The sequence below is a fragment of the Bubalus kerabau genome, chromosome 2, assembly GCF_029407905.1.
Source record: "Bubalus kerabau isolate K-KA32 ecotype Philippines breed swamp buffalo chromosome 2, PCC_UOA_SB_1v2, whole genome shotgun sequence".
Taxonomy (NCBI): Eukaryota; Metazoa; Chordata; class Mammalia; order Artiodactyla; family Bovidae; genus Bubalus; species Bubalus kerabau.
Window position 1 is genome coordinate 152,539,737 of NC_073625.1, and position 576,716 is coordinate 153,116,452.

The 576,716-nt window shown below is 40.7% G+C and overlaps 3 protein-coding genes, 6 long non-coding RNA genes and 1 pseudogene across 37 annotated transcripts; 4 read left to right on the forward strand and 6 right to left on the reverse strand.

Annotated features, from left to right (window-relative positions):
- Nucleotides 1-61,794: 61,794 nt before the first annotated feature.
- On the forward strand, nt 61,795-82,196 carry LOC129644947 (uncharacterized). The gene is made up of 3 exons (XR_008711073.1): nt 61,795-62,758; nt 68,250-68,378; nt 81,904-82,196. It is a non-coding gene; the product is annotated as an uncharacterized LOC129644947 (long non-coding RNA).
- Nucleotides 82,197-86,223: 4,027 nt separating this feature from the next.
- On the forward strand, nt 86,224-119,763 carry B3GALNT1 (beta-1,3-N-acetylgalactosaminyltransferase 1 (Globoside blood group)). Of its 17 annotated transcripts, XM_055569197.1 has the most exons (8): nt 86,614-86,869; nt 87,554-87,637; nt 89,765-89,853; nt 109,815-109,877; nt 112,859-112,982; nt 113,128-113,223; nt 114,078-114,098; nt 116,860-119,763. In XM_055569197.1, exon 8 carries the CDS (start codon nt 116,933-116,935, stop codon nt 117,926-117,928), a length of 996 nt encoding a protein of 331 aa, XP_055425172.1. In that variant the 5' UTR covers nt 86,614-86,869; nt 87,554-87,637; nt 89,765-89,853; nt 109,815-109,877; nt 112,859-112,982; nt 113,128-113,223; nt 114,078-114,098; nt 116,860-116,932; the 3' UTR covers nt 117,929-119,763. The 17 variants fall into 17 exon arrangements, with proteins under 17 accessions (XP_055425174.1, XP_055425164.1, XP_055425173.1 ...); XM_055569189.1 differs by lacking the exons at nt 86,614-86,869; nt 87,554-87,637 and adding an exon at nt 86,378-86,592; XM_055569198.1 differs by lacking the exons at nt 86,614-86,869; nt 87,554-87,637 and adding an exon at nt 86,378-86,592 and having other exon boundaries at nt 89,768-89,853.
- Nucleotides 98,744-107,225, reverse strand: LOC129643951 (uncharacterized). The gene is made up of 3 exons (XR_008710624.1): nt 107,105-107,225; nt 99,051-99,147; nt 98,744-98,874 (listed from the first exon to the last, which is right to left on the reverse strand). It is a non-coding gene; the product is annotated as an uncharacterized LOC129643951 (long non-coding RNA).
- A 693-nt stretch (nt 119,764-120,456) lies between the features above and the next one.
- On the forward strand, nt 120,457-152,428 carry LOC129643950 (uncharacterized). Its single transcript, XR_008710623.1, has 3 exons — nt 120,457-121,361; nt 122,366-122,541; nt 152,036-152,428. It is a non-coding gene; the product is annotated as an uncharacterized LOC129643950 (long non-coding RNA).
- PPM1L (protein phosphatase, Mg2+/Mn2+ dependent 1L) lies at nt 139,284-469,410 on the reverse strand. Of its 9 annotated transcripts, none has more exons than XM_055569180.1 (4): nt 468,948-469,410; nt 233,476-233,650; nt 149,250-149,411; nt 139,284-145,681 (listed from the first exon to the last, which is right to left on the reverse strand). In XM_055569180.1, exons 1-4 carry the CDS (start codon nt 469,344-469,346, stop codon nt 145,335-145,337), a joined length of 1,083 nt encoding a protein of 360 aa, XP_055425155.1. In that variant the 5' UTR covers nt 469,347-469,410; the 3' UTR covers nt 139,284-145,334. The 9 variants fall into 9 exon arrangements, with proteins under 9 accessions (XP_055425155.1, XP_055425157.1, XP_055425159.1 ...); XM_055569182.1 differs by lacking the exon at nt 468,948-469,410 and adding an exon at nt 379,982-385,248; XM_055569184.1 differs by lacking the exon at nt 468,948-469,410 and adding an exon at nt 367,796-368,900.
- LOC129643949 (uncharacterized) lies at nt 201,923-212,671 on the reverse strand. The gene is made up of 3 exons (XR_008710622.1): nt 205,928-212,671; nt 205,231-205,277; nt 201,923-203,535 (listed from the first exon to the last, which is right to left on the reverse strand). It is a non-coding gene; the product is annotated as an uncharacterized LOC129643949 (long non-coding RNA).
- LOC129643947 (uncharacterized) lies at nt 456,413-468,941 on the reverse strand. 3 transcript variants are annotated; one of them, XR_008710616.1, is made up of 4 exons: nt 461,933-468,941; nt 460,319-460,379; nt 458,590-458,635; nt 456,413-456,501 (listed from the first exon to the last, which is right to left on the reverse strand). It is a non-coding gene; the product is annotated as an uncharacterized LOC129643947 (long non-coding RNA). The 3 variants fall into 3 exon arrangements; XR_008710617.1 differs by having other exon boundaries at nt 460,319-460,397; XR_008710618.1 differs by lacking the exon at nt 456,413-456,501 and adding an exon at nt 457,216-457,367.
- Nucleotides 469,411-504,167: 34,757 nt separating the features above from the next.
- Nucleotides 504,168-509,243, forward strand: LOC129643948 (uncharacterized). 3 transcript variants are annotated; one of them, XR_008710619.1, is made up of 3 exons: nt 504,168-504,396; nt 504,602-504,923; nt 507,622-509,243. It is a non-coding gene; the product is annotated as an uncharacterized LOC129643948 (long non-coding RNA). The 3 variants fall into 3 exon arrangements; XR_008710621.1 differs by having other exon boundaries at nt 504,602-504,727; XR_008710620.1 differs by lacking the exon at nt 507,622-509,243 and adding an exon at nt 505,507-506,314.
- A 28,253-nt stretch (nt 509,244-537,496) lies between these two features.
- Nucleotides 537,497-538,944, reverse strand: LOC129643946 (annexin A5-like; annotated as a pseudogene).
- Nucleotides 538,945-572,549: 33,605 nt separating this feature from the next.
- ARL14 (ADP ribosylation factor like GTPase 14) lies at nt 572,550-573,548 on the reverse strand. The gene has a single exon (XM_055570344.1). It carries the CDS (start codon nt 573,480-573,482, stop codon nt 572,904-572,906), a length of 579 nt encoding a protein of 192 aa, XP_055426319.1. The 5' UTR covers nt 573,483-573,548; the 3' UTR covers nt 572,550-572,903.
- Between the last annotated feature and the right edge of the window lie 3,168 nt (nt 573,549-576,716).

The following is a 576,716-nucleotide window of genomic DNA, read 5'->3' on the forward strand; positions in this document are numbered from 1 at the left end:
GGCCCACCAGGCTCCTCCATCCATGGGATTTTCCAGGCAAGAGTACTGGAGTGGGGTGCCATTGCCTTCTCCAGGAGAAAGGAGCAGTGATCCCATAAGAGACTGACCCAGACTTGCCTGTGAGTGTCTAGGAGTCTCCAGTGGAGGCGTGGGTCGGTGGTGGCCTGCTGCAGGGTTGGGGGTATGGAGTGTAGCAGTACATGCATGGAATCTTTTGAAGGAAGTCACCATTATTTTCATTACCTCCACCATAGTTTAGCCCCAGGTAAATAGCAGGGAGGGGACACAGCTCCACCAATCAACAGAAAATTGGATTAAAGATTTCCTAAGCATGGCCCTGCCCATCAGAACAAGACCCAGTTTCCCCCTCAGTCAGTCTCTCCCATCAGGAAGCTTCCATAAGCCTCTTATCCGTCTCCATCAGAGGGCAGACAGACTGAAAACCACAATCACAGAAAACTAACCAATCTATCACATGTACCACAGCCTTGTCTAACTCAGTGAAACTATGAGCCACACCGTGTATGGTCACCCAAAATGGATGGGTCATGCTGAGGAGTTCTGAAAAATGTGGTCCACTGGAGAAAGTGAAAGTTAAATCACTCAGTCGTGTCTGACTCTTTGCGACCCCATGTACTGTAGCCTATGAGACTCCTCCATCCATGGAATTTTTCAGGCAAGAGAACTGGAGTGGGTTGCCATTTCCTTCTCCAGGGGATTTTCCCAACCCAGGGATCAAACCTGTGTCTCCTGCATTGCAAGCAGACGCTTATATCACCTGAGCCACCAGGGAAGCTGGTCCACTGGAGAAGGGAATGGCAAACCACTTCAGTATTCTTGCCTTGACAACCCCATGAACAGTATGAAAAGGCAAAAATATAGGACCTTGAAAGATGAATTCCCCAGGTTGGTAGGTATGCTACTGGAGATCAGTGGAGAAATAAATCCAGAAAGAATGAAGAGACAGAGCCAAAGCAGAACCAACACACAGTTGTGGTTATGACTGGTGGTGGAAGCAAGGTTTAATGCTGTAAAGAGCAATATTGCATAGGAACATGGAATGTTAGGTCCATAAATCAAGGCAAATTGAATGGTCAAACAGGTGATGGCAAGAGTGAACGTCAGCATTTTAGGAATCTGTGAACTAAAATGGACTGGAATGGGTGAATTTAACCCAGATGACCATTGTATCTACTACTGTGGGCAAGTATCCCTTAGTAGAAATGGAGTGGCCCTCATAGTCAACAAAAGACTCTGAAATGCAGTACTTGGATGCAGTCTCAAAAACGACAGAATAATCTCTGTTCGTTTCCAAAGCAAATGATTCAGTGTCACGGTAATCCAAGTCTATACCCAGACCAGTAATGCTAAAGCTGACGTTGAACCATTCTGTGAAGACCTACAAGACCTACCAAAACTAACACCACAAAAAGATGTCCTTTTCATTATAGTGGACTGGAATGCAAAAGTAGGAAATCAATAAACACCTGGAGTAATGGGCAAATTTGGCCTTGGAGTACAGAATGAAGCAGGGCAAAGGCTAATAGAGTTTTGCCAAGGGAACACAGTGGTCATAGCAAACATCCTCTTCCAACAACACAAGAAAGATGCTACACATGGACATCACCAGATGGTCAACACCGAAATCAGATTGATTATATTCTTTGCAGCCAAAGATGGAGAAGCTCTACACAGTCAGCAAAAACTAGACTGGGAGCTGACTGTGGCTCAAATCATTAACTCCTTATTGCCAAATTCAGACTTAAATTGAAGAAACTAGGGAAAACCACTAGACCATTCAGGTATGACCTAAATCAAATCCCTTACGATTATACAGTGGAAGTGAGAAATAGATTTAAGGGACTAGATCTGATAAAGTGCCTGATGAACTGTGGGCAGAGGTTTGTTACATTGTACAGGAGGCAGGGAGCAAGACCATCCCCCCCAAAAAGAAATGCAAAAAAGCAAAATGGATGTCTGAGGAGGCCTTACAAAGAGCTGTGAAAAGAAGAGAAGCAAAAAGTAAAGGAGAAAAGGAAAGATATACCTATTTGAATGCAGAGTTCCAAAGAACAGCAACGAAAGATAAGAAAGCCTTCCTCAGCCATCAGTGCAAAGAAACAGAGGGAAACAATAGAATGGGAAAGACTAGAGATCTCTTCAAGAAAATTAGAGATACCAAGGGAACATTTCATGCAAAGATGGGCTCAATAAAGGACAGAAATGGTATGGACCTAACAGAAGCAGAAGATATTAAGAAGAGGTGGCAAGAATACACAGACGAACTGTATAAAAAAGATCTTCATGACTCGGATAAGCATGATGGTGTGGTCACTCATCTAGAGCCAGACATCCAGGAATGTGAAGTCAAGTGGGCCTTAGGAAGCATCACTATCAAAAAGCTAGTGGAGGTGATGGAATTCCAGCTGAGCTATTTCAAATCCTAAAAGATGATGCTGTGAAAGTGCTACACTCAATATGCCAGCAAATTTGGAAAAGTCAGCAGTGGCCACAGGACTGGAAAAGGTCAGTTTCATTCCAATTCCTAAAAAAGGCAATGCCAAAGAACGTGCAAACTACCGCTCAATTGCACTCACCTCACACGCTAGTAAAGTAATGCTCAAAATTCTCCAAGCCAGGCTTCAACAATACAGGAACCATGGACTTTCAGATGCTCAAGCTGGATTTAGAAAAGTTAGAGGAACCAGAGATCAAATTGCCAACATCCACTGGATCATTGAAAAAGCAAGAGAGTTCCAGAAAACATCTATTTCTGCTTTATTGACTATGCCACAGCCTTCGACTGTGTGGATCACAACAAATTGTGGAAAATTCTGAAAGAGATGGGAATACCAGACCACCTGACCTGCCTCTTAGGAAATCTGTATGCAGGTCAGGAAGCAATAGGTAGAACTGGACATGGAACAACAGACTGGTTCCAAATAGGAAAAGGTGCATGTTAAGGCTGTATATTGTCACCTTGCTTATTTAACTTATATGCAAAGCACATCGTGAGAAACGCTGGGCTGGATGAAGCACAAGCTGCAATCAAGATTGCCGGGAGAAATATCTTAATTTTTAACCTCAGATATGAAGATGACACCACCCTTATGGCAGAAAGTGAAGAAGAACTGAAGAGCCTCTTGATGAAAGTGAAAGAGGAAAGTGAAAACGTTGGCTTAAAGCTCAATATTCAGAACACTAAGATCATGGTATCGGGTCCCACCACTTCATGGCAAATAGATGGGGAAGCAGTGGAAACAGTGGCAGACTTTATTCTGGGGGGCTCCAAAATCACTGCAGATGGTGACTGCAGCCATGAAATTAAAAGACGCTTACTCCTCGAAAGAAAAGTTATGACCAACCTAGACAGCATATTAAAAAGCAGATACATTACTTTGCCAACAAAGGTCTGTCTAGTCAAGGCTATGGTTTTTCCAGTGGTCATGTATGGATATGAGAGTGGGAGTATAAGGACAGCTGAGTGCCGAAGAATTGATGCTTTTGAACTGTGGTATTGGAGAAGACTTTTGAGAGTCTTGGACTGCAAGGAGATCCAATCAGTCCATCCTAAAGGAGATCATCCTGGGTGTTCATTGAAAGGACGGATGTTGAAGCTGAAATTCCAATACTTTGGCCACCTGATGCAAAGAAGTGACTCATTTGAAAAGACCCTGATGCTGGGAAAGCTTGAAGGCAGGAGGAGAAGGGGATGACAGAGGATGAAATAGTTCAAGGGCATCACCAAGTCAAGGACGTGAGTTTGGGCAAACTCTGGGAGTTGGTGATGGACAGGGAAGCCTGGCGTGCTGCAGTCCGTGGTGTAGCAAAGAGTCAGTCATGAATGAGCAACTGAACTGAACTGAAGACTTTATAGAATTAACAGAACCAGTGAAGAGGCCCAAATAATGCCTTATTAATATATTTCTTTTGCTAGAGAATCTGTGCATGTGTAGCATTATAGAGTTGTAATGTTAATAAGAATTTGACTATTAGATTAATAAAGTGGTTTCAATTTAAAATGTAGATGAGTAATTGACTTAAATTTATAACTTAAGTAGAAATTATTTATATTGTTTATATATAGTACAAGAATATTTAATAGATTTTAAAGGTCACCATATTTTTGAGTTTAACTAAGTCATAGGAAAGGCTTACTTACTTGGAAAGGTTTGTCATTCATACAGTTAAAGGGCTTAAAGGCAGTACATTAAAATTTCAAGCCCAGTTTAAAACATTTAAAATAGTTTAACTAAATTTGAAAATATAACCAAATATTAACTGAAGGCCATTAAAAGTGACAGTTCAAATTTGCTAGGATTATAATGGAAGAATATGATTTGTAAACTGAACTGAGTCTAAATTGTCTAAAAGTCTGAATTGCCTTCTTTTGTAATTATGAAGAAATGTACATTTATGCAGGAAGAAAAAAAAGGAAGTGAAACTTAAAGAACGATGACTTCAGTTAAATGTTTCTTAACCATTCTCCCTTCTGTCTTATATCCCCTAAGGTTAAGACAAAAGATTATGAAAACCATTGAGGATTTATAGTCATGATGTTGTTCCTGTTTTTTAAAGTTCTGTTTTCATTTTAGCATTGAATATGTTCCTGCTATGAAACCTAACAGGATTAACACTGGAGAGGTAGGGTGACCAACCATCCCGGTTTGCCTGGGACTGAGAGGTGTCCTGGAACTCTGGAGGCACAGTACTAACTCCAAGATTGTTGGCCACCCTAGTGGGAGGCATTGTGGCCTAAAGCTAAAACTGTGGATTAACCTACATTTGAGACTTGGCTCTTCAACTTACTATCTATTTATCAGGGGCAAATTGCTTATTTTTATGCCTCTATTTTCTCCTCTATAAAATGAGTTACTGTGCAGAAAGCAGTCACAACAGTACTAGAGTTTAGTAAGCATTAAGAATACACTACTGGACTTCCTGGTGGTCTAGAGGTTAGCAATCTGCCTGCCAATGCAGGGAACACAGGGTCGATCCCTGGTCCAAGAAAATTTCACATGCTGCAGAGCAACTAAGCCCATGTGTCATACCTACTGAAACCTGTGAGCCTAGAGTCCATGATCCGTAACAAGAGAAGCCACAGCAATAAGAAGCCTGCACACTAACTAGAGAATAGCCTCTGCTTGCCTCAACTAGAGAAAGCCCACACACAGCAGTGAAGACCCAGGGCAGCCAAAAATAAACAAATAAATATTAATAAATAAAAATGTAGAAAATAAACTACTTACTATTGCTGAGGCCTTATCCTCTTTTCTTGATTATGTTGCTTTTACTCCTTTACTCCCAAACCTGTTGACCCTTTATTTCATATTTTGCCTAGATTCAAAGAACACCACCAGTCCTTGTATCATGGCTTGTCCAATCCTGAGGCTTTCAGTTTTGTTTCTTAATCTTGATTCATTTATTGGTTGACTGGTTTCATGATCAAGTAGATTTTTTTTTTTACAGGAAATTCAGTTTAGTTCAGTCCACTGTTCTGTCCAAATCTTTACGACCCCATGGACTGCAGCACGCCAGGCTTCCCTGTCCATCACCAACTCCCAGAGTTTGCCCAAACTCACGTCCTTGACTTGGTGATGCCCTTGAACTATTTCATCCTCTGTCATCCCCTTCTCCTCCTGCCTTCAAGCTTTCCCAGCATCAGGGTCTTTTCAAATGAGTCACTTCTTTGCATCAGGTGGCCAAAGTATTGGAATTTCAGCTTCAACATCCGTCCTTTCAATGAACACCCAGGACTGATCTCCTTTAGGATGGACTGATTGGATCTCCTTACAGTCCAAGACTCTCAAAAGTCTTCTCCAATACCACAGTTCAAAAGCATCAATTCTTCGGCACTCAGCTGTCCTTATACTCCCACTCTCATATCCATACATGACCACTGGAAAAACCATAGCCTTGACTAGACAGACCTTTGTTGGCAAAGTAATGTATCTGCTTTTTAATATGCTGTCTAGGTTGGTCATAACTTTTCTTTCGAGGAGTAAGCATCTTTTAATTTCATGGCTGCAGTCACCATCTGCAGTGATTTTGGAGCCCCCCAGAATAAAGTCTGCCACTGTTTCCACTGTTTCCCCATCTATTTGCCATGAAGTGGTGGGACCCGATACCATGATTTTAGTGTTCTGAATATTGAGCTTTAAGCCAACGTTTTCACTTTCCTCTTTCACTTTCATCAAGAGGCTCTTCAGTTCTTCTTCACTTTCTGCCATAAGGGTGGTGTCATCTTCATATCTGAGGTTAAAAATTAAGATATTTCTCCCGGCAATCTTGATTGCAGCTTGTGCTTCATCCAGCCCAGCGTTTCTCACGATGTGCTTTGCATATAAGTTAAATAAGCAAGGTGACAATATACAGCCTTAACATGCACCTTTTCCTATTTGGAACCAGTCTGTTGTTCCATGTCCAGTTCTACCTATTGCTTTGCCACTTTATGTTTAATTGAAGGATAATTGCTTTACCAAATTTTGATGTTTTCTGTCAAACATAAACAAGACTCAGCCATAGGTCCACCCAAGTCCCCTCCCTCCCAAACCTCCCTCCCATCTCCCTCCCCATCCCACCCTTCTAGATTGTCACAGAGTCCCTGTTTGAGTTCCCTGAGTTATACAGCAAATTCCCATTCACTATCTATTTTACATATAGTAATGTAAATTTCCATGTTACTCTCTCTGTACATCTCACCCTCTCCTCCCCTCTCCCCATGTCCATAGGTCTGTTCTCTATATCTGTTTCCCCACTGCTGCCCTGCAAATAAATTCATTAGTATCATCTTTCTAGATTCCATATATATGCATCAGTATATAATATTTATACTTTTCTTTCTGACTTAGCGAAAAGGGTACCCTCTTGCATTGCTGGTGGGAATGTAAATTGATACAGTCACTATGGAAGACAGTATGGAGATTCCTTTAAAAATTAGGAATAAAACCTCCATATGACCCAGCAATCCCACTACTAGGCATATACTCTGAGGAAACAAAAATTGAAAAAGACACATGTACCCCGATGTTCATTGCAGCACTATTTACAATAGTTAGAACATGAAAGTAACCTAGACGTCCATCAACAGATGAATCACTGTCTTTTTAATGAGTGCTTCCCAGGCATTAGAAGAAAGATTTCAGAAGGTGTGCCTGTGTGCATGCTGTCACTTAGTCATGGTGGACTCTATGACCCCATAGACTGTATCCCGCCAGGCTCCTCTGTCCATGGGATTCTCCAGGCAAGAATACTGGAGTGGGTTGCCATTTCCTGCTCTAGGGGATCTTCTGGCCCCAGGGATCGAACCCATGTCTTCTGCATTGGCAGGTGGATTCTTTATCCACTGAGCCACTTGTGAAGCCCTTCAAAAGGCAAAACTCTCCAAGTAGACTGTGGGCTCTGGTTAGCAGGAAGCAGCTGCCTGAGGAGAAGAAACCATAGCCACTCAGGAGGAGCTTGAACACCCTGGAGAAGAGACAGAGCCCAGAGCTGATGGGATGATGAGGTATTGAGGTGTGAGGGATGAGTCAAAAGACTCGGCTGGGTGCAGGATGACATGAGGATGAGGCAAGTTTTTCATCTCAAATATTGACTTCTGGAGGGAAGCAGTTCCCTACCCCCACCCTGCAACCTTATGTGTTTGGGGAAAAGGAATCAGTTCTAGAGTATGGCAAAAAGGAAAGGAGACTGGACAGAGAAAAAGACCTACTAACTGCAATAATGATTTTAAAGGTTTGGAAGTTTAGAAAGAATTAAATATTATCTGCAAAGCTTCCAGTAATATAGGCCTTCAAAAAAATGTTAGCCCCTCTGCCCCACTGGCTTTGGAAGTCCCTTGGTGCCTGCAGGGTGCTTTGCATTTGCTAAGTGCTCGCTAAGAACATACTGCAGGACAAGATAAGGCTGATGGCCACAGCCTATTCATCCCAGGAAATATTTGGGCAAGATTTATAAGATTTCATATTTACAAGCCTGAATTTCTCTATATCATAATCCTCTCTCAGCATCCCCTGAGTCCAATTGCTCTGTCTTTACCATCTTGCAGAGAACTGGGATCCTATTGTTATATGGAACTCTCCAACCTATAGCCCTTGGGACCTCTTTCCTTCTCAGCATTTTAATTCAAAATTTAAGCTTCACCTCTCTCACACTGGTGGTTGCACAATACCTCTGTTCCTCACACCGATTGGATCACTAACTGTGCTGCTCCATGTCCCTGCAGGGACCCCAGCCATGGCACCCTATCATGCCAGGCTTGGGTTCAGCAGGGGAATCCATCTAACCACCAGCCTGTGCACATGCAGTCCTCCAGGGATGACAGAAAGCTTTTTTTCTTAACTAAAAACAACCAACTTAACAGTTTTCTATTTTCATATGCTTCTTCTTTCTGCATTTAAACATTAACTATTGAAAAATTATGTCAGATTTTACTAGGAGTATTTAACACCTTGCCAGTATTTCAAACTTCAATTACGATTCATACACTCCACAGCAGTTACATCATCTTTGTTCAATATAATAATTATTCATGAGCACTCTTTTCCATTAGCTTTCCTCCTAATTCAGACCGTTAATATACCTCATGCAGCTTCACAGCTCTGCCTAGTTCCTAGAGGAGGACAGGACCTCCAGGCCCTACATCATACCCAGTTTATCTAATTACCATGTCCTAAGACATCTTCGTGAAACACAGACTTGATCATGCAATGCTCCTGATCAAAAACCTTTGATGATTTCCTGCTGTAGAAGAGCAAACCCCTGCTGCTTCTCAATCATGCCTACCTTTTTAACACCTCTCTTTGGGTTTCATTCCAAGCTGCTCATCTTCAGGGCTGTCGTTCAAGGTATTCCTGGTATACTGAGTGTCCACTAACTATAGAAGTTTTCTTGCAGCTTTGTTTTCTCAATCTTTCCCTCCTCCTTACTCCAAGAGATTTTTGAACCTCTTTTACAATATGTCTTATGCTGAAATTATATATGTATTGCCCACTTCCATAAGATTGAGACCAAGGGACTAGAATTGGTGTTTTATTTATCCTCCTCACTCCCATTTCTCCTTGGGTAATTGACCTGTGTGTTCCAGAGTGTAAAAGCAACATCACCAATATACATGATCCTGGAACCCTCCTTCTTATAGCAGAATCTGATTGGAGCAGAATGGATACTTAGGCTAAGCCAAACAGATTATCTCCTGAATTTGGAACTAGAACACACACACATAAAATCTAGGAAAGTAAGTGGGCTTAGTGTCTGAAGCTGTAATTTGGGGTTATCTTGATGGGCCATCTACAAACAGGTCAGAGAGCAGAGAGGAGGCTTACAGAAAGCAGTGTGAAGCAGAAGCATTGCAAGGGCAGGAAGTCATGCAGTAAGAGAGAAGAGGGAAACAGAATTGTTGTCCAAAAACAAATAGCCTGCCAGATATTTCTCCAAGGGAAAAAAAAATGGATTTATTCAGGATCAGCAGAGAATCGTAATTTGGGGTCTGCAGGGCATGAGCTTGAGTAAGCTCCAGCAATTGGTGATGGACAGGGAAGCCTGTCGTGCTGCAGTCCATGGGGTCGCAAATAGTCGGACACAACTGAGTGACTGAACTGAACTGAACTGAGGGCTTCCCAAGTGGCTCAGATGATAAAGAATCTGCCTGCAATGCGAGAGACCCAGGTTTGACTCCTGGGTCCAAAAGATCCCCTGGAGAAGGAAATGGCTACCCACTCAAGTATTCTTTCCTGGGGAATTTCATGGTGGGCTACAGCCCATGGGGTCACAAACCCCATGGTCACAAACCATCTGACATGACTGAGAGATTAACACATATACAACCATGGTAAACCTCGTTCATTCAAGTTCCCCCATGGCAAGGGAAGGAGAACACTTTTACAGAGGGGAAAAGGTGGTGAGGAGGGGCTAGAGTAAACAAAGAGTCCAGTGACTTTTCATCAGCTGAGTCCTTGGGGGAAGGGTGCGGGGATCTGGGGTGGGGGAAGCAGAGTCCTTTCTTCTGGCTTTTGCAGGGCATGAGAGCTCCAAGAGGAGAGTGAAAAAGCCAGCTTAAAACTCAACATTCAGAAAACTGAGATCATGGCATCTCATCTCATCACTTCATGTCAAATAGATAGGGAAACAATGGAAACAGTGTCAGACTTTATTTTGGGGAGGCTTCAAAATCACTGCAGATGGTGACTGCAGCCAAGAAATTAGAAGACGCTTGCTCCTCGGAAGAAAAGTTATGACCTACCTAGACAGCATATTAAAAAGCAGAGACATTACTTTGCCAACAAAGGTCCATCTAGTCAAAGCTATGGTTTTTCCAATAGTCATGTATGTATGTGAGAGTTGCACCATAAGGAAAGCTGAGCACCGAAGAATTGATGCTTTTGAACTATGGTGTTGGAGAAGACTCTTGAGAGTCCCTTGGACAGCGAGGAGATCCAACCAGTCCATCCTAAAGGAAATTAGTCCTGAATATTTATTGGAAGGGCTGAAGCTGAAGCTGAAACTCTAATACTTTGGCCACCTGATGCAAAGAACTGACTCATTTGAAAAGACCCTGATGCTGGGAAAGATTGAAGGAAGGAGGAGAAGGAGACAACAGAGGATGAAATGGTTGGATGGCATCACCAACTCAATGGAGATGAGTTTGAGTAAACTCCGGGAGTTGGTGATAGACAGGGAAGCCTGGTGTGCTGCAATTCATGGGGTCACAAAGAGTCGGACACAACTGAGCAACTGAACTGAACTGAGAGCTCCCCATTCTGGTCTCCCAACTCTTTTTTGTTTTCTGCAGCATTGCACTGCTTGCCAAATCCCAGCTCCCCATTCAGGGACCGAACCCACACCCTCAGCAGTGAAAGTTGAGTCCTAAGTACTAGAGGCCAGGGAATTCCCTCCCAACTCTCTTTAGTTGAGATTTCTGTGTATTAAATTTTTACAGAGAACAGAACCAAGGAGGGTGTGCGGGTCAGGGCAAGGAAAAAAAGAAGATGTCTAGCCGTTTTCCAATTCCACTGGGGTCTGACTATCTTCCTAGCATAGGTACTAAGAAGCTTCTCTGCACCCTTACGCTTCATACAAACAAACCTGAGTGAGAATGGTCTTTCCTTACAACTAAGGGATCCCTTATTAATACAGCCTAGCATTGTTCTTTGCTTATTAAATGTCTATTAAATTGAAGTGTTAAAAAACATTACCCTGATTAGAATTTCCTTCAGTTGAATTGGGACTGGGCAGCCTCAGGAATACAGGACATAAGTGGACCAATGTGCCATGAGTGGTGGTTGCTGATTGTTCCCATGGAGCTTATCCTCCAACATGGAGGAGAGAGGGCAGGACTTTCTCCAGTGTCCCAAACTGTCTCATAAATTTTATATTAAAAAATCATGAGTCATTTCTCCAGAGCAACACACATTTATTACCTTTGTTATTAAAAATGAATGATTAAATATTTTATATTTTATTCTAGATTTTCAGTAATCTTGAGGTTGATTTGATATTGATTGATAGAATGAACACTTTTACTGGAAGCTACAAATAAAATATTTAAAAGCACAATCCTACGGACTGAACTAGTCACAGGAGGTTTGATTAAGATGTATAGAATTCTATATTTGCTGACCTTAACATGAGGGCCAAAGGGCAGTTCCCATCACAATTAAACCCTGCAGCCTGTATCAGAATTAACCTGTAGGAAAATTTGACCATTATTTAGACATTTCTGTTATGAAACACCTTCCTGAATTGGAATAAATAAATTATATGTTAGTCAGTGCTAAAACAAGAAATACTTTAAACATGAAATTTAGCTTGCATACCACACAGAGGCTATGTTGCTAGAAACAAATTTTAAGAACAGATTTTACACGTTTGTACCTCCTAACTATTACCGTTTCCGTGTGTGCAGTTAAGCATGTGACCAAAAATGTAACAAAATGCCTGCATGATGATGTATGCTTTTTAACACAGTGAGAAATATTTAGAGAGTAGCTTGATTGCTTCATCAAGTAAAACAAAAAACAGTGTTTTATATGTTCCTTTCCTGATTCAGTTTTATTTTTTATAAGTGCATGTGTGTAGCTAGTTATGCAGAACAGAGTAAAATGCAAGATCTAGGTCATTTTGGCCAAAGAAATGGAAAATGTTAACTGTTTTCTCAACTGAGCTTCACCTCTGGCAGGAAGAGGAATTTGCCAAGAAATTCAATGCTAGTGCAGACTGAAGGAGATGCTGTTGAATAAGAAATTAAGCAATGCTACTCACAATGAAACTATGCATATATAATCTCCTTATGAAATTCATTTATGGAGAGCAATCTGGGTAGATTGTATGTGCTTTAAAATGAGAGAGAAAAAAATCACAATTCTCCAGCATTCTTCAGTCCTTTCAAGCTCTTTCTGTGAACTTGTTTGCCTGAAAGTTTATAGTGCGGACCTGGCCAGTGTTATGCAAGTGAAGCAGAGCTGGTATCCAGTCCTCTGACCCACAAGGTACCGAGTCCAAGAATTAGCAAAACAGTCCAGGGTGGCGCGAGCTTGGAACAGACACTGTGCATTTACCAAGTTATTTACCAAATAATTTGGTACATGCCAGAGGTGATCCAACCTTGTCAAACCAGTCTTTTGACAAGTTATATATTGCTGAAGCACATAAAACTTCACTTTTAAAGCTTATTAGGTGCTTTGGATGAATATTTCAACTTGATTCATTATAAAGCAAGATGTAGTTTGGCAAAAGGATTTGGACAGGATAAGAAGTAATTTAAATTATTCTGTTCTTTTTATGTACATTTCATGATAGATATATCATTTTTTACTTTTTCCATTTCTTTAAGGAACTTAATACAGTATTAAAAGATAAATTAAGTAAACTCTGGGATATTATGCAATGGACTATTAATAGAATAATATAGTCTCATTTGAATTATATGTATAGAGATAAAAGTTCTTTGATGTAATAGAAAATAAAAAAGAAATAGAAATCTACAAACATAATATGAGTCTATGTAATGAAAATCTACACATAGAAAACAATGCTAGAAGGAAATACACAAAAATATTTATAGTGAATGTGTTCGGGTGCCACTGAGAGTCATTTTTTCTTCTATTTTCAAACTTTGCAAATTTTCCTTTATGAACACACATTATTTGTTAATGGTAAAATAAGCTTAACAGTGTGGTCACAAATGTATACATTTTATGATCAGATATTCAGTGAAAATACAACCTTTAAAATTTTCTCCATAACAGATATGATCTTATTTTTTTAATTTACCTTTGTCTGTGCTGGGTCTTCACTGCTGTGAGCGGGCTTCCTCTAGTTGTGGTGAGCAGGGGCTTCTCTTCATTGTGGTGCGCAGCTTCTTACTGCCGTGGCTTCTCTTGTTGCAGAGGTTGGGCTCTGGGCACATGGGCTTCAGTAGCTGTGTCTCACAGGCTCTAGAGTGCAGGCTCAGTAGCTGTGGTACACCGGCTTAGTTTGCCTCTTGGCATGTGGGATCTTCCTGGACCAAGGATCGATCCTGTGTCCCCGGCATTGGCAAGCAGACACTTTACTACTGGACCGCCAGGGAAGACCAAATCTGATCTTTTTAATAATCCCCAACACAATGGATAAGAAAGAAAAGCTAAATTTTATTCTAATCTGGTAAACATAGTCAAATCCAACTAAATAAACTATCTCTTTTATGTAACTTAGTCTCTGCCTGAATGACCCAAGTAAGCACTTTTTCAGAGCTTCACTTCCTTTCCCAGATTCTCTCTAGAGCATGCTGTGGGTCTACCAGTGAAACGTGTGGCTACATGAGATTATGATCAGAGGTGGAAACTAGGTCCTGGAAAATATAGTATATTCCGCTATATCTTTCATGATCTAAGACAGAGTGGCTGGTCTCTACTGCTTCCTAGGCTGACTCCTGGAGAGGCACCATGGGACTGCTGCTCTCAGCCACCAAAGTCCACAGCTGGTGTCACTGTGATCTGTTCTCAGTTTCATCAGGACAGTAGATTCAGATCTTATTAACACAGCTGAGCATATGAATCAAGCCTCACCTAAAGCTAGTCCTAACTCCAGATTTTTCTGTTACCATTCAGAAACTATTAACTTTTCTTTATTGTTTAACCCAGTTTAGGTTTATGTGCTCTGAGACTTAAAGACTTGTAATTGATTTCAATCTCTATGTTTTGTTCAACTTAGTATCGCGGTGATAAGTCAGCATGTTTAAAAATGTTTTACAAACTGTCATAAAAGGACAAAAAAGAAAATAGTCATGCAGAAAACAAAAAAAGGCATCAGGTAATGAGATCTTGCTCCCTAAGACTTTTCTTTTCTTCTGCTGACCCTAAAGAGATAGATAGCAGATCCTTCATAGAGAACCAAATACCAGCCTTGTTCTGGTGTTGACTATTAAACTTCTCCAGTGATTACTCTATTTCAGAGATGTTGTCCTAGAGATGCCCTGCTCTAGAATCCTTGCTGGTATGTCTGTGAGTAGTGGATATAAGTAAATGGAAGTGGCATGAAGACTGTGAAGCAGCACCTTCCAGCGCCCAAGCACCTAATGAGTAGCTGTGGTCAGACAGTAGGTTGCTCTGATGTCTGAGGAGCAGATGATTTTCTTGCACAATCACAGTGGCTGATCCAGTGAAGTGGGGGCAGGACAGGCAGACAGACCTATCCTAGTGATGATGCTCACCATCAATATCATGGCATCAGAGCCTAGACAGTCTCATGATGGTGACTCCTCAGTGACCTTGATTAATTATGTACCTGATAGTGTCATATCAAATACAGAGCTATCAAAAGCATTCACAGACTCTGTGAAAAGTTTTAAATGGGAGAATGCCTGGCCTGTTGATGTTTCACCGGCTACCAGTTCAACTGGTGGCAGTGTGTAACCAGCAAACTTTCCCAGGGGTGCCTTTGGGTGGCTTTAGAGCAAGTTAAGCAAAGCTGTTTACAGGCATTTGTCTCTTGCCTGTGCTGGCTGGTCTCCATCAACTGTCTTTAAGAACAGAGAGCACCCAGGAAGGTTCAGCGAGAAAGACTCCATAAAGGTGGTGATATCTATGTAGAGTCTTCAACAGTTGTGCAGGAGCGCCCCTGGTTTATTGCTGCTGCTGCTTAGTCACTTCAGTCATGTCTGACTCTTTGTGACCCCATGGACTGTAGTCCACCAGGCTCTTCTGTCCATGGGGTTCTCCAGGCAAGAATACTGGAGTGGGTTGCCATGCCCTCCTCCAGGGGATCTTCCTGACCCAGGGATTGAACCCACATCTCTTACATCTCCTACATTGGCAGGCGTGTTCTTTACCACTAATGCCACCTGAGAAGCCCCTGGTTTACAGAGAAGGCAAAAGAGAGAATGGATACACAGATGAGATGTGAAATAATGGTTTAATCTGAGGAACTCCTAGTAGTTGGGCATGGTGATATTGTGTAAACGTGGGGAAGTAAGAAGATGAGACCGAGAAAAGAAAGCTGGCTTCTCTTGGTGAAGGTCCTTGCATAATAAGCCCAGGATTTTTCATTTTTTGCAGTGGGTGATGAGATAGCATCAGAGGATTTTAAACAGAGATAACATTGTCAGATTCGCATTTTCTGAAGAATACTCCAAGGCCAAATTGAGAAGGACTGGGGGAAAAAGAAGCCCAAAAAGCTAGAATATAACCTAGAGAAGAAAGGATGAGGGTGTGAACTGAGACAGGGCTGAGATGGGAAGGGAAGATGGGATCCTTAGGAGGTGAGGTGAACTAGAACTAGTGATGGATTTGATACAGAGGTAAAGGAGCATGAAGAGTCTAGGCTGAGTCCCAGATGTCTTTATTTTACAACTAGTGACTAGTAAGTGACAAGACAAGAGGAGTGTTTGGAGACTGGACAGAAGAGGAAGATCTTTTCATTTATTGTTGGGTTTTTTTTTTTTTCTCCTGGCTGTGCCATAGGGCTTTCAGGATCTTAGTTCCCTGACCAGGTATCAAACCCAGGCCCCAGCAGTGAAAGTGCTGAGTCCTAACCACTGGGCTGCCAGGGAATTCTGCATTAAGAGTTTTTGAAACATCTAGGCAAACATGTCCAGTGACCAGTAGGATGGTTGGGTGTAGAGGAAAAATGAGGGCTGAGAGACAAATTTTAAAGTCACAAGCAGAAAGCCATTATTCATGGGAGAAATGACCTTGCTTAGAGAGATGCAGAGATTATGCATTGAACCTAAGAATTTCTTTAGTGACACAAGGAAATCAGGACTTTTACTGAAAATACATAGGTGGCACTTTCTTTATGAAACCTTCACAGATTCCCAGGCAAAATTGAGCCTTCCCATGTATTTGGAAAGGATGCTGTAACAAAATATTTACCAGAGACTGAGTGGCTTAAACAATGGAAATTTATTTTGTCACAGTTCTGGAGACTAGAAGCCCAAGATCATGTGTTGGCAGGTTTGGTGTGTTCTGCAAGCCTCTCTCCTTGACTGTGGATGGCCGTCATCTCACTGTGTCTTCACATGGTCGCCTCTCTGAGAACATTTGTGTCCTCATTTCCTCTTCTGATAAGGACACCAGTCATACTGGATTAGAGCCCACCTTAATGACCTCATTTCAGCCTAATCACTTCTTTAAAGTCCTGTCTCCAAGTACAGTCACATTCTGAGGTTCTGGGTTAGGACTTCAACAAATGGACTGAGCGAGCAGGGACATAATTCAGCCCATAAGAGCATGGCTGGGCTAACACTGTGCTTCCCAGGTGGCACAGTGGTAGAGAATCTGCCTGCCAATGCAGCAGACGCAGTAGACACTGGTTCCATCCCTGGGTAAGAAATACCCCTGGAGGATGAAATGGCAACCTACTCCAGTATTCTTGCCTGGGGAATCCCATGGATGGAGGAGCCTGGAGGGCTACAGTCCCTGGGGTCACAAAGAGTAGGATGTGACTGAGCACGCATGCACGGGCTCACACCACATCCCTCCCTGATGCTCCCTGCACGCCCTTAGCTTGTGCTCTAAGCCTTTGCCTATGTGTGCATCCCCTGCTGAGACGCAGAGCTCCTTTTGGGCAGTAGCAATATCTCACTTATCTCTGTGTCCCCAGACACTGAACCATTACTACTGGTTTCCAGAAATTATTTGCAAGCTTGAGCATACTCTAAATTTGGGGGGAACACCTCATTAACAAAACAGGCTTTTCCTAGACCAGAAACAGATTGCCCAAGGACAAATTGCAGCCCACAGATGTGTTTTGTTTGGCCACATTGTTTTTGTTTTATGAAATCAAGAGTTTTTACTTTTTTAAATCTGGAATTTTCACTTCTTTTGTATAATATAGAGATTTGGCAACTTGCAGCTTTATTCCTGTGTTGCAATAATCAGCTTGGGCTTATTGGCAGCTGCCACATTTATTTCCTTTTCTAATTTTCATTATGAATATTATAATGAATCCTCTTGTAGCTTTCACATAACTTTGGTGATTATTATAGTTTTCACAATCTCATTTCACCTGTTTAGAGCAAATTCCAAATATTTTAGTATGCCTTTGTAACTGAAAAAAAGTATATGTTTTACATAACCACTATGCCATTATTATATCTCTGAAAATTAGCAATAATTCCTTAATAGCATCTAACATACAGTCTATATTCATATTTTCCTGTCTTTTTATACTTGGTTTGTTCAAACTGGGATTCAAAATTACTCATCACATTTCATTGTTTTGTGTCCTAAAACCTTTAAAAAATATCATTTAGTTGTTTTAAAAACTAAGTCGTTTGTCCCATAGAATGTTTCAGATTCAGAATTTGGCGGGTTGTGTTCTCACATCATTTTATTTGCTTTTCTAGCTCTTTAAAAAAAAAAAAACTGTCTTAATTGCCTGTAGTTGCGGTGCATGGGCTCTAGAGCACATGGGCTCGGTAGTTGCAGAGTGCAGGCTCTACAGTGTGTGAGATCTTAGTTCCCCGACCAGGGATCAACCTGTGTCCTGCGTTGCAAGGCAGATTCTTAACCACTGGACCACTAGGGAAGTCCCTCTTCTAATTTTCATACCTCCTACAAATGGCTAGTTAAATCCAAAGCAGTGCTGCTCAATGTCACTGTTTGTAAGGGATACGGATTTTCTATGTCTGTGCTAACCAATAGAGCAGCCACGATCAATGTATGATGAGAGAGTCCTTGAAATAACAGAGGAACTGAACTGTCCAGCCTGTTTTTCAGCTATCTATAGCTGTGAACTAAGGTTTAGTGCATAGGAAATAGAAGAAAGTAATGGCCTCAACTTCTGGGTCTTGTCTCTTAAAGGAAGGGGACTAGCTTTCACTCTCCCCTTCTTCAGACTTCAGATTCCTGCCTGTGTGAGTGCGGTGATGAGTCTTCCCCACCATAGCCATGGAAGAAATATTTTACACATGGCAGAGCAGTAAGATAGAATGAACTTGGACTCCCAATACCATACCACCCCCAGACTGCTTATGTTTAAACTATTATGGGAAAGTTATGCTCTATCTTACTTTAAGCCACTGTTAAATTGGATCTGGCTACAAAGCAAACAGATTCTCTAATACATGTCCCATTTAACTCAGCACACAAGCCTACTGTGGGAGGAGAACTGTTTCCATGGATGTTAGTCATCCCTCTACTTCAACCTGCTGTGTGTGTCTCTATCTAATGAACAAGGTACTGATAGTCACTTGCAGAGATGGCATACGCATGGGCTCAATCAGGGATTTTCCCTCCCAAAAGCCCTCCCTGCCACTACTGAGTACTTAATTTTCCAGATGGTTCAGTTCAGTTCAGTTCAGTCGCTCAGTTTCAGATGGTAGCAAACCATAAAACCAAAATATTCTAGTTGTCTAGGGTCCTGACAACTAGCTGCATCATGTAGATTCCTGTAACCTTTCATTATGTAGACTGAGCTTCCCAGGTTGGGCTCATGGTAAAGAATCTGACTGCCAATGCAGGAGACTTAAGAGATGTGGGTTTGATCACTGAGTCAGGAAATCCCTTGGAGGAAGGCATGTCAACCCACTTCAGTAATCTTGCCTGGAGAATCCCATGGACAGAGGAGCCTGGTGGGCTATAGTCCAAAGGGTCGCAAAGAGTTGGATGCTACTAAAGTGACTGAGCATACACACATGTTGACCGTAAGAATAGATGCTTAATTCTGCATTTGCCAGGCTTGCTTTACCCATCATTCTTCTGCCAGCACTAACATCATTTGTGTTATTTATTGAATATCCTAGACACCACCATCGGAGAAGGCAATGGCAGCCCACTCTAGTATTCTTGCCTGGAAAATCCCATGGACGGAGGAGCCTGGTAGGCTGCAGTCCATGGGGTCACAAAGAGTTCGACATGACTGAAGCAACTTAGCAGCAGCAGCAGCAGCAGCAGACACCACCATGCTTTCTTAGTAAACATTGCTTTCAAACAGGATTTTTATTAATGGCAAAAAAAGGTGAAGCCGTGGTATAATGCTCCAGCTGTTCCTATCATGGACTGTGGCCTTAAAAGGCAGAAAATGGAATGGATAAAGGAGAGGGAAAATCATAAATGCCAAACTAGAGCTGCATGACCAGTTGTAAAAATGAGAACAAAACCTCTACTGTACTTTCTTAATTGGGCATCTGGCCTTCAGAATAAAATTTACATTTTCCAGCCTCCCTTGCATCTATCTGTGGCTGTGAACTAAGGTTTATTGAAGTTGAATTAAGTGGTGGATTCAACTTTTGGGTTGTGCCCCTAAAGAGAAGGTAGTAGCTTTCACATTCCCTTCTTCAGATTTCAGGCTTCTGCCTGGTAGGCGACTGTACTGCAAGAAGCTTGAATAATTACTCCTCCCCCCTATTCTTTACAAGAAATAGCATTTGAACAAAAGTCTTTATCCTCTTTGCTCTTCCTTTTTCCCTAGTGTTTGCTTCATAGCAGTAGTCTGCAAATTTCTTTGCCAGTAGTTCCTCAAAAGAATTTTTTAAAAATTTGTTGCACAATTTTAAGTTACCTAAGATTTTTCAGCATAAGTTTGAAGTGAATATAATGTGGGGTATATTATAAATATTGACATTTTAAAATAAAATACACCGTTCCTTCAAATAAATGCAAGAGAAACTTAACAATATAGCAGTTTAAAAATAATTAGCATTCATTAAAATATTAAAACAAGTTCTTTTTCAACAGTCAAAAGTTTTACACCATTTTTTACCTCCTTAAACTCCTATTTGCATTCTACTTCCGTCACAGAATTCCATCCTAATGTATTACATTCCTTGGTTTGAGTGTCTTTTATTGACCATTCTCTCATACTCTATGTAGCAAAAATATGCATATATATAAAATTAATGTTTTTAGACTCTCTGTGAATTTGACTCTAAGATTTTAAAAAATGTCTTCTAGATTGGATCAGCCATACAAGTATTATGTAAACACAAATGATCAAAATAATTTCCATATAAAAACATTTGATCAAAGAAAATAAATATAAAAATTAAAACTCAGATGTTTGTCACTTTCTGAATTAGATGGAGCTTTTTAAAATATATAACTTTATGGGTGAATGAGTCTAATTAGTAGAATGAGACAAGGTAAAGAATTATTTCCAATCTTCACATTTTTATAGATTTCATTTCTGATAAATCTTATTCATATAAATAAATAGTTGGGAATAAAAGGAGTTTCAGTCTAATGGTATCATTTGGTTCTTTGAATTCCTTCTAAGTTATTTTTTTAAAAAGATGAAAAAATGTTATTTAGCTTCAAATATATATTTACAAAGCTAATAGTTTACAACACAATTGGGTTCTCCTTCAATTTTATTGTTAGCAAAGAATTAGAAACCACTGGACTTGCAAAGGATTTAGTACAGAAAAAAAGAGATTGGACCAGGACCTGCGCTCCTGGGAGAGAAGGTTCCCATGGGTAGACCCTCACCCATGAAAAGGGTGAGGGAATGAAAAGGGCGAGCCACAGTCTGGATATTCCAGTCCTGGCATCCTGCACGGAGGAGACAAGACCCCTTGCCTGCTGGGAAATGCACTAAGACAGAGAAGTCTAGACTCTGCTTGGGAGGCCCGCCCATGTGCTGGCTTGCCAATAATCAGGACAGAGGGAGTCGTGCACTGGCCACTGCTGCAACCTGAGGATGTGAACACCCCGATCCTGCTCACTCTACACCACAGCCTGGTGCAAGATCTGGGACCACCAAGCCTTGGGAAACGACTCAGTCCAACTACACAAAGACAGAGCAGGGCACCTACAGTGTAATTTGGATGGAGCCTCAGAAGCCACTGTCAGCACATGCATGAGGTGACATCACACGTGTGCTCAGCAGCCAGCTGCTGAATCTTAGGCAGACAGGACCTGGGAGAGGACTCGTCTAGCTCCCCCAGGACAGCCTGGAGGCGCGGCTCTGAGAGTGGCAGTGATGGCTGCTGTCAGCACACTCAGGGGTGGTGAGAGTGCCCAGCTCTGTGTGTTCCACACTGCAGCTCAGTGCTGGCTCTGAGGCAGACGGGTCCTGGGAGAAGACTGCCACAGAGGCGGCCCAGATCTCAGGTGGCTGCACGACCACCTCAATTCCTGCTGCCACAACACCCAGACCCACAACCTCAGCCTACTCCACACTACAACCCTGAACTAGATCCGGGGCAAACACAACAGAGAAAGGGATGCAACCTTCAGCTGCTTCTGAGCGGAACTGAGAACATAGGTCCTCCATGATTGCACCTGTCTCCCTTCAGCAATCACCTACTTTAGCGGCAGCACATGCACTCAAGGGCAATGGAACCTGATCAGACCTGACCCTCAGGGGTTCTAATCCAACAACTAGGGAGCAGACCTCACCCTGTCAGGGCGACAACAGCCGTGGAGCAGAGAGGAGGCCCCACACAACATCCAGTGCAGCCTCTGGACACCACAACACCAACCACCTGCCCTGTCAAGATGATATCAGCCAGCATACCCTGAGGAAAGGCATGACTGGTGTCCATACCAAAATCAGCCCTTAGACCAGAAACACTGGGTACACACTGGGTACACAAAGGGGCGCTCCCTCACAATAACACCACTTCTAGACCACAATAATAACTCTTCCTCCTAACTCATAAAGACAGAATTTAGTAAAAGGAAAAGGCAGAGGAACTACTCTCAATTAAAAGAACAAGAGAAATCCCCCGAAAGAATAAATAATGAAGCAGACCTCACCGATCAATTAGAACCCAAGTTCAAAAAAAGTGGCAATAAATGTGCTAACTAAATTGAGAAAGGATTATTGACAGAAATATAGATCACTGACCAAGGAACTAGAAGCTATAAAAAGAGCCAGTCAAAACCAGACAATTAAATTGCTGATCTAGAAACTGATCTAGAATCAAAGAATAGCAGACTAAGTGACAAAGAAGAATGAATAAATGATTTGGAAGCTAGATATTGGAAATCACCCCATCAGAGCAGCAGGCAAAAAGACAAATTTTAAAATATGAAAGCAACATATGAGATCTATGAGATAATATAAAACATATGCCAGCCTATGTATAATAGGATCAAACTGGTCTCATCAAATCTTTTATTTTCCTTCTGGTTTTATTGAGGCATAATTGACATATGACACTGTATGAAAGTGAAAGTGAAGTCGCTCAGTCTTGTCTGACTCTTTGCGACTCCATGAACTATATATAGCCTACCAGGCTCCTCAGTCCATGGGATTTTCCATGCAAGAGTACTGGGTTGGGTTGCCATTTCCTTCTCCAGGGGATCTTCCCAACCCAGGGATCGAACCTGGGTATCCTGCATTGTAGGCAGACGCTTTTACTGTCTGAGCCATCAGGGAAGTCCATGACACTGTATAAATCTAAGATTTATAGCATAATGATTTGACTAACAGAAATCATGAAATGATTATCATAATAAGTTTAGTGAATATCCATCATCTCATATAGACATGAAATTAGACTCTGTGGGAGAGGGAGAGGGTGGGATGATTTGGGAGAATGGCAATGAAACATGTATAATACCATATATGAAATGAATCACCACTCCAGGTTCAATGCATGATACTGGATGCTTGGGGCTGGTGCACTGGGATGACCCAGAGGGATAGTACGGGGAGGAAGGAGGGAGGGGGGGTTCAGGATAGGGAACATGTGTATACCTGTGGCAGATTCATGTTGATGTATGGCAAAACCAATACAATATTGTAAAGTAATTAACTTCCAATTAAAATAAATAAATTTATATTTTAAAAAAAGAAGTAGAAAAAAATATTTTTCTTTTGGAATAAAACTCTTAAGATTTATTCTCTTAGCAACTTTCATATATAATATACAGCCATGGGTATTTTTTTAAACTAAATATAGTTTCCTGTGCTATACAGTAGACCCTTGATGTTTATTTATTTTATATATAGTACTTTTGTATCTGCTGATACCAAACTCATACTTTATCACTTCCCCAACAGTTAATTATATTTATCATGTTGTGTATTAAATCCCTTATAACTGGAACTTTGTATCTTTTGATTACCTTCATCCAATTCCCCCACTTCTTGCCTCCGGTAACCACAAATCTGAACTCTTTTAATATGACTTTGTGGTTTTTAAAGTACAACTTATCTAGAATGCTGTTAATTTCTGTTATACAACAAAATGATCTGGTATTTCTATTCATTTCAAAATAATCATGATAATTTTAATTAGACTGTGTCACCATTCAAAGATATTACATAGTTATTTACTATATTTGCCATACTGTAGATAGCCATACTTTTTTCAAAGTTGCTGATCTCTTAAGTTCAAACACATTTTAACAACACTGCATTTTTACTCCCCCCCACCACCACCACATTTACTGATTTTGACGTCATATTTTATTTTTGTTTGGGTATTCTTACCACTAATACAGATTATTTTACTACTATTATCTTTTAATCTTCCCATTACCTTTATACACGGCAGTTTTGTTACCTTTACTGTATATATTTGCCTTTGTGTGTGTGTGCTCTGTTGTATCTGACTCTTTGCGACCCCATGGACCTCCGGGCTTCTCTGTCCATGGGATTTCCAGGCAAGAATACTGGAATGGGTTGCCATTTCCTTCTCCAGGAGATCTTCCCAACCCAGGGATCAAACCTGCGTCTCCTGCATTGCAGGTGGATTCTTCGTCTGCTGAGCCATCAGGGAAGCCCATATTTGCCTTTACCGGTGGGATTTTTCCTTTCTTCATTGCATGTTTCTAGAAGTGGTCTTTTTTTTTTCTTCTTCTTCTTCTTCTTAGGAAAGTCCCTTCAACATTTCCTGTAAAGCTGGTTTGGTGGTGCTGAGCTCTTTTAGCTGTTGACTGAAACTTGACCTCTATCAAATCTGAATGAAAGTCTTGCTGGGTAGAGTATCTTAGTTGCAGGTTTTTCCCTTTCGTCACCTTAAGTATATTGTGCCTGCAGGTTGTCTGCCTATCAGCTGATTGCCTTGTGGGAGTTCCCTTCTACTTGTTGCTTTTTCGCTTGCTGCTTTTAACTTTCTCTATCTGTAACTTTTTCTGTTTTAATTACAGTGTTACTGGTGTGGTTTGCTTTGAGCCAATCTTGTTTGGAGCTCTGCTTCCTGGTCAGAGAGTTCCAGCTTGATGATCCATTCCTCTGTTATCATGTAATCTATTAATGAGTCCTTCTAATGTTTTGCATTTCAGTGATTATATTCTTCATTTTCATTTGGTTCTCCTTTATATTTTCTAATTCTTTGTTTAAAATTTCTAACTTGGACTTACCTGGTGGTCCAATGGTTAAGAATCCACCTGCCAATACAAAGGATATGGGTTTGATTTCCATCTGGGAAGATTCCACATGCTTCAGGGCAGCTAAGCCTGTGTGCCACAACCACTAAGCCTGCTCTCTAGAGCCCACATGCCTAGAGCCTGTACTCTGCCACAAGAGAAGCCCCCGAAATGAGAAGCCCTTGGACCACAACTAGAGAAAGTCCAGATGCAGCAATCAAGACCCCAGCACAGCCGAAAATAAATACATTTTAAAAAATAATAAATAAAACTTCTAACTTCTCATTCAGTTCATTAAATCTTCTCCCAAGTTCTTTGAACATCTTTGCGATCATTACCTTGAACTCTATAAGGCTGACTGCGGATGTCTACTTCACTTACTTCTTCTGCAGTTTTATCTTGTTCCTTCATTTGGAAGATCCTCCTGTGTAGCCAGATTTTGTCTAAGTTGCTGTTTTTATCTCTGTTTATCTGGTAGATTGGTTACATTTCCTGACCTCAGAGAAGTAGCCTTTTGTAGGAGATGTCCTATGCATCCCAGTAGTATACCTCCCTTTGGTCACCAGAACTATATGTTCTATGGGTGCCCCCTATTTGGGTTGTATGGGTCCTTCTGTCGTGGTGGGCTGACTCTTGTGGGTGGTCTGGTCAGCATGGCTGGCCCTCAGTCTGGTTTGTTGCCAGGCCCTGCCTTGTGTGGAGACTGCCAGCCACTGATTGGCAGGGCTGGGTCTGGGAGTTCCCTGGCAGTGTTGGTTAGGACTAGTTAGGACTCAATGCTTTCACTGCCAGAGCCCAGGTTCAATCCCTGATCAGGGAACTAAGATCTCACAAACTGCACAGCATGGCCAAGAACAAAGAACAAAAACAACAAAAGTAACTGCAAACAACAACAGAAACAAAGATGCTGGCTGCAGGCCTAAGGAGGACCCTGGCCCACTGGTGGTGGAGCTGGCTTCTGGAGCAGGTGGCGGTGGAGCTGGGCTCCCAGATCTAGTGTTGGCCAGCTGGTAGGCGGGGCCAGTTCCTGACACAGCTGGCTACAGGGCTGGGCATATCCCAGAGCTGGTGTTGGCCTGGTGGTGACTAGGGCTGGACCCTAGGTGGGGCTGGTTTCCAGGAGGGTTTAGTGCTGGCTTACTGGTGAGCAAAGACAGGTTCCCAGATCTGTGGCTGCAGGACCCAGAGCTAATGCAGGCCTGCTCATGGTTTGGCTGGATGCTGGTTTGGAAAGCTGCTAGGCTGTGGTGGTTCTGCGGCTGCAGTCTGTCCACTGGGGGTGGAGTCAGACCCCAGGGTCTCTGGCTGCAGGACCCTAGGGCTCCAAGGGCTAGTGCCAATGTGTTGATATGCATGGCAGGTCCTGGGCTCTCAGGTGAACTGGTCTGGGTCCTGGGGTGGCTAAGAGCTCAGGCAGTCTTAAGGTAGCAAACCTGCTGGTGGGTGGGACTATGTCCCTACCTGGCTAGTTGCTTAGCCTGAGGCATCCTAGTACTGCTGCCAAAAGACTGGTGGGCAGACCCAGGTCCCCAGGCTAATAAGCTAGAGGGTGGATTCTAAGATTGTGCTTGCCAACATCATTGTCCATGGGGTAGAATGAACACCTAAAAATATTAACAGCTGCCGCCAGCATCTACGCCCCCATGGTGAGCTCCAGTTGCCTCTTGCCTCTCTGGAGACCTTCCAAGATCAGCAGGCACGTCTGACTCAAGCTCCTTTCAAACTACTGCGGAAGCCCTGGGTCCCCCTGAGATTTCGTGTGTTCCTTTTAAGAGTGGAATTTCTATTTCCCACAAGCCCTATGGGCCTCCTGAAAGTAAATCCCACTGGCCTCCAAAACCAAACGTTCTGGGGGCTTGTCTTCCAGGTGCAAGGCCCCAGGACTGGGAAGCTGGGTGGGGGCTCAGACCACTTGTTCTTTGGGGAGGACCTCTGTGATTGTAATTATTTTCTCCTTTGTGAGTCACTCCTTGATGGCTCAGTAGGTACAGAACCCGCCTGCCAATGCAGGAGACACAGGAGACGTGGATTCCATCCCAGGGTGGGGGAGACCCCTGGAGGAGGAAATGGCAACCTATTCCAGTATTCTTGCTGGAAAATTCCATGGACAGAAGAGCCTGGCAGGCTACAGTCCATGGGGTCACAAAGAGTTCGACATGAGTAAGCATGTGGCGTACACACACACACACACACACACCTCCCAGGGATAATGGTCTTAATTATACCATGCCTCTACCCCTCCTTCCCATCTCATTGTGGTTCCTTCTTTATATCTTTAACTGTAGGCAGTTTTTCCTGCTAGCCTTCCAGTTTACATAGTTGGGACTTTGGTGTGTCCCTGGCAGAAGGTGGGCTTAGGGCCTTCCTACTCTGCCATCTTGGCCCCACCTCCAGTCTCATCAAATCTTTTGTATCCAAGTTAGACAAGATACAGATCCTGTCATGGGTTTATCATCTGGGTGAGATAAGGGGCCAGAGCCCCCATTTTCTACCAATGGTCTTTGCTCTGATTTTTAGGCACCCTTTCTTATTATTTAGAACTTAAATACTTCTTTAACAAGAGTCAGGAGCGTAAAGAGACTAAGTCATTGATGGGAAACTGTCATTTCTCCTACTGTGCCACTTCCTGCATGCTCAGTCACTTAGTCGTGTGTGACTCTTTTATGACCCCTATAGCCTGCCAGTTTCCTCTGTCCATGGAATTCTCCAGGCAAGGACACTGGAGTGGGTTGCCATTTCCTTCTCCAGGGGATCTTCCCAACCCAGGGATCGAACCAGGGTCTCCTGCTTTGGCAGGTGCATACTTAACCATTGGGCTACCTGGGAAGCCCTGTGCCACTTCCTAACTATCTGAATTCAGAATATCCTGTTTCTAATGGTGGCTCAGATGGTAAAGCGTCTGCCTACAAGGCGGGACACCCAGGTTCGATCCCTGGGTTGGAAAGATCCTCTGGAGAAGGAAATGGCAACCTACTCCATTACTCTTGCCTGGAAAATCCCTTTGACAGAGGAACCTGGTAGGCTACAGTCCATGGGGTCGCAAAGAGTTGGACACAACTGAGCGACTTCACTTCACTTCACTTCACTTCAATGTTTCTCTCTCAACCAAAAAACGTTAGACAGCAAAAGACACCTGTGTATTTATGGTGCCTTGATTAAAGAAAGCTTCTCCAGTAAGAATGGCATAAGATAGCTTGTTGTTCAGTCCTCCTGGGGTTTTACACCCTGATAAATTAACCAGAGTAAGATCCATGATCTGGGATAAATACACTTGTAATAAGTTAAAGTCTATTGTAAAAGAAGAGATGGGGAAGCAGAGACTCAAGAGTCCTCAAACTGAAACACATCTCAGAAGGATCAGTTGTAAGAAGCTGAGAATCTGGACACTGATTCCCTCAAAACTTTCCATGCGGAAGTACCCCTTGGAATGTTTTTATGTACCTCTAAATTTACTGAGTAACAGGCAAATTTGGCCTTGGAGTATAGAATGAAGCAGGGCAAAGGCTAACAGTGTTCTGCCAAAAGAACGCACTGATCATAACAAACGCCCTCTTCCAACAACACAAGAGAAGACTCTACATATGGACATCACCAGATGGTCAACACTGAAATCAGATTGATTATATCCTTTGCAGCCAAAGATGGAGCAGCTCTATAAAGTCAGCAAAAACAAGACTGGGAGCTGACTGTGGCTCAGATCATGAACTCCTTATTGTCAAATTCAGACTGAAATTGAAGAAAGTAGGGAAAACCACTAGACCATTCAGGTATGACCTAAATCAGATCCCTTATGATGACTATACAGTGGAAGTGAGAAATAGATTTAAGGGCTAGATCTGATAGACAGAGTGCCTAAAGAACTATGGATGGAGGTTAGTGACATTTTACAGGAGACAGGGATCAAGACCATCTCCATGGAAAAGAAATGCAAAAAAGCAAAATGGTTGTCTGAGGAGGCCTTACAAAGAGCTGTGAAAAGAAGAAAAGTGAAAAGCAAAGGAGAAAAGGAAAGATATACACCCATTTGAATGCAGAGTTCCAAAGCAAGGAGAGATAAGAAAGCCTTCCTCAGAAATCATTGCAAAGAAATAGAGGAAAATGATAGAATGGGAAAGACTAGAGATTTCTTCAAGAAAATTAGAGATACCAAGGGAACATCTCATGCAAATATGGTCTCAATAAAGGACAGAAATGGTATGGACCTAACAGAAGCAGAAGATATTAAGAAGAGATGGCAAGAATACACAGAAGAAGTGTACAAAAAAGATCTTCATGACCCAGATAATCACGAAGGTGTGATCACTCACACTCACACTCACCTAGGGCTGGACATCCTGGAATGTGAAGTCATGTGGGTCTTAGGAAGCATCACTACAAACAAAGCTAGTGGAGGTGATGGAATTCCAGTTGAGCTATTTCAAATCCTGAAAGATGATGCTGTGAAAGTGCTACACGCAATATGCCAGCAAATTTGGAAGACTCAGCAGTGGCCACAGGACTGGAAAGGGTCAGTTTTCATTCCAATCCCTAAGAAAGGCAATCCAAAGAAAATTCCAACTACTACACAATTGCACTCATCTCACATGTTAGTAAAGTAATGCTCAAAATTCTTCAAGCCGAGCTTCAGCAATACGTGAATCGTGAACTTCCTGATGTTCAAGCTGGTTTTAGAAAAGGCAGAGGAACCAGAGATCAAATTGCCAATATCCGCTGGATCATCGAAAAAGCAAGAGAGTTCCAGAAAAACATCTATTTCTGTTTTATTGACTATGCCAAAGCCTTTGACTATGTGGATCACAATAATCTGTGGAAAATTCTGAAAGATATGGGAATACCAGGCCACCTGACCTGCCTCTTGAGAAACCTATATGCAGGTCAGGAAGCAACACTTAGAACTGGACATGGAACAACAGACTGGTTCCAAATAGGAAAAGGAGTACATCAAGGCTGTATATTGTCACTGTGCCTATTTATCTTATATGCAGTGTACTTCATGAGAAACGCTGGGCTGGATGAAGCACATGCTGGAATCAAGATTGCCAGGAGAAATCTCAATAACCTCAGATATGCAGATGACACCACCCTTATGGCAGAAAGTGAAGAACTGAAGAGCCTCTTGATGAAAGTGAAAGAGGAGAGTGAAAAGTTGGCTTAAAGCTCAACATTCAGAAAATGAAGGTCATGGCATCCGGTTCCATCACTTCATGGCAAATACATGGGGAAACAGTGGAAACAGTGGCTGACTTTATTTTCTTGGGCTCCAAAATCACTGCAGATGGTGATTGCAGCCATGAAATTAAAAGACACTTGCCCCTTGGAAGGAAAGTTATGACCAACCTGGACAGCATATTAAAAAGGAGAGACATTACTTTGCCAACAAAGGTCCATCTAGTCAAGGCTATGGCTTTTCCATTAGTCATGTATGGATGTGAGAGTTGGACTATAAAGAAAGCTGAGCACCGAAGAATGGATGCTTTTGAACTGTGGCATTGGAGAAGACTCTTGAGAGTCCCTCGGACTGCAAGGAGATCCAACCAGTCCACCCTAAAGGAGATCAGTCCTGGGTGTTCATTGGAAGGACTGATGTTGAAGCTGAAATTCCGATACTTTGGCCACCTGATGCGGAGACCTGACTCATTTGAAAAGACCCTGATGCTGGGGAAAATTGAGGGCAGGAGGAGAAAGGGATGACAGAGGATGAGATGGTTGGATGGCATCACCAACACAGTAAACATGGGTTTGGGTGGACTCCAGGAGTTGGTGATACACAGGGAGGCCTGGTCTGCTGTGGTTCAAGGGGTCACAAAGAGTCAGACCTGACTGAGCCACTGAACTAACTGAACAGTTTGAAAAACCACTATAATTTAGGATATGTCATGCGAAGAGTTGACTCATGGGAAAAGACTCTGATGCTGGGAGGGATTGGGTGCAGGAGAAGGGGATGACAGAGGATGAGATGGCTGGATGGCATCACTAACTCGATGGACATGAGTCTGAGTGAACTCCGGGAGTTGGTGATGGACAGGGAGGCCTGGCGTGCTGTGATTCATGGGGTTGCAAAGAGTCAGACACGACGGAGTGACTGAACTGAACTGAATGATTAAATTTTTCAGCTAACTGATTTATTATAGAATATGAAAGGTTGTTTTGACAGAACTGGTGCAGTAAGCATGCTGTTGAAAATTCCTGACTTGCAGCTATATGATGTTATGCCATTGGTCAGTACACGGACAGAAGATTGTGTCATCTCCCGCTGGAAAGGTGTGGTGCAGTTGTGTGTGGGAGAGATGTACCATGCAATGACAGGAAGGCTTCAGATGTATGAGATGGGCAGGTGGGCGTAATGGAGTGGACAGTTTTTGGAGTACTGTTCAGCTTACAACACTTTGTTTCTTTGCAACTTTCCACTGGTACACAGGGTTGGGCAGTCATGTCTGTAATATATGATCTGTCCCCCTAAGAATAGATGCTTGATATTGAGATTGATACTCAACCTAAGCTAAACCAATCAGATTTTCTGAGGAATTTGAAATTTTGGACTAAGAGTCACCCAGAATATGTTTTAGAGCTGAGTTACTTTAATGGCAGAATTCTAGAAAGAACTCCTTTTCTTTGAAGTTTCCTGATTTCTGACATTTCAGAGGCTTAGGTTTTTAGTAGTGCTTTATATCTCATGCAGTATTATAGCATCATTATGCTACTGCTAAGTCACTTCAGTCGTGTCCGACTCTGTGTGACCCTATAGACGGCAGCCCACCAGGCTCCCCTGTCCCTGGGATTCTCCAGGCAAGAACACTGGAGTGGGTTTCCATTTCCTTCTCCAATGCATGAAAGTGAAAAGTCAAAGTGAAGTCACTCAGTCATGTCCAACTCTTAGCGACCCCATGGACTGCAGCCTACCAGGCTCCTCCATCCATGGGATTTTCCAGGCAAGAGTACTGGAGTGGGTTACCATCATAGTACCATTTTTTAAATTTGGTAATACTACATAAATAAGTAGGTCAATGAAACAGAATGAAATCCAGAAATAGACCCACATACATTGAATTTAATGAGAATATGACAGTGTTAATATGAGACTATTATAAAAGTAGTACTCAAAACTTAGTGGAGAAAGGAATTGTTTGACAGATGGAGTTGAGAGAATCTCATTTTTTTTCCCAAAATATACTTAAGATAGTATTTTTTATCCCAAATATCTCAATGAAAAAAATTACATAAGGTATACAAAGATTTTCCTGGCCTGTTTTCTTCAAAGATTTCATTCAAGTCTTTCCTGGGAATGTACAACTTTGGGAGCTGACTTTATGCTGAGTGCAGATTTGGGGCCTGGGATTATTTTAAGGATTGAAGTTCATAAGCTGTTGCATTGAAAAAATTTTATGCTAAGTTTTAGCATAGCCAAATGCTATGGCTGGTCTCCTAGCAAGAACCACAGCCAAAAACTTTATGCAGACATAATTTTCAATGTATATGCCTATCATTTACTTAACTGGCCTCTCCATTCTGCATCCCTCCCATCCACAGCTAGCTTTACCCCAACTGGAAGATAACATTCAATCTGAACTTCTCTAATCAGTTTGCTCCTGTTTTCTAGCTAAAGATTCTGAGGAGAATGGAAGGAATAGGCATTGAGGTACAGTCTTCAGTAAGGCTTCCATTTTACAACCACCAAATAAACAGCTCTAGTGTGGGACACAGAAGGAGTTAGCTTTTTCAAGCTCCAAGCCAGAGTAGTCAGGACTTTTCACTGCAGGGTGCAACAGAAAGCAACGTCCTATATATCCAGGCTGAACCATACTCAGGTTTGATATTATTAAAGGGGAAGGGGCCAGTGTTACTTTATAAGAGGTGTTGTGTTCTTCCAAGCACAAACTGTTTACCTATCTTTTCCTGAAGCTAACAGCCATAGGTGCTCAAAACTTACATTCAATAATTCATTAGAGATGGTGAAATACTGCTCATATTTGAATTCTATTTCTTCTTCTTCTGTTATCTGATGAACTGCTTCCATAAAGAGAAACTTCACACCATCTACTATTTGGTTACCTAGTGCTACAGCTTATACAGGAAAGGCAGGCTAAATGCTTGATTGTTTTCTTTTATTTACCAGTTTTCAAAATAAAGAGATGGTTTCTAAGCATCCTCCAATGATGACCAAATGACCAAGTAGTTTTCTGTATCCAGATGAAATCATGGTTTTAAATATATTTGATGTGTATTGATTCATTGTATTTATTTTCCTCAGCAATACTCAAATTATTCCATCTTTAGTCAGTAGGAGCCAATAATGATACCACCAGTGTGATTACTGAAAAGAGTTACAAATTCTTTTGAATGTGTTCTCCATCCTCACCCCACTTTTCTGTAGTTGTTGTTGTTAAGTCACTCAGCTGTTTCCAACTCTACACCTCCATGGACTACAGCATGCCAGGGTTCCCTGTCCTTTACTATCTCTAGGAATTTGCTCAAATTCATGTCCATTGAGTCAGTGATGCTATCCAAACAACTCATCCTCTATCACCCCCTTCCCCTCCTGCCCTCAATCTTTCCCAGAATCATGGTCTTTTCCAATGAATCAGCTCTTTGCATCAGGTGGCTAAAGTATTGGAGCTTAAGCTTCAGCATCGGTACTTCCAATGAATACTCAGGACAGATTTCCTTTAGGATTGACTGGTTGGACCTCCTTGCAGTCCAAGGGAATCTCAAGAGCCTGCTCCAACACCACAGGTCAAAAGCACCAATTCTTTGGTTCTCAGCTTTCTTTATGGCCCAACTCTCACATCTGTACATGACCACTGGAAAAAACATAGCCTTGACAGATGGACCTTTGTTGACAATGTCTCTGCTTTTTAATATGCTGTCTAGGTTGGTCATAACTCTTCTTTCAAGGAGTAAGCATCTTTTAATTTCATGGCTGCAGTCACCATCTGCAGTGATTTTGGAGCACCCAAAAATAAAGTCTGCCACTGTTTCCATTTTTTCCCCATCTATTTGCCATGAAGTGAGGGGACCTGATACCATGATCTTAGTTTTCTGAATGTTGAGCTTTAAGCCAACTTTTTCACTCTCCTCTTTCACTTTCATCAAGAGGCTCTTCAGTTCTTCTTCACTTTCTGCCATAAGGGTGGTGTCATCTGCATATCTGAGGTTAAAAATCAAGATATTTTTCCTGGCAATCTTGATTCCAGCTTGTGCTTCATCCAGCCCAGCGTTTCTCACAGTGTACTCTGAATATAAGTTAAATAAGCAAGGTGACAATATACAGCCTTGACACACTCCTTTTCCTATTTGGAATCAGTCTGTTGTTCCATGTCCAGTTCTAACTCTTGCTTCCTGACCTGCATATAGGTTTCTCAAGAGGCAGGTCAGGTGGTCTGGTATTCCCATTATTTTCAGAATTTTCCACAGTTGATTGTGATCCACACAGTCAAAGGCTTTGGCATAGTCAATAAAGCAGAAATAGATGTTTTTCTGGAACTCTCTTGCCTTTTCCATGATCCAGTGGATGTTGGCAATTTGATATCTGGTTCCTCTGCCTTCTCTAAAACCAGCTTCAACATCTGGAAGTTCACGGTTCACGTATTGCTGAAGCCTGGGTTGGAGAATTTTGAGCATTATTTTACTAGCGTGTGAGATAAGTGCAGTTGTGCAGTAGTTTGAGCATCCTTTCTTTGGGATTCAATGAAAACTGACCTTTTCCAGTCCTGTGGCCACTGCTGAGTTTTCCAAATTTGCTGGCATATTGAGTGCAGCACTTTCACAGAATCATCTTTCAGGACTTGAAATAGCTCAACTAGAATTCCATCACCTCCACTAGCTTTGTTCGTAGTGATGCTTCCTAAGGACCACTTGACTTCACATTTCAGGATGTCTGGCTCTAAGTGAGTGATCACACCATCATGATTATTCGGGTCATAAAAATCTTTTTTGTACAGTTCTTCTGTGTATTCTTGCCACCTCTTCCTAATATCTTCTGCTTCTGTTAGGTCCATACCATTTCTGTCCTTTATTGTGTCCCATCTTTGCATGAAATGTCCCCTTGGTATCTCTAATTTTCTTGAAGAGATTTCTAGTCTTTCCCATTCTGTTGTTTTCCTCTATTTCTTTGCATTGATCGCTGAGGAAGGCTTTCTTATCTCTCCTTGCTATTCTTTGGAGCTCTGCATTCAAATGGGTATATCTTTCCTTTTCTCCTTTGCTTTTCGCTTCCCTTCTTTTCACAGCTCTTTGTAAGGCCTCCTCAGACAGCCATTTTGCTTTTTCGCATTTCTTTTTCTTGAGGATGGTCTTGATTCCTGTCTCCTTTACAGTGTCATGAACCTCAGTCCATAGTTCATCAGGCACTCTGTCTATCAGATCTAGTCCCTTATCCAATGGTAAATACACATATTGGATGTCTATATGCAGTTGTGTGTCTATATGCGATTATTATTTTCTTCATTTATGTCTAAAATTGCTGAGGCAGACACTTAACCAATGAGCATTCCTGAAGCTAAATAGCAAAAAGAATCTCCCTGTAATGTGGAGACCTGGGTTTGATCCCTGGGTTGGGAAAGTTCACCTGGAGTAAGGCAAGGTAACCCACTCCAGTGTTCTTGCTGGAGAACCCCATGGACAGAGGGTCCTGCTGGGCTACAGTCCAGGGAGTCGCAGAGTTGCACATGACTGCATGACTAAGCACACAGCACTAAATAATTAGGCTTTACAAAAGTCTCACGGAGGCCCGTGCAGCTTTCAAATGTGAGACCACTCACCCCTTGGATTTAGTTAGATGGATATCATTCAACATCATTTGTGGCACAGTTTTATCTTATCCCTTGCATGTGTTTCTACTGAATGGAAGTTACAATTTGAGACTCCTTTGAACTTGAGGCCCTGAATAAACAGCCCTGACCTCCAGCCACAGGCAGTTCTGCAAAGAGTTCACTGCACATGAAATCCATCCCAAGTTCCACTAACCCAGCTGTGTGTTCTGACATTGGGCTGTGTCCACCAAAGGAGCATATTTTTTTAATTTGCATGAAATCATCATATGACCTAGCTTTGACCCATCCCTTACCCCACTCCTTGCTTTCTGGGCTTTTCAAATATTATAATTCATTCATATAATACTTCATAACTTTCACAACTATTCTCCTATGACATAAGGCAAATCTTATTACCTTAGGTTTTTAAAGGAGTGAGTGAAGGTTCAGTGAGACAAAATGGTTGGTTCAAAGTTTTCTCTTGAAGGTGGCAGAGTTGACTGTAGATCACAGGTGTGACCCTGGGGTCTTAACTTGCATCCCACTGCCTCTGGTGGTGGGGTTAGAATGGGGAGAGCTACAGCTCTGGCTGAACTGGTGCTCTAGGCTTTGAACACTCCAGAGACTTTTCTAACCACAGAAAGCACCTATCCATTGGCAGGACTAGCATGTCTTCCCCTTCCTCTCCTTATGTTTGAAACAGAACAGCTGCTAAAACCAATAAAACTGACTTTTATTTTAAAAACAATCACCAATTTTTTGACTTTACATAAACTATAAAAAAATAAAAATTTTCCTGACAGTTTCTTTCATGCTAGAGAAAGGAAATGTGTTAACGAAAGCAAAATAGAGATAATTTAATAGATTCAGATGTTATTCTCTAACTAGGTCATTCTGGTACCTTAAATTGTTTTACTGTTTAGCTCTTTGATTTCCATTGGGGACCACACCACCATTCATCTACAATTGGTATACAGCCTCATCACACAACCCCACACACACATCATGCTCATCTTTATATCCCAAGCCTCCTTTCAGTTGAGGTCTTCAGAATCAAGATTAGAATTCTCTCCAACTCACTCAAGAATAACTTCCTAGGCCTGAGTCCAAGGAAACTCTTTCAGATCAGTTCAGCAGCTCAGTCATGTCAGACTCTTTGCGACCCCATGACTGCAGCATGCCAGGCCTCCCTGTCCATCACCAACTCCCAGAGCTTGCTCATACTCATGTCCATTGAGGCAGTGATGCCTTCCAACCATCTCATCCTCTGTTGTCCCCTTCTCCTCTTGCTTCAACTTTTCCAAAATCAGGGTCTCTTCAAATGAGTCTGTTCTTCCCATCAGTTGGCCAAAGTATTGGAGTTTCAGCTTCAACATCAGTCCTTCCGATGAATACTCAGGACTGATTTCCTTCAGGATTGACTGGTTTGATTTTCTCACAGTCCAACGAACTCTCAAGAGTCTTCTCCAACACCACAGTTCAAAAACATCAATGGTGCAGCGCTCAGCTTTCTTTATAGTCCAACTCTCACATCCATACATGACTACTGGAAAAAGCATAGCTTTGACTAGATGGACCTTTGTTGGCAAAGTAATGTCTCTGCTTTTTAATAGGCTGTCTAGCTTGGTCATAGCTTTTCTTTCAAGGAGCAAGCGTCTTTTCATTTCATGGCTGCAATCACCATCTGCAGTGATTTTGGAGCCCCCCAAAATAAAGTCTCTCACTGTTTCCATTGTTTCCCCATCTATTTGCCATGAAGTGATGGGACTGGATGCCATGATCTTTGTTTTCTGAATGTTGAGTTTTAAGCCAACTTTTTCACTCTCCTCTTTCACTTTCATCAAGAAGCTCTTCAGTTCTTCTTTGCTTTCTGCCATAAGGGGTAGTGTCACCTGCATATCTGAGGTTATTGATATTTCTCCAGCAATCTTGATTCCAGCTTGTGCTTCATCCAGCCCAGCATTTCGCATGATGCACTTTGCATATAAGTTAAATAAGCAAGGTGACAATACACAGCCATGATGTACTCCTTTCCTGATTTGGAACCAGTCTGTTGTTCGATATCCAGTTCTAACTGTTGCTTCTTAACCTTCATACAGATTTCTCATTAGGCCAATAAGGTGGTCTAGTATTCCCATATCTTGAAGAATTTTCCACAGTTTGTTGTGATCCACACAGTCAAAGACTTTGTCATGGTCAATAAAGCAGAAGTAGATGTTTTTCCAGAATGCTCTTGCTTTTTCTATGATCCAGCAGATGTTGGCAATTTGATCTCTGTTTCCTCTGCCTTTTCTAAATCCAGCTTGAACATCTGGAAGTTCATGGTTCATGGTTAAATTGAAGAAAGTAGGGAAAAGCACTAGACCATTCAGGTACGATCTAAATCAAATCCCTTATGTTATACAGTGGAAGTGAGAAATAGATTCAAGGGATTAGATCTGATAGACAGAGTACCTGAAGAACTATGGACAGAGGTTCATAATATTGTACAGGAGGTAGTGATCAAGACCATCCCCAAGAAAAAGAAATGCAAAAAGGCAAAATGATTGTCTGAGGAGACCTTAGAAATAGCTGAGAAAAGAAGAGAAGTGAAAGGCAAAGGAGAAAAGGAGAGATACCCAGTTGAATGCACAATTCCAAAGATTAGCAAGGAGCGATAAGAAAGCCTTCCTCAGTGATCAATGCAAAGAAATAGAGGAAAACAATAGAATGGGAAAAACTAGAGATGTCTCCAAGAAAATTAGAGATACCAAGGGAACATTTCATGCAAAAATGGGTACAATAAAGGACAGAAATGATATGAACCTAACAGAAGCAGAAGGTATTAAGAAGAGGTGGCAAGAATACATAGAAGAACTATATAAAAAAGACCTTAATGGTCCAGATAACCACGATGGTGTGAGCACTCACCTGAGCCAGACATCCTGGAATGTGAAGTCAAGTGGGCCTTAGGAAGCATCACTACAAACAAAGCTAGTAGAGGTGATGGAATTCCACCTGAGCTATTTCAAATCCTAAAAGATGATGCTGTGAAAGTGCTGCACTCAATATGCCAGCAAATTTGGGAAACTCAGCAGTGGCCACAGGACTGGAAAGGGTCAGTTTTCATTTCAATCGCAAAGAAAGGCAATGCCAAAGAATGCTCAAACTATTGCACAATTGCACTCATCTCACATGCTAGCAAAGTAATGCTTCAAATTCTCCAAGCCAGGCTTCAACAGTACATGAACCGTGAACTTCCAGATATTCAAGCTGTATTTAGAAAAGGCAGAGGAAACATCTTTAACCCTCTTTTATTAGACTGTGATCTCTCTCTTCAAAAGCAAGAAATTCTCATTCTAGCTTCCTTCCTAATTTTTTAATTTAGAAATCAGAAAAACATCAAGACAGTTGCTTCTAATGCAGATGGAAAGCGAAACAGGAAAGTGAGAAAGTTTTCATCTCTGACACAGAGAAAGAAAAAGACAGTGCTGTGAGTATTGAATATTCACATTGAATATTGAATAAGGTTGAGTTCATCCCATTTGACCATCCATTATTCTAAGATTGTCTCTCTGCTTTTATGTTAATAACTTTAAAAAAAACTTATGATGATAATGGGTAGAAAAAATTTTGTTTTATTTTGATTTTTTAATAATGTCCTTTGACACTGGCAAAATAAGGTCACAAAGTCACAAGGTTGGGAGCCAGTTTCCTGATATACAGGATAAATAAATCTCCCTGTGGAAGATACTTCCATTTTCCTCTCATGTGTGTTCCACCTGTGGCTGGAGCTGATTCAGCAATTCTATCACTCTGCCATGATACTGTGAGCAGTTACTCTGAGAACAGAACACAAAAAGAACTTAAATAATCATCAAAAAAGAAACAGTTAAAAATACCATAGTGCTAGTACTCTTGCCTGGAAAATCCCATGGACGGAGGAGCCTGGTAGGCTGCAGTCCATGGGGTCGCTAAGAGTCGGGCACGACTGAGCGACTCCACTTTCTCTTTTCACTTTCATGCATTGGAGAAGGAAATGGCAACCCACTCCAGTGTTCTTGCCTGGAGAATCCCAGGAACGGGGAAGCCTGGTGGGCTGCCATCTATGGGGTCGCACAGAGTTGGACATGACTGAAGTGACTTAGCATAGCATAGCATAGGGACATCGTGCCTCAGTTATGAAGAATGAGGCTGATGTAAGTGAATAACAGATAAAGTCCTCCCTGACCACATATTCTAAGAAAGAAGGGTGTACTATTTATCCAGTGTATAGTCTGGGTTCTTCAGAGAAACAGAACCAATAAATATATATTCTCTAAATACACAGATAGATACATAGATCTATATATCTGTATCTGTTGCTGCTGTTCAGTCAGTAAATTATGTCCGACTCTTGCAACCCCATGAACTGTAGCCCACCAGGCTCCTCTGTCCATGAGATTTCCTAAGCAAGATACCGGAGTGGGTTGCCACTTCCTTCTCCAGGAGATCTTCCCAACCCAAGGATGAAACCCATGTCTCCTGTACTGGCAGGAGGATTCTTGACCACTGCGCCACCTGGCAAGCCCATCTATATCTGTATCTATACATGATAAGAGAGAGATAAGGAATTGGCTCACACAATTATGGAGGCTGAGAAGTCCAAGATCTGAAGCTGGCAGGCTATAGACTAGAGAGAGCCTGTAGTAAAAGTTCCAGTCCAAGTCCAAAGGCCTGAAATTCAGGAGAGCAGATGGCATAAGTTCAAGTCCAAGTTAAGAGTTCAAAGGCAGGAGAAGACTGATGTCCCAGCTTGAAAATAGGCAGAGAAAAAGAATTCTTTTGTACTCAGCTTTTGATTCTGTTCAGGCATTCAGTGGACTGGATGAAGTTCATCCACATTGGGAAGAGCAATCTGCCTTATTCAGTCTACTGATTCAGATGTTAATCTCATCCAAAAATGTTTAACCAAATATCTGGGCATCCTATGAATTACTGACACACAGAATTAATCATCACAAGTCTACTCCTTGTCAACCTGTCACTCATGCATCTTCCTCAACTATACATACCTAAAGCCTCCAAAAAAAAGGACGTTAATAAGACCCTAATTCCATCTAACATGATACAACTGTTCTGTGTACATCAGAAATGTACTGATCCTTTCCCCAGAAGAAGTAACATGATGTCCTTAAATGATGTTTACTCTTCTCCTTGATATCCTCTAACTTAAATACTATGACATAAAGTCAATACAGCTATGTTACACAATTAAGCAGTATGAGGGGAAAGAAAACAAAGATACTTGCTTTATACACACACACTCACACACATTCATAACAAAATAAGGAGGAATACTCATGACAATTACAGTCCCTGTTTCTGTAACTGGTCATGTAGTCACAGCTAGGATTTATAACTACCTTCTTCCACCATGGGCTTCCCTGGTCACTTAGATGGTAAAGAATCTGCCTGCAGTGCAGGAGACCTAGGTTAAGTCTCTGAGCTGGGAAGATACCCTGGAGAAGGCAATGGCTACCCACTCCAGAATTCCTGCCTAGAGAATTACATGGACAGAGGAGCCTGGCAGGCTCCAGTCCACAGCATCACAAAGAGTCAGACACAACTGAGCAACTAACATTTTCACTTTTATTCCACTGCCCATTCTCTATTCCCTTTGCCTTTGGTAAACACCTCAGCTGGTAGTGACTCTTAACACACTGAAGTGATCAAACCTTCATTCCTGAAGGATCTGGGCCACGAGTAGTCCTTCCTGGATTTGGTTATTGTTTGTTACTGACCTTAATCACAAGGCATGGTAATATTGATATCTCCTTAAGGGATCTTCTATATTCCAGACACACTCTTCCATATCTCTGTTGCAGAGTAAAGTCCATCTTTCTCTTGGTAATCAGGACCAGTCATCCCAGCCAGCATAGTAACTCACTACATTTCCTGTTGAGTCAGAGCCATGCAGAGTCCAAAGTGACCAGACAGCAATTTTAAATTTCAGTTCAGTGAAATCATTATTCTGTCTCCTGATGAAAGCATTTTTCTCTTTGGCCTAAGATTTCTAAGCCAAGAGCATAAAGTCATGGGAGCAAGAAGCAAAAAACAATTTTTTTAATGTGGACCATTTAGTTAAAAATTTTGTATTTTTAATTAAGTATAATTGTTTTACAAAGTTGTGTTCGTTTCTGCCATACATCAACATGCATTAGCCATAGGTACACATATGTCTCCTCCCTCTTGAACCTCCCTCCTGCCTTCCACCCCATCCCATCCCTGCAGGTTGTCACAGAATCTCAGTTTGTGTTCCCTGAGTCATACAGCAAATTTCTACTGGCTATCTATTTTGATGCAGGCCAGTTTTAAAGTCTTTATTGATTTTTTTGCATTATGGCTTCTGTTCTTTTATGGAGTTTTTTTAATCTGTTTTTTTGGTCACAAAGTATGTGAGATCCTAGCTCTACAAATAGGGATTGAACCCGCACCTCCTGCATGGGAAGGCATAGCTACTGGACCACCATGAAAGTCCCAAGAAGCAAAACTTTTGCTAGTGGGTCACTACGGGTCATAATGAGTAGGTGTAGTCATGTTTGACTCTTGTGACCCTATGGACTGTAGCCCACCAGGCTCCTCTGCCCATGGGATTCTCCAGGCAAGAATACTGGAGTGGGTAGTGATTCCCTTCTCCAGAGGATCTTCCCAACCCAGGGATCGAACCAGGGTCTCCTGCATTACAGGCAGATTCTTTACTGTCTGAGCCACCAGGGAAGCCCACAGTGAGTAGAGCCATTTCCATTTCCACCTCTTGATTCATGAATCTCAGTTTTGGGAGACACAGTAACAAATAAGTGCATTCAGGGCATTCACAGCCTTCTGGAGAAACCTGACCCAGTCCTGCAAGGTACTGCGATCTACTGGATGCTGTAACTGATTCTTCAAAAGGACATCCCACCATCCACCATTCCATCAATCCAGCTGCTTCAGAACAGTGGAGAACGGGTAAGGCAGTGAATTCCGTGAGCATGGGGCCACTGACACACTTCTTTTGCTGTGAGGTAAGTTCCTTGATCAGGAACAGTGCTGTGTAGGCTGCCATGATGGTCGATAAGGTGTCCCGTAAGTAAGATGGTAGTTCTGGTAGAAGTATTGTGTGCAGAGAAGGCAAGTCTTATATCTAAAGAACAGATCTATTCCAAGAACAAGATACTGCCCCTTCCATAATGGAAGTGGTCCAATGTAATCAATCTGCTGGCAGGTAGTTGGCTGATCACCTTGGGGGACAGTGCCTTATCTAGGACTCAGTGTTGGTCTCTGCTGCCAGATTGGATACTCAGCAGTGGCCATAGCCAGGTCAGCCTGGTTGAGTTGAAGTCCATGTTGCTGAGCCTGTGCATAACTTCCATCCTTGACACTATAGCCACTTTGCTCACAAGCCCACTGAGTGATGATGAGGGTAGCTGGGAAAGAGGCTGACTGGCTTCCACAGAAAGGGTCATCCTACCCACTTGATCATTAAAATCCCCTCTGCTTAGGTTACCCTAGGGTGAGCATTCATATGGGACTTGAAATATCTTCATGTTTTCAGTTATTCAGAGACATCTATCTATATACCTGTTCCCCAGATTTCCTTGCGACCAATCACGTTCCTTCTGAGTCCCTGACCATCCAGAAAAACCACTGGCCACAGCCATGAATCAGTACATAATCACATGCCTGGCCATTTCTCCTTCCAAGCAAAGTGAACAATGGCATAATGCTCAAAGTTCTGTCCACTGGGAGTGTTTCCCTTAAGCTTCAGGGATGTCCCAGAAAGGGGCTGTGGTCTGCAGCAGGCTACATTCCAGTGATGTATGCATATTGTGTAGAACCATCTGTAAATCTAAGTCTTCCTCTGTCAAGTGACCAATCATAGAGAACTCTCCATGAGGCGATAGGTCGAGGCGAGGAGAGAGTAGGAAGTGTAGCAGAAATGGGGACCATGGGCACTTGGGCCACTTCTTCATGTAACTCACTTGTGCCCTCAGGGCCTACTTGGGTCCATCCCATGTATACCACTTCCATTTCGTGATGGAGTGCTGCTGTACAAGCCTACATTTATGGCTTGGTGGGTCAGATCACACCTAGTTTGTGATGAGCATCTTAGGTCTTATGGTAACTTGGTGGTGTATGGTCAAGCATTCAGTCCCTACTAAGGCCTAGTATCAGGCCAAGAGCTATTTCTCAAAAGAAGAGTAGTTATCCACAGAGGTTGGCAGGGCTTTGCTGCAAAATCCTAAATGTCTACTCAGTGGCTCACCTTTAGGGGCTTCCCTGGTGGCTCAGATGATAAAGGATCTGCCTGCAATGCAGGAGACCGGGTTAAATCCCTGGATTGGGAAGATCCCCTGGAGAAGGGAATGGCTACCCACTCCAGTATCCTTGCCTGGGAAATTCCATGGACAGAGGAGCCTGACAGGCTACAGTCCATGGGGTCACAAAAAGTCAGACACGACTGAGTGATCAACACTTTTACTTTCTTTAGGGACCTTCCAAAGGCTTCAAATCACACTCCCATCTGGCACTGATGCTTCAGAAACATTGGATCTGCTGGATCTTGTGACCCAAGGATCAGAGCAGCTTGTACATCAGCCTAAACCAGTTGCAGAGTCTTCTTTTTTTTGAATCCACTTAAAACTGGCCGGTTTTCAGGTCAGTAGGAAATGGGGTGGAGTAATTCACCTAAATAAGGATTATGTTGCCTCTGAGATCCAAGGAGGCCCACTAGGCATTATGTTTCTTTCTTGGTTTTAGGAGGGGCCAAATGCGACAACTTATCCTTCACATTAGAAAGGATACCCTGACATGCCCTATGCTACTAGACTTCCACAAATGTCCCTGAATTTAGAGGGCCTCTAAATTTCTGTCAGATTTATTTATCACCTTCTGACACACAAATGTCTTGCCAAGAAGTCTAGAGTACCTGCTATTTCTTGTTCACTATGTCAAAGCAGCATAATGTCTTCAATGTAATCCAACAGTGTGACACCTTCTGGGTTTCCCAGGTGGTGCAAGTGGTAAAGCATCTGCCTGCCAATATAGAAGATTCAGGAGATGTGGGTTCTATTCTTGGTTCAGGAAGATCCCCTAGAGAAAGAAATTGCAACCCACTCCAATATTCTTGCCTAGAAAATTTCATGGACGGAGGAGCCTGGTGGGCTATGGTCCATGGGGTCACAAAGAGTCAGGCACTGACTGAGCATGCATACACGTGACATTTTGTAGAAGGGAAAGGCAGTCAAGATTCCTAAGACCTAAACTAAGACACGGGGTGAAAGAGTAGATACACCCCTGACACAGGACAGTGAAGATGTATTACTGGCCTTGCCAGCTGAAAGCAAACTGTTCCTGGTGGTCTTTACTAACAAGTTAAGAGGAAAACATTTACCAGATGAGTTGCTGCATACCAGGAAGTAGGGGAAGTTCTAATTTGCTCAAGCAGTGAAAACACATCTGGTACAGCAGCTGCAATTGGAATTACGATCGCATTAAGCTTGCGATAGTCCACTGTCCTTCTCCAAGGTCCATATGTCTTCTGCACAGGCCAGATAGGTGAGCTGAATGGGGACATAGTGGAAATCACCAATGTGCATCTTTCAAGTCCTTGATGGTGGCACTGATCTCTGCTGTTCCTCCAGGAATGTGGTATTGCTTTTGGTTTACTGTTTTCCTAGGTGGAGTTGTAGTGGCTTCCGTTTGGCCTTTTCCACCATCACAGCCCTCACTCCAACAGGTCGAGGAACCAATGTGGTGGTTCTGCCAAATGCTGAGTATATTTACTCTGATTATGTTTACGAGAGGGCTTCCCAGGTGGCACAGTGCTAAAGAACTCACCTGCCAATGCAAGAGATATAAGAAATGCAGGTTCAATCCCTGGGTTGGAAAGATCCCCTGGAAGAGGGCGTGGCAACCCACTCCAGTATTCTTGCCTGGAGAATCTCATGGACAGAGGAGCCTGCTGGACTACGGTCCTTAGAGTCACAAAGACTCACACAACTGAAGCAACTTAGCATGCACTTATTTTCTAGAACTGGAGAAATAACCACAGGGTGGATTTGGGGACCCACTGGGCCCACTGTGAGATGGACCTGAGCTAAAACTTAACTGGCCACATCACTTCCATAAGTCCCCTACTCTGACTAGTTGACCTCAGGGACATTTGGATCTCCTGGAATCAGGGTCAATGACAGGCCAGTAATCCCTGAAAGGTCTAATTATTTCCTTTTCCCCAATGCACAGTTTCCCTGGTAAAGGCCACAGGTCCCTCAAGGAAGGCTAGGAGAAGGATCAACAGTACAAATGTTTAACAGTGTCTAAGGGCAACTGGTCTCCCCTTCATTCAAGGGGTTCTGGGTCTGTAAGCTGGTTCAAGTCTGAGAATTGATTAATGGGCTGTTACTCCCCATTTTTATGATTCAGATTTGACTTTCTTTAACTTGACCTAGAATTTTTCTGTTTATACAGATCAAGAAAGCATTCAGTAGGCTTCCAGTCTATTTCCTATCTACTACTTCCTATCTACTTTCAGGAACACTGGTGTCAATGCCATAGGTCTGGGGGAGTCAGACTGTTCTGATTGCTGCTTTGACTCTGCTGTCCATCACCTGACCTTTGGTGATTGATTGTGGCCATTTGGCCCTTGCCATCCACAGATCCTACCACACTTAGGTTTTCCAATTCAATGACTATAGTCCCCACTGTAAGGTCTGGTATGTAGAGAAGAGCAGTCACGGAACTCTTAAGAATGCTGGGACTCCTCTCACAAATTTATTTCTCACAGTAGAGGTGACTGGTATATCTTCTGGACCCTCCACTGTGGGTAAGTAGATCTTAAAGGACAAATTCAACCTAATATTGCAAATTCCCTAAGCTTTTGAATCCCTCCCCCTACATTAAACCAAGGCATGTCTACTATTTCTAAATTCTAATTTTCTTACCATGGGCCACTTTTTGGTCCATGTTTCAGCCAACAACCAAACAAACCACTTGAGCCCTTCCTGACTCCTCAAGCTGCAATATTCAATGCAGCATCTCTGCTTAGAGAGCCCATATCAATCCACTGGCTCCATCCAACTTCACGTTCCTTCCATCACTATCCCACACCTCAATATCCATTCCCACACATATTCTCCAAATTTCTTTCTGTATAAATTACAAAATTCAAAGTAGTTCTTCTGGAGTAGAGCACACCTCCTCATGGGTCTTACCCTGTATTTCTCTGTTAAAGCTGCTGGGACTTGAGTCTAGTTATAGGTCTCAAGGGCTTTCCTGGTGGCTCAGATGGTAAAGAACCTGCCTGCAATGCAGGGGATGCGGGTTCAGTCCTTGGGTCAGGAAGATCCCCTGGAGAAGGGAATGGCAACCCACTCCAGTATTTCTGCCTAGAGAATTCCATGGACAGAGGAGCCTGGCGGACGACAGTCCATGGAGTCACAAAGAGTCAGATATGACTGAGCGGCTAACTTTCACTTTCATAGGTCTAGAAGCAGAGAGGGTTGAATTATGGAGAGAACCAGCATAGTCACATTTGGCAGTTGCCTCAGGGGAGGCCATTACAGTTTCTTCAGACTAGAGGAATCCCCTCAGATAGAGGTGGACAGGCTGCTACCAGTGAGGGTAGGGAAGCCACTTTTTTTTTTTCCTTTTGGCCTTGTGGCATGTGAGATCTTAGTTCCCTGACCAGGGATCAAACTTGTGCTCCCTGCAGTGAAAGTGCAGAGTCTTAACCACTGGACCACAAGGGAAATCCCAGGGAAGCCACTTCCACCACTGGACCACAAGGGAAATCCCAGGGAAGCCACTTCCAAATGGCCACATTCAACCACCAAAGGTCAGGTGATAGACAGCCTGCATTCATTCAGGGTGGGGTGGCCTCTTCCACTGGCAAAAATGACATTAGAATTTAGGTGCTCAGTGTCTCCAGCTTCACCAGGGTCTTACCACATGTCCCCATTACAGCGTACAGGATTCCCACCCAGTCAAGATCTTCACTGTAACAAGGGACACCTACCACGGCTGGGAGTTTAACTTGTGCTGTCATCCAACCAAACACAAGATAAGATTCTCTGTTTGGATTTAAACAACCTCAGCCCTGAAGCTAAGTAGCGAAGGGTCCATCAGGACACTCAGAAATTTTCAGGTCATGCTGTGTGGTGCTTGTGTTGAGAATCTGAATCCCTGAACTCAAACTTTTCCTTCACCACTTAGTCTAGAGGCATGAGGACCAACCAGCCAATCTCACTATATTTGTTAGCTTTCCAACGATGTTTTGAAAGTATCATATTCACAGTCACTCAGTTCTCTGATTCTCATAAGTTGTTGATTAAGAGTGCAATGGAGATATTTTCCTTATCTCTATTGCCAGATCATGCCATGGACTATAAGTGCTCTCTTTACTACTGGAAATAGTCATTAGTGTCTTTTAATCTAATCATGTGAGACAGTCAAGTCCAGAAATCCCAGAACCCAATTAAGAAAACCTCCTCAACATTCTGTTCCTCTAGAGCCACTCTCGGTACCTAAATCTACACTAATCTGGGTTCTCCAGTGAGATAGGACTACCAAGTACACCATGGCCCAGTCAAGCTGAGGCATAAAATTAGCCATCACATGTACTCATGCATAATAAGTTATTCCAAAACATAGCAGCTTAAAAGAGCAAACATTTATTGTCTCACTGCTGTACATCAGGAATCAGGTAACAGCTTAGACTCTCTTAGGAGGCTGCAGTCAAGGTGTTGGCCGCAGCTAGTGTTATCTCAGGGCTTGAGTGGGAATGGATCTGCTTCTAGCTCACTCTTGTTTTCAAGTCTCAGGTCCCACCTAACTGTTATCCAGAGATTTATATATATATATATTTGGCAACATAGAACTAGTCCCAACATGGCAGCTTGCATCCCGCAGAGCAAGGGCTCAGAGAGAAAGAACAAAACAGAATCCAGTCTTTCTGTAACCTAATCTTGGAAGTAACATATTATTGTTTTTGCCTTATTCTATTGGTTAGAAGCAATTCTCTAAGTCTAGCCTACTCATTTGCACGCATATATGCTAAGTTGCTTTAGTCATGTCCGATACTTTGAGATCCTATGGACTGTACCCGGTCAGGGTCCTTTGTCCATGGGATTCTCCAGGCAAGAATACTGGAGTGGGTTGCCATGCCCTCCTCCAGGGGATCTTCCCGACCTAAGGATTGAACCTTCATCCCTTACATCTCCTGCATTGGCAGGTGGATTCTTTACCACTGAGCCACCAGGGAAACCCAGCCTACTCATTTATGTATATGTAAAAATTTAGCTCTCAAATAGCTTGTGTGCGCAAAGGAACTGGAAAACTACAGAGCAGCCCAACATGGGCGGTTGGTTCTTCCTGGAAAGGTAGTGTAATTCTGGTATAGGGGAAAGCCAGGTGAGATGGGGATGCAAGGGAAGAAATGGTGTTAAGAAGGGCTTTCACATTTTCATTTTATTTGCATTGTTTGAATTGTTTTACCAGAATATATTAAAGTTATTATATGTGTAATTGAAAATAAATACAAATCCAGAAAAATCCTTAATGAAGTCAATAAAACACTCCTATTTGCTGTTGAAGGAAAAAAAATTTTAAGGACTGAAATGTTATAATGACTGAAATGTTCTTATATTGAAAGAAGCGCTTTAAGAATATCTACAGCTTACATTATGAGCTATATGTAAAGGTACAATAAAGCAGTGACCTTTTAGTTTGGAATTGATTTTCCTAAGTTGAATGGAACTCTGGTAATGGCTTTTAATTGTTTTTTGATTAAATATAACTGAAAGTATCTACTTACATTGTCAGTGGGAACCTGGAGGGCAAAGGACAAGCATTAAATAGACTTGTTCACAAGCTAATTTTTGAGAATGATTTTTTTTTTGCCTACTACTAAGACGGAATCTAATTTTTCCATGAGAGGCCATTATGCTAACAATGATAAAGCTGTATGACAACTTTTGAATTTTTAATATGTGCCAGGCTCTGTGCTAAGAGCTTTTCATACATTATCTCATTTAATCCTGACACCCCTATGCAGAATGCCCTATAACTGCCCTCTTTTTCAGGCTAGGAGAAGCTCAATGTCACACAAGAGTATGTAGTTAATATGGAGCTCTGTTCAATGTTATGTGGCAGCCAGGATGGGAGAGGAGTTTGGCGGAAAAAGGATACATGTATATGTATGCTGAGTCCCTCCGCTGTTCATTTTAAGCTATTATAACATTGTTTGTTAATCAGCTATACCCCAATACAAAATTTAAAGTTTTTAAAAAAAATTATGATGTGAAAAAAAAAAAAGTGGTTAAGCTGTGGTTCAGAGGTCTTTGTTTTATCACTTCCCCATGAGAAATGAGGCCCATCTCTGACGCTGAGACCAGCAGCACGCTGCCTGGCACCTGCGCACGCTCAGTCTTTCCACTCGTGCCCGACTCTTTGCAACCCTTTGGGTGGTAGCCCACCAGGCTCCTCTGTCCATGGGATTCTCCAGGCAAGAATACTGGAGTGCAGTGCACTTCCTCCTCCTGAGGATCTTCCCCACTCAGGGATCGAACCCAAGTCCTTTTCATCGCCTACATTAGCAGGCAGATTCTCTACCACTGTGCAACCGGGGAAACCCCACTATCTGGCAGAAAATGTAAAAGTGATGATGAAATTAAATGACAACTCTTTCCTTCTGCTGTTCTCCAGAGGACTTGCCTGACCAGGATTTGATCTCAAAATCTGGGGCCCAGCTCTTCCTGGATGGTGGATCTGGTCTGACTCAGGTCATGTGTCTGGGCCCAGGAGAGAGGCCAGTTGTGGAGTACACACTTTGTATTATTATGTGAGAGATTCCTCAGGCACCAAATAAGGAGATGAATGTTTTATTCCATCAAGACCAATGTTTTCTTCCTCCAACCAAGACCAGAAGGAAAAAAGGCAGCCTCACACAAATAAATCAAACATGTCTTATCCACTAGGGTCCAAGAGAGGTGTGTACCTGGCAAGCAGGATTACAAGGACATTGTCGTACAGCATAAGTGCCTCATTACACAATTGAGAAATCCAGGGGCCAGACAGGAAAGTGATTCATGGACTTTCTACCAACAAGGGTATAGCTGGTAGTAGAGGCCAGATCTCCTGGCTTCTGGCTCAGTGTTCTTTTTCTATCATTTGCCAAGATGAAGACCTCACATCCTTCTGGCTGAGATATGTGATGGGGTTAACAAAAGTGTAAATAAACTGCAGGTAATCAGGCAGAGGCTGGAAACACAAAGAACACAAAGAACGGGAAATCATTTAGGAGCACGGAGATCCAAATGAGAGCACCTCATCACAGCCAGAAACGCAGGAGAGGGTCTCCAGCAAGCTGTACCTGCTGGGGTCAGGACCACAGTGTGAAGCAGTGAGAATGTACCAGCTGGCACAGGCTGAAAGCCAAAAGGGCAGGTGGCAAGACATGGAAAGGGCTTCAGTGAAGAGACTCAGTTCTTGGAAAGCTATTCCAGGTCTGGAGAAAGGAACAGACAAGGAGTGAGTCAGTGGGGACCAAACCTCTTATGGAAAATGCTCTGGGCTCTGTTAACTTAAGGTCACTGGTGAGTCAGAACAATAGCTAAGATGGTAGCCCAGGTTGAGTCCTGGAAATTTGATGGAAAAGTTTTGACTCTGGGATACAGTAGGGATCAAAAACTGAAATGCCTTCAGTAGCTGGAGGGATAATGAAAATAAATTACATGAGCAGGGTGAAGTGAAGCCTTTGCCCCACTACCTCCTTTCATCCCTCTCAAACCAGTTTTTGAAAAGATTGTCAACAGTAAGGAAAGGGTCACTTAAGGCAGAAATTTGATTTTTCATATGGTCCATCAAATGTGTTATATTCAAGTTCCAAAGGATAGCAAGGAGAGATAAGAAAGCCTTCCTAAGTGAACAATGCAAAGTAATAAAGGAAAACAATAGAATGGGAAAAATAAGAGATCTCTTCAAGAAAATTAAAGATACCAACACAACATTTCACGCAAGATCGGCACAACAAAGGACAGAAACGGTATGGACCTAAGAGATGCAGAAGACATTAAGAAGAGGTGACAAGAATATAAAGAAGAACTATGCAGAAAAGATCTTAGTGACCTAGATAACCATGATGGTGTGATCACTCACCTAAAGGCAGACATCTTGGAGTGCAAAGTCAAATGGGCCTTAGGAAGCATCAGTTCAGTTCAGTTCAGTCGCTCAGTCGTGTCTGACTCTGCGACGCCATGAATCACAGCACACCAGCCTCCCTGTTCATCACCAACTCCTGGAGTTCACTCAAACTCATGTCCATCGAGTCAGTGATGCCATCCAGCCATCTCATCCTCTGTCGTCCCCTTCTCCTCCTGCCCCCAATCCCTCCCAGCATCAGGGTCTTTTCCAATGAGTCAACTCTTCACATGAGGTGGCCAAAGTATTGGAGTTCAGCTTTCGAATCAGTCCTTCCAAAGAACACCCAGGACTGATCTCCTTTAGAATGGACTGGTTGGATCTCCTTGCAATCCAAGGGACTCTCAAGAGTCTTCTCCAACACCACAGTTCAAAAGCATCAATTCCTCAGCGCCCAGCTTTCTTCACAGTCCAACTCTCACATCCATACATGACCACTGGAAAAACCATAGCCTTGACTAGACAGACCTTTGTTGGCAAAGTAATGTCTCTGCTTTTCAATGTGCTATCTAGGTTGGTCATCACTTTTCTTCCAAGGAGTAAGTGTCTTTTAATTTCATGGCTGCAGTCACCACCTGAAGTGATTTTGGAGCCCAGAAAAATAATCAGCCATTGTTTCCACTCTTTCCCCACCTATTTGCCATGAAATGATGGGACCAGATGCCATGATCTTCATTTTCTGAATGTTGAGCTTTAAGCCAACTTTTACACTCTCCTCTTTCATTTTCATCAAGAGGCTCTTTAGTTCTTCTTCACTTTCTGCCATAAGGGTGGTATTATCTGTATATCTGAGTTTATTGAGATTTCTCCAAGCAATCTTGATTCCAGCTTGTGTTTCTTCCAGTCCAGCGTTTCTCATGATGTACTCTGCATAGAAGTTAAATAAGTAGGGTGACAATATACAGCCTTGACGTACTCCTTTTCCTATTTGGAACCAGTCTGTTGTTCCATGTCCAGTTCTAACTGTTGCTTCCTGACCTGCATATAGGTTTCTCAAGAGGCAGGTCAGGTGGCCTGGTATTCCCATCTCTTTCAGAATTTTCCACAGTTTGTTGTGATCCACACAGTCAAAGGCTTTGGCATAGTCAATAAAGCAAAAATAGATATTTTTCTGGAACTCTCTTGCTTTTTCCATGATCCAGCGGATGTTGGCAATTTGATCTCTGGTTCCTCTGCCTTTTCTAAAACCAGCTTCAACATCTGGAAGATCACAGATCACGTATTGCTGAAGCCTGGCTTGGAGAATTTTGAGCATTACTTTACTAGCGTGTGAGATGAGTGCAATTGTGTGGTAGTTTGAGCATTCTTTGGCATTGCCTTTCTTTGGGATTGGAATGAAAACTGACCTTTTCCAGTCCTGTGGCCACTGCTGAGTTTTCCAAATTTGCTGGCATATTGAGTGTAGCACTTTCACAGCATCATCTTTCAGGATTTGAAATAGCTCACCTGGAATTCCATCACCTCCACTAGCTTTGTTTGTAGTGATGCTTCCTAAGGCCCACTTGACTTCACATTCCAGGATGTCTGGCTCTAGGTGAGTGCTTACATGATGGTCATGATTATCTGGGTTTTGAAGCTCTTTTTTGTACAGTTCTTCTGTGTATTCTTGCCACCTCTTCTTAATATCTTCAGCTTCTGTTAGGTCCATACCATTTCTGTACTTTATTGAGCCCATCTTTGCATAAAATGTTCCCTTGGTATCTCTAATTTTCTTGAAGAGATCTCTGCTGCTGCTGCTAAGTCGCTTCAGTCGTGTCCAACTCTGTGCGACCCCATAGATGCCAGCCCACCAGGCTCCCCCATCCCTGGGATTCTCCAGGCAAGAACACTGGAGTGGGTTGCCATTTCCTTCTCCAATGCATAAAAGTGAAAAGTGAAAGTGAAGTCACTCAGTCATGTCCGACTCTTCCCGACCCAATGGACTGCAGCCTACCAGGCTCCTCTGTCCATGGGATTTTCCAGGCAAGAGTACTGGAGTGGGTTGCCATTGGCGAGTCTTCCCCATTCTATTGTTTTCCTCTATTTCTTTGCATTGATCGCTGAAGAAGGCTTTCTTATCTCTCCTTGCTATTCTTTGGAACTCTGCATTCAAATGGGTATATCTTTCCTTTTCTCCTTTGCTTTTTGCTTCTCTTCTTTTCACAGCTATTTGTAAGGCCTCCCCAGACAGCCATTTTGCTTTTTTGCATTTCTTTTCCATGGAGATGGTCTTGATACCTGTCTCCTGTACAATGTCACGAACCTCTGTCCATAGTTCATCAGGCACTCTATCTATCAGATCTAGGCCCTTAAATCTATTTATTACTTCCACTGTATAATCATAAGGAATTTGATTTAGGTCATACCTGAATGGTTTAGTGGTTTTCCCCACTTTCTTCAATTTACGTCTGAATTGGCAATAAGGAGTTCATGATCTGAGCCACAGTCAGCTCCTGGTCTTGTTTTTGCTGACTGTATATAGCCTCTCCATCACTATGACACAAAGCTAGTGGAGGTGATGGAATTCCAATTGAACTTTTTCAAATCCTAAAAGATGCTGTGAAAGAGCTGCACTCAATATGCCAGCAAATTTGGAAAACTCTTCAGTAGCCACAGGACTGGAAAAGGTCAGTTTTCAGTCCAATCCCAAGGAAGGGCAGTGCCAAAGAATGTGCCAACTACCATACAATTGCACTCATTTCACACGCTAGGAAAGTAATGCTCAAAATCCTTCAAGTCAGACCTCAACAGTATGTGAACTGAGAACTTCCAGGTGTATAAGCTGGATTTAGAAAAGGCAGAGGAACCAGAGATCAAATTGCCAACATCCATTGGATCATAGAAAAAGCAAGGGAATTTCAGAAAAAACATTTATTTCTGCTTCATTGACTACACTAAAGCCTTTGTGCGGATTACAACAAACTGTGGAAAATCCTTAAAGTGATGGGAATACCAGACCTCCTTACCTGCCTCCTGAGAAATCTGTGTGCAGATCAAGAAGCAACAGTCAGAACCAGACATGGAACTGACTGGTTCAAAATTAGAAAAGGAGTATGTCAAGGCTGTATATTGTCACCCTACTTATTTAACTTATATACAGAGTACATTATGTGAAATGCCAGGCTGGATGAAGCACAAGCTAGGATCAAGATTGCTGGGAGAAATATCAACAACCTCAGATATGCAAATGATACCACCTTAATGGCAGAAAGCGAAGAGGAACTAAAGAGCCTCTTCATGAGGGTGAAAGAGAAGCATGAGAAAGCTGGTTTAAAACTCAACATTCAAAAATCGAAGATCATGGCATCCAGTCCCATCACTTCATGGCAAATAGAAGGGGAGAAACAGAAGCTGTGACAGATTTTCTTTTCTTAGGCTTCAAAACACTGCAGATGGTGACTGCAGCCATGAAATTAAGATACTGGCTCCTTGGAAGGAAAACTATGACAAACCTGGCAGTGTATTAAATAGCAGAGACATCACTATGCCAACAAAGGTCCATACCGTCAAAGCTATGGTTTTTCTAATAATCATGTATGAATGTGAGAGTTGGACTATAAAGAAGCCTGAGAGCCAAAGAACTGATGCTTTTGAATTCTGCTGGAGAAGACTCTTGAGAGTCCCTTGGACTGCAAGGATATCAAACAAGTCAATCCTAAAGGAAATCAACCTGGAATATTCATTGGAAGCACTGGTGCTGAAGCTGAAGTTCCAATACTTTGGCCACCTGATGCAAAGAGCCAACTCACTGGGGAAGGCCCTGATGCTGGGAAAGATTGAAGGCTTTTTGGAGAATGGGGCAGCAGAGAATGAGATGGTTAGATAGCATCACTGACTCAATGCACGTGTCTGAGCAAACTCGGAGCTAGTGAAGGACAGGGAAGCCTGGCATGCTGTAGTCTGCTGCTGCTGCTAAGTCACTTCAGTCGTGTCTGACCCTGTGTGACCCCATAGACGGCAGCCCACCAGGCTCCCCTGTCCCAGGGATTCTCCAGGCAAGAACACTGGAGTGGGTTGCCATTTCCTTCTCCAATGTATGAAAGTGAAAAGTCAAAGTGAAGTCGCTCAGTCGTGTTCGACTCTTTGTGACCCCATGGACCGCAGCCCACCAGGCTCCTCCATCTATGGGATTTTCCAGACAAGAGTACTGGAGTGGGGTGCCATTGCCTTCTCCTGTGCTGTAGTCTATGGAGTTGCAAAGAGTCAGACACAATTAAGCAATTGAACAGCAACAACTTTTCTTTAGGCAAATTAGATTAGAGCTCTTTTACAAATTAACCTCAATAATATTATCCAAAGACAAACTCACATATTGAGACATACATACGTCCAGACAGACACAGTGAGATATCTAGCTTTATTTTCTAAACTTAGTCATGAATCTGATATCACAATATAAAACTTACTAATTGTAAATAACAATTGGAATAAGAAAATTTTAAAATGTTTCATTCCCTTTTTTTTTCTCCTCATTTTCAGAAGTTAGAGATGGTCCAGATACAATAAGTGATCCAGAGAGCTCTGGTCTCAAGGTACAGGAAGCAAAAATCAGGTTCTCCTAAGAGGAGTTGTTCCCTCAGGGAAAGAATTCTAAAGAGATACTTTTTCCTTCAAGCTTTCTCTACTGTTTGGGTGTTAAACTGAATAGGGGCCGGTTAACCTTCTACTCAACATTCAATAAACTGAGATGATGGCATCCGGTCCTATCACTTAATGGCAAACAGATGGGGAAAAAATGGAACCAGAACAGAGTTTATTTTCCTGGGCTCCAAAATCACAAAGACTCAGACATGACTGAGTGACTGAATGACAAACCTTACTGGCATTGTGTAATTAATTGGCAGAAGTGAATATTCATAATTTTCATAGATACCCCCTTTTCTTTCTTTTTAACGGTTTTGAAAAGTTGGTCAGCCAGTATAACAAGGGCATTTTGTGTATAACTCAGACCAACGTAAATTTTCTTTTTGACTAAAAGTAGCCAAATCCTTATCTAAGTCTTCTTTAAAGGCTGAATTTAGCAAAGCATCATTTCAGTGGTTAGAGAACGATTCAGGTGTCAAGCAAGAATATTGCTTACAAGTTTTTTCTTTCCAATCTCCCACAATAGTCTGGATTGATTCATCTGATCTTTCCTTGCATTGTTGAACCTTTGTCCGATTTACAGTTTTTGGAGAAACCTCTGGGATATTTTCGAGTAATTTCCAAGCTAATTCCTTGCATTCATTGTGATCCTCTGGACTATGTGATTTAAAGTCCATTAAAGGGCTTTTCTTTCCTGCTTTCTCTCTTCATTCCCTTGCTTTGCTTTCAGAATGTAACAGCTGTATTAGTTGATATAGATCCGAAAACCTGGCTCATAGGACCAGATGGTTGACTCAAATTCCTTAGCAAATCCCAATGGACCCTGACTTGGATCAGGAAATTCCTTAGCTAAGGCCCTAAGTTCTGTTTGGGTCCAGGATATATAGATAAACACTAAGGATGGTTCATTTCTCCCTGTAATAGGTTTCTCCTTAAAAGAGCTATAATCACTTCTGATTTTTTTTTTTTTTTAATCCTCTTTTGCTGGGGAAAAGGGAGCAGCAGGAAGCAGAAGAGTTGGAAGAGAAAAAAGTCTGGGCCAGGTAGTTCAGATGGAAAAGGATACACGGGAGAAGCAGAGGGAGAGGGAGAGGCAGTGCTGGAGGCCTTTTTTAGTTCTGATAGAGTTTCAAGCAATTTCTTGTTGGTTTCCTGCAAAGAAGTTACTCTATCATTTCCTCTTTTAGAAGCTTCTAGACACCAAAACATTCCATTCAGTCTGTTTGATCTTATGATTGGCTCCTATTTTTTTTTTTTCTAACTGTGCACACAAAAATATCAATTTTGGAGTATCAAAAGAACCCCAATTTTGCCATTTCAGTTGAGATCCCCTTTAGTATAATTTCCATGTTCAGTAGGTACTTACAAATTTTATAAGTACATAACCCTGGCTGGAGTGTTAGAAGCTGGTTTATGATGCCCCTGGTGGCTCAGACGGTAAAGTGTCTGCCTACAGTGCGGGAGACGTGGGTTCGATCCCTGGGTCAGGAAGATCCTCTGGAGAAGGAAATGGCAACCCACTCCAGTACTCTTGCCTGAAAAATCCCATGGATGGAGGGGCCTAGTAGGCTACAGTCCATGGGGTCGCAAAGAGTCGGACACGACTGAGCAACTTCACTTCACTTCTGATGCCCCTGGTTTCTGTGTTTGAGCGGCTCTATTTTCCATTTTTAGTTGAATCTGTCAGAGATAACAATCACTGGTGAAACTGTGTGGTGGGCCAGTGTGCCGCTTGTGATCTTAACTCCTCCAGGAGTCGCCCCAGAGTCGTTCCAGCCCTCTTATGTGTCTCAGTTAGCTCCCTTCCGCACTCTAAGATCACTGAGTGGCCAGTTCTTACCTGTGACACTTGGATGAGCAAGCACTTTAATTAATCAGTGTGGGGGTGGAGAGTCCCTTTGGGACCACCACATGGTATAAGGACTCAGCCTCTACCACTCCTATAAATTTCTCAGTCACCTGAGAAAACTGTAACTGGCCGGGAGGAGTCTTGTCCCTTTCCTTTGAAACAAAGTTCTCATGTAATATCTTCACTTTTATCCTGATGAATTTTAGGGAAATTTAGGGAAATCTGTTGGGGGCGGGGATTCTGATGAAGAATTTTAGGGAAATCTGATGAGGGAAAGCTTCAGATCAGCCTCTCACCTAACTACTCAGCACAGCCCACTCTGACTCCTACAACTAAGCAACCTCGGTATCTTTCAACCGAGCCCCACTCAGTGTCTAGACGATGACTGGGTCCACCCCCATATCTTTCAACTGCCCTGCTCCAGTATCTTTCAACCGAGAGGGGGCAGGTAACCTGCTCCACCACTAAAAAAAACTCAGGATCATCAACCAAAACAGGAGATCTGAGAACCAGGAGACACTTACCCAAGTTTGTCTAGACTCCCCAAAGAGAAAGATGGCACAAAGGGTCACTGCTGGTACTAGGAACTGCTGGTTCTTCATACAGTTCAGGCCAAGGAGGGAAGTCCACTCTGGGTTGCTTTGTCAGCTGCCGTAACTGTTGACTTTAAAAAGATGCACAAATGTGAGAATTGCAAATTAAGTTTTATTTAGGACTAGCTGAGGTGCTTTCTCCCCAGCTGCAGTCCTCATTTTGCCCCAAATTAAACTTAAATCACAACTCTCACATTGTGCATCTTTTTTAACTTGATAGCTCTTAACTATTTATGCTGTGTGCTATGGCTATGTCATTCTTTTAAAGGCTGTGCCCTGCCCCCATTCCCTTCTATTTCTATATGATAGTTGAGAGCGGTGGAAATTGTGGCAAATAGAGAATCTTCCCATCGAAACAAGCAGCCAGCTATTCAGTGCCAGCAACTATCTGATCTGTCAGAATTCAAACTCAGTACAGCTAGCTTTCCAGCTTCCCAACAGACACTATAAATCAAGACTTTTTTGTGTAACCACTTGAGTTTTATTATTGGCAACACATTCAGATAGTTTAAACCTGTACAGACACATGTTTTTTGTAAGGTATAGTTCAGGCTGAGGCAGAAAAGGAGAGACGACCTCAACGGAGGTAGGTTACCTTTATTCAGGCAAGCCTAACGACCAGGCTGAGCTCGAGAGGGATGAGGGAGGCTTCATATTAAAAGGAAGATTTGTGGAAGCAAACCTTTCCAAAGAAAGGTAATGCCAAAGAGTGCTCAAACTACCGCACAATTGCACTCATCTCACACGCTAGTAAAGTAATGCTCAAAATTCTCCAAGCCAGGCTTTAGCAATATGTGAACCATGAACTTCCAGATGTTCAAGCTGCTTTAGAAAAAGCAGAGGAAACAGAGATCAAATTGCCAACATCCGCTGGATCATGGAAAAAGCAAGAGAGTTCCAGAAAAACATCTATTTCTGCTTTATTGACTATGCCAAAGCCTCTGACTGGGTGGATCACAATAAACTGTGGAAAATTCTGAAAGAGATGGGAATACCAGACCACCTGACCTGCCTCTTGAGAAACCTATATGCAGGTCAGGAAGCAACAGTTAGAACTGGACATGGAACAACAGACTGGTTCCAAATAGGGAAAGGAGTTCGTCAAGGTTGTATATTGTCACCCTGCTTATTTAACTTCTATGCAGAGTACATCATGAGAAACGCTGGACTGGAAGAAACACAAGCTGGAATCAAGATTGCCGGGAGAAATATCATTAACCTCAGATATGCAGATGACACCACCCTTATGGCAGAAAGTGAAGAGGAACTAAAGAGCCTCTTGATGAAAGTGAAAGAGGAGAGTGTAAAGGTTGGCTTAAAGCTCAACATTCAGAAAACGAAGATCATGGCATCTGGTCCCATCACTTCATGGGAAATAGATGGGGAAACAGTGGAAACAGTGTCAGACTTTTTGTCAGATTTTTGGGGGCTTCAAAATCACTGCAGATGGTGACTGCAGCCATGAAATTAAAAGACACTTACTCCGTGGAAGAAAAGTGATGACCAACCTAGATAGCATATTCAAAAGCAGAGACATTACTTTGCCAACAAAGTTCTGTCTAGTCAAGGCTATGGTTTTTTTCTGTGGTCATGTATGGATATGAGAGTTGGACTGTGAAGAAAGCTGGGCGCCGAGGAATTGATGCTTTTGAACTGTGGTGTTGGAGAAGACTCTTGAGAGTCCCTTGGACTGCAAGGAGATCCAACCAGTCCATTCTGAAGGAGATCAGTCCTGGGTGTTCTTTGGAAGGAATGATGCTAAAGCTGAAACTCCAGTACTTTGGCCACCTCATGTGAAGAGTTGACTCACTGGAAAAGACTGATGCTGGGAGGGATTGGGGGAAGGAGGAGAAGGGGACGACAGAGGATGAGATGGATGGCATCACCGACTCGATGGACGTGAGTTTGAGTGAACTCCGGGAGTTGGTGATGGACAGGGAGGTCTGGCGTGTTGCAATTCATGGGGTCGCAAAGAGTCGGACACGACTAAGTGACTGAACTGAACTGAACTGAACTTGTGGAAGCGATAAGGGAAATTAGTTAATCAGGCGGACGTTTTGGGTATTCTTTAGTTGAGATGGCATTTGTAGTTGAACAGCGGGTGGAAGTTTTCTGGGCAGGGGGTGATAAGTCCCAGGTAGATGCAACATTCCTGGAGCATCAGGTCAGGACCTAAAGTTCGGTTTTGTTTTCCCTGAAGTCCGATGATTCAGCAAGGACCTTTGAGACCATTGTTTTCTTTTCTAGGCCCAAAGACTCCTTCATTTTTATCTCAGAGCAGGAGCAGGAGGTGGGATGGAGTTTATATCTAAAGATCAAGGGAAACAGGCTCTGCTTCCCCAAGGACTCAGAGGCCAACTTTCAGCTTGAATGAAGCTGCAAATACAGCTTCAAATACAGCTGCAAATCCCTTATCTAAGTCTAAATCCTTTCCATTGTGGCCAGACAGGATTTGGAACTCAGCAGCTTTCAGATTTACAGGGCCTTTGCCACAGAGCATAAAGAGAGAACTCTGGGGGCAGTGCCCTACTGACAAACACATCCATTTTTCTGCAGCAAAGCATATAAATATTCAGAAACCAAGTGAGATAAACAGTATAAATAATTTCACATAAGTTCTAGTCAACTTTTGCCACCAAATGAGATTATTTCAAACCTGTAAAAAAATATGTTAAGTCTTCAAAGTCATTGGGATTTCAGAATTACTGATAGGAGATTGTGAACCTACTATAAGGAAGAGACACAACCATTGAGTAATGGCTACATACTCTATGAATTAACAGACACAAAATATGTATGCCTGATGACCCCTACCCTTTGGCAAATTTGTTTATATCTTTATTAACTGGCCGTATCCCTGCTGTCTCCCCCTTGGTCCCAGGGGAAAGGCAGTGCTTTCCCCCTAGCTACGGCATATGCTTCTCTTAATCTTCCCATTGCACCTGAAACAGGCTGCCCAGGAAGTTTAGCACAGGCAGTCATGTTCTTCCAGCTGCTCTTAGAAGTGTCTTCTCTCAGAGATGCCTCCCCCAGTGGGCCCTGCCTTGACTGCCTCCCTGTTGAGCTTCCAGCTTTCTTTTCTTCCTCTTTTTTTGGCAGTACCATGCAGCTTGTTGGGATCAGGGATGGAATCTGGACCAGCTCTCATCAGTGAAAGCTCCGAGTCCTAACCTCTGGACTATGGTAATTCCCAGCTCCCAACTATCTTGATGTAAACTTTCAACAAGGACCCAGACCAAGGAAAAAGTTCTTCCTCTCTAGTTCCTGCCCTTCTTCCATCCTCAGATTTTACTCCCCAGTAGTTTATAATTGTGACCCTATTATAAAACCTATATAAACCTATATTTAGACAGCTAAAGAATAATGGGTACACATTCCATTATTCAGGTAGAAGACTGGCAGTGGAATTTTGTTTCCCTTCAGAAGAATCCCTACCCTAACCCTCAGGTTATCCTGAGCTCCACCCTCTCTCAGCCCTCAGGGAAATTGCAACATAACAGCAGCTGGTATCAGCACAATCTGGGTTATGGAATCTCAGTGAGTGCATCCACAATCCACTCTGTGCTAACTAACCTGGATTCGGTGTAGGTCACTTCCTCCATGAAGTCCTGGAGGAAGATCAGGTGTGTGTATCTCTCCTGCAGCTTTAGGGGTTCTGCTCCTGCTTCGCTGTGCGTTACTCCACTAAGAAGAATGTAACGCATCTCCAGTGATAACAACCAAGCAGTGCTGTGTTGCGTTTATTCACCAGTCGTGACCGACTCTTTGTGACCCCATGGACTGTAACCGCCAGCCTCCTTTGTCCATGGGGATTCTCCAGGCAAGAATACTGGAATGGGTTGCCATGCCCTCCTCCAGGGGATCTTCCCGACCGGGGCTGTCCTGCACTGCAGACAGACTCTTTACCAGCTGAGCTACCAGAGAAGCCCATAACCAAGCAGCGCACAGGCTAAATCGAAACATGGAAAAGAATCCTTTCTCTGATGGAAGATACACTTCTGCAGGACCTTGGCTTTGTTAAAATACTGTTTTGCAGCAAGACACAGTGGATTTATATTATTAAATAAGGTAATTGGTTTAGCTTCTCAGCATCTCTATTCCAATAGTCAGTTTACCACAGGAACAATATTTTTGTGTCTAGAAGTAGGAGCGTTCCAAAACAACATGCCCAAAGATAAAAACGGAAGTCTCTTGTTTCAATAAAGATTGCTGTTGAGGATCTCATAAGAGTTCCTCCCATTTCTGGGCTACTGAAGGTTTATAAAGATCAGGGTACTAATCTCGACACATTCCAGGGGGTGTGTGTATGTGTGTGTGATATTAGAATTAATAGGTAACTGTGGGATGATGCATGATAATGTGTGAATACCTGTTGCTCAATAATCCTTGAAAATCTTTCATTCAATAATTAAAATCTAAATTATGCATTCAATAATTAGCATCTAAATTTATGATCTTTGCCTAAATTATTACAATGTTGGTGGCAAAAATGGTAATTTTTCTGACTCAATATTTTCTTTTTACATTTACTAGTTAGCAGCCTTTGAAAGAAGAAAGCTTATTTCCACCACCATTTTTAAGTGTCACTATGAACTATTGGGTTATTTTCTGATTCAACAGAATCATTATCATTATTCATGTTTTATTTTACTCAAGTATAGTTGCTGTATAATAGGTTACTGGTGTCCAATATAGTTATTCACAATTTTTAGAGGTTATAATCCATTTATATTTATAAAATATTGGCTATATTCTTGATGTTGTATAATATATCCTTGTAGTTTATTTTCTACCTAATAGTTTGTACTTCTTACTCCCCCATCCCTTTCTTGCCCCTCCCTGCTTCCTCCTCCCCACTGATAAGCATTAGTTGCTCTCTCTATCTGTGAGTCTGTTTCTTTTATGTTATGGGCTTCCCTGGTGGCTCAGAGGTTAAAGCATCTGCCTGGAATGTGGGAGACCTGGGTTCGAACCTTGGGTCAGGAAGATCCTCTGGAGAAGGCAATGGCACCCCACTCCAGTACTCTTGCCTGGAGAATACCATGGAGGGAGGGGCCTGGTGGGCTACGTCCATGGGGTCGCAAAGAGTCGGACACAACTGAGCAACTTCCCTTTCACAGTAAGTTATTGCATTTTTTTAGATTCCACATATAAGTGATATCATACTGTATTTGTCTTTCTCTGTCTGACTTATTTTACTTAGCATAATGCCCTCCAAGTCCACCAGTTCAGTTCAGTTCAGTCGCTCAGCTGTGTCCGACTCTTTGTGACTCCATGGCCTGCAGCATGCCTGGCTTCCCTGTCCATCGCCAACTCCTGGAGCTTGCTCAAACTCAAGACTATCAAGTCGGTGATGCCATCTAATGATCTCATTCTCTGTCATCCCCTTCTCCTCCTGCCTTCAATCTTTCCCAGCATCAGGTTCTTTTCCAATTAGTTAGTTCTTCTAATCAGATGGCCAAAGTATTGGAGCTTCAGCTTTAGCATCAGTCCTTCCAATGAATATTCAGGACTGATTTTCTTGAGGATTGACTGGTATGATCTCCTTGCAGCATGAGGGACTCTCAAAAATCTTATCCAACACCATGGTTCAAAAGCATCAATTCTTCACCACTCAGCTTTCCTTATGGTGCAACTCTCATATCTGTATATGACTACTGGAAAAACCATAGCTTTGACTATACAGACCTTTGTTGGCAAAGTAATGTCTCTGCTTTTTAATATGCTGTCTAGCTTGGTCATAGCTTTTCTTCCAAGGTACAAGTGTCTTTTTTAATTTCATGGCTGCAGTCACCATCTGCAGTGATTTTGGAGCCCCAAAAAATAAAGTCTCACTGTTTCCATTTTTTCCCTATCAATTTGCCATGAAGTGATGGGACTGGATGCCATGATCTTTGTTTTCTGAATGTTGAGTTTTAAGCCAACTTTTTCACTCTCCTCTTTCACTTTCTCAGCCCTGGGATTTCTTTGGAAGGAAGGATACTAAACCTGAAACTCCAGTACTTTGGCCACCTCATGTGAAGAGTTGACTCATTGGAAAAGACTCTGATGCTGGGAGGGATTGGGGGCAGGAGGAGAAGGGGACGACAGAGGATGAGATGGCTGGATGGCATCACTGACTCAATGGACGTGAGTCTGAGTGAACTCCAGGAGTTGGTGACGGACAGGGAGGCCTGGCGTGTTGCAATTCATGGGGTCACAAAGAGTCGGACACAACTGAGTGACTGAACTGAACTGAACTGAACTGAACTTTCATCGAGAGGCTCTTTAGTTCTTCACTTTCTGCCATAAGTGTGGTGTCATCTGCATATCTGAGGTTATTGATATTTCTCCCGGCAATCTTGATTCCAGCTTGTGCTTCATCCAGCCTGGCATTTCACATGATGTACTCTGCATATAAATTAAATAAGCAGGGTGACAATATACAGCCTTGATATACTCCTTTTCCAATTTGGAACCAGTCTGTTGTTCCATGTTTGATTCTAACTGTTACATCTTAACCTGCATACAGATTTCTCAGGAGGCAGGTAAGGTGGTCTGGTATTCCCATGGGTTTCAGAATTTTCCACAGTTTGTTTTGATCCACACAGTGAAAGGCTTTGGCATAGTCAATAAAGCAAAAGTAGTTGTTTTTCTGGCACTCTCTTGTTTTCTCAATGATCCAATGGATGTTGGCAATTTGATCTCTGTTTCCTCTGCCTTTTCTAAATCCAGCTTGAACATCTGGAATTTCATAGTTCACATCAAGAGATACCTGGAGTAACAGGCAAAGGAGAAAAGGAAAGATTTACCCAAGTCCATCATGCTACTGCAAATAGCAAAATGTTCTCTTTTATGGTTGAATAGTATTCCATAGTAATAGCATATATGATAATATATATATATGTCAAATATATATATATATATCTAACATCTTCTTTATCCAGTCATCTGTTGATGGACACTCAGATTGCTTCCATATCTTGGCGATTGTAAATAATGCTGCTATGAACACTGGGGTACATGTATTTTTTTGAATTAGTGTTTTTGTCAGATATATACCCAGAGTTGGAATTTCTGGATCATATGGTAGTTCTATATTTAGTTTTTTGAGTAGCTATGGACTCATGGGTTCTTTTTTAACTCAAGATAATATAACTATTACCATCATTATTCTTTTTGATGGTATACTTATCATAAACTTGGCCAGCAGGAACAATTCTAAGCTAGCTACTATATCCTTTGACATGTCCCCATTAATTATGAAAACTTTCCCAATTTTATGCACAAGATTCTCCAGTTCACTGTGCACTTTTCATGTTCCTACTGTGCACTTTCCATATTCAGCCATTTCTCCAAGGAACCTGAGTTCCTTCCAGTGGAGGACAATATTTAGAAATCAGCATCCGCATACTCGGTATACCCATTGTTGTCAGAATATTACCACTCCTAGGCTTTTTCAGGAGACTAGAAAATAAAAATTTCAGAGCTAGAAAATATTAAACGATTAGTTAATACCAATACCTCCAATGTAAATCAAATGAAATTTAAAAAATGATTCTTCCATAACCTTTTCCTATTCCAGTTGATATCTCCTTTCTCCTGCAGTGAGAAAGAACCTGGTTTCCAACAATTTCTTCTAATCTATAATACATACAAAATACCTTTAGAATTTCTTCACTTATATCAATATTTTAAAAAAATAAGAAAATATCAGTATTTCTTTGCAATTCATTTGGTACTTAGAAGATATTTTATTAAGGGAGTACTATGCTCAAGTGAAAGTGGAGAGTGAAAAAATTGGCTTAAAGCTCAACATTCAGAAAACCAAGATCATGGCATCCGGTCCCACCACTTCATGGGAAATAGATGGGGAAACAGTGGAAACAGTGTCAGACTTTATTTTTGGGGGCTCCAAAATCACTGCAAATGGTGACTGTAGCCATGAAATTAAAAGACGCTTACTCCTTCGAAGGAAAGTTATGACCAACTTAGATAGCATATTCAAAAGCAGAGACATTACTTTGCCAACAAAGGTCCGTCTATTGAAGGCTATGGTTTTTCCTGTGGTCATGTATGGATGTGAGAGTTGGATTGTGAAGAAGGCTGAGCACCAAAGAATTGATGCTTTTGAACTGTGGTGTTGGAGAAGACTCTTGAGAGTCCCTTGGACTGCAAGGAGATGCAACCAGTCCATTCTGAAGGAGATCAGCCCTGGGATTTCTTTGGAGGGAATGATGCTGAAGCTGAAACTCCAGTACTTTGGCCACTTCATGCGAAGAGTTGACTCACTGGAAAAGACTCTGATGCTGGGAGGGATTGGGGGCAAGAGGAGAAGGGGACGACAGAGGATGAGATGGCTGGATGGCATCACTGACTTGATGGACATGAGTCTGAGTGAACTCTGGGAGTTGGTGGTGGACAGGGAGGCCTGGCATGCTGCAATTTATGGGGTTGCAAAGAGTCGGACACAACTGAGTGACTGAACTGAACTGAACTGATGCTCCAGTCAGTTGAATTATTTTTAGAGTGCCCATGATATCAGTTTGATAATCTCATTAGGTAGGTTAATTTGTGGCTCCTTGTTTCCAATATTAGAGTTTGCTTTTTAAATTTTTGTTCACTTAATATGCAAAAATTTACATGGTTCAAAAGTAAAATTTCTGCCCAGAGAAGTTCCATTTCAACATTTTTGTTATTTCCTACTTTATTCTTTTCACATAATTTTTTAAACAATAAGCAAATATATATGTAGTTTAGGGCTTCCCAGGTAGCACTAGTGGTAAAGAATCTGCCTGACAGTGTAGGAGACGTAAGAGATGCAGGTTCAATCCCTGGGTCAGGAAGATCCTCTGGAGGAGGAAATGGCAGCCCACTCCAGTATTCTTGCCTGGAAAATCCCACAACAGAGGAGGCTGGCGGGCTCTAGTACATGAGGTTGCAAAGTGCTGGACACGACTGAGCACACACGCAGAACAGGATGCAGATATGTAGTCTTATTTCCTTCCTTTTAATGCAACAATGTTTTATTATCACAGTATTCCTTGAAAACACTCCAGATCAGTACATAGAGATTTTTGCTGCATAGTATTCCATTATTTGGATGTATCATCCTTTATTCAACTAGTTTTATATAGATGGGCATGTAAGGCATGTATTTCTTCTATGAAAATTGATTTGTTTAAGCTTCATCCTTATTAGGGGAAATTTTGGAAATTTTTATTTTTCTATGAAATTAGTTATATCAACCAGGTTTTCAGGTGCATGTGCACAACTTGAAGTTGTGCAAAGTAGTCTCTTAAGTGTTTAACATTTTCTTCTGTTTCAGAGCTTGTATCTTGTCATTTCTTGTTTTGTATATTTTCTCCCTTTTATCATGATTAGATTAGTTGATGGTTTAATTTTTTTTTCACAGAACTGCCTATGTTATTTTTCTCAAAGTTTTATTTATAAATTCTTTTATTTTTCCTAGTCTAATAATTAATTTCTCTGCTTTTTATTCTTTATTATTTATCTTCTCCTTGCTTTTTTGTTTTTTCTCCCTGATTTCCTTGGTTTTATTTTACTATTCTCTACACAGGTTTGGTTCTGGAGGCGATGGCATTCCAGTTGAATTATTCCAAATCCTGAAAGATGATGCTGTGAAAGTGCTACACTCAATATGCCAGCAAATTTGGAAAACTCAGCAGTGGCCACAGGACTGGAAAAGGTCAGTTTTCATTCCAATCCCAAAGAAAGGCAATGCCAAAGAATGCTCAAACTACCGCACAATTGCACTCATCTCACATGCTAGTAAAGTAATGCTCAAAATTCTCCAAGCCAGGCTTCAGCAATATGTGAACCGTGAACTTCCAGATGTTCAAGCTGGTTTTAGAAAAGGCAGAGGAACCAGAGATCAAATTGCCAACATCCGCTGGATCATGGAAAAAGCAAGAGAGTTCCAGAAAAACATCTATTTCTGCTTTATTGACTATGCCAAAGCCTTTGACTGTGTGGATCACAATAAACAGTGGAAAGTTCTGAAAGAGATGGGAATACCAGACCACCTGACCTGCCTCTTGAGAAACCTATATGCAGGTCAGGAAGCAACAGTTAGAACTGGACATGGAACAACAGACTGGTTCCAAATAGGAAAAGGAGTTCATCAAGGCTGAATATTGTCACCCTGCTTATTTAACTTCTATGCAGAGTACATCATGAGAAATGCTGGACTGGAAGAAGCACAAGCTGGAATCAAGATTGCCGGGAGAACTCTCAATAACCTCAGATATGCAGATGATACCACCCTTATGGCAGAAATTGAAGAGGAACTAAAAAGCCTCTTGATGAAAATGAAAGAGGAGAGTGAAAAAGTTGGCTTAAAGCTCAGCATTCAGAAAACCAATATCATGGCATCTGGTCCCATCACTTCATGGGAAATAGATGGGGAAACAGTGGAAACAGTGTCAGACTTTATTTTGGGGGGCTCCAAAATCACTGCATATGGTGATTGCAGTCATGAAATTAAAAGACGCTTACTCCTTGGAAGAAAAGTTATGACCAACCTAGATAGCATATTCAAAAGCAGAGACATTACTTTGCCAGCAAAGGTCCGTCTAGTCAAGGCTATGGTTTTCCTGTGGTCAAGTATGGACGTGAGAGTTGGACTGTGAAGAAGGCTGAGCACCGAAGAATTGATGCTTTTGAACTGTGGTGTTGGAGAAGACTCTTGAGAGTCCCTTGGACTGCAAGGAGATCCAACCAGTCCATTCTGAAGGAGATCAGCCCTGGGATTTCTTTGGAAGGAATGATGCTAAAGCTGAAACTCCAGTACTTTGCCACCTCATGCGAAGAGTTGACTCATTGGAAAAGACTCTGATGCTGGGAGGGATTGGGGGCAGGAGGAGAAGGGGACGACAGAGGATGAGATGGCTGGATGGCATCACTGACTTGATGGACATGAGTCTGAGTGAACTCCGGGAGTTGGTGATGGACAGGGTGGCCTGGCGTGCTGCGATTCATGGGGTCACAAAGAGTCGGACATGACTGAGCAACAGAACTGAACTGAACCCAGGTATGGACTTGAAATTTTAGTGTATTCATTTACATTCTTCCATTTTTACTGATGGATTTAGGCTATTGATTTTCCTCCTGTTGTTGCTTTTATTGTTCCTCCATCCCCTATATTCCTAATGAAGTCTATAAAATTGACTTAGATCTAGAAGCATGATTAGATTTTTATCCAAGAATACTTCACTGATGGTGTTACGTGCTTCACATTACAATTTACCATGAGGCACACATTACCAGCTTTTCCAGTTTTATTGCTGCTAAAGGTGATCATCAGGTTTTAGTGATGTTAGCCACTTTTCTCCATTTTAAAGTTCCCTATCAACATTTTACCTAATGTTTTTGGTAGCCTTAGGTGCTAGCTTCCTTCTGCTGCTAAGTCGTACCTAACTCTTTGTGACCCTCTTCTATCCATGAGATTCTCCAGGCAAGCATACTGGAGTGGGTTGCCATGCCTTTCTCCACGGGATCTTGCCCACCCAGGGATCGAAGTCTCCTGCATTGGTAGGCAAGTTCTTTATGACTAGCACCACTTGAGAAGCTCCCGTTTATTTGATTAGAGGCTGCAAAATGGTGGTAGGCTATTCTACCATTGCTTCTATATTCATTAGCTGAAATTCATGTACAAAAAATGACTTTTCCTCATTAATTATTACGGTTATATAAGAAAGGTAGGATCCTTGGTGTTTTTTCCTTTCTTCATCAATGTTTAGAATAGTGACTTAGTAATGAGGTTCGTGACATTGTACAGGAGACAGGGATCAAGACTATTCCCATAGAAAAGAAATGCAAAAAAGCAAAATGGCTGTCTGGGGAGGCTTTACAAATAGCTGTGAAAAGAAGAGAAGCGAAAAGCAAAGGAGAAAAGGAAAGATATAAACATCTGAATGCAGAGTTCCAAAGAATAGCAAGAAGAGATAAGAAAGCCTTCTTCAGCGATCAATGCAAAGAAATAGAGGAAAACAACAGAATGGGAAAGACTAGGGATCTCTTCAAGAAAATCAGAGATACCAAAGGAACATTTCATGCAAAGATGAGCTTGATAAAGGACAGAGATGGTATGGACCTAACAGAAGCAGAAGATATTAAGAAGAGATGGCAAGAATACACAGAAGAACTGTACAAAAAAGATCTCCATGACCCAGATAATCACGATGGTGTGATCACTGACCTAGAGCCAGACATCCTGGAATGTGAAGTCAAGTGGGCCTTAGAAAGCATCACTACGAACAAAGCTAGTGGAGGTGATGGAATTCCAGTTGAACTATTCCAAATCCTGAAAGATGATGCTGTGAAAGTGCTGCACTCAATATGCCAGCAAATTTGGAAAACTCAGCAGTGGCCACAGGACTGGAAAAGGTCAGTTTTCATTCCAATCCCAAAGAAAGGCAATGCCAAAGAATGCTCAAACTATCACACAATGGCACTCATCTCACACGCTAGTAAAGTAATGCTCAAAATTCTCCAAGCCAGGCTTCAGCAATATGTGAACCGTGAACTTCCTGATGTTCAAGCTGGTTTTAGAAAAGGCAGAGGAACCAGAGATCAAATTGCCAACATCCGCTGGATCATGGAAAAAGCAAGAGAGTTCCAGAAAAACATCTATTTCTGCTTTATTGACTATGCCAAAGCCTTTGACTGTGTGGATCACAATAAACAGTGGAAAATTCTGAAAGAGATGGGAATACCAGACCACCTGATCTGCCTCTTGAGAAATTTGTATGCAGGTCAGGAAGCAACAGTTAAAACTGCACATGGAACAACAGACTGGTTCCCAATAGGAAAAGGAGTTCTTCAAGGCTGTATATTGTCACCCTGCTTATTTAACTTCTATGCAGAGTACATCATGAGAAACGATGGACTAGAAGAAACACAAACTGGAATCAAGATTGCCAGGAGAACTCTCAATAACCTCAGATATGCAGATGATACCACCCTTATGGCAGAAATTGAAGAGGAACTAAAAAGCCTCTTGATGAAAGTGAAAGAGGAGAGTGAAAAAGTTGGCTTAAAGCTCAACATTCAGAAAACCAATATCATGGCATCTGGTCCCACCACTTCATGGGAAATAGATGGGGAAACAGTGGAAACAGTGTCAGACATTATTTTTCTGGGCTCCAAAATCACTACAGATGGTGACTGCAGCCATGAAATTAAAAGACGATTACTCTTTGGAAGGAAAGTTATGACCAACCTAGATAGCATATTCAAAAGCAGAGACATTACTTTGCCAACAAAGGTCCGTCTAGTCAAGGCTATGGTTTTTCCTGTGGTCATGTATGGATGTGAGAGTTGGACTGTGAAGAAGGCTGAGCACTGAAGAATTGATGCTTTAGAACTGTGGTGTTGGAGAAAACTCTTGAGAGTCCCTTGGACTGCAAGGAGATGCAACCAGTCCATTCTGAAGGAGATCAGCCCTGGGATTTCTTTGGAAGGAATGATGCTAAAGCTGAAACTCCAGTACTTTGGCCACCTCATGTGAAGAGTTGACTCATTGGAAAAGACTCTGATGCTGGGAGGGATTGGGGGCAGGAGGAGAAGGGGATGACAGAGGATGAGATGGCTGGATGGCATCACTGACTCGATGGACATGAGTTTGAGTGAACTCTGGGAGTTGGTGATGGACAGGGAGGCCTCGCGTGCTGCGATTCATGGGGTCACAAAGAGTTGGACACGACTGAGCAACTGATCTGATCTGATCTGATCTAGTAACCTCCAGTGGTAACCAGTGTGTGTGTGTTTTATTGGAGTATAGTTGATTTACAATGTTGTATTTTAGGTGTGCAGCAATGTGAATCAGTTATACATATATCCACTCTTTTTTTTTTTAAGATTCTTTTCTATATAGGCCACTACAGAGTATTGAGTAGAGTTCCTTGTGCTATATACAGGGAAAACAGGTAACTATATATGTTAGTTATGTATTTTATATATAGTAATGTATATATATCAATCCCAATCTCCCAATTTATCCCTCCCCCCTTATCCCCTAGTAACCATATGTTTGTTTTCTATATGCATAACTGTACTTCTGTTTTGTAAATAGGTTCATTTGTACCTTTTTAATTTTTTTAGATTCCAATTATTAGTGGTATCATATGATATTTGTCTTTCTGTGTCTGACTTACTTCACTCGGTATGACAATCTCTAGGTCCATTCATGCTGCTACAAATGGCATTAGGTAACCAGTGTGGTTTTGTTTTTTAACTTTTATAATGGAAAATACATTTAAAATTTTTCTTTTGTTTATTTGTATTCAAAAAGAAGCCATAAGTAGAGGTTTAGATTAAGTAAGTAAGAAGAGTTTAATTCCATGTGCAGAGGAGCCTGGTGGTCTGCAGTCCATGGGGTCGCTAAGAGTTGGACATGACTGAGCGACTTCACTTTCACTTTTCACTTTCATGCACTGGAGAAGGAAATGGCAACCCACTCCAGTGTTCTTGCCCTGGAGAATCCCAGGGACGGGGGAGCCTGGTGGGCTGCTGTCTATGGGGTCGCACAGAGTCGGACACGACTGAAGCGACTTAGCAGCAGCAGCAGCAGCAAAAAGAGTTTAACCACAAAAATTGCTTCCTTAGGGAGGTAAAAGACTATGGTAATTAAAATAACTAGTGTGTTTTTGAAGCATTATCTTGAACTCAGATTTATTTGTATTTGACATTTCGATCCACTGCAGTCATTAACCTGTTTTCACTTAACTTTTAAAGTTTTACACTTGTATCTCTTTTACTGTGCAAATCTCAGTTTCTAATAGCATTAACACAAGTATTTACTTGAGTTCCTTTTTTTTCTTACATCATGCGGCTGTTAGTGTTACAATAGGAACATGGTACCACTGGACCACCAGGGAAGTCCTACATTTTAAATAAGGGATTATTTTCTCTGTGCAGTTGTGGCCAAAATTGATATATGGTTAGGTTCATTTGTTTCCAATTTGTTAGGGATTTTTTTCCCCACCATCTTTGAATTATATTAACAGCTGGTAAAAATCTGCCTGCAATGCGGGAGACCTGGGTTCAGTCCCTGGGTTGGGAAGATCCCCTGGAGAAGGGAAAAGCTACCCACTCCAGTATTCTGGCCTGGAGAATTCCATGGACACGGGGTCTCAAAGAATCCGACAGGACTGAGTAACTTTCACTTTCACTTTATATGGTTCCCCAGCCACAAAATGCACCCATACGACTTTTTCTACTCTCCTTGCCCCTTCATCCTGCACCCTCTTTCACAATCTAGGAAACCATTTTTATTAGTTTTTGACATACACTCATTGTTATTTCTTGAAAAATATAACAAATATGTTTCTTTTCCACCATTTCTCACACAAAAGGTAGCATAAGATAAACACTGTCTAGTATTTTGCTTTAATTCACTTAACAATCACCAGTCATAGTTCTCGCCTGGAGAATCCCAAGGATGGGGGAGCCTGGTGGGCTGCCGTCTATGGGGTCACACAGAGTCGGACACGACTGAAGTGACTTAGCAGCAGCAGCAGTCATAGCTCTGTACCAATACATGCAGGTCTTCCTCATTCCTTTTTATGGTTGTATGGTTCTTCACTATTTGGATGCCCCAGAGTTGACTAAACCACTTCCCTATCACTGAACATTTGGATTGTTTCTAGTTCTTAGGTTTTTTTCCTACTATAGCAAATAATGCCACCATAATTAGCTCTATGCCTACTCCAATAATTTATAAGTTATAACAATTTTGTATTTTTGCAAGGATATCTTCAGGAGATATTCCTGAAGGTGAGTGAATGTTGGGTCAAAGGGTAAGTGCTCATGTTATTTTTCAAGACATTGCCAAACTTGCCACCAGAGGGGTTATACTATGTTTCTTTTTGCCTTGCCACTAACAATAAGAAGGCCTGTTTCCTCACAGCTTCACAGGATCAAACTCAGACTTCTGTCAATCTAATGGGTGAGAAATTGCATCTCAGTGTGGTTTTCATTAGCATTTCTTTTTTTTTTTAACTTATTTTTTACTTCTTAAAATATTTTTCATTGTGGCAAAATATACATGTTTTATCTTTTTAACCACTTTTAAGTGTACAGTTCAGTGGCATTAAGTATATTCACACGACCGTGCAATCACCACTGTCCATCTACAGAACTTTCATAAAGCTGAAGCTCTATACTCATTAAATAATAACTCCTCACTCCTTCTTTCCCTCATCCCTTGTAACCTCTGTTCTACCTTTTGTCTCTTCCTATCTGAGTGTTTTAGATACGTATTTAGATAGTATTTTAGATACATATTCCATGTAAGTGGAATCTTAAAGTATCGGTACATCTGTATCTAGTCTATTTCACTTAACAGTATATCCTCAAGGTTCCGCCATGCTGCAGCATGTATTAGAACTTCATTCCTTTCTATGGTCGAATCATATTCCATAGTATGCATATACCTCACTTTGCTTATTTATGCATCCACTGACAGACACTGGGGTTGTTTCCATCTTTCATCTATTGTGAATAATGCTGCTATGAACATTAGGTAACTAATATCGGTTCAAATCCTTGCTTTCAATTCTTTTGTATATATACCTAGTAGAATTGTTAGCAATATACATGCATCTATATACTGATGTTTGCAATTTCTTTCGGAGAAGGCAATGGCACCCCACTCCAGTACTTTTGCCTGGAAAATCCCATGGACAGAGGAGCCTGGTAGGCTGCAGTCCATGGGGTCGCTACAGTCGGACATGATTGAGCGTCTTTACTTTCACTTTTCACTTTCATGCACTGGAGAAGGAAATGGCAACCCACTCCAGTGTTCTTGCCAGGAGAATCCCAGGGACGGGGAAGCCTGGTGGGCTGCCATCTATGGGGTCGCACAGAGTTGGACACAACTGAAGTGACTTAGCAGCAGCAGCAGCAATTTCTTTTGAAATGCACCAAAAATTAATATGGATTGACAGATGGATAGAGAGAAATTATATAAGTGATAAAGCAAGTATAGTAAAACATTGATGGCAGAATCTAGGTGGTATGTGTTTTCCACAAAAGTTTTTCAGATTTGCTATACGTTTGAAAATGTTTAAAACTGTGCTCATTTTACCAGCACATATACAAATGGAAAATACATTTGGGGAAAATATTTGCTCGTTAATGGTAGACATTACAAATATTTTCTCCAAGTTGTCAGGAGTTTTCACTTGCTCGTAGTTTTTTCCTCATGAAAAGTGTTTTTTTTTTAACTTATATATAAATGCATTTATGTATCTTTTATTGCTTCTTAATTTTGAATCATATTTTATGGAGTTTTCTCTTTCTTATGTCATATAGCAATTCATTCATGCCTTTTAATACTACCTGCATTATTTTCTTTGTGTGCATTTAAGTCATTGATTTTTAAGAAATAAATCACTGTAGATTCAGTGATCTGCCCTCTGTCACGCTAGTCTAGTCTTTGACCCCTTACCCCTCATTAGAGGTAATCAGTCCTGTGTTTGGTTTTGTATGTTTTATTATATATGATATATGTTTATAATACACATATATATTTACAAACAATTATAACTATGATTTTCACATTTATAAAACATTATAAATTATATAAATTTTAAAACATTATAAAACATCCATAAATAACACCTTTCTGGAACTTGCTTTCTCTGATCAACATTATATATTTTAAATTTATCCAAACTGAGAAATATAGCTCTAATTCATTCATTTTAAATTATTACATGAAATTCTTCCTAAAGCATGCTGCATTTATTTATCATTCCTCCCATTTGTGCATATTAGTTTGTTTCAGATGCCTTTCAGTTAAAAGAAAGCTACCATAAACATTGTTGTACACACCTTCTCATGCACACATGCAAGTTTCTCCAGGGAGGACATCTAAGAGTAGAACCACTGGATTACAGGATATGCACATTTTCAGTTTTACTATATATATATATATATATATATATAATCAGCAGTGATTACATCCTGACAACTTGATATTATTGGACTTTCAAATTTCTGACAATAAGTAGGTATGAAATTGTATATCATTGTGGCTTTAATTTGCATTTCCCTGGTTCCTAGGAAAATGTACATCTTTTCAGATATTTACTGGCCTTGTAGATTTCCTCTTCTGTAAATTACTTCCTCATATCCTTTGTGAATTTTTCTACAAGTCTAAACAGGGCTATTTGCATGGGCCTGGAAACTGCATAGTCACACAGGGCCCTGCACTTAAAAGGGCACTGTATTTTGTATAATGTTCTGCTGTTATTGTTTTGAAATTCTTAATAATTTTTTTACAAACAGTCCTGTATTTCATTTTGCACTGGGCTCCATGAATTATGTAGCTGGTCTTTAGGCTGAACCATGTTTGAACTGAGTTTTAACAGATGAAAAGGGACTCATATAGATCTGTATTATTCAATATGGTAGGGATTCATACAGAAAGGTATTATTCAATATGGTGGCTACTTAAATTTAAAGTAAGTAAAATTAAAAATCCATTTCCTCCATGTCATTAGCTACACTGCATGGCTCAGTAGTTACAAATGATTAGTGCCTATGGTACTGGAAAGCAGAGAGCATTTTTATCATCACAGATAGTTCGACAGAGGATGAGATGGTTGATGGCATCATCAACTCAATGTTCATGAGTTTGAGTAACTCCAGGAGATAGTGAAGGACAGGGAAGCTTGGTGTGCTGCAGTCCATGGGGTTGCAAAGAGTCCAGCATGACTGAGTGACTTAACAACCACAACAAATGGTTCTATTAGATGGCACAGTTCTAGACTCTTGCTGGAGTTAGATTTGAGAAGTACTACTATAGAAGTTGTGAGCCTTGGGTGAGGCAGGTGGTGTGGCTCTGGGGTGCAGGGAATCAGGAAGTGAAAGTGTATTCTGATGGGGAGGTGGGTACAAAGACAGGTGCATGAAAATGGACTGAGAGCAGGAACCAGAACAGCAGGAGTTTGCTGACTGAGCCAGAATAAAGAGCTTTGTAACCCTTTAGACCGTGCCCTGTGGAGAGCCACTGACCTATTTAAAACCAGAAGTGCATGGAAAGATGTGAGTTTAAGGAAGACAGTCCTCATAGTAATGAGAAGGATCGGATGGGCAACTCAGAAGTCAGAGGAACAGACAGAAAGCTCTAACACAAACCCAAGTGAAAAATGAGGTTTTCTGGGGAGCAGGGGATGGATCAGAAGGTCAGGTTTCAGAGAGAAAGAGAATCCACAGGGTCTTGGTGACTGTTCTTGTGGAGTAATGCAGAGGGAAGAATTAAGGATCAAACTTGGAAGACTGATAAATGAGACTGCTTTAACCGAATTTGGAATCTAGGAGAATAAACAGGTTTTATGGGAAGGTACTGAGGTTAACTCGAACACATTCAATTTGAAATATTCTAGAATATTTGTTTATCAGTCTCCCCACCTGCCAAATGAGGTGGTGGTATCATCATCCCACAGGACTGATGTATTAATAATCAACTGACAGAGTATATGTGAATATACTTTGTTCATGCCTAAGTGCCATGGACTTGTTATCTAGCATCAGTCCTGTATGTATCTGTGGTCTGATGGAAAGAAGCAGCAGGGGAGTGCAAAATGCCTGCGTTTGCACAAAAGCAGCACCATCCATCTAGTTCAGTAAGACAGGAGACACTGAGGAAAATGCCAAAGAGAATGATAAATGTGGACAGTCAAGTAAGAAATATCGGATAACAAATCATCAATTAGAAATACACCCCAGCTGCTTCTAAACATAATAAATTGTCAAAGCTTTCCATCAAGTGGGAGAAGACAAGTGGAGTTACAATGAGATCTTGGAGAAAACACATATTGAAAAATTCAACTGAGTAATTAGTAGCAGCATTTACTGCAGATTAGATACCTTCTCCAGAATTAGTTCTGCCTTGGAACATACACAGCCTATATATTATAAACTGCTGTTACTTTTTGATTTTCATCTGCAGACACATTTAAAGTTAAAATGTAATATGTCCTTAAAGATGGTTGCTAGTTCAAACTTGTCATTAAGCATACTGCTTCTTAACACTTAATTATATGTTTGAAAAACTGTTAGGAACCTTAACTATCTGATTAGATGGTATTCCGGTGTGAAACGTGACTCTTTGATACATGATGTTCTTTCAGAATTTGGAGGCAGTGTAAGACTCTTAAATTAGTTTTGCTTTTGCAAAGTAAGCAAATAACCTGATGTTAAACCTCAGTTGCTGCTGCTGCTGCTAAGTCACTTCAGTCATGTCCAACTCTGTGCGACCACATAGACGGCAGCCCACCAGCCTCCCCCGTCCCTGGGATTCTCCAGGCAAGAACACTGGAGTGGGTAAACCTCAGTTAGGTTATTTAATTAAATTTCGTATCTATCTATTGAAGATTTGTCACAGTAAGGCAGAGTGGTCGGGTGTGGTCCTTCCTTCATGGAGCTGGTATCTCCTAGCAGAGACACCTGTAAACTGGTACAAGGGAAAATGAGTGAGTGCTCACAGAATTTGAAACAGGCTGGGGTGATAAGGGCAAACAAGAGCTTAAGAGCAGTATCTGCCATCAGAGGTTATAAATCCACAGTTTTATGACTCAATCTGAAGTTATCTGAATAAGGCTCTGAGAGCCAATCTAATGTCAAGGTGTCAGCATCAGCCTTCCATCTCCCAGGGTGGTGCAGACAGTAGAAATCTTCCACTTAGTTTAGCTAGCTGTGGCCCCAATATCCACAGCTGTTCCTGCTGACAGGGAATCTAGTAGCCCATCCCTTCAATCTGGGTTGGCCTCATGGTCTCTTCTGATCTACAGAATGTGGCATATGTGACCCTGTGTGACTTCCCAGCTATGCCCTAACTCTGACCACTTCCACCTTCATACTCTTGGGTGCTGCCCACAGACTGAGAATGGAGCACATGGAGGATGAGAAGCCCTGAAGATGCTCCAGAAGAATCATGGCCAGCAGTGGATGGCATCACCAACTGCCAGACACATGCTGAAGCCACCTTGGACTTTCAGCTTAGCTGACTCTCCAGTTCAGGGGTTGGCAAACTATTAATACAAACATGACCCTCAGCCTGTTTCTATGTAGGGCCCTTGAGCTAAGAATAACTTTTGCTTTTTAAAGGCTTATAAAAAAATTAATAAACAACAGAAGAATATGAACTGAAGTGAAAGTCGTTCAGTTGTGTCCAACTCTTTGCAGACCCCATGGATTGTACTCTGCCAGGCTCCTCTGTCCATGGGATTTCCCAGGCAAGAATACTGGAGCAGGTTGCCACTTCTTTCTCCAGGGAATCTTCCAGACTCCAGGGATCGAACCCAGGTCTCCCATGTTGTGGGCAGACTTTTTACTGTTTGGGCCACCAGGGAAGGCCAATGAGACAGAAACAAAAGCTAAAATGTGCACAATCTACCACCCTTTGCAGAAACTTCTGCTGACTCATCAACATAACTATGTGAGTAAATCCAGATAAAACCACAGAGGAGTCAAGCAACCAACCCTAAGAATTGTGAGGAATATTAAATGGATATTTTCAATATATGGGATGCAATCAGTTCAGTTCATTTGCTCAGTTGTGTCTGGTTCTTTGTGACCCCACGAACCGCAGCACGGCAGGTCTCCCTGTCCATCACCAACTCCCGGAGTTTACCCAAACTTATGTCCATCGAGTTGGTGATGCCATCCAACCATCCCATCCTCTGCTGTCCCCTTCTCCTCCCGCTGTCAATCTTTCCCAGCATCAGGGTCTCTTCAAATGATTCAGCTCTTCACATCAGGTGGCCAAAGTATTTGAGTTTCAGCTTCAACATCAGTCCTTCCAATGAACACCCAGGACTGATCTCCTTTAGGATGGACTGGTTGGAGCTCCTTGCAGTCCAAGGGACTCTCAAGAGTCTTCTCCAACACCACAGTTCAAAAGCAGCAATTCTTTGGCGCTCAGCTTTCTTTATAGTCTAACTCTCACATCCATACATGACCACAGGAAAAACCATAGCCTTGACTAGACGGACCTTTGTTGGCAAAGTAATGTCTCTGCTTTTGAATATGCTATCTAGGTTGGTCATAACTTTCCTTCCAAGGAGTAATCGTCTTTTAATTTCATGGCTGCAGTCACCATCTGCAGTGATTTTGGAGCCCCAAAAAATAAAGCCAGCCACTGTTTCCACTGTTTCCCCATCTAATGGGATGCAACAAGATAACTGAATCACACACTGAATAAATGCTACACAAAGAAATAGGAAACTGCCTTGAAGGAAATAATCTTTTGAAGGTTTTGCAACTTTTCTTCTCACTTATTTCACTTGGGAGGATTTCTTCCCCCTAGTCTGCTGTCCATGGCTCTGTTTCACATCCTGGGGAGGTTTTGCCATCTATGAGCACATATACCCACTCATTATTCATGGGACATTCAAAACATTTTAAAAACAGGAATTGGAATATAACTTTTCAAAAATAAAAATACAGAATTTGTAAGATACAGTATAAGTGTCCTAAAGCATCCTTCCAAATACAGAGGCTGATTTTTTTTTTCCCCATATATTACTGTATTTGCAATGGAGCCTTCCTAGTTTTGTTACCAGTGGACTTTCTTTACTTGGTGAGGTGAGCTGTCAGCCAAGGTGAGGTGAAGAATGGCTATGATAAAGGCACCAGCAGGCAGCAATCACTTTACATTTTGCAAAGGGCACAACTACCTGCCAGGGCTGGAGCAGGAAAAGAATCATAACCACAGCTTCCAATCTGAATATTTACAGAGTGTCAACCAAGTCCAGTGTTTGGACCTACACTGCTACTATCCGAAAATAATTTTGTCGTACACCCATTTTTAACTCCTATATCCAACTCAAATCACCATAAATAATTTTTAAGTGTATATTTCACATCCGTATTCTTCCTCTTCTGTAGGGGAAAAAAAATCCACTTTGATAAAGGAGAAGCAGTTGAACCAAAGAATCTGTAAACAAAAAGAAATATGGCCCCATATCTATAGTGTTGATGAAAATATATAGATCACAGTTGGGAGTGGGTAGTTATGACTAGTGTGAGTGTGTGATTAGTTGCCCAGTCGTGTCCAACTGTTTGTGATTCCATGGACTGTAGCCCACCAGGCTCCTCTGTCCATGGGATTCTCCAGGCAAGAATACTGGAGTGGGTTGCCATTCCATTCTCCAGGGGATCTTCCCAACCCAGGGATTGAACCCACGTCTCCTGCATTACAGGCAGATTCTTCACCAACTGAGCCACCAGGGAAGCCCCGGTTATGACTAGGTTTGAAGTTAAATAGATGATCCAGCCCCACCTGATTTTAAGCAAAGGACCACTATGATGAAGACTACACATTTAAGTTTGCATTTGGCCGAGAGGACTGTGGTAGCTCCTTTCCAAATATGTTCCCTCCCCACCCCGACAATGAGCCTCATCTCCTGTTTATGCCTTGTCTGATCTTCTCCCCTTGAATCTTTTTTTTCTCTCCTTGAATCTTGAATAGTCCTATGCTTGCTATTGATCAATAAAATGTTATCTAAAATGATGTTACATAACTTTCAAGGCTAGCTTCTTTTTTATTTTTGGCTGTGTTCCATCTTCATTCCTGCATGGGCTTTTCTCTAGTTGCAGCAAGCAGGGGTAACTCTTCATTGCAGCACACAGATTCTCATCGCAGCGGCTTCTCCTGTTGTGGAGCACGGGCTCTAGGGCTCATGGGCTTCAGTAGTTGCGGTTCCTAGGTTCTAGACCACAGGCTCAATAGATGTGGCCCACAGGCTTAGTTGCTCCGAGACCTGTGGGATCTTCCCGACCCAGGGATCTAACCTGTGTCTCCTGCATTGGCAGCAGATTCTTTACCACTGAGCTACCAGAGAAGCCCCAAGGCTAGCTTCTGCCTTGGACTCTTAGAAAGCTGACTCTGATAAAATTCAGATCAACTGGCAGAGGGATGAGCAGACACTCATTTGCTGATGCAAACAAAAACCATTGATATGATCCACTGACTTAGACTGACTTACTAAAAATTGTCGAAGTGGCCATTGTTATACAGTGTAAACTTGACCTAGATCTCACCCAGTGGAGCTTATGAGCATAAATGGATGAGCTCACACTCCTGGGTATTTATGATATGAGCCACAGACTGAGACTACATATATATATATTATATATTCTTGAGATTTGTTTCTGTTATTGGAGTGGAACTGGGAGTTTAGTTCAGGTTTGCTCAGTTAAATACAGGAAACTTCCCTTGGATTTTATCAAGTCTTCTTAAAACATCACAAGATGTCTTCTTAAATACATCACAAGACCTTGTAGAAAGTATCACTATTTTTTACCAGTGAGCGAGTGAAAGTCAATCAGTCATGTCCGACTCTTTGCTATCCCATGTACTACACAGTCCATGGAATTCTCCAGGCAAGAATACTGTAGTGGGTAGCCTTTCCCTTGAATTATCCATAAGAATGGGCTTCCCAGGTGGCACTAGTGGTAAAGAACCTTTCTGCTAATGCAGGAGACAAGAGATATGGCTTCAATCCCTGGCTGGGGAAGATCCCCTGGAGAAGGAAATGGGAACCCATTCCAGTATTCTTGCCTGGAGAATCCCATGGAGAGAGGAGCCTGGAGAGTTACAGTCCATGGGGTTGCAAAGAGTTGGACACAGGAGCCTGGAGAGTTACAGTCCACGGGGTGCAAAGAGTTGGACGCAACTAAAGCAACTTAGCATGCACACACACATCCAAAAGAACTCTAAGGTGGCTCAAACTTCACCAAGTACAGAATTTTACTGTTCTTTGAATGAAGTGAGTATGTAATTTAATGAGGCTTTTAACATTAGGTGATCTGAAATAGGAGGTACCAGAATAATCCAAATGATTACTCCATCTGCCTAGGTGAGTAGATTTGTAACCTATGTTCTCCTTGCAGGGATCTAGGACCTTCTCCTCCAAACATTTCCAAAGTCCCCACTCCACTGATCACTCATTAACTACAAAAGAGTAAATGGACTTTAATAGAGAATCTGGAGAACACTTCAGATTTCAGTGACCACTGATACTGGTACAACTTAATATTATGCATATAAGAATAACAGGTGCTTAATATTTAAAATGTTCTTCCTGAAGGAAAACAATAAGAAGAGCACCTCATAAAGTGTGCCATCTTATAAGGGTTCTTGCCATCTAATCAAACCAAAGAATTGATGCTCTCAAATTGTGGTGCTAGAGAAGACTCTTAAGAGTCCCTTGGACAGTAAGAAGATCAAACCAGTCAGTCCTAAAAGAAATCAACCCTGAATATTCATCAGAAGGACTGATACTGAAGCTCCAATACTTTGGCCACCTGATTCAAAGAGCTAACTCATTGGAAAAGACCCTGATGCTGGGAAAGATTGAGGGCAGGGGGAGAAAGGGGCAGCAGAGGATGAGATGGTTGGATGGCATCATCAACTCAATGGATATGACTTTGCGCAAACTCCAGGAGATAGTGAAGGACAGGGAAGGCTGTCGTTCTGCAGCCCATGGGGTTGCAAAGAGTAGGACATGACTTTGTGATTGAACAACAACAATCAAACCTCTTAACCTTTCTTCAAGCTTACAGGCAAAGTGGTATCTAATTTTTTAGAGAAAAAAATGAAATGACATCAGAAGGAAAACAAAGTCAGACAAATTAAGAAAGAATCCTTTGGTTAAATAATTGGCACACACTCTTCAAAAACGTAATACCACAAAAACAGGTAGAGGGTTTATTTTCTATTTATCCTCCAATAAAACAGACAACCATAACAACAAAAGCATGCATGACTCTTTATTGGGCTATTTCTCCATAAAACCAAGACAAAACTTTTTTGAAAACTGTATAAATTTGCAAATGGGCTAGATATTCAGTTCAGTTCAGTCGCTCAGTTGTTTCCAACTCTTTGTGACCCCATGAATTGCAGCACTCCAGGCCTCCCTGTCCATTACCAACTCCCGGAGTTCACTCAGACTCACGTCCATCGAGTCGGTAATGCCATCCAGGCATCTCATCCTCTGTCGTCCCCTTTTCCTCCTGCCCCCAATCCCTCACAGCATCAGAATCTTTTCCAATGAGTCAACTCTTCGCATGAGGTGGCCAAAGTACTGGAGTTTCAGCTTTAGCATCATTCCTTCCAAAGAAATCCCAGGGCTGATCTCCTTCAGAATGGACTGGTGATATTAGGTGATATCAAATTACCAAGTTTCTTAGATGTGATTTAGTTTCTAATGTGGTTGCACTGAAGAATGTCTTTGTCTTTTTTTAGGCAAGAGACAGCATAGAAAGAAAGCAAAATGTTAAGAGTTACTCATTTCTTGGAGGAATGGACATGGGCGTTCACTGAACTACTCTTCCAGCTTTTCACACTGCAATGGTGCAGCCAAACGGTTCACAGTACAACAGAATGGGAAGCAGTTTTCAGATGGCACTACGTAAGGGTGCCAAGAGAGGAGAGGAAATACTATTCCTGTGTTAATTCAACAACCGCCACCCAGAGATGGGTACAACCAGAGGCACGCCTCAGAAACAGCACACTCAGCTCCCACGCCTCAAAGCCTCTCCATTCCTCCCAGGGAGCAGCAGTTTGGTGGGACAGACTTCCTCTGAATTCTCCAGGGCAAAGGAAGTTCAGTTCAGTCGCTCAGTCGTGTAGGACTCTTTGCGACCCCATGAATCGCAGCACGCCAGGCCTCCCTGTCCATCACTATCTCCCGGAGTTCACTCAGACTCATGTCCATCGAGTCAGTGATGCCATCCAGCCATCTCATCCTCTGTTGTCCCCTTCTCCTCCTGCCCCCAATCCCTCCCAGCATCAGAGTCTTTTCCAATGAGTCAACTCTTCACATGAGGTGGCCAAAGTACTGGAGTTTCAGCTTTAGCATCAGTCCTTTCAAAGAACACCCAGAGCTGATCTCCTTCAGAATGGACTGGTTGGATCTCCTTGCAGTCCAAGGGACTCTCAAAAGTCTTCTCCAACACCACAGTTCAAAAGCATCAATTCATTGGCACTCAGCTTTCTTCATAGTCCAACTCTCACATCCATACATGACCACTGGAAAAACCATAGCCTTGACTAGACGGAGATTTGTTGGCAAAGTAATGTCTCTGCTTTTGAATATGCTATCTAGGCTGGTCATAACTTTTCTTCCAAGGAGTAAGCGTCTTTTAATTTCATGACTGCAATCACCATCTGGAGGGATTTTGGAGCCCCCCAAAATAAAGTCTAACACTGTTTCCACTCTTTCCCCATCTATTTCCCATGAAGTGATGGGACCAGATGCCAAGAGTACTGAGCGGCATTTCACCAGAGCGCGCGACGCCAGGGACTTATGTTCACACCCTGGACCATTGTAACCCCGACGTATCCCCACCCTCCGTTTTCTATAGATTCTAAAAGGAAAACGCGCATTTCTTACGCGAGAGCAAAAGAACTCCCCAGGGTTTCTTCTTTCCTTCCTAGCTCTGTGCGGAGTGCAATAAGTAAATCCCTCCCAGATTGCCTCGAGGCCGGACATTTACGCAACTTGAAAATAGGGCTAGGAGAGCAAATAGGAGCGTGTCTTAAATCGAAATCCTTTCCGAAGTCGGCCACTACATCGACTCACCCCGGCTAGGCTCAACTGTAAATTGCCTACCTAGCAACCCGGTGCGTGACACGCAAACTGATGGCGAGGATCCAGAGCGCGCTCCCGGACCACGCGGAGGGCTGGGGTCAGATCCCCGCGCCCTCTAGCTGGGTTCGGGGCTCGCGCGTGCGTACGAGCGAGCTAGCGAGGGGCTCCCGGGCGCCGCGCGTGGTCTGCGCGCGCCCGGCCGTGCGTGTGGCTGCGGGAGGCTGCGTGTGCGCGCAGGGAGGGACAGTCCGCCGTCCGCCCGCGTCGGAGCAGGGTGCGCGCCCTGCGCGGGAGGTGAGTGTGGGCAGGGGCTCTACGGAGGCGCGGAAGCCTTGGAGAGCACACCCTCCCGCCCCGACTCCCCGGGCTGGGTGGCGGGCGTGGCCCTAGGGCCCGCTCCTTCCGCGCCGCGCCCTCTTCAGGGACACCCGGGCCGGGGCGGCTCGGCTGAGAGGCGGGCAGGGCGGTGCTCCCTACTCCTCAGGCCCTCTCCCGGAGCGCGGCTGGGGTGGAACCGCGATCAGCCGAGCCCTGGGGCTCTGGCCTCCTCGACGTTCAGCTGCCCCACAGGGTGAGCGCGGGAGATGGGGCCCCGTGGGGCTGTGGGCGACATCGCGGAGCGCCGGGCTGCGTGGTGGGGCCAGGCCGAGGCTAGAAGGAGCCCGCTGTCCTCCCTGACCCGCCCCAGGGCGCAACCCGCCCCAGCCCGTCGCCTTGGGCCGCTCAGGTGGCACATTCTAGGAGCAGCCGGTGGCTCTTTGGCCGAGTCGGCGGGGGAGGAGACGGGACGGTGTTTCGGTGTCGGATTCCCCAGCAGGCCTGGGGTAATTCATTGCCCAGACTCTGGGGAAGGGCCCAGAAGCCGAATTGTGGGAATCCCTCCCTCCCTGGGGACGGATCGGAAAGAATATGGACCTAAGAAGGATGGGCGGGCGAATTGGCAAGAGGGAGGAGGAAACCTCCAGGGGCTGGGGCTATGTGATTTTTAAGAGGCGGTCTTAGCAAGCCTACAAGTCATTTTAAAGGAAACCTTGAAGGTGTAATGGAGCCTCACTTTTTCAAGCAGTAAGTAATGATACCAGCAAGAAGCAGGAGTAGCATTCCGTAGTCCTTCTTTCTCTTCCACTTCTCACTGCTTTTCTAGGAGGGAAATTTGCAAAGCAGAGATGGTTTTCTTTCCTCTCTAGCGTTTAGGAGGTGGCTTCTTTGTCAGCCACAAGGTTTTTTTTTTTTTTTTTTTTCCTTCTGTTTTTAGAGTTAAGGAAGATTTGAGTTTGCAGTCCTCAGCTGGGAACGGCTTTGTGTTTGGCCCTTTTTTCCCCAGGCGGCTTAGACAGAGGTAGGGAGCTGAGTTTTTGCTCTCAAAATGTGTTGATGCCTGATAAAAGCATACGTTGAACCTGTATCAGTGTAGAGAAAGGAACTATTTACTATTTAGAGGTAAGAGTCTAAGACTCTTTTTTTCTCCTCAACAGAAAGTTCATTCAAACGAATGGTTGTTGGGTAATTTCAGTCCTGAAAATAAAACCTGTTATCTAGACAGCTGTTCAGTTGCTCAGTGGTGTCAGACTCTTTGCGATCCCATGGATTGCAGCACGCAGGACTTCCCTGTCATTCACCATCTCCCAGAGCTTGCTCAAACTCAGTGTCCATCAAGTCGGTGATGCCATCCAACCATCTCATCCTCCGTCATCCCCTTCTCCTCCTGCCTTCAATCTTTCCCAGCATCAAGGTCTTTTCCAATGAGTCAGTTCTTCACATCAGGTGGCCGAAGTATTGGAGCTTCAGATTCAGCATCAGTCCTTCTGGTGAATATTCAGTACTGATTTCCTTTAGAATTTACTGGCTTGATCTCCTTGCATTCCAAGCGACTCTCCAATACCACAGTTTAAAAGCATCAATTCCTCACTGCTCAGCCTTCTTCACTGTCCAACTCTCATATCCATACATGACCCCTGGAAAAACCATTGCTTTGACTAGATGGACCTTTGTTGGCAAAGTAATGTCTCTGCTTTTTAATATGCTGTCTAGGTTTGTCATAGCTTTTCTTACAAGGAGTAACCATCTTTTAATTTCATGGCTGCAGTCACCATCTGCAGTGATTTTGGAGCCCAGGAAAAGAAAGTCTGTCACTGTTTCCATTGTTTCCCCATCTATTTGTCATGAAGTGATGAGACCAGATGCCATGATCTTTGTTTTTTAAATGTTGAGTTTTAAACCAGCTTTTTCATGCTCCTCTTTTGCTTTCATCAAGGGGCTCTTTAGTTTCTCTTCGCTTTCTGCCATAAGGGGTGGTGTCATCTGCATATCTAAAGTTATTGATATTTCTCCCGGCAGTCTTTGATTCCAACTTGTGCTTCATCCAGCTCAACATTTTGCATGATGTACTTTGCATATAAGTTAAATAAGTAGGTTGACAATAATCAGCCTTCATGTACCCCTTTTCCAACTTGGAACCAGTCCGTTGTTCCATATCCAGTTCTAACTGTTGCTTCCTGACCTGCATACAGGTTTCTTAGGAGGCAGGTAAGGTGGTCTGGTATTCCCATCTCTTTCAGAATTTTCCACAGTTTGTTGTGATCCACACAGTCAAAGGGTTTAGCATAGTCAGTGAAGCAGAAGTAGATGTTTTTCTGAAATTCTCTTGCTTTTTCTATGATCCAACGGATGTTGGCAATTTGACCTCTGATTCCTCTGTCTTTTCTAAATCCATCTTGAACATCTGGAAGTTTGTGGTTCACCTACTGTTAAAGCCTAGCTTGGAGGATTTTGAGAATTACTTTGCTAGCATGTGAGATGAGTGCAATTTTGCGGTAGTTTGAACATTCTTTGGCATTGCCCTTCTCTGGGATTGGAATGAAAACTTGCTAAATTTTCCAAATTTTGAGTGCTGGTATATTGAGTGCAGCACTTTCACAATATCATCTCTTAGGATTTGAAGTAGCTCAGCTGGAATTCCATCACCTCCACTAGCTTTGTTTGTAGTGATCAAGACAGTGGCCAAATATAAATCCAGAGGAGATGCATGAAGTGATTTGAGAGCAAGGAGAAAGAGAGGATCAAAGCTTTAACAGAAATGAAAATAATGTTGATAATAGGTATAGAGCATTAATTTTATGAATTTTTTAAACATTTTATTTTGTTTGGGGATGTAGCTGATTAATAATGTTGTGATAGTTTCAGGTGAACAGCAGAGGGACTCAGACATACATATACATGAATCCATTCTCCCCCAAACTCCTCTCCCATCCAGGCTGCCACATACCATTGAGCAGAGTTCCATGTTCTTACAGGAATAGGTGCTTGTTGCTTATCCATATAGCAGTGTGTACATGTTGATCCCAAAATCCCCAACTATCCCTCCCCTTCCCCCACAACCATAAGTTCGTAGAACATTAATTTTAGATGGTATCGTGTCCAGTGTTGTTATGACTGAAATAAATTCTTTTTCTGTTCTTCTGTTCAGTAGTTCATGGCAAATCTTGTAATTAAAGCATGGAATATGGAAAACAAAACACTTCAGCTGGTACTTTAGTCTCATGTGAAATTCTACAGGTAAGCCCATCTTATTTTAATTGAGAAATTATCCATATTGGTTAAAATTGCATATAATAGTCTCCTTTATAAGATTTTAAGGATCATTTATGCAGCTGCAAGTTTTGTTGTATATTCTAATATATTTCTTTCCCTAAAAGATTCGAGGAGTTTAAAGAGTTAAGCTCAATTAAACCATTTAAGATTATATAAAGATATATGTGTGTGTGTGTGTATATATATATATATATATATAAAATCATCATAAAACACCATGGTATCTCAGGAAAACATAGCTATATGTACTAAATTTAGTGGTCATATTCAACTCAAGATCAGACTCAACTCTCTTTTTCCCTAAAAAAATACTCCATTGAATATTTCTCTCTTTTTCTTCCCTTTCACATGATTTGCCTTGTCTCTGTGTCCAGTCTCCAGCTCTGTTCTGTTCACTATTGGATAATACAGGTAGAACCCTGTTTTAGGAAATGCCTTTATCCCTTCTGCCACCATATATAATGTCCAGGCAAAATACACTTTTCTGTTGCATCTCTAACAGCTATCATCGCTCAGCCCTGCTCACTGTGTAGTAGGTACCCACGCTACAACTTCATGAATGAGATTCACAATGGGAGAGTCAAACAGGGTGCTTTTAAATGGCCTGGCACAACAGATTCAAGAGTTGCAATCTGTTTAATAGGCTCTTTGGCAAATATCTATTTTGAGTCTATGAGCATTGATTTTGTTTTAGTACACTGCTGCATATAATAAATATTGATTTGCTTTTGCAACCAGAGCTTTTGATACATTGTGAATTAGAAGAGAAGGGAAGGCATGGTAAAGCTAGAAGTGACTTGTAGGGGGTCTTCCTCCATCTTCTCCAGGTGGGCTTTGCTCATAATGTTCAGTCTGTTGTGAACCTTCCTCTACACTCTGCATTGTGTTTGAAACTTGAGGGCCAGGCAGCCCAGTCTCTGTCATAGGTCCAGCGTATTGAATGAATGAATGAAATACATTCAGATAGCTAAGGACAAGAGAAGCGGTAACTTGGTTTGACAGACAAGAGTGACAAGAGATCTGTTAATACTCCTCATCTAGGGCCACAATGGGAAGAAGTATTAACTAGAGCAGCTTTCACTGTCTATTCCTCCAACGAGTGAAGCTCTAACAAAACAGAGACAGGCAGCCAAGCTGTCAAGTCAGCCTTGGTGCTACTCTGCCTGACTTGCTACTCAGTCTTTGCTGCACTGGCTACTTGCTACTCAATCTTTGCTACACTTCCAGTTTTTCTAGCTTTTCTGGACCTGGTTATCCTGTTGCTTCTTCCCACAGGCTACTCTGTCATGTGACTCCCTCAGACTGCCCACCACTCAGGGCAGAGTTGTGTCAACTTTTTTGTACACTTTGTTCCCGGCACCAGAATCTGGAAAGGCTGTGAGGTTGGACTCTTCTATAGGCGCTGTGCTCTAGAGAAGGATCATAGCATTTAGAGTTGAACCTGAACTTGGGTTCCAGGTCCATCTGTTCTTGGGCTGCAGTGGTCTCTGAAAAAATGACATGGTGACACCCATTTTACCATGTTGTGAAATGTGCTTTGTAAATTGCTATTAAGCCCAAATGTCCACTTAACCTTAAAACAAACAAACCCTGCTGACAACATTGTAAATCAACTATACTTCAATTCAAAAAATAATTAAAAAAATGTTTTAAACCCTGCTTAAAATTCTAACATGTATTACAAATTACAAAAAGTACACTCTGTGTGTGTATGTGTGTGTGTTGGATACAGTTGCATATAGGGCAAAAGCAAAGAGAAAATTGCAAATGAAAAGCAAAGAGAAATTGCAAATGAAAAGCAAAGAGAAAATTGCAGATTGGCAGGTCCTGCTACTTTTGACTGCTCTTCAGGTCCTGCTACTTTTGACTGCTCTTCAGGTCCTGCTGCTTTTGACTGCTCTTCATCTTTCTCAGCCTAAAGATCCTACACGCCACAACTGCAGAAATCTGTAAAATACAGATGTCCTCTATCTGCAGTTCTAGGGCTTCCTCAGATACCAAAATGCATCACAAGTCCTTAAGATGGCATAATAGTTGCATATAATCCATGCACATCCTCCATATACTTTAAATCATCTCTAGGTTACTTCTAATACCTAATATAAATGTTATGTAAATGATAACATTTAGTTATGTTATTTGTAAATACAAGGTAAACTATATGTAAATAGTTGCCAGTGCACATGGCAAATTCAAGTTTTGCTTTTGGGAACTTTTTGAATTTTTTTTTTTTACATTTTTAATCAAAAATTAGTGGAGCCCATGGCTGCAGAGCGCTGTATTCCCTCCTATTGTTATCCCTACACTAAAATACCTTGTTTATAAACAGTATATGCCTTTTTTAAATATGTTTTTAAAAACCCAGGTGTCTTCTACCTCAATAGGCAGAAGACTGGAGGCTTCTACTCTAATGAGGCTGGAATGAAGGGCATTCCTCCCACACATCTGAGTATCTGAAGGTGGTACTGCTGCCACCTGCAGGGGGTGCAAGGGCAGAATGGGGCAATGGTAATGAAGCTTTAGGTATTTATACTCACTGTCTACCTCAAACTGTATAACAACCACAGAGTTAGGCTTAATATGAATGGTTTTCTTGAACTCATTGTACTTCAAATCCATTCTTAAAAATGGAACAACTTTAAACTGTTATGCAAAATGAAGCCTTTTCTATATCCTACATTTTATTTTATTTTTAACGTTTATTTATTTATTTGGCTGTCCTTGGCCTTAGTTAACGGCATGCGGGATCTAGTTCTCTGACCAGGGATCAAACCTGGATCCCCTGCATTGGGAGTGGGGAATCTTAGCCACTGGACCACCAGAGAAATCCTCTATATACTACATTTTAAACATGAATAGCAAAGTTATGGAATCTTGAAGTTGGAAGGGACCTTAGAAGTTATCTAAAATAACTTAAAATTCAGTAAGGAATTAATCTTTGAAAATTTCTGCCTACTGCTTCAAGATTTCTGTTGGTGAGGAGCAGCCCCTTCTAGTACAGTCGTCTGTACTGAATCTTCCCACTGATTTTTATCCTTAGGCTTCCATCTGCCTCCCAGAGTTATACTGATGTATTGTTCAAAGTATCTGAAAGCATCCATCATGGTCCTTCTAAGCTTTTGTTTTCCCCAGAACAGAATATGCCCCAGTTCCTTCAGCCACTACTTCATACAGTCCTTATTATGGGAGATGATAAACCCCTAACCTTCCTCTGCACTAAATCTAACTTGTCAGTTTTCTTTTTAAAATGGAACATATATGTGGCTATAGGATTATGATCCCTTTTGCCCAGACTTTTTCCTGTTTCTTGAACCTAAGAGTGTATTAGGGGTTTTAGTGTGTGTGTGTTTTGGCAGGACACATTATGGTATTAACTTGTAGAATTTCTGTAAGCATTGTCATTCATTTACAAGCACTTGGGAAATGCTTTCTGTCCTAGACATTGGGGACTCAGCAGCTGTAAAAATGAACATTGTCTGTGTTCTGCTGGAACTAGACAGGGCCTGAGAAGTATCTGGCCCACTCTCTTAAAGATTCTAATGAGAGAAGCAACGCCCAAAATTCAGTAACTTGTCCCCTTCTTCAACCCTTGGAACTAGAATCCTTGTGTCCTCAATATCCAGTTACTCCTTTACATCACCAGCTTTCTTCATATTGAGTGCACACTCAACTAAAACATTTAAGTCTTCATAACTTCGACTGCTGTTAAAATGATCTCCCATCCTTTCTTGTACAGTTGGTTCTTTGAACTCTGACACAGATCAGTAAATTTGTTTTCACCAGATTTCATCTTGCTTTGGTTCTATTCTAAGCTGTTGAAAGTTTTTTAGATTGTAATTATATCTTCTAATGAATATGCTATTTTTTCCCTGCTTTCTCCTGTCTTCAAAATTGAACATTATCTTTCAGCTTTTATTGTCTTTGTTTTTGCATTCACAGTTCTCTGATGAACATACATTTGTAATTAGAAACATTGTATATGTTTTTTAAATAATTAAATTAATTTTCACTTTGCAGAAAATAAGCAATGTTTTTGTACCCCAGGGAAGAATATCAGATTATTTTGGCTTAAATAATTATACCATTGCCATAATGCTCTTTTCCATTTCCCTGGAACCCTTGTATTTGACCTGATCCCTCCACCCATGCCTCCAGTTTATTTTCTTGTACCCAGCATGTTTCTGATGCAAAATGAAAGGTCCATACCTGCATGAATTGTTAGTTATTATTTTTGACTGTTATTAATAACTCATATGTCAGGTTTTGAGAATGGGCATCTTGAGTCTTGCTGTATAAAGATGGTAAGGCTGTGATGCCACTTTACTGTTTCTCTCAAGGTTCAGTGATTAGAAGATGTTTCACCCCACTCAGGGTAGCTCTGGTCATGAGGGTTGCAGCAGATGCCCGAGGATAGGAAGGGCAGTGGCCAGGAATGTGAGGTTTGGAGTTCTATTTGATTTTGGTTCTACCTGTGTTTGTATCTGTGTTTACCTTTGTTTATAGCCTGTGACTTTGGGCAAGATATCAAGTCTTCCCTAAGCCTTAGTTTACTCACCTGTTAAATGTGAACAGTAAAGGTCCTAAAAGCTCCTTAAATCATAGACTCTCTTGAAGATGACATGACTTAGTGCCTGGTGCTCTTCCCACAGTTGGGACACCCAGGGCCAGCGTATCGTGTGGACACCTGCCTACATAGATTGCACACGGTATCTGAATAAACAGATAACTGATTGAACTGCCAAGCTCTTTTTACCTTTCTGTTGGAGTATGGTGTGCAAAAAGAAAAGTGTACAAGTTAGAAGATAAATTATTAGAGTGACCACACCTGTAGCCACCATCTAGATACAGAAATAGCACATGGCCAGCACCCCTAAAGGTCCTCTCCAGACTCTCTCAATTGTATTTCCTCCCTCTCCTCAGGGGTTACCACTGTCCTGAATTCTAACACCATAGATTACTTCTTGGAGAAGGCAATGGCAACCCACTCCAGTACTCTTGCCTGGAAAATCCCATGGACAGAGGAGCCTGGAAGGCTGTAGTCCATGGGGTCGCTGAGGGTCGGACACGACTGAGCGACTTCACTTTCACTTTTCACTTTCATGCATTGGAGAAGGAAATAGCAACCCATTCCAGTGTTCTTGCCTGGAGAATCCCAGGGACGGGGGAGCCTGATGGGCTGCCGTCTATGGGGTCGCACAGAGTTGGACACGGCTGAAGTGACTTAGCAGCAGCAGCAGATTACTTCAGCCTGCTTTTCAACTTTGTGTAAACAGCATCATAATGTCTCTTCTTCAGGCACCTGGCTTCTTTAGCTCACCATTATGGTTGAGAGATTCTCCATGGTGTCATGGGAGGTTGTAGTTTGTCTTCATTTTGCATAAAGTGCTATTCTCTAAATTTCTTTCTCCTATCATGGGTTGTTTCCAGGTTGGGGCTGTTATGAATAGTGTGCTATTAAGAACTTTCATGAACATTTTTGGGTGTCCTTAAACAGACGTACCCATTGTTGCCTGTTCTACCTGAGGTATAGTAGCCATGTCATTGGGCTACTCAGTTGTATCTCAGTGAAGATTTTTCAGTTTCCATTAATTGAATCAGTTTGTTCAGCTTTTTGTTTTTGTTTTTATTTCAACTATTTAAATATTTATTTGTTAAATTATTAAAATTAGTTTCACAATTCAGTGAATACAAGATGTTCTAGGACAGGATTTCCCGAAATGCAAAATTCTAGTCTTGCCAGAGGCTGTGAAATTTAAAATAGGTTCTTTGTTCAGATAAGTTTGAGAAACGTTGCACAACATATCCTCTTCTCAGAAAATGTACATTAATATGTTAAGAACTCTGAAAAACTCTCCATATGTACACTACTGTGTGTAAAATGGATAGCTAGTGGGAAGCTCTGTACAGCCCAGGGAGTTCAGCTCGGTGCTCTGTGGTGACCTATGAGAGTGGGATAGGGGGTGGGAGGGAGGTTGAGGAAGTGACAGTCTCTAAGTTATGTCCAACTCTTTGCAACCCCATGGAATATATGGTCCATGGAATTCTCCAGGCCAGAATACTGGATTGGGTAGCCTATCCCTTCTCCAGGGGATCTTCCTGAGCCAGGAACTGAACCACAGTCTCCTGCATTGCAGGTGGATTGTTTACCAGCTGAGCTAAAGTTGAGGAGATAGGAGATATATGTATAGTTATAGCTGATTGACTTTGTGGTATACCAGAAACCAATACAATTGTAAAGCAACTACACCCCAATAAAAAAATAGTAATAATAGTTTGAACGAAAAAAAAAATAGTTTGAATGATTTCCAGTCTTTTTGTCACAGCCCTTGTGAGGTTCTGTAACCCCTGAAGGTAAGACACAGATACAGCCATCTTTGGCTGCCATAAAGTCCTATGCTTAATAACTGAGGCACCAGTTCCTTCTCTGAGGATGGTGGTTTGGATATTTAAAGTATTTGCATACTTAATAATCTAGAAGCTGACCACTGTTTTGTCTCTGGAGGTTTTCTGGGCTTTTCTATCATTTGAGATTTGTCTTCAGCTGTCGTAGTGATGATAATGCTGAGTTGCTTCAGTCATGTCCGACTCTGCAACGCTATGGGCTGTAGCCCACCAGGGTCAGGCTCCTCTGTCCATGGGATTCTCCAGGCATGAGTACTGGAGTGGGTTGCCATTTCCTTCTCCAAGGGATCTTCCTGACACAGGGATCAAACCCGAGTCTTTTATGTGTCCTGCTTTGGCAGGTGGTTTTTTACCACTAGCACCCCCTGGGAAGCTGTCGTACTCCAACCACCAAATCAACAAGTAATTAGTGGTAACCTGCTGTGTACCCAGCATTGTGCTAGACTTGTGAGACAGAGAAGATGGTTTGCTTAGTGTAAATTATTTAGAGTCTAGTTGGTGAATGCCTGTGCAGTTAATACAATCACAAGTTTATTTTTTTTTAAATGGAAAGTATTTTAAAATTATAATTTATTTCTTGACGGTGAAAAGTGATATTATTATTTAAGAAGTCAGTAATAAAATCATAGTGTCCATGTTGGGCCCTTTTGTGTTTTTCTATGCATTAATGTTTTAGGTTTTTCTTTCTGTCCCTGTCTTTGGGCATGGGGTTTAGAACAGTGTCAGTGTTCATCAAGCCTCCTGCTCAGCCTTCCTAAGTTGCCCCAGCTGTCACAGTATAAGCTGCTTCCAGAGCTTAGGTGGGGCCAGCTGGATTTCTGCAGCATTACAGTATAGGCCTTTGTCTGCATGGCTGGATGTCATTTACCTTCAGAAACTGCTGAGTGCCCCAGTGCTGACTGGTTAATTCATGCTCCCCACGTAAACCTCATAATAACCAAATTGGTATCAATGCTTGATTTATATCTGGAAGAAGATGCTTTTGAGAAGTTAACTTCTCCAAGGTCACGCAGCCATTAAGTGCTGCAACCAAGATGGACAGTGAGCCGTCTAATTGCATTTTTGTTATTTTTTTTCCTGTTTTGATAATTTGAAATACAAAGAAAACTATGAACATAAGAGAAAACCTGCATGTCTATCACCCTGGGTTAACAACTGCTAATACTTTATAGTATTTGTGTCTAATCTACTTTTTCCCATGTTTCCCACATGCCTCCTTCATTTTTTCATAGTAACACCCACACTGCTTAGTGTGGAAGGTGTTCCTTTAAAAAACAGTTTTATAGCTGCTTCTAAAAACTCGCTCTTTCCCGTGTACAGTTTACAACTGTTTATCTAAATGGTATTATATATGGTGTATATATAATGGTGTAATCATTCAACTTATATTTTTACTCAACATTTTAATTTTGAGAACTGTTCAAATGAACACACTATGTGCAAATCCAGTTCATTTCTTTTAACTGTCTTGTCGGATTCCACTGAAAGACACACAGGTTTTATCTGTTATCTTTTGTTCATTGTTTAGTTGCTAAGTTATCCTTATTGGTTTTTTGTTTTTCATTATTTTCTATCTTATTATTCCTTTTATTTTCTTAGTAGTAACATCGGAATTTTTTGAACTTCTTGTACTCAGATCATTTATTTTCAATCTGTTTTTTAAAATAGTGAAAGTGAAAGTTGCTCAGTTGTGTCCAACCCTTTGCTTCTCTATCCATGGAATGCCCCAGGCAAGAATTCTGGACTGGGTTGAAGTGAAGATTCTCTTCTGCAGGGATCAAACCTGGGTCTCCCACATTGCTGGCAGATTCTTTACCATCTGAGCCATTATGTTATCTGTTAATGCTGATGAAAGAAGACATACTAAAAAAAGTCTTCATAACATTTTATTTCATTTTTGTGCTTTCTGGTAAAGACAAAACTATAGGGATGAAAAAATCAGTTGTCGCCTGGGGATTGGGGGAAGAATTGATTACAAAGGAACGCTAGTAGATTGTTGTGATGGAGCTGTTTGGGATCTTGATTGTGTTGGTGGTTACATGAGCATCAAAACTTACAGAATAGTACAATAAAAATGATGAACTTTATGTAAACTATATGCCAGTGAAAATATATCACATGGATACAAAAAATACAGAAAGTAATACTACTTTTTTTTGAAAAAAGTACGTTATTTTTAAAAGTTAATTTTCTGTAAGGATTGTTTTAGTTATACCCAGTGCATTCTTATAAGCAGCACTTTTTTAAATGGGGAGGGAAAAATTTTATTTTCCTTGTTTTGAATTGTAATGTATTCAAGTATCAAGAATCAAAATGATATTTAAAATATGTATAAGTAATGATGTAATATAACAATATAATATTACAGTTAGTAGTTATAATATTAGTGGTGATGGTTTAGTCCCTAAGTCATGTCTGACTCTTGTAACTCCATGGAGTGTAGCCCCCCAGGCTCCTCTGTCCATGAGATTCTCCAGGCAAGAATACTGAAGTGGGTTGCCACTTCCTTCTCCAGGGGATCTTCCCCACCCAGGAATTGAATCCCGGTCTCCTGCATTGCAGGCAGATTCTTTCCCAACTGAGCTATAAGGGAAGCCCCATAATATTAGTAATTAATTGTTACTAAATTACATTGTTACTTAGTAATTGCATTGTTAATGTAAAAGTAATATTACAAAGTAATACAAAGTTGGATTGAGTAATCTAACAAAGTGATAGCAAGTAGTGTAACAAAGGAGTACAAAAAGGAGTGCTCTCACCTTTCTTTCTTCTCTACCCTGTTCCTCTCTGTTCACTATATGTGTATCTGGACTGTTTTTCTTATGTACATACAAATGTTTGCTCTCTTTCTTCTTCCTTTGTAACACAAAAGTTAACATAAACATTGTTCTATACTTCTTCACTTATATATATTCCATGTCAGTTCTTAGAGAATACGGGCTTCCCAGGTGGTTCAGTGGTAAAGAATCCACCTGCCAATGGAGGAGCCGCAGAAGACGCAGGTTTGATTCTTGGGTCGGGAAGATGCCCTGAAGGAGGAAATGGCAGCCCACTCCAGCGTTCCTGCCTGGAGAATCCCATGGACAGAGGAGCCTGGTGGGTTACAGTCCAGAGAGTCGCAAAGAGTCAGACACAACTGAGCACAAGCATATTGAATATAGTTCTCTGTTATGTAGTAAGCCCTTGTTGTTTATCTGCTTTACATATAGTTGTTTGTATCTGCCAGTCCCAGACTCCTCATTTATCTCCTATCCCTCTTCCCCTTTGGTAATCATAAGTTTGTTTTCTATGTCTTTGAGTCTGTTTCTGTTTTGTAAATAAGTTCATTTGTATCCTCTTTGAGATTCCACATATAAATAATGCCAGATGGTATTTGTCTTTCTCTGACTTCACTTAGTGTGATAATCTCTAGGTCCATTCAGGTTGCTGTGGTTAGCATTATTTTATTCTTCTTTACGGCTGATAATTGTCCACATTTTTTTTTTAATTCATTCCTATTTTGGTGGACATTTAGTTTGCTTCCATGTCTTGGCTATTGTAAATAGTGCTGTTATAAACACTGGGCTTCATGTATCTTTTCAAGTTAGAGTTTTTTCTGGGTATATGCCAAGGAGTAGAGTTGCTGGATCATATTGTAACTCTAGTTTTAGTTTTGTGAGGAAGTTCCATGCTGCTTTCTATAGTGGCTGTACCAATTTGCATTCCCACCAACAGTATGGAGAGTTCCCTTTTCACTATACCTCTTCAGCATTTGTTACATATAGACTTTTTAATGACCTGTTGAAGCGATACCTAATTGTAGTTTTGATTTGCTGTTCTTTAATAATTAGCAAAATTGAACATCTTTTCATGTGCCTGTTGGCCATCTGTGTGTGTTCATTAGAGAAATGTCGATTTAGGTCTGCCCATTTTTGGATTGCATTTCCTTTTTTGTTATTGAGTTGTGTGAGCAGTTCGTGTATTTTGGAAATTAAGCCCTTGTCAGTTGCATCATTTGCAAATATCTTTCTCAGTCTTGGGTTTGTCTTTGCATTTTGTTTACAGTTTCCTTTCTTTGCAAAAACTTGTAAGTTTAATTAGATCCCATTCATTTATTTTTGTTTTTATTTCTATTGCCTTAGGAGACAGACCTAAGAAAATATTGCTACAGTTTATGTTAGAGAATGTGTTGCCAGTGTTCTCTTTTAGGAGATTTATTGTGTCATGTCTTGGGCTTCCCTTGTGGCTCAGCTGGTAAAGAATCCACCTGCAATGTGGGTAGACCTGGGTTCAATCCCTAGGTTGGGAAGATCCCCTGGAGAAGGGAAAGGCTACCCACTCCAGTATTCTGGCCTGGAGAACTCCATAGATTACAGCCCATGGGGTTGCAAAGAGTTGGTCATGACTAAGCAACTTTCACTTCACTTATATTTAAGTCTTTAAGCTGTTTTGAGTTGTATTTTGGTGTATGATGTGAGGGAGTATTCTAATCTCTTTGGTTTACATGCAGCTTTCCAGCTATCTCAACACAATTTGCTGAAAAAACTATATTTCCTCCATAATATATTTTATTCTTGCTTCCTTTGTCAAAGATTCAACAACCATAGGTGTATGGATTTATTTCTGGCTCTCTATTCTGTTCCATTGATTCATATATCTATTTTTGTGCCAATACCATGTTGTTTTGAACATTGTCACTTTGTAATATTGCCTGAAGCCTGGGAGGGTTAAGCCTCCAGTTTTGATCTTTTTCCTCAGGATTGCTTTGGTAATTCTGGGTCTTCTGTGAGTCCATATAAATTTTAGGATTATTTGTTCTAGTTGTGTAAAAAATGTCATGTGTAATTTAACAGAGATAACAGTCCTGTAGATTGCTTTGGGTATGGTCATTTTAACAATATTAATTCTTCCCATCCAAAAGCATGGGCTTTATTTCTTTGAATCAGCCTCAGTTTCTTTTAGCAATGTCTTATAATTCTCCACCTGTAAGTCTTTAACCTCCTTGGTCAAAGTTTTTTTGTTTGTTTTTGATGTGATTTTAAAAGTTACACTGTCAGTGTGAAGAAATGCAAGTCTCCCACATTGCAGGCAGATCCTTTACCAACTGAGCCACCAGGGAAGCCCAGTGTAAAGAAATGCAGCAGATTTCTGTATGGTAATTTTGTATCCTGTTACTTTACTGAGTTTGTTTATCTAGTAGTTTTTGTGTGGCGTCTTTAGGGTTTTCTATATATAGAATCATGTCATCTGCCTATAATGACAGTTTTACCTCTTCCCTTCTAATCTGGGGACTTCCCTGGTGGCTCAGACAGTAAAGCGTCTGTCTGCAATACAGGAGATCCGGTTTCAATCCCTGGGTTGGGAAGATTCCCTGGAGAAGGAAATGGGAGCTCACTCCAGTATTCTTGCCTGGAAAATCCCATGGACCGTGGAGCCTGGTAGGCTACCATCCATGGGGTCGCAAAGAGTTGGACATGACTGAGCGACTTCACTTTCACTTTTCTAATCTGGATACCTTTTGTATCCTTTTCTTGTCTGACTGCTGTGGGTAGAACTTCCAATACTATATTGAATAGAAGTGGTGAGACTGGGCATCCTTGTCTTATTACAGATTTTAGTGAGGGATGGCTTTTAGCTTTTCACTGTTGAGTATTATGTTGACTGTGGGCTTGTAATAAACAGTTTCTATTATATTGAGATGTGTTCCCTTAACACCCACTTTGATAAAGAGTTTTTGTCATGAATGGATGTCGAATTTTATCAGATGCTTTTTCTGCATCTGTTGAAATGATTATGTGGTTTTCTCTTTTCTTTTGTTGATGCGGTGTATCACATTGATTGATTTGCGTACATTGAGCCATCCTTGTGACTTGGGGATAAATCCAATATGATTATCTCATATGATCTTTTTCTTGGATTTGATTTGCTAATTTTTGTTGAGAATTTTTGCATCTGTATTCATCCAAGATATCAGCCTGTAATTTTCTTTTTTGGTATCATCTGGTTTTGGTATCAGGGTGATATGATGACTTAAGTTCTTCTTTATATGTTTAGTAGAATTCCCCAGTGAAGCCACCTCCATGTTCTGAATTCTTAAATAAAGTGTTATATAGCCTGTGTCAGTACTTTCTTTTTATAGCTGAATAGTATTCCATTGTGTGGATTCTCAGTTAACATTCAGTTCAGTTCAGTTGCTCAGTCGTGCCCGACTCTTTGCAACCCCATGAGTCGCAGCACGCCAGGCCTCCCTACCATCACCAACTCCCGGAGTTCACTCAGACTCATGTCCATCGAGTCAGTGATGCCATCCAGCCATCTCATCCTCTGTTGTCCCCTTTTCCTCTTGCCCCCAGTCCTCCCAGCATCAGAGTCTTTTCCAATGAGTCAACTCTTCATATGAGGTGGCAAAGTACTGGAGTTTCAGCTTTAGCATCATTCCTTCCAAAGAAATCCCAGGGCTGATCTCCTTCAGAATGGACTGGTTGGATCTCCTTGCAGTCCAAGGGACTCTCAAGAGTCTTCTCCAACACCACAGTTCTAAAGCATCAATTCTTCGGCGCTCAGCCTTCTTCACAGTCCAACTCTCACGTCCATACATGACCACTGGAAAAACCATAGCCTTGACTAGACAGACCTTTGTTGGCAAAATAATGTCTCTGCTTTTCAATATGCTATCTAGGTTGGTCATCACTTCTCTTCCAAGGAGTAAGCGTCTTTTAATTTCATGGCTGCAGTCACCATCTGCAGTGATTTTGGAGCCCCAAAAAATAAAGTCTGACACTGTTTCTGCTGTTTCCCCATGCATTTCCCATGAAGTGATGGGACCAGATGCCATGATCTTCGTTTTCTGAATGTTGAGCTTTAAGCCAACTTTTTCACTCTCCACTTTCACTTTCATCAAGAGGCTCTTTAGTTCCTCTTCACTTTCTGCCATAAGAGTGGTGTCATCTGCATATCTGAGGTTATTGATATTTCTCCCAGCAATCTTGATACCAGCTTGTGCTTCTTCCAGCCCAGCGTTTCTCATGATGTACTCTGCATACAAGTTAAATAAGCAGGGTGACAATATACAGCCTTGCCATACTTCTTTTCCTATTTGGAACCAGTCTGTTGTTCCATGTCTACCGGGGTCCAGCCCCGGTTGGATCCAGGGGTTCCCTCAGGAGAACTGCATCAGCGAAAGGATAGCAAAGGGGAGGGAAAGGGGAAAGAGGCTTGATCTCACTGGTTTACGCGGAAAGCCAATAAAGCCCATGACACCGGACTTGCACTGACCACGGAGGCCACAGGAGCCCTCTCGAATAGCTGAAGGTGCCCCACCTTAAGCACCTTCTCGAGTGGGTCTTAGAAGCCAGGGCAGGTAAGTGGTCTCAGAGGGCCCCCACGCTCCAATTAGTCATCCTGAAGGAAGAACAGAGAAGAATAGGAGAGAAAAGGAAACAAGAACGACACAGGGAGACCAAGCCTGATGAGCAAGGTCCATAGCTTTATTTTCAAAAGGAGCTTTTATACCCTAAATTGTACATAGAGGATAATAGGGGGTGTAGAGTCATGCAAGGTCAGCAGTCCTTGACCCTTATCGAAACCAGGCTTTCTTTCTGCAAACTTATAATATACAAAGGCTTTAGGTGATTTACATCATCTTCTGGTCAGGAGGCCTGTTAACATTTTTCTTCTGATAAAGGTTGGTCAACCAGAAAAACTTATTTTCTCCAAAGGTGATTTTTCTAAAGTTTGGTACCACTCCCTGAAAGCACTAGATAGAGTTGCATTCCTATCGGGCAAAGGTGCAGTGGGGGATAACAAGGAAATAATTTATTGACTCAAGAGTCTAAGGTTGTTAACATCAAAGCTACTACTTATGTTTCTATATACCAACTATATTAATCAATACACTCCCAAGGACATAGTGGGTAAGGGATACGGAAACTTGGCAGCAAGCATTAGCTCAACAAAGAAATCCTCTACTAGTTCTATTCTAATAATTTTAACTCTCCAAGAAGCTCTGCATTGTTAGAATATTTTAAGCTTCCCGTGCCTCTCGTGGTTCGGAGGCTGTGAACAATCACATGCGTAGCTGTAGGAGTCCGGAAACCTGTCAGGCAAGTTAGAAAGCTATCCGAGGGATTTGCATTGGAACACACCTATTGAACCCAGGAGACTTATTAACTACAGCTCTAAGTTGATTTCCTTCAGAGAAAGGTGGTCGGGGATAGCCCCCCGTTAAAATTAGAGGAGTTGATGAAAGTTGTAAAATAGTAAAACAGATTCTGGTTTTGGGGTAGATGCTCAGACAGGTCCAGGGGGCCCCGTCGAGTCCTGACTTGCCTTGCCCATCAGGCCTCTCCCACATGACCTTGTCATGGGTGGGAACTCCCGTGCTGGCTCCCGGCACATGTCCAGCTCTAACTGGTGCTTCCTGACCTGCATATAGGTTTCTCAAGAGGCAGGTCAGGTGGTCTGCTTTCCCATCTCTTTCAGAATTTTCCACAGTTTATTGTGATCCACACAGTCAAAGGCTTTGGCATAGTCAATAAAGCAGAAATAGATGTTTTTCTGGAACTCTCTTGCTTTTTCCATGATCCAGCAGATGTTGCAATTTGATCTCTGGTTCCTCTGCCTTTTCTAAAACCAGCTTGAACATCAGGAAGTTCATGGTTCACATATTGCTGAAGCCTGGCTTGGAGAATTTTGAGCATTACTTTACTAGCGTGTGAGATGAGTGCAATTGTGTGGTAGTTTGAGCATTCTTTGGCATTGCCTTTCTTTAGGATTGGAATGAAAACTGACCTTTTCCAGTCCTGTGGCCACTGCTGAGTTTTCCAAATTTGCTGGCATATTGAGTGCAGCACTTTCACAGCATCATCTTTCAGGATTTGAAATAGCTCAACTGGAATTCCATCACCTCCACTAGCTTTGTTCGTAGTGATGCTTTCTAAGGCCCACTTGACTTCACATTCCAGGATGTCTGGCTCTAGGTGAGTGATCACACCATCGTGATTATCTGGGTCATGAAGCTCTTTTTTGTATACAGTTCTTCTGTGTATTCTTGCCACCTCTTCTTAATATTTTCTGCTTCTGTTAGGTCCATACCATTTCTTGTCCTTTATTAGCCCATCTTTGCATGAAATGTTCCCTTGGTATCTCTAATTTTCTTGAAGAGATCTCTAGTCTTTCCCATTCTATTGTTTTCCTCTATTTTTTTGCATTGATCGCTAAGGAAGGCTTTCTTATCTCTTCTTGCCATTCTTTGGAACTCTGCATTCAGATGCTTATATCTTTCCTTTTCTCCTTTGCTTTTTGCTTCTTTTCTTTTCATGGCTATTTGTAAGGCCTCCCCAGACAGCCATTTTGCTTTTTTGCATTTCTTTTCCATGGGGATGGTCTTGATCCCTGTCTCCTGTACAGTGTCACCAACCTCCATCCATAGTTCATCAGGCACTCTATCATATCTAGTCCCTTAAATCTATTTCTCACTTCCACTGTATAATCATAAGGGATTTGATTTAGGTCATATCTGAATGGTCTAGTGGTTTTCCCTACTTTCTTCAATTTAAGTCTGAATTTGGCAATAAGGAGTTCATGATCTGAGCCACAGTCTGCTCCTGGTCTTGTTTTTGTTGACTGTATAGAGCTTCTCCATCTTTGGCTGCAAAGAATATAATCAATCTGATTTCAGTGTTGACCATCTGGGTGATGGTGATGTCCATGTGTAGAGTCTTCTCTTGTGTTGTTGGAGAGGGTGTTTGCTATGACCGTGCATTTTCTTGGCAAAACTCGATTAGTCTTTGCCCTGCTTCATTCCATATTCCAAGGCCAAACTTGCATGTTACTCCAGGTGTTTCTTGACTTCCTACTTTTGCATTCCAGTCCCCTGTAATGAAAAGGACATCTTTTTTGGGTGTTAGTTCTAAAAGGTCTTGGAGGTCTTCATAGAACCGTTCGGCTTCAGCTTTCTTCAGCATTACTGGTTGGGGCATAGACTTGGATTACTGTGATATTGAATGGTTTGCCTTGGAAACGAACAGAGATCATTCTGTCGTTTTTGAGATTGCACCCATGTACTGCATTTCAGACTCTTTTGTTGACCATGATGGCTACTCCATTTCTTCTGAGGGATTCCTGCCCACAGTAGTAGATATAATGGTCATCTGAGTTAAATTCACCCATTCCAGTCCATTTTAGTTCGCTGATTCCTAGAATGTTAACGTTCACTCTTGCCATCTCTTATTTGACCACTTCCAATTTGCCTTGATTCATGGACCTGACATTCCAGGTTCGTATGCAATATTGCTCTTTACAGCATCGGACCTTGCTTCTATCACCAGTCACATCCACAGCTGGGTATTGTTTTTGCTTTGGCTCCATCCCTTCATTCTTTCTGGAGTTATTTCTCCACTGATCTCCAGTAGCATATTGGGCACCTACTGACCTGGGGAGTTCCTCTTTCAATATCCTATGATTTTGCCTTTTCATACTGTTCATGGGGTTCTCAAGGCAAGAATACTGAAGTGGTTTGCCATTCCCTTCTTCGGTGGACCACATTCTGTCAGACCTCTCCACCATGACCTGTCCGTCTTGGGTGGCCCCACGGGCATGGCTTAGTTTCATTGAGTTAGACAAGGCTGTGGTCCTAGTGTGATTAGATTGACTAGTTTTCTGTGATTATGGTTTCAGTGTGTCTGCCCTCTGATGCCCTCTTGCAACACCTACCATCTTACTTGGGTTTCTCTTCCCTTGGGCGTGGGGTATCTCTTCACGGCTGCTCCAGCAAAGCGCAGCCACTGCTCCTTACCTTGGACAGGGGTATCTCCTCACTGCCGCCCCTCCTGACCTTGAACGTGGAATAGCTCCTCTAGGACCTCCTGCGCCCACGTGGCCACCGCTCCTTGGACGTGGGGTAGCTCCTCCCGGCCGCCAACCCTGGCTTCGGACGTGCGGTAGCTCCTCTCGGCTGCTCCTGTGCTGTTGCAGCCTGGCACTCTCGGCTGCGCCCTGACCTTGCATGCAGGGTAGCTCTTCTCGGCTGCCACGCCTGACATTATCACACCTAACAAAATCAGTAATCCTTTTTGCATCACCTAATATCTTAATCGTCTTCAATTTCTCCAAGATCCAGTCTGGGATCATACATTGCGATTGTGTACATTCCCTTAATTTTCTTTACTCCAGAGTCATTCCTTGTTTTATGGGATTGACTAGCTGCAGACACCATGCTAGTTATCAAAGAATACTCCTGGGTTTGTTTGAGTGTTTCCTTGTGGAGTTCTTAGCTTTTTCTTCTGTCTTCTGTATTTCATATAAAATGTGATTAGATTCCTGTTAAACATTTTGGCTAGGATGTACACTTCATTGTATCTCATTGGGAAACATATGATATGTGTTTCATTATTTATAATGCTGAGATTAATGATTGAATGAGAGTGGTAGCAGTTTGATTCCTCCATTGTGAATTTTATCTTTTTTCAGTCCTTACAAGTAAAGAAGTAATCTTTGTTGTATTACTTTGGTATCATACAATGCCTAATTCTCCATCAGTCTTTTGTTTGATAATTAAAACACTGATTGATAATCATTGCCTTAATCAGTAATTTCATGAAATATTGCAACATAATAATTTTCTTATTCTGTCATTCTACCTACATTCATAATTGTCATTTTTCTATAAAGAAGAGCTTTTCCTTTTTACTTGAAGCTGTCTGCCTCTCCTGAACCATAGATCACTCTTTGAAAGCAAAACAACAATCAAAATTTACTTGTCTTCTCCCTGGTAGATTTTAAGGAAAGGGTTGATGTTAATGCTGCCTCCTTGAAATTGAAATTGCTGGCATTCAGTTGCAGGCATTTTGGAATTACCACTGTGGTGTTCTGTTTAAGTTTATGGATTAGACAAAGGTTGGGTTTGTGAGAGTTTTGAGCTTCCAGACAGGTTTCTTTTTTTGTTTGTGTTTTTCAAGTTATGTTTTTTTTTTAATATAAATTTATTTATTTTAGTTGGAGGTTAATTACTTTACAATATTGTATTGGTTTTGCCATACATCAGCATGAATCTGCCACAGGTATACACGTGTTCCCCATCCTGAACCCCCCTCCTTCTTCCCTCCCTGTACCATCCCTCTGGGTCATCCCAGTGCACCAGCCCCAAGCAACCAGTATCATGCATCAAACTTGGACTGGCGATTCATTTCATATATGATATTATACATGTTTCAATGCCATTCTCCCAAATCATCCCACCCTCTCCCTCTCCCACAGAGTCCAACAGACTGTTCCATACATCTGTGTCTCTTTTGCTGTCTCGCATACAGGGTTATCATTACCATCTTTCTAAATTCCATATATATGCGTTAGTATACTGTATTGGTGTTTTTCTTTCTGGCTTACTTTACTCTGTATAATAGGCTCCAGTTTCATTCACCTCATTAGAACTGATTCAAATGTATTCTTTTTAATGGCTGAGTAATACTCCATTGTGTATATGTACCACAGCTTTCTTATCCATTCATCTGCTGATGGACATCTAGGTTGCTTCCATGTCCTGGATATATTGTATAATATAATATATTTTATACAATATATAAAATATAATATATTTTATACAATACATATTATATTGTATATATATTATACATTGTATTATATATTGTATATATTATACATTATATATATATGAAAATAATACTATGATCAGACTGGGGCCTGTGTTAAATTGAATTTCAAATTTTAGAGACAGCTTATGTAACCTAATATGATCAGTTTTTTAATTAATGTTTTCATGTGGTCTTGAAAAGAATATTCCTATTCTTTTTAATTGAATGAAAAGTCCTAAATCAAGACTATTAGTAATTTTAATAATGTTATTTGAAACACTCATATCCCTATTTTTTGTCTGCTTGATCTATTAGCCATTTAGAGAGATTTGTTAAAAATTTCCTATTAGGATTATAGATTTTTCCATTTGTACTCAACACTTTTCAGGATTTACTTTATATATTTTGAGCCTATGTTTCTATCTTTATGTAGCTTCATGATTGTTAAATTATCTTTTGGGATGGTTCCTTTTATTAGCAACAAAATCTCCTTGTCTCTCTTTTAAATTTATTTATTTTTAAAATTTGTTTTTGGCTGTGTTTTGTTGCCGTGGGTTTTTCTCTAGTTGTGGTGAGTGGGCCGCTCTCCAGTTGCAGTGTGCAGGCTGCTCATTGTGGGGGCTTCTCTTGTAAAGCACAGGCTCTAGGCTGGAGGGCCTCAGTAGTTGCAGTACCTGGGCTCAGCAGTTGTGGCTCCCATGGTTTTGGAGCACAGACTCAGTAGTGGCTCACAGGTTTAGTTACTCTAAGGCTTGTGGGGTCTTCCTGGACCAGGGGTGGAACTCATGTCCCCTGCATTGGCAGGCAGATTCTTTACCACTGAGCCACCAGGGAGGCCTGCCTTGTCCCTTTTAAAAGCTGCTCATTTAAAATACATGATATTAATAAATAACCACAGCAGATTTCTGATGGGCATTTTCCTCATTTTTTAATTTTTGTGTTGTTTTGTTTTAGGCATGTGTCCTATAAACAGTATACAGCAGAATTTTAAGCCAATCTGAGAGTCTCTGTTTTTCAGTGAGTTTACATTTATATTTACTCTAATGATACATTTGAATTTAGTTTTCCCATTTTCTCTTGTGCTTTTCCATTTGCCATGCATTTTCTCTGCTTTTTTTTTTTTTCCCTCTTCTCCTATCCTCTGTTGAACTATTAGCTTGCTTTGTTTCTTTTATTTCTTAATTTGTGTGGAAATGTATATGTTCCATATCTGTTCTTTCAGTGGTCACTCTGAAGGTTAATATGCATTAAGTGAAACTCTCTTTGCAGCAACCATGTCATTTTTATATAGTATTTTGGATTCACTTTTTAACCATACCAAAAAGTACTTATTGTGCTCTCTCTTTTACTCTGTATATTTGTTAGTTTTCATTATCTTTCAATAATCTCTTTATTTACCTTTGTTTCTTGTATTCCTTTCCTTCCTCCTGAGTTCATTTTTCTTCATACTAAAATACATTCCCTTGATACTTCTTTTAGCTAGAGTTTGTGCACTTTATAAGTCCTAATCTGTTTCAGAATGTTATTTCATCTTCATTTCACCTGAACTCTCTAACATTCACCTGTAAATTATGTACAGTAAAGCCAGTTGGCCCACAGTATAGGATTATTGGGAGTAACTAATAATATTTGTTGAAACACTTTATAAACTGTTTTGTGTGTATATATAATGCTATTATTATTAGCTCATAAACCTCCTGAAAGTGAAAGTGTTAGTCGCTCAGTTGTGTCCGATTTTTTGAGACTTCATGGACTGTAGTCCACCAGGCTCCTCTGTCCATGGAATTCTCCAGGCAAGAATACTGGAGTGGGTTGCCATTCTCTTCTCCAGGGGATCTGCCCAACTCAGGGATCGAACCCAAGTCTCCTGCACTGCAGCGAATTCTTTACCATCTGAGTTATCAGGGAAGCCCAATATATATCCTATTAGAGTTATATTAGAATTACTATGTTTTGAATGGATTTTAAAAAGCATCACTTACTGTATTGATATCATATTTACTAACATAAAAAAGAATAATAACTACTAGAAATACCATGAATTGTACTTCCTCACACCTTGGGAGAAGAGCAGCTGGGATAAGATGAAATTAGGGGTCCTAACTGCCGACTTGAAGAAGGCAATGGCACCCCACTCCAGTACTCTTGCCTGGAAAATCCCATGGACGGAGGAGCCTGGTAGGCTGCAGTCAATGGGGTCGCTAGGAGTCGGACACGACTGAGAGACTTCATTTTCACTTTTCATTTTCATGCATTGGAGAAGGAAATGGCAACCCACTCCAGTGTTCATGCCTGGAGAATCCCAGGGACGGGGGAGCCTGGTGAGCTGCTGTCTCTGGGGTCGCACAGAGTAGGACACGACTGAAGTGACTTAGCAGCAGCAGCAGCAGCAACTGCCAACTTAGAGTTACTATCATTCAGTAGAACTTTGAGACATGCAAGCATGAAGTGCAATGTTTTTACTTTGTTTTTATCTACTTACAATGCACAAAGGGTGTGGAAATTCATATGATAAGAAAAGAAGAGGAAAGAAAGAAATCTTTCCAGAAATCCCACAGAATTGAAACTGTTGACATATTGGAACACATACTTCTAGAACACATATTACTCTGCATGTGTAGCTATATGGATTTATAGAGACTTGCCTTTTCATCTTTCAAAAGTAATCAAATATGATTACTATAAAAGTACTATATATGCAGTTTTGCTACTGCATTTCTCACTTAGTAATTATCAAGGGAATATAAATGAACATCGTTGTATATAGCATTGAATAAATGTATAGGGTCGAGAAGATCTGGAGGAGGGCATGGCAACCCATGCCAGTATTCTTACCTGGAGAATCTCATGGACAGAGGAGCCTGGCAGGCTATAGTCCATAGGGTCGCAAAGAGTTGGACACAATTTAAGCAACATAGCATGCACATACTATTGTATGGATGTGTCATAATTTTATTTAATCCATTCCCTATTGTGAGGCTTTAAAATTATTTTTATTTTATAAAGTATGCACAGTTGCCTGAAAATGTCTTTAAGATAAATTGCTTGCAGTGATATTAGTCAAAGAGCATACACATTCACGTTTTTTCTACATATTTAATTTTTCTCTCCAGAAAGTGTCCAAGAATGTCTCTGTTCCTCACACAAACTGAGTATTGTCATTTTTTCCCTTTAAGTTTCCAGTTTGAGATTTTTATCAATATCTCTGCTTATTATCATTTGAATATCTTACTGAGTGAGTTTGAGTATCTTGTTTTATTGATCTTTTGTAATTATTTTGAAAATTTTCCTTTTGGCCATTTATTCTCTTTTTGCATTTATCCATTGCTTATTAAGCTATGTGGACCTTTTCCTTAATTTGGCTTATAAATTCTTTATTATAAATATCCTGTTTTTTTTTTAATCTTTCAACTTTGTGCTTTTTATTATGTTACTGTTTTTTGTATTTTTGATTTTCAACCTTGTTCAAGAAGTTTTTGAAATTTTTATTTGATCAAAATTTCCTTTATGAGTTCTGGGTTGTTTCCTTACATGGGACAACTGAAAGTTCTTCCCCACTTCAAAATTATTAGAATGTTCACTCATATTTTCTTTTCATGCTCTTACCAGTTTATTTCTCTCCCATTTAGAATCTTTAACCCACTTGGGGTGTTTTTGGTATAAGGAGTGATACATATATCAGTACCTTCCTGTTTTTGACATTGTGTTCTGCTTTTTAAACTTGACTGATGAAAATCAAGGTACATTGCGCATCCTGAATCGTGGCAGGAAGTGAGATGTGCTGTATAGTTTTCAGTTTACTAATGTGTCTTGGGTATTTGTGAGCAGAATTGGAGGTTCAAAGCGGGAAAGAGTGGATTGGGAAGAAGTTGACAGTCTCATGTCTGGGTTACCTTATATGTATGTGTGTGAAAAAGAATTAAAGAGAGGATACAAGCAAAATGTCTCTTAGAAGTTTTGTGTTTCACTTCTTTTAGTGACCCTGAGTTCTTTATCAGGGCAAGTGGAACTGTGGTAGGATGACATGGGACACCAGCTGACGTGAGGACTTAGAGGGTTTGCGTCTTGAATACCAAGTGCCCTTCATGATGAATCCATGAACTTTCTGAATTCTGTGAACTGGTAGGGTTTTCTTTAACTATTTTTTCAGCACATGTTTCACTTTACAAACAAATTGGAATAGGGAAGGGGGTTCCCTTTCCCTCTCTGACCTCTGATCCCCTGACCTATAAGTAAATGCTTGTTACACTTCTTGTATATCTTACAGAAATTGCAAGCGTTATTTTGACTGCTACTTGCTATCAAATGCTCAGTTGGTGAAATTGAAGGTCTTTCACTCAGAAGAGAAAAATCAAGAAAGAAGGTAAGAAATAGAAATCTGTTTATGTCTTTGAAACATACATTTCTTCAAGTTAAGAAGAATTCATCAAGATAATTTCTTTAGGACAATCCCTTTCAACAATAAAAATCAATTTCATGAACATAAACAGGAAGAAACAGATGCCAAGGGTGGAATATGGCTCGTGATAACAGCCTCTGTTTGAGTGTACCTGACACTGGCCAGTGCTTTGCACACACTGTCATTAATTCACACCGTATTGAGATCTTCAGTGCAGAGATGAAGAAACTGGGGCTTCTAGAGAGAAATAACATGCCCCAAGCTTGCCCTGATTGGTAAAGAACAGAGCTGGATTTGGACTCTAGTCTTCACCTTTGGAGCCACCTGTGTTGTGGGTAACCTGAAGTCTGTTCCAGCCAGTCCTGAAAGACCTTCCCCCCACTTTTGGATTAGACCATTCCTTTTCTTTTTTCTGCTATTTTGTTCATAGGCCCATAAGCAATAGATGTAATAACACAGACACAATTTCACATTAGTGAACTATGGCTTGTAGAATGCATATAGGATAACTTTTATAGTAATATTTGCTGTTTTGAATTCTTCCCATCACTGAAGAGTATCTGGGTCTCCATTGCTGTATGTGCATTACTCAGGATCCTTCTATTTGTCCGTAATTTGTTATAATGTGTTAATTCATTAGGATGAGATGTAAAATTGCCATTTGATAACTGTTGTAATTAATGTACAGGCATCAGTGGCTGAGATTAGATGGTGCTCGCCCCCTAGGGTTATGCTGTGTCTAGTGGGCAGGTGGGGGAAAAGAGCAAGAAGATATTAATTTCTTCCATAATTCTCATTCAAGGTCTGTTCTGTTTCAGGTTTCTCTGGGAACTGGATGGGTAAGACTATTAATGGGGAGAAGGAAGGATAGGGGTGGGATGGGCAGACCTATATTTTATCCTTATACAAATAGAAATGTCGTATCAAACAAGTCATTGTTCATTGCACTTCTACTGTAGGTCTCTCTGTCTTGTTCAGTTGTTAACTCATGTCTGACTCTTTGCTCATGGACTGCAGCACACCAGGCTCCTCTCCCTTCCTTCATTATCTTCCAGACTTTGCTCAAATTCATGTCCATTGAGTCGGTAATGCTGTCTAACCATCTCATCCTCTGCCGTCCTCTTTCCTTTTGCCTTCAAATTTTCTCAGCATCAGAGTCTTTCCCAATGAGTCAGCTCTTTGCATCAGGTGGCCTAAGTATTGGAGCTTCAGCTTCAGCATCAGTCCTTCCAGTGAATATTCAGGGTTGATTTCCTTTGAGATGGACTGGCCTGATCTCCTTGCAGTCCAGGGAACTGTGAAGAGTCTTCTCCAGCCCCCATAATTCAAAAGCATCAGTTCTTCAGCACTCAGCCTTTTTTATGGGCCAAATCTTATATCTGTACATGACTACTGGAAAAACCATAGCTTTGACTATACAGACCTTTGTCAGCAAAGTGGTATGTCTACTTTTTAATATGGTGTCTAGGTTTGTTATAGTTTTCCCTCCAAGGAGCAAGCGTTTTTTAATTTCATGGCTTCAGTCACCATCCGCAGTGATTTTGGACCCCAAGAAAATAAAATCTGTCACTGATTTTGCTTTTTCCCTTTCTATTTACTGTGAAGTTATGGGACCGGTTGCCACAATCTTAGTTTTTTTTCATGTTGAGTTTTAAGCAACTATTTTGACGCTTGTCAAAAGAAAAGCATTCTTTGCCAATAAGGTCATAGGATATAAGTAGAAAGGCAAGACACATAAACAAACATTAAACCAAACTAGAGAGTGTGCCGAAGCATTCTACTGTACTATGTGACTTAAAATATAAAAAACATTAGAGATAGGAAAGATTATTGGCCATAAGTAGTTAGGGCAGCTAAGATATGGCCAGATGGAAAGGAAAAGGAGTCTTGAGATCCTGTCATTTTTATATGTATTAAGAGACTGGAGAGGGGCTTCGCCGATAGCTCAGTTGATAAAGAATCAACCTGCAATGCAAGAGATCCCGGTTTGATTCCTGGGTCAGGAAGATCCTCTGGAGAAGGGACAGGCTGCTCACTCCGGTATTCTTGGGCCTCCCTTGTGGCTCAGCTGGTAAACAATCTGGCTGCAATGCTAGAGACCTGGGTTCAATCCCTGGGTTGGGAAGATCCCCTGTAGAAGAGAAAGGCTACCCACTCCAGTATTCTGGCCTGGAGAATTCCATGGGCTGTATAGTCCATGGAGTTGCAGAGTTGGACACGACTGAGCAACTTTCACTTTTACTTTAAACAGACAGAAGAACTGTGTGTCCAAAGACCTAAGGTAAACCCAAGGGTAGAACCCTTGGTAAACCAGTCTTTCTAAGTAATGACATTAATGTATGCCCTCCACAGCAAATTCCGGGTTCCCAGGAGCCCTTCCCCCAGATAACTGTAGGTGAAAGGTCATCATCAAGAAGCTTCCTCAGCCTGCCCTTTGTGTCGGTTGATCTGTCTTATTCTGAAGTCCCTTGGCCCTTGACGTAAACAGTTTGTACTACATTATTGTGGCATGTTTATGTGTTGTTTTGGAATCTGTTCTCCTCCATTCCTTCTTCTTTTGGCCTCCTTAGTGCCTGGTGCAGTCTGTGGATGTAGAAGGTCTAATAACAGTGCATGAATGCCTTTGGACTGAGGCCCATGATCTTGGCACCAGGAAAGCCCTGTGGGGTCCCATATTATAAACCAACTTCATCCTTGAGATCCAAAACAGAGCTGAGCTTGAGACTGTAAATGCACCATGTCTCCTAGCTCTGCTTTCTTGTCTCAGATGGAATTTCTGTGTTAGAGTTCTAAGAGATTCCATCCCATCCTATGCAGGATTTCTGAACAGATTAGAATGGGAAACATATGAAAACTCATACTACAGACAGACCTTTAATTTAAGCACTTGTTGTCCAGACTGATCATTGAGTTTAGCAAGTGAGTTAGAAAGGGGACTGGGGTGGTATTTGAGGCAAGAAAAAGCTATTTTATAGTCTTGTACATTAAAAACTCCAGAGATGGTTATTCTGTTTATGTTTAGAAGACTTGCCTTTCAGAGGAACTGTCTCCACTTTTATCTCATCCCATATCAAGCAGGTCACCAAGAACAATTGTAGCCCTTTTCTTACTCTAGATTTGCTAGAATCACATCAGATCACACAGCTGAGAAAAACCCTTGGTGTGTTAGGACATGTCGCTGATAATATCTCTTCATGTTAATGGTTTTGTTGCTGATATTTCTTTGCAGTAATGATTTTATCCTGGATATCCAGAGGGACAGAAAGAGATGAGTAATGGGGGAGTAGAGTTACAAAATAAATCTACAGTAAAAATAAATTGCTTCTCTACTATTATGAAAAAGAAGTAAAGAATTATTTCAACAGTTATTTATGTCAAGCAGGAAGTATTAATTTTCAAATAATTAAGAATATGTTTTTAACATTGGTCTTGATATAAAATGCTGAAATATACTTTTGGTTGTGGGTATCCATTTGCTTATAGTTAAATGAAGTTAAGTAGACTCAGGTCAGGGTATTTGATTTTGCTTTGATGCATTTGTTTTCCCAGTTCTTTTTCTTTTAAGGAGGTGATCAGGTATCATTTGGAAATGTGTTTCAGGTGATGGCATACTAAGCAGGCCTTTGATAAATCTTCCAGAACCCAAGGCTTGCATGCTTCTGAGCTGCTGTGAATGGCCCCGGCACTCCTGACCACCCTTCCAGCTAGGATGTCACTCAGATCCCTGAAATGGAGCCTTCTGCTGCTGTCGCTGCTGAGTTTCCTGGTGATGTGGTACCTCAGTCTGCCTCACTACAATGTGGTAGAACGTGTGAACTGGATGTACTTCTATGAGTATGAGCCCATTTACAGACAAGACTTCCGCTTCACACTTCGAGAGCATTCAAATTGCTCTCATCAAAACCCATTTCTTGTCATCCTGGTGACCTCACACCCCTCAGATGTGAAAGCCAGGCAGGCCATTAGAGTTACTTGGGGTGAAAAGAAGTCTTGGTGGGGATATGAAGTTCTTACATTTTTCTTATTAGGCCAACAGGCTGAAAAGGAAGACAAAATGTTAGCATTATCCTTAGAGGATGAACACCTCCTTTATGGGGACATAATACGACAGGATTTTTTAGATACATACAATAATCTGACCTTGAAAACCATTATGGCATTTAGGTGGGTAACTGAGTTTTGCCCCAATGCCAGGTATATCATGAAGACAGACACTGATGTTTTCGTCAATACTGGCAATTTAGTGAAGTATCTTTTAAATTTAAACCACTCAGAGAAGTTTTACACAGGTTATCCTCTAATTGATAATTATTCCTATAGAGGATTTTACCAAAAAACCCATATTTCATACCAGGAATATCCCTTCAAGGTGTTCCCACCTTACTGCAGTGGGTTGGGTTATATAATGTCCAGAGATTTGGTGCCGAGAATCTATGAAATGATGAGTCACGTAAAACCCATCAAGTTTGAAGATGTTTATGTTGGGATCTGTTTGAATTTATTAAAAGTGGACATTCATATTCCAGAAGACACCAACCTTTTCTTTTTATATAGGATCCATTTGGATGTCTGTCAGCTCAGACGTGTGATTGCAGCCCATGGCTTTTCTTCCAAGGAAATCATCACATTTTGGCAGGTTATGCTAAGGAACACCACATGTCATTATTAATTTGACATTCTACCCAAAGCCTAGAGAAGGGAGGGATACTTTGTGGAAAGTGTTATTGTTAGACTATGAAATCGCCAATGAAAAACCCATGAGAAGGTCACTGTGTGGCTTACGCAAAGCTGAAACTCATGTAGAGCCTATAGACTGGAGACTGGAGGGTTGTGCTTGGCCTGTGGTTTATTATGACAACAATCAAGTCAAGCCTTTTAAAGGTGATATTCAGAGGAATGAAAATCTTATAAAGGAATGGGAGGGTTTTTTTTAATAAAACTAATAGGACCAAACAGTTTGAACGTGTCATTCCATAGTCTAGAGCTTCTTAAATGGGTTTCATTGAGTTATAAGCTCATTTATCCATAACAACAAAACAGTGTGGAGTATTATTCATTGAGGCATCTAGTCAGTTCAGGGTTTTGTGTGTATCTTACATGGATTACTAGTTTCTTTAAATATACAGTTCTGTGTAAAGAAACTGAAGTTATTTCTGAACAAAGTTTAATCTGTTTTTGGTCATTTGGAAGATATTTCAAGATGTTGCAGTATTAAAGAGTTATTAATTATTATTATTACACTTTATGGATGTTTGAATGTTTTGGTTGTTTCAATACTGCATAAACAGAATAAACTTTTTTTCCAGTTACTTCAGTGATGAATTTATGATGAATAGCTCCATTAATGTATAGTCATTATTGTATATCAATAATCTCTTAGACTTTGATAAATATTTCATCGTGGTAATATAGAGAAGAATTAAAGCAAGAAGATCAAAATTATTGTCTTGTTTTTAAAAAACATAATCCCTGGTATTTTTAGATGTCACTTCATTTGTCTCATTTTTCTGCCTGGAAATTTGGAGTAATATAGAATGCCAGGTAGCATGTTTCCTTTTAGAAAGGACTCTGAAGCCCAAAAAGAACGAACGAACGTGATGGCCAGAATATCATGGAAAGGAGTATTGTATTTCAGTGCTTGAGTTGGAAAGAGAAGACTAATATTTGAGTTGCAGTTAACTGTTCTATGTTTTTTTCATTAACAATCAGTTTGAGAATAAAAAAGAATAAAGAAAAAAGCACTGTTGCTGTTGTTACCAATTTCACATCAAGAGGAAAGACCTACTACGTGGTCTAAAGTCAAGACTTAATTTTCATGTTGTAGAGAAATGCACTGTTTCATAGGAGTGGTGACGTAGGTCACCTTTGACCTACTCGTTGGTCCAAGAAGAGCACTCCTTGCCCCCATATTCTTGGGGCTGTGCAGTTTCCCATTATGCCTGATATGGGACAAGTGACTCTTTCTCTGGATTACATGATGGCAAAAGATCAAATCTGTTGGGAGAAAATATGAACTTGAAAGTATATAGTCAGCTCTTAGAACACTCATACATTTGTAATTTTCCTGTAAAAAAGCTTAATTTGAAATTAGAAGTGTTATAACGTGTGATTCCTTATAACAAGGCTGTTTCCATTTCCCTCATCTCAGACCTGATCCAATCACAATAAAATCATAAAATAAATTAAATATTCTGTGGAATCAATCCATGCCCTTGCTAATTCCCACCCATCTGGGAGTCACTTTCTCTTAAGACACAGGTGGTAGGTTTTTTTTTTTTGTGGTAGGATTAGATTTGATTGAATTTGCGTTGTTTATATTCGTGTTTGGGAAGCTAACTCAAAGAAGTTTTAAAGAGAACTTGTGAAATAAAAGTGTCCCTTCACTTTTAAGACTAAAAAAAGAAGTAAAATGTAAATAATTGCCAAGTTTTAGAAGATTTTTCCTTTTCAACTACAGATTGGTGCTTAAGAAATCTCTAAAAAATTAAATGATTATGAAAAACATTAAGAGGTTGGGTCATTTTTTTTTGTTTTTAACTTCATGTTTGTTTCCAAGTAGTATTAGTCAGCTGTATTATTAAAATCTTGGCCTCTGATGTTTAACCACATCAGCAGCACTTTTTATTTTAACTGACAACAAAGTTCAATACTGGAGCCTAACCTCAGGCTGCTTCTCTTCTACCATCCACAGCCCTGCCATCCCCATGGTTTTACATACTCTCTGTGTCACTCATTTACTTTGCTTGCCCCATAAGCATTGAATGTGGGACCCAAGCATGTTAACTTCTGCCAGATTATCCTGCAAGAACAGATCCCAGAAGTCGTTAACAACCGTGTGTCCTTTTCATTCATACCGCACACCACTGGTTACCTTGCCATGCCGCTGGTTACTGTGTGTGTCTTCTCACCTCAGGGTGTGGTTGAAGGACAGCCCTTGTCTGGAGCATGATATCCTTATCAAGGGAAGGGAAAAAGAGCTGGTGGAAACGCTGGCATCTATATCCACTGACCAAAGCAAATCTCTCGCCAAGGCTAAGTGTCACTGGTGGCTAGGGATGGGGGGATTTAGTCTCACTGGAAATAGTACAAGTCATGTTTTGGCAGCCAGGAGTATTTTGTTCTTTTACAGGATGGGGAAGGGATAGTTGGGTCCAATAATCTGCTTCCCTGGTGGCTCAGATGATAGAGAATCTGCCTACAGTGCAGGAGACCTGGGTTCAATCCCTGGGTTGGGAAGATCCCTAGGAGGAAGGCATGGCAGCCCACTCCAGTATTCTTGCCTGGAGAATCCCATGGACAGAGAAGCCTGGCAGGCTACGTCCATGGGGTCCCAAAGAGTATGACATGACTGAGCGACTAAGCACAGCACAATCTGCCACACCTCGTGTGTGAAAAGGAGAAGGGGCTCAGGGATCTGGAATCTGGAATCTGAGGCCAGCCCCAGTGGACCAGAGGTTTTCTGGCTCACTTGGAGAGGGTGCTTTGAGCCCTTCCCTGAGAGGACTGCCTTTTCACCCTCCTTAATATCCCCCCAGCTCTTGCTTAAGTGATCTTGGCATTATCATGTTCCAATCAACTCGCCAGATGAAGAGCAGCCAGAGTTGAGCTATTTATAACAGTATTTCTGACTGTGAGGTTGGGGATAAAGCTCTCTTCTCTTGGGGTCTGATAGGCAGTTACTTCAGAATATGGAGTGGGAGAGAGAGGCATTGGAAGGGGGCCAGCTTTGAGGCTGGAAGGGTGAATGTAAAATGTAGCAGAACCCCATCTTTGGTGTTCTTTATATCCACTGGGAATTTATCTTAAGCCAACTCCTCTGGATTTTGTGTAAGCCATTAGAACCCTCTCACAGTCTCTATCAGTTCCTATGTGTAGTTAATACAGGACAGATCCTTTAAGGAGTCAAAACACGTGGCCTGTGGTGATGGAGGTGTTGGTAGGAGACAGAAGCAAGCGTGGGAATATGGGCCCTGAGAGGCAAGAGGCAGTTTGAGTGGGCAGTCCCTTGGCAGACCCTATGCCCATGGGAAGAGGCAACTCATGGGTCTTATAAAGTCAAAGGAGGGCCCAACAAGAACGGGTACCATCGCTCTGTATTTAAGGTAAATGACAGGCACAGAACTTGCACTCGGATAGTCTCCCCTCACATCTAACCTTTCTTCCACGTTTGCAAGCCCTTACCCCTCCTTTAGGTTTTCAATGAATAATTTCTACAATGTCCTGTCAACTTAGCCCTTTTCATGCTTTCCTCTCACCTGTGGGAGGAAGGGGGGAGGCCAGTGCTACACATTTTACCCTTCAAGGCCCCCTACACAACACTGTTCCAGATTAAAAACCAAAGTCCCTCATGGTGAATTACATCATTCCTTTAAAAGGTTGCAGCAGCTGCACCCAAGGTTTTAAATCACACTCTTCCCCTTCTCCCTAACATATATAGAAACCACACACAAACAAGCAGAAGAAAACATCAAACTGGTAACAGGAATTGCCTCTCAACAACTTTGCTACCTTTAAAGTACCTTTTATCACTTCATTCTCAACAACAAGGATGAATTATTTTTATAACATAAATGTTTTAACCATATATTAACAAATTTGTTTTTGTGTTGTGCTTAGTTGCTCAGCTGTGTCTGACTCTTTGCAACCCCATAGAGCAAAGGCTATGTAGCCTGCCAGGCTCCTCTGTCCATGGGATTCTCCAGGCAAGAATACTGGAGTGGGTTGCATGCCCTCCTCCAGGGGATCTTCCCAACCCAGGGATCAAACCCAGATCTCCCACATTGTGGGTGGATTCTTTACCGTCTAAGCCACCAGAGAAGCCCATTAACAAATTTAGGAAAAGGCAAAAAAGCAGGGTCAGAAAATGTCATGGTGAAAAGCTGGTGGGGTTCAAGGTCAAAGACTGGGCTTACTGCTGAGCCGCCAGGCCCTTCTGCCCCACCCCCTTTCTCCCACAGCTGAGGCTTGTGAACAAATCCGAACAAATCCAAGGCAGTAGGCTCCCAGGTGAAACCAAGCAACTCTGGGACTTGAATGCACTTGTCTTTTAGTCAAAATTGCTCCTCTCGAGTCAAGACTTACTGAAGCTCAGGTTCTCTGTTTGCAGAAAGAGTTCAGTGAGAGACAAAGTGATAGGAAGAAGTGGATTTATTAAAAGAGATATATAGTCCACAGACAGAGCGTGCTCCGTCTCAAGGCCCCAGGGTCTGGGATCATCTTGGAAAGTGAGAGCGGCCCTGGGAGAAACAGACTGCAAAGACAGAACCCAGACCGTCTCAAAAGGTAAGAGCATCCCTGGAAGTTAGTTTTTGTGGGCTGTGTCATTTCTTACGCTAACTACATTGGGAGGATTATTTCAAGTCTTTGGGAAAGGAGCAGAGATTTTCAGGATTTGGGCCACTGCCCACTTTTTTGACCTTTTATGGTTGGCCTCAGAGATGTTATGGTGTTGGTGGTGTGTTATTTAGCTTGTGCTAATGTATTACAGTGAGTACATAAGGAGGCTTAAGGTCTGTGGGAAGGTGAACCTTCCGCCATCTTGGGCCTAGTGGGTTTTAGCCAGTTTATGCCATATTTTCAAGGGCTGTGTTATTCTTTTAAAGGTTGTGCCCTGCCCGCTTCCCTCCTGTTTCACAGGGACTGTCTACTGGGCTCCTGTGGACTGTTCTGGCCTCATTAAAAAAAAAAAAAGCCTCCTTCTCCCTCATCAGTGGTTCCATCTACACTGTTTGGACCTGCAGCTTCCATGCTGATGCCTGAGGCTAAAGGCCAAGGCAGCAAGCTGAAGCAGCAAGCCTGGGCTGATATTCTTCTAGACTTTGGGGGTGTGTCATAACCAAACCTTGGGATGTAGTGGGTCCAGGGGTCAGTTCCTCACAGCTGAGGGGAACCTGACTAGGGACATGGGAACAGTTTACCTGCTCGGAGTGGGTTGTGCTCATGGTGAGTGGGAAGCTGTAAGAACATAAACATTCCTCTGGGGTAGACAGGAAACGGCTGGTTCATGACTTGGGAGCTCTGGGGCTCCAGTGTGGATTGTGCTGGGGACCAGCACCCAGGCTGCAGGAAGCCCATGGAAATGCAGTGGGCACTCCTCTCTGGTGCTGGTCTACGAGGTAGGACAGTGGGTCTGTGGGGGCAGGGGAACAGGAAGTCAGGGAGGGAGCCCTGAGGAGTCTTTACGCATCTCACCGTGAAGCCGGCTCTTCTCATTTGGGAGAAAAGATGTCAGGGCCTCATTTGTTTGCCTTTCATGGTTTACTCTCTGTGTCATCCGAGGAGGTTTGCTTTATGAACTTGGCACAAAGTAGTTTCAGGGTTTGATGATAATACCATTCACTCTGCCCTCTTCATAAATGAGAAGCCAGAAAATCTCTAGGTTTTGTTAAATTCACAATGAAATGACCAGTGCTCTGGACCCAGGTCTTGCCATTCTTCTGTGCCCCGGGACTGCTGTGATTTCTTTAAAATGGAAATGTCTCAAGGTTTCAGGAAAAGAACTCTTGAGAAACCATAAATGATTAACTTGGTGTTCAAAAGGTCAGGTGATAATCAAACGTGTCTCTTAGGTCAATGACTATGAGGAGGAGGAAAGTAACAACCTCACTTTTGTTATTGACTCTCTTTTTATATGAATCTTTAAAAATTTCTGCACATTTTGTTTCTCTTTCCTTTAGTGAACCTTAACATAAAAATGAAGTAAAATTTTAAAAAGCATCATATATGTAAAAATTAAAATTTTTATTTCTCATTCTTAAATTCAAAAGCAAATGGACAGACAGTTATTATTATGTCTGTTGAACAACCTCCTGGAGAATTTCTGCTTCTGAGAAATGTCTTCTCCACTAACTCCATCTGCATGGTCAGTACAGTGTGACTCAAGCCATGAGGATTCCCCCAGTCCTAAGATCCCAGCTCCCTGGAGACAGCCCAATGATCAGCTTGACATTATTGGGCAATTGCAGTTCCTCTCAAAGAATTTAGAATTAAGACTAAGCAATCTAAGTCTGAGCATTGTCTTCAACTAAGGAGATATAAATCTGGGAAATTTTGACATTTGTTGTTCAGTCACTAAGTCATGTCAGCTCTTTGTGACCCCATGGACTGCAGCATGCCAGGCTTCCCTGTCCTTCACCATCTCCCAGAGTTTGCTCAAACTCATATCCACTGAGTCAATGATGCCATTCAACCATCTCATCCTCCATCGTCCCCTTCTCCTCCTGCCTTCAGTATTTCTCAGCATCAGGGTCTTTTCTAAATGAGTCAGTTCTTCGCATCAGGTGGCCAAAGTATTGTAGTTTCAACTACAGCATCAGCCTTCCAATGAATATTCAGGGTTGATTTCCTTTAGGATTGATTGGTCTGATCTCCTTGCTGTCCAAGGGACTCTCAAGGGCCTTCTCCAGCACCACAGCTCGAAAGCATCAATTCTGGAACACTCAGCCTTCTTTATGGTCCAACTCTCACATCCATACATGACTACTGGAAAAACCATAGCTTTGATTATTCAGACCCTTTTCAGCAAAGTAATGTCTCTATTTTTTGATATACTGTCTAGGTTTGTCATAGCTTTCCTTCCAAGGAGCAAGCATCTTTTTAATTTCATGGCTGCTGTCACCATCCACAGTGATTTTGGAGTCCAAGAAAATAAAGCTATTAAAAAATAATAATAAATTTCATTTTTTTAGAGCAATCTTAGTTTCACAGAAAAACTGAAAAGAAAGTATAGAGATTTCCATATACTCTCTGCCCCCACAGACACACACTCTCGCCCACCAGGAACATTCTCCACCAGAACAGTCCATGTATTACACTGGCTGTCATCACAGGGACACATCGTTATCACGCAAAGCCCACAGTTTACACTGAACTCTTGGTGGATTGTCAGTGAGGCTAAGACTATAATCCCTGGGGAAAGCTCCAGAGCTGAGGTCTTCAGCTAGTGGAAGGGCAGTAGTTTACAGAAACAAAAAAGGCTAACATTCAGATAAGCCCTTTGCCAGGGCCAGTCCCCTTTCCATGCCTGACCTAGGGCAGGGCTGGTGGACCTGCAAACCTCCAGACCTCACATGAGGCAGCAAGGCTTCCTATGGATGCCAACCCCAGGCTGGTGTCTGTACCAGGTGGCTGCTGCTGCTGCTAAGTCGCGTCAGTTGTGTCCGACTCTGTGCGACCCCACAGACTGCAGCCCACCAGGCTCTCCCATCCCAGGTAGGCAGGAGGGCAAAAGGGTAAATTTGACATTTGGAGGTCAACAGCTTCAGGGGTTTGGTTTCAAACTGCAAATGAAGCCCAGCACTGCCCGCTCCCCGCCCCCAACCTCCGCCCTGCGCCTCACACACCAGTCTTCTTCCACCCTGCCCTTTATTTCTCAGGTGCCCGAGGCCCATGTTGGCCCACCTGCCTTCATCTCAGCACTTTACCTGGAGTGTACTTTGCTTTTTCTGGGTCTCTATTTCCTCATCTGTAAAGAGGGATAGTATTAATAATTCTCATTCTCTTCAGAGTCAGATGATGATTTAAAGATGCTTGGGCCATCAACCTGGAGAAGAGAAAGCCTTGTACAGAGAAAACAGCCAGAGTGACTCTGGAAAGTAGGACCAAGATAGTAGGGGGTGTTAGCAGGAAGAGATATTTTAGTGCAGGACCAGAGAAAACCAGAGAGAGAGAAGGCTGCTTCAGGAAAGAGTGAATTCCCAACCTTAAAGGAAGTAAAAGAAGCTGGAGAGTCCTAAGGACGCTGGAAGTGGAGAATAAGCAGGGTCTGGACTTGAAAAGTCTCCTCTGAGAGAAATACCAGTGTCAGCTTTGGAGTCGCACAGACCTGAGTTCAAATCTTAGTGCCACCTCTCACTAGCTGGGTTACCTTCTCTCTCAGCCTCATTTGCCTTAATGCGCCAGGGAGGTAATAAGTGTGTCTGGCTTGTAGTGCTTTTTGTAAGAATTCACTGAAGTAGGAGATGGGATGGAGAACGCAATGGCAACTCACTCCAGTACTCTTGCCTGGAAAATCCCATGGATGGAGGAGCCTGGTAGGCTGCAGTCCATTGGGGTTGCTAAGAGTCAGACACGAAAGAGTGACTTCACTTTCACTTTTCACTTTCATGCATTGGAGAAGGAAATGGCAACCCACTCCGGTGTTCTTGCCTGGAGAATCCCAGGAACGGGGGAACCTGGTGGGCTGCTGTCTATGGGGGTCACACAGAGTCAGACACGACTGAAGTGACTTAGCAGCAGGAGATGGGAAGGACCGCACAAGAAGTAGGTACTCAGTACCTGGGAAATTTCATTAAATCACCATTTGGTTCTAAAGAATGATTGTAAACAGTGGAGGGCACAATGGAGAAGACGTAGCTGCTGCTCCCAGGGCCAGAGTCTAGAAAGATTGCCAGCAGGAAGATAGAGATTGGAAGCAAGTAGTGTGTTCTTTGCAGAGGAACGAGGGAAAAATGAATGGGGAGATATGTATATTGATTTTTTTCCCCCTGAACTCTAATTCTGTTCCATAGCTCTGTAAATCTGCTTTTCAATCACTGCCATACTATCTTGATTACTCTGGCCATATACTAAGGTTTTTATTTTTTTAATTAAAAATTTTTTTTGGCTGTGCTGGGTCTCCGTTACTGTTTGCTCTAGTTGCGGTGAGCAAAGGTTACTCTCTAGTTGTGGTGCTTGGGTTTCTCACTATGGTGGCTTCTCTCATTGTGGAACTGGAGCACGGGCTCCAGGGCACAATGGCTTCAGTAGTTGCTGTGCATGGGCTCAGTAGTTGCGGCTCACTGAGGCTTAGTTGCCCCTTCAGTTCAGTTCAGTCACTCAGCCATGTCCAACTCTTTGCGACCCCATGGAGCAGCATGCCAGGCTTCCCTGTCCATCACCAACTCCTGGAGCTTGTTCAAACTCATGTCCATTGAGTCAGTGATGCCATCCAACCATCTCATCCTGTCATCCCCTTTTCCTCCTGCCTTCAATCTTTCCCAGCATTAGGGTCTTTTCCAATGAGTCAGTTCTTCACATCAGGTGGCCAAAGTATTGGAGTTTCAGCTTCAGGATCAGTCCTTCCAATGAATATTCAGGACTGATTTAGTTGAGGGTTGACTGGTTTGATCTCCTTGCAGTCCAAGGGACTCACAATAGTCTTCTTCAACATTCAAAAGCATCAATTCTTCGGCGCTCAGCTTTCTTTAGAGTCCAACTCTCACATCCATACATGACTACTGGAAAAGCCATAGCTTTGACTAGGCGGACCTTTGTTGGCAAGGTAGTGTCTCTGCTTTTTAATAGGCTGTCTAGGTTGCTCATTGCCCGGAGAATCCCAGGGTCGGTGGAGCCTGGTGGGCTGCTGTCTATGGGGTCACACAGAGTCGGACACTACTGAAGCAACTTAGCAGCAGCAGCAGCATGTTGCTCATAGCTTTTCTCCCAAGGAGCAAGCATCTTTTAATTTCATGGCTGCAGTCACCATCTGCAGTGATTTTGGAGCTCCCCAAAATAGTCTCTCACTGTTTCCTTTGTTTCCCTACCTATTTGCCATGAAGTGATGGGACTGGATGCCATGATCTGGTTACCCCTTGGTATTTTTTATGCTCCTGGTCTTCCCGGACCAGGGTTTGAACTTGTGTCTCTTGCATTGGTAGACAGATACTTAACCACTGGACCACCAGGGAAGTCTGCTAGGTCTTAAGATCTGATAATATAGATCCTCCAACTTTCACAATGTTGTTTTTGGCTATTATATGACCTTTGAATTTTCATGAAAAGTTTGGAATCAGCTTGTCAGTTTCTATGACAGAGTTTTCCAGGCTTTTGATTAGAATTGTATTAAGTATAAAAAATGGGGGGAAAGGATATTTTCATACTATCGAGTCCACCAGTTTATGAATGTGGTCTATCTCTCCATTTATTCAGATTTCCTTTAATTTTTCTCAGCAATATTCTGAAGTTGGTAAAAATGTTACAATCTTGCATATATTTCATTAGATTTATTCCTAAGTATTTTATATATTTTGATGCTATTGTCAATGAAAGTTTTTATAGTGGTACAATTAACATACAATAAAATGTACAGAACTTAAGGGCTCAGTTCAATAACTTTAGACAGTTTTATACATCTGTACAGCCATCACCTAAAACAAGATATAGAACACTTACGTCATCCCAGAAAGGTTTCTAATGCCACTTTCCAATCCCTACTCCTATGCCACCCCCACTATAGAGCAACCATTTCCTGGTCTCTTTCACTATAGATTTAGTCTTGCCTATTTGGGATTTCATATAAATGTATTCATGCAGTGTGTATTATTTGAAGTCTTGGTTCTTTGATTAAACATAATGTGCTTGACATTAATCCATGTTTTGTGTGTCAGAAATTTCTTTCAGTTGTTGAGTATTATTCCTTTACATGAGTGAATGGCAATTTGGCTATCCATATGGGTTGTTTCTAGTTTGCAGAGATTATGAATGACTGCTATAAAGATCTTTGTATTAGATTTTTTGTATATTTATATTTTCATTTCCCTCTGTAAACACCTAGGAATGGAATTGCAGGGTCATAGGGTGCATGCGTGGAGAAGGCAATGGCAATGCACTCCAGTGTTCTTGCCTGGAGAATCCCAGGGACAGAGGAGCCTAGTGGGCTGCCATCTGTGGGGTCACACAGAGTCGGACACGACTGAAGCGACTTAGCAGCGGCAGCAGGGTGCATGCGTGCTTTGGCACTTCAGTCGTGTCTGACTCTGCAACTCCATGGACCATAGCCAGCCGGGCTCCTTTTTTTACAGGATTTTCCCGGCAAGAATACTGGAGTGGGTTGCCATGCCCTCCTCCAAGGGATCTTCCCGACCTAGTCATCGAACCCAAGTCTCCTCCATTGCAGGTGGTTTCTTTTTTTTTTTTTTTTTTTTAAACTTTACAATATTGTATTGGTTTTGCCAAATATCGAAATGAATCTGCCACAGGTATACCTGTGTTCCCCATCCTGAACCCTCCTCCCTCCTCCCTCCCCATACCATCCCTCTGGGTCGTCCCAGTGCACCAGCCCCAAGCATCCAGTATCATGCATCGAACCTAGACTGGCGGATTCTTTACCACTGAGCAACCAGGGTTTTCTATGAGATGCCAAATAGTTCTCAAAAGTGTCTGTACAATTGTGTATTTCTACACAGTTTTTCTTTTATGGTTTATGCTTTTTGTGCCTCACCCAAGAAACCTTTACCTACTCCAAAGTGAGGGAGATCTTCTCCTATGTTTTCTTCCAGAAGTTTTATAGTTTTAGGACTTACATTTAGGTCTATGATCCATCTCCAATTAAAATTTTTATTCAGAGTGAGTGAGAAAGCATTTGAAATTCATTTCCCATGCAAATATCTAGTTTTTAAATATCAGCAGCATTAAAAAAAAAGACTTTCCACATTAGTGAGTGTTTAGTCCATTTTTATTTAATATAATTTTTATGATTGGTTTTAAGTGTACATTCTACTTTGCACCTCTGTGGACCCTTTCTTGCCTTCTTTTGAGTTAAGTGAGTAATCACTAGCTTATCATTTAATTTCCTTGATTGCTGTCTTAGCTATTCATTCTTATTTTTGAAATTAATTTTTTAATTGATTGCTTTAGAGCTAGACTTCTCAACCTTGGTACTATTGACATTTTGAGTCAGATAATTCTTTGTGGGTTGTGCTTTATTTGTATTTTGCTTCATTGTGGTTTGCTGATCTTGCTTGTTTCATACATTGATGTTTTTCATAACTTTGAGAATTCATGGTCACTATTTCTTCAGTTATTTTTCTGTCCCATCCTCACTCTTGACTCTTTCTGGTATTTGAGTAACGTGTAACTTACACTGTTTTATAGTCTCCTACATGTCTTTGTAAAATGTGTTCCATTAATTTTCCTTCAATCTTTTTTCTTCTTTTCTTCAGATCAGGTAATTTGTATTGATCAAATTCACTCACTCCTTCTTTGCCATCTCCAAGTTCTGTTAAGCCAGTTCAGTGAAATTTTCATTCCAGTTTTTTATTTAACTGTACGAGAATTCTTATTTTTAATTTTTCACTTCTCTATTTTATCTATTTTCTTATTAAGACCATAGTGGCCTTCAATTCTTTGATCATATTTATTGTTGCTGCTATAAAATCTACCAAGATCAATATCTAGGCTTCTCCAAGTTGAATACCATCAGCAGCTGTTTTTTTTTTGACTATCGTTCACATTTTCCTGTTTCTTTGCATGTCTAATAGTTTCTCAGGTTTATATTGTACTAGGAAAAGTGAGTGAGATGTTGAAAATCTGTAAATATTCTGGATTCTACTGTTTACCCCTGAAGATTTTTGATGTTTGATTTTTGTTCTAGTAAGTAGTTCAGTTACTATCTAGTCATCTTGATCTTTTTTTAAGTTTTTTTTGATGGAAGTAGCAGGGGGAACATGTTATAGTTTGTCTCAGCAAGTCTGTAAAAGCCTGAGGTGTTGCCAAGACCTTTCAGTTAGTTGTTACTCAGCTTCCCCATTTTCTCTTGTGGATCTTGTCAACACTTGAATTTAGGCTCAGTTAGGTCTGGAGAAGGCAATGGCAACCCACTGCAGTACTCTTGCCTGGAAAATCCCATGGACAGAGGAGCCTGGTAGGCTGCAGTCCATGGGGTCGCTAGGAGTTGGACACGACTGAGCGACTTCCCTTTCACTTTTCACTTTGATGCATTGGAGAAGGAAATGGCAACCCACTCCAGTGTTCTTGCCTGGAGAATTCTAGGGATGGCGGAGCCTGGTGGCCTGCTGTCTATGGTGTCGCACAGAGTCGGACACGACTGAAGCGACTTAGCAGCAGCAGCAGGCTAGATCTGAAATGGGCCTTCTTTGAGAGAGTGGTCCTTACTTCTAATACACAGCCTAAGTGTCTTCACTGGATGTCCCTCCACTCTGTTTTGGCCAGAACTTGATATTCCCCACAACACTCATTTACAGCGTCTCTATTCCACTCTCAGCCCCACAGCAGCCACTTGCAGCTGAGCCTTGGATTCTGGCCCCTGTGCACATCCAGTGATCCCTCAGCTAAGGGCTCATGAGGGGCCCACACGTAGACTTCCAGGGCTCCCCCTCTGTTAAGCTCTCCATAGACTCCAGCCACATCCTTTATCTTCACTTCAGTCTATCTCAGCTTGTACTCCAGGTTACTGTGCCACAGTCAGAAAAGTGTCTGCTCACAGAGAGCTGAGGTGATCATGAACTTGTGACTGCTTCGCCCAAGGATGCTCTCTTGCACTCCCTATAGTCCAGTGTTGCCCAATGTCTGAACACAGTTGCTTAGCACAGTTTATCCAGTTTCACAGTTTACTATTTACTGTGGATGGCCTAGTGCAATACCACTTAACCTGTGAGAGCTGGAAGAGGAAACCCCTGGAGACTCCTTGAAAGTTTTGAGTCTTGAGTGTGAATTGTTCCGGAGGCCTCACTGAATTCCACGAAAGGGAAAGTGTTAGTCGCTCAGTCGTGTCCGACTCTGCGACTGCATGGACTGTAGCCCACCAGGCTCCTCTGTCCATGAAATTCTCCAGGCAAAAATATTGGAGTAGGTTGCCATGCCCTTCTCCAGAGGATCTTCCCAACCTAGGGAAGATCCCAGGTCTCCCTCATTGAGGGCAGATTCTTTAGTGTTTGAGCTACCTGGATTCCATGAGGCACCACTAAAATCCTTAAAGTCCCCTTTCTGCTTAAACTACCAGGATCTGTAGCTGTTAACCTCAAAACTCTGAATAGATTGTCACCACTCTATTTCTAAAAATGGAAGAAAAGAGAGAGAATATAACCAGTCACTGAAGTGAAGGTGGGGTTTTGTAATTCTTGATTCCTATTTCCTTAGATCTGTGGTTGATGTTGGAAATGTCCATAGTTCTTACTCTAATCCAGATAACAAATGCCTGTCCCAGAACCTCTAATCACATCCTTCATATTATGTTAGAAACTTTCTATCCAGAGAAAGGAGTGGAAGACAAGACTTTGCAGACTGCATGTTCTAATCTGGCTATCAAATATTATTTTTAATGAAAAGGATAAAAATAATCCAAAGCCACATTTTTTTTTCCTGCTTTGTTATACCCAATTACAAATTTAGTAATCTGGTGATTAACTTTTATTGTTGTTCTTCCAAGTTTCAGGTGCTGTTCACATCTAAGCATTTCACCTAAACATAGTATTACAGGTGTGCATGGGTGTGTGTATATATTTATTCATCTCTAAATTCCACTGTTCCTTCCTGCATCTTGTGAAAACCTTTGCAGATGGATATTCTCTACTGAACAGTTTTCCCAGAAGTGTGACATGTCATGTTGCTGAAGTTTACATATGTGTATAGCTAATCTAACTTTATCACCTAATACCAGGTATATACTTTGTTATTGTGGTATAAAGCTGGGTGAAAGTTGTGTTAACCCTAAACAATTTTTATTGCATACATTTTTTAAAGTTATCTCATTTTGAGTCAAAGCCAGGCTTATTCCTGTTCCAAATGAAAGCACCCAAATTCTCGATACCTCCTATGCTTCTGTTATGCTTTTATCTTATCCTCAGGCCATGAACTCTTCTTTTTTCTATGTGGAATCCCAACTTAACGGCCACTCCGACCCAGAAGCATTGAGAAATTAGAAAATTCCAGGATAGGCATCAGAATGTAAAATGTGTTTAACCAAAAGAAAAAGAGCAGCAGTCTCATTTGTAAAGTCCAATAGCTTTAATGTGTTTACTCTTGCTTTAATCTGGTCATCAAGGGTGTATTTTTAGCTGTTCATTTGGTATACAACACAGAATCAGTGATTGCATGAACACATTAGTCTCTACAAGGCTAAACCTACCTCTAGCACACATCCAAGGGACCTGAGTGACATCCATGCATCTTCAGTGACCGTGCACTCCCATGTACTCCAAGCTTAGCACCAAACTGACATTTTAGCTTTATTTCAAATGTCTCTTAGAGACAAACATAGACTAGTAGGTATAAAAACCTCTGAAGAGTACCAAGAGCGATGAGGTTTTGCCAAGGTTTTGTTGTGTTTTATGGACAGTTTTCAGGGACTAACTTACCAGAAAGTCTGATGGATTTGAGCAGTCATTTTGATCTGTGATTTAATTATTAAAATACAGTTGGAAGGTTCCTAAAAGGAAACATTGTTGAATATATCCTGCTACCTTTTTATAAACCCATAATATCTTATGATTTTTAAAATAGCAAGAAAACACTGGTGGACAATTTTCCTTGATGTTAAAATGGGTATAGTAAATGCATTTGCAAAGTCCTGTTTCAAACTTCAGCAGGGAACAAGGGCAGAGCTTTTGAGATATACAGTTCATGAAAAATACTTGTCAGTTATGTGAGTTTTTTTTCTTACTCCATCCAACCCTCCTTTCCTTTCTTTATAACTGGACTCCCCCTATGGTTTTAATCTTAGCAAATCAGAAATTGGTTTCTTTTAATTTGCATTTCCTTTTGTATATTCTCTTGATTAAAAACAACAAAAATTCCACTGCTGTCCACAATGAGATATTCCCAATCTCTTACTTACTCTCTATTATTTTAATTCAATAGGATTCTAATGTAATTTGGCAACAGCTAATATTACTTGGATCAAGAAGCATTTGGCATAAACAGAAAGAGATGTCTAGGGAAGATGACCAAGCAAAGAATTTAGAAAGAAGGGATGGCCTCCGTGGTTAAAAATAAAAGTCTTTTTTTTTTAATATTTTATTTATTAGTTATTTATTTATTTGACTGAACTGGGTCTTAGTTGTGGCATGTGGGATCTAGTTCCCTGACCAGGAATCGAACCCCAGGTCTTTTGCATTGGGAGCTCAGAGTCTTGGCCACTGGACCACTGGGGAAATCCCTAAAAATAAAAGTCTTGTATTCAGTTCTGCTTTACTGTGCAGAAAATAGATACTGTTGTTATTCAAAATATAAAACTTAAATCCCATGCTTAGATTCTGGAATATCTAAAGTAACTATGGATACCAAATTTATGATTAAAAACAAAATCTTACACTTAGTCTTCACATTTAAGATCAAGACATAATTGTATTTCTGAAATGTGTTAATTTTCTATATAATAAATTCGCTCATTTATCAAGGAATACTGATGATAAAAACTCAGTTATGGGTTCTCATCTGGGACATGAAGCTGGGACATAGCCTCTTGGGAATAAAAATAAAAACAGGTCGTGGAGAGGTGTTTCCTGTCTGCCTTTGCTGTAATTCTCTCTTTCCTCCAGAGGACCCTGTAGGGAGATCCCTGGCTTGGATCTCCTGCTGAGCCGTTGTATGGCTATTGTTCCAGTGGTTATTCCTCAGTGGGACAGCCCTACCCATGCCCACTCCCCAGAAGCTCCCTGTCTCACCTCCCCACTCCATACTTGGGAAACTAGATGATCTAATGTGGAGTAATTATCTGTGCAATTTGCTTGGGTGGTGGCAAGATATTCCCAATCTGTTACCATTTGCTGTCTGTCAAGTGTAATAAAGAATGACTCTAATTCTGCCTTGTCCTTACACAACTAAGTCACTGGAGAAAATCTTGAAAGATGTGTTTTTACCCCATTCAGCCAATACTGAGCATTGCAATATCCATGAAGCCTCCACAGGCCTGAAAGTGACAAGGCAGGAACGATGCCTGAGTGCTCACCTCTGGATACACTCCCTTAGGCTATCTGCACTTGGTAGGTGCTCAAAAAGGTCATAATAGTAATGGAAAGAATACACAAGCAGGTTTATTTACAGCAAAAATAGTGGCTTTCTCAACTAAATCTAGTGCAGATCAGTGTTTTATGAATCCAGTGATGCTTATGTGTGTGTGTATATATATTTATATATTTAAAAACTTATGTATTTGGTATATAGAATTATGTATGTAAGCATAATTCACATTGGGGTGTTTTGGAACAAACTGTTTCACTACTATTTTTCAGGCTTGTTAGAATAATTATTCTTTTGAACTCTAAAATGTCTTCTATTGCTTTTGTTTTCCTTTTCCTGGCTGACCAAAGGAATATTGAAGCATTGCAAAACAAATTTCAACTCTTTATAATCTGAACTGAAATTGTGTGAGTGCTATAAAGCAAAGCCACTGGCTTTAGTAATTGAAAGAGTAACAGTGTTCCAATGTGAACGTGTATTTCTGATAAAATGTTAAAAAAGCAAACTGCTTTCTAAAGGAGGAGCAAAAATTATTGGATCTTCTCCCATTCTTTATTTACTACTCCATTTTTCTGACTATATGCTTGAGATAAAGGGTAATCAAGATGAAAAATACATAGACACTTATAGTCTTGGAACCTGAATAGGGGGAGTATTCTTGCTTAAAGTCCCATGGTTATAGTTTTCCCCCATGGCAGGATTTATATCTTTTCATTATTACACTAAGCAGTCACTGTTTGTCTCTGCATACACTGGGAGACAGATGGGGATATCAAATGTGCACAGGAGATACCATTCTCTTTAGTTAGAGATGTCTAATACATCATTTCTATAGGATTTTAAAAAAATTATATGAGCAAACGTGACCTTTGTAATTATATGAAAAAGTCTCTAGGAAGCAGGAACATTAAATAACCCTGTGCTTTGTCTTTGTGAAATGGTCAGTTTTAAATTGAATACTCACTGGCATTCATGTTGGTGTTTGAAAAATTATCAAATTTAGAACTCACCCCCAGATGTAGCTGTGAGCGACTTTATCTGACTTCAGTTTTACTGAGACACCCTAAAATATAGGGTCTATCATTTAGTGTCTCTTACTATTTGAAAAAAAAAAAATCTTGAAAGGAGTATTCCCTCCTTGAAATGCACAAATTCTTAGGATTCAGGGTAAACAATGTCTAGCATTTGGAATGGAGAAGGCGATGGCACCCCACTCCAGTACTTTTGCCTGGAAAATCCCATGGACGGAGGAGCCACCGGCTGCAGTCCATGGGGTCGCTAGGAGTCGGACACGACTGAGCGACTTCACTTTCGCTTTTCACTCTCATGCATTGGAGAAGGAAATGGAAACCCACTCCAGTGTTCTTGCCTGGAGAATCCAGGGACAGGGGAGCCTGGTGGGCTGCCGTCTATGGGGTCGCACAGAGTCGGACACGACTGAAGCAACTTAGCAGCAGCAGCAGCATTTGGAAAGCAAACAGTACTTAGGACAGTGAAAGTGGCTTAGGAGAGCAGTAAATAAGACCACGTGTATCTGTTTTCACTGGCAAAGAATGGAACAAGGGTGGTAATTTTACTAACTTTACAAATAACTCAGGATTCATTTTTACTTCAATGTTATCTACTTAACTTCAGAAAGAGCACAAATATTAGAATGATTCATGATGTTAATAAAATATAATGTCTCCTTAATTGAAAATATTTTATTTTTCTTCGGTTTTGTCTTAAATACTTTGTTGAAAATGCTATTCTTTACATTCTGACTTTGATCTCATTGGAAATTAATTGTTCACTTTTTAAAATTAAAAAAATGCTTCAAGCTATATTTTCCTTATATATTACTCTACCTAGGCCATCAGTCATACAAAAAGAAGATTTAGAATTGTATTTATTAACATGTAAGCAAAGCTTTAACCAGTACTGTAAATGGGAAGCCTTGAATTTGAGTAAGTGAAAAGTGAGAAAACCTGCTTTCTCAGGTCTATGTGCATGGGCGTACCAGGCAGCACAGTGGTAAAGAAGATGCCTGCCAGTGCAGGAGATGCAGGCTGGATCCCTGGGGCAGAAAGATCCCCTGGCATAGGAAACAGCAACCCACTCTACTATTCTTGCCTACAAGATTCCATGGACAGGAGTCTGGTGGGCTATAGTCCATGGGGTCACAGAGAGTCATATACAACTGAGCACATGGGTCTCTGTGCAGGGGTCAACAACTGCTATTAAATGCAACATATGCAAGTAAAATTCTAACAATCCAAATTTTTGGTAACCAACTTTTTACATTATTAATGTCGAAAAAGCAAGAGAGTTCCAGAAAAACATCTATTTCTGCTTTATTGACTAGCCAAAGCCTTTGACTGTGTGGATCACAATAAACTGTGGAAAATTCTGAAAGAGATGGGAATACCAGACCACCTGACCTGCCTCCTGAGAAATCTGTATGCAGATCAGGAAGCAACAGTTAGAACTGGACATGGAACAACGGACTGGTTCCAAATAGGAAAAGGAGTACGTCAAGGCTGTATATTGTCACCCTACTTATTTAACTTCTATGCAGAGTACATCATGAGAAACGCTGGGCTGGAGGAAGCACAAGCTGGAATCAAGATTGCCGGGAGAAATATCAATAACCTCAGATATGCAGATGACACCACCCTTATGGCAGAAAGTGAAGAGGAACTAAAAAGCCTCTTGATGAAAGTGAAAGAGGAGAGTGAAAAAGTTGGCTTACAGCTCAACATTCAGAAAACGAAGATCATGGCATCTGGTCCCATCACTTCATGGCAAATAGATGGGGAAACGGAAACACTGCCTGACTTTATTTTTCTGGGCTCCAAAATCACTTCAGATGGTGATTGCAGCCATGAAATTAAAAGATGCTTACTCCTTGGAAGGAAAGTTATGACCAACCTAGACAGCATATTAAAAAACAGAGACATTACTTTGCCAACAAAGGTCCGTCTAGTCAAGGCTATGGTTTTTCCAGTGGTCATGTATGGATGTGAGAGTTGGACTATAAAGAAAGCTGAGTGCTGAAGAATTGATGCTTTTGAACTGTGGTGTTGGAGAAGACTCTTGAGAGTCCCTTGGACTGCAAGGAGATCCAACCAGTCCACCCTAAAGGAGATGAGTCCTGGGTGTTCATTGGAAGGACTGATGTTGAAGCTGAAACTCCAATACTTTGGCCACCTGATGCGAGGAGCTGACTCATTTGAAAAGACCCTGATGCTGGGAAAGATTGAGGGTGAGAGGAGAAGGGGACGATAGAGGATGAGATGGATGGCATCACCGACTCAATGGACATGGGTTTGGGTGGACTCTGGGAGTTGGACAGGGAGGCCTGGTATGCTGCGGTTCATGGGGTTGCAGAGTCAGACACGACTGAGCTACTGAACTGAATGTCAGATTACTCTAAAGGTTTTTTTCTCCCTAGTTCCTTGACTATTACTTCTACCTTTGTTTCTGCATGAGCACGTTTAAAATTATGCCTTGTCTAATTAGTATAGAAATATGTTGAGATACTGCGTGGCCTCACATTTAACCTCTGAATTTCTTTATGACAAAAGGTAATGGGAGAATGTGGCTGAAACATGGTCCCTTTCCTATGAAGAAGTGACCCAGGCAGACTGCCCTGCCTCCTAACCCTCCCCCCACCACAATCTGCCATTGAAGCCCTCACAGTAGGGCTGTGCTCAAAGCTAGGGACTCTGGTTCTTAGAGGTTTTGAGATTAATTTGGATTCAGCAAATGTCAGAGGGGATTTCTGTGATAGTTAATGCCAGATTATAGGACTTCTAGAGTAAATAGGGACTTCCCTGGTAGCTCTGGAGAAGGCAATGGCAACGCACTCCAGAGCTCTTGCCTGGCAAATCCCATGGATGGAGGAGCCTGGTAGGCTGCAGTCCATGGGGTCGCTAGGAGTCGGACACGACTGAGTGACTTCACTTTTACTTTCATGCATTGGAGAAGGAAATGGCAACCCACTCCAGTGTTCTTGCCTGGAGAATCCCAGGGACGGGGGAGCCTGGTGGGCTGCCGTCTCTGGGGTCGCAGAGAGTTGGACACGACTGAAGCAACTTAGCAGCTGGTAGCTCAGATGGTAAAGCGTGTGCCTACAATGCAGAAGACCCGGGTTCAATCCCTGTGTTGGGAAGATCCTCTGGAGAAGGATATGGCACCCCACTCCAGTACTCTTGCCTGGAAAATCCCATGGACAGAGGAGCGTTGGTAGGCTACAGTTCATGGGGTCGCAAAGAGTCAGACAAAACTGAGCAACGTCACTCGGTAAATAGAACCACATCTCTAAATATAATCCACATTTTTGCAACTTGCTTGCTTTTTGGTCATCATTTTTTTTTTCAACATTTTTTTTTAATTGTAAAATACACACAAAATGTGTCATCTTAACCGAGTTCCCTGTGCTGTACAGTAGATTCTCCTTAGTTATTTATAGCGTGTATATGTTAATCCCAGTCTCCCAATTCATCCCACCTCTCATCCCCACCTTGGTATCCATATGTTTGTCCTCTACATCTGTCTATTTCTGCTTTGCAAATAAGGACATCTATACCATTTTTCTAAATTCCATATATATAATATGATATTTGTTTTTCTGACTTACCTCACTCTGTATGGTAGGCTCTAGGGCCATCCATGTCTCTGCAAATGACACAATTTCTTTCCTTTATACGGCTAATATTCCAGTGTATATATGTACCACATCTTTTTTTAATCTGTTCCTCTGTTGATGGGCATTTAGGTTGCTTCCGTGTCCTGGTTATAGAATACAGTGCTGTAGTGAATACTGGGGTGCATGTATCTCTCTGAAGTATGCTTTTCTCTGGGTATATGCCTAGTAGGATTGCTGGGTCATTTGGTAATCCTATTTTTAGTTTTTTAAGGAACCTCCATACTGTTCTCCATAGAGGCTGTATCAATTTACATCTTTTTTGGTGGAGTTGTGAATTGTGCAAATGCCGGTGATGATCTGTTAAAATGAACAGTTACTACATGCTCTCTTCAAAGTCCTTAACTTGGATTTATTGAAGTGATTGTACAAATGAAGGTGTGGTTATTACTAAACACACGAACATGATCATAATCAACCCTTGGTTAAACAGTTTGCAGCTTAACAGTGGTAAAAATAAAAAATAATGGACAAAGCCTCAACATTATTAAGAATTAGCAAATAAACTTACATACTAGAAAACAAGTTTAGAATCAGGTATATAATGGAAACCTCACAATCACTTGCTCTGTGCAATCTGTCACCTAGTCTAAGTGGTCTTACTTTCAGTTTTATGCTATTTTGGATAAAAACGAAAGAGTGTATTCCTAAATACTGGCTGTAATTTTAAGATAATGACTTTACTGTAAATTCACTTTGTACCATGTTTTCAACTAGATTTATTTCCTCTGTGGTGTGGATTCTCTCTCAGAGCTTTCTGAACATATTACCCAGGCTGAGAGTGACAATTATGGAGCTATAGTCAAGCCTTACATTTTAGGCAAGAAATAACTTGCCAAACTTAATTATATATATAAAACGTGAAAGATGGGACAACATGGGATAGGGATTTTAGAATGAATAAGAAAAGAGAGTAAATAAATGTAAATAGTTTACATTTCCATTATTATACAATGGATACATAATTTTTAAAAGTCTAGTTAGAATTTAAAAAATGAATTAATACCAAATCTGCTATCCTCCCTTTTCTATTATTTTAAATAGATTTTCTTACTCTCACATAGTGATAAAATGTAAGTATTTATTTTGATTCTACCTGAAAAGCAAAGATAACTTCAAAAAAGCAACTAAAAGCTCTTGGAACGAATTTTAAAAATCCTTAGCTGTAGCAAGGTTTTTGCTTATTATTCATACAAAAAGAAGGGACCCCATGTTTAGAGTTTCAAGCAAGATCACCGAGCTTCTACTATCGATGTGAGGCTGCTGAAGGTCAAAGTAAATCAAACTATTTCTTAATACTGCTTTCATTAACAAATCAGCCTCTTCCATGAAAGGATGAGTGCTTCTAAATGGCAAACTATGCTGCAACCACTAAGAGTCACAGTGAATGAGAAAACAGTAATATTTCCATAGAGCAGAATTTCCCAAAGGGCTTCCTATGGAACACAGGCTTTTTGGAGTGTTACTAGGTATTACTCAAAAAAAAGTTTCCATGGTCAGATGAATCTGGAAAACACTAGAACTACATATGCAAACAAATTAGAACCTTCAATGTACTAACTTTCTAAGATAGTATGTTTTCCAAAATTCTTTTGACCCTGGAACCCTATATGAGGAAGAGTATCTTTGGAGCTTGTGTCCTGTGGAACATGCTGGGGGAACACTCCTGCAGTGCTCAACTAATTAGCTTCAAAGTCTAGATGTGAATGAGTTAATCCAGGGGCAATTAAAAAGGCCCTAGTCTAATGGGCTTCCCTGGTGGCTCAGATGGTAAAGCGTCTGTCTGCAATGCTGGAGACCATGGTTCGATCCCTGGGTTGGGAAGATCCCCTGGAGAAGGAAATGACAACCTACTCCAGTACTCTTGCCTGGAAAATCCCATGGACAGAGGAGCCTGGTAGGCTACAGTCCATGGGGTTGCAAAGAGTTGGACACGACTGAGCAAATTTATTTTACTTTACTTTATGGTATCTAATGGTCATGTCATTTCTGCAGAGCTAGGTCAGGAATGCTGGTGTGATGAGCTAAGGCAATTTAGGGGAACATCAAAATCAGTCTCATACTGGGTCGAAAGAAGGAAACAATTTTCTGAGATCACTGGAAAATAAAACCTTATCCAGAGTATGGATTACTGTACCTCCAAATGTACAATGAACTGTTGCCCTTTCTAAACTTTCTGTGTTCCCAGTTGCAAGAGAGTTAGATCTAGCATCAATTCGGGGGGGGGGGGGGGGGGAGGGGGAGTCAGGAAAATCAAAGTATACTTGGCAAAGGAAGAAGTGATCACTCCCTTTGTGAATCCCTCATGTATGGATGAACATTCCAGTGATCCAATTCAATTGTGTAATCAACTTCCTAGAACCACTTGAGATAGGGTTGGTGATGCCATCACTCACATAATCCTGTCTGCACAAAATGTTCATGGGTTGAAATCACATCAGTTGTATGCAATAAGGCCCATTTTAAATATCCAAATTGCATGGGCTCCCTGGTGTTCAGACGGTGACGAATCCGCCTGCAATGCAGGGAACCCAGGTTTGATCTCTGGGTCAGGAAGATCTCTGGAGAAGGCAATGGCACCCCACTCCAGTACTCTTGCCTGGAGAATCCCATGGATAGAGGAGCCTGGGAGGCTCCAGTCCATGGGGTCGCAAAGAGTGGGACCCAACTGAGTGACTAACACTTTCACTTTCATATGCTCCTTCACTCTGTAAAACACTCTGTAATACTCTTACCACATAGACAAGACGCTAGAGGCCAATGCCTTCAGTCCAAGGCTAGGAACAGAATGTAGCCTTGGTTACCAGGAACATGTACAGTTATGCTGTGTTAGAATGGTGACCTCAGAGTCAAGTGCTTTGGGCAAGTTGGTCACATAAAATAAATGCTGGTCTTGGGAGCTAGTTTCAGAATTTTCCATGTAAGTATTATTTATTCCTTTCACTAGAGATCTGCAAATACAGTGACTTTTAAAAAAAAAGTTTCCGTGCCTTCTCCCCTCCCCGCCACCCCCCACCCCCCACCAAATTCTGAGCCGTTGTAAGAGTACAAATTGCCACCAGAGCAGCAGGAAAGCAGCGCATTAATGAAGACCTGGGTTTGGCATCTTGCTGGGGGGGTCATAAGCACATGATCATTGGTTCCCAGCTTCATTTCTTAAAGACTATAAAACCATTCCACAATTTGGCACCATGGGGGCTATTGGCAACGCGAACTCGGGCTGGGAAGCTGGGGTGACGGTTCCAAAGCTTTGGTAGTGCTATTTCAGGAAGCTTCACATGCAAACTTCTCAAGTCAGTTTCCCTAACTAGACTCAACCTTCCTGTCCCTAGAAAATGGGGCGGCTGGCTGAAGAGCCACAGGGCACCCCGGGTGAGGTCTGCAGACCCCCAGAGGCTGGAGGCAGCTGAGAGAGAGAGAGAGAGAGCTATCAAGCTCCAGGATAATGGGGGAGGGAACAAAGTAGCCTGACTTGAGACATAACTATTCATCAAATTGCAGCTATTTTTGCCTGTTTCAAAAATCTACAAGCCAAACTGGGAGAAAAAGAGGCAGTAAAAAATACACACACTACTTGGTTCAAGTCAGGAATGGGTTCATTTCTACAAAGAAAAGTTTAGAAGATGCCTTGTGAACCTCAGTCAGAGGGAAAGCCACACACTCCTGCACTCAGCACCATCTACTAAAACATTTCACAGGGCAGAGAAACACTGATTTACTAATTTAGTAGCTTTTCTTCTTCATCTTCACCAAAACAGTACCATTTTCATTTTACACAATAACAGTGATCACAGAACTTAAAAAGGTCTTTCCATGGTTATTTATGAATTCTGGGTTAAGTTAAAAATAGAAAAAGGAAAATTAACTATGTACTGTAACATGCTGACACTGGTTACTCCTGGACTCCAGGTAGAGGGTGGGCTCCAGTAACTTCATAATCAGAATGTCCTGAATCCCCAGACTCAGGCCACCTGGCCCGACCATCCAATCAATGGTCATAACCAGCATGTTTCCCACAACTCCCTCCCCACCCCCACCTCAAATACACACATCCAAACGTTGTGCCTCTCAAGAGGCAGAGACTCCAGTCTAACGTGGAGGCAGGTATTTTGTACTGGAACATGCTACACTTAAAAAAACCAAAACCAAGGTTCTAATTCTAATATCGTAGATTCCAATGTTAGTTTACAAAAGTAAGTACTTTGCTTGGGACACCATTATTCTTTCAGTTAAAGAAAGGTTAAGAGCTCAGAGGGATCCAGACAGATCCCAGTCCTCGGCAGCCACAAGGGGATCTTTGCATCCTCCCAAGTTCTCTCCTAGGACCTTCCACATTTGAAGAAGGCAGGGGATGAGGTGGTCAGCGAATGGGGCCTCGGAGAAGCCATAAAGACAAATGCCCACTCTGGAAGGACAAAACCAGGTAGATGCCCTGGTTTTTCAGACACAGACTGGGTGGGGATGCCATGAAAATCTTGTTTGGCTCTTTGAGCCCAGCATTTTCCATAATAAAATACTGAGATTGGAAACGTGACATTGGTGATAAGAAATGAAAAGTAGCAGGTCTGGCCCCAAAATAACTCAATGGTTTGCAACCAAACATTAAAGACTGCTGCCTTTCCACCATCTAGCAGAAGCACATCCCAGTAATTTACTACCAAATTCCAACAGGAGGCTGGGGACTCTGAATGGCTTCAGGGGGCACACATGCAGTTCTATGCAGCTGCTTCTCAGAACACTTGAGAGACACTCAAAAGCTACTTGGAGAGAAAGAAATGCACAAAACCGGGCAGCTGGCACTCAAGTCAGGAAGGCAACCTCAGTAGCTTTCTCTACCAATGCAAAGCAGCAAACTTCCCAGGGGATGCTGTGCCTTATTTGGCTGTGATTTCCCCATCTATCCTTAAAGGTAAAAGGAATTACGGTATTGCGATTTGCTTTTTTCCACTTGGTACTGTAAAAAAATCACGGTGTCTGGTGGTAAAGTTTAACAGCTGCCTATTCCATTAGGTAAGGTGTAAGCAAAAGGTTAAGGCCATGCACGATTAGGATAAACACACAAAGACTGGTTGGGTGGTATACAAAGTCTCTTTAACTAATGAAGGCGGGGGAAGGTGACTTCAGGGGTGCACGTGGTTCTCCTCCTCCCCACTTCCCTCAGCCTTCAAGAACAGCTGTGGAATAATAAACCATTTTCAAATCTGTTTCTGGGCTGCTGCAGAGCAGAAAAACTGGGCTTAGGAGGACAAAGCACCCTAGGGACAGCTCTGCCTCTCAGCAAGGGGCCACAGTGGCTCTGACTCATGAGTTACCCACAGCTTCTCCTGGGAGTCCTGCCCTGCTCATTGCTCCAGCGAGAGGACACAAAGTCTGATGATCGGAGGGCCCTGTAAGGGATCTTGAAAGCAAATGTCAAAGGAGAATATATGGCACATACGCCTTTCACTTCATACATGGGACTCTACAGCTATATATATTTGGACATTGGATGAAAGAGTTGGGAAAACACGAAGAAACCACTTTCCAGCATCTCAACTACATTGGCCAAGAGCACCCTCTGTTCACACAGCACATAGACTTAAGACAGTTGGGGACGGGGAACCCCATGTCTGGGATGGATGATCCTAATTGTAACTCCACACCTTTCACTACATTAAAAGAGACCAGTGTGTTGAAAGTCCTTTAGTCTAAGGCAGCTGAGACCCCGAAGGGTTCACTGCTCTTCTGTTTTGCTGCTATTCCTGAACTTCACCACCATGACTGTTATATTGTCAGGGCAGCCTCTGTAAAAGGACTGTAAAACGATGCTCTTGGCCCCAAAGTGAGGTTCATCCAAGCGGTCCTTGATGAATCGAACAGCTTCCTCGTTGCTGAAAGCATCCCAGAGGCCATCTGATGCCAAGATCATGAACTCGGGCTGGAGCTTGTCCAAGTCAAAGGTCAGGATATCTGGGTCTGGGATGACCACATTGAGGTTTTTCAGTGGATAATCCCCCAGCGATCGAGACATGGCCAGGATCCCCTGGACCCTCCAGGAGCCATTGAAACTGATAAAACCACCTGGAAAGAGAGAATGAGCCCATTAGCTTGAGCAGCTGTTCCCTCTCATCCTGGTGTGATTCGTGTGCACCTGCAAAGGGCTGACCTACTGTGTGTGACCTGTCATACATGCTCCTGCTGGCACTGCCAGGAGGGAGCAGTGTTCCTCCTGCATGGCTTGACGTCTGATCCTCTACTAGTAGATCCTCAGGCCCTCATCCTTGGCATCTTAAAGGTCTTCAAGACTAAATCAGTAGGAATATTGAGGGCAGAAGGGATGGATGGGTGAGAGCATCAGTTTTTATTAATAACTAAAGGACAACTTAGCAGTTCAGTGACTGATAGTAGGGAGCCCCAGGGAGAGGACTCAGGGACAACAGCAGAATACCACCAAAAGGCATGTGGCTGGTACCAGATACAACCACTGGGATCCATCATTAGCATGAGGCCGCCCTTGGTTGTGCCTGTATTGATTGCAAACAGCTCCCCGACTAGGATAGAGATTAAAGAATGGTGTACTTAAGCACAGTTGTTAAAGGCTCAGGCTCTTGGGTCAGTCTACTAGGATCTGATTCCTGGCTCTGTTACTTCTAGCTCGAAGTGACTTTGGATGAGAAACTCTCTAATCCTTGGTTTCCCTGGTTGCAAAATTTGGACAATAATAGTATCTATTCCATCGAGAAGCTGTGAGAAATAGAGTTATTCTATATTAATCAGTTGGCACAGTGTCTGAAAATAACATGCACTCAGTATTACACAGTGGCTCAGATGGTAAAGAGTCTGCTTGCAATGAGGGAGACCTGAGTTCGATCCCTACCTAAGTCGGGAAGATCCCCTGGAGAAAGAAATGGCTACTCACTCCAGTACTCTTGCCTGGAAAATCCCATGGCCGGAGGAGCCTGGTGGGCTACAGTCCATAGGGTTGCAAGGAGTCAGACACTACTGAGCAACTTCACTTTCACAGTCCCTATCTATTATTATGTTTTCTTTAAGGGAACTAGAACTTTGTTCATTTGCATGTTATGTCAGATATTTATTAAATATATTCTCCATGCAGGGCAGTTTGCAGGCTATAAAGTTGGACAAGATCTAGACCTTTTCCTAAAGAAGCAGAGAGTCTGGCAGGAGGGGAAATCCACCTGCATTAACAGCTACAAGCACAGAGCAGTATTTTTTCAGGGAGAACCTAGCACCTGTTAAATGCTATAGGCAGATAGAAAAGAGAGGGACGATTTCCAGTTGTGATAATCAGGGCAGAGTGAGCATTAAAGCTCAGCTCTGAACAGAACGATAGGTAGGACTTCCATGAGCAGGGATGTACAAGAACATTCCAGGAAGAGTGGTTTCCTGGGCAAGAGTATGGGCTCTGGAGTCACTGGGGTTTCAATTCTGGTCTCACCATTCACTAGCTGTGTGTCCTTGGGCACACAAGCCTCTCTGAGACTCCATTTCTTTGGCTGTAAAATGAGAATAACATTATCAACCTCATAAGGTAGGGAAAGAGCAAGTGTATGTAAAGCACCCAGCTTAGCTCCCAGCACAGAGTGAAGGCATGGTAAATGGCAGCTGACATCACTGCTGTTGTACAAACAGCTTAAGGCAGGGAGACGGAAAGATTGACGTGTATTTTGACCTAGACTGGTTGGAGGGTATTGCGACACCAAACAGGAGGGGGATAGGTGTCCAGAAAGGAAGGCTGAGGCCAGAGAAAACACACATAAATATAATAAAACCAATCATCGCTCATTAAGTCCTGCTGTAAAGTACACCCTCGACACAGCAGGTGAGATTAACCTCCTTGGAGACGCGGTCTGAATTTGCTCTTATAATCACTTCTGGGTGGGGGCAGGGAGGAGGAGAGAGGATAAAATGGGCTGACATGTCAGAAGAGAGCTCTAAGGTGGCTTCTCAGGTGTACCGTATACACATCCCCGCTGTGCTTCCTCAAGAGCAAGCTGACTGTATCCCAAGTCCAGGGTCACAGTGGATGACTGAGGAGATGCTGTCTTCATAAGCAAGGAAACTCATCAAAGCTTGACAGATGCTCTTAAAACACTGTGCCGTCCCATTGACAGAAAACCCGACCAGAGCTTTCATTAAAAATTATTCTGCATCTCAAGCAGTCACTGAAGCAGGAGGTTGTAATAAAATTCAACGATTTTGGATTCAACAGTACAGCTTCCCACTGTGAGAACTCAAATGTTGATTAGGTTCTGGGCAGAAGCTGGTATGCAGAGATTGAAGGTCAATCTGCAGACTCCCCCAGGGGGCAGGGGCACTTCTTGGGCAACCACCTGGGGGACCTGAGCTCCCTTGGACAACAGGGCCTGCCACGTGGCATGCAACACAGGGGCTACAAGCTGTGGTGGTCAGTTTGGGGAGAGAAGGGGTCCTCCCCTGCACAGGTAGAAAAAACGAAAGTGTTAGTTGCTCAGTCGTGTCCAACTCTTTGCGACCCCATGGACTGGAGCCCACCAGGCTCCTCTGTCCATGGGATTCTCCAGGCAAGACTACTAGAGTGGGGTTCTATTCCCTTCTCCAGGAGATCTTCCTGACCCTGGGATCGAACTCAGGTCTCCTGCATTGCAGGTAGACTTTTTACTGTCTGAGCCACCAGGAAAGCCTACAGGTAGAAAAGAATCCCCCCAAATTAACTATGAAAATGTAATCATCAACTGATAATCTTTCTTCAAGTCTTTGCCAATGTCACCTTAGTGAGGCCCACACTGACCACCCCAACACTCCTCTTTCCCTAACTTGTTCTGTGTCTCTCCATAGCAGTTATCACCTTGTAATAGACTAGATAATTTACCTGTTTTAACTTATTTATTAATAATGTCTGTCTACTCCATCCTCTACCCCATCTCAATCCCAGGATGTCCATTTGTACCTCCAGCCCCTAGATGCTGAAAAAATAAAAAAGGGATTCTCTCCCTCCTCCAACTGACATATATACTTGGATCAGGCATTGAGCTTGGAGTTGGGAGTATACAGATGAACACACCAAAGTTCCTGCCTTAAAGAACTCATGATCAGGAAGGCAAGACAGAGGAAAGGGCCAAATATGTCCACATCCTGCGAAAAGTGACCCAAGAGGTCCACACAGGATGCCAGGGAAAGACTGAAGGGGTACCTAAGCCAGACTGGGGAAGCCTTTGGCTCAGTGTGACAGGGAAGGCTGCCAAAGGACATCCCGAAACCAAGTCTTAAAGGGCAAGGTCATTATTGTCCACTGGACAGTGTGGGCAACACTTGCAAAGGCACAGACGTGTCAGCTCCATGGTTCATTTGGTGGTTAGTAGTTTGGCATGGCTGAAAGGAAGCAGAGTATGGCAAGCAATGGCCCAAAGATCTCATTAGCCTTTAAACTAAGGGCTTTTTTTGGCTGTTGTGGACACGTTGGCCATGAAGAAGGGCAAATTCAGTGGCCACGCATTTGATGGGAAATGTTACAAAGTCCAGTCCCAGCTGCCTCAGCCACAGCCTCTACACTGATTTGCTCTTCACTGGGTAAAGGAGTGTCTCTCCCAACCACCTTGGCCACTTGAACAAGACAACACACAGTCCTTGGAGGCACTGATAAGCTCACCGGCTCTCTTTATCCTCTTCCTCTCCTTCAGCTGGTAGGGTTTGTGATCATGAGACAAAGGAATGGCGTTCCCATCCTTGTCACATAGGACCCCACGCGAGTCACCCACGTTGGCCACAGTGAGGTCTTTATCTGATAGCAGAGCAATCAAACACGTTGTACCTGCAAAACAGAAGAGAGAGGCCACATGGGCGGTCAGCAGAGCTTTGAGGTTAAGCTGCTTCTCGAGGTTACTGGCATCTTCAGGCATTAAGACCGCTCCTGCTGGGTGAGCATCTGACTCCAGCCACTCCGGGAAGGAGGGCTGTTCACTTCAACAACACTGATCATATCTGACAGTCAATTTTCTTAACCATGTTGGAGTGTCACTGAAATCGGCTAGGATAAGATGATCATTTTCCCAAATCATTGTTGTCTCTGGTTCTCTTGATTTAAGTGCATATCACACTTAAAAGGATTAGGAGAGAATCAAAATCGGCTTGAAGCTTCAGACAATGGATACTTATTTTCTGCTTCTTGTTGGTGCTTAGGTTCTGTGAAATCCCAGTTGAAAGTGGGAAGAATGGGGGGGGCGGTGGCTCTCAGTGGGAGCACCTGGACAGACCAGCAAATGACAGATGCTATGGAGCCAGGGGCGCAGCCTATGCAAACTAGTCTATACAGAGTCTGAGAGGAAAGAGCAGTGGCCAGAAATAGGTCGGCTCCAGGGTGTGATGTGGCAGACCATCGAGGGAGAGGCAGGAAAACCTACTGTGATGAGGGAAATGACACCTAGGCCAATAGGAGGTGGGGCTTGGAGGTGGTCAGAGTCAGAAGCGAAGTAAGAGTGAAGAGCTGTTTGCCTGGGGCCCAAAGACACAAAAGGACACGCTCCCTCTCCTCAAACTCTTCTTGGAACAAGAATGGATAAAAGCAATAGAACTACAGAGTCTGGTCTAGTTGGAGGTCATCCTTCTTACCTGCCCATTACCCTCTGTTTAGCCCCTCACCTTTCTCCCCTGGCCTTCTGACAGTGTCACTGAATATGCAAATACCTGCTGAAACACATAATCCATTAAGCTCTTGCTTCAAATTGATAATGACCTTCCTTGTTAAAATTATGCATCAATTAGTCTTCATTAATATTTAACCTCCTCATTAAGAAGGTCATATTTCCTAACAGAATGTAAACTGCATCTAAACAGCTCTTGCTCTTCATAGAACAACAGCAAAGGCTAAATTCTTAAATAGACATAAAGAATAAATACAGGTTGATATCAAGAGGGAGGAGAATAATCAGTATATTCAGCTATTATATAGTTCTATTCAAAATTCCATGCTAAAGCCTGTGTAGCTCAAAAGTGCCTTGATTAGAAATGGGAACACATGAAATGTTGGTTGTCTCAGGATGTCTGATATGAAAGACCTTGTGAAAGGAAAAAAGACTAATCTCAGGATTATCAAAGCAAATCACAAACCTTTCATCTTAAAAAAACTGTAAGAATGAACATGTAACCATAAGAACAATCCATATGATTAGAAATTGTTATTCTTAGTTTTTGATATTAGCTGCATTCTGGTGTTCAACTGGCCTCACTTTGTCTTCAAGCATCTGCTTGTGTTAACCTGGTGATCACAGACAGCACAAATTCTCCTAGAAGGCACACGCTCAGAAGTGTGAAAGGTGAAATGGAGACACTACGTTATTGGGGTACTGCATGGTTTGGGGGCATTATTCAACTCAAAGACCCCCTTTTCTTCTCACTTGGTGCACTTTGAGAAATCATAGCCCAGAAAGGACTTTGAGGTCCCCATATGAGGGAAGCAAAAGGATCCACTTGGATGAGCTATGAGCCCCTTCCACACCCTCATTTCAGTCATTGCAGCTCTATATCCATTGTTAGCTTAATTGAGCTGCCATGTATCTTTTTTTTTTTTTTTTTAAGAGGAGAGAGGTCATTCCTATGGTCAGAAAAAAAAATTGAGATTTAATTGTATAAGGGTTTAAAAACCCCTGAAGGATTTTAAGCAGGATAGTGATATGATGAGATCTGTGTTCTATAAGATCACATCAGTGGCTTTGTGGAAGGTAAACTGGAAGCAGGGAGAACAGGGAGAGTTCATGAGAATCTGAATTACTGTCGTAAACAAAAGGATCGAGGATCAGTGACAGATTATTTAAAATCAGAATGGACAGGTCATAGAGAATAAGGACATAAAGGAGAGGGCAGAAGTCTAGAGTCATGTCCTGGTGTCTCGAAGACAGTGGGGAGGGGCACTGGGTGCTCCATGGACAAGCACTTAAGGAAATGTCTACTTGGGCTTCTGGGAAAGGCTTTCTCTCTCACTGAAGGAGACACCATGCAGAACGCAACCCATTTCCTTGGCCTCGTGTGGCTCCTGTGTTTCCTGGAGGGGTGGCAGCCATGTTGCACCAGGAGTGGCTACAGCTCAGAGTCAAGGCTCTGTGCCCAGGAAGGGGAGCCAAGGGGTGAGAACCTGAGTCCCTGAGACATCACAGGACTTCTGAACTAGCCTAGACTTGCCCTGTTCTTGTTCTTGGAGACACCAAATGTCCTTACGTTTTAAGGCTTTTTATGTTGGATTTTGTGGTTATTTCTTCTTGTGGTATCCTAACTGGTTCAAGGGCTCATTGTTCAATAAGGGGTTTTCTGGATGAGAGATTTAGTGTGACTGCTTTGCTTCCCTCACACATGAAGATTCATGGCTTGCCAACTTCTCTGTCAAGAAAACAATCCCATTGTTTCTATGGGTCAATAAAATCTACCTCCTGATGTGGATTTCAGGAATGTACAGCTTTGAGAAAGCGGAAACTGCCTGTGTCAACAATGGACTCTTAGACTGGGCGAAAGCGGTGAGCCCCAGATGGCAGAACGAGAGTTGCAGGCAGCACTGAGGATCACTGAAATGTTACCATTCTCCCTCCGCAGAAACCTGCCTGTGTCCTGGGTGGAGGCCCAAGCATGATCGGAAACAAAACACGATGCTTCACTATAAACAACTTGTTTGGAATCTTAGCCCAGGATTACAAGAAATAATTTATACTCTAATCTTACATAACAGCAGAATGTAACTACCTGGTGATTGAGAAAAATGCCAGAAAAACATTATGCCCAAGAGGAAACACGCCAAGCCTTTTGTCTTTGGGCCTCTGTGTTCCCTCTGCCTCGCACAGTGCCTGGTCCTTGACGCTGGCTGAATTGCACATGGTGATGATTCAGTTTAAGCGTGACATCTTCAGAGGCCTTCTCTGATGGGGGATCTAATTTCCTCTTGATGTCCTTTATTGCCCTCAGAACACATAATTATGTAAATATCTTGTTTATTTCTTTAAGCAATTTATTTAATGCCAGTCTTCCCCTGTACAACGTAAACTTCACAAGAGTAAGAATATCACCTGTTTGTTCTTCCTCCTGTAATGCTGAAGTCTGGAATACCACAGACCTCGATATTTGCTGAATAAACACATTAACAGAGGAGTGATAAACAATCACACACTCTCTTTGGTCCTGATCTAATACGCTAAGCACCTGCCGTCTTGCTCTGAGTATATCAAACCAGTTCAACAGCACACTGTACAACATCTTCTAGATATTGCCACAGCAGGGAGATACCCAACTGTAGCAAAATACATTTTTTACACTGATAAAAACATAAGGACCCTCCTGTACATGTATAAGCATGCTCACAGGCACACTGTTAGCAAGCAGACCGAAGTTCAGCCTAGGCCTGGCCCTGGCTCTTTCCTCCAGTCCAGGCTCCTGGGCCAATGCAAATGAAACATGGGTAGGGTGCCCATCCTCAACAGCTTCCAAAGCCATAGCACATTGGGAAGCAATAAAAATGCATCATGGTGACCATTACATGAGCAATCTGTGTCTACTTCTGACCTCAATTTGTACTTCAGCAAAGCAGGCACATTTTTGTGTTGTTCTATTCTTGTTTTCCTTAGGGAAGAACACACAAAAGCCAATTACTCATTAGCCTATTCCTCTAAACCAGCATGTTCTCTCTTCATTTAATTTCTAGGATGCAAAGTAAAAGTACACAAGAAAATCTGTTCTGGACTTACCTAAATAATTTTTATTGGCTACCATTATTCAGTGAATTCATCTGATGAGTTGAGCTGGAGAAAAATGTAAATCTTAATGAGGGATCAGTAGTTTGGGACATCTCAGCCATCTTTTAAAACCCTAATTTAAAACTTTCCCAGTGAAACTAATAACAAAGTAGTAACAGTTTGTTCAGCACTATGAATGGCACTAGCATCAGTCACTCAGTCGTGTCTGACTCTTTGCAACCCCATGGACTGTAGCCTGCCTGGCAAAGAACACTAGAGTGGGTAGCCGTTCCCTCCTTCAGGGGATCTTTCCAACCCAGGGATCGAACCTGGGTCTCCCACAGTGCAGGCAAATTCTTTACCGTCTAAGCCACCAGGGAAGCCCATGAAACTACAAACACACTTGCAGTTGATTTCCTGACACCTTATGGTCGAGAAGAGGTAGGTATTATTCTTCCATTTAAGCAGATGAGAAAAATGGGACTCAGAGAATTCAAGTGTCATATCCATGATTACATGACTCAGTGCATATGTAATGAAAGACCAAACTGACTAAAAAACCAGGGAATCCAGAATTATTATTAGTAATAATAACAATGATAGACCTACTGTTTATGCATTTTACTATAATGCTAAGCGTTTTATTTATATTATGCAACTTAATCTGCACTACCTATCAGAAGGCATAATTATCTCCATCTTACAGATGGGGAAACTAGGTCTCAGACAGTACAGCAACCTGTCCAGGTCACTCCCGTGGACTGTCTGATTCCCTGGGCCAAACCTTTGATAACTGGCACTCCTTCTTGTTCTAAACTCTTCTCTTCCACCTCCAAGAAGGAATGACTTCTGTGGCCAGTTTCTGCATTTCTGTGTTTCGAATAGTCCCCATCAACTTGCCCCCTTTTGTAGTATAGACTAGTGCATGTTACAGAAATGTTTGTAAACCAGAAAAAATTCTGAGTAGTGTGATATGAATTTCCTTTCATGTAACTGTAAGTCTGGATTAACTTAAAGCTGATACATTTCAAATTCTCAATAATGATCAATCAGAAAGTATCTGAATTTCTGCAGGTAAAAAGTAAGCAACTTGGATTAGCTTTACATCCTTTCCAGCTTGAACATTTTGCTGGTTTTGAATAGGAACTGCAAACTCCTATGCCTTCAGGTATAAGAAAAAGCTTATGATCCTCTTGGAGTAGCTTTACCCCTGTACTTCTTACGGGATCCTGGGTTCTGAAGATGTTTTTCTACTCTAAGAATGGGCAAGCATGAAGATAAGAGACAACTGACATCAGGTTTCAGTGCTGGGTCCACAGCAAGCAGTGGTGGGGCTTGTGGCAAACTACAGAATGCATGCTAAGGGGACGGCATTTCCTCTGCAATGAAAATGGCTGCCATGGGGGAATGAAGGCCCAATGCAAATAGTTATTCAGATTTTTCAAGAGAAGCTGTTTTTATGTGAACTCTGACTTATAATGTTGACCACTTTTATTTAAAAAGAACAATGCAGGCCACATACTGCTATATTTAAAATGGATAACCAACAAGGTCCTACTGTACGGCACAGGGAACTCTGCTCAGTGTTAGACGGCAGTCTGGATGGGAGGAGAGTTCAGGGGAGAATCGATATATGTATATGTGTGGCTGAGTCCCTCTGCTGTCCACTGGAAACTATCACAGCATTGTTAATTGGCTATACTCCAAAATAAAATAAAAAGTTAAAAATAATACAGATAACAACAATTAAAAAAAAACCCAATGCACGCCAAACAATAGGCAACTGTAGGTCAAATGATTCTTTGACCCATTAGACTGGTAACTTCTTTTTGACCCAGGGTGACACCTTATTTACTGCAGTATTCTTATCACAGTGCTTCGTACCCTGCACAGACCCTAATGTTGGGAGGGATGCTAAGGACTGAAGTGGTGGTAAAGAAAGTGGGGGTGCTTATCAATATACAACTTATACTAATTGTAGTATTTACATAATTCACATCTTCAGTTCAGTTCAGTCGCTCAGTCGTGTCTGACTCTTTGCGACCCCATAAATTGCAGCATGCCAGGCCTCCCTGTCCACCACCAACTCCTGGAGTTTACTCAAACTCATGTCCATTGAGTTGGTGATGCCATCCAGCCATCTCATCCTCTGTTGTCCCCTTCTCCTCCTGCCCCCAATCTCTCCCAGCATCAGGGTCTTTTCCAATGAGTCAACTCTTCACATGAGGTAGCCAAAGTACTGGAGTTTTAGCTTCAGCAGCATTCCTTCCAAAGAATACCCAGGACTGATCTCCTTTAGAATGGACTAGTTGGATCTCCTTGCAGTCCAAGGGACTCTCAAGAGTCTTCTCCAACACCACAGTTCGAAAGCATCAATTCTTCGGCGCTCAGCCTTCTTCACAGTCCAACTCTCACATCCATACATAACCACTGGAAAAACCATAGCCTTGACTAGATGGACCTTTGTTGGCAAAGTAATGTCTCTGCTTTTTAATATACTATCTAGGTTGGTCATAACTTTCCTTCCAAGGAGTAAGCATCTTTTAATTTCATGGCTGCAATCACCATCTGCAGTGATTTTGAAGCCCCCAAAATAAAGGTGTGAAAAAATTCACACCTTTGTCCTATGTAAATATATATACTGTTATTTTTTGAAAAATGTCAACAGTTATCCAGTTGATGAGATGTTAGACCACTTTGTTTTCCTCTTTATACTTTTCTGCATTAAGATGAATTTAACATTACTTAAAACCACAAATTATTCACAATGTTTCAGAAGGCATATCCCCTAAATTATGCACAACATTTCGGAAAGTATATCCACTGCACGAAGCAAAGTATTCAAGACATAAAACAGAAAAAGCAGAGCTGACAGTCATGGTATTAGGGTGGTACAGTTAGAAAAAAAGACACAGAGGAACAGCAGTAACAAACGATGACAGCACCACTGTTGATAATGGTCAAGTTCAAGTTCAGATCTGACCATCAGTGACTATCCATCAACGACTCAGTGACAGACAAGGGAACCTCAGCTGCCTTCAGGCTCCCTGCACAGCCTCACCTCACCTCTGCGCAGGGCTATCTACAATTTCTAATCAGAGCAAAACACCCAGCCCTGAAAGTGAAGGTGAAAGTGTTAGTCTTTCAGTCATGTCCAACTGCGACCCCACGGACTGCAGCCCACCGGGCTGCTCTGTGCATGGGATTCTCCAGGCAAGAATACTGCAGTGGGCAGCCATTCCCTTCTCAAGGGGATCTTCCCAACCCAGGGATTGAACCTAGGTCTCTCACACTGCAGGCAGATTCTTTAATGTCTGAGCTACCAGGGAAGCTCCACTAAGCCTTGAGTTCCCATCAAAAGACAATACCTTCAACCCTTTGCACTCCCCTCCCCCTCTTCCTGTATGCAGACAACTATGATTTTAAAAAGTGGAGTAATGAGAATCCCTATTTTATGCAAGTTCAGCTTACTGCAACATCTTATGTGCCTGATGCTTTAGTTTCACTTTTTCTGGTGAGGGAGTGGGAGGCTGGGCTGAGTGGAGAAAGCAGGAGGTGACTAGCTGGGTGCGATTAGCCGGTGCTTGCGTGCTTCAAAGCAGAGGATGTTTTCCTAGTGAGGCACCACACCCTGAATGCCACTCGCTCAAGCTAACAGTGATTTCCCTCTGTGACAGAAAGTCTTTTGTAAGAGAATTTAATTTTTTTCCTTTTTTTTTTTCTTCAGAAAAGAGAGAAAGAAATTGGGAGATAAGTGGAGAAGAGGTGACAAGGGGAAAGGGAAGGAAGTGGACACACACACACAGGAGCAGAGAAAGACTGAGAGAGAGAAACAGAAGGAGGGAGAGAGAATGAATGACTATTTCGGTGAAGGTGCTACAGCTGCCTAAAAGCCATTCTTTATACACAGCAAAGGAGAATCAATACATTCATATGATAAGCAAAGATAGGTTTATCTTGAAAAGGTTTGACAATGAATGTGAGTTAAATAACACAATTCCAGAGCCTAGATGACATCAAGGCCTGGTAACTGAAATTATATCAGTGGGCAACATATTGGAAAAAGAGCAGGCAAAGCCAGCCATTAATGAAAGCATTACAGGAAATGATAAGATCACTGTCGGCAGGGGCTTCTAGCCCCTACCTCCCACAGCCAACTTTGTGATGAGCCCTGAAACACAGATAAAGTGTCAGGCAGCTTGCAGATAAGGCTCCTGGGCCCCATCCCCCATCTGCACAATCTCTAAGTCAGCCAAAGTTTGACTTGCTTGGAGCCTGCTCACCAGTCCTGTAATTGTTAATGCCATGGCAGAGACACACCTGTCTGGGACAATCCATTGTCTGAAAAACTAAAGAGTAAGCTCTAATCTTTCCTTCTTTATTCCTTTTCTCTCATTATTGCCTGAGTCTTTGCATCCCATGCTCTAAATCCTCAGACCATCTTTAGAATTTTTATATTAATGTGCATGGCTACGGCTACTAAATTAATAGTAATTAACTTTTCAAACCATAAGTCAATAACTCTACTGTAATGAGTCTTGAGTTTGAAAGCTATTTTATGCTACGAGAGCCTTGAATGGAAAGCAACTGGAAAGAGATCTACGTGCAGAGAGACACGTGTAGGTCAAATTGTGAGAGCTGCTATATGCTGTCCATGCACCGTGAAAGCAAGTGAAAGTGTTAGTGCTCAGTCGTGTCTGACTCTTTGCGACCCCGTGGACTGTAGCTCACCAGGCTCCTCTGTCCATGGAATTCTCCAGGGAAGAATACTGGAGTGGATAGCCATTCCCCTCTCCAGGGGATCGATCTTCTCGATCGAGGGATTGAACCTGGGTCTCCCACATTGCAGGCGGATTCTTTACCATCTGAGCTACCAGAGAAGCCCCCATTTGCCATGTGCAGAGGTAATTTCTTTGATTCTAACAGCATATGAGGTACTATTGTCTCCATTTTACAGATGATAAAGCAGAGATTAAAAGATCAGCCCAAGATCAGGCGGCTAGTGAGGGACAGAATTTAACTAGTCTGTTGCCGGAGTGTTGCTTTCAACCTTGAAGCAGGCTGTGGCTAGCCCGTGGTTCTTGTTTCTGTGCAAACCAGATGCCTTAAGGCAACTCTTCCTTAAGAGATTTATTAAGGAGATTACCATCTTCAAAAAAGGGCCGTAGTACATGTTCAAGTTGACAATGACTACAGTGTGAACAGTGCCTCCTAGAACCTGTGGGCAAACAATGCATGGTGATGTGGGCAACCCTGCTTCTGGGCTATACCCTGGCCCCACCACCCCATACCCACTGTCCCGGGAGGGAGGATACCAGACGAGAGGGTTGCTCAGTGAGGAGTTTCAGCAGAACAGCTGAACGTGAGAGGTTTTCAGCTTCACACGAAGACTAGCAGTAGTCCAGAAGCCCAAGCTGGAAGAGTGAAATAGTGACAGTAACACACATGCGGCCACATCTGGGTATTACCGAGAGTACATTAAGGCCTCTTCCATGAAGGCCTGAAGTATTAGTACTAAGAAGGCAAACTATCTCCGTGGCTTTCCAGACACAGAGAGCAGTGATAGGACGCACCACACAGAGAGAGAGGCTCATGTGAGCCCCCCCAGGCATGGCACCCTTTCGGGCCTCCTTTATAACCGAGGCTGTCTCAACTTCCCCTCATCACATGCTGGAGGGCAGAGTGGCAGAAATAACATCGTGTGAGAAAACAAGTTCTATTACCAATTGTAATTTTCTTTTCCTCTCTGAGACTTTTGCATAAGCAAAAATATCAGCCATTGAGTTTGACACTGGCTGACTGTGAGGCAATCAATTTGATGGCAAATTCTATTATTTTTAAACCCTAGGTAGTCTAATTCCAGATTTAGGTTTATTTGGGCTCTTCCTTGGCAGACATACAGTAATTAATAAAATGACAAGAAGAAATAAGAAACCATGTACAAGTGCCAGAAAGTTCTTTCCCACAAATGAGCTGTGCTATCCTAAATAAGATAATCTATTTTATGGGGGAGGGAGGTTAGGGCTAGGGTGTGTGATCCGTCACTTCAGTCATGTCTGACTCTTTGCGACCCTATGGACTATAGTCCTCCAGGCTTCTCTGTCAATGGGATTCTCCAGGCAAAAATACTGGGCTGGGTTGCCATGCCCTCCTCCAGGGGATCTACCCAACCCAGGGTAGATCTACCAAACCATCTGCTGCACTGCAGGTGGATTTTTTACCCACTGAGCCACCTCAGTCAAACTTTTAGAATCCGATGGAGTATTCATTAAATTTTCACACCTCACCAAAGTTAAAATTACAGATACGTTGTCTGACCCTGTTGAATAGCATTTTAAAATTAAAGTGTTCTTCAACTTCACATTTCAACTGTAGTAGTTCAGTGTGGACATGTTGAAGAGTCACTTCCTGTTAAACTGGTCACATACTGGGGGGCCTTAGAAAACCACAGCAGCAGGTCCTCAGACTTGAGGAGCCTCCATCTTCCTCTCCGACGTGACTATTCTGAGGTATGAGTAAGCACGCATGCTTTTCTGAAACTCATTAACATCCTGCTCATTATCATTACTCTGGCTGACATTTAGTTCAGATGATAACATGCTGCTGAAATTAATTTCTAATCATATAATCACAACCTGGATTCTAAGTTCTGTGTCTTTTAATGGTAAATAAAATCAATTTCACGGTTCTTTGACTCTTCCTACATAAGCCAGAGATGCAATACTATATTTTTTTCATGTCTTCATGTTATATCAGAATTCTTCAGTGAGATATTTCATTTCTTTTTAGGGCTCCCAGCCTTAAATTACAAGTACTGTTTCTGCTTCTTTATGAATGCTATGGGAACAAGGTACAATATGAACTTCTGAAATTGAGCTTTATTAAAAGGGGCATTTGCTTTTTAATAAAAGGCAGAGCAAAGAGGAGAAGGCTGGGAATAAGAGGTGCAGCCTGATTCATTTGGTGCTCGGCAGAGATTTGCACTTTCTTTGACCTTTTCTTTTTTTTCCTCAGTGCAGAATCAACCCTTTTCCCTATTCTTTCCATCAACAACAAACCTGATCTTTGAGGTTATTAAGCTGGAGCTTCCCTGGTGGTTCAGACAGTAAAGAATCTGCCTAAAATGCAGGAGACCCGAGTTTGATCCTTGGTTTGGGAAGATCCCCTGGAGAAGGAAATGGCAACCCACTTAAGTATTCTTGTCTGGAGAATTTCATGAACAGAGGAGCTTGATGGGCTACATTCCATTAGGTCTCAAAGCATCAGACACAACTGGAGGTTATTATCTTTACTTAAATTACCATATAGCTATCTACCTATCTACCTACGTACGTGTGCATGTGTCTGTGTCTGTCTGTGGGGGGGGGTCCAGGTGTGTTGGAAGGATGACACCTGGAGATATTAATGGAAATTCCCGCCCCATGTATGGACGGAACCCTCTTTCACTCAGTGTGAGGCACTCATTGTCCCAGGAAAGATTAGCAGTACTGTGGTTGAAGTGCAAGGAGACAGAAGTAGTCAGATTTAGCTCCTAAGGTTCAAAGAGATTGGAAACTCACAAAAAGACAATGTTCTCAAGAGAAAAATCTTCTTGAGCATCCATCAGCCTTGGTTCTTGGATAAACCACAGGCATATGAAGGTGGAGCAAGTTCTCCTGCCCACAACTGCTCTCTTCCTGCTCCCCTGACATGTAAGGCTGGGCAGGCAGGAAGGTTGTGATGGGGGGAAGTGGAGGGAAGACAGAATCTTTGATGTGTGGAGCTCCAAGAATGATATGGTGCTCAAAGCACAAGAGACTTGACCTTGCTTTCCAGGGTAGAGTCCAAGGGTAGAAACCTCTGCCCCAGTGTAGAGAGGCAATGGCTGAAAGAGCCCACTGGGACAGCCCAGTGTGGAGCAGAGAGGACAGCTGAAGACTGCTGGGCTTGCCCTGAGGGAGGAAAGACACCTCTCAGGAGCATAAGATACTTCCAACCACAGGTCCTGGAGACCCTGGGTCATCCCAGCAAGTGCCAGGACAGTAACAACGACTTGATATGTAGATCACTCCTGGAGGAAAGGGGTGTGAGCACATGGCTCAACTTGGTATTTACACTTAAGAACCTGAGGAAAAATCAGGAAATTACAGCATATATCTGCTAATGAATATGGTAAGATTTTAGTAATAGATCCAATATGGACTCAAAATCTGTTACATTCAGTTCTATGGAGACAAATTAAGTTAAATTTCACGTTTATTTTGTAACTGTGCAATGTGTGTGTGTGTGTGTGTGCATGCGTGCATCTGCCTCTTTATTGGCTGTCGCACATTGCACACGTTAAATTTTACCCTGACTTCTGTTCAGTTCAGTCGCTCAGTCGTGTCTGACTCTTTGCTATCCCATGGACTACAGCACGCCAGGCTTCCCTGTCCATCATCAACTCCCGGAGCTTGCTCAAACCTCATGTCCATCAAGTTGGTGATGCCATCCAACCATCTCATCCTCTATTGTCCCCTTCCCCTCCTGCCTTCAATCTTTCCCAGCATCAGGGTCTTTTCAAATGAGTCTGTTCTTCGCATCAGGTGGCCAAAGTATTGGAGCTTCAGCTTCAGCATCAGTCCTTCCAATGAATATTTAGGACTTATTTCTTTTGCTGCTGCTGCTGCTAAGTCGCTTCAGTCGTGTCCGACTCTGTGCGACCCCATAGACGGCAGCCCACCAGGCCCCGTGGTCCCTGGGATTCTCCAGGCAATAACACTGGAGTGGGTTGCCATTTCCTTCTCCAATGCATGAAAGGAAAAGTGAGAGTGAAGTCGCTCAGTCGTGTCCAACTCTTAGCGACCCCATGGACTGCAGCCTACCAGGCTCCACCGTCCATGGGATTTTCCAGGCAAGAGTACTGGAGTGGGGTGCCATTGCCTTCTCCCTGAATTCCTTTAGGATGGACTGATTTGATCTCCTTGCAGTCCAAGGGACTCTCAATCTTCTCCAGCACCACAGTTTAAAAGCATCAATTCTTTGGCACTCAGCTTTCTTTATAGTCCAACTCTCACATCCATACATGACTACAGGGAAAACCATAGCTTTGATTAGATGGACCTTTGTTGGCAAAGTAATGTCTCTGCTTTTTACCCTGACTTAGTCATTATGAAATCAGCTAGTACCAACAATGTTTGACAACCAAACAAGACTTCCTTGGGCACTGAGTTAGTTAACACATATCTGAATTATTACTGTATTACTGTGTTGGTCACTCAGTCGTATCCAACTGTTTGCAATCCCATGAGCTGCAGCCCCCACCAGGCTCCTCTGTCCATGGAATTCTCCATGCAAGAATACTGTAGTGGGTAGCCATTCCCTTCTCCATTAACATATACCTATTACTGAGGAATTCCAGATGGAAGGTGAAATTGTTTCCAAAGACAAATTTGCCATTATTGTGAGGCACACCATTGGTAGGTTGTGCAGCTACACATAAGTTATTTTCAAATGATCTTTTCCATTCAAACAGAACATAGTCACTTATATCCCCATTTAAAGGGACAAAATAAAAGTTGTACAATTATGTTTATTTAGGATAATTAAATCTGATTTGGGGCTAATTTGATTCAATAAATATTAATTCTCCAGTTTGCTTTTGGTTCAGTGGACTACAAAACTGACTCTAAATCGACGTCTCCAGGAAAGCTGCATCTTCACAGATCTGATAAAATCCTGACTTTAATTCCATCTGGCCCATGCCCAAAAGTGATATTCCATCTCTATACCTACAGCCAAGACTATCCAACCATATTCCTTCATGATAATGACCATCTTTCTTCTCTTTCTCTCTCATACCTCTATGTTCTGTACCTAATAATAATAAGACTGGAAGTGTGTATGTGTTGATGAAATAGTTTTATGGCTTTTGTTCCCTTATTCTGTGCCTGTGTATGCATGTGTGCATGCTAAGTCGCTTCAGTCATGTCCTACTCTTTGCTGCCCTATGGACTGTATCCCTCTAGGCTCTTCTGTCCATGGGATTCTCCAGACATGAACACTGGTATGGGTTGCCATATTCTGTGCCTACTGTGTATAAGTTACTAGGTTTGGTGCAGGAACAATAAAAATGAACAAGATACAGTCCTTAACCCCCAGCACTTACTGCCCAATGGCAAGATGGAATTAGACACTTAGGATCCAGTATGGTGAACGCTCTGACAGTATTATGAATGGAGGAGGAAATGGCAACCCACTCCAGTATTCTCGCCTGGAAAATCCCGAGGACAAAAGAGTCCGGCAGGCTACAGTCCACGGGGTCACAAAGAGTTGGACATGACTGAAGTGACTTAGCATGCACGTGCTGTGGGAGCTGGGATTGTGGGTGAGGTGACGATGGCAGAGGGGGCACGGCTCAGGCTACGGAGATGCTGGGTGGTGAGGAGATATGCAGGGAGGATGACTGGGAAGACGTGAAGCCTGAACGTTCTTGAAGATGCAACAGGGTAAGGAATTCATGTAACTTAATTTGGTTCTTGGCACAAAGGAGGAAGTAAAGAAAGAATCTGTAGGGTAAAAATGGGTGATGAGAGTAGCTCTCTGAAGGAGATTTCTTTATAGTTCATTTCAAAACAAAGTCTAGAACAAACACTTGTTTATACTCTAACCTGATAATGCCAATTCTTGAATTTTTTTCCTAAGGAAATAATCAGAGATATGAACAGAGCTTCATATATAAGGATTAACCTCATAGAATTCAGACAAGACAATAGAAATAACCAAAATGAACAGATGTATAACACATCATGGAATATTCAAATAATAAAAGCACTCCAAGGACATTAAATATAGTGTTTCTGAAGAACATACACTGTGCTTATAAGTGAAAAATAAAAACTGTACATAAATTTCTTTAAAATATAACACATTAGCATTTTATTTGGAAAAAATGATATATATATAAAATATTTCAATTGCAATTACTCAATAAATACATGTGTGTAAATGTATGCAGAAAAATGTTAGAAGGAAACAAAAATAGATTATTAAAGTTTTTTTAAAAAGATTGTTCTGAATTTTCCTCAATTTTCTTCATTTAATGTGACTCATTTATAGAAATTATTTCACTTTTTATCAGATTCAGTGCTTTTTACTTTCTTGTTCCTTTATGTTATTAGGCACTTTTATCCTTCCCACTGAGGGTCTTCTGTTTTAGTCTACAATGATTTGACTGGATTTTCAGTTGAGCTATTTGATTTTACTCACTGAACCAACTTGTTAACTAACAAGACTGCGGCTCTGCCTCCACTGGTTCCATTTTGGCTGACAGCTAATGCAGCTCTACAAAAAGAAGCAACAGTGTCGGGGGACACCAAGCCCCAGGCTCATGACGGGTAGGGCTCAGAACGCTCCACGTTTGTGACACCACATTCGTGTGACACCATCATCCTACATGATTAGATGCTGTTGCTCAGAAAGTGACAAGGGATGACTGTAGAGGGCAGAGGGCAGCAGGAACAGGCTGATTATGACGCATTTCCTGCACAGGAAGCCTTGACCAGGGAGAGCCAGTTCCCCAAAGAACTGGCTTGGGGAGGTTAGGTCTATTCTTGTCTTAGCAGGTGGTTAGGTGTGTTCTTGTTCTCACCATTGCTGAGTGGGTGTCATATTACAGGAAGTGAGGCTGATGAGGGGAGCGGGGGAAGGAGGGAAGGGCAGGAGACAAAGAAAAGAGTCTCAAGATGCCCAAATCTCAAGTCACAAAGGAAAATGTCATTAACTAAACAAGTTACAGTGGGCCAGGCACTCTGCTTGCTGCTCACACATGCCTGACTTCATTTTATTTTCACAAAAATCCTGCAAGGTGTACACTGTTCTCATCACCACCAGCCCCATCTCTCCATTCTACAGATAAGACACAAGAGGCTCACCAAGGTCACACAGCGTTTGAGTGGAAGTATTGGAAATTGAACCCAGATCTGACACCCTCAATCAGGCTTTAAAAATATTCTCTCAGAAAATTTAATCAGGACTGTGACAAGGAAGCAGTCAGTTTTGCAAGCAAACAGCTTCATTTTAGGATTCTTTAAAGTTTACATTTGCTTCCATTGAGGAACAATACAGAGAAATACACAAACCAGATATTCAAAGAAACCTTTCTGGTACAGTATACAAATGATGTATAAAATATTTTTAAAACCTGTTTTCTAATTCATGACTGAGTTGGAAGATAAGTATGTGATTTTCCTGGAGGCTAGAAACAACATGAAGGGGAAAAGCCCAGTGAGGAAGAAAGATCTTCTCCGGTCAGTAAAGAGTAAGGAGATTCTATGATTAGTTAGAGAACACTGGGCTCTAAGTAGGTTTAAATCCCCTCTTGACCCCTGACTGCTTAATATGTGAACTGCAGGAGACATCTTGTGAACTGAAAAATAAGACCCCATCAAGGAGCATAACCTCCATTTGTTTAAACACTACTCTCAGGATTGCTACAAGGTCCTCCCTCCAGTTGATGGCTGAGAAGTGGAGCTTCTCACAGCCACACTGCCCTTCTGCACCAACCCTAAGTTGAACTGGCTTCTGAAGGCAGTTTTTTTCACTTGTCTCCAGTCTATTTTCCAGGCAAATGTGATGAAGTCACCTCTGACTTGAATACAAAACAAGGTTGTTATATATTAAGCACGATTCATGGAATTGAATTTTGCCTAAAAGGGCTTCCCTGGTAGCTCAGCTGGTAAAGAATCTGCCTGCAATGCAGGAGACCCCAGTTCAATTCCTGGGTCAGAAAGATCCCCTGACTGAGCAACTGACACACACATACCTCACCTCTGCATCCCAAATCAAGCTTTGCCTGGTAACACATGGAGTCACAAACAGACACGCCTGAGTGACTCAACAACAACAAAAGCCACACACACACACACACCCCTAACTCCAGTATTCTTGGGCTTCCCTGGTGGGTCAGCTGGTAAAGAATCCGCCTGCAATGATAGATTCAATCCCTGGGTTGGGAAGATCCCCTGGAGGAGGGCATAGCCACTCACTCCAGTATTCTTGCCTGGAGAATTCCACGGACAGAGAAGCCTGGCAGGGTGTACAATCCATGGGGCCACAAAGAGCTGGACATGACTGAGCGACTAAGCACAAGGTTGCTAAACATTAAGTACGATTCATGGAGTTGAATTCTGTCTAGGGCTCTTCCAAGGGGACTGCTTCTCTCTACCTACTTCATGGAGTTCCTGAATAAGCAAAAAGTCTGTAAGAGCCTCGCTCACACTGAGCTGGTTGTGGGTCTACAGACTGCGCAAAACTGGTAGGCAGCAGGGGGAGGTGGGAAGGCATGTGGTTTCGGTATTGGTTTGGCCTCATACAGCCTCTGAAGGTGCTCTAAACCTCAGGGTGGCACTGTCATAGACTTGCTGGGTTCCTACCACTCTGGCTGAGTTTATAAATGATGCTTATTTAGCCTCTGAACTCCTCTGCTACCTGGCCCAGAGGCTAGAGTTATTCATTCATTTAGAAGGCTTTTAACAAGCACTTTCTGCTGTGCTAGGCATTCTGATAGGAGCTGGGGACTCAAACAAAAGATGCAGTCTCTAAGTGAAGAAGTCAGAGGGGAGAGAAGAGAAAAACAATTCTATGATGGTTGGAAACCGAGAGAGGAAAGCACAGAAACCCACCTGCAATCATATGAAGAGCAGGGGTTTGAGCTGAGTTCTGAATGATGAACAGAAGTTAGCCAAAGTTGGCGGGGGAGGAGGGGAGGGGGGAGGGGAAGGAGGGGTGGGAGAGTGGTGGAGGGGGGCAGGGGGGAGGAGGGGTGGGGGAGGGGGGTGGGGGAGTGGTGGGGGGAAGGAAGGCTTTGACTTTGTGTGTCTTCCATGTGTCTATGTATAGAGTGGGGGGAGATGCATAAATAAATGAATGAAAGGGGACTTTTTTTTCTCTCCTACACTAGAGAAAGATTTTTAAAATATTCTTTTATTGTGATGAGTAGGACATCTGATTTAACATGAGTCCAAATATATCAAATCTCAATATGGAAATTAGTGACATTAAGAAATGTCAAAGCTCTCAAATGTTGCCGAGTTGCAAATATGATTATATAGACCCACATGCTGTTTAAGAAAATTATGTTTAGAAAGAAAACACAATAAAGAAGCAAATTCCCAACTTGACTTTAGAATGTTCACAAATCATCCATACGGAACTTTCTGTGATTACTTAATTAATAGTAAAGAGTCTCACCATATGCTAGAGTACCCCATTTCAGCACTGTAGATAGTCAATTATTGTACTTAATTTTGCTCTATTTTCAATTCATATGTTTATAGAGAGTTAGGGAACATGTGCTCTTCCTCGCTTGCAAATGGATGTGTAATGGGAAATCCCCGGCCTTGAAGAACTTAAATCAATAGCACATGTTGTATCATCCCTTGTTATGATGGCTGGATGACACCCAGCTGTGGAGTTCTGAAAAAGGAGGAGGAGTGTCTAAGCACCACTTATTAACTAAATCTCCAAGGCTATGGTTTAAAAGCAATTCTAAAAGTACTATGTATCGTATTTGAAAATCTTGATTAAAAATTGCTGAACTGTCACTCCTTGAAGAAATATCTTAAGGTAAAGAAGAAAGTAAAAGGTTATTCAGAGTTAAAAGAATGCATTTCAAAGCACCAAGCCATTGGCCAGCTAACACTTTTTAAAGTAGGATCATGAACTCTGGCAAATTCTTATCGCCTTATGATACACAAATGGCATAATCCATCTTAGACCCAAATCTGGTAGATTTATACTCAGTTTCCAAAAGGAGTATATATTGTATGAGATCCAGGACCAATTTTCCAGAAGTCAATGTTTAAAGATCTGAACACTTGTGGAATCAGATTTTAGCATTTATATTGGAGAAGTTTAAGTCAGGCTCCTTTTTGCTCAGCAGATGGGATGCAGTTTTGCTCAATGCTTTGTACCTAAATTTACCAAATGGTAGAAATTTAAAATATGATGAGGTATGAGCTTCATAAAATTCCAAGAGAGAAACTGAATGTTGGAAGTGCCAATGCTGAACAGCAAATGAAAAAAATCCATGACTCCTCCTGATGGCTTCCCCACTTAAACACCCTGCTTTCTAAGAGGGCAGGGCATTAAGAACTTAGATCATTTTTCCTGGAGAGTCCCCAGGGCTGTCTCCTAACTGATGAAAGGTGGAACTGCTGAAGAAAATGGAAGGATATTTGCATGACTTTCAGACTAATCACTGAAGAAGAAGACTGGGTTATAAAACATATCAAGAAAATATGCTTATGATTAAGAATGAAAAGATGTAATGATAGAATCAACTTTGCTTTTTAAAAGAAAATAAAACTCTTAAATATACCTGTTGTTATATATATGCAACCTAAAACTAGCCCTCTACTGAAAATTTATCTGAGGTGATGTGACTTAGTCTCTTGCTGAAGAAATGGACACAGGAATAAAAGTGTTAACCACTTGTATCTTGGCAGGAAAAATGTACTTGACACTTATAATCTTAATGAAATCCCTTAAAATCTCTGAATCTCTGCTCTGAAAGCACCCTTGAATTTGCAGCATTGTGCAAATCCATGTCTCTTAGTTCCCTGACCAGCATTCAAACTTGGGCCCCCTGCATTGGGAGCATGGAGTCTTAGACATTGGACCACCAGGGAAGTCCCACAAGAGGTCAGTTTTTAAAGTACTTTCTTTAACTAGTATCAGTTGATTTATCCAAATGGGTAAAGTGGAGCCAGGCCCTTTCCCCATAAGTGGAAGCAATGGAATTGCCTCCATTCCCTCCTGTTGGGTTGGGTATTCCAGTATTTCAAAGAGTTTCTACTCTCACTTTGGTTCATTGTCCATCACTCAATAGGTCACTCCTGCTGCTGTTGCTAAGTTGCTTCAGTCATGTCTGACTCTGTGCGACCCCAGAGACAGTGGCCCACCAGGCTCCCCTATCCCTGGGATTCTCCAGGCAAGGACACTGGAGTGGGTTGCCATTTCCTTCTCCAATGCATGAAAGTGAAAAGTGAAAGCGAAGTCCCTCAGTCGTGTCTGACTCTTAGCGACCCCATGGACTGCAGCCTACCAGGCTCCTTCGTCCATGGGATTTTCCAGGCAAGAGTACTGGAGTGGGTTGCCATTGCCTTCTCCAGGTCACTCCTGAGCAATCTGTAGATACCCAAAGTGATTCAGAATTTTATTACAAGGGCTTGAGGATTGCATTGCAGATTCCTGACCTAGTGTTGGTAGATCAACTTTCTATCACTCAGTGTTCACCTAATACCTAGGCTCTTCAAACTAAGGTAATAGCAATCCTAGGTGGGAGCTGTGGAGATGAAGGGTCAGAAAAGTGGGAGATTTTGGAGGCTTGGAGCATTGCTTGTGCAAACAAACCTGAATATAGTGGCTCAGTAGACAGAAAACCCTTAAAGTATTGGGTGCCAGGGGATGGCGATTTGATCTCTGGTTCCTCTGCCTTTTCTAAAACCAGCTTGAACATCTGGATATTCACGGTTCACATATTGCTGAAGCCTGGCTTGGAGAACTTTGAGCATTACTTTGCTAGCATGTGAGATAAGTACAATTGTGTGGTAGTTTGAGCATTCTTTGCACTGCCCATGAACAGTATGTATGCTCAGTCACGTCCAACTCTTGCGATCCTATAGACTGTAGCCCACTAGGCTTCTCTGTCCATGGGATTGTCCAGGCAAGAATACTGGAGTGGATTCACATTTCCTCCTCCATGGGATCTTCCTGATCCCAGGGACTGAATCCTCACCTTCCATGTCTCCTGCATTGGCAGGCAGATTCTTTACCACTGCCCTACCTGGGAAGCCCAACTATTTCTCTGTCAACTAAAAGAAGCTGGATCTTGTCTTTAAATTATGAGACACAACCAGCTGTCTGCACTTGTGAAGACAATCAAAACCACTTTCTAGTTACTTGAAAGCAACGTTACTTCTCTCAGAATTAGATCTTCCCCCTTTAGCCAAGGGGCCCTGTACCACATAAACCATGGAAACTCTATATGTGTTACATCAAGTTTAGAGCTTCCTGCATTGCCAGCCACTTTCTTTAATTTAGGTTTCTTACCTATTCAATACGCAGAAGCAAGCTCAGGCAAACTGTGAGGTGTCTTAATTTTGTCTCAAAGGATCTCATACTCTCTTTCCTCCTTGGACGTGGCAGTGGGGTTGGGGTAGGGACCTTAATCCCATCCCCTGGCACCCAACACTTTAAAGGTTTTCTGCCTACTGAGCCACTATATTCAGGTTTGTTTGCACAAGCAATGCTCCAAGCCCCCAAAATCTCCCACTTTTCTGACCCTTCATCTCCACAGCTCCCACCTAGGATTGCTATTACTTAGTTTGAAGAGCCTAGGTATTAGGTGAACACTGAGTGATAGAAAGTTGATCTACCAACACTAGGTCAGGAATCTGCAATGCAATCCTCAAGCCCTTGTAATAAAATTCTGAATCACTTTGGGTATCTACAGATTGCTCAGGAGTGACCTGGAGAAGGCAATGGCAACCCACTCCAGTACTCTTGCCTGGAAAATCCCATGGACGAAGGAGCCTGGTAGGCTGCAGTCCATGGGGTCGCTAAGAGTCAGACACGACTGAGGGACTTCGCTTTCACTTTTCACTTTCATGCATTGGAGAAGGAAATGGCAACCCACTCCAGTGTCCTTGCCTGGAGAATCCCAGGGATAGGGGAGCCTGGTGGGCCACTGTCTCTGGGGTCGCACAGAGTCAGACATGACTGAAGCAACTTAGCAACAGCAGCAGGAGTGACCTATTGAGTGATGGACAATGAACCAAAGTGAGAGTAGAAACTCTTTGAAATACTGGAATACCCAACCCAACAGGAGGGAATGGAGGCAATTCCATTGCTTCCACTTATGGGGAAAGGGCCTGGCTCCACTTTACCCATTTGGATAAATCGACTGATACTAGTTAAAGAAAGTACTTTAAAAATTGACCTCTTGTGGGACTCCCTGGTGGTCCAATGTCTAAGACTCCATGTTCCGAATGCAGGGGGCCCAAGTTTGAACCCTGGTCAGAGAACTAAGAGACATGGATTTGATCCCTGGGTCAGGAAAATGCCCTGGAGAAGGAAATGGCAACCCACTCTAGTATTCTGGCCTGGGAAATCCCACAGACAGAGGAGCCTGGCGGGCTACAGTCCATGGAGTTGCAAAGAGTCAGACACATCTGAGTGACTAAACAACAAAAACTAACATGGGGAACTAAATCCCACATGTTGCAACTAAAAATCCCACATGCCACAACAAAGATCAAAGATCCCTCCTGCCACAGCGAAAACCCAGCTCAGCCCCCGAAAGAAACAAAAAAAGACCTTTTGTGTTCAAGCCCTAAAATGAAATGGGCTGGGGGTAAATCAGAGTGGGGAGACAGATAAGGAGGAAGAAAGGCCAGCTCTGTTTGATTCCACTCTCTCTCCCCCTTTTCTCCCTAGGCAGAGAAAGATGCTACCAAAGCCCCACCCTCGTTGCCCTATTTCACAGGCCATGGCCCCCACAGATAAGCTGCTTGAGATGCAACAGCGCCATCAGCAGGTGGGCTAAATCGGCTGAACCCTCATCACAGAGTGCTGCTGCTGCTGCTGTTGCTGCACCAGGATGCACAACACAGGGCTACTATAAACAAAAACAGGGAAGAGCTGTTCCGCCAGAGAGTGACGGAGAGAACTGGAGCTTTAGATGGGACAGCCGAGCTTCACCATCTAGTTAAATACCCTCAGGCAAGTGAACCAAGCTCTCTCGGTTTCAGCAGTACACAGCAATGCCTGAGAAATTATCTGGCACAGTCTTTGCTCAGTGGTTGTTTGCTACCTGTGTTTTTCTCTCCAGATCATTACAAGGTCACCCTTACTGCCAGCTTGTACCTGTGGTATCTTCCAGAACTTTCTGCCTTCACTACACTTGACCTTTTGCCTGATGACACAGATAAAGGCCATTTGATTCTTCCTTAGTACTTCTCAGAAACATAAACTTCTTACCTGCCTGAATTCCTGCTGGAAGGGACCTGGTCGTCTACTCTGTGATTATAGTTTATGAAGGTAAAGAAACAGAACAGGGGTGAATCATTTTGGTTCCCATTTCAGGAGGCAGCCTGGAGTATAGTCTTTATGGTCAAGCCTACTTGCCTAAGATTTCTTTCTTCTGTTCTTTTACTCCAAGTCTGGTTTGACATCCTGATTCTTCTCTAAAGTCTGATGAATTACACCAAAGGAATGACCTCTGCAAACCTTCCTTTCTGGCTCAAAGGGGGGCTGTTTCTATAACCTGTATGATGATTAGTAAGTGCACTAGGGGCTGCCTTTCTTTCATTTCATGTAATTTAGGATTTTGATATGTGGATTCTGCTTACGGGGAGGCCATATATAGCTTTGAAAAACACATTTGGAAGCAAAAATGTTGGAAGCCTGGGCCCATCCACAAGTCTGACTCTGGTAGTTCTCTAAATACCTAAATTCCTACTGTTGTATCTCTCTCTTTAAAAAAAGAAAAACAACAAACAAACAAAAAAAACAACTATTTGGCCCCACCAGGTCTTACTTGTGGCACAAGGGGCCTTCAATCTTCGTTGTGGCATGAATGATCTCTTAGTTGCGGTTTGTGGGATCTAGTTCCCTGACGAGGGATCAAACCTGGGCCCCCTGCATTGAGACCAAGGAGTCTTAGCCACTGGACCACCAGGGAAGTCCCACCCACTTCTGTATCTCTTGATAACAGATATGGCTGTAATGGTGACAGGAAGCAATTGCTGATTGGTAAATGGAGAAGTTATTATAAAAGGGAAAACAGAGTCTGGAAGATTTTATTTGAGATTGGCATGAAACAGCTAACAGTGTGGTCTCATGGTATCAGTAGGCAAGAACTCAAGAAAGTATCCCAAGCCTCCAGGGTTAGTCTTTTTTTCCATTGTTTCCCAGGACCTCAGGGAGGCCCTAGGGTGGGAGTGGTGGGGGTCCTGATACCAGGAATCAAGTCACATCCTTTTGTAAAACAACCACCGAGGTAGAGGTTAAAGTCTCATTCTCTTTAGGTTTCTCTTCACCAGTACCACCATACATCCTAGCAGGATAGCCAGGAAGGGAGAAATGCTATGGAGTGTGTGTTAGTTAAGGGTCACGGTAGCAGCGGAGGGTCAAGGGGTGGTTTCCACAAAATGATTTGTATGAAACTGAGCTCCTGGGGTTAGCGATAAACAGCAAGGTCAAGCAATGGCAATATATTAAAATTCTCTTCTGGGCGAGGTGGGGCTAATAAGAATGTACTTTTAGAGATTATTTTGAAGTGTCTTTTATGTTTTCAGCTATTACTTTTGATGTTAATAATGGAAACTAAATATATCCTTCCTACATACGGCTTTTTTCTCTTAGTGCTTTCAGCTTCCTTATTTATTTGAATTTTATGATATACTTCTAAGGCAGGCAGTCTGATTTCATATGATTCCATCTTGGTGTCATTAGTGGAAATCATTAAGCTTTGAAGTGATATGGGCAAGTGTTTCAAATTTTAGCTCCTTATTTACTAGTTGTATGTCCCTGACCTTGGCAAGCTATCAGCCCTTTGAAACTCAACGTTATTTGTTCACTCAGTCTGGCTCCTCTCATAACTGCCTGAGAGGGTGCTCCAGGGGCTACAAGGAGATAACCTCTGTAAAATGCTGGCCACAATGAGCAATCAGTAATTGCTATTTCCCCTTGTGTGAGACGGCAAATCCATATTTGCCCTCTCACACGCGAGCAGACTGCACGGTGAGGTTTTTTGTTTTCTGTGTGCTGGCTCTGACACTAGAATCGAGGTGGGTGAACACCAATGCTCGCTAGGAATGCTTAATGCACTGAGGGTAATAAAAACCACAAGCCCATTGAATGGATGAATTAGACTTCTATTTGTACAGATGACCTTCCTGAATCCACAGACCAAAGTTCATCAAGATTACTGCTATCACATGGAGCCGCATGTTAGAGAGTACGATCTCACCAATTAAAAATTTGTAGGGTGTACACACTGAAAGTCTGTCAGCATCCTGATAACTTTTTATTAATGAGTGTCTCAGACTTAGGGCGCCCTCTCCATTGTGTGTCTGGGAGAACCTTCCTGTCTTTGGTCTCACGTAGCCCTATTTACCGGAGAAGGCCATGGCACCCCACTCCGGTACTCTTGCCTGGAAAATCCCACGGACGGAGGAGCCTGGTGGGCTGCAGTCCATGGGGTCGCTGAGGGTCGGATGCGACTGAGTGACTTCACTTTCACTTTTCACTTTCATGCATTGGAGAAGGAGATGGCAACCCACTCCAGCGTTCTTGCCTGGAGAATCCCAGGGACGGGGGAGCCTGGTGGGCTGCCGTCTATGGGGTCGCACAGAGTCGGACACGACTGAAGTGACTTAGCAGCAGCAGCAGCAGCAGCCCTATTTATACACATATCTGTTTACTCATGTAGGGGAGATGGCAGGCAAAGGGATGGTTATCAGCCTCTGCAGGATCGATGATCTGCTCCTGGACTTCTGGGCCACACCTCCTTTCCTTTCCTCCTCTGTCTCTGCTCAGTGTCTTTTTCCAGTCCACTTTGCAGAACGTGTGTCCTCTACCAGTTCCCCAGGATTTTGTCCTCGGTTCTGTTTCTTTTTTTTAAATTTACTTTTAAAAAATTCTATTTATTTTTAATTGAAGGATAATTGCTTTACAGTATTGTGTTGGTTTCTGCCGTACATTAACATGAATCATGCTGATAGGTATACATACGTCCCTTCCCTCTTGAATCTCCCTCCTACCTCCCTCCCCAATAAATCTACTTATTTTCTTTAAATACTAGGAACTATTTAAAAATTTTAACACCACAGAGGTGGTTAGATGGCATCACCAACTCAATGGACACGAGTCTGAGCAAACTCCAGGAGATGGTAAAGGATAGGGAAGCCTGGCGTGCTTCAGCCCATGGGGTCGCAAACAGTTGGACATGACTGAGTGACTCAACAACAACAAAAGCCATACACACACACACACACACACAGAGCTCACCTCTGCATCCCAACCCAAGCTCTGCCTGGTACCCTATAGGAGCTTGCTGAACTGCCTGATCACCACACTGCAAAATAATGTCAGTCCCCTTTCTAGTCTTCTTCTGTACTTGCAGAGGGTGGTCCAGCCATACCGGTACCTTTAGGCACACCCAACTGTTGATGTCTATTCAACATATCTGTATTTTCAGCTTGAGTATCCAACTTATCAAGGCTTTGTACTCTGATTTCCTACAGGGACCTCAGAGATTTATTTTTAAAATCTAAAAATTAATTTACAAATGTCTTTGCTTTACACTTGCTTCCTCATTGATGTAGCCTGAATCAAAGAAGCACATCAACATTAATCCACATTCAGAGACCTGGGAGTCAACATCAACACCTCCCTCCATGCCCAGAGCTAATTACCCAGTGCAGGCATGTGTGCTAAGTCCCTAAAGTCGTGTCTGACTCTTTGTGACCCTATGGACAGAAGCCCACCAGGCTCCTCTGTCCATGGGATTCTCCAGGCAAAATACTGGAGTGGGTTGTCATACCCTCTTCCAGGAGATCCTGGTCCAGGTATCAAACCCGAGTCTCTTATGTCTGCTGGCTCCTTACCACTAGCGCCACCTGGGAAGCCCAATTACCCAGTATATCTTGTTAATTCTATCCATTTACTGTCTATGAAATACCCCCTTTTCTCTTGGCACTTTCTGATTAGGACAGGAAACCATAATGGGTTTGGGGTTGATTCCTAGGGTTTCTACTTAACAGCTGTGTGGTTATAAGCAAAGACCTTAGCCTTTCGGATCCTTGGTTTCTTCATCTGTAAAACACGAGTAACATCTGATTTGTTGTTTAAATGAGTTAGTGTTTGGTATGGAGGCCATGAAGAGCTCTGGACAGTTACATTTTTGAATGGTTTCTCATGTCTTCTCAGTTACACCAGTGCTTTGACTTGGTTGCACATAAGATTCACCTGGAGGACCCCATCCTAGGAAATCTGTATATCTAACAAGTACCTAGGTGATGCTGATTCTGCAGCTCCCAGGCCCACACCTTGACTAAAGAGGGGCCCCTTGGCCTGCAACCTTCCCATTCCCAGCCCCACCTCCACCCTATACACAGCCATCTTTAACAAACATCCTCTGATCTTTACATAAAAATTACTTGAACTTCCTAGTAATTATTTAGCACTTTTTCTGCGCTCGAACTTCCAAGTAAGAGCTTAAATGAATGAGCTTATTCAAAGCTGGTAACAGCCTGTGAGATGGTACCTCCATTCTACAGATGAGGAAGCTGAAGCACAGAGAGCTTAAGGAATCCGTCCAAGGTGACAAAGGTGGTAAGCCTCAGAGATGGAATTTGACACCAGATTCCAGCCCTTGACTCCAGAGGCCAGAATCTTTTAAAAAATTTATTTATTTGACTGCTCTGGGTCTTAGTTGTGGCATGTGGGATCTAGTTCCTGACCAGGGCTTGAAACCTGGGCCCCCTGCATTGGGAGCAGGAGTCTCAGCCACTGGACTACCGAGGAAGTCCCAGAGGCCAAAATCTTAAACACTGTACTCACTGCCTTTCTGCCTTGTCATTTCCTCATCTTAAGATCCTCCAAAAAACAACAGTCTACAGGATTTAAACCCATCGCTTTGCATAGCCTATGTGACCCCAAAGTCTCCTTCTGCACCACTCACCACCTTGTTCCCTGACCTCTAGACATCATAAACTAGTTTATTAAGTACACTTCCCCTGCATGAAACATCTCTCGACTACCTCTATTCATTCTTTACAAAGTTCAGCTAAGATATTACCTCTTTTGAGAAGTCTTCCCAGCTCTTCCTCACCAACTATGGATTAAAAGTCACTCTCTGAAAGCTCCCCTAGCACGTAGCTCTCTTGGAGCTACTCCACACACACTTGCTTACTGTTGGACCCTTTACCAAACAGTAAGCACCCAGTTCAGGGCACTGCAGACTCCTGTCAGTGCACCTAGAAGGCAGATCAAGACCACCTGTTCAGGAGTGACATAAACTACGTCCAGTGGCACTCTCAGGCCCTCTCCTCTTAATTCTTCAGTGGGTTCTTCCTCTGGGCTCCCTCAGGCCTGTGTGAAAACCAGTCTTGATGACCTTTCTTTAAAAGAGATTTAACTTAGCTTTATTGTTGAGAATTTCCCTCAAGAATAAAAGTAAAATGTATAAATAGCAACTATCCATATGCCTGCCACACAGCATTTTTTTTAATTAAAATACTTAACAATGTTTAAATTCACAATATTCTCTCTGTTATGATGTACAATATTGTGTTCATTTCAGGTGAAAAACAAAGCGATTCAGTTATGCATTTTCAGATTATTTTCCGTTATAGATTATTTCAAGGTACTGAATCTAGTTCCCTGTGCTACACAATAAAGCCTGGTTGCTTCTCTACTTTATGTATAGTAGTTTGCATCTGTTAGTCCTACACTCCTAAATTATTCCTCCCTCACCCATTTCAATAACCATAAGTTGGTTTCCTATGTCTGTGAGTCTGTTCCTGTTTTGTATATAGATTCATTTTTATTATTTTTTACATTGCACATACAAATGATACCATATTTGTCTCCATCTGACTTCGGTTCAGTTCAGTTCAGTTCAGTTGCTTAGTCGTGTTCGACTCTTTGCGACCCCATGAATCGCAGTGCGCCAGGCCTCCCTGTCCATCACCAACTCCCAGAGTTCACTCAGACTCATGTCCATCGAGTCAGTGATGCCATCCAGTCATATCATCCTCCGTCGTCCCCTTCTCTTCCTGCCCCCAATCCCTCCCAGCATCAGAGTCTTTTCCAATGAGTCAGCTCTTCGCATGAGGTGGCCAAAGTACTGGAGTTTCAGCTTTAGCATCATTCCTTCCAAAGAAATCCCAGGGCTGATCTCCTTCAGAATGGACTGGTTGCATCTCCTTGCAGTCCAAGGGACTCTCAAGAGTCTTCTCCAACACCACAGTTCAAAAGCAGCAATTCTTTGGCGCTCAGCCTTCTTCACAGTCCAACTCTCACATACATACATGACCACAGGAAAAACCATAACCTTGACTAGACGAACCTTTGTTGGCAAAGTAATGTCTCTGCTTTTGAATATGCTATCTAGGTTGGTCATAACTTTCCTTCCAAGGAGTAAGTGTCTTTTAATTTCATGGCTGCAGTCACCATCTGCAGTGATTTTGGAGCCCCCCAAAATAAACTCTGACACTGTTTCCACTGTTTCCCCATCTATTTCCCATGAAGTGATGGGACCAGATGCCATGATCTTCGTTTTCTGAATGTTGAGCTTTAAGCCAACCTTTTCACTCTCCGCTTTCACTTTCATCAAGAGGCTTTTTAGTTCCTCTTCACTTTCTGCCATAAGGGTGGTGTCATCTGCATATCTGAGGTTATTGATATTACTCCAGGCAATCTTGATTCCAGCTTGTGTTTCTTCTAGTCCAGCGTTTCTCATGATGTACTCTGCATATAAGTTAAATAAGCAGGGTGACAATACAGAGACTTGACGTACTCCTTTTCCTATTTGGAACCAGTCTGTTGTTCCATGTCCAGTTCTCACTGCTGCTTCCTGACCTGCATACAGGTTTCTCAAGATGCAGGTCAGGTGGTCTGGTATTCCCATCTCTTTCAGAATTTTCCACAGTTGATTGTGATCCACACAGTCAAAGGCTTTGGCATATAAAGCAGAAATAGATGTTTTTCTGGAACTCTCTTGCTTTTTCCATGATCCAGCGGATGTTGGTAATTTGATCTCTGGTTCCTCTGCCTTTTCTAAAACCAGCTTGAACATCTGGAAGTTCACAGTTCACATATTGCTGAAGCCTGGCTTGGAGAATTTTGAGCATTACTTTACTAGCATGTGAGACGAGTGCAATTGTGCAGTTGTCTGAGCATTCTTTGGCATGGCCTTTCTTTGGGATTGGAATGAAAACTGACCTTTTCCAGTCCTGTGGCCACTGCTGAGTTTTCCAAATTTGCTGGCATATTGAGTGCAGCACTTTCACAGCATCATCTTTCAGGATTTGAAATAGCTCAACTGGAATTCCATCACCTACTCTAGCTTTGTTTGTAGTGATGCTTTCTAAGGCCCACTTGACTTCACATTCCAGGATGTCTGGCTCTAGGTCAGTGATCACACCATCGTGATTATCTGGGTCATGAAGATCTTTTTTGTACAGTTCTTCTGTGTGTTGTTGCCATCTCTTCTTAATATCTTCTGCTTCTGTTAGGTCCCTACCATTTCTGTCCTTAATCGAGCCCATCTTTGCATGAGATGTTCCCTTGGTATCTCTAGTCTTTCCCATTCTGTTGTTTTCCTCTTTTTCTTTGCATTGATCGCTGAGGAAGGCTTTCTTATCTCTTCTTGCCGTTCTTTGGAACTCTGCATTCAGATGCTTATATCTTTCCTTTTCTCCTTTGCTTTTTGCTTCCCTTCTTTTCACAGCTATTTGTAAGGCCTCCCCAGACAGCCGTTTTGCTTTTTTGCATTTCTTTTCCATGGGGATGGTCTTGATCCTGTCTCCTGTACAATGTCACAAACCTCATTCCATAGTTCATCAGGCACTCTATCTATCAGATCTAGGCCCTTAAATCTATTTCTCACTTCCACTGTATAATCATAAGGGATTTGATTTAGGTCATACCTGAATGGTCTAGTAGTTTCCCCTATTTTCTTCAATTTATGTCTGAATTTGGTAATAAGCAGTTCATGATCTGAGCCACAGTCAGCTCCTGGTCTTGTTTTTGTTGACTGTATAGAGCTTCTCCATGTTTGGCTGCAAAGAATATAATCAATCTGATTTCGGTGTTGACCATCTGGTGATGTCCATGTGTAGAGTCTTCTCTTGTGTTGTTGGAAGAAGGTGTTCTATGACCAGTGCATTTTCTTGGCAAAACTCTATTAGTCTTTGCCCTGCTTCATTCTGTATTCCAAGGCCTAATTTGCCTGTTACTCCAGGTGTTTCTTGACTTCCTACTTTTGCATTCCAGTCCCCTATAATGAAAAGGACATCTTTTTTGGGTGTTAGTTCTAAAAGGTCTTGGAGGTCTTCACAGAACCATTCCACTTCAGCTTCTTCAGCGTTACTGGTTGGGGCATAGACTTGGATTACTGTGATAATGAATGGTTTGCCTTGGAAATGAACAGAGATCATTCTGTCGTTTTTGAGATTGCATCCAAGTACTGCATTTCGGACTCTCTTGTTGACCATGATGGCTACTCCATTTCTTCTAAGGGATTCCTGCCCGCAGTAGTAGATATAATGGTTATCTGAGTTAAATTCACCCATTCCAGTCCATTTTAGTTCACTGATTCCTAGAATGTCAACGTTCACTCTTGCCATCTCTTGTTTGACCACTTCCAATTTGCCTTGATTCGTGGACCTGATATTCCAGGTTCCTAGGCAATATTGCTCTTTGCAGCATCAGACCTTGCTTCTATCACCAGTCTCATCCACAGCTGGGTACTGTTTTTGCTTTGGCTCCATCCATCTAACTTACTTCACTTAATATGATATTCTCTAGGTCTGCTCATGTTGGCCCAAATGGCAATATTTCATTCTTTTTTATAGCTAACATTCCATCATGTATGTGTGTGTGTGTGTGTGTGTGCACGTGCACACATGCACACGTGTATGCCACATCTTCCTAACCAATTGTCTGTTGGTAGGACTTGGGTTGTTTCCATGTCTTGACTATTGTAAATAGTGCTGCTATGAACACTGGGGTGCATGTATCTTTTCAAATTCAAGTTTGCCTCTTTTCTGGAGGCATATATCTAGGAGTAGGATTGCTGGATCATATCTATTTTAGATTTTTAGGGAAACTCCATACTGTTTTGGAATATTATGTACCCTAATGGGTATACCAATTTACATTCTTATTAACAGCGCATGATGATTCCCTTTTCTTCATATCCTTGCCAAAACTTGTTATTTGCTGTCTGTTTGATAATACCAAGTCTGACAGTGAATGAGGTGATAATTCACTGTGGTTTCGACCTGCATTTCCCTGATAAGTGATATTGAGCATCCTTTCATGTGCCTGTTGGGCATCTATATGTCTTGTTTGAAGAGATGTCTGCTTAGGTCTTCTGCCCATTTTTCGGGGTGGGGGGTGTTATACTGAGTTATACAAGCTGCTTGTATGTTTTGGATATTAACCCATTGTTGGTCTCATTGCAAATATTTTCTCCCAATCTGTGGGTTTCTTTTTGGTTTAGTCACTAAGTCATATCCAACTCTTGAGACTTCATGGACTGTAGCCTGCAAGGCTCCTCTGTCCATGGGATTCTCCAGGCAAGAATACTGCAGTGGGTTGCCATTTCCTTCTCCAGGGGATCTTCCCGACCCAGGAATCGAACCGGGGTCTCCTGCATTGTAGGCAGATTCTTTACTGACTGAGCTATGAGAGTGTCTTTTAGGGGTGATGAAAATATTCTAAAATTGAAGAGAGGTGATAATTACACAACTCTGTTGTGTAATTGGACACTTAATTGGACACTTCAAAGGCACATATTTTATGGCTCAAAAATACAGTGGAGCTGTCTTAAAGATAAACAAAAAAACAAGCATGTATACTTCAAATTACTCTGGCATCTCCTGAGACCCTGAATAATACTTGCTAGGAGGCAAAAGTCAGACATCACATTTGTTCCTTTAGAAAACTAAATGTAATTGTCAACTAGAGGTTAAGCACCCCAACTAGAGGTCTGTGATGAGTTTGCTTTCATCATCTCACTCTTCCTGCAGCTGTTTACACTGACCATTTGGTTGATCCCCCTCAATCTGGACCGCACACATTGTGCAGAGGCTGTCTCTCTCTTCCCCTTTCCCAGTCTACTTTCTGTGTGTCTAGTAGCCCAGGGCCACATTTATCCAACTTAAGTCAAATTCAAGAGGAGATGCAGAGGACTGTAACATCAGGAATGGCATCTGTAATTGAAGCCTGGATGGCAAAATGCTCACTGGAAAGCAAAACAAAAGAATCAATGTAAGTGAACCTTTATATGGTATTAATATCTTACAGAGTACAGTCAGGAAAGTGTTAGTGGTCGCTCAGTCGTGTCTGACTTTTTGTGACCCCATGGACTGTAGCCTGCCAGGCTCCTCTGTCCATAAGATTCTTCAGGCAACAATACTGGAGTGAGTTGCCATTCCCTTTTCCAGAGGATCTTCCCAACCCAGGGATTGAACCCCAGGTCTCCTGCACTGCAGGCTGATTCTTTACTGTCTGAGCCACTAGTCAGGAAAGCTCATTCCTAAATAGCAGAATGCTTTTGGGGGCCTTTTCACCTTCTGAATGTTCACTCCACAGAGGGACCAAGCAATTTATTTCTGAACACTGGTAAGAGGACAGCGATGAAACCAGTCCTTGAGCCAAAGGTCAAGATTAAGCTCTTTTCTATTACTGTCTTTATATTAGTTTTTTTTTTAGACATACCTCTAAGCAACTGAACATAGGTTTCAGGCTTTAAAGAGTAGAAAGGATGTTTGGGTTTGCTTAGTTCTGTGTTTGCTTTTCCTCAACTGTGATCCAGGGACTCTGACGGAACCCTATTTTCACTTGAAATTCTAAGTGCTTGTAAACAAATTCCTTTTGGTAGCAGTAACTTATTTTCATCACATTCATCTAATTTTGTCTCTGGTTGAAATAGCCCAGGTAGGCTGCCGCAATCTAGAGAACCTAATTGTTAGAAGAGCTGATGAGCAATGTCCTGTTGAACACGGCATTTCCAGGTATAAGACGTGCTTTGAGTGTAAAAAGCTCTAATTATAAAGCCCCGGGAGGGCCAACCACAGTAGCAGCTGCAGGTATTAGTGACGTGTGAGTGTTTTGTACTCCTGCCACTTCTAATGTTTCAGGGTGGTGTTTCTGGAATCACATTCAACTAACTGTTGCCAAGTCACTTCAGTTGTGTCTGACTCTGTGCAACCCCATAGATGGCAGCCCAGCAGGCTCCCCCGTTCATGGGATTCTCCAGGCAAGAACACTGGAGTGGGTTGCCATTTCCTTCTCCAATGCATGAAAGTGAAAAGTGAAAGTGAAGTCGCTCAGTTGTGTTCGACTCTTCGCAACCCCATGGACTGCAGCCTACCAGGCTCCTTCATCCATGGGGTTTTCCAGGCAAGAGTACTGGAGTGGGGTGCCATTGCCTTCTCCGAACTGACTGTTAGGATAAACAAATTCCACTTTTTGACAGCACATAAGATAACATCAATGGCCTGGCTCAAACGTACAGGGAAATGCAGGCCTAAAAACCTAATCTGCTTCCTCCACTACCTGCTTTCCTTGTACACATAATGATACATAAATCGGTTTAGAAGAACCTTATCATTTCTGAACAGCAATTTAGTAATTCAGACAGAGTATCAACTTCTAGTGAAACCCAAGATTTTATTTATGTAGGATGCTAATGAGTGTGTATGAGAAAATGGAAGAGTGGGTGTGTGACAACAGGGAAAGGAAGAGATTCCAGCATAATTACCTTCTCTCTCCCACTCCTGAGCTTTAGTCCAAGAGCAGAGAAATTACCATGTGGAAATTTGTCTCTACTGTTAAATAGCGAGCTCTTTAAAAAGACATTTTCTTTCACTGCAAGCATGGACATAGCACAGCGTCTGCACAAAAAAATGTTACTGAAGGAAGGGAAGAAAGGGAAAGACAGGTAAAAGGAAGGAAGCTTGATGTGTCTTGCCTAGTGACTGGTGTTAGCATTGATAGCCTCTCTCTGGCACATGATGAGGCTGTTTCTTGGGGAGAAAGGAAGAGAGAATGTCTAGAGTATAGGCTTTAAACAGTGGCATTCTTTTTTCTTTTTCATGATGAAAGAGATATCAGCTCTTACTTGGACCCAGAAACTGATAACTCTATGGAAATGTGGAGAAAGGAAAGAAAGGCAGGCCAAAATAGATTATATGAAACTAACTTTAGATACAAAGTTAGTTATTGGATCTAACTTTGCAGCAGTTAGATACAATAACAGAGGGTGTGGTCATTTTCCCTTGCTACATAAGAATTTACTGCAAATTCAGCAGCATAAAACATCACACAGCAGTTACTGCACAATTTATTTGGGTCCCCATGAGTTTGAATACAGCTCTATGGGGTCCTTCATGCAGAGTCTCCCAAGGATATAGCCAAGGTATCAACAGAACTGTGGTTCTCATCAAGACCTTGGTGTTCTCTCCAAGCTCATTCAGGCAGAATTCAATTCCTTGAAGTTGTAGGACTGAGGTTGTCATTGTATTGTTGGCTGTTGGAAGGGTAGGGGATGGAGCCCTCTTAACTCCTAGACCTCACTCTTAGTTCCAAGTAAATATACCCCTTCAAAATGGTAGCTTCAAAGCCAGCAGGAGCAGTAGTCTTATGTAACATAATATCACCCTGGTATGACTGCCCATCACCTTGGATTAAGATTTTCAGCATCATATATAGTATTATCTAAAGTTGGTAATCAACCAAATCTATCAAATAACCTTATATTACACTCCAGTGTTTCCTAAAGTAGTTTCCATGGAGTACCAGTTCAGCTTTATGTAAACAGAGGTCATTCACTTAAAAAGGTTCATGTCTTAGTAAGTTTGGGTAAATCAAGTTACCACAGTTAAAACAGTTAAACTAACAGTCTTTATAAAGCCTTTAATGTACTGTCCAACAGTGGATCCAAGTAGAAACATGGTTATGCAAGATACACCAAATGTTTTTCCTAGAACACCTGGGTCCCAAAGTATATACACTGGAAATGTGCACAGCTTCCTATTTGTAATAAGATTCAATAAATTTTCTTGACCATTAAGTTATACTTTAAAAGAAATATTATTCTTGGATATAAATTTTTTATCAGTTTTATAGTAATGGGCAGTGTGTAATAAATATTTACACTACAAGAAAAATATTCACACTCCTATAATTGTACAAACTTCCTTTTTAAAAGGATATTCAAATTCATTAAAATGCTAATTAAATCTAATCCTAATTATTCTTTGTCATCAACTGCAGCTTGACTTTTATATAATACCAAATAATAAAAAGACCCAAAGCAATAATATTGGACTTTCATTTATAAAAGTAGTCATGTTATCTTTCCTGTTAATAGAAAAAATGAAAGAAGCTATGAAAAGTCACTCGATAGTATTACTTTTGAAGAAACAAAATACATTTGAAGATTTGTACTTGAAAATTCTTGCTTAGAGTCAATTTACTTGTAAAATGAGAAGAGTGCTTTTTAAAAATTGACTGTCATGGTCTTTTACATGTAAATCCAAATCCTGTATTTGTGATTTGTTATGGAGTATTCTTCTCTAAGGATGGTCCTTCCTGCTGCAGAGAATGGGTTAGCCACCACTTAATCTATGAGGAAGCAAGCACATTCACAGACAGTCTACAGGCAAACTTAATCTGGTTTATAATCTGCTCCATTTCTTTGAAGACTGATAGATGAATAACGTCAGGATATGTGCCCCATTTACTCTTATAAAGTCGGGCTGGCACCTTTGCACCAAGGACAGAATGGGACATAGCAGAGGATTTAAATGAGTTAATTACTCTCTCTCTCTTTGACCATTGAAATGTTTTCAACTTCCCATGACAATTCTAAGCTTAGTAAAATTGTAACACAGTAGGGCATTTACTTTGGAGGCTAGCATTTACATACGAAGGTAGAACCCAATGGACTTTCAATAAAACACCCAAATGTAGGCATATCATTAAGCTATGTGCTAGAATCTTGAGGGTCTTCGGAGAATAAGAAAATTGGTGAAGAAATGAAAATGCTACTGAAGAGCCAGTCAACATAATAAGCTGGGTCAAGATGCTCAGACTCCATGACTGGGCTTAAAAAAAAATTATAACCATACTCTATATCTAATCTCCCTCAAACTCCTTACAGTTCTGACAATTTGCTGTTTATTGTATTCTGCAGCACTGACATTCCCCTTTCTCTTTAATTTTCACCATGGCATTGATTCAAATGTTCTTTCACTTGGGATCATTTGGGAAGAGTTTTACCATGTTCCCTGAGCTAGCTGGAGACACACTCAACTCTCTCTTTCTAAAGAGTCACATGCAAAAATGAAAGCTATGAATCATCTCTATTCACAGTTCCACTTTAAAAATAATGACATATTCCATAAATCTATACCTTTCCAACTAGAAATACCAGCTGAAATATTTTAAACTAGTTCTTAATGATATGACAAGACAGGTATAAAAAGAAAAAAAGTGAACTGCATTTGGTTCAGACAACATTCCAATCATCTTCTAGAAAACTGAGAAACAGACTCTTCTCTTTCAGATGAGTACTTAATCCATGTACTGTCCTTAAAGATTCATTTACTGTTTAACCCTTTAGAAAGTTTCCAAATTATGGACATATCATTCTATATAGTGAAAGTGTTAGTCGCTCAGTCGTATCTGACTTTTTTGCAACCTCATGGACTGTAGTCCACTAGGCTCCTCTGTCCATGGAATGCTCCAGGCAAGAATACTGGAGTGGATTTCCATTTCTTCCTCCAGGGGATCTTTCTGATCCAGGGATTGAACCCGGGTCTCCTGCATTTGCAGGTGGATTCTTTACTATCTGAGCCAGCAGGGAACCCATCCTAATCAGGGCCTCCTCTACATAAAACTGACAGTAAAACTGTTCTCAACAAGTTCCCTGTTCCCTAACCCGGTGTCCTGTCACTGAGTTCTTCATGCTCAACCCCATCTCTCTCTCCTACCAAAACCTATTTGTACTATGCCTTACTTCAACAGAGACATGAGGAAATAAGTTTCCTGTAAGAAGCAGTTCCTTGTGTGTTTCCTAAGCCCTATTTGGAACTGCCCACTAGACAACACAACCTGGATGCCCTGCAAGCACCTGAAACCCAAATGAACATCTCTCCCTGCATCCCACTCCAGCAACCTGTTCCTACTTCTGGGTTCTGGATCTTGGCTAAGGCATCATCATCCACTCATCTGCCTCATTGAGAAATCTGAGAGCCAACTGATCATGTCGTAGTAGAATTATTCGTTTGCATAAAAGTTTCATCCATAAGACTGTTTCTTTTTTTATTGTGATAAAATACACATATTTATCATTCTTTTTATTGAAGTATAGATGATTTACAATATTGTATTAGTTTCAGGTATGCAACAAAGTGATTTGGTTATATATATAGTCTTGATTCTTTTGCATTATAGTTTATTACAAGGTATTGAATATAGTTCCTTATGCTATATGGTAAATCCCTGCTATTTATTATATATGTATTAATGTGCATCTGTTAATCTCATACTCCCAATTTATCCCTCTTCCCCACTTCCCCTTTGATAACCTAAGTTTGCTTTCTATGTCTGTTTCTGTTTTTGTAAATAAGTTCATTGCTATTATTTTTTATTTTCTACATATAAATGATATCATGTAAGTTTTCCATTTTCTGTCTCACTCACTAAATATGACAATCTCTAGGTCCATCCCTGTGGCTGCCATTGTGTGCGTGTGTGTGTGTGTATATACACCACTTCTTTATCGATTTGTCTGTCAGTGGACACTTAGGTTGCTTCCATGTCTTGGCTATTGTAAACAGTGCTGCTATGAATACTGAGGTGCATGTATCTTTTTGAATTAGAGCTTTCTGGAAAAAACAAAAAGACTGTTAGTTCTTTAGAGAAATATGATGAGTCTCTCCCAGAATACAACACCAAACTATACTGCCTAAGTGAATATGTATTTAATGCTGATAGAGATCATAGTCAAATGCAGTTAACTATCATATATGTGTGTGTGTATATATGTGTGTGTGTGTGTATGTATATATATATATAGTTGCTATTTAGTTCCTCAGTTGTGTCCGACCAACTCTTTTTGCAACCTCATGGACTGTAGCCCACCAGGCTCCTCTGTCCATGAAATTTTCCAGGCAAGAATAATGGAGTGGGTTGCCATTTCCTTCTCCAGGGAATCTTCCTGACCCAGGGATCGAACCTAGATCTCCTGCAATGCCAGCAGATTCTTTACCACTGAGCCATTAGGGAAGCCCTTGGTCAATTTTTTAAGTTAGCAGCTAGAACGCCCTCAAAGGAATTACAGCACTGGTAAAGTTTTCATACCTGGGTACCCACTTTGCATGAAACCTTGATAAATGAGGATAAATGGCTAATTCCAAAGCATCTCAGGAGGCCAGATGTCATAGGTGGTACAGCCACATCTCCTGTTGCCCTGGCCAACCACGAAGTTAAAAGCAGGACAATCCTTTCCATAGGATTCGGTCAAGACTGGAAATTCTGGGCACTCCTCTTTCCAACTGGGGATATACTTTTCACAAGGGCATGCAATAAAAGGCAAACGCTGGATTCAGATTGAATGAGAGTAACTCACAATATCCATCTGTTCTAATCAATAAAAAACGTACTCCAGTTCCATGAAGGGCAGTATTTGGCTTGGAGGCTGCCTGCATACATACTGATCAGGTTTTAATTAGCCACTCCAAACAGCAACTAGCTTGGTAAACTGATTCTTGCTGGCGAAATAAAGCAAACCAACCAGAAGACCACTGAATCAGTTGGATAAAAAAAAGCAGAACTAAAATATTTACTCTGACATAAAACAGGAGGGCCCAGACCAGGCTCAGCTGCATGACACAGGAAAGCCTTTGTCTGGAGACAGGTCCCAGGTGGTAGGTGTTGGAGCTAAGTCGGGGGATTTAATTAGGGAATGCAGCTGAAGGATATAAATAATGACCAGTTTAGAGATGCCGCTCGCATCTCCTGATCAGTTGGCGCCAGCATTAATAGAACACATCTGCTAGAAAATCCCCTTTAGGGGTTTCAGATCACATTAGACAAATTGCTTTTACTATAACTGCATTATCTCCAGGCCCTGGCACAGAGGTTTTATGAAGAACTTGCACGTATCAGTGGCACAACCATATTTCAGGCCACCGCTCACGTCACTGAGGTACCCTGTAAATACCTAGTGTTCCAGCAAGTTTGGAAGCGAGTTTGGAAGTGAAAAAAGAATCACCAGCATCTTCTCAAAAATGAGACTGGGTCTGCAGTGAGATTCTGGGCTCAAACTGCTAATACCTGGAAAGCAGACTCAATATAGTGCATGAGAAGGCAATGGCACCCCACTGCAGTACTCTTGCCTGGAAAATCCCATGGATGGAGGAGCCTGGAGGGCTGCAGTCCATGGGGTCGCTGAGGGTCGGACACGACTGAGCGACTTCACTTTCACTTTTCACTTTCATTAATTGGAGAAGGAAATGGCAACCCACTCCAGTGTTCTTGCCTGGAGAATCCCAGGGACGGGGGAGCCTGTTGGGCTGCCGTCTATGGGGTCGCACAGAGTCGGACATGACTGAAGTGACTTAGCATAGCATATGTTATAATGCTTTTAGTGTGTGTGTGTGTATGGGGGAGGTTCTGCATCCAGTAACAATTTTCCCCCATTCACTCCCCCTTTGCTCCTCTACCAGCACACACCTAGATTTATTGCTCCTTGATTTATAACTGTGACTCTCCCCAGGGAGCAGCCGTCTCCTATGATAACTCCTTAAATATGGAAATAGAGTTGCCAGCACACAGCACAGGGGAAACTCAGGCACACTTCTTTTGCTCCAAGCCTGGTAGTATTCAACTGCTTAGAGGTGGTACACTATAACTCTCCCAGATATCCCCGGCCAGAAGATGAAGGCAAAGACAGAGAAAGATGAAGAGTTAGTGCTTATCCTACTTTCTACTACTATTAAAAATCTTAACTTGGAAAAAGGAAGGGATAGTGTTTGGCTTTATGAACCAATGGCATCAGTTTCCTAAATCTGAGAATCTGGAGCACAAAAACAACATGGATATTTAATATTTGGAGGTTGATGTCAGAAACAATTCTGTTCAGTGACACACCAAATTTGAATATCTTCTGTAGTAGAATTACAAGGAGAGATAAATCCTGGCAAGCATCGCTTTCTGTGCTGAACTAAAAGTGTGTAGCAAGCCAACAGGTTTGCTTTTCAAGTATAAAGGATTCAGTTGGACATACAGCTTGCAGCTGATTTTGAGCTTTGCTTCTGTGACTTTTCAGTTTAAAAAAAAAAAGAAAAAACCTTTGGGAAATAATAGAAAAGGACTGCCTATAAATAGTCTTTTTATCTGACCACCTTTTCTGACTCAGACTAATTTGTGGTCAGAGGCAAAGGAGGGAGGTGGAAGGAATGAAATCAATAGGTTCTTACACTGTATTTTAAGAGGCTGCAGAAATGTGGTATTGACTTCGGAGGATGGGAGATGAATGACAGGAGGGGTTAGGTAACAAATCTGGTCAACCAGATTTCCAAACATTTTCATTGAGATAATGTAGAAGGTCGATTTGCATCCAATCAAGAAAAAAAATGAACAAACACTGCATCTTTAAATAGTATGGGTACTATGTGGTCATGTTTTTGTTTTTGTTTTTGTTTTTAAATTTCTGAGTAAATTTAACTTTCTCTATATAAGCCTCGTGCTGCTACTGCTAAGTCGCTTCAGTCGTCTCCGACTCTGTGTGACCCCATAGACGGCAGCCCACCAGGCGCCCCCATCCCTGGGATTCTCCAGGCAAGAACACTGGAGTGGGTTGCCATTTCCTTCTCCAGTTCATGAAAGTGAAAAGTGAAAGTGAAGTCGCTCAGTCGCGCCTGACTCTTAGCGACCCCATGGACTGCAGCCCACCAGGCTCCTCCGCCCATGGGATTTTCCAGGCAAGAGTACTGGAGTGGGGTGTCATTGCCTGCATCGGCTGCCCAAAAAAATTAATTGAAAAAAAATATCATTACTCGTTCCCCCACTTTTACTGACTTTAGAAGAAGAGGGGAACCCTGAGACTAGTCTAGGCTCTCCCGGGTCATCATGCTACCCCATGTTGGCCCATTCCCCCAGGACCTCCCGTCTCTTAAGGGCCTGTTCACACCCTTGTTAGCAGTGGATCATTATGGGAATAGCAATAGGCAGCCATGATGGTGTGCCCACCTCCTGTGTTTGCACCCTCCTGCCCAGTGACACTCTCTGTTCCCAGCCTAACGGAAACAGAGAGTGTACATTACAGTAAATGTTTCATTCTGAAAAGGGGAAATTGAAACCACCTTTGGGGACAACATTGTGGGCAAACTAGCCAGCACACTGCAATTTCCCATTTATCACGACCACCCGGGCACTGGCAACTCACAACACACTATAGAAATTCCTACTAGGAGTCACTTGCAAAGGGATGTTTTCTGAGACATCCTCCTCCTTCACTGGCAGCTCCTCAAGCCTTGCAGCGTCTTCCTTATTTCCCCATGTTGAAGTGGGCAGTCTAGGGCTCAAGTCCACAGAACTCTTGCTCAGTTACACTTACGCCCTAGCTGATCACATCCAGTTTAATGGCTTTAAAATCCATCTCTCTGCAGGTGATTTCCAAACTTTTGTTTCCAGCCCTGATCTTTCTACTGAACTTCAGACTCATTCAATTACCTACTTAATCGAACTTAGCATCTCAGACTTAACACCTCCCAGACTAATATCCCGAGTATATTATTCCAGGAAATGTGTTGCTCTTGTATTCCCTGCCTCAGTACACAGTGACTCAGTACACAGCAGCTTGGGCCAAGACACCTGGAGTCATCCTAGACTCTTCTCTCTCACTGCACATCCAATCCATTAGAATCCCCACTGGCTCTACCTTCATAACCAGATCTCACACCTCTGTTGCTACCATTTGGTTTTAGTCACCTTTGTTTTCCTCCTGACTTGATTCTCTGCTTTTCTCTTCTCCCTCCTACAGTCCATTATCTGCTGCCGGAGAGACCATGTTGCTCAGCATTCCCCAATGGCTCCCATCTGATCATAGTGAAAACAAGGTCTATATAATAGCCCACAAGTGCCCTGCCCCCAGCTACTTCTCTGATCTAATCTCCGATTCCATCCCTTTCCCCCTTGCTCTCTCTCCTCAAGCTACTGGACTCCCTGACCTTCTCCCTCAAAATCAAGCTGCTCCTCCCTCTGGGCTTTCACCCTAGATGGTCCCTCTACATGGAAGAGTCTTTCCCCAGATAGCCACTGTTCATCTTCCTCTGTTTTCAAATATTCCTGCTCATGTCTTCTACATGAGGCTTTCCTTGGTTACACTATATATAATAGCATTCCTCTTTTGCCCTGGCATTCCTCCCTTCTCACCCCCAACAATCTTTTCTCGAGCGCCCTTAACACCATCTGGCATACTGTGTATTTACTTGTTTATTACCTGTCTCCCCCTATTAGACTATAAGTCTGCAGGTGTAAGGATTTTGTTCTTACACAGTTAAATCCCTGTCTAAACAAATAGCACATAGCATGAGCTCAATAAATATGACATGACAGAATGATTGGGATGGTAAGAGGAGTAATTAAAAATGGCACATTTTCCTAATGGTAAAAGGGAAGGCGTCGCATTGGAGAGGGTAGGATTTCAGAAGGTATTATATGGCACAAAAGCTTCAAGCACCAGAGTGAAGAAAAAAGAAATGGGATTTTTAAGGAAAATCAATTATTAAAAAATTTTTTCCACTTCACCTTCGGCATTCTTCAACATTTAGATTAAAAATAACTTTTTTAATTTAAAAAACTTACAAAATTCTCTCTCTAAACTGTTTCTTCATCATTTTTCTAAATTGTAGTTGATTTACAATATTGTGTTAGTTAGAAAGCACCCAGCATAGCCTTTAACATGGTCATTGATGGATCAAGGTATATAGCAAAGTGTTTTAGTTAAATATACATGCATATTTTCAGATTATTTTCCACTAGAGGTTATTATGGAGAAGGAAATGGCAACCTGCTCCAGTGTTCTTGCCTGGAGAATCCCAGGGATGGGGGAGCCTGGGGGGCTGCCGTCTCTGGGGTCGCACAGAGTCAGACACGACTGACGTGACTTAGCAGCAGCAGCAGCAAGGCTGTTGAAGATCCCTTTTTAAATCCTCATGCTATACAACCCTCTCAACTACCATACTCTTTCCATAAAGCTTTCCCACATTGAGTTTGAGGTGGGTCTCTCCTTTCCCTAAACTCTAAAAAACCTGTTCTCACTTTTTAAAATCTTAGCTCATAAGTTAGTTGTATACATTTCACGCTACTTTAAAAAGTAGTAGCTTTCATATCTAATTCTCCTTATATTCCTCAAACTAGTATTACGCAGAAAGCTTACTAAATATTTATTGAGTGAATAAATACATAAGTTAGAAAAATGCTTAAAATGTAAATACCTTAGGAGGGCTCATACAGAAATCACATTAAGTTATGAATAGGTGATAAAAGGTCCCTTCCATTACAAAGTAGGAAAGAGAAGAAAGCTTGAGGGCACTGATAGCTAGTGATGTTTAGACAGAAGGAAAAAAGAAGGCCTGGAGGCATCTTAAATTACATTTAAGATTTATACACACACACACACACACACACACACACACATATATATGTATTGTTTTATGACTGGGCGTTGATATATAAATATTCGGTTGGCCAAAAAGTTTGTTTGGGTTTTTCAGTTTTATATATTTTCCTATCATTGGGAAAAGCTGGGTTTGTTTGCTTTTAAACTATAGGGCTTTAGTTCCTAGGGTGTTTCTTCTGAATCTAGTCTATAGGGTCCTCAGAGAATTGCCCGAACAGCAATTGGCTTGTGATTCATAGAAGAATAACAAGTGAAAGGAAGAAACAATTACTGTTATAGACAATCAGAAATTATAGTTATTTATAGATGGTCTTAAATCTTAATAGTTTGAAGCAGACTCAAGCCATGTTCTTGAAAATAAATTCCTAGTAAGAGTTTATAATACACTTAGATTTGAGGAAGTAAAATTAATTCTTCAGTGAGTTGGTACCTTTTTCTCAACTGAGGTATAATTGACGTACGACACTATATTAATTTCAGGTGTATAATGTAATGATTTAACATTTATACATATTGCAAAATGAACACCACAGTAAGCTTAGCTAACATTCGTTGCCACCCAGATGTTTTTTCTTGTGAACACTTTTAAGACTTTTTTCACTTAGCAGCTTCCAAGTATGCAATATAGTACTAACTAAATATTAACTACAGTTGTTATGCTGCATATAACTCTACCTCTACAACCACCAATCTGTTTTCTGTTTATATGAGCTTGTGGGTTTCATTTTTGATTCCTCATATAAGTGAGAAATAATCTGGTATTCTTATCATTCCCTGAAAGAAAGCACCCAGCATAGCCTTTAACATGGTCATTGATGGATCAAGGAGATTTTAATTAGCTGTATCTTTGAGCTCTGTAAAGTGTTGACAGAAAGAAAAAAAAAAATCCAGTGATTAAGTGATTTAAGAATGTGCTCTGCTCAATGTTATATGGCAGCCTGAATGGTAGGGGAGTTGGGGGAAAATGGGTACATGTATATGTATGGCTGGGTCCCTTCGCTGTTCACCAGAAACTATCACAACACTGTTGATCGGCAATACCCCAATACAAAATAAAAAGTTTTTTGTTTTTTTTTTTCTAAAAAGGGGTCAAAGGAGAAGAAGTCGGAGAAACTTATAATGGTATACAAAATATTTTTACCAACCTCAAAAATTAAATGCCAGTGGCATTAAAAAAATAAAATTCTTTCAGGGAAAAAAAAAAAAACCAGGTGCTCTACACAAGGCTACTGTGTTTTAAGCAAAATTCTTAAAATGATTCCAGGGGGAATCAATCCAAATGATTGTTTTTAATTGGTAAATATCTCCAGTGAGTCTTATAAAAATGGCAAAAGGCTACCTATCGGGAAACAGTTTTTGTTAGAAATCAACACAGTGAATATATATAGAAATGTGAAACAAATTATTTCACTGGAAATGTACTTTTAAAGGCCTCTAACAACATTTTGTTGTTGCCAAATTCACTGGCCTTCTTGCCTTTTTTCTTGATTTGCCTTATATATCTGATTATTTGTCATGTGATTGTTGGATTTTACTGGTCACATTTGTGTGTGTCATTTTTTAAGTTGAAGTACAGTTGATTTACAGTGTTGTGTTAATATCTGCTGTATGACAAAGTAATTCAATTATACACATATGCATTCTTTTTTTTTTTAATTCTTGTCCATTATGGTTTATCATAGGATACTGAATATAGATCTCTGTGCTATACTCGAAGGCCTTGTTGCTTATCCATTCTACATAGTAAAGCTTATATCTGCTAACCCCGACTTCCTATACCATCTTTCCCCCAACTCCTTCCTTCCTAGCAACCAAAAGTCTGTTCTCTGTATTTGTGTTTGTTTCAAAGATTTGTTCATTTGTTATAATTTAGTTTCCACATATAAGTGATATCATATGGTATTTGTCTCTTTCTGACTTCACTGAGTATGATAAGCTCTAGCTGCATCCATTTTGCTGCAAATGGCATTCATTTGTTCTTCCTATGGCTGAGTTGTGTTCCATATGGACTCCAGCTTCTTCATCCATTCATCTGTTGATGGACATTTAGGTTGTTTCCATGTCTTGGCTATTGTCAACAATGCTGCTGTGAACATAGAGGTTCATGTATCTTTTTGAATTACAGTTTTATGCCCAAAAATGGGATTGCTGGATCATATGGTAATTCTATTTTTAGCTTTCTGAGGACCTTCCTTATTGTTTTCCATAATAGCTGCATTAACTTGCATTCCCACTAACAGTGTAAGAGGGTTTCCTTTTCTCCATACCTCTCCAGCATTTATTATTTGTAGACTTTTTAATGATGGCCATTCTGACAGGTGTGAGGTCATTGTAGGTTTGATTTGCATTTCTCTAAGTTGATCATCTTTTCATGTGCCTATTGGCCATCTGCATGTCTTTTGAAGAAATGTCTATTTAGGTCTTCTGCCCATTTTTGGATAGGGTTGTTTGCTTTTTGGTTATTGAGTTGTATGAGCTGTTTATATATTTTGGAAATTAAGCCTTTGTCAATCACATCGTTTACAAATATTTTCTCCCATTCCATAGGCTGTCTTTCGTGTTTATGCTTTCCTTTGCTGCACAGAAGCTTGTAAGTTTGTTTAGGTCCCGTTTGTTTAGTTTTGTTCTTATTTCTATTGCCTTGGGAGACTGTACTCGTCAGTTTTGAAACTCACTTCTTTCTTAGCTTCTGATAGATGCATGTTCTTAAACTGCTTCTAACTTCTCTGAATGCCACTTCACTAGCTCCTTTACTAGATTACGTTCTCCTAAACTTTATGTGTTTTCTTCAAGTTTCACTCTTCTTCCCCATCCTTCACTGCTTTTCTTTTTAAGACATACTTTGAATTACAGCTTCAATTTCATATTCTTTATTGGAAATCTGAGAGTCTGTATGCATAGCTCTGATTTCTTATCCAATTTCTGACCTCTGACCTCTAATTATTTAAAGCACATGTGTATTCGTTCATTATCAACTTGCTGTATTAAAGAGTAATGACCTGTTTATTTAATCGTCTGTTCATATAGCAGACATTTACTAAATGTCTGTGCTAGATTATGTGGCTGCCGAGGTGAACACAACTGATCCTGTCCTGGAGTACTTCAGGCTTGGGAAGCAAAAATACCTAAATTAGTACTTAGAACACAAATATACAGTTTAAGGATTACAATTAGAATTGGGCTGCACATCCTCTCTTGATTCTGGGAAGGAGATTTTTAGTGATCCAAATATAAGAATCTTTGCCTTGTTTTTGGTGAAAACCTGAACAAGCAAAATAACCCAAATTATAGAAGCTTCAGACCAAGGTATTAGCATCATAAGCTGGACAGGTGAACAGGACTTTGAAAGTTACTAGGTGAACTCTGAGGAATTACAGGAAGCTGTATCATTCCTGAGGTCTGAGTTGGGGGATTAAGGTGGCTGCTGCTGCTGCTGCTGCTAAGTTGCTTCAGTCGTCTCCGACTCTGTGCGACCCCATAGACAGCAGCCCATTAGGCTCCCCCGTCCCTGGGATTCTCCAGGCAAGAATACTGGAGTAGGTTGCCATTTCCTTCTCCAATGCATGAAAGTGAAAAGTGAAAGTGAAGTTGCTCAGTCATGCCCAACTCTTAGCGACCCCATGGACTGCAGCCCAAGGTGGCTACATCCAATAAAAAATTATGCATGGTTAGCAGCAATCTCCTCAGAGTGTGGCAGATGTGAGGCAGGAAGAAATTTTCCTCTACCTTCTAAATTCTTCTGGCTGGCCTAGGAATGAAATTGACAAGCGACAGATTAACAAGAGAAAATCAAACAAAAGTTTAATCAAGTGTATACTCAGACCTTCCAGGTGGCACTAGTGGTGAAGAACACTCCTGCCAATGCAAGAGATGTAAGAGATGGGGGTTTGATTCCTGGGTCAGGAAGATCCCCTGGAGGGAGGAAATGGCAACCCACTCCACTATTCTTGCCTGGAGAATCCCATGGACAGAGGAGCCTGGTGGGCTATAGTCCATAGGGTCGCAAAGAGTTGAACATAACTGAAGCAACTTAGCAGGCATGCATACATGGAAGAGACCCAGGAAAACTGAGTAACAATGGCTGAAACCCTCCCCTTAAATATCATCTTCAAGCTTAAACAAAAGATGTTGGGAGAGTGGTTTGGGACATCAAAGGGTAGGAAAGCAATTCATATGGAGATAAAAAAGCAAATATTTGGTAAACAAAAGTCTGCTGGGCCTACAGAGACAATGGGGCACACTGAGTTTCCCCCAGGACACAGGACCCATGTTCTCTACACGTGTCTCTGGTGCTGGCTTTATTCCAGGAACAGCTCCTGTATCCAGATTCTTTTAGGTGATTAAAGGACAGGTAACAAGACAGATTCTGTTCTGTTGTTGTTGTTTTTTTTTTTTTAATAGTCAACCTAAATTAATCTTTATGCCAGAGAGACATATTTTGAGGTAGCCAATTTTCCTCCCTGAACAGAAATCATAGCAGCAAGGTGAGAAGGCTGGGAAGAAAACACTGAGCTCATGAGTAGCACATGTGAAGTGATACCCTGGGAAGTAGGAGTTGTGACTTGAGGTTCTAATTGCCCTCTGTCCTGTTGGTACAATGATCTGGATTTAAAATGAATAATGAGTCAATAATAATGAAATATGGCTTCCTAAGTACAACACACTATGACATCAAGCTTTACTAGGCCTTAGGCTCTAGAACCAACCTGCTAGCAGTGGAAACCCAGATTGGCCACTTATAGATGGGTCATCTTGAGCAAGTTACTCTGCCTTTCCATGCTGCAATCTCTTCATCCACAAAAATGAACATATTAGTTAGTCCTTCCTCACAGGGTGGCTGTGAAGATTAGACAAGCTACTACATCTAGAATGCATGATAGAAAGGCACATTGAATGTGCTAAAAAAATCTAAGCTATTATTAGTAACGTTTGCATTTTATCCCACGCTGCGTCATAATTGTTTTGCAAAGATGTAGCAACTATGTCATATCTTGAGTGGCCTTTACTGTGAAAACATAGCTCCTTTCACAAGCAGCTTTTAAAAATTTCAGTAGTCATAAAAAGTAAAATCCATTCTCTTAGAGGGCAAGTAGTTTATTAAAAAGCCACATACCTTTGTGAAGTGAAAGTCGCTCAGTCATTTCTGACTCTTTGTGACCACTATTCTCCAGGCCAGAATAGTGGAGTGGGTAGCCATTCCCTCTCCAAGGGATCGTCCTAACCCAGGGGTCAAACTCAGGTCTCCCGCATTGCAGGCGGATTCTTTACCAACTGAGCCACAAGTGAAGCCCACGTACCTTTGTAACTCACTATTAATAAGTCCAATTATGAAATAACTTTCTGGTCAACCCTGTCAGGCTACTGGGCTACTGGGATCATATCACTGTCTACCCACAGTGCTTCACAAATGATCCCTGTAATACAGTGCCAACTTAATGGTCAATATTTATTCTTGCTTCATAAAAATGTACACTAAAGAAAGGACTTTAAATAGTCTTGCTTATACTGTCAATGAATTTATTCACTCTTGCTCAATTTCCTAAAATGTCATCTAGGCACTCCAAGTCTCCCCAGACATCTCTTCAAAGATGCCTGTCAAAAATCTCCCTAAAAAAAGTCCTTGTGAATTTTGTGACTCTAATGAAGGTGATGACAAAGTCACCTTTGTGGTTTGCTATGAAAGAAAAAAAAAGGGAGGGAATGGAGAGTGAAGTACAAGAATAACAATGGTAAGAGCCACATCAGATTAAATAATATTTTATGTGTTTTCTTCCAGTTATACTAATTTGTACATACTTTTTGTTATTTTGGAAAGTGAATACATATTCTAGCAGGGGTGATAATAAAAAACAGTAACAACCAGCAAAGCACAGATGCTAAACAATTAGAACAGATGCTGGCTGTAAACAACTGGAATAGTGAGTCCCAGGTGAAAATCAATTCTGTTGTACATTAGCATGGCATTTGTGGTCATTTCAGTACAATGTGGGGCACTTTCATTATGTTGGTTTCAACGTGGAAACTGGATTGTGGAAATGTTGTCCAACAGAGGGAAAATTTTCCAGTAATGTTATTTGTCTTGACTGCAAAAGCTACTTATATATTCAAAGTAATTTGACAGTAAGAGCTTTTAGTTACATATTACTTTCCTTCTATTATATTTCTATTATATTCTATTATAGCCTTCTATTATATTTCCCCAATAGGCTCTGTGTTATGCTCTTCTGAATTTTTTCATCAATTTTTTTGCTTCCTGTGGTCCTCAGTCATTCTAAGTCCTGGTAGGTTCTTAGCACATGAATAATTTTCTTTTGAGATTATTTGTAATAGGTTATTCTTATTTAATATAGAAGTAATTTATAATACTAGAAAAGCGAAACTGAAAGATAGGTCTGCTTCTTTGCTTCCTACTTTCCAGCTGACTTTTCCCCCCCTCTTTAATCTCATCAAGAGAATGTTCGAGCCAGAATAAAACCATCTACCAGACCTGGAGTTATTCAGTCTTATTCCAGCCTGACCTAAGGTTGTCCTTAAGATGACAAGTTAGTCATTAAACCAGCCCATTTGGCATCTGACAGTGTGACTTCTTGGAACCACCCAGGTTTCCTATACCTTACTTAAATAGCCATAACTGACACATGTAAGAGAATACAACAAAATAGCTTCCCAGTCTGTTTTTTTCTTGACAGCATCCTAACTGCTGCCAACAGCATTATCATTCTCCCTTTCACTCAAGGTCAAAAACTTGAAAGTCATCTCCAATGGATATTAAACAAATATGGAGATATTTATCACTTTAATAATAGGTGGGAGGCAGAGTCCACCCCCTGCTATTGACAATGAATAAGCCCAGATACTCACTTTCTTAACCTCCCTTTAGTGTCAGGAAACAAAATTTGCCACACCAAAATATCTCTTTGACATGCAGATTATTATGAGCTGAAAACAATCAAGACCCAAAAGACTCAGGAAGACTCAGGAACCTAGACCTTCTCCCTTGACTGCCTGAAAGAGTTTAAATACAGGGCCTGTTCCTGGACTAAAACTTTCACCAGAGATATCTGCAAAAAATATGGGCCAAGTGTGGTGGGGTAAACAGCAAGGCCTAGAAATCAAGTCCATTTTATGTCCCCTTGTCTCTGTGGTCACCCAATAAACAATTGTGTACCAAACATCTGCATTTTCATCTTCATGTGAATTGCCTTCTTCCCCTTTGAGATCCCAAGCATCGTTTTTGATGTTTAGCTGACGACGATATCTAAGGGGAAGGCTTCAGCCATTGTTACTATTTTCCTGTTTTCCTGGGTCTCTAAGGACATTAGAAACTCGCTTAGCCAGCATATTTGAGACTGGTGCGTGCATGCTAAGTTGCTTCAGTTGTGTCCGACTCTGCGAACCCATGGACTATAGTCTGTCAGGTTCTGTCTGTCCATGGGATTCTTGAGGCAAGAATACTGGCGTGGGTTACCATGCCCTTCTCCAGGAGATCTTCCTGACCCAGGGATCGAACTTGCATCTCTTAGGTCTCCTGCATTGACAGGAGGGTTCTTTACCACTAGCACCACCCGGGAAGCCCTTTGAGACCAGTAGCTGCCTAATATCCCAGTTCCAGGTTGTCTTTTCACATAAACCATATCCATCAGATATTATCTAGGACAGTTCTTTTCAAAATGTGTTCCCTGGACTGGCAGAGTCAGTATCACCTGGGAATCTGACAGAAATATACATTTTCAAGGCTCACTCCAGACTTAAATCAAACCCCAAGGTGGGGCCTAGCTTTCCAGATGACCCTGAAGCATGCTAAAGTTTGAGAACCACTGGTCTTAACTATCTAGTTTCAGATTCTCTAAGCAGAGTAAAATGTCATCCCTTTAAAGACAAGAACAAAAAACAATCTGCAAGCAGAATACTTCTTGATTTTTTTTTTTTACATATTCCTCCTTATTTGTTCATTCAGTCATTTGATAAATGCCAAGCATGTTCTAAAGCACTTAGGATTTAAGTTAAATAAAACCAACAAAAGAACTAGCCCTGGTTGGAGCTGGCATTCCTGCAGACTATGTTCTAGAGAGCAGCTGTCTTCAGTGAGGATTCAGCTTCCCATGGGTGTTGGTCAGCATGTCTTAAATGAGGGCCAGAAACATTCAGTTAATCTGACAAGTCAATTGAGTGCATGTTAGTTAACAGAACCTCCTACATCAACTTAATTTTTAAAGTACTGACTTATTTATTTCTGATCTTTCACATAATTCCTAATTCATGTTTGACCAATTATTTCTGTGGTCAACAGTGAAAAGTAAGAGCAATCTAAATGTGTAACAGTAAAATGAATGAAGTGTGTGTGTGTGTGTGTGTGTGTGTATGTGTGTGTTTAGTTGCTCAGTTGTGTCTGACTCTTTGCAACCCCATGGACTGTAGCCCACAAGGCTCTTCTGCCCATGGGATTTTCCAGGCAAGAATACTAGAGTGGGGTGCCATTTCCTTTTCCAGGGGATCTTCCAACCCAGAGACTGAACCCGCATCTCCTACGTTGGCAGTGGATTCTTTACCACTGCGCCACCTGGGAAGCCCCAAATGAATAAGTCACAACAAATTAAAGGTAATAGGGATTTGTTGTAATAACCAAAATACCCAAAATTAGTGGGTGACTTAAATAAATGATAGTTATAAAACATTACAGAATGATTCTGTTAGGTAGGTAGAATAGGGAAAAAGAGTCCAAAATGGCGGTGGCTAAAAGACAAGGAAGGGAAAAGCCTGCGAAAATAGAACAAAAGAAGGTCAGAGGACCGGAGTGAGGACCTCAGGTAAAACAAACAACACTCCCGGCTGGCCCAGGGAGAGATCAGGGAGAGATAAACATATACAATAGAAGAGCCAAAGCGAGCCCCACCCCGCTCTTCTCCTCCTCCTCGTGTCTTTGGATCCACGTGCCCTCACTCCTCGAAAATGGATTTTCCTGCTATCTTCTAAATAAAATAGAGCTGTAACACTGAGCTGTAACACTGATTTGTCTAAGAGCTATAACATGGTCCATTCGAGACCTGAGAGCTATAACAAGGTCTATCCAAGACCTGAGAGCTGTGACAGGCCGAGGGGGCTTTAATGTCCGTCACTCCAAATCTTCGTTGTGATGAGACAAAGAGCCGAGGAACATACACTCACGTGACGATTCCAATTTTTAGAAAATAATAATATATAATCATGTACATATACAAAAAGGATTCTGGCAAAAAATATATATGATGGTAGAAGCACTATTAGTCTCTAAATAGAATTGTGGATTTTTAAATCTATGGTTGTCTGTATTTTCTGATTTCACTAGAACAAACTTCCATTGCTATAAATAAGATAAAGCATTAAAAAATGAACCACAACACCCCCACCCCTCTGCCAAATCTGAGCTTATAGGGGATTTGTAGTATGTTTTCTATTTTAAATGTTTTTGTAATTCACTTTAAGGCAACTACATTTTCTTGCGCTTATTTGTTTATATTTTCAAGTTTTATGTGTAAGGTTTTATGTATAAGGTTGAAGTACACTTAGGTCATTCTGATTTTCTGATTTTTAGACATTTTGTTTTTCCACCTAATCTCTTATTTTGAAGGACTGAAGTTGTTCTGACTAATCCTCAGTGAGTGGATTTTTGGCTTATTACAGGTCACTTTGAACCTTTAGCTTACTATAATTCTTCCCTACTGTTGGGCATGCATATTGCATGCATGACTTGATGCCATTGCATGCAGTCCAGAAATCTGTTGCATTTCTTTACACTAAGGATGAAATATCAGAAAGGGAATGTGAAAAAAACATACCTTTTAAAATCACACCAAAAAAAGGAAATAGAACAACTTAGGAATAAACCTGACCAAAGAGATGAAATGCCAAGAACTATAAATCATTAATAAGAGAAATACAAACATTATTCAAAGAAATGGAAAGATTATCCATGCTCCTGGATTGCAAGAATTAATATTGTTAAAATAGCCATATTACCCAAAGCAATCTACAGATTTAATGTGATCCCTATTGATTACCCATGACATTTTTTACAGAACTAGAGCAAATTATCCTAAAATTTACATGGAAGCACAAAACACCCAAAATTGCCAAAGCAATCCTGAGAAAAAAGAACAAAGCAGGAGGCATAACTCTCCTAGACTTCAGACAATATTACAAAGTTACAGAAATTAAAACTCTGTGGTATTGATACAAAAACAGATATATGGATCAATGGAACAGAATAGAGTCCAGAAATAGACTCATTCACCTAGTTCAATTAATCTTTTACAAAGGAGATAAGAGCATACAATAGGAAATAGTCTCTTCAACAAGTGGTGTTGGCAAAGTTGGACAGTTGCATGTAAACCAACCAAGTCACTACACACCCTCTTACCAAACACAAAAATAACTTCAAAATGACATACACTTAAATATAAGACATGATACCATAAGACTCCTAGAAGAGAATATAGACAAAACATTCTCTGACATAAATTGTACCAATGTTTTCTTAGGTCATTCTCCCAAGGCAATAGAAATAAAACCCAAAACAAATAGGATATAATCAAACTTACAAGCTTTTGCATAACAAAGGAAACCATAAAATGAAAATGCAACCTATGGAATGGGAGAAGAAATACGCAAATGATGCAACCAACAAGGGCTCAATTTCCAAAATATATAAACAGCTCATATAACTCAACGACAACAACAAAACAATCCAATTGAAAAATGGGCAGATCTAAATAGACATTTTTTCAAAGAAGATGTATAGATGGTCAAGAGGCACATGAAAAGATGCTCAACATCACTAATTATTAGGGAAATGCAAATCAAAACTACAATGAGGTACCACCTCACACCAATCAGAATGGTCATCATGGAAAAAAAAAACTACATAACAAATGCTGGAGAGAGTGTGAAGAAAAGGAAACCCTACCACACTGTTGGTGGGAATGAAAGTTGGTATAGCCACTACGGAAAACAGTATGGAGGTTCCTCAGAAAACTAAAAATAAAACTACCATACGATCCAGCAATCCCACTCCTGAGCATATATCTGGACAAAACTATAGTTCAAGAAGATACATGCAACCCTATGTTTATAGCAGCAACCAACCTAACTGTCCATGAACAGATGAATGGATAAAGAAGACATGGTATACATATAATACAATGAAATACTACTCAGTCATAAAAAAACTGTCATTTGCAGCAACATGGACAGACCTAGAGATTATCATATTAAATGAACTAAGTTAGACAAAGAAAAATATCATAAGTTATCACTTATATGTGGAATCTAAAAAAAATTAATACAAATGAACTTATTTACAAAACAAACAGACTCACAGACTTTGAAAACAGACATGGCTACCAAAGGGGAAAGGTGGGGAGGGAAGGTGTATTAAGAGTTTGGAATTAACAGATACACACTACTATATAAAATAATCAACAAGGACCTACTGTATAGCACAGGGAACTCAACTCAATATTCTGTAATAACCTAGAATCTGAAGAAAAAAAAAGGATATATTTATAACTGAATCACTTTGTTATATACCTGAAATTAACACAATATTATAAATCAAATCAACTATATTCCAATACAAAATAAATACAAATTACTTAATATAAATAAAACATAACACAAACGAACCTAACACAAATGAACCTATCTACAAAACAGAAAACAGACACACAGACATAGAGAACAGATTTGTGGTTGCTGGGCTGGGGAGGGGCGGGAGTTTGGGGTTGGCAGATGCAAACCATTAAATTCAGAATGGATGAACAACAAGGTTGTACTGCATAGCACAGGGAACTATACTCAATATCCTGAGATAAACAATAATGGAAAATAATAAAAAATATGTATATACAGCTATATAAACACATTTATATGTATAGCTGAATCACTTTGCTGTACAGCAGAAACTAACACTGTAAATCAACTATATTTCAATTTTACAAAAATGAAAATATCACCATTCACCACTTTGTATATTCCTGTTTTCCCTGTCATCATAAAAAGTCCAAGCCTCACTATCAGGACTCATCCCAATTTGCCTCTGTGTATCCCCTAAGCTGTCTCCCATCTTCTATTTCTCCCTTTGGCTATCTCTCTTCTAACCTTTCTACTATGTCCACTGGAACTTCTTACCAGAAAATTATCCTGATGCTGAAAACTCTTTTTTGATATTCTCTTCACCTCCTTGTTCCAGCTGAAGTCTGGCTCCATCTTCTCTCACACCCCCAACACTAAAGGCTCTAAGGGGAGGGCCCAGCTCTTCTTTGTCTCTTCCCTCAGGGCTGCTTCCACCCGACTTCCCTTCCTGCAAACACTGAGCTCCTAGGAAGAAGCGATAGGTAGACCATCCAAGCCCCCTGCTCTATGCTGCCTCCCGGTGGACAGGAGGGCGAGCACCTCTCCTTCTATCACCTCTCACCCGCTGCCACCATCACTGAGAAGCCCTGCCTCTTAGTGAACCTTGAACCACCTTGGGAATCTTGACTTGAAGCTTGTTTTTCTCCAACCACCACCTCCTAACTTTCCATATCATTCCCAGTGGCACTTGGACTCCAAAAATTCTTCAGCCAGCCAGATAGTCTATCAGCTCTATCCCTTTTGCACTGTCCCTCACATACCTGTACCCTGCCCAACATGGAAATTTTTCCTGTGTTCGTCACTCTGTTGCCCTGTCTGGAAAATCTCCAAATCTGGTTAATCCAACCCTCTTTTGACTTCATATGTGCACTTTATAAACAGAATTTTCCCTACTGTCTCACCTTGAATTTCTGATCATAAATCTCAGAACACTCATCACTGCATTTTCACTATATTACCCTAGTTAATTCAGTCTCTCCATCTCTGAGTGGACTATTTCATATATTTCCTTCTTTTCTCAGATTCCCCAAACCACTCTCTTTATCCTTATTCTCAACTCATGACCTCATCTATTTTACTAAGAAAAAAGATGCAATCTAAGAAAATGAAGCTATTCTCCCCATGATTAATTTATTAACCAAGAGAAGCAAGAAACTCTTGCCTGCCTTCTTGTTCCTATCTCTCTCACCTACTCAAGAGCTCTCATCTTATAATTATTAATATTATCCTCTCTCCTGCATCATCAATTTCTTCTATTCTAGAGGGTCATTCATTAGCATATCAGTATGCTTTTATTTCTATCATCTTAAAAAAAACTGTCTAAATATCTAAGACCCTCTCACTACTGGTACATCTTTTTGCTCATCTTTATGGCAAACTGCAAGAAAAACTCATCTTTACTTAAAATATCCACTTTTTTACCTTCCACAATTTCCTCTTAACCCATTTAAAGAGGTTTTTGTTCTCACCAAAACTGCTCCTGTGGAGGAATTGACAACGTGTATTTTGTCAAAGCAACTGTCAACTTCTGTTTTTCATCTTATACCACCATGAAGTAACATTTGAAATAAGCCTCAGGACTCTCCTTGTCCCTCCAACCTTACATCCTACCATCCTCTGCCTTGCTCATTCTGTAATTCCTTGAACAAGGCACACTTATTCCTGCCTCAGGGTCCGTGTATTTGCTGGTCACTGGGCTTGGGGTGCTCTTCCTGCAGTTCTGAGAAGGGCTTACTCCTTCAGGCCATCAGGTCTTTCCCTGCCTGCTGCTCTTGGCCTCCCCGGACCTTGCTGACCAGCTCTGGTGCTCTGTCCCACCTTGTCTCTGCAGCGCTTACCTCCATTCTGGGTGCTGTCCGTTCATCATCACGCTGTCTCCTTCACTACACTGTAGGCTCCATGAGGGCAGGGAACGTGTCTGGCTCGCTCACAGCTGAATTTCTAGAACCTGTGCCTGGCACTTAGAAAGTGCCAAATAACTATTTTTTCAATGAATGAGTAAAATTTCTCAACTATGGTTAAGGTTATTTTTATTCCTGAATAAATAGAATATTTCCCCTCCCAAATCAATCTTGAGTAAGATTTGCAAAAAAAAAGAGACCAGAAAAGGTGTCAGGATGAATTTACTCATATGCATGAGAAAGAAAATGGAAATTAGCTGAACAGTGAAAGAAAAAAGGGGAAATGGAGTGGCAATTGGTACGGGGCAGGAAAAAGCAGGCCTCGTGTGTATCAGTCCCTGATGAGAGATAAATGAGCTAACAGTGTAGAATGGCTCTGTCTTCAAAATGAGGGACAGGAGAGAACTCCTCTACACCTGGTGATACCATTCGAAGGTTGTTTCTATGGCCTGAGTGTGCCTGAACTGCTGACCTGTGTTTGTACCATGGCATTGGCTCCTGTATAAATCACAGAGGTTGATTATTGTAGTTCTCATGTCTGGCTGCATACCACTCATCCTGTGAATCTGGGTCTCCAGGACCCAGATCAAGTCTACCAAATCAAGTCTCCAGGATTGAGGCCTGCGAGCTATAGTTTTAAAAAGCTCCCCCAGTCACCCAGTGTAGGCAGACTGCTGCTGATGGTTTAGAATCATTCGTATAGTACTTTCCAACTAGCAGACCTGGCGCAGGCAAGTGGCAGCTTTTCCACCACCTTGCGATCATCTCTACCCTGACCCTCTTCAGTATGAAATGTTATAGTTCAGGTCCCATATTTTCTGACCTGTTTTCCTTTTCCCCTACCCAGCTCTGTTGTAGAGAATCAGACAATTTATCAAACTCTAGAATTTAATCAAGATTAGGAAATCCTGCTCCATAATTCATCTAGTTGCTGACAAGCCTTGGGATATTGTTGCTAGGCATCCCCTGAGACCAGAATACACTGTAATTTTTCACTAGACATTCATTATTGAGGCAATAGCAGAAATATCACTTTTACTTATGAGCACAGAATAACATCAGCTAACAATTACCCTATGCCAGGCACTGTTTATAATTCTATATATTCATGTATAAAACAAAACAAAAGAAGAAACATCATTATAATGGAAGTAAACACTGCATTGTGGATCAGCAATTCAGGTACAGCTTGGAGATGCTGCGGCCTGGCAGTGCAGAAATAGTAGTCAGTCAATTTCTGGCTTAGTTTGTGTCCTGGAAACAATCACATGTTGTTTTGACCTATCCAGCATTGCTCTTCCCTAGGGAGCCACCTGTCTTCTAAGCCATGAGGCCCACTTTGCCTGCCTACCCTCCCACAGAAAGCTGAGGTGGATGAGCAAATGGATCAGGCTGGCCCGAGTTCTTCCTCCTTGGCCACAGCTGGTGGGTTCAAAGCTGAGCATGTGACCCACACCGGCCAATCAAAATCTTCCCTGTGGATACCAGAAAAGAGAGTCTCTAACACTGGAATCCGGAGAAGGCAATGGCACCCCACTCCATTACTCTTGCCTGGAAAATCCCATGGATGGAGGAGCCTTGGTAGGCTGCAGTCCGAGGGGTTGCCAAGAGTCGGACATGACTGAGCGACTTCACTTTCACTTTTCACTTTCATGCATTGGAGAAGGAAATGGCAACCCGCTCCAGTGTTCTTGCCTGGAGAATCCCAGGGACGGGGGAGCCTGGTGGGCTGCCATCTATGGGGTCGCACAAAGTTGGACATGACTGAAGCGACTTAGCAGCAACACTGGAATCACAAGCTGTAAATATTTTTTGTGGCTCCAAGAAGGAAACTATTTTCAATAGACAAGAATAAGGTTAATATGCAAAGAGAAGCAGAGCTCAGGGAGAGAGAGAGAGCTTCGATATTCTTTGAGACTTGGATCAAACCATTTATAAATCAAGAGTATCTCCTGGACTTTTTCACTTATGAAATCAATAAATTTCACATTCCATTTTTTTTTCTTTGCTTAATTCAATTTCTGTCAATTGGAAAGGAGAGTCCAGGGCCCCAATTTTGATGAATCGAGTGAAGGTGACACTTGCCATTTTCACAGTTTTACAGATAGTTCTGTTCATGTGCTTCTGGTTACACTGAAATTAACAATGGGAGTTTTCTGTAGACACTTATGGAATAAAGCTATAACCGCACTATCAGCTTTCTTAACCATTATCACCTCCAAACATTTAGCTTCATTAGACTTGGGAGCAGGATAAATTTAAAAGGTGCCTCTTTGTGTATTCCGAATTGCTAACCCATGTCCTCAGTCTTGCTGTTTCTTAAATATGTGTAGTATAATGGCTCAGAGCTCGGATTCCAGAAACAGACTGCCTGGGTTCAAGTTCTGGCTCTGCTACTTGCTAGTGAGGGAATCTTATGCAAGTTACCTAACCTCTTCATGCCTTAGTTTCCCAACATAAAAATTGCCCATGAAAAATAATGATACTTATGTTCTAGGGCTGTTGAGAGAATTAACCATGTGAAGTGCTTAGAACTGTATCCAGTACATAGAAGTAGTCAATAATTGTTTGTCATTATTGGTTACTATATTACCTAGGGAACCTAGAGATGGTGCTCTCTTCATAAATTTACTGTAAATGCATGTACATATATCTATAAATGCATATACTGACTGCAACATAATGAGATGGATGATACCTATTGATATTTTTAGACACTAGGCTGGTCAATTTCTAGGCAAGCACTTTGGGTTCTCATTAGTACATCAGTGGTTTCAGGCTCCTCCTGTGGGTCTCTCCTACAGGCCATAGCCCTTGGGCTACAGTTAAGGTCTAGGTTCCAAAAAGTGCACAGGAAATGAGACAGTGTTACCATCAGGAGATTCTAATAGACACACAGTGGATCTCCGAGTACTCCTAGAAAGATATATATACACTTTAATTTCATGAAATAGTTACATAATTGCCCAAGATACAACTGACTCCATTTTTTAGATTCCTTAAAATGGTGCTTAGGCTTGAACCAATATCTGCCATTGGGAATCCTCTTTCCCTAACCAAACCACAGGGATTCTAATGAAATAGATTTCTTAATATTTCTTAATCTGTTTACTTATCTGTCCATTTTTCTCTTTCCCCCTTTTAATTTTTATAGAACAAAATCCCATAAAACCAACATTTTGGTTGCCCTGTAATACATTCCTCTGTAGTGGGAAGTCAGAGAAAAACAATTTGAATATTTTTTTCCATTCTGTTAATACTCTAAAACAGTAATTCTCACCTAGATTAAGAAATATACTCAAATAGTTTTGTGAAAGCTATAAATTTAATGTGCTATATCTAAACAACATCTTTCTTTTTCCTGAGAAGATCTTATGCTCTGGAAGTTCCAATATTTGAAAATGGAACAGTGGGTCTCGCATTTCAAAGCCAAAGAAAATGAATCAAAAACATTCAAACTGTACTCAGAAAGACTAACATCTCTCACCTAAACTTAATTCTTCATTTTTGTTCCAGATTATCTAGAATACTGGCTCTAAATGGGGGCATTTTGAATATTTAGAGGTGCAGTTTCATTTGCCACAATGACTGCGTGTTACACACATACACACACATGCAAAGGATAGGGACAATAGAGTTCTTGCAACACAATTTACGGTCCTGCAAAACAAGGACTTTTCTACATCCCACACAATTTTCCAGTAACAGAGGTGAAAGCCTGTTTATAATCACATGAGCCTGGACCTTCTGTTTTATGTATAAACAAAATATATTTTTGGAATGGTTTTATTATACAATGAATTTTCCTGGAATGCAACTACTGTGTGAATTAAGACGAACTTGCACGTTGTTTAGAACTTTATGAAGAGTTAATCTCATCATGGAAAAATCACTTCACCAACAATAGCACCACTCATTGTATTGGAGTTGTCAAAGTAATCCACGGTCAGCCTGAGCCTGTAGCTGTTGTTCTGATGGAGGGAGCTCCGGCATCAGGTGCAGGCATCTGACAACGCCATTGTGATTTCTAATGTATCGGGGCCTGAATATTTATAAACTGAAATACATGCAATTTTACTATACATTCCTTTCCTTTGTTTTCCCCTTTGTATTATTAGGACATTTCAGTGACTTTTTAAAACATTATGCATATCAGTAGATTATATTATCTATGAATTTCATTTTGGGATGGTAAATAGAGTGCTAAAAAGTGGTTTTTTTTTTTTTTTTAAAGTGCTGGTTTGTAAAGGTGAGAATTACTGTTTTAGAGTATTAACAGAATGGAAAGAAATACTCAAATTGTTTTTCTCTGACTTCCCACTACAGAGGAATGTATTACAGGGCAACCAAAATGTTGGTTTTATGGGATTTTGTTCTATAAAAATTAAAAGGGGGAAAGAGAAAAATGGACAGATAAGTAAACAGATTAAGAAATATTAAGAGGAAAAGAAAAACTGACTTCAGCATGAGGCAGTGAAGTCCTTATGCTCTTCAAGTGTCAGATTTTCCTAAGGAATTGTTCCTTTTGTTTCAGCATGTTTTTTTCTTTCTTCCCCTTGACATAAGAAGTGAGTAACAGCATTCACTTAAATCAATACATTGAGTTTTATATTAGCCAGCTCTAGTTTGATCTGTTCTACAAAAGAATGATGACTTCTCCCTTCCATAGCAAAAACCTTTTTCTAGTAAAGGTCTGATTACCCTTAAAATCTGCTGCTCATGAGATCCGTAGAACTGGTTTATAAAATTGGAGACATTTCCTAGCTTCTTCTCAAGCATAAAGAATCATACTAACTGCACTAACATATAAATTCTATCTGAAGCAGGTTAGTAGTGCATAAACTCTGGCTCCCAGGATAGTTTCAGTAGTTAAGGACTATTTTCTTCTAAGTTGTTCAGAGATCTTGAGAAAGTTATTTAACCTCCCAAATTTGTTCTCCCAGGCAGAAAGACAGCTTAGAAAACATTCTTTTCTTCTTTAGAGCCCGCTCTTGTAGTATCACACCAAAATTAGAACCATGTTTCCCTGTGCTTACCACCTTAGGGTGCTCAGCTCAACTAAACTTACCAGATTAGGTAGCTTGAGAATCTCAGAGGAAAGATCTTTCATCCAATGCTGTTAACTATTGACTGGAACTGAAAGCCAAGAAAATCTGATATTTAACATCTGCCTCTACAAGTTGGAAATCTATAGCTGCTGTCAAATGGTTCTTTTGTTTTTTATTTTGCTCAAGGTCAAATTTGTTCTTGTTTCAAGAACAAGGTTGATTTTCTCATATCATTCACTTACTGCTTACCTAGAATGCTTCCAGACTTCACTTTCTTGTGGATGTCATATAAATAAATAACTCAAATGCCATGTTCCTGACAGAACTTATCTCCCATAGGTTTCCGTCACCCTATGGCATTTTCCTTATTTCTTTTCTCTTGCCCGGTTCCCTCTGTTCACCAAAGTACTTATGAAAGGAAATAATATGGTTGCCATTCTTGGCAGTGTCCACACTAGAGATCTCGTTATTTCTTCCTCAGTCTTGAACTCTTTTTAGAGAACCTGCCTATTTCAGAGCCAGAGAAAAGTTTTACTAAATGGGGAAGCCTGTCCCCTTTGCCAGAGCTGACAGGACAAGGGGAACTGATCCATATAATGAGATGAGTCAAGCAGGGTCTCTAGGTCAAGAATTTAAACCAAGAAACAAAGTGAAGCTTGTAGCCCAGAGTATCAGTTGTTTTAAATGGTACAAATGCTCTGATACTCCTCCCATGAAGAGGTGGAGCCTCTGTTCCCTCCTCTTGGACCTGGGTGGGCTTTTGACTGCCTCCACAAAGAGAATTTGGCAGAAGTGACTCCCAGGTTAGGTAAAAAAAGAAAAAAGGCATGCAACTTCTATCCGGAACTTTTGGGATAATTACTTCTTAGACCTTCCCTCTTAGGACACTCCCTCTCAAAACACTGCACTGCCAAATAAAGTCTATCTTTTGGCCTCCATATTAATAAGTCCATGTGTAGGCACTCAGGCCAACAGTCCCAAGGGAAGCCCAACACTTTCACAGTTCTTACCAAGAGGCCAAAAGTATGAATGAAGAAGCTATGTTGGAAGTGGCTTCTCCAGGTCCAGGTCCCCAGCCATTTGGGTCTCCCACAATCTCTTTAAAGAGGCTGGATGTTTTCCAGGGTTCCACAACCTGACCTCCACTAAGGCTTTGAAACAAGTGTGGAAGAGGACAGTTTTATTGTTTACTAGGTAGGTGTGTACTGGTTTTTATAAACAGAATGGTTTTTACTATATAGTAAATTGTTAGTAATAGACTACTTAGAGTAATTGTTCAATCTACCCTGTCAAAAGCTTTGAAGTGCATTTATGATTTTGGGGGTTTCCTGAAAACCTGCATCATCAATACAGGCATCTGAAATAAAAAGCTATACATTATAATAATAATACTTGGAGAATATATATCTGTTTAGCATGACTATCTATGCATTGGGAGACTCAGTTTTTGGTGAAAGAAAATAGTGAAGAATGGAGTACAAGGGCAAAAATTCGTATAAAATATTCTTAAGATAAGAGACTTAATATTCTATGCTTTGCACAGCACATCCATTCAGGTAGATACAAATGATGAGACTTGTTCATCAAGTAAAAAAGATACACGAGAAACCTCCAAGGGAAACAAATCAACAATATTCCAATCTCACTCCAAATGTTATCTGAGAGAACTTTATCCATTAAAACTACTAGTAAATACCTGCTATCACCACTTACCAGAAGGATAGAAAGAACCAAAGGAAACAAACTTCCAACATGGCAATGATAATAGCAGTGCCTCAAGTGTTAAGCATTGGCTTTAGAGAATATAAAATGTTGTTAAAAATTCATTTGAACCTTACTATCATACTATAATGGGACATTGCCCAACACATCAAACCATATCTTAACGATGTCCTTTCAGGTACTTGAACAAGGAAATTATCTGAGATGATGCCTAACCTAGTCTTGCCCTCTAAAAATGTTTGCTGTAGAGTAGGCAACCCACTCCAGTGTTCTTGCCTGGAGAATCCCAGGGACGGGGGAGCCTGGTGGGCTGCCGTCTATGGGGTCGCACAGAGTCGGACATGACTGAAGCGACTTAGCAGCAGCAGCAGCAGCAGCAGTAGTTCTCAACCTTGGCTGTGTACTTGGATCACCTTGGAAGGTTTTAAAAATACTGAGGCCTGGGTCCCACTGCTCAAATACTCTGATTTAATGGACCAGGGTGCCAGACTGGGCATAACACTCCCCTCAGCCCCCACCCCTCACTGCCCTGCCCCAGGGAAGGTTGAGAAATATTGCTTCAAGTAGTTCTAAGACCTCAGCACTATCAACATTTACTAGTACAGTACAGTGCTAAGTTGCTTCAGTCATGTCTGACTCTTTGAGACCCTGTGGACTGTAGCCCTCCAGGCTCCTCCGTCCATGGGATTGTCCAGGCAAGAATACTGGAGCAGGTTGCCATTTTCTCCTCCAGGAGATCTTCCCTGACCCAGGGATCAAACCCGTGTCTCTAAGTCTCCTGCATTGCAAGCAGGTTCTTTACCACTAGGGCCACCTGGAAAGCCCCTGGTGGCCAACCTTTGGGGCCAGAGAATTCTTTACTACAAGGGCTGTCCTGTACATTACAGCATATGTACCATCATCCCTGGCTTCTACCCACTAGATACCAGTAGCCCTCACTCCCACTCCCCTTCCTCCGTTGGGACAACAAAGAACACCTCTGCTGCTGCTGCTAAGTCACTTCAGTCATGTCCGACTCTGTGCGACCCCATAGATGGCAGCCCACCAGGCTCTCCCGTCCCTGGGATTCTCCAGGCAAGAATACTGGAGTGGGTTGCCATTTCCTTCTCCAATCCGTGAAAGTGAAAGGGAAGTCGCTCAGTCGTGTCCGACTCTTAGCGACCCCATGGACTGCAGCCTACCAGGCTCCTCCGCCCATGGGATTTTCCAGGCAAGAGTACTGAAGTGGGGTGCCATTGCCTTCTCCCAAGAACACCTCTAGGCATTGCCAAATGCTGGAGGAGGTGGAGGCAGGTTGGAAATTGAAAACCACAGCTGTATACAGAGACTACTATAGTACATGGATTTGATTACTTGAAGCCGGTAGAAAACAATTCCTGACAAATAAAAACAGAGTATAAGAGAAGCTCACTTTAGACTCCAGTTAAGTAGGACCCAGCGGGTACCAGGGAACAGGGCACTGATTGACAAAGCATAGAACACAACCGAGTGCCCCCAAAAGCTGCAGAGATGTGGAGAACTGCTGAAGACATCATAAATTCAGTAACTTTTCAAAGTCTCCATTTTAAAAATTAGCACAACTACAGGGATTTACAGATTAGAAGTGGATTTGACTGTATCTGTAGTATTTGAACTCATTCCATTTTGTAAAGCTTTTGTGTTAGTGGGGTGGGGTGGGAGTGAAGGAGTTGGAGGGTGGGGAATCTGCTAAAGTCTTATCAACAAGCAACTATTTTTAGACAAGCTCATTTTCTTTGGTGGCTCTGAAATACTGATTTTCCCTACAGGGGAAGGTTTACAAGGAAGTACAGTCAACCAAAGAGGTTACTGACATTATAACAAAAAGGGAAAATTAACCAACCTAATTGGGTTACCTAATTATACTCTGAGCACTAGAGCTTCCTGCATTTTATTTGCAAATGCAATTAAACCAGGCCCATAACACTCTCAGGTATGATTTTAAAACACATGCAGGCCTGAAGACAAGTAGGCAAATTTGGCTGTGTTTATTTCTTTCTATTTACATGGGCCAATACTTTTCACAAGCCAAATCTTAAGTGCAAAAATCAAATACATCTCTAATTCTGTGAGGGCATTTTCATTTTTCCTAGTTCCTAACCTCAGATTGAATTTTCTGTAGGTCAGAAAGCAACTTGAAGAATGGAAGGTTAAAAATATATGAGTTTTTCTCAAAACATTTTAAACAAATCTAGCCTCAAAGAAACAGTCCCTAGGAAATGAGGGGACAGTTACTTGTTAGTTCTATCCATGTTTTTTTCCTACAAATGCTGACACAATGAAAGACTCACTCATTTACTGCTGTTTTCTTTAAGAACAAAGAACTTAAGGTAGGAGTTCAGTAGAGAAGTAGAAGATCACAAAAAAAGGAAATCAGGGCATTGTAAACAGTGGAAGAGACAGCCAAGATCTTCAGTGACTTTCTCATTTTTACATCTTTACTTTTTTCTTATACTACAGAAGAAACAGCCAAGAAGCAATAAAGAAAGAACAGGAAACTTCTTTTTTTTCTTACCGAAGATAACAGCTGAGTCAAATACAAAAAAATTTTTATCATTATTCTACCCATCCATTTTAAAAATGAACAGAACAAGTCATCAACATTTTTAATAAATATAAAAATTAAAAATGTAATGAATTTTAGAACAGCCATTTAAATGAAAGAAACAAAGAGAAAAATAAGGCAAGGGGTGGGGAGTGAGAGATTGTTGAAAGCAAGAGAAAGAAAGAGATGGAGACGATGACGACATTACCAGCTAGAAGGTAATGGCTTAATTTGAAGGATTTAGTATACTGCTGAGAAAACTAAACTGCAATTTCACAATTGTTGAGGTACTCGGGTCCCAGGGTCTGAATGTTTGTATCCCCCCTATGAATTCTCAGGTTGAAGTCCTAATGCCCCCATGAAGGTATTACGAGATGGGCTTTTGGGGGCGATTAGGTCACGAGAGCAGAGCCCTCATACATGGGATAAGTGCTCTTATAAAGGAGGCCTGAGAAAGCTACATAGCCTTTACTCCATGTGAGGACACAAGAAGTCAAAAGAGGGCCCTCAGCTGACCGTAAAGCTACTCTATCTTGGACTTTCAGCCTTTAAAAACCATGCAAAATAAATTTCTATTGTTTATAAATCACTTACAATGGGGTTACATTCTGATCAGTCCACTGTAAACTGAAAATACCATTAAGTTGAAAATGCATTTAATACATCTACTGAACATCAAAGCCTGGTCTAGCCTACCCTAAAAATACTCAGAACACTTACATTAGCCTATGCTTAGTGGCTTTGTCATGTCCAACTCTTTGCGACCCCATGGACTGTAGCCCACCAGGCTCCTCTGTCCATGGAATTCTTCAGGCAAGAATACCAGAGTGAGTTGCTATTTCCTTGTCCATACATTAGCCTACAATTGGGCAAAATTATCTAATACAAAGCTGATTTTATAATAAAGTGTGAATATCTCATGTAACTTACTGAATACTGTACTGAAAGTGAATATCAGAATGGCTGTCAGCAAATTGGTCGTTCACTCTCACGATCGTGTGGCTGGCTGGGAGCTTCAGCTCGCTGCCCTGCCCAGCCTCGTGAGAGAGAACCCTACTGTGTATGTCTAGCCTGGGAAAAGAGCAAAATGCAAAATAAAAGTCCAGTTTCTTCTGAATACATATCACTTTTGCACCATCATAAAGTCAAAAGATTGTAAGTCAAACCATCATAAGTTGTGGACTGTCTGTATTTTATTATAGCAGCCTGAACGGACTATAGCAGTGCTGCTGCTAAGTCGCTTCAGTCGTGTCCGACTCTGTGCGACCCCAGAGACGGCAGCCCACTAGGCTCCCGCGTCCCTGCAATTCTCCAGGCAAGAACACTGGAGTGAGTTGCCATTTCCTCCTCCAGGGGATCTTCCCAACCCAGGGATTGAACCCAGGTCTCCCACATCGCAGGTGGGTTCTTTACCATCTGAGCCACCAGGGAAGACTGGGGTTCAATCCCTGGGTCAGGAAGATCCCCTGGAGAAGGAAATGGCAACCCACTCCAGTATTCTTGCCTGGAAAATCTCATGAATAGAGGAGCCTGGCAGGCAGCTACAGCCTATGGGGTCTCAAGAGTCAGACACAACTTAGCAATTAAACTACCACCACCACCAGGATGCCCTCATGAGCACCACCTCCTGGCAGTCATACCCTTGTTTCTCCCCTCCCACAGTCAGTTAGTGTTGGGCTGTGTAACCAATGGCATATGAATTTGAATGAATCAGAAATTATAATATTTTACTTTTGATAAGAGATTATGCAAAACTTCAGTTCCATCTTGGGTTCTCCTGGGCTCTCTCAGGTCACTTACACCAAGGGAAGCCAGGTAGCAAACTGCCTTATGGAGAAGCCCATGTAGAAAGGAAGTGAGGCCTCCTGCCAAGAGCCACGTGAGTAAGCTCGCACTTCTAGCCTGCCTTTAAAGACTAGCTGACAGCTTGATTGCCACCTCATGAGAGAATCAGCCAGCATTCTGGGCCCTCAGAAGGTGTGTGAGATAATAGACATTTATTGTTTTAAGCTACTAAGTTTTGGTACTTTTAAATAAACTTGTAGATAAATAATTATTTATTGTTTTAAGATCCTAAGTCATTTATTAGAGAGCAGTGGTTAACTAACACATAGCATTAGAAAAAGTGAAAGCAAATATATAAAAACATAGTACACATACACTAAACTCAAGGGATTGCTTTTCCATCTAGGGCAGAGCATGGAATGAACAGAAGGTTGACTGAGCCATTATTTTGGTGATTTCAGTTGTGTCCTGGGTAAGAATCAAATTAATTTATGCGAAGTGCATAATAGTTAATCCTCTCTACCATGAAAGCGATTGGAAAATACACCTATATACCAAGCCAAGTATATGGCAAGTTAAGCGTATTTCCTATCAAGTTGTTTAAAGACTTCATTTTGATGCTCATACAGCACACCTCCTGCATAGCATTTCACACACTCTTGGTCCCAGCCACTGTAGAGGGACCAGAACAGCCAAATGCAGCCCTGACCTGAGCCCTTTATCCCTTGCTCCCTTCCCTGGAGCTTCCCTGATGCCAAGGTGGGCAATGTCCCCAGAACCCACGCAGCTCTCAGGCATACACAAGCCAGAAGTGTGGGTCAGCTAATGTCCATGGAGCTCCCCTTGACAAACAAGGGCACGAGACTAGATGTTAAATGCTTCTCCCTTCACCTCCTGGTAGAAAGTTCTGAGATGCCACTCATAAGCTTCCTTAGTCAGGTACTAAGGAAGCCACACTCAGTGGAGACCAGCTTCATACTGTGTCCTCATGGTAGCTTTCCCTTCTCTTTCCCTTCCTTCCTGGTTCACTCCCAAGGGCTCACACTCCTGCCCCTTCGGTTACATTCTTAAATTGTGACACACACAGTAAAGAGTCCACCTGCAATGCAGGAGATCTAGGCTTGATCCCTGGGTCAGGAAGATCCCCTGGAGGAGGGCATGGCTACCCACTCCAGTATTCTTGCCTGGAGAAATCCATGGACAGAGGAGCCTTGCAGGCTACAGTGTATGGGGTCACACAGAGTCAGACAGGACTGAGCGACCAACACTTTTACTCTTGCCTTTTGTTTCAGCCTCTGCTCTGGGGAAACTCAAGCTGAGACAATGTTGCTCAATGTCCAAAGTACAAGGTACCTTGTGGTAAAGGCTCCACAAACTTCAGCTTTAGGAGTTGTCTCCATGGAAAAACTGTTTCATTTTGTCTTTTCTTTATGGTTAGTGCATTTGTTTCCTTCCTGGTTTTTGTCTTTGATCCTCTGTTTTTATTTTAACATTACTTCTGCATGTATGGCAAATCCTACTTTCAGGAAGCTGCTGCTGCTGCTGCTAAGTCACCTCAGTCGTGTCCGATTCTGTGCGACCCCAGAGACGGCAGCCCACCAGGCTCCCCCGTCCCTGGGATTCTCCAGGATATAAATAACAGACATGTGATTTGTGTCACTTCCTTTAATAAGAAGGATTGAGATAAAAGGAACAGAAGGCCCTGGCTCAGAGAAGGAAGAAGCCAGCTAAGGTGACATTTTGAAGCACCTCTTAGAGGAAAGATTTATAGAGACAGTACTCAAGATGAGCAATAAATTCAAAAGGAAAAGACCTCTAACTCGACTGTCCTGCCCCATTTCTTAGATTCTCAGCACTTAGCCAGAACCTGGCACACAATAAATGTTTGTGTTGAATGAACAGTGATGGTCCTAGGGATTTCTCTGTAGCTGATATCATTTCCTTTGACTGACTGCAGAACTACAAGAGTACATTCAGGTGCTTCCTGAGAGTCTATACTACAGAAACTCCATCAAACCACCCTCAGAGATGGCCTCAGCCACACAGCCTTGTGACAAGGACATTAACAAAACAAGAAACACAGAGAGTATTCCTCTGGGCACTAGAAGGTGGCTTAAAAACAACACCGTTCAGGAGGCAATTTACCAGATGAGATGTCAGAGTATCCAGCAGCTCACCAAGATTGAACTTAACATTCTTGCAAAATGACATTAAATGGCAGTCCAGCTGCCTCCAATTACAGATCTTCTGAATTTGAAAGTCAGCCAGAGGATACATTTTCCTTACTTCTCACCACTACAAATGGACGGTCACAGTACATGAGAAATTCCAGTGCTTTAAAAACCACCTATCGTTCCCTTCATACTGAAAATCTTACGATTAACTTGGAGTTCATTAAGATTTATTACAAGCATTCCAACAAGGCCTCACAGAAGCTCGGTTACCAAACTCCCATGGTACAGAAAGGAAAAGATACAGATGGCATCGACACCCAGCCTCTAGCTGGTCAATGCAGTCTAAATGGTGACCACCTGGTACAATTATTTTCTTTGAAGTAAACACATTTTCTCCGGGCCTCGTAATCAAATACTACTTCAGAGCAGGTAGTAACATTACTTCCTTTGTGACAAACAATGACAACTTGATTAGGAAGATAAACACAGCTCCAGTCAAATGTGTTCATCACCAGAGGCGGCACATCTTGATTCTAAATCTCAGTGTTAGCCTGTAGTTTCCAGTATTCTCAGCAAAGTTCTCTAAAATTTAACATTTTGTTTGCCCACTGCAAAACTTGGATCAATGTATTCTCAAAGTGCATATGAGGCCTTTTATTAAAGATAAGATGAAGTTGGAAAAATGTGATTTAAAAACAAAATAACTTCCCATCATATTGTGCTTATAAAATTTAGTCTGAATTATCACTTTTTTTAAGGGGTAGGGGTGAGACCTCATAAGAAAACAGGTGATGCTGATAAGTATATTAATATAAGCTAATTAAGTTATGACCAACCTAGACAGCATATTAAAAAGCAGAGACATTACTTTGTCAACAAAGGTCCATCTAGTCAAAGCTATGGTTTTTCCTGTAGTCATGTATGGATATGAGAGTTGGACTATAAATAAAGCAGAGCGCCAAAGAATGGATGCTTTTGAACTGTGGTGTTGGAGAAGACTCTTGAGAGTCCCTTGGACTGCAAGGAGATCCAACCAATCCATCCTAATGGAAATCAGTCCTGAATATTCATTGGAAGGACTGATGCTGAAGCTGAAACTCCAATACTTTGGCCACCTTATGAGAATAATTGACTCATTTGAAAAGATCCTGATGCTGGGAAAGATTGAAGGTAGGAGGAGAAGGGGACGACAGAGGATGAGATGGCTGGATGGCATCACCGACTTGACGGACATGAGTTTGAGCAAGCTCTGGGAGCTGGTGATAGACAGGGGAGCCTGGCATGCTGTAGTCCATGGGGTAGCAAAGAGTTGGACACAACTGAACGACTGAACTGAATTAATATAAACTAAAACTAGTTGGAGAGTGACATAGAATGTGGAAGGTGATGTTACAGCAAAGGTTAAGAATAGGTCTGTATAGATGGCCAATGCTGCTGCTGCTAAGTCACTTCAGTCATGTCCAACTCTGTGCAACCCCACAGACGAGAGCCCACCAGACTCCTCCAGCCATGGGATTTTCTAGGCAAGAGTACTGGAGTGGGGTGCCATTGCCTTCTCTGATAGATGGCCAATAGGCACATGAAAAGATGCTCAACCCCACTAATAATCAGAGAAATACAAATCAAAACTACAGTGAGGTACTATCTCATACCAGTCAGAATGACCATTATTAAAAAGTCTACAAATAATAAATGCTGGAGAGGATGTGAAGAAAACTCCTACATTATTGGTAGGAATGTAAATTGGTACAGCTACTATTGAGAACAGTATGGAGGTTCCTTAAAAAACTTAAAATAGAGTTACCATATGATCCAGCAATCCCACTGCTGGACATATATCTGGAGAAAACTCCAATTTGAAAAGAAACAGGTACCCCAGTGGTCATAGCAGCAATCTTTACAATAGCCAAGACATGGAAGCAACTTCAGTGTCCATCAACAGATGAATGGATAACGAAGATGTGGTATACATATACAATGGAATATTATTCAGCTATAAAAAGAATGAAATAACGCCATTTGCAGCAACATGGATGGACCTAGAGATTATCATACTAACTGAAGTAAGCCAGACAAAGACAAATATCATGTGATACTGCTTATCTATGAGTTAAAAAAAAAAGTATAAATGAACTCATTTGCTAAACAGAAAGAGACTCACAAATGTAGAAAACAAATTTATGGTTACCAAAGGGGAAAGGGAAGGGAAGGATAAATTAGGAGTTTGAGATTAATATATATATACTACTATACATAAAATAAAAAAGCCCTGCTGTATAGAATGGGGCACTATATGCAGTATCTTATAATAAACTACAATGGAAAAGATTATTAATATTATAAACTATAAAAGAACTACCTTGCTGTACACCAGAAACACAACATTGTAAATCAACTGTACGTCAATTTTAAAACATTTATTTTCAAAAGAATAGGTCTGTATAAGGTGCTGATACATAACCACGGTTACTGAGCAAAGAAAAAAAAAGCATCACTCACAATAAACCTGCCTTTAAAACATGCAACTGATGTTATAGTTCAAGATGAACAGTTCAAGAGACTTACAGGTTCTCTTACCACTTTCTGATTTATTTAAGAACTCTCCCAATCCCAGTTCCCTCCTCCTCTACCCATCACCATCCCCTGAGCACGCACCGTAGCACCAAGTGCACCGCACTGTAGTTATCTGTTCCCACCACTGCGTCTCTGGCCTCCCGCCCCCACACAAATGTGCACGCGTGCACACACACCTGGAGGGAAGGGCCATGTGGTCATCTGGGCATTCCCAGTGGCAGGCATGGTGCCTGGTTCCTGGGCACTTAGTCAGTGTTTACAGAGTAAAGAAATAAATGAACCAGTGAATGTTAAATGAACTGAAGACAAAAAATCACACACTGTTAAAGCTGGGAGAGCCATAAGGAAATATCCAATCCATTGTCCTTCTTTTTTTTTTTTTTACGGTAAATGAAACCAAGCAGAGATAGGTGCAATGTCTTGCCACAAAGATGGAAACCAATCCCAGCGCTGGTGAATCATGCATTTGGATCCTTCCCAACAGCCATGGCAGATAGTCCCCTAGTTTATAGATAGCAAAGTCACTCTGTTTAGTTGCTATTCCTTCGCCCTTTATCTTTTGGCCTTTAAAATCCATGCTATGATGGGAAAATATAAGAATTATATGAAATTCAAATCATCTTGGTTAAAAAGACTGGTATTATTGGCTATAAAAAAATTCAGTTTATAAATAGATTTTAACTAGCTATTTTCGTTCCCTGCTCCCACTGCTGTATGACTAACAATTGGCTGCCTTACAAAGTCTTCATCACGTTTTTGTTAGTCATACTACCATTCTCATCTTTTCAAGTAAGAAAGAGACCTCCAAATTCAGGGATTCTACATGGTGACAAGAACTAAAACAGGAATAAAAGAGAGGGGCCATGCTGAAAATGTTCAAAGGTTATGGGGATGGTAACTGTGGCAAATCCATTCAGTAGGATATTATGCAGTCTTTATCAATTACTTTTATGAGTAGCTTGTTAGAGCACTGAAAAATGCAATTATATTTCATTGTCAACTGAATAAAAGGTATCAAATGGGGCACAAATTATTAAAACACAGCAAAGAAAAATGACTAGAAATAAATATACTAAAAGATGGTCATTATGTTTCGGTGGTAGAATTAGAGCTAATCTTTTCCTTTTCTATTTTTTCATAGTTTAAAAATGTTCTAAAACATATTTATATTACTCTCAAAATGGAAAAAGTGAACATATATAACTTTTTACAGAAATTTAGAAGTTTGTATCAGAGGTTACACAACCAATATGAAATTTTCCTTTACAACATTTTTCTTAAGTTTCCCTGTTTTTCTCTTCCTTCCAAATCCTGACAAAGCCTCTGGTGAGAATGTCTTCTGAGCTTGGAAATAAGGTTCTGATTGAAGACATAAATTAAGGAAACCTAAAGCCACCTTTTCCCTTAGGACGTGTTTGAGAAACATACTGAGAAATTCACTGTGTTTATTAGAGTAAAGAACTTCCTGCAAAGGCCTTTTACTGCATTTTTTATGTTCTTGGAAAACTTGGAGGGCCCGAAATATTTCACAATCTCTTTCCTGGGTTTGGTTTCTCAATGTGTGTTCAATTTTTTTCTCCATGACGGTAAATGGCTTTCCTTTTGAGATCACTGATTACTCTGACAGTAATGGTTCAATTAAATCAGAGATATAACTTTTAGGTACCATCTATATTAAGAAGAAAATAAGCTTGATAGGAGGGACCCCTCCAGCTACTTCCTAAATTTCTTACAGCACATTCGCCACGCTTTTAAAAAGCTATTTCTTAAAAAAGTACATTACAGTACTTGGTGTGTCTTCATGGCAGGTAGCTTTGCTGGGGCACAGCTCTCAGGAACTCCTACTGGAGGACCGCATCAGGCAATCACCAAGCAAAGGACAGCTTCATGCTGTTCCTCCTTCCTTACTTCCTCTGGGAAAGTTGTATGTGACTGCCTGACACTTGTCAATGGATCTGTGGGCCCCCAGCCTGAACTGATGCCCAGATGAACACAGTGAACAGCTGACTGAGTTCTTTCCCTACCTCATCTGCACTGTCTGGCCCATTTTTTACCTGTAAGTGCTCTTTCTACGTGGTAGACAGATGTGCTCCTTGGAAAGCTGTCTAGGTTTCTAGTGGACTGTAGGAACAGATAAAACCTTCGCCAGTCTTAGGTTTAACTCTGAGAAAGAGATCAAAGCATCAATTTAGACAAATGTTTCCAGACCCAAAACAAGATTCCACTGCTGGACAGTCCACCCACTTACAGGCAGACTCAGCTCTTCCCAGAGGGAAAAGGAGGTGCTTTCTACTTCTGTTTCGCATGTCTTGGGGTTCTTGAGTGTGCAAAGAGTATCATTCTCAAATAAATGGACCTATTCTCACAATTCCCTCAAACACAAGGCATTATAAGTCACACTACTTTATCCTTAACAAGGGAATGTGTAGATTATTAATTCATGCCCAAACTTTAGAAAAAAATTATAAAAAATTTGAGGTTACTTAGAGAGACATGAGGAGAAGGCATTGGCAACCCACTCCAGTACTCTTGCCTGGAAAATCCCATGGACGGAGGAGCCTGGTAGGCTGCAGTCCATGGGGTCGCTAGGAGTTGGACACAACTGAGCGACTTCACTTTCACTTTTCACTTTTCTGCATTGGAGAAGGAAAAGGCAACCCACTCCAGTGTTCTTGCCTGGAGAATCCCAGGGATGGGGGAGCCTGATGGGCTGCCGTCTATGGGGTCACTCAGAGTCGGACACGACTGAAGCGACTTAGCAGCAGCAGAGAGACATGACCTGGATAATCAGGGTGGTGTGATCACTCACCTAGAGCCAAACAGTGTGCCACACTTGGAGAGCCACACTTGGAGTGTGAAGTCAAGTGGGCCTTAGGAAGCATCACTATGAACAAAGTGGAAGTGATAGAACTCCAACTGAGCTATTTCAAATCCTAAAAGATGATGCTGTGAAAGTGCTGCACTCAATATGCTAGCAAATTTGGAAAATGCAGCAGTGGCCACAGGACTGCAAAAGGTCAGTTTTCATTCTAGTCCCAAAGAATATTCAAACTACCACACAATTGTACTCATCTCACTTGCTAGCAAGGTCATGCTCGAAATTCTCCAAAATAAGCGTCATCAGTATATGAACTGAGAACTTCCAGATGTACAAGCTGGATTTAGAAAAGGCAGAGGAACCAGAGATCAAATTGACAACACCTGCTGGATCACAGAAAAAGCAAGGGGATTCTAGCAAAACATCTACTTATGCTTCACTGACTACACTAAAGCTTTTGATTGTGTGGATCAAAACAAACTGTGGAAAATTCTTAAAGAGATGGGAATACCAGACCACCTGACCTGCCTCCTGAGAAATCTGTATGCAGATCAAGAAGCAACAGTTAGAATCAGACATGGAATGATGGACTAGTTCAAAATTGGGAAAGGAGTATGTCAAAGCTGTATATTGTCACTCTGCTTATCTAACTTACATGAAGAGTACATTATGCAAAATGCCAGGCTGAATGAAGCACAAGCTGGAATCAAGGTTGCTGGGAGAATTTATCAATAACCTCAGACATGCAGAGGATCCCACCCTAATGGCAGAAAGTAAAGAGGAACAAAAAAGCCTCTTGATGAAAGTGAAAGAGGAGAGTGAAAAAGCTGGCTTTAAACTCAACATTCACAAAACGAAGATCATGGCATCTGGTCCCATCACTTCATGGCAAATAGATGGGGAAAAAATGGAAACAGTGACAGACTTTCTTTTCTTGGGCTCCAAAATCACTGCAGATGGTGATTGCAGCCATAAAATTAAAAGATGCTTGCTCCTTGGAAGAAAAGCTATGACAAACTTAGACAGCATATTAGAAAGCAGGGATATTTCTTTGTTGACAAAGGCCCTTCTCATCAAAGCTATGATTTTTTCAGTAGTCATGTACAGATGTGAGAGTTTGACCATTAAGAAAGTTGAGAACCAAAGAATTGATGCTTTTGAACTGTGGTGTTGGAGAAGACTCTTGAGAGTCCCTTGGAGATCAAACCAGTCAATCCTAAAGGAAATCAACCCTGAATATTCATTGGAAGGACTGATGCTGAAACTGAAGCTCCAATACTTTGGTCACCTGATGTGAAGAGTCAACTCACTAGGAAAGACGCTGATGCTGGGGAAGATTGAGAGCAGGAGGAGCAGGGGGTAACAGAGGATGAGATGGTTGCATGGCTTCATTGATTCAGTGGACATGAGATTGAGCAAACTCTGGGAGATAATGAAGGACAGAGAAGCCTGGCATGCTACAGTCCATGGGTCACAAAGAGTCGGACATGACTGAATGACTGAACAACAAAGAGAGACATGAATAACATATAAGCATAAAAGTAAATAATGAGGAAAAAAAATTCCCTCTCGGGCTATTTCAACCCTTCAACTTTTGCCCACTCTGTGAGTGTTAAATCGCTTCAGTCGTGTCTGACTCTCTGCAACCCTATAGACTGTATCCCACCAGACTTCTCTGTCCATGGGATTCTCCAGGCAAGAATACTGAGTGGGTTGCCATGCCCTCCTTCAGGGGATCTTCCTGACCCAGGGATCGAACCCACATCTCTTATGTCTCCTGCGTTGGCAAGTAGGTTCTTTACCACTATTGCCCACTATGATAAATACACTAAATACTTAGGTTAATGATGCTCTCTGAGACACTGTGGAATGCTATTTTGATCCCTTCAAATCATGCAGCTCTTTTCCTTGGAAATTTCTCTCTGCTAAATCCAATCTATTGAAATGTGTATGAACTTGTACCTCCCTTCAAATAAAAACATTAACGGATCAAAAGCTAACCATATCTTCTCATGCTAGATTTTGCTTAGTATTAATAAGTGCCAATAAAAAAAAATCTAAGCAGTCTTATCAAAAAGTCTACAAACAATAAATGCTGAGGAGGTGGCAGAGAAAAGGGAACCCTCTTACACTGTTGGTGGGAATGCAAACTAGTACAGCCACTATGGAGAACAGTGTGGAGATTCCTTAAAAAAACTGGAAATAGAACTGCCATACAACCCAGCAATCCCACTGCTGGGCATACACACCAAGGAGATCAGAATTGAAAGAGACACATGTACCCCAATGTTCATCTCAGTACTGTTTACAATAGCCAGGACATGGAAGCAACCTAGATGTCCATCAGCAGACGAATGGATGAGAAAGTTGCGGTACATATACACAATGGAATATTACTCAGCTATTAAAAAGAATGCATTTTAATCAGTTCTAATGAGGTGGATGAAACTGGAGCCTATTATACAGAGTGAAGTAAGTCAGAAAGAAAAACACCAATACAGTATATTAATGCATATATATGGAATTTAGAAAGATGGTAACAATGACCTTATATATGAGACAGCAAGAGATAAAAATGTAAAGAATAGACTTTTGGACTCTGTGGGAGAAGGCGAGGGTGGGATGATTTGAGAGAATAGCACTGAAACATGTATATTATCATATGTGAAACAGATCGCAAGTCCAGGTTCGATGCATGAGACAGGGTGCTCAGAGCTGGTGCACTGGGATGACCCTGAGGGATGGGATGGGGAGGGAGGTGGGAGCGGGGTTCAGGATGGGGAACACATGTACACCTGTGGCTGATTTATGTCAATGTATGGCAAAACTAATACAATATTGTAATTAGCCTCCAATTAAAATAAATAAATAAATATTTTAAAAATCTAAGCAGTCTTAACAAGAATCCATGAATGATGGCTCAGAACCTTTCCTCCCAAAATCTGGTTTTGTCTCACTCATACAGTCTCACTCCCTATCTTACCAAAAAAAGCATGCCTGAGCAAATTCATGTGCACATGCCAAAAAAGCTAAGTGACAGTTGTCTTCTAGTCAGTTTTTAAACAAATTACATGGGATATCTGTGAAGAGAGGAGAAAGGCAAATGAGCAGGCAGAAGATTCATGAAGCAGCTACCTGCAACTTCCAGAAACCATGGCTACCTGAGTTTTCGATGTCAAGAGACCAGAATCACAGTTTTAGAAACGGAAGACATCTATGAGATCCTGTTCACACCTTCCATTTCTAGGGAAATAGGCTTTAGGGAGGTTTGGTGACTTAATCAAGGTCACATACCTGGTTGGCAGCAGAGCTAGGAACAGAATCTGGGTCTTCTGGCTCCAAGAACTCTTTCAATTATACCACAAAAATCTTTATTCCTATAACAGTCTGACTTAAAAATAAACCAACCAGATGAAAATCTAAAATGGTTTATATTCATACAATTCCTATTTTTATATACAGAATATAATTAACATTATTGAACCTTTTCTCTGTGAATGAAGGTCACTGTCAAGCAGACCAATGATGTCAGCTCTATAATGCAGGGTTTGTGAATGCTGATTTGAATTAGAGTGTAGTGCCATATGATGACTACTTTTTATGGATTTACTTTTTGCTCTTATTCCTTGCTGCTCTGAGGCTCTGCTCTAAGCATCATCCCCTCCCCTACCTTCTAATTCTAAATTCATGTTTCTGAAAGTCTGTTCCCTAGAGTAATATGAAATGTAGACAAATGTTTATATTCATTGCAGCATTATTCATAATAGCAAAACCAAAAAACACCATAATCGTCCAACATAAGAAATGCTTAGTGAGTAGCAATTTCAAAGAATAGAACATTATGCAGCCATTAAAATTACCTTCCCATGAAAAGGTTTTAATAAAATGAATAGCCACTTTCACTGCTCCTTTTCTCCACATACCCTCAGCTTAACTTTAACAGATTATGGATATTATAGAGTGTACATATTCCAAATGGTCAGGAATTTTTCGCTAGAAGCCATAAATCTATGTTTTAACATAAACATAAAACATAAGTCTATGTTTTAGCTAGATTTCATTATGTAAGGTCTCTGTTTTCTACATCTCGATTCCTTTCTGCCCTTTCTATGCTTGTCCCTCTTTCTTACAACTGTCAAGCATATTGCTATGCATTCCACAAATGCCAACGGAGTGAGTGACAACCTGCACGAATATGGTGACAGCCCAGCTTGTTTAGTAGTTAGGAGACTGGAATTCCAGCTCTATAACTAACTGTGTTACTTTAGACAAGTCTCAGTTTTCTCATTATAGAATGGTAATGGGCAATCCTAAAATTTATATGGATGCATAAGACCCAGAATTACCAAAGCAATCCTTAAGGTGGAGGGTGGGGAGAAGCAGGAGGCATAACCCTCCCAGACTTCAGACAATACTACAAAGCTACAGTAATCAAAACTGCATGATATTGGCACAAAAACAGACATATGGATCAATGTAACAGAAGAGAAAGCCCAAATATCAACCCACACACTTATGGACAATTAATCTTTGACAAATGAGGCAAGAATATACAATGCAGAAAGGACAGTCTGTTCAAGTGGTGTTGGGAGGGTGGGACAGTCACATGTAAATCAATGAGGTTAGAACACATCCTTTCACCATACACAAAAATAAATTTAAAATGGCTTAATGAAATATAAGACATGACAGCGTAAAACTCTTTGAGGAGAACACAGGCAAAACATTCTCTGACATAAATTGTACCAATGTTTTCTTAGGTCAGTGTTCCAAGGCAATAGAAATATAAGCAAAAATAAACAAATGGAACCTAATCAAGCTTATAAACCTTTGCACAGTAAAGGAAACTATAAACAGAACAAAAAGACAACCTATGGACTGGGAGAAAATATTTGCAAATGATGTGACCAGTGAGGGCTTAATTTCTAAAACAGATAAACAGTTCACATAATTCAATAACAAAAAAACCTAAGCAACTAAATTGAAAACTGTGCAGAAGACCTAAACAGACATTTCTCCAAAGAAGACATAAAGATAGCCAATAGACAGGTGAAAAGATGCTAATGCTGGAGAGGATGTGGCAAAAAGGGAATCCTTTTATACTGCTGGTGGGAATGTAAATTGGCACAGCCACTGTGGAAAAGTGTGGAGGTGCCCCTCCCCCCAAAAAAAACAGAGATGCCATATGATCCAGCAGTCCCACTCCTGGGCATATACCTACCCAAACAAAACTATAATTTGAAAATACAGATGCACCTCAGTATTCATAGCAGCACCATTTACAGTGGCCAAGACATGGAAACAACCTAAATGTCCACTGTCAGATGAATGGATAAAGATGTGGTATACATATATACACACACACACACACACACACACAATGCAATGTTACTCAGCCATAAAAAAACAAAACAATGCCATTTTAGCAACATTAATGGACCTAGAGATTATCATACTAAATGAAGTAAGTCAGAAAAAGACAAATAGCATATGATATCACATATGTGTGGAATCTAAAATATGACACAAATGAACCTATTTATGAAACAGAAACAGACTTACAGACTTGGAGAACAGACTTGTGGTTGCCAAGGGGGAGGAAGAAGGGGTTGAATGAACTGAGAGTTTGGAAATAGTTGATGCAAACTAGTATATATAGAGATAGATAAACAATGTCCTACTATGTAGCACTAGGTACTATAATCAATTTCCTGTGATAAACCATAATGGAAATGAATATGAAAAAGAATATATATACACATATAACATAATCACTTTGCTGTACAGCAGAAATTAATACAATATTTAAATCATCTATACTTCAAATAAAATTTAAAAAATGGTTACGGGGACAGGAAGCAGATGGACTGTCTGAGTTCTATAATCTCTGAGAATCTTGAAACTTTAAAAATTATTCTGACAGGGCAAGGTACATAGCCTTACGTTACTCCAAGAGGCTGAGAGAGGAGATGACTGAGCATTCCAAAGAGAAGAATGTTAAAAACAAGACAAATACAGAGGCTAAATAACCAAAAGCCCAACAGGCAGAAGAAAGTCACCATGTCTTTCACACAATCAATAAAGCAAAGAAGAATCAGAGAGAGTAGTGATGTCCTGGGCAAGCCTAGACATGTGGATCTACCCTGTGAATATAAACAGGTTAGAGGTTTGAAGGAAAATGTGGACAGCTTAATCACCACAAAAGGTGCGTCGGTGGTTAGGCATGTGCAGAAAAAAATTTTTTAAGGTTTGCTCTTCTGTTTGTTATTTAAGCTTGAAGTCAAATGTTAAGAATGTCAGCACTGACACTGTTTAGATCATGTGAAAGAAAATAAGATGCATAATAACAATTCCTTTGTAGAAATAAAAACAGAAGATGCTGGCATTAAAAAGGGGATTAATACTACTAGTGTTTGACCATTAGAAACCTATTTTTCCATACTTCTTAATCCATTTTGTGGGAGGGTGGGATGCAGAGGTGGTATGATCATTTTAATCAAGATATTTCTCCTGAATAAGTTTAGTTTTATTAAAGACTTTAATAATTCCAAGTAATATGGCACTGGTTTCATTACAATTAGGTTTTAGCTGACAGACCATGTAATAGATAAAATGGTATTACAAGGGAGGTCAATCCAGGCCTTCACTAATAAGTTCCTTCATTAAAAAGCTCTTTTGGATAATATGAACTTACAGAAGGCAGTAAACCAAAGTGTCCAATGTGGTGTTACGGACTAGGATTCATCTGAGGAGCTAAAGGAAAAGAAAGTCAAGTTCAACTTGAAACTTCAGGGGCAAAAATGATACCTCTTCAGAAAAGAAAATTTCTGAAATTAAAAAATAATACTTGAAGCAACTAACACTTCTTGGATTATTGGATGTAAAAGTTTTCAGCTCACATCTAAAATTGAAGAGACACTTTAAAAGATTAAATCAGTAGAAGCATATTGCTGATAAAAGGCCAGAAAAATTCCATTTAAAAAAAGAGTAAAAAATTTTAACGGAATTTGATATTTAAGAGCCATTTTTAGAAATCTCTTGATTAAAGTCTTTGATACTAAAACTTCAGAGATGAAACTTACTGCTAATCCATGTTATATAACTTTGAATCCAGTCTGTCTTTCTTCTTCTATCAAAGAAAAGGACCTAAATGTAACCAAAATCTAAAAAAAAATTTCTTTAGAAGAAAGCATTGTATGTGTGCATGCGTGTGCGTGTATGTATTAAAGACCAACATACCTGCTTCATCATAGGATACAGTCAATTTTTCTAGCATTTCTCGGTCAATTGATAGAATCTGCTGTTCAAGAATGGTCTGGTAAGACAATACACTATTTTCTTTGTCTTTCTCGTAGTCTTGAAGATGCTGCTTAAGGGCCTCTGGGAGTCGAGATTTTACATATTCAGCTGCTGTCTGCAGATAAAACAGAGAACTCCATTAGTATTTCTCAACTTAGGTTTTTCACTTCCCCTTAGGTGCTGTAGTGAGAACTCAAGAGTACTGTGGAACCAGCTCTTTACGCAAACACGTCCTCGTCACTGCCGTTGTCATCTGTAGACTCCACTGTACCAAGTCAAGATGCCAAATACACAAAATCACAGACTTTTAAGAGTTTTCCATCAGGTTTAAAGGTATAAAAGATGTGGACTGGCATTTAAGGAGTGAGAGCTCAGAGTTTCAACTATTCCACTGAACCTGGAAGGCCCAGTGATAGTAATTCTACTGGGGATAATCTGACTCACCCTTGTCTAGAATTCAGAAGCTCGTAACTCATCAGAGCAGGAAGCCCTACCATGCTGTAGCATCCACATCTCTGCTTTGCTTTCTTGTTCTCTGCTCATTAATGCTTAGGCAGGAACTCTTGTGAAGCAAATAAAAAGGAAAGCCCTCTGCTAGGGTTAATAATGGAATAATAGGAGAAACAGAAAATGAAGAGATCTAAAACAATGATGCCTCCGTCTGAACAAAGAACTATTTACCACTAAAATACCTTGGCCTTTATATATATATACACACACACACATAAATGTATGTGTGTGTGTGTGTGTGTATATATATATATATACATATATAAAATATATTTTCTATTATATATAAATAATATATCTATATATTATTCTGAACTTTTTTTCATGCTTCTGGACTATCTGCGTAATAAACTCTCAACTAGTGACACCCAAAATTATACACAATGACTTTCAACCAAGTAAGCAAGCTTCCCTTAAGAGGTAGGAAGGAAGACATCTGAAAAAGATCTTCCCAAAGATTCTGATACATTCTTCTGCTGGACTGAGGCCATAGCACACTTTTCTCCCTTCCAGCTAAGAATCACAGTTAAAGTCAAGTAGAACTTCAAGGGAGAAATTAAGTAATAGAGCAGCATGTATGACTCAGAAGAACTGAGTTCTTAAATTCTTAAAACACATCTCTTGAGAATGCCAAGAGTTTTGGCATCTCCTTACAGTGCAGTCCTACATCATACGTAGAGGGTCTAAAGTTGATAAAATAAATGAAGGGATATATCAATAACCTCATATATGCAGATGACACCACCCTTATGGCACAAAGTGAAGAGGAACTCAAAAGCCTCTTGATGAAGGTGAAAGTGGAGAGTGAAAAAGTTGGCTTAAAGCTCAACATTCAGAAAACGAAGATCATGGCATCCGATCCCATCACTTCATGGGAAATAGATGGGGAAACAGTGGAAACACTGTCAGACTTTATTTTTTGGGGCTCCAAAATCACTGCTGATGGTGATTGCAGCCATGAAATTAAAAGACGCTTACTCCTTGCAAGGAAAGTTATGACCAACCTAGACAGCATATTCAAAAGCAGAGACATTACTTTGCCAACAAAGGTTCGTCTAGTCAAAGCTATGGTTTTTCCTGTGGTCATGTATGGATGTGAGAGTTGGACTGTGAATAAGGCTGAGCACCGAAGAATTGATGCTTTTGAACTGTGGTGTTGGAGAAGACTTGAGAGTCCGTTGGACTGCAAGGAGATCTAACCAGTCCATTCTAAAGGAGATCAGCCCTGGGATTTCTTTGGAAGGAATGATGCTAAAGCTGAAACTCCAGTAACTGGCCACCTTATGCGAAGAGTTGACTCATTGGAAAAGACTCTGATGCTGGGAGGGATTGGGGGCAAGAGGAGAAGGGGACGACAGAGGATGAGATGGCTGGATGGCATCACTGACTCGATGGACGTGAGTCTGAGTGAACTCCGGGAGTTGGTGATGGACAGGGAGGCCTGGCGTGCTGCAATTCATGGGGTTGCAAAGAGTCGGACACGACTGAGCAACTGATCTGATCTGATATATTATTTACAATTATATTCACAATTACTAGAAAACTAAAATAAGAGAAATTGTTAAACAGTATTGCCTCTGGGGTATGGGCGCAGAATAAGGTGAAGACACATTTACATATTTTTTTAATTCCCATAATTAAAAACATTATCTTTAAAATATGTTTTTTTGAGGGTAACTTTTGTAGTTTTCCTTCTAAAGGTTAGCACAATTTAGGATGAAAAAAAAATTGCCAGAAGAACGACAACTGACTCTCAGGAAAAACCCACTGGGAAGTGGTGGGAAAAGCTATATTTCAGTCTTCAGAGCAGCCAAATATAGCATACAACACTTCATTTCCAAATTTAAATTTAGATCCTCTAAATCGGTTGCTGATGAAATTGCAACTTTAAAATATCACCAAACACCGCTCATTTTCTCTGCCAGCCAGCTAGCTAGTGCAGAACAAATACAATTACTCCGAAAAATGTAAAAGGACTCAGCACATTAGTATAACATACTTAATTCTAGAGATTAATAACAATTTTCTCCTGACAATGGAAAATGAAGAAACATACTGCAGAATAACTATTTCAAAATTCATACTACCTTACTATTCAGTGTAACACGTGTCTTTGATTTTTTTCCCTTGGAAATACCTATGAAGTACAGGAAATAATTCTATAACGCACACGAAAAAGTATTGGTGTACTCAGTTTTACTGAAAGCAAACCACACATTTTCTTCCCACTGTGTCCACTGATATACTCTTCTAATTAAAAACGTGATGTAGGTCTTGGAACAGAGCCAATATTTTTTACTAAAGTGGAGTTACATTTTGGCATTTCATTTCTAAAGCAGTATCATTTCATGGACAGTCAGCCCTCTGTATCTGCTGCTGCTGCTGCTGCTAAGTCGCTTCTGTGCGACCCCACAGACAGCAGCCCACCAGGCTCCCCCGTCCCTGGGATTTTCCAGGCAAGAACACTGGAGTGGGTTGCCATTTCCTTCTCCAGTGCATGAAAGTGAAAAGTGGAAGTGAAGTCGCTCAGTAGTGTCTGACTCTTAGCGACCTCATGGACTGCAGCCTACCAGGCTCCTCCGTCCATGGGATTTTCCAGGCAAGAGTACTGGAGTGGGGTGCCATTGCCTTCTCCGGCCCTCTGTAGCTACAGGTTCCAAATCTGTGGATTCAATCAGCTGCAGGTGGAAAACATATGGAAAGAAACCTGCCCCACCAGTCTGGGTGAGTGCCCTCGGCCAGCACCAGGGCCCCTCCAACGTGGCCCACAAACTTGCCAGCCTGACTAGGCACCCTTGGTGGGCACCAGCATAGCCCCACAGTGGGTCTCACCCTAGGGGTCATACCAGAACATTTGCAACAGTGGCAACGAGGCCTTACGGCCAGCCCCAGCACCAGCATGCCCACAGGAAGAGGACCGTTGTCTTACATCATATACAATAATGAACTCAAAATGGATTACAGACTTTAAGGCCTGAGACCATAAAACCCCTAGGAGAAAACACAGTCAGTATGGTCTCTGACACTGATCTTAGCAATATTTTTTTGGCCCTGTCTCCTCAGGCCAGGGAAACAAAAGCACAAATAAAACTACATCAAAGTAGAAAGCTTTTGCACAGCAAAGGAAACCATCAACAAAACAAAAAGACAACCTACTAAACAGGAGAACATATTTGTAAATGGTGGATCCGATAAGGGGTTATTATCCAAAGTATATAAAGAAGTCGTACAATTCAATTTTTTAAAAATCCATTTAAAAAATGGGCAGAGAACCTGAATGGACATTTCTCCAAAGAAGACATACAGATGGCTGGCTAACAGACACATGAAAAGCTGCTCAAAGTCACTAATCATCAGGAAAATGCAAATCAAAATCACCATGAGCTATCACCTCACACCTGTCAGAATGGCTGTCGTCAAAAAGACAACAAATAACAACTGTTGGTGAGAATATGGAGAAAAGGGAACCCTTGAGCACTACTGAAGTGTAAGTTGGTGTACTCACTGTGGAAAACATGAAGGGTCCTTTAAAATTAAAAATAGAGCCACTAGGCTTCCTGGTGGTCCAGTGGTTAACAGTCCACCTTGCAATGCAGGGGACATGGGTTCCATCCCTGGTCCATGAAGATCCCACATGCCACAGGGCAATTAAGTGTGTGTGCTGCACCTACTGAAGCCCAAATGCCTAGAGCCCATGCTCCACAACCAGTGAAGCCACCGCAGTGAGAAGCCTGTGCACCTCAACGAGAGAGTCGCCCCCTCTTTGCTGCAATTAGAGAAAAGCTTGTACCCAACAATGAACACCCAGCGCAGCCAAAGACAAAACAATAAATTAATTTAAAAATACTATTAAAAAGCTACCAAACAATCTAGAAATGCCACTTCTGAGTATTTAACCAAGGGGAGAAAAAACCCACTAACTCAAAAACAGCCCTATGTTCAGTGCAGTACTATTTACTATGGCCAAGATATGGAAGCAACCTAAATGTCTGTTGGATCACGGACAAATTCCACACAACCATAGGGACAGTTCCAGCAGCCTATCTTGTGTATTTGCGTGTGTGTGAGTCACTCGGCTGTGTCCGACTCTTTGCAACCCCATCCACTGTAGCCTGCCAAGCTCCTCTGTCCATGGGATCAAACCTAGGTCATCTGCATTGCAGGCAGACTCTACCATCGGAGCCACCAGGGAAGCATAGCCAAGATATGGAAGTAAACCAGAAGTTCATTGATAGAAGAATGGATAAAAGAAGATGTGGTATATATGTGCAAAGGAATATAACTCAGTCGTGAAAAAGAATAAAATTTTGCCAATTGCAGCAAAATGGTATTACGCTAAGTGAAATAAATTAGACAGAGAAAGACGAATACTATGTGATCTCATTTACATGTGGAATCTAAAAAACAAATGAACAAACCAAAGAAGAGAAAAACAAACTCATGGATATAGAGAGGTGGAAGAGACAGAGTGGGAGGTTAGGTGAAATAGGTAAAGGGGATTAAGAGGTGCAAACTTCAAGTGATAAATAAATCACGGAGATGTACTATACAACATAAGGAATATATAGGCATTCCTTGTTTTACTGTGCTATCATTTATTGACCTTTTTTTTTTTTTTAACAAATTGAAGGTTTGTGGCAGCCCTACATTGTACGATAGTGGTCAGCAATTTTTAGCAATACAGTATTTTTAAATTACTTTGCCAACAAAGGTCCATTTAGTCAAAGCTATGGTTTTTCCAGTAGTCATGTATCGATGTGAGAGTTGGACCATAAATAAGGCTGAGCACTGAAGAACTGATGCTTTTGAACTGTGGTGTTGGAGAAGACTCTTGAGAGTTTGTTGGACTGTGAGAAGATAAAACCAGTCAATTCTGAAGGAAATGAATACTGAATATTCATTTGAAGGACTGATGCTGAAGCTGAAGCTCCAGTACTTTGGCCACCTGATGCAAAAAGCCAACTCATTAGAAAAGATCCTGATGCTGGGAAAGATTGAAGGCAGGAGGAGAAGGGGACGACAGAAGAAGAGATGGTTGGACGGCATCACCGACTCAATCAATGGACATGAGTTTGAGCAAGCTCCAGGAGATGGTGAAGGACAGGGAAGCCTGGGTGCTGCAGTCCATGGGGTCACAAAGAGTCAGACACGACTGAGCAGTTGAACAACATTTTTTTAATAAAGGGTATGTACACTGTACTTTTTTTAGACATAATGCTACTGTATACTTAATAGACTATAATAACTTTTATATGCACTCAGAAACCAAAAAAAAATTGTATGGTTCACTTTATTGCAATATTAGCTTTATTTCAGTGGTCTGGAACCAAATCTGCATTATCTCAGAGCATGACTGTAGCAGATAACACTGTAATAATTTTGTGTGGTCACATGGTTACTGGACTTACTGTGGGGATCATTTTGTAATACATTTAATTGTCAAATGACTATGTTGGACACCTGAAACTAACATAATGTTGTGTGTTAACTATACTTCAATTTTTACAAGTTAAAAAAAAATTCAGAAAATTCCATAAAGCAAAACTTGAATCTGCCATGCCAGCAACTGTTTACATAGGATTTATATTTGTATCAACAACTATTTACATAGCATTTACATTATATTAGGTATTATAAGTGATCTACAGATGATTTAAAGCACATACATAAGTTATAGGTAAATACTACACCTTTTTATATGCAGCTTGAGTGACTTGGATTTTGGCATCTGAGAGGGTCCTGGAACTAATCCTCTGTGGACACTCAGGGACTACTACAGAGAGTTCTTTCCACTGGGAAAGATTTTTAAGAAGAACGGAAAGAAACAAGTCTAGCAAAATTTAGCTTCTTTCAAGATATTTCAAGAAATCACCTTTATACTGAGGTGATTCTCTCAGTGTATTCAACGTCAGTTAAAACCTTACATTCTAGCAAAAACCTATGCTAAAAAGTAGGCTGGCTGTCATAAAAATACCACACGATCTCACGTGTGAAAAATAAAAACACAAAAACCAAACTCACAGATACAGAGAACAGATTGGTGGTTGCCAGTGGTGAGCAAAATGGGTGAAAGTAGCCAAAAGATACCAAACCTCCACTTATAAAATAAGTCCTGGGGTTATAATGTGCAGCATGGTGACCACAGTTAATAATGCTGCATTGCATCGTTGAAAGTTGATAAAACAGATTTTAAACGTTTTCATCAAGAGAAAAATATGCATAATGATGTGTGATTAACTAGACCTTACTGTGGTGATCATTTCACAATATACACAAATACTGAATCATTCTATTGTACATGTGAAACTAATAAGTCAATTATATCGCAATAAAAAACAGGTGTTCATAATAACTGAGACTAACTATTGCACAAGTAATCACACAAAGAGCAGCTCAAATTTTAAACTTTCACGAGTTCTAAAAGTGAAGTGAAAAACAAAATAAAAAAATAGGATTACTTATCTATTCTTTCATCATTGGTAAGTGCTACTGGAAATTTAAGTCCTAAACTAACTGTTCCAGAAATACTACTTTGTTACAATCTTGAGTCTTGCATTTGTGTGTTACTTAATGCTTTTCTCAGCAATTTAGGTTGCTAACATTCTGTGTCTTCACAATAACTTTGAGTGAAAGTAGGCAGAATATGGGCTTCCCTGGAGGCTTAGCTGGTAAAGAATCTGCCTGCAATGTAGGAGACCCCAGTTTGATTCCTAGGTTGGGAAGTTCCCCCGGAGAAGGGACAGGCTACCCGCTCCAGTATTCTTGGGCTTTCCTGGTGGCTCAGAGAGTAAAGAAACCACCTGCAATGTGGGAGACCTGGGTTTGACCCCTGGGTTGTTAGGAAGATCCCGCGAAGGAGGACATGGCAACCAACTCCAGTATTCTTGCCTGGAGAATCCCCATGGACGGGCTACAGTCCATGGGGTTGCAAAGAGTCAGACACGACTGAGTGACTAAGCACAGTACACAGGCAGATTATGGATTTGGCCAATCCTTCACATCCTTTAAAGTAGGCTCAAATGTTATAAATTCTGTTAGTGAACCCATCTAATAGCAGCCAATAGTCTTTCAAGTATTTATAGAGGTACAGGTATTTTAGCTCCCCAGTTTGGCTGATGTAAAGACTGTATCTTATACATCCTTGTATTCCCCCAGCACCAGGTTCAGTGCTCTCGACCACAGAAGCTTAATACCTTTACCATATCCAAGAATCAGGGACTTTGAAATCGCTTTCAGAGAAAACTTCCAGACAATTCATCATTCTTTGTTTGCAATCAGAACTTCCTTTCACGACTCAAGAAAGGTGTGGTCTTCTACTGGCAAATGGAACTACACTTTGTCTTTAATTATTATTGGAGCCATTATTTTTAGGAAGTAAACAACTTAACTCCACAACATCATCCACATGCCAACATGGTCAGTTATGTACTTCATATACCAAGCCGCATATGAAGCTCTATTTAACAACGTCCTCTCCATAGCTGTTTGATCTTGTCCATTCTTACCTTTATTTCTTCATTTGGGAATGAACTCAATTCTGGTAGGGGCTCTCTGAGCAGTCTATACATAGAGTCCCTCAGGATAGTGTTCCTGAGTGAAAGGTTGCCTTGCGGGGTGTTAAAGCAGCCCCGACATTCAGGTTTTGCTTATCTGAACTGCTGAGTAGGTTCACAAACATACTTCAGGAGATGGCAGAGAAACCTCAGAGCAGAAAGTGGACGATACAGGTTCACAGGTTCTTTCGGTTATAACTGGGAAGATAGTGGAATAAAAAGATGGGCTAAAAGTTTTGAGGCCATGCACACAAGGTGCCCAAAACTGCTTCTTACGGACTTTGCATACATTTTTATTACCCATGCCAACTTCATTCTGGAAGACGGTAAAAAGCTGGAGTAAACCCTGTAAAAAGACTCAATGAATGAAAAAGATAAAAGAAGCAGAACAATTAAGGATCTAAATTCTGGGAACCTACCAGGTAGAATGCTCATACTGGTCATTATGCAAAAACACTACTAACTCTAACAGTTGTATGTTCTTTAAGAAATAACCAATTTCTATGAAATCATTTTGCAGGGGATGGGGAGGAGTATGCAAAAAAAAAAAACCTAGTGTATTTTAAAAGCTGCTAAATGCTTCACAGTTCATCTTAAAAAAGAAAACCTGTCAGCCAGCCAGTTCTAATTAACTGAGTGTCTGGTGAGTGAAGCACATTAGATTTGACACTGCTGGGAGAACAAACCTCTGCCACAAACCTGCAGTTTTATTTTTTTTTTTTTTTTTTTTTTTTTAATTTTATTTTATTTTTAAACTTTACATAACTGTATTAGATTTGCCAAATATCAAAATGAATCTGCCACAGGTATACATGTGTTCCCCATCCTGAACCCTCCTCCCTCCTCCCTCCCCAAACCTGCAGTTTTAACATGCAAACAACACACAGGTGAAACACTAGAAAAACGCATTTCACAAACCAATACAAAAATAGATGTGAATCTTGAGATAAATTACCATTTGTTTAACATATGAGCTATGATAAGTGCCGAGCAGCCTTTAGGGAAAGAAATTAAAGAGGGCACAAGAAAAAGAATCAGGAAATCATGCTGATGGAGGATTAGTTTAAGGATCAGTTTTGAGGTTGAAAACTCTTGTTGGAGGAAAGAAAAACAATCTATAATGTAGTGAATGTGACTTCATGGGGAAGAATAATAAAAGAAGTTGATGAAACTAGGAGTATGAGACAGCCGGCAGGTGAAGAAGTTTCAACCCCCTGTTAAACCAGGGAGTTTTGACTTGTAGAGGTTAGTAAGAAGAAACAGCCGAAACATCAAAGAGAGTGAATAAATTATCAAATCTTGTTTGAGGAAGAATGTGCTTGAAATCAGAGTTTACAATGCATTGAAACAGAAAAACGATTAAAGCAAGGAGACAAAAAGCCTGAAGTAAAAGAAGACTGGCCTTCTACACTGTGATTGGAATATAAATCAGACAATCTTTTTGGACAAGCAAATGAAAAAGTGGAACCAAAACTTTAAAGTAGTTTACACTTTTAACTTAGTAATTGTCCTTCCAAGAATTTAAGAAAAAGTTAAAGATGAGCATAAAGAGTTGTGTAGCAAACTTGTTTATCAATCAAAGTATTATTCAAGATAATGAAAGTCTGTCTAGAAATTGGTTGATTACATTATGGGATGGCTGAGAAATGGAATACAATGCAGCTATTATTAAAAGTCATGTTATGAAAGAATACTAATAATGTGAGAAAACATTCATAATGAAAAACATTACAAAGCAGTTTGCTTACTACACATATGAGGGGGAAACGGCTGAATTACATTAACATGTATCATTAGTTATCTCAGACTAAAGAGTTTGGTTGATATTTCTCTATGCAGTTTTCTTCATTTTCCAAATTTTCTAAAATAAAAAACAGAAAAATGATTATTTTCTGTGTGCTAAGCACTGTGCTGAATGCTTCACACGTGTTTGCTTATTTCATCCTTACAACAACCCTTACTGGGTTTTTCTAGATGAGGAAACGGACTCAGAGAGGTTAACAAATTTATCCTTGGTATACAGTGAGTGGTGGACTGGAGCAGGAATCAACAAACACTTTTGAACCAGAACAGAAAAAAAAAATCATATTTTACAAAGAAGACAATGCCTAATGTGGTCCCTTCTTTGTAGGGTAAAGCAGCCCAGGCTAGGCTAAAGCCCTTGACAAGAGAAGGAGAGCACAGAAGCAAAGCTTGGTGACTCATTGAAAAGAAAAACCCATAAAATGGTCTCAATGTTGCAAAACTGTTAGTTAAAGATGATGGAGATGCTATAGAATATAATGGGAAAAGAGAGTAAAGTGAACATTAAATTTACTTTGAACATTTAACTGTAAGCCTGAAAACGGTCCACCTCTGTATTTTACAGAATATCTACCACTCCCTAAAAAAGAAAAACTTCCAGGAGGAAAAGTATTAGACTTATTTTAGAAAACTCCAAAGAAAAATATAAGACTAATGATTTTGGTTATAAGTTTCCAAGAGGCAAAAGCTATTTTCAAGAAGATATTAAGTGATATTGAATTCAATTCTAATACAGCCTCCATTAGAGAAAGATCATGAGTAAATTAGCACTATGTTCAAATCACTCTTAGGATTTTTCTCTAGGAATCTGCAAAGAACAAGTTACTATTCATTTTAACTTTAATAGATATAAAAATAGGCCTCTGATGTCCTTAACTATGGAAATATGCCTTACAATTTTTATTTAATATTGCATATTTCATAGATGTGGGAAGCTTTTTTGCCACCTTCTTTTAAATCAAACGTTCTATTTTACGACCAACTCTAAGACCCTATCGGAGAAGGCAATGGCAACCCACTCCAGTACTCTTGCCTGGAAAATCCCATGGACGGAGGGGCCTGGAAGGCTGCAGTCCATGGCATCGCTGAGTCAGACATTACTGAGCAACTTCACTTTCACTTTTCACTTTCATGCATTGGAGAAGGAAATGGCAATCCACTCCAGTGTTCTTGCCTGGAGAACCCAGGGACGGCAGAGCCTGGTGGGCTGCCGTCTATGGGGTCTCACAGAGTCGGACACGACTGAAGCAACTTAGCAGCAGCAGCAGCAGCTAAGATCCTATATACAAAATCCAGTTTTACATTTAAAAAATTAGGTATGATATTTAAAGGAAATGTAGTGTTCAAACTCAATTCTCACTTAGAAGATATTTTCAAAGCCAAGGAATGGATTGTATCATTAAGTGTGTAATGAGTTGTGTTGTAAATGAGGATCCTGATGTAAAGACCCAATTTTAAGCAATTTTGAAAAACCAACAGATGAGATTCTAAGATTATTAAACCTGGAAATTCATCTTAAGAAGAAATAGCCACTTTTGCTTCAAGGATGGTCCAACTGTGCTTTGCCAAGATAAAAAAAAATAAAAAGTTCTGGAATTTTCCTATCTTTCAAATTATCTGATTTCATAAATTACCCTTCCCCTTTCATTTTATTTAATGTATGTATGTACACACATTCACACACACTGTAATTTGGCAGAGACACATCCTCAAGCTCCACTGAAATGAATGGGACCAATAATTGATGGCAGTGCCTTTCAGTTTATATTTACATGGCATGTATGCCTGCCTTGCAACACACACTGCTACTGTTTCTGATAGTGTCAATCATGGACAGACCCAGGCTTTTAAGACTGGATCAAAAGGAGACTAAAGCAAAGGGGCTGACCCTTGGACCCATGCTAAGGGTGAAGTGCACACTAATCCCCCACACAATAAGGTGCTATCTCTGGCTCTGAGTGCATCTGAGCAGTTGACCCTCTGGGGAGAGGAAGGCTTTGACACTGAGGATGACACAAGGGAGGTAAAGTGGGGGATCACTTCTGTAAATGCTGAGTAGAAAAGAGCTAAATTTTAGGAATAGTAACTCAGGGATGATGGCTATGCATTCAGCAGATAAAGGAGATGCTTCAAAATTCATGCCACAGGAAGACAGAGAGAGAAGGCAGTAATATTTTTATTTGCAGACAAGGTTGCCCTGCCCTTGAAGGGAGATGAACGTCCATGTGCTGAGTTGGCAGCAGCCAGCATGGACCACAGGTGAATTTACTTAGGTCCACCTTGACATCCATCTTTCTTGGGGGAACATATCATTAACTCTTGACAATAGCTCTTTGGCTGCAGACAGTTCAAAACAACATCAGAGTGAGTGTCCTTGCCCACCAGAAGAGGACAGAAGGCAAGGGAGTTGTTCCCATCTCTCACCTGCCAAGAGCATCATTTCTTGCCATTTTCAGTCTTTGCCACTTCTAACCTGGAGGGGTTATTTAAATAAGAAAAGCATCTTTCACAGGACCATCTTGCATTTCTGAATTCATAATTATGCCTCAAGGAGGCAAATTTGATTCCTTCTAGACACAAAGCATCAGGAAAAAGTCTCAGGCTTAAACCTGAAGTATGTAAAGGTTACCCTATGCTTATTATGGAGATTTGCAATTGCCCTGAAAAACCAAAGCTGTGGACCTGCAAATGCTAGTCAGTCGGGTGGCAAAATGACCACAGAGGGTGACTCAGTATGTTAGGGACATGGAGTCATATAATCTAACCTACTTAATATGGAAATTGAATTTTTCATTGATTTTAAATATTAAAATGATGACAGCTAAGTTATATGTTTTTCATGACAACTCCTCTGGGGTTCCTCAAGTGACAAACCTTTGATAAATAACTATCAGTCATCTGACTCATATGTATTCTGAGGCATAGTCATGTGGTAGTGCCAAGCATACCACAGTGTGAAAATATAATGCAAACTCCACCTCCTGAAGGACTGCTTCCCTGATGACAGATGGATGTTTTTATATAGGATGTTTTTAAATATATATATGTATATACACATACATATATAAATCACAATAAGGTATCAAATACTGTTTAGCCATGTGGTCCATTTTCCTAAGCTTATTATCTTGGTCAAATCTACATTCACACTCTAAGGGGTTCTATCTCTTTACAATCTAAAGAAAAGTGGAGGTTATTTCACCACTGCTGCTGCTGCTAAGTCGCTTCAGTCGTGTCCGACTCTGTGCGACCCCACAGATGGCAGCCCACCAGGCTCCCCCGTCCCTGGGATTCTCCAGGCAAGAACACTGGAGTGGGTTGCCATTTCCTTCTCCAATGTATGAAAGTGAAAAGTGAAAGTAAAGTCGCTCAGTCGTGTCCGACTCTTTGCGACCCCATGGACTGCAGCCTACCAGGCTCCTCCGTCCATGGGATTTTCCAGGCAAGAGTACTGGAGTGGGGTGCCATCGCCTTCTCCGTATTTCACCACTACTACTTACCAAAGTGATGATTAATAAACTGGATCTCAGTTACCACACATATTCGAGAGTCACGGGACAGACCATACTGTACTAGTTCCATGACTATACTAGTTCCTTCGTTTTATTTTCTTAAAGCACATACACACATTCAAGTTCTCCTGAGAGATGGCAACATAAAAACAGCCAGCCAGTAGAGTTGTTTTTTTTTTAATAAATCTATTAAGAAAACAAGCAGAACCCAGTCAGAGTGGTCTTCTGTGTAATACGTGAGTCCCTATCTCTTCAGCAGTTATAAAAAGACATAATAAATTGTTTCATACTCTATATACTTGAGATCTATAGAAGAAAAATGTTTACACACAGGAAAATGTTTCCTATTCAAAGGAAATTATGGTTAATCACTGATAAAATTCCCTTTCATTTCAGAATGTTGGGGCTAGAAAGCCTGAGGAAAATTTAACTTCTGTGAGCACTATTCAAGTGTATTCTAGAAAGTTCCATGCATAATGCTAACCAAAAAATGCCCTTGGTGATTCAGGAAGCCAATGGGACCAACTGTTACAAATGAATTATAAAACCCTCATGAACAATTCATCAAAAACAACTCTGTAGCTATGAAAATACAGCAGTCCCTCAGGGAGACAGCCGAAGCACAGTGAGACAAAATGCTCCTTGGCTGGCAACAGGGCCAGAGGACCCCTCTTGGAACTCATCTGACTCCTTCCCATGGTATCCTATCAGGCTCTTTTGGGAGGACCTCCAGAGAGCTAGTGAGGCCACGGCAGCAGGGAAGCTGAAGACTGATGCCAGTCAGTGGATGTCCCCAGTCTGACATGCTTGGGGGAAGTGTCCTCAAAAGCAGCATGAGACTTAGGCTCCTTGTATGTGCAGTGGGGGATTGGATAAGGGTCCATCTTTCTGTCCAGGAATCTGGTCTTCTGTAATGTGATTTAAGGATCCCAAAAAGGACCTCTGCCCCCAAACCATTTTCTCTTTTGGCTTTGAACCCTGAAATTCTATCATTACAACTTTCAATCCCTGGTTTACATCAGTTCTTCCCCTTCCCAAAAGGCAAATATTCTAAAGAAAATTAATACAGTAAGAAATGTTCAGTCTTAGTGTGGACACGTTGATTAGATTTTTACACACAGGGAAGGGGAATGAGAGGGCTTCCCAGGTGATGCTTGTAGTAAAGAACCTGCCTGCCAATGCAGATAGGTGTAAGAGATGTGGGTTCGATCCCTTGGTCAGAAAGATCCTTGGAAAAGGAAATGGCAACCCACTCCAGTATTCTTGCCTGGAGAATCCCATGGACAGAGGAGCCTGGCGGGCTACGGTCCACAGGGTCGCAAAGAATCAGACACGACTGAAATGACAACATGCGCGCATGCAGGAAGGAGAATGAGAAGCAGAAAAGCACCCAGGGAAATTCCTGGAAATAAGAGGTAAAATTGTCAAGTGAAGGTCAGGAAAGACAAACGTTGTCTACTCTGAAATTTAACCATGTACGGAGGGAAACACAATAATCTGTACTGTTTGAAGGTTTAATTTACTCTTCACCACCACTGGCTCCACCTGCAAGACCAACTATCAAAACTATTTTAAGGTTAACCTGAGAAGGAAAACATAATTTGTTGCATTTCACATGTTGATCAATAAAGGATGCATTCAGTGACATCTACAGCACATTATTTTAAAAAATTTTCTTGTTCAGATAGTAGGCATTGCTAATGCAGCACAAGTATCTTCTAGAACAAAAGCCACTGCTCCCTCAGCAGGGCTGCCACAGCACTGTCCTGCATCAGACCTCTCCTACAGTTCTCAGTCACTTCACAGTGTCTCCATCTAGCTATTTGCCTCCTCACTAGTTTGTGAGCAACTAGCAGGGAGGACAAAAGTCTTTCACAAAGATTTCCCCAACATCTAACCCAGTGCAGGGATGCCAGAAGAAAGTGATGGGGAAGGGGTGCTTCAAAACTAGGCTTAGAACCTTATGAGTGATAATCCTGTATAACCACAAACATGAAAAAAAGGACCAGGTTCCCTGTGTTTCCATCACTCTGACATTTGTCATAGGCTAGCAATGTTGTACTGTTTTATATTTCTTAAGCACCAAATCCTGTTTAATTCCACAGAAACAGGACAGCTGCTTTGGGCAGAGCCAAAGCTTGTTGTATCTCAAACCAAGAAAGTGTTCCCTGCTATTTTTGGATAATTTTGAACCTAAATGAAAATCTGATGAGTGCCATGGATCCTCTTCCTAAACATGTGCGCACACCCACACATACATACACATGTGCACTCTAGAGTCCCATTTTAGGAATCTGAGTATGAAGTTCATGAACCAGGTCACAGTGAAGGCTTATTAGATGCATGCATGCATGAGAGGGGCACTAGGTACAGGGCTGTAGTTTTTCTACAAAATGATGTGGTTAGACTTGATCGGTATTTCTCAAGGGTGGTACGCCAACCAACTGCTTCTGAAGCACCTGGGAGAGGGAAAGGGGTGTCTTAAAAATGCATAATATGGCTCCTGCTTCATATTCAGTAAGTCAAGGTATTTCATAAGGCACCCTAGAATCTGCTTTTTAAACTTGTGCTACTTTTCAGCAAGCTTACTGAGGAGTGAAACCCACATCTACCCCTGAGAGTTGTGATTTTTTAACACCTAGTCACATATATTTTCACAAAGTTAGACAGCACATTCTGATGGACATCCAGAGTTGTACCAGATTCTCCACAATAAGAGCCCTCTGCATCCCCCAGGACTCAGTTTGGCAAGTAAGTATTTTTAATTCTTGTAATAACCTTGACGGTGTGCAGTGACATTCCCATACTGCCTGTCTACCCTCAGTGCCACAGGCTTTTCTTTTTCCTCCATCGAACTGCAAATCTGCTCAGCCTCTGAAAGGCTACCCCTCCCTAAAGCAAGCTAAGTGACCTTGAGTCTTTCTGATAGCAGCAGCACCTGGAACCCTTTTCCAACAGCTTGTGGCCAATCAAGCAGATCTCAGCAAGCTGTGTGAAACAGGCCACAGAATGACCTGTGGCAAAGCACCTTGAAAACACCATGATTTCCTCTTGACCAAGCCGGGCATGATCAGAACACTGAGCTGACCTCTGCTGGGGACGGTTAGTAGAATTGGGAAGCCTGGGGAAGAGCAACAAAATGCGGCAGAAAAGAAAGCAAATCAGCATTTCCAGCACTGTTGCAGAACTTTGCATACAGAGTTTGAAAGGTACCTTATTTTAGCAAGAGGAAAATGGAATACCTAATTGCGTGGAAAAGCTATAATTTCAGCAGTGAACGCACCTGCTTGCGTAAATATAAAATGACATTTTAAAGTCTGAATGAGCAAATAGCTGACAGAAAAATGTACCCTTTCGCAAGTCCTGCTTCAGTTCCACATGATGACAGCTGGATGGGCAGGCAAGCTGTAGTGGGGTAGAACTAAACCTTTCAATGAATACAGCAGGGTCCACTGTGTGCCAGGCACTGTGCCAGCTGCTAGGAATAAATGGTGGGTGCATATCAACAGGCCTCTGCCCTTAGGAAGTTTATCATCTAGTGGAGAGATAAGACTTAACCAAATAATCACTTACGTGTAGAAGCAGAAGTGCTCTAAGGAAAGGAACAAGGTTCTTTGAAAGGATCTAACAAAAGAATGGAAACAGCCTGCAAAGAGGTTTCCTGAGAGACTGACACTTAGTGGAGATCTAAGAAATGATGAGGAAGGTCACAGCTAAGGAGGGTCACAAGATGAAGGAAGAAGAGGCCAATACACGTGAGACACACAGTCTATTTTATTGATAGGAATTTGCCAAAATGTGGATAAATGAGAGCCACAGGTGAATGAAAGTTGAATTTAAGGATACAGGCCTTCAAGATGGACGTGTGCTCTGAGATGTTAAGATAACCAGTCACTGGGTCTGTTGGGGAACATGAGGGAGGGCTCCGTGTTCACTACACCTGCTCAAACAAAACCAGCAAAAACTTTCTGTTGTTGTGGGGGTGATATTAGTTTCTGAATTTCTTTTCATTAAAATAGCTTTTATAAAGAATCTGAGTTAAAACATCACTAATTATTAGAGAAATGCAAATCAAAACTACAATGAGGTATTACTTCACACTGATCAGAACGACCGTCATCAAAAAAATCTACAAACAACAAATGCTGGAGATGGTGTGGAGAAAAAGTAACCCTCCTACATTGTTGGTGGGAATGTAAACTGGTATAGCCACTATGGAGAATAGTATGGGGATTCCTTAAAAACTAAGAATAATTCAACTACCATACGACCCAGCAATCCCACTCCTGTGTGTATATCTGAAGAAAACCATAATTTGAAGGGATGCATGCCCACCAATGTTCATTGCAGTATTGTTTACAATAGCCAAGACATGGAAGCAACCTAGATGTCCATCAACAGAAGAATGGATAAAGAAGATGTGGTACATATATACAATGAAATATTGTGCTGCTACGTGTGTGCTCAGTAATGTTCGACTCTTTGTGAACCACAGAATTTGCCAGGCAAGAACACTGGCATGGGCTGCCCTTTCCTTCTCCAGGGGATCTTCCCAACCTGGGGATCAAACTGGGGTCTCCCATGTTGCAGGCAGATTCTTTACCTTCTGAGACACCAGGGAAGCCTAGTGAGCAACTAGTGTGGTTTTATTTTCTCCTCCTCACCTCATCCTCACACTGTCACTTCTCTTTGTTTAATTCAGGCCACTGGTAGAGCCCTCAGCTCTCCTTCCATGTAAATTCAAACATTGAATGTACACCAAGTTTTGACCTTCTTACAAAAATATTCAGAGTTATAACATATCTGGGTGTCTTATACAAGTAATTTCTTTCAAAAGTCAGCTAAAATAGCATCAATTGCTAAGTATAACTTGATTGGAATCATTTGTCCCAAGTTGTAAAATTTTTGCCCTCAAATTCAGAGGAATAAAACTAAAATGAGCTTTTCTCTTTTAAGAAATGTACGTCTCAGTAGGGTAAGAAGGAAGCCAAATGGCCTTTCCACTCCAAACTCCACTTTCATTATTCTGTGTTGATGTATGATCCTATTCCACGCATAAAGTTCCCCACAACCAGAAGAGTAGGAAAGAAGACTCAAATGCATAGTGTGGCCTAGTATTTCCCACAGAGACAGACTCAGAAAGATAAAATCTGAGTAACTGAGAGAGTGTTCCCATCTTTAGTGTTTCCGCCTACCAGGGAGAAGAGGCTGAAAAAAATCATAAGTAATGTAGTTCACCTTTCTAAGTGGGTTGGGCCAGCTCTTTAGTAAGCATATATTTAACAGCTACCATTTATTGACTACTGACTGTGTGCCAGGTAGTATGTTTGGTCCTTTATATAAATTACTTTATTTAATTCTCACAACAACTCTGAAAGGTAGGTATACTTATAGATGTTTTACAGATGGGCCCCTGCATATTTCCTACAATCCTTTGCTCTTCAACAAAGTCTACAGTGTCATAAATATTTTGTGTAGGTAAATTTTAGGAAATTGAGACTAAGAAAAAAAGATAGTAAAGTTGAAATGAAGCCCAGGGATAAAGTTGAAACACAAAATATATGCCTTAAGATTCCTTTGATTTGTTAGTGATGAATTAAAATCTGAGTCCCCAGCACCCAAAGCAAAGAAATAAAGGCTATCATCTTTACAGGTCATAGTATCCTTAAAATATAGGAAGAATCAAAAAAATGCCTATGGGAGACAATATTAATCAATTAAAGAGCTATTTGCCATTGTGCCCAGACATACCCTGAGAATTCATCTCAATACAGTGCTCCAGGCAGCAACCAATCAACCAAAGTTAGCACAGGAGATAAAATGCGTTCATGAGCCTTGGTCTAAATCAAGGGTCGCAAACTACAGTAAAAAAACCTATTTTGTGAATAAAGTTTCATTGCAACATGGTCTCACTCAGTTGTTCACATATTGTCTATGGTTGCTTCTGAACTTCAGCGGAAGCATTGAGCTATTGAGAGAGAGTTTGTGAAACAAAGCCTAAAACATTTACTGTAGGACTCCTTATAGAAAAAGTTTACTGAACCCTGATATAGATGCATTATCAAACTAAAGCAAAATTAGCAGGTGTGTATACAACTGACATTGTTTAACTTACATTTATTATTTCCCCTCAGGTATTGAACAATGTGTTGGGTTTCAGGTGTATGAAAATAAGTTGTACAGAGTTGTTACCATGAAAGAGTTCACAACCTAGTTACAGAAATAACTAAACATATAATCACAAGACAATTTGATTTGTTCTAAGATATAAGTCGGAGAAGGCAATGGCACCCTACTCCAGTACTCTTGCCTGGAAAATCCATGGACGGAGGAGCCTGGTAGGCTGCAGTCCATGGGGTCGCTAAGAGTCGGACACGACTGAGCGACTTCATTTTCACTTTTTACTTTCATGTATTGGAGAAGGAAATGGCAACCCACTCCAGTTTTCTTGCCTGGAGAATCCCAGGGACGGGAAAGCCTGGTGGGCTGCCGTCTCGGGGGTCGCACAGAGTCAGACACGAATGAAGCGACTTAGCAGCAGCAGCAAAATATAAGTACATACGATTTGCTGTGTGAACCCAACAAAGTGATTTAAAATTCTAATATCCCAGAGAGATTTCTTAAGCATTCAAATGCTTTCCACTTAACCATACAACCTAAAAAGTCAGAAAGTCTTAGAAATTACAGTCCTGCAGCAATCCTCAAAGGAAATGAGTGGATAAAAATGTAACCAGACAATATAAAGAGTAGCTGCTTCAACTTGAAAAATGAAAATGTCCCTAGGCATTCTAAAAACAACAGACAATTGGTGATGCCCCATAAAAAACTAACTTAACTTTGGATTCTCAAAACTGTCATTTGTTGGAAACCACATAATCATGAGAAAATGAACAAGGTTCCAAAGAGACATGTAAAGTTTAAATTAGGATCCATAGTAGATTGGCAGAGACATAATAAATTCATAATTATAGTAATCCACAGCTGCTTCAACCTTAGAAAATAATGAATTGCTTAGTGAGGGCTGTCAAATGGCAAGCAAAAACCATCTGCTATGGAGCAGTGTCTTATCTTTAGGTCCTATAGCCAGACAGTCCATATCCAATGGAGACTCACCTTAAGATTTATCATTGCAACAAGCAACTTCCAAATGTCATAAATCAGTATGGAAATTGTCAGACTAGAAAAAAACATAAACTTTGCCATTCACAATACTCAATTATTAATTGCCTTTTATTCCCCAAGGTAGTACCTGTGATTCTTCTTCAAAACATATTGATCTGAATGCCCTAGGATAAAGAAGTCATTAAATAAGTTAACATGACTTACGACATCCACTCAATAAACCAAGCTTTCTTTTTTTAACACAAATCATATGTCCACATTCAGGCAATTCAATACTGAAGGTGAATAGAGTCTTAGAAGACAGGTGGCTTGCCATTTCTACTTTGAATAGCTATTTATAAATTGAGCTGGGAGCTCTGAAATCTTTCCTTCAAGAGATGCATGGAATAAAATTTCATATATAATACATTTTAACTTAATACTTTAATGGTATCCTTTCAAAGAACCAGATAAATTCTCAGGACCCTTTTTTTTTTTTGGTTCTTCAGTTAAAGAGAAAATTAAATTTGGAGATATATATATATATATATGTATGTATATATGTATGTCCTATGTAATTTTTCAAATGAAAGGTGTATAAATGATAGCTCGATTCTGTAATACCTCATTTAACAAGTGCCATCAGGGAATGAACAGTTCCACGTAAGTGAATGTCCCATTTAACACAACTTCACAGTCTAAATGATGAAAAATTATTTTAACCTCTTTTCATGGTAATGTTTCTAAACTGAAACACATACTTCTGCAATTTTTCAAAGAGTATGCATGGAAGAAAATCCAGTGGTTTTTTTTTTTTTTTTATGATTTAAGGTCATTTTTTGGAATATGAAAGAGGGGTTGAAATGTGCACACCTCCTGCATATGAAACTGGCTCCCACACCAAATCTCCCTGATACTGTAAGAGGCTCTGAGTTCTCTTCCATAAGCAGATAACCCTACTTCGAAGCAGCTACTTTATGAACAATTGTCTACCCTAAAGACCTGGAAAATGTTTAACCTTCTTAATGGAAAGAGGTAGGTATACGGGTTTTGTGGTTTCCCCTTAGTCCTTGTTAACCTCCTGGTTCATTATAGTGCTTCAGACAGTTGAAATGCAAAAATAAGGTCTATCCATCAGATAAGTGCAATATAAGAAGCCAGAAATATGAAGACTAAATGCATACTTACTTTTTATTAGAAGTTATAAAGAACTTCCGTTTAGATTCACATGCTCCAAGAAAACCCATCAAAAGGCATGAACTGTTATCTTTAAAATCTGCCATGTTTATAATGCACATGGATGGGTCAACCAAAATAAGGAATTCTTATGAAAATCTAAATGGTGCTGGTATGATGTCTTATGAAAAGTTACATAGCTTTACATAGCTTTACATTCTAACCTAAATATTCATTAATTGAGCCAAAACTGAAACTACACGTTTTAGTTTAAAGTGTTCAAAGAACACTACTCTGGTTCTTTAGCATTTTGTGTACAACATCAGGCATTAGGTAGGCACTCAGTAAATGCTTGGGGAATGAATGAATCAAAAGACTTTGGTGTTACAGAAACATTTTTAAAATTCAATATCCAAATTTTAGATAATCAGTTTACTTTAAATTACTTAAATTACAACAGTTATTCTTCATTTTATAACAAAAAAATTCATAAGCAATTTCAGATGTTAGAGCTATATACACTGGATGAACCATCTGCTCTAGAATCTGTACCACTATTTTCTTTATGAGCTAAAGCAATTAGAAAAGCAATTAGAGTCTGGAAAGTTCCTAAAGCCATAGTTTAAATATTTTTATAAATAAGCATTATAAAACTTGAAAGTTTTATTCTATCACATACTGGAACAGATAAACAACATTCAGTTCCATACATCTTATTTGCCCAAATAGTGTTTGAAAACATTACTTGTGACAGATAGACTTCTTAAAATGTTAAGAAACCAAATGTACAAGAATGAAAGGACAATACCAAGGAGTTTTTGGTTCTTTCACTCTGTTTCTGGAAACCAACATTAAACAGTGGGAAATTCCATATTAATGAGTAACAATCACTTTAACTTCCATATGGTTTTGGTTAAGCATGAGCCTTAGGCTCATGTGGTTTTGGTTAGCCTTAGACTCATATGGTTTTAGGCTCATATAGTTTTTGCTTAAGCATGAGCCTTAGGCTCATATGGCTTTGGTTAAGCATGAGCCATCAGGGTCTTGGAGACCCTGGTGCTGCAAAAGATTGAAGGCAGGAGGAGAAGGGGACGACAGAGGATGAGATGGTTGGATGGCATCACTGATTTGATGAATATGAGCAAGTTCCGGGAGTTGGCGATGGCCAGGGAAGCCTGGCGTGGGGCAGTCCATGGGGTGGACGACTGAGCAACAGAACTGACTGAAGCATGAGTCTGTAGTTACCCTTTTGTCCACCAGATGGCATTCATGAATCAAGAGAAATACCTAAATAAAATGATACTCGAGAGGAAAACAAAAAACAAAAAACAAAAAAAGGGGTCGCACAGAGTCAGACACGACTGAAGCAACTTAGCAGCAGCAGCAGTGAAGGATGGCTGTCCTCTTCTTGACCAGATGAGCTGTTGCTAAAATTCAATTATGATAAGCAGATGCCTGTCTGTACTGGGCTGCAAAGCAAGCCTAGTAATTCACTCATCTATGTATTCTTATAACATAATGACCATGGGTTAACAATGCTCCTAGCATTATGGTGAATATAGAGAGCAAGAAAATCCTTGCCCTCAAAGAGCTTATGATTTAAGGAAGCAGATGAGTGGCAAATAGATAACTACAAACGAGAGTAGTAACTACAAACAATAAATTCTCTGAGAAGCCTTGGAGACACCATGTCACAAGGGATGTACGAGCTGAATCTTGAGAGATGCAAGGAATCAGCAGAACAATGGACTGTGTAGTAATCCAGGCAGAGATCACAGCCCACACAAAGACAGAGGCATGAAAAAGCCTAGTATGTTTCGGGCTAAAATTGGGTTCTAGGGCTGCCGTGGACTGTACCAAAGGGGAGGAAAACATGGAAGAAATAGAAGAAGATTAAGAACTAACAGCAGACTGGAACCACATATGTATACTTAGGAATTTTCATTTTAATTTTAATTCTATGAAAATAATAAGTAGGAATAGCTAATATTTATTAAAAATCTTTCTAATGCTGAACACTAGGCTAACACTCGAAATGTTTACTTATTATAACTCTCAAAAATATGTACTATTTTTATACCTATTTTTCAAATAAGGCCAAAAATATTACTTAACTTGCTTAGCTTACTAAATGGTAAAGCTGGAATTTCAACCCAAGTCACTATTTGATTCTAGTCCAAATTATTAAATCCATAGCTTGAAAAGCTGGCAAGGTAATGCTCAAAATCCTTCAAGCTAGTCTTTAGCCGTATGTGAACCAAGAACTTCTAGATGTGCAAGCTGAATTTAGAAAAGGCAGAGGAACCAGAGATCAAATTGCCAACATCTGTTGGATCACAGAGAAAGCAAGGGACTTCCAAAAAAAAAAAACATATGCTTCACTGACTACACTAAAGCCTTTGACTGTGTGGATCACAACAACAAACTGTGGAAAATTCTTCAAGAGATGGGAATACCAGACCACCTTACCTGTGTCCCCTGAGAAATCTGTGTTTGGGTCAAGAAGCAACAGTTAGAACCAGACATGGAACAACAGACCGGTTCAAAACCTGGAAAGGAGTATGACAAGGCTGTATATGGTCACCCTGCTTATTTAACTTCTATGCAGAGCACATCATGTGAAATGCCAGGGTGGATAAATCACAGACTGGAATCAAGATTGTTGGAAGAAGTATCAACAACCTCCAGATATGCAGATGATACCACTTTGATGGCAGAAAGTGAAGACAAACTAGTCTCTTGATAGAAGAGAAAGAGGAGAGTGAGACAGCTGGCTTAAAACTCAACATTCAAAAAACTAAGATCATGGCATCCAGTCCCATCACTTTATGGCAATAGATGGGGAAAAAGAGGAAACAGTGACAGATTTTATTTTGGGGGGGCTCCAAAAGCACTGTGGACAGTGACTGCAGCCATGAAATTAAAAGATGTTTGCTCCTTGGAAGGAAAGCTATGATAAACCTAGACAGAGTATTAAAAAACAGAGATATCACTTTGCCAACAAAGGTCTGTATAATCAAAGCCATGGTTTTTCCAGTAGACATGTACAGATGTGAGGGAGGGACCATAAAGAAGGCTGAGCATCAAAGAATTGATGCTTTTGAACTGTGGTGTTGGAGAAGACTCTTGAGAGTCCCTTGGATTGCAAGGAGATCCAACCAGTCAGTCTTAAAGGAAAGGAGATCAAACCAGTCAATCCTAAAGGAAACCAACCTTGAATATTCATTGAAAGGACTGATGCTGAAGCTCCAATACTTTGGCCACCTGATGTGAAGAGCCGACTCACTAGAAAAGACCCTGATGCTGAGAAAGATTGAAGGCAGGAGGAGAAGTGGATGGCAGAGGATGAGATTGTTGGACGGCAACCACCTCAATGGACATGAGTTTGAGCAAACTCTGGGAGATAGTGAAGGACAAGGAAGCCTGGCATGCTGCAGTTCATGGGATTGCAAAGAGTTGGACACGCCTTAGCAACTGAACAACAAGCTTGAAAAAAGACTTCAAACCCCTAAAGTGTTTTAAACAAAAGAATGGACCACCACAACTGTGATTTAAAACAGCAAATGGGACGGTAATGAGGAGGGTGCTATGACATTTAAGATTCTGCCAGAAAGGAAATCTGAGGTAGATAATACTAAGTTAATCATATTAAATTAGATAGAAACAGACAAATCATTTTCAAACACACTTGTCTAAGGATGCCTTAAACTTTGTCATATTGAGATTAAAATGTTGTTGTTGTTTTTTAAACAATTTCCAGACTCCACAGTTAACTATGCTTTGTTATTTTGTCACTAAGTCATGTCCAACTCTTTTTTAACCCCATGGACTGCAGCCTGCTAGGCTCCTCTGCCCATGGGATTTACCTGACTAGAATACTGGAGTGGGTTGCTATTTCCTTCTCCAGGGCATCTTTCTGACCAGGGATCAAACCCAAGTCTCCTTGAGCCACAAGGGAAGCTCTAACTGTACTTTGGGGCCTTATAAAGTAAATATTTCTTAGAGAGATTCCAAGGTATTATGATTGAGTCAAGTTTCAGTTCAGTTCAGTTCAGTCGCTCAGTCGTGTCCGACTCTTTGCAACCACATGAACCAGAGCACGCCAGGCCTCCCTGTCCATCACCAACTCCCGAAGTTCACCCAAACCCGTGTCCATCAAGTCAGTGATGCCATCCAACCATCTCATCCTCTGTCGTTCCCTTCTCCTTCCATCCTCAATCTTTCCCAGTATCAAGGTCTTTTCAAATGAGTCAACTCTTCGCATGAGGTGGCCAAAGTACTGGAGTTTCAGCTTCAACATCAGTCCTTCCAATGAACACCCAGGATTGGTCTCGTTTAGGATGGACTAGTTGGATCTCCTTGCAGTCCAAGGGACTCTCAAGAGTCTTCTCCAACACCACAGTTCAAAAGCATCAATTCTTCTGTACTCAGCTTTCTTTATAATGCAACTCTCACTGGAAAAACCATAGCCTTGACTAGACAGACCTTTGTTGGCAAAGTAATGTCTCTGCTTTTGAATATGCTGTCTAGGTTGGTCGTAACTTTCCTTCCAAGGAGTAAGAGTCTTTTAATTTCATGGCTGCAATCACCATCTGTAGTGATTTGGAACCCAGAAAAATAAAGTCAGGCACTGTTTCCACTGTTTCCCCATCTATTTGCCATGAAGTGATGGGACCGGATGCCATGATCTTAGTTTTCTGAATGTCGAGTTTTAAGCCAACTTTTACACTCTCCTCTTTCACTTTTCATCAAGAGGCTCTTTAGTTCTTCTTTTTCTGCCATAAGGGTGGGGTCATCTGCATATCTGAGGTTATTGATATTTCTCCTGGCAATCTTGAGTCAAGTTCCAGTTGTTCTTTTTTTTTTTTTTTCAGGTTGAGGTATAATCAACATGTAAATTTGTAAGATATTTAAAGTGTACATCATGGTGACTTGATATTTTTTTTTACAATGTGAAAGGATTCCTCCCATCTAGTTAATTAACACATCCATCGCCTCATATTTTCCTCTTCCTTCTCCTCATCCCCTTTCTCGTCCTTCTTCTTTTGTGGGGGTGGGAACATTTAAGTTCTACTCTGTTAGCAAATTTCAACTATACAATCCAATTGTTCTTTAAGTGGGCAATAGTAGGGAAAGTGTGAGTCACTCAGTTATGTCAGACTCTTTTTGTGACTGACTCTTTTGTCACTCCATAAACTGTAGCCTGCCAGCCTCCTCTGTCCATTGAATTCTCCAGGCAAGGATACTGGAGTGGGTTCCCTTTCCCTTCACCAGGGGATCTTCCCAACCCAGGGATCAAATCCAGGTCTCCTGTATTGGCTGGCAGATTCTTTACCATCTGAATCAGGCAATAATTGGCAAGAAATGACTTCCCAATTGTGACTTCCCAATATACGATAACTTACTTTTCTTATACACTTGGTGGTAGAAGGAAAAACTATAACATTCTTGTTGAGTTACCTCATAGATTTGTGAATCAAATATGATAGATGAATCTAAGTGAGACTGCAAGAAGAAATGGGAGTTATTTTCTCTATGACCTTAAAAGAATAGTTGAATCAATTTATGGATCTTACTTTAAAAAATAAATTTCCTAGCAAGTTCCCAGCATTCTAAACAGTATGTTGTTGGTCTGTCCTTAGGTTCCCACTGTGGACCCTCTGTAATAACTGTTTCTCCCTACCACCCACCTACTTTCAAAACCTTTGGAAATGGCTAGGCATGCTTTCCTTGGGGAAGTAATTCTACTTCACAGTAAACTATGGGACAATAAAGTTTTCCATTGTTCTAGTTTCCTCTGGAAGGAGTCCCCAGCAGGACTATGAAACACGGGTTCCTGTTCACATTGCAACTGGCCAGCTCTGTGGCTATGTGCTCCTGCACACAGACTAACCTCTCTGACCTTCGGTCTCCTCATCGATAAGATAGGGGAGTGGGCTGGAGGGAAAATACTGGGTTGGAGGATCTTCAAATTCCTTCCGGTCTTAAATTTTATTACATGAATTTTTAAAATATATGTATGTTTGCAAGTATTTAACATTTCCCTCTGTCACACCAGGTGGTTCAGTGGTAAAGGATCCGCCTACCAACGCAAGAGATGGAGGAGACGTGGGTTCGATCCCTGGGTTGAGAAGATCCCCTACAGGAGGTACTGGCAACCCACTCCAGCATTCTTGACAGGGAAATCCCATGGGCAGAGGAGCTGCTGGGCGGGCTACAGTCCATGGGGTTGCAAAGAGTCAGATACGACTGAGGGACTGAGCACACACTCACACACACATCTGTTAAACCATCCTATTTTGGAGGTGCTAATGAGTAATTTAAGGCAGGATACAAATTTAAAAATCTATAAAACCTATATAACCACAGAACCCGAGAATTCACTATAATTCAACAGACTAATCACAGAGAAAAAAAATAGTAGTTTACAAGCTGCTTACATCCATTTTGCAAACTTTCTGTTTTGCAGGTATACTAAGTAGTAATCTCTCAAAGTTAAATAGTACAAGCCTAATGAACAGAAGGCACATTGATTATCCAGATGGTTAAAAATATGCTCATCTTTTTGTATATCATTGGAACAGAAGTATTTTAAAACCTCTGTTAACTTCAGTGACTTAGCAGCCATCCATTGGCAGTATTACTGAATTAACAGAACCAGCTCAGAAATCAGAAATCAGATGGCTTCAAATTCCTGCTGACAGCTAGCGACGATGAACAAATCCATTTATTAAATAACAGCAACTCTCTTGCTGAGTCTTAACTAAAGCAGCAAAAATGAGACATAGTGTGACTGATTTTCAATATTACGGGAGTATAGTGTTAATAAGCAGTCATGATTTAAGAATGAAGCAGAAAAATACTTGTTAGAATTTAAAAACAATACTTTAAGGCAAGCACTCAATACTAGTCTTTTAAAAAAAAAAAGACTGACATACCAGACTTAAACCACACAACTCTTCATTTTAGGTAGATCTATACCTGTAAAAGTATTCAGCAATAATTATGTATTGAAAAACTTAGAAAATATCCTGAACTTGTGACATAACACTTTCCATAGCTCAGTGATTCTCTATGCTAATTCATTGCCCCTTGGAGCATAAAACATTGTATGAATCTAGAATTTTAAAAATAGTACAAAGTACTGAAGTGCTTTAACCAGACAATAGGCATTTTTACCTATTGTGTCAAAGAGTTCCCTCATGTGGTTTTGCATTCTTTTATCATTAAAGAAAATGGATGATAAATGAAAAGAGTTTTAATTCACAGATGACTATGAAATGAATTTAAATTATTTTACTAGCTCCTGGGAAACACATTTTATTAAAATTTATTCAGAGTTTACTTTTAATTCTGTGAGACTCTGTAAATACTTGGAGATTTAATTATTTCAAACAAAAACATACAAGCTGCTGCTACTAGAGGTAAAAAAAAAAAAAAATGAGCAGAAATATTTCAGTGAATATAATGAAAATGTTCACAAGTGCTACTACTTATTGAACATTCACTATGGGCCAGAAACTTAGCTAAGAAGTATACATGTATATTCCTGCAACGAAAGTAAACAAAAATTTAAGAAAAAAAATCTACTTGGCCAGTCCCAATATTACACTAGATTGGCTTTCTTGAGTGAAATTCATCCCACTTCAGAGTTATTCTATAAAACACTGCATAATTATTACTCCATATGGGGCTCCACCTACATGAAATAAAACAAAAAACGAGAGTAATTTAAAAGGTCATGATTAATAATTACGGTGACCAATAAATTAAACTCTCCTAAAAAAGAAATAAAATAATATTAGGCAGGATTTATTAAGTCCATTAAGTGAAAGTTGCTCAGTCATGTCTGACTCTTGGTGACCCCAGGGACTACACAGTTCATGGAATTCTCTAGGCCAGAATACTAGAGTGAGCAGCCTTTCCCTTCTCCAGGGGATCTTCCCAACCCAGGGATCGAACACTGGTCTCCTGCATTGCAGGTGGATTCTTTATCAATTGAGCTATCAGGGAAGCCCATTAAGTTCATTAGGAAACATAAATCGCACACTATTTCTAATACTTCATATTTTAGGATATTTTGCATTACAATGAACCTGCCAGTAGCTATCTGGTACAGTTACACAATACAATGACTTATATGTTAAGAAACAATTCTGTTGATGCTGCCACCATATTTCAAAACGTAAGACAAACACACCATTGGGAATACTAACCATCTGAGAAACTCTATTCACTTACAGCTGTTTAAAGAAGGCACCATATAAGTTTCTTCATGTGTTGTCAGACTGATAACTTAGGACTGAATGAATCTTGAGCCATTAAAACAATGTCAAAAAAATCAATGAAAATTCTCTCCCAATTCCCCATACATGACCATTATAATAGAGGAGAGGAAGAAACAGACAAACAAAACACCTAGGTAGAATCCATCTCAAATGTGGCTCAGAGAGTCTTAGGTTATTACAGGACCTTCGAATATGTTTCTTCAATAGGACTTGTTAGCCACTGGGAGAGCAAGAGTGGCCTAGGACACAGCAGCTGGCACCTCCAACTTTACTGGACTGTCAAAATGTTTCTCTGATCTTTCTATCATACAATAAGATATGAACCATTCAAAGGGAAAAACGCATTTTTTACGAACAGATTTAGTGCAAGGGCCTGATGACATTTTCCAGCAGTGGAACAGCTAGTAATTAAATATCAAGAAGTTAATGACCTGGCTGACTCAAAGAGCTTTGATTTGGTGCAATTAAGACTCCTTCACTAAGGCTCATTCTTCTCTGGGGTTTCTGAGGTTCAGAGCTCCAAGTCCCAGGACAAGTCGCTGGGAAAAGCAAACAGAGGAGCAGCAACTTCTACTGTTTATGCAACGCTGCTTCAGTTCTGCCTAGGCATACACCATCTCCATATTTTCCAGTGTCTCTGCTGCAGTGCAGATTTCTGGCCTGGCAAACTGGAACTGATGGATCACTATTCCTTCGACCACACAAAACCAAACATAAGAGCCATTTATATACATATGCATACACAAATGTATGCAGCTAGTCACTCCCCAGCCTCCTTCCTGCCAGAAAGGTTACCCCACAGCTGTCACAAATCACATTATTCACAGATGGAGCTTGAGGAGAGATTAGATTAATGGATTAGAATCTAAACTACATCCTGTAAGATCAGAGAATTACGTGACTGTCAATATGAAGTTTATTTACAATGTAAAAGAAAGTTGAACAGTCCCACAGACGACACATTCTCATGACTTTAAGGAAAAAACATTGTATAGAAATTGTCTTGTTCACTTTGAGCAATGACAGTGAGAAACCCTATTCCCAGAAACTTGTTTTAGCCACGAAGGAAGGCACCAGACATGAAAAAGAAGAGATGGAACAATCCAGACTCTCCTCAAAGTCTTAGCAGTTCAGCTCCCTGGACATTCCAGCAGCCCAGGCTTCAGTGAGTTACACCCAGGTCTTCACAGGTGCATCAACTGTGCACTCACCCTTCTATGGCCTGTAACTTACCTTCAGAGTTTAGGGTGTAAGACTTTTGTTTTCAAATAAATATGTTGTCCCTGTCTACATATATTTATATGATGGAACACAACACAACCACCAAAAATGATGTAAAAGAAGTTTTAATAATGTAAAAAATTTACAGTACTGCTCCCTGAAAAAATGTTTATCAAACTGTCACTCTGGTGTGAACTCACATACACATAAAACAAGGAGGTATACCACTACACAGAAGGACTCTCAACAGTGGTTGTCTCTGGGTAGAGGAATTACATGTGATTTTTTTTTTTTTTCCTCCTCAAAGTTTTTTGTATTTTTCAGGATTTCTACAATGAATACATATTACTTTAATAAAAAAAAAAAAAACATTGGATGAAAAAAAGGGGAAAAGGAAGAAAAAACAATAGGTAGATAGGAGGTACCATGGGAACACTGAATGTGCTATCTCTTAAATTAACCTCCTTAAATGTCAGGCTTCCCTCCTTTCCAATCATTTTGACTCTGGTCACAGCAGGAAATCTACCAAAAAGGCATGTGTGGTAGGGCAGAGCAGAACAGGAACAGATGTAACCCACAGAAAATCAAAGTCTAAAAACAGAACAGGCAGCTGAGAAGTACACTATATAACACCAGCCCAGAGAGGGAAGGCATGAGGCATGTAGTTTAAACATAGCTTAATGGTTTTCACTTTTTAAGAAACTGATCTAGATTTCTTGTTTTTCATATCCTCATCTTGCCAACTTACATTTAAAATGAATAACATGCTGAAGTTGAAAACTTTAGGAAAAAAAATAAAAGACCAAAGACCAATTCCCTGTAGGAACAGGATTAATGACATACGGTAATTACACCAATAGGCTGAAATATCCATAACAACATAAACCTCCATTAAATACATTTCTCAAGAGGCACTGTTATTAAAGAGAGATTCAGCCATTTAAAATTCATAAACAGAAAGTTTTGGGTCAAAAAACCTTTTCTCTGTAATCAGACTGTCTGAAGTCATTTGTTCTAACATTCCTGGCCCAGATTTCAGATAAAGAGAGAAAGTTAGGTTACAGCCCAGGCAAGACAGTATGTGAAGCTCTCAATTCAGGAAAAATCGTCAAGGCAACAGAAAGAATGTACACTTTCTATTTGTGTGCTATAAATTCTTGGTCAGCTGTGGGTCATTTCCCACCAAACTCTCAGGCTCCCAAGTCTCCCATTCTTGCAAATGATGAGTGGGTTGGGCATATAGGGAGGTGAAGACACTTACAAGAAAGACAAGGAAAACTGACGGTCAAGAGACAAGAAATGCAACAAAGTAGCGCCCTCACTCTCCTCTTTCCTTGGAGGTCAGGTTTCCAAAATTAACTCCTTTTTGTTTTCTTTTGGTTTTCTAATAAATTTAATTTATTCTTTAAATTTTATTTTAAATTTATTTTTTACCTATCTGGTTTTTGTTCCAAGTTCCTTATTACTTTGTTTTCTATTTGTCTGAATTTTATAAACAATTTAAAACTTTTTCTTAAAATAGGTAAATTACTAATAAAAATCATTTATTTGGGTCATAACATTTCAAGTGCTAATAAAATCAAAATGAATTGTTTCCTATAATATTTCTAAACAACAGCTGTACTCAGTTCATAATCAGTACACAATACAAAACTACAACGTTTTAAAATATGATGTTATTAGAATCCCTTTTAAAATTCCATCAGAAAAATAAAACATTTAGGAATAAACCTGACCACAGAGGTGAAAGACTTACATGCTAAGAACTAGAAAACACTGACAAAAGAAACTGAAGATGATTTAAAGAAATGGAACAATATTCCATGCCTTTGGATTTGAAGAATTAATATTGTTTAAATGGCCATACGACCTAAAGCAATCTACAGATTTAATGTGATCCTTATCAAATATTCCATGCTGTTTGTCACAGAACTAGAACAAATAATCCTAAAATTTACTGCATAAATTGCACCAGTGTTTTCTTAGGTCAATCTCCCAAGGCAACATAAATACAGGCAAAAATAAACAAATGCAACCTAATCAAACTTATAAACTTTTGCATAGTGAAGGAAAAGATAAACAAAATGAAAAGACAACCTATGGAGTGGGAGAAAATATTAGCAAATGGTGCAACAGACAAGGGCTTAATTCTAAAACATACAAATAGCTTGTACAACTCAATAACAACAACAAAAAATCAGATAACCCAATCAAAAGAGGGCAGAAGATCTAAACAGACGTTTTTCCAAAGACAAACAGATAGCCAATAAGCACATGAAAGGATTTTCAACACTGTGAATTATCAGAGAAATGCAAATCAAAACTACAATGACGTACTAGCTCACACTGGTCAGAATGTCTATCATTAAAAAGTCACAACAAATGCTGGAGAGGGTATGGAGAAAGGGAACCCTTACACACTGTTGGTAGGAATGTAAATTAATGCAACCATATGGAAAACAGTATGAAGATTCCTCAGAAAACTAAAAATTGAGTTGCGATATGATAAAAGAATCCCATTCCTGGACCTATATCTGGATGTAACCTTAATTTGAAAAGATATATGAAGCCCAATGTTCACTGAAGCAGTGTTTACAACAGCCAAGACATGGAAGCAACCTAAATGTCCATCAACAAATGAATGGATAAAGAAGATATGGTGTGTGTGTGTATTTTACACACACAATGGAATACTACTCGGCTACAAAAAGAAATAATTCCATTTGCAACAACATGGAGGGACCCAGAGATTATCATACTAAGTGAAGTAAGTCAGACAGAGAAAGACAAACATATGACATTGCCTATACATGGAGTCTAAAAAAAAAAAAAAAGACACAAGTGAACTTATTTCCAAAATAAAAAGAAACTCACAGACACAAAAAAAACAAATTTCTGGTTACCAAAAAAGAAAGGAGAGTGGGGGAGGTATAAATTAGGAGTTTGGGACTAACATATACACACTACTATGTATAAAATAGATAGCAAACAAGGACCTACTTACTATATCACAAGGGACTATGCTCAAAATTATGCAATAATCAGGGGAAAAAATCTGAAAAAGAATATATATATCAGTTCAGTACAGTTGCTCAGTCATCTCCAACTCTTTGCGACCCCCTGCAGCATACCAGGCTTCCCTGTCCATCATCAACACCCAGAGCTTACTCAAACTCGTGTCCATCAAGTGCATGATGCAATCCAACCATCTCATCCTTTGTCATCCTCTTCTCCTCCCACCTTCAATCTTTCCCAGCATCAAGGTCTTTTCCAATGAGTCAGTTCTACACATAAGGTGGCCAAAGTATTGGAGTTTCAGCTTCAACGAAAGTCCTTCCAATGAATATTCAGGACTGACTTCCTTTAAGATTGACTGGTTGAATCTCCTTGCAGTCCAAGGGACTCTCAAGAGTCTTCTCCAACACCACAGTTCAAAAGCATCAATTCTTTGGTGCTCAGCTTTCTTTATAGTCCAACTCACACATCCACACATGACTACTGGAAAAACCATAGTTTTGACTAGATGGACCTTTGTTGACAAAGTAATGTCTCTGCTTTTTAATATGATGTCTAGGTTGGTCATAACTTTCCTTCCAAGGAGTAAGCGCCTTTAATTTCATTGCTGCAGTCATCATCTGCAGTGATTTTTGGAGCCCAAGAAAATAAAGTCTGGCACTGTTTCCATTGTTTCCCCATCTATTTGCCATGAAGTGATGGGACCAGATGCCATGATTTTAGTTTTCTGAATGTTGAGCTTTAAGCCAACCTTTTCACTCTCCTCTTTCACTTTCATCAAGAAGCTTTTTAGTTCCTCTTCACTTTCTGCCATAAGGGTGGTGTCATCTGCATATCTGAGGTTATTGATATTTCTCCTGGCAATCTTGACTCCAGCTTGTGCTTCATCCAGCCTGGCATTTCACATGATGTACTCTGCATATAAGTTAAATAAGCAGGGTAACAATATACACTGTTGATGTACTCCTTCCCCAATCTGGAACCAGCCTGTTGTTCCATGTCCAGTTCTAACTGTTGCTTCTTGACCTGCATACAGATTTCTCAAGAGGCAGGTAAGGTGGTCTGGTATTTCCATCTCTTGAAGAATTTTCCAGTTTGTTGTGATCCACACAGTCAAAGGCTTTGATGTGGTCAATAAAGCAGAAGTAGATGTTTTTCTGGAACTCTTGCTTTTTCGATGATCCAACTGATGTTGGCTTTGAATTTGATCTCTGGTTCCTCTGCCCTTTATAAATCCAGCTTGAACATCTGGAAGTTCACAGTTCACATATTGCTGAAGCCTGGCTTGGAGAATTTTAAGCATTACTTTGCTAGCTTGTGAGATTAGTGCAATTGTGCGGTAGTTTGAGCATTCTTTGGCATTGCCTTTCTTTGGGATTGGAATGAAAACTGACCTTTTCCAGTCCTGTGGCCACTGCTGACTTCCAAACTTGCTGGCATATTGAGTGAAGTACTTTAACAACATCACCTTTTAGGATTTGAAATAGCTCAACTGGAATTCCATCATCTCCACTAGCTTTGTTCGTAGTGATGCTTCCTAAGGCCCACTTGACTTCGCATTCTACGATGTCTAGCTCTAGGTGAGTATCACATCATTGTGGTTATCTGCGTCATGAAGATCTTTTTTCTATAGTTCTTCTGTGTATTCTTGCCATCTCTTCTTAATATCTTCTGCTTCTGTTAGCTCCATAACATTTCTGTTCTTTATTGTACCCATCTTTTCATGAAATATATATATATATAACTGAATCATATACATATAGTATGTATATATATGTATATACACACACACATAGCCTACAGGGCTTTCCTATATGTATGCGTGTGTGTGCGTGTGTGTGTGTGTATATATATATATATATATGTGCATACATGTACACACACATAGCCTGTATACACACACACACACACACATATATATATGGGCTTCCCAGGTGGCACAATGATCAAGAATCCTCCTGCCAATGTAGGAGATGCAGCCTGAAACCCTGAGCCAGGAAGATCCCCTGGACTAGGAAATCGCAACCTGCTCCAGTATTATTGCTTGGGAAATCCCATGGACTAGCCTGGCAGTCCATGGGGTCGCAAATAGTCAGACATGATTGAGCACACATGGATACACACACACACACATATATATATAGAGAGAGAGAGAGGCTTCTCTGACCAAATCTTTATGCTATATACCTAGAACTTACAGGATACTATAAATCAACTATACTTCAATTTTTTAAAAAGGATATATATACCCACAATGTTCATAGCACTATTTACAACAGCCAAGACATGGAAGCAACCTAAATGTCCAGAAATTAATGGATAAAGATGTGATATATACCATACGTAAAATAGATAGTCAGTGGGAATTTGCTGTATGAGTCAGGGAACTCAAACAGGGTCTCTGTAACAATCTGGAGGGGTGGGATGGAGAAGGAGATGGGAGGGAGGTTCAAGAGGGAGGGGACATGTATATACCTATGGCTGATTCATGTTGATACCTGACAGAAAACAACAAAATTTGGTAAAGCAATTATCCTTCAAATATATGGTATATATCACCAATTGGAGAAGGAAATGGCAACCCCCTCCAGTACTCTTGCCTGGAGAGTCCCGTGGACAGAGGAGACTGGTGGGCTGCTGTCCATGAGGTCACACAGAATCAGACATGACTGAGGCGACTTAGCATGCATTGGAAAAGAAAATGGCAACCCACTCCAGTGTTCTTGCCTGGAGAATCCCAGGGACGCAGGAGCCTGGTGGGCTGCCGTCTATGGGGTCACACAGAGTCGGACACGACTGAAGCGACTTAGCTGCAGCAGCAGCAGCATATCACCAATCCAATGGACATGAACTTGGGCAAACTTGGCAGACAGTGAGGGACAGGGAGGCCTGGCGTGTGTGGTCTCTAAGAGTGAGACACCACTGGGCGACTGAACAACAACAACCGATACACACACACACACACACACACACACACACACACACACACACAGCACAAGGAACTGAATTCAATATCCTGTAATAAGCCACAATGTTAAAGAATAAGCATATTTGTATAACTGAATCACTTCAGAAATGTACACCAGAAATGGATATGACATTGTAAATCAATTGTACTTTAATAAAAAAATAACAAAAAACAAAATATGCTGTTACTAGAAAACAAATGCAGATGTGCCTCACTTTCTCAGCTACAGTAAACTTAAAAAGAGAAACTGAATTTATGATAGTCATACCCCTTCATGAATGCTTTTATAGGGAAAAAAAAAAACATGTTTTGCAAATATTAGGTTTCATAGGAGGGATTCCCCAGTGGATCAGATGATAAAGAATCTGTCTGCAATGCAGGCAACCCAGGTTCGATCCCTGGGTTGGGAAGATCCCCTGGAGAAGGAAATGGCTACCCACTCCAATATTCTTGCCTGGAGAATTCCATGGACACAGAGCCTGGTGGGCTTCAGTCCATGGGATTGCAAACAGTTGGACAGGACTGAGCAATTCACACACGCACACACAGGTTCCACAGTGGTAGTTTTTTTTTAAGGGGAAGAACACTAGCACTTAGGCTTTTAAGCCTATCATAACTAGCAGTGGGTTAGGTGCTTTCATCATTTTTATCACTTAACACTCAAAACCATTTCACAGAGGAACCTGAAGCACAGAAAGAGCAAAGTCCCCTAGGGTCATTTAGCAGTGACCGCTGGGGCTCAAATTCACACCCACTTCTTTTCTGCTTCAAAAGACAGACTTTTCTAATACACATGACTCTCAGGAATATTGCAATAGGAACAGTCACATCATAAGATGTTTACCCAACCAGGTACACAGGTAAGGTGTCATGAATCTTGGCCTCAGGATAAACAAGCTTGGGGACAACAGTTTTGTAGACCAAGATCCATCATAAGCATAAAACTCAAAACCAGCAAATGGCAATGATAATAATTCATCAGATGTGAAGGTTTTTATTATAAAAAAAATATTAAGGTTTCTTCAGTTCAGTTGTTCAGTCGTGTCCGACTCTTTGCGACCCCATGAACTGCAGCACGCCAGGCCTCCCTGTCCATCACCAACTCCTGGAGTTCACCCAAACTCACGTCCATCGAGTCAGTGATGCCATCCAGCCATCTCATCCTCTGTCGTCCACTTCTCCTCCTGCCCCCAATCCCTCCCAGCATCAGAGTCTTTTCCAATGAATCAACTCTTTGCATGAGGTGGCCAAAGTACTGGAGTTTCAGCTTTAGCATCATTCCTTCCAAAGAAATCCCAGGGCTGATCTCCTTCAGAATGGACTGGTTGGATCTCCTTGCAGTCCAAGGGACTCTCAAGAGTCTTCTCCAACACCAATTCTTCGATGCTCAGCCTTCTTCACAGTCCAACTCTCACATCCATACATGACCACAAGAAAAACCATAGCCTTGACTAGAGGAACCTTTGTTGGCAAAGTAATGTCTCTGCTTTTGAATATGCTATCTAGGTTGGTCATAACTTTCCTTCTAAGGAGTAAGCGTCTTTTAATTTCATGGCTGCAGTCACCATCTGCAGTGATTTTGGAGCCCAAAAAAATAAAGTCTGACACTGTTTCCCCATCTATTTCTCATGAAGCGATGGGACCAGATGCCATGATCTTTGTTTTCTGAATGTTGAGCTTTAAGCCAACTTTTTCACTCTCCACTTTCACTTTCATCAAGAGGCTTTTGAGTTCCTCTTCACTTTCTGCCATAAGGGTGGTGTCATCTGCATATCTGAAGTTACTGATATTTCTCCTGGCAATCTTGATTCCAGCTTGTGTTTCTTCCAGTCCAGCGTTTCTCAAGATGTACTCTGCATATAAGTTAAATAAGTAGGGTGACAATATACAGCCTTCACGTACTCCTTTTCCTATTTGGAACCAGTCTGTTGTCTCATGTCCAGTTCTAACTGTTGCTTCCTGACCTGCATACAGATTTCTCAAGAGGCAGGTCAGGTGGTCTGGTATTCCCATCTCTTTCAGAATTTTCCACAGTTTATTGTGATCCACACAGTCAAAGGCTTTGGCATAGTCAATAAAGCAGAAATAGATGTTTTTCTGGAACTCTCTTGCTTTTTCCATGATCCAGCAGATGCTGGCAATTTGATCTCTGGTTCCTCTGCCTTTTCTAAAACCAGCTTGAATATCAGGAAGTTCACGGTTCAGGTATTGCTGAAGCCTGGCTTGGAGAATTTTGAGCATTACTTTACTAGCGGGTGAGATGAGTGCAATTGTGCGGTAGTTTGAGCATTCTTTGGCATTGCCTTTCTTTGGGATTGGAATGCAAACTGACCTTTTCCAGTCCTGTGGCCACTGCTGAGTTTTCCAAATTTGCTGGCATATTGCGTGTAGCACTTTCACAGCATCATCTTTCAGGAATTGAAATAGCTCAACTGGAATTCCATCACCTCCACTAGCTTTGTTCATAGTGATGCTTTCTAAGGTCCACTTGACTTCACATTCCAGGATGTCTGGCTCTAGGTCAGTGATCACATCATCGTGATTATCTGGGTCATGAAGATCTTTTTTGTACAGTTCTTCTGTGTATTCTTGCCACCTCTTCCTAATATCTTCTGCTTCTGTTAGGTCCATACCATTTCTGTCCTTTATCGAGCCCATCTTTGCACAAAATGTTCCCTTGGTATCTCTAATTTTCTTGAAGAGATCTCTAGTCTTTCCTATTCTGTTGTTTTCCTCTATATCTTTGCATTGATCGCTGAAGAAGGCTTTCTTATCTCTCCTTGCTATTCTTTGGAACTCTACATTCAGATGTTTATATCTTTCCTTTTCTCCTTTGCTTTTCGCTTCTCTTCTTTTCACAGCTATTTGTAAGCCCTCCCCAGACAGCCAATTTGCTTTTTTGCATTTCTTTTCCATGGGGATGGTGTTGATCCCTGTCTCCTGTACAATGTCATGAACCTCATTCCATAGTTCATCAGGCACTCTATCTATCAGATCTAGGCCCTTAAATCTATTTCTCACTTCCACTGTATAATCATAAGGGATTTGATTTAGGTCATACCTGTATGGTCTAGTGGTTTTCCATACTTTCTTCAATTTAAGTCTGAATTTGGCAATAAGGAGTTCATGATCTGAGCCACAGTCAGCTCCTGGTCTTGTTTTTGCTGACTGTATAGAGCTTCTCCATCTTTGGCTGCAAAGAATATAATCAGTCTGATTTCATTGTTGACCATCTGATGATATCCATGTGTAGAGTCTTCTCTTGTGTTGTTGGAAGAGGGTGTTTGTTATGACCAGTGCATTTTCTTGGAAAAACTCTATTAGTCTTTGCCCTGCTTCATTCCGTATTCCAAGGCCAAATTTGCCTGTTACTCCAGGAGTTTCTTGACTTCCTACTATCCCCATAACACTCCTGAGAGACAGTGAGGCAGGTTTTAACACTACCCTCCTTCTTGTAGCCAAGGAAACTGAGGTACAAGGCACCAAGTGACTATTCAAGAATAACCATTAGTGAGGGGCAAAGCAGGAGCCAGAACCCATGTTTCTTAATGTGCCATCCGTGCTACTTCTCCTGTGTCATACAGCATTCACAAAATGGTTTTTATCAAAATGAAACTGACAACTGACAGTCTCAACAGCTGTCAAGCATTCTCTGCAGTTCACACTTGAAGCAGGTTTTGCACTGCAGTGGAAATACAGGCTCTTTCTCAATTTAACCCATGTCTGTCTAGCCAAATTGTTCTATTTCACAATATGCTCATAACCATATTCACTTTCTTGCTGTCTTGAAGAAAACCTCAGGTAATCTGTCTTGGAGAAAACATTATTATTAGTAAACTATTCATTGCCAAAGAGGCTTTCCTCATTCATCTTACTGACCCTCTCCATTCCCCTGGGATCCCTGCTATGAAGTAGAATAAATAGAGGGATTAACCACAGAGAATAAGAAAGCAGAAAACAAAAGAATGACTCCTCTGTGAGCACTCTTTAGGTTTCTGATGACAAGAAGCTCTGAGAGGCAGATTTGACCACTTAAGAAAAAATATGATACACAAACTTCTGTTCCAGTAAACACTGATGATTTCCAAAGTAGTCTTTTAAACAAATTCTAAGCTCTACTCGGGAAAAGAGTCAAGCACCATTTGAAGAAGACAACATTTTGGAGGAAAAGGCTTGAGTTGTACTCCTGTAAAACACTGCACTCTAATCAAATGGAATATTTCATTTAGTATTACTGACTTGTTGTTCAGTCGTCATCTCTGACTCTTTGCAATCCCATGGACTGTAGCCTGCCAGTCTCCTCCATCGATGGAATTTTCCAGGCAAGAATACTGGAGTGGGTTGCCATTCCTTCTCCAGTGGATATTCCCAACCCAGGGATGGAACCTGGGTTTCCTGCATTGCAGGTGGATTCTTTACCATCTGAGCCACCAGGGAAGCCCATGAACTGCATACACAAACAGTGATCCCTACCCTTGATACTTCCTCTGCCAAGAATGTCTCCCTCAACCCCAGACTAAGATAGGTGATCCCGGCCCTCCACCCACCCCCTCTCCATGCTACCACTTTTTTCTTGCCCCTTGGCCCAATTTTCAATTGTGCCCTTAAGTGTTTGATGTTTGTTTCTATTTGTAAGTTCTGTCTGTTTAACTTATCCTACAGACCCAGTGTCTGGTATAAATGCCTGGGGAAACTAGATGTTCAGTAAATAATTGCTAAATAAACTTAATAGACGAAGGAGAGACATGTAAATTCCAAGGACAGGTGCAGCTTCCCACTGAATCTCTACTTTTTTCGGACAACTTCTCCAACCCTTGAATGAAGAACATTCTTCTCTGAGTCAGCTATGGACTGGAATCAGTCTGGGCATCTTGGCCAAGTACCACAACCATAGAAGCCTCCACTGAGCGTGTGGACGTGGTGTGTATTTATGCAGACAGAAGGCTTCAGAAACTAAAAGGGAGAGAAATACCGGCTCCTTGGGTGACTCTCATTTTTCACTTTAAGTGTTTGTCCCCTACCGTCTTGATTACTGCCATGTATACGTTTAGTTGGGAGAGCAGCACAAATTGAAAGCTATGTATTATGAACAATTCTACCTTAACTAAGTAATAAAGCATGCGTTAATGAGACACAAAACAAAGTCCCCCCAACAACCTCTATAAATCTGTTGGAAATGTCTGCTTTGTCAAGGACAGCCACACTGTATTTTCTATTTCTGGCACATTCGGTCCCTGTAACGCATCAGAGCAAAGGGAGTCAATTCCCTACACTTGTGCAGCACTTCACGGTTTAGAGTAATTTTTTTCCTAAGGTCTAAATCTAAATTGGAAGTTTCCACTGAGATACCATGAAAGTGAAATTCCCACTTGAATTCCAGGCCCATGGGCAAATTTGTAAAAGAAATTCTTAATAACTCACTTGTGATTCTAAATAGACCTAACCCATGTGCAAACTGAAAGGGTCAAGAGAATGACAATTAAGGGTTTCCAGGGAAGATTTCATGGGGCAGCACTGTTTCACATGTACCTTCCCACACATAACACAGAAGGTGGGTGCAGGTGGTGGGTACATCTCCTTTCACGTCATGTCAGGAAAGAGGGGCTCCAAAATGTCATTTGGACAGCCTAGCATGTGTCCCCCCATTTGGAGTTTGGGGGAAGGAATGGCTGGCTCCCTCTTGAGAGAGCTAAGAGCATAAGAACTGAAGGAGAGGTGGGAGGACAAGGTGACCAAGCTGGCCTGGCCTGAGCCCCAGCACTTGTCACAGGATCCCCTCAAGTACTTCCTGTGGACAGATGTGAGCCCCAGGGCAAGACAGCTAGTGGGAGAGAGAAGACAATGGGTCCTGCCCAGGAGGATGGCTTGCAGGGGCAAAAAGACTCCATACAGTCTGTATGATATGGACGACTGAGAACAGGAGGTAAGGGGAAAGCAATGCTTACAGCATAACTAAGTAAAATGTAAGGTCAGGTGAGAGGCTGAGAAACTCACACAAGTGGCCAGGGAAGAGAGAGTCTTCAGCTTTTAGGAGGCACTGAAAGCATGAAGCCATTTTGTGTCACCATCCATCAAGAGCACTTCCCTGCCCCTCCCTTTTCCTGCTTAGACCTTGGCAAGATGAGAAACTTAGAGCAGGGTTCCCAATCACAAAGGTCTTAGCTGAGTGAGGGAAACTGGAAGATCTCATTTCAAATCAAGTTTGAAGTTTTGATGACCTTATCAAACTGCTCATTTAATCCTCTGACCTGAGATTGTACTTGCAACTTAAAATTTCCCATAATCAAGGATGGGTACACACTGGGAAGTAGTGTTAGTCATTCAGTTGTGTCCGACTCTTTGTGACCGCAAGGACTGTAGCCTGCCAGGCTCCTCTGTCCATGGGACTTCCCAGGCAAGAATACTGGAATGGGTAGCCAGTCCCTTCTCCAGGGCATCTTTCTGACCAAGGGTTTGAACCCAGTCTCCTGCATTGCTGGCAGATTCTTTACCATCTGAGCCTGCCAGGGAAGCCCAATAATCAAGGATATTACTTGTAAATTGTCAGAAAGTCACAGGACTGCCTAAGTTTTCATCCCGGGGTAGGGGAAGAACTTCCCTCACCGAATACATTCTAACTGGACAGTGAGAAGCAAACATCAAGATGATTTCTGATAAGATTCCACCTTGTTTGTGGTTACTAAATTAACTGAAACTCTTTCAGTAGCAAGTCATACCTGAAACCCAACAAAATACCTTCCACAGACTGAGTTGTAGCCCCTACAACTTGTATGTTGAAATCCCAACTCTCTGTATATCAGAAAGTGGAGGTATTCAGAAATAAGGCCTTTAAAGAGGTAATGGAGTTAAAATTAGGTCATTTACATGGGCACTAATCCAATATGACTGAAGTCCTTACAAGAAGAGATTAGGACACAGACTCACACAGAGAAAAGACCCCTTGAAGACACAGGGAGAAGACAGCCAGGCGTGTGCAAGCCAAGGGGAGAGGCCTCAGAAGAAGCCAATCCTGTCAACACCTTCATTTTGACTTTCTAGCCTCTAGAATTGTGAGAAAACAAATTTCTGCTGTTTATTCCACACAGTATGCGATACTTTGTTACAGCAGGCTACAAAAATCACATAAAGTGGAACAGTTTTGCCACCAGCATGTATAAGTCTCCAACACAAAAAGAAAAAAATTCATCAGCATCAGAATGCAGACACAACTACAAAGTCAAGGTGGAAAACAAATTTTATGTAGGTTATTTTTTAGGACTTAAAATGTGGTTGTTCAAACAGTTCCTCTATTTATCACTTCATAATTCTCCCTATTTTAAAAATATCCACAGTAGGTATTAAATACCCATGCTATCACACCAGACAACTTCAAAGACAAAACTGGAAATTATTTTGCTTTTCCAACTGTACAGACAGTTGGAGCTTCTGGTTAGAAGAGATAACACAGCTGGCTTTGATTCTGGGCTTTTGCTGAGGTTGGGATATTAAAGCAACACAGGTTAGGATTTTCTAGCTTTACTTTCAGGCTTGGGACATTCCTTGTACACATATCTGGCAAAGGCAGAGATGCAGAAAAAGGCCTCCTGCCCCATCAACCTTCAGAGCATCTCTTTGATGACATCAACCCATTTGCCTTAGGTAGCAAACCTAACAACTTCCGCTTTCTTGATTCATCTGTAAAACAGAAATAGTTGCTGTGAGGCATCCTGGGAGGATCAATGATTATTTATAGGGCTATAACGAGCTCCTTGGAATATACTTGAAATAAAACAAGTGCGAGTGACTTGCTTCTTAAAGAAGTTCCTCCATCAATTCAGGCTCTACCCAACCGATATTCAAGTCAGGAGGGCCCAGAAGAATGTTGTCATGGTCCCCATCTATTTGGGTCAGAGTGCAGGCCTGAGACAACAGTATCTGACTTTTTAACCCATTACCCACAGCCACCATTGCCACAGCACATTCATAATGAAGACAGAAAAGAAACTTCTCAAACTGAAACAAATATCCTCCCACTTGGTTGAAGGGAGCCACACAGCCAGTACAGCTAGCAGAATGCTTTTGCTCTAAAGGCAACTCAGTATGCATTTCCATGACTGTGGAATTTTCCAGCACTGTGTAGCTATCCTGGGAAGGTCTAAGAAGTCCTTGTCCTCAAAGAGCTTAAATTCTTGGTATGGAGTCAGGCTTATTGAAATGAAATCTCAGAGAGCAATCACGTGCTGGAAAGAGATATAAAACACCTCTGGTCCCAGGCCTACTATATTTATTAGCTGTTTTGTCTCAAGTTTCCTCACTCCACTCACCTTTGAATAAAGAACCTGGCCTAATGGTCAGTAGACTTCAGTTCCCAAATTCTAGAACTCTAATCAAGCATCAAAATGCATGGTACAATCTATCATGGTTCAAAAGTCATAAAGTGAGATGCCACTGGGGCCCTCTAGAAATAGAGGGAATTGCTGAGTTGAGATATGAATTAGCAGAGAAAAGGAATCAGACTAAACTAGAGCAAAGGGGCACTAGTTACAGAGCCCGCCTTCCTGGCTCCTCAATGTCAGGTCCCTGAAGGAGCCTTGTCTCAAGGGCTGTATCTCTTATCCTGCTTCCGTCACCTGTACCTCCACTTCTGCCAGCATCAGGGGTCCTAGCTGCTAGAGTACTGAATCCAGAGGTTTATGGCCATGAAGTTAGCTTGCCTCACAGCTCCAGTAGGCTTAATTTTCCACCACCATCACCTTTGGCATGAGTATCCCATAAAGAATACTAGTGCCTTGTAAGAGAGGGATGAGCAGAACTAGAAGGTGGGATTTCTGTCCCCTCTGGCCCTACACTTCACTAACTCTTCAACCCTGGACCAGTCATTTAACCTCTCTAGACTTCAATTTACTCCCTCATAATATCTGCTTTCATTATGAAAATATCACCACTTTCATCTGAGGAAACTACCTGAGATAACAGGCATGATTAAACCTTAATTCTGGAAACATTAAGGTAGTTATTTTTATTCTTATTATTAGTGGCATGGATGTGAGGGCTTATTAAGGTGATGAATTAGAAGAGTTTGGTATTCTGCTTCCAGTAATAGTAGACTCGTTTACAGCAAAACCATCAGCCAGTGTCCTGAGAAAACAAGGACTCAGTAAAACACTTTATAACTGCTAAAAAAGTTGAAGACCACAAATTTTTGTTAATAATGACAAAATTAGAACAATTAGGCCAAACTCAATTGTTGTTTTGATCACCAAATGGGTAGTTTAAGTAAAACTATATTGCATTTCCATCTATGTGCTCTACAACATACACATACTACATAAATTAAAAATCTCTCAAAACTATAATGATTCCTACTTCCAAAACTCACTGGCAGCACGAACTGGAATGAGAAATTCAAATTTATGCATGCAAATGTGACACTTACAAATAGGGATTTTAGTGAACTGGTAAATCAGATTTGCCGAACAGCGGCTGTTGCAAATGGCCGTGACTGCTTCTTGTTTGATAACAACGTGTGGTTTCCACATTTAGAATTCGAAAAGCTGACTTCCATGATTAGAAGTAGCTTGCTGATTTTCAGAATTTTACAAGTTGAGTGTGTTTGTACAGAAGCAGTTTATTCTTAAACAGAATATAAAACAAACAGCAGAGAATAGTCATTTTTCTATTTTTGCTGAGCAAGATAAAAATGAACCTCAATGGGGTTTTATGTCAATAAACATCTGACAGAGAGTAACAGATCTGAAAGGAAATCTAAATGTGAATTATTTTGTATCATCAGACATAAGTCAGAATCTAGCTTGTCACTTTGCAAGAATATCATGTCACTGACCTATCTTGGTCCCGTGTGGAGAAGTCAGTCCACTATACGACTGCTCTGTGCCTTACAGTATGTCACAAGGTGTTACATATTACATATTGATTGTGGCGGGCATATGCCAATATCTCTACCAAGCCTTGAAATAGCAAATGTTTTCCAGGAAGCCTACTATACTTAGGACACTATATTTTTCTAACACTTACGCCCCATGGCTGCTTAAACTATTTTATTCTGTTCTTGAGAACAATATATAGTAGGTGCTGACTTCCATATCAAGAAGTTGCCGCATTCGTTATCAGGATAGATTTTGGCTGGTTAGACTTGATTCTTTCTCCCTAGAATAGAACTTGCCAAAACTAAAGATGATTTTGTCTCTGGGCTGGATCTTCCTTTAATTCTAGAAGTTTAAGAATATGAAGAGATGGAGAACAGCCAAAAGTTTTTTATGTTCCTCTCAAAAATAACACCAAGCTATTACCCACACTATTGTAACCCTCTGCAAGACTAGATTCTTCAATGTATCCAACATTTCTAGGCTTCAAGCTGATGTGGCTGGGTTTTCCTCATAACTAAGTGCTGTGGAATAGTCAATTGACTGTGCCTAAGACAATAATTTTTTTTCATAGGGCAGAAATCATGGCTCAATGACAATAACCAATCACATCCTCCTTTGTCATTTAGGAGAGAGGTTAGACCTTCACTAATTTCTTATCTAAAATAAACAGAGGACTTCCCTGGTGGCACAGTGGATAGGAATCTGCATAACAATTCAAGGAAAACTGGTTCAATCTCTGGTCTGGGAAGATTCCACATGCTGTGGAGCAACTAAGCCCTTGAACCACAGCTACTAAGCCCGAGGGCTGCAACTAGTGAAGCCCACGTGCCTAGAGCCTGTGCTCTGCAACGAGAGAAGCTACCATAGTGAGAGGCCTGCACAAGCCCCCACTCACTGCAACTAGAAAAAGCCCGCACAGAGACCCAGGGCAGCCAAAAACAAAGAAATTTAAAAAATTAACAGAATGAGTGAATATAACTTCTGAAGAAAGACCTTCAACAAGGCATGTGTAGGAAAATTTTTACCCCCTTTGCTCATTCTCTGGGAAAGGGGCATACAGTTCGTGGTTAGTATCAGATAACAGAGTTGGATAATTCCACCCACTTCCCTTGAGAAGAATAAAAAATCATCTTCTGAAAATGTTAGGAGTCCCAGAACCCAAGAAGATTGTCCTGAGACTTTATCATGCTCACAAGGTTCAACCACACCCAAACAAGCTTTGTGGAAAAAGACTATTTTGCCCAGCAGAGAATCATTCTGGGGTCATATCAAAAAAGGGTAGGCTCTCTTACACTGTCTGAATTTCCAACTCGGCTTCAATAGTCATTTAAAAGTGAGGGTCTGAGGGAAACTGGCATTTCCTTATGGCTAACTACTTTTTTTTTTTTTTTTTTAATGAAGTATAGCTAACTATTTTTCTATTTAATATTCTAGCACCCAGTCCAATATTCTTTGATGTGACATGCTTTGAGAGCAGTGGTGAGAGAAGAAAGCTATTTCACATGTTGTCATGAGTTAAACCCACTTAATAAACCAGCTGCGTGTACTATGCAATGACCTACAACTTGCTAAAATAAGGCCACATTTTCTAAGTCATCTGACTAACTCCTAAAGCCCTTTCTTAAGAATCAGGAAATAAAGCATATGGTTCTCATGAAGCTCTTCCAGAATGATAAAACATTCATTCAAAAAAAAAAAATATCTTAAAGTGGAAATAAGGCAGAAATCAGTCTAACTAGGTTCTGACTCATTCCAATTTCCTGACGGACTTCAAGGCAAGATGCCGAAACTCCTTATGATCAAGTTTTATTATGATATTTAAAGTGAGATCTTAAAAGGCAGATGACTTCATTTTAAAATAAAGCTCATCAATGAATAGGGAATATATCGATTGCTTTTAGAATTGGACTTGTTTCTTTGTTCCTTGAGGTTATTCTTGATGTAACCAGACAGAAATTGTAGTCACTTTGCCAGTAAAAATCTCTAAGTTAATTTTATAGCAACTGCAAATTGGACGGGCATTAGTTTCACTCCAGAGAAGGGGTAAATTAGTACCTTTGGACGTTTATTCATTGGGAATTTACTGTTAAAACAGGCCCAATATACAAATAACCTGTCCTTGTATTACCTGAATTTCACTTCTAGGATATGGTCAACCTCACTTTATCACATGCTTTATGAGGAGAGAATTCATGACTGTCTTCTTTTTGCCTAGCACAGAGCCTGACACATATACCAACTGTATAATAACTTTTATTTTTTAAGAATCATCTAAGTTTGCTTATCTGCACATACCAAAAATGCATAAATTCTTTCAGCTTTTACTGCTGTGGGAATGACTTCAAGGTACATACGAGATATCCAAATTCAATCTACATCAGTTAAGTATCTTTTAGAGTCGTATGGTCCTAAGACTATGAAAGACTATAAGATCCCATCAAGTTCTTTGATATAGATGGGAGGGTCAATTATATAATAGGAACCAGAAAGATGCAAGTGATGAACCTGGTAGATGACAGAGACATTTGGATCATGTACAGTCAGTTTCTAGTGTATGAAGACAGTCCGGGGAATGAGCAAAGTACCTTTATAATATCAGCATTCTGAGACAAAGATTCCCCCACCACCACCCTCTGATTTATAAAAGAGATTGTCCAAAACAAGCATCCTCAGGCCTTTAAAAATTGTGTGTGAGTGTGTGAGAGAGAGGGAGAATGGCACACCAGTCTCTTTTTAAGATTATATAACACACTTGCAAGGCATATGAGATCCTAAATTCTTAAGTTGCAGAGCATGCATAAGCCTTGCAAAAAACTTGGCGGGGGGGGGGGGGGGGGTGCGGGCATGGAATGTGAGTGACTGAGGATTTAATGTGGCAGGATATGAAAACTAAATGCATAAATGCAACTGCCGGGTTTCAGCTGTCTCAACAAAATATGCAGTTCACCCTTGGGGGATGGGAGACCATGATACTGCATTCCTAAAAACTAAAACCGTCTTATGCATAGGAAAGTAAAGAGGCTTTTGTGGTCCTAGAGTTTTATCCATTTAGAGCTTCCAGATGGGTCATAAACCTCATTGTAAAAGACAAGGCAAAGCAAAGTCCTTCCAGAGTGGAGATACCAGGAGCCTGCGGAGGGTGAGAGGCAGGCTGGGGATGCAGTGGATCCCTCAGGTCAGTCTGGAAGGCCTGGCCCTTATTTCCATAAAGCCCTCAGAGGTGGCAGACTTCTGAATAGAGTGACCACAATGAGTGTTCTAGCTCTGGGGCATACTGCCCTTGGCTGGCACCACAGAGCCTGTCTGCAGGGACAAAGACCATGGGTGGGCACTTCAGAGAGCCCCTCACAGTGATAGACCCAGGCAGGGGAGTGCTACTCCAGCCTTGGCAAAGTAAACAGAAGAAGCCATGGTGACCACGATGACAGGTGAAGGCCAGACTTCTCCTTGTGTTCCCAGGACCATTTAAACCCTGGGAGACCAGGACAAGACAGTGCACAGAGGGGTGGGCGGGGGGAGGTTGGCAGCAGCACTGGAGGAGAACCTCAATAACAACTGACATCAGATTCCTCACCAACCCTGACAAGAAGGGCTCAAAAACCAATTTAACTTGAGCGATAAAAATAAGGACAAGTAATATTTTCCTGAGCCCAAGTTTCATAGAGCAATTCACACCAGCTACTCACTTATTAACGTTCTAACACAAAACAGAACAAAGTATATATATGACATTTGGATGCAGCTACTTCCGCCAGGAGAAAAAAATTTTCTTCAGCCTGAAAGCAAACTATTAGACTTTTAGCTTTTGTATTTAACAGGCAGCTCTCCCTTTCTAACAGCCTTCTCTATGCTTGAGCTGATGAAGGTACCTACCATGAGCAGCATGAGAACACAGCCCAGGTATACCTATTAGAGCCATTGGTTATTTTTTTATCTTTAAGACAGCCTGTGAAATGGTCATAAGTAAATACCCTATTTTGTAAGAAAGCCCAGTTCTTAAGTTGCCTCAATTATGACCTCAGATAAATGAAAAAGCAGAACACAGTTGTCACAGGCCAAAGGGAGAGGAAAAGAGAAGAAGAAAAACGGCCCTCAGAAAAGGCTTCTCGGTCAGTCCTCCTGCTGAATCAAAGGATGCACAGAGCTGGCCCTAAAAATATCTAGTCTAACCAGACTCTTCCTGTCTTTAGTGGGTTTCACCAATTTTATTCTAAAGCTAAATAATACTGGTGGTTATGATTCTCATGCATATAAAAAAAGGGGGAATATTTCAAAGCCATTATCCTAGTCTGAGAAGATTTCACAATTTTTTTCACTAACTACCCAGGGTTTAATAACCCTTTGCTCTAATCTCTGTTTTATTCCTGGCACTAAACTTTAAACTCAACTTCCCTTCATTTGCATGTATCACTGTGCTTCTAGGTCTAATGACTTGAACATGGCATTTTGAAATTTAAGGCTATCACCTAACATTATCCGTGTCCTCTAATTTCTGATTATTAACAAACCTGTTAGTAATGAGTCTTGTCTCTTTGCTGGGTTAAAATTATTCCAAATGACAGTATTTTATTACTGACTAGATCTATAGCACATTTCTTATTGTTCTCTCTCAGTCAAGTCAATGGTGAACTATTCAAGGTTCTCAAAGTATCATTTTCCAAAATTATTTAATTATAGGAAAATAATCTATCCAATTGTGTGATGCGGTATGGGCATTTTTAATACCAAACAAAAACCATTAAGGACAGATACATTTAATCTATAATTCTTCTATTATGCTAGAATATTTACACATGGTACAACTTTTTAGATTCAGTTTGTCTTTCACATCTGAAAGACATCCCTGATCCTACTCTGAATTCTTATCTGCTGAGATTTGTGTAACAGATATTTCCATACAGATGAGAACACACATTTTCAAAAGGTTTGGGCAGGCTACTTTTCCAAAGTACTGTATAAACAAATCTTGGCTCAGTCCAGTTCAGTTCAGTCACTCAGTCGTGACCGACTCTTTGCGACCCCATGAATCACAGCACGCCAGGCATCCCTGTCCATCACCAACCCCCGGAGTTCACTCAAACTCATGTCCATCGAGTCGGTGATGCCATCCAGCCATCTTATCCTCTGTCATCCCCTTCTCCTCCTGCCCCCAATCCATCCCAGCATCGGAGTCTTTTCCAATGAGGCAACTCTTCGCATGAGGTGGCCAAAGTATTGGACTTTCAGCTTTAGCATCATTCCTTCCAAAGAACACCCAGGACTGATCTCCTTTAGAATGGACCCCAGAAGTTATTCTGGATTCATTCACATCTGTTCAGCCATTCATGTATTCAAGAACTATTTGTTAAGCATCTATTCTGTGCCAGTACTACTGCGCTAGGCATATATATCAGTGAATAGCTTTCAGTCTGGTGCAAAAGCTGAGCAAGTAAACGGGCAATTACCATATGGTGCTCTGAATGTCACGAAGATACATACAAGCAAAGGGTAATCAAAGAAGGAGCAGTTATATCAGTTTTCCTAAGGAAAACACCCTTAGCAGGTGAGTCCTGGATAAGAAGGAGTTAGGGTGCATAGTGTGTGTGTGCAGGGCATGGGGTTGGGGGGGCACAGAAGAATCAGGACAGGAAAGAGGAGAAAGTTTTCCTGATGGCCAAAGCCTTAAATCTTGAGGTATAATAACATTTACTTAATGATTTTGGTTTGAAATCTACCTACAATTTTATTACAAAGAACACAGGATTGCTTAATATTTTCTTTATGACTCAAGACCATCATGTCACTGGTATGACTTATATCACAGGGATGTCCTTGGGGCCCAATGGGATTTGCTACATCTTACTATATGATCCCAAATTGGTTTTGAAAATCATGTCCTTTTTTTTAATATGATGGTCTCTTCCTCTGATCTGCTATCAGTGTTTCTGCATATAGGAGTCCCTCACAACCTCACCTTCCTTTTTGCTTTTAATAGCCGTGGACCTGGAAACCAGATAACCAGACTTATGAAAGTCATATTTAATAGAAAACATAAGCTCTGAGTGAAGCTAGAGGAATTCTGCTAGGCCTAAAGTCTGTGAGATAGGAGGAAAAGGTATCTATTTTAGTTATCCAGGAATCACATCACTTACTGTCCATTGATTAGATATATTCAAAGTAATCAAGGCCAGAAATATAAATTCTAGAAAGGTCAACAATTTCTAAAAGAAGAAACACTTTCACTGATCTGTCATTTTATAGTTTACATAACAATGCAAGTTTAGATGAAGCCAGCCAGAACAGCCTATACCTAGATTGGGAGACTTCTTTAATACCTTTCAGCAACAGGGGGATCGTAAGACCAAATATGTCACACTAATGCACTGGCAGAATGCCTATTCCATCTCACTGAACCAAATACTGTCCTGTGAGCCACTATGTCAACAAGAGCAGATGACGATATGTGGCAGGAGGGACAGAAATGAATGGCATTAGAAGCATTCAAGAAGCCTAATTCCTTCTCTTGCCCTCAGCATCTGTTCTCTAAGTACTCTTGGGAATTATGTCTGTGTTCTCCACCATGAAGTTAGGCTTTAGGGCAATGTACAGAGACAGCACAAGGAACAGCTGATGAGCAAGTGGGTCACAAAGACTTGGACACAACTGAAGCAATTCAGCACAAGTGTTCCTATAGCTTAAAACTTAAAGTCGCTGACAGAAAAGAGGGATGGCACTATATGTTCCTAAGTCACTTTTTAAAAATTGGTAGCAGGAAAGTTCTTTTTTCCTTACTATTAGAAAGTGAACAGTTGGAGGGCATCACCGACTCAATGCACATGAGTTTGAGTGGACTCTGGGAGTTGGTGATGAACAGGGAGGCCTGGTGTGCTGCAGTCCATAAGGTCGCAAAGAGTCAGACACGACTGAGCGACTAAACTGAACTGAACTGAGAAAGTAAAAATCATTCAGTTGTCTCCGACTCTTGCAACCCCATAGACTGTAGCCCACCAGGCTCTTCTGTCCATGGAATTCTCCTGGCAAGAATACTGGAGTGGGTAGCCATTCCCTTCTCCAGGGGATCTTCCCAACCCAGGGATCAAACCCGGGTCTCCTGCATTGCAGGCAGATTCTTTACCATCTGAGCCACCAGGGAAGCCCTCCCTCCAACTTGGAGGGTCTGATTCCTCCAAGAAGCTCCATGAACTTAATCATGCACATAACCAGCCCAAGTGCCTTCCTGACACCTAGAAATGGAACAGGAGGCATATGGAGCAAAAAGCAGTAGCTGAAGTTGGAAGCATATGTTTCTCAAAGGTGTTGCCTGGAAAAAAATGGAATGTGAAATCAGAACTCAACTGGCAGCTGTCTAAAAAAATATATACTTTAAAAAAAGGGTGGATTTCAGAGTGTACTGAAAAGCGATATGAAGACAGGCCTCTTGTTTGAAATCTGATATCATTAAATTGAAGATGACAAAAAGTATTTTTAATCTACATTTCTCTATTATACTCAAATGAGCTACATCAGAGCAAATGTATTACATTTTAGCAACCAGACCAATATTTTTATTTTGATTATGTATTGAAACCACTACTGTGGCAAGATTTTCAGTAATTTCTTATAGTCAAAAAGTACTTTGAATATTCATGATATCTAATAAAGAAGTTATATCTAGAATATATAAAGAATCATTACAACTCAACAAGAAAGTAAACAACATTATAAAAAAAATGACCAAAGACATGTCACTTCATAAAAGTAGATATATGCAAATAGACAACAAGCACATCATTAGTCACCAGGAAAACACAAATTAAAACCACAATAAAATACCACTACACGCCTAATATACTGGGTAAAATTTTGAAAGAATGACTATGCCAAATGTTCACAAAGATGCAGGGAAACTTGAACTCTCACTCACTGCTGCAACAAAAAATGGTACAACCCCCTGGAAAACAGTTTTTCAGTTTCCTAGAAAGGTAGACATATACGTAGTATACAGCAAGCAATTCCACTCTTAGGTATTCATCCAAGAAAAATCAAAACATATTTCTAATCAAAAATTGTACATGGAAGCAACCTAAGTGTCCATCAACAGATGAATGGATAAAGAAGCTGCATTTTATATATATATATATATATATATATATATATATATATATACACACACACACACACACACATACACACACACACACACACATATATACACAGAGATATATATACATATACATGGAATATTAGTCAGCCATAAAAAATGAAATAATGCCATTTGCAGCGATATGGATGGACTTAGACATTATCATCGGAGAAGCCAATGGCACCCCACTCCAGTACTCTTGCCTGGAAAATCCCATGGATGGAGGAGCCTGGTGGGCTGCAGTCCATGGGGTCGCTAGGAGTCAGACACGACTGAGCGACTTCACTTTCAATTTTCACTTTCATGCATTGGAGAAGGAAATGGCAACCCACTCCAGTGTTCTTGACTGGAGAATCCCAGGGACCGGGAAGCCTGGTGGGCTACTGTCTATGGGGTCGCACAGAGTCGGACATGACTGGAGCGACTTAAGCAGCAGCAGCAGACATTATCATACTAAGCGAAGTAAGTCAGAGAAATAAGATAAGTCAGATAAGATATGATATCACTTATATGTGAAATCTAAAAAATAGACAAATGAACTTATTTATAAAACAGAAACAGACTCACAGACATAGAAATCAAACTATGGTTACCAAAGAGGATGGGGAGATATAGATAAATTGGGAGTATAGAATTAACATAGATATACTACCATATACAAAATAGACAGCAAGCCTTCACTGTATAGCACAGGGAGTTATGTTCAGTATCTTATAATAAATGATACTGGAAAAAATTGGGAAAAATAATATATATATATATGTATAACACACTTTCCTGTACACCTGTTACCAATACAATATTTTAAATCAACTATATCTCAATAAAAAAAATTGTACATGAATGTTCACAGTAGCTTTATTAACAGTAGTCAAACATTGGAAACAACCCACATATCCATGAGCAGCTGAATGGATACATACTTAGAAATGAAAAGGAAAGAATTGCTAATATACAGATCGACAGGACTGAATCTCAGAAACACGCTGAGCAAAAACAAGCCAGACAAAAAGAGTACATGTGGTACGACTCCTTTCAGATGAAATCCTAGAAAAGACCGATCTAATCTACAGTGACAGAAAGTGTATCAGCAGTTGCCTGGGGCCAAGAGCCAAGGTAGCAAATAACTGAAAAGGGGCACAAGGGAACTTTCTGGAGTGATGAAATATTCTATATTTTGATTGTGGTGATTACACAACTATACCAATTTACCAAAACCCACTGAAATATACTTATAATGGGTTTGCTTTATTGTAGATGTATTATGGGAGAAGGCACTGGCACCCCACTCCAGTACTCTTGCCCGGAAAATCCCATGGATGGAGGAGCCTGGTAGGCTGCAGTCCATGGGGTCGCTAAGAGTCAGACACGACTGAGCGACTTCACTTTCACTTTCCACTTTCATGCATTGGAGAAGGAAATGGCAACCCACTCCAGTGTTCTTGCCTGGAGAATCCCATGGACGGAGAAGCCTGGTAGGCTGCAGTCCATGGGGTCACACAGAGTCGGACACGACTGAAGCAACTTAGCAGCAGCAGCAGCAGATGTATTATACCTCAAAAAGGGTGATTTTAAAATGTTTCATGTTAAAACTAAAAATATTACTGAAATCATATTTTCTTCAACTTCTGACAATATGGTTCTCTACCTCTAAACAGCCTAGGTTCCCTACACTTGTCTGAAATAAAAAATTTACCCATTTTGCAGCCACCTAATTTCACTTTTTGTACATTACCACCCTCAAAACTCATGAATCCAACTCTACTAGCTGTTGAGGGGCCAAGAATTCCATACCCTTATTTGAACCTCTGCTCTTTCTCTTTTTAAACATAGCCCCGAGATAACTCAAATATTTTGAAAAATTCATAACGCATTTGCATGGAACATAGATATGTTATCCACAGAACATCTTAGCTACAGGGCATCCCGCTAAACATCCCATCTGTCCCCTGAAAACCTGGTTCATACTCAAGTTACCCCATCACAGAATGTAATGCTGTCAAATACACATCTCAAAATAGTTATCAAATCCAAGGTTTACAAGAAAACTCAGGGTTATTTCACTATTGGGGATATCCCAAATATCTCTCTCTCTCTGCTGGAGGGTCTCTGACTACATTATAAAATCATTTGGGAAGGAATCATTTATTATCTCCCATTTACCCAGGTGGCACGCACTAGTGGTAAAGAATCCACCTGCAGTGCACAAGACGCAGGTTTGATCCCACTCCGGTATTCTTGCTGGAAAATCCCATGGACAGATTAGCCTGGTGGGCTACAGCCCACAAGGTCACAACAGAGCTGAACACAATTGAGCATACACACACACACACTTCATGACTCACAGCACCCACAGCAGCCCTCTGAACTTCATAAATACTTAACAACCGTTTGTCATATCAATTAGTACATCGACCTATTAAACAACCTGCTGTAATTAACACTTCAACAATTTCTATCAGACACACTTCAATTTGAGCAAATAACTCTCCAGCATGGACAGTCACATTGTTATAGAAGGTCATAGGAGATTCAGAGACGTGAACTGGTAGAATTGGGGAAATTCCAGGCTTTAGTAGAGGAACAGGAATGCCTTCAGAATCCCTCTGACAATTGCCTCTCAGTATCTTTTCCCTATTTTTAAGAGTTTGCTCTCCCAGTGCAGAATCCTGTTAACAGAAGGCAGCTCTGTGGTGTTACAGAGTGCACCGATGCTAAATTTAAGGCTTTACTTAAAGTGTTTCGGTCTCTTCCTCTGTGATTAATGGGTAGGGTTAAAAGTTAAGGGGAAGCTCTTTGAAAACACAAAACCAGCAATTATAAAGGATTATTTTCTAACAAGTAAGAGGTGAAGAGGCATGGATTTGCTCAGAGAAGGCAAATAGACCCCAGCTTGCATAATAATTTGCCTGACTGAAGCACTTTTTTAGGAAAAGCTGAGAGTTGGGTTTGTCCCAGGATTTATTTAGGCTTTGTCCTTTAGGCTTGAAGAATAAAAACACCAGGTGATCTCTAAATTCCATTCAATTTTCAGGGCATGTTGTTCTATTTAAATCCCAACGATCCCTTCTCACTACTGATTTAACACAGATTAATCTCATAAACTGAGAAGTCTTTACCACCAGCTTCTCTGCTTTCCTTCCTGAATGTAGAGATACAAATAACCTGTAGGGGTTCAAGACTCTCCCTCCACCATCAAGAGCAGCAGAATTGGTATCGATATGAGATCAAAGCCAAATAGCCCCCGTGTTTGAAAATAGGACAGATCAAAGTTCTTGGTCTACTCTGCATGCCCCTTTTGTATTTCTCTACCAGAGTTTATGGGGCTTCCCAGGTGGCTCAGTGGTAAATAATCCACCTGTCAATGCAGAAGACTCGGGTTTGATCCCTAGGTCAGGAATATCTCCTGGAAAAGGAAATGGCAGCCCATTAAAATATTCTTGGCCTGGGAAATCCCGTGGACAGAGGAGCCTGGTGGCCTATAGTCCATGGGTCAAAAAGAGTCAGACACGACTGAGAACACATCACAGTCTATAGACGTTACTAATCCTCCCTTGAAGTGCCTTCTCTCATGTATAATAAGGCTGCTCCTGCCTTGGGAGGACCCTTGCCTCTCCTGTGCTATGATTACTGTTTCCAAACATAAGGTATGCTTTTTAAAAAGGAAAGTAGTGGTATGTAGATTACATATATAGTCACAACCTCTGTGCAGAGACTTTCTCCCCCATTTTCATGGGTATTTACAAAGTAGCATTCAGGGAAACTGAGAAACAACTATCCAACAAAAAGTATTTCTTTGTATAAATATCCCATCCATTTTTATTGGTCCAAATGTAATAAGGATCCATATTTCTTCTTTATACGTCATTTTAATGTCAAATATCCAAAGTAAAAGCCACTCTTAGGTCATGACTTCCATCATAAATAGAACCTAATAAAAACATGATCTAATACTTTAAAAAGCAGTTCTTGAGTTGGCTTTAACAATTTAATGGCCATTCAAGTTTGAAGACTAATAAAAACTGACAACTTTTTAAGGGCAAACACATTCAAATAGGTTTATATTTCAAACAAGAACCAAATAAAAAAATAAAAAGATTTTCCTTCTTTGCTGAATATTCTCCTTCTGTCCCTCCAGAATCATTCTCCACCCTCTATGGTGCTCTGTCCTGAGCTGCTGATCTGTACAGCCAGCAACAACTGGAGTCTCTTGCCTTCTAGATTCTCAATGGGTTTGACTAACGTAAAGTAGGAGATTTGACTAAGGGGACTGGAATGCAAAAGTAGGAAGTCAAGAAACACCTGGGATAACAGGCAAATTTGGCCTTGGAGTACAGAATGAAGCAGGGCAAAAGAGTTTTGCTAAGAGAACACACTGGTCATAGCAAACACCCTCTTCCAACAACACAAGAGAACACTCTACACACGTACATCACCAGATGGCCAACAATGAAATCAGATTGATTATACTCTTTGCAGCCAAAGATGGAAAAGCTCTACACAGTCAGCAAAAACAAGACAGGGAGCTGACTGTGGCTCAGATCATGAACTACTTATTGCCAAAATCAGACTTAAATTGAAGGAAGTGGAGAAAACCACTAGACCATTCAGGTATGACCTAAATCAAATCCCTTACGATTATACAGTGGAAGTGAGAAATAGATTTAAGGGCCTAGATCTGATAGATAGAGTGCCTGATGAACTATGGATGGAGGTTCGTGACAATGTACAGGAGACGGGAATCAAGACCATCCCTAAGAAAAAGAAATGCAAACAACCAAAACGGCTGTCTGAGGCCTTACAAATAGCTGTGAAAAGAAGAGAAGTGAATATCAAAGGAGCAAAGGAAAGATATAAGCATCTGAATGCAGAGTTCCAGAGAATAGCAAGGAGAGATAAGAAAGCCTTCCTCAGCGATTAATACAGAGAAATAGAGGAAAACAATAGAATGGGAAAGACTAGAGATCTCTTCAAGGAAATTAGAGATACTAAGGGAATATTTTATGCAAAGATGGGCTCAATAAAGGACAGAAATGATAGGGACCTAACAGTAGCAGAAGATATTAAGAAGAGGTGTCAAAAATACACAGAATAACTGTACAAAAAAGATCTTCACGAACCAGATAATCACGATGGTGTGATCACTCACCTAGAGCCAAACATCCTGGAATGTGAAGTCAAGTGGGCCTTAGGAAGCATCACTACGAACAAAGTTAGTGGAGGTGATGGAATTCCATTTGAGCAATTTCAAATCCTGAAAGACAATGCTGTGAAAGTGCTGCACTCAATATGCCAGCAAATTTGGAAAACTCAGCAGTGGCCACAGGACTGGAAAAGGTCAGTTTTCATTCTAATCCATAAGAAAGGCAATGCCAAAGAATGCTCAAACTACCACACAATTGCACTCATCTCACACACTAGTAAAGTAATGCTCAAAGTTCTCCAAGCCAGGCTTCAGCAATATGTGAACCGTGAACTTCCAGATGCTCAAGCTGCTTTTAGGAAAGGCAGAGGAACCAGAGATCAAATTGCCAACATCCGCTGGATCATGGAAAAAGCAAGAGAGTTCCAGAAAAACATCTATTTCTGCTTTATTGACTATGCCAAAGCCTTTGACTGTGTGGATCACTATAAACTGTGGAAAATTCTTCAAGAGATGGGAATACCAGACCACCTGACCTGCCTCCTGAGAAATCTGTATGCAGGTCAGGAAGCAACAGTTAGAACTGGACATGGAACAACAGACTGGTTCCAAATAGGAAAGGAGTACATCAAGGCTGTATATTGTCACCCTACTTAGTTAACTTATATGCAGAGTACATCATGAGAAACGCTGGGCTGGAAAAAGCACAAGCTGGAATCAAGATTGCTGGGAGAAATACCAATAACCTCAGATATGCAGATGACACCACCCCTATGGCAGAAAGTGAAGAAGAACTAAAGAGCCTCTTGATGAAAGTGAGAGAGGAGAGTGAAAAAGTTGGCTTAAAGCTCAACATTCAGAAAACTAAGATCATGGCATACTGTCCCATCACTTCATGGAAAATAGATGGGGAAACAGTGGAAACAGCGGCTGACTTTCTTTTTCTGGGCTCCAAAATCACTTCAGATGGTGACTGCAGCCATGAAATTAAAACATGCTTACTCCCTGGAAGGAAAGTTTTTTTTTGTTTTTTGTTTTTTTTTACAGAGATTACACTCTTCTGATTTATTTCTTTTTTCTTTTTTTTAAATTTATTTTATTTTATTTTATTTTTATACTTTACCTAATTGTATTAGTTTTGCCAAATATCAAAATGAATCTGCCACAGGTATACACGTGTTCCCCATCCTGAACCCTCCTCCCTCCTCCCTCCCCATTCCATCCCTCCGGGTCGTCCCAGTGCACCAGCCCCAAGCATCCAGTATCGTGCATCGAACCTGGCCTGGCAAAGTTATGACCAACCTAGACAGCATATTAAAAAGCAGAGACATTACTTTGCCAACAAAGGTCTGTCTAGTCAAGGCTATGGTTTTTCCTGTGGTCATGTATGGATGTGAGACTTGGACTATAAAGAAAGCTGAGTGCAGAAGAATTGATGCTTTTGAACTGTGGTGTTGGAGAAGACTCTTGAGAGTCCCTTGGACTGCAAGGAGATCCAACCAGTCCATTCTGAAGGAGATGAGTCCTGGGTGTTCACTGGAAGGACTGATGTTAAAGCTGAAACTCCAATACTTTGGCCACGTGATACAAAGAGCTGACTCACTAGAAGAGACCCTGATGCTGGGAAAGACTGAGGGCAGGAGGAGAAGGGGACGACAGAGGATGAGATGGTTGGATGGCATCACCAACTCAATGGACAAGGGTTTGGGTGGACTTCAGGAGATGGTGATGGACAGGGAGGCCTGGCGTGCTCCGGTTCATGTGGTCACAAAGAGTCAGACACGACTGAGCGACTGAACTGAAGTGAACTGAAGAGGCTGAGAGGACAGTTAGGTTGAGACATTTATCTCCTTGGTCTCCTCCCTGTCAGACCACAGACTGGCAGTAGTTACATTCCTGTTCCTGTTGAACCGTCAGCTTCTCACATCTCCAGCTCTTGCTGGTTTCCAATAACAGGATACCTCTTCCCCTTAAGGCTTAGGAGTAGCATCAGCTTCCACTGTTGCTAGCTCAGGACTCCTTCACCATCCTTTTTTGATTTCTCTTGTCTCTGCCACACTGTTATAAATGGTCCTTTCATTAAATGGGCTTCCCTGGTAGCTCAGCTGGTAAAGAATCCACCTTCAATGTTGGAGACCTGGGTTTGCTCCCTGGGTTGGGAAGATCCCCTAGAGAAGGGAATGGCTACCCACTCCAGTATTCTGGCCTGGAGAATTCCACAGACTGTATAGTCCATTGGGTTTCAAAGAGCTGGACACGACTGAGCACCTTTCACTTTCACTTTTTCCTTAAACATAGTGACAATACTTGGAAAGGAATTGGCAAGATGTGATGAAGAAAATAATTGAATCTCAGCAATAAATATAACAAAATATAATACACACATGTGTGAGTGCTCAGTCACTCAGTCATGTCCAAGTCTTTGGACTGTAGCACGCCAGGCTCCTCTGTGCATAGGATTTCCCAGGCAAGAATACTAAAGTGGGCTGCCATTTCCTTCTCCAGGGGATCTTCCCAATCCAGGGATCAAACCCAGGTCTCTGGCACTGCAGGCGGATTCTTTATCACTGAGCCACCTGGGAAGCCCCAGTACATACATAACTAAGAGCAAAAATATTATATTGCCAATTCAGTAAAATGAAGAAGCACAGAACAAATAAAAAATATAAACCTGAGAGAAAAAGAAGCATGCAGATACTTTATATGATAACCTCCTAAATATTATTGCTTAATTATTCTTAGTTTTTGATGTGAAAGGTCAATATTCCACATTTATCAATGAACCAGTGTCAACTGTAAGAACATAATGATCCCAGGTGAACAGGATTCAGTGTGGAGTGTAACGAGATTGAGAATGACCAATGGACAGAACATGCTGTATAGAGCTGGAGTAGTAGGGCCACAACAAGAATATTTATCCAGAAAGACACTGTTGTATATTAGAACTGGAAGAGAAAATGCAAAAGAAATTCAGTAGAGGTTAGGTTAACCTTATATGAGGTTAGGTTACCAAATCACATAGTTAAAATTACCCTTAAGATCCTTAGAAAGGGTCAGAGAAACACAATAACGTCTCTGTTGAGTCCAAGTCAGCCAGCCTTTCCTCCAGCACTGGAACAGACCTTTATTTTTCTGCTGGGAACCAGATGAAAAAGTTGGAGCACGTTGTACAGAATCACATATCTTTCAACACCAAAATCACACCCAGCAAGGCAAGAAGTTCACAACCTAAGAGACACCAGGCCAGCAAGATGACTTAGGAACAGCAGGTACACATCTCATGTGACAGGTGCACTCCAGGAACAGCACAGGGGAATGAATGGCTCACACCATGAACGATGTTGCCTGTCTATCTCCCTCTCCTGTCTCTAACTCAGTCTCTGTCCCCCCACCACCCCGTTCCCTCCATTTCCTTCCTTCCCTTTCTCCCTCTCTCTCTCCACTCCCAAAATATAATGTGCATATGACAATAAGCTACTGCAGTCAAACATGGTGGAAAAGATCTAGTTATAATGACAGATGATAGCAATGTAGCACTGAAACTTTTAAAAGATAAGGTCAGTAAGAATTTGGCCCAATGATTTGAGCTCACCTTCCCAATGCAATAGACTGTATTCTTACCCTTATCATCTTTCCCCCTTCTACACTAGAATTCTACGAAATATTTCCCTGCAATGGAGGGGAGACACATCATGGTGCGGGAGGGTGGGGGGGCCGGTGGTGGTGGTATGGAAACACTATGGCTCTAAAAGTCAGGAGACCTGGGCTCCAGGACGGCTGCACCCTACTAGTTTTGTGAACACGAACATGTCCCAAGACTTTTCTAGGCCTCAGGTTTTTATTTTTAGAAATATAAGCGTATTATCCTAGACAGTGATTTCTCTACAGTAATTTTCAGCTCTGCATTATGCCTTTATTTCCCATACACCAAGTTTTGAAATCTTTTTTTCCTAGTACATAATGAATCTCTTGTGAAGTGTTACAGCCAAATGCTTAAGAGCTTGGGCTCTGAAGTACAAAAAATCTGGGTTCAAATCCCACCACTGTCACATTCCGTGACAACAGGCAAGGTTGCTAACCTCTCTGACCTTGTGTTTTCCCTTCTAAGATGCAAGACAATGATATTCCTTTTGCAATAGGACTGCTATGAAGACAAAGAATACATATGAGTCACCTACTATAGTGTCTTGTAAGCTTTAAATAAATGTTATTATTGATGATGTTGTTGTTATTAGAATAAAAATGGATTAAATGTTCGGTTAAAATGAAGCCCCAGAGGAATGGGAAGCAAGTGATTCCTAGGGTATCAAACCAACACCCTTGCCTCATTAGCTCCTTGTGCCAATCCATTAAGCTCTCAGATCAAATCTTGTCCAAGATATTGTGTCTATTCTGGCTTCACAGTCTAGGATAGGCTTCCAAAATATGGACAGCAGTCTGTGCTTAAATGGAAGCAGAAAACCTATTTAAAACTGAGATTATTTGCTTGTATGAGAAGAGGTCAAATAAGGTTATCTAGGATTTTATTCTGCTATAAAAATCACACATACTCCTCGATTTTTCTTTTAAGTTTAAAAAGTATATTTTAAAAGAGAGAAAAAGAAAGAGGTGAAATACCTAGAATTCAACTTCTACTAATAGAAAGGTTGAGGACAAGAACTTACATGGCGTACAAGAGAGTTAATAAAAGATACAAATTATTTGGTATTATGATATTAAATGACATTAATAATATTAAATGATATTAAAGCATGTTTATTTTCATTAGCTCTTGCCCACTGAAGAGCAATTTAATCCCAAACACAGAATCACTTCAAATTTGAAGAAAGCTGAGCGCCGAAGAATTGATGCTTTTGAACTGTGGTGTTGGAGAAGACTCTTGAGAGTCCCTTGGACTGCAAGGAGATCCAACCAGTCCATCCTAAAGCAGATCGATCCTGGGTGTTCTTCGGAAGGACTGATGGTAAAGCTGAAACTCCAGTACTTTGGCCACCTCATGCAAAGAGTTGACTCATTGGAAAAGACTCTGATGCTGGGAGGGATTGGGGGCAGGAGGAAAGGGGGACGACAGAGGATGAGATGGCTGGATGGCATCACTGACTCGATGCACATGAGTTTGGGTGAACTCCGGGAGTTGGTGATGGACAGGGAGGCCTGGTGTGCTGCAGTTCATGGGGTCACAAAGAGTCGGACATGAATGAGCGACTGAACTGAAGTAATGGGGAACATTGAGAAGTGAGATGAAAAAGGAAAAACCTAAGAGGTGGGTCCATAGTGGAAAGCCATGGATACTGGAACTAAACAGACCTACCAAATCTGATTATGCTGAGTCTTCTTCCCCACCTCTATAATTCTGTACAACTGTTGTAAAGATTAGAAACTGGAAATACAAGACAGTTAGTAGGGAGTCTGGCAGATAATAAGTGCACATAAATAGTGACTCTTGTCATTACTCCCACATAGCCTCAATTGTGAGTCTTCATGAAGGACTGCTGAACTGAATTAGAACTTTATTGTCAGAATCTCACTTTGCTGTCCTACCAGGTGGCACTGTTGGAAAAGAATCTGTCTGCCAATGCAGGAGACACAAAAGACATGGGTTCAATCCCAGGGTCAGGAAGATCCACTGGAGAAGGAAATGGCAACCCACTTCAGTATTCCTGCTTAGAAAATCCCGAGAATAAAGGAGCCTGGCATGCTACAGTCCACAGGGTCACCAAGAGTCAGACACGACTGAATATGCACATCACCGGGCACTTGGGTTAGCCTGGTCCCCTGATAACCCAACAAGAAAGAGAAATGACAGCAAGCTATCAATTTAGTGAGGCCAGGTCTCAAGACTCTATCCCAGTTTGTGCCTGTGGTTCAGCAGAGGTCAGAGTAACTGAGGCCTCAGGATTAAAAAGCAATCTCATGTGAGGCTGTTTCGCTGAATAATTTGTTAGGAATCCTTTTCGTGAAGTTAGATCATTTAAATTGGCACCACAGCCATGTCTGAGAGAGCCCAAGGCAGGTCTCACTCCTCATTAATATAAATTAAATTCCTCAGGAGACACTGTGAGTCTTCCCACCTGACAAACAGTGTTGACATTTGCTGGATTTCCCTCTGACCTTTCTGGACTTAAGCAATTTCTCCAAATATTAGCTATGAATAAGCTATTGCTTTGGTTTGTACTTCACCTCTATCCCTGAGAGTAAAGCATTTTTGTCAACTTTGTTTTTTTAGAATGACCCTTCATCTAATGTGTCACCTTCCTTTTATGCTCACACGTGAGGTCGTACATGCCAGAAGAGGAGCAAGTGTGAATGGAATAACAATTCTGAGGCATGATGCTTTATTGGAGATCTTTTTTTCCTCCATCAAGTAAAGACAGGTGATTTTTTTTCTTCCTGAAAAGTCAAAGCTAAACATCTTTCATTTGGTATCTCAAATCCTAGAAGTAATATTAAAAGGTATATTAAAATAGCACCTTTTCTCCATTTTGTTGGTATTAATAGAGCTCATTAAATTACACAGTTGTAAAATGTTAACGGGGAGAAAGGTTCTTGCTAAGTGAGTGATTGGGTGGAGGTGGGATGCTGAGAATATTGTTACTAAAATATGCAAACATGAATGTTCACCAGGGATAGTGTAGACTAGAGCTTTTCGCAGTGCCATTTCCCTGTACCCAGCTATCAGTCTTGCTAATTATCACACCGCCATTCTGGTAGATGAATTTTGATGAATTATAAAAGAAGGGATCTTTGAGATCAGCTAATATAACCCACATATTACAAATCAGAAAGATGAAGTCTGAAGAGGAGAAGTCATTTGCTCAAAGCTTTAAAGCCCATTAGCTGTCACAGCCAGTGCCAGCACTGAGCTCTCTTGGTCTCTTTGCCCAATTCCACACTCCTTTATTATTAGGAATAAGGGTAAAGGCTATCTCCACTGTAGAAATGCATGGAGGTGTGGGGGTCAGGAGACTAAGAAAAGCAAAAAAGCACTATCTAATCAGAGACTTCAGAGGCATCATCTGATGATGAGGCCCTACAAAAGTCAATAATATGAGAAATGTCACCCATTCATCGTGACTAGGGTAGTAATCAACCCAGCTGTAAGAAGTGTTAACAGTCAAAGGAAGGGTGTACATAGAGCTACACTCACTGTGAGCACCCAACAGTAAAAACACAAAAAATAAAGCACTATTTCTACTTGGTCATGTAACCATCATCTGACTATCTAAATAAAATTTCCAAATGACCTTCTAATAAGGCTAGAGAAGACCATAATGATTCCCATTAATGTCAACTTGAATTATGATTGTGTCAAAATTTCCATCATAACTCCAGGCAAAGCATCAGAAACACAATGCTCTCAGCCAATAAATATCTTTCCATTTTTGACCATAATATTGTAAAGAATGATTTTTGTCATTTTAAAACATTTTAGTAGTGGAAAATGAAACGTAAAGCATCATTGCTCACAATGGCTCCTATACTTACTTTTTAAAGGGAGTAGGAAGGTTATAATCTCGAACATGTCATCAATCTTCATGATGACATATTTCTACCCTAAGATTTGATTTGCTATGAGTAAATGGAAGGAAACTTCCTTTAAAAAATAAATGTAATTTGATAAATTATTTGCCCAAGATTCAGTTCTTAACTTTGAATACTTAAGTACAATCACTAGAGAAAAAAGAAAAACACAAATGGAAAATAAAATTTAAGTTTTAATTAAAAAGATGTGCAGCTGAATTGATTTATAAAATAAACTATAATCCTCTAAAATACTACTTTTCTTCAACTTACAAAATTCAAGTTAATACACTGAAAGGCATTGGAAGTTAAAGTTTTTTTTCCTACACACTATTATTTGTATGTGTGCATGCAAGCTCACTCTCTCAGTCATGTCTGACTCTTTGTGACCCCATGGACTGTAGCCCACCAGGCTGCTCTGTCCATGGAATTTTCCAGGCAAGAATACTGGAGTGGGTAGCCATTTCCTACTCCAGGGGATCTTCCTGACCTAGGGATCGAACCCATGTCTCTTGCATCTCCTGCACTGGCTGGTGGATACTGCACCACCAGGGAAGACCCTCACACTACTGTTTAATTCTAGGTAAAATTATAAGGAAGGAATTGAGGGAAAAAAATACTAAAAATGCATTTTCCCCAAAAATCAATTCAATATATATTACTGAACAAGCTATGACATGCAAAGCTTTCCTCTAGATATTTCATAAAATCCCTAAAGGAACTTTCAGTCTAGCTCTGGACTAAATTAAAAAATAATAGTAGTAATAACTATGATACTCAGTGTAACATGGGGGCGGGTGAGGTGATTCACCTTCTCTGAGGTGAATCAGAGAAGCTTAAAGAAAAAGCAGCATTGGAGAGGGGACTTTAGGAAGGTAGACATTAGTAAAGATAGGAGAGGACAACAAACAGCAAAGTGGAGCAACATCTTGGTACTCAGACAGCCATTAAAAATTTTGGCTGGGGCTTCCCTGGTGGCTCAGTGCTGAAGAGTCCACCTGCCAAGGCCAGTGCAGGAGACACGGGTTCAATCCCTGCTCCAGGAGGATCCCATGTGCCGCAGAGCAACTGAGCCCGTGTGCCACAACTATTGAGCCTGTGTTCTAGAGCCTGGGAGCTGCAACTATTGAGCCCATGAGCCACAACTATTGAGGTCCGAGAGCTCCTGCTCCACAAGAGAAGTCACTGCAATGACACTGTGCATCACCAATTAGAGAGCAGACCCCACTTGTAGCAACTAGAGAAAAGCTCAGGCGCAATGAAGACCCAGCACAGCCAAAATAAAAATAAGCAAATAAAATTATTTTTAGAAGTTTTGGTTGGTGGAGGAGGGTCCTGCTAACAATATTAGACCTTACACTGTTGTGAAACTACATTTCTCCATTTATAAAGCATTTTCTCCTTTTCTTCCCCCTCCACCTCCCCCTCTTCCCTATCCTTCTTCGTTAATAGATCGTAGGGGTTTGGGTGACACTCCTGATGTCCTTACTGAGACGGCATACCCAAAGGATCAAGAACCCCAAACAAAGCACTCTTCTAAAAATTTCTCAGAAACTCTATGAGTGTCACATTCTAAGGTACAGAATGGACAACTATTATTCCCACTGGCCACAAAACAAGTTCAGAAGGCACAGTGAGGACCCAAATGAAAGCTGTAGGTGAAGAGTAGCACTGCAGGAACTCTGGCAGGTCTTCAAAACTGACAACTTAAGAGCTTTTCCCACCAGGCTCACCAAAGTGAGGACAAAGTTCAGAGTGAGGCTTTACACAGTAAGGTCCCAAGACACATCTAACCCCTGTTCTTAAGCAATAACGTGAATGTAACATCAGATAGAAGCTATGAAAACTGACTTTACTCCCCCAAGGCACAGGGTAATAAAAGACACAGGAGGAAAAAAAAAAAGACATGTAGTTTGGCAAAAAGGAATAAAAATAGGTAATAATAAGTTAACAAGGTCTTATAAAGTGAATTACAATATCATAGTAATCTAGAATTTAAAAATCATTAGATCCATGTTTCTGAATTGATCATAATGCCTGGTTATGGGAAAATCAAATCCAACTGTAGCTCACCAGGCTCTTCTGTCCATGGGATTCTCCAGGCAAGAATACTGGAGTGGGTTGTCATGCCCTCCTCCAGGGGATCTTCCCAACCCAGGGATTGAACCCAGGTCTCCACAATGCAGGTGGACTGGACTGACAGGCATGTATATTTTTTATACAAAAAGAAAAAAGGTCACTAACAAAATGGGCAAAGCCAACGTCCTTTGTGGTTGTTTGCCCTGTTGCTAAACAAGATTCTATATCTATTGAACTGAAGAAATGAGTAGTATGCCAGGGATCTGGGGATTAGATGGTTCCTATCTCAGCTCCACTAACTGGCTTTGCAATCTTGGGCAAAATACCTCACCTCTTCAGGTCTTTGTTTCTGACCTGAAAAATGAAGCAATTCGCCTGAGTTATATTTATGGGTCCTCCTTCTCTAATGGAGTCTATTCATTCCCAAGTTTTTGGACATATGAGAAAGAATTCAAAAGATTACATGAGCCATTTTCCCTTAGTATATTATTACAAAACTTGTACATATGAAAATCTAAAATGCATACAGATGAGTCAAGCTCCACGGACCCAATATAACACCCAATACTTACATAGCACTTTAGCGTTTCAAAGTGCATTTTCATGCATCTCCCACACCTTAAAGGCACACTCATACATACTTGCAACAGAAACAGAAAGCAATCTACATTTTCCTTGCAACACTGGAGATATTAAAATAGCAATAGAATTTCAGTGTAGTGTTTCTATCAGTGCTAGAAGTGCATGCTACAAGGTCCATCATTTTTTACTTCATTTTTACACCATAATTTTACTTTGGCAAAATATACAAACCAAATTACATACCTCAGCTAAAATGTCCTTCAAGTATGGTACATTATCTTAAACTACACTGAAGGTTAAAGATAACTTAGACACTCATAGGGTCAAGCCTTTACTTTGGGATCATTGACCAACTTATTGGGGGATGGACAACAGGGGATAATCTTGGTCCATCAGTTTGACATAGGAAGCTCTATAAATAAAAACAATTTCATCCACGTTCACCTTCATATTTTGACATCTGGAGGCTGGTTTTGTAATCAGGAAAACGACAGATAAGACTGAAGAGGAAATGCTATTTGGTTCATGTCCCAGGGATATTATTTAACAAAAGGGCTGAGTGAGCTATTTCAATAGCTCAGCAAGAGAGAAGGCAAATGCACTATATGCTACTTACGATGCTTTTAGAAACATCCCAGGAGGTATCCATTTTGGCAACTTATACACATTCCTTTAGGCATTTTCCTGTATTGGTTCCCTGCCTTCTATATAGAGAAAAGTTTTATCCATTGCAAGAAAGAGAGGCAGCAAGAAGTATATGCATTTTGATGATGACAAGAAAGCAAGTGCAATATATTTTGAGATACATGGTCAGGAAGTGAAGATATCTTGCTTCTGTGACTTGCTGAACACAGCCTTCTTTGATCTGCTATGTGATATTTTACATGCATTGATTATATATATACATATTTTATAGGTTTATACATTATATGTTATATTATTACACAGTTTTACCTGAAAACTATTAAGAAAAAATTATGAGGATCTTTTTCAAAATACCAAAAACTTAGATTAAAAAATATATATAGTGATACAGCAAAAAAAATTTGATTTCTACTGAAATGACTGATATTTATTATCCTACTATCAATAAATTTCAGGAATCTAATTGTAATCTCCCCTGTTTCCAGAAATGAAGATATATGGTAAAAAACCTAAATTCTATCTTTCTAATCTCCTTGAAAGTGAAAGTGAAGTTGCTCAGTCGTGTCCAACTCTTTGCGACCCCATGGACTGTAGCCTAACAGGATCCTCTGTGCACGGAATTTTCCAGGCAAGAGTACTGAAGTGGGTTGCCATTTCCTTCTCTAATCTCCTTAAAAAGTTCTAAAAACTTAAAAGAAACATTCCAAGAGAAGTAATATCAGTTGCTGAGTAGATCCTTGATCATTCTGAGCCAAATGATAAATTTACTTTACTTAAAATCTGCAGCAGAGAGTTTTCTACACATTGCATTACTTGGTTTGAAGATACATTAATGTCGGTTTAAAATATCCATGAGATTTTCCTGGTAAAGAATCCGCCTGCAATGCAAGAGGCTTGGGTTCAATCCCTGGATTGGGAAGATCCCCTGGAGGAGGAAACAGCAACCCACTCTGGAATAATTGCCTGGAGAATCCCATGGACAGAGGAGCCTGGCAGGCTATAGCCCATGGGGTTGCAAGAGTCAGACATGACTTAGTGACTAAATAATGACAACCAAATATTCATAGAGAAGTTAATTAGGCTTAGAAATAAACTTATAAATTCTAAAATATATTTCCATCACATAATAACAGTCCAGGTATGCCACGTCCAGCTCTTTGCAACCCTACAGACTATAGCCCACCAACTACTGTGTCCATAGGATTCTCCAGGCAAGAATACTGCATTGGATTGTCATTTCCTACTCCAAGGGAGCTTCCCAACCTAGAGATGGAACTCCCGTCTCTAAAATCTACTGCATAGACAGGTGGGTTCTTTACCACTAGCGTCACCTGGGAAGACCCAGTCCAGGCACCTTACAATCTATTCTGATCAGTTCAGATTCTCAGTCATGTCTGATTCTTTGAAAACTCATGGACTGCAGCACACTAGGCTTCCCTGTCCATCACCATATCCTGGAGATTTTGCAAATTCATGCCCATAGAGTCAGTGATGCCATACAACCATCTCATCCCTGTTGTTCTTCTCCTCCTGCCTTCAATATTTGCCAGCATCAAGGTCTTTTCTAATAACCCTGCTCTTCACATCAGGTGGCCAAAGTAATGGAGCTTCAGCTTCATCATCAGTCCTTCCAATGAATACTCAAGACTGAAATCCTTGCTGTCCAAGAGATTCTCAAGAGTCTTCTTCAAAACCACAGTTCAAAAGCATCAATTCTTCAGTGTTCAGCTTTCTTTACGATCCAACTCTCACATCCATACATGACTACTGGAAAAACCATAGCTTTGACTAGATGGACCTTTGTCGGCAAAGTAATGTCTCTGCTTTTTAATATGCTGTCTAGGTTGGTCATAGCTTTCCTTCCAAGGAGGAAGCATCTTCTACTTTCATGGCTGCAGTCACCATCTGCGGTGATCTTGGAGCCCCCCAAAAATAAAGTCTGTCACTGTTTCCATTTTTTCCCCGTCTATTTACCATGAAGCGATGGGATTGAATGCCATGATCTTAGTTTTTTGAATGCTGAATTTTAAGCTGGCTTTTTCACTCTCCTCTTTCACTTTCATCAAGAGGCTCTTTAGTTCCTCTCCACTTTCTGCCGTAAGGGTGGTGTCATCTGCATATCTGAGGCTATAGATATTTCTCCCAGCAATCTTGATTCCAGCTTGTGTTTCATCCAGTCCAGCATTTCACATGATGTATTCCGCATATAAGTTAAGTAAGCAAAGTAAGTGTCACATACAACTAAGTGACAATATACAGCCTTGACGTATTCCTTTCCCAATCTGGAATCAGTATGTTGTTCATGTCTAGTTGTAACTGTTGCTTCTTGACCTGCATACAGATTTCTCAGGAGGCAGGTAAGGTGGTCTAATATTCCCATCTCTTGAAGAATTTACCACAGTGTGTTGTGATATACACAGTCAAAGGCTTTAGCGTAGTCAATGAAGCAGAAGTAGATTTTTTCTGGAACTCTCTTGCTTTTTGGATCATCCAACAGATGTTGGCAATTCAATCTCTTGTTCCTCTGCCTTTTCTAAACATGGCTTGAACATCTGGAAGTTCTCAATTCACAGACTTTTGAAGCCTGACTTGGAGAATTTTGAGCATTCTTTTAGTGTGTGAGATGAGTGCAATTGTGTGGCAGTTTGAACATTCTTTGGCATTGCTTTTCTTTGGGATTGGAATGAAAACTGACCTTTTCCAGTCCTGTGGCCACTGCTGACTTTTCCAAATTTGCTGGCATATTGAGTGCAGCACTTTCACAGCATCATCTTTTAGGATTTGAAATAGCTCAGCTGGAATTCTATCACCTCCACTAACTTTGTTTGCAGTGATGCTTCCTAAGGCCTACTCGACTTTGCATTCTAGGATGTCTGGTTGTAGGTGAGTGATCATACCATCATGGTTATCTGGGTCACAAAGATCTATTTTGTATAGTTCTGCTATGTATTCCTGCCACCTCTTCTTAATGTCTTCTGCTTCTGTTAGGTCCCTACCATTTCTGTTCTTTATTGGGCCCATCTTTGCATGAAATGTTCCCTTGGTATCTCTAATTTTCTTGAAGAGATCTCTAGTCTTTCTCATTGCATTGTTTTCCTCTATTTCTTTGCATTAATCACTTAGGAAGGCTTTCTGTCTCTCCTCGTTATTCTTTGAAACTCTGCATTCAGATGGATATATCCTTCCTTTTCTCCTTTGCCTTTTGCTTCTCTTCTTTTCTCAGCTATTTGTAAGGGCTCCTCAGACAACCATTTTGCCTTTTTGCATTTCTTCTTCTTGGGGATGGTTTTGACCACTGCCTCCTGTACAATGTTACAAACCTCCTTCCATAGTTCTTCAGGCACTCTGTCAGATCTAATCCCCTGAATCTATTTGTCACTTCCACTGTAAAATCATAAGGGATTTAATTTAGGTCAGACCTGAATGGTCTAGTGGTTTTCCCTACTTTCCTCAATTTAAGTCTGAATTTTCTAATAAGGACTTCATGATCTGGGCCACAGTCAGCTCCCAGTCTTGTTTTTGCTGACTGTATAGAGCTTCTCCATCTTTGGCTACAAAGAATATAATCAATCTGATTTTGGTACTGACCATCTGGTAATGTCTATGTGTAGAGTTGTCTCTTGTGTTGTTGGAAGAGGGTGTTTTCCAATGATCTACTACTATTTTCTGGTGGCTCAGGCAGTCAAGAATCCTCCTGCAATGGAAGAGACCTGGGTTTGATCCCAGGTTGGGAAGGCCCCCTGCAGGAGGGCATGGTAACCCACTCTAGTATTCTTGCCTGGAGAATCCCCATTGACAGGAGCCTGGTGGGCTACAGTCCTTGGGGTCACAAAGAGTCAGACATGACTGACGACTAAGAACACAGCACTGCTAATCTAGAGGTGATCAATAGCCTACTTGGCCTGCTTACATGTATATATTTATATTTTTCTTCACAAATGTTTTTTGGACCACACCATGCTGCTTGTGGATCTTAATTCCCCAACCAGGGATTGAAACCCAGCCCCAAGGATGAAACCCTGAAGTCCTAGGACTGCCAGGCTTCCCCGGTAACACTAGTGGTAAAGAACCTGCCTGCCAATGCAGGTTCAATCTCTGGGTCTGGAAGATCCCCTGCAGGGAGGGCATGGCAACCCACTCCAGTACTCTTGCCTAGAGAATCTCATGGACAGAGGAGCCTGGTGGGCTGCAGTCCATGGGGTCACAAAGAAGCGATATAGCATGCATGCATGTAGGGAACTCCCCACAACTTTTTAGTAAGGTTTTTATTATAAAATTTTAGCAATTAGGGATTAGGAGAGGGAGCCCTTACTGTTCATGCAACTGAAGAATAATTTATGATACATTAGGTTGGGTCAGAGAAGGGGTGGAGATAGGGAGTGGGAGGCTGGAGGCATGGACAAAAGATATGAGGATGGCCAGGGTGCCCACATTGCTCCTGCCCTTTTGAGCACCTGTCCCACCCCTACCAGGCTCAAAATCTGATATGCTGGAGGGGATACAGGTAAGGGAAATGGTAAGCAAACCATGTGCTTTGTTAAAACTTTCATTTAATTGGCAGATAATTACTTTACAATATTGTGATGGTTTTTGCCATAGATCAACATGAATCACCCATAGCATACATGTGTCCCCTCCCCACTGAACCCCCTAACCTCTTCCCTCCCCTCCCCATCCGTCCTGGTTGTCAGAGAGCACCAGCTTTGGGTGCCCTGCTTCATACATCAAACTTCCACTGGCTATCTATTTTACATATGGTAATGTATATGTTTCAATCATACCACCCTCTCCTCCTTCCACTAAGTTCAGAAGTCTGTTCTTTATGTCTGTGTCCCCTTTGTTGCCCTATACATAGGATCATTGGTACCATCTCTCTAGATTCCATATATATACGTTGCTGCTGCTAAATCACTTCAGTCGTGTCCAACTCTGTGCGACCCTATAGACGGCAGCCCACCAGGCTTCCCCGTCCCTGGGATTCTCCAGGCAAGAACACTGGAGTGGGTTGCCATTTCCTTCTCCAATGCATGAAAGTGAAAAGTGAAAGTGAAGTTGCTCCGTCGTGTCCGACCCTTAGCATGGACTGCAGCCTACCAGGCTCCTCTGTCCATGGGATTTTCCAGGCAAGAGTACTGGAGTGGGGTGCCATTGCCTTCTCCGTATATATAAGTTAATATATGATCTGATCTGACTGCTCAAGATTATAGGACCTCAGAACCCTTTGTTCCCTGAGTTTGTATTAACATCTCCCCAAGATGTTCTCTTCCAGTCATCAGGGTCAGTGTGGAGCTTTGTCAAAAGATGGAATATTACTCAGCCATAAAAAGGAACACATTTGAGTCAGTTCTAATGAGGTGGATGAACCTAGAGCCTATTATATAGAGCAAAGTAAGTCAGAAAGAGAAAGACAAATATCATATATTAACGTATATATATGTATACATTATACATATTAATGTATATATACATATACGTTATATATATTAACGTATATATACATATACGTTAATATATATAAAGGTATATATATTAATGTATATATACGCATATGTTATATATATTAACATATATATTAATGTATATATACCTATACGTTATATATATTAACATATATATATATTAACGTATATATACGTTAATATATGATACTTGTTTTTCTCTTTCTGACTTACTTTGCTCTGTATAATAGGCTCTAGGTTCATCCACCTCATTAGAACTGACTCAAATGTGTTCCTTTTTATGGCTGAGTAATATTCCATCTTTTGACAAAGCTCCACACTGACTCTGATGACTGGAAGAGAACATCTTGGGGAGATGTTAATACAAACTCAGAGAACAAAGGGTTCTGAGGTCCTATAATCTTGGGCAGTCAGATCAGATCAGATCAGTCGCTCAGTCGTGTCCGACTCTTTGCGACCCCATGAATCGCAGCATGCCAGGCCTCCCTGTCCATCACCAACTCCCGGAGTTCACTCAGACTCACGTCCATCGAGTCAGTGATGCCATCCAGCCGTCTCATCCTCTTTCGTCCCCTTCTCCTCTTGCCCCTAATGCCTCCCAGCATCAGAGTCTTTTCCAATGAGTCAACTCTTCGCATGAGGTGGCCAAAGTACTGGAGTTCCAGCTTTAGCATCAGTCCTTCCAAAGAAATCCCAGGGCTGATCTCCTTCAGTATGGACTGGTTGGATCTCCTTGCAGGCCAAGGGACTCTCAAGAGTCTTCTCCAACACCACAGTTCAAAAGCATCAATTCTTCGGCGCTCAGCCTTCTTCACAGTCCAACTCTCACACCCATACATGACCACAGGAAAAACCATAGCCTTGACTAGACGGACCTTTGTTGGCAAAGTAATGTCTCTGCTTTTGAATATGCTATCTAGGTTGGTCATAACTTTCCTTCCAAGGAGTAAGCGTCTGTTAATTTCATGGCTGCAGTCACAATCTGTAGTGATTTTGGAGCCCAGAAAAATAAAGTCTGACACTGTTTCCACTGTTTCCCCATCTATTTCCCATGAAGTGGTGGGACCGGATGCCATGATCTTCATTTTCGGAATGTTGAGCTTTAAGCCAACTTTTTCACTCTCCACTTTCACTTTCATCAAGAGGCTTTTGAGTTCCTCTTCCCTTTCTGCCATAAAGGTGGTATCATCTGCATATCTGAGGTTACTGATATTTCTCCCAGCAATCTTGATACCAGCTTGTGTTTCTTTCAGTCCAGAGTTTCTCATGATGTCCTCTGCATATAAGTTAAATAAACAGGGTGACAATATACAGCCTTGACATACTCCTTTTCCTCTTTGGAACCAGTCTGTTGTTCCATGTCCAGTTCTAACTGTTGCTTCCTGACCTGCATACAAATTTCTCAAGAGGCAGATCAGGTGGTCTGGTATTCCCATCTCCTTCAGAATTTTCCACTGTTTATTGTGATCCACACAGTCAAAGGCTTTGGCATAGTCAATAAAGCAGAAATAGATGTTTTTCTGGAACTCTCTTGCTTTTTCCATGATCCAGCGGATGTTGGCAATTTGATCTCTGGTTTCTCTGCCTTTTCTGAAACCAGCTTGAATATCAGGAAGTTCACGGTTCACATATTGCTGAAGCCTGGCTTGGAGAATTTTGAGCATTATTTTACTAGTGTGAGAGATGAGTGCAATTGTGCGGTAGTTTGAGCATTCTTTGGCATTGCCTTTCTTTGGGATTGGAATGAAAACTGACCTTTTCCAGTCCTGTGGCCACTGCTGAGTTTTCCAAATTTGCTGGCATATTGAGTGCAGCACTTTCACAGCATCATCTTTCAGGATTTGGAATAGCTCAACTGGAATTCCATCACCTCCACTAGCTTTGTTCGTAGTGATGTTTTCTAAGGCCCACTTGACTTCACATTCCAGGATGTCTGGCTCTAGGTCAGTGATCACACCATCGCGATTATCTGGGTCGCGAATTATCTTTTTTGTACAGTTCTTCTGTGTATTCTTGCCATCTCTTCTTAGTATCTTCTGCTTCTGTTAGGTCCATACCATTTCTGTCCTTTATCAAGCCCATCTTTTCATGAAATATTCCTTTGGTATTTCTGATTTTCTTGAAGAGATCTCTAGTCTTTCCCATTCTGTTGTTTTCCTCTATTTCTTTGCATTGATCGCTGAAGAAGGCTTTCTTATCTCTCCTTGCTATTCTTTGGAACTCTGCATTCAGATGTTTATGTCTTTCCTTTTCTCCTTTGCTTTTTGCTTCTCTTCTTTTCACAGCTATTTGTAAGACCTCCCAGACAGCCATTTTGCTTTTTTGCATTTCTTTTCCATGGGGATGGTGTTGATCCCTGTCTCCTGGACAATGTCACAAACCTCATTCCATAGTTCATCAGGCACTCTATCTATCAGATCTAGGCCCTTAAATCTATTTCTCACTTCCACTGTATAATCATAAGGGATTTGATTTAGGTCATACCTGAATGGTCTAGTGGTTTTCCCTACTTTCTTCAGTTTAAGTCTGAATTTGGCAATAAAGAGTTCATGGTCTGAGCCACAGTCAGCTTCTGGTCTTGTTTTTGCTGACTGTATAGAGCTTCTCCATCTTTGGCTGCAAAGAATATAATCAATCTGATTTCGGTGTTGACCATCTGGTGATGTCCATGTATAGAGTCTTCTCTTGTGTTGTTGGAAGAGGGTGTTTCAGGAGGGTGTCCCTCCACGGGACTTGGCATATCAGCACAGTAAATTTTCCAAGGTTAACAATAAATCCTATTATGAGTATGGGTACTTTAGTAGAGTGACCAAACTTTTAAGAACATTAACTGAAAACTAAATTTTCTTCAAGTACAAGGTTATTTACTTGGTAATGGTGCCACAGAAAGTATTAAATGCATTAGTCTACTCAAGAGCCACCAACAGTCCTGCTAAAACAATCTCTACCACCGAGGTCCTACAGCACACAGGCCATAGAGCAAAATGACTGCTTAACTGCTAATGTCTCTGGAGAAATAAAGCCACCTGCTACTCCTTAAATGTCTTTTCTTTCCCGTCACCAAACCTTTGCTCTTGCTTTTTGCTCTGCCCCAAATGTCCTCTATTATGTCTCCAAATGTCAGTCTTACTTTCCTAACTCATATAGACCTGTCTACCTAAATGCCAGCTTCTCCATGAAGCTTTTCCAGATTGTCCACGATTGGTTGGCTTCTGCCTCCTTTAAAATACACCCCGGGACTTCCCTGGCAGTCCAGTGGTTAAGACTCCAAGTTTCCAATGCAGGCGGCATGGATTCAATCCTGGTCAGGGAAATTCCTCACGTCACGCGGCCAAAAGAATAAATAACTAGAAATCTAAAAATAAAACAGACCACCCCCTCCAACTACTGTGTCTATCTCTTAAAGCAATAATCTTATTCTTGTTTCATGACCACAGTTCTTCTAATCTCATCTTCCCATTAGATGATAAATTCTTTAGGGATAGGAACTATGTCTTCCCCCTATATAGATAAAGAAAAATGTAGCCGTAAGTAGTAGCACCAACTTCCATAGTCGCTCAGATGGTAAAGAATCTGCCTGCAATGCAGGAGACCCAAGTTCAATCCCTGGGTTGGGAAGATCCCCTGGAGAAAGGAATGTCTACCCACTCCAGTATTCTTGTCTGGAGAATGCCACGGACAGAGGAGCCTGGCAGGCTATAGTCCACCTGGTCACAAAGAGTTGGACGTAACTGAGCGACTTTCACTTTTCACATAACTAGTACATGGCAGTGTTGGGATTCACACTAGACCTGTCTAATCTCCAAACCCAGGCTCTTTCTCCTATCCTCTATCCTCTCATAACCTCTCAGACAGCAATGCAGTGGTTCCTATGGCAATAAAAAGAACACAGTCTCCTCCTATTAGGACAGGCGGGAGAAAAGTTCTACCTTTCTGTCCTAACTCAGTGCCTGGTTTCTGACTCAATGTTTTAACTCTACCTTCTGCTTTTAAACCTTTATTTCTCCAAACATATTCTGGAAAATAAAAGCAATGAGAGGTGTAATATTTTTTTAAATAACTTTATGAGCAACTGCAGGCTAAACAAAGTTAGACATGTTGATTGCTTACTGCAGAACTCTGCAGATCATTTAATATGCTAAAGGAGATCAGTTCTCAGTGTTCATTGGAAGGACGGATGTTGAAGCTGAAACTCCAATACACTGGCCACCTGATGCAAAGGGCTGACTCATTTGAAAAGACCCTGATGCTGGGAAAGATTGAGGGCAGGAGGAGAAGGGGACGACAGAGGATGAGATGGTTGGATGGCATCACTGACTCAATGGACATGGGTTTGGGTGGACTCCGGGAGTTGGTGATGGACAGGGAGGCCTGGTGTGCTGCGGTTCATGGGGTCACAAAGAGTCGGACACGACTGAGCGACTGAACTGAACTGAACTGATGCAGCATTATGCAGTTTTAGTATATATAATTTCTATTTTAGAAGGTATAGGATCTTCACACATATTTTATTATGTATGAATGAACAGAACTATCCTTCATCAATTTCACCTAATAGAGCTGTACTTTATTTTAACAGCATCATTTTACTACATAATAGCAACAGATTCATTTCAAAACCATTTAATGACACATATATAAATAAGAAACCCCATAACCAAATGCTGTAGGATTTAATGTTACTAGTATTTAAAACTAGCAACGACCTACTTTGTGCCAGCAAGTGAGTGATTAAGTGCTACCCATACCATGTCTGACACTTAATGAGGGAGTCACATGGATATAGAATATGTTTCACTCCATGATTAATATAGGTTCACTATATTTAGTTTGTTCTTGAACATTTCATCTTTTCTTCCCATTGCTGAACCCAGCCGAGGACATGGGATAAATGTGATGACTAAAATCAGGAAGTTTTGATGAATGAAACAGATGAGAAAAAGATTGACTCTTCAAGGAGAAAATGAGACTTTTCCCCCATTATCATTTTTAGACAAATTGCAGCTATTTAAAATAAACTAAAATAACATTGGTAACCTCTGAGGAGGGCAACTGAATGACCTGGGGATAGCAAGAGATATAAACTTTTCATATATACACTTTTATATCTGTATGGATAGAACTGTGGTCCCCTAAAAGAGATCTGTTCAAGTGTTAATACCCCTGATATCTGTGAACATGAGGTCACAGTGCATTGAGGTGGGCCCTGATCCAATGACTGATGTCCTTATAAGAAGAGAAAACTGGATACAGACACAGAGTGGTGCACAGGGAGAACCCCATGTGATGACAAAGGCAGAGACTGTGGTGATACAGTTGCAAGCCAGGGAACACCAAGAATACTGCTCAACCAGCAGAAGCTAGAAGGCAAAAGGAAAAATTCTTTACTAGAGCTTCTAGAGACCGGGGCCCTGCCAACATCTTGACTTCAGACTAGTAGCTTTCAGGACTCGGAAAGAAATTTCTGTCACTTAAAGCCACCCTACAGTCTGCGTTACTGTGTGTGGCAACCCTAAGAAACTAATACAAATGTTTTATACAAAGTGACAATACCATGTGTTCAAAAATTAATCAAATTAAGATAAAGTAAGCTCAAGGGAATGAAAACACAAGCCACAGACTAGGAGAAAATCAAAAAGATATATCTGATAAAAGACTTTACTAAAAATATACAAAGAACTCTTAAAATTAAACAATAAGAAAACAGACAATCTGACTAAAAATGGGCTAAAGACCTTAATAGACACCTCACAAAGAAGATATATAGATGGCAAATAAGTATATAAAACAGGCTCCATTCATATGTCCTCAGGGAAATGCAAATTTAAAAACAAGATACTGCTACATACCAATATGAATAGCCATATCTGGGACAGTAACACCAGAGAAATACTGGTGAGGATGTCAAACAACAGAATTCTCATTCACTGCAGGCGGGAATGCAAAATCATATAGTCATTTTGAAAGACAGGCAACGTCTTACAGAACTAAATATACTTTTACCACACAGTCCAACAATCGTGCTACTTTGTATTTATCCAAAGGAGATGAAAATTATATCCAGACAAAAATGTGCATATGGACAGCTATAGTAGCTTTATTCATAATCACCAAAACTTGGAAGCAACCAAGATGTCTTTCAGTAGTTAAATAAATAAGCTATGGTACATCCAGACAATGGAATAGTATTCAGCACTAAAAAGAGAAGAGCTACCAAGCCATGAAAAGACATGGAGGAACCTTCAATGTACATTACTAAGTGAAAGAAGCCAATCTGAAAAAGATTCCAACCATATGACATTCTGGAAAAGGTGAAACTCTGAAGACAACACAAAGATCAGTGATTGTCAAGGGTGAGGGGAGGGGGAGGAATGAACAGGCAGAGCACAGAGGGGTTTTAGGACATGAAACTCCTTTGTACGGTATTACCATGGTGGATGTATGTCATTACACATTACACATTTGTCCAAACCCACAGAATATACAACACTGAGGAGTAAACCCTAGTGCAAACTATGGACTCTGAGTGATGATGCGTCACTGTAGGTTCATTAATTGTAACAAATATATCACTCTGGTGGACGATGTTGATGATGACAGAGCCATGCATGTGTAGAGACAGGAAGTGTATGGAAAATCTCTGTACTTTCTACTTAATTTTGCTGTAAATATGAAATTGCCCTAAAAAAAAAGTCTAATAAAAATATTTTTACATCCTTAAGCAAGCCAAAAGTTCTACCCATTTTTATACTACAGTTTAGTAATCATCTTGAACCCATGACTAAAATATGCATACTTTTTGTCAAAGCTTTCCATGTTCCTTTGTTCATTCATTCAAACTTCAACTAAGTACTTACTCTGGGCCAGATGTGGTAGACTGGAAAAGGTTCCAGAGAATCCAGAAATAAGATATTCCTGGTCCTTTAGAATGACGTCTACTCTTAAAAATAATCATAGAGGAAATACATCAATTTAGAAGCAAAAGCATTACTTATCTATCTTGGGGAATTAAAATAAAATTACACTGTTGGTGGGAATGCAAACTAGTACAGCCACTATGGAGAACAGTGTGGAGATTCCTTAAAAAACTGGAAATAGACCTGCCTTATGATCCAGCAATCCCACTGCTGGGCATACACACAGAGGAAACCAGAAGGGAAAGAGACACCTGTACCCCAATGTTCATCACAGCACTGTTTATAATAGCCAGGACATGGAAGCAACCTAGATGCCCATCAGCAGATGAATGGATAAGAAAGCTGTGGTACATATACACAATGGAGTATTACTCAGCCATTAAAAAGAATACATTTGAATCAGTTCTAATGAGGTGGGTGAAACTGGAGCCTATTATACAGAGTGAAGTAAGCCAGAAAGAAAAACACCAATACAGTATACTAACGCATATATATGGAATTTAGAAAGATGGTAACGACAACCCTGTATGAGAGATAGCAAAAGAGACACAGATGTATAGAACAGTCTTTTGGACTCTGTGGGAGAGGGAGGGCGGGGGATGATTTGGGAGAATGCCATTAAAACATGTTTTTAACTATTAAAAAAAATTTTTTTCAAGTGCTATTCAACCATGTACATGAGACAGATTATATTTCTTCTCCCCTCTGCTCAAAGATTAATGATATCAAAAGTATACTATTTAGTTGACTGGTTCAAGAAGCATCTTGGGCAATAAGATAAAAATTACGAGAGTGAGATCATTGGATATGTACCACGGCATGAAAACACTGAAGACCTCTGAAAAAGGAAGACGTTAAAAACAAAGCAACAAAAAAGCCACTTAAGAGAATAGTTCAAAATGGAATTAGACTCTGAAATCACTAAAATTCTACTGTTAGAGAATGAAAACTGGAGGTGAATGAGTCATATGACATTGGAGGATTCTTCTATATTAAAAAAGAAGGGAAGGAAGGTCTTAAAATTATTCTGAAAAGACACAGGTCAAGAACAGAATCAGGTACAAATCTGGCTCCACTGTCCTCCCCTAACCTTCTGTTCCCGTGCTCTTGTCAAATTAAGAAAAAATTGATAACTCGGTTTCCAGAAATTGACAGTAATAATTCATTCTCATGAAAAAAAAAAAATGGAAGGAAACATTTAAAAGAAATGTGACCCTCTCTTGGAACCAGGTCCTCAATCTTCTTAAAGGAAAAATAGAACAAAAGTAATAATGTAACACACATCTTCATATCCAAACGATTACTGCTCAATCCTGTAGTTAAAATCTTTGCAAAAAAATAGCACAGTCCTCCTTAGTGCCTAATTAGATGTATGCATTGGTATGCTTCAAGATAAAGAAAAACACTACCTTAGAATGGTATTTTTTAAATGGCTAAGAAGAAAAAAAGCCCAAGCTACTCTTTATATTAAGAATCACATGCTAGCAAACATTTGAAAAATTACCATAAAGAAAAACAAAGAACTACTGTCCTATGAAATATACACCAAGTTTCACTATATCCCCAAATCCTAGTATCACTATATCTAGGGAGTTGAAAGTGTATCACTGGAAGATAACAGAGGAAAGGGATAAAGCTGCAAACTGGGTTGGAGGGGAGGAGGGCTGTCGGGCTGCACTCCGCAGACCTACAAGGCTGTGCTTGCCCAGCTTCAAGACTGAAGAATGAGCCCAGGATCCTCAACAGAGACATTAATGGTTGAATATGGATGGGGGAGCTTACATGCCTGACGCAGGTCCTGGTGCAACACACCACCGTGTACAGCTAACAGCACGCAGGATATGGCAGCCATCTTGGCTCCCGGAGCAGGAAGGGGAGATTACCAGTTATAGTTATAGGGGAATTGATGTCAGGTGGGCTCATGAGTCACCAGAGAAAGCAACAGAGGGGCATGCCTCTCACTGTCCCTTTGATAAGAATGCTCATTCGCTGGGGTCTGGGGAAAGTCCATAGGAAGGTCAGTCATGTATCAGGGTATCAATGAAGCAGGCACTGGTCAAGCAGGGGAATGTACAGAGAACAAGAGAGCAACCATCTTGAGGGGCCTGACCGTACAAGGACCTGTGGTAACGTTTTCTGGCTCAATATCAGCAATGCCCAGAATCAATTTTATTAGATCAACCTTAAACTGCTATCAGATTAAGAACTGGTTTCAGTAGAGGACAGAGATACTGTAGGAAAACTTTTTCTCTCTCTGTACTGGTATTTAATAGAAACTTCAGATATATCTAAGTAACAATTCAAGTACATTTAAGACTTCTTACTGTAAAAAAACAAAAGAAAGAAAAGAAACTTCAGAATGCTCTTTCCCAACTAATACAAAGTAGTAGGAATACATATTTGGGAGCAGAATCATTTCAACTGCTAACTTAATAGCAATGAAACCTCCACTTTGCTGCTAGTAAAACATTATGGCAACCCCCCTTCCAGAGGCTGTTATTGCATTTCTCCTTCAGAAATGTATATAGTCAATCAGCAAGTGTTCTCAAAAAGTACCAAATAAGCCTTTCCAAGGAAGCTTGTTTTCTGAACTCTTCACCCTACATCATTTTTAATTTTTTTTCTCCTCTCCATTTTCCTAATTTTAACTTAATTGGGTGTGAATCCAAAAACATGTGTTTCCTATTTGCATTTGGCTGCAGAAAAAAATTCTTAATGTACTTTAGGGAATGTAGGAGTGAATGCTGAAAGTAAGAGAAAGTAAAAGAATAATAACAGCTAAACAAAACCAAGAATACTGTTTCTCTCCTACTTTGGCCAAGAATATGGCATAAATTTCCTCTCCTTGTGGAGAATTCCATAATTATAGGAAAAAGCAGGCTCCCTGCTTATGATATCAAAAGTGGATATTTCAGAGTGCTACAAGCTGTCCTCTTAAAATGAGGCCAGAAAAGAGAAGTGTGGTAACTGCAGTACTTGGGGGGATGGACCACCTCAGTACACATCAATCACACCTTTGTGTCACCTCTCTTTTCCCTGACCTCTAAGAGGAGCAGTTAGCATCATGGTCTTCAGGTCAGGAGCATCAGCACCAGCTGGGAACTTAGAAACCCAAGTCAGCAGGCCCCACCCTAGGCCTACCACCTAACCAGAAACTCTGGGGGTAGGACTCTGGAGTCTGTTTCAACAAGAATTCCATGGGATTCTGACCTGATGAACCATATCCAACAGAAACATGGGCTTCCCTGGTGGCTCAGTGGTAAAAAATCCACCTGCCAATGCAGGAGACACAGGTTTGATCCGTCAGTTGGGAAGATCCCCTGGAGAAGGAAATGGCAACCCACTCCAGTATTCTTGCCTGAAGAATCCCATGGACAGAGGAGCCTGGCGGGCTACAGTCCGTGGGGTCACAGAGTCAGACATGATTTAGCGACTAAATAACAGAAACTTACTATCTTCCAATTCATCCTGGCTTTTAATCACAAGCAACCAGAATTGTTACCAAACATTTTCATGTGTATACATTGTCCAACTAATTTATATGATTCTTGGGGCAAAAATTCTCTCTCTTCCCTTGTCCCCTTTGCTTTCCCTTGCCCACCAATATCCTACATGGAGCCAGTAAGCAAACGGAAACATAACGAGCATTCACAAAGACAGGAACAGGGGAGGGGTCCCCAAAGGAGAGCTCTCCTTTTGAATATGACATTCTCATCCAGCTGAGACAGACCTATTTCCCTTAATTATGACCTAGGAACAAAAGGGCCCAGTTCCCCAATATAGTCTAGAGAGGATTCAGTCATTGTCAAGAAGGAACTGCTCAGCTTCAGAATTTGGGTAATCCAACTGAAAATCAAATTAAAAATTGCACAAAATATTTCCCCCAAAAGGCTTGGCAACCTTGAATACAGAGTGAAAAAGGAGAGGTAACACTTCTTTTTCAGAAGCACACAGTAGGGGTCACATACATGGGAATGTTCATTAGTTACCACTGTGGCTGGATAAAACCTTCCAAACTCTTTTAATATGAAAATACCATTTTGTTTGCCTTCTCTTTCTTTGCCACGTCCAAAACATAAAAGGCAAATAGTTCCCCTCACACACAGGGTGCCCTCACTATCCTTGAGCAAAGTGGAACTAGTCATTTAGTTGCTAATGATGCAGGTTCTGAGTTGAATAAAAGTCAGAGCTTAGCGGTGGTGGTTCCTGCAGAGGCTTTAACCACAGGGGAATTCTTCCACCTGGCCTAAATAAATAAAATGTGGTCAAATGTGTTTGTTAGCACTGAGCATGTATCCTATTGAACTGAATGTGCAGAGATGTTCCACATTATGATAGAAAGAATCACCTGTGCTTCCCTTGTTCTGGACCTGATTTTTTTCCTGAGAATGGCAGGGGGTGAGATTTATACAATTTTTTTTTTTTTTTTTTTTTTTGTAATTGAAGTTAGTTGATTGACAATATTGTGTTAGTTTCAGGTGTACAGCAAAGTGGTTCAGTTGCATGTTTGAGTGCGTGTGTGTTCAGTCACTCAGTTGTATTCAACTCTTTTCAACCCCATGAACTGTAGCCCATCAGATTGTAATAACCTAAAATGGAAAAGAATCTGAAAGAATATATATGTGTGTGGGGGTATACATCTGAAAGAATATATATATATATATATATGTATATATACACATATATATATGTATGTATATATATACATGTTTATATACATATATATAGATATATATACACACATATATTCTCTTTCAGATTCTTTTCCATTTTAGGTTATTACAAGATGTTGAATATAGTTTCCTGTGCTATACAGTATGGACCTGATATTTTTTAAAAGTATCTACACACTAAAGAGAGAGGCTTCCATTTCTAGGTTCTTCCATTTCTCCAATGAACACATCTGTAGGTTCTTCAAGACAATCTGAAAAGGGGCCCTATTTTGGACTAAATGTTTGTGTGCCCCCAAAATTTACATGTTGAAGCTCTAACCCCCACAGCATTTGGAAGTGGGGCCTTCAGGAGGTAATTAGATTTAGATGAGGTCATGAGGGTGGAGTCCTCATGATGGAATTAGTGCCCTAATAAGATTGCAGAGAATCAAGTCACACTGAGATCTCGCTCCCTCCACCAGTAAGGACAAAGCAAGAGGGTGGTTGTCTGTAAACCCAGAAGAGGGCTTTCACCAGCAACCAAATCTGCCAGGACCTTGATTATGGACTTCCCAGAACTGTGAGAAACTGATATTTGTGGTTTAAGCTACTTAATCCACTGTATACTGTTATAGCATTCTGCACAGACTAATATAGACCCCAGCCTGGAACTTTCCTTTCATGGCTTCTTGCTAGACCTCTGGCCCCAAATTCTTAGTAAAGATAGAAAAAGGTTTTGTTTGCATATGCTAGTGTACACATCATATGAGCTGACTCAGTTACATGCAGTCCAGGAGGGCCAACATAAGCCATGACTTCTGGAGAGAAGATGGTAGGCACTGAGTGCCTAGACTCAAAATACAAAATAATTTCCATGAGCCAGGCATAACCAGAAAGTCACAGAGCTGCCAGACCTGAAGAGGAAGTGAAAACTGAGGTAAAAGGCATCTCAGCAGAAATCACTGCCATCTCCAGCTTGCCATGAACTTGGAGTTGGAAGAACTCTAAAACTGACAAAGGTCAAATTTCTCTGCAACCTGGTAGAAACGGGGAAGGTCCTCTGCTGAAAATTAAGCTATTCAAAAAGAATTTTTTAATTGTGAATTTTCCTAACCAATCTGACTTTGAAGACTGATTTATACCTATGACACACATGGCTCATAATAAATAGCCCTCAGAGGAGTATTCATGTCAAATCTAGGTCTCTGCAGTGAAACACCAGAGCAAATAACAGACTGAAAAAAATACTGCAAAACTTTGTCCTTGGAGGGATTCTTGCAAACTTAGACTCTCTAGAATGTGGTAATGTCCCTTTCTCTATAGGTAATTAGTAGAATTTTCCTTTTCCTCTGTAGTTAGGGGTCTTCAGCCTGTGATTGGTTGTCTAGGTGCAGAAGTCATTCTCAAAGGATATAAAAAGAGCAACAACTTTTTGTCACTTGCTAGGCTCAAGTTCGGAGAAGGCAATGGCACCCCACTCCAGTACTCTTGCCTGGAAAATCCCATGGACGGAGGAGCCTGGTGGGCTGTAGTCCATGGGATCGCTAAGAGTCGGACACAACTGAGCGACTACACTTTCACTTTTCACTTTCACTTTTCACTTTCATGCATCGGAGAAGGAAATAGCAACCCACTCCAGTGTTCTTGCCTGGAGAATCCCAAGGACGGTGGAGCCTGGTGGGCTGCCATCTATGGGGTCGCACAGAGTCAGACATGACTGAAACGACTTAGCGGCAGCAGCAGACTCAAGTTTGCTGTTTGAAGACAAAAACACAAAGTCGTTTTTCATTACCTTCTGCATCATTAGGGAAAATGGGATATACCCATCTCCCAGTAAGACAACTTTGACCATTGTGGCTATACCTTCATGAAGCATTTGTGTGGAAAGGACTTCTGGCAACTCAATGCTGAGTATTTAGAAGTGCTGAGCTTCCAGGGGCTTGTTGTTTGCTAGAAAATCAATTCCTCTAAGTATAAAATTCAGTGGTGCTGACATACATAATAGCATAGTGTCTGCAGTAATGTACAGGGGCACTTTCAGAGAGGAGATTCGGGTTTTGGCAAGGACCCTGATGTTGGGAAAGATTGAGGGCAGGAGGAGAAGGAAGCGACAGAGGATGAGATGATTGGATGGCATCACTGACTCAAAGGACATGAGTTTGAGCAAATTTCGGGAGACAGTGAAGGACAGGGAAGCCTGGTGTGCTGCAGTCCATGGGGTTGCAAACAGTTGGATATGACTGAGCAAATGAACAACAGAGATGAATTTTTTCTAACATCTTGTTTGCCAATTTTCTCCTATAAATCATCTATGCTGAGGAAGCTAAGCATGATGTACATACTATAAACACACACACACACACACACACACACTAAAGTAATCAGGATCAAGATACTTTTCTTTCTTCTCTCTTCTTAACTCTACGTCAGCATAGTTTGCTGACCTCGTTCCACACAACAAGTGTGGCGGGGAGAGAGCACACACACAACACACAGAACAGTCGTCTCCGTGTCCTTCCCTCAGAAGCCCTCAATCCCTTGAACTACTGTCACAAGTCACTCAAATTTGAAGTATTAGACATAGAAATCTTCTACCTGAAATACTTAACCATTAGTGTCATTATGAAGGATAAATTATTTTGCATCATTTGCATACAACTTGTACACTTCCTACACAAAGCAGACTTGATTCAAAGAACAGCTGGACACAGCTGCCACAGAGCCCATCAAGATTCCCATACAGTTTATGTTCTCACACTTTTCCTAAGAATGTGGAGCCGCTGAAAACATAGCAAGACCAGGGCTTGTGGCACATGGGAGAAGGTGTAAAAAGGGTATTTTTGATTCTGAAAGGGAAATGTATGAAAAGGGTGAGAGTGTGTGTGTGTGTGTGTGTGTACAGTCATTGGATACAGGGGCCTTAAAGGTAATCCTGAACAAGTAAGCTAAAATGCTGAAGCACCACTCATAGCCATTCTGGCTGTGCAGCATGGGGGTTACAAATACACTGACCCTAAAGACACATGCAGTCCTAGGTTCAAATCCCAGCTGATAGCTACGTGACCTGAGCAAGTTTTACTTCTCTAAAATGTGTTTCCTCACGTGTAAAATGGAGTGCAAGTAATAAAATCTTCCTCATAAGATTGTTGTGATGACTAGATAAGCAGTCCTGGAGGCACTCAGCATAGTGCCTGGCACACAGAAAATCCTCAATAACTTTTAGAAATTAAATAAAATGAGCCAAAACTCTCTTTAAATTCTACTCTGTTAAGTGGGACATGCAACCCAAGAAAAGAGCTTTCATCTTGCTTTTTGAAAGATGTGTTAGAGTCTTAATAGAGGGCATGAATTTACATTTAAAGACATACACACAGGACACTGCCAAGCAACATTTTATCATGGCCATAATGGAATGAGATGTAAAGCTGCTACAAATATCCAGAAAACTACTATTTTTAACATCTCAATATTGAAGATAGTCTTGATATTTTATAAAGCTCTATAATATTATTCTAACCAAGTTTGCTCTACAAAAGACCAAACAAGTACCACTCTCTTAACCTATAAAATGCAAAAGGGAAAAACTAGATCAGTAAGTTCCTTGCATATCAATAACTCTGTCTTTTGAGAATCTTAAAGCATGATTCTATGCTAAGCATTAAAGCTCGGGTGTTCTAGTTGGAATAGCTATAATAGCCAGAGTTCTGGATACATAATGCTATATAATAAACCCAAAGTGGCTTCAAACAATAGCAATGTTTATTTTGTTCATGAATCTGCAATCTGTACAGGGCACAACCAAGACAGTTTATTTCTGCTCCACTCAACATCTGCCGGGCCAGCTTAAAGGCTGGTGGCTGAAATCCTCTGAAAAGCTTACCCGCTCTTCTGTCTTCTATGTCATCAAAACTGGGAAAACTGAACCAGCTAGCGGCTGGAACAGCTGGGGCTCTTCTGGCATCCCTTCAAACTCCAGGGAGTCCTCCCATGTGATCTCCCTAATATGATGGATTCAGGGTCTCTGGACTCAGGGCTCACAAGGCACAGGTCACAAGAAAGGAAGAGAACCAGGAGGAAACTATTGTCTCTCGTGGCCTCACCTAGAAAGTCACTCAGTAATTCCACTACATTCCATTAGTCCATCAGATTTAAGGAATGAGAACACAGATCCCCACTTCTCATGGAAGGACTGTGAAATTATACTGTAAGAGCATTATGTTGCTGTTTAGTCACTAAGTCATGTCTGACTCTTTGGCGACCCCATGGGCTGTATGTAGACTTGCCAGGTTCCTCTGTCCAAAAGATTTCCCAAGCAAGAATACTGGAGTGGGCTGCCATCTCCAGGGGATCTTCCCAACCCAGAGATCAAACTTGTGTCCCCTGCATTGGCAGGTGGATTCTTTACCACTGAGTCATGTGGGCTTCCCAAGACAACATTATAAATCAATTATATTTTAATAAAAAGAAAAAAAAGCAGACAGTTTGCTCCACCTGATATAAGAACATAACACAATCTATAAAGCAATCCTGCAGGGAAGGAAGAAAATTTTAAACCATTAAGCCTCGGAGAAGGCGATGGCACCCCACTCCAGTACTCTTGCCTGGAAAATCCCATGGATGGAGGAGCCTGGTAGGCTGCAGTCCATGGGGTCGCGAAGAGTTGGACACGGCTGAGCGACTTCACTTTCACTTTTCACTTTCATGCATTGGAGAAGGAAATGGCAACCCACTCCAGTGTTCTTGCCTGGAGAATCCCAGGGACGGGGGAGCCTGGTGGGCTGCCGTCTATGGGGTCACACAGCGTCGGACACGACTGAAGTGACTTAGCAGCAAGCCTATAGAGTCAACTGTGAGCTTGCAGAAAATACAAAGAGAATAGAAGAACATGTTAAACTATACTATAGGAATGTAATCAGTAAAATCCAGACTGGGAAATTACAGGACTAACAATCCTTTGAGACATACCTAATCATCCCACATCAATTTAAAAGCTATCCAGGAAGATTCAACATTCTACAGTCTAGTCAGATTAATAGGGTAGAATTATCGGTATTCTTAGTCTTGTTTAAATGCCTGAGGTACTTAGTTAAACAAACAAGTATTTCTACAGGATTCCTTGTCTAATCTTAACCTCTCTGTATTTCAGTTTTAAAACAGTTTCCTTTTATTTTGCCCTTAGCAGAGATGAAGAACAACTGATCCTCAAAGGCTAAAATCAAAACACTTCATGCGTATGAAAGCTTTTATGATAACATATCACCTTTGTACTTTTGCTCTTCTGGTATAAATCAGATGTGTCCCTTCAACCTCTTTCTGTTTTGGTTTTTTAGACCCCATTGATAAATACTTCTTGATTCTTTCAAACCACCTTCTCCTCCCACTCAAGCTCAAATCCAAAAAAGAATAAGAACAGTGTCAATTATAAGAAAACAGTTTACAGAGGTATAACAGCAGATGTTGAAACTGAAGCCTTAATATTTACATATAAATATATTTTTAAATATATATATATTTAAAGCTGAGGTAAAATGGGATAGAATTTCTAAAGCATCCCAGAAGAGATCTTTGGATTTCAAACCAATTACTTTTAAGTTACCTATTTAAATTTCCAGCTCTGGATTCAATCAAAGGGTCATGCTATTTAATTTCTGAGAAATTACAAAGATGTGCTCAATACATGAGTAGGCAAGACCCACTCATATACTGAGATTTAAAAATAACTACTCTTTAACATACCTGCCTTCACTTTTATGATTATTATTATTACTATTACAAGATTTGCCAAGAACTAAAACCATGCTACAACACTTGTTTAAATGAAATATTACAAATATAAATTTAAATAATTCTCTATTATTCTGTTTTCATAAACTGAGTATAAATGCCTGTCTTATGTGGGAGGACCTCAGGAAGTCTAATTATCAGCTTCAGACAACAAATTATAACCTTAAGCCTTTAGATTCAATGGCTATAAAGCTACCATTACCTGCCCAAACATGGAAATGACACAAAAATGTCACAGTTCATGAATTACTGTGAAGACACAGCAATGTTCCGTATGTGTCCACCACCATGTCTGTCTGTATTGTGGACCTTAGGCCACTATGACATCATCAGCTAATGATTTGTTAGTAGTTACTATGGCCTGTGCCAGAGCATGTGGCTTTTAATTATTATAATGGCATGATTTTTTTTTTTAATGTATAATGAATTTAAAGACCTTTTTGAACTATTTAGACACTTCTAGTATCTTTCCTCACAAGGAAACAATCTTGTATTATATGTTTATATATTCTCAGGTTACTTTAGAAGGACAGTTGCTTGTTGGCCTTAGACCAACCTTGACTCAGTTTTGGTGAGGAAGGTAGGACAACTTTTTTACCGTGGTGAAAGGAAAGTTACAGCACTCTGCCCAGACAGCCTTTACCTGGTAACTCAGGCGGTAAAGCATCTGCCTGCTATGCAGGCAGACCGGGGTTTGATCCCAGGGTCAGGAAGATCCCCTTGAAAAGGGAATGGCTACCCACTACAGTTATTCTTGCCTGGAGATGAGGAGCCTGGCAGGCTACAGTCCATGGGATTGCAAAAGAGTCAGACATGACTGAGTGACTAACACACATTTTTGAGCCTTCTACTGTGAAGTCTGCTTTACAGAGTTCGTCATCTCCTCCCCCTCCTTCCCCCATACTTAGTGGCAGGTGCTGGCAATAAATACTAATCCAATCCTCAGGGCAGCTTCTGAATCGTTACTGACACAGAGATACATATCAAGAGGGACCGAGTTACAGTGACCGCTGGACAAGAACAGCATGTGATTCTGGCAGCAACAGACAAAGCAAGACTAAAGCATCCCACAGCAATACCTGAAGTCCATGCCAGGGCTTCTGAGCTCTACGCAACTACATGCTTCCTAGAATTTTCTTGACTAGAGAGAACACTCACATACCCAATCCTGTCTGTAATATCTTTATTTTGAGTACTGAAAATAAGCCCAATTTACATACATACAAACATTTGTATACACACACACACACATACAAAACCAAAGGTAGGAACCATAAAAGAAAAGATTAGTATTCTATTTTATTGAATATGACTTGGCTTCTTCACACTTTGGACATCTCTAAAAGCAATATATGTCATATAGTTGACAGTTCTTATATCCAAAGAAAAGCAACATATCTCATGAAATGATAACAGCTTAAATTTCTACATGGCAGAAAACACCATATATACCGTGAAAAGCAAGGCAAAAAATATATATAACATGCCTAAACCTAAAACATTAAATATAACCTAAATCTACAGACATAAGGTTTATATCCTAAACAACCAGCAGCTTTTACAAATCAAACCCAAAATGAGCAAACAATAGGGAAATGGGCAAAGGATATGAACAGGAAATTCACAAAACAGAAGGCAGAAAATTTTATGTCTTGTTATGTTTTTACTATTATGATAATGTGGAGTAGGAAATGGCAACCCACTCCAATATTTTTGCCTGGAGAATTCCAAGGACAGAGGAGGCTGGTGGGCTATAATCCATGGGGTCGCAAATAGTCAGACACAGACACGACTGAGCATTATGATAATAATCATTTTAAAGCCCTCCCTTTACCCTAATGCTCCTAAAAGTCTAGTTATTAACGTAGGCTGGAGAAAAGAGAAAAAAGAAAGACCTTCTCTGTCCCAGGCACTGTACTACAAGATTTCATGAACACCAAGTTCATGAAAAACCTCACAACACCCTGAGGAGCTAGATATCACTGTACAGATGAGGAAATACGGCATTAGAGAAGCTCAAGGACTTAAGCAAATTGTCTAAGCAAATGTGGTAAAGCCCAGGTTCAGAGCTTTCATACAGCTTCTGCTCACAGCATGACTTTAGAAATCCTATTCAGACAAAGGATTTCCCTGGAGAACAAGGGACTGGACCTCAGATTTTTAAACCCAAAGCACTAACTGAAGGTCAAAGGCATCAAGTTTCATGAATATGAAAAGCTAGTATCCAGCTACACAGGAGATTTCTTAAAGTCCTGTTTATAATTTTCTTACTTTGGAAAAGAAGAAATTAAGTGTCATAAAATATGTTTAGATGCAAAGATTAAGTACATTTGATTTAAAATACACATAACTTTGTACTATGAGTGAAACCATAACTTGAAAAAACAAAACAATTCTTAAGTGTTACTACAATTTGTCCACCTCAATAAGATAAAACAGTTGCAATTACCAGATCCCTCCCTATTCATTAGATTTAGTTTTAGGTAGAAATAGCAAAGAGGAACCAAAGGGCCTCTTGATGAAGGTGAGAAGTGAAAGTCTCTCAGTCATGTCCGACTCTCTGCAACCCCATGGACTATACAGTCCATGGAATTCTCCAGGCCAGAATACTGGAGTGGGTAGCCTTTCCCTTCTCCAGGGGATCTCCCCCACCCAGGAATCAAACTGGGGTCTCCTGCATTGCAGGCGGATTCTTTACCAGCTGAGCCACAAGGGAAGCCCAAGAATACTGGAATGGGTAGCCTATCCCTTCTCCAGCAGATCTTCCCCACCTAGGAATTGAACTGGGGTCTCCTGCATTACAGGCGGATTCTTTACAAACTGAGCTATCAGGGAAGCCTGATGAAGGTGAAACAGAATGAAAAAGCTGACTTAAAACTCAACATTCAAAAAACAGTGACAGATTTTATTTTTCTTGGGCTCCAAAATCACTGCAGATGGTGACTGCAGCTATGAAATTAAAAGATGCTTGCTCCTTGGAAGAAAAGCTATGACAAACCTAGACAGTGTATTAAAAAGCAAAGACATTACTTTACCGACAAATGTTGGTAAAGTCAAAGCTATGTTTTTCCAGTAGTCATGCATGGATGTGACAGTTGTACCATAAACAAGGTTGAGCACCAAAGAATTGATGCTTTCGAATTGCGGTGTTGGAGAAGACCCCTGAGAGTCCCTTGGACTGCAAGGAGATCAAACCAGTCAATTCTAAAGGAAATCAATCCTGAACTGACATTGGAAGGACTGATGCTGAAAGCTGAAGCTCCAATAGTTAGGCCACCTGATGCGAAGAGCCAACTCATTGGAAAAGACCCTGATGCTGGGAAAGATTGAAGGCAAGAGAAAAAGGGGACAACAGAAGATGAGATGGTCGGAGCAATCAGAGCAGAAAAAGAAATAAAAGGAATCCAAATTGGAAAAGAAGAAGTAAAACTCTCACTGATTGCAGATGACATGATCCTCTACATAGAAAACCCTAAAGACTCCACAAGAAAATTACTAGAACTAATCAATGAATATAGTAAAGTTGCAGGATATAAAATCAACACACAGAAATCCCTTGCATTCCTATACACTCATAATGAGAAAACAGAAAGAGAGATTAAGGAAACAATTCCATTCACCATTGCAACGAAAAGAATAAAATACTTAGGAATATATCTACCTAAAGAAACTAAAGACCTATATATAGAAAACTATAAAACACTGGTGAAAGAAATCAAAGAGGACACTAATAGATGGAGAAATATACCATGTTCATGGATTGGAAGAATCAATATAGTGAAAATGAGTATACTACCCAAAGCAATTTATAGATTCAATGCAATCCCTATCAAGCTACCAACGGTATTCTTCACAGAGCTAGAACAAATAATTTCACAATTTGTATGGGAATACAAAAAACCTCGAATAGCCAAAGCTATCTTGAGAAAAAAGAATGGAACTGGAGGAATCAACCTGCCTGACTTCAGGCTCTACTACAAAGCCACAGTCATCAAGACAGTATGGTACTGGCACAAAGACAGAAATGTAGATCAATGGAACAAAATAGAAAGCCCAGAGATAAATCCACACACATATGGACACCTTATCTTTGACAAAGGAGGCAAGAATATACAATGGATTAAAGACAATCTCTTTAACAAGCGGTGCTGGGAAAACTGGTCAACCACTTGTAAAAGAATGAAACTAGAGCACTTTCTAACACCATACATAAAAATAAACTCAAAATGGATTAAAGATCTAAACGTAAGACCAGAAACTATAAAACTCCTAGAGGAGAACATAGGCAAAACACTCTCCGACATACATCACAGCAGGATCCTCTATGACCCACATCCCAGAATATTGGAAATAAAAGCAAATATAAACAAATGGGACCTAATTAAAATTAAAAGCTTCTGCACAACAAAGGAAACTATAAGCAAGGTCAAAAGACAGCCTTCAGAATGGGAGAAAATAATAGCAAATGAAGCGACTGAAAAACAACTAATCTCAAAAATATACAAGCAACTCCTACAGTTCAATTCCAGAAAAATAAATGACCCAATCAAAAAATGGGCCAAAGAATTAAATAGACATTTCTCCAAAGAAGACATACAGATGGCTAACAAACACATGAAAAGATGCTCAACATCACTCATTATCAGAGAAATGCAAATCAAAACCACTATGAGGTACCATTTCACGCCAGTCAGAATGGCTGCGATCCAAAAATCTACAAGCAATAAATGCTGGAGAGGGTGTAGAGAAAAGGGAACCCTCTTACACTGTTGGTGGGAATGCAAACTAGTACAGCCACTATGGAGAACAGTGTGGAGATTCCTTAAAAAACTGGAAATAGAACTGCTTTATGACCCAGCAATCCCACTGCTGGGCATACACACCAAGGAAACCAGAATTGAAAGAGACACGTGTACCCCAATGTTCATCGCAGCACTGTTTATAATAGCCAGGACATGGAAGCAACCTAGATGTCCATCAGTAGATGAATGGATAAGAAAGCTGTGGTACATATACACAATGGAGTATTACTCAGCCATTAAAAAGAATAAATTTGAACCAGTTCTAATGAGGTGGATGAAACTGGAGCCTATTATACAGAGTGAAGTAAGCCAGAAAGAAAAACACCAATACAGTATACTAACACATATATATGGAATTTAGAAAGATGGTAACAATAACCCTGTATAGGAGACAGCAAAAGAGACACTGATGTATAGAACAGTCTTTTGGACTCTGTGGGAGAGGAAGAGGGTGGGATGATTTGGGAGAATGGCATTGAAATATGTATAATATCATATATGAAATGAGTCGCCAGCCCAGGTTCGATGCACGATACTGGATGCTTGGGGCTGGTGCACTGGGACGACCCAGAGGGATGGTATGGGGAGAGAGGAGGGAGGAGGGTTCAGGATGGGGAACACATGTATGCCTGTGGCAGATTCATTTTGATATATTGCAAAACCAATACAGTATTGTAAAGTTAAATAAAATAAAATTAAAAAAAAAAAAGAAGAAGATGAGATGGTTGGATGGCATCACCAATTCAATGGACATGAGTTTGAGCAAACTCTAGGAGATGGTGAAGGATAGGGAAGCCTGGCATGCTGTAGTCCATGGGTTCACAAAGAGTTGGACACGACTGAGTGAACAAAGCTAATGGGAGAAAAAATATACTTTTACTGAAACATATTCAAGGAAGAGGGACCAGTGACAATTAGGTCCTGCTCTAGTGTCCCAGAGGGAAGAATTTCTAAAGAAGGGCTGACACAGGCCAGGATTCCTCGAGGCAATGTTATGGTCTTGTTGCACAGGTAAGGCCTAAAACCTGACCCCAATGATCCAGCTTCCCCAACACTCAAGTCTTGGCTGGGCGCCTTATCCACAGTCCAGGAAGTCAACAATAGGACCTCTGCTGCCAGCCACCCCTCTCCCAAGGTGAAAAAACACAGAATCTTCATTCTCTGTGTCCAGGGTTAGGAGAACAGAGACAAGCAAGAGATGTCACTTGCATATCTGTCCACTGTACACAGAAAAATAGGTCTCTTATCCTTTCAAAAATACCAGGTGTTAAGGGTGCTCAGTATGATGTATGTGGCTGGGTTATAAAGGATTAAAACAGGATGCCTCCAATTTCCCAGTCTTAGAAGCCATTCTACAGTATCAGCCTAGGGCTTATATAATACTTGTCAACTTCCAATAAAGACTGATATTTCTCCCTAGTCTTTTTGTAGACCACCCCACTCCTTTAAAAACCAATTTTATTTTTTCTGGACAATCAAAATGTAATCAATAGGAAATCAAGTAAGTTAGGTTTGTTTAGCTTGAATTCTGATCATTTTTGTGAATATGTTAAATGTGTAAAGTGTGGCAGGCATTCTGTCCTGAAACTCACCCTCCAAAAAAGTGGCCAGTTAAAAGGACTAAACCAAAATGACTCCTTTCAGCCCAGTTGTTTAAACTCTAAACTGAGAGCATGCCACCACTTGTGCTGTGTCAGCTGCATTTCACCAGCCATTCATCAAAATAGTATCATTATTTTTCAACCATCAAAACAAAGGAGAGAATAAATCCTATTTTCAAGTACTTTATCTACAAAGATGAAGTTTACGATTGTCTGTTTGTGACACTGACTAAAAAATATTTTATTCAGGACAAAAGTTTCTTCTAGATTTAAATATTTAAGGAAAAGGGAAGGAAGGGAAGAAGGCTAAGAAATACAAGATCTCAAGAAAACTTAAAACACAATTGTAGTTACACCATAATAGTGCAGAGTGTATGTTGTGGGAAGGAGGAAGGTAAAGACAGAGAGCCTAGGGTAACACTTACATATATGTCCTCAAAATTTGAAATAAAAGGATAGAGATACAAACAGCTTAACAAGCCTATTTGCCCTACTGTAAGAAATAGAATGTGAAACTGATTTTGGGCCAAAATGTAAACAGGAATCTTATTCGAAGATTCCTGCTAAACCAATTAAGGCTACAGATACTTTTAAAAGTTCATGAAAAATTTTAAAACGGCCTAGTAATTTCCAGTAACAATATATTATTTGCTGATCATCTTTTCTTTCCGTTCTTTTATAAGTTGTAAGGTAAGTGGATTCTAAGAGTCTAAAAAGCCAATGAGAAAAAGCTTTTGTTTGAGTCTAGAAATTAATCTGAGAGAGTATAAATGAGAAAAAGAGAGGTAATCAGATGTCTTATTAGTTACTCAAAATACCTGATGATTAAAGATAAGGCACCTCTAATACAAGGGGGAATGAGTTCTTTGTGTGGGGACAGATGGTTTACAATTATCACATCTTTGTATGGTACCATGAATATCACTTTCAACTTTTAAGACAGATTTATTACAGTGGTTTTAAGATGAAAATCTTAAAGACATTCAATGCTTATATTGTGATGTGAAGTGAAAGTCGCTCAGTCGTGTCCGACTCTTTGCCACTCCATGGACTATATAGTCCATGAAATTCTTCAGGCCAGAATACTGTAGTAGGTAGCCTATCCCTTCTCCAGTGGATCTTCCCCACCCAGGAATTCAACCAGGGTCTCCTGCATTACAGGCAGATTCTTTACCAACTGAGCTATCAGGGAAGACCCATGCTTATATTATGTAGTGATATATATCATAATTTCAGTATTAACGTTTTCATCATGTGTACATCATTATCTAGAACAGTAAGAATCAAGTACTGAATATTTCTAAAGGAAAAAGTCATAAAATGTGCATAGGGCACAAATCTTTCCAACAAATAAGAATGAAATGAACAGCGGTCATATTTTCCTGAACTAGGGCCTCACCAGCTTGAGCCTATGATAAAATCTAGCAAACAACTCCACTGGCCTCTATAATTTATAAAACTAATAAAGTTAAATCATCCCATTAATATTAAAATCCCAAAAAGTTTGTCTTCATGACCATTCTGCGTAGCACTAAATACAAAGCAGATACTTTGTAAATACTGATATTCAGAAGGACTTTAGCCAAGTACCTTTCCTGAGCATGAAAAAGAGAAAAATTCCCCATGTCTGACAGGAGAAGGAAATTTAAAAAAAGCCACAGCAACTGTAATAGTTCAGGATAACATAAGAGATGCCTTATTGAATGAGACCAATTGTCAGCTTGGTATTTGGTCCTGGGCAGAAATATCAAAACACATTTTAAGAAAAAAATACATTGGCTCTCTATGACAACTTCTGATGCTAAGAGACACATATTTAACATGATCTATTTCTTTAATATTCCACGAGGAATCTACTATCCACATAAGTACATATCACCCACTGAGATAAAGAATTTCCTAGTTGTATCTTAAAATCTGCTAAAAGAGTCATTTACCATATAACTACATTCACAAAAAGGCAGAACAATTTTGAAACTAATCCAAGGGGGGTTAATTACTACAATAGCAAAAGATATTTATCCTAAAGTGGTTTCATCTTAGGCAATGTTACAGTTTAGACTTGAAAGTGTTAGTTGCTCAGTCATGTCCGACTCTTGGCGACCCCATGGACTTTAGCTTGCTAGGCTCCTCTGTCCATGGAATTCTCCAGGCAAGAACACTGGAGAGGATAGCTATTCCCTTGTCCAAGGAATCTTCCTGACCCAGGGATCAAACCCAGGTCTCCAGCATTGCATGCAGATTCTTTACAGTCTGAGCCACCAGGGAAGCCCCAACAACACTGGAATAGGTAGACATTCCCTTCTCCAGGGGATCTTCCCAACCGAGACGGAACCGGGTCTCCCACATCACAAGCAGATTCTTGGTGACTCAAATGGTAAAGATCTGCCTGCAGTGTGGGAGACCAAGGTTCGATCCCTGGGTTGGGAAGATGCCCTGGAGAAGGGAATGGCTACCCACTCCAGTTTTCTTGCCTGGAGAACTCCTTGGACAGAGAAGCCTGGCAAGCTACAGACCATAAGGTTGCAAATAGTTGGACACAACTGAGAGACTAACATTTTTACTTTCAGACTTTAAAGCCAACAATAAAACACAATCTCCATGACTTTTCAAAGACCCTAAAGTCACTTTTTCAAAGTTTTAAAATATTTTTATAATTTGAGGAATAAGTTCATATTTGCCTTATTCACCTACCTCTTGATTTCATAAACCTGGCTCAGGTCTCCCCTGGGACTCTGTCTTTCTGGAAAGTCAGTCTTCTTGGTTAGTCTTTATACTGAAACTACTTTAAAGCCTCAATTATTGACTTTTCCAGAACACCACAGCTCTCTGCTTTCTGGTATTTGCCATCAGAACTGGATACCTTAGAGATAAATTATGGCTAAGATAAAAAAATTAGAACTTTTTAGATTTTCCTTTTTTTTTTTTCTTCAAGAAAACACTTCTTTGGCTGGTTTTCACTAGTCTGTATAAACTGCTACAGTGTACTGTCTTTATCTGTAGATAACACTCAGTAGATTAAAGTGCTGGACTTTCACCTGAAGCTTAGACACTTAACAGATTAAAGCGCATCTTTTTGGATTTTTCAGAATATGCATTTATTCAAACTTGCAACTCTGAATTCATTACCAATTTATCTACCCACTCCTAAGATATAAACTTCCTAGACAATCTTGGTTAATACTTTATCCCGAAATTTCTGCAATCTGCTACCTCTTATTTCCTGTTGAGAATAAATTGCTCTAGTTTCCCCAGTGAAGACTCAGCCTTCCTTAGACTGTTCCCTGGGGATAGGTTGTATTTCCTCTTTCTTTCAGGAAATGGCACCATATCTGCAGTGACGGTGTCCATGAAGATAAGATTCATGTCTTATGGATCTGTTTATGCCCAGCACCAGCAAATAGTTGTTCAATAAAATAATTGCTAAAAGAATTGATCAAGATTCTAAATAAACTATATGAAGTAGAAATAAATGGATTATTCTGGAATTCTAATATTTATTTATATAACCTTTGACACCTATCTTCTGGAGCAGAAGCAAATAGTGGTCAAGAAAAACAGAGGAAAATGAGGTTCTAAGATCTTCTGGGGACGTGGCTTTAAAAAAAGTCAGCTGGACTCCTATAGTTCAATATGGGTCATGGGAGGCTATTTTGTCTTCTGTGCATTAATACCAACTCTTATGTGTTTCCCAAGTGGCACAGTGGTAAAGAATCCTCCTGCCAATGTAGGAGACTCAAGAGATGTGGGTTCAATACCCGAGTCAGGAAGATCCCCTGGAGTGGGAAATGGCAATCCACTCCAGTATTCCATGGACAGAGAATCCCATGGACAGAGGAGCCTGGTGGGCTACCATCCATAAGTTTGCAAAGAGTCGGATATGACAGAGCACACACACTTCAATATAGAGTGGTAGCCAATGTAACGGAATTCTGAGTGAGGGAAGACCTGAGATGGTCTGTCAGGTTACTTTCAGGAAATTCTGAAATCACTTTCTTTACCTACTCAGGCTTCCTTCATCTTCCTACATCCGTCCAAATGATTTTTCAAACTCAAATATTTCAATCAGTTTAACTTCCTCACAGAATGAACATTCTCACCCTGAGTTCTCCTTGGGGGTTCCCAGGGAACAATGAAATCCCTAGAACTCTACCCTTGACACCTGGAGGAAATGACTTCTCCAGGAGAATAGAAGGGCATAAGATTTCAAGCAGAAGGAAGAACTGCTTGGGAATTGGGCTTGTGTGATCAAAAAACCAACTACTGATGACAGACTGTTAAGGTTCAAACTGCAGCAACATACATGATAGCTGTCTAACCTATACAGTGCCCGATCAGTCTAATAACTTCACACTTTATGCAGGTGCCTGCTTAGTCGCTTCAGCCATGTCCAACTCTGTGACCCCATGGACTGTAGTCTGCCAGGCTCCTCTGTCCATGGGATTCTCCAGGTATGAATACTGGAGTGGATTGCCATGCCCTCCTGCTGTGTCTCTTATGTCTCCTGCATTGGCAGGAGTTCTTTACCACTAGCACCACCTGGGCTTCCCAGGTGGTGGGAAGGTCCCACATTTATGCAGGTCCCGGACACTTTTCACAACAGCACATGACCTAAATCAGGCCTAGGACTGGGGGCTGGAGCTTTAAGTAGAAATGTCAACCTGTTTCAACCACTGGGTGATGAGAGCAAAGCTTTCTCCAGATGGCAATCATGATGGATAGTGTTAAATTTCCGTAGGAAACAATAATTTTAAAATGAAAGGCATTTAGAAAGGTGACAGGGAATATACAAGGGCCAAGCAGAAACAAGTGGCTTTAGCTGACTGGTAGGTACTGATTCTGCGGAAGATTTCCTGATGCTGGGGAAAACTGAAGGCAAAAGGAGAAGAGGCAGCAGAGGATAAGATGGTTAGATAGCATCACTGACTCAATGGACATGAACTTGAGCAAACTCTAGGAGATAGTTGAGGACAGGGAAGCCTGGCTTGCTGCAGTCAATGGGGTCACAAAGAGTTGGACATGACTTAGTGACTAAACAACAGAAAGCACTGGGTAAACCAGGAGCTGAGAAAGAAGACTGGAAGGCTAAGGCAGAACCAGAAAACTGAGAGCCTCTGGTTTGATATAGAGTGCTCTGAATGTGGTCTTCAACTCTCCATTTTTTAAATGCTACAAACTTCACTTTAAAGTCACTGTTGTAATAGGTGGTCTTTTATTTGAAGTAAAAAAATAATTTATACTTGTCATAATTGACCAAAAAAACCCCATATATGAAAATGTATCAGTGAAAGCATCTGACAAAATAGAAGTCATACAGGTATTGTGTCTAAGAAAGGCTAGTAAGAGAACGCATTGAGTGACTGTCAAATCACTGCAGTGTCCTCCTGCCATAGGACAATTTGTCGGATTTGTGTTTTTAAAGGAATTGACAGGTTGTTCTTTATTCTTCTCCTTAGCAGACCTATAATTTATAACAAAATGGAAAATTAAAGCAAGAGGTATCTTTACACTAGTGTTTTTAAAAGCTAATCACCATTTTATTCTATTGTCATTTCACTCAAGCTTTTTTTTTTTAACTACCTTCCCAATTATGACCTCTTCATTTAAAAAAAATTTATTTATTTATTTAGCTGTGTTGGGTCTTGGTTGTGGCATGCAGGATCTTTGATCATAGTTGCAGCAGGTGGGATCTTTAGTTGTGGCATGTAGGATCGAGTTCCCTGACCAGGGATCAAACTCGGGGCCCCTGCATTGGGAGCGTATAGCCTTAGTCACTGGACCACCAGGGAAGTCCCAGACCTCTTCATTTTTTACCCATGGTTTTTCCTGCAAACTAAGACTCATTTAGGAATTTGACAAGATTACAGTTTCAACAGTCCATGGGGTCGCAAAGAGTAGGACATGACTTAGCAACTGAACAGTAACAGTTTCAGAAGTGTGTGTGTGTGTGTGTGTGTGTGTGTGTGTGTGTGTGTGCGCGCGTGTGCATAGAAACAGGGATAGAGACTAAAACTTTCTGTGCATCCTCTGTATAATACTGTCTTCTCAGTTCAATATTTCAAATATGGTTATTGACCCTCTGCTATGAACAGTTATTTTATCTCATTCTAAATCAAACCCTGCCCGGCTTCTCATCTCCTCATTGCCTTCTTTGTCACTTGTGCTAGATTGAGAGCTGGGTTTTTCTCCCAGAAAACATGATTGTACATTGCTGCCTTTTAATGCCTGAATCAAAAGGATGACGAATGTAAACATTCTATGACTTTCCAGGCAACCCTGTAAAAGAAGACATTTTCGATCGCAAGGTAAAGATGCTTTTATCAAACCAGAAGTGCCATTCTCTTATTAGGCCAGCCTTGCTCTTCTTATGTGCTTTTGGATAGAAGAACTTATTTTCTTTGATGAAATACTAGAAGAAATTTTGGGAACAACTGAAATATTAATAGGAGTAGCTACTATTCCTCATCATCTTCATTAGTATCATTATCATCAGTGTGGTAGGCAGAATAATGGTCCCCTGCTGCTACTGCTAAGTCACTTCAGTCGTGTCCAACTCTGTGCAACCCCACAGACGGCAGCCCACCAGGCTCCCCTGTCCCTGGGATTCTCCAGGCAAGAACATTGGAGCGGGTTGCCATTTCCTCCTCCAATGCATGAAAGTGAAAAGTGAAAGTGAAGTTGCTCAGTCGTGTCCGACTCCTAGCGACCCCAAGGACTGCAGCCTACCAGGCTCCTCCATTCATGGGATTTTCCAGGCAAGAGTAGTGGAGTGGGGTGCCATTGCCTTCTCCCATAATGGTCCCCAGAGATGTTCAAATCCTAACACCTGACATGGGTGCATGTCACCTCATATGGCAAATGGGACTCTACAGATGTGATGGTGTTAAGGATCTTGAGATAAAAGATTATCCTGGATTTTTTACATGGGCCCAAGATAATCACAAGGGTCCTTCTGAGAAGGAAGCAGGAATATAACAGCCAGAGGAAAATGTGATGACAGAAGCAGAAGTCGGAGTGACACCAGTGCTGGGAGGGGGCTATGAGCCAAAGAACGTGAGCAGTCTCTAGAAGTTGGAACAGGCAAGAAGAAAATTCACCCTTATTCTAAAGGAACACAGCCTTGCTAATCCTTTTAGCCCCATAAGATCCATTTTCAGAAGTCTGACCCCTAGAACTAAAACAATAAACTTGTATTTTCTTATTTAAGTGACTATATTTTTTAGTAATTTCTGCAGTAGAAAGAAACTAATGTTTCTAATAGGTGTATTAACTTCCAGAGCTTGCTCAAACTCATGTCCATTGAGTCAGTGATACCATCCAACCATCTCATCAGACAAGGAAACTAAGGCTCAAAGGCACTTCAGACAGCAAGTAACATAGCCAAGAATCAAATTCAGTACTGTTTGGCATCAAAATTCACATTCTAAATAAACAATTATACTATAATGGCTATAAGACCAGTTGGTAAGAGGAAAAAATGATTAAATATAAAGCATTTATATTTAATATAAAGCATTCTTTATACCAGCCACTAAGCCCTTGATAAGCCAGCTTTCCCCAGTCACCTACCCTATCTAAATGGCCCAATATCTTGGCCTTCTCATGTCAAAGATACATGCGAGTTGTCTCCATCCACTAGTAGGTAATTACACTATAGTCTGTGTAGTACATAGTTGATCCTCATCATAATCCTTACTGATATTAAAGTTTCCACTGTTAATAATCACACGAAGGTTGTATGGTGGAGAAGAAAGAACACTGGCCTTGGAGTCAGCAAATAAACATTCTATACCTAGTGCTGCGACTAACAACATACTATGTGACCTTCCACTTTGAGTCAACCTTTTAGCTAAAAAAAAATCAAGACCAAATGATGTCTTAAGGACCTGCTATTGACTGAATATTTGTATACCCCATCCCTGACCAAATCCATTTGTTGAAGCCCTAATACCCATTGTGACAGTATCTGGAGATTGGGTCTTTGGGAGATAATCAGGTCATGAGGGTAGCACCTTATGCATGGGATAAGAGCCCTCAAAAGAGTCATGAAACAGCTAGCTTCTTCTCTTTTTGCCATGTGAAGCCATAGCAAGAAAGCAGCTATCTGCAAATCAGGAAGAGGGCTCTCACCAAACTTTGAGTCTATCAGGACTTCTGAGTAACTGTGAGAAATGTTTGCTACTTAAGCCATCCAAGTCTCTGGTTATTTCCTTATAGCAGCCAAACTGATTAACTTGCTTTGAGATACAAAGATCAATGACTTCATAACTTCTAGATCTATATACGGACTCCATTCCTCCTCTAAGTGCTATGTCTAAATCTGCAACTTCTGATGCAATCATCCCAGCTGGGTGTCTTATCACCCATCATGGACCCCTTATCAATCTGCCTCCTGTTAATAATACCACCACTATCCCAGTCTCTCAGATATATTTTGCCCAGTCCTATCTTCTGTTCTCCATATTTTATCAGACACCACTTTCAGCTGCCTTATTACATAATTAGGGTATATTATTTTAAGGAAGAAAAATGTGGCAATAGGATATTGGTTATAGAACAGACTGGCATCCACAAGGTGAGTCACGAGTTTGTACTGTTTGTGGGAACGAACAGACAAAATCAAAGTTTAAGATATGATCTGGAGGAAGATATCTGGAAGTAGTAACTAATATTTGCTTTTTTAAACAAGTTTAAACTCGTCAGCTGGATTTCAAAATCTGAAACTACCTTCATATCTATTCTTATTAGATATTTCCCAGATTAAGTCTTCATTGTTCAGATGGTTCGAACCCAGTCTCCTTTATCCAGAGATGTGTATAGAATCTAGCCCAGCCAATTAATTGCCAGTCTGCTACTCCCGTGGCCACTGTGGTTGGTTAGAGTTGACAAGAAACCCAGGCTGGATGAATCAAAAGTCAATTTCTGAGCTTTGTCTGGAACTGTTGAAAAGAAGCTTACTTTTCAATAAAGTTTCTTATATTTCCTAATCTGTCGCTTCTGGTACAATTCATCAATGAAACTCACTGAATAAACTAGGTACATTCATTCCTAAATGATCTCAGTCATCATCATGTTTTACATGCAAATGGCTTCCACAAACATTAAATACCACATCATCCTCATGAGTACCCAATATCTGAAAGATGAGCGAAGCCTATACAACTTGATCAAGGTTACCTGGGCTTCTGCATCCATGTTCTCTCCTTTCTGCTTCACTACCTCATGAACTTCTCATAAACGTTTATAAATTTTCACGCATGCCACAGGTGTTCTTTTCTCCATTCTTATGCAGTATTCTTAAAAAGTCATCATCACAAAACGCACATATTATCCTAAGGGTGGGGAGACTCAGAAAGGGATCAGTTCTGAATGTGATTCAGAAAGGGATAATTTTTCACATCAAGCAGAGTTTTGCTTTTCTTTTTTGTTTGCTTGTTTTATTTCATAGGGTCTAATGAATACAACTGGGCCAAGGGAGGGTAAGAGTCATAGAAGGTCAAGTATGCTATAAAATGAAGATAAATAAGATCAAAATCTAGATCAATTTGATAAAAATAAGATCAAAATGTAGAACAGCTACTCTTGACCTTCCACTTATAGTTCTCAGAATGGAGAAATTACTTCTGAGAATTTTCAGTTGTTACTTGCCTAACCTCTATCGATGAAAGTAATATAACTTGCATATGATACAGGAAGGCAGAGAATCATAGAACATTGAAATGGAAAGGCCATGGAGGTTAACTAACCCAACTGAATTAGCCTGGACCCTGCCGTTTGCATGTGGCAGAAGAAAGGACAATTCAAACTGATTTTAAAGCAACAACAAAAACCCATTATTGGTCAAGTATCTGAAAAAGCAATAGTAGCTCCAGGTATATCCTGGACCTGTTTTCCTCAATAAAATTTCCATCTCTAGTGCTCCTCCTGTGGAGCTTTCCCACAATTCCAGCCTTCCATTCTACTTAACTTAGGGACCTTATTGAAAAGTAAACTTCTCAACAGTGCAAGACAAAGCCCAGAAGTTGACTTCTGATTCCTCCAACCTGGGTTGCCTGTCGACTCTGTCCATCCACAGTGATGGGAGGAAGAAGCAGGTAATTGGCTGGACTGGGTCACATGTGCATCTCTGGATAAAAGGGACTGGGCTGGCCTGGAACCATCTGAACAGTAAGGATTCAATCTGAGAAAGCAGCAACTCCTTAAGGACAGTGAGGAATGGAAGCTGAGCAGAACAAACAAATGTCTACTACACTAACCCCTTATTAAAGATGAGAAAACTGAAGTGTCCAAGGTCAGAGGGTTAGGACTCTCCTTCACTCAGTAATTCATTCAGAATTTAAACAGAATTAATACCACCTACCCCTGGAGAAGGGCATGGCAATCCACTCCAGTATTCTTGCCTGGAGAATCCCATGGACAGGGGAGCCTGGCAAGCTAGTCCACAGGGTCGCAAAGAGTCGGACATGACTGAGTGAATAACACAGGTGTACACACACACACACACACACACACACACACACACACACACACACAATACCACCTACATAGACGACCTTGGATTTTATTTACCTGTGCTGCACTGTTTAGCAAACACTTTCTTAAAACTGTATTTTCACTAATGTAAGTAATATGAAATAAAGGTAGAGATTTACCTTTAAGGGTAATATATTCCCTTTCATTTAAAAAAAAAAAAACCATAAAAATAAAGAGCTAAGGCTCCACTATGAATCATTACACATGAAGCTGCTTTGAAAGTTATTTGTCCTAAAAGGGAGGCACTGCTTTACTTAAATGCATATACATGTGTGTGCATGTGTTTGTGTGTGTGTGTGTGTGCTTATACATATGTATCTGGTTCCATATTCTAAAAATAGTTCGTATCATATAATATGGATAAGTAGGACTGTAGGCTCTACCATGTTTCATATCAACTGCAACACCCTAAATGCTTCCGAAATAAGGAGAGACATTATTTTTCTCTCTGTTAACACTTAAAGGCATAGCCAGGATATTAGACAGTGCTACCAAAAAGAAGAAGAGGAGATACAGGAAAAGGCTTTCACACCTAAAATGAGGAAACCTGGAGCAGAAAAGAATAAGCAAGCAATATCTCTATGTGTGTATCCAAAAAAAACGCTGAGAGACAAGGAGAAAAGATCCACAGATAAAGATTCATAAATAATCAGTTGGGAAATGTGGGCTAGAGGGTTTAAGCAACAAGGAGGACTTTGTCTTATCACTATAACAGCATTTATTATTTTAGGCTGTAATTATTTGTTTATATGTCTGCCTCTCCCACAAGCCTCTTTAAGAGCAAGGATCATGCCTTTCATTTCTGTATTCATAGGACTAGCACAGAATAGATACTCCACATGGGTTTCCCAGGTGGCACTGGTAGTAAAGAATCCACCTGCCAATGCCGGAGACGTAAGAGGCATGGGTTCAATCCCTGGGCTGGGAAGATCCCCTGGAGAAGTGCATGGCAACCCATTCCAGTATTCTTGCCAGGAGAATCCTGTGGACAGAGTAGCCTAGCTACAGTCCATGGGGTCAAAAAGTGTCGGACATGACTAAGCGTGTGGGCACGGCACAAGACACAGAACACCAAAGAACAAACAAATAAACAGAATGTAAATGGAGTCTACACAAAAAAGGACTTTAACACATATGAAGTTCAGAAAACAATATGGTCCCAGTTGCAAGACAAGAGATGACCAGTTATTTGCTTTATATTTTTAAAGTAGCCACTTAAATTATACTACTCACAGAGTCTCCCCTTGATGATCCAACCAGAAACACAATTTTAGCTGTACATCAAAGTTGCAGTTCTGCTTTTTTATTTTTTTTTTAATTCCAAACTTGTAATTTTTCTGAATAATGGTTTAAGACCTAATGATTGTTAAAGCAAAAGATCAAATGTGTTGAATTTAATGAAAAATACATTTAAGAGTTATGATAGTACAAATTTCAGGGCCCACACTGTGAGGATTTTAATTAGAAGAAATCATGACCTTTTGGAAGCAAAATTTCCATATTTTGTCTGAAACAAAAGGCATTTCTTAAAAAGAAGCATAACATAACATGAAGAACACTGATCTCTTTCTTTTTTTTTTCAAGTGGTAAAACTTTCAAAATGGAAAGTTCAGGGTTTGTTTGTTACTTTTGGCAAAAAAAAAAAAAAAAAAGACTGGAATTCAGAATCAAAAATCAAAATACACTCTTGGAAAGGAGTTTCAGAAATTTGTTTAAAATTATAGAAAGGAAAAAACTACCGAAAAATCAACTATAAAAATAGTCTAAATAAATCTACTTTTGTCTAAAAGGAAATATATATGGAGGAAGAGATCACATGAAGAGGGAAAGGATTAGGAAAAGAAGAAAATCCACATTTCTAACCCTAGTATCCAAGGCTTTCCATGATCAGACTTCCAAGAATGGCTCCAGCCTTACCTTCCACTGTTCGCTACAAATGCCGTCTGTGGCCCCCAAACAGGCATATCCTAAAAATACCTTTACCTTGTACACTTAACGCCTACATAAAAGGACTGGAAAAATACCACTCAGACAAGAGTATAAGATCAGACCCCAGAGATATACTAACTGGCTCTGGCTCCCTCAAATGTGTTCCCCGAACTTCAAGTAAACAAGGGCAACCGGGCAGTTCTTTCCCCCGTCTTCATTTTTAAATTGACTGAACCCATAATGAGGGTTAAGATATCTGTCTGGTTTACACGTCTCAGACATTTCTACAGTCTAAAAGACAGATCTCTCCAATCAACTTGGCACTGCCGCCTAGCATGCCAAGATCACCTGAGAATTCAATAAACCTTACTAGCTGGGTACACACTAACTTGACACTGTTGTCAGCAACTGATATATGTGGATTGCAGTTATAAATAGCTGTAGGGAAGTCCAGACTTAGGCAGAGGGGTAAATTAAGGTTTAACATTACATGTTCTCTTCTTTCTGAGAACTATGAAAAGGAGAAGCGTTTTGCGGGCATCTGTCAAAAATGAATTAAACTAGAAACAAATCTAGTACAAACTATCTTTAGTTTCACAAATATTAATACTTTGTATTAAAATACTACTAATAACTCGATCATCATGTATGTACCTTTTGAATTATTTATTGACAAAATTTCAATCCAAAATAAATTATTCTCAACATTCATTCAATATAACCCAAATGTACCCTTTATCACCCAATATTTTCCAGATGTATAACTGATGGTAAGGATGATTTTAAATATTTTAATGATTTTAATATTGTCATACTTGTACAGTTGACCAAGATCAAATATAATGATACTAGGATTATTTTCCTTTGCATATTTTCTATTTTTAATTTCACTAGTATGATCTACAGCATGAAAAATTAAATCTAGGTTGATTACTGGGAAAGGTAAAAAGTTCATATTTTGATCTCTATCTGAACCTCAAGATTTAGAAAGATTATGATGGTATATTCCAAGTGTAGGTAGAATAGGTATATTGAATATTCCAAATCTTACAGACCAATAAGAAAGAAAAAAGCACTTTTTCTGAGAAAAAAAAACCTTTTAATTTTGTACTGGGACTTCCCTGGTGGTTCAGATGATGAAGAATCTGCCTGCAATGCAGGAGACCTGGGTTTGATCCCTTGGCCAGGAAGATCCCCTGAAGAAGGGAAAGGCTACCTACTCCAATATTCTTGCCTGGAGAATTCCATGAACAGAGAAGCCTGGTGGGCCATAGTCCATGGGATCACAAAGAGTCGGACATGACTGAGCAACTAACAGCAACAACAAAGGCCTAATAACAATGTTGTGATAGTTTCAGGTAAACAGCAAAGGGACTCAGCTATACATATTCATGTATCCATTCTCCCCCAAACTCCCCTTTCATCCAGGCTGCTATATAACATTGAGCAGAGTTCCATATGCTATACAGTAGGTCCTTGTTGGTTACCATTTTAAATATAGCAGGATGTACATGTCCATCCCAAACTCCCTAACTATCCCTTCTCCTCATCCTTCCCTGGGGCAACCATGAGTTCATAGAAAGAACAAAGGACTTTCTTTGAACAATGCCCCCCCCCCCCACCCAGAAAAAAAGATATGTCCATGTCTTAACCCTGAGCACATGTGACTTTTACTTTATAACCAATATGTATGATTAAGATTTTGAGAAGAGGGTGGATCATGAGGGTGGGCACTAAATGCAATCAGAGGGGATTTTCAGAGGAGGTAATATGACCATGGAGGCAGAGACTGGACTGATGTAGCCACAAGCCAGGGAATGCCAGGAGCTTGATGAAAAGGCAAGTAAAGGATGCAACTCTGGAGCTTTCACAGGGACCACTGCCATGCCAACCCCTTGATTTCAGACCTCTGGCCTCCAAAACAGTGAGAGAATTAATTCCTATTGTTTTAAGTAATCAACTTTATGATAATTTGGGAACAGCAGCCACAGGAAACAAACATAATTGAATTATAGTTAATTCACACTATTGTATTGGCTTCAGATGTGCAGCATATTGATCCAGTTATTTTTTTTCTGCTTATATTCCATTATAGAAATTCAGATCAGATCAGATCAGATCAGTCGCTCAGTCGTGTCCAACTCTTTGCGACCCCATGAATCGCAGCACGCTAGGCCTCCCTGTCCATCACCAACTCCCGGAGTTCACTCAGACTCACGTCCATCGAGTCAGTGATGCCATCCAGCCATCTCATCCTCTGTCGTCCACTTCTCCTCTTGCACCCAATCCCTCCCAGCATCAGAGTCTTTTCCAATGAGTCAACTCTTCGCATGAGGTAGCCAAAGTACTGGAGTTTCAGCTTTAGCATCATTCCTTTCAAAGAAATCCCAGGGCTGATCTCCTTCAGAATGGACTGGTTGGATCTCCTTGCAGTCCAAGGGACTCTCAAGAGTCTTCTCCAACACCACAGTTCAAAAGCATCAATTCTTCGGTGCTCAGCCTTCTTCACAGTCCAACTCTCACATCCATACATGACCACAGGAAAAACCATAGCCTTGACTGGACGAACCTTTGTTGGCAAAGTAATGTCTCTGCTTTTGAATATGCTATCTAGGTTGGTCATAACTTTCCTTCCAAGGAGTAAGCGTCTTTTAATTTCATGGCTGCAGTCACCATCTGCAGAATTACACGATATTAAATATAATTCCCTGTGCTATATAGTAAATCCTTGTTGCTTATCTATTTTTATGTATTGTAACTTGCATCTGTTAATTCCATACCCCTGATTCATCCCTTTCTCCCTCTGCTTTAGTGACCATAAGTTTTCTATGTCTGTGAGTCAGTTTCTGTTTTGTACATGGATTCATTAGTAGTATAGTTTAGATCCCACACGTAAATGATATCACATAGTATTTGTCTTTCTCTGTCTGAGTATTAGGCATAATATTCTATATGTCAATAACATGAAGCTTTGATGGGAGAAGAAAAGATCAAAATTTTAGAAAACAGGACTTTTTATAAAGTGGATATCTTGGATTAAGTGCTTAGTAGTACATTAGTTGGAGCCTCCCAGGTGGCTGGTAAAGAATCCACCTACTAATGCAGGAGATGTAGGTGTGATCCCTGGATTGGGAGAGATGCCCTGAAGAAGGAAATGGCAACTCACTCCAGTATTCTTGCCTCAGAAATCCCATGGACAGAGAAGCCTGGTGGGCTACAGTCCATGGGATAACAAAAGTCAGATACGACTTAGTGACTAAACCACCACCACAACAAGGACATTAGTTAGCTAGAGAGAAAGATCAGATACTTGGAGAATGGAGAGAGAAGAAGCCAGGAAAGGGGCAGGAAGGTGGGAAGGATACCCTGTCATTATTCCTTACAGTGAGCCTTGATCCGTTCAGTTCGATTCAATTGCTCAGTCGTGTCCGACTCTTTGCGACCCCATGGACTACAGCATGCCAGGCCTCCCTGTCCATCACCAACTCCTTGCTGGAGCCTGTATTTTCTAAGCAAAGACTTAAATTCTATAATAAACCACCTGAAGTACCTAATTATTCACAGAATACAATTGGAGAAGTACAATATTAAAAGCAAAGTTGCTGACTGAGAGTCAGCAAAAAGCTGGGATCCTTTCAAATAATTTGTTCAAAGGAGATGAGCTGAGTTTTTTTGCAGTATAAGATAAAGGGTCTGATTTTTTGCATTCGGGTCATATGCTTCATTGGATGAACAAGGTCAAGAAAAAATAACCAACCCTCTAAATTCTAAATGAATAGATTACTCATACATAAGGGTTTTATTTGAGGGGGCAGAAATAATAAGACAACAATTGGGGGAAGCTTTCTCACTGGTATCCCTTGTCATTTAACTGTCTACATCATGAATTAACATGCTTCATTAAAAGAGTAGGCTTTTTAAAATTAAATATCTTCCTTAATTCCTTTGCAGAAGAAGACTACACAAATACATTTTTTTTTTTTTTTTTTTTTTTTTTTTTGGTAACAGAAGACTGCACAAGAAAAATCTACTTGTCCCATTTGCCCTTGATTGTCCTGGAGGTTCAGATGCCCCAGGCTCTCTAGCTCCTGATGCTGCCATAAATCTTACTTCTCAGAATGGTTTCTTATCAACAGTTTCCTTCTGAGGAGCGATAACAGACAGCATCTTCCTTTATGAAACACTTGTCATGAACATTAGGCTTACAGAGTTTAATACATCCTAACTAATCTTCATTTGCCCTAAAGATTAAAGCTGAATTTCACTTGACGTTTCAGAAAATGATTATCTATAAAACAGACTATAGGACCTTTTCTTCATCAGAGAGTTCTAATTATCCATCCCTTGAGGGGGGAAGTGACATGATGTCAAAACCAACAATGAACTCATTGCCTTCTATGAAGAGCAAAACCAGAGCTAATACTTGTCAGAGAACAGAGGTCTTTGCTCAGAAAACACAGGCTCCAGCAAGGCTCACTGTAAGGAATAATGGCAGGGTATCTTGTCCTTGTTGTGGTTGCTGTTCAGTCACTAAGTCGTATCTGACTCTCGTTATCCCATGGACTGTAACCCACCAGGTTCCTCTGTCCAGGGGATTTCCGAGGCAAGAATACTAAAATGAGTTGCCATTCCCTTCTCCAGGGGCTTGTCCCAACTCAGGGATCAAACCCGCATCTCCTGCATTGCCAGGCGGATTCTGTACCACTGAGCTACCTGGGAAGCCCCAACTAGTGTCCTACTAAGCACTTAATTAAAAATACCCCCTTTATTAAAACTCCTGTTCTCTGAAATTTTGATCTTTTCTTCTCCCATCAAAGCTTCATGTTATCGATCTACAGAATACTATGCTTAATACAGTAAGTTAGACAGAGAAAGACAAATACTATATAATATCATTTACATGTGGGATCTAAACTATACTAAAAATGAATCTATATATAAAACAGAAACTGACTCACAGACATAGAAAACAAACTAAAGGTCACTAAAGCGGAGGGAGAGAGGGATGAATCAGGAGTATGGGATTAACAGATGCAAGTTACTATACATAGACTAGATAAGCAAGAAGAATTTAAGTGGCTCAGATGGTAAAAGTATCTGCCTGCAACACACGAGACCTGGGTTTGATCCCTTGGTCGGGAATATGCCCTGGAGAACCGACTCCAGTATTCTTGCCTAGAGAATCCCATGAACAGAGGAGTCTGGCGGACTACAGTCTGAGGGTTCCAAAAAGGCAGACACGACTGGGCAACTAACACTTTCACTTTCACAGGGAATTATATTTAACATTGTGCAATGCCTATAACGGAATTTAAGCAGAAAAAAATAACTGAATAGGTATTTTTCAGAAAAAATAACTGAATACGTCTGAAACCAACACAATAGTGTAAATCAACTATACTTCAATTTAAAAAAAATGTTTCTTAAAAAGTTTCATATTAGATGTTCAACAAATGTTTTTAATATTTTAATAAACCCTTTTATTCAAAGATGAAGTAGGTACCTCTTCCAGGAATATCTAACTTTCTAAAAGGAACAATTTACCTCAACTTGGAAAGCATTGTGCTGAAGCAAATTACCCCTGCCAAGCAGCCACGGAATCTACTGGCAGAGGTAATTTGCCTCTTAAAAAAAAAAAAAGGGCATCTGAATTGATGATTTTCACATAGTTTGGCCTTGTGCTTGGACACACACCTTAGCTTTTCAAAGAAAAGAAATAGTCCCTGCTTTGATGCCTTTTATAACCCTAGATGATCAGTTCAGTTCAGTCCCTCAGTTGCCCTAGATAATAGCCAATCAAAAACACATCTACTTAAGTAAATACAGATTAATCAGAAGCAGGTACTGTCTTTAATTTTTAATCATCTCTGATGGAAGGGGCTACACCTCTGACATTCTAAACAAGATTCCCTTATCCCATTCTCCTGTTAAAAAAAAAAAATTCTGCCTACAAGATCAGGGAAATTTAACATCTCTCAGGTCTTACAGCTGTGCAATATTTCAAATCCTTTGTGATGGAAGGAGGAGAATAAAATAATGTGTAGAAGGACATTTACAAGGATGTCTCCTGAGGAGCGGGGACTGAGGAGATATCGAAACCCCTGCAGGAATGATTGGGTAAAGAAACTGCTCTCTGACAAGTATGGGGAAGGACAAAGAGAGAATGACGACCAAAACACAACCTTCCTGAAATCCAAAAGAGGAGAGGACATATGTTTGCGTATGGCTGACTCGCTTTACTGTACAGCAGAAACCGACACAGCAGTGTAAAGCAACTATGTTCCAATAAAAAAATCATAAATAGAATAAAGACAAAGAGCAACCCTCCTTAAAGTGCAGTAAGCTCCCTCCTCCTGTGGATTCAGCAATGAAGACATGACATGGTGTTACAGACTGAGGGCCAGCTAAGCAGTCCTGTTCCCCGAACGGCACAGGGGGGAAAAAAATTGAAACTATCCCCAATTCCCTGATAGCTCTGTTGGTAAAGAATCTGCCTGCAATGCAGGAGACTCTGGTTCGATTCTTGGGTCGGGAAGATCCACTAGAGAAGGGATAGGCTACCCACCCCCGTATTCTTGGGCTTCCCTTGTGGCTCAGCTGGTAAAGAATCTGCCTGCAATATGGGAGACCTGGGTTCAATTCCTGGGTTGGGAAGATCCCCTGGAGAAGGGAAAGGCTGCCCACTCCAGTATTCTGGCCTGGAGAATTTCATGGACTGTATAGTCCATGGGGTCACAAAGAGTCGGACATGACTGAGTGACTTTCACTTAACCCCAACGCCAGCCCAAGATCTGGGACAAACTAAATTGCAGGTCTCCTGGACATACCAGAGGCCTCTGCCTGCCACTCAAATACAGGGTATGCCAAAAACAAGAGACAGTCTTGAGAACATCCCTACTGGACAGGAAACATGGCTCTGGAAAAGATGAGAGTCTTTCTAGGTCTAGGGCAGCCCAGAGAATTCTAGGGCAGTCCAGGCCAGCCAGAAAATCATGAAATAGTGCACGGAGAAGTGAGGAGGAAAAAATATAGCGTGATCTCAGAAATGTGATGACTGGAAAACAACACATACACTGGTGATTAATACCTGCCCATATAATTGATAAGTCTTAAATCACTAACCTGACATAAAAAATAAAGTCACCAGGCTGGGGAGTGTAAATTTCTCCACTCCCCAGAGGCACTGTCTACTCTATAGCAGTACTGCAGAGAGAAGACAGTAGTTTTGGAATAATGCAATTAATTTGTAAAATTTCTGGGAATGAAACTGAGAGGTCTTCATGGGCAATTTGAAAGGGATCACCAAGGAAGAAGAATCTTGGAGAAGAGCTAGATTTCTAGCTTCTGTAACTGAGTGGATGGTGGTTTCAACAATGCTGGAGAGCGATATAGGAGAAGAATGAATTCAGCAGGGAAGAATAGGAATTTCGTTTTAGATATGTAGGATCTGTGAAGCCTGGGACTATTCCAGGGCAACATCAAGGAGAGAGGTGCCAAGATTAGAAGGCTGCCCACTCAAGACCCCAATCTGAGGATTACAGTCAGAAAACAGAATCAGGGAGTGTGGCTGACATGCCCCAGTGTGTACACCAAAAGGCAGAAACCAAAGACACAACCTGGGGACACCACCAAAAACTTAAGATGCAGACAGAGGAAGAGGAGCCTGTAGGGACATGATGGTTGACATAAGGAGATGTGGGAGAGCACACTGTTCCACAAAGAAGAATGAAGAGCTACAAAGTGAAGAAGTTACAATAGCATCAGACACAGCAGACAGCTCTAGAAAAACAGCAACGAGGGGGAAAGACACAATGGATTTGGAAACTGGGTCACTGTTGGCCTGGCAAGAGCAATTTCAGTACTCTGTGACATGCTAGAAGCCTAACTGCAGTGCATTGAAGAGGGAATAAAATGTACAAAAACTCCATTTACCCTGAAATTTTTGAAAACATTTACCAAGGCCCCCAAACAGAATTATCTGCGAGGCCTGGCGTGCTGCGATTCATGGGGTCGCAAAGAGTCGGACACGACCGAACGACTGATCCTGTCCTATCCTATGCTCCACAAATGATTGTCACCTCATTCATTAATTCAAGAAAACATTCAGCAAATATCTACTATGTGTCAGAACCCATACAATGCACCAGGATATACAGATGAATAAAAGATGAGCCCTGCCTTTGACAGTCTACAGTAACAGAGACATACATCCATTATCAACCCACATGACTTAACCAGACTGCTTGAGACTCCACGGCGATACATTGTGCTAATTACAACAAATGCAGGAAGAAAGTACCTGGAGAACACAGCACAGGGAGACACCTCGACAGAAGTTACACATGAACTCAGAATGGAGGAAGGGGAGGGGATGGGGGAGACAGGAAGGGTCAGGTGGGGTTGACAGTGGGAACATTCCAGGCAGAAAGAATCTGGAAAGGACTGAATACTGACTAGTCCACATTTGTGAGAAATTTAGCAGATTTTTATACCAACCTAAGGATTTGGGGGTAGGGTTTAGGGGGATGGTGGGTTGTTTGGTTTGTGTGTGTGTTTTGTTTGGTATGCCAGAACTTCACCATTATTTCCAAAGTGGAAACACCAGTGGCAAAGACAGAACATGTGCTAGGAAAGGTAGAAGAGTTCCTAGGATCAGACCTTTTATAATTGAGATCAAGGGATGGTATGGGGAGGGAGGTGGGAGGAGGGTTCAGGATGGGGAACATGTGTATACCTGTGGCAGATTCATGTTGATATATGGCAAAACCAATACAATATTGTAAAGTTTAAAAAAAAATAAAATAAAATAGAGAACAAAAAAGAACAACATTTATTTGAAATCTTATTTTGTATTTCATGCAAATTCTGCATTCTCCACTATATGGTGATGGTGGTGGTTTAGTCACTAAGTCGCGTCCAACTCTTGTGACCTCATGGACTGTAGTCTTCCAGGTTCCTCTGTCCATGGAATTATACCAGCAAGAATACTGGAGTGGGTTGCCATTCCCTTCTCCAGGGGATCTTCCACACCCAGGGATCGTACCCAGGTCTCCTGTCTTGCAGGCAGATTCTTTACCAACTGAGCCACCTGCGAAGCCCCTCCACACTTTATACATTGTCTATATTGAGAAATGTTTTAACTTAATATAAAATATTGGTTTTCCTCTAAAATTTTTAGGTAAAATTGATGTCACAAGCAAATGCACCATATTTACACCCTTCACACACACACCCCTACCCAGCCACCAGTTTCAATACACATCATCTTGAATGATCTCATATAACAATTTCAAACATGCCTTCTGATGGTGGGAAGCAAGAGGGAGTTTTAAAGAGGAAAGCACTGTGATGTGACTTGGTTTCAGGAATATAATTCTGTATCCTTAATAGAATATGAAACACTCCCTGTAGCTCAGACGATAAAGAATCTACCCGCAATGTGGGAGACCTGGGTTTGATCCCTGGGTCGGGAAGATCCCCTGGAGAAGGAAATGGCAACCCACTCCAGTATTCTTGCCTGGAGAATCCCATGGACAGAGGAGCCTGGTGGGCTACAATCCATGGGATTGCAGAGAGTCGGACACGACTGAGCAACTGACACTTACTTACTTACTTATCTAATAAGGAGTTTTAAACTTTGCTTAAAAGCAATATTACATTAGCTTCAGTGTGAGTTTTTAGTATATTTATTCCTCCCTTCCCACTAATTTTTTAATTAGTTTATTTAATTGGAGGCTAATTACTTTACAATATTGTAGTGGTTTTTGCCATACACTGACATGAATCAGCCATGGTATACATGTGTCCCCCAACCTGAACCCCCCTTCCACATCCCTCCCCATCCCATCTCTCAGGGTTGTCCCCGTGCACCAGCTTTGAGTGCCCTGTTTCATGCATCAAACTTGGATTGATGATCTATTTCACATATGACAATATACATGTTTCAATGCTATTCTCTCAAATCATCCCACCCTCGCCTTCTCCCACAGAGTCCGGAAGTCTGTTCTTTACATCTGCATCTCTTTTGCAGTTTTGCATATAGGGTCATCGTTACCATCTTTCTAAATTCCATATGTATGCGTTAACATACTGTATTGGGTGTTTTTCTTTCTGACTTACTTCACTTTGTATAATAGGCTCCAGTTTCATCCACCTCATTATAACTGATTCAAATAATGTTTCTGATCTCTTATACTAACCTTGTTATAAGCCTGTTGTTGTAAACCACCTCAAATCTATGTTGAAGTAAACCAGACAAAATTAGCAAAACAAAGAAAATAAGTCATATGAGATTGGCAAATAATACCATGATGTTCTAGAATTAGATACTAGCGATGGCTGCACTGATTTGTAGATACACTAAAAACACTAAACCATACATTTTAAAAGGATAAATTTTATAGTATGCGAATTATAAAATTATATGCCAATAAAAAATCTTTTTAAAAAAAGAGCATAGCAAAAGCACTGTGCAATTGTTAATGTCAAATATATTTTATAACTAACCAACCAATTTCACTGATAACCCACCTACAGTTACACGGTAGTTTTCAGTTATTCAGCTATGCTATGTAACAACAGGAGGTTGTACTTTTAAAAGCTTATCTTAATGTCATAATCATTTTTTAAAATACCTGAATGATATGAACTTTTAAAGGAACACAATGAGTTATAAGTCATCTAATGCATGACTGTAAATCTGCAGAGACAGTGAGTAATATGAAACAAATATAAAGTATCTTCAGAGGTTTCCCAAGACAAAAAGGCCAATTTTTATAAAACAGAAGTTTGTCTTAAAGCAAAATAACGACAAAGAAAGAGACAAAAAAAACCCATGGAAAATTTATATTCTATTAATGAGGTATAACTTCACCATAGTTCCACCAACTGTTCACAAACTACCTAATTAAAGCCATGGATGAACAAAGTTCCAGACAAAAAGACTTGAAATATGAAAAGTCAAGTCTTTTTATTGTGGTTCATTATTTTAGCTTAAAGACTTTGGAACTTTTAAAATAATATCTGTGTTTTCATCTTCAAGGAGAAACTTGCTTTCCACTTTATGGGAAGATAATCTAATCAAATGCTATTCCATTTGTAAGACTTTCAAGTCACATTTATAAATAAATGGACCTTATAAAAAGAAATTGGTGTTTCTGATTTTAATGCTTATTTTTTTATTTTTACAAGAAGTAAGTATTATCTCCCTCTTGTAGGTGGAAAAACTGAGGGGCTTCATCTACATCTTAATTTCTTGACACCTCTACTTCCTATTTAGGTTTTTCTTTTAGACGCTAATAGTTGGACGATTCCATCTCAGATGTATTTCCTTCTCAGAAAGAAAACTAATTAGAAGTCTAACTGCATCTGAGACAGTTAAAATTTAACCTAAAGTCTGCAATCGAGTTCAACAAATGGTACTGGTACAACTGGACACACTTTTTACAAAAATTAACTCAAATGGGTAACAGATTTAACAAATACAATGAGTAAGTTCTGAGGATCTAGGGCACAGCATGGTGACTGCAGTTACCAATGTTATATTACCTGAAAGTTGCTGAGAGTGGATCTTGAACATTATCGCTACAAAGAAAAATTATAATTATGTGAGGTGATAGAAGTGTTAACTAACCTTATTGGGGTAATCATTTCACAGTACATATGTGTATCAAATCATCATGGACACCTTCAACTTACACGATGTTATATGTCAATTATATCTCAATACAGCTGGAAAAAACATTTTTAAGTGTTAGAAATATTTACACCATACCCAAATTTAATTGAAAATGAACCATAGACCTAAATATAAATGTAAGAGTTAAAAATATAAAACTCTTAAAACATTGGAGGAAATTTGTGACACTGGATCAAGCAATGGATTCTTAGATATAACAACAAAAGTACCCACAGGACAAATATATATATATATATTCCCCAATGGACTTCAATGAAATTAAAAACTTTTGTCCTACAAACGATATCATCAAGAAAGTGAAAAGAGGGAGCTGCTGGAAGATGGCGGAGGAATAGGACAGGGAGACCACGTTCTCCCCCACAAATTCATTGAAAGAACATTTGAACACTGATTAAATTCCACAGAACAACTTCTGAATGTTGGTAGAGGACATCAGTCACCCAGAAAAGCAGCCCATTGTCATCAAAAGGAGGTAGGAAAAAATATAAAAGATAAAAAGAGAGGCAAAAGAGATAGGGATGGAGATCCATCCCGAGAAGGGAGTCTTAAAAAAGAGAGAAGTTTCCAAATATAAGAAAACACTCTCACTGGCGAGTCTGTGGTGAACCTTGGAAGCTCAGAGGGCAACAAAACCGGGAGGTAAAATAAATAAATAATTAAAACCCACAGATTACATGCCTAATGGCAACTTCCAGCAGAGAAGCAGCCTAGACGCTCACATTCCCCACTAGCAAGCAGGGGCTGGACAGGGGGGTGCAGGCTGCATTGATTAGAATAAGGACAGGGCCTGAACGCCCTGAGGGCAATCTGAGGGAACTAACTTGAGATAGCAAACCAGACTGTGGGATAGCTATCCCACGAAAAGCCCTAACCTAAGACACCACCAAAGCCTTTGACTGGTGTGGATCACAATAAACTGTGGAAAATTCTTCAAGAGATGGGAATACCAGATGACCTGACCTGCCTCTTGAGAAACCTATATGCAAGTCAGGAAGCAACAGTTAGAACTGGACATGGAACAACAGACTGGTTCCAAATAGAAAAAGGAGTACGTCACGGCTGTATATTGTCACCCTGCTTATTTAACTTATATGCAGAGTACATCATAAGAAACGTTGGGCTGGAAGAAGCACAAGCTGGAAACAAGATTGTGGGGAGAAATATCAATAACCTCAGATATGCAGATGACACCATCTTTATGGCAGAAAGTGAAGAACTAAAGAGCCTCTTGATGAAAGTGAAAGAGGAGAGTGAAAAAGTTGGCTTAACGTTCAACATTCAGAAAACTAAGATCATGGCATCTGGTCCCATCGCTTCATGGGAAATAGATGGGGAAACAGTGGAAACAGTGTCAGACTTTATTTTTGGGGCTCCAAAATCACTGCAGATGGTGACTGCAGCCATGAAATTAAAAGATGCTTCCTCCTTGGAAGGAAAGTCATGACCAACCTAGATAGCATATTCTAAAGCAGAGATATTACTTTGCTAAAAAAGGTCCATCTAGTCAAGGCTATGGTTTTTCCTGTGGTCATGTATGGATGTGAGAGTTGGACTGTGAAGAAAGCTGAGCATCGAAGAATTGATGCTTTTGAACTGTGGTATTGGAGAAGACTCTTGAGAGTCCCTTGGACTGCAAGGAGATCCAACCAGTCCATTCTGAAGGAGATCAGTCCTGGGTGTTCATTGGAAGGACTGATGCTGAAGCTGAAACTCCAATACTTTGGCCACCTCATGCAAAGAGTTGACTCATTGGAAAAGACCCTGGGAGGGATTGGGGGCAGGAGGAGAAGGGGACGACAGAGGATAAGATGGCTGGATGGTATCACCAACTCGATGGACATGAGTCTGAGTGAACTCTGGGAGTTGGTGATGGACAGGGAGGCCTGGCATGCTGTGATTCATGGGGTTGCAAAGAGTCGGACACGACTGAGCGACTGAACTGAACTGAACAGGAGAAAAACTATTAAAAATTCCAACATATGGAGGCTGAACAACACACTCCTGAATAACCAACAAATCACAGAAGAAATCAAAATATGCATAGAAACAAATGAAAATGAAAACATAACAACCCAAAACCTGTGGGACACTGTAAAAGCAGTGCTAAGGGAAAGGTTCATAGCAATATAGGCATACCTCAAGAAACAAGAAAAATGTCAAATAAATAACCTAACTCTACACCTAAAGCAACTAGAAAAGAAAGAAATGAAGAACCCCAGGGTTAGTAGAAGGAAAGCAAGTCTTAAAAATTAGGGCAGAAATAAATGCAAAAGAAACAAAAGACCACAGCAAAAATCAACAAAGCCAAAAGCTGGCTCTTTGAGAAGATAAAATTGACAAACCATTAGCCAGACTCATCAAGAAACAAAGGGAGAAAAATCAAATCAATAAAACTAGAAATGAAAATGGAGAGATCACAACAGACAACACAGAAATACAAAGGATCACAAGAGACTACGATTAGCAACTATATGCCAATAAAATGGACAACTTGGAAGAAATAGACAAATTCTTAGAAAAGTACAACTTTCCAAAACTGAACCAGAAAGAAATAGAAAATCTTAACAGACCCATCAAAAGCACAGAAATTTAAACTGTAATCAGAAATCTTCCAGCAAACAAAAGCCCAGGACCAGACAGCTTCACAGCTGAATTCTACCAAAAATTTAGAGAAGAACTAACACCTATCCTACTCAAACTCTTCCAGAAAATTGCAGAAAGTAAACTTCCAAACTCATTCTATGAGGCCACCATCACCCTAATACCAAAACCAGACAAAGATGCCACAAAAAAAGAAAACTACAGGCCAATATCACTGATGAACACAGATGCAAAAATCCTTAACAAAATTCTAGCAAACAGAATCCAACAACATATTGAAAAGATCATACATCATGACCAAGTGAGCTTTATCCCAGGGATGCAAGGATTCTTCAATATCTGCCAGTCAATCAGTGTAATACACCACATTAACAAACTGAAAAATAAAAACCATATGATTATCTCAATAGATGCAGAGAAAGCCTTTGACAAAATTCAACATCCATTTATGATTAAAAACAAACAAACAAAAAAACAAAAAAAAAAAAAAAACAAAAAAAACCCTCCAGAAAGCAGGAATAGAAGCAACATACCTAAACATAATAAAAAGTATATATGACAAACCCACAGCAAACATTATTCTCAATGGTGAAAAATTGAAAGCATTTCCCCTAAAGTCAGGAACAAGACAAGGGTGCCCACTCTCACCACTACTATTCAACATAGTTTTGGAAGTTTTGGCCACAGCAATCAGAGCAGAAAAAGAAATAAAAGGAATCCAAATTGGAAAAGAAGAAGTAAAATTCTCACTGTTTGCAGATGACATTGTCCTCTACATAGAAAACCCTAAAGACTCCACCAGAAAATTACTAGAGCTAATCAATGAATATAGTAAAGTTGCAGGATATAAAATCAACACACAGAAATCCCTTGCATTCCTATACATTAACAATGAGAAAGCAGAAAGAGAAATTAAGGAAACAATTCCATTCACCACTGCAATGAAAAGAATAAAATACATAGGAATATATCTACCTAAAGAAACAAAAGACCTATATATAGAAAACTATAAAACACTGGTGAAAGAAATCAAAGAGGACACAAATAGATGGAGAAATATACTGTGTTCAGGTCAGGGATCGGAAGAATCAATATAGTGAAAATGAGTATACTACTCAAAGCAATCTATAGATTCAATGCAATCCCTATCAAGCTACCAATGGTATTTTTCAGAGAACTAGAACAAATAATTTCACTATTTGTATGGAAATACAAAAAAAACTCGAATAGCCAAAGCAATCTTGAGAAAGAAGAATGGAACTGGAGGAATCAACCTGCCTGACTTCAGGCTCTACTACAAAGCCACAGTCATCAAGACAGTATGGTACTGGCACAAAGACAGAAATGTAGATCAATGGAACAAAATAGAAAGCCCAGAGATAAATCCACACACCTATGGACACCTTATCTTTGACAAAGGAGGCAAGAATATACAATGGAGAAAAGACAATCTCTTTAACAAGTGGTGCTGGGAAAACTGTTCAACCACTTGGAAAAGAATGAAACTAGAACACTTTCTAACACCATACACAAAAATAAACTCAAAATGGATTAAAGATCTAAATGTAAGACCAGAAACTATAAAACTCCTAGAGGAAAACATAGGCAAAACACTCTCCAACATAAACCACAGTAGGATCCTCTATGACCCATCTCCCAAAATATTGGAAATAAATGCAAAAATAAACAAATGGGACCTAATTAAAATCTTCTGCACAACAAAGGAAACTATAAGCAAGGTCAAAAGACAGCCTTCAGAATGGGAGAAAATAATAGCAAACGAAGCAACTGACAAAGAATTAATCTCAAAGATATATAAGCAACTCCTGCAGGTCAACTCCAGAAAAATAAACGATCCAATCAAAAAATGGGCCAAAGAACTAAACAGACATTTCTCCAAAGAAGACATACAGATGGCTAACAAACACATGAAAAGATGCTCAACATCACTCATTATCAGAGAAATGCAAATCAAAACCACAATAAGGTACCATTTCACGCCAGTCAGAATGGCTGCGATCTAAAAGTCTACAAGCAATAAATGCTGGAGAGGGTGTGGAGAAAAGGGAACCCTCTTACACTGTTGGTAGGAATGCAAACTAGTGCAGCCACTATGGAGAACAGTGTAGAGATTCCTTAAAAAACTGGAAATTGAACTGCCATATGGCCCAGCAATCCCACTGCTGGGCATACACACTGAGGAAACCAGAATTGAAAGAGACACATGTTCCCCAATGTCCATCACAGCACTGTTCATAAATGCCAGGACATGGAAGCAACCTAGATGTCCATCAGTGGATGAATGGATAAGAAAGCTGTGGTACATATACATAATGGAGTATTACTCAGACATTAAAAATAATGCATTTGAATCAGTTCTAATGAGGTGGATGAAACTGGAGCCTATTATACAGAGTGAAGTAAGCCAGAAAGAAAACAGCAATACAGCATACTAGCGTATATATATGGAATTTAGAAAGATGGTAATGATAACCCTGTGTGTGAGACAGCAAGAGAGACACAGATGTAAAGAATAGTCTTTTGGACTTTGTGGAAGAGAGCAAGGTGGGATGATTTGGGAAAATGGCATTGAAACATGTATATTATCATATGTGAAATGAATCACCAGTCCAGGTTCAATGCATGATACAGGATGCTCGGGGCAGATGCACTGGGATGATCCAGAGGGATGGGATGGGGAGGGAGGTGGGAGGGGGGTTCAGGATGGGAAACACATGTACACCCGTGGAGGATTCATGTCAATGTATGGCAAGCCAATACAATATTATACAGTAATTAGCCTCCAATCAAAATAAATAAATTTATATTTTAAAAAAGAAAGTGAAAATAAAGCCCAAAGAATAGTAAAAAATATTGCAAATCATATATGTGATAAGATAATTATACCCAGAATATATAAAGAACACTTACAACTCAGCAATGAAAGGATAAATCAATTTAAAAATGGGCAAAGAAACTAAACAGACATTTCACCAAAGAAGATATACCATCTTTTCTTCATGTGCTTATTGTAGATGTACACCATCTTCTCTTCACGTGCTTATTGTAGATGTGCATGCACACACACACACAAACACACACACACACACAGAGATGGGGGGCATGGGTAGGAAGAGAAGGAGTCTCATTAAAGAAACATTAATCAAAATCTCAATAAGAGATCACTACCTGGCATTACTTTTCTCATAGGAATATAAAGTGCTCGAGCCTCCCTGGAAAAAGAGCATGGCAGTTTGCTGTAAAACTAAATATATACTTCTTACACAACAAAGCAATACACTCTTGAACATTTATCCTGCTGCTAAGTCACTTCAGCCGTGTCCGACTCTGTGTGACCCCATAGACGGCAGCCCAGCAGACTCCCCCATCCCTGGGATTCTCCAGGCAAGAACACTGGAGTGGGTTGCCATTTCCTTCTCCAATGCATGAAAGTGAAAAGTGAAAGTGAAGTCGCTCAGTCGTGTCCGACTCCTAGCGACCCCCTGGACTGCAGCCCACCAGGCTCCTCCGTCCATGGGATTTTCCAGGCAAGAGTTCTGGAGTGGGGGCCATTGCCTTCTCTGAACATTTATCCTACCGAAAAGAAAACTTATATTCATAAATGTTCATAGCAGCTTTACTTGTACTAGCTGAAAACTGAAAACAATACAAATGTCCCTCCAAAGGGTGAATGGTTAAATGAAGTGTAGTATATTCACATCATGGAATACTACTCAGCAATAAAAAGGAATGAACTATGGATGTGCATAATTTGAATGTATCTCAAGGGAATTGTACCGAGTGAAAAATTCAATCTCAAAGCCTTATGTGTATAATTATCACAATAAAAATGTCAATTAACAAAAAATTAATGCGAACCATATTTATGTATTTTCATAAACAACTGTGTGAGGAGGGACGCTATCTAGAGCCTAGAGGATTAGCTGTTCTTTGTCCTCTCTATGGTATATGACTAAGACTTAAACAGTGGTTCTGAGGCCTGGACTGCTTATCAGGAAAAAAAAAAAAAAGTAGATAACATACTATATGGTCCCATTTATATAATATTCTTGAAATGGCAAAGATTGAGAACTGACTGGTGGTTGCCAGAACTAGGGGGAAAGAAAGGAAAGAAGTAACTGCTAAAAAGGGTAACACAAAGGAGTCTTGTGTTGATGGTAGTGTCCTGACAGTGGTGTAATCACATCAATCTATACATGTGATAAAACTGCACAGAATTACACATGCATATACACACTCACTCACTCACAAATGAGGACATATAAAGCTAATGAAATCGGCATAAGCCTTGTGGATTCCATTAAAGTCAATTTCCTCATTGTGATAGTATACTCTAGCTATTCAAGATGTTACTTTAGGGAGAAAACGGGTGAAGAGTATATGGGGTATCTCTGTATTGTTTCATACAACTGCCTGTGAATTTACAATTATCTCAAAATAAAAATCTTTTTAAAAATTCAGTTGAAAACCTAAACGGATGATGAAAAATTAAAAAAATCCACATGTTTTTGCAACAGCACATCTCATTACATGAAAGTATTTTTAGATATGTGATCATTTTCATATATTTGTTGTGGCATATAAGCACTGTGATGTGGCATATATTTTACTGAGTCTGACCCTTGGAATTCTAGAGGTAATGATCTGTACAAGTATCTGTAACTGCAAAGCAGAAAGTAGCTCCAAGTGTGTGTCAATGGAGTCTGTGAGGGCATGCTCTGTTGAGATCATATCCCAAATTCTAAGACTTCACTACTATAAAATGAAATAAAGATAACAGACTGAATGATTACAGATAAAATCTTAACCTCTTTAATTGGAAGGTTAAAATGCATTATAGTAGATTAAAAACTAAGGGTAAAATATTCTATATAAGAATATCAGTGAAATTAAAACACATTTATGGAATATTTAAGATGGTTATATGTCCATGAGAAAAATATCACAATTGGTCTCATTTCCATGGTGACACTGGCCTAAGATACAGGAACATACTGAGGGGCTTGGCAGAGGTTGTTGGCTATCCATCAAAATCTTATCTTCCCTCTTCCACAGTAATAGCTATGCAGGCAGGAGACTACATTTCCCAGCATCCACTGCAGCCAGGCATAACCATGGGACTAAGTTCTGGCCAATGGGATGGAAGTACATTATGTGGTAGTTTCCTGGCACCTCCCTTAAAAGACAACTCTGATTCCTAAGGGTTTTTGTTTTTTCTTCTAGCTCAAGATCCTAGCCTCTGAACACATCCATACCCTACAGGGTAATAGAAAAGGAAATAAAGTATGTGGAAAAGAGTCGCACAGCTAAAAACCCAAATTAATGTAATTAAATTGCTGCTGCTACTAAGTTGCTTCAGTTGTGTCTGACTCTGTGCAACCCCATAGAGGGCAGCCCACCAGGCTCCCCCATCCCTGGGATTCTCCAGGCAAGAATACTGGAGTGGGTTGCCATTTCCTTCTCCAATGCATGAAAGTGAAAAGTGAAAGTGAAGTCACTAAGTCGTGTCCAACACCTAGCAACCCCATGGACTGCAGCCTACCAGGCTCCTCTGTCCATGGGGTCCGCCAGGCAAGAGTACTGGAGTGGGTTGCCATTGCCTTCTCCATAAATTAAACCTATCCAAATTCCACCAACCACAATACCAACAGCTACAATTCTACTGAGTGTCCTAACCAAGTGTGAATGAGTGAAAGTTGCTCAGTCATGACTGACTTTTTGTGACCCCACGAACTATACAATCCATGGAATTCTCCAGGCCAGAACACTGGAGTGAGTAGCTGTTCCCTTCTCCAGGGGATCTTCCCAACCCAGGGATCGAATCCAGATCTCCCACATTGCAGGCGGATTCTTTACCAGATGAGCTACCAGGGAAGCCTAGTCCTAACCTAACATCGTGCTAAATTATCCATTTTTATCTCCATAATAGCCCTACAAGGTAAGTAAGTATTATTCCTCATTTTAAAGGTGAAGAAGCTGAGGCTCAGAGATGACAAGGGCTTGGAATCTGGGGAGACATAACCTTTAATTCTGTTTTTACCCAGAGACTCTCTCTAGCTAGTCTGTATCCCAATAGGTCAAACAACATGTAGTAATAGTAATACACTCAGGTCACCCAGGGAGTGAGTGGCAGAATGGGGATGTAAAAACCAGATTTTTCTGACTCCAAAGCCTGCACTATGATCTACTTATACCCACATCACAACACCTGCTGCTAATATGGATGGTGTCCTTTAGAACTTAATTTTAGATGTTTAAAAGTCTAACTTCCATCAATGGCTTACACTTCAAAAAAATTCCATTTCTGTAACTTGTAAGATATGAAATAGGAGGCCCTGGAATTAAAAAAACTCTTTAAAGAATTGCTACCTAATATTTGGAGGAAGTCTTTTTATAACGTTTTAAGTATAGTGAAAGCCAAACACTACTCTAGGAAAAAAAAAAAAAAATTAGAGTGCAGAGGGATCTAAATATTCTTGGCTCTGGGTTATATGCCTTTTGAGTCTGAAAGATCCAGACAAATATTTAAGCAGAAAAGAAAAAAAAAACATATACTTTTACTTAAATGGTGAGAAAGATCTAGGCCACATTTCATTTTCATGTCCTGAAATGCTTAATTTAGAATTGGATTTTAAAAACAATCCTCCACAGGCCAGGTCTGCCCCTTCCAGTTGGCACCTGGACATCAAACTCATGACAATCTAGAACAACTGAAAATAGCTCTGGGTATTCAAACTATCATGCAGTAAGGAAGGTCAAATTTGAATTAATGTATTTTAAAAGCCTGAAAAGAGTTTATACAAGCCTTAAATGAGAACAGGAAAGATAAAGAGAGGAATGACAATTAAGCAGTCAACCCAACCTACATCCCCATCAGCAGTGAAGCCAGACCCTGCTCACATTTTCTCCACTGTCTGCATCAGAAGATACCACAGTTCACAGCTGTGTGCAGCTGCTCTAACTACAAAGCTGTTTCTTGCATTTTCTACTTATTCCTGTCCAACAAGTTTCACTATTTATATATCTTCTACCAAATAAAGTCCAAATTCCTTTGTCTAGAATTCAAACACTTTCCGATTTGAATTCAACCTACCTTTCCAACTTTATCTCCCATTATTCTTCATTAGTCCCCTATTAGATCCAAACAAGTCTACTCACTGTTGAAAAGGCAGGCACATTCCAGTCCAGCCATCTTTGGTAATGCCATCATCCCTCCTACCCTTGTCCTCCTGGCTGAATCCTTCCTATTTCCAAGGACCAACTCAAGGCCCAGCTCTTGTATGAGTCGTCACCAGCCACACCAGGATGCATAAAAAGTCTCTCTCCCTTTGAAGTCCTAAATTAGGTTATGTAATATTCAAAACCACTCATTTGGGGCTCAATATAAACTCTCTCATACTAATATTTCTTTATCCTATTTCTATGTCTTAAGTCCTCAAATAAATCTTAAGTTCCCTGAGGGAACAGACTTCAGTCTTCTTTTTCACTATATTTTATATTACCTCTAACCAGTAACAAATTAATATTACATGAGCTTCAGATAATAGGATTTTAAAGCATTCATGCCAGGATGCTAAGCAAGTTACTATTTGTAAGCCAAACACGGGAGTATATATCATCAGAAAATTTCATTATTTCATTGTTTCCACATGTCATAATATAGGACAACAGTTTCTTAAAATAAAACTATAGAAGTCCCAATGTGTTCTCAAGCCAGGAAAGGATAACTACTGAAGACAAAACTATTTCCACCTGCTGAAAAAAGCAGCAATAAGTTTAATCGCAGCAAGTAGTTTCTCTGCTTGACTCCACATAAAATATGACTGTGCTGCACCCTGCAGTCTATGGAAAAAAGGGATTATAAGAAAGCCTATTCAAAGATTAATCAATGTTTGGGCAGGAAATAATTTTCCTGCTGTTTTGGAAATACTAATCAATTTCCTTTCCAATGTTGTCATTACACACTGAGAATACACAAAGGAATTGTACCTGTAATCACCATTTCATGTTTGGAAATAAGAGTTCTACATTCATTTTCCTTATTCTAGAATCAAAGAAAATGAAATGAGTGTCTATAAAACCACATTACTCTATAATATGACCTTTGATCCTCTGAAAATAATCTCAATAGTTAACTACTGTGTTCACTAAGTCCTCCCTGTGAGAATACGGCTGAATTCTGGGAAAGGCCTTAACAAGCAACTTCCCAAGCTCTCTTTTAAGAAAGTATGCTATCAGGAGAAGAAATATACAGATAAAGGAAGTCTTGGACTCTGAGAACTCCACACTGACTTACAATCAGTTCAGTTCAGTTCAGTTCAGTCGCTCAGTCGTGTCTGACTCTTCGGGACCCCATGAATCGCAGCATGCCAGGCCTCCCTGTCCATCATCAACTTACAATACGTAGATCCAAATTCCCAACACCACGTTGCCAAATTCCATTTCTGCCCCGGGGGGCCACACTGGGATAATTCCATCTGGTAAGTAAATGGTATTCCTGTGGATTCCAGAACACTCAGGTAGACCTTAGGGAACCAGATGCAAACTGGGATTTAATAAAATGTCCCCAAGCTGTTCCATGTTTTCCACCTAAGAGGATTCCAGAAATACCTCATCAGTGCAAGCTTAACACCATGTTTTGCAACATAGTGTTTTCCAAAGTCACTGCCAAAGGAAAGATTTTAAAAGTATCATTAGCAAATGAAGTTGGTGTTCCTATTGAAGAACACTCTTTAAAAGGTATGTGAAATCTAAAAAAAAAAAAAAAAAATCATACAAATGAATCTATATACAAAACAAAAACAGACCCACAGACATAGAAAACAAACTTGCAGTTACCAAAGAAGAGGGGGCGTAAATAAGAAGTTAAGGATTAACATATATACACCCTCAGTTCAGTTCAGTTCAGTCGCTCATTCATGTCCAACTCTGTGACCCCATGAATCTCAGCACGCCAGGCCTCCCTGTCCATCACCAACTCCCGGAGTTCACTCAGACTCACGTCCATCGAGTCAGTGATGCCATCCAGCCATCTCATCCTCTGTCGTCCCCTTCTCCTCTTGCCCCCAATCCCTCCCAGCATCAGAGTCTTTTCCAATGGGTCAACTCTTTGCAGGAGGTGGCCAAAGTACTGGAGTTTCCGCTTTAGCATCATTCCTTCCAAAGAAATCCCAGGGCTGATCTCCTTCAGAATGGACTGGTTGGATCTCTTTGCAGTCCAAGGGACTCTCAAGAGTCTTCTCCAACACCACAGTTCAAAAGCATCAATTCTGCGGCACTCAGCTTTCTTCACAGTCCAACTCTCACATCCATACATGACCACTGGAAAAACCATAGCCTTGACTAGACGGACCTTTGTTGGTAAAGTAATGTCTCTGCTTTTCAATATGCTATCTATATAAAATGAGATAACCAACAAGGACATACTGTATAGCACAGAGAACTATACTCAATATTTTGTAATAACCTATAAGGAAAAAGGATCTGAAAAAGTATGTGTATATCTGAATCACTTTGCTATACACCTGAAACTAACACAACATTGTAAACCAACTTTCGATAAACAAACAAACAGTTTTCCAAACAAAGCAGATGAAATGCTCTGGAAAAAGTCCTCCTAAGAGAAAACAACTTACGTTCACTTACGCCAGCATGTCCCCAGCTTATTTGAAATCCTACTAATACTTTGGACTTCCCTGTGGCTCAGACAGTAAAGCGTCTGCCTACAACGCAGGAGACCCAGGTTCAATCCCTGGGTCAAGAAGATCTCCTGGAGAAGGAAATGGCCCACTCCAGTATCCTTGCTTGGAAAATCCCATGGACGGAAGAGCCTGGTAGGGCTACAGTCCATGGGGTCCCAAAGAGCTCGACATGACTGAGCGACTTCACTTTCCTCCTTTCTTTTAGGGCTTCCCTGGTGGCTTAGAGGATGAAGCGTCTCCCTGCAATGCAGGAGATCTGGGTTCGATCCCTGGGTCGGGAAAATCCCCTGGAGAAGGAAATGGGAACCTACGCTGGTACTCTTGCTTGGAATATCCCACGGATGGAGAAGTCTGGTAGGCTACAGTCTATTGGGCCACAAAATGTCGGACATGACTGAGCGACTTCACTTTCACTTTCAAGTATCTCATCTCTACTACTAACGAATTCAAATAGGAAAGATGCATACAGTCAAGTTATATTTTTAGTGTCACAGGGAAAAACTGACAAGGCAGCTCCCAAAGTGACATTCATTACTTTGGCAAATTTGCCATAGTATAGAGCCTGTGCGAATTCAAAACTGACTGTGTCAGAACACCAGAGAGATTCCGAATTTAACTGGCAGATCCACAGTATAACCATAGTCATAAGCACAAACCCAGAATGTCAATTTATTAAATTACAATTAGCAAGGGACTTCCCTGGTAGACCAGAGGTTAAGACTCCATGCTGCCAATGCAGGGGGCCCAGGGTTCAATCCCTGGTCAGGGAACTAGATCTCAAATGCCACAACTAAGATCCAGCACAGCCAAATAAACACCTAAATAAATAATAAATACTGAAAAAATCAATCAAAAATTAAAAATTACACTTAACAATAAGTACTCACAGCAACACCAACATTCTAATCTGCAGAGCTCACCCACTGCCTTCCCTCTGGTAGATTCACTTTGGGAACCCAAATCATAAAAAATTGCTGAGCACACAAACGGGGGAAAAATGATTAGATGAATGCATTTTTAATGGCATCAGACTAAGAAAGAAAGTCCTAAAACTCTTCTGTCCATTCCTGCAGATGGGCAAACGTTGTCTTTGCAATCTTATCTAAAGTGTAGGGAAAATCATTAGAAAGCTGAGTTAATTTTTATGATCTATGTCATAAAATTTGAGTAAAAACAGTGAGTTTACTATGCAAACACAGCTCCAAAACAGGTCTCCCAAAACCAATCTTCTTGTTAAATCCCAAAGCCCCACCAATACAGAAAATTTGGAACTCCTTTTGTATCATAAACCTTAACATCTATTGGCAACTCTTGTTCAAATTCTATCTCCTTACTAGGGATGGCCTCATCAAAGATATTAAAGTTAGATCTATTACTATGGCTGCCTCCCCTAAAAAATTAATTTGGTCACGTCCCATGTTTACCTCTAGAAAACAAGATTCTTGTTTTTAAATGTCTATTTAAGGACTGAAATGAATTCAATTTGATAGTATTTTTCTTAAATTGGAAAATATCCCAGCCAAGGGACCTGCCTGGAGGTCCAGTAGTTAAGCATATGCATTGCAATGGCAGGGGATGAGGGTTGATCCCTGGGTGGGAAACTAATATCCCACATGATGCAAACCAATGAAACCCACCACCGCAACTACTGAGCCTGCCCACTCCAGAGCCCAACTGCCACACCTAAGACCCAACACAGCAGACAGAAGATAGACAAGTAGATAAATATAGATCACAGTCAAAAAAATCAAGGTTTATAGCTCATCCTACAGTATCTGATGGCCAAGGAGCTGTGGCTGCGCTGGCGAAGGAGGGCCGAAAGGACCTACTCCACATTCAAGGTCAGGAGGGGTGCCCATGAGAAGTTACACTCGTCCAAGGTAACGAGCAGTGGCTGCGCTTTCCTGGAGCAGCCATGAAGAGATACCCCACGTCCAAGGTAAGAGAAACCCAAGTAAGACGGTAGGTGTTGCGAGAGGGCATCAGAGGGCAGACACACTGAAACCATAATCACAGAAAACTGCTGTTGCTAAGTCGCTTCAGTCGTGTCCGACTCTATGCGACCCCATAGAGAGCAGCCCACCAGGTTCCCCGCCCCTGGGATTCTCGAGGCAAGAACACTGGAGTGGGTTGCCATTTCCTTCTCCAATGCATGAAAGTGAAAAGTAAAAGTGAAGTCGCTCAGTCGTGTCCAACTCTTCGTGACCCCATGGACTGCAGCCCACCAGGCTCCTCCATCCATGGGATTTTCCTGGCAAGAGTACTGGAGTGGGGTGCCACTGCCTTCTCAGAAAACTTGTCAATCTAATCACACGGACCACAGCCTTGTCTAACTCAATGAAACTAAGCCACGCTCTGTGGGGCCACCCAAGACAGGCAGGTCATGGTGGAGAGGTCTGACAGAATGTGGTCCACTGGAGAAGGGAATGGCAAACCACTACAGTATTCTTGCCTTGAGAAACCCATGAACGCTATGAAAAGGCAAAATGATAGGACACTGAAAGATGAACTCCCCAGGTCGGTAGGTGCCCAATATGCTACTGGAGATCAGTGGAGAAATAACTCCAGAAAGAATGAAGGGATAGAGCCAAAGCAAAAACAATACCCAGTTGTGGATGTGACTGGTGATAGAAACAAGGTCCAATGCTGTAAAGAGCAATATTGCATAGGAACCTGGAATGTCAGGTCCATGAATCAAGGCAAATTGGAAGTGGTCAAACAGGAGATGGCAAGAGTGAATGTCGACATTCTAGGAATCAGCGAACTAAAATGGACTGGAATGGGTGAATTTAACTTAGATGACCATTATAACTACTACTGTGGGCAGAAATCCCTTAGAAGAAATGGAGTAGCCACCATGGTCAACAAAAGAGTCTGAAATGCAGTACTTGGATGCAATCTCAAAAACGACAGAATGATCTCTGTTTGTTTCCAAGGCAAACCATTCAATATTATGGTAATCCAAGTCTATGCCCCAACCAGTAATGCTGAAGAAACTGAAGTTGAAAGGTTCTATGAAGACCTACAAGACCTTTTAGAACACCCAAAAAAGATGTCCTTTTCATTATAGGGGACTGGAATGCAAAAGTAGGAAGTCAAGAAACACCTGGAGTTTTAGGCAAATTTGGCCTTGGACTATGGAATGAAGCAGGGCAAAGGCTAATAGAGTTTTGCCAAGAGAATGCACTGGTCATAGCAAACACCCTCTTCCAACAACACAAGAGAAGACTCTACACATGGATATCACCAGATGGTCAACACCGAAATCAGATTGATTACATTCTTGGCAGCCAAAGATGGAGAAGCTCTATACAGGCAGCAAAAATAAGACCAGGAGCTGACTGTGGCTCAGATCATGAACTCCTTATTGCCAAATTCAGACTTAAATTGAAGAAAGTAGGGAAAACCACTAGACCATTCAGGTATGACCTAAATCAAATCCCTTACGATTATACAGTGGAAGTAAGAAATAGATTTAAGGGACTAGATCCGATAGCTAGAGTGCCTGATGAACTATGGACGGAGGTTCGTGACACTGTAGAGGAGAGAGGGATCAAGACCATCCCCCAAAAGGAAAGGCAAAAAAGGAAAATGGCTGTCTGGAGAGACCTTGCAAATAGCTGTGAAAAGAAGAGAAGCGAAAAGCAAAGGAGAAAAGGTAAGATATAAGCTTCTGAATGCAGAGTTCCAAAGAACAGCAAGAAGAGATAAGAAAGCCTTCCTCAGCGAGCAATGCAAAGAAATAGAGGAAAACAACACAATGGGAAAGACCAGAGATCTCTTCAAGAAAATTAGAGATACCAAGGGGACATTTCATGCAAAGACAAGCTCGATAAAGGACACAAATGGTATGGACCTAACAGAAGCAGTAGATATTAAGAAGAGGTGGCAGGAATACACAGAAGAACTGTACAAAAAAAGATCTTAATGACCAAGATAATCACGATGGTGTGATCACTCACCTAGAGCCAGACATCCTGAAATGTGAAGTCAAGTGGGCCTTAGAAAGCATCACTACGAACAAAGCTAGTGGAGGTGATGGAATTCCAGTTGAGCTATTTCAAATCCTGAAAGATGATGTTGTGAAAGTGCTACACTCAATATGCCAGCAAATTTGTAAAACTCAGCACTGGCCACAGGACTGGAAAAGGTCAGTTTTCATTCCAGTAACAAAGGCAATGCCAAAGAATGCTCAAACTACTGCACAATTGCACTCATCTCACACGCTAGTAAAGTAATGCTCAAAATTCTCCAAGCCAGGCTTCAGCAATACATAAACCGTGACATTTCAGATGTTCAAGCTGCTTTTAGAAAAGGCAGAGGAACCAGAGTTCAAATTGCCAACATCCACTGGATCATCAAAAAAGCAAGAGAGTTCCAGAAAAACATCTATTTCTGCTTTATTGACTATGCCAAAGCCTTTGACTGTGTGGATCACAATAAACTGTGGAAAATTCTGAAAGAGATGGGAATACCAGACCACCTGACCCGCCTCTTGAGAAACCTATATGCAGGTCAGAAAGCAACAGTTAGAACTGGACATGGAACAACAGACTGGTTCCAAAGAGGAAAAGGAGTACGTCAAGGCTGTATATTGTCACCCTGCTTATTTAACTTCTATGCAGAGTATATTATGAGAAACACTGGGCTGGAAGAAGCACAAGCTGGAATCAAGATTGCTGGGAGAAATATCAATAACCTCAGATATGCAGATGACACCACCCTTATGGCAGAAAGTGAAGAGGAACTAAAAAGCCTCTTGATGAAAGTGAAAGAGGTGAGTGAAAAAGTTGGCTTAAAGCTCAACATTCAGAAAACGAAGATCATGGCATCTGGTCCCATCACTTCATGGGAAATAGATGGGGAAACAGTGGAAACAGTGTCAGACTTTATTTTGGGGGGCTCCAAAATCACTGTAGATGGTGATTGCAGCCTTGAAATTAAAAGACGCTTACTCCTTGGAAGGAAAGTTATGACCAACCTAGATAGCATATTCAAAAGCAGAGACATTACTTTGCCAACAACGGTCCATCTAGTCAAGGCTATGGTTTTTCCAGTGGTCACGTATGGATGTGAGAGTTGGACTGTGAAGAAGGCTGAGCACCAAAGAATTGATGCTTTTGAACTGTGGTGTTGGAGAAGACTCTTGAGAGTCCCTTGGACTGCAAGGAGATCCAACCAGTCCATTCTAAAGGAGATCAGTCCTGGGTGTTCATTGGAAGGACTGATGCTAAAGCTGAAACTCCAGTACTTTGGTCACCTCATGTGAAGAGCTGAGTCATTGGAAAAGACTCTGATGCTGGGAGGGATTGGGGGCAGGAGGAGAAAGGGACGACAGAGAATGAGATGGCTGCATGGCATCACTGACTCGATGGACATGAATTTGAGTGAACTCCGGGAGTTGGTGATGGACAGGGAGGCCTGGCATGCTGCAATTCATGGGGTCACGAAGAGTCAGACACGACTGAGCGACAGAACTGAACAGTATCTGAAGAGTTTATCCCCACTGGACAAAAACAAGACTAAATACAACATGGCAATAACAAGCTGAAGCAGAACATTTTTCCCTTCATGTGCGTCGTGCTTTCTCTGGTGCTTACCCTGACTGCCCTCCACTCCCTGTTGTCTTACAGCCACTCTTGGTAGATATCTACACTTGCCAGCCTGTGCTTGATCCAACATGGGTTGATTGAATTCACAGATATTGTATGTATTATGGCTCAGATGGTAAAGATTCTGCCTGCAATGCAAGAGACTCAGGTTCAATCCCTGGGTCAGGAAGATCCCCTAGAGAAGGGAATGGCAACCCACTCCAGTATTCTTGCCTGAGAAATCCCATGGACAAAGGAGCCTGGTGTGCTACAGTCTATGGGGTCGTAGAGTCGGACATGACTGAGCAATTAACACTATAACTTTCTATCTTCACTTGCAGTGTTTTCAAGTTCTTAAGGGTGAGTGCACTGTACTGCTTAAGTTTTCCTTATATAAATTGCACCATTCCCTCTGTTAATCTACAACCATGAAGGAAAGGCAGGAAGGCAGAAAGGCAACCAGACCACCTGCAAGTTTAAAGCAAAAGGAATCCTGGGATCCAGTGTTGGATCCCTTAAGCTAAGGTCAGTTAGAAGAGATCTACCACGTAGTAACCGAAACCTCCTTTTTGCCACTCATTTCTAACAAAATGATGTTTTGTTTGGGCCTTAAATGCCCAAATGCCCTTTTTTTCCCCCCCAAATGACTATTGCTTCTTTGAATAACTCTGGAGTCATAGACCATATAGATGTAAATGCCATGCTATACATCTTGTGAAGAAGGCCAGTCTTTGTGCCAGGGAAAGAATTGCTTGCCTTTGTTACAGGAAACACAGTCAGAAGCAAATGAGGTCAGATTCAGATTGCCAAGCCAAGGGCAGGACACTTGGAGGCCACAAAGAGATTGTAGAGGTCGATTAGAAAAAAGGAAGAGGGTAGAGCTGGATTCATAAGCATGTGACCCGTGTGGCTGAACAAATTCCCATGTTTAGAAGGGCATACTTGGTTTAATGCTGAGCTGTCCTTGTCTTGTAATTTGTTACAATTGTTTTAATTTGAAAAGGGGCCCTGAATTTTCCTTTTACACTGGGCTCTGCATATATAGCTAGTGCTCTGGATAAGAGTTGCTGCTGCTGCTGCTAAGTCGCTTCAGTCGTGTCCGACTCTGTGCGACCCCATAAACGGCAGCCCACCAGGCTACCCCGTCCCTGGGATTCTCCAGGCAAGAACACTGGAGTGGGTTGCCATTTCCTTCTCCAGTGCGTGAAAGTGAAAAGTGAAAGTGAAGTCGCTCAGTTGTGTCCAACTCGTAGCGACCCCATGGACTGCAGCCCACCAGGCTCCTCCATCCATGGGATTTTCCAGGCAAGAGTACTGGAGCGGGTATAGTACCATACAATCCAGAAACTGTGGTCCTTAGTATTTATCCAAATGAGTTGAACACTTATGTCCATGTAAAAACTTACACCTGGGTCTTTCAAAAGCAGTACTTTTATTGCCAAAACTTGGAAACATTCAAATGTTCTTCAGTAGGTGGATGGATAAACTCTGGTACTTCTCGACAGCAGAATATTATTTGGCCCTCCCAGGGTTGTGGTGAAAGGTTTTCTTTCTGAACTGCCGGGCAGTTTGCCTCCCAGGACCGAAGGGTGGCGCTTTTCTTCCCGAGACGCACTTCCGTGCGCGAGGAGGGGTGACCAGCGAGGAGGGGAAGCTCTCGCTGGAGGCCGGGTCGCAGAGGCGGGAGGCCGGGCCAGGACAGGTTGGGCCGCAGCTTTGACGTGCAGCGTGGGGGCTTTCAGCAAGAGCACGCCAAGTGTATACACACCGTGCAAAACACGCTGAGCGTGCGTGCACCCATGTGTGCGTGGTGCTGGGAGCGCGCTTAAAGAGTAGGGAGATATATTTACAGAAAGCTTCATAGAGTAGTTTCATAAAGTAGAAATGGAAGAGTGAAATCTAGAAATATAGACCAATGGAACAAGATAAAAAGCTCAGAAATAAACCCATGCACCTATGTGTACTTTATTTTTGACAAAGGAGGAAAGAATATACAATGGGGTAAAGACAGCCTCTAAAATAAATGGTGCTGGGAAAAGTGGACAGCTACATGTAAAAGAATGAAATCAGAACACTTTCTAACACCATTCACAAAGATAAACTCAAAATGGATTAGAGACCTAAATGTAAGACCTGCTGCTGCTAAGTCACTTCAGTCGTGTCTGACTCTGTGTGACCCCATAGACAGCAGCCCACCAGGCTCCCCCGTCCCTGGGATTCTCCAGGCAAGAACACTGGAGTGGGTTGCCATTTCCTTCTCCAATGCATGAAAGTGAAAAGTGAAAGTGAAGTCGCTCAGTCGTGGCCGACTCTTAGCGACCCCATGGACTGCAGCCCACCAGGCTCCCCCGTCCATGGGATTTTCCAGGCAAGAGTACTGGAGTGGGGTGCCATTGCCTTCTCCAAATGTAAGACCAGAAACTATAAAACTCTTAGAGGAAAACATAGGAAGAACACTCAATGACATAAATGAAATCAAGATCCTCTATGACCCACCTCCTAGAGTAACAGAAATAAAACAAAAGTAAACAAGTGAGACTTAAAAGGTTTTACACAGCAAAGGAAATTATAAGCAAGGTGAAAAGACAACCCTCAGAATGGGAGAAAATAATATCAAAAGAAACAACTGACAAAGGATTAATTACAAAATATGCAAGCAGCTCATACAACTCAAGGCCAGAAAAATGAACAATCCAATTAAAAAGTGAGAAAAAGACCTGAACAGGCATTTCTCCAAAGATGACATACAGATGGCTAAAGATGCTCAATATTGCTCATTATTAGAGAAATGCAAATCAAAACTACAGTGAGATATCACCCCACACCAGTCAGGATGGCCATCATCAGAAAGTCTACAAACAATAAATGCTGGAGAGGGTGTGGAGAAAAGGGAACGCTCTTGCACTGTTGGTGGGAATGTAAATTAATACAGCCACTACGGAAGACGGTATGGAGATTCCTTTAAAAACTAGGAATAAAATCACCATATGACCCAGCAATTCCACTCCTAGGCATATATCCTGAGGAAACCAAAATTGAAAAAGGCACATGTATCCCATTGTCCATTGCAGCACTATTTACAATAGCTAGAACATGGAAGCAACCTACATGTCCATCGACAGATGAATGGATAAAGAAGTTGTGCTACATATACACAATGCAATATTACCCAGCCATAAAAAGGAACTCCTTGAGTCAATTCAAATGAGGGGGATAAGCCTAGAATCTATTATACAGAGTGAAGTAAGCCAGAAAGACAAAGGTAAATATCATTCTAACACGTATATACAGAATCTAGAAAAATTTACTGAAGAATCTATTTACAGGGCAGCAATGGAGAAACAGACATAGAGAATAGACTTATGGACATGGGGAGAGGGGATGAGAAGATGAGATGTATGGAACAAGTAGTATGGAAACTTACATTACCATATGCAAAATAGATAACCAATGGGAATTTGCTGTAAGGCTCTGGAAACTCAAACAGGGGCTCTGTATCAACCTACAGGGGTGGCACAGAGAGGGAGATGAGAGGGAAGTTCAAAAGGGAGGGGTTATATGTATACTTATGGATGATTCATGTTGAGGTTTGACAGAAAACAACAAAAGTCTGTAAAGCAATTATCCTTCAATAAAAAATAAATAAATTTTTTTTAAAAGTTAATTCCGACCACACACAGGTTAATTTTTAACCATGTGGACAGTGATGAAAAACCAGATTCTCCCTGATTATTTAAACAGAAACTATGTTTAAATAAGTGCATTCCAATACACCTAATATTCAACCCTCTTCAGTGCTGTCCAAGGTAGGTACAGGCTATTGCTGGTACTATTCAACAGAACTCCATTCCCAACACCAGTTTCTGGCATGGAACAGGAATTTGGAAAATGCTTTGCTGATTTATAATCTGTGCTAAAGTGGGCAATTAGAAAGTTTCTTTAAATAGTTCCTAAACACTCTTACTGTAACCTTAGGCATGTTTACAAGGAGCAAACTCAAAGCTATTTTTAAACTATTTAAACTAGTTTTGAAATTACATAAGAAAACATACCATCAAGATTCATCAGAAAATAATCTGGAGTACACTTTTTAGGTCTTAATTTTCCCCACTGTAGAATGCATTACTGTAGACTGAGGATATGATCTGAATTATCAATCTCACATGGATCTTGAGGCTGAAAAATTAATCAATAAATGTAGACTAATTTTCAGAGCAATGAAGTATAATTATGGTTTCTCTTTTATGTAAATCCAAACTCCTCTATTCCATTTAGAAAATGAAATACTAGACTTTTAGGGTATTATGGGGGGCTTCCCAGGTGGCTCTAGTGATAAAGAACCTGTCTGCAAATGAAGGAGATGTAAGAGACACAGGTTTGATCCCTGGGTTGGGAAGATTCCCTGCAGGAGGGCACGGCAACCCACCCCAGTATTCTTGCCTGGAGAATCCCATGGACAGAGGAGCCCAGCGGTCTACAGTCCATAGGGTCACGACACGACTGAAGCAACTTAGCAGCAGCAGGGTACTGTGGGAATAATATAAAATCCTCTTACTCCCAGGGAAAAGTGTATAAATTACTTCCCTCTGTAGTTTTACCCTACGTCAAACTTAATGCCTCCATAGGAAAACTCATATGGTTTTCCTTCCCTTTCATATGGTACCAGATTGTGATTTAGAGCTCAGGGTCAAAAATCCTTCCTTGGGAAGGTTACAGGAGGATCACACGAGCTAATCATCATAAAGACTACAGCTGTCTGTTGACATTCAATAAACAGCAAAAGGGCAACAAGAATGAGAATGATGATGAGACCAGGACAAATCTTTAAGTGTCATTTTAAACGAAGCTAAAAAAAAAACCCATTGTACCCCAAGAAATGCCTAACAGTGAGGAAGCAAAGTTTACCCAGCCAAGATTCATCATGACAGCCTTCTGAAATTCCTTCTTGTTTTCTCAACTCACCTAAGAATTACAGTTCTGTTTATATGGCAGGTCAATCCACTTGTGTTTCCCAGGCTGAGAAACAGCTGTTAGGCTGCAGCTTCGCAGGCTGAGGTGCAGCATGTGTAAAGGACACTCTACTGTTAAGGAACACAGTACGGAAAAGTATGCAGGTGATGGGACAAAAGCCTGAGATTTCTACTCTCTTTAAAGAACTGGAAAATATCTGTATATTCACCCTGCACCTCCCACTCCCTGATAAACCAAATGATGCTGCTCTCTTAAGAACTCTAGCTCCCAAACCCTTCTTAAAGCTCAACCATGTCTCTGTCAACTGATGAATCCAGTTGACAGGCTACAAATGAAATCCTATTCTAGCTTGTCTACCTGCAGATGCCAAGGGAGTAGTTAGTGAGGCAAGAAGGGAAGAGGAGGCTCCCCAATCAGGAGGGGAAAAAAACTATCTTTTACAGATAGATGGAAAAGAGGAAACTATTTGACGTCCACTTAAAAAATATGAAAGCAAAAGTGCCTTCCTCTCAGGTAGTTGAGTTAGTTGTCTGGCAGTCTCCTTAACCACAGTCTTGCCTTGTTTTAATTAGAGGAATGTGAGAGGAAAGAGAATCTAAGCAGGTGAGAAGTGGAACAAAGCCTGGAAAGGCCACTTCTAACAGCTATTTGTGGACTGAAAAGTAAGGTGGGTAAAGGCCAGGTGTCCTCCCCTCTCTTATCCCGTTCACACATTCATGTAGCACATTTACTGACCACTTACTGATGCTGAATACCACAGAAGCTGTCAAGGACACAGAGAAAAAGAACTGAGTCCCTGTCCTCCAGGAGATGGGTGTTGATAAAAAAAACAAGGCAGGAGAGCATTCCAGGTTTAAAAACAACAACATTTAACTGGTAGAAAAAATAACACATGCAGAGGTAGCCAGCAAGTGCAGAGCATATTCTGGAAGACTGAGGAGACCCGATACTTCTGCTTGCTCGTCGTTGAGCCAGTAAATGACATGTATCATGTTCTCACTGAGCAATATCCCTGCCCTGGAATTAGTTGTTGTTCAGTCACTAAGTTGTGTCCAACTCTTTGTGACCCTATGGACTGTAGCATGATAAGCTTCCCTGTCCTTCACTATCTCCTGGAGTTCACTCAAACTCCTGTCCCTTGAGTTGGTGATGCCATCCAACCATCTCATCCACTATTGCCCCTTTTCTTCCTGCCCTCAATCTTTCCCAGCATCAGTCTTTTCCAATGAGTTGATTCTTCGCATCAGGTAGCCAAAATACTCGAGCTTCAGCTTCAGTAACAGTCCTTCCAATGAATATTTAGGGTTGATTTCCTTTAGGATTGACTGGCTTGATCTCTATGCTGTCCAAGGGACTCTCAAGAGTCGTCTCCAGTACCACAATTTGAAAGCATCAGTTCTTTGGTGCTCAGTCTCCTTTAAGGTCAAACTCTCACATCGTCTGTGACTACTGGAAAAATCATAGCTTTGACTATACAGACCTTTGTCAGCAAAGTGATGTCTCTGCGTTTTCCTTCTAATCACTGGTCTCCTTTATTAAACTAAAATGGCAATTCTATTGGAGGTACAAAGATTCAGACTCCAATGTTTGAGTTAAGGGCAGTTTCTTTTCAGTTATACATCTCTCTCAGGGTATCTCGATATTTTCTACTTAGCTGTTTTGGTAGACTTGGCTATAAATAAAACGTGTTTAGGGCACTGTCCTTTGGTTTAGTTTTTAGTAGTTCTACCTAACTCTGTATGCTGAAAGAGTTCCTCTTCTTGAAGTTAGAGCAAGTTATGGAATCTAAGGAAATAATGAAGGAGATCTAAGGACTGTGGGTGGGTGGAGCACAAAGCGGGTCCATTATCATATGTTCCAGATATGAATGTTTCACTCCTTATCAAAAATAATAATCCCCACACACCCCCAGTACCACCTGCTACACCCTTTCAATATACTTGGTTTTATCCCTAGTACCCATCACTATCCAACCTATCCTTCTTTTTATTAACTTATCTATCTATAATCCATTTGACCCTTCTGAAGAGAAAGGATTTTTATTTTTTATCACCACTGCATCTCTATCATCCATAGTAGTACCTGGCATAGAGTAGGCATTTGATAAGTACTTGTTGAATGCATGCTGAATAAATGAATTCTATGGGACAGTCCCAATTCTAAATACTCGGTCACACTGTCCCCATAAACATAACCCTACCTACATCATATGATGGCTACTCCATTTCATCTAAGGGATTCTTGCCCACAGTAGTAGATATAATGGTCATCTGAGTGAAATTCACCCATTCCAGTACATTTTAGTTTGCTGATTCCTAAAATGTCAGTGTTCACTCTTGCCATCTCCTGTTTGATCACTTCCAACTTGTCTTGATTCACGCAACTAACATTCCAGGTTCCTATGCAATATTGCTCATTACAGCATCAGACCTTGCTTCCATCACCAGTCACATCCATGACTGGGTGTTGTTTTTGCTTTGGCTCTGTCTCTTCATTCTTTCTGGAGATATTTCTCCACTGATCTCCAGTAGCATATTGGGCACCTACCGACCTGGAAAGCTCATCTTTCGGTGTCCTATCTTTTTGCCTTTTCATACTGTTCATGGGGTTCTCAAGACAAAAATAGTGAAGTGGTTTGCCATTCCCTTCTCCAGTGAATCACATTTTGTCAAAACTTTCCACCATGACCTATCCGTTTGGGGTGGCCCTACACGGCATGGCTTATAGTTTCACTGGGTTAGATGAGGATGTGGTCCGTGTGATTAGATTGGTTAGTTTTCTGTGATTGTGGTTTTCATTCTGTCTTCTCTCTGGTGGAGAAGGATAAGAGGCTTATGGAAGCTTTCTGATGTGAGAGAATGACTGAGGAGGAAACTGGGTCTTGTTCCAATTTTCTGTTCATGGGTGGAGCTGTGTTCCCTCCCTGCTATTTACCTGGGGCCAAACTATGGTGGAGGTAAAGAAAATAATGGTGACCTCCCTCAAAAGATACCATACATGTACTGCTACACTCAGTGCCCCCAACACTGTAGCAGGCCATCACCAACTCACGCCTCTGACAGAGACTCCCAGACACCCACAGGCAACTCTGGGACAGTCTCCTGTGAGTCACTGTCTTTTCTCCTGGGTCCTTGTGCACAAGGTTCTGCTGTGCCCTCCAAGAGTCTATTTCCCAGTCCTGTGTCAAGTTCTGGCAGCTCTATGGTATATGGAATGCAAGGAGAGATAAGAAATCCTTCTTCAGTAATCAGTGCAAAGAAATAGAGGAAAACAACAGAATGGGAAAGACTAAAGATCTCTTCAAGAAAATCAGAGATACCAAGGGAATGTTTCATGCAAAGATAGGCTCGATAAATGACAGAAATGGTATGGACCTAACAGAAGCAGAAGATATCAAGAAGAGATGGCAAGAATACACAGAAGAACTGTACAAAATAGATCTTCATGACCCAGATAATCATGATGGTGTGATCACTCACTTAGAGCCAGACGTCCTAGAATGTGAAGTCAAGTGGGCCTGAGGAAGCATCACTACAAACAAAGCTAGTGGAGGTGATGGAATTCCAGGTGAGCTATTTCAAGTCCTAAAAGATGATGCTGTGAAAGTACTGTAATCAATATGCCAGCAAATTTGGAAAACTCAGCAGTGGCCACAGGACTAGAAAAGGTCAGTTTTCATTCCAATCCCAAAGAAAGGCAATGCCAAAGAGTGCTCAAACTACTGCACAATTGCACTCATCTCACACACTAGTAAAGTAATGCTCAAAATTCTCCAAGCCAGGCTTCAACAATACATGAACTGTGAACTTCCAGATGTTCAAGCTGGATTTAGAAAAGGCAGAGGAACCAGAGATCAAATTGTCAACATCCACTGGATCATCGAAAAAGCAAGAGAGTTCCAGAAAAACATCTATTTCTGCTTTATTGACTATGCCAAAGCCTTTGACTGTGTGGATCACAATCAACTGTGGAAAATTCTTCAAGAGATGGGAATACCAGACCACCTGACCTCCCTCCTGAGGAATCTGTATGCAGGTCAGGAGGCAACAGTTAGAACTGGACATGGAACAACAGACTGGTTCCAAATAGGAAAAGGAGTACATCAAGGCTGTATATCGTCACCCTGCTTATTTAACTTATATGCAGAGTACATCATGAGAAACGCTGGGCTGGAAGAAGCACAAGCTGGAATCAAGATTGCCAGGAGAAATCTCAATCACCTCAGATATGCAGATGACACCACCCTTATGGCAGAAAGTGAAGAAGAACTAAAGAGCCTCTTGATGAAAGTGAAAGAAGAGAGTGAAAAAGCTGGCTTAAAGCTCAACATTAAGAAAACAAAGATTATTGCATCTGGTCCCATCACTTCATGGAGAAATAGTGGAAACAGTGAAGACTTTATTGTGGGGCGGGGGGGGGGGGGGGGGGGGGGCCTCCAAAATCACTGCAGATGGTGATTGCAGCCATGAAATTAAAAGATGCTTACTCCTTGGAAGGAAAGTTATGACCAACCTAGACAGCATATTAGAAAGCAGAGACATTACTTTGCCAACAAAGGTCTGTCTAGTCAAGGCTATGGTTTTTCCAATAGTCATGTATGGATGTGAGAGTTGGACTATAAAGAAAGCTGATAGCTGAAGAATTGATGCTTTTGAACTGTGGTGTTGGAGAAGACTCTTGAGAGTCCCTTGGACTGCAAGGAGATCCAACCAGTCCATCCTAAAGGAAATCAGCCCTGAATGTTCATTGGAAGGACTGACGTTGAAGCTGAAACTCCAATATGTTGGCCACCTGATGTGAAGGACTGGACCATCTCATTTGAAAAGACCCTGATGCTGGGAAAGATTGAAGGCGGGAGGAGAAGGGGTCGACAGAGGATGAGATGTTTAGATGGCATCACCAACTCAATGGGCATGTTTTTGAGTAAACTCCAGGAGTTGGTGATGGACAAGGAAGCCTGGCGTGCTGTGGTCCATGGGGTCGCAAAGAATCAGACACAACTGAGTGACTGAACTGAACTGACTTGATAGGGACTTCCCAGATGGCTCAGTAGTAAAGAATCCACCCACAGTGCAAGAGATCCAGCTTCTATCCCTGGGTTGGGAAGACCCCCTGGAGAAGGGCATGGCTACCCACTCCAGTATTCTTGCCTGGTAAATCTGATGGACAGAGGAGCCTGGCAGGCTACAGTCCATGGGGTTGCAAAGAGTTGGACACAACTAAGCAACCAAGCACACACACATATACTTCTAAAAGGGGGGGGGAGGGGCAGGGAGGGAGAGTGTATCAAGAAGGAAGACTATTGTCACTTCCAATTAAGCCTCTTTAAACTTTAAGATTTTAAAAAGAAAAAAAAAATCAGCTTATGAAAAAGAATATCTGGGGAGAACAGGATTTCTGCTGCAAACCAGCCCTCGCAGAGGCTGATCATATTTGCAGAGGCAAAAGTCCATTATTTCCCCAACAACTTCAGAAATATTATTCTCTGGACAAAGGACCAGAGAGTGAGAGAGGGGGAACTGTCCTCCTTCTAAATGGGGAAGGAAAGCAGCCAAGCAAAAAGAGCTGGGAAAAGAACAATGGCCTCCTCGTGAGAAAGCGTGTTAAGTAGGTTGGTATTGGATCCACATTTTGTTGCACACAAATCCATCATTGTTCCTTTGTATTTTCTTTTCCTTTTCTTTCCCTTTTTTTTCCCCCCTGCCCTATTCACTATTACTGTCATCTCATGTGAGTTTTTTTAAACCATGATGTATTTGCTCAATTATCTGTAGACCTACAGCCTCTTCATCAAATTAGCTGATCTCTATTTATAGCTGATAATTCTGTACAGGAGATCTAATGAAATTTCCTGAGAATGAGAAAACTAAGTAAATTTTGTGTTGCTGTTTTTGACCCAAGGATTGTTGCCACTAGCCAAAAATTTGTTTCAATGAGTGTTATAAATTTATCTTTTTAAAAAGTAGTACTTTTCAAAAAGATAGTACTTTTCAAAAAGAAAAACTGGGCTGAGTAGTATCAGGAGATAACATTTCCACAATTTCCTTCACTCTCTACTTCAAGATCATATTATCTTAAAAAATTAATTTTGAGAGACAAAAAGAGAGAATAAACCTAAACAGACTTTGAATAATGATTCTATCAGGAAGGGAAGTCATCTGTACCTGCTAAGTATAACTGCAGAAAATGTGCTGATATATCTCCAGCAATTAATATGTAAAACTGTCAAAGAAACTCAACTGTAATACTCAGTACTCCAGTGTGACATTTTTGTTGTTCATAGTAACACATTTTCATAGCAACTATGAAACAAAACATTTAATTTCATTTACTATACTAAATTTATCCATTGTCTTAATGGCTTCTAATGATATTAAAAAGTGTAATAAAGAAAAAATTAAAACATATAGCATCATTAAGCCAGGGTCTAACAAAGACTCCAACCACATTCTGAGCAATGGATCAAAATCTATGTTAGGGCTTCCCTGGTGGCTCAGTAGTAAAGAATCTGCCTGCCAATGCAGGAGACATGGGTGCGATCCCTGGGCTGGGAAGATCCCACATGCCATAGAACAACTAAGCCTGTAAGTTGCAACTACTGAAGCCTACATGCCTAGAGCCCATGCTCCACAACAAGAGAAAGCAATGAGAAGTCTGCCCACCACAACTAGAGAGTAGCCCCCACTCACTGCAGCTGAAGTTTCAAAAGTCTAAACAGAAAGACAAGTTCTTACCTAGAATATTCAAAGGTTGACGAAACAACCAGAATGAGAATTAATACTAAACCCTGCTCATCTGGCAGAACTTAACTGCACCCTGCCCTGTTTTAAAGCTGTTACTAGGTGTGTTAAGGGTTCACAAAAATCAGTCAAAAAGAATTTAGAAGCCTTTGTGCACTTCTCTTCCAACTGATGATAAAATTATTTCACAAGACCAATGGCTCAAAAAAAGTGTCAAAGATGATACTGGCTCAAAAGTGTCAGAGCTGTTTTAACAGTCAAATATTCTTATCTTCCTTCTCGTCTTGTCATATTCTACTGACTCAATCAGTCCTGCCAGTCAAAATAATGAGGGAGTTAAACATTAGCTAAGAGTGCTACTCTAAGTGACTTTGAAAAAGCTACTTAACTTCTCCAACCTGTTCCTCTGTCTGGGAAATGGAGAAAAATAATACTTTTCTCACTGAGTGGGAGGATGCAGTAACGCATCAAAGTAGGACTTTCCTGGCGGTCCAGTGATACTGTAACAAAGTCAATAAGGACTTTAAAAGTGATCCACAACAACAAAAAAAATCTTTTAAAAAAGGCATGAAAGCATTTAAGACAATCCAGGCATATAGTACAAGCAATCAATGTAAATGAGCTGCTGTTGTTATCAGCATTTTTTGGTTAAACCATTAAAAATGTCATTTTTTAGACAGCTACATGCAAAAGAATCAAACTGGACTACTTTCATACCATATATAAAAATAAACCCAAAGTGCTGTAAAGACTTAAATGAAAAATCTGGAATCATGAAGTTCCTAGAAGAAAACAGGCGGTATGCTCTTTGACATCAGTCTTAGCCATGTATTTTTGGATACGTCTCCTCAGGCAAGGGAAACAAAAACAAGAATAAATAAATAAGATGACATCAAACTAAAAAGCTTCTGTACAGTAAAGGAAACTGTCAATAAAACAAAAAGGCCACCTACTGAATAGGAGCAGATATTTGCAAATATCTCAATATCCAAAATATACAAAGAACTCATACAACTCAACATCAAAAGAAAAAACAGGCCAACTAAAAATGAACACAGGATCTGAGTAGACAGTTTTCCAGAGAAGACATATAGATGGCTAATGGGCACATGAAAAGACACTCGACATCATTAATTATCGGGAAAATGAAAACCAAAACCACAAGGAGATACCACCTCACACCTATCAGAATGACTACCATCAAAATGACAACAAATAACAAGTGTTGACAAGGATATGGAGAAAAAGGAAGCCTGTTGGTGGGAATGTAAACTGTTGTATACTATAGAAAATAGCTTGGAGGTTGCTCAAAAAATTAAAAATAGAACTACCATACAATCCAGCAATTCCATTTTGGGTACTTTTCCAAGAAAAACAAAAACACTAATTCAAAAAGATAACATACACTTCAAAGTTCACTGCAGCATTATTTATAACAGCCAAGATATGGAAGCAGCCTAAGTGGCCATCCATGCTGCCACTGCTGCTAAGTCACTTCAGTAGTGCCCGACTCTGTGCGATCCCATAGACGGCAGCTCACCAGGTTGCCCCATCCCTGGGATTCTCCAGGTAAGAATACTGGAGTGGTTTGCCATTTCCTTCTCCAATGCATAAAAGTGAAAAGTGAAAGTGAAGTCGCTCAGTTGTGTCCGGCTCTTAGCGACCCCACAGACTGCAGCTTACCAGGCTCCTCCGTCCATGGGATTTTCCAGGCAAGAATACTGGGGTGGGTTGCCACTGCCTTCTCTGAAAATGGGACTAAGCAATGAAAAATGGGACTAAACAACTGATAAAACCAGTAACTTGGATAAACTGCAAAAAAGATTATTATGCTGGGCAAAAGAAGTCTGACACAAAGAAGTGCATACTGTTATGAGCCCATTAACATGAAGTTCAAGAACAGGCAAAACAAATTTGTACCGGTAGAAGTCAAAACAGTTTTATCAGAATACAGATTCTGTAAGCAAAGGAGTATGGGAGAACTTTCTGGAGTGATGGAAATTCTCTATATTTTCATGTAAATATGGTGAATGCATATGTAAAGTATTCTTCAAGGTGTACATTTAAAATATTTGCAACTCATTGGATATGACATATACCTCAGAGTACACACAAAAATCCATTATATGTAAACCAGAATGGTTAACTGAACAGATTGACAATTCCAAGGCTTGGCAAAGACATGAAATAATAGGAATTCTCATACACTGCTAATGAATGGATAAAGAGGATGTGGTGTGTGTGTGTGCATGGGTGTGGGTGTATATAGACTCATAGATTACAGCGAACAAACTGGTGGTTATCAAAGGAGAGGGAGTCGGGGGAGGGAAGATAAGTGAAATAGGTGAGGGAGATTAAGAGATACAAACTTCCAGCTATACAATAGATGTCATGGGGATGTAATGTACAGCATAGGCAACATAATCACTAATATCATAATAATTTTGTATGATGACTAATATTAACTAAACTTATCATAGTGATCATTTTGTAATGCACAAAAATATCAAATCACTATGTTGTTCATCTGACATTAATACAATATTGTAATCAGTTACAATTCAATTTAAAAATGTCATTTCTATAGGGCAAAATGGCCTAATATTGGCAATTTCATATGGTTCACCCCAAATTTACATTAATTATAATCAATTTATTCACATTAATAACAGTAGTAGTACTGACAAAGATTTTTGACTTCTTACAGTCCTACTTTAGGTTCCAAAATGTTCTCATTTTAGTTTGGAAATGTAGACAAATAGAAACTATTCTATTGCAAGTGCCTCTCTATTGATCTGTCTTCCCAAAAAGTTGTGTCAAAGTAAGGAAAGCCAGGCTACATCAGGATGCAAAAGATTAAAAAAGAATGAGATGACCACAAGATTTTTTTGCTCTTATATAGTTTAACCATTTGAGCCACTTGCCATGCTTATGACACTGTCCTAGGTCCTGGAGCCTAGGAATTTAAATTAAGGAAAGTTAAAAGAAAACATGGAAGTTTAGAGACCTCAAAAGGTAGAATTTCAAAAATTAGGGTGAGTTCAAGGAAAATAAAATGAAGCCCAAAGGAGAAGGAACATGTAAAAATACGGGACTAAAAACATGTTTCTGTATTTAATATTTTTTATTAAAAATAAATATATATTATTTCTGTGAGGCCTTCTGTAATGGAGCTTTGATTTGCAGCCATCATCCTAGTGATGTAGGTGCACTGAGCCATCCACATCCTCACATTTGGTTCCCCTTATGTCCAAATGCCCACTTTGTCAGGTGGGAGCCAAGGTTAAAAGGGCAGAGTTTGGCTCTAGAATGAGCAAGGGAACTGATACCCACAGGATTCTAGCCCATGACTTATCTCTCGTAAGGGAACTCCCTGCCCTAATCACAAACTAACTAGGCTAAAATGTGTTTAAAATGCCATCAACTTTATGATTTAGTACTTTAATGAGCACTCATAAATAACCCTTTTGAAATTTAATTAGAATCTTAAATCTAGATGTGAACCGCATAATAAAAATGAGAGCTCTCCTGGTCTCTGAATATCATGCACACAAAGATTCAAACAAACCAACTTTAGAGTAAACCTGGTCATCTACACTAAATAGTGTCATTGTCCAGGGTTCCAATATTAGACTGCCTAGATTTAAATCTCAAGCTTAGTAGCTACAGTAACTTAAACAAATTGTTTAACCATTTTGTGCCTCACTTTCATCATCTGTATGTAAATGGGGGGCACTATTAAGGCTACCTTATGCACTCTTGTGAGAATTAAATGATCTGACATACAAAAAGTACTTAGTAAGGTACCTGGCACATAGGAAATGTTGACAAAATAGTAGCAGTTAGTATTATGGTCATACTAATTACTCTGGTTATATCTATATTAATAATGATGTTATGAATATAGAAAACTAATGATGAACATTAGTAAGAATCATATTTTATATATATTTTATTTTATGGGGCTCCAAAATCACTGCAGACGGTGACTGCAGCCATGAAATCAGAAGATGTTTACTCCTTGCAAAGAAAGCTATGACAAACCTAGACAGTTTATTAAAAAGCAGAGACATCACTTTGCCAACAAAGGCCTGTATTGGTAAAAGTTATGGTTTTTTCTAGTAGTCATGAATGGATGGGAGAGTTCAACCATAAAGAAGGCTGAGTGCTTAAGAATTGATGCTTTAGAACTGTAGAGCTGGAGAAGACTCTTGAGAGTCCCTTGGATTGCAAGGAGATCAAACCGGTCAATCCTAAAGGAAAGCAACCCTGAATATTCATTGAAAGGACTGAAGCTAAAGCTGAAGTGCCAATATTCTGGCCACCTGATGCAAAGAGCTGACTCACTGGAAGACTCTGATGCTGGGAAAGATTGAAGGCAAAAGGAGAAGGGGGCAGGAGAAGATGAGATGGTTGGATGACATCACCAACTCAAGGGACACAAATTTTTTTAATTATTTATTTTTTTACTTTACAATATTGTATTGGTTTTGCCATACATTGACATGAATCCGCCATGGGTGTTACATGTGTTCCCCATCCTAAACCCCTCTCCCACCTCCTTCCCCATCCCATCCCTCTGGGTCATCCCAGTGCACCAGCCCCGAGCACCCTGTATCGTGCATTGAACCTGGACTGGCGATTCATTTCACTTGTGATAATTTACATGTTTCGATGCCCTTCTCCCAAATCATCCCACCCTCACTCTCTCCCACAGAGTCCAAAAGACTGTTCTATACATCTGTGTCTCTTTTGCTGTCTCACTTACAGGGCTATCATTACCATCTTTCTAAATTCCATATATATGAGTTAGTATACTCGTTGGAAAGACTCTGATGCTGGCAGGGATTGGGGGCAAGAGGAGAAGGGGATGGCAGAGGATCAGATGGCTGGATGGCATCACTGACTCGATGGACGTAAGTCTCAGTGAACTCTGGAGGTTGGTGATGGACAGGGAGGCCTGGCGTGCTGCGATTCATGGGGTCGCAAAGAGTCGGACACGACTGAGAGACTGATCTGATACTGTATTGGTGTTTTCCTTTCTGGCTTACTTCAGTCTGTATAATAGGCTCCAATTTCATCCACCTCATTAGAATTGATTCAAATATATTCTTTTTAATGGCTGAGGTCAGGAAGCAACAGTTAGAACTGGACATGGAACAACAGACTGGTTCCAAAGAGGAAAAGGAGTATGTCAAGGCTGTATATTGTCACGCTGCTTATTTCACTTATATGCAGAGTAAATCATGAGAAACGCTGGACTGGAAGAAACACAAGCTGGAATCAAGATTGCCGGGAGAAATATCAATAACCTCAGATATGCAGATGACACCACCCTTATGGCAGAAAGTGAAGAGGAACTAAAAAGCCTCTTGATGAAAGTGAAAGTGGAGAGTCAAAAAGTTGGCTTAAGCTCAACATTCAGAAAACGAAGATCATGGCATCCGGTCCCATCACTTCATGGGAAATAGATGGGGAAACAGTGGAAACAGTGACTGACTTTATTTTTCTGGGCTCCAAAATCACTGCAGATGGTGATTGCAGCCATGAAATTAACAGACGCTTACTCCTTGGAAGGAAAGTTATGACCAACCTAGACAGCATATTGAAAAGCAGAGACATTACTTTACCAACAAAGGTCCATCTAGTCAAGGCTATGGTTTTTCCTGTGGTCATGTATGGATGTGAGAGTTGGACTGTGAAGACGGCTGAGCGCCGAAGAATTGATGCTTTTGAACTGTGGTGTTGGAGAAGACTCTTGAGAGTCCCTTGGACTGCAAGGAGATCCAACCAGTCCATTCTGAAGGAGATCAGCCCTGGGATTTCTTTGGAGGGAATGATGCTGAAGGTGAAACTCCAGTACTTTGGCCACCTCATGGGAAGAGTTGACTCATTGGAAAAGACTCTGATGCTGGGAGGGATTGGGGGCAGGAGGAGAAGGGGACGACAGAGGATGAGATGGCTGGATGGCATCACTGACTCGATGGACGTTGAGTCTGAGTGAACTCCGGGAGTTGGTGATGGACAGGGAGGCCTGGCGTTCTGTGATTCATGGGATTGCAAAGAGTCGGACACGACTGAGCGACTGAACTGAACTGAATATTCCATTGTGTATATGTACCACAGCTTTCTTATCCTTTCATCTGCTGATGGACATCTAGGTTGCTTCCATGTCCTGGCTATTATAAACAGTGCTGCAGTAAACATTGGGGTACACATGTCTCTTTCAATTCTGGTTTTCTCAGTGTGTATGCCCAGCAGTGGGATTGCTGGGTCATATGGCAGTTCTAGTTCCAGTTTTTTAAGGAATCTCCACACTGTTCTCCATAGTGGCTGTACTAGTTTGCATTCCCATCAACAGTGTAAGAGGGTTCCCTTTTTTCCACACCCTCTCCAGCACTTATTGCTTGTAGACTTTTGGATAGCAGCCATTCTGACTGGTGTGAAATGGTACCTCATTGTGGTTTTGATTTGCATTTCTCTGATAATGAGTGATGTTGAACATCTTTTCATATGTTTATTAGCCATCTGTATGTCTTCTTTGGAGAAATGTCTGTTTAGTTCTTTGGCCCACTTTTTGATTGGGTTGTTTATATTTCTGGAATTGAGCTGCAGGAGTTGCTTGTATATTTTTGAGACTAATTCTTTGTCAGTTACTTCGTTTGCTATTATTTTCTCCCATTCTGAAGGCTGTCTTTTCACCTTGCTTATAGTTTCCTTTGTTGTGCAGAAGCTTTTAATTTTAATTAGGTCCCATTTGTTTATTTTTGCTTATTGGAAAAGAAGAAGTAAAATTCTCACTGTTTGCAGATGACATGATCCTCTACATAGAAAACCCTAAAGACTTCACCAGAAAATTACTAGAGCAAATCAATAAATATAGTAAAGTTGCAGGACATAAAGTCAACACACAGAAATCCCTTGCATTCTTATACACTAACAATGAGAAAGCAGAAAGAGAAATTAAGAAAACAATTTCCATTCACCATTGCAATGAAAAGAATAAAATACATAGGAATATATCTACCTAAAGAAACAAAAGACCTATATATAGAAAACTATAAAACACTGCTGAAAGAAATCAAAGAGGACACTAATAGATGGAGAAATATACCGCGTTCATGGATCAGAAGAATCAATATAGTGAAAATGAGTATACTACTCAAAGCAATCTATAGATTCAATGCAATCCCTGTCAAGCTACCAACAGTATTTTTCAGAGAACTAAAACAAATAATTTCACAATTTGTATGGAAATACAAAAAAAACTCGAATAGCCAAAGCAATCTTGAGAAAGAAGAATGGAACTGGAGGAATCAACCTGCCTGACTTCAGGCTCTACTACAAAGCCACAGTCATCAAGACAGTATGGTACTGGCACAAAGACAGAAATATAGATCAATGGAACAAAATAGAAAGCCCAGAGATAAATCCACACACCTATGGACACCTTATCTTTGACAAAGGAGGCAAGAATATACAACGGAGAAAAGACAATCTCTTTAACAAGTGGGGCTGGGAAAACTGGTCAAAACCAGTTTTCACCAGTTGTAAAAGAATGAAACTAGAACACTAACACCATACACAAAAATAAACTCAAAATGGATTAAAGATCTAAACATAAGACCAGAAACTATTAAACTCCTAGAGGAGAACATAGGCAAAACACTCTCCAACATAAACCACAGCAGGATCCTCTATGACCCACCTCCCAGAATATTGGAAATAAAAGGGACACAAATTTGAGCAAACTGCAGGAGACAGTGAAAGACAGGGGAGCCTGATGAGCCGCTGTCCATGCAATCACAAAGAGTCAGACACAACCTAGCAAATGAACACACACACACACACACACACACACACACAACATATAAAAAGTATAACCATTTAAATTTTTCACAACAGATTTAGAGCCTCAACATTACTTTACACTAATACACCGCTCATCAACTATTTTTGAAAATGCCCTCACTCTAGCCATCTGTAATCAAGAAGAATATTTAAAAAGATCAAGCAAGTAAACAGATGAAAAAAGAAAACAACACTGACTGGTTTCCTGTAAATTAGAACTCCCTTCAACTTTGTCTCATCAAAGGCTATCCTGGCAACCATCCAGGCAGCCAGTGCCTGTACAAATTATGCATGCTAATTTATTTAAATCAAGCTAATCTTATTCTCTTGAGATTAGAGAAGACAGTTCCATCTTATTGTTATGAGTAGTGATATTTTTTACTTCATCTTCTACGATTCACTTTTTATATTCCTTTTGTCTCACGGGTTTTTGTCTATTTTCTCTTCTTGATCTCATGTTATTTTCCTTAAACATAGCTTTTTTTCTAGACATTCTAATTCATCTTTCCTTAATTTAACCTTCAAGTTATTTTATCTCAGGCTTCCCTGGTGCCTCAGGGGTTAAGAATCTGCCTGCCAATGCAGGGGACCTGAATTCAATCCCTGAATTGAGAAGATCCCCTGGAGAGGAAAATGGCAATCCACTACAGTATTCTTGCCTGGAGAATCCCAGGAACAGAGGAGCCTGGTGGGCTGCCGTCTATGGGGTCGCACAGATTTGAACACGACTGAAGCGACTTAACAGCAGCAGCAGCTTTTAGAAAGATTTCAAAAGAATGACAATTGTGTTGGGTGATTTCTCCTTAATGTTAAATAGTTTATAATTAACACTGTTATCAAAATGTGCAAAAATAAACATACACACACAGTATTATGAATCTTTTTAAAATTTCATTTTTAAAAAAGCCCAGAAGACTTTGTGGTATAATGGGATGAAAACAACCTTCATAGCCAAAGGACCCCAGTTCTAATTCAGCCTTCAGCTTTTTGCTCCTAAAGCTATAAAGGGAATTAAATAAAATTACAGAGGTAATATATTTAGTGCAGTACCAGACATCTAGTAAGGGTTCAAAAAATAACAATACCATTACTATTAAATTAAGGCATATTAAGTATGTAATTCATTTTGTATCCTCCTCAAATTGTTCTAGAATGTAATGGGATTAAAAATAAAAAATTAAACCCTCAAAAGTAATGAAAAGAGAAGACAATAACAACAAAATCGTGGAAGCTTGTAAATAGATGGATGAGTCGTAACTAACCTACCAGAGCTGACAAAGCTAATCCTAAGTCCTTCGCAGGACTAATCCTAAGTCCTTCGCAGGACTCTTAACTGTGCTGTTTCAAACTACAGCTAAATATTTATTATAGTTTTATTATTATTGAAACATCCCTATCTTTAAAACACCAGCTAAGCAGAAAAGTTTTTAAGATTATTCATGAAAACTACAATCATTGCTTCTGACAGTATAGGACAAGAATACTGGAGACAAGGATTCTAATATATTTCAATTGTTTTAAACTACAGAATTAAAGAAAAATATGATTAGGATTGGGTCTGCTGCTGCTAAGTCACTTCAGTCGTGTCCGACTCTGTGAGACCCCATAGACAGCAGCCCACCAGGCTCCTCCATTCCTGGGATCCTCTAGGCAAGAACACTGGAGTGGGTTGCCATTTCTTTCTCCAACAGTGTTAGTGAAAGTCGCTCAGTCGTGTCTGACTCTTTGCAATCCCACTGACTATACAGTCCAAGGAATTCTCTAGGCCAGAATACTGGAGTGGGTAGCCTTTCCCTTCTCTAGGGGATTTTCCCAACTCAAGGATTGAACCCAGGTCTCTCACATTGCAAGTGGATTCTTTACCAGCTGAGCCACAAGGGAAGCCACTAGGATTGGGTAGAACATCCAAAAAACAAAAGCAAATTAAAATGAGGGGTTACCAGGGCTTTATAGATAGCAATAAGCCACTAAGTCAATCAGTCACTAATTTGAAGGTTCTCAAAGTGCTAGTTCAGTTCAGTCGCTCAGTTGTGTCTGACTCTTTGCGACCCCATGAACTGCAGCACACCAGGCCTCCCTGTCCATCACCAACTCCCCGAGTTCACCCAAACCCATGTCCATTGAATCGGAGATGTCATCCAACCATCTCATCCTCTGTCGTCCCCTTCTCCTCCTGCCCTCAATCTTTCCCAGCATCAGGGTCTTTTCAAAGGAGTCAGCCCTTTGCATCAGGCGGACAAAGTATTGGAATTTCAGCTTCAACATCAGTCCTTCCAATGAACACCCAGGACTCATCTCCTTTAGGATGGACTGGTTGGATCTCCTTGCAGTCCAAGGGACTCTCAAAGAGTCTTCTCCAACACCACAGTTCAAAAGCATCAATTCTTCGGCACTCAGCCGTCTTCACAGTCCAACTCTCACATCCATACATGACCACTGGAAAAACCATAGCCTTGACTAGATGGACCTTTGTTGACAAAGTAATGTCTCTGCTTTTCAATATGCTGTCTAGGTTGGTCACAACTTTCCTTCCAAGGAGTAAGCGTCTTTTAATTTCATGGCTGCAATCACCATCTGCAGTGATTTTGGAGCCCAGAAAAATAAAGTCAGTCACTGTTTCCACTGTTTCCCCATCTATTTGCCATGAAGTGATGGGACTGGATGCAAAGAGCTAGTAAGGCTCACCATGTAAGACTTCTCATAAATTTCCCAGTTCATTCCCAATACCAACAACACATACACACCAAGGGAGTCAAAACCTAGAGAGAAACAGAGGGAGGAAAAGGTATGTGTCTTGGGAGGTGATTCTCAGACATCACATACTGCCTTGCCCCTGTTAATAAGAAGCACCAGTCTACAAAATACAGGTTCTCTTTCCAGCAGTAAAGTTAAGGTGCACTCTCTAAAATGCATTATTGACAGGAGTGTAACTTGGTGCAACCAATATGAAGAACAATTTAGTAATATCTAGTAAAGTTTAAGGTGTGCATATCTTATTACCTAGCAATTCCATTCCTGTAAATCAAAAATACGCTCTTGCATATGTACACAAGGAAGTAGGTACAAAAATGTCCATGGCAACACTGTTTATACTACCAAAACATAGAAACACTGAAATGCCCATTAACAAGAAAAGAGACAAATAGATCATGGTATAATGTCACAAGGGACAGCAGTGAGAAAGCACGCTACATGCATCAACATGAATGAATCTCATAAACAATTCTGAGCTAAAGAGAGCTGCCAAGGAATAAATAGAGCATTATGCCATTCATTTAACATTTAAGACCATACACAGCAATATAATTACATTTCTTAGAAACACAAACATAGGTAGTAAAAGGTTTTTTGGTGGTTGTTTTGTTTTAAGAAGGAATGACAAACAGCCAATTTAACTAGTGGTGTTACTACTGAGACTGATGAGAAAGAAATGAAATCAAGCAACAGAATTATAAGGGCTAAAATGGTTAACTTCTTATACTAGGTAGTGTGAATAGGAGGGTCCAATGCCTTAAGTATCTTCCTGCTTTTTACATCTTAAATATTTTATAATAAAAATTTAAATCTCGAATAAAAATTCTGAGATTCTCTAGGTTTGTGGCACTAAATATGGAAAGTACAAAAACAAATAAGCCAAGAAAGATTTCCTCATCATGCACCTTATCTAAATACACAGGAAGAGCTGGTGAATGCTAATCTTGTGCCGTGATGACAGTGCAATAATGTCTTTTCTCGTAAGTCCAATCCCGTCCAGCTGCGTACTTCACTGTCACTGCTAAGGTTATATGAACCTCATTACCTCTCCCCGCTAAGTCGTCTCCTCATCTAAGTCTCTGCTCACCTCCCACCTGGACTCCACCTTGCCCCAATTCCTGCTTTTTAAAAATCACTTTAAGATAAGGCACGAAGAGAACTTACCTAGGATCAAGATTGACAGTGTTCCAGTTCTTGGCCTTGGTGATGGGTACATAGATTTTCCTTACATTGCTAGTACATAAATAAACTAACCATAAAATGACCAAGGATGCAGTCTGTCATGAGGAAAGAACTATTACTAATCAAATCCTATATACCTAAGATCTACTTGAAAACTAATGATGATAAGGCCAATTTCACTCTCCAAGCTCCCTCCCCTCATGAATCTTACATGACAGTGTATAAAGATAATTAACAAATAAATACATAAAATGTACAGTATAATAGACAATGAAACATTTATTTACTGACCAATGACCCTCTCTAGAATATAGGCTCTAAGAGGGCAACAATTTTTTCACTGCTGTATCCCTAGCACCTAGAATACTGCCTGACACACAGTAGCAAAGCAGTAAATAACTGTTGAATGAATAAACAATATATGGCAAAATAAGTGTTTAATGTTACTTGCCATTGTTATTATCACCATATCTGTAATATGGCCTGGCCTTCCCTACTACACATATAGTGTTAATGAATGGAAAATGACTTTTGGAAAAGCAAATCACCTTGCCTTCCGAGTAAGTGTGCATGCTCAGTCTTGTCCGACTCTTTGCAATCCTATGGACTGTAGCCCACCAGGCTCCTCTTTCCATGGGATTTTCTAAGCAAGAATATTGGAGTGGGTTGCCATGTCCTCCTCAAAGAGATCTTCCCCACCTAGGGATAGAACTGGTGTCTTCTTTGCCTCCTGCATTGGCAGGCAGATTGTTTTACCACTGAGCCACCTGGGAAGCCCATGCCTTCAACAACGGTGGAATCCAAATGAAAATTGGATGTCTACAGTCTACCTCCATCAAGCGGGTCTTAAGACTCAGTTTCTTATGCTTTTTTAAATGACACTATGTAATGTTACTAAACCACACATTTCAGTGTACACCAAGTTGATTAAACAGCAATATGTCTATCACTTTCGACCAGACTCTAAATGTCAAGGCGAGACTGCTGGCAGCTCACCAAAAGAGACAGGGCAACAGAAGTCAGATCTGTGCACAAGTGAAAGAAACAAAGGAAGGCTTGTTTTTGCTTGTCCCAAAACATATCAGGAGGTACAATAAAATGAGAGCAAAAGAAAAGCAGTCTGACAAGACCAGCTAAAGTTGAAAGACAAGAAGAATCAAATTTTTAAGAGTAGAACTGTAGCATTTTTCTGTGGGCTATAATTTTCAGAGTTAAAAAACTACCAATTGATTATTTTATTCATTATTTTGATATACTAGGAATGCTACTAAACTGGATAAGGAGTTTCAAAGAACTCCTTCAAATTGAAAGAACTGTAGGACAGTGAGCTCAATAACTCAGTTAGACATCAGATCAAAGGCATTTAAGTTTATTAGCGCTATGTCGCAAAGGCTTATGTAGGTAGGCAAAGGCTTTCAAATAAATATACTGTCCCAGCAATCTGTGTGAAGTACTAATTTCAAACAAAACATGTCCTGGACTATTCTTCATATTAAGTTTAACCAACTACTGTTTTTTTGGGGTTTTTTTTTGGCTGCACCACACGGCATGTGGGGTCTTAACTCCCCAACGAGGGATGGAACCTAGAGTGGAAGCTCAGAGTCTTAACCATGGGACTGTCAGGGAAGTCTCACCACCAATCATTCTTAAACTGCAGTTTTGTCTTTGCTCCATAACCTTTCCTTTGTGTTTGATATGACTCTTGAAAATTTCCTAACCTCTTGCCAAATCCAATGTGCTTAGTTCACTTTGCCATCTTTCCAGCATCTGTCAATATTAAACTTTTTCTTTAAATTCTTTCCTTGTTGAACTTTCCTAACTTGTACATTCTGGTTTTTTCTACTACAATTCTATTTCTCTTTAAACATTCCTGTTCCTTCCAACTTCTAACTATCCCTTGATGAACTATATTCCATGGTTTTAACCAACAACTCCACACAGTTGATTCTCAAATCTCCAGTTAATTCCCTGTCTCTAGTATCCACTCCAGGCTATAACTAATAAGAGACACTAATCTGGCAAACTGTCTCCTAAACCCAAATATGTACATCTAAACCTGAACTCCATCTTCCAAAACACGCCCCTCCCTCAGTCAAACCAACCCCCTTTATCAACTTCCCTGTCTTCCTCAATGGTAGCTAGACAGGGCCCTGGTTTTTCCTCCGGTGTAGACATATATCAGATGGAAAAGAACTCAATACAAAATTAAGGAACCTTGGGAAATGTTTACATTATCTTCCCCTCTCCCCATCAGACCAAGGCTATCCTGTCCTTACAGAGCCTGTAATTAGTTGGGACTGGATTTAAAAAAACAAACAAACCTTCTCTTCCTTTCTTAAATCTCAAAAAATTTTAACTGCATTTTCTTAGGCCAAATTGTACAATGAAAGTGAATTTTCCTTTCCTGTTCATAAAATGTTCCAAATTTCACAGAAAAGAAACAAAACAAACAGTTCTCCCTATACTCACAAATATTTAAAGTCCCAATCTACAGGTTTCACCTAAAAATGAAATTGCTATTCATCGTAGATATATCATACTCACACATACACACACAATTCACTTCTTTCTCCTTTTTCCTGATAATTTTTACTCTAAAGAAGGAGAAATCAGTTTATCGATAGCTAGGTATTTTAAAACTTCACCTTTCCTCTGTTTCTTCCTTCACTGAAGGAAAAATTGAGGGTTCGGTGTAAAAGGGAAGGTTGTTTATATTTTGACAGCGTATTTTTGTGAGAATGCAAAGAGTAGAAGAGGAGTAAAAGATGACGTCCAGGTAACTGAAAAGTAGTGTTTATACTTAGTATTTCTCTTCCTTTCAGTTCTTGCCATGTAACTTGAACACACTCTCCTTCCTAGGGAAAAAGGGCCCAAAGTATTTTTAATCTTTCACAGCTCCAGTATCTGTCTACAGGATTCAGTGTATGCCCTGCCCTGAGCAAACTGCAAAATGTTTGGTTTCTTTTAATAAAGGTTTTTTCTGCAAACTTCACCCTTTCCTTTCTCTCTGATTTTAAGTATATCTCCCAAAAATCTGGGGCTCTCTGCACAGGCCCTTGGAATAATTCCTAATGGTAAAGTGGCAGTTAGTAAGGCCAGTAAGTCATTGAACAAAGTTTATTAAGTACCCATTATGGACAACTTGGACCTTCCTCAATATGTCAATCATTTTTCCTGGGAAACAAAGACTCTATAATCTAAATGTTTTGTTTTTTTAACACTGGATTAGCAGGTTTCTCAGAACCTATAATATGCTAAAGAGCACCTGGGACTCTTTAAGAGTCCTGGCCAGCAGGGATTCCCAAACTTACTGACCAGCGACCAGCGCTGCTTTTATTGAACACCTATTTATGGTTCTGCAACATGACTGGGGAAAAGTTGTGCTTGGAGAATTCAGGGAAGGCAGAAAGCATCGCTATTGGAGTAGACAAATTAGAAATTGCTTCATGGAAGACCATTTGAGCCAGGTCCTGACGGATGGGTAAAGTGTGACTGCAGAAATGGGAAAAGGTCACTGAGCATGGGAAGCCCTGGGCAGTGCCTCTCTGGTCACTCTCTTTGGGTCATCTACCCACTTCACTTAGGGTGAAATCAGTCTACCTATGCCCCAGGCTGAACCTACTTTGGAGAAATCTCTATGGTTCAGACCTACCAAGGTTCGCTGGTGGCTCAGAGGATAAAGAACTGGCCTGCAATGTGAGAGAGCTGGGTTCAAGCCCTGCGTTGAGAAGATCCCCTGGAGAAGGAAATGGCAACCTAGTCCAGTATACTTCCCTGGAGAATTCCATGAACAGAAGAGCCTGGCGAGCTACAGTCCATGGGGTTGCAAAGAGTCAGACACAACTGAGCAACTAACACACACACATACACCAAGGCCCCAGATGCCCAGCCAGGCATGAAGACCCAGCTCTGAGGAGCAGGGGAAGGCAATGAGATGGGAGATGGAAGGTTGTGAGCTTCCTTCTCATCCTTTCCCTACCTGCTTCCAAAGATTTCCCTATTTAACTCTCTTTTGCCCTAAGCAAGTTAATATATCTTGCCAGTTGCAGATTTCAAAAAATAAAATTCTTGAGAATTAAAAATCTTTAATTTTCATGTATCTCTAAACAAAATTTCCCAAATGTGTTAACTATACTATTGCCCCTCTTTGTCTCAGATGTAGAGATCTATAAGGCAAGTTGTCAAAAATTATTGCTTTTTATAATAAAGTAGGTGTACAGTGTGTGAAAATGGCACCACTTAATCAGACTCATTCCCTTCACTTCTGAATCTCTAAGGCAAGGGTTATTAGAAAACAGTAGTTTTGAATTGTTTTTTTAAATGTGTGGCTTAAATACAGGCCTGAAGTTAAACCAATGTGAAGGGATAGAGAGTACTTTTGGTGGCTGTAGAACAGTGCTAAAAATTTTTTTTATCTTATATAAATGAATGCCTATTCATCATTAAAAAAAAAAAAAAAACCCAAAGCAACAACTGAAAAATGTAAAAAAACCAAATAAGAAAATTAAAACTACCAAGACAATTTAATAATTGCTTTAAAATTGTATTCTGACCATTTACAATAGACTTTTAAAAATATAGTATAATATACACAACATGAAATGTACTCTCTTAATGTAATTTTTAAGTGTACAGTGCAGTGGCATTGAGCACATAAAAGAGATTTTGATGTCCAGAACACTTGGGTTTCTCGAGCCATTTGAGGGGGAAAAAAAAATGCCATTTGGCCCTTAAACAACAAAACACTCTTCATTAATACTGTGTAAGAGAGCTGGACTATAAAGAAGGCTGAGCACCAAAGAACTGATGCCTTCAAACTGTGGTGCTGGAGAAGACTCTTGAAAGTACCTGCAAGGAGACTAAATTAGTCAATCCTAAAGGAAATCAACCCTGAATATCCATGGGAAGGACTGATGCTGAAGCTCCCATACTTTGGCCATCTGATGCAAAGGGCTGACTCACTGGAAAAGACCCCAATGCTGTGGAAGATTGAAGGCAAAAGGAAAAGATGGCAGAAGAGAATGAGATGGTTAGAGAGCATCTCCAACTCAATGGACAAGAGTTTGAGCAAACCCCAGGAGACAGTGAAGGACAGGGAAGCCTGGCATGCTGCAGTCCATGAGGGGGTCGCAAAGAATTGGACATGACTTGGCGACTGAACAACAAGTGGATAAAAAGAAAACCCTTACATAATATTTAAGTAACATCTTAATAAACCCTTCTGTACCTGAAGGGAAAATGCCACATAAATAAAAGGCATTGTAAACATCACCTTCTTTCTTCTAAGGTTGGCAGGGACTTTCTCACGTGTGGCTTTCTTCACTTCCTGCTAAATACAGCCATGTGTTACAGATGGAGAACCCTAATTTAGCATTTGCTACCTGTAATCAGAGTGTTAGAAATCCTGGCCAAAAGCCTCATCCCTAAGCACACCACTAAGATCGGACTTGCCAAGCAGCCCCACCCTCCCAGGAAAAGGAGAACAGCCTGATCTTTGTACACCCTCTCAGTTCAGAAACTCATTGTTGAGTGCAGGCTTCCAAAGGAATAATTCTATCATACTTGTCCTTGTAAAATCAAGCAGTATATAATTACACAGAGAACTTCTGGGCCCCAATTATTTCAAAACAGCAAGCATAAAGAAGATCTGTGGCTCAGTAAAGCATCTGCCTACAATGCGGGAGACCCGGGTTCAATCCCTGGGTCGGGAAGATCCTCTGGAGAAGGAAATGGCAACCCACTCCAGTACTCTTGCCTGGAAAATCCCATGGATGGAGAAGCCTGGTAGACTACAGTCCATGGGGTCGCAAAGAGTCGGACACGACTGAGCAACTTCACTTTCACTTTCACACCCATAACTTCAACCTCCGCTGAAAGTTTCTCAGGCAGAATACAATGCTTCTGAGTCTCCTAGGTACAAAGCAGAGAAGTTATCTATTTCATTTTCTGAAAAAAAGGAAAAGGAACAGCAGTTTAAATCCCTCACCAGAAGTTACCTGGAAATCACAGTGACACCTTAGGAAAGGGACAGTTAAGGACCATATTCTTTTTGACCCAATTAATGGATACACTGTCCTTTCGGAAAAGCAGGAGAGAAGAAGAAAGAACAGTTCTTGGCAACAAATCAGCATCAAAGGTTCAAATGTTCACAAGTATTTGGATGAGTGCCCAGTGCTTAGGCTCAAAGACATAAACTCTCCTGAGAATCTCAGGTAAAAGTCACGCAGCCAGGATTCAGAACCAAGTCTGCATGACTCTGAGGCCCATGCCTTTTCCACTCTTCCACTGTGCTAATCTCTCTGAGGACACAATCTAGGGCATTCAACTTAAGCTCATAAAGAGAAATAACTTATTGGGAGACTGGGATTGACTGTAGCCCACCAGGCTCCTCTGTCCATGGAATTCTCCAGGCAAGAATACTGGAGTGGATAGGCAATCCCTTCTCCAGGGTAGTAACCTAAATGGGAAGGAAATCTAAAAAAGAGGGGATATAGGTATACATATAGCTGATTCACTTTGCTGTACAGCAGACTGACACAGCAGTGTAAAGCAACTCCGTTCCAATAAAAATTTTTAAATCAGAGAGAGAAAGATCTTATTTATAACATATTAAAACAGAAGTTGACCATGTTTTTCTGTAGAGGACCAGTGAATATTTTAGATTTTGCAAGCCATGTAATGTTTCTATTGAATATTTATCTTTGCTTTCTCTTGCAACTTTTTAAAAACATTTTTTTAAAAACTCCTAGCTCATAAGGCTGTACAAAAACTGGCCATAAGCACAATGTACCAACCCCTGGGTTAGAAGATAAGGTCCAAGCAAGGCTAAGTGATTTTGAAGGATGAGAACTGTATCACTGACTCAGTTTCTTGATTTACCAAGGCACTTTTCACTTCAGAATGGGGAGAAAAAAGGGAGGCCAGAAGATCAGTATTCAATCCAGTCAATTCTTATACATTCCATTCTAAAGTAAAGGGTAAAGAATAGCAGTCCCCTTACACAGACTCCTTCATTAGAATAGTTTTAGAAGCTACTCAGCACTTATTTCATTTATTTCTTCATTCTATTTCCATGCCTTTGCATATTCCAACTTAGGCATTAATCAGTGACTGAAAATCAATGCTTTCTGCAGTCTAATTAAAAATGACTATTTCAGAGGGCCAAAACATAATGAACAGAAACCTAGGGAGATTCAAGTTGACCAGGGGCTCTTTCAGTATGATCAAAGGCCTCGGGGGTTCTGCGATTTGAAATTATAAAAAATATTTTCCATTCACTTTACGACACTTGTAAAACAGGCTTTTGAACACTCCCTGCAATTTGCAATAATCATCAAGTCACCCTAACAGATGTTGCAAACAGGATCCAGTTCATCAACCCTAGAGCACATAATGAGATGCATTTTAAATGACATTCAGATTTCACTATACAAGCAAAAATAATCTACAACTTAAAACCTCCTTAATATTTTCTTTAGATATTAAAACTTGCATCTAGGACTTGCTCTCAGACCATCCTTAGCATATGCAAGCCATGTGCCCTGTCAGTTGTTGGCTGGCTGACCTCTGCCTTGGTCTGGGCAATGCAAGCTTAGTGCCAGCTCCAAGAGTCTCTGGTTAAAATATTTTCAACTATGCTGATTCATGCCCAGCTGTTTGGGAGCTACAAAGTAGAAACAGAAGATGGCCACCAGGGGCCAATTTAACAGCAACAAATGTTATTTTCTCTGCTGAACTAAACAAGTTGGAAACCCAAGACTCCAGATTCCAAAAGCTGGCACCTAATTTCAAAGATGGCATGTGGAACCACAAGTCCAGTCCACAGGTAAATATATACAGGCCAATTTTGATCACAGAGACAACCAGCAAATTAGGGTAGGAATGAGAGCAATGAAAGCAGCTCCCTTCTTGAATTTTGCCCCTTTTGTCCAGTTGCATAATCCCCTCTTATGAAACCCAAGACTATCAGGAAAAAGACCTGGCCCAAGACCTACTAACAGATTAAACAGGACTAGAAAAAACTGACCAACTGCAAAAGCCGATTAATTACAAAGTGCAAACAAACATGGAAAATGCTTCCTTGTGTACAGAGGGCATGGCAACCTCAGTCATGATGAAGATACAGCACCCCAAGGCTTGAAGGTATGTATTTTACATTCAGTATATCACATGATCATCATAAACTTGTAAGAGAGGAAACAGCACCCCCAATTTAGAGATGATAAACTGAGGCTGGGGAAAACATATCCAAAATCACACAAGTAAGAAAGACAAGCTGGGGAGTTCCAACTGTGTCCGTCTGGGATCAAACTTGCCCTTTCATTTCATCAGGGTTTATCTCCCACAAGAAAAATAACAAAACAGAGCATAGAATAGAGAACATTCAGGAGTTATACAGACAGGTGGTATTAGTAAGCAGCAGGGCTCCAAGCTCAGGCCAGACTCTATCACTCCATCAGAGAGACAGCAAGAGCAAGCCAGAATGCAAAGGCCATAGTTACAAATGACATCATACTTGGCAACAACCATCTTCCCCAAGTCAGTTCCCTACACCCAGCACTGTCAACATGAAGCTAGAAACCAGGTACAAAGTGTGGAGAGCTGGGACTCAGTTGGCACCATGGGATTCCAGGGTAGGGGGTTGTCACCTGCCAGGAAAGGTAACCTGGACCCCATCCACCAAGAGGCTGAAGCTGTTTAAATACTGTCTGTCTTGGCTCTGCTGCTGCTGCTGCTGCTAAGTCACTTCAGTCATGTCCGACTCTGTGCGACCCCATAGACGGCAGCCCACCAGGCTCCCCCATCCCTGTCTTGGCTGTAAGGTAGTTCAAAAACTAAAGTTGAGCCCTCAGGGGAGAAACTCAATGTGGAAAGGGAGAGGGCAGGAGTTTTAAGACAGGACTGACAATTTTTTAACCTCAGGACCAGGGCAAATACAATCAACTTTCCTTTCCATTTCTTCACATCGATGACCTTCACAGAAGGCCAAGTCTCCACAACCAAAAGAATAGAGAGAATCAGGATAATAACCTAAGAAAACTTTAAAAAAAGAAAAAAGAGAGAGAGAGAGTATTTTGCCAGAATTAGATCAGAATTTTGTATTTCCAAACACCAACCCCATGCTGACAGAGCTGGGCTCTGGGAGCCAATTCTGAGAGAACCGTGGTGCCAGGCACGCCAATATTAGCAGCTGGCATTCCCCAGCCCTTGCTGCTGGCACTCTCACCCTTGTGAGGGCTACTGCCACACTTCTTACCCAAGGCCCCCAATCAAACAGATGAAGTCAGCCCTCGGTCGTGTGAGGTGGAAAGCAAGGAAGCTGGCAGCAGAGGTGGTGAACAGAAGGGCAGGTGGCCAGGAAGGTGAAATGCCCTCACTGGTGGCCTTTCCCTTCTGTCCAGAAAGAAGCTGCTCTACAAATACATGGGTAGGGGGAAGGAAGTGGCAGGATTTCAAAATTCAAGCCCTGACTCACTAGGCTCTGACTGAGGAGAGACCCAGCTGAATGCACTGGGCTGACTACATGATTAATCAGTCCCTTTTTCTGCTCTGTGACTGAAGCCATGGTCTCAAGACTTGTAATTACATCCCAGGTGTCCTTGGGCACCTGAAGGTGATAGCCAGGCTGGGCAGAGCTTCAGATCTGGCCCTCCTGGAGTGGCTGACTCTCCCACCGGGTCAAGTGATGCCACTGCTACAGGTCTGAGAAGAAGCCAGCCAGGTTCAAGAGTGGGGTTGGGAGGTGAGGGCAAAGCTTCTCAGGCAGCCCCACTAACCTGACTCTCTCCAGAAGCCCAGCACCACCTCTCTCCTCCCACAAGGAGGAGAATCCCATTGGAGGGAGAGGGGAACAACCAGAGGCCTCCCCTCTAGCCTAAGAGGGAAACAGATGTGAACCAACAGAAAATCTTTAAAACATCTAAAATCCTATACCAATAAAGTCCAATTGCTGGATTCAATTTAGATAAATCAGCTTTCTTGTTGAGATAAATGGGCAGTTTGGAAAAGATCATTGGCTTCTGATACAAAAGATTAATTGGAAGAGGTGTTTTTGTTTTGTTTTGTTTTGATCATAGAGATAAAAGAAATCTCAACAAGTTATCTGCTCAGACAGGCAGCAGTCAATCTTCTTCATAAAGCTCTCCTAGAAAAGAAATCACATGGTTAACACCACTATTGAATAGTCTTTAAACAAGAAATGATTCTTTAGACATAAATCTCTAAAACTCCTTTAACTTTAACCGAATGCCTACCACTTCACTCTCAGTGGAAACAAAAGTTACTATCCACAAAAAAATACCCATACAGAAATTTTTTCATCTGTCTATTCTCCAAAATAAAGACATCCCAACTCATAAACATTTCTTTAATTTTTTCATTATTTTCCTTGTTTTCCCCCCGAACCCTCTCCAAACTAATTATGGTGGTGGTTTAGTCGCTAAGTTGTGTCCGACTCTTGTGACCCCATGGACTGTAGCCCACCAGGCTCCCCTGTCCATGGGATTTTCCAGGCAAGAATACTGGAGTGGATTGCCATTTCCTTCTCCAGGGGATTTTCCAAACCCAGAAATCAAACCCAGGTCTCCTGCATTGCAGGCAGATTCTTTACCAACTGAGCTACAAGGGAAGCCCACTAATTATTACTCATAACTAATTATGAGGCCAGGAATAATCATTTAATTATTAGACAATACAGCTGATGATACCTTCCACCAAGTAAAAGTGGTTTTTATCTCGCGTGTTTTCCACGCAATGTGTTGTTTTGTCTATTTTCCAACTAGATGTCCCAATATAAAACAAGGAAGAATATGGAGAAAAGAAAAGCAGTTGGTGTTGGAAACTCAACAAATGCCTAAGCTAATTTGCAGAGAGATTGAAAATAATCCACTTAAATTTCAAATCAAAATGCAACCATGTGGAAAATGGCACGTGGCTACACAACATAAACTAGCAAAATTACAAAAAGCCGTTAATGCACTGCAATGACATCGCTGCTGAGCTATCTGTCACCACTTCAGTTTCAACAATGATTTCACTGTCGTGGGAGAAACTGATCTTTTGAAGACAGGCCCCTATTTGTTGAAACACCTATGTGCTATCATAGTTAAATAAAGATGTTCATCACAGGTGGACTTGCCTAAAATCATCATGAAATATTATAATCCAAAACTAAAATCATGGCAAATTACTTGCCTTTAGATGACCCTGCTGCTGCTGCTGCTAAGTCGCTTCAGTCGTGTCCAACTCTGTGAGACCCCATAGATGGCAGCCCACCAGGCTCCCCCGTCCCTGGGATTCTCCAGGCAAGAACACTGGAGTGGGTTGCCATTTCCTTCTCCAATGCATGAAAGTGAAAAGTGAAAGTGAAGTCACTCAGTCGTGTCCAACTTAGCGACCCCATGGACTGCAGCCTACCAGGCTCCTCCGTCCATGGGATTTTCCAGGCAAGAGTACTAGAGTGGGGTGCCACTGCCTTCTCCGTTAGATGACCCTAGTCACAGGTATTAGACCGGTTTCTGTTAAGTTTGGCTGCACACTGGACTCACCTGAGGAGCTTTAAAAACTACTGGTGACTGAGCTCCACCCTCAGAGATTCAGATGTAATTGGTCTAGGGTGAAGCTCAGATCCTGACAGTTTTTAGAGCTCCCCAGGTGATTCTAACATGTGGCTAAGGCAGAGAACCACTGCCTTAGATAAGTATCAATTAAAAATAATGTATCACAAGCTTACTAGGCTTCCCAAGTGGTGCTAGTGGTAAAGAACCCACCTAATAATGCAGGAGACTTAAGAGATGTGGTTTTAATCCCTGGGTCAGCAAGATCCCCTGGAGGATCTGGCAACCCACTCCAGTATTCTTGCCTGGAGAATTCTATGGACAGAGAAGCCTGGCAGGCTACAGTCCGTGGAGTCACATAAACAAAGTCAGACAGGACTGAGGCAACTTAGCACGCCCGCACAAGCTTAGTACGTGCCAAGAATTGTGAGTTACTGAGTAAAAGAAGTGTAAGACAGACCCTGCCCTCAAGACCCCCAGTCTCAGGGAGAGAAAGACATGTAATTCAACAGCTACCATAGAGGGTGCTGAGTGCTAGGATCAAGGAGCAGAAAGCAGTTAAAGAGCCTGGCAGTGGGGAATGTAACACAACCAGGCAAAGAGGGAGTGGTGTTAAAGGCAGCTTCTCCAACACCGCAATCAGGCTGGGTCAGCCAGGAGAAGTATGGAAAGGTGTCTCAGGAAGAGGGACCAGAATGTGCCAAGGCTAGAGAGAAGCAGGGGTGTGCGACTCCTTCCTCAGAGCTCTGCACGTGGCTCTCTACCAGTGAGGCAGAGGGTGGGTGTGACTACAAGAGGGAAATGAGGCTGGAGGGGTTTTCCAGGGTGCTGAGAGAGTAATGCGGAGAAGGCAATGGCAAGCCACTCCAGTACTCTTGCCTAGAAAATCCCATGGACGGAGGAGCCTGGTAGGCTGCAGTCCATGGGGTCGCTACAAGTCAGACGCGACTGAGCGACTTCACTTTCACTTTTCACTTTCACGAAATGGAGAAGGAAATGGCAACCCACTCCAGTGTTCTTGCCTGGAGAATCCCAGGGACGGCAGAGCCTGGTGGGCTGCTGTCTATGGGGTCGCACAGAGTTGGACACGACTGAATCGACTTAGCAGCAGCAGCAGCAGCAGAGAGAGTAATGTGAATGGACTGAGCAATCTAAACTTCAGGCGACAGCTGGTATGGTGGACTGCCCAACCCAAGACAGAGATGGGGAGGGGTGATGACTGTTGCTTCTTAACTCCAGTCAATGTAAGAATAAAGGTTCAATAGTGACATATCCTCCAGATTTTCAATGCATGCCGAGAATCTAGTACTGAGGTGAAATGTGCAGGTTTTAAAACCTAGAGAAGGAGAACTACGTCTGCAGGCCAGATACTGCCCACAGAGCTGCAGGTATGGCCCACACCTTTTCACTACATTATGGAAAACTACTTAAGGCTGTTAAGGGGGGAGGGCAGCAGTATCCAATTTAGATTCAAGTACATCTTTAAACATGAAATTGAACTGCAGTGTCGCAGACAGCAATCTGATAAGTCCAATTGCCTAAAGCTTTCCTCCCCACAGTAATGCTAAGTCGAGGTGCCACTGTCTTTAAATTAGGCCCCTGCTGCTGCTGCTAAGTCACTTCAGTCGTGTCCGACTCTGTGTGACCCCATAGACGGCAGCCCACCAGGCTCCCCCGTCCCAGGGCTTCTCCAGGCAAGAACACTGGAGTGGGTTGCCATTTCCTTCTCCAATGCATGAAAGTGAAAAGTGAAAGGGAAGTCGCTCACTCGTTCCTGACTCTTAGCGACCCCATGGACTGCAGCCTACCAGGCTCCTCCATCCATGGGATTTTCCAGGCAAGAGTACTGGAGTGGGATGCCATCGCCTTCTCCGAAATTAGGCCCCTACTTATTCATTTTTCAAATTCAATACAAGACCTTCTTACTTTTCACCATAGAGAGGGAAAAAATCTGGTAAATATTAAGATGCAGGTCCAGCTAACATAAAGTATAGTCAGATTTGAATTATACATGCAGCTGGAGTACTGAGGTGGTCATCAAAAATCACAGATGATCCGCCAAGCTTGGCTAGGGCTCCAGGCCCTGGGCAGTGACCCTCTGCAGGCTGGGAACACAGCCAGCTGTCCAAGCAGGACAGCCTGACAGGGGGAGTGGAAAACCCAGATGCCAGGAGAAGGTCATCCAGTCCCCAGGGAGGACTCTGGGCACCACCTCGACCTCCTTCCCAAGGTCAAGTTCCCAAATATAAGGGAAAAGACAGATCCCTCACACAGGATGATGGGTTGTAAGGGTCAACCACGAACAGAAATCCTGCACTCTCTCTAAGTGAGTATCCATTTAAAGTCACAAGGCAAAGCTCCATGCATAGCAAACAGAGCGCTCATAGAAAATCTATAAAAGGCACTTGGCTAAATGTCCAAAGGTATATTTCACAAACATAGTTGTCTATAAACAAAATTAGGAACTGAGAACATTTGGATGACCTTATAGATTTTTAGAGGAAAGAAAGTCCTAACTCAAAAACTGGGCAGTGGTAAGGAACACGTGATAGGAGAAGGCAATGGCACCCCACTCCAGTACTCCTGCCTGGAAAATCCCATGGATGGAGGAGCCTGGTAGGCTGCAATCCATGGGGTCGCTGAGGGTCGGACACGACTGAGTGACTTCACTTTCACTTTTCACTTTCATGCATTGGAGAAGGAAATGGCAACCCACTCCAGTGTTCTTGCCTGGAGAATCCCGGGGACGGGGGAGCCTGGTGTGCTGCCGTCTATGGGGTCACACAGAGTCGGACACGACTGAAGTGACTTAGCAGCAGTAGCAGCAAGGAACACGTGATAGACACATGGCTACAACTGATTCTCAAATCAAATAAATGGACAGAAGTATTGTCCAAAGAAAGACAGACTGTTTATCTAGTAAAATGCTAACTGATTTTTTTTTTTCCTTCAGGTTTTAACAAAAAGAGAAAACATATCATTACCATGTCTGGTAAAATGCCTGTAGTCTCTGCATGTCATTTCTAATTTTAGATATGGAAACGGGTTTCTCTCAGGCACTCTGACTTCCAAAAAGAGGTTGCCAAACTGCAAGATATTAGAATCTCTGAAGGCTTGGAAATTATACAGTAACATTTATAATTCAGCAAAACCAGTGGTCCTTTTTTTCATAAGGAAGAGGCTATTTAAAGTTAAATTACATTTAACAATCTACACTGAGTCTCTCAGGTATTTTTTAAAGATTAAAATTACACAAACTCATAAAATATCTCTAAAGGCAGAGAAGGAAAAGTACCTTTAAATATGAAAACTCAAAATTTAATTTGAAAAATTGTTCTCCATCCACCAATTGTTGTGCACAAACAGCTAGATGAAGAAATCACAGCACTAACATCATTAGAAGAGTTTCTTTTTTCAGCAAGAAGTCACCTTAGTGAACCCACAAAGCATGTATTAGAATGTATTCTATGTGAGAATATATCAATAACAAATATTTAAGTCTCATCTAAACACATCCAACATACAATCATATTTTTCCTGATACAGAAATTAATATTTGTGGGACATCCCTTGTGGTCCACTAGCTGACTCTGTGCTGACAATGCAGGGGTTTGATCCCTAGTCAGGGAACTAGATCCTACATGCTGCAATTAAAGATACTGCACACCTCAATGAAGATCAAAGATCAGGAATACCAAGACTAAGACCTAGAGCAGCCAAGTAAATAAATATCAAAAAAAAAAGGAAAGAAAGACAGTAATACTTGTGTCAATTTTTACCAGTGGTTTCTTTTAAATATGACACAAGTTCTTAATTTCTAAAGTTGCTATTCAAAGAGGATGTAACCCTGATTAAACAAATCATTAGAAGCTGATATCGGGATGGTCCTTCCAAGGAGAGAGGCCTAGATTAATGACACCACATAAGAAAGAAGGAAAATGGATTATACAACTGCCTACTAGGGGCAGGAGGGGTGGGCATACAAACAAACATATGTCTTTCTACTGGATTAGCTTTTGAAAGCAGCCTAAATTTCCCCTTTGTGTATTTCACTCTCAAGTGTTGAGTTACCCCCAGGGGTCACTTTAATCTAGTAAAATGCTAACTGATTTTTTTTGTGGCTAGATCAGCAGGCCACACTGTTTCTTCCATTTTCACCTGTTGGGGCTTACTGGAAACTTTAGGAACCTTGCACTTAATCCTCAAGGGAATTTAGCATGAGTGCATGCTCACTCAGTCATGTCTGACTCTCTACGATCCCATGGACTATAGCCCACCAGGCTCCTCTGTCCATGGGATTCTCCAGGCAAGAATACTGGAGTGAGTAGCCATTCCCTTCTCCAGGGGATATTCCTGACCCAGGGATCGAACCCAGGTCTCCTGCATCAAATTCTTTACCATTTGAACCACCAGGGAAACCCAAGGGAAATTCTCCTTACTAGCATTCATGTTCTACCTCCAAAGGGCCTGAACCAGTGGTATGAGTAGTGAGATTTTTTAATTTTGCTTTATTTAAACCAAAACTCTCTATTATATTTTTTCTTTAAAAAATAACTTTTCAAAAATACTTTACCCCAGAAGGACTATTACTTTTGCCTAAATAAAAGTGAGATTTAAATTCGGATCTCTGTGACTTTCCAAAACCCATCCCATACCGTTACTTTCTACCACACCACACTGTCTTCTAGTGTGACTTTGTTGGGTACATTTAGAATTTACAATATAATGTGTGCAGGTGTTTATTGTTGTTGTTGTTATTATATGTTGTCCATATATTGTTGTTGTTCAGTCACCCAGTCGTGTCCGACTCTGTGACTCCATGGACGGCAGCACACCAGGCCTCCCAGTCCCTCACCATCTCCCAGAGTTTGCCCAAATTCATGTTTATTGCATCAGTGATGCCATCCAGCCATCTCAGCAATATATACGTTTTCTTCTAAATGCTTTTGCCAGTCACTCACTCCTCCATAAGAATACTGGGGGCTGAAAGAGAAAAGGACTCAATAAACATTCACGCCCTTCCTAAGACCCAGGTGCCCACCTTTTAAAATGAAAGAATTCTAACACAGAGTGGATGGCTCACCTGCAGAGAATCATATCTTTAAACCTTGTTTCTGAATTCTGGTTTATAGATTTCGAACCACTTGCTTAGATGGATGGCATACCGCAGCCAAACCACACAATGACCACATCCCTCTCTCCTACTCACACCACCAGGCATGACCACAGAGCCCAGAGAACACCTGTGAGATAAGCCAATACCTGGGACCCTCCCCCTCCCAGGGACTGCACCTGGACAAACAGATTACAAAGAAACCATAAGGAACCAAAAAACAATAGTGCATTTTGGCAGCTTGGACAATTAGGAACAGTAAGATACAAAAAGGCTACAAACTGACTGCCATTTCTTTTTTTTTTCCAATCTTCAATCTGTATTTCTATTACTTAACTGTCTCCAGAAACAGAGTATTTAATACAAAATATAAACTCATTTTTTCACTAGACAATTCCATAAGATTTTGGTGAATATTTAACATTCATTATCTTTGTAAATTCCATGTAATTATCAGTGGCTACCAAAGGTTTCCTAGGTGTGATTTTTATACTTTTGCACAATCCTTCATATAAACTATGTACTGGGAGGAAATGTGATAAGAAATACCCAAAGGACAACTATTCCTCTTTCCTGAAACAGCAAAATCAGATTAGACCCTATCTCACACCCCACCATGCCATGCAGACAGTTGTTGCTTAGTCACAAAGTCGTGTCTGACTCTGTGACTCCATGTACTGTAGCCTGCCAGACTCCTCTTCCTCGGGATTTCCCAGGCAAGAATACTGGAGTGGGTTGCCATTTCCTCCTTCATTGACTGCCATTTCTGAGGTGCTGGTAGCAAAATCAGGGCACTACACCTGATTCCCACAGACAGCACCACCGAGGGGGTGGGCAGACCACTTAAGTTACACCTTCTGCCCAACCCATGGAGCCCAGTTATTACCCCTTTAAGGGCCCCAGCAGCTCCTCTACGGAAGCAAGCAAGGGCACCTGTTTCTAGTTTTCATTCCCTTATGCGGCTGCCCAAGTCCTTATAAACCCTTATCTGAATCTCCTGCCTGGCCTCTTATCAATTTCTCTGGATTAAAGAGTCCAGGGTTGGTAACACCTGGGGTGAGTTTGGGGACCCAGGGTAAGAGACAATATTAATAGAGCAAAAACATGAGGGCAGGCTGTGAGAAAAAAAAATACAGGTTTCCAAAACCTTATGTAACCAAAAACACAAAGATGAGGCTTTCCAAGGTAAGGAATCAGTTCAGGGAAGAGGACAAACATCCCAGAAGATGCCTTAATCTAAGTAGAAGATGCTGTCGTAATTCCTAGGACAGGACATCTATGGAAGGGATGCTGGCGGAACACAATGAGACACCAAGATGCCTTCTGTGAAGAGACAAGGAAACCACTTCTGAAGTTACAGATGGGAGGCAGGCTGGAGCGTACTTTCCCAGTGACCAAAGCAATGGATAGAAATAGCTGCAGCCCAGATTAGACAGTAGCAGAAAGTAAGAAAGCGGAAGGAAAGCTGGAAATGACTATATAAGTTCAAACTATGTGTGACACAGAGCCATTGAGAACTGAACAGTGTGAATCTATACAATATTCTAATCTGTAGATAGGTCCCCAAGTTCTTCTTCACTATTGAGAATTAAATTATCTCAGGCTGAGACACTGTGGGAGAGGAAAATTACAAACAGAGAAACACCCTAGGGGCAGAGGACAGAGTTTGGAAAGGAAAAACAAAAAAACACTGCACACATCCCTTGAGTAAATTCGGGACAGTACAAGTTACCTCGGCACAAAGAGCCAGATACTGCTGTGCTGAGGACTGTACTGTGCCAAGCTTCATCACATCAACCCAAGAACCCCCTGGCACATGAATCATTTGCTGATGTACATAAAACTGAGAAAACGTCCATGGTTCTGCTTTAAACACTCCTCCTCATGTGAATGGCTGTGAACTGGCAGTCTTAAATCGGACAGTGTTCTCCGTCCAGGCTGCAGAAATTAAATATTACTACTTCTCCAGCCCTGCAAGACATAAAATCCATTTACTTAAATTTTGCTTTGCTCCAAGTGCAAAATGTCCTTCAAAGCATAGGTTTTATGTTCATATTCAGAAAGTTATTTGGCTCTAAGACGGAAAAACCTCTGAGACAAAAATCACCAGTATTTGAGATGATCTAGGTAGGTATGATAAATAACCTGGTAAATATTTTTGTCTTTCCTTTCAGCATTGCTAAAAGGTGCCTTGTGAATATTACTCAACATTCAATAAATCTCATCAATACCACACTGAAAAGACTTATTTGTAGGATTATGTTTTTTCAAACAAACTGTGAAAGCTGACTTACAGCTTACACTCTCTGGACAAGCTTTATACACAGTAATAAATAGGAAATTAAAACTGAGTGCAGTTGTATTTAAAAGAAAAAAAGAACATGTGAAGTAGCACATTTAAAAATCTATTTTATCAAAATTTGTTTCAAAAATTGTTTAAACTGCTAATCACTGTTCCCTACCCAAAATAAAAATACAAAAAATATGTGAATGCCATGGACTGATAAGCATACCAGATATTCCTGTTCTTAGAGTACTTTATTAACCCAAGGGCGTCTAGGTGCAGAATCAGAGGTGAAGCATCAAATAGGGTGCAAATAAAACAGGATCTCAGGTGAGTTTTAAAGATACATGGCAAAACACATATCTGGCAAGTGAAATTATCATCAGAATTGCTAAAATAAAAATGACCATGACTCCAGTTGTTTAAATATTCCATGCTATTCTTTCAGAGTAAACAGAAAAAAAAAAATTTTTTTTTTTAATTCAGCAGCTTTTCCCCTACAGTGGCAACAAAACATGTCTTTACACTATTTTCAGTTAAGAAATCTACCTCAATATATTCATGTATTTTCAGAAAAGAAAAAAGTACTGGGATTTTGACAATCAGCTGAAGGTCACAAAAATTGATATAAGTAGAACACAGGTCTCTCTCTGTTTTCCCAATTCACCACACAACAGTGACCTACAGACAGGAATGTTAATGATACAATTAAAAGTTCTCTAAAATTAAAACTGTATGAAGGGAAAAGCCTCAGAAGAAATCATATTTTAATATAAAAACAGTGAAGGTGAAAAATGGTTACCTTTGAATTAAATAATATTCTGAGGTGATAATAATGAGACAATTTAAATATTTTACTTTTTAAATCAGTATACATGTTTTTTATTTAAAAAAAACTGAAAAAAGTGTAATAAATAATTTGAATAAATAAATGTTTATTGAGAACCAAATAGAACCCAAGTATTGTCCTAGGCACTGAGCACACAGCAATTAACAATGAGTCCCTGACCTCAAGAGGCTTATTTTAGTGGGGGGAGACAGATAATACAGAAACAAAAATCTGCCAATAGATGCTGAGTGGCATACAGAAACATAAGCAGGGCAAAGGGGAGAGGAAATAAAGAGCAAGTCCTATTTTACATAAGACTGTCAGAGAAGGCTTTTCTGATAGGTGACAGAGACCTGAAGAACGTGAAGGAACAGGCCTGGTAAACATCCAGTCCAGGTAAAGGGAATAACAAATGCAAAGGTCCTAGGGCATGAACTTGGGATGCTGAGAGAAAGGGTAGGCAGAGTGAGCATAGCGGGGGTGCGGTAATAGGAGATATACTTTTGTCTATTCTGTTTATCCATAGCATTTGGAGTGAATTGGTTTCAAAAGGTAAAGGGTAAAAAAAGCAGATGTGATTGTAGAGACATGGATGGACCTAGAGAGTGTTGTACAGAGTGAACTAAATCAGAAAAAGAAAAGCAAGTATCATATATTAACGCATATATGTGGAATCTAGCAAAATGGTACAGATGAACTTATTTGCAAAACAGAAATAGAGACACAGATGTAGAGAACAAATGTATGGATACCAAGTGGGGGTGGGAGGAATTAGAAGATTGGGATTGACACATATACTCTATTGATACTATGTATAAAATAGATAACTAACAAGAACATACTGTGCAGCACAGGGAACTCAACAGGCTGTGGTGACCCAAATGGGAAGGAAATCCAAAAGGTAGGAGATATATGTATATGCATGGCTGACTCACTGCTGTACGGTAGACAGTAACATAATATTGCAAACCAACTATACTCCAATAAAAATTAATTAAAAAAATAAAAATGAAAACAGTAAAAACAGAATTAAAAAAAAGAAAAGCAGGAAGTGAGAGTGAAAAGACAGGAAATACATTTCATTGTACTCCTATTAAGTGACTGATAAAGGACATTATCTCACTTAACCCATTTCTATTACAGGTGTTGTTACAGATGAAGCACAGGGAAGTTATGAGACAGACAGCAAGCGGAACCTAATTTAAATGCAGAGCCTTCCAACTCTAAGTTGAAGTCCTTAATCATTATGCTTCTCTCTTTCCCTTAGACAAAAGTATCAGCTATAAAGGGGAGAATCTTCAAACTAACTGAGGTCCTACAAAGAGAAAAGCAAAATTCCACAGCTGATACCCATGAGATTCTTCTGTGTATATTATTGTCATGGTTTCTTATTTTTCAGATCACCCAAAACAAGGCACTTTATATGCTAACTGAGGTAAAAGATACCTTCAGAAACCAAGGATGACGGATGAATTGAGAATCGAAGTAACAGAGATGCAGCCCAAAAATACCTGCCACAGAGTCTAGGTAGCTCTTTCCTCCCCTTTCCCAGGCCCCAACTCTACCTCCAGCCGCTTGGCAGATAAAACCTCTGAGTGGGTGAAATATGGGAAGTTATAAATATGGAAAAATTTGAAGAGAGTTAGAAATACAGAAATCCAAAAGGAAAACGTGATGGAGGCAAGAGATGCTTGCCACTTTTCTTTTGCTTTACTCCATTTTTACATAAGGCACCCATGGAAACACCATAAAACTTTATCTACAACGTACATAAGATATTCAAAGAAAGTAGTAGAGATTCATTCCCATAAAGATTTCCAGACCAGCATTTCCTCAGCTCTCAGCTTTGAATTACGAGAAGGCTGAGAGGGGGAAGTCTTTGGCCCTTTGTTTGTTCCCTCATTAAAAAGAAAGTATTCCCTCTCTCTGTTCTAAATTCAGCTTTGGGAGAAAGTAGTAAAGGGATTTCCCTGAGACCAACCTCTACCAGAACTTTCTCTAGGGAAATAACTAGTTGAAATCACTAGCATGGATTAGCAAAGCCACCTTGAGATCAAAGAGCTGCAGACAAAAACTGCTTGGAGAGCCCTGTGAGGCTCTGCAAAGAGGTAAGTGCAGGAAAGTTTGCAGTTTTCCTAAAAGTAAAATAATAGCAAGAATACAATTAAGCAGTGACTGATGATAGTTTAAATTCACTTGAGGAAATGTACTTGCAAATATGATTTGGATTACTTTAAAACCGTTCCACATTGTGTCAAGATAAATTTGCTACACACGGTTATTCATTAGTCCTTCATTTTCAAAACCAAACTCAGAAACACCATGTACTATGTATGTGTGTGCTCGGTCATGTCGGACTCTTTGCAACCCCACAGACTGTAGCCTGCCAGGCTCCTCTTGTCCATGGAATTTTCCAAGCAAGAATACTGGAGTGGGGTGCCATTTCCTACTCCAAGGGATATTCCCAACCAGGGATTGAACCCACATCCCTTGCACCTCCTGCATTGGTAGGCAGATTCTTTACCAGTAGTGCCATCTGGGAAGCCAAAAAAAGTGATGAGCGCAAACATCGCAATTTTGCAGGTAGAGAAAAGGGGACTGACTGGTGGTGATACATGACACTGCCAAGTTGCCCATTATGGTCAAAAGTGGGGTCTGAAGGCTGCAATGCTAACCTTAAAACAGTCATTCTCACCTAAGGGCAATTCTGCTCCGCAAAGGATATTTGGCAATGTACAAAAACAGTTTTGTTTGTCACGATATGGGGTAGGAGGGCTGAGCCAGGGATGCTGCTAAACATCCTACAATGCACCAGACAGTCTCCATAACAATAAAGGATTATCCAGCCCCAAATGTCAATAGTGTCCAAGTTGAGAAATCCTGGTCTAAACTAGAAAAGGGGAATATCTGTTGTTTGAAGTAGGAGGGGAGAAGGGGGGAAAAAAGACAAAGTTGGGAAAATTACTGGGAAAAAAAATACTGATGGATCAGCATTTTGTAGCAAAAGTATGGCAATACATTACACAGTCTGCTATCCAGGTGGTACTTTCCCATCTTTCAGTCCACAAGTAATATTTCTCCCTAGAAGTGCTATTCCCTGCAAGGTAGGTGAGGTCCACCAACTACAGCAGAAGCAGCTTTTCTTTTCAGTCAGACATGGACCCAGTCAAGACAACCAAGTCTAATCTCCCAGGTTCAGCCATTGCCTCAAATCAGATCATTTTACTGTCATCCCACGGGTTTCTTCTTTCCATAAAGTGAAAATAACACTCTTGCTCTTGGAGACTGTTATTTGGATTAATCAGCCCATTAAGAACATCATATTTATAATGAAGACAAGAGGAGCTAAGTGTTTTTAGATGTTACAAATGATGCTGCTTGAAGCACTTGAAGGAAAAAATAATAAAAAAATGCAAATCAAACTACAAGGTGAATAACATTTTTTCCTACCCCTAAACCAAATGTTTTTCAGTGAATATTCCAACTTAAAATGTCTTATGATTTGCATATGGCTGGAAGCTAGAGTTTTATCACCAGGAGAGCTGTTTGCAGAAGGACATCAGTCACAGTAGGGTTCTTAAATCCCTCAGCCAACTCAGAATGCCCTTTTCTCCACTCTGCAACTATCAGATTTAATACACTGCTCTTCTTTTCTCCAAGTAGTTCTACAAGTAATCTGACATGCCAGACCACAGAACCTGAACATACATAAAATATTAAGGCAATCCACCCATTAATCAAAAGTTGAATCTTCCCAGATAAAGACAATAGCAAAAATCTCCAAAATTCAACACCTATGGAATTCTCGCATGGAAGAATTAAATTTCATGGAAACAAACGCAGAGGAGCGGAATTTGCCACCGCAAAATGTGTCTCTTTGGTGTATGAATTAGTTTAAGATGATTCTTTTCTAAGAAACAGCAGACATGAGGAAAACTCTGAAAATGAAGTAGGAGTTACCCTGTTCTTAAAAATATTTATCTTTGAAAGGAAAATCTCCATCTGTAACGGTGTCTTCCTCAATGTACCAAGAAGAGAAAGATGGCCAAATCTCCAGAAATTTATCAGTGGGAAAAGCAACAGCTTAACTCTGCATAATAACCTTGCCTGTGTTTACTGTGGTCTTTCTGGTAATTTCTCATAACTGATTCTCAACATCTTCTTTTGGCCATTTTGAAGAGTTACTCAGTTCTTCTGTGTCTCTTCCAAGTTATACATGTTATTAAACTTTGTTTAATTTTCTCCTATTAATCTGTCTCGTGTCAATGTAATTTTAGTTCAACCAGAAGAACCTAGCAAGATAAGAGGAAAATTTCCTCCCTCCCAAAAATACACGTGCACAACACTTTACTCAGCTGAAACTAAATAACACGAACACAACATTACAAAGGAAAGAAGCAGCTCTTTTCCTATCACAAAACCCATTAGAAAGCTGTGGCAGGGAGAGGCAGGGAGGAGGGGATAACAGCTTTTTATTTGGCAGGGGCTTCCTTGGTAGCGCAGTGGTAAAGAATCTGCTCACCAATGAAAGAGGTGCAAGAGACGAAGGTTCAATCACTGCATAAGAAGATCCCCTGGAGTAAGAAAAGGCAACCCACTCCAGTATTCTTGCCTGAAAAATTCCATGGACAGAGGAGCCTGGCAGACTACACTCCATGAGGCTGCAGAGAGTCAGACACAATTGAGCACACACACACACTACTCACTACACCTTAAGGTACCTCATATCCCACATAAGGCAGCCTGAGGCAGAAACCTGCAAATGTAGCACTTGAATCATCAAAATCCCTCTTTCCAACAGTGAACTCTTCATCTATCAACATCTAACTCTATGACCCCTCCAAGTTTGCTTATTTTAAGAAAAATCCCATTCAGCTCTCAGGATTCCACTTTTTGAACATTTGAAAAAAGTAACAGATTCTTAAAGATTTACAGATTTCAAATCTTGGGCTTCCCTCATGGCTCAGAAGTAAAGAATCTATCTGCCAGTGCAGGGGATGGGTTCGATCCCTGGTCTGGGAAGATACCATTAGCCTGCAAAGCAACTAAGTCCCTCTGCCACAACTATTGAGCCTGTGCTCTAGAGACTGGGAGCCACAACTGCTGAGACCACATGCTGCAACCACTGAAGCCCTAGAGCCCATGCCCCACAAGAGAAGCCCATGCACTGTAACTGATGAATAATCCCTGCTCACTGCAACTAGAGAAAAGGCCACGCAGCAATGAAGACCCAGCACAGCCAAAAATAAATAAATGAAATTATTTTTTTAATTTCAAATCTTTTCTACCAAAAATACCTTTATCAAAAAAAAAAAAAACCTTTATCCTACTTCATACGCAAGGTGATAGAGCATACTCCTCACTCCTTAAGTGTGAGCTGCACATAGTAACTGCTTTCCAAAGAGTACAATAGGAAAGTGGGGGCTAGTAACTTTACAGTGGAGAAAACTGATAAAACTATCCACCTGATGATTAAGGTCAGGATCAATAGTCATAAGTCATATTGGTCATGGACCCTTGATATGATGGTGTAAAGAAATGTTGCCTGCCATTCCAATTCTATGAGGATCAAACCATTAGCCACTACAGTTGCCCACCAACAGTGCACCCTGAGGGGAATATGGGATGAAGAAATACAAGAAGCATTCTGTGCTTTGGATATACCAGTGCCTAGTTAAGAGATATAAGGAAAAATTTCAGTGACCCAGATTCTTGCATCTTCCCATACATAGAAAAGCACTAAAATCACTGAATTGAGATACCTGTTCTTTGTGATTAGTAGTAATATTTTAATGTTCAACTACATGTGTGTGTATGTGTTTGTGTGTGTGTTTGGCAAAAAGAAATTATATATATCCTGGCTCCTCCTGACTCCTTTGGAGCAGTTCCTCAGAGCTATCTGAGAGGCTGTCTACCGGACTAGAGTCCTCTCTAAGGTCCCTGAATAAAACTTAACTCACAACTTTTATATTGTGCATTTTTGTCTGCAGTTTTGGCAACCATGATGGAACCTAGAGCAGACATCTCTCCTTAACCCGAACTCTACAAGGATCCTGAGTCTTGGTAACAGCAAGGGCCACCTGTGCCTTTCCACCTCTTCAGTGAGTCCAGATGATTGGGTGAATCTCTCCTGGGTCTTGGATCTCCCATTATTAGCTGATGATCCTAAGATCTATTTGGTGGTAGATAAAAAATTACCTGACTCCTCAGTTGAGAGACATTGAGGAAAATATATTCAATTGAAAGACACCAGGGAAAAATGCCTCAGTTGAAACATGAGATTAACTAGTATTAATTATGTTAGCAAGGGAATAGGAAGAAGCTGGAAGGAAAGTCAAGTGGCTTCTTCTCAAGAAGGTGAAAACTTTAAAGGGACTTGTCCCAGAAAGACGAAAATCTTTACATGCTTATTAAGAAAGAGGATAAATAAAACAGATGTTGATGGGATTAGAACAAAGGCTTTAATACAGTATTACTTAAGATTGGGTCAAAGGAACAGCCTGTTGGTCCTAATATTAAAGGGCCCCAAACAAGCCCACTCCTTTTACTCAATTTAAAAATAAATAAATAAATAAGGCTAAAAGAAAACTACACTAAGATACCTGACCAGCAATTGACTGGTGCCATTAATCAAGGTACAGATTGACCAAAGGGCCTGGGTACCTTGTCTCAACCCCTCACTAGGCACTCCAGGGCTTTTTATATAAATAGATAAAATGGCAGGGAATAAAAGGAAAGTTTCTGGGACTCTTTGTAAGACCAAGACTTGCTGATGGGATCCCAATGGAAAATAAAGTTAAAGGTATAAAAGTTGATAGACTTGAGATAAAAATTTATTAAAAACTGGGGTGTATTTGAACAGGCTTTATGTAAGATGATTACATCTTTTACCTAATTATATTGCGGGACAGACATTACATCTCACTGAAAAATGCTTCCTCTGCATGGTATTATAAGACAGGGCATATCAATGCCCCTCAGACAATAATAATTAGACATACTAAAAGAAACTAATAGGGTAACCTAAGCCCACATAGCATGGAGTTAAAACTGAGGTGTAATATTCAGGGTATAATAAGAGCAATAATGGAGATTTTTTTTTTTAACCCCCAAGGTAAATTGGTCTGAATTTGACTTGTACACATAGATAGAGAGCCTGTGTTGAACACCTTACACAAACCTTTGAAAGCATGATATACTGAACCCTATAGTTCTAGAACATAAAAATCTTTTGATTTCCAGTTTGGTTGGAAATCTTCTCACTGATAAAAAGAAACAAAAATTTTTAAATGTGGTAAAGCAAATCAATCTTTTGATATCATTTGGGCAATAATCCAGTTCTTTGGGGAACTAAAAACTGTCTTTATCTTGCAAGTATCTACAAATCAGAAATGTAAATTCAGCCCACAATGACCTGACACTGAGCTCAATCAGGTAGAATCTAAAACAACAACAACAAAAAAAGTAGAGGATAAGAGGCCTTTTCAAACTCAAACTGCTAAAAAGGCTCCCTCACACAAACTGTAATCCACAGCCTCCTTAAGGATTTATCAAGGACAAACACAAATCTTTAGTCTCTTCTGCAAACAGTATAAAGCCTTAGTCATACAAACAAATAAATTTAACTTATTACAATCATTATTTAAAAACTAGTACGTTTTGTATGAAAATACCTGATTGATGACTAAGTTTTAAAATGAAGCTATGCAGTCTGTGGTTATGTCTGTTTATATGTTTATGCGTCCATTAGAGATATGTCTCTAGCTCCCAATGGTACTCTCAAAATTAATTTGTAAAAGAGCCCTATTTAATTGACTTAAAAGTAAGTGCTTATACTTGAAGGAAGTATTGAAATTATTATATGCCATTTCAATTTGCACTATTCAAAATAAGTACAGCTGGTCCTTGCCTAATCACACATTTGAGACTATCCAAACTGTTTTTTCTTTTAAGATCTAATCTAATTTCTATCTGCCAAATAAAGAATAAATCAACAACTGTTTAAAAAAAAAACACTAAGTGCTTATAAATTGAACATTTCTAAATGTAATAGAGACAAACCCAAATGAATTTTGAGTTCATGTGATTTAGGGAATATTCAATGTGTGCGTGCATGCTCAGTCACTCAGTCATGTCTGACTCTTTATGGCCCTATGGACTGTAGCCGTCCAGGCTCCTCTGTCCGTGGAACTTCTCAGACAAGAATACTGGAGTGGGTGCCATTTCCTCCTCCACAGGATCTTCTTGATTGGCATGCAGGTTCATTACCACTGAACCACCTGGGAAGCCCACAGAATATTCAATATTAAAGTTTAAAATTTGTTGGTGAAATTAATACAGACATAGCTTTTATTGTACTTAGGTTTACTAAAAGTCAAATAAGTCATATTATCTCTGTTACAAAACATATCAGCAAGAAAAATGGCTTAGTCAAGTGTCTCATGAAATTTTCATGGGTGATTAAATAGTTGTTGGAAACAACTGAATTATGTAAATATAAATGGGGTAAGCAGAGTACATCATGAGAAACACTGGGCTGGAAGAAGCGCAAGCTGGAATCAAGATTCCCAGGAGAAGTATCAATAACCTCAGATATGCAGATGATACCACCCTTATGGCAGAAAGTGAAGAGGAACTCAAAAGCCTCTTGATGAAAGTGAAAGTGGGGAGTGAAAAAGTTGGCTTAAAGCTCAACATTTAGAAAACGAAGATCATGGCATCTGGTCCCATCACTTCATGGGAAATAGATGGGGAAAACAGTGGAAACAGTGTCAGACTTTATTTCTGAGGGCTCCAAAATCACTACAGATGGTGACTGCAGCCAAGAAATTAAAAGACGCTTACTCCTTGGAAGGAAAGATATGACCAACCAAGATAGCATATTGAAAAGCAGAGACATTACTTTGCCAACAAAGGTCCATCTAGTCAAGGCTATGGTTTGTCCTGCGGCCATGTATGGATGTGAGAGTTGGACTGTGAAGAAATCTGAGCACCGAAGAATTGATGCTTTTGAACTGTGGTGTTGAAGACTCTTGCGAGTCCCTTGGACTGCAAGGAGATACAACCAGTCCATTCTGAAGGAGCTCAGCCCTGGGATTTCTTTGGAAGGAATGATGCTAAAGCTGAAACTCCAGTACTTTGGCCACCTCATGCAAAGAGTTGATGCGCTGGAAAAGACTCTGATGCTGGGAGGGATTGAGGGCAGGAGGAGAAGAGGACGACAGAGGATGAGATGGCTGGATGGCATCACTGACTCGATGGACGTGAGTCTGAGTGAACGCTGGGAGTTGGTGATAGACAGGGAGGCCTTGCGGAGAAGGCAATACCATCCCACTCCAGTACTCTTGCCTGGAAAATCCCATGGGTGGAGGAGCCTGGTAGGTTGCAGTCCATGGGGTTGCAAAGAGTCAGACACGACTGAGCGACTTCACTTTCACTTTTCACTTTCATGCACTGGAGAAGGAAATGGCAGCCCACTCCAGTGTTCTTGCCTGGAGAATCCCAGGGACGGTGGAGCCTGGTGGGCTGCCGTCTATGGGGTCGCACAGAGTCGGACATGACTGAAGTGACTTAGCAGGAGCAGGAGCAGTAGCAGGCAGGCCTGGCGTGCTGCGATTCATGGGATCGCAAAGGGCTGGACACGACTGAGCGACTGAACTGAACTGAACTGAAATGGGGTAAGAGCTTTTAGGTGAACTCTTTAAGAATAATTATGTTTTATGGTGAAGTGAAGTGAAGTTGCTCAGTCGTGTCCGACTCTTTGCAACCCCATGGTCTGTAGCCTACTATGCTCCTCCATCCATGGGATTTTCCAGGCAAGAGTACTGGAGTACTTCCCATGAAGAGTACTGGAGTAGGTTGCCATTTCCTTCTCCAGAGGATCTTCCTGACCCAGGGATCGAACCCAGGTCTCCCTCACTGTAGGCAGACGCTTTACCGTCTGAGTCACCAGGGAAGTCCTATGCCTACTTAAAAATAGTTTCTCCAGAGTTTTGGTAACTTGAAACTTTAGAAATTTGCTAAGTTAAATGAAGGAAGTTTATTAAGTACCTAGATCATTTCCAAATAAAATAAGATAGTGAAACATTAATTATGGATTAGAGGTTTCCTTTTAAAAAGAAACTAAAGATATTTAAGATAAATAATAAATATATTTGGTGCCACACTGAAAATCTTTCTGATAAAAACACATGTTCTTAGAAATTGTAAATATTTACCAATCTACAAAATGCTAATATAAAAGTTCATAATTGAGTCTCATTTTTCATTAGAAATTAATGCTTTTGAAGGTTAAGAATTCTGATTAAAATATGTAATTAAAACTATTAAGTTAATAAGGAAAACATCTTTGTACATAAGAAACAAAAAGGTACAAGTAAAAGAAATGCATTTTGTTAAGATAGAAGAAAGTAATTTTGCCCTGGAGAAAAAAAAAGGTGGGGGGTGGAATAAAGGGAAAAATCTGAATAAAAAAGGAAGTTATAAAAAGGTTTTTGGAAAAGAACTCTGAAAAGAGTTTCATGCACAATCAGAACTCACTAAGAATGGAACAAAATTTAACTGAATAAATAAACTTTAATACTAAAAGTAAGCTAATACAAAACAAGAGTTTGGTTTTCTCTGTGTATTTTCTTGGAATATTAATCTGCTTTTGATAACAAAAAAAAAATCTTTACCTTTAAAAAAGTTACTCTCCCTTTTAAGTGATCTGTTAATACTTTCTGTATTTGCCTTTAAAATCTTTTATTGTCACCTTGGTTAAGTAAATAAACAATGTTTCACCATGACCTATGATCCTATTTGACCAAGTATTTTAAAACCTTTTGATATTTTTAACAAACTTGCCCAAAGTCAAATTCTAAATGAAGTTCTTTGGACCTCAAGCTAACTCTGGGATGCTTCAGAGGACCCCTGAAGCATCCCAAAGAAAGATATTAAACTAATTAGTTTATTTGGTATGTTAAATACCATGGGAAACGCTGTCCAAATAGTGGTAATAAATTTTCTTGGGTTATACTCTATGTAAATGTCATTAGTATAGATATTGTAGAAATCATATGGAATTCCTAAAAATCTGGGGTGTCATGTATGTTCTGGTATGATTTTTTTTATTAATATTTTCTTTTTTTTTTTTTAGTTTATTTATTTTAATTGGAGGCTAATTACTTTACAATATTGTAGTTTTTGCCATACATTGACATGACTCAGCCATGGGTGTACATGTGTTCCCCATCCTGAACCCCCCTCCCACCTCCCTCCCCATCCCATCCCTCTGGGTCAACCCAGTGCACCAGCCTTGAGCACCCTGTCTCATGAACTGAACCTGGACTGGTGATCTGTTTCACATATGATAATATACATGTTTCAGTGCTATTCTCTCAGATCATCCCACCCTCGCCTTCTCCCACAGAGTCCAAAAGACTGTTACATCTGTGTCTCTTTTGCTGTCTGTCTCGCATATAGAGTTATTGTTACCATCTTTCTAAATTCCATGTATATGCGTTAGTATATTGTATTGATGTTTTTCTTCCTGGCTTACTTCACTCTGTATAATAGGCTGCAGTTTCATCTACCTCATTAGAACTGATTCAAATGTATTCTTTTTAATGGCTGGTATAATCTTATCAGTCATAGTTCTAGTTATTATCTTAAAATGTTGTACATCACAGAAATAACCAAATTTCTCTGTCAATTGCATTTTAAGCAGATCTTTAATCATGCTATTTTTTAAAAGTAATAATCTTTTATTTACTGTTTGTTATTTTATAATTACCATTGTATTAATTCAACCATGTCATTTTAAGTCTTTTGTCATATATACTGTCATGATATATATAGTCATTATTTTCTCTTGATTTTACAAAATGAAGATCTTAAAGAAGATTTATTAAAAAAGCTTTTCAACAAATACAGATTCCTGACAACTTTTAGATCATATCATTGAACTGGGTGAAAAATTACAACACTCTATTGGAAAACCTACTCACTTCATTCAGATCAACAAGCATTCATTATATGGGACTGAATGAACTAGTAAATAAGATTTATAATTTTTATGAATTTTGTTTGGAATATTACTGGCTTTTAATCCTTGTTTCCCAGAAAACCTTTTCTCTTATGCTATGACCTATAGCAAGTTGGTAAAGTATAGCTTTGTAAACAAAGATGAAACATTTATTGTTTTCTCTCTAACCTGATCCCCCCAGAATCTGGCTTCTCCAGCTGGCTCCCCTCTGAAATTCATGGTTAAGATTCAGACTGCAACTAGTTATACTAATAACTGTTTAACTGATTCTCTCTTTGTTGTTTTCAAACTACTTATGCTTTCTCTTTCTGCAGTGCTGCTACCTTATTAATGTTAATGTATATATTACATATATCCTATCTATTTTATAAGACTGTCCTCTTTTGTATGACCCAATGGGTAACCAGACCTCTGACAATATTAATGATCACTTGAGGCAATCATCACACATATAAGTATATAAAATTAATTGCAGTTGTGCAACTCTAAATATGGGAATAAGCAACGAGAAAAAATTACCCTAAATCATACCATACTGGTAAAACAGATGATCCAGAGAATTTTAGGTTATTAAGAGGGCCTAATCCAGACACAGCACATGACTGGCCCATCACTGAAATACTCGTCTGACTAAGAATAAGCGTTTCTAGCAGCACAGGACAAATTGGTCATGAAATGCCTCCTAGACTTTGGTAGAATTTATGACTAACTGGTACTTAACAGAAAAAAATTGTTGCCTGCCATTCCACTTCTACAAGGATCAAGCCATTAGCCAATTTGAATGATCCCAGATTCTTGCATCTTCCCACAGGTAGAAAAAGCACTAAAATCATTAACCTGAGATGTCTGTTCTTTGTGATTAGCAGTAATGTTTTGATGATCTCTGACTACACCTTTTTTTCCAGCAAAAAGAAAGAAACAAAATTCATTCTGGCTCCTCCTCTTCAAAGCAGTTCCTCAGAGTTATCTGTGAGGCTGTCTCCCAGGCTCAAGTGCTTAGTAATGTCCCAAAATAAAACTTAATTCACAACCCTTACACTGTGCATTTTTCCTTTAATCAATAATAGGTTGAGAACGGCACTTTACCTCCGTGGTCTTCTTCCCAAAAACACCATAACCCCACGTTAATCTGAGAAAAACATCTGACGAACCCAGATACAGGGACATTCCACAGGGAGTTTTCCTAGTTGGTCGTCACATATCAATGTGTCTGGAGGCTGATATTTCCCATGGCCATGGAAGCTTCACATTTGGGGCACTCCCAGACTTCACCCTAGTAACCCACTTTTCTTCATTGGCCACTCCTGATCTGCATCCTTTATAATAAAACTGTAATCACAAGTATAGCAGTCTTGTAAGTTCTGAATAATATTAGAACAGCAATCCTCAACCTTTTTGGCACCAGGGACCAATTTCGTGGAAGATGATTTTTCCATAGACAGGATGGGGGGGGGGGGGGGTGGTGTTTGTATGATTCAAGCTCATTACATTTAGTGTGCACTTTATTTACATTATTATTTCATCATCTCCATCTCAGATCATCAGGCATTAGACCTTCAAGACTGGGGACCCCTGTCTAGAGAATTACTGAACCTGATGAGGTAGTGGAAACCCCTTAATTTTAGCTAGTTGGTCAGAAACACAGATGGTCTGGAAACCCCAAAGCTTGCAGCTGGTGTCTGAAATGAGAAGTCCGAAAGTCATGTTTGACTCTTTGCAACCCCATGGACTGTAGCCTGCCAGGCTCCTCTGTCCATGGAATTCTCCAGGCAAGAATACTGGAGTGGGTAGCCATTTCCATCTCCAGTGGATCTTCCTGACCCAGGGATCAAACCCAAGTCTCCTGCACTGCAGGAAGATTCCTCACCATCTGAGCCACCAAGGAAGCCCTATAGTCTGTGGAGGACTATTAATAATAGCAGAAACTGGATGTGGATTATATGGAAATTCTCTCTGTAACTCTTCCGCAAATCTAAAACTATTCTTAAAAGTTTACTTTTAAAAATATACCTTTATCCTAATTATAAGCTACCATCAAATATGAGTAGTGTTCAGTACAAATTTGTTACCTAAGTGGTCATACTGTTTATATCATGCCACAGTATCCCAAGAATAACCATAAACTAAATGGCACTAAGAAAAATAATTAAAAGTTAATTATATGAGCATATTACTTTAATCACCTCTCATTAGCTAACACAAAAATGTTATGTATAATGGGCCTCACTTTGATTTTTAATCTACTTGCTTCACTATATTAAGATAAGGCTCTCATTCTGATTCTCCTCAAAGGATAATATTATGTATACTATCCAGGTACATGCTGAGATCAGACTATCACCACAGTAGTTCTGCTATGAAAATTAACATATATCCATAGATCTGAGGCTTAGAAGAAATTTCAAACTCCCCTCATAGCAAACTCCAAACACTGATCTGTCAGTAAAGTCGCTCAGTCGTGTCCAACTCTTTGCGACCCCATGGACTGCAGCACACCAGGCTTCCCTATCCATCACCAACTCTGGGAGCTTGCCCAAACTCATGTCCACAGCATCGGTGATGCCATCCAGCCATCTCATCCTCTGTGGTCCCCTTCTCCTCCTACCTTCAATCTTGCCCAGCATCAGGGTCTTTTCCAATGAGTCAGTTCTTCCCATCAGGTAGCCAAAGAATTGGAGTTTCAGCTTGAGCATTAGTCCTTCCAATGAATATTCAGGACTGATTTCCTTTAGGATTGACTGATTTGATCTCCTTGTAGTCCAAGGGACTTTGATCTGTGAGATCCCTCAAAATCTTGCCCTTGTCTGAACATCTCCATCCTTCTCTTCCTACAGCATAACAAATTCACTGCATCTTTGTACTATCTGCTCCCTCTGCCTACAATGTTCTTCCTCTAGCTCTTAACATAGCTGGCTCCTTTTGGATATTCAGGTCTCAGTAAAATGTCACTTAATCAAAGAAGGCTTTCCTGTCCATCCAATTTAAAATAGTACTTCTAACACTCTATTTCCATTTCTCCTTATTTATATTTTCTATTGTGATGCTAATAACCACATGATATTTTCTAGTTTATTTGGTTTTCACTGTTTCTCCCTACTCAGAATGCAAGTTTCATTGAACAGAGACCTTACTTACCTTGATCTATGTCTGTCTAATCCCAGCCCCTAGAACAGTGCCTGACAGAGCAGGTTCTCAACGAATGTTTTCAGAATGAATAAATGAATGAAATGGAACCAGACACAGAAAATCATGCAATAAGACTATAACATAAGGTATCAAGAAAAAGAGGAACTTTATTAAATAAGCAAACATTAAAAGCTAATTATGCTACCTCGTTCATGGATTGACTGGTTCAAAATTGGGAAAGGAGTATGACAAGGCTGTATATTGTCACCCTGCTTACTTAAATTATATATAGAGTACATCACGTGAAATGCCAGGACTGGATGAATCACAAGCTGGACTCATGATTGATGGGAAAAATATCAACAACCTCAAATATGCAGATAACACCACTCTAATAGCAGAAAGTGAAGAGGAACTAAAGAGCCTCTTGATGAGGGTGAAAGAGGAGAGTGAAAAAGCTGACTTGAAATTCAGTATTCAAAAAACTAAGATCATGGCATCCGGTCCCATCACTTCATGGCAAAAAGATGGGGGAAAAGTAGAAACAGTGATAGATTTTATTTTCTTGGCTTCAAAATCACTGCAGGTGGTGACTGAAGCCATGAAATTAAAAGACACTTGCTTCTTGTAAGGAAAGCTATGACAAACCTAGAGAGTGTATTAAAAAGCAGAGATATCACTTTATCAAGAAAAGTCCATATAGTCAAAGCTGTGGTTTTTCCAGTAGTCATGTACAGATGTGAGAGTTGGACAATAAAGAAGGCTAAGCACCAAAGAACAATACTTTTAAATTGTGATACTGGAGAAGACTTTTGAGAAGACTTTTTGGACTGCAAGGAGATTAAACCAGTCAATCCTAAAGGAAATCAATCCTGAGTATTCATTGGGAGGACTGCTGCTGAAGCTCCAATACTTTGGCCACCTAATGCGAAGAGCCAACTCACTGGAAAAGACTGATGCTGGGAAAGACTGAAGGCAAAAAGAGAAGAGGGCAGCAGAGGGTGAGATGGTTAGACAGCATCACCAACTCAACGGATATGAATTTGAGAAAACTCTGGGAGATGGTGAAGGACAGAGGAGCCTGGCATGCTACACTCCATGGGGTGGCAAAGAGTAAGGCACAACTTAGCGACTGAACAACAACAGCAATTATGTTCCAGGTTCTTCACATACAATATCTCACTAAACATTCATAAATCTACAAAGTACATAATATTAACCATTTACAGATGAAGGCTAGGAGAAGTCTAATAAGCAGTTCAGTGAAAAAAGTGACATGGTTTCACTTATGATTGACTCTAAGCCTGTGTTCTTTCCATTCCTTTTTTAATGTATAAACCCAACCCAATTCTTCATTTTAGGACCCTCTTTTTTAAATGGTCTCATGATAGTTAGGAGTTGAGCACAATGCTGATTGCCATGAATGTGACCTTAGCTGGATAAAACCAGTGAGTAAGACCAGATGATAGAGTAGCACCAATTCAACTGGGCACAGTGAATGAAAATACTGTGAGCTGGTGAGATGTTTACAAGTCAAAGACCTTCTGAATTTCTCTCCTGGCCGAAACACTTGGCTCAAATTCAATTGAAAGGTGACATAAAGAAACTTCCTAGAGCCTAGAATCCTCTAACAACACTGTACAACCTAAAACTCACAAAGCAACAGGCCCATAGAATTATACAGATGAATTCTACCAAATCTTCAAAGGAATGGATAATTCCAGTGTTTATGAATAAAAGGTAAAGAGATTTAAAATTCTTTTTATACAGAATAAGTCTGTTACAAATACCTTTTAAAAAAGATAAAAGCCCATAGAGCCATCTCACTTATGGATATCATATGATTCATCCTGTTATTAAAATACTGATATTAAAATATCAGTATAGAAATCCTGATTGAAAAATGAGGCAACAGAATCCATTAATACTTTAAAAGAATAACACATGCATGCTCGTGTGCAGGTCACACTAGTAAGACAAAGACAGTTCAATATTAGGGATCTACCAATTTAGTCTATTTACATTAGCAGGTCAATGGAGGAAAAAATGATAATATTTCTAATTTGAACACATGTTTTATAAAATTCAAAATAAATTTCTGATTTTAAAAATTCTTAGTAAAACACAAAAGTATATATACTGAGTGACTAACACTTTTCTCTTCATATATATATATATATATATACACACACACACACACACACTGCTGCTGCTGCTATGTCATGTCAGTCGTGTCCGACTCTGTGCAACCCCATACGACGGCAGCCCACCAGGCTCCGCCGTCCCTGGGATTCTCCAGGCAAGAACACTGGAGTGGGTTGCCATTTCCTTCTCCAGTGCATGAAAGTGAAAAGTGAAAATGAAGTCGCTCAGTCGTAACTGACTCTTAGCGACCCCATGGACTGCAGCCTACCAGGCTCCTCTGTCCATGGGATTCTCCAGGCAAGAGTACTGGAGTAGGGTGCCATCGCCTTCTCCAATATAAAAGCTACTGTACTGAATTCTCTTACTCTTTGTTATAGTTTTTCTAGTAGATTCTCATAGATCTTTTTGTTATTTAATATTAGCTGTAAATACTGATAATTTTGCTTCTTCCTTTGCTATTTATAGCTCTCATTTTTTTCCCTCTGTTCTAATTGCATTGACTTAGAATTTTAGAATACTGTTAAATAATAATGGTGATAATATATATCTGTGTTTTGTTCCTGAGTTTAGTAGAATTGTTTCTAGAATCTCATCATTAATCATGATATAAGCTTTGGACTATATCTGTATTTATATACCTTGGCCACCTCATGCGAAGAGTTGATTCATTGGAAAAGACCCTGATGCTGGGAGGGATTGGGGGCAGGAGGAGAAAGGGACAACAGAGGATGAAATGGCTGGATGGCATCACTGACTCGATGGACGTGAGTCTCAGTGAACTCCGGGAGTTGGTGATGGACAGAGAGGCCTGGCGTGCTGCGATTCATGGGGTCGCAAAGAGTCGGACATGACTGAGCGACTGATCTGATCTGATCTGATCTGATATATATGTGTGTGTGTATATATAAAAACAGATATAGTCCAAAGCTTATATCATGATTAATGATGAGATTCTAGAAACAATTCTACTAAACTCAGGAACAAAACACAGATGTATGTTATCACCATTATTATTTAACAGTATTCTAAAATTCTAAGTCAATGCAATTAGAACAGAGGGAAAAAAATGAGAGCTATAAATAGCAAAGGAAGAAGCAAAATTATCAGTATTTACAGCTAATATTAAATAACAAAAAGATCTATGAGAATCTACTAGAAAAACTATAACAAAGAGTAAGAGAATTCAGTACAGTAGCTTTTCTGTATATAAGAAAAAAATTAGAAAACAGTATGCCAGAAAAGAGCTCATTTGTAAAAGTAATAACTAAACAGAAAAGTCCTAAGAATAAATGTAATAACTTATTCTTAAATGTAAAAAATCTATATGAAAAACTCTGTGTGTGTGTGTGTGTGTGTCTGTGTTCAGTCATGTCTGACTCTTTGTGACCCCATGAACTGTGCCCACCATGGACTTTTCTGTCCATGTATGTCCATGGAATTTTCCAAGCAAGAATACTGGGGTGGGTTGCCATTTCCTCCTCCAGGGAATCTTCAGATCCAGGAATCAAACCTATGTTTCTTGTGTCTCATGCATTGACAGGTAGGTTCTTTACCACTGAGCCAGCTGGTAAGCACATGAAGAACTTTAGGACTCTAAAATAGGCCATAACAGAAGTCTCAAATAAATTAAAGAAGTATCCTCTTCCTGGGTATTGTAAAATTATCTATTTATCTCAACTAAATCATAAAGGTAATGAAATCCTGACAAGAATACCAAAAGAATTTTTGTCATTGTTGTTTGAAACCAGATAAACTGATTCTTAAAGTCAGACAGTAAAATGAAATACACTAAAGTAGCCAGGACAATTCTGACATTATAAAGCTATAGTAATTAAAATCATTTGTACTCAGTGTAATGAAAAGCAATGAAATAGAAAAAGTCCTGCAATAGACCCAATAATATTTTTTAAAAATTAATAAATGATAAAATTGCACTTTAAACTGCTGGTGAAAAAAATAGATTATTCTAGTAGGCTGGAAAAATAAAACTAAATGTCCTTCTTACAACATAATAATTTTTGATTGATCAAAGGTAAAAAGAAAACAATATATAATCTTTATCTCTTCAAAATATAAATGTGTTTTCTAAGTGAAACATAAAATCCCAAAACTATACAAGAAAATAGCTAAATTTGACAGCAAAAGAATTTGCTTTAATCTGTAAAGAACAAAATGCCATGAGTTAAAACAAAAACAACAAAAGGCAAAAATATAATGGCAGCACAGATGACAGAGGCAATTTTTCTTATAGAGAGAGACTTATTACATGGTCAGGAGAAGACTAACAGTAGGAAAAAGACAAAGAACATGAACCAGAAGTTCACAAAATATAAATACTAACAAACGGCTTTTTATCCACAAAACTCAACTTTAGTCATGGTTAAAGAACTGAATATTTTAATGAGATACCATTTTTACCTAACCAACAGGCAAAGGTCAAAAAGTTTGAAAATAGAATGTTATGGTAAGAACATGGGGATTCAGGAACTATCACCTCACACTAACGGAAGTATACACTGGTCAGCTCCTTTTGACACTATCTATCAAACTAAGAACTATAGACTCGTTGACCTAGAATTCTCTTCAAGGGCTTCCCTTGTAGCTCAGTTCTTAAAGAGTCTACCTGCAATGCAGGAGACTTGGGTTCGATCCCTGGGTCAGGAAGATCCCCTGGAGAAGGAAATGGCAAGCCACTCCAGTATTCTTGCCTGGAGAATCCCATGGACAGAGGAGCCTGGCAGGCTACAGTCCATGGGGTCACAAAGAATCAGACACGACTGAGCGACTTTCACTTCAATTCACCTCTTCTCTTCTAAGGATGTAAGCTAAAGATACATACTTGGGAAAGAGATATCTTTAAAAAAAAAAAAAATCAGTGTAGCAAAGTCTATTGGAGCAAAACCTGGGGAAAACTTAAACGCCCATTAAGATTAAATAATGAATAACAGTTCACTCATACAATGAAATATTGAGCAGCCGGTTTTTAAAAAAAAATGCAGTAGATCTGAAAATGTACCAGGATCAGAAGAGATTACATAATATGCTCCCATTTGTATGAAAAGGGGCCTGGAATCACATACATATATTTGTACATGCTTAAACCTTTATTTAAAGGTGCAAGAAAAACTGACAGTGAGAGTTGCTTTGGGGGAGGAAGTTTAGAGTCCTGGAGACCTTCTACTCTAGGGAATTTAATTTTTTATTAAACATGTTTTTACAGTGTTTGAATGTTTTAGTTTGAGCATTTTTTAATTAAAAAAATAATATAACTTTCACTTTACTTTCAGGCTTAAGGTACTTAAAAGTCACCAATGTTTCTTTTAAATTTTTTTCTTTTTTTTTTTAACTTTTTCCTGGAATATAGTTGATTTACAATGTTGTGTTACTATCTGCAGTACAGGAGATAAAGTGTTTTCTTTTTAAATGAATAAAATAATCATTTACTGTTTTTTATACAAAGCTTAAAATTATAAAGAACATTCAATGTTCTCAAAAGTGAACTCCTAAAACTCTCCTTTAAAAATGTAGATCCTTAGACCCTTTAAGCATAATCCTAATGATTTAACCACTAGTTTGGCAGATCCCCTGGAGAATGGAATGGCTACCCACTCCAGTATTCTTGCCTGGAGAATTCCATGGACAGAGGAACCTGGCGGGATAGGACTGAGCAACCAACACTGAGACTGAGACTTCAAATACCTAACACACTGGTTAACAAAGAGTAGTAAGCAAACACTTTAAAAATGCTTCTTGAATAAATGAAAAAGAAAACATAAACTGGATGAAACAAAATATTCTCCCCAGTACTAGTCTGTAAATACGAGAAATAACTTCTGATTGTGTCAAAGGCTTGGAGAGTTTCCAGTCACCCTCAGAACCACCGCAGAGCCAGATATACTGGTCAGAGTGGTTCCTTGATAACATACTCTTTCCCAAACAATCAATGCTTTTCTCTTGTCACTCCTAGCTTGTCGAAAATCAGCATATCTTTTCTTCCATAGGTTTATCCCACAGGTAAGGTTTATCTGGACAAAAACAGAAGTACTTTCTTTTCAACTAACCCAACTGATGATTGATCTATCCAAAATTCATAGCAGGAGCACAAATAAGGATTTGTTGAGATAAATTACTGTTTGACAGGGAGATTACATAAGGCAATGAATTTGCCTTTGGGTGACAGAGTATGTCAGGGGGAAAAAAATAAAAACAATAACAATGTTTTAAAATACTATTTATGTTATGTATTAAGTCCAACTTCTTGTGAAGTGTTAAACACACAAGGTAAGCTTCAGAGCCTACACACTCACTGTTCTCTGTTTCCTGGGAAAACAAAGTGTGTGTAACCTGACCTCATTTATACTGTGTGGGTGGCTTGGGTTTGTTTTTGTTTTTTTCCATTTTCTCTTTCACTAGTGAGTGCTATCTATTATTCACTAAGGCTCCAGACTTTTCTGCAAGATACTCTTTATTCCTGATTAACTATTCATATAGTAGAAGATGGTTTGCTTGGCCTTTTACAACTTTTTCCAGTCCATTATCAATATCAAATCATGTTCCAATAGCCACATCACTCTAGCAAATAATACTACATATGAAGGAAACAGTATAGTGAGGAGATAATATCAAACTATTTTAAAACTACAGTGATGATACATATATATACATTAAATATCCTAAAATGAATTTGCTACAAGTTACCTTAGTAGAATGAAAATATGGTAAGTTCAAAGATGCTAAATCCATTATTAGGTAGTTGCTAGGCAATAGCTGAATCCAACTCATTTAAGTACTAGTTCATGTAAATTATATATTCAACCTAAAGTAAGTATAAGATTCTCTTCCAAATCCCTTTTTTGGTACTTGAAAAACTTAACTGCTAGAGCCATCTTTACCTGTAAGGTTATTTCTGTGGTCCTATACCTGATTCCCATGAACGAAGTTCTAAAATTCAGCATCTCTACATTTCTCCTGGGAAACTGCAGAAGACATCGCAGAACACTAGGATTATTCAAGAGTGAAAAAGGCAATATGGTAGAGAAACGGTCAAGTGAACACTGCAATAAAATATGCGTATTGTTTTGTGTAATAAAATACGTAAAAGTTTGTTTCACAAGTGAAAAGGAGAGACATTCAATATGGGGGGGAAGGTTCTAGTGATTCCAGTCAACCTCAGAATCTTGACAACTCCACTATTTAATTTCTATACATAGTATATAATAAATACCATTCTTTTCCTGAGAATTACTAAAAAGTGTGCTTTACAACCAAATCACCATAATGAAATATCTGCACTTGAAGATATGCAGACAAGAATTTGGCAGTCATTTGGTCCTGAAGGCTTTGGATAAAAGCTGCTCTGAGAGATGAGGCCTCTTAAAGAGTTCTTAAAGAGTTCATGCAGCCTTCTTTGATGATAAACAGACCCAGCTTTGGAAGTATGTATATTTCCATAGGTTCTCAAAAGTTCCGCTGGACCATGAACAAACCAAAGTAATTTTTAAGAAATATTAAAGGTTTTGGGTTTTTTTGTAAGCAATCACTACTTTGAAAGAAAAAGTTTTAAACCTTCCCAGAAACCTAAAAGCAGTACACAATTATAGAACACAATTCAACTTCCACAACTGCACTCCCACTGTATATTTAAAACTTAAGTAAAAATTGGAATATGATCGATAATTTATAATGACTTTGTATAGGGACTGTTGGTTACTAGAGTTACTGTGGTAAGCATTTCACAGCATATGCAAATGTGAGATCACTACACAGTACACCTGAAAATCAACTTTATTTCCATTGTTTTAAATATTGAAAAAAATCTTGAAAATAAAAATTTTAATGATTGAAAACCAAAAAAAAATTAAAATTGAACAGGCTATATTTAGACATAAAGATATTTGACACATAAACTCTGTAAACTGAGAGGAAGGATGACAACTCTTTTTTCATTTCACAACTCTTCTATGGTCTACACATTTAGGAAATGTTTTCAACCAGCATCTGTTACTTTTGAAATAATAAAAGTACAGATTCAAAAAAACATTTTAGTCTAAATGAGGTTTTTAAAATAGCTCAATCACATTCATTTAGAAATAATCTATTTTAGGCCTTCAACTAAGAGTTAATACCAATAAATTTTATGCCTTCCCCCTCCCCGCCCCCACCAAAAAGTAGGTAGTTGCAGAAGCAAAGAAACCTAAACCTTTCCACAGAGGCCAGAAGAACTGATTTCTCAATCCATTAAACTCTTAAAATACAGGTCAGCTTTGGCAGATTATTACAGGAGCCACACTGTTGTTCACATGCACTGAAATTTTTTTAAGTGATTGTGACTAACATACTGTCATTTTATGTCTTATAACAGTTTCAGTCAACACATTATTTGTGATACTGCTGCAAAATGCGCCCCCAAGTCCATTTGATGAATATACTAAAAACCGCCAAACTGTGTATACTTTAACGGGGGGGGAGGAGTTTTATGGTATGTGAATTATATCTCAATTTAAAAGAAAACTAACTAAATAAATCTCAAGAAATAAAATAGTAGCCAAAAATTAGGAATGACATTCTGAAATGCATGAACAATATTTTAGCAGAGCTCTTAGCTGGGCCCAGTAAGTTAAACAAGACGCACACAGCAAGGCTAACCTGCTGGTGATTTCAGAGTTAATGTGTTTCCGTACTTTGATTTCAAAAAGAAAATAGAGAGCCTCAGACTCAACCCCTGAATTTTTATTCTTCTTCTGAGAAGCTTCCATGTGAAAAATTACTATTGGTTTTCTAAATGTGACCAGACAAAAGCAGGGTAAACACACTACAGTCCATTACTTGCAGAACTAGCTAGCCCTTCAGCCTAACCATGTGGGTCAATGGCAGGAGATGAGGACATACAAGTGTACCCAGCTTTGTACAGCCTTCCTTCACCACAGGATATCTTTCATGTCCCCTGAACTCTACTGAATGTGGAATGCTTTTAGAGAGGACATCTAAGAGGTCTGTGTAGCCGAGCTATTTTCCTTTTCTTTTAGTACAATGGACTCCTTTTTGGTTTCAATGGACTTTTACAGTATAGACAAATAAAAGCAAAGAATACATCACTCATTTGCAGAGGGAGAGCTACAAGATGACTCAGTCTATCCATGTCCAAATATAACAACAGCCAGGTCTGAAATCCCTTTCCAGAAGATGTGCTTTTTAAAGCAAAAGAAAATAAAAGCATATAATAAGGTCATCCCTAAGGCTAGAAGTGTCAGTCACACATATTAAGAGTTTACATAAAGCCATATGTAGCTTTGAATGTCACTAAAGGGAAAAAAAAATTTTTTTTTTCTGTTAAAAACTAAAGGATAATGGCCAGAAGGGAACAAGAGTACAGTAATGGTAATATTCTGTTAAGTGCTGACTGCATGAGTGGGTTCAATTTGTGGAAATTCATTAAGCTATCAAATTATGAGGTGTACTTTTCTGAATGTGTGTATGTCCATAAGAGTATTTTTAACACTAAAAAATAAAGTAAAAGGGAAATTGAGTTGCTTAAAAGTAAAGAGTTTATTTCTAAACTGAACTAAAACATAAAATTTAAGAGTAATGATGAGTATAACGATGATGACTATGATGACATCAGCTAACTCTTGTTAATAAAAAAGCTCTACAATAAGAGCTAAACCCTGTGTATATACTTTACCTTGCAATTAAATAATATATTCTTGCATTTATAAAGGACTGCACCGTGTGTGACCTATAAACATGTCCATCTAAAACCCGATACCTGCAGGAACTGGTCAGTCAGTTCAGTTCAGTGGCTCAGTCATGTCTGACTCTTTGCGACTCCATGGATTGCAGCAAACCAGGCTTCCCTGTCCATCACCATCTCCCAGAGCTTGCTCAAACTCATGTTCATCGAGTCCATGATGCCATCCAACTATCTGGTCCTCTGTCGCCCCTTTTCTCCTGCCTTCAGTCTTTCCCAGCATCAGGGTGTTTTCTAATGTGTCAGTTCTTCACATCAGGTGGCCAAAGTATTGGAGCTTCAACTTCAGCATCATTCCTCCCAATGAATATTCTGGCTTGATTTCCTTTAGGATTGACTGGTTTGATCTCCTTGCGGTCCAAGGGACTCTCTGGAGTCTTCACCAACACCACAGTTCAAAAGCATCAATTCTTCAGCACTCAGGAACTGGTAGAACCCAATATTTGGTTCCCCAGAAAATTATCTTTGAGTGAGTCTAAATCTCATATACTATCAAGGACAGGACCTGTTCAGCCACCGGGATACACAGTCACATTTCAAGGATGAACACAGAGTTTAAAAAGAATCAAGTTTTTCTGCTATTTCCCCGCTTCCTCTCCACTGAGGGTAACTTCATGAAGGCTAGACTAGGAAAACAACTGTTTCCAATCCAAACCCCTCCTCACCACTCCATACGTTCAGCTGACCCATAATTCCACAGAACCCTGGTCTCATAATTCTGCAAAAGTCTGGCTAGGCCTGCAATTCTTGAAGCACATTTTTGAACAAGAATCCAAAGGAATCTTTACCAGGTACAAATAGGAAGCAAGAGAACGACCAGTTTCCTTTTTGTATCCTGGAATCATCTTAAAATCAAATGCCCACTCATTTAACTTCAGGAGCTACTGAAATTTTGTTATAATGGCATTTTAAGAAACTGTCTGCTACCAAAATTTAAATTTTAAAAAACCAGTCATCAAGCACATTCTATTTGTTCAACACTACAGTGTCCTTTATTCCTTAATCTCAAATAAACCCCCAAAATAGCTAACTATTTATTGAGTGCCTACTCTGTGCCAGGCACCAATTTAAGTGCTTTACATGCATTATTTCATTCAATGTCAGAACAGCCCTATGCTGTTGCTGTTGTTTAGTTGCTGAGTTATGTCTGACTCTTTGCATCCCCATGGACTCTAGCCCACCAGACTCCTCTGTCCATGGGATTTCCCAGACAAGAATATTGAAGCAGGTTGCCATTTCCTTCTCCAGGGGATCTTTCTGACCCAAGGATTGAACTCGTGTCTCCTGCATTGGCAGATTCTTTACCATTGAGCCACCTGGGAAGCTCAAAAATCCTGTGAAGTAAATACTATTATATTTCTTCTCATTTTTCGAATGAAGAAACTAAGGCCTAGAAAGGCCGAAAAACTCATCAAAGGACACACAATGAGAGGCAGCAGAGCGAAGATCAGAGAGGCAACCAATTAAATGTGAGGGTTCACAGCCTTAACCACTGCACTCCATTGCCCTTCATCACTCAGCAAAGCAGACATTATACCCTAGGCAGAGAAGACAATAGAGTTCAGAGAACATACTGTGTTTGCCCAAAGTCAGACAGCTAGTAATGGACGGGCCTGGAATCAAATCCGGGTCCACAGGATGCCAACGCCCATACTATTTCCACTCTCCTCCCAACCTACTGGAGCAAGAGATAAAAGACAGCTGGCAACCAGCTTCTCTGCAGTGAATGAGAATGGAAAGAAAGCCACCTAAGGCACCTTTCCCCAACACCACTGCTTTCTTCCTCTAGGCATCAAGACAAGTATCTAAGCATCAAGCACAGTAACATTTGCTTTTTTCAGAATTTACATAGCTTTTCTGCAGCAGCAAATGGCAGAGAGAAGAGAACACGGTAACAGAAACATGTGAGCTACAAGTGACTGCAATGCAAAATAACACCAGGGAGAGTATTTTTAGACTGTTCACTGTGGAAAATTTATAGTAAGAAGACCAACTAAGTTCCCTGGTTGTGGGCTATACATAAAAAAGAAAGAAAATTTTTTTCATACCTATTCTTTAATTAAGTAGTCTTCATTGTGCTATCCAAGTGCTCTGGACATGTTTGACAGAATTTCTAGGCCCAAAGCCTTTAAAGCTCTCAAGACAGGTTTTCTGCAAAGTCTGGTTCCTGGGGATAGGGCAAGAGTTCTCTGCTTTGGCACTATTAACATTTTGGACTGCATAATTCTTGATAGTGAGGGGCTGCCCTATACACTGCAAGATGTTAGCAGTACTCCCGGTCTCTACTAGATGCCAGCAGTACAACTTTCTGCCATGCACCCTGAAGTGATGCCAACCAGTGAGTCTCCAAACACTGCCAGAAGTCCTCCAGGGGACAAAAAATCCCATGTTTGAAAACCACCAGGACAAGTCTCCAGTTCTAATAACGCAAGTTATTCCTACTTTTGGCCCCTTCTCACTTGTGTTCCTATCTATATAATTCTCATCTGTACTTGCTGCTTTATAAACATTCTTATTCATTTTCCATGTTCAAACAGGGACCATGTTTACATTTTTATATCTCCCATAGCCACAAGTAGTTCATTCTGTTTAGAAGGCTCACTAAAATGTCAAGAAACCTAGGTGGTCCTTCAAAAAACCAGTGATTCTGCATAAAGAGTATGCAAGAGTTCCCTGTACTAATCTTGCAACTTTTCTGTAAGTTTGTAATTATATCAACATAAAAAGTTACAAAAACATTACTAGAAATTTGGAAGAAAATATCTGCAAGTCAGTTATTTAGTAAGGGGTTAATATTTAGAATATATAGAACTATTAAAACTCAATAACAACAAAAATAGATAACCTGATTTTAAAATGAATGAAAGACTTGAATAGGCATTTCTCCAAAGATGATATATGAATGGCCAAAAAGTATATGAAAAGATATTCACGATCAATAATCCTTAAAGGAATGCAAATCAAAATATGAGCTATCACCTCATACCCATTACAATGGCTGCTGCTGCTAAGTCACTTCAGTTGTGTCCGACTCTGTGCGATCCCATAGATGGCAGCCCACCAGGCTCCTCTGTCCCTAGGATTCTCCAGGCAAGAATACTGGAGTAGGTTGCCATTTCCTTCTCCAATTACAATGGCTACTACTTGAAAAAGCAGAAGTGTTAGTGAGGAAGTGGAGAAGTTGGAACCCTTGTGCACTGAGAGTAGGTGTAAAACAAAACAATCACTATTGAAAATAGTATGGCAGTTCCTCAAAAAATTAAAATAGAACTACCATTATGATCCTGGCGTGCTGCAGTCCATGGGACCGCAAAGTTGGACATGACTTGGCAACTGAACAATAACAAGCATGTAATCCAGCATTCTCACTTCTGATTATATATCCAAAAAAACTGAAAGCAAGATCTCAAAGACATATTTACATACTCGTGTACATAGAAGCATTATCACAATAACCAAGAGATAGAAACAACCCAAATATCCTGTGATAGATGAGTGAATGAACAAAATATGGTACATACAATACAAAAGATTATACATTCTACAACATAGATTAAACTTGATGACATTTTGCTAAGGGAAATACGCCAGTCACAAAAAGACAAATACTGAATGATTTCACTTACATGAGTTCTCTAAAGTAGTTGTTCATAGGAACAGGAAGCTGAATGGCAGTTAGAATAGGATGGAGATAGACAGAAATAGTAATTACTGTTCAATAGACATCGAGTTTCAGTTTTCCAAGATGAATAAGTTCTGGAGATCTGTTGTATAACAACATGGATATACTTAACACTACTGTTCACTTAAAAATAGTTAAGATGGGAAATTATATGTCATATAATTTTGCCACAATTTTTAAATATTTTAAAGAAAAAAAACATTTTAGAAATTATTTAGATAAAATCCTCATTGTAGAAGAAGTCAAAAAGCTACCTAAGAACTTTCATAATACTAATCTTCTCTGATTCCCTGATGAGATGAATCTGATAAACATTTATGGGGTATGTATAAGGCGCCAAGGTAGTATGGTATATCTGAAAGGAGACATACAATAACAGTTAAAAACAGGCATAATGCTAACCCAAACATTCATAGCCATAACTTCTACCCAATTTCAAGAAATTAAAAATGTTTTGGGTATTTCCATGACCATCCAGTGGTTAAGACTCCACATTTCCAATGCAAGGGACGCCAGTTCAATCCCTGACCAGGAAGCTAAGATCCAATACCCCACATGGCAAAAAAATAATAATAATAATAAAAGATTTTAATAGAATACTCATTTTTTAAAAAAATAAGAATTTTTTTTTTTTTAATGAATTTCTACTCAAACTGGACACTGCCAAAGAGAAATTGGGCTTCCTTAGTAGCTTAGATGGTAAAGAATCTGCCTGCAATGCAAGAGACCTGGATTCAGTCCTTGAGTTGGGAGGATCTCCTGGAGAAGGGCATGGCAACCCACGCCAGTGTTTTTGCCTGGAGAACTGCCGTGGACAGAGGAGCCAGGCAGGCTACAGTCCATGGGGGTCACAAAAAGTAAGACACAACTGAACAACTAAACAGAGCAAAGGGAAATTTAATGAATTGCTTGAGGAAATAACATGTTTTCATCCTATGTGGCCTGCTTCTCTCTGGAGTGGTGATCAGTGACTACTGCATGGGTGAAAAGAACCATAGAGCAATTTCTGTTTCCCATGGTTGGAAGAGCTGGCGAAGAGGTAGCTAGTGGAGTTACCTGTTAAGAACTGAGTTACTTGAGTTCTGAATATGAGTCAAAAAGCTCCCCAAAAGTTGTCTACTTCTCCCCAAAGTAGAAAATGTCCATTTTGTACATGAGAAATCTATCACCCCCTCATGCTGGATGTTTTCTAACATGCCATTCTTTTAACTCAATAGTGTAGAAGAAGCATATATTTTCATGACATTAGGCAAAATAAGATAAAGTTGATGACGTTCACTTCTTCCAAAGGTATTCTCACACTATCAGTAAGCTATTTTCTCTTCTGTCATGCAACTTATCTGATGCCTCTCTCCTCTCGAGTACAAACCAAGAATGTCTGAGTTCCAAATCTCAAGTCTGTTTCCACCCCTAGGCAGCCAAAGTTGTTCATTTGTACTCTCTGATACTCACTAAATACTATAATTTTATTTTGCATGATGCTCTTGGGATTCTCTAGAATGTCCTTTTGTAGTTACCTTTGAAAACTGAGGCATGCCTAATGCCCTATAATCCGTAACAACCCAGCAAAATAATTGAGCCACCTTGGGAAGGGAAGACTGAGTTAAATCAGAGAATCTTGGTTGCCAGCTTCTTTTGAAAAGCCGGCTTCAATTTTCAAAATTCCTGCCTTACAACCAGATATAGGATCACACCTGTCAAACTGATGAAAACCACTCGCCTAGGCTCACCTTCAGAATTCTATATATTTAATCTGCATTTTTCTTGGTCATTATTTAAACAGCTTTTGGATGGACCATACATTGCACAAGTCACAAGAGTTGATGAGAAAAAGCAAAAAGTAAATACAAGTGAATGATGTAAATAAATTACTTTATTTCCTCAACTTGATTCCATTTCCATGTACTTGAAATATCCATTACAGATAATCTAAAATGGTAGAAACTGAGAGCTAACAGTACCTCAGAAATAACCCCCAGGTGAAGGCCCTGCCAAAACTTGTCGTTGCCTATACAGACAGTGTGGTACAGAGAAGGGGGATTTGGCAATGGGGCAGACAAGAGAAATATTTTCATTCCAGCCCTTCCACTTAGCAGTTGTGTAACTCTGGGCACACAGTAGTCTGAGCATCAGTTTCCCCATCTGTGAAATGAAGACAACCACGGGCATGCTAAGTCACTTCAGTTGCATCCAACTCTGTGACCCTTAAGACTGTAGCCTGCCAGGCTCCTCTGTCCATGGAATTTTCAAGGCAAGAATACTGGAGTGGGTTGCCATCCCCGCCTCCGGGGGATCTTCCTGACCCAGTGATCAAACCCTTGGCAGGCAAGTTCTTTACCACAACTACCACCTGGGAAGCCTGAAGATATCCACAGCAGCCCGCAAAGACCATGAGGATTCAGTGAAAGAGCATCAGGGAAAGCATCTGGCACGTCGCAGGCACTTGGTCAGAATGGCAGGGCCCTGTGGTTTCCAACTGGTGGAATGATAACAAATGCAGTCACAGAAGTTGGTGTTGCCTTTTCATCTGTAAGGCATCATTATTTCCAGGATTATTGTAAGGCGTTGTTATTACCAGAATGCAAGCATCTGGAACAGTGCAGGCACACCTTAGGGATTTGAGAGAGACATGAAACTCAAGGAAGCTGAACTCTGGCTGAAGAGAAAAGGTACCTTAAAAATGAGTAATAATACAAGAGAGAGTCCATGGGGTTTGCAAAGAGTTGGACATGACTGAGCAACTTTCACTTTCACTTTTTTTTTTTTTTTTTTAATAAAGATAAAACACAGTTATGAGAAGAGGAATAGGAATCAGAACAGAATAGAGCTTTTCACAAGCAGCAGCAGTGGGCATGTGTACCTGTCACGTATTTGGGGAATAATAAAAAGACTAGTTCTGCTGCAGTGCAGAGTTTTGTGTAGGAGAGCGACACAAGAGAAGGTTGAATAAGGTAAAGTAGTCAGGAATGTTGTTAAGAGTATCCCACAAATAAATTCAGAGAAATGTATCATGGCTGGTCAGAAGTCAAAGACTTTTTAAAAGAAACAAAGTACCAGCCAGTGAGCTTAAAAGACTGACCTATCAAAGGTATCAGTGCGTAGATTGGCAGGGAGAGTGAGCAGAGACTAAGTAACCCATGAGGAAGCCACAGTCACAATCCTAGCAGGAAGCAATGAAAGCCTGAATTAGGATGGTGGCTGTGGGACTATGAAGATGGAGACAGAAATGAGACGTATGATACAGTCTCACAGACTTGAATGAAGAGAGAAGAAACAAAAGTAGCAGTTTCAAGAGTGGGAGACTGAAAACAAGACAGTAATGCCATGACAGAAAGAGACAAGTCTGAAGATAAAATTAATCTATGAACACAGCAGGCAAATTTGGTTTCAAACAGGTGGCTACGGAGGTGACATCAAGAAATAAAAGTCAGTCAGCATGAAAAGATGTGGACTCTAGATGGGAAGGAAAGCCCTCTTCTCAAAGAGGATGGCTGAATCCCAGGAAGCTGCAAAGATACTGGTGCAAAGGAACAGAATGGGACCAGTACACTGAGGAGAGCTGTCCTCAAAACCCAGGTTCATAAGGAAGTGAAAACCTAAGAGAAGAGAAGGCAAAAAAGAAAAAAAAACTTAAGTGTCACTAAGGCTAGGGAGACAAGTCTTAAGACATAGGTGGTCAGGAAAGCCAGATCCTACAGAAAAATCTAAGATGAGGACTGAAATCAAGTCATCACACGTGGCAGTTATGAGGCCTCTGGAGACCACCAAAAAACCAGATTTGAAAAAGTTCAGATGACAACAGGAAATGATAAGTAGAAAGAAGGCAGAAGCAGTATCTACAGTCTCTGTTTTCAAAGGCATTTAGGAGAAGTCTCTTGCAGATTTTTCATTTGAAATTCAAGAACCTGTGGTTTTAAGAACATGAAAGAATCTGATAATACAAACTGTCCTTAGTGGTCACTGGCCTCGTCTTTCTTTTCTGCTCTCCTTGTTTCATCTAATTTCCTGGTTATCCTGCACAGCCTCTCAACACCTCTTATTTTTGGCTGTACTCCTAGCCTCTCAGTAAGAGACAGTCATGTCTCATCACTCCTTTCACTTCTTATTCTCTTCTTTCACTCACACCAAAGAGAAAAGGATTAAAAGTCAGATTTTACAAGAAAACCAAAATTTAATAACCACCTTTTTCTGTTTTCTAAAAGAAGACCATCTTCCCCAAAGCACATTAAAAAGATGCTCAATATCATTAGTCATTAGGAAAATGCAAACTAAAACCATATTGAGCAACCAATTCATGACTACTAGGAATTATATTCAGAGAAGGCAATGGCAACCCACTCCAGTACTCTTGCCTGGAGAGCCCAGGGACGGCAGAGCCTGCTGGGCTGCCATCTATGGGGTCGCACGGAGTCGGACACGACTGAAGCGACTTAGCGGCAGCCGCAGGAATTATATTGGGTTGGCCAAAAAGTTTGTTCAGTTAGTGAATACATTGTTCAATAAAGTTCTTAGTAAATAGGAAAACTATGTCTTTTTTTACTTAAAATTGAATGAACTTTTTGGCCAACCCAAAACTAAAATTCAGAAGACTGGCGAGTCTATGGAGCACCTAGAACTCTCATACACCAATAATGAAAATGTAAGACAGTACAACCACTTTGGAATAGCAGTTTACCCAGCAGTTTCTTAAAAAGATAATATAACACCTACCATATCACCCAGTCCTTCTATTCCCAGGTATTTACCCAAGGGCAATGCCATGGACAGAGGAGGCTGGTGGACTACAGTCCATGAGGTCACAAACAGTCAGACGTGACTGAGCATCTGAGCACACCCACATACAATGAAGGCATATGTCAGTACACATACTGACAGGCAAAAACTGGCATCAATTCACTGTCCAGGAACATGTGAATGGATACTGAATTGTTGGTATATCCATACAATAGAATACTAAGCAATAAAAATGAATTTAATTATTGATGGATACAACAACACAGAAGAATTTCAATAATTATGCTAGGGCGGGGTGAGGGAAAGCAGCCAGGAAAAAAGGACATACATACTGTATATTTCCATTTATATAAATTACATTTACAAAGTGCAAACTAACTCTATAGTGACAGAAAGCATATCCAGTGATAAAGGGATGGATTGGAGAAGAACATTAGAATAAAGGTATTACAAAGGGGCACGAAGAAACTTTTGAGGGTGATGGAAATGTTCATTATCTCATGGTAGTGGATACATTCATTATCTCTATGGTAGTAATGGTTTCACAAGTATCTATCAGTTCAGTTGCTCAGTCGTGTCCGACTCTTTAAGACCCCATGAATCGCAGCACGCCAGGCCTCCCTGTCCATCACTGACTCCCGGAGTTCACCCAAACTCACGTCCATTGAGTCGGTGATGCCATCCAACCATCTCATCCTCTGTCGTCCCCTTCTCCTCCTGCCCTTAATCTTTCCCAGGATCAGGGTCTTTTCAAATGAGTCAACTCTTCGCATCAGGTGGCCAAAGTTCTGGAGTTTCAGCTTCAACATCAGTTCTTTCAATGAACACCCAGGACTGATCTCCTTTAGGATGGACTGGCTGGATCTCCTTGCAGTCCAAGGGACTCTCAAGAGTCTTCTCCAACACCACAGTTGAAGAACATCAATTCTTTGGCGCTCAGCTTTCTTTATAGTCCAACTCTCACATCCATACATGACCACTGGAAAAACCATAGCCTTGACTAGACGGACCTTTGTTGGCAAAGTAATGTCTCTGCTTTTGAATATGCTATCTAGGTTGGTCATAACTTTCCTTCCAAGGAGTAAGCGTCTTTTAATTTCATGGCTGCTATCAGAATCTGCAGTGATTTTGAAACCCAGAAAAATAAAGTCAGCCATTGTTTCCACTGTTTCCCCATCTATTTCCCATGAAGTGATGGGACTAGATGCCATGATCTTAGTTTTCTGAATGTTGAGTTTTAAGCCAACTTTTTCACTCTGCTCTTTCACTTGCATCCAGAGGCTCTTTAGTTCTTCTTCGCTTTCTGCCATAAGGGTGGTGTTATCTGCATATCTGAGGTTATTGATATTTCTCCCAGCAATCTTGATTCCAGCTTGTGCTTCTTCCAGCCCAGCGTTTCTCATGATGTACTCTGCATATAAGTTAAATAAGCAGGGTGACAATATACAGCCTTGATGTAGTCCTTTTCCGATTTGGAACCAGCCTGTTGTTCCATGTCCAGTTCTAACTGTTGCCTCCTGACCTGCATACAGGTTTCTCAAGAGGCAGGTCAGATGGTCTGGGATTCCCATCTCTTTCAGAATTTTCCACAGTTTATTGTGACCCCACACAGTCTAAAACTAATCAAATTGTATATATTAAACATATGCAGTTTATTGTATGTCAATCATACGTAAAGCTGTTTTTAAAATGAACAGTTGGGATGATTGGCAAAATTGGAATACGGACTGTGTATCAGATAATAATATCACATCAATGTTAAATTTTCTTTAATGAAGAAAGTCAATATCCTAACCTCCATTAACAGACAGTCACCATGAAGGCTAGAGCTGAGACTTCTCTCAGGTAAAGTGAAAATATCAGTTGGGCACTCCCACTGTTATCCTACTTTTGAGAGACAGAAAAAAACTAACAGCCCTTTCCATCAAATTTAGGCGATATTGCCAAAATACATGCCTGTCTGTGCTATTTCATGTCTAAACTACTTGCATTACATAAGTCTTTGGGAATAAAAAGTTTCCATCACTGTGTGACTCTGTGAACCAGAGCAGGGTCTTTGACTCTAACAAGAAAGGGTAGAGAGCTTCTCTAGCCCCCGTTAGAATGCCAGCTCTTTACCCATGTGATTTCTTCAGCAGCAGCCACTTGGTTCTCACAGCTATTTAAAATACAAGCTTCCTTTCCAAGAATTCCTTGCTGCTCAAAAAGTCTTATTCTTAGACAAACCCAGGACCAGACATTTATCAAACGAATTTAGACCTCAAGTACCATATCAGATTGGGATTTCCCAGGTAGCACAGTGCTAAAGAATCCACCTGCTGATGCAGGAGCCACAGGAGACACCAGTTCAAACCCTGGGTCAGGAAGAACTCCCTGGAGGAGAGCATGGCAACCCACTCCAGTATTCTTGCCTGGAAAAAATTCCATGGACAGAGAATCCTGGCAGACTACAGTCCATAGGGTCTCAAAGAGTAAGATACAGCTGAACACAGCACAGCACAACCATATCAGATGCTCAGGAAAGGCACTAGGAAAAGTGGGAAAGGTCAGAATTCCTGATTGGTCTACTCTGAAATTGCTGGAGAATAAAATCCCCCAAGGTCTCAAGCCATAGGCAAAAAAAGAAATAGCAAGTATAAACTACTTCTATGTGTTAATGAATACAAATTACCATGCTGGGTACCCATCTCTATATTTCCATCTGGTGTCAAAGATACGGCTGGCACTTAGATTAAAAATAAAAGTATTCAATATGGCATTATAATTATCCTTCTAAAACCGACTTTCAAAATAATCAGGATAAATTCAACCTGACTCCAAAAAACCAGATGTTTATTCTGCTTTGTATTTTTAAAACTTTAAGAAACTAAATTTTCTCAAAGTGATCACACAGAAATATATAACACACTCTCTCTCTAAAGAAAATAAATTCCTGTTGTCACTTGAAAATCTCAAAACATTCTTCAATTTCTTATCCTATTATCTTACAGAAGGTACAGTGAAATGATACTATTTACAAATTTACACAAATTCAAGATACTCTTTTATATCACTTAAAACACCTTAAACTATATTTTATATGCACATCCTGTACTTTATGCTTAGTTGCTTCAGTCATGTCCAATTCTGTGCAACTCCATAGACTGCAGCCCACCAGGCTCCTCTGTCCATGGGATTTCCCAGGCAAGAATACTGGAGTGGGTTGCCATTTCCTTCTCCATCCCATACTTTACACTCTACATGATTTGGGCTTCCCTGGTGCCCCAGAGGGTAAAGAATCAGCCTGCAATGTGGGAGACTTGGGTATAATCCCTGCATTGGGAATTACCCTGGAGAAGAGAATGGCAACCCACTCCAGTATTCTTGCCTGGAGAATCCTATGGACAAAGAAGCCTGATGTGCAATGGTCCATGGTGTCACAACTAACCACAGCACAGCACATACATGACTTGGGGATATTATATATTTATACCTAGATACTGCCCTACAGAATAAGAAATACAACATCATAGACACCATTCTCTATAGTCAACTTGAGGGATCATTCCAAAGAGATTTTGGCTATACATGATCTTATATTTTTAAACCAACTTAGAACCCAACTCCCTCCACCCTCCATAAGGGACTCTTCCACAATCAGCTGCAGTTTTCTTACAAGACATGTAGTAGAAATTAGAGCAAGAATCTTCTTGAAATCTCAATGGAGGAAAAAAAAAGAATAACCTTCACCAAAACCAGCAGAGGTACCAGGGTAAGATGGCTCCAGCACTCGCCCACCTGCTCCAGCACTCGACAATTCCTCTGGAACCATGGTTTCCTTCCAGGCAAACCGCCCTAAAGCCAATTTGAAAATAAGATGGTTTACCCTTTTCTAAAGTCTTCTAACTTTTTCCCTCATGTCAGTGTTACACACTTCATAGCAACATTCTACAATGAGGTTGCTAATGTGTAGATAAGAAATGTTCCAGGCCACCTTCTCTGAACCCTCTTCAGACCGTGTGTGTGGCCCAACCAACAACCCTTCCCACTTGCCTTTCTTCTAGCTAACAAAACTCAGGCCTTGTTCACCTTCCTAGGCTGTCCATGATCTCCAAAGGAGGCTGCGCTCTTCTCCAGAACCGAGGTGAAATATGTTGGGTCAGAGATCATCACCATGGTGATAATTTTCCCATGGCCCATTCCCAGTTGAGCCATGGAAAACAATTCTAGCCTAGGAGATGTAAGCTGTAGTTTCTAGATAGGCTTTCCTCAGGCTTTAAGAATGCAGGACAGTACAGTTTCTTTTTCACGTCTCTGGATGTAGTTATACAAAGACTTGAAGTCACTGAGCTACTGAATCAAACCTTGGAAACACGTAGTTCCAGGACATTTGGTACATGAGATAATAAATAAACCTAGAGTTTAAGCTGCTTCCACTTGAGTTCTATGTCACCTACAACCAAAAACTTCCAAATAATGCACTAGCTAGGTGTATAGCTTGAATTTACTTCTGCTGCAGCCTAAGTCTCTGACAATGAATATGAAAGACAAAACCAGCCAATCTGTAAAACTGGAAGAGGACATTTCCTTTATTGCCCAACTGGCTCTTTAACAAAGAGGAGGTATTATTGATTATCTGGAAACATCATTCTGTCTTTGGTTGAAATTATCTTGTATCTCCTCTTTCCAAGATGAATACTTCTTCCATAAATTTGATGTGCCTGTTTAATACAAGGGAAGGAGATTTCTGATTACCTTAATCTTACTGATTTATGAACGGTAACAACCTAATCCTACATTATCTCCATTGAGGCCAGACTAAAAGAAATACACTTAAACCAACAGAATGTAATTCACATATAAAGATGATTTTCCTGAGAGAGGATTATAGAGACAAAAATTCTCCAGGGACAATGTGAAATCTCCTTGATGAAAGTCTTTAAAAATAGATTATCCATGTAGCTGTGAAGCTTTAGGTACTATATTTGGATTATATGACAATTCACTATCTCTGCCAAGCCTATCTAAAGAGAAAATTTATCTTCTTTCTAAACAGAAATTTAGAAAAACATCTGAGAGTTAAAATAAAAGAGAACTAAAAACTTCCTAATCCCAAATTCTAGGACAGTTATATTTATCATACGCATATGCAAATCAGTTCTTACAGCAAATTCAACTCATCATATTAAGGATCAAAAAGGCAAACAGTATGATCGAAATCCTACTATGTCTCAATTTCTATAAATCCTGACAGTGTCAGTTAAGAGCCTTACTGGCTAGAAAATGTCAGTGACTAATTTAACTAAGAGTTAATCTATTTAATTAAAAAAAGAAACAAAACCACTCAGTAGATTAAAAAGAAACAGTATATATGTATCAGAATAAAATAGTTTCTATTCTCTGGCAATTCTATAAGGAAGAGAATAAAAATTTCTTAACCTTTTTAGGTGTAAACTTTACCACTAATGCTAAATATAGACTGTCCTATAAAAAAAACACCATTTGAAATATTTAAGATTTATAGCTTCAGGGCATTAAATCCCCATTCACATTTATAATGACCAATAACTTTGAAAAGCAAACGCAAATAAGTGTTTACTTCTCCAGGGAAGTCATAAAGTTTGCTGGCATAATGTGCGGTGAATAACTGGCCTTTGGCTTAGCAAACTAAGACATACAGATTATCTGTCACCTGCTCACACAGAAGCGAAACAAGGATGGATGGTATGGTAAAGAATGTGAGTCTCAGAAGTCTAGCCTATTGTTATGGTGACTTTTATAGAAATTTTTAAAAAGCACCCTTTCTAGGTGATTACAGGCCCACAGATACCTAGCTTGGGAAACAGACAGTTCCTCTGTACACACAGAAAAGGGTGTCTCTCTACCTGGCACCATTATACAGTTTACATCTTACACAATTATACACAATGGCACCAAACTTACCTTTGGGTGGTCCATCTGCAGTAGCTGACAGGAACTTCCTTGTCTTCTAGGAATGGAGGAAAGTAAGTCTCATTCTTTCCTTAACAGACTCAACTACCAAAGCCCTCCCTCATTCTTAAAAAATTGGAGGCTGCTGATGTTCCATTAAATTGGGTCCCATTCTCACTAAACAGAGAAAGGGGGAAAAAAATTCCCCAGAGAGACCAAGAAAGTGAGATTTTTATAGATTTATTTTTCAGATGTAAAGTATCATATCTTCACTTTCTAAGCATAGTATTTCATAGTACAGACCTCAACTTTATTGAAAGTTACTTTATTGAAAGTTATTAACATATCAGAATGCATGGTTTCTCTCCATATGAATATTTACTTTAAATGCTTTGTACTTTTCAAGGGAGGGCCTATAACTATAAAAGAAAGCTATAAGGGGACTACAGAGCCACTCTTATCTTTAAAATAATGTCTTCCTTTGTTTACTTAAACTTTGCCTTTGAAGATTTATATTAAAAATAGATTATCTCTATCACAAAGACTGGGCTTGAAATAAGGCCAACTAAGAGAACAAAGTTTTAGGGAGCCTTCTGAGATGGAAACGCAAGACTTCGCACATACTCAAACTAAACATATCAACTCAGTATTAAAAACAAATGAAAAAATGCTACCTTGCTCTTTAAAATTAACAATCATTTACATATTAGGAAGTTATTGATCCTCCAAAAAAAAAAACAAAACTGTGCTTCAGTATAAAAGAGTATAAAAGAGAAATTATGCAAATATATACATACACAAAAACCTACATACTTATTATAAATTCAAACCTTTGGTACTTTAGAATAAAATAAAATATAAATCATTATTGTTTGTTGAGAATGCCTACAGAAGCCTTTCATGAGCTAAGAGGCAAAAATGTTAGGGATTCTCTATAGTGGGATAGAGATTCTGCCAGCAAAGAAGGGGAGTAGCTGAGAAAGACTAAGCGTGAGTCACCACCTGCTCTGACTTCTGACCCCTAATTTATTTAACTTCAGGACTTTCCCAGGTAATTATAAAATCTACCTACCAAGGTACCAGCAAAGAGTTTTCAAAAGCAACATGTCTAGGGACACAGGGACACAACCATAAAAAAGAAACTCCATCTCTTACCAACATGAGAAAACCAGGCACTGTCCACCTAACAATGCTATCTGCACTTTATTGCTCAAATTTCAGATTTGTAGAGCTTCGATTGGAAACTGACAGCACAGGCTTTGGAGGTAAATAGCTCTAAGTTTGAATCCCAGTTTCAAATTCTAGTTTCACCACTTAGGAGCTGTGGACAGTCCTTGGGCAAATTACTTAACCTCTCAGAGCCTTAATTTCTACTTATGTGTGTATAACACAGTACCTACCTCAAAAAAGTGTCATGATCATCAAAATTTGATAATATATATAAAGTACTTAGGCTTCCCTAGTGACTCAGATGGTAAAGAATCTGCCTGCAATGCAGGAGACTAGGATTCAATCCCTGGGTCAGGAAGATCCCCTGGAGAAGGGAATAGCTACCCACTCCAGTATTCTTGCCTCAAAAATCCCACAGACAGAGGAACCTGGAGGACTACAGTCGATGAGGTTGCAGAGAGTCAGACAGGACTAAGAGACTAACACTTTGACTTTCATAAAGTACTTTAAATACTCCCTGGAATATTATATACATTCAATAACTGTCAACCATTATTATTATTATTATTACCATGAATAGTGGTTTATTCACGTCTTCTCTGATCCAGAAATCCCACTTATGGAAATCCACCCTGGAGAAATAACCCAAACTACAGTAAAAGCACAACAATACTTATTACAACCATATTTACTGTTTACAATGGTGAAAAATCAGAGGAATCTAAATGTATACCAATAAGGAAGCGATTAAGTAATTCATCAAATATCCAGTAAAATATTAGTCCATCACTAAAAAATACATTAGAAATATAACAAAGAATTATGGAGCAAAATAACTGAGTCTATACAAAGTGGGAAAAAAGCCAAGATGTAAAACTATATGTATATCATTATAACAATGTAAAATAATATTTTAAAACATATAAAAGAAGATGAACAAGTAATACACCAAAATCATAATAGTGGATGTGACAGAATAATGAAATTTGGAGTGATTTTTTTTCTATGCAATCATGTAGTCATACTACTTTTATAATTTTAAAATTATTTTTAAATATGTTTAGTTTGCTGCAGATTTACTTTACCATTTATTAAATAGAATTATTAAACTGGTAATAAAAATTAAACCACAAAAATATATTACTGAAGTAGTTCAAAATCAAAATAGAAATTAGGAATAAAACAAATGCTTCAAATATTAACATCCAAATTTAAATATTACTTTTTTAAAAATCTGAGTCCCTATGGAATTATGTGCTTACATTTAAACTGGACAGAGCCTGGGAAACATTTTCATCTGAGACTGGATGATATACATATTTTTAAATTTAAAATAAGTGTCAGTGAAATGAAATCATTTAAGATATATAAAGATATCCTGTTGTTTTTTAGTCTTAGAAAAGCTATACCTCATAACAAAACCTAAATTATTCCTAGTAACAAAGTAAAACAGTAATAAGTGCCTTTCTATTTGAATAAATCAGATATTATATACGATGCCTATTTTCACTGTTTTAAAATGTGTCCATTTAGATCAGGTATGACAGAAATAACATTTTACAAACTGGGGTGCTAAACAGTCAACAAACATTTTATGAATCTCAGAAAATGTCTAAAGATAACCAAAAAAAATTTATAGGCAAACTCACACTATTCTCACTATTGCCCAAATTTGCTCTTCTATCAGCTGCCATCTCTCATGTCAATGGTGCCACACTGGGAACCCTGGCAGCAGCCTCGCTACTTCAGAGGGTCTCCAATTCATCTCTCCCCCTCTTCAGCAATGACCCACACACCCCAGGGTTTCCTCTTCTCTGCTCTGGCCCAGTCTTCATCAACTGACACCACCCGCCACACACACACCCCCTTTCCATCGTATTTATTCATTGGTGGTTTAGTTGCTAAGTCATGTCTGACTCTTTGCAGTCCCATGTACTATAACCCGCCAGGCTTCTCTGTCCATGGGGATTCTCCAGGCAAGAATACTGCAGTGCATTGCCATTTCCTTCTCCAATCAATCCTCTATATAGATTAGAGGGATTAGGAAACCACGGATTTAAAAGCCATTCCTTTGCTCAAAAATATCTATGGTTCTCCATTAACCACAGCATATGACCCAGGCTCCTCAGCGTGGCTTTCAGTGTCAGGGCTGACAACCGTTCCAGCAGCATCTCCAGCTCCTCACCTGTTTAAACCACAAAGTCCAGGCTAAGACTCCTCAACCGCAGCCCCAGCACAGCTGTCATTGTGTATCTTGTCATTGTAAGTAATCACAATTTGTGACCAATAATGGCTCAAGTACCAAAACTGAAGAATTATTTACTTTTTAAACTAAGCTAGAAAGGATTCAGGCTTATTCCTATAATATCTCCTCATTTAACTGCAACAGAAACAGGGATGGAATTTCCACTAGAACGCTGTAAACTGCCTATAATTCTGGGTTCCCCATGGAGGGATGTTACACATGAAATCTTATCTGTCGCATGAGTCAGAAAGCTGTTCCCAATCAAGGCTCCTCACAGAGTGGCCTCACTAGAGGCACCTTCCACCTGAAAAGGGAACAAGTGGCCTGCCTCACTTCAAATTGTGGCCAACAACTAAACTTTAAAAGCCACCTTTCTGCTCATAACAAGCGAAGGGAGGGGGACAGAAGGACTCCAGAGGTAACCAGAGACTAAGAGAAGAACTTGTTTTAGAATCACTCTACTCCATCAAGATGAAGACAGCTTATTAGCAGGTTGGAGGCCAAGAATTTCATTTTCTGGGTTTTCCACTCATAGCGCTGAAATGAAGTTTCTTTTTTAAACAAATATACTTAACTTTGAAAAACAGATGATCTAAAAAGCAATATAAAGTATATCATAAAATAGAAGGTATTTAAATAAAGAAGAAAATGTGTGGGCTTCTAGATCGCAGCAGATGGGGAAAGCCTGCTCTAAACAAACAGAGCCACCTGCCTTTCTTCTCCCATGCCTGCATTTTACGTCTATACCACTTTCACACTTTTTCTTTCACCTGTAATGTTATCTTTTCATTCTCCCTCCACCCAATCTCTGTCTACTAAAATAGGAAGATACAGTCAAATGTCAGTTCCTTTACAAAATTTTCCAGGACTCCCCAAGCTCCCTTAGTCAGGCCAACACTCTCTTGCAGGTAGTCCAACTGCATCTTGTAGTTCTGCTATTTCTTTAAAAAACTTATCTCTTCAAGTAGATGGAATGCTCCCTGAGGGCAGAGAATGTACTGATGTCTATGGGCATCACAGAGAACATAACTCTTGTTTGCCACAAGCCGCAGACTATACAGAAAACGCATGTTTAATTAAACTGAATTCCTAAACAACCTGTTCAGAAGATACAACAAAGTCAGCAGTCAGGATCCTACCTTCACCTACAAACAGCCACTGAGCACAGGACAGGGGTGGATTATTAAAGGGAAAGTGCCTCCCTCTTTGGGGGCAGAAAGGTTAATGTGCCATTGAAAGCCAAAACAATCTGACTTTTCTCTTAAACCATAAGGTATTTGTCCACACTAAATCTACAGGCTTCTAGTATGTCAATAATGTGGGAGTCCAAAATTTACTAATAGCAGCAGTAATGTCTGAAAAGCAGATCATTCATTGTGCCACTTATAATTTATTTATTTGGAACTAGTAATGTCTTATTTCAGAAATATCTAATGAAACACATAAACACCTATACCACAAGATAAACTGGCATATCTAAAAGGAGAAAGAGAAAAATGGGACAAAAGAAAAGTAAACGTAGGAAATTCAAAGTTTCCTGGGAGTAAGCCTCAGTTGATGTACCAAATTAATAAAATTCTCCACTCTTGCTAGAGGTAGGTCAGGGGTTTGGCTCTAACACTTCTGGCAGCCAACAAACACAAGATAAGCCAATCATGATTCAGCATCCTTTTGATAAAAACAAAAGGCACTCAGTGAACTCTCCCTCCCTTGGTCCTTATCAAGAGAATACTATCTAAGGTAACAAAGTCCTCAATGACATCCTGCAGTTGATCTGTCAAAACATTTTGGAAGACCATCCTTCATACTAATCCTCACAGGCAAATGCCAGCACACGCATCAGTAAATACAAAATGACAGAGAAGGTGATCAGGGCAACCGAGGTACACTGCTCCCTGCAGGTCTAGATCTATCAGAAACAGATTTTATTCTATCTAGACTAAACCTAAAATCCAGAGGTTTCAGGCATCCAATTCTCTTTGAAATTATAAACAAAACTTGATGCTCATGTCCATTTTTCTGGGGGATATGTCTATAGTTTCATAACATCTTCAAAGAGAAGCATGACTTAAGAAAAGTTAAGAACCACTGATCTAAAGAACCAGACTGTATATATCCTTCAGGCAACCCTTCGTAAGCAGTTTTTCTTCTGAGCTTCTAAGTGCTAAGCCTCAAGACTATAGCTTCTGACAAGCATCTGAAGTATAGCTTCTCTCTGAAGTTATGTGTGGAACTCTAAGCTTAAACCACTGGCCAAATGGTGTGTTAGTTGTATGATACAATGATACATGACTTTGAATACAGTAATGCCCATAAGCATACAGAGTACATAACAATTATTTCTCTACATAGTTTCAGCCATGAACATTGAAAAAAGTGCCTCAAAGGATCAGTGGTATTTCTTCTAGTTAATATAAAAAGTTTAAAAACAAAAAACACCTTTTGCCTGTGAATAAAAATTACAGATAAGTGCCAAAAACAATTTTCCTAGATAAACAGTATTTTATAATCTTAATCTTTCCACATTCGTTGATACAATCTACACTTTTTTTTTTCCTTTTTGTTGCTTTAATTTGCATTATACAGCAAAACAGTCATTGCGTTGACTTTAGACACACACACAGAGTCAACCATCTACCTATAGTATGGTGGTCAGAATGTCTCAAGGGCCCAAGGGCATCAAGTGAGGAAGTCGGCCCATAGCAACTCTAAAAAAAACATGGCTCATTACGATAGCATCCATCTAGAAGCCACAGCCATTCTGGGTCTGGTCCTCAGTATAACAGGTCCAGAGACATAGCTTTGTCAAAAATAAATAGTGAATAGACTCAAGAGAACTAACTCATGTTAACTTAACTCATAAGAGGCTAAAGTACAAATCAGAATACCAATTTACCAATTAATCATAAAGAATATTCCTTTTTACTCATCAGAAAATTTTCACCTGAAGTCTGGATGCTACTTCCCCAATGCTGCTGCTGCTGCTAAGTCACTTCAGTTGTGTCCGACTCTGTGTGACCCCATAGACAGCAGCCCACCAGACTCCCCAGTCCCTGGGATTCTCCAGGCAAGAACACTGGAGTGGGTTGCCATTTCCTTCTCCAATGCATGAAAGTGAAAATTGAAAGTCAAGTCGCTCAGTCACGTCTGACTCTTCGCAACCCAATGGACTGCAGCCTACCAGGCTTCTCCGTCCATGGGATTTTCCAGGCAAGAGTACTGGAGTGGGTGCCATTGCCTTCTCCATCCCCAATGCTAGGATACCTGAAATTCTAAATAAATAATTGGTTCACCAAAAGTTCGAACAAGCAGTGCTAAAGAGTTTGGTAGATACCTAATGAACTATCTATTTCCAATATACAACTTTCTAGTGATCAAAGTTGTGGCTTTCATGGGTAGAGTCTCTTTTCTTCTGTTGAATACTGTTGCCCCAATACTGCGGACTTCTTGGTCTCTAAGCCTTCTTCTTCCACATCCTTCTATCCATCAAGTACTTTTCTAGACAGGCTATTAAATAACTGATGAAGGTGAACCTCACATGCATTATTATCCATATTTTTCAGACTAAAAACTCCCAGATAAAGTTGCTTAAGCAAACTTGCCCGAGGTCACAGACAGTTTAAAGCAGAGCGCGGACTGAAAACCTATACATTTAACCTTGCAGTAAATGCAGCTTCAGGGTGTCTTTCCCAGGGCCTCTGACCTCCCAATTTGATTAAAATGACAATGTTCCAATAAGACCCTAACTATAACTGCAGTTCAGTTCAGTTCAGTCGCTCAGTCTGTCCGACTCTTTGCGACCCCATGAATTGCAGCACGCCAGGCCTCCCAGTCCATCACCAGCTCCCGGATAACCGCAAGCACACCATAACTATAATTTCTGGTATACAAGTCTATCTCTCTTACCAAATTAAAACTCTTTGAGGAAAGGAACTGTATCTCATTCATCAGTGTATCCCTAATGTGATATCTATTTACCTAGGTAAATATGCAAATAAATTTGTCCACTGGTTTAATATAAAGATTATCAAACTGAAGGCCTTGAATAAGCCACGCAGTCTTAGGAAAGTCACAGCTTCTCCTGCCATCAGTAAACATACCATCTAAAAAACAGAATGAAACAGATATACAAGGTGGCTGAGGTTCTTTCCATATCTAAAAGCACTACCATTGAAGATGGGTCCTGATTTTTAGCAGCCTATATTATTAGTCTGAATTATTATAAATAAATTAAATTCCTCATTTGTCTTCCATACTACACTACAGACAACACATAGTTATATACACAGAGTTCAGAAAAAGCTTCCTCTTTTCTGATAGGTGATAACCATCATCTATACCAAAATCAAACAGTGGCACCCTCCTCTGGTGAATATTAAAGGAGTTAAATCACACAAAAGACAAGATTTAGATGGTGAGATTTTCTTTGAATGAAAGAAAAAGCAACAGAGAAGCTACCTAATATTATTTGCCATCACATTCCCAATAGCAATTAAATAGCTCCTTTTTATAAGTTCATTTTGTCCTAAAACAAAGCCAAAATGAATGAACTGGCTACAGTCTGTACAATGTCATACAGAGAACAATTATTCTACTTTTCAGTGTACTGATAATACTTATTATTTTGCAAATAGCAAACTTTTTAATGGAAGGCACAATGAAACTCATTTCATAGTCTGGCTAACGATGATCTCCTTTATTATTTAAAAATTTAATGAAAAGCCTTATACAGGTAAAATACTTCCAATTAAATAGAAGCATTTATTATGACCCTTTTCTAACTGATACATCTACCAGAAGATAATACTGAATTTTTCAACCTGAAATCTGTTGGAGTCTTCAACATTTAAGTTTTAGAATATCAACTTGGAAGAAAAGTTTAAAACACCCCATTTACTCACATGTTCAAAACATAACAATCCAGCACACCCAGACAAGCACAGCCCAGAGTTTCACATTAATACTACATCCAGACCTTTAAATTAATAAAACTGTACTTTCTAAGACAAGAATCAGACCTGCCAACAATTTTAATGTAAAAGTATGTAATAAACATAATCTTTATTAAATGATTTATAAGAATCGAGGAACAGTGGAAACCTACATTACCATATGCAAAATAGATAGCCAATGGGAATTTGCTGTATGACTCAGGGAACTCCAACCAGGGCTCTGTAACTACCTAGAGGGGTGGGATGGGGAAGTAGGTGGGAGGGAGGCTCAAGAAGGAGGGGACATATGTATACCTATGGCTGATTCATGTTGACGTTTGGCAGAAACCAACACAATTCTGTAAATCGATTATCCTTCAATTAAAACAAATAAATGTAAAACATTTTTTTTTAAGACATAAAATGAAAATATAGGCATTCTGACTCAAACCAGGAAACAAATCAGTCATTATATTGGCAACCTCCTCCTTCAGATATGTTTTTACCCAAGTACACAGTGGCTCTTCCCTCAATTAACTTCACATCTTGGCCCTTCCCTCAGTTAACTCCACACCTTTCACCTACTCAAAGGAAAAGAACCCCAAGCTATATAAGAGGCTACAAAATTACAATCCGTCAGAAAACTTCATTTTGAAACACAGAACACAGAAAGGCTAGGATGGATGAAAAATCGCAAAAATTTATTTCAGCTCTACCAAATAAACTTTCCAACTATTAGTAAGTTGTCATTCCTGGCAAAGTTGGTTCTACCAGGCAGTTAGATGCAGTATGTTGTAAAGATTAGCCGAGTGGTGGCTGAAGTGACTTGGTACCAAAAGAGACAACCAATTGAGAGCTCTCTCAGTGTTCACCAAAAACAAAGAACAAGCTTGAAAGAGAATTCCCGCTACAGCCCACCCAGAGACCATAAAATGAGGGGAGGGTTGGATGGGAGTATGGGGTGGAGGGGAGTGATGAAGAAGGGGTGGCAAAGGTGGGGGGAGGGGCGGGGATATGAGTAAGAAAGTACGCTTAAAAAAGAAAGTGTGCAGCAATGAAACACCATTCCAAACTGCCAGATTTAGAGATGGGGTGGCTGAAGCACGTTTGCCACTCACTTCGCCTGGGCCGATGCCCAAGGACCAATGCCAATTCTCGCTCCGACCTCCAGGAAATCTGAGCCCCAGCAAGCAATCAGGATGCCGCAGAAATGCTGGAGAGCGACCTGAACCTCTAACGTCATCTCTTGCTCCCGCATGAACCCCGAATAAAAGAATTTAGAAGCAGGGAGACGTCTCCGTCCCACGCCGGCTAGGGGAATTTCGCAGAGATGAAATCTGGGCATCGCTACCTCTGCGGGCTTTGCCACCTCTTCTAAAGCCAGAGGGACCTCGGTCCCGCGCCTCGATCCAGCTAAAAGCGGCCGGCCAGCTAAGCGCAGCTGTCAAGTGGCCGGATTGCACATGCAAAGTTAATGGAATTGGGAAGGAGCCCAGCGCTGCCCCCTCGGGTTACTCCTCTGGGAGAAGGACATGGAAAGGAATCACAGCTTCCTCCATCCTCACTAAGCACTCACTGACTCGTATCTGCAGATGTTATCTTTTTCCTAACAAGAATCAAAGAGACTTTATTCCTTCTTTGTGCCTTGTTCGGGTTCCAACCCATAACAGGGGCGCTGAGGCCCTGGACCAAAGTTAAGACAGTAGAAACCATTAACTGTCCCAGGAAAACCAGCACAGTCATTTGCTGCGTTCTGGCCTTGAAAAACTTCATAAATTATGAGGCACGAAATAGGTTATAGATGACCCTCCCTCCCTCGCATAGGACCCTCTGTACAAGAGGTCTGGATCCGGAAGTGTTTTTGACAACTTGGTCATATATGGAACTAGTGGCTCTGTCCAACCCACCACCAGGTAGGTCATCACCACGCCCCTCGCACCCAGTCCTACTGCGCACACAACGTCCTGTAGTTCACACACACACACACACACACACACTCAAACAAAATCTCAGAGAATTCCTACCTCGCCCCCGTGCCCGTCGAAGATCCCGAAGATAGAGGGGTGAGTCTTGTTGGCTAGGTCCGTAAGAACTTCGAAACGGTCCTCCATGTGGTCTCTCCGACCCTGGATGGAATACACCGCCACATTGTGGCTCTTGAACTCCCAGGTCTTGGAGAACTCAGCCTCCAGCACGTCAAGCCCCCCTAGTCGATCGTTCTGCATGATCTCGGCCACCTTGCCCTTCACCATCTTCACGGCGTCCCGGCTGGATTTGACGATGGTCTTCACCTCGTCCGTGTGGAAGAAGTAACTCCACAGAGCCAGGCTGATGCACAGCAGGAAGAGCGTCTCGGGTCTCAGCAAGAAGTAGCGCATGATGCGACCCAGGAGAGATAGCAAAGTCATTGTATCCTCTATCATTTATTATCGCTAGAGCCCCAACCACCAGCAGCGACGCGCGCCCCTAAGGCTGGCTGGGTCCCGGAGCACTGCGGGAACAGCCCGCGGGGAGGGAGGCGGAGCAGCAGACGAAGGTAGGCGAGGGGGAGGAGGCTCACGGAGCCGGGCGGGAGGCAAACGATCCGGCTGCTCCGAGCCGGTCCGACGAACAGAGGCAGTTTCCCTTTTGTCTCCCGGCCTCGGCGGCCCGGAGGCTAGCGCCCTGCGTACCGGCGCCGGTGCCCGCCGCCTGCTACCCCCTCCCTACGCCCCTTTGTGAGGCGGCGGCTGCGGCGGCCGAGACGCCAGCGGTGGCAGAGCAGCCGCGGGTGCCGGAGCTGGACGAGAGAAATCAAGTTGAAGTTGAACCGGGCGGGTCTGCGGCGGTGGGCTGGAGAGTTTCTGGGCGCCGGCGCCCGCGCGGCCCCTGGGCTGGGGCCCCTCGCCGCTCCCGGGAGCGATCTGCAGGTGAGGAAGCGCGAGGCACGAGAGCCCCGCAGGCGAGGGATGCACGTCCCCTTGGTCGCCGCCGCAGGGGAGCGCACAGCGGGCCAATCGCTCCGAGTCCTTCAGACACGCAGGAGGGGCCTCAGAGAATAAAACTTTTGCGGGAGCCTGGGCAGAGGCGGGGATACCTGGAGCCGGGGACGCAGCAAGAACGGCGCGGAGCCGCAGGCGGCCGGCCGGGCTCTGCCTGCCTCTCCCCAGCACCTCCCAGCTCCGCTCGGCTCGGCTCGGGCGCTCCCTCCTCGCGCCGCCGCTCGCGCTCGCCCCGCCCCGCGCGCGCTCGCCCCGCCCCGCCTCGCTCCGCCCCCTGGGCCGGGACTAGAGGCCTGGAGGTGCTCGCGCCGAGCTGTCAAAGGCCGAGGCCGCTCTGCCGCGGCTGGCGCGCTTGCAGCTGCCGGAGGTCCGGACGAACCGAAGGGGAGGGAAGGGGTGCGTCTGCAGCGGAGCTCGAGTGGATGGTCTTGTGTGCCTCCTGTGCGAGCTCTCAGGACAACATAAACTGACCCTGCTGGTCTGATCGGTGGTTTTCTGGGAGCCACGGCTACCGGCTGGAAAGCAGAGGGTAGCACTTGAGCGTCCCCCCCTCTGGCTGGAGGCATGGTAGTGCGGTCCCCGCCTTGCCAGGCATAAGGCAAGCGAGAAGGGACGCACTTCTTGCTCGCAAAGCAAGGCAGAGAGGCTCGGACCCTTGGTTTTCAGTGACAGAGGCCTACCAGGATCTCCCGAGAGTCTGAGAGAGATCGTCGGACCTAAAAGGCTTCTCTCGGCGAGAAAAGATCGAAAACAGCAAGATATGAGGATTCAGGGCCACGTGGGAGTACGTTCTGATAATAACCTCGGGAGAGTTAAGGATGGGCTGGCCCCTCTGCGAGCCGCAGCCACTGGAGTGGGGACTTAGCCATGAAGGCCTTTCCGGGGTCGCAACCCTTCCGCAAAGAGACACAGAGTCAGCTAGAATACGGAAACAAGGGAGCCTGAAAAGAAAATATTGTGTTGCTACCCCTGTCCAGGAAGACAAGTGCTGATCTGCAGCTTCCAGTCCGCTGGAGAATAGAAGCTGTCTTATTCCCAACCCAGCCAGAGGCTGTCTCCGCAAGCACTCCTGACTTAGAGTGATCCCGACTACATTTTAAAAAAATAAAAGGAGTAAAACACAGGAGGAAAATACACCAAAATGTTAACGATGATTAACTACAGTAATAAATTGTATGTGGTTTTCGTTTTCTGATTTGAACTTGTGTCTGCTTTCTACAACTTTTCCAACGATTTTACAAATGGCATAGATTGCCATCTTAACCCGAAAAAAAAGGAAACTTTGACATTTCAATGACATATACAACATGATCTCAATTATATACATATGCATAGAAAAGGAAGGAAATGAGAAGAATTGTTAACATTGTTCTATTTTTGACAGCTCAGATTTGGTCTCCTGTTCTAATTTGCACTTTATGGTATTTTCCACATGATAAATAGAGAAAATAAGCAGTTTAGAAATGAATGAGATCATTCTGTTCAAAAGTCATAAATCATGAAATTCGAAAATGAGATAATGAGTTCAAAAGGCTTCAGGAACTCTAAAGCAAAGGTAATACATTAGTGTTATAATGAAGATAAGTTTATAATATTTCTTGCTGTAAATTAGCAAATGAATTTAGTGTGCATTATCAGCCTCTCTGTACATAAATCTATTTCTCTGTGGCAAAGGCAACTTGCAGGTAAGTTGATCAAGACTTCAAAACTACAAGTCAAACCAGGTACCAGGGAAAAAATTCCAAACCTAGGGGTCCATCCAACCTGTCCATAACACTACTACATTGATGACAGCAGCAGACATTCATGAGAGGCATACCTAAACAAAGAAGAGAAAGGACTGTACTGGTCTCTCTGGAGTTAAATAGCAAAAGGAGGATTTGACTTGATTACAAATATAGATATCCTGCAGGTTCTGTGGAGGTTTTTCATGACATTTACATCTAAGTAGTTCATGTGTGCATTCATTTGTGTGTAAATCAATAAAACGATTTTTCAAGTGGACCCTAAAGGCATTTTCTTATTTCTATTAAGAAATTAATCTAGTTTACAGAATGATTTTTTAAATGCCCTAAGTAAGCTTTTTGTTAATTTACTGTGAATTTTTTTACTCTTTATAAAGCCATTGTTTATTGTATGACAGATCTGAGAAACTTTAGGAAATTATATTTGAAATTTATGTCTTTTTAAAATTTTTATTGGTATATAGCTGATAAGTCAGAGAAGGCGATGGCACCCCACTCCAGTATTCTTGCCTGGAAAATCCCATGGATGGAGGAGCCTGGTGGGCTGCAGTCCACAGGGTCGCTAGGAGTCGGACACGACTGAGCGACTTCACTTTATTTTTTCACTTTCATGCATTGGAGAAGGAAATGGCAACCCACTCCAGTGTTCTTGCCTGGAGAATCCCAGGGATGGGGGAGCCTGGTGGGCTGCCGTCTATGGGGTTGCACAGAGTTGGACACGACTGAAGCGACTTAGCAGCAGCAGCTGATAAGTTGTGTTAGTTTCAGGTGTACAACACATTGAATCAGTTCTACGTATACATCTATCCACTCTTTTTAAGATTCTTCTCTCATATAGGTTGTTACAGAGTATTGAGTAGAGTTCCCTGTGCTATACAGTGAGTCTTTTTTAGTTATCTATTTTATGTATAGTGGTTGGGAAGATCCCCTGGAGGAAGGCATGGCATCACCCTCCAGTATTCTAGCCTGAAGAATCCCCAGGGACAGAGGAGTCTGGGGGGCTACAGTCCATAGGGTCACAAAGAGTCGGATACAACTGAGTGACTAAGCACACATGGTGTGTATATATCTACCCCAATCTCTCAATTTATCCCTTCCCCTGTGAATTTTAATATATATGAAAAATAAATAAGATCTTTCTCTAGTGACTAACTTTAGCTTATTACTTGAGCTTATAAAGGTTTTTAATGTGCATCAACTTATTGCCATTCTTGTAACAATTCTATGAAGAAGATAGAAGAGCTACTATCTCTGTTTATAAATACAAGGAAGGCGAGGCACAAAGATACTAAATAAATGTCACAATTCAGCAAATATGAAACTGGAAACTCAAACTCAGTTCTTATGACCACCAATTCAGTACCCTGACATCCATTGATTGCTCAATGACACTGAGATGATTAGTCTAATTTTTATACTTCTCTATATTGTCAAGATTGCCGGGAGAAATATCAATAACCTCAGATATGCAGATGACACGACCCTGATGGCAGAAAGTGAAGAGGAACTAAAAAGCCTCCTGATGAAAGTGAAAGTGGAGAGTGAAAAAGTTGGCTTAAAGCTCAACATTCAGAAAACGAAGATCATGGCATCTGGTCCCATCACTTCATGGGAAATAGATGGGGAAACAGTGGAAACAGTGTCAGACTTTATTTTTCTGGGCTCCCAAATCACTACAGATGGTGACTGCAGCCATGAAATTAAAAGACACTTACTCCTTGGAAGAAAAGTTATGACCAACCTAGATAGCATATTCAAAAGCAGAGACATTACTTTGCCAACAAAGGTCCGTCTAGTCAAGGCTATGGTTTTTCCTGTGGTCATGTATGGATGTGAGAGTTGGACTGTGAAGAAAGCTGAGCACCAAAGAATTGATGCTTTTGAACTGTGGTGTTGGAGAAGACTCTTGAGAGTCCCTTGGACTGCAAGGAGATCCAACCAGTCCATTCAGAAGGAGATCAGCCCTGGGATTTCTTTGGAAGGAATGATGCTAAAGCTGAAACTCCAGTACTTTGGCCACCTCATGGGAAGAGTTGACTCATTGGAAAAGACTCTGATGCTGGGAGGGATTGGGGGCAGGAGGAGAAGGGGACGACAGAGGATGAGATGGCTGGATGGCATTACCAACTTGATGGACGTGAGTCTGAGTGAACTCCGGGAGTTGGTAATGGACAGGGAGGCCTGGCGTGCGGCGATTCATGGGGTCGCAAAGAGTCGGACACAAATGAGCGACTGATCTGATCTTATCTGATCTAATATTGTCAGTCTGCTTATTTAACTTATATGCAGAGTACATCATGAGAAACACTGGGCTGGAGGAAGCACAAGCTGGAATCAAGATTGCCAGAAGAAATATCAATAACCTCAGATATGCAGATGACACGACCCTGATGGCAGAAAGTGAAGAGGAACTAAAAAGCCTCCTGATGAAAGTGAAAGTGGAGAGTGAAAAAGTTGGCTTAAAGCTCAACATTCAGAAAACGAAGATCATGGCATCCGGTCCCATCACTTCCTGAGAAATAGATGGGGAAAGAGTGGAAACAGTGTCAAACTTTATTTTTGGGGGCTCCAAAATCACTGTAGATGTTGATTGCAGCCATGAAATTAAAAGATGCTTACTCCTTGGAAGGAAAGTTATGACCAACCTAGATAGCATATTCAAAAGCAGAGACATTACTTTGCCAACAAAGGTCCGTCTAGTCAAGGCTATGGTTTTTCCTGTGGTCATGTATGGATGTGAGAGTTGGACTGTGAAGAAGGCTGAGCACCGAAGAATTGATGCTTTTAAACTGTGGTGTTGGAGAAGATTCTTGAGAGTCCCTTGGCCTGCAAGGAGATCCAACCAGTCCATTCAGAAGGAGATCAGCCCTGGGATTTCTTTGGAAGGAATGATGCTAAAGCTGAAACTCCAGTACTTTGGCCACCTCATGGGAAGAGTTGACTCATTGGAAAAGACTCTGATGCTGGGAGGGATTGGGGGCAGGAGGAGAAGGGGACGACAGAGGATGAGATGGCTGGATGGCATCACTGACTCGATGGATGTGAGTCTCAGTGAACTCCAGGTGTTGGTGATAGACAGGGAAGCCAGGTGTGCTGCGATTCATGGGGTTGCAAAGAGTCGGACACGGCTGAGCGACTGAACTGAACTGAACTGAAAGGGTATCTTACTTATATACAGTCCTCTGGTACTTGTTTTTTCACTCAGTATTATATTTCTAGATCATTCCACATTATTACATATAGTTCAATCATGTCACTGCTATATAATATCCTACCATGTGACCAATCTATAATTTATGTGTTCATTTTCTCTGGACATTTGAGTTCTAGTTTTTTGCTACCCTGATCAATGATTTCATTAGTTATTTTTGTGTTAGCTCGGTGCATATGTGCAAAAGTTCTCTGGGGTGTATAACTAAGAATTAAACTGCTGAATAGTTGGGAATGGAAAATGTTCAACTTTACAATTTAGAGGCAAACTGTGTTTGAATATGTATTGTTCTTGGATCAAAGCACCTTAATATAAAGGACTATTACTATAAATTCTATCTTAAAAGTGATTTTCAATATTGGTCCCTTCAGAAAATGGTTAACAATGATCATGACTATTAACCCATTTTAAATGTTCAAGTGCTTCTCAAACAACCTTTTTAGATGCAACGTTTAACAATACATATTCAGTTTTAGGGGCTTCCGAAGAGGCACTAGTGGTAAAAAACCTGCCTGCCAATGCAGGAGACATAAGATACATGGGTTCGACACCCGGGTCCCTGGAGAAGGAAACGGCAACCCACTCCAGTATTTTTGCCTGGAGAATCCCATGGACAGAGGAGCCTGATAGGTGCGTGCTGGTGGCTCAGATGGTAAAGAATCTGCCTGCAATACAGGAGACCTAGGTTCAATCCCTGGCCCAGGAAGATCCCCTGGAAAAGGTGCCCTTTACAAAATGAATCTGTTTTAGAAGTACAATTAAGAAAATAAATCCATTATTTAAATAAGTATAATAATATGTCAATCTGGACTTATAATTTTAATGTCAGGTGTTCTGTCAAATGAACGACAGTGTCAGAAGACGCCAACCATGTTTAATATCATTTTATTTCACTGGAATCCAAAGCACAAGGTCCTTTTCTACAACTCAATTTTTTATATTAATTACAGAGACATATTACGGATACTTGTTTTATGAAAACTTGTTTTGTACCATTGCACCAAGTCTGTTTACAAAAGCCACATTTATCCTAAGAATCCTTCATCTAATTGCCCTAGGCTTCTCTATGATAATTTTCAAAGAAGCTTTCTAAATTATAATATTAATCTAAAGCATTACCTAAATTTTTTATTCTAATTAACACATATCAACACTATAGCTGATTCCAATAGTTGAATAATCCTGCTTAAAACCATCAAATGACCTCTCACTACTTTGAGAATAAAGACAAAAGTCTTAACTATGGCTTTCTTCTCCTTCTCAGCCTTTTCCCATGCCACCGGCTCCCTCAGCCCATCTACTTCAGCACATCTGACTTCTTACAATTCCTGTAGAGCACCCAGCTTCTTGTTGACTGGGGTCCTTTATTCATGCAGTTTCATTTAGCTGGAATGCTGGCCTTTCCCTAACCCACTCTCCCACCCACACCCTCCTAGTTAACTATTATCCCTCAGATCTAGCTCATACTTCTCTCTCTCAAGAGCCTTTCCTGACCATGTGGTCTAAGTGAGGTCCTTCCTCCCTCTTTCATGGCACCTTCAGAGTGTTCATCAAAGTTGTAAATATATATGTTGGTGATTTTTAAAAATTAATGTCTGTTTTTGACATAACAGACTTTTGGTTGCGAAGGGGAGGTGGGGTTGGGGAGGAATGAGTTGGGACTTTGGGATTAGCGGATACAAACTATAGAATGAAAAAGCAACAAAGTTCTATTGTATAGCCCAGTAGTACAGGGAGCTATATTCAGTATCCTATGATAAAACATAATAGAAAAGAAAATAAGAAGAATGCATATTATGTATAACTGAATCACTTTTCTGTACAGCAGAAATTAACACAATATTTTAAATCAACTATACTTGAATAAAATAAATTTTAAAAATATTAATGTCTCTTTTCTCCAACTGTCACTATAGTTTATATGCTCCACAAGGGCAGGAGATGTGTCTGCTTTGTTCTCCACTGCAACTCCAACACCTAACATGATGCCTGGCACCAATTCTATGGAAGTCAAGCTGAAACCAATGAGACTTTAGCACCAGAGTAAAAGATACGAGTGACCTCAAAGGTTGTGGCATCCAAACATGAAGTGACTGCATTTAGGATTGATGTTGAAGTCATTATCCCTTTTGGGAGGAGAAAGGTGTCAGCAGACGTAATGTAAGTGTAAAATATCACTCCATTGTGATTGTAAACTCTTACTGCTCAGTGAAAATATCTTTTGACAAGAATCCATGCTTGCTAGCTGAGACCTAGGGTTAGAAGTTGAAGGGAAGATCTAATTGCTATGATTATATGTTTGGATCTAATTTTGAAATGCCTGTAACCTGAAAATAGAAATATCCAAAGGTTTGGGACCTTAAAAGGGGAATGCATTCTTACTTGGGATTCATCCCTAAGATTAACAGGTGTGGTGCTCATGAGTGGTGCTGTGAGCTGAGAGGACTGGAGTAGCTTCTGCAGAAACCCCAAAAGCCACAACACAACTTGAGTTCACTGAGTGAAATCTTTATGCAGCCTATGAGAATATGCTTCATGCTAGGCAATCTTCCTAGAGGGTCATCAGTTGCTTTGAGCAGGAAGCCATCTAGAAAGTCTCATCAACTCAGTCTAGTCCACACTCAACTAGAAAACAGAGAACAATGCAAGGCAGCACAGGTGTATTCCACAAAGCAGTTTCCCAGTCAGCATTTTCCTGGTCGACTACCTCTTGATTTCAGTGGTCTTGTGCAGCCACCACAACTATTTAATTCCAGAATATTTTTTATCACCACACAAGAAAACTTGCAGGCATTAGCTATCACTGTCATTTGCCCTTCCTCCAGCCCCTGTCAACCACTAACTTATTTTCTCTGTCTATATTTGCCTGTTCTGGACATTCCATAAAAATGGAATCATACAATATGTGGCCTTTTATGAATGGCTCCTTTTACTTAGCATAGCTTCAAGGTCCACCCACATTGCAACATGCATCAGTGCTGCATTCCTATTTATGGCTGAATAATATTCCATTGTCTGTATATACCCCCATTCATCAATGCTGATGGACATTTGGCTGTTTCCACCTTTTGATATTTCTGGATTCTTAATGCTTACGTTTTTACAATGGCATATCTCTTGAAATGTTTTTCAAAGATGTTTATATAAGAAAAATGTCCATCCTCAAAACTTAATACATTTTAAACAAATTATGTAGGAGGAAAGTAATGATGTATATTCCAAATAAAATTGGTAAAATGTCAGAATCACACATAAATGCATTGAAAAGCATGTGGAGTATCAGTAAAGGGAAGGTCCATCTGGGATATTGCTAGAACAAAACATCATAGTCACCCACAGTACATAAAGTTTATGGTAAAAAAAAAAAAAAAAAAAAAGGCTTGGCTTAGCCTCCTTAAAAGCAAAAACCTAAGACAAGGTCTCAAGTGCAAATACTTCATTTGCAGGGGTAAGGAGTGGAGTGTGTGGGGGAGTTTAAGGGAACATTTGTCTTTATCCTCCTACTCCAGGCAGTCATTGGGCGAGAACTGCTCCCAGAGGGCATTAACTAGAAGACAAAGTCCTAGCAGCTAGAGCAGACTGTGCAAGTCCACAGGCAAAGAATCTCAGGTGCTGGCTGCTGGAAATCAGCTAGTTGCAGGAATGGCTGGAGAGGTGTGGGTAGTCACAGACTGTATTCTACTGTTTTAGTCAAGGTTCTCCAGAGAAATAGAACTAACAAAACCAATCTATGAGGATATATAGGAAACATAAAAATTGGCTCACATGGTTATAGAGGCCAAGAAGCAGGAGGAAAGCGGGTGGTGTGAGTTCACGTTTCATTTTAGGAAATGCCTAAGCATTGACCAATAGCCATTACAGTTTTTCCCATTGAAAATAATGGCAGTAGGACCTAGTTAGTGTCTGCTGCATATATCATCTAATTTTAAGGATTTGAGTACCCATGTTCAGAGGGAGAAGCCCTATTTGTATAACTAAGTCTTAAACACTGTTAGGTCAGATCCCGTAATGGAGAAAGAGATACCCTTGCGCAGTGTTGTCGGTGGGAAGTTCTTCACTGAAACAGCCTGAGAGGAGAATGTCTGATAAGGATGAAAGCAGAAGGGCCGTGATGCAGGTGTGGCTGGGTAGAACGTATTCCTGAAACCCCCTGTGTTGCAGCTTGCCCCTGTGCACTGAGCTACCCTTCACCAGCAAGCGTTTCATCTTGTCTTCTGCTGAAAGCGTTCTGTGGCCCACAGAAACTGGGCTCTGTCCAAACGACCATGGGGACTATATATGAAACAACTTTGTCCTCTGAATTTTTAAGACAAATCACAGAGACAGATGAAGCAATTTATCAGATACTGAGCAACTTTGTAAATCCTTAATAAACCATTTATAAAAGATCACTCCCAACAATTTACTCATACAAGAAATATCAAAGCAAAAGATATTTTTTCTATTTCCCAGGTTCTCAACCCCTTTCCCCATCTCAGAAAAAGTGAGGGCCACGACACACCCTGCCAGTTTCTGGGATTGGGGCAGTGCTTCTCTTCCAGGCAACAGGTCCCCAGGGCTGCTAATGACATTCGGAGTTGGGGTGGCGGGGCTGGGGCTGGAGGTGGTGGAAGAGGCAGCAAGGCAGCTCCGCAGTGATTCCATACCCGGTCTGTGGCCATGAGACTGCACCTCTCTGCCAACTACCACAGAACTGACCAGGGGCCCTGCGCCTAAGTCCACGGCTGGGATTGTGCAGAGGCCAGGCTTCCCTTGAGCTGTTCTCCATGACAAAATATTAAATATTTAGGGCTACAGGAATACTAAAGACCAAGGCAGGCCCAATCCTGAGAGACTGGACTTCCCTGGCTGGTGACTTTGACTCCAGGACTCATTGACAGCCTTGCTGAACATTCCTTGAACTACAGGTGACCTGGGACATTTCCACTGACCCTTCTATCTCCATCCTTGAGACTCACACCACAGGTTGACGTTCTCCTGGCTTATCTGCTTTCCTCCCCATTTTCTCTCACACAAATGTTTCCCTTAATAAAATCCTTTCACGTCAAATCCTGTTTTGGCTGATTCTCGAGGACCTAGAATAACGCACTTTTGTAGTTTATCACTACCGATTTAGATTCTCTTTATCCAGAATTTCTGGCATTGCCTCAGAAATAGAAAGCTTATAATACTCCACTGTGCATGTTCTTCAGAATATTCCTCTAGCCAGGTGGCTGCTCTTCTATGAAGTTATCTGCTACTCTTTACAGCTTGCCCTCAAAATAAGCTCTTCCAGGCTTACTTCCTCAATTTTAATTCAACTGGTTAATAATTATTCTCTAAATGGTGTCAGAGTCACAAAACCTGAAAGGAAAAAAGAAGCAGTTGGTTTCCTCTACACTTCCCTCTTTAAAGCAAAACAATCAAAAATACGTTTCTTTCTCTGTTACATTTTTGCTCACTGAGATTTTTTAAATGTCGACAAAAAAGATGCACAACGTGAGAGTTGCAAGTCAAGTTTTATTTGGGGCAAAATGAAGACTGCAGCCCGAGAGACAACACCTCACAGAGCTCTGAGAGATTGCTCTAAAGAGTCAGGCAGGGAAGGTCACTGTATAAGGTTTTGGTAAAGAGGGAGTTCAATGGGCAATTAATTACTTTGCAAAAGGTTTTCTGCTAGTCACCAGGAGCTGATGTCACCATGAAGGGATTTAGTGATTTTCTAGATGAAGACATGAAAGGATTGAGATCATGAAATCAGTTTCTGAAAACATCCAACTATCTAAAAGACCTGTTCCACCAGATTCTCTGGAGCACAGAGTGCCTCACTCCACCCAGAATTCCCTCAGGGAGTGTTAAAGGTCAATAGCCGCAGCAGCACAGGGTTCAATCTCCGCAGAATGAATGAATGATGCAAGTCACTCAGCCGTGTCTGACTCTTTGCCACCCCATGGACTATAGCCTGCCTGGCTTCTCTGTCCATGGAATTTTCCAGGCAAGACTACTGGAGTGGGTTGCCATTGCCTTCTCCAAGGGATCTTTCTGACACAGGGATGGAACCCAGGTCTCCTGCACTGCAGGCATATTCTTTACTCTCTGAGCCACAAATGCCCATTGTTTAGTCATTGGCAATGCTCATGGCAGGTGCCAATTTGTAGTCAACAAAAACAAAACAAAAAATACCCGCTAGGTTCTAAAACACTATTAATGTGGTGTTTCTCAAATTTTATTAGGTTTAGAAACCCTTCAGGGATCTATTACTGGCCCCAGAAAAACTTACAGTGGCAAAATTTTACACAAAAACTCTAAGCTAATGGTCTTTGTAGGCTAAAGGGCATTTCAGATGGCCTATTTGAACACACTGATTCAATGGACTCTGCATTAGTCAACGTCACACCAAATGTAAATCTATATAACTTAAATATAACTGTAATAATCGTTTTTCACGAAATCTTCCTGTCTGAAGCAGAGAGTTTATGGAGGAGAGTACAGAAGATAATGTGGGATACAGGCTCTGGAGACCGACTGCTTGGTTTTAAACTGCACACCACCCTTTCTTAAATATACTGAGCACTCTCTCCCATCAGGGCTTTTTCACTTGTTATACCCTCTTTCTGGATACCTCTGCTTTCAAATATTCCCATGGCTCATTCCCTTACTTCTCTAAACTCATTTCTCAAGTATGATCTTATACAGAGGAGCCTACTCTCCATCACTCTCTGCTCTGACTCTGCTTCATATTTCTTCATAGAACTTATCACCACCTGACATATCATCTATCTACAGTCTGTGTCCTCCTGAAAGGATATAAATCCATGTCAGCAAGGATTTTACCCACATGTGCATGCACACACACACACACATCAATCCAATGCTAGAACAATACCTTACATGTGGCTATCTGTGTTTAGTCACTCAGTAATGTCCAACTCTTTGGAACCCCATGGACTGTAGCCCACCAGGCTCTTTTGACCATGGGGATTCTCCAGGCAAGAATACTGGAATGGGTTGCCATGCCCTCCTCCAGGGAATCTTCCCAACCCACGGATCAAACCCAGGTCTCCCACATTGCAGGCAAATTCTTTACCATCTGAGCCACCAGGGAAGCCCTTACATATGGTTGATACTCAATAAATATTAGAAAGAGTGTTTGTGTATGCAAACATTCCAAATGTATATTATTTACCATTTAGAAAATATTTATTACACATGGTTGGTGCTCAATAAATATTTGCTAAATGGTAAATAATAAACATTTTGGAATGTTTGCACAAACACAGACTACTTCTAATATAACATTCTAAATTACTTTTAATGACAAATATGCCATTCATCTTTTGATAAGAGACTTGAGTGACTTCAAAGTAGATACTCTTGTCTGCAAGCTTATATAGTATGGAACTTATATTGACTTAGTTATCTTGGGATTCCAATAAAACTTCTTTCAGTAAATATATCTGAAAGTTCATAAATAATTATAGCTAATGCTAAAATAGTGCTTGCTGCTTCAAATGCTTCAAACGAACATATGTTCATTTCTTAAATCCTCTAACAGCCATGACATGGGTAGTTATTATCCCATTTTACAAATAAAGAAGCCTAGGCACAGAAAATGTATAATGTATGGAAGATCATCCAGTTAACGAAAGACAGAGCTAGGATTCAGCAGTTTGATCTGGATCCAAGCTCTTAACCACTACCTTGTACACCCTTTTTAGTATATGAAAGAGGAAAGCTGGAGTTTATGGTTGGGGGAAATCTCAACGTTTTATGTTACTTGCACTTTCTACCTACAGTGTGAATATAGCACTGCTGTGGTTATTTAAAGTGCCCAAATTGTCTTCTCTAAAAATTCAAGGGAAAAAAAAATCAAAGGTTAATTGCTCAAGCCACAGAAATCTCAAAACGTTAGTAAAGAATTATCATTGGCTACCTCTTTTCTCCCCATCATAACGAACTTATTTATATACACATTGCACCATGTTGGATTTTCAAAATATCCTTGCAGTTCATCCAGGAATACATTTCCATAATAAAAGTAATTAGCTTGTAGAATTGTTTTCTAAGAGAACGTAGCAAAATCGTTATAGCTTTGGGCATGGATAACCTCACCTGTCTAGGAATGTTTCTGAGGGAAAGTCCTGGATGAACCAACCCCATGACCACAGCTTCTCCATTTCTAGTTTGAGTTGCTCTTTTCAAAATGATAAGGACTTCTCATCAGGTCCTGCTCATTGGGTTCCTTTCTGAGACATTTTTTAAAACTAGTTCCAGATGTCCAGTGAATTTGAGAAGTGGATTTACTCTGATCTATAATTTTGTACAATACATAGGAATTTTTGCCAAGTCCACCTGGAAAAACAAGTTGACAGTACTTCCAGATTTCAAAAGCAGGTGTGAAATAAATGAACACTTACAGGGTGATGAACAGCTAAACTAAGCTCTCAGAGGACCATGATTTACCACTGAGCATCACATGTCAGGAACCTGTGCAAACTTAGGCTGTGTATTTCAAGTATGTCTGCAAATATCTGGTTGTGTATCCTGCCAATTTTGCTCCATTTTCTGGTGTAAATGACAGCTGTGCCAGTAAGTGTCTGTGGATTTGACTGAATTGCATTGCATTCTTTTTTTATGCTAGTAATTTTGGATTTCAGAAAAGTGAAGGTGTTGAAAACAGTTCACAGATTCTAAATTTTTTTCATTAACATTTTTAAAGAGCAAAGGGTTTGACATTTCTCCTGAAGCAGCTGTTTTAAACCACAATTAATTGCCTTGAAATCTAGTATTGGTAATAAACAGAAGTCCTATCTCACCAATGTTCAAACCAGGAATGAGCAGAGATTCTCAGACAATCAGGTTTATTCTTAATTCCTAAAGAACTCACTAACTCTTGTGCTTTATTGATAATCCATTGACCTAACATCATTGGTTATCTCCATCTCACATTCTTTTGAGAGTAGATAGAATATAAATCCCAAACATTTTTTAAAGTTCCTTTGCAGTATAATTCTCAGTCCATGGAATAGACACTTCATCACTGGGTCTCAGCATTTCGTTTCTTCTTTCCAATCTCCAGTTTGGATTCATGAACTTCTGGGAAATCTGAGCCTAAACTCCGCCTGAGATTGAGCTTGTGACTTAGACTAAGCCAATCAGAACATTTCAGCCCTTTGGCCAATCAGATGCCTCAGCCAGAGTTTGTGGGAGTGTGAGCTTTGAAACTCTTGCAAATGTTTGGCTGCTTTGAAGAAAGTCAACCTGAAAAAGAAGCCAAAAATTGAAGGACAGAGTTGAGAAACTCAGGCAGCAAAAGAAGCCGGGTTACTGATAACATCAAGATAACATGTGGAGCCTGCAACTAATTCCGTTCCACAACTACCGAGCCTGTGCTCTGGAGCCGGTGAACAGCAACTACTGAGCCAACATACCACAGCTACTGAAGTCCTGGCACCTGGAACTTCTAGATCATAGTCCCTAAAGCCTGCTCTACCTCGACACTTCTCAATTTTATAAGCCAGTGAATTCCTTTTCTTTAGATGTGAGTTGTGGCTTTTGTGACATGTCATTTAAAATATTTTCAGAAATAATCCCTTGCAAGGCATCAAATGGTACATTTAAGAGACAGTTTCTTAATATTGGAGCCCTATCTTCCCCATTTTATGGAGTAGGAGACTTTCAGCTACAACCTTAGAAAATCTTTATACAAGTGGCTTAAACAGTAAGACCCAGGACCACAATATTGTTCAGATGTGAATGGCTCCCCCTGAAGTTATGCAATATAGTAGCTCTGACAAGTCTATTTATGATATCACATAATAAAAACTTCAGAGGTGGGCCTGATGCAAGGTCAGTTAATTTAACAGCTCAACAAGATGGCCAAAGACCTAGATTCCTTCATCTTTCCATTTTGTGGCCTGAGTATGTTGGCTCATTCCTGGTAGTCCCAAGATGACTGACAAAGAGGAAGATTTTCTCTCAGAAGTGCCCTGCAGACTTTGCTTATATGTCATTGTCCAGAACTGGGTCATCTACCTATGTAAAAGCAGGGATAAACCAGAATGGGCAAATTATAGGTTATATTTGGGGGCTCAGGAGGAATCCCACCTTCCCTATGTACATTGCCATCTGATAATCTGAGGAAAAAAATTTAGGTTTTTAAAAGACTGCATTGACTTAAGACTTAAGTCTTTGCATAAGACTTGAAGAAAATTCTAACAAACAATAACTTAAGAAGTGACAAATAGGAGAAATAGAAAACATTAGAGAAGGAAAAGAAAATTAATGTATATTTTCCAATTGACATTTTCTTAATTGTTTAGGGTTTGTTTTTGTAAAGAAAAGGAAACTGAACTAAAGCAAAAGGGAAATAGAGAAAGGGGAGCAGTAAAAATATTTTTCAAAATGTATATATGCCTGCTATATAAACCAGCCAAATATAAGTGATATCTATGCTTTCAAAGATGCTACTATTCATATAACACTTATTAATTTTCAGTTTTTTAATACCGACAATCTTTCTTTATAGAAATTACATTTGACATGCCTCATTTTTAATCTGTATTAAATTATTCTAGCAATAATCAAAGACATGCTCTTGGTTTCTGTGAATGTTGTGAGGTATCAGTTCTATTATTTTGATTAGTATGGTGGTTTTCCTGCTGGCCCAGAATGATATCTAGTAACAGAGAATTTGGCTTTGGCTTAATATTTAATACTTCTACTTTTCTAATAGCTTGCTCTTAGACCCTGCTTATTTCAATACACATCTCCTGCCATTTTGTTGTTTTGTTGTTTGCAAATAATTTTTTTGAGTTTTTTTGCAAAAAACTCATTTGCAAACTCTATAGGGAAAAATTGATCTAGTACAAAGAAATTCTATAATTATCACAGTGTATAATAATAATAATTGTATTGTGGCTTCTCCTTGTTTGATATAAGTCTCCTTATATTTGTTAATTAAAAGTTTAATAACTATGTTGCAAGTTGTTGCTTCTGGGATGCACCATTTTCTAGTGTCACATCCTCTACATTTATCTCTTTTTGATAGGGTTAAATTGTGGCATATTTCTCAGTGTCCACGTCTACTGGATGGATCTAAAACTGTGGCTGCAGTAATCATAGGTGTAGCTTTTCAATGGCATTTTAATTGATATTCAACTGGAAAAAAATCTGAGATAGTGGTTGTGATAGCCCCTAAGATAACCCCAAATAATTCCTTCCTCCCAGTATTCACAAACCTGTACAGTCCCTCCCTTTGAGTGTGGGCTGCATCCAATGACTTACTTGTAATGAATAGGATATGGCAAAAGTAATGGGATTCCACTCCTGAAATTGGGTTGCAAAAGACTCTGAGGAAAGCTAGCTTCCATGTTGTGAGTACACAGTGGAGAGGACCACTTGGCCAAGAACTGAGGAAGGACTTGTGCCCATAGCCAGCGAGGAAAGGAAGCTCGTCACCCTACAACCCACGAGGGCCTGAATACTGCCAATGACCACGTGAGAAGCATGAAAGGAGATTACCCCATCCTTAAGCCCTTAGATATTAACCTAACTGCAACTTGAGCCAGAGCTACCCTGCTAAACCACACCCAGATATCTGACCCAGAGAAATGTAATAATGAACATTTTATGTTTTCAGCCTATAAATTCTAGGTCAACTTCTAGATAACCGATATAGTGGCCAATTCACTCCTTTTATCCCCTAAAAAAAAACTGGACTGAGAATATTGGGAAATGGTCTACCAACTCTGAGAAAAAGGAGAGTGCTTCAAGATTATCCACTCATTTTTTGAAGTAGCCCCACTCTCTTCATTTTAATGGAGAGGTAGGGGGTGGACCTATTTCAAATTCTAAAAGATGATGCTGTGAAAGTGCTATACTAAATATGCCAGCAAATTTGGAAAACTCAGCAGTGGCCACAGGACTGGAAAAGGTCAGTTTTCATTCCAATCCCAAAGAAAGGCAATGCCAAAAAATGCTCAAACTACTTCTCAATTACACTCATCTCACAAGCTAGTAAAGTAATACTCAAAATTCTCCAAGCCAACCTTGAGCAATACATGAACCGTGAATTTCCAGATGTTCAAGCTGGTTTTAGAAAAGGCAGAGGAACCAGAGATCAATTTGCCAACATCCGCTGGATCATTGAAAAAGCAAGAGAGTTCCAGAAAAACATCTATTTCTGCTTTATTGACTATGCCAAAACCTTTGACTGTGTGGATCACAATAAACTGTGGGAAATTCTGAAAGAGACAGGAATACCAGACCATCTAACCTGCCTCTTGAGAAACCTGTATGCAGTTCAGGAAGTAACAGTTACAACTGGACATGGAACAACAGACTGGTTCCAAATACGAAAAGGAGTACATCAAAGCTGTATATTGTCACCCTGCTTATTTAACTTATACACAGAGTACATCATGAGAAACACTGGGCTGGAAGAAGCACAAGCTGGAATCAAGATTGCCGGGAGAAATATCAATAACCTCAGATATCAAGAAGACACCACCCTTATGGCAGAAAGTGAAGAGGAACTAAAAAGCCTCTTGATGAAAGTGAAAGAGGAGAGTGAAAAAGTTGCTTAAAGCTCAACATTCAGAAAACTAAGATCATGGCACCCGGTCCCATCACTTCATGGCAACTAGATGGAGAAACAGTGGAAACAGACTTTATTTTGGGGGGCTCCAAAATCGCTGCAGATAGTGACTACAGCCATGAAATAAAAAGATGCTTACTCCTTGGAAGAAAAGTTATAACCAACCTAGACAGCATATTAAAAAGCAGAGACATTACTTTGTCAACAAAGATCCATCTAGTCAACGATATGGTTTTTCCAGTAGTCATGTATAGATGTAAGAGTTGGACTATGAATAAAGTTGAGCACCAAAGAACTGCTGCTTTTGAACTGTGGTGTTGGAGAAGACTCTTGAGAGTCCCTTGGACTGCAAGGAGATCCAATCAGTCCATCCTAAAGGAGATGAGTCCTGGGTGTTCATTGGAAGGACTGATGCTGAAGCTGAAAGTCCAATACTTTGGCCACCTGATGCGCAGAGCTGACTCATTTGAAAAGACCCTGATGCTGGGAAAGATTGAGGGCAGGAGGAGAAGGGGAGACAGAAGATGAGATGGTTGGATGGCATCACTGACTCAATGGACATGAGTTTGAGTAAACTCCAGGAGTTAGTGATGGACAGGAAGTCCTGGCGTGCTGCAGTCCATGGGGTCGCAAAGAATTGGACACGACTGAGCGACTAAACTGAACTGACAAAGCAGACTAAGGGGGTGGAGTGGTACGGAAGAGCATTTTACATAGGGTGGAGAGAAGAATTTTCTACTAGGATAACTTTGAGCAGAGACCTAAAAAGAGTAAGAAAGGGGACTTCCTTGGTCATCCAGTGGTTAAAACTACACATTCCCAATGCAGGGGGCTGAGGTTCCATCTTTGGTCAAGGAAATAGATCATGTATGCTGTAACCAAGACCCAGGGCAGCCAAATTAAAATTAATTAATTACTAAAAAAAAAAAAAAAGTAAAGGAGCAGAACTCCTGGGGAAGAACATACCAGAAAGAGGAAACAAAAACAGAAAGGCTACAAGACAGGAACTTGAGGAAATTGCAGGTTGTTTGAGGAACAGCAAAGAGGCCAGTGTGGCTGGAGTGGAGGAAGACCAGGAAAGGAAATGAGTCTGAACACTTTTAGAAGGTGATGGGTGTGGATATGAGACCTCCAAGGAGGCTTGCTCAACGAGCAAAACTCATCACTAAATTTCTTCTGAGATGTATAGGTATGTGTGATTTGGCCAATGCTGAGTTTTCCAAATTGCTGGCATATGGAGCACAGCATTTTCACAGCATCTTCTTTTAGGATTTGAAATTGCTCAACTGGTATTCCATCACCTCCACTAGCTTTGTTCATAGTGATGCTTCCTAAGGCCCACTTGACTTCACATTCCAGGGTGTCTGGCTCTAGGTGAGTGATCACACCATCATGATTATCTGGGTCGTGAAGATCTTTTTTGTACAGTTCTTCTGTGTATTCTTGCCACCTCTTCTTAATATCTTCTGCTTCTGTTAGGTCCATACCATTTCTGTCCTTTATCGAGCCCATCTTTGCATAAAATGTTCCCTTGATAGCTCTAATTTTCTTGAAGAGATCTCTAGTCCTCCCCATTCTATTGTTTTCCTCTATTTCTTTGCATTGATCACTGAGGAAGGTTTTCTTATCTCTCCTTGCTATTCTTTTGAACTCTGCATTCAAATGGGTGAATTTGAATTTCCTTTTCTCCTTTGTTTTTCACTTCCCTTCTTTTCACAGCTATTTGTAAGGCCTTCCCAGACAGCCATTTTGCTTTTTTGCATTTCTTTTTCTTAGGGATGGTCTTGTTCCCTGTATCCTGTACAATGTCATGAACCTCCATCCATAGTTCATCAGGCACTCTGTCTATCAGATCTAGTCCCTTAAATCTATTTTCTCCCTTCCACTGTATAATCGTAAGGGATTTGATTTAGGTGATATCTGAATGGTCTAGTGGTTTTCCCTACTTTCTTCAAGTCTGAATTTGGCAATAAGGAGTTCATGATCTGAGCCACAGTCAGCTACTGGTCTTGTTTTTGCTGACTGTATAGAGCTTCTGCATCTTTGGCTGCAAAGAATATAATCAATCTGATTTCTGTGTTGACCATCTGGTGATGTCCATGTGTAGAGTCTTCCCTTGTGTTATTGGAAGAGGGTGTTTGCTATGACCAGCGCATTCTCTTGGTAGAACTCTATTAGCCTTTGCCCTGCTTCATTCTGTACTCGAAGGCCAAATTTGCCTGTTACTCCCGGTATTTCTTGACTTCCTACTTTTGCATTCCAGTCCCCTGTAATGAAAATGTTGCAGGAAAGGGGACCCTTTCCAGGACCCAAAACTGGGCTCTTGTCTAACACTTGGAAAAGAATTGTCCAAGGAGACACGTGCTGACAAAACAAGAGATTTTATTGGGAAAGGGCACCCAGGTGGAGAGCAGTAGGGTAAGGGAACCCAGGAGAACTGCTCTGCCACGTGGCTCAAAGTCTCGGGTTTTATGGTGATGGGATTAGTTTCCAGGTGGTCTTTGGCCAATCACTTTAATTCAGAGTCTTTCCTGGTGGTGCATGCATCGCTCAGCCAAGATGGATGCTAGCGAGAAGGATTCTGGGAAGTGGACGGACACGTGGTGTCTCCTTTCAACCTTTCCGGAACTCTTCCTGTTGGTGGTGGCTTATTAGTTCTGTATTCCTTATCAGGATCTCCTGTCATAAAACAACTCATGCAAATGGTTACTATGGTGTCTGGCCAAGGTGGGCGGTTTCAATCAGTGTGCTTCCCCTAACAAAGCGGATATCTTTTTTGGGTGTTAATCTGCTTTACTCATGTTCATAGCTCTTATCACTCTTGCATTTTCTGTATCTACTCTGTATTGTCTATGACCCCCACTGGAATGTAGTCTCCGTGAGAGCTGGGGCTCTGGTATTTTGTTTACTACTTATCCTCAGCATCTAGGACCATGATAGGCACACAGGAAGCATGCAGTGAATTTTAGTGACTCAATGAGTGTATGCTTTCCAACTACCTATAATCCTCTCCCAGAGAAGTTTTCATAAATCATTGTGTTACATTGTCACAGATGTATGTACAATCCAGTCATCTGGAGAGTTTTCTGGTACCTGGGAAGCTCTTTGCTGGCCCTCTGCTTGTTACTTTTTTTTTTTTTTTGGCTGCTCTCGATCTCAGTAGTGGTGTGCAGGTTTCTCTTGCAATCCACGGAGAACAGGCTCTAGTGGGCTTTAGTCATTGTGGCACACAGGCTTAGCTTTCCCGCAGTGTGTGGGGTCTTAGTTCCCCAGCTAGGGATTGAACCCATGTCCCTTTTATTGGAGGACTGATTCTTAACCACTGGACCACCATGGAAGTGGCATGATTGGACTTTGAGTAGCCACAGATTTGACCTGTGTATGCTTATTAGAGGGTCAGTAATATCTTTTCCATTGCCCAGAACTTTACTTCTCCCAATCTGAATCTAGTTCTCTCATAAATAATAGGTTTCAGTGCTGATGTTTTCATATTTATTTTAGCCCTAACTGTTCAAAGGATAAGCAAGTTTAACATATAAAAACTAAATTAAGCAGCTATGCTCCATTCTGGCTCCAAACTCATCCCTCTACTGCCTACAACTCCCAAGGGGGCTCCACAAACTCCCTGCTTTTCTGAGATCACATAGTGTGAAGACACATGTCTCCAGGCATATATTATTCGTACTAATCCCTCAATTCAGGGCTCAATAACAATAGTCTCCTGAGCACTGTCTACAGTGAGCATTTATTACTGATTTACTGCTTATCAGAATCATGGAAATATGTCTAGAGGGTAAGAATTTATGGAGTTCTCCTGTCCCTTTCTTTTGGCAGAGAAGTCCTCTGGGTCTCAGTGATCCTGGGTCTGCTAATCCTTTCTCAGATTCCACAACATCTGCCAAGAGGCTTATGATGTCTGAATTCAGGAAGCATGAATGAGACAATATCATTAAGAAAATGAAAGTTCTACGTAGGTTATTTTCTTTCTGTCACAGAAGTTGCACTCGGTTATTGTAAAAAAAAATTTTTTTTTCATGGAACAATACAGAAATGAATGAAATAGGTATGACCCACTTCACCAGTTTGAAGTACAACTACAGTAACATCTCTTTTATTTTCCCATAAACACTCATCAGTTCAGTTCAGTTCAGTCGCTCAGTCATGTCTGACTCTTTGCAACCCCATGAACTGCAGCACGCCAGGCCTCCCTGTGCATCACCAACTCCCGGAGTTCACTCAAACTCACGTCCATCAAGTCAGTGATGCCATCCAGCCATCTCATCACTCATAGGTGCCCCCTAAGCACCTATAAGCAGGAAGCCCACATCTTACTGAAGCTTCCTTTCCTTCTTCTCCTTTGTCCAAGAACCCTAGACTCACTCAGAAATATCAGACCTGCTGCTTCCAAACAGGACACTATCACCAATGAATACCTGACCTCTTTTTTTAGCTGATTTTCTCAAGTAGTGGTTCCCCAGGATGGCTGTGACAGTAATGGTGTGCTGCCCTTGAAGATTTACACTTTTTTAAAAATTTGTCTATTTACTTATTCCTTCAGGCTTCCTGGTGGCTCAGATGATAAAGAATCCACCTGCAACGTGGAAGACGCAGGTTCAGTCCCTGGGTTGGGAAGATCCCCTGGAGGAGGGCATAGCAACCCATTCCAGTATTCTTGCCTGGAGAATCCCCAAAGACAGAGGAGCCTGGTGGGCTAAAGTCTGTGGGGTTGCAAAGAGTTGGACATGACTGAGTGACTAAAAGCACAGCACAGCACAGCACAGCATTTATTTATTAGGCTGCACCAGGTCTTATTTGTGGCATGCAAACTCTTAGTTGAGGCATATGGGATCTAGTTCCCTGACCAGGGATTGAACCCAGGCCCCTTGCATTGGGACCTTGCATTGTCTTAGCCACTGGACCACCAGGGAAGTCCCGAAGATCCACACTCTAGACAAAGTCCCTGGGGTCCTTGCATCGTTCCCCAGCAATGTGCATATTCACCTGATGTACAAGGGACCAAATGTGGTCATTTAGGCAGGGAGGAAAGACTCAAATAAGAGCTACTCCACAGAGGAGTTCCTACCATGGGCCCTCAGATGCCTGATAGTCCATTCTAATTAGTTTTCTTTGACATTATATGTTTTAATTTCATGTTCTTACAAATGTTATTCTGAGGAGAAATCCCTGGCCACCCAGTGTTTAAGGACTTGGCACTTCCCTGCCAGGGCCTGGGTTTGATCCCTGGTTGGGGAACTAAGATCCTGCATGCTGCCTGGCAGTTTTGATTGCAAAACTGCTGTCTTGTCAAGAGAAGATCAAGGAGTTTTTAGCCAAAATATGTATGGAAAAAAGTATCCTGGAGGTGAGTGAGGCAATTAGTTAATAAATATATCAATTTCCTAGATTGTTTAATTGTTTGGGGGCCTGTCTCGTGCTTCTTTTGCATGGCTTTGCTGCTAAGCAAGCAAGCTTGGTTTTGTGGTTAAGCAAATAGCTCTCTTGAGTAGTCATTAACTTACATGGGTCTTCCATAATTTTTCTACTTGCAATACCCTAGTGGGATTAGCTCTTTAATCACTTACTTGTCCCTTTACTCTGCCTTTATCAGTTTGTGGTACATGCTAACAGAAACTTTGCTCCAAAGATGATATTTTCTAAGATTTTCTCCTCTTACTTCAATGTTTTTACTTTTATATATAAATCTTTCAAGTTCTTCATAACTACTTAATATATGATATAAAGTAGTAATATATGTATTTCCTTGGATATTTTAATATATATTTCAAATGGCTATCAAATTTAGATAGCACTATATTGAAAAATCTGTGCATTCTTCCATTGACTAGAAATATGGAAATGTAGTATCTTTATCATATTCTTTTTATATATTTGACAATATTTAGAATATAATTTCTGAGTTCACTTTGTACTGATTCTTGGGTTAGTACCAAACTGTTTAATAACTATAATTTAAAATATAGCTATATGTTTTGATATAGGGCAAGTCCCCCATCATTAATCTTTGTTTTTGAAATATTTATGTTTTAATAAGTTAATTTATTCTTCCAAAGGAATTTTAGAATGCATATTTCTTCCCTCTTCTCCACATCCCCCCACACTCTTTTTGAGGTTTGGGCAAAGACATCATTGAATTTTGGGGGGAGAATTGTTATAGTTAGCAATATTGAACTTCCTCATACGGTAGTATGATATATTTCTCAAATTATTTGTCTTCTTTTACTTACTCATTTATCATTTATTTATGTATTTTTGGCCACACTGCATGGCCCATGGCAGTGAAAATATGGAGTCCTAATCACTGGATCAGCAAGTAATTCCCTTGTCTTCTTCTAAATTCAGTATATTTATGTCTTAGATATTCCTTGGTTTAAGTTAATTCCTAGGTATTTTATACATTGTTATTAGGGTTCCCCCCCCCCACTATGCTTTCTTAGGAATTATAGCTAACAAAAGCTATTGCATAACTAATATTGCTTTGTGTGTGCATATGTGTGTGTGTGTGGTCTTATTCTAAACTTTATCAATTTTTGTGTTAACGTTATAGCAGCCATTTGTGCTAGATATGTTTATCATTGTTTGCCAACCTGTAACAGAGAAGGCAATGTCAACCCATTCCAGTACTTTTGCCTGGAGAATCCCATGGACGGAGGAGCCTGGTAGGCTATAGTCCATGGGGTCGCGACTGAGCGACTTCACTTTCACTTTTCACTTTGATGCATTGGAGAAGGAAATGGCAACCCACTCCAGTGTTCTTGCCTGGAGAATCCCAGGGACGCGGGAGCCTGGTGGGCTGCCGTCTATGGGATCGCACAGAGTCGGACACGACTAACGCGACTTAGCAGTAGCAGCAGCAGCCAACCTATAATGCCTGTTTAGTTCATGTAGCCATGCTATATAGTCAGTTTTTTAAAAATACTTCTCTCATGTCTAGATATATGATCTATTTATTGGTCTTTTTTTTTATTATAAGTTCTTTTAGTAATTCTTGTCTAATATGTTTTTAAATTGACTGCCAGATATTCCTAAGTATATACCCAGAGTATATCATTTGCAAAAAATGATTTTGCTTTTCCTTTCTGATGCATGTTTTTTGTCTATTTTTCTAATAACATTGACTGAATGTTAAAAATAGCAAAAATGTTTGATAGCCCTAGTTTTTAAACTTTATAGAAATAAGTGTAGTCTAATATTTAACTCGAGTACAATGTCTGTTTTTGATTCCTGAAACATAATTTTGATCTCATTAATGTAATTGTCTTGCCCCAGTTAACAGAGTCGATTTTAAGTTTGTTTTTTTGGGTGCACTTCATGGCTTACAAGATATTGGTTCCCCAAGAACTGAACCCAGGCCACCTCAGTAAAAGCACAGAGTCTTAACTGGAATGCCTGGAATATCCCAGAGTTGATTTTAGGAGTCAGAAGTAAATATTTAATTTTATCAAATGTATTTTTTCACCTATAGGGAAAATTATTTATTATTTTTTTCTTTAATTTGTTGACTATAATAATTAATTTTTAAATACTGAAGCATTCTTACTTTCCCTTAAACATTCTTACTTCCTTGTAGTATGTAGGATCTTAGTTCCCTGACCAGGGATTGAACCCACATACCCTGCATTGGAAGGTAGATTCTTAACCACTGTCCCACCAGGGAAGTCCCTCTGGCCAACTCTTTAAATTGCAATCTTCACATCATCCCTCTCCCACTCTTTTATTTTATTTTCTTCTGTGACACTTAACCTCCTAACATACAATATAACTTATTTTGTTTTTTAATGTACATCTCACTCCACTAGGAAAATGGCTCAAGAGATTGTTTTTTCTCCCCTTTAGCTTTATTCTTCCCATGAGAACTGAAACCTGGTTCTGAGCTTCAGCTGCAGAAGGTTGGGTTTTTGAATTGTTAGGGATGCCTTTGATTAATCACCTGGTCCTCAAACTTTCAAGGGACATGCAAGCAGGGAAAATGTAAAGAAAAATGATTTCCAGATCCTTAACTTCCAGAGATACTCTTTCCCAAATCTGATGTATCAGAGAATGTGCCTGTGTTCAATCAGCCCTTCACCCACTTTTTACATACAGGCACACCTCTCACCCTTACCAAGTCTTCAGTTCAGTCCGTCCCTCAGTCGTGTCCAACTCTTTGTGACCCCATGGACTGCAGCACACCAGGCCTCCCTGTCCATCACCACTTCCCAGAACTTGCTCAAACTCATGTCCATCGAGTCAGTGATGCCATCCAGCCATCTCATCCTCTGTAGTCCCCTTCTCCTCCTGCCCCAATCTCTCCTAGCATCAGAGTCTTTCCCAATGAGTCAGTTCTTCACATCAGGTGGCCAAAGTATTGGAACTTCAGCTTCAACATTAGTCCTTCCAGGGAATATTCAGGACTAATTTCCTTTAGGATGGACTGGTTGGATCTCCTTGCAGTCCAAGGGACTCTCAAGAGTCTTCTCCAACACCACAGTTCAACAGCATCAGTTATTCAGCCTTTAGCTTTGTTTAGAGTCCAACTCTCACATCCATACATGACTACTGGAAAAACCATAGCTTTGACTAGACAGACCCTTGTCGGCAAAGTAATGTCTCTACTTTTTAATACATTGTCTATGTTGGTCATAGCTTTTCTTCCAAGGAACAAGCATCTTTTAATTTCATGGCTGCAATCACAGTGATTTTGCAATGATTTTGGAGCCCAAGAAAATAAAGACTGTCACTGTTTCCATTGTTTCCCCTTCTATTAGCCATGAAGCGATGGATACCAAGTCTTGCAGTGAAGCATTTCTTGGAGTGTAAAAACCCGCAAGGGGGCTAAACAAAGGAGCAGACTCCTTTAATGGTTAATTAGGATATAAAAAACACTTAGAGTTTCTTGTGTTTCCCAGCTCTATACATATATTTTTGTTAAGAGTAAAACTTTGTGTGACAAACAGCATTTTGGCCTTAGATTCTGATATGCAGTAGTATGATAGTGGGACTACTAAAAATTCTCATGTAAGGACTACTTCTTTCATTCTCTGCCTACTCCCAAATAAATAAATACATAAATAAACATTATTGTGGAACAATACATGAAAACAAAGCAAAGAAAGAAACAAGATGTATTGAATGCTTAAAAAGAAGGTCCTCCCCCACATGTTCAAACACAAAGTATTCTTTTTTTTCTTTCTTTGATTTTTAAAAATTTATTTATTTTAATTGGAGGCTAATTACTTTACAATATTGTAATGGTTTTTTCCATACATTGACATGAATCAGCCATAGGTGTACATGTATTCCCTATCTTGAACCCCCCTCCCACATCCCTCCCCATACCATCCCTCTGGGTCATCCCAGTGCGCCAGCCCTGAGCACGCTGTCTCATGCTTCGAACCTGGACTGGTGATCTGTTTCACATATGATAATATACATGTTTCAATGCTATTCTCTCAAATCATTCCACCTTCGCCTTCTCCCACAGAGTCCAAAAGACTGTTCTTTACATCTGTGTCTCTTTTGCTGTCTCGCATATAGGGTCATTGTTACCATCTTTCTAAATTCCATATATATGCGTTAGTATACTGTATTGGTGTTTTTCCTTCTCACTTACTTCACTCTGTATAATAGGCTCCAGTTTCATCCACCTCATTAGAACTGATTCAAATGCATTCTTTTCAATGGCTGAGTAATATTCCATTGTGTATATGTATCACAGCTTATTCATTCATCTGCTGATGAACATCTAGGTTGCTTCCATGTCCTGGCTATTGTAAAACAGTGCTGTGAAACTGTTTTGGCTATTGTAAAACATTGGGGTACACGTGTCTCTTTCAATTCTGGTTTTCTCGGTATGTATGCCCAGCAGTAGGATTGCTGGGTCATATGGCAGTTCTAGTTCCAGTTTTTTAAGAAATCTCCACACTGTTCTCCATAGTGGCTGTACTAGTTTGCATTCCCACCAACAGTGTAAGAGGGTTCCCTTTTCTCCACACCCTCTCCAGCATTTATTGCTTGTAGACTTTTGGATAGCAGCCATTCTGACTGGCGTGAAATGGTACCTCATTGTGGTTTTGGTTTGCATTTCTCTGATAATGAGTGATGTTGAGCATCTTTTCATGTGTTTGTTAGCCATCTGTATGTCTTCTTTGGAGAAATGTCTGTTTAGTTCTTTGGCCCATTTTTTGATTGGGTAGTTTATTTTTCTGGAATTGAGAGCTGCAGGAGTTGCTTGTATATTTTTGAGATTAATTGTTAACACAATACATTCTTTTCAGATATTGTCTCCCGGGATTCATAATTATTTATAAAGAAAAGCACCTTAAAATATGCCAAAGCTGAATAATTAACGGATTAGTTATCTATTGCCAAGCAACAAATTCTTTGTTGCTATATAACAAAAACTGGAATTCCAGTTGAGCTATTTCAAATTCTAATGACTGATTCTTTGAAAATGCCACACTCCATATGGCAGCAAATTTGGAAAACTCAGCAGTGGCCACAGGACTGGAAAAGGTCAGTTTTCATTCCAATCCCAAAGAAAGGCAATGCCAAAGAATGCTCAAACTACCACACAATTGCACTCATCTCACATGCTAGTAACGCAATGCTCAAAATTCTCCAAGTCAGGCTTCAACAGTACTTGAACTGTGAACTTCCAGGTGTTCAAGCTGGTTTTAGAAAAGGCAGAGGAACCAGAGATCAAATTGCCAACATCTGTTGGATCATCAAAAAAGCAAGAGAGTTCCAGAAAAAAAATCTATTTTTACTTTATTGACTATGTCGTAGCCTTTGACTGTGTGGATCACAATAAACTGTGGAAAATTCTTCAAGAGATGGGAATACCAGACCACCTGACCTGCCTCTTGAGAAATCTCTATGCAGGTCAAGAAGCAACAGTTAGAACTGGACATGGAACAACAGACTGGTTCCAAATCGGGAAAGGAGTCCATCAAGGCTATATATTGTTACCCTGTTTCTTTTACTTATATGCAGAGTACATCATGAGAAATGCTGGGCTGGAAGAAGCACAAACTGGAATCAAGATTGCTGGGAGAAATACCAATAACCTCAGATATGCAGATGATACCACCCTTATGGTAGAAAGTGAAGAAGAACTAAAGAGCCTCTTGATGAAAGTGAGAGAGTGAAAGAGTTGGCTTAACGCTCAACATTCAGAAAACGAAGATCATGGCATCTGGTCCCATCACTTCATGAGAAATAGATGGGGAAACGGTGGCTGACTATAATTTTTTGGGCTCCAAAATCACTGCAGATTCTGATAGCAGCCATGAAATTAAAAGACGCTTACTTCTTGGAAGAAAAGCTATGACCAACCTAGACAGCATATTAAAAAGCAGAGACATTACTTTGTCAACAAAGGTCCATCTAGTCTAGGCTATGGTTTTTGCAGTAGTCGTGTATGGATGTGCGAGTTGAAGTATAAAGAAAGCTGAGAGCCAAAGAATTAATGCTTTTGAACTGTGGTATTGCAGAAGACTCTTGAGAGTCCCTTGGACTGCAAGGATATCCAACCAGTCCAACCTAAAGGAAATCAGTCCTGAATATTCATTGGCTGAAGTTGAAACTCCAATACTTTGGCCACCTGATGCGAAGGGCTGACTCATTTGAAAAGACCCTGATGCTGGGGAAGATTGAAGGTAGGAGGAGAAGGGGATGACAGAGGATGAGATAGTTGGATGGCATCACTGACTCAATGGACATGAATTTGAGTAAACTCCGGGAGCTGGTGATGGACAGGGAGGCCTGGTGTGCTGTGGTCCATGGGGTAGCAAAGAATTGGACACAACTGAGCAACTGAACTGAACTAATACAACAAATTACTACAAACTTAGCAGCTTAAAACAATTCTGATTTATTATTTCACAGTTTCTTTGGGTCAGGGCTCTGGTCAGAGTTCAGCTGAGTCTTCTGCTTGGGGTCTCACAAGGTTGCAATCAAGGTGTTAGGCTACATTCTCATCTGGAGAAGGATTCACTTCCAGTTTCACTCAGATTCTCGGCAGAATTCATTCCATGCAGTTGTAGGACTGAGGGCCCTGGCCTCTTGCTGGCTGTCTGCTGGCAGCAGTCCTCAGCTTCCTGAGACCATAGTCAGCTCCTAGAAACCACCCACAGTTCTTTGCCACATGAGCTTCCTCAATATGACCAATGTATATATGCCTGTGTGTATGCTAAGTCACTTTAGTCGTGTCTGACTCTGTGCAACCCCAGTAGCCCACCAGGCTCCTCTGTCCATGGAATTTTCCAGGCAAGAATACTGGAATGGGTTGCCATTCCCTTCTCCAGGGAACCCTCCTGACCCAGGGATTGAAACCATGTCTCTTATGTCTCTTGCATTGGCAGCCGGGGCTTCTTTATCACTATTGCCACCTGGGAAGCCCCAGTATGGCCAATTCCTTCATCAAATCAGCAAGGAGAGGCTCAGCATGTTTCCTAGCAACACAGATATCTTATATGGCTTTACATAATCAAGGAACTACTTCCCATCACCTTTGCCATGTGTTGCTGGTTAGAACCAAGGGAAGGGATTACACACGAATTCATGTGACAAGAATCATGGGGGATTCAGTTAAGAATCATTGATTCTTCATGTGACTAAAATGTTTTCTTGAACTAGCAAGATTTTAATGACTCAGTGGATAAAAATGACACATAAAACTTTACAAAAATTTTTAAAAATTGATATATGTTATTCAATATGGAGTTATAATCTATTTTTATCAAATCAACAAAGTATTTACTTCAGTTGCATTTTATCTTAAAACATTTAGTATTTTCTTTTTGAAAAAATAAAAGTTAGCTGCTGAATTGATTATTTTTAATAGTGCTATTTATATTTCTTTAAATACATAGGAAAGCTTGATCATGATTTCTAACAACACTAGTGGAGTTAGTTCTCATTTTATATATGATTCTTATTTAGCTAATCCCAGAAGCTGAACAACAGCCTCTGAGCATACTTCTTAATCATACTCTCTACCTCATAAATAAGTAATATTTTAAGCTACAAATTACACTGCATCATTATAAATTAAGTAATGAAAAATAGCATTTTGATTTATTATTTATTTCCTTTTTATAACTTGTTCTAACATTGATGAATTAACTATGTTAGATCTATAACATTTAAATCTTGACTGTTCTTGGTAATCTATTTTACAAAATGTATTCTATAACCTTTCCCAGTGGTTTTTATACTATTTTTGCAAATGTATAACACATATAAATTAAACTGAAAAATGAGATCAGACTTTTTCTGACAGTAATCTGATTGGAACTAATAGGTTAAAAAAGATGACTGGTTTGCCAAATAAAGTTTTCAGTTCCAACATTTAGTTGAAAGTATGCATAAGTGGTGTGATAAAAGTATTTCATAAAACATATTGCTTTGGAAAAAGCGTAGAAAAAAGCAATATTTCAATTTTTTCAGTTCTGTTTGGGTGAAAGTGAAAAGTGAAGTCGCTCAGTCATGTCCAACTCTTTGCAACCCCAGGGACTGTAGCCTACAAGACTCCTCCATCCATGGAATTTTCCAGGCAAGAGAACTGGAGTGGGTTGCCATTTCCTTCTCCAGGGGATCTTCCCATCCCAGGGATCGAACCCGTGTCTCCCTCATTGCAGGCAGACGCTTTAATCACCTGAGCCACCAGGGAAGCTGTCTCTTTGGGTATATCAAGTTAATTATAATATCTCAAACTGAAAAAGTAATAAGTTTAATTAGTAATCATTTGCTAAGTTTTGTAAATCCTTTTTGATATATTTGCAAGAAATTTGAAAAACCAAATGCCTGTGACGGCTGAGCAACAATTACTTTGCAAGTTGTATAGTTTCCAATTCATTTCGTTTGCCAATTTGAAAGATGATCTAATTAAATCATCAGTTAGTAAATGAGATAAAATAATTATTTATTATTATTATTTGACACATAGTTCAGAAGGAGCTCAAAGTATTGAATAGTCTTGTTATTATATAACTCACTTCATTTTTGCTACTTATAAGAACAATATCTCCTAGCACATTTTTAAGGAAAAATGGAAAAAAGCAACAGAATTAATACAAATTCTGTCTCATTCCAGCAATAAGTAATAATTGTTCATAGATTCATAGATTAATTGGAGGAAAAAACCCAGGTATTTCATTAAAAATTGGATTTCCAACAAAACTTTAATTTTATATTTACTGATTATTTATCAAAAATTATTATTTTTATATTGTGTTATGTACTGGTCATGGCTATAATAACTTAAACCAAAAGAAAAAAATTTTTAACCATATACCTGTTAAGAAGACAATTTTTAAGTTATATATATATGTTTATTTATATATATATATATATATTTGCAGAAAAGTAGTACAAACAATAAGACTTTCATGCCTAAAAATGTATTACTTGAAGGTTAAATTCTGTGGGAGAATTAAAATGTAAATGTGAGTTCAAGGAAGAAAAGAGAAATGTGCAAATTTCCAACTATTTTAAAAGGACCCATTCATGAATATGTAAAGACGTGACGTGTATGTGCTAAGTCCTTTCAGTAGTATCCTACCCTTTGTGACCCCATGGACTGTAGCTCCCCAGGTTCCTCTGTCCATGGGATTCTCCAGGCAAGAATACTAGAGTGGGTTGCCATTTCTTCCTCCAGAGAATCGTCCCAACCCAGGGATGGAACCCTCATCTCTTATGTCTCCTGCCTTGGCAGGTGTGTTCTTTACCACTAGCACTACCTGCTAAGTCACTTCAGTCGTGTCCGACTCTGTGTGACCCCATAGACAGCAGCCCACGAGGCTCCCCCGTCCCTGGGATTCTCCAGGCAAGAACACTGGAGTGGGTTGCCATTTCTTTCTCCAATGCATGAAAGTGAAAAGTGAAAGTGAAGTCACTTAGTCGTGTCCAACCCTCAGTGACCCCATGGACTGCAGCCTACCAGGCTCCTCTGTCCATGGGATTTTCCAGGCAAGAGTACTGGAATGGGGTGCCATGAACCCTAAAAGACATGGTACTATGCTGTGCTTAGTCACTTAGTCATGTCTCACTGTTTGGGACCCCACAGACTGTAGCTCACCAGGCTTCTCTGTCCATTGGGATTCTCCAGGCAAGAATACTGAAGTGGGTTGCCATGCCCTCCTCCAGGGGATCTTCTCAATCCAGGGATTGAACTGGGTCTCCCACATTGCAGACAGATTCTTTGTCATCTGAGCCATGGAGGAAACCCCAGAATACTGGAGTGGGTAGCCTATTCCTTTTCCAGGAGAACTTCCCAACCCAGGAATCGAACCGGGGTCTCCTGCATTACAGGCAGATTCTTTACCAGAAAAGACAAGTAGTGGATATCAAATCATTATAATACTTCGATTCCACTGGACACTTTAAAAAGAGTTACTGAACAATTTTATTTTAAAATACTAACATACTGCAAAATGTTCAATGCTACATCTTTTGCAATTATTTAAACTGGTGATGAAAGATTTTAGATGCTAACTTAAAGATGTGTGTGGGAGTTTATAATTTTTCAAAATTAATTTGAAAGTTTTAAGTTAAAAACTTAAAGACTGCTGCTCTCTACAGCTACAAAGTGCTGAGAACCGCTTCTGTTCCTAAACCCCATAAGGCCTCTCTTACACAGGCACCTTGATGGGAGGCCACTAACAGCCGTTCAGATTTGCCGACCACCCCTTCTAGAACACCAGACCAATTGCAAAAAAGAACAGGCCACTTTCAGCCCCTTTTCTCTTTCCGTCAGAGTGGAGCAACTGCTGCCTCTCTGCTCTGTAGTAACTCAGCTTGTTCAGTACCAGGCAAGAGCATGGTGTGGACTTGGGCCATGAAGAACCGGTCTCTTGGGCAGGTACCAAAACCTCAGACAAGGCAGGGTTGAGATAAGGATCCATTTCTGAGAACATGAATTAAAGACAAGGACTATTTCAGAGAACCTGAAAGGGATTTACTATTAAATAATAATAAATTGGGAGAAGGCAATGGCACCCCACTCCAGTACTCTTGCCTGGAAAATCCCATGGATGGAGCCTGGAAGGCTGCAGTCCATGGGGTCGCTGAGGGTCAGACATGACTTTCACTTTTCACTTTCATGCATTGGAGAAGGAAATGGCAACCCACTCCAGTGTTCTTGCCTGGAGAATCCCAGGGATGGGGAAGCCTGGTGGGCTGCCGTCTATGGGGTCACACAGAGTCGGGCACGACTGAAGTGACTTAGCAATAATAAATTGATGATGCAAAATAGCCATGGTAAGTGCCTGGGGCTCCTGAAATTCCACCTGGTTTGGAACAAGATTTTCCCTAGGACCTGGGAAAGCAGAAAGCCTCAGACAATGCTGAGACATCCTGACCTGACTAAATGAGCTAAAGGAATTCAAACCCAGGATTTCCCTGGTGGTCCAGTGGTTAAAACTCTGTGCTCCGCTTTAAGGCAGCTAAAATCCCACATGCCACTCTGAGTGGCAAAGAATTCCACGGACAGAGGAGCCTGGTGGGCTACAGTCCGTGGGATCACAAAGAGTCGGACACAACTGAGCGACTAACACTGTAGGTATGTTCAAGTCCTTATCCACGGAACTGTGAATGTGATCTTATTTGGAACTAGAGTCTTTGTAGATTTAATGGAGATATAAATTAAAACGAGATCCTCCTGGATTATGGTGGGCCCTGATCTAATCATAGGCATCCTTAAAAGAGGAGACACAGAGAAAACAGACACACAAAGAGGGAAGACAGAAAAGTGAAGACCAGCATAAATTGCAGTGATACAGCTAAAAGCCAGGAAACACCAGAGATGCTGGCAGGCACCAGAAACTAGGAAGAGGCAAGGAAAGGTTCTTTCCTAGAGCCTTCAGAGGAGTCACAACCCTGGCAACCCCTTTATAGGGCCCCTGGCAACATCCTTCTAGCCTCCAGGACTGGGAGAGAATAGATTTCTGTCGTTTCAAGGTACCCAGCTTGGGATCACTTGTTAACAACTATCATAGGGAACTAATACACATTCCTGTTGAGAGGGTATAAGAAATCTCAGGGAATCTGCCACTCACCTACTATTTTGGTTTTATGCTCTCAAAGTTGCTAACCTTTCTATAGAAATTGAATTGAGTTATAACTCAATTCAATTCAGCCCAACATTTATTTACCGCATACTTAGGGCCTGTCAGTGTGTATCACGCACTTGCACGATTGTCACCATGGTGAAAAAGACAAGACACACCAGTTCCCGACTCCGTGGAGTTTTCAGTCTAGAGAGGGAAAGACTGGAGGCTAAACAAAAACTGTAAGTAAGGAGAGTAACTTCATGTCGTCTCAGCGTCATGCTTGGTCAGCATTTAATCAGGCCTGGCCCGGAACTCCTTCCCTAGAATATACCTTTGTTTGACTTTCCAATTTGCTTTTTGATTAGAGGCCCCAAAATATGGAGTTACATTTTAACTTGAAGATTGCTGTCCAGTACAAAAATAATAAAAACAAAGGTAACCATTTTATTATCTGTAGACATTAACAATCTTTTAAGGATTCCTTTTCTGGTATGCTACATACACCCCTCTTCCTCAAATGGTCTTGGAAATCAGTTTTCCCATCTTACTAGTTCATTCATAATGAGTTGAATATATTTTTGACACACATTCATTATATCTGTCTGTGAAAATCATGTTTTTAACTTTTTTTCAATTTCACATCATGTTTTTAACTTTTTGAGAATTGTACTTTGATGTGGAATGATTATAAAACTCAAGTGATATAATATGGAAAAGATTAATATGGTTCCTGGGACACGGTAGGTGGTCAATGAGTGTGAGCTCTCCCTCAGCAATGAGAAAAGCCTGGAAGATTCAGGAGAGGCAACATATTAGGGACTCTCTCCACTCACTGCCAGGCTTCAGTGTACACCAACACAACTGTGGATGTGCCTCGTTCTTTTCTTTGTTCTCTCCCTACTGCTCATCTTATTCTTGTCTTTTACTAAGGCAGACACCTAAACTGAATTTTTTTTAAGTTCTTAAGTCTTCTGTGTTGAGAAGCTGAAAATTTTACCCATCTCACCCCTTCCTCCAGCTCTGAGCTCTTAGACTCCTCTTCCCAGCTTCAGGAATTACTCATGGTCCAGCCATCCACCCCCATGGTTTCTTGTCCATCTTCTGTAGGGACCTCTTAGACAGCATACTAAAAAGCAGAGGCATTACTTTGCCAACAAAAGTCCGTCTAGTCAAAACTGTGGTTTTTCCACTAGTCATATATGGATGTGAGAGTTGGACTATAAAGAAAGCTGAGCAGCAAAGAATTGATGCTTTTGAACTGTAGGATTGGAGAAGACTCTTGAAAGTCCCTTGGACCACAAGGAAATCAAACCAGTCAATCCTAAAGGAAATCAGTCCTGAATATTCACTGGAAGGACTACTGCTGAAGCTGAAGTCCCATACTTTGGCTACCTGATGCAAAGAACCGACTCATTAGAAAAGACCCTGATGCTGGGAAAGATTGAAGGCAGGAAGAGAAGAGGACAACAGAAGAAGAGATGGTTGGATGGCATTACCAACTTGATGGGCGTGAGTTTGATGATGAACAGGGAAGCCTGGCATGCTGCAGCTTATGGGGTCGCAAAGGGTCGGACACAACTGAGTGAATGAACTGACTGACTGACTGAGGGACCCCTTGATTATTAAAAAAAAGTCTGATCTTATTTAGCATTCTTTTTCTTAATTCTTTGGACATAGTTTATTTTAAACTATAGGGCAAAATTTTATTGCTAAATCCAGAATTGTTGGTAAGTGTTAGACAAGTCTTGGTAATCTTTGCCAAAGTGCAAAAGTAGTAAAATAGAAGCAAGTTTTCTGCAGGTTAAAAAATATGCAGGGACAATGCTCTACATTGTTTCTAAGACACTCAAGAAATGTAAGTATTTTCAAAAAAAAAAAAAAAAAACAAACTAGGTAAGTTACACTTCACCTCACTAGGACAGCTTCATCCCTGAGCTTGTAAAGAACATTCAGCAACAATTTCTAAAAAATGGTGCCCTTCTTTAAGAGTTAAAAAGACTAGAAACAGGGATGAATTCCAGCATCCACAGGCAAGTATAAGAAGCACAGTGTAGTTTCTGCACAGATAGAGATGGCTGTAGAGAAGAGGGAACAGAAGCAAGTCACTGAGAACCTGAACCTATGGGACTCGTTAACATTGAGGCCAAGAAGTAGGGCCAGGTGTATGGGAAGAGCCCAGAGAAAAGACTTAGGGTGAACAAATTATATAGCTAGGAACCGTATAGAGCAGGGATAATCCATTTGTTTATCTAACATTTGCACAGAGGTAAATTTTGTTTCAGAAATTTAGTAATGTTTTTCAAATGCTGTTTAAAGTAAAATTTACAGTGCCATATCTAATAATATTAGTGAAAGTAGATACGTAATTGTTTTTTCTCTTCCTCACCATCAGTGTATTATTCTCTCCTTGATAGTTATTTTAAAATTTTGTTGTTGTTCAGTCTGTAGTCGAGTCCAACTGTTTGAGACTCCATGGACTGCAGCACATCAGGCTTCCCTGTCCTCCACCCTCTCCTGGAGTTTGTTCAAATTCATGTCCATTGAGCTGATGATGCCATCCACCCATCTCACCCTCTGTTTTCCCCTGCGCCTTCTGCCTTCAATCTTCCCCAGCATCAGGGTTTTTTCCAAAGAGTCTTGGCATTAGGTGGCCAAAGCATTGGAACTTCAGCTTCAGCATCAGTCCTTCCAATGTATATTCCATGTTAATTTCCTTTAGGATTGACCGGTTTGATCCCCTTGCAGTCCAAGAGACTCTCAAGAATGTTCTCCAGCACCACAGTTCAAAAGCATCAATTTTTTGGCACTCAATCTTCATTATGGTCCAAATCTGACATCCATGCATGACTACTGGAAAAACCATAGCTTTGACTATGCAGACCTTTGTTGGCAAAGTGATATCTCTGCTTTTTAGTATGATGGCTAGGCTTGTCATAGCTTTCCTTCCAAGGAGTAAGGGACTTTTAATTTCATGGCTGCAGTCACTGTTCACAGTGATTTTGGAGCCCAAGAAAATAAAATGTCACTGTTTCCACTTTTTACCCTTCTATTTGCCATGAAATGATGGGACCAGATGCCATGATATTAGTTTTTTTAGTGTTGAGTTTTAAGAATAGATTTATTCTATTCACAGGATAGTGGATGAAGATGTGTGCCTGAGTCCTGCAGATAAGAAAATTGGACCATGGTAACTGTTGCCACCTTGTGGTAGAGTGGAAGAAATTCACAGCATCTTGATGCTTCAGCACCCAGGTGTTCTTTCACCGTTGCGTTTGACATTTACTCTTCGCTAGGCCCTGGCTAAGATAATCAAGGTGTGTAGAATGCAGAATGCAGTCATCCAGACACAATTTATTGTTGAAACATTGTCGTAGGAAACAGCACTTTTTTGGGGTGGGGGTGATGGAAGAACCGGAAAGACTTTCCCAAAAAAGCAAAATCCAAGATAGCCATTATGTGTAACTAGGCTGACTCTAGTCTATGCGGCTTTCTGTGAAGAAAGTAATTTCCTAAGCAGGAATTTTTTTGCCCATTCTTACTGGTTCTTTTTCAGTAATAAGAAAGGAGAAGAGAGATTGGGAGTTTGGGATTGACATGTACATCCATTGTATTTAAAATAGATAATCAACAAGAACTTACTGTACAGCACACAGAATTCTGCTCAGTATTCTTTAATAACCTCAATGGGAAAATAATTTTTAATTTTTTTAAATAAATACAGTATTTTTTAATTATAAAAGAAGAAGAAGAGGGAAGATGCATTGCTGACTAGCTTCAGAACCTCAGAGAGCATGGGGAGTGCTCTCTCCGTTTCTTTGCCTCTCCAGATACATTCTCCACCAACCTTCATTCTGTCCTGCCCCCAGAAGGCTGACCAGTGCCGACTGCCTCTGTCCTCTGTGTCACACACTGACGTAGTTCCCATGCAGAAAATACTTGTAGAGTGGAGGCATTGGCAAAAGATCTGCCAAAGGAAGGAGAATTCAATCTGGCATTTATGCCCAGATTCTCTCCCATCCAGGCAGGGATACCACAATGAAAAGTCTCAGTTTTTCTCCCCCTTTCCCTTCAGAGCCAGAGGTGGTAACCGGGACTGGCTGTTGTTAGCTCCAGAGTGTTACACTTCAGTTCAGTCCAGTCCCTCAGTCGTGTCCGACTCATTGCGACCCTGTGGACTGCAGCACACCAGGCTTCCCTGTCCATCACCAACTCCCGGAGTTTACTCAAACTCATGTCCATCAAGTCCGTGATGCCATCCAACTATCTTATCCTCTGCCGTCCCCTTCTCCTCCTGCCTTCAATCTTTCCCAGCATTGGGTCTTTTCCAAATGGTCATTTCTTCACATCAGGTGGCCAAAGTATTAGTCTTGCACTAATCCTTGTGGTTTTCCTATACTCTACAAATGCCTTTGTAAATAATCCCTTCAATTATCCTGATTTAAATGTGCCATTGGTTTCCTGCTTCCCTGGCTAACATAAAAAAATTAATTAAAAAATTGTTGAGTATATAAATTCTATGTAAACAGGTACTTCCCTGGTGGTGCAGTGGTTTAGACTTTGCCTTCCCTTGCAGCGGGTGCTGGTTCAATCCCTGGTTGGGGAGCTAAGATTGCACATGCTTCATGGCCAAAAAACTAAAACATAAAACAGAAGTGATATTGTAACAAATTCAATAAAGACTAAAAATGGTCCACATTTTAAAAATCTTAAATGTTATGTAAATGAATTCAATAACTGAATGAATAAAGGCATGAATGAATGAATGAGCATTGAGATCAATGTGTGAGAATTGAATGCAGATGGGTAGAATGTATTAATATTTCATGCAGGAATAAGTGAATAATGACTAAGCAAATGAATAATACCTATGTGAAAGCATGAATGGAAGTGTAAATGAAGAATGAACTCATAAAAACATGAATTGAGATCAGTTTGAATCTATCTGAATGCTTGACTTCACCACCTCCCATGCTTCCATCTGCTAGAACGCTGCAAAGAGAAGGAACGATGAACTCCCTAAAACAGGACTGTTACACAGAAACAGAGTTTAGAGAGAGGCACTCAGAGCTTAGGTTAAGAAAAAAAGTTTCAAGAAAAGACTAAGCTAACTTTTAAAAGGGCAGAGAGTAAAGGTAAAGGTATCCATAGAGGGGCAGAAAACACAGAGTGGAAGGATTAAGCTCATTTGTCCTAGAAGGAAATTAATAGTTCAGAGACTCAGAGACAAGGAGCCATGGGATGTGCAGCAAGCCAGTAACTATTTTCTTCTTCTTCTTTTTTTTTTTAAAGAGCATCTACATTTTTAATAAAACCAACTAGAACGACTTTGAAGTTGAATGACATTGCATAATTAACTCATTACAGAATGAAACTTTTAGGAAACAAAATGTAGAATGGATATAAACAACACTTTAAAGGTTCACATGTGACGTGGGATCAAAGTCTAGCATTGGAATACTGTTTCAAGGATGACTGAGCCATATTAGTGAATCACCAAAGGAATAAAATGCATAAAAATTCTAGGTAGCTCATTCCTCTGCCTTCAGATAAAATCTCCACAAATTGGCCTAGGTGATGTGATTATTGTCTATTTTAAGCACTCCTAGGGAATTGAAAGGTTGTTGTTGAATCACGCGAATACACCAGGATTCTTGGCCCCCGGAGGAGAAGAATTCAATCCGGGGCCAGAGACAAGGCTTGATTGCTCAGAGCTTTTGTGTAATAAAGTTTTATTAAAGTATAAAGGAGATAGAGAAAGCTTCTGACATAGGCATCAGAAGGGGGCAAAAAGAGTACCCCCTTGCTAGTCTTCAACTGGATGTTATATAGTCACTAGCAGTCTGTTAATGAAAGAAGGGAATGTCTTAAAATTCAGAATAGCACCAAATGGTTTATCCTGGGCCATAAAATGATTAACTTGAATCTTAAAGAAGGGCAGACCACCATACAAATAGTTTCATTTACATAGATTAGGGGAACAATATCTGAGTATAACATACTGGTTTGTCAAGTAGGTTCTGGGCCAAGAGGCGGAACTGACTTGGAGACAGAGTTTGGGGTAAAGGCATAGTACATTAGCATAGCTTAAGACAAACATTTCCATAAGAAAAAGGCATTGGTTATCTCTAGGCTCAAGAATAGCTAACTTCAGGCGAAACCAGGTGTCATTATGGCAACACAGTATTTTAAGAGAAACCTCTCTTTAAATTTGTATAGAGAAGGAAAAAAATATTGCTAGTTTGTTTCCTCCTGCCGCTTAAGAGAGATAAAAATGTCTGACACTTGCAGGCTATTTCTTCCGTTTGGAGACCCCTGGCCTTCCTGCCTGTTACCCTCTCAGAATGAGCCTCAAACAAATTTTCTTGAAGTACAAAAATTTAAAGGTAACGTTCTACCCATAGACTACATATTTAAAACATGTAGTTTAAACATATTAAACATACTAAAGCAGAATCTAGTTGTTTATAAGAACTAATCTCAAACATGTTTAAACATACATATTTAAACATATTAAACATACTAAAACAGAATCTAGTTGTTACAAGAATTAATCTCAAAATATACCTACGGGAATTTACAGATATTTAGAAGTTCTCCAAAATCTATGTGTAATCTAGTTGTTGTTTGGCCGGTAAATCATGTTTGACTCTTAAGACCCCTCTTTTGAGACCCCATGGACTATAATCTGCCAGACTCCTCTGTCCATGGGATTTTCCAGGCAGGAATTCTGGAGTGGCTTGCCATTTCCTTCTCCAGGGGGTCTTCCCAACCTAGGGATTGAACCCAGGTCTCCTGCATTGGCACGTGGACTCTTTACCACTGAACCACCAGGGAAGCTTATCTGTAAACTAGGAGGTGAAGAAAACTCGTCTTTGCCGCTAGAGCTTACTGCTGCAGGCTGGCTGTGCCCAAGGGTACGCAGCCATATATCCGTCCCTCCCTCCCACTCGAGCTGCACTGATGGTCTGGGGAAGAAGCTGCTATCTGGGTTTCTTTCCTTTGGGCTGTTTATGGCAGAGGTACATTATGCTCGATCTCAAGCCAGGAAAGAATACAATGTCCGCCAAGTTTCTGAAGAGTGAACTGACTACTGGCTGCTTGAGAGTACAGGCGCTAATCCTCGCGGGCCCTCACCAGGCTGAGCTTCAAAGCACCTTTTGGTTTAGGATTCCACATGGTTGTCATCACTCGCATCGCTGTTGTCATTCTCCTCCTCTTCCCTCTTCAACATTTTCAGATATCTACTAGCTAAAATCGTCTTTGATGGTGTATCTGCAAGAGGCTAAAAAGTTTCCAATTCCTCTGCGGTATTTGATAAATCTCTGTGAGTGCTTTCTTTTCTTTTCCACTCGGGTTGCTACAAGAATAGGTGGTGAGATAGTGAACAGTGTTGCATGACCTTGGCCGTGAGCACCAGGGCTTCCTGGACACCTCACGGGGGAGCTCTTTATGAAGACTCAGATGTGGGACAAGGACAACGACAGCAGCCGCTGCTCCCTGCACTTGTCCTTGCCCAGGACCACGTCTGCCTTCTCCGCTCCCCGCCCCCACAGCAGCAGCCACGTGGGAGTTACAGTGTCTGGCCAGCAACCATTGCCATGAGGATCAGATAAGATATAAACGTGATAGAAATGGAAGCATCTAAACACTACATCTGGGTGCAGAGGTGGGGGGATCAATGAAATATTTTTCTTAAGACTCAGGTATTATCCATTCAACTGTGGGGTCATGTTGCAGAAACCCCTTTTCAAAGGATCATGGCCCTTACATGGGCCGTGTAAGGTCACAGTACAAGGTCACTGATTTAACTGACTTGTTCTGAAAATGAGACCCTTGGTTGAGATCCAGTGCTGCTGTATTCAGGCTAAAACATGCAGAGGATAGAATTAAAAGCAATTTCAGTCACAAAGCACCAAATGATCATCTGAGCCCATGTTTTCTAATTTCCTCTTGCTTGAGTTCAAATTCCTATTTAATAATTAAAAAGAGATTAAAGGACACATCCATATTTACAAATATAGACTGGGGAGTACACAATTCTCATGCTAGAAACTTGTGGTAAAGTCTAGAAAATATAAAAAGTATCATTCAGGAAAAGGGTCATGACTGTTGCTCTAGAAATCCAATTTTTCTAGGAATGTTCTTAAGAAGATAATCACACAGATATAAGAAGATATAAGGGCAAAAAGTTCACTGCAATATTTCTTACACAATTAAGAGACCAATAATTTAAATGCCCATTATTGGGAGACTATAAAGCAATAACTAATAACAACAACACTTGTCAAGCATTGATCTAAGTATATATTAACTCATTTAATTGTTGCAATAATCTTGAAAAGAAGATAGTGCTGTTTTACCCAATTTAGAGATGTGGAAACTGAGACATAGAATTCAACTTAATTTCACAAAGCTAGAAATTGATGGGACTAGCATTTGAATTCAAGCAGTCTGGTTCAACTTCTAGGTGCTTAAAACTATGTCATGCTGTCTCTATATCTTCAGAACTCTCTAGCATGTTTATCTTTATTGATAAGGAAAGATGACTACAAAATATTGGCCTAAAAATATAGTTAAAGAATAACACATACAACCAGATCCTACACATGAAAAATTATAAGCAAAATCACAGAGAGAAATCTGGATGAATGGTCCCCAAAATGGTAATTTTTTACAATTACTATGTATCATTGTAACAAAACTGATAAAGTTAATGTTCCAAAATTAAGCACCACCTCACTTGGACACTCACCCATCTCACATGTAGGAACATTGTCATCTTTCAGACATCGTTGTAGATACTGTAGACCAAGGCCCCCACAGCACTCTGGCCTTGCTGCAGTAACTACACAGTTTTGCCTCTGATACTCAAATGCTATCTACCTCTACCATTCTAGAATCCCAACATCCCCATTGATATCTAGGAGTTCCATTTCAAGATACCAACCATATAACTTGCAGAAAACAGCAATGACCAGACTTTTCGGGTAAATGTCAGTGGCTTCTCACCAGGGCATTTCTTATTATCTAAGTAAAGCAAGTGCATCTGGCCCTCCTGGGGAACACAGGTTAAGAGTTCTTAGACTTTCCATAGTAAATTTATTCTAATATTTCCTATGCCAAGATCCAACTCAATTCCATGGCAAGGAAGTTCTGGAAACTCCACTTCAGTTATGGTAAGCTTTCATTATGTTCAGGTTTCAAACCACCATCACAACACTTCAAACTGATTCCAGTGTCTCTGCCAGAGGTTAAGTCTTGAGTCATCAGTAAGTACCTCCATGTCAACAAATCCCCTTTCTCCAGAGTTCGATGGTAATAACAAGATCTACTCATGTATCTTTCCCCTTGTTCTTTTCTGATTGCATTAGCAAAGTTCTGCAATTCCTTTGGTGGATTTTTTATTTGTTTCTAGAATAAGGCTCGTGTTTCACTTCTAAGGCTGGGCCTAGAACTGACTGGTTATAAGCCTGGAGATAATAAGGGGTTGTAGCGGAAGGCCTTGAGGAGAACCAGCATCATCTTGTGAGATATGGGGATCACAAAGGGTCATTGCCTGCTTCTAGGCAAGAGAAAGACAAAGCTGTTTCATTTATTATTATTATTATTGAAGTATAATGGCTTTACAGTGTTGTGTTAGTTTCTGTTGCACAACAAAGTAAATCAGCTCTGTGTATACATATATCCCCTCCCTATTGTACCTGCCTCCTTTGTCCCCCATCCCGCCCCCTAGGTGACCACAGAACACCAACTGAGCTTCTTGTGTGATACAGCAGGTTCCCACGAGCTATCTATTTCACGCATGGTAGTGTATCTATGTCAGTGCTACTCTCCCAATCATTCCACCCTCCCCTTCCCGACCCCCACCCCATGTCCACATGTCCATTATCTACATCTGCATAGAAGCAGCCTGAATGTCCATCAATAGATGAATGGATAAAGAAGATGTGGTACATATAAAAAATGGAATATTAGTCATAAAAAGGAATGAAATTGGTCATTTGTAGAAATGTGGATGGACCTAGTCTGTCATACAGAATAAAGTATTAATGCATATACATGGAATCTAGAAAAATGGTACAGATAAACCTAGGGGCAGTGACCAAGAGGAGCTACCCCACATCCAAGGAGCAGTGGCTGCACGGGCGCAGGAGGGCTGAGAGGAGCTACTCCACGTTCAAGGTCAGGAGGAGTGGACGTGAGGAGATACCCCTCGTCCAAGGTAAGGAGCAGCGGCTGCGCTTTGCTGGAGCAGCCTTGAAGACATACCCCACATCCAAGGTAAAAGAAACCCAAGTAAGACAGTAGGTGCTGCAAGAGGGCATCAGAGGGCAGACACACTGAAACCATAATCACAGAAAACTAGTCAATCTAATCACATGAACCACAGCCCTGTCTAACTCAATGAAACTAAGCCATGCCGTGTGGGGCCACCCAAGATGGGCAGGTCATGGTGGAGAGGTCAGACAGTATGTGGTCCACTGGAGAAGGGAATGGCAAACCACTTCAGTATTCTTGCCTTGAGAACCCCATGAACAGTATGAAAAGGCAAAATGATAGGATCCTGAAAGAGGAACTCCCCAGGTCGGTAGGTGCCCAATATGCTACTGGAGATCAGTGGAGAAATAACTCCAGAAAGAATGACGGGATGGAGCCAAAACAAAAACAATACCCAGCTGTGGGTGTGACTGGTGATAGAAGCAAGGTCCGATGCTGTAAAGAGAAATATTGCATACAAACCTGGAATGTTAGGCCCATGAATCAAGGCAAATTGGAAGTGGTCAAACAGGAGATGGCAAGAGTGAACATCAACATTCTAGGAATCAGCAAACTAAAATGGACTGGAATGGGTGAATTTAACTCAGGTGACCATTATATCTACTACTGCAGGCAGGAATCCCTAAGAAATGGAGTAGCCATCATGGTCAACAAGAGAGTCTGAAATGCAGTACTTGGATGCAATCTCAAAAATGATAGAATGATCTCTGTTCATTTCCAAGGCAAACCATTCACTATCACAGTAATCCAAGTCTATGCCCCAACCAGTAATGCTGAAGAAGCTGAGGTTGAACGGTTCTATGAAGACATACAAGGCCTTTTGGAACTAACACCCAAAAAAGATGTCCTTTTCATTATAGGGGAATGGAATGCAAAAGTAGGAAGTCAAGAAACACCTGGAGTAACAGGCAAATTTGGCCTTGGACTATGGAATGAAGCAGGGCAAAGGCTAATAGAGTTTTACCAAGAGAATGCACTGGTTGTAGCAAGCATCCTCTTCCAACAACACAAGAGAAGATTCTACACATGGACATCACCAGATGGTCAACACCAAAATCAGATTGATTATATTCTTTGCAGCCAAAGATGGAGAAGCTCTATACGGTCAGCAAAAACAAGACCGGGAGCTGACTGTGGCTCAGATCATGAACTCCTTATTACCAAATTCAGACTTAAATTGAAGAAAGTAGGAAATACCACTAGACCATTCAGGTATGACCTAAACCAAATCCCTTACGATTATACAGGGGAAGTGAGAAATAGATTTAAGGGACTAGATCTGATAGCCAGAGTGCCTGATAAACTATGGATGGAGGTTTGTGACATTGTAAAGGAGACAGGGATCAAGACCATCCTCGTGGAAAAGAAATACAAAAAAGCAAAATGGCTGTCTGGGGAGGCCTTACACATAGCTGTGAAAAGAAGAGAAGCGAAAAGCAAAGGAGAAAAGTAAAGATATAAACATCTGAATGCAGAGTTCCAAAGAATAGCAGACAGAGAAAAGAAAGCCTTCCTCAGCGATCAATGCAAAGAAATAGAGGAAAACAACAGAATGGGAAAGACTAGAGATCTCTTCAAGAAAATTAGAGATACCAAGGGAAAAATTCATGCAAAGATGGGCTCAGTAAAGAACAAATATGGTATGGACCTAACAGAAGCAGAAGATATTAAGAAGAAGTGGCAAGAATACACAGAAGAACTGTACAAAAAAGATCTTCATGACCCACATAATCACGATGGTGTGATCACTCACCTAGAGCCAGACACCCTGGAATGTGAAGTCAAGTGGGTCTTAGAAAGCATCACTATGAACAAAGCTAGTGCAGGTGATGGAATTCCAGTGGAGCTATTTCAAATCCTCAAAGATGATGCTGTGAAAGTGCTGCACTCAACATGCCAGCAAATTTGGAAAACTCAGTAGTGGCCACAGGACTGGAAAAGGTCCGTTTTCATTCCAATCCCAAAGAAAAGCAATGCCAAATAATGTTCAAACTACTGAAAAATTGCATTCATCTCACACGCTAGTAAAGTAATGCTCAAAATTCTCCAAGCCAGGCTTCAGCAATACGTGAACTGTGAATTTCCAGATATTCAAACTGGTTTTAGAAAAGGCAGAGGACCCAGAGATCAAGTTGCCATCATCTGCTGCATCATGGAAAAAGCAAGAGAGTTCCAGAAAAACATCTATTTCTGCTTTATTGACTATGCCAAAGCCTTTGACTGTGTGGATCACAATAAACTGTGGAAAATTCTGAAAGAGATGGGAATACCAGACCACCTGACCTGCCTCTTGGGAAACCTGTATGGAGGTCAGGAAGCAACAATTAGAACTGGACATGGAACAACAGACTGGTTCCAAGCTGGAAAAGGAGTACATCAAGGCTGTATATTGTCACCCTGTTTATGTAACTTATATGCAGAGTACATCATGAGAAGCACTGGGCTGGAAGAAGCACAAGCTGGAATCAAGATTGCCAGGAGAAATATCAATCACCTCAGATATGCAGATGACACCACCCTTATGGCAGAAAGTGAAGAGGAACTAAAAAGCCTCTTGATGAAAGTGAAATAGGAGAGTGAAAAAGTTGGCTTAAAGCTCAACATTCAGAAAACAAAGATCATGGCATCTGGTCCCATCACTTCATGGCAAATAGATTGGGAAACAGTGTCAGACTTTATTTTCCTGGGCTCCAAAATCACTGCAGATGGTGATTGCAGCCATGAAATTAAAAGGTGCTTACTCCTTGGAAGGAAAGTTGTGGCCAGCCTAGATAGCATATTCAAAAGCAGAGACATTACTTTGTCAACAAAGGTCTGTCTAGTCAAGGCTGTGGTTTTTCCAATGGTCATGTATGGATGTGAGAGTTGGACTGTGAAGAAAGCTGAGTGCCAAAAAATTGCTGCTTTTGAACTGTGGTGTTGGAGAAGACTCTTGAGAGTCCTTGGACTGCAAGGAGATCCAACCACTCCATTCTAAAGGAGATCTGTCCTGGGTGTTCTTTGGAAGGATTGATGCTAAACCTGAAACTCCAATACTTTGGCCACCTCATGCAAAGAGTTGACTCATTGGAAAAGACTCTGATGCTGGGAGGGATTGGGGGCAGGAGGAGAAGGGGACGACAGAGATGAGATGGCTGGATGGCATCACCGACTCAATGGACATGAGTTTGAGTGAACTCTGGGAGTTGGTGATGAAGAGGGAAGCCTGGCATGCTGTGATTCATGGGGTTGCAAAGAGCTGGACACGACTGAGCGGCTGAACTGAACTGAACTGAGACCTATTTGCAGGGCCTGAATAGGGACACAGCTGTTTCTGATAGTAAGGCTCAGGGAAATCTGAGATGTAAGGTTCTCAGACTCATCCCCTCAATCCCAAGTTCAGGCCCCTTTCTTTCCTATCAGGGCCCTGACTTGGACATAGGAGATCTGGTGAAGCTGTGCATCTAGTCTGTCTTCTTGGCGCTCTGCCACCCTTCTAATCAGATCTGAGCCTGATTTCCAGGACAGTTTGATACTCAGGAGCTCCTTTAGTGGGCTGTGTAAGAGTGACTGACTTGTCTAAAACCATATCAACTATGGCCACATTCATCAGGGCTCTGGCTTAATTTCTCCCTGGCAGAAGTCTAGGACTTTGCCTTCTCCTGAACCAAGACTCAGGAAGGATGTTTAGATGTGAGGGTGAAGGCAGTATCTCTTCCTGTAGCAGCCTCTGCTAGCTGGAAGAGGACATATTCTGAGGGTACACGGGGAACAGGGGACACTGGAGACCCCAGACTTTGCAGCACACACTACTGTGGCTCCTTATGTTCTGGAGGATCCAGCCATCCTCACAGTTTGGCTAAACCCCTCTTTAGCTGCTTATACTATTCAAGTCCCAGCTTTTAATAATAGCTGTCCTGCAGAGTTATTTGGAAAACTAGAGATTAAAAAAATAGATATGCTGCAGTATTTAATAAAGTATATAATCAGAAAAAGTTGCTACAGTTATTTTGATCTGGAATAGAAATAGCAACCATGAGTGGTGGAAGGGCAATGCTGTGCCCAACAATTAACACAAAATTAAAAAAAAATCATTTAGAGTGAGAGTCATTTTTGGAACCCACAACTCTCATTAGGGTTGTGTTACCCCCAAACTTGGTTTTGCCCCTTTTGTGGGTGTCAAGCCAAAGAGTGGGAGAAAGGAGGATTTATTACTCCCAGTAACTAGGGAGTACACTGGGATCTTTCCAAAGCAATGTCTCCCCAAGCAGCAAAACTGGGGAAGTTTTAAGCTAAGGGTACCTGTATACTCATGAAAGGGTTTGGTTGGTTTATTCATACTGATGAAGGGGCTTAAACAGAGGAGAATTCAGCATAGCATTAAGGCAAATGTTGATAGAATCCAGGCTCTAGTTAAAGTCACCAGGGTCAGCAAAGTCAGCATCATCATTCCTTAGGTTCCAGTTAGTCTAGTGGCTGCATGTTCAAGAAGGTTTAGATCCTGCAAAACAGCTCAAGAATGTGTTTCAGGCTAATCTCTACCTTCAAAACAGAACTAGGGCTCTTTGCAACTGATATATTGTCTTTAGTATGGTTAAATTCCTGGAGAAAGAAATGGCAACCCACTCCAGAATTCTTGCCTGGAAAATCCCATGGAGAGAGAAGCCTGGCAGTTACAGTCCAAGGGGTCACAAAGAGTTGGACATGACCAAGCACACACACACTGTTAAATTATTTTCTTGGCCTAATAGCAATTGTTTATTCTTACAATCATTTTGTTTCCTTAACTTTCTTTCCTTATTAACTATGGAGATCCATTCTCCTGCAAAAGCAAGCACTGTGGCCAGGCTTAGATCCCAAAATGACTTAGGCCTAACATGGCTTCTCTTATGTTAAGAAAATTATGTCTAGCTCTTTTCCTTCCAGACCCCCTACCCTATTTGCCTACAGTTGTGGGTATAGTAGCGGGGCCTTTCAGGGCTCTGGGAGCTATGAGAATAGCCCAGAAATGGGGAAATGGCCCTGTCCTCACCAAATTCACAAGTTTAATGCTAGAATCCTGCTACTGTTGTTGTCAGATCATAGCTCTGTACTCACACCACGACACCCTCACCCCTCAACACTCTGTCCTCATAATTGGTGTTCAGGACTTTGCATACCTCTGCCTTTTACCCTGGGACTGCTCTTAGCTGACTGCTGATGAGGGGCTGGAGGGCTGGGCCCTGGAAAAAGGGAGAGAAAGTACTACTGTGTAGGACATCCCTGGTGGTCCAATGATTAAGACTCCACACTTCCAATGCAGGGGGCTTGAGTTTGACCCTTAGTAGGGAGCTAAGATCCTGGGTTTGATCTCTGGTGGGGGAACTAAGATCCCATAGGCTGCCTGCAGTGTAACATAAAAAAAAAAAATTTTTTTTTTTTTTAAGTATTGCTCTGCAGCTATAAATGGCCATTTCTGAGGAGCCTGATAAAACTGTGCTTGGTACTCAGAAAGAGGGGCTTCCCAGGTGACTTGGTGGTAAAGAATCCACCTGCCAATGCAGAAGACTCAGGTTTGATCCCTGGGTTGGGAAGATCCCCTGGAGAATAAAATGGCAACTTACTGCAGTACTCTTGCCTGGGAAATCCCATGGACAGAGGATCCTGCTGGGCTACAGTCTATGGGGGCCACAAATCAGTCACCCATGACTCAGTGACTTAGTGACTACATAACTAAGAGAGAGCCATACACCCCATGTCTCTGTAGTTGTTCCCTCCTTCCAGCTCCTCTCTCCTGCTGGATGCACCCCAGAATCGCCCACCATCCAGTTTGCTGATTCCCGTACGTGCTACTTCTTATACTACTGTCTCTATACAGTCCCTACACATAATTAAGGCATTGATGAAGTTCAGGACATACTACCCCAAACTATGGCAACTTGGCATATTAAATGGCTTTAGCTGAATAAAAATTTTAAGAAAGGTAGATGCCGAAATTTCACTCTGACCTACCCGTTTCCCCTACTTCCCTGAAATAGGTCATAAAACTCCCGTATGAGAGGTACTCTAGGAGGAGCAAAGACATTCTTATTATTACGATGGGAATTTGGAGCCAAGAAATTTGTACAACCTAACGTGGAAAATCCAATGGGCGGAGGAGCCTGATAGCCTGCGGTCCATGGGGTCGCGAGGAGTCGGACACGACTGAGCGACTTCACTTTCACTTTTCATTTTCATGCATTGGAGGAGGAAATGGAAACCCACTCCAGTGTTCTTGCCTGGAGAATCCCAGGGACGGGGGAGCCTGGTGGGCTGCCATCTATGGGGTCTCACAGAGTCAGACACGACTGAAGCGACTTAGCAGCAGCAGCAGCAGCAGCAGCAACCTTATTAAAGTCAACCTTTATGCAAACTGGATACAGCCACTATGGAAGACGGTATGGAGATTCCTTAAAAAGCTAGGAATAAAACCACCATATGACTCAGCAATCTCATTCCTAGGCATATACCCTGAGGAAAACAAAATTGAAAAATACACATGTACCCCAATGTTCATTGCAGCTCTATTTACAATAGCTAAAACTGGAAGCAACCTAGATGTCCATCAACAGATGAATGGATAAAGAAGCTGTGGTACATATATACTATATACTCAGTTCAGTTCAATTCAGTTGCTCAGTCGTGTCCGACTCTTTGCAACCCCATGAATCGCAGCACGCCAGGCCTCCCTGTCCACCACCAACTTCTGGAGTTCACTCAAACTGATGTCGATCGAGTCGGTAATGCCATCCAGCCATCTCATCCTCTGTTGTCCCCCTCTCCTCTTGCCCCCAGTCCCTCCCAGCATCAAGGTCTTTTCCAATGAGTCAACTCTTCTCATGAGGTGGCCAAAGTATTGGAGTTTCAGCTTTAGCATCATTCCTTCCAAAGAAATCCCAGGGCTGATCTCCTTCAGAATGGACTGGTTGGATCTCCTTGCAGTCCAAGGGACTCTCAAGAGTCTTCTCCAACACCACAGTTCAAAAGCAGCAATTCTTCAGCGCTCAGCTTTCTTTATAGTTCAACTCTCACATCCATAGATGACTACTGGAAAAACCGTAGCCTTGACTAGACGGACCTTTGTTGGCAAAATAATATCTCTGCTTTTGAATGTGCTATCTAGGTTGGCCACAACTTTCCTTCCAACGAGTAAGCGTCTTTTAATTTCATGGCTGTAATCACCATCTGCAGTGATTTTGGAGCTCCAAAAACTAAAGTCTGACACTGTTTCCGCCATTTCCCCATCTATTTCCCATGAAGTGATGGGACCAGATGCCATGATCTTAGTGTTCTGAATGTTGAGATTTAGCTAACTTTTTCACTCTCCTCTTTCACTTTCATCAAGAGGCTTTTTAGTTCCTCTTCACTTTCTGCCATAAAGGTGATCATCTGCATATCTGAGGTTATTGATATTTCTCCCAGCAATCTTAACTCCAGCTTGTGCTTCTTCCAGCCCAGCGTTTCTCATGATGTACTTTGTGTATAAGTTAAATAAGCAGGGTGACAATATACAGCCTTGATGTACTCCTTTTCCTCTTTGGAACCAGTCTGTTGTTCCATGTCCAGTTCTAACTGTTGCTTCCTGACCTGCATATAGGTTTCTCAAGAGGTAGGTCAAGTGGTCTGGTATTCCCATCTCTTTCAGAATTTTCCACAGTTTATTGTGACCCACATACTATATACTACTCAGCCATAGAAATAAATACATTTGAGTCAGTGCTAATGAGGTGGATGAACCTAGAGCCTATTATACAGAGTGAAGTAACTCAGAAAGAGAAATATAAATATCGTACACTGATGCATATATATGGACTCTAGAAAGATGATACTGATGAATTTATTTGCAGGGCAGCAATGGAGAAACAGACATAGAGAATGGACCTATGGACATGGGGGAGGGGGAGAAGGGAAAGGGTGAGATGTATGGAGAGAGTAACATGGAAATTTACATTACCGTATGTAAAATAGATAGTCAATGGGAATTTGGTGTATGACTCAGGGAACTCAAACATGGACTCTGTGACAATCTAGAGGGGTGGTTTGGGGAGGGAGATGGGAGGGAGGTTCTGGATGGAGGGGACATTGATGTATCTATGGCTGATTCTTGTTGATGTTTGACAGAAAACCACAAAATTCTGTAAAGCAATTATCCTTCAATTAATAAAATGGCAAAAAAAAAAAAAAACTATGAATCCTGTCCCTTTGATGCAGTAAGCTTTTTTCACCTTCTTAGGGTCCCTGGCTGGGTCTAGAAATTAACCTGACAAAGACAAAGAGGAGAAAAACATGTAAATTTTATTGAATTTTTACATGTACACAGGAGACGTCATGAGAAAACAAAGGGTCAGAATAAGTGACCAGAGCAGGAAACTCATAACTTTTGGACAAAGAAACAATAAATTTGTGAACAACTGCCAAGACAAAGGGGTTTGGGCTAGTGGTAGTAAGTGGTATAGAAATAACTAGATGATAAGGGTGACTTTTTTTTTTCTTTAACTTTTTCCCCCCAGAATTTTAAATTTATTTTTCTAATTGAAAGATAATTGCTTTACAGAATTTGTGGGGTTTCTGTCATACATTAACAAGAATCAGCCACAGCTTCTTTATCCATTCATCTGTCAGTGGACATCTAGGTTGCTTCCATGTTCTAGCTATTGTAAATAGTGCTGCAGTGAACATTGGGGTACATGTGTCTTTTTCAGTTTTGTTTTCCTCAGGGCATATGCCTAGGAATGGGATTGCTAGGTCATATGGTGGTTTTATTCCTAGCTTTTTAAGGAATCTCCATACTGGCTTCCATAGTGGCTGTATCAATTTACATTCCAATCAGCAATGCAAGAGGGTTCCCTTTTTTCCACACAGTCTCTAGCATTTATTATTTGTAGACTTTTTGATGATGGCCATTCTGAATGGTATGAATTGGTATCTTATTGTAGTTTTTATCTGCATTTCTCTAATGAGTGATATTAGCATCTTTTCATGTGTTTGTTAGCCATCATATGTCTTCTTTGGAGAAATATCTGTTTAGGTCTTTTTCCCACTTTTTGATTGGATTGTTTGTTTTTCTGGTATTGAGTTGGATGAGCTGCTTGTATATTTTGAAAATTAATTCTTTGTCAGTTTTTTTTCCTTTGCTATTATTTTCTCCCATTCTGAGGGTTGTCTTTTCATCTTGTTTGTAGTTTCCTTTGCTGTGCAAAAACCTTTAAGTTTAATTTTGTCTCACTTGTTTATTTTTGTTTTTCTTTCCATTACACTGGGAGGTGGGTCCTAGAAGATCTTGCTTTGATTTCTGTCATCAAGTGTTCTGCCTATGTTTTCCTCTAAGAATTTTAGTTTCTGGTCTTACATTTAGGTCTCTAATCCATTTTGAGTTTATCTTTGTGTATGGCATTAGGAAGTGTTCTAATTTCATTCTTTTGCACATAGCTGTCCAGTTTTCCCAGCACCACTTATTGAAGAGGCTATCTTTGCCCCATTGTATATTCTTGAGGAGGCGGATATTTTTGAAGAGGAAATAACAGAAAGAGGTAAAACAAAACAAAAATGGTGTGTTAGTCACTTGCTTTGGAACTTTGATTTTTGCTAAAACAAAAATCATCTTGAAATTATTGAGAATGTATCCTCGTCCTAAATGACCAAATATCAGTGAACTCATTTATCTTTTAAAATGTATTGCTAAAGAATATATATTTTTTAAATGTCAAAACCATGATTCTCATATAAATATAAAATGAATATGCATCCAAATTCTTCTTTCAATGTGTTATTCAATAATTAATGAAGAAACCAGTAAGATATTATAACTGGTTCAAAGGAGAATTCAAAGTGATAGATAAGGAATGCTGACATGAATTGACAACGATACAAACTCAGTTTCTCCACAAGGGTGGGGAAAGAAATCAATTGTCCCTCCACTGGACAGAATTCATTTGCCCATTTTTGGACAAGAGTCATTTGCATTGTCCTCAGTGTCTACATTTACAGAGTTGTAAGTAGTTCACAGAAACTCAGAGGAGATAATCTAGGGGGGACGCATGAGACAGAACACTCAGTTACCTTTTGTTGCCATTTCAAAATCTTGCACAAATTTTAACTGAATGTTGTCAGGATACTTAATTCTCTGCCCATGGTATACAGTTTATATTTGTTTTAAAAAAAAATCTGGTATGGCTTTTTATTACTTATTCAAAATTATGAGGACAGGAGTCCTAGTTTTGTATTGATGGGTGCAATTCATTACCTATAAAATTCTTTTTCTGAAAAAAGATAATTATCACTGTAAAATATTACTTTTTTGCGAATCTGACTGTGTTTATGTATGCTACTAAGGAATATGACTGTTGGATATAACAATGGTAGGGTGGCCAAGAAAAATACAGAATTAATATTGTTTTAGTGTAAGTATATGTCAAATATCAAAAGAGGCTAAGATGGCAGAGGACTAGGATGGGGAGACCACTTTCTCCCCCACAAATTCATCAAAAAAACATTTAAACGCTGAGTAAATTCCACAAAACAACTTCTGAATGCCGGCAGAGGACATCAGGCACCCAGAAAAGCAGCCCATTGTCTTCGAAAGGAGGTAGGAAAAAATATAAAAGACAAAAAGAGAGACAAAAGAGGTAGGGACAGAGCTCCATCCCAGGATCAGATCAGATCAGATCAGATCAGTCACTCAGTCGTGTCCAACTCTTTGTGACCCCATGAATCGCAGCACGCCAGGCCTCCCTGTCCATCACCAACTCCCGGAGTTCACTCAGACTCACGTCCATCGAGTCAGTGATGCCATCCAGCCATCTCATCTCTGTCGTCCCCTTCTCCTCCTGCCCCCAATCCCTCCCAGCATCAGAGTCTTTTCCAATGAGTCAACTCTTCACATGAGGTGGCCAAAGTACTGGAGTTTCAGCTTTAGCATCATTCCTTCCAAAGAAATCCCAGGGCTGATCTCCTTGTGAATGGACTGGTTGGATCTCCTTGCAGTCCAAGGGACTCTCAAGAGTCTTCTCCAACACCACAGTTCAAAAGCATCAATTCTTCGGCACTCAGCCTTCTTCACAGTCCAACTCTCACATCCATACATGACCACAGGAAAAACCATAGCCTTGACTAGATGGACCTTTGTTGGCAAAGTAATGTCTCTGCTTTTGAATATGCTATCTAGGTTGGTCATAACTTTCCTTCCAAGGAGTAAGCGTCTTTTAATTTCATGGCTGCAGTCACCATCTGTAGTGATTTTGGAGCCCAGAAAAATGAAGTCTGACACTGTTTCCACTGTTTCCCCATCTATTTCCCATGAAGTGATGGGACCGGATGCCATGATCTTTGTTTTCTGAATGTTGAGCTTTAAGCCAACTTTTTCACTCTCCACTTTCACTTTCATCAAGAGGCTTTTGAGTTCCTCTTCACTTTCTGCCATAAGGGTGGTGTCATCTGCATATCTGAGGTTATTGATATTTCTCCCGGCAATCTTGATTCCAGCTTGTGTTTCTTCCAATCCAGCGTTTCTCATGATGTACTCTGCATATAAGTTAAATAAACAGGGTGACAATATACAGTCTTGACGAACTCCTTTTCCTATTTGGAACCAGTCTGTTGGTCCATGTCCAGTTCTAACTGTTGCTTCCTGACCTGCATACAAATTTCTCAAGAGGCAGATCAGGAAGGGAGTCTTAAAAAGAGAGAAGTTTCCAAACACCAGGAAACATTCTCATTGCCGAGTCTGTGGCGAGCCTTGGAACCACAGAGGGCAACATAACTGAGAGGAAAAATAAATAATTAAAACCCACAGATTACGTGCCCAATGGTAACTCCCCCAGCAGAGTAGCAGCGCAGACGCCTGCACCCGCCACTAGCAAGTGGGGGCTGGGCAGGGAGGCAGGGCTGCATTGCTTAGAGTAAGGACCGGCCTGAATGCCCCAAGGGCAATCTGAGGGAACTAACTTGGGCTAGCAAACCAGCCTGTGGGATAGCTACCACGCGAAAAGCCCTAACCTAAGACACCATCAGGCCCTCTCACAGAACAAAGGACTGAACAGAGCTAGCTGACTGCAGACCATCCCCCTCCGGTGACAGGCAGCCAGAGCTGGAAGAGGGTAATGGCAGCCCCAGAGAGGCATTATCTACCAAACTGCAAGCAGGCTTCATTGCTAATTAAGACTTCTTGGGATTCTGGATGGTCAAAATCCGCCTGAGAAGGTGTGCCGGTTGTACACCCAGAAAACCGAGCGGCAGCAACTGGGGAGCCAATAAGTTGCAGTGACCATGCTCGCCAAACACCTCATCACCTGAGCTGCTCGGACCTGGGAAGGGCACAAAACACAGGCCCAACCAAGTCTGTGCCTCTGAGGACTGCTGGAGTGCCTGAACCTGAGCAGCTTAGACCAGGGAGGTGCATGCAACCGGCCTCGGACAGTTCCAGAGGAGCAACCTAGAGCCTGAGCAGTGTGGGCAGGGAGGGCACATGAGCTGTGAGCTGGGGCAGGCCCAGTGTGGCTGAGACACTGTGAGCACACACCAGTGTTATTTGTTTGCAGTGTCCCTCCCTCCCCACAGTGCGACTGAACAAGTGAGCCTAAAAAAGTGTCACCACCGCCCACTTGTGTCAGGGCCGAAATCAGACACTGAAGAGACCAGCAAACAGAAGAAGCTAAAACAGAGGGAACCGCCTTGGAAGTGACAGGTGCAATAGATTAAAACCCTGTAGCTAGTACCAACTACATAGGAAGGGGCCTATAGGTCTTGAGAAATATAAGCTGGACCAAGGAACTATCCGAAAATGAACTGACCCCACACTGCCCACAACAACACCAGAGAAAGTCCTAGATATATTTTTACTATCTTTTTTTTTTAATTTTTAAGTCCTCTATTACTCCTTTAATTTTCATTTTTATAACCTACTATTACTTTGCAAATAAAAAAAGAGAGACCCTATTTTTTAAAGCAAACTTTATATATATATATTTTATAATTTTTGTGACTTTTTTTTCCTTCTTTTCTTTAATATTGTATTTTTGAAAATCCAACCTCTACTCTAGATTTTTAATCTTTGCTTTTTGGTATTTGTTATCAATTTTGTACCTTTAAGAATCCAATCTTCAGTACCCATTTTTACCTGGGAGCGAGATTACTGGCTTGACTGCTCTCTCCCCCTTTGGACTCTCCTTTTTCTTCACCAGGTCGCCTCTATCTCCTCCCTCCCCCTTCTCTTCTCTACCCAACTCTGTGAATCTGTTTGTGTGCTCCAGATGGTGGAGAACACTTAGGGAACTGATTACTGGCTGGATCTGTCTTGCTTCTTTTGATTCTCCCCTTTATCCTCCTGGCCACCTCTGTCTCCTTCCTCCCTCTTCTCTTCTCTGTATAACTCTGTGAACATCTCTGAGCGGTCCAGACTGTGGAGTGCACATAAGGAAATGATTACTGGCTAGCTTGCTCTCTCCTCTTTTGATTCCACCTCATCTCATTCGGGTCACCTCTAACTCCCTCCTCCCTCTTCTCTTCTCCATGTAACTCTGTGAACCTCTCTGGGTGTCCCTCACTGTGGAGAAACTTTTCATCTTTAACCTAGATGTTTTATCAATGGTGCTGTATAGATGGAGAAGTCTTGAGGCTACTGTAAAAATAAGACTGAAAACCAGAAGCAGAAGGCTTAAGTTCAAATCCTGAGAACACCAGAGAACTCCGGACTCCAGGGAACATTAATCAAGAGGCCCATCAAACGCCTCCCTACCTACACTGAAACCAAGCACCACCCAAGGGCCAACAAGTTCCAGAGCAAGACATACCACACAAATTCTCTAGCAACACAGGAACACAGCCCTGAGCTTCAATATACAGGCTGCCCAAAGTCACTCCAAACCCATTGACACCTCATAACTCATTACTGGACACTTCACTGCACTCCAGAGAGAAGAAATCCAGCTCCACCCACCAGAACACCGACACAAGCTTCCCTAACCAGGAAACCTTGACAAGCTACCCATACAACCCCACCCACAGCGAGGAAAGTCTACAATAAAGAGAACTCCACAAACTGTCAGAATACAGAAAGCCCACCCCAAACACAGCAATATAAACAAGATGAAGAGATACAGGAATACCCAGCTGGTAAAGGAACAGGATAAATGCCCACCAAACCAAACAAAAGAGGAAGAGATAGGGAATCTACCTGATAAAGAATTCCAAATAATGATAGTGAAAATGATCCAAAATCTTTAAATCAAAACGGAATCACAGATAATAGCCTGGAGACAAGGATTGAGAAGATGCAAGAAAGGTTTAACAAGGACCTAGAAGAAATAAAAAAGTCAATATATAATGAATAATGCAACAAATGAGATAAAAAACACTCTGGAGGGAACAAATAGTAGAATAACAGAGGCAGAAGATAGGATTAGTGAGGTAGAAGATAGAATGGTAGAAATAAATGAGTCAGAGAGGAAAAAAGAAAAATGAATTAAAAGAAATGAGGACAATCTCAGATACCTCCAGGACAATGTTAAATGTCCCAACATTCGAATAATAGGAGTCCCAGAAGAAGAAGACAAAAAGAAAGACCATGAGAAAATACTTGAGGAGATAATAGTTGAAAACTTCCCTAAAATGGGGAAGGAAATAATCACTCAAGTCCAAGACACTCAGAGAGTCCCAAACAGGATAAACCCAAGGCGAAACACCCCAAGACGCATATTAATCAAATTAACAAAGATCAAACGCAAAGAACAAATATTAAAAGCAGCAAGGGAAAAACAACAAATAACACACAAGGGGATTCCCATAAGGATAACAGCTGATCTTTCAATAGAAATTCTTCAGGCCAGGAGGGAATGGCAGAACATACTTATAGTGATGAAAGAAAATAACCTACAGCCCAGATTACTGTACCCAGCAAGGATCTCATTCAAACATGAAGGAGAAATCAAAAGCTTTACAGACAAGCAAAAGCTGAGAGAATTCAGCACCACCAAACCAGCTCTCCAACAAGTGCTAAAGGATCTTCTCTAGACAGGAAACACAAAAAGGGCATATAAACTCAAACCCAAAACAATAAAGTAAATGGCAACAGGATCATACTTATCAGTAATTACCTTAAACATAAATGGGTTGAATGCCCCAACCAAAAGACAAAGACTGGCTGAATGGACACAAAAACAAGACCCCTATATATGTTGTCTACAAGAGACCCACCTCAAAACAGGGGACACATACAGACTGAAAGTGAAGGGCTGGAAAAAGATACTTCATGCAAATAGAGACCAAAAGAAAGCAAGAGTAGCAATACTCATATCAGATAAAATAGACTTAACAACAAAGGCTGTGAAAAGAGAGAAAGAAGGACACTACATAATGATCAAAGGATTAATCCAAGAAGAAGATATAACAATTATAAATATATATGCACCCAACACGGGAGCACCGCAGTATGTAAGACAAATGCTAACAAGTATGAAAGGGGAAATTAACAATAACACAATAATAGTGGGAGACTTTAATACCCCACTCACACCTATGGATAGATCAACTAAACAGAAAATTAACAAGGAAACACAAACTTTAAATGATACAATAGACCAGTTAGACCTAATTGATATCTATAGGACATTTCACCCCAAAATAATGAATTTCACCTTTTTATTAAGCGCACACGGAACCTTCTCCAGGATAGATTACATCCTGGGCCATAAATCTAGCCTTGGTAAATTCAAAAAAATTGAAATAATTCCAAGCATCTTTTCTGACCACAGTGCAGTAAGATTAGATCTCAATTACAGGAGAAAAACTATTAAAAATTCCAACATATGGAGGCTGAACAACACTCTACTAAATAACCAACAAATCACAGAAGAAATAAAAAAGAAATCAAAATATGCATAGAAATGAATGAAAACGAAAACACAACAACCCAAAACCTGTGGGACACTGTAAAAGCAGTGCTAAGGGGAAGGTTCATAGCAATACAGGCATACCTCAAGAAACAAGAAAAAAGTCAATAAATAACTTAATTCTACACCTAAAGCAACTAGAAAAGGAAGAAATGAAGAACCCCAGGGTTAGTAGAAGGAAAGAAATCTTAAAAGATTAGGGCAGAAATAAATGCAAAAGAAACAAAAGAGACCATAGCAAAAATCAACAAAGCCAAAAGCTGGTCCTTTGAAAGGATAAATAAAATTGACAAACCATTAGCCAGACTCATCAAGAAACAAAGGGAGAAAAATCAAATCAATAAAATTAGAAATGAAAATGGAGAGATCACAACAGACAACACAGAAATACAAAGGATCATAAGAGACTATCAGCAATTATATGCCAATAAAATGGACAACTTGGAAGAAATGGATGAATTCTTAGAAAAGTACAACTTTCCAAAACTGAACCAGGAAGAAATAGAAAATCTTAACAGACCCATCACAAGCACAGAAATTGAAACTGCAATCAGAAATCTTACAGCAAACAAAAGCCCAGGTCCAGATGGCTTCACAGCTGAATTCTACCAAAAATATAAAGAGCTAACACCTATCCTACTCAAACTCTTCCAGAAAATTTCAGAGGAAGGTAATCTTCCAAACTCATTCTATGAGGCCACCATCACCCTAATACCAAAACCTGAAAAAGGTGCCACAAAAAAAGAAAACTACAGGCCAATATTACTGATGAACATAGATGCAAAAATCCTTAACAAAATTCTAGCTATTAGAATCCAACAACACATTAAAAAGATCATACACCATGACCAAGTGGGCTTTATCCCAGGGATGCAAGGATTCTTCAACATCTGCAAATCAATCAATGTAATACACCACATTAACAAATTGAAAAATAAATGATTATCTCAATAGATGCAGAGAAAGCCTTTGACAAAATTCAACATCCATTTATGATAAAAATTCTCCAGAAAGCAGGAATAGAAGCAACATACCTCAACATAATAAAAGCTATATATGACAAACCCACAGCAAACATTATTCTCAATGATGAAAAATTGAAAGCATTTCCCCTAAAGTCAGGAACAAGACAAGGGTGCCCACTTTCACCACTACTATTCAACATAGTTTTGGAAGTTTTGGCCACAGCAATCAGAGCAGAAAAAGAAATAAAAGGAATCCAAATTAGAAAAGAAGAAGTAAAATTCTCACTGTTTGCAGATGACATGATCCTCTACATAGAAAACCCTAAAGACTCCACAAGAAAATTACTAGAACTAATCAATGAATATAGTAAAGTTGCAGGATATAAAATCAACACACAGAAATCCCTTGCATTCCTATACACTAATAATGAGAAAATAGAGAAATTAAGGAAACAATTCCATTCACCATTGCAACGAAAAGAATAAAATACTTAGGAATATATCTACCTAAAGAAACTAAAGACTTATATATAGAAAACTATAAAACACTAGTGAAAGAAATCAAAGAGGACACTAATAGATGGAGAAATATACCATGTTCATGGATCAGAAGAATCAATATAGTGAAAATGAGTATACTAGTCAAAGCAATCTATAGATTCAATGCAATCCCTATCAAGTTACCAACGGTATTTTTCACAGAGATAGAACAGATAATTTCACAATTTGTATGGAAAAAAACCTCGAATAGCCAAAGCAATCTTGAGAAAGAACGGAACTGGAGGAATCAACCTACCTGACTTCAGGCTCTACTACAAAGCCACAGTCATCCAGACAGTATAGTACTGGCACAAAGAGAGAAATACAGATCAATGGAACAAAATAGAAAGCCCAGAGATAAACCCACGCACCTATGGACACCTTATCTTTGACAAAGGAGGCAAGAATATACAATGGAGAAAAAAAAATCTCTTTAACAAGTGGTGCTGGGAAAACTGGTCAACCACTTGTAAAAGAATGAAACTAGAACACTTTCTAACACCATACACAAAAATAAACTCAAAATGGATTAAAGATCTCAACGTAAGACCAGAAACTATAAAATTCCTAGAGGAGAACACAGGTAAAACACTCTCTGACATAAATCACAGCAGGATCCTCTATGACCCACCTCCCAGAATATTGGAAATAAAAGCAAAAATAAACAAATGGGACCTAATTAAAATTAAAAGCTTCTGCACAATAAAGGAAACTATAAGCAAGGTATAAAGACAGCCTTCAGAATGGGAGAAAATAGTAGTAATGAAGCAACTGACAAAGAACTAATCTCAAAAATATACAAGCAACTCCTGCACTCAATTCCAGAAAAATAAACGACCCAATCAAAAAATGGGCCAAAGAACTAAACAGACATTTCTCCAAAGAAGACATACAGATGGCTAACAAACAAATGAAAAGATGCTCAGATCAGATCAGGTCAGTTGCTCAGTCGTGTCCGACTCTTTGCAACCCCATGAATCGCAGCACGCCAGGCCTCCCTGACCATCACCAACTCCCGGAGTTCACTCAGACTCACGTCCATTGAGTCAGTGATGCCATCCAGCCATCTCATCCTCTGTTGTCCCCTTTTCCTCTTGCCCCCAATCCCTCCCAGCATCAGAGTCTTTTCCAATGAGTCAACTCTTTGCATGAGGTGGCCAATGTACTGGAGTTTCAGCTTTAGTATCAGTCCTTCCAAAGAACTCCCAGGGCTGATCTCCTTCTGAATGGACTGGTTGGATCTCCTTTCAGTCCAAGGGACTCTCAAGAGTCTTCTCCAACACCACAGTTCAAAAGCATCCATTCTTCAGCACTCAGCCTTCTTCACAGTCCAACTCTCACATCCATACATGACCACAGGAAAAACCATAGCCTTGACTAGACGGACCTTTGTTGGCAAAGTAATGTCTCTGCTTTTGAATATGCTATCTAGGTTGGTCATAACTTTCCTTCCAAGGAGTAAGCGTCTTTTAATTTCATGGCTGCAGTCACCATCTGTAGTGATTTTGGAGCCCAGAAAAATGAAGTCTGACACTGTTTCCACTGTTTCCCCATCTATTTCCCATGAAGTGGTGGGACCGGATGCCATGATCTTCGTTTTCTGAGTGTTGAGCTTTAAGCCAACTTTGTCACTCTGCTCTTTCACTTTCATCAAGAGGCTTTTTATTTCCTCTTCACTTTCTGCCATAAGGGTGCTCAACATCATTCATTATCAGATAAATGCAAATCAAAATCACAATGAGGTACCGTTTCACACCAGTCAGAATGGCTGTTATCCAAAAGTCTACAAGCAATAAATGCTGGAGAGGGTGTGGAGAAAAGGGAACCCTCTTACACTGTTGGTGGGAATGCAAACTAGTACAGCCACTATGGAGAACAGTGTAGAGATTCCTTAAAAACCTGGAAATAGTACTGCCATATGACCCAGCAATCCCACTGCTGGGCATACACACCGAGGAAACCAGAATTGAAAGAGACAAATGTACCCCAATGTTCATCGCAGCACTGTTTATAATAGCCAGGACATGGAAGCAACCTAGATGTCCATCAGCAGATGAATGGATAAGAAAGCTGTGGTACACATATATACAATGGAGTATTGAGCTGCTGCTAAGTCACTTCAGTCGTGTCCGACTCTGAGTGACTCCATAGACAACAGCCCACCAGGCTCCCCCATCCCTGGGATTCTCCAGGCAAGAACACTAGAGTGGGTTGCCATTTCCTTCTCCAATGCATGAAAGTGGAAAGTGAAAACTGAAAGTGAAGTCAGTCAGTCGTGTCCGACTCTTAGCGACCCCATGGACTACAGCCTACCAGGCTCCTCCATCCATGGGATTTTCCGGGCAAGAGTACTGGAGTGGGGTGCCATTGCCTTCTCCGATTACTCAGCCATTAAAAAGAATATATTTGAATCAGTTCTAATGAGGTGAATGAAACTGGAGCCTATTATACAGAGTGAACTAAGCCAGAAAGAAAAACACCAATACAGTATACTAACGCATATATATGAAATTTAGAAAGATGGTAATGATAACCCTGTATGCGAGACAGCAAAAGAGACACAGATGTAAAGAACAGTCTTTTGGACTCTGTGGGAGAAAGGAGAGTGTGGGATTATTTGGGAGAATGGCATTGAAACATGTAAAATATCATATGTGAAACAAATCACCAGTCTAGGTTCGATGCATAATACAGGGTGCTCGGGGCTGGTGCCCTGGGATGACCCAGAGGGATGGTATGGGGAGGGAGGTGGGAGGAGGGTTCAGGATGGGGAACACATGTACACCCGTGGTGGATTCATGTTGATGTATGGCAAAATCAATACAATATTGTAAAGTAATTAGCCTCCCATTAAAATAAATAAATTTATATTAAAAAAAAATCAAAAGAGGAAAAATGGCTATGGCTGTTGAGTGGACAATCTAGTATTTCTATCTCACTAAGCTAGGTTTTACTTTGATTTTTCTAGTTTTAAAAATGATGGAAGATCAGGACATAAAATAAGCTGCAATTTTAAAATTTTATTATATTATTCTTATTATTGGTGAGGCCGCATGGCATGCAGGATTTTAGTTCCCCAACCAGGGATTGAACCTGCACACCTTTTAGTCGAAGCAAGGAGTCTTAAACATTGGACGACCAGAGAAGTCCCTGCAATTTATTTTTACACAACTTTTATTACCTATTATAGGGGAAGACAAAGTTTTCCTCAACCTTCTTAGGGTCCCTGGCTGGTCTGGAAATTAAACTGATAAAGACAGATTAACAGGAGAAAAACATAAACATTTATTTAATATAATTTTTACATGACACAGGAGTCTTCATAGGAAAATGATGACCCAAAGAAATGGTTCATCTGGCATATTTTTATGCTAAATTGATGAAGAGTAGACAGTCTTGGAGAAATATAATAGGTCAAAGAGTCTGAGGTAAGTGTAGTAAACTGGGGCAAACCATTCATTTGGATTCTTCTCTAGCCCTTTGTCTACAGAGAGAAGAATGCTCTTTTCCCAGGCAAGGGAGAGAGCCCCTCACAGGAGGGTCAGATGACCTGTTTCAGGGAAGAAGTTGGGAGAGGAGGTTCAAAGTGACCTTCCTGCTTTTGCTCTTTTCCCTAACTTCTCAGCTTACAATATTCATTATGGCAAGGTGCCATCCTGCACATCCTGAACCTCATCTAACACTCCACTAAGCAATAGTTATGACTTGCATTTCTGCATGAACACCACCCAACCCAACTGCCCAGGAGGTGAGTGATCTGACCACATGATAACTTTTTGTGAGGCCAGAATGGTGAGCCTGTGGTGAGAGCCCATCACACCCTGCTTTATATCACTCAATAGAGTTTCCATTATGCATAGTCACAACTTTCTAGCTCATTAAAGACACCGAAGGACACATTCCTCCCTCTTTTCTAATAAAAACTAAGTAGCTAAGCAAGCATAACTCTTGGATGCAGAACACCTCACAGAAATTTGACAAATATGACATGTTTTCTCCCCTATTATATTATCATAATTTATCTTTTAGGACAAGGTCACACAGACCTCGTTCTCCTCAAGTGTGTTAATTCTACCTACTCAGCAAAACAAAACAAAAAGCTAACATCAAGCAAGGTCATAATAGTTTGAATAAAGAAGAGGATAAAATTCTAGAAAAGTTTTAGAGGTAGAGTTAATAATTTGCTGTGTGATTAAATAGAATAAATTGAGGCAAGAGTGGAGAATGCTGCCCAGTCTTCTGGACTACTGTATAGTCCAGAATTCCATGGAATTCTATACAGTCCATGGAATTCTCCATGCCAGAATACTGGAGTGGGTAGCTTTTCCCTTCTCCATGGGATGTTCCCAAGCCAGGGATCAAACCCAGGTCTCCCACACTGCAGGCAGATTCTCTACCAGCTGAGCCACAAGGGAAGCCTGAATACATGGTGAGGCCATCACTAAAATGGAAAATCAAGGAGAAGCAGATTTGGCTTTTATGTAAAAGAGACTATAAAGGTGAGATTTGAATTTCATACTTTACTGTTTTGCACATTTTCCTTCCATTCAATGGTATTTCCACATTTTGGATAATTTTACTTAGCAAATTACATTAAATTTCAGGTCATTTTCTCTTTAAGGAAAAAAACCAGATACCTCTATCATTTCATCAGAGCTTTTGATCAGCCTGAGATGATCAGTGTTCTCATAATGAGTTCTTTTAAAATTCCAATCCAAAGAAAATAAACATGGAATTTTAATCACCCTATTCAGCCTCATTGAGGGGAAATGCAGTTTCCTGTTAGGTCTTTTGACATAATGAAAATAGCTTCAAGGTTCCCTTCTGCCCCTCCCCTACCACATGCCTGATCATGCATGTGTGCCCGCTTGCTCATGTTCCAGGCAAGAATACTTGAACAGGTTGCCATTTCCTTCTCCAGTGGATCTTCCCAACCCAGGGGTTGAACATGCATCTCTTGCATCTCCTGCATTGGCAGGTGGGTTCTTTACCAGCTGAGCCACCAGGGAACCCCCTGCCTGATCATGAGTGGTACCCTATAAATTACTGCTAAAAAATAAATATATCTTCTTTAATATATCATTTGGCTCTAATGTGCAATTCTGATGTCTACTAGAAGATCTTTTAGTTCATAATCATCTACTGTTACCTGGAATATATAGATGTTAAGTATGTAAGGTTTATTTTGGTCCACTTACATAGCTAATGTTGTCCAATGAGTCGTGATGTTACCTATTACAACAACACTAACAACAGAGGAGAAGACCCTACACATGGACATCACCAGATGGTCAATACTGAAATCAGATTAATTATATTCTTTTTTTTTTTCAGGAAGACGGAAATGTTTATTATTCATTAATCTTTTGATTGCAACCACTATAATTTTTTTGGTTTAACTTGGTAGCAAACTTGATTAATAACACTTCCAGGAGTTCACAATTTCAAGGCTAAGGTTCTGATTAAGGTAATATGGTTATCAATTTAATATAAATGAAGCTTTTTAAAAAGGGTGAAAGCAGTCTGCCTCTTACAGGAAAATATAAATGATCCAGACTTTAGTCCTAGTAAAGTAAGTACACTTTAGTGTTACAATAGTTAAAGGCAAAGATCTTAACTAAAGATCAGAAAGGAGCACTGCTACGTTCTTCTACAACATTTATGTTTTGGCCATAGCATGCTAGCGTGAGTAAGGCAGTGTGCTCAGCACTGGCGTGCAGAGTGCGGTAAGCTGCGCGGCAGGAAGGCAGTGGTGACGGCGGACACGGCGCCGGGCGGCTCCCCAGGCTCCCGTCAGTCATCTTCGCCTCCACAGAGCAGCAGGAGGGCTTTCTTATAGTCCCCAGACGTGTCCACCTTAATCATGGAATAAAGAGAGGTGCCAAAATTGTTCCTAAACTCCTTCCTAATGTTACACAGATCAATCTCACTTCTGGAAACCACAACTCTGATTATCTGTTCCAGCTCCCTTCATAGCATAGTAGAGGGTTTCTGCAAGGTAGGCAGGTATACTGAGAATGGATTTCACAACAGCAAGCAGAAGCTGTTCCAAATTGCTGGAAGTCTCTCGGTCAATGGTTTCTTCAATTTGAAACACGGATATAGTCATGTATTTGTCAAACACTTTTCTCAAGTGAGATACACTTCGTGTTCCAAAGATGGTAATAAACTTTTCTTCATCTGTTCCCCATTTCAGTTCTCCAGCCTGGAACAAAGCCTGAGCGTCTTGTTCAACCTGTGCTTCATCAATTCTAGTGTCAGGGTCTCTATTAGCCTGAAGGAGAACCACCAACATCCTCTGGTAGTACCCTGAAGTATCCCCCACCACATCATCTTCCAGGCTCGAGCCATACTCTTCTTCATAAACTTGTTTTATGGCTCTCAGTTCTTCAGGTGTCCTTGACGCAATCATTTCTGTCAGGACTTTTTCATCTGTCCCAGCTCCCTTAAGAGCATGCTTCAGTTCATAGGCATCATAAAGCCGAGAGGGTTTCATCAGAGCCACGATTAATTTTTCAAATTTTCCAGTCAGTTCTGATTTCAGGTCATCCAGAAGGTCCCTGCCAAACAGAGTTTTAAAAGTCACAGCAATCTTCTGGTGCTGAGCATTACTGCGGGATGTCAACAGAGTCAGGATGCTCTCCTCATCCGTGCCCAGGCCTTTCATGGCCTTCCGGAGAATTTCTGCATCCTCCCGCTCATCGAATCCAGGGAAGTCAGTCACGGTGCCTCTGAGAACCTGTGCCATGGCGCCTGCCCAGGTCAGGAGAAGGTGAGCGACACAGGACCAGACCAGAATTGCGGAAAGACCGACGGGGCCTGCAGAGCCGGTGAGCATGAGCAGAGGACGCCACGGCAGCTGCTTGCTCTGATTATATTCTTTGCAGCCAAAGATGGAGAAGCTCTATACAGTCAGCAAAACAAGACCATGAACTGGATATGACTCAGATCATGAACTCCTTATTGCCAAATGAGTGAAGTTGCTGAGTCGTGTCTGACTCTTTGTGACCCCATGGACTGTAGCCCACCAGGCTCCTCTGTCCATGGAATTCTTCAGGCAAGAATACTGGAGTGGGTTGCCATTTCCTTCTCCAGGGGATCTTCCTGACCCAGGGATCAAACCCAGGTCTCCTGCATTGCAGGCAGAAGCTTTAACCTCTGAGCCACCAGGGAAGTCCGCAATTCAGACTAAAATTGAAGAAAGTAGGGAAAACTACTAGATCATTCAGGTATGACCTAAATCAAATCCCTTATGATTATACAGTGGAAGTGATAAATAATTCAAGGGATTAGATTTGATAGAAAGAGTGCCTGAGGAACTATGGACGGAGGTTCATGACATTATACAGAAGGCAGGGGTCAAGACCATCTCCAAGAAAAAGAAATGCAAGAAAGCAAAATGGTTGTCTGAGGAGGCTTTACAAATAGCTGAGAAAAGAAGAGAAGCTAAAGGCAAAGGAGAAAAGGAAAGATATATCCATTTCAATGCAGAGTTCCAAAGAATAGCAAGGAGAGATACGAAAACCTTCCTCAGTGATCAATGCAAAGAAATAGAGGAAAACAATAGAGTGGGAAAGACTAGCAATCTCTTCAAGAAAATTAGAGATACCAAGGAAATATTTCATGCAAAGATGAATCCAATAAAGGACAGAAATGGTATGGACCTAATAGAAGCAGAAGCTATAAAAAGAGATGGCAAGAATACACAGAAGCACCCAATAAAAAGATCTTAATGACCCAGATACCCACAATGGTGTGATCACTCACCTACAGCCAAACATCCTGGAATGTGAAGTCAAGTGGGCCTTAGGAAGCATCACTATGAACAAAGCTAGTGGAGGTGATGGAATTCCAGTGGAGCTATTTCAAATCCTAAAAGATGATGCTGTGAAAGTACTATACTCAATATGCCAGCAAATTTGGAAAACTCAGCACTGGCCACGGGACTGGAAAAGGTCCGTTTTCATTCCAGTAACAAAGAAAGCCAATGCTAAAGAATGCTCAAACTACTGCACAATTGCATTCATCTCACATGCTAGTAAAGTAATACTCAAAATTCTCCAAGCCAGGCTTCAGCAATACATGAACCGTGAACTTCCAGAGATGTTCAGGCTGGTTTTAGAAAAGGCAGAGGAACCAGAGATCAAATTGCCAACATCCGCTGGATCATCAAAAAAGGAAGAGAGTTCCAGAAAAACATCTATTTATGCTTTATTGACTATGCCAAAGCCTTTGACTGTGTGGATCACAATAAACTGTGGAAAATTCTGAAAGAGATGGGAATACCAGACCACCTGACCTGCCTCTTGAGAAACCTGTATGCAGGTCAGGAAGCAACAGTTAGAACTGGACATGGAATAACAGACTGGTTCCAAACTGGGAAAGGAGTACGTCAAGGTTGTATATTGTCACCTTTAACTTCTATGCAGAGTACATCATGCAAAATGCCAGGCTGGATGAAGCAGAAGCTGGAATCAAGATGGCCGGGAGAAATATCAATAACTTCAGATATGCAGATGACACCACTTTTATGGCAGAAGTGGAGAAGAACTAAAGAGCTTCTTGATGAAAGTGAAAGAGGAGAGTTTAAAAGCTGGCTTAAAACTCAACATTCAGAAAACTAAGATAATGGCATTCAGTCCCATCACTTCATGGCGAATAGATGGGGAAACAATGGAAACAGTGACAGACACTATTTTCTTGGGCTCCAAAATCACTGCAGATGGTGATTGCAGCCATGAAATTAAAAGACGCTTACTCCTTGGAAGGAAAGTTATGACCAACCTAGATAGTATATTGAAAAGCAGAGACATTACTTTGTCAACAAAGGTCCGTCTAGTCAAGGCTATAGTTTTTCCAGTGGTCAGGTATGGATGCGAGAGTTGGACTGTGAAGAAAGCTGAGCACTGAAGAATGGATGCTTTTGAACTGTGGTGTTGGAGAAGACTCTTGAGAGTCCCTTGGCCTGCAGGGAGATCCAACCAATCCATTCTGAAGGAGATCAGCCCTGGGATTTCTTTGGAAGGAATGATGCTAAAGCTGAAACTCCAGTACTTTGGCCACCTCATGCAAAGAGTTGACTCATTGGAAAAGACTCTGATGCTGGGGGGGATTGGGGGCAGGGGGAGAAGGGGACGACAGAGGATGAGATGGCTGGATGGCATCACTGACTCGATGCACATGAGTTTGAGTGAACTCTGGGAATTGGTGATGGACAGGGAGGCCTGCCATGCTGTGATTCATGGAGTCGCAAAGAGTTAGACACGACTGAGCAACTGAACTGAACTGAACCTAGACAATATATTAAAAAGCAGAGACATTACTTTGCCAACAATGGTCCGAGTAGTTAAAGCTATGGTTTTTCCAGTACTCATGTATGGATGTGAGAGTTGGACCGTAAAGAAAGCTGAGCACCAAAGAATTGATGCTTTTGAACTGTGGTGCTGGAGAAGACTCTTGAGAGTCCCTTGGACTGCAAGGAGATCCAACCAGTCAATTCTAAAGGAAATACTTCCTGAATATTCATTGGAAGCAGTTCCATGGGGTTGCAAAGATTTGGACACGACTGACTGATTGAACTGAACTGACTGAACCACAGAGGACCATGTCACAACCCCATTTCAAATCTCTGTTGGCTTCCCCATAGAATAAGACCCACACTTTAAGTTCCTTGATAATATGACTCCTGGCTATCCTTTCAACTAATTTCATTTATATTCTTCTTCCAAACAGAACTTGTTATCAAAGCAAATTTGAGTCCATGGGCCAATCTACTGACACTGGGTTGTGGTGAAGGAAACTGCAGCACTTATTGTAGGGTGCTGTACAAGCAGTCCAGGACAGTTCAGTTCAGTTCAGTTCAGTCGCTCAGTCATGTCCGACTCTTTGTGACCCCATGAATCACAGCACGCCAGGCCTCCCTGTCCATCACCAACACCCAGAGTTCACTCAGACTCACGTCCATCGAGCCAGTGATGCCATCCAGCCATCTCATCCTCTGTTGTCCCCTTCTCCTCCTGCCCCCAATCCCTCCCAGCATCAGAGTCTTTTCCAATGAGTCAGCTCTTCACATCAGATGGCCAAAGTATTGGAGTTTCAGCTTTAGCATCAGTTCTTCCAAAGAACACCCAGGACTGATCTCCTTTAGGATTGTCTGGTTGGATCTCCTTGCAGTCCAAGGGACTCCCAAGAGTCTTCTCCAACACCACAGTTCAAAAGCATCAATTCTTCGGTGCTCAGCCTTCTTCACAGTGCAACTCTCACATCCATACATGACCACGGGAAAAACCATAGCCTTAACTAGACGGACATTTGTTGGCAAAGTAATATCTATGCTTTTGAATATGTTATCTAGGTTGGTCATAACTTTCCTTCCAAGGAATAAGCGTCTTTTAATTTCATGGCTGCAATCACCATCTGCAGTGATTTTGGAGCCCCCAAAAATAAAGTCTGACACTGTTTCCACTGTTTCCCCATCTATTTCCCATGAAGTGATGGGACCAGATGCCATGATCTTAGTTTTCTGAATGTTGAACGTTAAGCCAACTTTTTCACTCTCCTCTTTCACTTTCATCAAGAGGCTGTTTAGTTCTTCACTTTCTGCCATAACGGTGGTGTCATCTGCATATCTGAGGTTATTGATATTTCTCCTGGCAATCTTGATACCAGCTTGTGCTTCTTCCAGCCCAGCGTTTCTCATGATGTACTCTGCATATAGCTAGTGCTCAAAAAGTCACAATTCCCCATAGGTTTCGACAAAATATTTTCAAAAGCCAGGTGAGGGAGGGCCATCTCGTGTGTTCAGCTCATGCACAATTCTCTGATTGGTTGATAGTGAGGTAGCAGGGTGGTCACAGGAGTTACCATTATGATCCTTAGGCTCTGGTAGGCCTGTGGGCCATGTTCTTATGAAAATCAAGTAGTTTCTTCCACTTGGTAGGGGTTTTCATGTCAGTAAAATAACACAGGAAATGTGCATCAGATACTATTATCTAGGTACTAAAGCGGAAAGGAACTAAAGCAGACAATATGGAGAAGGGGTCTGTCCTTGGAAGGCCCCATAGGGTACTGCTCAGTTACAAATTTACACCTCTGCCTAAACTGCCAGTTTCTCTCCTTGTCACCTACTCATATTTTCAGTCTACTCACATTGAAAGTCCAGACTCAAATGTCACCTCTTCGGGTTTTATTTGGAATTCTCCAGTATCCTATATAGGCTTCTCTGATGACTCTGGTAAAAGAATATGCCTGCCAATACAGGAGATGCAGTTTTGATCTCCAGGTTGGGAAGATCCCCTGGAGAAATAAATGGTAACCCACTCCAATATTTTTGCCTGGAAAATCCCATGGACAGAGGAACCTGGCGGGCTGCAGTCCATGGAATCGTAAAGAGTTGGACATGGCTTAGCAACTGAAGAACAACAAGGATCCTACAGAGAGTTTGCCCAAAGATACATGCAAAAAAAAAGTCTGTTTTTTTAGAGTTTCATTCCAAGTATCTTGGATTGAATTATTAAGCCAAATTTCTTTCACTAGACTGCAATTCATCTAGACATTTAAAAAACAAAAAACTGCTAGTATTCTTGAAAAGAAAGTCTTTGATAATAATTCTTCTGACATCAAGCCCAGAAAATATTTTTGACACTATCTTTCTTTAATCCAAAATATTTTTCATCTAACATAACCGGATACATTTTGTAAACATCTCATGAAACACTTGTTTTTAAATAATTTATGCAATTTCTGTTATGACAATTAACCACTTAAATGATTAAACTCCAACTAGGGTATAAATAACATGCTGAACTTGTGTTCTGCAAGCTGAGAATACATTGGTACACAGTATAGATAAGTGCTTTTTGGACTGAATTTACACACTTGGATCTCAACTGGGGAGTGGAGAGATGAACAATGAAAAATGAGTGTCATGTATCAAAGTGATTAAGGCTCTATAGAAATTTAAAATCTTAGATATATGATTGAGTGGCCACTTTAGAATGGAGGGCCTAGGAAGGCTTCTCTGTGTAGGCTATTCTCAAACTGAGATCTGAAGATTCTTTTAAGAGGCAATAAAGTGAAATTTAGAAGAAAGGGCATTCCAGCCAGGGGGCTCCACAGCACAGCAAGGGAGACAGAAAGTAGTAGATGGGGTAGGTGAATAGGCACCCATAGATCATAAGGTTCTTTGTAAGCAAGCATAGTGAAAGTGAAAGTGAAGTTGCTCAGTCGTGTCTGACTCTTTGCGACCCCATGGACTACAGCCCACCAGGTTCCTCCGTCCGTGGGATTTTCCAGGCAAGAGTGCTAGAGTGGATTGCTATTTCCTTCTCCAGGGGATCTTCCCAACCCCAGAGTCGAACCCAGGTCTCCCACATTGCAGGCAGACGCTTTACCATCTGAGCCACCAGGGAAGCCCTAAATTCACCTAAGCAAGCATAGGTGAATTTAAATCTCCAAGCAAAGGAGAAGCCATTAGTATATGTTTGTTCCTTTTAGAAGCCTGTAGTGAACAGATTGGAGAGGGAGTGAGGCCCATTGGAAGATGATCCACAGATAATTTCAGCTCAGACTAAAATGGTATTTGTGAAAATGGAGAGTTGAATGCAGTTTTGTAAATGGAGTCAAAATAACTTGCTGATCCACTGGATGAAGGGGAAGAAGGGGAGGGAGAGCTATAAATTCACTTCAGAATATAGACTATTTATGTTCTTTGGGATGCTTTGCAATGTCTGGTGTCTTCCTCACTAAGGATTTAAATTCTTGACACATTTTCATTTTATATTTATATATTTGCATGAAAATATACTTGTGGGTTTTCACCTTCCACCAGGGCCACACCTTGAGGGTTTCATTTTGGCTTCCCTGGTAGCTCAGCTGGTAAAGAATCTGCCTGCAGTGTGGGAGACCTGGGTTCAATCCCTGGGTTGGGAAGATCCCCTGGAGAAGGGAACAGCTACCCACTCTAGTATTCTGGCCTGAAGAATGCCATGGACTGTACAGCCCATTGGTCGCAAAGAGTCAGACACGACTGAGCGACTTTCATTCACTTCACCTTTCAAACACAATCTTTAACAGATGAAATGAAGAGTGAATTGGAAATGAGGAGAAGAGATAACACCTGTCTACACTCAAAGAAGTTTGGATTACAGATCTTGTTCTTCCATTACCCCATCCAGAGAAGCAGAACCTTCAATTGCTCTCGGGAACTACCCAATCATTACAGCGTGCTGTCTCAAGGCAACCACCAGACAAGATGCTCCTCGGTCCAGATACATCCCGATAAGGAGGTCAAAGCCATGCTGCTGCTGCTAAGTCGCTTCAGTCGTGTCCGACTCTGTGCAACCCCATAGACAGCAGCCCACTAGGCTCCTCTGTCCCTGGGATTCTCCAGGCAAGAATACTGGAGCGGGTTGCCATTTCCTTCTCCAATGCATGAAAGTGAAAAGTGAAAGTGAAGTCGCTCAGTCGCGTCCGACTCTTAGCGACCCCATGGACTGCAGCCCACCAGGCTTCTCCATCCATGGGATTTTCCAGAAAAGAGTACTGGAGTGGGGGCCATTGCCTTCTCCGGATGTCACACTGACTCCACGCAAATATCCCGTTTGTTCCTCTTGCAAACTGCTTCGGAGATCTTTGGAGGAGAGAACCCCAGCGGAGTAGAGTAAGAGCCAGAGGAGGCGGGGAATTGTGTGATGTCAGTGCATCGCGCGGCCCAGGGGCGGGGTCTAGTTTTTCCTCGGTGCCTGGGCGGGTTTAGGTGTCTGTGGCATGATGTCATCTCAGTGTCATCTCACTGCAAGACCTAGAGCTGGGCTTAGTTCCCGCCCCCACCTCTGGTTTGTCGCCCTGGCAGGTGTGACGGGGGAGGTGGGGCACTGTGTTTGTAATTCTTGCACTGTGTTTGGTTGCTGTGGCCTTCTTCCAACTCTTTGGTCCTCCTCAGTTCAGTTCAGTTCAGTTTAGTCGCTCAGTCGTGTCCGACTCTTTGCGACCCCATGAATCGCAGCACGCCAGGCCTCCCTGTCCATCACCAACTCCCGGAGTTCACTCAGACTCACGTCCATCGAGTCAGTGATGCCATCCGGCCATCTCATCCTCTGTCGTCCCCTTCTCCTCCTGCCCGCAATCCCTCCCAGCATCAGGGTCTTTTCCAATGAGTCAACTCTTCGCATGAGGTGGCCAAAGTACTGGAATTTCTGCGCTAGCATCATTTCTTCCAAAGAACACCCAGGGCTGATCTCCTTCAGAATGGACTGGTTGGATCTCCTTGCAGTCCAAGGGACTCTCAAGAATCTTCTCCAACACCACAGTTCAAAAGCATCAATTATTCGGCACTCAGCTTTCTTCACAGTCCAACTTTCACATCCATACATGACCACAGGAAAATCCATAGCCTTGACTAGATGGACCTTTGTTGGCAAAGTAATGTCTCTGCTTTTCAATATGCTATCTAGGTTGGTCCTAACCTTTCTTCCAAGGAGTAAGCATCTTTTAATTTCACGGCTGCAATCACCATCTGCAGTGATTTTGGAGCCCAAAAAAATAAAGTCTGACACTGTTTCCTCTCTTTCTCCATCTATTTGCCATGAAGTGATGGGACCAGCTGCCATGATCTTCGTTTTCTGAATGTTGAGCTTTAAGCCAACTTTTTCACTCTCCTCTTTCACTTTCATCAAGAGGCTTTTTAGTTCCTCTTCACTTTCTGCCATAAGGGTGGTCATCTGCATATCTGAGGTTATTGATATTTCTCCCAGCAATCTTGATTCCAGCTTGTGCTTCTTTCAGCCCAGCATTTCTCATGATGTACTCTGCATAGAAGTTAGATAAGCAGGGTGACAATATACAGCCTTGACGTACTCCTTTTCCTATTTGGAACCAGTCTGTTGTTCCATGTCCAGTTCTATCTGTTGCTTCCTGACCTGCATACAGGTTTCTCAAGAGGCAGGTCAGGTGGTCTGGTATTCCCATCTCTTGAAGAATTTTCCAGTTTATTGTGATCCACACAGTCAAAGGCTTTGGCATAGTCAATAAAGCAGAAATAGATGTTTTTCTGACCAGCCTCCAATCCTTACCACTCTCGGTGTAAGTAGTATTTTAAAGCTGAAGGACCCAAGGCTTGGAGAGTTGAACTTGCACAGGATATCACATCAGAGTTGGATTCTAGATAGTCTTCTAATAATTCTCCTCACTGTAAAAGGAACCTAATCATAGCTTACTTGTGGAATGTTTTGAGGGAATGCATGTAAAGTTCCTTACATGCTCATTACCTATGCTGGGGACTAACCATCCTCTCCAGGGCAGGGATCAATTTTGCTTTCTAGCTAGGGCTCCACCGCCTCGGTACCAAAGAGCCTAGTATCCTGAGCTAAAGGCCTGAAGCCAAGACTGCAAAAGGTGAGGTCAAAATGTAGGCGTCTCAGCTGCACTCTACCAATCACACACATAGGCACGAATCCAAATGTGCACTTTCTCATCTCACTTTTTTCTTTTTAATTGGCAACAACCTTCCTCCACTGACCCAGAGGTAGTCATACTGCTCCCCTGCACATCTGATTACTCACTGACTCTCCTCTCCTGTTTCTTCCCTGTTCTCTTTCTACTAGATGAGACTTTATCAGATGACCTCTTATTCTTTTGAATTGATTCATTTGTTCAGTTAATAAATATTTTGTTGTTGTTCAGTGGCTAAATTGTGTCCAATTCTATGACCCCATGGACTGTAGCACACCAGACTCCTTTGTCCACCACTGTCTCCTGGAATTTGGTCAAATTCATATCCATTGAATCAGTGATGCTATTTAACCATCTCATCCTCTGTCTTCCCCTTATCCTCCTGCCTTCAATCTCTTTGAGCATCAGGGTCTTTTCCAATGAGTTGGCTCTTCCCATCAGGTGGCCAAAGTATTGCCGCTTCAGCTTCAGCATAAGTCCTTCCAATGAATTTTCAGGGTTGATTCCTTTTGGATTGACTGGTTTGATATTGCAGCCCAAGGGACTCTCAAGAGTCTTCTGCTGCTGCTGCTGCTGCTAAGTCGTGTCAGTCATGTCCAACTCTGTGCGACCCCATAGACAGCAGCCCAATAGGCTCCTCTGTCCCTGGGATTCTCCAGGCAAGAATACTGGAGTGGGTTGCCATTTCCTTCTCCAATGCATGAAAGTGAAAAGTGAAAGTAAAGTCGATCAGTCGTATCTGACTCTTAGCGACCCCATGGACTATAGCCTACCAGGCTCCTCCATCCATGGGATTCTCCAGGCAAGAGTACTGGAGTAGGGTGCCATTGCCTTCTCCAAAGAGTCTTCTACAGCACCACAATTTGAAAGCATCAATTCTTCATTGCTCAGCCTTCTTTATGGTCCATTTCTCACATCTGTACATAACTACTGGAAAAAGCGTAGCTTTAATCATTAATAAATTCTGCAAATGCTGCCAGTTTTAACCCTCCCCAGTTGATAGTGGGATTATACTTCCTGGTCCTAATCGATGAGGTATGAATAGAGGTGACCCCTGTCACTCTCAGACTCAGCCTTTAATTGCTGCTTTGAGGTGCTCCAGAACTCTTTTTCCCTCTTGCTTAGCAGCAGGCAACATTTGAAATCGTGGTAACTGCATTGACCTGTACCCCTGAATGGCTAAGATAAGCAGAGACCAACGCTGATCTATGTAGCATGGGAAGGAAATAAACTTCTTTTGTTTTAAGGCACTGAGACTTTAGGGGTATTTGTCACCACAGCATAACTTAGCATGTTCTGATTGATACAAGTGTCTGCAGGAGTGAACAAAAACAAATTTGTTCTCTGTACTAGTGGAGCTTATACCAGATGTATCTCTATAAAATACAAATTTGACTATGTCCCCTTCCCTGCTTTAAAATTTTATTTTAAAATATCTTCCCATTGCTTGAAAGATTAATCAAACTCTTAGTCTGAATGGCCCTTTACCAGTTGACCCAAATTGCACTTCTATTACCCTTTCCCATCTATTTATGGTCCAGCCAAACTATACCGCTGGCTATTTACTGCATTAATCCATATGCTTTGAAACCCCTGCCTGAACTTTCACCCAGGCCAAACATGCCGTATCTTCAAACTGGGCTGCCTTCCACCCATGTTTGTATATCCTGGTTTACTGCCCTGTGCTCACGAGTTTCATGCCACCCGCTACTAACTCGTGTGTATGTGTTAATTTGCTTCTGTCATGTCCGACTCTCTGTGACTCTATGGACTGTAGCCCCCCAGGCTCCTCTGTCCATGGGATTCTCCACGCAAGAATACTGGAGTGAGTTGAAGAGTACTGGAGTGGGTTGCCATGCCCTCCTCCAGGGGATCTTCCTGACCAAGAGATCAAATCCATGTCTCTTGTATCTCCTGCATTGGCAGGTGGATTCTTTACCACTAGCTCATATCAATCTTAATTACATGTTTCAGTGATTGTCTTCCTCCAGAGCTGTAAACTCTTTGAGAAGTCCATCTTATTCAACATTGGTTCTGGCATATACAAGGATTTAAACATTTGTTAAATGAATGAATGGCTTGTTGGATCCTTCAGTCCTCACTAGAAATGCTGTCAGTTCCGCGTATTAGTTTCCTATTGCTATGGTAACAAATTACCACACAATTAATGGCTGAAAACAATATAAACTTATTATTTTATAGTTCCTTAGGCAGGTCTGTATTTCTTTCCAGGTTCTAGGGAAGAATCTGTTTCCTTGCTTTTTCTAGCCACTAGAGGCTGCCCACACTCCTTGCATTGTGGTCCCCTTATTTCATCTTCAAAGCCAGCAAATGTTGCACCTCTGAGCATTCTTCTATAGTCACATCCTCTAACTATGAGTTCATCAGGGAATTCCTACAATTGTAAGGATCCTTGTAATTAGATTAGGCTCACCTGGATGATCCAGGATAATCTCCCCATCTCAGCATACTTAATTTAATCATATTTTCCTTTTTATCCTGTAAAGTAACACATTCACAGTTCCAGGGACTAGCACCAGGGTATCTGTGGGGGGCCATTATTCTGCCTACCACATTGTAGAGTCTTTACTTGCATCTCTCTCTCTCACTTGACATTTACCTTTCAACATCAGCCAAGTCAAGTTTTCCCTAAGGAGCGTCAGGAGTCTCCTTGAAGTAGGGTAACCAAATATGGTCCAAACTTAGACACTTTTAAGAGTGAAAGGGAGTACCTTAACATTTACACGAGGTCAACAGGTGTACAGTAGTCTGACCAGACACAGTAGAATGAAATGGATATGTGGCCTGTGGAGACCCTGCCCTGAATTGAAGCACCATTATTATAGACTTCTAGCCTGGTCTCTTGGAAATCAGGTAGATGTTGGGAGGTTTTACTTTCCTCAGAAGATTCATGCTTTAGACTGGAATTGGGATGCTTTATTTGGCTCAGCAGGCTAAACAGAATCTTTTCCCTCTACAGCTTTAACAACACATAAATAACAATACATAAACAACATAATATTTATATCAGGGACATGAGACTTTATGATGTTTATTGTTTATATATACATCAATTATATGTGCAAGTATATATCAAACTTGCAATTTGACATTTGTCTTTCAATTTCATTACTGATGAAGCCTCTTTTAGTGGATCCTTCCAATACACCTTGTAGCCACATAAGAAAAGATGAAAAGAATTCAAGGTCAGGACACTGAGGACTGTACTTGTAAGCAGTTTTCAGCTTTGGGAAGAAGGAAAAAGCATGCTAAAATAAGGATTCCATCGCCTTCCCTTATCTGATCAAGGTTTTCCATTTCAGTCTTTTGATCCTAGATCACAGATAAAGCCAGAATATATTTCAGGAAATCATTTTATGATCTTACTATACAAATAAGTTGAGTGTTATACTCAAGACTATTAATAGCTATTACTTTGCAGTTGTAAAATAGTGGCTTTCCAATTCTATCATGCCCTTGACATTTTTCTCCGTAAGAGAGCTTCCCCCATTCCACATCTTTACTTTCGTTTTCATCTTCTTATATTTTTAATATCACTGTGGACTTAGAATTTTATTTTTGTTTATTCAGTGTGTTATAATCCTTTGTCCTCTGTATTCTTTTTTGCTGCCCAGATTATCTCCAAGTTGGCCAATGAGTCCATTTAAGCCGCTACTGTAACCTTTGGACCTATCTCCATCAGCTTTTAAGTTCTTTTTCACTCCCTGGCATGAGATATTTCATGCCTACCTCTACTTTACTTGCCCCAGATTTGAACAGCCATTTTTCCAAGGAGCTCTGGCTTCCTTCAGTGAGGTATTATGTTTACAAACCAAGATCTGGACCTCAGGTGCACTAGTTGCTACTTAGCCCTGTTAATTTCCCTTTGGCATGTCCCCTTTTTGATTCTTTTGTTTGGCTGAGTAGTATTTCACTCTGGGAATATACCTTTTTCTTTTTTAACCAGTCTCTAATGGAAGCGCTTGGAGTGTATTTTTATTTTGCTATTACAAATAATGCCACAATCAATAATCTTCCACATATGTTGTTTCAGATTTATGGTTGTGTATCTTCAGGGAAGATTCCTACAAGTGAGACTGCTAGATTAAAAGGTAAGTACACCCAATTGGATGAGATTAACTGTTTTGATCAATGGCCTGCCGTATTTAAAAGGAAATGTCTAATTTGAAAGATTTAACCTAAGGAGAACTTCAATAAATCATTTGATTGCGTTAAAAAGGTAAGCGTAAATGTAGCATTGTTGGAGAATGCCAGATTCTCTACAGAAGTCATATTACTTTCTATTTCTACTAGCACTGGAAGAGATTATTCGTTTTCCTAGTTTCAACCAACAGAATTACAGAATGTTATCAAACTTTTAGATTTTTGCAAACATGATAGACAAGAAATGGTATTTAAATGTAGTGTTAATTTGCATTTCTCTAATAGTGAAGCTAGAGATATTTTTCATTTGTTTAAAGATGATTGAAATATTATTGTCAGCAGTGTATGTGTCTTTTGTACATTTTTCTATAGAGTTTTGGTTTCTTTTTTCTTGATTGTTAAGTGTTCTCTTATGAACATGTTTATGATATATATTGCAAATATTAACACCCAGTTTGATAGTTGTATTTTGACTTTGTTTATGATGTTTGCCTGGAGAAGGCAATGGCAACCCACTCCGGTACTCTTGCCTGGAGAATCCCAGGGACAGAGGAGCCTGTTGGGCTGCCATCTATGGGGTCGCTAAGAGTCGGACATGACTGAAGTGACTAGGAAGCAGAAACAGCAGCAGCAGCATGATGTTTGCCAGGCTTCCCTGACAGCTCAGCTGGTAAAGAATCCGCCTGCAATTCAGGAGACCCTGATCCTATTCCTGAGTTGGGAAGATCCCCTGAAGAAGGGATAGACTACGCACTCCAGGTATCTTGGGCAGGGACGGTAAAGAATCCACTTGAAATGTGGGAGACCTGGGTTCGATCCCTGGGTTGGGAAGATCCCCTGGAAGAGGGCATGGCAACCCACTCCAGTATTGCTGCCTGAAGAATCCCCACGGACAGAGGAGCCTCGTTGGCTACAGTCCATGGGGTCACTAAGAGTTGGACATGACTAAGTGACTAAGCACAGCACAGCACATGATGTTAGGCATAACTTCCATTTTTATGTAGTTGAATTTATCACTGTCCTTTTATTATATCTGGATTTTGAGTCGCAATTAGTGAAAGCTATTATAAATTTTGGCATTAATTTTTTCCTGTCATAAGTGATTTGAAATCTACAAATCTAACTACTGTAACTACTCATGTTGATTCTTCAACACATAAGGCTATAATCATCAATCACCTAATAGCTAAAAGTTTTTACATCTGTTTTTTCTCTTATTTTTAAAGAATCCATCTAGAATAACCTGATTTTAACCTTTTAGAAAGCAGTTTGACAGTATGTATTGAGGCATAAGATTTTGCAGCCTTAAAATACTATCCTAGAGGAAAATGTCCTAAACCCAGAACCTAATATAGTGCCTGGTATTCATTAGCTGTTCAGGCAATAGTTGCAGAATAGGGCAATAAACATGAGGGAGGGGAAATATACATATGAACACGTTTGTTGCTGAATTACTTATGTGAAGAATTTGCTGTAACCTAAAAAAGACAATAGTAGAGAAATGATTGAATAATCTATGGTATACCTACTTCATTGAAAATGATGTAACACTGAAATGGTGGTTCTGAAAGATATATAGTAATATGGTAAAGATACATAATACATGGATGTGATAATAGATGAAAAAAGCAAATTACCCAATTATCAAAAAAGATGTTTTGAATATATATACATATGGAAGGAAAAGACTGGAAGAAAATGTCGCAAAATGCTAACAGAGTGGGATTTTCCTATTTTCCAAACCTCCTATTTCTGATTAAAAAAATAAATAAATAAAAAAGTTTAAGTATTCATTCTCTACTCTCTAACTGTTCTTAGACCCAGAGTGCAGCAGTAGGGAAATCATTTGAGAATGTAAAGTAGGCTTTAGTAGAGAATTGCACAGAGGCGTGCTATAGAATTGTCACCAAACAACTGTCAATAGGAGCTTGATTATATAGAAAAGATCATGGTAAATGCTTTCACAATTTTAGGTGGTTGTGTGGCTAGGACTCTTAGATCTCTTAAGTGAGGATAATAATGGTACTATCCCATAGAGTTAATGTGAGGATGAAATGAGATAATACATATAGATGTTTATAACAGAACCTGGTCGACAGTGAGTGCACACTATGTTTGCTGTTTTGGATTTTGGTTTCGGGGTTTTTTTCCCTGAGATTATAAAAATTTGGTTACAATGCCCCCATGTGTCTGTGCTTTGCAATATTTCTGGTCATTAAAAAGATTCCATATTACTTGAGATCAGTGCATTTGAAATGACAGTTCTAGGTCCATGCATTGTCTACTCATATTTTATATAGACTCTGAAGATTAAACAGCTTTTTTGAAAATAATATTTTATCTCCTGACTATGAAAGTGACACATGCTCACTATATAAAATTTGGAAAATACTAGAACTGTAAGGAATTATAGCCATCTATAATCTAACTGCTCAAATATTTTGATGTGTTTTATATGTTCTATGTAAATATGTATACGTGTGTGTGTGTGTGTGTATACATATGCTTCCTTTTTTACATAGGGTTAAATTTTAAAATAAATGTAAAATGTATCTTTTACCTTTTTTTGGTTAAAAAAAGAACCATCCAAAATTTATTCCCCAACAGACAGCATCAGCAAGTTAAAAACTACAGGGGTTTCTCTGTAGATCATACATTCATAAGACTTTATTAACTTAACAAGTGAGAATGCCTCTGGTGTAATTTCTGTGACAATATCCACTTCACAGTATAAACGGTACTCTTATTGTATTCACTTACCATTCCAGAAGGAAAGGGACAACTCGGCAAAACAGAAAACATTTTTGGGGTGCAATTACAGAGAGACAGACTTGAGAACATTCACCATCCACTCTTCTTCATACAGGGGCCAATGACTTCTCCACCGAGAAGTGTGAGTCTTTCTCCTTCCTTGTTAAATCGTCAAGAGTTGTGCTTCATCGTCTGCTTAATATCACATATGTGCTCAGTCACTCAGTTGTGGCCAATTCTTTGTGACCCCATGGACTATAGTTCGCCAGCCTCCTCTGTCCCTGAAATTTTCCAGGCAAGAATACTGAAGTGGGTTGCCATTTCCTTCTCTGGGAATATTACATATATAAAAGGGAGATTAAAGAAAAAAAGAATCACAACGACAAAAAAAGAATCAACTCCTAGGTTTATGACAGGGCCTGGGAACACTTCAGCCGTCATCAAACAGGAAAACAGACACTATAGTTGCAAAAATAACACATGAATGAGGTAGATGAATTAAAACTTTAACATCCAGGACTTGCCAGTTCCAACTTGGTAGCCTTCATGCAATACTCAGAAAAAGAAAACTTCATAATTACTTGGCTTGTCAGTCAAGGAAATTTTGGTACAAATTAGTATAAGAAGTTATTAGTATATAATTAGAAAACACACCCTTCCATGAGCTTGTTTCTTCAAGAATGGGAACCCAGCTCTTCAACAGAGTAGAAACTGGTGAACTAAATTTTGTCACCTGAGATTCCCTGCTCAGGTGTTCACCCTTTCTGGTTTTAGGAAGAAGAAAGCATCTGGAAGGTATAGGGAAGACCTTGGCATGCTTGGGGTTTCAATGGTGTGTGTGTGTGCTCAGTTGTGTCCAACTCTCTGTGACCCAGTGAACTGTAGCCCACAAGGCTCCTCTGTCCACAGAATTTTTCAGGCAAGAATACTGGAGTGGGTTGCCATTTCCTCTTCCAGGGGATCTTCCTGACCCAGAGATCGAACCTGCGTCTCTTGTGCCTCCTGCATTAGCAGGCGAATTCTTTAACACTGTGCCACCTGTGAGGGAGAAGGCAATGGCCCCCCACTCCAGTACTCTTGCCTGGAAAATCCCATGGACGGAGGAGCCAGGTAGGCTGCAGTCCATGGGGTCGCTAAGAGTCGGACGCGACTGAGCGACTTCACTTTCACTTTTCACTTTCAGGCATTGGAGAAGGAAATGGCAACCCACGCCAGTGTCCTTGCCTGGAGAATCCCAGGGACAGGGGAGCCTGGTGGGCTGCTGTCTGTGGGGTCGCACAAGGTCGGACACGACTGAAGCGACTTAGCAGCAGCAGCAGCAGCACTGCCACCTGTGAAGCCAAGCAGCAACACACGTACTAAGGACTAAAATCTGTCCACTTGAGGGCACTCTACCTCACGTTCCAAGGTTGAAAAAAATTTTGGAATTTTTAAACTTTGGTTTGAAAAAAAACGTACACTCATAAAACAAAAGAAAAATGGGTTCAGAGTTGGGAGAATGCAGAAGTGAAGTAGCTCAGTCGTATCCGACTCTTTGCGACCCCCGTGGATTGTAGCCTCCCAGGCTCCTCCGTCCATGGGATTCTCCAGGTAAGGTACTGGAGTGGGTTGCCATTTCCTTCTCCAGGGATCTTCCCAACCTAGGGATTGAAGCCGGGTCTCCCGCATTGCAGGCAGACGCTTTACCGTCTGAGCCATCAGGGAATGCAGAACAGGTCCCTAAATAAATGATAGATCTTGTCCATTTACCCACATACAGTCACAGCAGAAGTAAGTATACAGTTCCCCCATCTCACCTCCCAAACAGGGGAAACAATTGTCTTCTCCACAGTGGTTCAGTACATTACAACTTGAAATAGGTGACAGTCTGGAAAGTTACGCTACTTTGTACAAAGGTGTTATGTATGTAGTTTGTTGCAAGTAACAAAACTTTCTTTGCAAGACCTACTTCTTCCCCCCCAAAAAATACTGTCTGTATTTGTTTTAATATGATTCTTTTGTTGTTTTTTTTCTTTGTTTTTGTAAAGCAGCATAGCAACATTGTAATTGTAGGATGTGCCTAAGGTCGTGATCACAACTGTAAGCATGATTCACACATCAGGAAGAAAACTGAAGGAGACAGGAGGTCTTTAAAAAAAAAAAAGACAAAAATGGTACAGCTCTAGAGAAATCACTGTCTGCACTGTTCCTTCCACGTGTGTTCTCCTGTTGTCTGCTGCTGCTGCTGCTGCTAAGTCACTTCAGTCGTGTCCGACTCTGTGCGACCCCATAGATGGCAGCCCACCAGGCTTCCCCGTCCCTGGGATTCTCCAGGCAAGAACACTGGAGTGGGTTGCCATTTCCTTCTCCAATGCATGAAAGTGAAAAGTGAAAGTGAAGCTAATGTCAATCTTGTTTTCCTCCAGGAAGTGAAGGTCTTTTACTTTAAAACAAGAACAGACAGGTAGCTATGTAGATAATGGTGGTTCTCGCATGGTAAGCAGAGGATTGCATCTCATTGTCACCAGTCTCTCATGTTTCCCATTAAGGGGCAGCTACCATAGGTACATTGAACTAGAGTGGAAAGATGCCTTAAAAATGCTCTGCAGTAAAAGAAAATAAAATGCGATTTTGAAGGGAATGGCAACCAACTCCAGTATTCTTGCCTGGAGAATTCCATGAACAGGGGATCCTGGCGGGCTACAAGTCCATGGGGTCGCAAGAGTCAGATACAACTGACTAACACTTATAAATAACTTGAGGAGGAATGTGTAAGAATCAGTTTATTATGCTAAGAAGCCTTCCTTCTTTTTTTTAATTAATTTTTTATTTTTTGGCCTGTGCCAGGCAGCATGTGGAATCTTAGTTCTCTGACCATGGATTGAACCCACTCCCCCTGCATTAGAAGTGGGATGGAGGTGGGGGGAGTTTAACTGCTGTAGCACCAGGGAAGTCCCTCTTCTTCTTTAATGTAATAATGAGTTGGTAGCAAATCTCTGTTTTAAAATTATTTCTTCTCTGTGTATAAAATGTGGCATTTTGTGTAAGAAGTAGGAGAAAATAAGGATGTAATTGTATCTATTTGATTATCCTAATAATGAAAAAGCAAAGGAAGGCTAAAAAAGAAAGAATGAAAACAGTGAAAGACAGGGAAGGTGGCGAGCTGCAATTCATGAGATTGCAAAGAGTCAGACACGATGTAGCAACTGAACAGCAACAATGAAAATAATTACAGGTTACGGCCAAGTAGAAAAGGTTAAAATGTGAGCCAGACTTCTCTGAATATACATTTTCATATAATTGTCATTTTCAAGGCATGTAAATATTCTATGAATTTAAAAATTGAGATTAATATTAACCCAAAAGATAAAGAAGTGTCTAAACTTAAAATTGAATACAAATCGCAAAAATCAACCTAAAACCAGTATCATGTTTATAACATAGTCACAGAAAAAAAAAGTAACTTTTGAACACAGCACTCTGAATAAATTCAAAGCTGAAAGAACTAAAAAGTCTTGAACTTTCCTGAATGGGTTTATTAGAGATGGCAGTTTGGTATAGTGATTCTGAAAGTATTTTCTTGTGTTGTGCATATCTATGCTAAATTGCTTCAGTTGTGTCCGATTCTTTGCAACCCAGTGGACAGTAGCCCACCAGGCTTCTCTGTCTATGGGATTCTCCAGGCAAGAATACTGGAGCAGGTTGCCATTTCCTTCTCTAGGGAATTTTCCCGACCCAGGGATCAAACCCATGTCTCTGGTGACTCCTGCAATTGGCAGGCGGATTCTTTACCAGTAACACCACCTGGGAAGTCTTGAACTTTCCTGAGTGGGTTTATTAGAGATGGCAGTTTGGAATAGTGATTCTGAAAGTATTTTTTTGTATTGTAGCACAGCAAATGAGTAACTGCGCTAATGCTTTTTAGAACCAGAGTTCTTTGTAGGAGAAGAGGGATGCAAATAGAAATGAGGAAGGTAAGGAAAAATCCTATGATGTGCATTCAATCTGGAGGTGTCAATATTATATGTATATCTATACATTATGTATAAATATTTCCTTGCTTTTTCTATTGAATGGGCCCATAAGCAGTGACATCCAGGAGCAGTGAACACAGCTAGCAACACTATTCGGTTTCTAAGTACCATTCTGGAATGGAAGGAACCAGTAAATTAACCATTTCCTGGGAGAAATGGTTAATTCCAGGTCTGAGGCAGCTGAGTAGGGAAAGTATAAGATGACTCAGTGTCCTCCCAAGCAAGGAATTACTCAAAGACAAACAGAGATGTCAATAGAACATAGAGGCTGCTTCACAGAGCTTCTTCTGGGCAAGTGCTGGACAGTTTGAACATTAAAAAGAATTGTACAGAAATGGATTATAGTAGTCTCAGTAACAACACAAATTCCAGGAACTTCCTTTACATACACGTCCACCCACTTACCCCAAATATTCTGACTAATAGGTCTGGGATCAAATTTGAGACTTTACATTTGGTGGGGGGATAGGTGGAAAGCCTATCATGCTGCATATAGGATCTTAGTTCCCTGACCAGGGATCAAATCCTCACCCCCTGCATTGGAAGTGCAGAATCTTTACCTGTGGATTGCCAGGGAAGTCTTGAGAACTTACTAATACTTTTCTAAGCAGTTTGCAGATGCTGCTGTAGATTATGGACCTCAGTTTGAGTAGTACTGGATTATAAAAGTTTGAATTTGAAAACTATCTATGAGTCTATAACAAAAGAGTAGGGAGAGGGGAGATTGCTTTCTTATGGAGAAGGGGATTAAAAAAAAAAAGCTCTTTTTTATAGAAGAATACCAGCTGATAAATGTAAAAGAAAAAAACACGTTTAGCAAATCACTATTTTGCAGTTCCTAGTGTAATAACTGACTCAGAAAAGGCTTGTCAATGTGTGATAAAACCATTAAGAGAACGGCTTTAGGGGAAAAGAATGTTCATACAGTCTCAAAATATCATACTTATCATGTTAAATTACTTATTAAGAACAGAGGGGAAAATTATATTTTTTTACCATGGATAAATCTAGTGGGCACTATCATAAAGGAAGTGACCAAACAGCATCATCAGTAACAGTGTGACACTGCCTACTACTGGATATAGTGGGAACTACAACAGCATCTATGCAATGTTGTCCAGTTGCTAAGTTATGTCCAACTCTTTGGACCCCACGGACTGTATAGCATGCCAGGCTCCTCTGTCCTTCACTATCTTCCGGAGTTTGCTAAAATTCATGTCTACTGAGTCGGTGATGCTATCTAATCATATCATCCTCTGCCACCTCCATCTCCTTTGCCTTCGATCTTTCCCATCTTCAGGGTTTTTCCAATTGAGTCAGCTCTTTGTGTCAGATAGCCAAAGTATTAGCACTTAAGCTTCAGCATCAGTTCTTCCAATAAGTATTCAGGGTTGATTTCCTTTAGGACTGACTGGTTTGATCTCCTTGCAGTCCAAGGGAATTTTAAGAGTCTTCTCCAGCACCACAATTTGAAAGCATCATTCTTTGGCACTCAGCTTTCTCTAGGGTCCAACATTCACATCTGTACATGACTACTGGAAAAACCATAGCTTTGACGATTCAGATCTTTGTCAGCAAGTGATGTCTCTGCTTTTCAATGCACTGTCTAGGTTTGTCATAGCTTTCCAGGAGCAAGTGTCTTCTAATTTCATGGCTGCAATCACTGTCCACAGTGATCTTGGAGCCCAAGAAATAAAATCTAACACCACTTCCACTTTTTCCCCTTCTATTTGTCGTGAAGTAATGGGTATGGATGCCATGATCTTATTTTTTTTTATTGTTGAGTTTTAAGCTAGCTTTTTCACTCTCCTCTTTCACCCTCATCAAGAGGCTCTTTAGTTCCTGTTCACTTTCTGCCACTAGAGTGGTATCAGCTGCATATCTGAGGTTGTTGATATTTAATCTTGTCAAAGATGTTTACTTGAATTTAGTCATGAAGAAACAATCAAATAAACCCAGACTGTGGGACATTCTTTAAATTATCTGGATTGGGCTCTTCAAAAATTTCTAGGTCATGAAGAAATAGGAAAAGATAGGGGAAATATTCTAAATTGAAAGTGACAACCAAGTGATACAGATCTTAGATTTTTTTAATTCTATAAATTAGATCTGTTTGAGGAAATTTAACTATGGACTATTAGATGATATTTAATTAGTGCTTAAAATTCTATGTATAATGTACTATGGTTACATAAGAGAATATCCATTTTAAGGAGTCAGATGATAAAGTATTTAGGCGTGAGGTGTCAAGATGATTGCAATTGTATGTATGTATAAATGGCAACCCACTCCAGTTTTCTTGCCTGGAAAATCCCATGGACAGAGAAGCCTGGTAGGCTACAGTCCACAGGGCCGCAAAGAGTCGGACATGACTGAGCGACTTCACTTCACTTATGGGAGTGTAGAAAGAAAGAGCACAAATATGGCAAAATTGTTATAATTATTAAAGTGAAACATATACCTGTGTTAATTTTACTTTCAAATTTTCTGAAGGTTTGAACTTTTTAAAAATAAAACATCAAGGAAAAATTAAATCCCTTTCCCTTCCTGTTTTGGGGTGGTTCAAACAGGGCTCCTAAAATGGATGGGGGGGTGCAGGGAAGAGGGGATTTGTGCAGAAAAGAAGACAGAGAAAAGGAGTGTTTTGGAACACATGAGAGGATCAAGAAGTATGATCTTCCTGTATTAGGTAATGATAAGCCGGGCTGTAACAACCTCCAAATCTCCAACACAATGAAGGTTTGTTTCTTGTTCAAGTCACTGTTCTAGCTGAGAAAACTGAGGCTTACAAAGATAAAACAACCTGCTTAAAAGCCAGCAAGAGACAAACTGGAATCCCCACCCAGATGTCACTCCAAAGCCTATATGTTGGTTTCAGTGCAGGACACTGCCCCTGAGGTTAGCGAAACTGGCCTAGGTCCACATCTGCCATTCTTTTTACTCTCCAACACGCACGCACTGGATCCATATTCCGTCCCTTAGAGGTGGCCTCAGGCCCTGACAAGACCTCCCCTGAGGATTCAGACCATTTATTCCTTCCTTCCACAAGTATCTTTTGAAATACCTTTTATGTCCTAAGCACTATTCTAGGATACAACAGGGAACAAAGTCCCTGCTCCCATGAACTTACCTTCTAGGGAGGGAAAGGTACAATAATTGAGTAAATGAGTAAATGATACAACTTGAGTAAAGGCTATGAGAAATGGTAAAGCACGGTGAGAGGTAGAAAGTAGAGGGATGAAGAGCTTCATTTAGATAAGGATTCAGGGAACGCCTCTGCACATTGGTTGGACCCGAGGAAAGTGTATTCTCAGCTCGGAAAATAGCAAGTTTAGGGGTACTAAGACTGTAAGAAATTAGCAGCAAAAGAGCAACATTAAGGCAATTGTGGCTGGAGAGGGACAGGGAGAAGAGAGAAGCACAAGGTAGGCCCAGGTAGGGTAAGAAGTGAACAGAAGCATTAAGACAGGGCAGTGATGTGGTCTGATTTTCATCTTAAGACCTCTCCTGCAGAATTCTGTATGGATAATGCAGCCATCTGGGTGAGAATTGATGGTGGCCTGATAGTAGTGATGGGAACTGGAAAGTGGCCAGAAGAGATGCATTTTGAAGAAAAAGCTGACAGAATTTGCCATAGATATGGAATATGAGATGGAAAGGAAGATGCCTTCTATGTTTTTAGCCCAAGAAATACTCTGATACACAGTCCCATAGGTTTATAGAAACAGAAATTTAATGGTAAAAATTGTATGTGCCACATTATTGTTCAATTCATTGTACAATACTTACATGTGGTTTTCTTTTTGAAATCTTGGAAACTGGAGGACTAGGTTTAGTAAGTGCTTAATCAGTTCCTTATTTCTTTAAAGTGGTATTGATAGTATTTGTTATGCTTCCCCATAAGACTTTGTGAGAACAAAATGAGGTAATGTTTGTGAGTATACTACCCATATAGTTATCATCTAATAATCAACTTTTGTATTTGTATGATATTTTCAAAGCAAAATGTGCTTTCTTGTGCTAATTTTCTAACGTGCTTTCTAATCTGCTAATAGGTAACTCTATGCTAAAAATCTGTGGAAAATTCTGAAAGAGATGGGAATACCAGACCACCTGACCTTCCTCTTGAGAAACCTGTATGCAGGTCAGGAAGCAACAGTTAGAACTGGACATGGAACAACAGACTGGTTCCAAATGGGAAAAGGAGTACATCAAGTATTGTCACCCTGCTTATGTAACTTCTATGCAGAGTACATCATGAGAAATGCTGGGCTGGAAGAAGCACAAGCTGGAATCAAGATTGCTGGGAGAAATATCAATAACCTCAGATATGCAGATGACACCACCCTTATGGCAGAAAGTGAAGAGGAACTAAAACGCCTCTTGATGAAAGTGAAAGAGGAGAGTGAAAAAAGTTTGCTTAAAGCTCAACATTCATGGCATCTGGTCCCATCACTTCATGGGAAATAGATGGGGAAACAGTAGAAACAGTGAGAGACTTTATTTTTGGGGGCTCCAAAATCACTGCAGATGGTGACTGCAGCCATGAAATTAAAAGACGCTTACTCCTTGGAAGGAAAGTTATGACCAACCTAGATAGCATATTCAAAAGCAGAGACATTACTTTGCAAACAAAGTCCATCTAGTCAAGGCTATGGTTTTTCCAGTGGTCATGTATGGATGTGAGAGTTGCACTGTGAAGAAAGCTGAGCGCCGAAGAATTGATGCTTTTGAACTGTGGTGTTGGAGAAGACTCTTGAGAGTCCCTTGGACTGCAAGGAGATCCAACCAGTCTGTTCTAAAGGAGATGAGTCCTGGGTGTTCTTTGGAAGGACTGATGCTAAAGCTGAAACTCCAGTACTTTGGCCACCTCATGCGAAGAGTTGACTCACTGGAGAAGACTCTGATGCTGGGAGGAATTGGGGGCAGGAGGAGAAGGGGACAACAGAGGATGAGATGGCTGGATGGTATCACCTACTCGATGGACATGAGTTTGAGTGAACTCCGGGAGTTGGTGATGGACAGAGAGGCCTAGCATGCTGCGATTCTTGGGGTCGCAAAGAGTTGGACAAGACTGAGCAACTGAACTGAACTGATGCTAAAAATCTGGTGGACACTATATCCCAAATTATGTTAAAATACTAACACTGCCAAAGGAAACATCTCTCTGGTTTCTTTCTGCTTCTCAGTCTCTGTCTGTCTGTCTGTCTGTCTCTCTCTCTCTGTAAAAGAGCTCATGCAAATAAGAGCAGGCCAACCTCAGGGCTTACAGAAGCCTGACAGATGCTATTTGGGGGCTTCTCTGGTGGCTCAGTGGTAAAGAATCCCAACTGCAACGCAGGAGACCCAGGTTGGATTCCTGGGTCAGCAAGATCCCCAGAAGGGAGTGGCTACCCACTCCAGTATTCTTGCCTGGAGAATTCCAAGGACAGAGGAGCCTGGCAGACTACAATCCATGGGCTTGCAGAGTCGGACACAACTGAGAGACTATCACTTTAACTTTTTTTTCCTACATTCTCAACACACTGATGCCTCTGCAGATTGTCCCTTGGTGTGACATTACAAGGGACAAGCACTTCAGGACACTCCCTCTGAAATTCCCTGTCTTCCTTGGTTTGGCAGAACCCAGTTTGTTCATCCTCAGAACAGCACAATGTTTAGCTTTTTTAAAATGACAAATGAGTTTTATCGTATGTCAGTTACTGCTGCAAGTTTGTTTAGTTGCCATTCTTTGTTCTTATGCCCTGTAGTCTTTTTGTTTTCTCCACCTGTGAGTTCTTAAAATCAGGTAAAAATATTTAACTGATATTTACCTTTCAGTCTCTACATCTTGAACCAAAGAACATTTCAAAAGTGTGATTTTGGTTGCTACAGATCCATGGCAGCATGCTATTTTAATGAAAGTTTTGCCTTGTTGCACATAGAAAATAAAATGTATGACAATAATAAATATCAAGGCATGAATATTCACAGCCTGTTTCCTCTCACTTGCTAAGGAATGTTTTGGTGTTGTCCATCTAATCCTCTTCCCGTCCTTCAAATCTGGGCTTTACTAGGTAGATCAGAATGAGGAGTGTACTGTGTGTGCGTGGGTTTGTATTTTGGAAGGTATAGAAGAGCTTGCCAGGGAGAGCAGAAGGGAAGTGCTGAAGGAAGGAAAGATTGGTAAAATTTATATTGAAAGGCAAGCAAATGACTCATGGAAGATAGACGGAATCCCAAGGAAGCAAAAATAAAGCATGAGAATGTTGAAGTTTCTTAGCGAATATTAGTAGAGATTTTGAGAAACTGCTGCTTATGGGAGAGAGATGTTGAAATGAAAGATAGGAAAAAGCCACTGTATAAGTTTTGCTCTACACTAAGGATGTATCTTCTCACCACATCCTCCACAGTTAACCTGATTTTCTGAAGTAAAGATTTTAATTGCTTTCCATTATTTTTCAGTCTGTTTTCTCTGAATTTTACGTTATGCTACGACTAGGCCTCAAAGGGCTAAACTTAATTCAAACTACCAAAGTACTCAAGAACACCAGGAGACATTTTCTATTCTGACAATTTTTTATAGATTATTAGGAAGGTTTTTCTTTTTTATAGCCCCCCCCCCAGTTTTATTGAGAAATAATTAACATATATCCCTGCATACGTTTAAGGCATACAGCATGATGATTGATTTACATAATATTATGAAATGATTACCACAGTGGTTCAGCTAACATCCATCATCTCATATAGATATAACAAACAGAAAAGGAAGAAGAAAAAAGGAAAAAATTCTCCTTGTGATGTGAATTCTTAGGACCCTCTTAACAGCTTTCCTGTATATGATATACAGCAATGCTAGCTATAGTTATTCTGTTTTACATTATGTCCCTAGTACTTATTTATCTTTTAACTGGACATTTGTACCTTTTGACTACCTTTCTCCAATTACCTCTCCCCACCCACTATTCTATACAGTCAGCAAAAATAAGACTGGGAGCTGACTGTGGCTCAGATTATGAACTCCTTATTGCCAAATTCAGACTTAAACTGAAGAAGAGGGGAAAACCACTAGACCATTCAGGTATGGCCTAAACCAAATCCCTTAAGACTCTACAGTGGAAGTGAGAAATAGATTTAAGGGACTAGATCTAATAGACAGAGTGCCTGATGAACTATGGACGGAGGTTTGTGACATTGTACAGGAGACAGGGATCAAGACCATCCCCATGGAAAAGAAATGCAAAAAAGCAAAATGGCTGTCTGAGGAGGCCTTAAAAATAGCTATGAAAAGAAGAGAAGTGAAAAGCAAAGGAGAAAAGGAAAGATATACCCATTTGAATGCAGAATTCCAAAGAATAGCAAGGAGAAATAAGAAAGCCTTCCTCAGTGATCAGTGCAAAGAAAGAGAGGGGAAAAAATAGAATGGGAAAGACTAGAGATCTCTTCAAGAAAATTAGAGATACCAAGGGAACAATTCATGCAAAGATGGGCTCAATAAAGAACAGAAATTGTATGGACCTAACAGAAGCAGAAGATATTAAGAAGAGGTGGCAAGAATACACAGAAGAACTCTACAAAAAAGATCTTCATGACCCAGATAATCACGATGGTGTGATCACTCACCTAGAACCAGACATCCTGGAATGTGAAGTCAAGTGGGCCTTAGAAAGCATCACTACGAACAAAGCTAGTGGAGGTGATGGAATTCCAGTTGAGCTATTTCAAATCCTGGAAGATGATGCTGTGAAAGTGCTGCACTCTATATGCCAGCAAATTTGGAAAACTCAGCAATGGCCACAGGACTGGAAAAGGTCCGTTTTCATTCCAGTCCCAAAGAAAGGTAATGCCAAAGAATGCTCAAAGTACTACTCAATTACACTCATCTCACATGCTAGTAAAGTAATGCTCAAAATTCTCCAAGCCAGACTTCAGCAATATGTGAACCGTGAACTTCCAAATGTTCAAGCTGGTTTTAGAAAAGGCAGAGGAACCAGAGATCAAATTGCCAACATCTGCTGGATCATAGCAAAAGCAAGAGAGTTCCAGAAAAACATCTATTTCTGCTTTATTGACTGTGCCAAAGCCTTTGACTATGAGGATCACCACAAACTGTGGAAAATTCTAAAAGAGATGGGAATACCAGACCACCTGACCTGCCTCTTCAGAAACCTGTATGCAGGTCAAGAAGCAACAGTTAGAACTGGACATGGAACAACAGACTGGTTCCAAATAGGAAAAGGAGTACGTCAAGGCTGTATATTGTCACCCTGCTTATTTAACTTATATGCAAAGTACATCATGAGAAACGCTAGGCTGGAGGAAACACAAGCTGGAATCAAGATTGCCGGGAGAAATATCAATAATCTCAGATATTCAGATGACACCACCCTTATGGAAGAAAGCGAAGAAGAACTAAAGAGCGTCTTGATGAAAGTGAAAGAGGAGAGTGAAAAAGTTGGCTTAAAACTCAGCACTCAGAAAACTAAGATCATGGCATCCAGTCCCATCACTTCATGGCAAATAGATGGGGAAACAGTGGAAACAGTGCCTGACTTTATTTTTTGGGGCTCCAAAATCACTGCAGATGGTGATTGTAGCCATGAAATTAAAAGACGCTTACTCCTTGGAAGAAAAGCTATGACCAACCTAGACAGCATATTAAAAAGCAGAGATATTACTTTGCCAACAAAGGTCCATCTAGTCAAGGCTATGGCTTTTCCTGTGGTCATGTATGGATGTGAAAGTTGGACTGTGAAGAAATCTGAGCGCCAAAGAATTGATGCTTTTGAACTGTGGTGTTGGAGAAGACTCTTGAGAGTAAGGAGATACAACCAGTCCATCCTAAAGGAGATCAGTCCTGGGTGTTCATTTGAAGGACTGATGTTGAAGCTGAAACTCCAATACTTTGGCCACCTGATGCAAAGAGCTAATTCATTTGAAAAAACCCTGATGCTGGGAAAGATTGAGGGAAGGAGGAGAAATGGATGACAGAGAATGAGATGGTTGGATGGCATCACCTACTCAATGGACATATGTTTGAGTGAACTCCGGGAGTTGGTGATAGACAGGGAGGCCTGGCGTGCTGCAGTTCTTGGGGTTGCAAAGAGTCGGACACAACTGAGCTACTGAACTGAACCCCCCATTCTCTGCCTCTCATAACCATAAGTCTTCTCTCTCTCTTTTTTTTTTTATGAGTTTTGTTTTTAGGTTTCACATATAAATGAGGTCATATAGTGTTTATCTTTCTCTGTCTGACTTATTTCACTTAACCTAATATCTTAAGGTCCTAGGAAAGTTTTTTTTTGTAATCAAAGAAGGACAATGGTAAGGGGCAATGCACTTTTTAAAAATATGCATATTTCCCATATTAATAATTTTGTGAAACTTAGGAGGCACCCCACTCCAGTACTCTTGCCTCGAAAATCCCATGGATGGAGGAGCCTGGTAGGCTGCAGTCCATGGGGTCTCTAGGAGTCGGACAGGACTGAGTGACTTCACTTTCACTTTTCACTTTCATGCATTGGAGAAGGAAATGGCAACCCACTCCAGTGTTCTAGCCTGCAGAATCCCAGGGACTGGGGAGCCTGGTGGGCTGCCGTCTATGGGGTCGCACAGAGTCGGACAGCACTGAAGCGACTTAGCAGCAGCAGCAGGAAGAACTGTACTATGAAGTATTTAATATTGCCATCCCCCTAAGATCTTCCTGAAATCAGAAACTCCTTTGCCACAGTCTTTCAGCATGTTTTTTACATCTCTGTTACTGTACTTCATTGATTCTACCTAACTTGTTTTTGCAAAGAAACTTCTTAATATAAAAGCAATATATATTGGCTTGGATTCCCCCCCTCCACTTTATTGAAGTATAATTGACAGATAAAATTGTAATACATTTTACATTACATGTATAATAATAAAGTACACAACATGATAATTTGATATCATATACATTGTGAAAGGATTTCCACAGTCAAGTTAATTAACACATCTTTCTTCACCTCACATGGTTACTTTTTTTGTGGTGATTGTGGGACTATTTAAGAGTTATTCTCAGCAAATTTCAAGTATATAATACAATTTTGTTCATCACAGTCACCATGCTGTACATTAGATCCTCAGAATTTGCTCATCTTATAATTTTAAGTTTGTACCCTTTTACTAACCTCCTCCATCAGCCCACTACCACCATCACTACCCCTTGGCAACCACCAATCTATTTTCCATTTCCATGAGTTTGGCTTTCTTAGATTCCACATGTAAGTAAGATCATAAGTACTTGTGTTTCTCTGTCTAACTTGTTTCTCTTAGCATAATTCCAAACTCCAGGTTCATCCATGTTATCACAGATGTCAGGATTTCTTTCTTTTCATGGCTGAATAATATTCCACTATATATATACACCATATTTTCTTTATCCATTCATTTATTGATGGGCATTTACATTGTTTCCATGTCTTAGTTAGTTCAGTCACTCAGTCGTGTCCAACTCTTTGCAACCCTCATAGACTGCAGCACACCAGGCTTCCCTGTTCATCACCAACTCCTGGAGCTCACTCAAACTCATGTCCATTGAGTCGGTGATGCCATCCAACCATCTCATCCTCTGCTGTCCCCTTCTCCTCCCACCTTCAATCTTTCCCAGCATCAGGGTCTTTTCCAATGAGTCAGTTCTTCACATCAGGTGGCCAAAGTATTGGAGTTTCAGCTTCAGCATCAGTCCTTCCAGTGAATATTCAGGACTGATTTCCTTTAGGATTGACTGGTTTGGTCTCCTTGCAGTCCAAAGGACTCTCAAAAGTCTTCTCCAACACCACAGTTCAAAAACATCAGTTCTTCAGTGCTCAACTTTCTTTATAGTCCAACTCTCACATCCATACATGTGGAAAAACCATACCTTTGACTAGACAGACCTTTGTTGGCAAAGGAATGTCTCTGCTTTTTAAGTTGTCTAGGTTGGTCATAGCTTTTCTTCCAAGGAGTAAGTGTCTTTTAATTTCATAGCTGCAATCACCATCTGCAGTGATTTTGGAGCCAAAAAAAATAAGGTCTGCCACTGTTTCCATTGTTTCCCCATCTATTTGCCATGAAATGATGGGAACAGATGCCATGATCTTAGTTTTCTGAGTGTTGAGTTTTAAGCCAACTTTTTCACTCTCCTCTTTCACTTTCATCAAGAGGCTTTTTAGTTCCTCTTCACTTTCTGCCATAAGGGTGGTGTCATCTGCATATCTGAGGTTATTGATATTTCTCCCGGCAATCTTGATTCCAGCTTGTGCTTCAACCAGCCCAGCATTTCGCATGATGTACTCTGCATAGAAGTTAAATAAGCAGGGTGACAATATACAGTCTTGACATAATCTTTTCCCAATTTGGAACCAGTCTGTTGTTCCGTATTTAGTTCTAACTGTTACCTCTTGACCTGCGTACAGATTTCTCAGGAGGCAGGTCAGGTGATCTGGTATTCCCATCTCTTTTAGAATTTTCCACAGTTTGTTGTGATCCACACAGCCAAAGGCTTTGGTGTAATCAATAAAGCAGAAGGAGATGTTTTTCTGGAACTCTCATGATTTTTTATGATCCAGCGAATGTTGGCAATTTGATCTCTGGTTCCTCTGCCTTTTCTAAATCCTACTTAAACATCTGGAAGTTCACGGTTCATGTACTGTGGAAGCCTGGCTTGGAGAATTTTGAGCGTTGCTTTGCTTGCATGTGAGATGAGTGCAATTGTGCAATAGTTTGAATGTTCTTTGGCATTTCCATGTCTTGATTTACTATAAATAATGTAATGAATGTGGGAGTGCAGATATCTCTTCAAGGTAATGATTTCATTTCTTTTGGATAAATACCTAGAAGTTGGATTGCAGGACCATAGTGTTCTATTTTTAGTCTAGCTTGGATTTATTTTTTATATTTATATATTTATTTTATTTTTCTTAAAGTGTAGCTGTTTTACAATGTTGTTTTAGTTTCAGGTGTACAGCAAAGTGATTCAGTAATACTTACATATAATATATCTCTTGTTTTAAAGATTCTTTTCCTTATAGCTTATTACAAATATTGAGTATAGTTTCCTATGCTATACAGTAAGGCCAGGTTGGTTATCTATTTTATATACAGTAGTGTGTGTATGTTAATCCCAAACTTGGTAATTTATCACTCCCTCCACCCTTCTCCCCTTTGATGACCATAAATTTGTTTTCCATGTCTGTGAGTCTATTTCTATTTTGTATAAGTTTATTTGCATCCTTTTCGTCTTTTAGATTCCACATATAAGGAATATTATATGATATACATCTTTCTGTGTCTGGCTTACTTCACTTAGTAAAACTTGCAAGTCCATCCATGTTGCAAGAAATGACATTATTTCATCCTTTTTTTTGGCGAGTAATATTTAGCTTGAATGTATCCTTTTTTAAAAAATATTTTTATTTTTGGCTGCACTGTCTTCATTGCTGAACCCGGGCTTTCTCTAGTTGAGGTAAGCGGGGGCGACTCTTCATTGCAGGGTGTGGGCTTTGCGTTGCAGTGGCTTCTCTCATTGCAGAACACAGGCTCTAGGCACGCAGGCATCCGTAATTGTGGCACACAAGCTCCATAGTTGCAGTTCAGGGCCCTAGAGCACACACACTTCAGTGGTTGTGGCTCGTGGCTCTAGAGTGTGGGCTCAGTGGTTCTGGGCCATGGGCTCAGTTACTCTGCAGCATGTAGAATCTTCCTGGACCAGGGATCAAACCCATGTTCCCTCCATTGGCCGGCAGAGTCTTATTCACTGTGCCATCAGGGAAGTCCTGAATTTATCTTGACTGAGCTCACTGAAGACAGAGGCCATACCTTATTTACAAAACAACATCACAGCAATTAACAGCATAGGCTTTGAAGTGCCTATTTCCCTCCAGGCAGTTATGAACATTAAGTGAATAGATGTGTGAAAGTGTTTAACACAGTTCCTGGCACACACAGTATTCAACCAATGGTAACTGTAATTAAAGATATGTCTACTTTATTACTTGAATCCCTGCCATGCAACACAGAAGGATTTGTTGCCAAACAACAAATCAGGGCTAGGGCGAGAGAAGAAAACTACAGAAGGAATCCAGGAGCAAGCACTGTACCTTTACAATTATTGCTTTACTGTACCTTTATTTTCCTTTGTGACCTTACAGTTTGGAGTCCCTGAGGCTGCACTGGGGACTTGAGGCCTGCTTCTAACCCAAATGAGCCTTGTTGGTGGTAGGGTAGAGGGAAAGAGTGTCTTCTGTTAGTTCCAGGGCCTCTCTGGGACTTCTGAGCCTCTCAGGGGAATTCCAGTTCAATCTCCAGTTCTTTCTCCCCTCTTCCCCTCTCCAACAATGTCTCTGGAGAATCTCCAACTGATGGGACCTTCCAGTGACTAACCTGTACGTTCAATGGGGTCCCCTGGAGTTGGGGACTTAACACCACCTCCTGCATGAAGCACTTCTTGTTTCCCCAGGTCAGAATGAGGCTCTCCTGTTACAGCACTTAGTACTTATTGCCGTATTCTATCTGCTGGCTTTATTTTGTTTGTCTCCCCTGTGAATTGCCAGGTCTCTGAGAGCAAAGTATGGCTCTGGTCTCTGTTTGATCAGTAACAGTGAGCTATACATACATTCCCAAGTAAAAACTGTTATATTGAATTCTACCGAAGCCAGTCTTGGAATTGCAGCCTCCAGCTGAACGATAAGTCCAGACCTTACCCTAAGCTCTAAGATGGTCTCTTAATCCCCAGAGCTCTAAGATACAAACTTCTGCTCCCTATAGGAGAACACAGCCACTGGGCAATTGACAGCCTGCGGTTCATGGTGGACTCACTGTAAGAAGTTTCTAGCAATAGATTTCAAAAACCTAGCAGGAATACAGTAAAACAAAACAAAACAAAATCCCTTTATTTAGGAAATAGGGATTTATAAAATATTAACAGCAAACATTTTCCTCTCATAATTTAAAGTTCATTTTTTTATGCCACACAGCTATTACACAGAAGCATTGTGGAAACTGAATACCTGTAACAGCTGGAAACAGTCTGAAAGAAGTCTGACTCTATTAGCAGCTTAAACTTTGTTCTAGTAGTTACATAAAAATAATAAGGCAAGACTTTATTTGTTCCCAAATATGATTATTTGGAATCATCAAACATGCACAAAATTGTAACATTTTCATTCACAATTATCATTACCACATAGTTTGCTAAAGTGCTTGGCCCAAAATAACAATTATTCTGAGAATAATAAATAGATATTATTCTGAGTTTAATGGAATTTAGGTGAAATAACATTTCAGGAAAAGTTTGTCAATTGGACAATTTGCTTTTCTTACTTGGCCTGGAAAAAAAATTACCCTTTCAACTTCATCAGCGTCTGTTCCTCCACTTGGACCTCAGTGCTGCTTGAAGAATGCTAAAGTGTCTCCTCTTGATTTCATGTGGCTTTTCACAAATCCAGTTAACTTCTGGAACCCCTCCATTAGCCCGTCCCCAGTGACGGCACAGCAGGGCTGCACGCACCAGTTCCGGTCACTGCAGAGTTGCTTCACTTTGAACATCCTGGTGATGTCCTCGGCACTTAGAGCTCCAGGCACATCTTGTTTGTTGGCTAACAGAACCACAGGCACATTTTTAATGTACTCATTCTTCAAGATGTGCTCAAACTCTTTCCTGGAGTCTTCAAGTCGCTGTGTGTCGGTACTGTCCACAACATACACTAGCCCATCAGTGTTCTCACAGTAGAGGCCCCACGTGGCTCTCATTTTCTCTTGTCCTCCAACGTCCCAGACCGTGAGCAAGACACCCTTTGCCAACTCAATCATCTCCACATTGAAACCTACTGTTGGGATAGTCACAATATCCTTATCAAGCTTCAATTTGTAAAGGAGAGTAGACTTCCCAGCAGAGTCAAGTCCCAGAAGAAGAATTCGGGCTTGCTTGGCTTTAGGCTTTTTAGAATTCAACAGACCCATTTTAGGCTTTTTAAATTTTTCTTTGAAGACCTTTTCTTATGGCTGGAGCCACTGTTTCCTTTCCAGGTCCTGCATGAAAATGTTAAGAAAGAAGAGAGCAAAGGCTTCACGATATAGTCTCTTAGAATAGGAACTTACATGCATTTATGTTGTAGCTTATCGACTTGATTATGGGCAAACAATGTTTTATTTGCAGTCCCAGCCAATCCTGAGGAATCTACGGTGTGAGTAACCAGCCAGTGTCATAGAAGCTCAAAGGGGAAATTCTTTGTAAGTGAGTAGGACTTAGGAGGGGCCTGCCTGTGTGACGCTGCAGCTTGTTCTCCTCCCAAAGTTGGGAAGCTAGAGAAATCAAAGATTTGGACAGAGCATGGTTTTGGTAGCAGGATAAAAACTTAAATGTATAAGTGGTTTGTAGCAGTTCTCTAGTTGTTTGACTGTTTATCTTACCCCAGTTGCAAATAAATAACCAGACTTTTGAAGTCATGAAGGGAGAGTTTATCTCACACTGCCCTGAGCAGTATCTTTAGTACTTTCCAGATTACTCAATAAGAAACCTTAAACCACCCAAAGTTACCTGAACCTTACTCCCATAATCATATAGAGAATCACTTCTTCAATCTTCTTGGTAGGAAGTTTACATTATTCACAAGACCAGATTTATAGGAGAGGGAAGTTTGTAACACAAACACTTTAAAAATTAAGCAGTCCAATTAAAGGTGGCAAATTGAATACATGTATTTATCTCCTCTCCTTCTCAAGACTCCACCAAAATGATGGTAAAAGAGTAAAAAGAAAATATAAACTCACACCAAGAGCAGCAGAGTCCATTGGAGGATGAGAGATTTCCACATCTCTCTGGAAGGTGAAATGTAGATAGAAGATGAATAGTAACTGATGCAGCAGGATAAAGCTGAGGCTTAGCGGGCTGACGCAGAGGATACAGAGGGAAGGGGTGAAATGCATGACTGAAAACAGAGGGTTAACTAAAAGTCTGAATAAGGAACAGAAAACACACAAACACACACCCCTCTGCTGGGTGACCATTCAGAATGAAATGTTACTCCCTAGGCCAAAAATAGAAAGGCTTTTCTACAAAAATTGTATGATGTCAGAGAAGAGACCTTTATGTTTTGACAGTTGGGAGTTTCCACATCATAATACCTAACTCAAAATTTAATTAACCTATAACCAATCTGGCAGTTGCATGTACATGGAGTTACCAGTCAGCCTTCAGTGCACAGAGGTTTTCATACTTAATGTATAACATGTCTTCAAATGAGGGAAAGCCCAAGATAAAAGTAAGAAGGTTTTAAGAAAGCTTTAACAGAGGTAATGCAGGGAACAGAAGAAAATTTTTTGTAAGTTCTAATATTTCCATGAAAAAAAAAGGGAAAGTGTTAACCACTCGGTTGTATCCAATTCTTTGTGATACCATGGACTGTAGCCTGCTAAGCTCCCTGTTCATGGGATTCTCCAGGCAAGAATATTAGAGTGGATTTCCATTCCCTCCTCCAGGGGATCTTCTCGATCCAGGGACTGAACCCAGGTCTCTTGTGTTGCAGGAGAATTCTTCACCATCTGAGCCAGTATTTCCATAGAGATTTGAAAATTATTGTATCCATAAAACAAGAAATGGATGTTATTTAAAAGGCTAATCAAAAAACAAAAACAGAACTCTTGGAAATTAAGAACATGGTTTCCAAAATTTTAAAAGATCAATAATAGGTTAGAAGAAAACCTTTTAAAAAGTAGAAGGTAGAAAGTATGAAAGAAAAGATGAGATGTAGAAAATCAATCCAAAAGTTTCAAAGTCTGACTTTTAGGACTTTATTCCAAAAGGAACAGAAAACATGCAAAGAGGAAATTATCAAAGAAATAATATGACTATTTTTCAAAGCTAAAGAATAAACTTTCCAGGTTGAAAGGCTTCCCTCAATGCCTTTTAAAAGAACTGTACTAAGGCATAGGGCTTCCCCAGTGGCTCAGTGGTAAAGAATCTGCCTGCGATGTAGAAGACGCAGGAGATGTGGGCTCAATCCCTAGGTAAGGAAGATCCCCTGGGGGAAGAAATGGCAACCCACTCCAGTATTCTTGCTTGGAGAATCCCATGGACAGAGGATCCTTGCAGGCTACAGTCCATAGCATTGCAAAGAGTCTGACACGACTGAAGTGAGTGAGCACGCTCTCACATACTAAGGCATATAATATACATGTTTTGTTTTCATTAAAACTAAAATTTTATTTTTTAATTAAGTAGACTATTCTGGGTGTAGAAAATGCACTTGTGATGAAATTAAACTTTTAAAAAACTATTAAATTCTTAACTAACTCACTGTATCTCTGAAACCAGAGGTACTATTTTCATTCATTTATTCATCCATCCATCCATTTTTTCAACAAATGTATATATTGATTGCCTACTGTGTGAACTACGATGTGCTAGATTTCAGGGAGGACACAAAGATAAATTAGACCTGCCCTTAGGTGGCTTTCTTTGGGGAAAAGTTAAAAGATGTGAATAAAAATAATAATGCAAAGTTTTTAAAAATGCCAATGCTATTAGAAGAGGAAAGCTAATATATTCTGGAAATTTAAAGATTACTTCAGGATGGAAGGCATTAGGGAAATCACTGTAGAGAAGGTTCAACCTCACACCAGGCCTCCTAGAGATGGTGTAGGAGAAGTGTATTAAAGAGATGGTCTGTATGAGCAAAGTCTCAGAAATGGGAAAACATAGATGTATATGGAAAAACAACAGGATGCAAGCATGCATGTATAGTGTTTTTGTTCCTAAAACATGTTTAACTATCATGAGAAAACCATCAGACAAATCTAGACTGTAGGACATGCTACAAAAAAACACACCTGGAGTTCAAAATACCTCCGTGTCATGAAAGACAGAAGAAAAAAAAAAAAAAAAGGAGCAGAAGAATGATCTAAATTAAGATACACTTAAGATACATGACCCCCAAATGCATTGTGTGATCTTTGGTTTGATCCTTTGTCCAAAAAAACTATTATTATTATAATTGGGGGCATTTGATGATGACTATCCTTCATATATTATTATATCTATAAATTGTGTATTAGATGGTGTTATTTATCAGTGTTAAATTTCTTGAGAGAAATGATGATATTGTGGTTATGCATGAGGATGTCCTTGTTCTAAAGAGATACATGCCAATGTACTTAGGGATGATACCAGCGAGTTAATTTCAATTGGCTCAGCAC

Coding starts and splice junctions, on each gene's coding strand:
- PPM1L (XM_055569178.1), bottom strand. CDS start 311,763: ATGCTCAAAATTCTCCAAGCCAGGCTTCAGCAATATGTGAACCGTGAA.
- B3GALNT1 (XM_055569199.1), top strand. CDS start 116,933: ATGGCCCCGGCACTCCTGACCACCCTTCCAGCTAGGATGTCACTCAGA.
- ARL14 (XM_055570344.1), bottom strand. CDS start 573,482: ATGGGTCTGTTGAATTCTAAAAAGCCTAAAGCCAAGCAAGCCCGAATT.